The sequence below is a fragment of the Phalacrocorax aristotelis genome, chromosome 5 (genome assembly GCF_949628215.1).
Source record: "Phalacrocorax aristotelis chromosome 5, bGulAri2.1, whole genome shotgun sequence".
In the NCBI taxonomy this organism is placed as follows: domain Eukaryota; kingdom Metazoa; phylum Chordata; class Aves; order Suliformes; family Phalacrocoracidae; genus Phalacrocorax; species Phalacrocorax aristotelis.
In genome coordinates, this window is record NC_134280.1 from 18279952 (window position 1) to 18751020 (window position 471069).

The following is a 471069-nucleotide window of genomic DNA, read 5'->3' on the forward strand; positions in this document are numbered from 1 at the left end:
CATAGCTGCTGGGCTCTGGGGTCTGCCTTATGTCCTGGGGTCTCTCCTACAGATGATTAACCAAGGGGGACAGATCAGCCCAGACCTGTAGCAGGGGAAGGAAGTATTGGGCCCCCTGACATGTCCCTTGCCCGCTTCGGGTTGTATCCCCCGAGCCTGGCGGGGGGTGACATTGGGCACTTGGGCAGGTTGCTCAGGACCAGGGGAGGTGGTGAGTTCCAGGCTCTGGGCCTTGCAGAAAGCCCTTCTCTCCCTGCAGCCCCCTGCTGCCCGGAGCTGGGCCCTGTTTCTCCGGTCTCCTTGGTGACAATCTCATCGCTCCTCGGCTTCTCTCCAGCACCTGAAAATAGCTGCCGAAAGTGGAGATGCCTGCTCCCTTCCCTCCGCCGGCACCCGGCCGTGGCCAGGCTGGAGCCAGGCTGCCTGGCTCAGTGCAGCTGTAAGCGCCCGGCCCCATCCCACCCCCTGCACCACTGTGGGGCAAGGGCCACCCAGGACTGGGACTGGGGCAGCCACTGTGTCCTCATGTCACCCCAGCCCTTCTGTCCTGGCCCCAGCGCTGAGCTCCCTGCCTCATCCCTCCTCTTCCTCCCTGCCTTGGGGTAGCCCCCGGGGACAGGGACTTTGCTCCTTGCACCCTGCCACAGGCCAGGGTTCAGCTGTCCCCTGGGAGTCAGACAGAGGCACTTTGTCCCTTTGGCCTGGCAGCTACCAGCCCGCTCGCCCACGGCTGCTCCCAGGCCGGCACGGCAGACGGCCAAGGAGTTATTTGAACCTTCCTGAAATAGAAATGGGGCTGGGAGTGACCAGAGGGCAGGCTGGAGGGGGTGGCCCTGCGGGCGAGGGAAGAGGTTCCCCGGCAGGCGTGGGTTGCTGCTGTTGTGAGACCTGGGGTGGCTGGGGATGGCAGGCCCGCAGCAGGACCCTGGGCAGGGGCAGGCAGGGCCACGATGGCATGGGGGGAACAGGGTCCCCAGCTGCTCTGGCTGCTGCCCAGCCTGGGGATGGATCCAGCCCTCCTCCAGCATTCCTGGGGCAGTGGGGGGCTGTGCCTCCGCCTGCTCCTGCTGTAGGATGGGGTGGGGGCAGCACCTGGGTGGGCAGGGCCACATCCTGGCAGGCACTGAGCACCGGTCCTGGAGGACTGGGATCCGTGGGGTTGGAGGTTTTCTGCCCCCAGCCATATCTTCATCACCCCCTTCTTCATGTTGCCCAGGGCCAGCACTGTTGCCGGGGCCAAAGCCACCCCCTCCAGCCTGGTGCTGTGGGGTGACGCAGTGCCTGCGGGCGGTGGTGTCCCCCCCCGTGGCGGGGGGGGGGCATGGCTGGCATTGCTCGCTGACACCCTATCTGCCAGGCCCCTGCCAGCCGCGGGCCCAGAATAGCAGCACTGCCCTGCAGTCAGCATGGAGCGACTCCCCGGACCCACTGCGCCCCAGGTACTGCCGGGGTGGGTGAGGGGACTGGCCTGACAGCCCCCCACTTGGGTCTGAGCCACCCCTGGGGTGAGGGGAGCCTGGGGGGCCGGCGACCCCCTTCCCACAGCCAGACAGCCATGGGGACAAGGCCACAGAGCTCAGCCTAGCCCACCTGCCTGCCCTGGGAAGGGTTGGGGGATGTCAGCATAGGGTCGCCTCCTTCTCAGGGTTGGCTCTGGGCTCCTTGGGGAGCAGTCCCTGTGCCTTTGTTATTGTAGGGTGGCTCAAGAACATTGGCTCTGCCAGCGGGTTCGTGGTCGCTCTTCCTGCCAGGTGTGCTGCTTTGTTATGGTAGGATCTCCTGGGGACCAGGGGGCATGGGGTCAGCCAGCCAGCTGTGCTCGCCTCCCTTCTGCCTGGGGCTGCCTCCCTTGTTATTGTAGGGTCTCTCAGGGGAGACCTGGTCCCCGGGGGGGCAGGTGGGACTGGCAGGGCTCTCGGCATGGGAGGAAGCAGGACCAGGATTTACACCTTGGGGTTGGAGAAGGAAGAAGTCAGGTGCAGAGCTGCTGTGGGGCGTGCTCGGCTCTGACAGCAGAGAGAGGAGTCAGGGGGCCCTGCCATCCCCTCCCCTGACCCAAGGACCCCCGCTGTCCCCCCAGCATTGGGGCACAAACTGGGAGTCCTGGGCTGGAGGCACCATGGGGCATCCCCACCCCAAAAGGGTGGTTCCCTCTGCCTGGCTTGGCAGGGGCAGAGCAGCCAGGTGGGTGCAGGCAGCACCCATGGATGGGGGAGAGGCTGGGCTGGCTCCTGCTGAACCCCCCTCTCTGTGTAACCCCTCAGGTGGCGCTGCTGGATGCTGTTGCCCGCCCCAAGGAAGAAGGTGGGTAGCAGGCAGGGCCTAGGTGTGTAGGAGGGGGTGGCTGGCTCACTCGTGCAATGAGTGCATTGGTTCTCTGGCCATCCTGCCCATACCCCTCACTGCCCCACTCCTCAGCTCCTTCCCATCAGCTCCCAGTGCCCCCAGGCTGGAGAGCAGCAGTGCTCTGTGCTGCCCCTGTGGGGTGGGGAATGGGGGGTTCTGTGGGGAGCACCCCCACTCCCCCCAGGAAGGAGGGCTCTGAGACCTTACAGCTCAGCTCACCAGCCAGGACTGGGGCAGGTTTGCCTACAGGGTTCCCAGAGGCCTTGTGCCCCAGGGAGGAGGTGGAGGAGGAGGAGGAAGAGGACAGGCAAAGGAGCCCAAGACCTGTCACCTTTACACTGGGCAACGAGATACTGGGGCTGGGCCCGGAGAGTGAGTTTCAGAGCCCTGATGCTGAGGTCTACATGCACTTCATGAGGAGCCACTGCTGCTACGATGCCATCCCCACTAGCTGCAAGCTGGTTGTCTTCGACATCTCTCTGGAGGTGACAAAGTGGGAGGTCAGCAGGGACAGGTGGGGGGAAGCAGGGTCAGGGACACCCTGACCCCACTCCCCACTCCACCGGCAGATTAAGAAAGCCTTTGTGGCACTGGTGGCCAATGGGGTTCGTGCTGCCCCACTCTGGGACAGCAAGACGCAGAGCTTTGTGGGTGAGTGCCAGCAGTGCCGCCTGGCCCCTTCCCCTACCTGCCTGCAAGGGGTGTGGGCATCGCTGCCAGCCCCACGTGTCTCCGCAGGGATGCTGACTATCACTGACTTCATCAACATCCTCCACCGCTACTACCGCTCGCCCCTGGTGAGTGTGGCAGGGAGGGCACGGGGGTCAAGGTCAGGTCAGGTCACCTCTCCTGGGCCCCTCTTCCCTCTCCTGATCCCCACTTCATCACTAGACCATGACTGGAGGATGCTCTGGGCCAGCCCAGCATCCACTTGGTGCCACTCTACCCAGCACTCAGCATATGACCCCTGTGCTCAGGGCGATGGGGTGGGATGCCCAGGGAAAGGGGAAGTGCCATAGCCCCCTCAGTCCCCCGTGGGGCCACCATGACCAGGGCATCTCCCTGCCCTCAGGTTCAGATCTACGAGGTGGAGGAGCACAAGATTGAGACCTGGCGAGGTAAAAAGCAGGGGGCAATTGGGGTAGCTGGGCTGGGGATGTTGCACAGGGCATGGAGGTAGGGTCCGGAGATATGGGGCTGCATGAGGGGCCTGGGGGACCCCCGCTCCCACCTCTCTCCTTTGGCAGAGGTGTACCTGCAGGGCTCCTTCAAGCCGCTGGTCTACATCTCCCCGAGTGATAGGTGAGCACCTGCCTGCTGGGGGAGAGCACACCCCACTGCGGGGCGGGGATGTGTGTGTGTGTGCCTGGGATGCAGCCCTATTCTCCGCTCCACGGTGTCTCCATCACTCACAGCCTTTTCGACGCTGTCTACTCCCTGATCAAGCACAAGATCCACCGCCTGCCTGTCATCGAGCCCATCTCGGGCAACGTTCTGCACATCCTGACGCACAAACGCATCCTCAAGTTCCTTCACATCTTTGTGAGTGCTGGGGCTGCATGCGCACACACACACAGTGGGTGTGTACGGGTACAAGCAAGGGTGTTGGGGGATGTGTAGGTGCCAGCCTAGCTCTGCCTTGCCCCACCACAGGGCTCCACCATCCCCAAGCCACGCTTCCTGAAGAAAACAGTGCAGGAGCTGTGCATCGGCACCTTCCGTGACGTGGCTGTCGTGCCCGAGACTGCGCCCATCTATGCCGCCCTGGAGATCTTTGTGGACCGCCGCGTCTCTGCCCTGCCTGTCATCAATGATGCTGGTACCTGGGAGGGGACCAGCGACCCCCCACCATCTTCCTCTGCTGGTGGCTCTGGCCTCAGCCCCATCCTCACCCAAAAATTCCCCTTCCTGCCAGCTTGGCTCTTGGGGTGCAGAGGGAGTATGGCAGGCGGTCCTCAGGGCCCCCTTTCCAGCCCCTGTGTTGTCTCTCCTTGCAGGGCAAGTGGTCGGCCTCTACTCCCGGTTCGACGTCATTGTGAGTACACTGTGTGTTTGCACGCCTGGGCATGACTGGGGCCCCTTGCACACTGCTGGTGGGGCACTCACACATGTCTGTGCCCATGCAAACCTACCGCACGTGCACTGATGCACATGCCAGTGCAGATCTGCCACGTGTGTCACTGGTGCTTGGTGCTCCCTCCTCAGTGCCAGCACAATGGGGTGCGAGGACATGTCGGGGCACTGAGCGGGGCCACGTCTCCCACAGCACCTGGCAGCCCAGAAGACCTACAACAACCTGGACATCAGCGTGCGGGAGGCACTGCGGCAGCGCACCACCTGCCTGGAGGGGGTCCTCACCTGCTATCCCCATGAAACCATGGAGGACATCATCGACCGCATTGCTAAGGAGCAGGTGAGTGGCCGGGGTGGCTCATGCCAGCGCCAGACCCTCCCACTCACTGCCCAACCTGCCTGTGATGCTCTGCCTGTGATGCTCTGCCTGTGCCCACAGGTCCATCGCCTTGTTCTGGTGGACGAGAACCAGTACCCACGGGGCATCGTCTCCCTCTCCGACATCCTCCAGGCCCTTGTGCTCACTCCCGCAGGTATCGATGCTCTTAACTCTTAGCCCGCGACGCTCCATCTTTCTCCACTTGCACCCTCCATTTCTCTCCACTTCAGGTAGGCGCCGTCCCCTGCCACAGCGCGCCTGTCCCCTCCCTGCTGCTGGGTCACTCCTGCACCTCGTCACCTCCCTGCTCAGGCTACCCATCTCCACCCCAGCCAAACTGGCCCTGGGGGACTGAGGAGGCTGGGGCTGGGGTCCTGCAGTGCTGGGTACCCAGGTGGGGATGGCAGGACCTGGATGCTGCTTGTCCCTGGGGACACAAGGATCACAGGGGATCCCTTCTGGGGTCCTGATCACTGGTGTATGTGAGGATGGGGGAACCTGCCACGGAGACACCCCCAGATCTCCATCCAGGCAGCAGGCAGGATGCAGGTTTTGCAGGTCCCTGTGCTTTGGGTAAGGGTTTTGGGGTGTGATGCACCCCAAGAAAAAAGCCCTTTTTTGACCTCACTTCAAAGCCCCCCTGAGACTTGAGCCCCCTCCAGTGCCATTCCCGGGGGACACAGAGGGCACAGACCCCCACTTGCATTCCCTGGACATGCTGCCCACCACGAGCCATGTGCATAGCGTGGCCAGCCCATGAGCCATGGCTGGCAGAGCCCACCAGCCCCTCCACCTGCAGCGACCCCAAAACTTCTTGCTCCAGGGACAGGGCTCACTCCTGGGCCGCGCTGGGAGCACACGGCCCGGCCACCTTCACCTGGCTCCTCTCACCCACTGCCTGGTGAGTCCTCATTGGTGATGGGTGGGCATGGTGCTGGCACCCACTGTGGCACCCATTTAGGGGTGAACTGGGGAGGGGGGGCTGGCCCCGGTGCCCAGCTGCTTCCCAAAGGCAATGATGCTTTTTTTGGGGTGATCGTCATGGGGAAAGGTCTTGGGACAGCCCCAAGCCCACCAGTTCCCCCAGCAGTGCCCAGCTGCTGGGACTGGGAGTGGTGTGTGTTAACGACACCAGACATGGGATCCCCATATTTCCCCATCACGGTGCCGTCGCTCACCCTATCCCTGGTGCCCACAGGCGTGGCTGTGCCAGGAGCTGCTAGGGGGGCACCAGGATGGCCCCCTCCAGGCCAGCGCCCCCGTCCTACTCCAGGGCTTGCATCCAAGCAAGGGATGGAGGCAAGACCCTGCTGTGCCCATGGCTGCCGGGGCAGGTCGGAGGGCCATGCCACAGGATGCCCAGCCTGGCACTGGTGCCCTCTGGGGGGGTTATTGCCTCATGTGCTCTCTTGCTCTGCAGGCATCGACCGAGCCTCACTCTGAAGACACCAGGGAAGTGCAGTTGTCTCATCTGGCTCGGGGGTCTCTTGCGGGGCTCTGGGGCCATGGAAGGAGGCTTGGGCCCTGGAGGCTCTCCATGGGGAGAGCCTGCCTGCCTGCCTTAGTCCTGGGGCTCGTCTTGAGTCCAGGGCCAGATCCTGCCAGCCTCGGGGAGGCAGGGAGCGGGGAAAAGAGGGCCCGGGGGTGCCTCCCGCCAGTCAGCACATGGCGATGCTTGATGGGCACCGTGCTGCGAGGAGCCGTGTCATGTCTGCAGCTGGGCGCAGGGACCGGCCTGGCCACCCTGCTCCCATCCTGCTGCTGGATTTGGCGCTTTGGCTGTGGCTCCCCCTGCTCGGTGAGCACAGTCCTGCCGGTTGCACCCACTGCCCGGTAGCATAGACTCAGCTGCACACACAGGCTTGTTTATTGTAGGGTCACATTGGGCTGGAGCTCCGTTGCAAAGGCACAGTCTGCACCGGGGCTGGTGCCAGGACGGGCACTTGCATGGGGACCCTGTGCACGTTTTGGGGTGGGCAGGGGGTATTTATTTATTTGCTGGTCTGTTCAGCCTTGTAATAAAGCAGCCTGCTCCAGGCACTGTTGCCTCACCTTCCTGGGGTGCAGCTGGGCTTGACTCCTCTGGAGAGAGCTGGGCTGGGTGCGGGCTGCCAGCTCTCACCAGGGCTGGGGCGCCCGGCCTGGGATGCCCACAGGGACCTGCTGCAGCAAGGGTGGTGTGGGTAGAGGGTGGCACCGCTGCCCTGTGGGCAGAACCAGGGTGAGGGGGACCTTGGCCTGCCACTGGTCATGTAGCCCTGATGGCTCCACCGTGACAGTGGTTAACAGGTCCCCTTGGGGACACTCTGGGCATGGCAGCCTTGGCGGCAGCAAGGTTTCTGCCTGCTGCTTCCCTTCAGTCCAGCTGGGCTCCCCTGCAACAGGAAAGTGAGGGGGGTTCACCATGGGGGTGTCCTGTACTCCAGACCTCCAGGAGCCTGGGCAAGTGGCAGTGCATCCCCTGCCTGTGGCTGCTGCCAGCTCTGAGCCCCTGTAACAGCCCTGGGCGTCAGCCCTGTGTCCCCTCTTGGGGACTGTGGGAGCTGAGCTGATCTCCCAGCTACTTTGCCTGGAGCGGGCCTGCCCCTGTTCCTGTACCCCCATATCAGCATCTTGGTGAAACAACGGCTGAAAGCAAAAGGTCCCGGCTGCTCCACACCCGCCCTGTGCTGGCTGGCTCTGCCAGCAGATGCGGTGCCAGCGCCGGGTGGTGACAGGCCCCCTCCTCATTGCGGGGGACATACTGTGTTATTGCTCTCCTTGCCTGGGACCAGGGCTGGCTCTGTCAGGTGCAAACCCCAAACCCCCGCCAGCAGCTCAACTGTCCCCAGGGAGGCTGGAGGGGAAACTGAGGCACAGAGAAATGGCTGAGGCCAAGGTCAGCTGTTCAGAGAGGACCCAGACGTACTGGCTCCAGGCACAGATCCACACGCAGCTACACAAGGACGGGACGAAGGAGACACTGAATGGCTGCAAGCTCCCTCCCCGCACCACCCCCAACCCCGGCAGAGCTCTCCCAGTTCCGATGCAGCCCAGCTGGGCATGGGAAGGAGGGGGGACACAACCCCTTGCAACATGTGAAAGGCACAGCAGTTCCCAAGCCTCCCGGATTCAGGGTAGGGGGGACACTAGTGCCCCAGGGGCAATTTGGAGGCATCTCTCATCCCCCTCTACCTTCCCTACAGTGGGGCTGAGGGCCCCCTTGCCCAGGTCAGGCAGGGGGTTGGTGCTGGGGTGAGTTTGGCTTCCTGCCCCTCCTCGTGGGGCAGTGGTGGTCCCTGCTTTGCACCCAGGGCTGGGGGGTCAGCACGCAGTTAGGGGGCCTCTGGGCGAGCGATGAACTCCAGGTTGATGGGCTTGTCAGCCACTAGGACGATGCGGGACACGGATGTCACCTCCACGCCACGGGGGTCCGGCCGCACCTCGAACGCCTGGATAATCTGTGGGGAAAGAGGGGGTGGCAGTACCTCAGGGACTGCCTGGGGCCCCCATCCCAGCTCATGGCGAGTTTCCTGGGGTGGGGGGTCCCTACTCACCCTGGCGAGGGCCAGGTGCATCTCCAGCTCAGCAATGCGGCGGCCGACGCAGGCACGGACCCCATAGCCGAAGGGGATGGAGCTGAAAGGGTGGTGGGGGGAGCCGTGGCCCCGGAGCCAGCGTTGGGGCAGGAACCGCTCAGGCTCAGGGAAGTAGGTCTCATCGTGGGACATGGCATAGTGTGCCAGGACAAAGAGGGTCTGCGGGGCCAGAAGTGGGGCTTAATGATCCGCACCTGGCCCCCCCGAGCACAGCGGGGGTCCCCGCAGCACGGCCCCCACTCACGTTCTTGGGGAAGAGGTAGTCTCCGATGACAATGTCCTTCTCATAGAAGACCCTTGCGTTGGTGGGCACCACGGGGTAGACCCTGGGATATGGGGAGAGCTCATGGGGAAGCAGGACCCGTTTGGGGATCCCAGAGGGGGAGAGCCACAGGCAGGACAACGGGGAGCATTTCCTGCTGCTCAGCAGCTCTGTCCCCCTCCCCAGGGGGGACGTGGATGGATGTGGCCCTGAGGGACTGAAATCCAGCCCTGCACCCTGCCTGGCCTGTGCCTCCAAGTCCCCCATCACCAGCCACCCTGGCTGGTGCATCCGCTGGCTGGGGGGAGTAAGGGCTGCCACCAGCCTGGGTAAGGGGCTGTTGACAAGGACCCTGGGGCAGGGGCAGGGGCAGGGCTGGGCTGTACCTCAGTGTCTCCTTGATAACGGCCCGAAGCATCGGCATCTTGGTGATATCCTCAGCACCAGGAAACCGGTGAGCTGGCACAACAGCTTTCAGCTCCTGGTACAGGGTCTCCTGGACGCCCTGGTCCCGGGAGAGGTGGTACAGGGCCCAGGACAGCGTGTTGGAGGTCTGGGAGAGGAGAGCACAGAGGGGAGTGAGGGAGATAGGGCCAGTACCTAAGCAGCCTTGTGCCAAGCATGGCACTAGTATGGCAGCAGGCAGCCCCTGCTCCAGCATGCAGGGAAATCAGAGGTAAGGGGCAGTGAGCATGGGAGAAACTGAGGCAGGGAGCAGGGCAGAGAGCAGAGCGGAGGACAGGGTCTGCACTGACCAATCCCTGAGGGTTTGCCCTATGGGGCATCAGCCCCCCAACCCACGAGCCCTGAGCCCGCAGGTGCTGGGGAACATGCCTGAGCATGACCCCATGCTTTCCCCAGCACGGAGCTCAGCAGGGATCCCCCAGCGGTGGCTGCCCAGCTCTCACCGTGTCCACACCAGCCAGCAGCAGCTCGGCGACACTGCCATAGACCTCATCCAGGCTGAGCCTGCCGCTGGCCAGCAGATAGCTCAGGTAGCCGGACACCTCCTTGCCCCGCTCCACCTGCCCCTCCAACTCCTCCATCTTTCTGTCAATCAGGGTCTTGCCTGCAGGGACAGAGAGCAGGACCCAGTGCTGACAGAGCGAGGGCGGCCAGAAGGACGTGTGGGTGGGGACTGCCCCACTTCTGAGGGTCCTTATGGAGTCCGATTCCACTGTGCTGGGCCCCAATCATCACCACTCACCAAAGGCGAAGATGGTGTCCCAGCTGTCCAGGTAGCGGTCCCAGAAGGGCAGCACCTTGCGGCTCCATCTGGGCAGGACGGTAGCAAAGATGGAGTTCTTGAACATGAGGTTGATGGAGTCGATGAAGCGCTGGGTGTCAGCGGGGACCTGCTGCTTCAGGCACCCGATGCGGGTCTCAAAGAGGATATAGGAGATCCCTGCAGGGGGAAAGGCCACATCCAGACCCCCGCGGGGATGGGAAGAGCAGGGCAGAGCAGGGGTGAGGGGGAGAACTCCCCTACCTTCCAGGGCGAAGCGGTAGAGCAGGTTGGCCACGTCCCCCACCAGCACCCCTGAGGGGCTGCGGCTCCGCTCCTCCCGCAGGCGCACCATCAGGTCTGACACCACCTCCCCGATGGCGTCTGCATACAGCACCGCCTCGGACGGTTTCAGCAGCCGCTTGTTGAGGACCTGGCGCAGGCGGTACCAGCGCTCCCCTTCTCTGTGCAGGGACAGGGCTCAGTGCCGGGGCATGGCCAGGCAAGGAGCAGTGGCTGTCAGCAACTTCCTAATCCCTGGTGGCATCTTCCCAGTGCTGGGCTGGAACCACCCCAGGGGTCTTTCCTCCCCCCATGGCCATGCCTTTCTGCTTGAACACACTGCTTGCAGGAGAGGGAGCAATGTAAGCTGCCACCCGGACCCTACACCTGAGGAAGGCACAGGAGCTGCTTGCTGCCCTGCAGAGTGCAGCCAGGGAAGGACTCACTCAGTGAAGGGTCCATAGGGCAGGCGCCGGGTGTCCCGGTGTTCCTTCCACAGGGCCATGTCGCTCCGCATGGGGTACTTGCCCTCCTGCCGTAGCAGCTGCTCCAGCACCACTGGGCTCCCAATGTTGATGTTCTCATAATGCCCAAAGGTCGACTTCCAGATGGGGCCGTAAATGCGCCGGGACATCAGCTGCGATGCACCAGAGCACGGCAGGGTCAATGGGACAGGGGCAACGCTGGGGCTGGATCAGTCCCTCCCTGCCTCGACCCTGCCCTGCATGTGTCCAGCATGCTCTGCACCCACCCCAGGGACCCCTCAGCACCAGCTGGGCCCAAGCACCTGCCTCTGACCCCTCCAAACTGGCACAATCCTTGAAGTGCTGTGCAGATGGCTTAGGCTGGTGTCTCCAGGCACATGTCCTCTGCCAGCACTAAGCACAACAGGCACTAACCCTGGCACAGGCTGGCACATCCCTCACCCACCCTAGAGATGCACAGAGGGCCTGGCGGGTCTTTTGGGGGAGGCAAGACCAAAAGGGGACAGTGGGGACAGGGAGAACTGCCAAGCACAGGGCTCTGCTGAGATGCAGGGCCATTGCAGAGGCTGTTGGCAGGTCCAAGCCGTGCTGCTTCCAGCATGGCCCCAGCCATGCTTTGCTCAACCCGGGGACAAGAGTCCTCATGCAAGTCCTTGAACCTGCCATCTGATAAGGGTGGTTAATGATCACTGCTGGGAGGGAAGCACCAGGCTGGGGCAGGACTGGGCTGCTCCCAGAGCAGGCTGCCACCCCCCGGGCATGGCCCTGGGGCCACGGGCTCACAAGCCAGTCAGGGGACATCCACCAGTATCAGCCCCACTCTGGGCTCTGCCAGTCACATCTCCCTTCTCCCTTGGGCTGCACCCAAGGGAACCATGCCTGCCTCCCTGCTGGGGAGCAGTGTGACCCCAAGCACATCCCTCGGGGGCAGTTGGGCACCCCTTTGCAAGTGGATATGCACAGGGGCACGTCCAAGGGGTGCCTTCCATCCCATCCAGGCACTCCCATAGCCCCTGCAGAGTGGCGCTAAGGCTGGGGTGCTGCAGGGAACCTTGCTGGGAAGCCCTGGTCCCCATTCCCCGCAGCTGCGAGGATGCACGTGGTACAATCTCCCTTGGTGACTGACTGCATCGCAGCCTGTGCCCGGATTCAGCTGGATTCGTCACCGCGGGGAGACGTTCCTCACGCGTGGTGGCAGAAGGAGGGGGAGGGACTGCCACCCAGGTGCCGCAGGCGGCTCTCTGGGTGAACACCCTGTGTGCAGCCGTGGGCAGCTGTGGCCTGGGCTGAAGCCTGCCCACTGGCATCTGCTGGCAGCCAGGACCTGGCATGGCACAGGCCTGGGAGAGCAGGGCTGAGAGAAACCAGAGCGGCTGGGATCTGGGGAAAGGCACTTCCAGAGCATGTGGGGATCTATCCACAAGGACAGGCTGTGCTTGGAACCCCAAGGGCAGGAGGGAGCAACAGGGAGCTCCCGTGCCCGCACCCAGAGACCTCACCGCCTGGCGACAGCCCCTTCTCCAAACAGCAGTGCCCAGTGCTCTGTGGTGCTGGGGAGGCCTGATCGTACACACTCCTCCTGGCTGGTCAGAGCTCCAGGGCGCTGCAAGATGCTGCCTGGCTCGTGGCTGTCACTTGCTTCGACGTATGAGGGAGTGTTGACAGAAGAAAATAAACACCTTTGCCTATCCCTCCCCTGCCTGCCTGGGTACCATCTGCCCAAACCTCTGCCTGGCTGCCTGCTCCCCAAACCACGGCTCCTTTGGCTGGTCGTGGCCGGGGCAGCTTGGGCTGCCCAGGATTGCCAGGCTCCCATGAGCCACCCTCAAACCTTTGCCCTCAGCTGCCCAGCTGGCTCGAGGATGCCGGAGCAGCCCTGGGCTGGCAGGACCCTCCAGAGGCCACCCGGTTCTGTGCGGGCCCCTCTCCGTGCTGCTTGCCCCAGCGTCACCCCACGGTGCAGGGGGGCTCCCTGCCGCCCAGCCCCCCTCTCCCCTGCCCCGCTGCCCCCGCTCAGCTCCCCCTGCCCTCACCTGTAGGCTGCTCCCCCGCCAGCCCATCGCACCCTGCCCCCAGCACGCAGCCGCTCCCCCCCTTGCAAAGCCCCCCCTCCCGCACAGCACCCTCCCTGCCGCCCACCCTGCACCCCCCTCCAGCCCACGCGCCCCTGTCAGCCCCCTCACGCCCACGCACCCGTGCAGGATGCCCAGGCCCCCCGCGCACCCCGCAGCCCCGGCCCCCCCCCCGCAGCCCTCGGGCCGGGCTGCCCCGACGCACCTGGAGCCGGTGCGTGTGCAGCAGGTAGCCCCGCAGGAAGAGCCAGACGAAAGTCCGGAATAGCCCCGGCCCCGGTAGCTCCTCCGGTCCCTTCAGCCGCGCCGGCCCCGCCGCCGCCGCCGCCGAGCCCCCGGTCCTGCGCGGCGGCCCCGGGCTGCTGCGCGGCGGCGGCGGCGGCGGCGGCGGGCGGGGGCGCAGGAGCAGCGGCAGCAGCGGCCGACGGGCCCCGCCACTCGGACCCGCCATGCTCTGTCGGCAGCGCACGGGACGGTGCGGTACGGGAAGGACCGGGGGAGGCGGGAGGCGGCACGGGGGGCGGTGCGGGGGGCGGCGCGGGGGCGGCAACCGGGCACAGGCACCGGGCACCGCGCACCGAGAACTAAGCATCGCGCACCGGGTGCTGCGCACTGGGTACCGGACCCGGTACCGGCTGCTGCTGCGTGCTGGGTATGGAGTACCGGGTGCTGCACGGCGGGGACCGAGCACCGCGTACCGGGCATCTTGTGCCAGCTACTGCACACCTGCTACCAGGCCATGGATACAGGCTACGGCATGCCGGGTGCTGGCGCTGGCACACCAGGTACCATGTGCTCTACACCAAGTACCGTACACCGAGCACCACACACCGTGCACCAGGTGCTAGGTACCAGGAACTGGCACCAGCAGAACCCAGTGCCACATACCATGTATTGGGTGGCACGTGCACGGCACGGTAGGTACGGCACCCTGGGCACAATGTAGCATGTGGCACAGGTACCAGCACCAGGTACTGCACACTAGGCATTGCACGCGGACGGCGGGCACTGGGCACCGCTCATCAGGCACCAGGCACCGTGTGCCATTGTGTGCAAGCACCAGTGCCATGCTCTGGCACTGGGACTTGGGGGTTGGGGGCCAAAGTGGCAATGCTAGTGCCATCACATACAATGGGGGAATAAGCCAGGCCAACCAGAGCAGTGACAAAGGTGACTTAGCTGCCTCATGAGATGGCAACCAGGAGACCAACTACCTCAAGGGTGTGCATGGCTATAGTGGGTCCTCATGCACCCTTCCAGGGAAACCTGTGTGCTCAAGCACCTTTCTGACATGCCTGTACACCAACGCACGCAGCATGGGAAATAAAAAGGAGGAACTAGAGATCTGTGTGCAGTCACAGGGCCATGACCTGATTGCAATCACAGAGACATGGTGGGACAGCTCACATGACTGGAATGTGGTCATGGATGGCTGCAGGCTTTTCAGGAAAGACAGACCAGCAAGTTGAGGTGGGGGAGTTGCTCTTTATGTGAGGGAGCAACTGGAATGCATTGAGCTCTGCCTTTGAGTGGAAGGAGAACAAGTTGAGACCTTGTGGGTAAAAAAATTAAGGGGCAGGCAAATATGGGTGACACTGTTGTAGGCGTTTGCTACAGGCCACCTGATCAGGAATAGGTAGTTGATGAATCCTTCTACAGGCAGCTGGAAGTAGCCTCATAATCACAGGCCCTGGTCCTCAAGGGGAACTTCAACCACACTGACATTTGCTGGAAAAGCAACATGGTAAGGCATGCATGATTCAGAAGGTTCCTGCAGAGCATCAAGGATAACCTTTTGATGCAGGTGGTGGAGGAGCCAGTGAGGCGAGATGTGCTGCTCGACCTTATACTGACCAACAAGGAAGGGCTGGCTGAGGATGTGAGATTTGGGGGTAGCCTTGGCTGCAGTGACCATGAGATGGTGGAGTTCAGGATCCTGCATGGTAGAAGCAGGCCTATGAGTCAGGTTACAACCTTGGACTTCAAGAGGGCCAACTTTAGCCTCTTTAAAGACCTGCTAGGAGGAATCCCATGGGCTAGGGCTCTAGAAGGCAGAGGTGTCCAAGAGAGCTGGTCAATGTTCAAGGACCACTTCCTCTGAGCTCAAGATTGGTGCAACCTTGGGAGGAAGAAGTTAATCAGAGGACCCAAGAGGCCTGCATGGATGATCAAAGAGCTTCTCATTAAACTCAAATGGAAGAAGGAGGTTCACAATATGTGGAAAAAGGGAGGAATATAAGAATGTTGTCAGGGTGTGCAGAGGTGTGACGAGGAAGGCCAAGGACCACTTGGAGCTAAATCTGGCGATGCATGTCAAAGATAACAAGAAGGGCTTCTTTAAATACATCAGCAGTAAAAGGAAGCCTGGGGATACAGTGGGCCCACTGCTGAACAAGGAAGGGGCCCTGGTGACACAGGATGCAGGGAAGGCGGAGTTACTGAATGCCTTCTTTGCCTCGGTCTTTACTGCTAAGGCTGGCCCTCGGGCATCTCAGCCCCCAGAAGAGGGAATAAAAATCTGGAGAAAGGAGGACTTCCCCTTGGTTGAGAGGACTGGGTCAGAGATCGCCTAGGCAAACTAGATACCCACAAATCCATAGGCCCCAGTGGGATGCAACCACAAGTGCTGAGGGAGCTGGTGGATGTTCTTGCTCAGCCACTCTCCATCATCTTTGAAAGGTCATGGAGGACACGAGAGGTGCCCAAGGACTGGAGGACAGCAAATGTCACTCCCATCTTCAAAAAGGGCAAGAAGGAGGACCTGGGGAACTATAGGCCAGTCAGCCTCACCTCCATCCCCAGAAAGGTGATGGAGCAGTTCATCCTGGAGGTCATCTCCAGGCATGTAGAGGAAAAGAAGGTTATCAGAAGTAGTCAACATGGGTTCACCAAGGGGAGATCATGCTTGACCAACCTGATAGCCTTCTGTGATGGTGTGACTGGCTGGGTCGACGAAGGGAGATAAGTGAGTTGTTTACCTTGACTTCAGTAAGGCATTCGACACTGTCTCCCACAGCATCCTCATAGACAAGCTAAGGATGTGTGGGTTAGATGAGAAAACAGTGAGGTGGATAGAGAACTGGCTCGTCAACAGAACTCAGAGGGTTGTGATCAATGGGGCAGAGTCGGGATGGAGGCCTGTCACTAGTGGTGTTCCCCAGGGGTCTGTACTGGGTCCAATCCTGTTCAACATATTCATCAATAACCTGGACGATGGAATAGAGTGTACCCTCAACAAGTTCACTGATGATACCAAGCTGGGAGGAGTGGCTGATAACGCCAGAAGGCTGTGCCATCATCCAACGAGACCTGGACAGGCTGGAGAGCTGGGCTGAGGGGAACCGCATCACATTCAACAAGAGCAAGTGCAAGGTCCTGCACCTGGGGAGGAACAACCCCATGCACCAGTACAGGCTGGGGGCTGAACTACTGGAAAGTGGCTCTGTTGAGAAGGACCTGGGAGTGCTGGAGGACAGCAAGCTGACCCTGAGCCAGCACTGTGCCCTTGTGGCCAAGAAGGCCAACGGTATCCTGGGGTGCATTAAAGGGAGCGTGGCCAGCAGATCGAGGGAGGTTATCCTCCCCCTCTACTCTGTCCAGTTTTGGGCCGCCCAGTTCAAGGACAGGGAACTGCTCAAGCAAGTCCAGTGGAGAGCTATGAAGATGATCAGGGGTCTGGAGCATCTCCCATATAAGGAAAGGCTGAGAGACCTGGGTTTGTTCAGCCTGGAGAAGAGAAGACTGAGGGCGGATCTTATCAATGCTTATAAATATCTAAAGGGTGCGTGTCAAGAGGATGGGAATGGACTCTTTTCAGTAGTGCCCAACGACAAGACAGGGGGCAATGGGCACAAGTTGGAACACAGGAAGTTCTCCTTAAATATGAAAAAAAAATCTTCTTTACTGTGAGGGTGACAGAGCAGTAGAACAGACTGCCCAGAGATGTTGTGGAGTCTCCTTCCCTGGAGACATTCAAAACCCGCCTGGACGTGTTCCTGTGGCCCCTGCTCTGGGTGTGCCTGCTCAAGCAGGGGGTTTGGACAAGATGATCTCCAGAGGTCCCTTCCAACCCCTACCATTCTGTGATTCTGTGATTCTGTGAACCACACCCCAGACCCTGGACACCCGGCAGGCTCACCACTGGGCTGGCTTTTCAGGGCACTGCCCCTCCTGGCCTGGGCCCTGCTGCCCTGTCTCCATCCCCGCCTGTCATACCCCTGTCCCTGCCTTGTCCCCTTGCAGTGCAGGACGATGCCCCAGGGAGCTGGGTCCAAGCTGTCCCAGGGCCTCTCTCAGTGCTTCCTCTGGGATCCCGGATGGGGAGACCTCAGCATGCCCAGGGTGGCTGCTGGCAACTGAGCCAGAGGCAGCTTTGGTTTGTCTTCATGCCAGGGAGAGCATGACACCAGCTCCTGCCCAACCTGGTGCAGGCCAGGCTGTCCAGCCACAAGCAGGGCTCTGTTGTGGCAGTGCCTGGGGCCATGGGTGTGGTGTACATCTCCTCTGGCCAGCCTGGCACTGCCACCAGGTCTTGGGGCTGTGCGGCAGGGTACTGCTCTCCCCAGGTGTCACTCCTGGGGCAGCCAGCACCGTGCGTCTGCCTGGGACGTCTCAGCCACTGATCATTAACCATCCTTATCAGGTGGTGGGTTCAAGGTCTTGGAGGGGGCGGTTTTGTCCCCAGGTTGGGCAGACCTCTCAGAGTCCTGTGAGTGGCTGTTGTGCTCCCGGTTCTGCCTCACTGGAGGACAAGGGATGTCCCAGGCTGGACTCCAGGCTGGTGGTGCCTGACACGCTCCCTGCCAGCGCTGCGGGGGCTGCCGGTGCAGGATCCGGGCACCCCTGTGCCTGCAGACACCCGTGAGGCACCCCGAGCTGGGACAGCCAAGCGTGAGCGCCTGCCGCCACCTCATGGCTGTTCACAGCCAGCTCTGCAGCTTGCCCTGAGCCAGCTCAGAGCCGGGGCAGCAGGGAAGCCCAGGCCCCAGCCCTGCCCTGGCCTTTCCAGCCTGGCACCGAGTGACCCTGCAGCTCGCTCCCCATGGCAGGGGATGCCTCGGCCTCCCCCAGCCTGCTGAGGCTGCATTTCCCCTTGCTGGGGAGTGGGGTCCCACTACATCTTTCAGTTTAAAACAGTTGCCCCTTGCAAAAACAGTAAAAACTGCAGGCTCTGGTAAAAAGTCTCTCTCCATCTTTCATATAAACTGCTTTATATATTAGAAAGCTGCTAAAAGGTCTCCCAAGCCTTCTCTTCACCAGCTTGCATAACCCCAACTCTCAGCCTTTCTTCATGGGAGAGGTGCTCCAGCCCTCTGACCACAGTGGCCCTCCTCTGGACCTGCTCCAACAGGTCCATGTCTCTCTTGTGGAGGGAGCCTCAGAGCTGGCCACAGTCCTCCAGGCGGGCTCTCACCAGAGCAGGGTGGATGGGAGGAAACACCTCCCTCGACCTGCCGGCCATGCTTCTTGTTATGCAGCCTAGGATACAACCGACTTTCTGGGCTGTGAGTGCACATTGCCAGCTCATATTCAATTTTTCATCCACCACGATCCCCAAATCCCCCTCCACAGGACTGCTCTCCATCCACCCATCCATGCACCCACCCACTCACCCATCCCACCCTCCCTCCCACCCTCCCTTCAATCCCTCCCCCAGCCTGTGCTGGCACCGTGGCTTGCCCCGACCAGCAGGACCTCGCACTTGGCCTTGCGGAAGGACAGGCTTTGCCATCGCCCCCCGGCCGGGGCCCGGCATCCCGGCTCTTTCCAGCTGCCACCGCTAGGCTGTGCTCCCCGCCCTCGGACCGCGGGCGGCGGCGGCGGGGGCTCCGCCGGGGCGGCTGCTGGGGCTGGGGCGGGGAGGACCGTGCGGGAAGGGGGCGGTCGGGTGAGTCAGACCGCCCCCAGGAGCCGCCCGGTGGGGACTTCCGAAGGGAAGCGGCTGGGCCATGACACATCCGCAGCCGAAGGATGCTGTGGGGAGCCGGGGGCATCGCCAGCTCCCTGGAGGTCCCCCAGTGAGGGGCCAGCCCTGGCTCCAGCTTTGTGACAAATGGGGCAGAGGGAGGAGAGCAAATGCTGCGTTTATCCTTGGGGATGGGGAGCTTGGGGTGGCAGGTCCCACCCTGTGTGTCCCTCTGCCGCAGGGATGCTGTTACTCTACTCATCCCACAGCCGCACCATCAGGTCTGACCTCAGCTCACTGGTGGGATCTGTGGGTGAGGAGGCAGGTACTGTGGGACCCCCTGCTGCTGCTCTGCCCCTCAGCCCATCCACCACCCACTGCTCATAGAGCACTACCCCTGACATGGAGGTCCCTGGCTGCCGGGGTGGCGTGGCAGCTTCTTTACGTGACTTGTACAGTATCACCCAGGAGCTGAAAACTTTTCCCAGGGCTGATCCACTAACCCCCATTTGCCGTCCCACAGACAGGGGGGAGCAGGGGGTCCCAGGGGAGGGCATCACCTGACTCACCCCCAGGAAAAGCCCAGGCTGTGAGAAGGCTGAGCTCAGGGTCCCCGGGACAGTAAACAGCCCAAAGCATTTAACTGGAGATGGTCTGTCACGCCAGCTGTGTGTCACCACACTGTCACTGCCTGAGTCATGAACCATGCTGGGGCCAGAGGGGCTGCACAGAGGGGACATGGGGAGGTCCTGAGGGACCAGGACAGATCCCAGGCCTGGAGACAGCTGCTCTTCTCCCACATAATATCACATAGGGTTCAAGTGGGACCCTCTTGCCCCTCTCCCAAAGGTCCCCATCCCCTTGTTTCCCTCTGTCTGACACCTTGGACCTGAGCAGAGGCCTGGGGACAGCACAAAGGTTTTGAAACAAGAGGTAAATCAACCAGCATGACAATCCCCCCACAAACACCCGTGGGCCTCAGCATCTGGCGGTGAGCTCTGCTCCGGGCTCCCCCTGCTTTGCGACCCATGGGATCCTGGCAGGCCAGGACCTTTCCCTGAGGACGTGGGAGCAGGACGCTGGAGCGAGCTCGGGGCTGGCAGCCTGTTATCACGGGAGACAGGAGGCAGCCCCAGGCTGCTTTCAAGTGGTCCCGACTGATTAGTGACTTCAAGTGCCTATGGAGTTATTCTAAGTCAAGTAGGCACGAAGGGAGCTGACCTGGGACAGGCAAGACCAGCGCCAGGCTTTGCTGGGGAGTCCCGCATCACCTCTGCTCCCCACCAAGTGCTCTGAGGCAAGGAGGTGTGTCCCCCCTTCCAGCCACTCTCTCTGTCCCTTACTCCTCCTGAAAAAGGCTGTTTGCTCCAGCCCAAAGCAAACCTGATTTTATCTCCTGACTCCAGTTCCCTTGGCTGTGGGCCACAGTCGATGCCTCCCACGCAGAACTTGTGAAGCCCATTCGTGGACCCGTGCACAGAGCGGGCTGTGTACACTGCCACATGACATCATGTTTACGGCCTGCGGGGGCCCAAGGACACCCCCTCCCAGTGGCATCACTCCCAGCCCAAGCAATGTGTGTCCTTCCCATGGCTGGACAGATGGACGTGTGGGGAGCTGGAGGGAGCAGGGCTGGCCACAATGCCATGCCTGCCTGGAGAGGGGTGGTTTCAGCTTCACTGCATTGCAAGCTGGTCCCCCCCGGCCTCAGTTTCCCCTCTGAGCAGTGGAGAGCAGATCCTGTGCTAGTAGCAAGGGTGCACTGCTGCAGTGGCGCAAGGCCAGGCCCTCAAGCTGTTGTGCAGAGAGAAAGGCAAATTTTCTCCCCTTGGGACATGGATGTTCCCTTCTCTCCCAGGGCAGAGCTGGGCCTTTTCTGCTGTTGCATGAAACTGAGGTTTTTGGGAAAGAACAACAATATCTAGAGCCACAGGAGCTGACTAAGGAGTGCTAGGGCCATCCTTTCTCTCGTCCGTCCATCCATCTGTCCATCCTTCTGTCCATCCATCCATCCATCCATCCATCCATCCATCCATCCATCCATCCACACTTGCACACAGCTTTCGATCTCACAGCCATCTCTCCACCCATCTGCTGAGCTGCCTGGGCACTCACCCATCCATCCATCGACAAACAAGTGCGTCACGCTTCCCACCTATCCCCCTCACACCTGCCTGCCTGTCCATCCAGGTAGCCACCCACCCATCTGTCTGTCCATCCTCCCATTCACCCCTCGATACATCCATCACCCACCCGGTGGTGCCTGAGTGATTCCCAGCCACCGAACAGCCCTCCTCAGGGATATGGTGTGTGCCCACGTGTGTGTGTGGGACATGCTGGCCATGCGGAGCACCATGGGCTGTGTCCAGCTGTGGGGCAGGGGCCAGGAACACCGGTCAGGGGGAGGCGGGGGACACATCTAATTTAAGAACAGGCCCCGCGGCCGCTGTCAGCGCCAGGCGGCTCTGATCTGGGGACAGGTCCTCATCAGCTCTGCTCGCCGCTCGCCGGCCTGACATGAAAGGGCTCTGTGCCCCGATAAGGCCCCAGACGCTCAGCCCCGGAGGTGGGCAGTGCTGCAGCTGAGGCTGGCGGACCCCCGAGCAGTGAGGCCTGGCGTGGCTGTCCCCAAATTCACCATCACCCCAGCACCATGGGGCTTGTGTGTTTGCATCAGTCACAGAGCTCAGCCCTGGGGGCTGCCCTCTGCACTGGGCACCAGATTGTGTCCTGTGTCACCACCAGCTCCCCTTGGTGACATGAGCCCAGGGAGGGCTTTGTCCCCAGCATCACCCCCGGCTGCCACCAGCCCTTCTGCCAGCTGTTAACCTGCACCAGAGTCCCCCCTGGCCGCGGATGGGGACCATGTTGTTTTAATAAGATCATTCTCCTCCTGCCGTGAGGTCGCAACCCCAGGCTTATGACATCACAGCGCGCTGCCATGGAGATGCCGGGATGTCACAAACACAGCTCGATGACCTCACTGCAGGAGCAGGAGATGGGGCCAACCTGGGTTTGATCGCCAATGTCCTCGGGAATAAAGGAGGGGAGGGACGCTGGGAAAGTATGCGGCTGCTGAGCGCCGGGGTGTTTGGGTTGGAAATCGCCACGCTTTCCCCGCAGCGGGAAAGGCCCGTTCCTTCCTCCCCCCATCCGCTCCCTCTCAGCGGCCAGAGACCCCCTAGCCTTGTGGCTGTGGGGCAGGGGGGCTGGGGGAGCGGGGCACCCCCATCCCTGCCTTTGGGGCCATGTGGTGGGGAACGAGAGCTGGAACTCAGCAGAGCACCAGGGAACAAACTTAGGGGCAGAGGGGGATCAGGGGTGGGGGGGGAATGTGTCCCCAAGCAGGATGGGGACCGCTCAAGGGGTGCTTTGTCCCAGGAGCAGGATGGGGACTTCTGGGGATGCTGTCACATGGGTAGGGTGGGTTCGTGTCTGGGAGAGGTCTCCTCTTCCCCAGGGGAAGCCCAAAGCCATGCTGCTATGTGGGGACACAGTTCCCCTTCACAGCACCCTGCAGCTGGACGCCAAAGCACCCCTTGGTCCTGCCCAGCCACCCAACAGCTGTTCCCTCCCCAGCCCATACCCAGCACCATCTCCTGGGGATCAGCTTCTACCGCCCCATCACCCTTCCCTGCCGCAGCCCGGTTCTCCATCCTCCACACTCAGACATTGCCACTGGGGAAACCACGTCTGGCTGGGGAGACACCCGTTCCCCTGCCTCTCTGCTGCAGGGGTGCAGGGGTGCCTGCTCTCCCCCTGCATCCCCCATCATTAATTTCCATCAGTGGCCAAGCAGGGCCGGGGCTGCCCGGGGGTGGCTGAGGAACACGGCGCTTTCCCCTGATAGCAAAAATAAATACATTAAAATTCTTGCAGGAGGCAGAAGAATGCAGGACGGCAGGAAAAAATTGTTTTATAATTTGTAATAACACAAAAGCCGGGGGGGTGGGGGGCGCGAGCTGTGAGAGGCAAGGGAAGGCAGAGACAAAGGATCAGCCGTGGCAGAGAAGGCTGCTTTAGGCTGGCGGTGGCATCCCCGTCGCCCATAGGCCTGACTCAGTGTCACCACTGTGCCCTTGTCCCCTGAAGGATGTGGCCCTTTGGGTCATGTTGCAGAATGGGGGGGTGAGCAAACTCTTGGGGCTGGGGGAGCAGGCAATCACACCCTGGCTGGTTAAGCAGGTCTCAGCAGCTCTGTGCCTCTATTTCCCTCTTGCTAAAGGGGGATTTTTATGCAACTGTGAGAAAAGCTGGGAGGCAGGGGTGAACTCCAGGCACCCCCTGGTCCCAGCCCCCCTGTTACAAGCATAAGGCAAGGAGCCTGACTCTGCCCATTCCACCACCAGGCCCTCTCCCCTCTTGGGCGGTTTCACCACAGGACCTAGGCGATGTTCCCACATAGATGCTGGGGACATCATGCCCACCCCCATCCCCCTCCAGCCTCGCATGGGCCTTGGACGTGATAAAGCGAGTCGCTGTGCACCAGCCGCACCTGCTCACTGGGATGGGGCTCCCCCTCCTCCCGCTCCCCTCTTCGGGACAAAATCAAAGGGATTTTTCTGCCCTTAGGAAATCAGATAAAGGCTTCTCACCTGCCCTGCGCTGCCGTTGCGAGGAGGCCGGTACTCAGGGTGGGGGACAACAGGCACTTTCAACACACCAGCCCATGAGCAGTGTGTTGCAGCAAGCTGCTGTGGAGCTCTGCCCGCAGGGGCTGGGGCCCCGGGCATGGTGTCAGCCTGTCCCCAGCCTTGGCAGGGATGTCTCCCCACCAAGAGCTGCCTGCTGCTGACTCCTCCCCTAGATTTGAGGTGATAGGGTTCCTGTGGGGCAGGTAGGATGGAAGCTGGTGGGTGAAACCAAAAGACCACAGGACTGGACATGATGCAGCAGCCCAGATGTAGCGCACAGCTCAGGAACGCTCCCTGTGTCCCTGTGCTGTGGCCAGGACAGCTCAACCTTGGTCACCATGCCAAGGGTGCAGACTGGGAGCCCAATCCCTGTGTGGGAGTGCAGGGAAGGAGCAGGTGGGAAACCTTCGGAGGTGGTGGGAGTCTCTTACCTCCTGCACCCAGGAGGGAGAGGAGAACTGTGCCAAGCTGCAGATAAAACCTGAGTCATTCACCACCAAATGCTGCTGAAGGAGAGCGAATGTGCCAGGGTGAAGGGGAAAAGTCCCAGTGATGGGGGCAAGGGGAGCACTGATGGGCAAGCCAGGGGCTAGAGATGGGCAGAGGATGGGGTGTGATACCCTCCCAGGAAGGGGGACAGAGCCCAGATCTTTCCTGGAGGGAGAGGTGAGCTCACCAGCGTTGAGGGTGCTCTGCTTTGCCCATCACTGGTGGCAGACATCCCAGTGGGCTGGATGGATGCTCAGCTGGATCAGGGACCCCCAGGGCACCCTTCCCAGCCCCAGGGTCCATGGCCCCAATGCTGCCGGGCTGGGAGCTGCATCCCCAAGCTCTGCTGTGAGTCATGTATGGTGCAAGAGGAAGTGGAGACCCAGGCCCTGGGATGAGCCCTGGGAAATCATTCCTGAGGCTGTGCACACACGGGGGAGAAAATCGGGATGGCAGCCTATGGGCACCAGGTCCTCCTTTCCCCGGCTGCCCAGCTCTGATGTGGCACCCCTGCTACCTCCCAGGCTTCCTCCTGCCCCAGGCAGCTACTGCTGCCTGCTGTGATCCGCTGCTGGGGGCTGTCTGGTCCCAGCTGCACCTGAGATGAGGTCACCGTAAACAAGCCGGCCTTCCCTGCACTCTTTTCCCGGTCTCTGCTCCTGTGGCTTGCTCCTGTCACGCATCTGTGTGTTTCCCTGCCCCAGGGATGTCGCCCCAGAGGAACTGGGGATGCTTGGGGGTCACTCCTCCAGTGTCCCCAGGCAGGACAGACTGGCCATGTGGACCCAGTACAGGGACAGGGGCCAGGCAGGGCTGTGCTGGGGAGCAATGCAGGGGTGCCAGGTTTGGGCAAGGCTATGCGAGAGGTGTCAGGGTCAGGCAGGAGAGCAACGGGCAGGTGCCGGGGGGGACCCCGAGGCCGGGGCAAGTTTGGCAGGGCTGCTCCAAGACCCCGAGCAGAGGCCGGCAGGCCTGTGCCAGGTCTCCCACAAGCGCTGAGCCGGGCCGTGCCAGGCGGGGCCGTGCCAGATCCCCGGGGCTGCGGGGGACAGGGCTGTGCCGCTCAGACCCCACTCAAGTGGTGCGCGTCCAAGCGCGGTGGTGGGACGCGGGGCCGGGCAGGCTGCGGCCACCGTCCCGCTGCCGGAGGGTGCCCGTGGCCGTAGCCGTGCCCACTCCGTGGCCCGTGGCAGCGCGCCGGGAGTCGAGCTTGGCACCCAAGCGTCCCCCCCGCCCGGCCCGCCCTGTCCGTCCCCCCGGGCTCCGGTTTCTCTGTCGGAGGCAGATGCTTTCGCAGCCCCGTCCCTCCTCCTCCTTCTCCGGAGCAGCCTCCGCGCCGCGCTCCAGCCGCCCGGAGGTGCCTGCCCAGCCCAGCCCAGCCCAGCCCCTCCGGCCGCGGTGCCCGCCCGCCCCGGCCCGGCGGAGGGAGGCAGCGGGCACCCACCCGCCGGGGCCCCGGCCGGACCCTCGGGCCGGCGGCGAGCCCGGCTGCCCGGCTCCCCGCGGGGGGCGCGGAGGGGGCTCGGCGCTCCCCCCAGCCCTGGCAGGATGCTGCCTTCCTCCCGGACCCAGCTGGGGCTCTTCTTCATCCTCCTCTGTCCCGCCAACATCATCGGGCTCTGGTGGTGAGTAGGACATCCAGGGGTGGGGGCCAGAAGGACGCGCAGAGTCCTTCGCTCTCTGGGGGTCATTCCTCCCACCCCAGCTTGGGGACGGAGTCCCCTATGCCCGGGGCACCCCCGGGGTAGGGACCACTGCTCGCTGGCCAGGTGGATCCAGCTCGGGGGCACCCCCACGCTGTCGGGGTTCAGGAGAACAAGCATGTTGGGGACAGCAGGCTGGGGGACCTCTGGAAGTACAGGGCACCCAGGTCCTATGGAGCGAGCTGCAGCCCGACTCCCCGCACCCCAAGCACACAGCCTGGGAGGGCTGTGCGCCTGTGGGGTGGGCAAGGGGCCTCCAGACCCCTCCAATAAGTCAACTTTAATTAAAAGCCGGAGGGTCCCTATGGTGTCCCCTCCCGAGCAGTGGCCTGGACGTGGCGGGGACAAAACCCCTGTTTGTAATAGTGCCTTCATCAAAGGCAGAGAGGCAGAGACAGTGCCTTGCAGGATACCAGAGGGGGTGGGGGATTCATTACAGGCGCAGAGCTGGGACACAGCCTCGGAAAGCCCAGGTATCTGTCGAAACATGAACTATTTAAATCTATTAAGAATTTCACCCAGCCTGTCTTTATCCGGTTTTAAGTGCTTAGATTCCAGCTCCCCGGCATGCCGTCCAGGCTATCATTCATTATCTGAGGCTATTCGTCTCCACATTGTCACACTCTTTTGACCCCTAAAATAAAGCTCTCCATAAGCCTTTCCCCTCCCGGTCCCCTGCCTGCCCACCAGTGATTTATTCCGCGGCTCCATCCCCTTTGCTAGCCCTGGCTCCAGGGGTGCAGGGCAAAAGTGGAGTGGGTATAAACAGCGCTGTTATGGATGGTTTTACACTAGCTGAGAGTTTGGCCCCAGAGCCCAAGTGCTGTGTTTATTGCCAGAAAAGGGGTTAATGCAGGTCTGAGAGGGGCTCATCTTGGTTTTTTGCTAGGGGAGAGGAAAGCAAGGTAGGTCAAGCCCTGGACAGGGCAGGGTGCATGCTGAGGGTCCCCCTGCTGCTCGCCACCTGCCTCGGGGTAGCTGTGCCATGCTGGGGCACGGTCCGTCCTGCTGGTTTTCCGTTGGCTAGTTCTCAGACTACTGCTCCACACACAAGGCTGTCCCTTCAGCTCCCTCCACTTTCTCTGCCCCATCCTCACTACCTACCCAGTGAGCCCTCAACCCTAAGCTTGTTCCCCTCACCCCATCTCCAGGGGCATCAATACACCCAGACCATGGCTGGAGTGGACAGGGGTGAAGCAGGAGCTCTCTTTGCCTTCAACTTGGGGGGCAGGCAGATGGCACCAGCAAGGGCAGGGTGGTGGGGTACCGCTGCCTCCTGGCCTGGCTGTTTAGAGCTGTGTCTCGCCACTGAGTCCAGATCCTGCTAGTGCTGTGACCATGCCATGTGTGTGCTGGCAGTGCTGGCTTGGGAAGATTAGCAGTATTTGGCAGAGAAGGGCAAAGCATCGAACTTGGTTTTTCTTCTCTTAAAAAAGAAGGAGGAAAGGAACCTTTAATTTAAGAATAATAACCCAGCTGCACACAGCGCAGCCGAATGTGCCGGGCAGCAGAGTGGCTGCAGGGGGATCACCAGCACACAGTCTGCTTTGCTCCGGAGCCTGGAGCCAGCGAGCCAGGAGGAGGTGATGTGTGGATAGAGGCCACCAGCACCACCGAACGGATGTGTTGGGCTTCCTGGGACGGGCACCAGAGCAGCCAGCTGATTCATGAGCTGCTTCCCCCACAGCTTGGGATCTCTAGCCCCCAGCTGAGATCATCCCTCATTTCCAGGGAGCCCTTTCCGTGCGGGGGAGAGAGGTCCAGGCGCTGCTCAGCCCTTCGAGCCAGCTCAAGATGAACATCTTCCCACACGCCTGCTCCTGGTACCCGTCCGGTGTCCGGTAGCACTGGTGTCTGTGGGTTTTGCTTTTGGTGAGGAGGAGGTTCAGGAGTGCAGCCATGTGCTGTGGCAGGACTAGAAGCCTTGGGGCTGGTGGAATTAGCAGAGCTGTTCCTTACTGTCCCTCTCACCAATGCATAGGGACCTTGATGCCATGTCTCTTCATGTGCATCTCTGCACACTCACCTGGGACACCCGTGAGTGCTTAGCCAAGGGCGTGTGTTCCCCAGGACAGGAAAGGAAGGTCTTTACCCCCCACCCCCATCCCACCCCTGGGTTCACTGGCTGGGTAGTGGTGGAGGATGCAGGGGCTGCCCATTTGAGGCATTTTTTCCCATGCTGGTGACAAGCAAACTGATCTGTGAGAGTGGCACAGCGTGGCACAGAGGGGCTGGGTCCTGGGGGGGCATGGTCCCCAGCCCAGGCACACAACAGGAATCGGCCGCTCATGGGTGGTAACGGCGCCAGTTGGGATCTTGGCAGATGGCTGCATCTACAGGGAAAGGTTCAGATGTGATGTCTGAGCAGTGACATCATGCTGATGACAGCATAGCCTGAGAAGGAGCATCCTTATTGTGGTGGGATGTCCCCAGAGAGCTCACTGGAGATATAATGATCCTTGTCCAATACCCACTGTGCCCTTGTGTCTAAGAAGAGGCAGAGGGACAGGGAGACGGGCAGACACACAGACCTTTCCAATGGCAGAAGGGAGCCAGCATTGGTTAGTGCTGATGGGGAAGATGTGTCATTCAGGTGCTGACAGTCCCTTGGTTAGTGCCAGGCTGCAGGGAACAGGTTCGCCTTGTTCCCACCAGCCCTGTAAAATCTTTCTTCCTCCTCCCTTGAGCTTTTCATGTTTCTCACCTGGCTCCTTGTGCAACAGTGATTCCTTCCTGAGCAGGACAGGTATGGACCACCTGGGGCTCCCAGACTAGCTTGGAGGGTGCAGGGTTATGGGGCAGGCAAATGTAGTGTCTCAGGAGCCCTGGGCAGGTTCAGGGCAGGATTTCAGCTGAGCCAGTTTGTGGTTGGGCTGTGCTCAAAGGGTGGGAGGCACCGTGGGGATGGGGGCGAGCAAAGCCAGGCTTCCCCAGTGCCCCAATGGCCACTGGCTCTCCATGGGGGGTGGAAGAGAGAGGAAGGGGGAAAACCATCCCGGATGAGATGTCCTCTGCTCCTGCTGTGGGTCTGAGGGGGCCCAGAGGGACGGACACCTGCCCTGAGCCCCCTTCCCATGTGTGCCCACAGACAGTGCATCTCCAGCTCTCTGTACAGCTCCTACAGACACTGGCACAGGGACAACCCATCTGCTGGCACCCATGGCTGCACCCCTGCTCAAGCGGGTCCCAGCCCTGTGCCCCCCTAAAGCCACACACATCCGGGTGGTTTTCATGGGCCGACGTTCTCCCCTTTTCCTCTGCCACCCTGACCAGCACCCACACTGTGCTAAGCCTGTAAGGGCAGGCTGCTGGGCTATAGGGCCCTGCCTGTGTGCCTTGGGGTGAGCATCATGAGTCACCCCCCCGGGCCTGCTGACCCACACCTGCCACCCCACACAGACCATTCCCCCCCAGCACCTGGCAAGCTGGGCTGCCCGGCCATCCCAGACATGCCTTCACCCCCGGAGCCATGCCATGTGGGCAGCAAGGCACCTCACAGCATGGGTGCCCCTGCGCACAGCGTCTCCCTGTGTCCCTTCTGGGGCAGCCACTGACCCACTGAGTTTTTCAAAGGGAAAATATTTACCTTCCACTGTTTGAGATGGCACCAGCTCAGTTGGGCTACTTGTGTCCTCCCCTAAAGACAACTGAGCTTTCCCCAATGCCATCGCTCATCCCTACTCCTGATCACCTCCACTCTCCTGCGGTGACACCCAGGCTGCCCAGCCCTGCCCTGCATATGCCCCAAGCTGGAGGGCTTGGCCGGGCTTTGCATCAGAAGCTTGACCCCTTCAAATCCCCGTGCCCGTGCAGGAGGGTGCTGGGCAGAGCTGGGCGCTCCTTGATATTCACTCAGGTGGGTCACAGACGTACAGGGTCCTGCCACCGCATGTGGCACCCACACTTCGCCATACACTGGCCCAGCTCTCATGCCACCCCAGCTCCAGTCTCCATGAGTGCCCAGAGGAAGGATGCAATTACCAGGGGCGAGTGGACCCCTTTCTTCTCATACCAGTCCCTCCAGGGCTTGGGCACGGCTTTGGGATGGCCACCTCTGTGGGCCCATGCTCCCTCCATTCACCCTGGTACCTGCAGCACAAGCTTGGGCAGCTCTTGTTTGTGAGTACCCAGCCTTGGTGTGACCCTGCACCCAGCAGGTCTGTGGGTTGACATCATCCCACACCATGCCAAAGCCCCTTTCCTTTGAGTGGCTTCCCAGCTACTTACATCCCATCGTTGACAAGGAGGTGTGAGGAGGAGAGCAGGGTATAGGGTCCCTCTGCTCTCCCTGGCCCACGGCATTTCCCGCTCCCTCAGTGCCCCGAGTGCTGCTCGGCAGCAGAGCCCTGGCTGTGGCCCCAGGGCAGTGACTTGCTGCTTACTCACCCCCCTGCACATCTCCTGCTCCTCTTTCCACACCTGGCTGCCCCAGTTAGTGGCAGCACCCACGCATCGCCCCAGGTGAGGGGCCAGGTACCCGCTGGGTGCCTGCGTGGGATGAAGGGAAAGCTGGATGGGTGAAAATTCATGTGTGTCCCCCGCTTGCCTTGTTTGGAAAGAGACAGACTCCTGTTGAGTCTGTTTTCCTTGCAGGGCTGTCATTGAGTGTGACACCACTGGGTGGGATGCAGGGTAATCTGTCCCCCCAGGCATGGAGCTCAGCTCTCCAGGGCTGGCATCTTGCAGCTCTTGCCTCTCCAAGCAGGTAGAGAAGTGCCTGTGGGCTTGGGTTGATGGGCCAGGTACGCTGGCACCCTGCATCCTCCTCCTGAAGGCATCTAGGGGGTGGGATGGAGACCTGGATGCTAGGCAAGCCATGCCCTTGCTACCCCACAGCGGGGTCGCCTTGACACACAGGAACACCCAGGTAGCAGTAAGCAATGGGTGCAGACCTGGCCGGTCCCACGTGGAGCTGGCATGGCACAACTGCTGCTCTCCCTTGGGGTTTCAGGGCCATCAGGACCAAAGGAGACATTTTTCCACCCAAGATGTGGGTGCTGTTTGTAAAGGTTGACCATCCACTTCCTTGCCACATGGCTCTACCAGCTCATCTCCATTGGCTCCCTGCAAACTGGGACTCCACTGTCTCCCCGCAAACTGGGACTCCACTGTCTCTCCTTGATCATGGGCTGCCGGCAGGAGGGAGGAGAGGCCCTGTGGCACACCATCCTCGTGTCCAAGGGGGAGATGGGGACTCGTGCCAGGCTCTTTGGCCTATGATTTTGGCTGGGAACCAGACTGGGACATACTGGATGCTCCGTGACCCTGAGTTGAGCCGGAAAAGCTGGTGATTATGGCTTTTAGGAGCCTCCGGCAACGTTGCAGCAGGGATTGCATCCAGAGAACAGGGTTTGCATCAGAAGCCCCAGTGACTCCTGTTTCCTGTGTGTCACCTGGATCGGGCTAAGGCTGCAGCTCTGGCAGCCGAAGGGGTGACAGCAGCAGGTTGGCAATGTGTTGCAGCTCCTCTTCCATGTTTAGTTTCCCCCTTCAGCAATGAGGGTTGTTTCCCTTGCAGAGGGGTGCTGGGAATCAGGGAGCAAAGCAGGATTCATCATCCTGGCTCCTTTTGGGGCATGGTGACAGTGACGTGGCGGCAGGTGAAGGGTGCCGGGGGCTGCCACAATGTGGGAAGGATGCTGCTGAGGTGCTGAGCCTGGCCGGGGGCTGCCAGGCAGGAGGTGGTGGGGGGCTGGGGTGCCCTGGGCGGGTTGGGGGGAGCTGGGCTGGCGACCTGGTTCCTTCACCAGGGCAGGGGGAGGAGTGCCCAGCGGCAGAGGTGGGGCACCTTAATTGTAGATGCGGGAGGCCTTGGAGCAGGACAAGCTCAGGCAGATCTGGGCCCCGCGCCGGAGCCCTTGCCAAAGCGGTAGCAGTTTGGCAGCATTTTTCTTGCCCTTGTCTCCCCCCGCACCACCCCCCCCAAACCGTCCAAAGCAAAACAGCTCTCGGGCTCCCGGCAGCCTCCCTGCACCAGAAAGTGGAGCCCAGCGGAAATTAATATTGCAGCGGACTTAAGCAGCCCACCCCACGCCTTGTCAGCATGGCTGGTGAGATCCCGCGTGCTCCCACTGGCCTCGCCACTGCCCGGGCCATGGGTGGGGACCCCCGCGGTGCCGGCGAGCTGCCCGTCGCCCCCCAGCCCCGCAGGGCTGATCTCTTCTTCCCGGCCTGATCCGGTGGGACGGGGTGAGCTGCAGTTCAGCATTTGATCTGACAGCCCCGGGGGGCTGGCGCATCGTTTTTATATGAGTACAAAGAGTCGTATCTTAATGAAAGTCCCATCCTGGCTCCCCTTCTTCCCCACCCTGCCGGAGCAGGCAGCCAAACCTCCGCTGTCCCGTTGGGGATATTGGGACCCCACGGTCCCCAAGGAGGGTGAGCTCAGACCCTGGCATGGAGGCTTGAATCCCCCTGTGGTCACCATGGGGTGGGACTGGACAAGCTCGCTGGTGGCTTTCCATGTGAGCCCTAGTTTCCCCATTGATGGGGGTCCTGTGCCGGTCCAGCCACAGCCCCATGATGCTTTCCTAGCTGCCCCATCACTTTGCAGAGATGCCTGTGCATTGCACTGTAAAGGCAAACCGAACTGCAGGGAGCAAAGGGAGAAGGGTGCTCCCCAGCAGCAGTGTGGGCTTGCCTCAGTTTTCCTGCTGGAGGTCACTTTTCCAGGCTGCGCCTCTCAGTTGAGCTGTTTAACCCTTTAAACCTCCAGCCAAAGCATAAGGGCTCCTTTTCCAGGCTGTGCAAGAGGGCTTGTCCTCCTCAAACCCAGCTGGGGTTTGGTGGGCAGGAGATGGGGGCATCTTGGAAGCCTGACGCGGGGCAGGGAAACTGTGGCAGGACCTCAAGCTTAAAACAAGGGGCTTAGAGGGGGTTTGCACTGGGGGCAGGATGGCAAGTGAAGTCCTGCAGCCTGGTGTCCCAAACACAGCCCCCCAGCTGTGCAAAAGCAAAAAGGAAACCCAGAACATAGTTAAACACTGAGATTCAGCTTGTGATTTTCAAGCCCCTGGGGCTTGGCCAGACTATAAAGATCTGGGTTTGGAAGCTGCAGCACAGCCGGTGCTCCCCAGTAAGTGGGGCTGCCGGCAACACGGGTCGCCCGGGTGCTACTCTTCGCAGTTCTCAGGGCCTCGCAGTTCTCAGGCACCCCAAGGCGCTCTGGGATGCTGAGTCCAGCCCTGTGGTCCTGTGGGCGTTGACAGCCAGGAAAGTCATGTTATTGAGCAGGACCCACTCTGAGCCCACAGGAGTGGCGCTGGAGGAGAGGGAAGGGTGAGTGGGGCTGTGTTTGGGGCGTGCTAAATTCGGGTGGCCCATGGCTACACGGTCTGTGTGCCATGGGATGGGCAGCGTGGGCGGGAGGCCGTCAGCGCGGCGTGCCTGCCCTCTGCCCACTGCTGCTCTGGCATTGCCCGGGGCAGAGCTGGAGCATCGCCTGCCCTGGCACGGGATGCAGCTCTGGCGGGCTGTGCAGCTGCACGAGCCGTGCCACGGAGGGCACTCCAGGCAAAAAGTGTGGGGAAAGTACAGGAGTTTCTGTAGCCAGCAGCACACCAGGGAGCACAGTGTCATGCTCAGACTTTGCCTCCCAGCCCGGAGAGCCAGGCACCTCACTCCAGCTGTGCTGGTGAGGAGGAACCGCCTCTGGCATGGGCCCAGATGAGACTTGCCCTCCCGTGCTGGCATTGGCAGGGCTGGCGATGCCACCTGCATCCCTCCCTCGCGTGCCCGTGCCCGCCCATGGTTCCGTTCCTCCAGGGATGGTGCCTGGGTAGGGGGAGGTGAGCATGGGAACCTGGCCGGCAGCCAAGGGGCTTTATCTCCAGCAAGGTCACTCGGCTCGTCTCCCATGGGGTAAAACATCGAGCTCCCCTGGAGAGGGCAAGACACAATGAGAGCTCTGGCTGGGCTCCCCACTGTGCCCACAGGGCTCTGGGAGCTGCAGCTGCAGCAGGCATTGGTCGCACCGCGAGGCCAGGGTTGTTCCAGGCCAGCACCAGACCTAAAGAGCAGGTGTTGGGCAGCACAGCGTCTCTGTCAACTCCCACTGGGGACACCACCATCAGCCCCAGGGGATGTCCCCCAGGGCTTTGGGGTGTGGAGTGGCATGTGGCAGCATCATCCTCCAGCCAGCCCTGGAGTTGGGGATCTCTCCCATTCTCTGACTGGCTGGGCAGGGCAAGGTGTTCCTTGGGTGCTGGCATGCAGGTGCCACCCATACCTTTTGTCCTGCCCTCCCTGCATACCCCTCCCTGTCCCCTTGTCACCCAGGCTCAGTGCTGAGCTGGCACCACTCTGCAGCCCTGCTCTGTCCTGGGAGGTGGTCTGGCCATGTCCATCCCCACCCTGGTCCCCTCCAGGCTGGGGTGCTGGTTTTGCTCTGCTCCCTGTCCCTCCTGCAGGGCAGTGGGGAGCCCCCTGGTCATGGACCCCAACAGCATCTGCCGCAAGACGAAGCGGCTGGCGGGGAAGCAGGCGGAGCTGTGCCAGCTGGAGCCAGAGATCGTGCAGGAGGTGGCCAAGGGCACCAAGCTGGGCGTCCGGGAGTGCCAGTACCAATTCCGTTTCCGCCGCTGGAACTGCACCAGCCACAGCAAGTACTTTGGCAAGATCCTGCAGCAGGGTAAGGCCAGCGCTTCCTTGGCCTCCCATCTCCCAAAAAGCTTCCAGCTGCCCAGTCACACGCCTCCTCCCTGGGACTCCTGGAGCAGAGTCTGGGCGTGCAAACCTCTGTGTGTGTACGTGTGTGTGTGTGTAGGGGGCTGCTCAGTGCTCCCCGGTGCAGTCACGCTGAGGTTTTACTGCCGGGACATGTCTCCCTGTGTTGTAATGAAGCAATTACCAATGCTCCCAGACAGCACGGGGCTTCACAAAGCCCAAGAATGCATCCTCGTCTGGCAGTGATTTACTGCTGCTCCCCCCAGACCCCGAGGTGTGCTGGGGGAAGGGGCCTGGGTGGGAGGCAGTATGCAGCCACTGGGAGCTGCCCCTCGCCCCTTGGGTGCCCCGCAGGTACCTCCTCCTGGCCTTGCAGGCAACAGAGGAGAGGAGTGCTTGCCCACCATCCCTGTGTCCCTGGGTGGGCACCCTGATGTCACTGCAAGGGGCAGGGGCAGGGTGGCAGGGAGGGATGGACAGGTCCCAGCCAGGTGGATATAGTGGTCCAAGCCCAGCCCAGCTGCATCAAAACCAGGGCAGGGGCAGAGCGATGGGGCACACAGAGTCTGTAAGGGATGTGAAAGCACTGCCATGTTCCCTAGAGAGACAGGCTGGGGGGTGGATAGGGAAGTGGAGGGATGTTCAAAGCACCTTGGGCTGGTAGGGCCACTTAGTGGGTGGTGAGTTTAGTGCTGCCTCTGTTCCCACATTGGTCCTTGTGCCGGGGCAGGTGAAGATGCTGGAGCAAGTCCCAGTCTCCTTGGCCATCACATTTGCTGCATCTGCCAGGCCAAGGCAGAGCAGGCATGCCCTTGGGCCTTGCAGGGGGTTCAGAGTGGCCTCCCTGGGGGCATTGGCAAGGGCAGAGTGCCCTGGGGACCTGGCAGCTGTGGGTACCACTGTGGCGCAGAGCTGGGGCCTCGAAGGAGACATGGGCCAGTGTGGGGGGGGCAGGCTTGTTTAAGAAGCTGATTTGCAAGTGTGGGTTCCCCCCAACACAGGGGTGTGTATTCAGTTGAGGGCCAAAGAGCCAGGGCACACAGGGGATACTCCTGCCTCTGCAGTCACCTATTTTCACACCAACCTGGCAGAGAGGCAGGTGGGATCTGTGGTAGGCAGGGTGCTGGGCTGGAAGCAGGGTGGTGCCAGGATGCCAGGGCCAGACCGGGTGGCAAGTGGGTGATGCTGGTGGATGAGCTGTCAGGTACCTGGGGTCATCTTGGGTTGGAGGAGATGTGGGGGCATCAGGCATGGGGGTGCTGAAGGAGCCACCACGTTCTGTTTGGTCCAACCTCGCTGCTGGGGCAGTGGAGATGAGCAATGTCCTGGGGGCGGTGGTGAGTTTGGGAGTCCCTGGCACCCTGAGGACATGGGATAGCCCAGCTAGAGGCATGGAGGTCCCTAGGGCTGCATCATGGCTGTCAGAAGCAGAAATCTTGCCCTGCACTGGGAGGTGCCAGCAGGCACCAGCCTCCCTGCAAGCCTGCAGGGACTGTATAAACCATCCCATCATTTCTGGAGTTCCCAGCTGTCTTCGATGGGCACTCCCATCCAACAGCCTCTTTTCAAAGATACTGCTGTGGGCTCTGGTTCCCAGCTGTGGCCTCCCCAGCACAGTCGCGGCTGTCCTCCCTTCCTGCCCTGCCGCCTGTGCCAGGCACAGCATGCCAGGGCAGGCTGGCTTGGGGGCAGCCACGTGTCTGGAGGAGCTGTCAGAGGAGCGGCATCCCCCAGGGGCCCTGGCTGGCAGGGTGGCATGGGGACTGCTGCCAGCTGCGGGCTGCCCTCCAAGGGCTCTGCCAGTCCCAGGCAGGAGCAGGCGGGTGGTGGTGTGGCTTAGGGGGGCAGGAGGGCCAGGGCAGGGGACACCCGTCCCCGGGCTAGTGCTGCTGGAAAGGCACTGGTGTGCCCAGTTCCTACCAACACCAGTGGGAATCAGGTGCTGCATGTGCTTGTAGAGGAGCCACTCATGGAGCCAGTGCCCAGGAATCCCTCTTCCCACAGCTTCCCCAAGTCAGAGTGCCCCACCTGGGGCAGTCCCCAAAACACACCTTCCTCTCTGTCCCCATGCCCCAGGCACCTCCTGCATGTCACCACCCTGGGCCAGCCCTGCCCTAGCATTGGCGTGTGCAGGGGTTCACCTGGCAGGGGGAGCGCAGGAGCCCCCCGAGCAGGGTGCCGCAGCCCCGCTGCCAGAATCCCCCGCTGGCTGCGGCTGTGAGCGGCAGGTCCGGGCAGGGGAAAGATGCTTGGAATTTGTGTCCCGGAGCAGAGAGAGACAGGAGCAAATACTAATAATAAATAATCCTGCAGGGTGGAGGCTGTGCCGGCAGAGGGAGGGGGGCAGGCAGCACCCTGTGGCAAAGCGAGTGTGGGGGGAGAGTGGGCAGCACAGCTTCATCGCTGCCACCCTGCAGAGGGGTGAGAGGCACCCATGGTGTCCCTTGCAGCACTTCTCTCCAGGTACTAGCTTGCAGCTGAGGATGGGATCTTTACTGCTTGGAGAGACATTGCAGTGTAGTGTGAGGAAGCTGTGGGTACCTCCTGGTCACCCAGGGCCCCCTCTGCTCTCTGAGCTCCCCTCTTTCCTATGGGGCAGCACCCATCATTGCAAGGGGAGTCAGGAGATTTCTTGCCCCTAGGACCCTCATCTGGGGTGGAGGAACACTGGCAGGGCCTGGCCATCCCCCAAATTCTGCATATCTGCTTGAAAGAGACAGATCCTGCCCCAGGCAGCCTGCGCTAGGGGGATTGCATCACCCGGGGAACTGCACTAAGCACAGATGAAGGGGTAGAAGGGGAGGGCCAAGCCCCCATGGGATGTCGGTGGGGGGATGCTTTGCTTGCAGAGCTTTTGCCAGAACTGACCCTGCATCCCATCCCTGGCTGTTCCCCTGCAGATATCCGGGAGACAGCCTTCGTGTATGCCATCACAGCAGCTGGGGTGAGCCATGCCATCACACAGGCCTGCAGCATGGGTGAGCTGCTGCAGTGTGGCTGTGAGCTGACGCGGAGCCGGGCTCCCCCCTCACCCACAGTGGGTCCAGGTGCAGAGGGCACAGCCTGGGAGTGGGGGGGCTGCGGGGACGATGTGCAGTTCGGCTATGAGAAATCCCAGCAGTTCATGGATGCGAAGAGCAAGAAAGGCAAAAATGACATCCGAGCTCTTATTGACCTGCACAACAACGAAGCTGGGCGCTTGGTAAGGCCCCCGCGCTCCCTGCCCTCTGCAAGCATTACCATCCCCATGCCCCTATCCAGCTCAACCCTCCACCTTTATGTCCTCCAAGTCATGTACCTGCACCAACTTTGGGTGAAATATGGACCCAATACCTTTCAGGAGTCCTTTGCAGGTGCTTTGGAAACCCCTGCTGCCCCTCCGTCCCCCCACCCAGCATCCTTCCCCTTCCCTGGCCCTGGGCAGCACAAAGAGAGAGGGTTTTGGCTGGGGGTGCTGGGCAGAGAGGTGGGGAACTGAGGGCTGAGCATTGCTGCGTCTTCCCCAGGCGGTGCGTAGCTACATGAGGACAGAGTGCAAATGCCATGGGCTGTCAGGCTCCTGTACCCTGCGGACCTGCTGGCGGAAGATGCCCCATTTCCGCGAGGTGGGGGACCGCCTGCTGGAGCGCTTCAACGGGGCTTTCAAGGTGATGGGGGGCAATGATGGGAAAACCCTCATCCCCGTGGGTGACAACATCAAGCCCCCCGACAAGCAGGACCTCATCTACTCAGCCGACTCACCCGACTTCTGCTCGGCTAACCGTAAGACGGGCTCTCTGGGCACCCGGGGCCGCATCTGCAACAGCACAGCCATGGACACGAGCGGGTGTGACCTGCTGTGCTGTGGGCGAGGGCACCGGGACGAGACGGTGGTGCTGGAGGAGAACTGCCTTTGCCGCTTCCACTGGTGCTGTGTTGTGCAGTGCCGCAAGTGCTCTGTCCGTCAGGAGCTCAGCCTCTGCGTCTGATGGCCTGGGGTCGGGCAAGGACAATTTGGGGTGCCAGCACCAGGCTCACGCTGTGCGCCCCCTGGGACAGAGACAGGCTGAGCCGGTGGCAGGGACGGTGTGGGTAAGCCCATATCTGCATCCCAAGGAGTCCTGGCTTCCCCAGGGGACAGTGTGAGGCTTTCTGGCATCCCCACAGCCCCTGCGGTGGGATCTGCGGGTGCAGAGCTTCCAATAATAAAGCTATTTAAAGCCGGTGTGCCACAGTACTTCCTGGGGAGGGCTGGGAAGCGCTGACCACCATACTGGGATGGGACTGGCCGGAGAGCCATCCTGCCGTGGCTGTGAGTTCTGATCAGCCGGACTTCCTCCAGCCTCCTGTTCATGCTGGCCTAGCCGGGACCCATGGCAGAGCATGGCTTATATTGTATTCAATCTCTGCTTTTTTCTGTGGTTGTAGAGCCAGGAGGTGAGTGTGGATGAGGGCAAAAGTGCTCTCCTGCCCTGCTCTGCAGCCCTCAGGCTGGGTTGGTGCTCTCCTCCTGTCATCCATGGCCATCATCGCTTGGGGATACCACATGGTGTGCCACCACCAACTGGCCTGCAATTTTGTGGTGATGTGCAGTCCACAGTCCCTCTGTTTACCCCTCATGGAGGAGGTATGGCTAGAAGACCTGACACCACAGTGGTGGACTGTGAACTTCTTGAAGGTTTCCTCTATTCTTTTCACTCTATCCTCAGCCACCATTGCTGCAGTTCCCGCTGCAGGGCCTGGCACGGAGGAGCCCTGCACAGCACAGACACTGTTAGCTTGGTGGCATGCAAGGCATTTGCTTGGCGTGCCGTGGGCCACGTGCAGCCTTACCTGGCCGGCATGGTGCCAGGCATGTCTTCCCACCTTCCCATGCCTGCCCTCCACACTGTAGCAACGCAGGGTACAGAGGCCCTGCCTATCCACCCCTCTGCAAAAGGGCTACAAGGGCTCTCAGCCAAGGCAGCAATGCCCTGCGCAGTCAGGGCAGGAGTGGAGCTAGCAGTACTGGGCACACTGCAAGGCAAGGAGAGCTGCAGTGGGATGCTGGTGGTGCCTACCAGTGGGTCCCTCCTCACCTACCCCCAGGCAGCCAGAGGGGAAGGGCAGGGGAAGCAGGGTGTTGGTGAACCATTAACTTGGCCCAGCAAGTGCTGGGGTGGGAGAGTCTAAATCTGTCAGTTGCAGCTTTGCAGCTGGAAATTCCCTCCTGGCTTCCCCACAGTGGCACTGAGAGAGGGGACGCACACAGGGCTCCCAGGAACTCCCAACCACGTGCCTGCCCGTGGGAACACATGGGTGGGTGTGAGCGGGGCTGGGTGCGGATGAAGGTACCTGTGCATGCAAGCAGTTCGGTGTGCATGTGTGTGCGTCTTCATGACCATATGTGTGCATGTGAGCTTGTGTGAGCCCCTTGTGGGTGTGCAAACAAGTGGGCCTGTGTGTCTTCAAGCATGTCTATGAATACGTGGCAAATTGTCAGCGTGTGTGTGCGCACGCTGGTGACACTGTCCTCATGTGTGCCTGTGCGCGAGCATGTTTGTTTGCACGTGTCTTACTCTGTTTGTGCAGGTGTGTCTGGGACAGGGAGGACACATCCTCTTTCACCCCACATGGGTGCAGGAGGGCCCTGCAGGAAGGGAGCCGCAGAGGTGCTGGGAGATGTGGAGACCCATTTCATAAGCTGAGCAGGTCCCTTTGAATTAGAAACACTGGAGCACACCTCAAGCCCTAGGCTGCCCATCAGGGGGGCTCAGTTCAGGCAGGTCCAGTGAAACTTTGGATCACCTCTGCATTCCTCTGGAGCTATCCCAGGCTGAGGCCAGTTATACTGGGTGATTCTGAATCTCTCTGAGATGTCAGCGTGCACGGGTTGAGCCTGGTAGAGCTCTCTCCCAGCTCTAACCTTCAACAACCTCCTTCTCTGGAGTCTATCTCAGTTTTCCCACAATGGGCTGTTTTCATGCTCCTGGCTGCATAGACATGGCTCTGGAGGTCTGGATCATGGACTAACCCTGGAGAAGATAAGTAGTTCTTGTGAGTAGGGGATCTGACCTGTGCCCTCTCTGCCATGCCCCAAATCACAGAATCTGAAGGCTGGAGACTGCAAAAGCAAAAAATGTGGAGCTGGAAGAAGCAGGAAAATGGAGCTAGCGTAGGGACAAGAGGTTCTCACTTGGAGAGAGGCATATGCCCACTGACTGTGCGGTGACTCCTCTGCACCTCCAGGATAACTCCAAGTGCCCTACCCAGCTATGGAGGAGAGTTAGCTCTTGTGGGGGCTTCCAGCTCCCTGCCACTGCTGGCCCTGCTGGCCCTGAGCTGGCAGAGCCAAATTAATTCCTGTGATAGCCAAGAGAGGCCCTGGCATTGGCAGATGGTGCTGGTATACAGGCAGAGTCTGGACCTGGCCCAGCAATCTGGAGAGGGCCTAACAAGCCAGCAGAGGCCTCCCCTGTCAGCAGCCTCCCAAGTCCCCAGCCCCCTAGGGGTCCCCCCAGCTCCTCAGACCTCCAGGAGCTCCCAAGAGCTCCCCATCCACTAGGACCCCACCCCAGTCTCCTAGAAGCACCCCAGAAGTCCCCAGGAGCCCCTCCTCCCCCTAGTGATCCCCCAGCTCCCCAGCATTGCCCCGGGACCACCCATCCCCCAGATTCCGAGTAGTCCCCCAGCAATCCAGACCCCCAGGAGCCCTCAGGAGCCCGCCACTCCCAGGCCGGGGGCGCAGCATCCCCACTGTCGCCGTGACAACCCAGGATGCGGGGCGGCCGGCGCGCGCCGGGAGGCCACCAGGGGGAGCTGCGTGACGGGACGGCGGGGGAGGGCGGGTGTCGCGGGAGGAGGGCGGGGGGGGGGCATGGGGAGTATGCGGGGGGGCGTGGAGGGGTGCATGGGGACCGTGGGGAGCGGGCATGGGGAGTACGCATGGGGATGCGTAGGGCGGAGACGGGGAGGTGCCTGGGGAACAGAGAGAGAGGGCATGGGGGGGTGCGTGGGGGTAGGCAGGGCGGGTCCGGGGGTGGGTGTGTGCATGGGAGGCATGTGGGAGCGCACGGGGAGGCTGTACGGGGGTGTGCATGGGGGGGCCTGTGGATGTCCGGGAAATTTGCCTGGGGGTGTGTATGGGAGGGCATGGTGGGGAGCATAAAGGGGTGGGCATGGGGGAATGTGCATGGGGCTGCATGAGTGGGGCGGGGGTGCACAGGCACTCGTGGGGCTTCACAGGGATATGCAGGTGGCTGTGCATGGAGGGCTGGACTTGTGTGCATGGGGGTGTATGCGTATGGCGGCATGTGGTATTGTACTTGGGAGAAAGTGCATGGGAGTGTGCATGGGAGGATGTATGAGCCCCCCCGATTCCCTCCCAAACTCTTGGCCCCACGCTCAGTCTGAACCCAGCTCTGGGAGGCTGGTGTGAGCCAGGGGTGCACAAGGGTGTCCATGGGGGTGCCACATGTAGCTGTGGAGTCTGGGGGCGTAGCTATACATGTTCATCTGTAGCCCAGATCCCTGGCGCTGGGCAGTTTAAACTGCAAAACTCACAGGATATTCCCAAGGGAAAAAAAGGAAGTTTATAATATTTGGGTTAAAAAAAAAAAAAAGAAGAAGAATCACAAACCTCTGTAACATTAATGGCTTCATTTTAATTTTTTTCAAATGGGAAGAGCACAGTTCTCCCTTCAATTGCCCAAGTTGAAAACAGACGGACAGATTAATTCAATCAAACTTGAAAAAAAAAACCCCTCTGGACTGAGACCAAAAATAGAATGTTTTTGAAAAGAAAAAAAAAGCTTTTCTAAAAAGTTTGGAGAAATGCAGATAGGCCTATAAGTGGGAGGTTGAGAAACCTGGATACCAGCTCATCCAAGGGAAGGCTCAGACAGCAGCACCCAAACCCTCTGACAAACGCCTTCTTGTGGCTGCAGTCCCTCTGCCTGCTCGTTGCTGGGCGCCAAGCCGGGGGCTGCCCTGCCTGTGGAGCTGTGTCCCGGCCAGGGCTCCCGCCTGCCCAGCCCTGATCTCTCTCCCTGAAGGCCTCTGACGCTCCTTCCAGGAGCTCTGCTGCTCCCTCCAGGGAGCTGCCAGCAACTGTCCTCCTCTGTCCCCACTCCAGCTCCCAGTGACAGATGTCACCCATGCAGCCACAGAGTCACACCCACCCTGACCTACCCGGGAGGGTCCAGCTCACCCCTGCCTGCCGTGGGGGCTCTGCTGACCCACTCCAGTCCACCGCTACCGGCTCCTGGCTCTGCCCAGTTCCCAGGACAGCTCTGGCGTGTGTGATGGCTGCTTCTGGCAGGAGGGAGCTGGGTGATGGGGAGGGGTGTCCACGCCAGCCTTGCTGCAGCATCTCCAAGCACCCAGGCAAGAGGATGTGCTGGGACCCAGGGCACCTAAAACAGGGTGCGGACAGTGGGCATGAGCCCTCAACAGGCAGGAGATGGGGTGCACAAAGACCCCCAGGCGTGCTGTTTGGAGCTGCTGCCCATGTATGCAAGGGCTCTGTGCCCCTCCAGCCTTCCCTTCCTTGACCCTCTCTGGTGTCTGGCCACTGCTCTGTCCACGCAGCAGGGTGTGGGGAAGGAATTGAAGCCCCACTGTGGGTACCATCCTGCAGGAATGTCTGGGCTAGGGCACCCACACCGCCTCCCCCATGTCACTGGGACTGGCTGTGCAGGGGGACTCCCTATGGCAGCCTCCGAGCTGTTTGGGGTGCTGGTGTGACCAGGATGGGGGGTCCCAGCCCTTGCACTGCCTCTGGCAAGGAGAGTGCATCCCCAGAGGGCCAAGCCACCAGCTGGTGCAGTGGGAAGGTGGCTGGATGAGGACTGGCCAAGCGCATCTGTGTGGCGCTGCCACGAGCACCTCTCCCCCATAGGGAGGGCTGCACAGCCCGGGGATAGGTGGAGGGTGCTGGTCCCCATGCGGGTGAGCAGGTCATGCGGTTGCCTCAGTGGCCCCTTCTCCCGCAGCTGTCCCCTCTGGGGTAGGCATAGTCAGAGCTCCCTCCCCAGAGATGGAGGATGGCTGCTGCCTTCATTACAGGGTGAGTAACAAGGTTGTGGGGGTGGAGGGGATTTGGATAAGGTGAAGTGTTGGTAGGTAAAAACAGGACCCAGGAGTGGGGGGGGGTCTCTGCGGTGCTCCTCTGCTGGGGTGAGATGAGGCGTGCCTTGGGGGGGCCCCAGCCCCAACATTCCTGCAGGATGGTACCCACAGTGGGGCTTCAATTCCTTCCCCACACCCTGCTGCCACTGTGGCACCCCATGCCGGGTGCTGAGAGGAGGATAAGGATGGGAGTTCTTCCTCACTGCAAGGATGCTCCTGGGGATGGCTGGAGGCGGCTGGATCCTGCCTCTCCACCCTGACACGAGGGGCACCGTGGCCGAGTGCCAGTGCTGGGCTGGCGTGCACCCACTGCCCTGGGCCCTGCCAGCGCCCCAGCCCTGGGCACCCAGGAGGACTAGCCGGGCTGGCTGGGTGGCCGTGTGGTTGGCTCCTGAGTCACTGTGAGTAGACTCGGGCAGGTCACAGGGTGTGAGCCAGCAGGAGGGCAGCAATGCTGGGGGCTCCGGTGCTGCTGGGCTGGGGCAGCTTGGCACAGTGACTAACGCTGCCGCAAAAGGCAGGGTCGCCATGACCCCACGCCCAGGCCTGACTCACGCGGCTGTCGCTCCAGTCCCATGGGTGCTGCCAGGCAGGGGAGCAAGGAAAGATGTGCTGCAGGACGGCGAAGGCTGGGTGAGTGGCTGGCTGCATGGGCTCCCAGCAAACCTCTCCCTCCTCCTCCTTACTGGCTTTCATGCCCTGCTTCAGACTGCAAGCCACACAGCTCCCAGCACCTTTCCCCTCTGGCCTCCAGGTCCCAGTGGCATCAGACTGAGTGCCTATCCTAGTGCTTCTCCATCTCTGTCCATCCTCCTGTTCCACAATGTTTTGGGGTTCCCCCGTGCTTCCCCCTGCACCACTGCTCTGTGTTAGCAGAGCTGCCCCATCCTGCACCAAGCAGCTGGACCTGGTGGTCCTGGGGCCATCAGGCCCTCCAAGGCTCTGGCATGGCCAGGACTGTGCTTGGCTGGAGCAGGCTGGTCTCTCCCTGTGCTGTCCCCTGGTCCCATCCATGGGCCTGCAGCCAGTGTGTGAGATCAAGTGAGAGCAGCATGATAAAGCACAGAGACCTTTGCCCCTGCCCTTCCCTGCCATGGGTCCCTAAGGGGTCATCCTTGGACATCCCAAAGCCCCAGAGTGATGAGCTGCGGCTCCAAGGAGGTGCCAGGGACCCTCAGTCTAGCGCCTATGAAAACCACTGCATGATTGTCCAGGGCACAGGGCTTGGAGGTTGCTTGTCCCAAGGCAGAAGGGTCTAAAGGAGGGCACCTGCCAGGAGGGAAGGAGGCAACAAAGCCAGACAGCCATGGGCTGTGTGGAGAGGTGCTGGAAAGGGGTCCTGGGGGAGATGACAACAGAAAAGCCAGCCCCATTCTCCTGGGGGTGTGCAGCCTGCGGTGTTGGGTGCTGGAAGGACCTGCTCCTGCATGAGGGAAGTGGAAAGGAGCAGGGAAAGTGCAGGCAGCCTGGGGGCTGGGCAGGAGGATGTGGGGTTGTAGAGATGAAAGGTTGGCAAGATGGAGGGAAGGGCCAGAGGGCTGGTAGGAGGGATGGAGGGACAGAGGGATAGAAGGATGGAGGAAAGGGACAATGGTGAGGAAGAGGAATGGATGCTTCCCTGGTCACCTGCACAAAGCACATGCTGGGGTACCCCATGAGCTGCTGAAGGACAAGAACTGCCTGGGTGCTTTGGCCTGGCCAGGGGAGCTCCAAGACATCTCCCCATGGTGCCCTGTGCTGGGTCGTCCCCCCCACACCTTTCCTGCCCTGGCTCTGGGGAGCAACACTCTTCGTCCCAGCTCCGAGTGCTTCCTACACCCCTGACTGGCCTCTGCAGTGTGGGACTGCTGAGGGGTGCTGGAGATGGGAGAGAAGCTGGGAGGTGGCAGGTCCCACAGCCCCATGGCCATGTGTCCCCAACCAGGGGGCTGCAGCAGTGACAAGGACAGATGAGGTGCTCACAGAAAGCCCAGCTTTTGCACTGAGCATTGATGATCTCATCAGGACCAGAGTATCCTCCACCAGTCTCACATGCCTGCCTGCACTCATTCCTGCTTGGAGGGGCCAGATCCTGTCCTGTAGGCCCCCCCGGTTCCCTGGGCCACAATAGATGCTTAATCTTGTGCTTAAGGGATTTGCTGGTGTGACACAGAAGACTGGAGCAAAGGGCTCACCTGGCTCTTCTTCAGCCCCGGGACATTGCTGGGACATGAGGAAACAGGTCCTCCCCTGCCTACCCCTGCTGTGAGTGCTGAGACGGTGGGATGCAGCAGCCGGCCTCTTCCCCACGTCAGCAGGAGTGTGCGAGTGAGACACCCGCTCTTGGAAGTGATTATGTCATTAAGGGCTGGAGGAGGATGAAAGAGTTTCCCCTCTGATTTGCCTTGGCATTTATTTGTGCGCAAGATCCTAATGAACACACAAACATCTGCGCTCCCAGAGCCCTGGTGCCAGGGTCCCCAGAGACATGGGAGTTGCCTTCCAGTGGGAAGGAGCCCCACTCTTACCGGGGGACCCCAAAAGGAGCCCCAAGGACACCCTCCAGTGAGTCCAGGTCAAGAGCAGTACATGCCTGGGTGTAATCCCTGGGGTGCCTGAGAAAGGAGGGGTTGTGGTGACCTGCTGGGGACATCCAAGCCGGGGAGCTGCTTGGGCGTGGGGGCTGCTCCCCTGCCTCAGAGTGCCACTGCTCCACGTCCCCTGGTGTGCTCTGCCCAGCCCAGACACCGCACCTCCCATCAGTCAAAGTCTGCAACAACGGGACAAGTATCCTATGGTGGCAGTGTGGCTGGGGTGCATCCTGACATCACTACCAAACTCCTGTGGGACACCTCATGTCACCCACTGGGTGCTGGGGGGGATTCAGGAGGGCAGCAGCTATGGGAGCAGCAATGCTGAGGGGATGCTGTGCAAGGAACGGCGCTGCACCCTCAGACACAGTAGGGTCTGCAACCCCACTCTTGCCAAGCTGTGTGGGCAGAGAAGTTGCAGGGTAAATGCCAGCCCCATGCCAGTTCTCCCACCTCCCCACAGCTCGGGAGCAGAGTCGGGGGCAGGAGAGCAGCCAGCACCCCCAGGACTGCAAAGGGGACCTCAGCGGGGATGCCACCCCCCTGCACCCAGAGTCCCCAGTGGGCACAGCACAGCCTTCGGGCCCAACCCCAGATTGTAACTCATTTCCCAAAGGAAATGCATTTTCCTCCCCAGTACAAACAGGAACCGACACGCAATCGGTGCTTGGCAGCCCCCGCCAGTGTTGCTCTGCCAGCGTGGAGACGTGCGGTGCCCGCCCGGGGGGAGAGTGCTTCGCCAGCTGCTGCCTGGATGTTCACAGTGCGAACACCAGCTTGGCGTGGGCTGTGGTGTCTGGGGACACAGGGAGCTGTGTGGGCACTGCCTGCCACCTCCCCCCCCACCAGTGTCTAAGAGGAGCCCCTCTAGCCCCAGGGTGGGGACCCAAACTCAGGGGACAGTGTCCCCATGGCAAGGGGCTGCACTGGGGCAGATGGTGTTTGCCGAGTTACCCCGGCTTTTCAAGGGCCACCTTTCTGTCCCCAAGGGAGCAGCAGCAGGACACAGAAACAGCCTGCAAGCCCCCAGATGGGAGACCCCCTGCCCAGCGGGACCGCAGAAGAGAAAGGGATACCAGAGCATTGGGGTGATGGTGCCAAGGGCACAGGCATGACCTTGGTGTCCATCCCGGGAGGGCTCATGGGGAAACTGAGGCGCGGGGCACTCAGTGGCTTCATCAAGGAAAACCAGAGCCACAGCTGCAGCTCCTCCAAAGGCAGCATCCCCATGATGCTGCTTTCCCAGCCCTGCCAAGGGGCTGAGGGAGCCCAAAATGGGCCTGGTGCCTCCATGGGCTGCACCTGCCCACACACACAGAGTAACACCCCCAGCATGTGCCAGTCACGCTCACACTGCCACGCACACAGACAGGCACCCATGTGCCTCACACCAGCAGAGACACTTTCCTGCAAACCCCCAGCTTGTGCCAGACACCCCGAGCCCCTGCGCAAGTTCCCTGGTACTCCTGTGCACACCCCACACCATGGGCACACTCATCCCCGCTCCTCATAGTCCCCACGTATCCCACACTATGCACACCCTTCTCCCTGTGCACACTCAGTCCATGTTCCATGTATTTATTCTCTCCATGCACACTCACTCCCCACACCGTGCACATTCTCTCCATGTCCCACGCATACTTACCGGTGCCATGTGCACTCATCCTACACCCTGCATATGCACCCTATGCCCCAAGCACGCTCAATCCACGCTCATCCACATTGCACTCACCTCACACCCCACGCGCACTTGCATCAGGCTGTGCAGTCACCCCACGCTCCATGCACACTCACCCCCACCACGTGCAATCCATGCACCATGTCACCCACCCCATGTCTCGCACTCTCGCTTCGTACCTAGCGTACACTCAACCACGCCACACATGCTCACCCCACACCCCTTGCGCTCACCCTGCCACACACACTCCCCATGCAGTGTAGACTCACTGCGCAGTGCACGCTCCCATACTCATGCATGCTGTGCACACTCATCCATGCCATGCACAATCACCCCACACCCTGTGCAGTTACACACACTTTGAGCATGCTCATGCTGTGCACATTCATCCACACCTTGTGTACACTTATCACATGCCATGCACTTACCTGTGTTGTGCACACTCACCCCGTACCCTATGCACCCTGTGCACACTCGCCCCATGTCCACAGCACCCTGCCCCATGTCCTGTGCACGCTCACACACTCTGCACGCTCCCCCAAGTCCCCGTGAATATTCTTCTGCTCCATGCACACCCACCTCCCACCCCACGCAGTCCCCCATGCCGCGTACACTCAGCCCTCGCCACACTCAGTCCCCACGCTGAACACGCTTCCCCACGCCACGCACTTACCCTGCTCCCCGTGCGCGCTCCTTCACGCAGTGCCCACACACCGCACACACTTCTCCACGCTGTGCACACTCCCCCTGCTCCCCGCGCGCGCTCCCCCACGCCGTACCCGCTCCCCCCACATCCCCTCTACTCCCCGTGCGCGCTCCCCCTCGCCGTGCCCACCCCACGCCGCGCCCCCCCTCCCCGCGCCCACTCCCCCGCCGGTCGCGCCCGCTCCCCCTGGCCGGCGCTCGCCCCCCCGCCGCCCGCTCCCTCCCCGGCAGGCTGCGTGCGACACGCCGGCTCCCCGCCCCGCTGCCACCCTCTGCCCCGTCCTTCCCCCGCGGGCTCCTGTCTGGACGTGTCGGGACTCGGGCTCCGGGCGCTGAGTAATGCTCGGCGCAGCGCGATCCCAGGCAGAGCCGCCGCCGCCGCCGCTCCGCGCCCAGCGCTCCCGGGGCGCTCCGGCCGCGACCCTGCCCGCTCCGCCGGCGGCCCGGCGACACCGGGGAGCGGCGCGGGGGCCGCGGCTCCCCATGTGCCTGCGGGCTCCGCGGGAGCCGCAGCGCCGCTCGCCCGGCGAGCCCTGCCCACGCCCGCCGCGGCCCCGGAGTCCCGGGGCGCCCTGGGGAGCGGCGGGGGAGCGCGCCCCGCGGGCCGAGGGCCCCCCCGGCCCCCCGGCGCGTTCCGCCATGGGGGGCTGAGCCGGGCGGCTGAGCGCGGCGGGGCGGCGGCGGGCAGGGCGGGGGGCGCGCAGCCCTCGCCGGGCTCGGCGGGCGCCGGGGCGGCGGGAGGCGGGGGGGGCATCCCGGGAGGATGGCAGAGCCGCCCCGGCGAGCCGAGCCCCGGCGCGCAGGGAGCCAGTGAGAGGGAGGAGAGGGGAAAACACAAACAAGCAAACAACCCACAACAAACAAAGCGGGCAGAGAGCAGCGCCGAGCCCCGCCGCCCCTGCCCCAAAGGCGCCCGCCCGCCCGCAGCCCGCACAGCCGCTGCCCCAGCGAGGATGCGCCCGGCCCTGGCCCACGGACTCTGCTCGCTGCTGCTCAGCCTCTGGGTACCCAGGTAGGAGCTGCCCCCCCTCCCCAGCCCCGCCGCCGCCGCCGAGCGCCCCGGCCCCGCGGGGAGGGCGCCGGGAAGCCGCCGCGCCCAGCCCCGCGCTGGGGGCGGGCTGCCCGGGGGGTTCTGGGGGGGTCCCGCCGCCCCGGCCCGGTCCCTCACGGCTGCAGCACCCCCCCCCAGCTCGGGGCGCTGTCAGGGCCGCTGCTCCCCCTCTCCGCCTTCCCCCCGACTCGGCGGAGCGCCGGCGGGATGCGCGGCTCCCCCCGCTCCGGGAGGTTGTCCCGTTCCCTCCCCGGCCGGAGCCGCCCCAGCGCCCGCCCAGCCTGCCTCAGTTTCCCCGCTCTCTCCGCGCGGAGGACGGGCCTCGCTGCCGCGGGGCACCGCGGAGTCCGGGTGGGGGGGGGGGGGTGCCGGCGGGGATGCCACTGTCTTGGGGGACGGTGCCCACGGGATGGGTGCCTTCAGACTCGGCACCCCAGGGGCACGCACCGGGGTGGGCGATCCACCTGTGTCCCCTCCCCGGCTCTACCGATCCCTGAAGCGAGGGGGGTAAGAGGAGGCCCCCTGCCTTCCGGAAAAAGGTCCCCTCAACACTCACCAACCCTGTTCGTCTCCATCTCCCCCGGGTGGGTAGCAGCTCCCCTCCGCCCGCTCCCAAATTTGTGCACTGCGGGCAGCCAGGGGTTAACCCTGGTGCTGGTGTGAGTGGGGGGGTCGCCCGCCCTTCCCCCTCCCTCCAGCCCCTTTAAATATAATTTGTTAACGTTGGGAGTTGTATTAATTAAAGCAGCAGCCGCTGCAGCCTGTGACCTGGGGGCTTGTCACCGTGAAATCAAGTTTAAATCCAGATTTCAAGGGGGAAGAGAGCTGGGGGAGCGCTGTGTCCTCCTAGGGAGGGTGACGGTGACAGCTCCTTGCCGTCCCTGGCCTCCCTGAGCCCTGGGTGGAGCAAGAGGCAGAAGGACCTGCCCTCTGCTCTCTGGGGTCCTAGACAAGGGACCCTGCCTCAGTTTCCCTGCTGTGCAATGGGAAGAAGGGCCATAACAGCCACCCCGGATGCCCTCTGAGAAGGTGGCAGGCACTGTGGCTGGCTCAGGACAGGCAGGGGACAAGCTCTCTGCAGTGCTTGGGGCAGGAGCTTGGGGGTGATGGTAGCTGCAGACCCGCTTCTTGTCTCCTCTCAGCCAGGGCTCTCTTTGACAGTGTGAATGAGCACAGGAGCTGGGCAGAGGATTTCCCCTCCTCTGTATGAGCTTTGGAGGGATGCACCCCTTTCCACTCACTTTCCCTCTGCTCCCTCCACCCCAAGTCTCCTTGTTGGAGTCACTGTAGATTTGCACTGGGGCAGACCCACATATCACTTGTGGAAATGGTGGGGTGGGCATAACCCCCTTGGGAAGCTGGAGAAAGCCTGACCCTGACAGCTTCCCTTCCCCCGTGAGCAAGCTGTAATTCAGCAGGGACCCTGGGGCTGAGCCCTTCCTCCAGTGCCAAGAGAGCGCTGAGCTGGGGAAGTCAGTCCCTGGTCCCCAAGAGCTGCTTCTGTCCATGTACTTGCATCAGACTTGCAGGATTTGGGGGAGCGGAGGATGCTCCATAAGGCAGCTGCAGTCTTTCCTCCAGCATCCTCCTCCAAGTCTCATTTTGTAATTAAGGTTCAAAGGGCTGCAGCTCCCCGCTCCGCCCAGGGACCCAGCTCTTGGCCATCCCAGGGAAAAGGGAGCCCTGCCTGGAGAGAGCTCGCAGCAGGGACCAAGCTGTTCTGAGCAAGGCGCAGGACGGTGCTGAGCTCCTGATGGAGCCTGCTGGAAGCTGCAGGATGCTCCTCGGCATCCCGCTGCCTACTGCTCGCTTTGCAGGTTCTATGCTTGGGCACTATGGATCCCAGGATCCATCAAGCCATTCCCTGGAGCAGGGCAGACACTTCCTCCCCTTCCATCTCCCGCTCCCCATCTATGTGTCCTGTGTACCATTGTCTTGGCTCCAGGCACCTCTCTCTGGACATGCCTTGTCCATCTCCCCACACCCCATCTACCTCCCTGTTTCCCCAGGCAGCATGTTTACTTGTATAGGTACTTGCAGCCCTGCCATGGACTGTGTGTCTCCCCTTGCACCCATCCACCTGCTGGTCTCCGTGCTTCTGTGGTGGCAGGCATCAGGTCTGGTGGGGCTGCGATGTGACAGTGGATTTGGGATTGTTGCTGGGAGCTGGAGCTTGACAGTGTTCAGCAGGGTGCTTGGCTCCAAATTCCCCAGCTGAGCTGGCAGGAAAAGGCCGGTCCCTCTGGTTACCTCCCTTGTGAGGACCAGCAGTTCCAGGGGATATGGGAGATGCAGGGAGGGGATAAGCCTGCAACAGGGATGAAGCTGGACCTGGGATGGATCTCCTGCTCTGGGGTCTCCGGATTCTCCCAGGGGGAAATGCACGGTCTCTGGGGAAGGTGAGCTGGGGCAGTCGGTGCCCTAGAGTCTGCACTGAATGGCCAGGGCAGATCCCTAGGGGAACACAGAGGGGGTGCAGCCCTAGCAGATGCTGGGCGACAGAGGCAGGAAGGCCAAATTTGTCTGCCCATGGGCACAGGCTGCTGGGGTGTCCAGGCTGTGCTGTCATGGCTGAGATGATTGCAGCCCCAGTGCTGCCAGGGCATCTCTTCCTGGCTAAGCTGCTGTTGTGCCCAGGGGTTTCCCAGCCTTCTCTATAAGCAGCGGGTACAGTGTGGGCTGAGGAGCATCTCCCCTCCCCATGGGTGTCCACCCCAAGCTCTTCCCCCTCCCCAAAGGTGCAGCGGGTGGTTGGCACGTTGCTTGCTCTGAGCTTACAGGTTTTCCTTTTCTTCCCAGCTCCTGCTCCAATGAGATCCTGGGCCTGAAGCTGCCGTCAGAGCCGGTGCTGAACGCCAACACGGTGTGCCTGACCTTGCCCGGGCTGACGCGGCGACAGCTGGAGGTGTGCGTGCGCCACCCCGACGTCACCGCCTCGGCCATCCAGGGCATCCAGATCGCTATCCATGAGTGCCAGCACCAGTTCCGGGACCAGCGCTGGAACTGCTCCAGCCTCGAGACCAAGAACAAGATCCCCTATGAGAGCATCATCTTCAGCAGAGGTAAGTGCTGGGCAGTCTCCTTCCTCTTCCTCTGACCAGCCCCTGCTCTCTGGAGCCCTCACAGGCTCCCATGGGCCCCTGCACAGCTCCCCCCTGGCCCAGGGGACCAGGCCAGCTCTTCAGCATCCCTGTGGATGAAGGCAGATGAAACCTCAGAAACCTCAGGGTCTCTCAGACCAAGCAGCACTGCACTGTGGCAAAGCTGGACTCTTCTCCATGCACCTTTGTACCTGTGCTGGCCCCTGTCCTGAGCTGCTCCTCCCTGCCCAGCCCCAGCTGCCCCCAAGGCTCCTTCCAGGCCCCACCGCTTTCTGGCATCTTCCCCCCATGCGGTGTAGGCTGGTGTTTGGAGCAGTGCCATGGGTGGGGTGGGTCTGAAGGTGGATGCCATGTTCTGGGGTTCAGTTTGATGGATGCAGTGAGCATCTTGGCACATTCCTGATCTGGGGATGGTGTTTCAGTGCATCATGGTGCGCAGAAATGCCCCTAGCTAATGGGACGTAGCTCTGTGAGCCTGTCACCCTGGTGTCCTGCCTTTGTGTTGGCTCCCCGGTGCAGAGAGCTGAGGGCTGCCTGTTTTATGGGACCACGGAGCGTGGTGGCATGGTGGGGCTGGGAGCTCACCTGCCCATAGATCCCCAACCTGTGCTGCTGGGAGAGCTCTCCTAGCTCTCCACAGTCTGCTGAGCCCTGGTGCAGGGTCTCCTTGTCTCCCTTGCAGGTATGGCTGGCTCTGTGTCTATCAGAAACCCCCCAGCTGATACTCCTTCCTCTCAGGGGCAGTCTTGGGGGTGCAGAGGGGCTTGTCCTGCACAGTGCAGATCAGTGTTGTGACCTGATGGGACCTTCTGTAGGACTTGATTGTATCTTCTCATCTAAGTGCCCTTCCTGAAGCCTGGGCCTTGGCACACACCAGAGGCCCTGTTGTCCCAGGCTGTGGGCAGGAGAGAATTATGTGGCGCCAGTGGCAGGCAGGCCAGGTGCTAAGGGCAGGCAAGGTGCCCAGCAAGCACATCACTCCTCCAGCTCCTGAGGAAGGAGAAGACTACTAAAGATGCTGCTCACCTACCCTCTTCGGAAGCCTCCTAGCCTGGTGCCCAGCAGAGATGTGTCTCTGTCCCCACTTCACCAAACATCCTTCCACACCCTGCAACATCTCTTCCTGGGGCTGTGAGGAGAGTCTCACAGAGAGGTTGGTAGCTTGAGTCTTACATGCCTTTGAGGGATTGTGGTGGCAGGAGCCCCCAGGCAGCTGTAGCAGGTGGGGAGATGGCTGCAGAGGGGAGCACGGAAGTGTTTTGGTGCCAGGAGGTCCCTCACGTCCAGGGCAGATGGGCAGAACCTTGCTGGAAGGGATGCTACCTTGGAGTATGCGTGGCATCAGGGCCTGCCGTGGAGTGACTGCGGTGCCTGGAGGAGGGCAGTGTTTCTTCCATCCGTGAGCAGCACCCAGGTTAGGGCCTGGCAGGGAGGGTGGGGACCGTCAGCCCTGATAAGCATCGAGGTATTTCCAGGTCCTCTGAGGAATGCAGTTCACTTCTAGTCTCCTCGGGCGGCAGGAGACAACTACTTGCTGGCTCAAGTCGCTCACACACCCAGGCGAGCTTCCCTGCTCCAGGTCCCACCAGGCTGGGTGAGAAGCTGCAGCAGCAGAGAGCACTGACCTTCTGCATCCCTCCCTCAGCCCAGCAGGTCTGGTGGTGGCTGGTGACTTGCAGCTCTTTTGTGTCTCAGGTGCCACCACCGCCTGAGACACTCTTCCTGCTCTCAGGGCTGTGATCGAGGCGTGTGGGGACTCCCACAGCCCCTGGACTCTTGTGCCAGTCCTGAGCTCTTGGGTATGGCTCAGCCCAGGCTCCCAGCACCAGTGGGATCCCATTCTCTCAGATGGAGATGCAGCACCCAGCACCAGGGAAGGATGGAGGTAGAGCTGGAGCAACAGAGCAGACAGGCACCTTGTGGCACTCCTGTTTTGGCATCAGAGGGTGCAGGATGAGCCCTGAACACCCAAGCCATCCCATGTGGTTGCTTGGAGCCATTCTGGCATGAAGCAAGCCTTGAGGCTGGTGCCCTGGCCTGCTTCCAGCCCATTCGTGTCCCTCAGTAACAGAGCTGGAGCTCTGAGCTCTGCCTTGCAGCTGTTGTGGACGCAGCCATCAGAACTGGGTGCATTTCCTGAGCCCAGAGCCAGAGGAGAGGCTAGCAGTGGAAGCGAGGGGTGGAGGGTCTATGCCACAGGCATTAATGCATCTGATCCCCAGGGACCAGGTCTCTGCTCTGCGCCCTGCCCCATCCTTGCCTGCCTGGGAACACAACGTGCTTGTAGGATCATTGTTTGTAACCAGAAGTGACAGACCCCTTTAATCTTTCATTCCTTTTCCCACTTCTTCTGCCATCAGTTCAGTCGTGCGTGAATCTCACTTTAAATTATTTGTAGCTGGCTTCTCCCTCCCATTCTCCCCGCTTGGCTCTGCTCCCCACCTCCGCTCCGTCCTCCTGCATCTCTCACATCCTCCCTAGCATGGGCATGAGCCATTGTGGGTGCAACACGGTGCTTGTCCCACGCTCTGCCTGGGATCCAGGCACTCAGTGGAGCCAGGGGACTCATCCCCTGGGGACAGAGCAGGGGACAGTGGCAAATGAGTGCCTGTCTCCCCATTCTGCTGGTCTGATCCCAGAAGTTTGAGTGCAAGCCCTGGGGAGCCAGGAAGGAGCAGGGAGGCTTCCAATCAGTCAGGGCTGGGAATCTGGCAGGGCATCTGGGCAGCACAGCTGGGGACAGGGATCCTGACAGCATCCTGGACAGAGCACGGAGATGCAGCCATCCCTGAGGTGCAGGACACAGCGGCTGCAAGACACAACAACAGGTTAGCAGAGGGTGAGCAGGGCAGGGTGCCCAGGAATTTACTACCCCTGCTCTCACAGAGCCTAATTTTTTATTTCAGACACCCCCATGGGCTGTGGGTTTTTCTAGTTTTGTCTTTGGATGCTGCACCCTTGGGGTGTGGGGTGTCCCTTATACCCCTTGCTGAGACTCCAGTGCCATCTACACCCCCAGTCCTCCTTGGCCCATGTCCCCTCCATGTGCATCCAGGCACAGCAATGCCATTGCAAATCCTCCTCATGTCCTTCCTGGCTTCTCAGTTAGCTGCCTAGGTCCTTGACACCCTCCTGCCCATTCCCTAGCACTGTCACCCCTGCCAGCACCCTCCGCTCCTGTCCCTGGTCCTACCCCTCTCTGCTGTCTCTCCCTCTCCCTTCAAGTGCTGGCAAAGACATCCTCTCCTGGCCCCAGGGTCATACATGGGTGGATGGAGCAGTGAGGTGGAGGCAGGTGGATGCATCTGCACCAGTAACTGAGAGAGGTCCCCTGCTCCTGCTCCAGCACGATTGTGTCCACCTTGCTGGAGAGGGTGGCCAGCTGCCCCCAGTATGTCATCCCCCCATAGCATCTGTAGGCTGCTGGGCACTGTATGGCTTGTCTGGGGTAAACCATGCTTGGGTGCATGTCAAAAACGAAGCTGCAGATGGTGGTGGACCACCGAGCCCTTGTCCTCTCTGGTATGTGTGCACCCATGGGTGGGTGCGATGTCAGCAGGGCTGGGACTGTCCAGCTGCCAGGCAGGGGCTGGCTGAGGTGTGCTGAGGGATCCCTCTTCCCTGAGCATTCCCCTCTGCTCATCCCAACCCCATCTATATGGAGCTCTGAAAGAAATGGGGCCCCCACAGAGGGGCTGGGTGTTCTTGAAGGCCCCCAAGGGTGCGTGGCTGGAGGGGACATGGCCCTGGAGTGCAGCATCTTGCTGTTCCTCCTGTGGCCTTTGGAGGTGATGCTTGCATGCCCTGTGCCCTCCTTAGAAGGGCTCCCTGGTGCCATCAGGTCTGTGTAGCCACGGCCAAACCTTGATTTCGTACAGCGAGGAGCGGGGAACTCCCTGCAAGGCTGGAAACGCCAGGTGCTGGGACGTAGCCAGCTGTGAGCGAGAGCTTGGGGGGGCTTTGCCATGCAGGGAAGGAGGCAGGTGCTGTTACGGCTATCCAGGGAGACGCTGCCAAGCTCAAGACCCTGGCGCCCAGCTCTGCAGAGCCCCAGCCAACCTCCAGTGCTTGCAGACTGTAGCGCCTGGCCCAGCACATCTGCAGCTGGGCTGCTGGCAAGGTTTACAGTACCCCCAGGCAAGCCAAGGGCTTTGCCCACCTGGCCCCAAAGTGCACGTGGGTGCTTCAGATGCTCAGCTGCATCCCTGTGGGTGCCCTCTTTCCCTGGACCTTCCCCCAGCTGATGGTGGTAAGCAAGACCCTGGGGACTGGGAAGCATCCCTGGAGGTGCGGGGTTGAGCCTGGCTCCCTGCAGCCCACAGAGTGGTGAGGGCTGCCGGCTCAGAGTGCTGTGGGCAGATGGGGAATGAGGGCTGCAGGCTGTCCCCGGCATGCTCAAGGAGGTGCAGGGAGGCAAGTCAGGATCTGTAGGGAGGTGTTTAGCACCTGGCGTGGGGCCAGACCCTGGCAGGTTCACCTGCAGTTTAATTAGGGAGAGGGGAGGGGAGGGAGCGGGGCTGGGGGAGAAGCAGCGTGTTGGGACTGGTGGTGGCGGGAGAAGCTCTTCTCGACCTTGCCAGCCAGTGGGGCTGGGACAACGTGCTGCTGGCATTATGGGGGGTGCTGCCCATGGAGGGGGTTGCTGAGCATCCCTGGGGTGCACCAGGACCAGGCTGTCCCACCTGCTCCCTCAATGCTACCTGGGTGCCGCGGTGGCAGGTACTGGGAGGGCATCACTGCCCAGATGTGTTGGTGAGCCATGGGAGGAAGGCCATGACTCCAGCTCTCCCTCCCCCAGCAGACCACGTTGTCCACAGCCATGCCTGAGCTAGGTCTGTTGCCTTGGTTCCGCATCCACATAAGAGAGGGAGAAATGGCAGCATCCATGGCAGAGCCAGTGCCAGCTGGGGCTTGGGGTACTGCTGAATGGCCTCTCATCTCCTGGGTGCACTTGACAGGGAAAGTTTTCCCCTGCTAAGAAAGCCACTTTGGGATCTGACCTGGGAGTGAGGTTTCAGATCCATCCTCCTTGTCCAGCACAGTGCTTTAAATACACTGCAGGCTGGATGCCGGTGGTGGTGTCAGGGTGGTGTCCTCCATTCCCTCTTCCCTGCAGGATGCAATACTTCCCCTCACACCTCCCACAGCTACAGCCTCTTCTGCGATCTGTGGAGGGATCTGGTGACTCAGACATCACCACTGAGGTCTTAGGTAGCTGGGGCAGCTGGAGAGCCTCCCTCTGAAGGGCTTGGGGCTGGCTGCCGCATGCCGCACTCAGCTGTGGTTCGTGGAAGCTCCCACCCTCGCCAAGCCCGTGAGGCTGGTGGTTGTCGCCTGCAGCCACGTTGCTCGCTGCTTGGCTGCAATCCTCCGGGCTCTAGTGTGGCTGGGGTAGAGTGAGGAATGTAAACTGACCTCCAAGCAGAACCACACTGGAATGGCTGCTGTGGTCCTCACGCTGCCCTGGCCCCCTCCTCCCCATTGCTCACAGCGCCCCATGAAAGCAGGTGAGGGAAGGAGGGGAGAAGGCAGGGAGGAGCAGCAGGGCTTGGCAGGGTGATACTGTGCAGGGAAGTGACTACGGTGAGATGGCAACAAGAATCCCAGAGCACTGGGGTGTCAAGTCCTGAGAATAAACCTATCCCCTGCCCACAGCCTGGGGGATGGCAGCTCCAGGGACAAGGACCCGTGCCTCATCCATCAGCTCGTGCGTGGCTGGAGAGCAGTGGAGGAAGGAGGGCTGGGGCTTGACCCAGGTTTTCCAAGCCATGGAGGGCACCAAACGAACCCAGACTCTTTACCTGTAAGGAGACAGGCTTGCTAGACGAACTGGGTGGGGTAGAGCTTCTGTCTGGGCTCCAGAAGGGATTTTAAGGAGATGCCACATGGGAAATTATTGGTTAGGCTGGAAAAATATGTGAGAAAGAGGCTAACGGAAAGACAGGGCCAAGAGGAGAGTGTCGCGTCAGGTGGAGGATTTGCTGCCGCCGTCCCCAGGTACTGGCTGTGCAAGGAGCCGGGGATGCTGGGTGAGGTGGCAGCGACAAGTCCCTGCTCTTGGACCGTGCGCGGGTTTGTCTCATGAAGGGCTGCAGCTGACCCAGATTGTGGGGACAGAGAACTGATATGGGGAGGATTTGGGGATCCTGGGGGCCTTCCTGTGCTGTTTCTCCATCCTGATTGTTCACGTGGGGGCTGAAGTTCCCCAAATTTGGTCTGTCCTGCTCTAACAGCAATGTGGGTGTGTTGCAGGCGCTGCCTGCCAGCACTCTCCCCAGGGAGGCTGCGCAGCGTACGCACCAGCAGCCCCATTACCTGCCCACTGAAAAATGTTGTTCAACTTGTGCATGGAAAGAAGCAGGCTGAGAGCAAGCTTGTCCCACACCGAGGGGAAGCTGGGAGAGGCTCCCGCTGGCTTTTAAGCAGCGCCTCGTTAATTTTTTAAATGCACCGGTGTCAAATTAACACACAAAAGAGCAGCGTGACTTTAAATGCAGGTTTCCGAGCTGTGTTTCATTTCCCTTTAATAAGATCATAGTGTTTGCTCGGCGGGCGGCAGCGAACCACCGAGGAGACATGTGTGATGGGGAGCATTGCCCAGGATGGGCGATGGCGACAGGGAACAGTTGTACTTTCACCTCTCATGACTCTGCAGCGCATGCAGGGAGCTGGCAGAGCTCCTGCCCGGGATCTGTGCTTTGGGGTACTCGCCCCAGACCCCCATTTGGTAGCATGGCTCTGTTGGGAGAAAATGCCCCCAAACCCCTCATCTGTTCAGCCATAGCAAAGCCAGGGCTGATCAAGGTGCTCTTGTCCGACAGAGGGGGAGAGGCTGGTGAACTCCAGCTATTTATTTAGTCATATGTGAAGCCATGGCGCAAAATCTGGCTCTCCCTCCTTCCCCTCCATGTGCTGGAGCCAGTCACTGCGCACTGAAGCAAAGGGCACTGCGGGCTTCCCACTTGGCCCAGGAACCGCTCCTAGCCCTGTGGAGCCCATGCTGTGGGACCCATCCCTCTCCCCATCCGCCTCATCCCCAGCTAATGACACTTGTGGACGTCCTTGCTCCCGGTGTTTAACGACAACCAGCTGCCAGCCCTGGCAGTGTGTGGTGTGGTCACGACATGCTCTAACTAACTAGGGATGCTTGATTTTTCCATTGTGGTATCACATTTAGAGCTTCTTGCGGGAGCTGGCGGGGCTTGGGGAGGGAGGGGGTATGGGCAGATGGATGGGGCTGGACAGGCAGTGCTGCCTGCTCCTGTTATTGCCTAATTCTGCACCCTGTGGGTAAGCAGGAATGGCCCATTCCTCAGCAGAAGTATTCCTCAGCCAGAATTATATTTAATATATTTAATATAGTGGGAAACTGAGTGGAGGGGAGGGAGGAGAAACTGCCTTTCCCATCAGAGCCATAACACTCTGATGAGCAATGCCATGGTGGCATTTCCCAGGGTCATGTGAGAGCAGGGTGATGGTGGGAGCTGGGGTCCCGTCCAGAGCAGGGCTGGGCATCAGGGCAGCAGTGTCCTGGTGGGGATGGGGCTGGAGAGCACTGAAGTGAGGATTCACTCGTGGTCCAGGTGAGACCTGGTGCATTAGGACAAGGCAAGGCACAAGCCAAACCTCCAGCTGCCTACACCCCAGCAGCTGCTGGGCTCATCCAGCTCCCTGCAGGGATCACACTGCCCAGCCTGAGTCCCACTCTCTCCTTCCTCACAGGCTTTCGGGAGAGCGCCTTCGCCTACGCCATCGCAGCCGCCGGCGTGGTGCACGCCGTCTCCAACGCCTGCGCCCTTGGCAAGCTGCAGGCCTGCGGTTGCGACCAGAAGCGGCGGGGCGATGAGGAGGCTTTCCGGCGCAAGCTGCATCGTCTCCAGCTGGAGGCCATGAACCGCGGCAAAGGCATGGTGCACGGGGTGCACATGGAGCACATGCCGGCTGAGACCCCCGGCCTCCAGGACTCCTGGGAATGGGGAGGGTGCAGCCCCGACGTGGACTATGGGGAGAAGTTTTCCAAGGATTTCCTTGACTCCCGGGAAACCTACAGAGACATCCACTCCCGCATGAGGCTGCACAACAACCGCGTGGGCCGACAGGTAAGCAGGGCACTGGGCAGGGGTGTGGGTCCATGGTGGCAGGGACAGGGTCCCCAGGACACACACAAGAGGTCTGTGAGGGCTCGTGCTGGCTGTGGTGGGACATGTGTGAGCATGGGGTTGCCCCCAAGGCAACCCCTCTGCCCAGTTTTGCCCAGAGCAAAGGCAGTGGCACAGCCCTGCTGCTGAGCATCTCTGCTGGGGAGGGCAGCTCCAAGCATCGCTGCTGTTCCTCTGACAAAGGACACTTCCACAGGCCACTGTCACCTGTGGTGCTATGGGGATGGCACAGCAATGAGTCCCGCTCCTGCCACTGAGGGACTGGGTGAACTGGCATTGGGCAGCTGCAGTGTGAGGGAGCTGTGGCTGGGGAGGAGAAGGTCACTGCTGTGGTCTGAGAAGGCAGATGCTGCAATGCACTGTCTCAGTGAGGGGACACAGCACAGCCTCTGCAGCTCTGCCTCTGGAGGGGGAGCCTGTGCCCTGAGGAAACAGATGTAAGCAGGACTGAGTCAGGCAGCCGGTGTATGTGCTACCTGGGAAGTGCAGCATCCCCTTGGGAGCAGAGGTGACATCCCACAGCCTCATCCCCCAACTCCAAGGGGGTGCTGGAGCCTGCCTGGGGGAGCAGGGCAGCCTCCCCTCCGTTCTCATGATGTCAGGTCTCATTAAAGGTGCTAATTAGTAGCGCTCTCTGTCTGGAAGCTGATGTTTAAAAGCAGCCTGACATTGGAGACAAGAAGCGTGCAGGCAGGAGGGGCTGGGAGGATGGCTGCATTTCTCTGCTTGGCTTTGCTCCCAGCAGGTTCTAGGGAGATGCCATCCCATGGATCCAGAGGGGCATTTGTCCTGAAGACCCCAATGACACACCGCCAGGGCCATGCAGAGGGGCGTGTAGTGGCTGTGGGAATAAGTAATTAAACATCAGCATTCTACAGGGAGTGTTTCCCTGGGATGGCTCAGCCATTTGGACGTGCCTCTTGCTTTGAGCAAGTTTAAAGCCAGCTGTGAGATGTGGACGCTGCAGAGCAGGACCTTGATGTGTGCCCTGCCCTGGTGCTGGAGCTGAGCTTTACCACCCTGAAAAGCCGTCCCAGTTTGGCCAAGCTGTAAATGCCCGGGGAAAGCCAGAGCTTTTTGCTTGTTTGGCTTTGTTTGCTTGCATGTGGTGAAGGCTTGCTCAGCATTAGGCAGGTAAATCCTCTGCAGGCTGCTCTGCTCTAAGCCAGGCAAGACCCCCAATCCCAATTTTGGCTGCAGGGCTCATCCTGGCTTCCCTCCAGCTCTGCCTGCCCAAAACCACTAGTACTCTTGGCAGTGCTCAGAAATTTGGGGTCTTTGTTGTCTGTTTCCCAAGGGAAGCCCCACAGCCCCCTGCAGAAGGAGAGGAAGGTCAGAGAGGAATATTTGCTCAGGGGGGATGTCACCATGCGGTGCCTGTGGGATCCAGCAGTAGGAAAAATACCTGGGATCTGCCTGTCCCCAAGGGCAGGTAGGCATGGGACTGGCAATGTCAGCTTTTAGTGGCTTCAGAGACAAGAGCTGGACTGATGGAAGAAGCCTGGGAGCTGGAAGCAGAGGCAGAGGAGGACCCAAGAGCTAAAGGAGGGGATGGTACCAGAGCAGGTAGGGAAGCAATGGCTGGACAGGCTGCCCAGCTCAGGGACCCTGTTGAGATGAGGGTGTGAGCCCGTCTGCAGGTCAGGTTGTGGGTGCCGTGCATTGGAGCAAGGAGACGATGCTGTGCCTGGTCTGTGCTTGCCGGTGCCATGCTTATTACCAGGGCTGCACCTTGCTGTCCACGTTGCCTGGGGATGGGTTCTCCACCTCCCTGCCTGCTCTTTTAGCAATGCTGTGGGTGCCACATCCACCCAAGCCCTCCTCACTCCTAGGACCATCTTTCTCCTGTAATAAGGAGCAATCTGCTGGGATTTCCCAAAAAAGGAGTGGCCATACTGGATGCAGCAGCTCTGTGGTCCTCTCTTCCAAGTCCCGAGGCTTGAATCCCTTGAGCAAAGCAGTGATGTGGACAAGCACGCCATGTGCCATGCCTTGCCATGCGCCATCCCTCTCCGTGCACTGAGCAGCTGCAGCACCCAGGGCTCTCTAGCATCTCACTGATGCTGAGCATCCTCTTCACGGTCCCTGTGTGTCCCAAGGGTGCTCTGCACATGGGTAAGCCTGGCTCCCAGCTCAGACCCTCCAATGCCAGGCAGAGGTAACAGTCCCACCAATGGTCACATCCAGTGGCCATGGGTGTGGGTTTCTGTAGTGTAGTGGTTATCACGTTCACCTGGTATGCAGAAGGTCCCTGGTCTGAAACCAGGCAGACACATGCTGATTTTTAACTCTTTTGCATCCAGCTACAAAGCTGGGGAGGGGATTGCATCTGCAGGAGATGAGCAGCATCCTCTGACAGTGGCAGTGGTCACCTTAGTCTTGAGTTGGAATAGTAAGCCATGGGGCAACCAACAAAGGGTTGCCCCAGGGATTCCTATTCCAACTCAAGACTAAGGTAGGTGTCCTGCAGCCCTGGAAGGGAGCAAGGAGGAGCAGGAGCATGCAAGAGGCTTTGCAGGTCCTCCTAACCTGCCAGATCAGAGAGCAAGAGAGGATGAAAGGCAGCCAGGAACTACCCATTACCCTCACAACAAAGACCTACGATAAAGCTCTTATGAGCGTGTCTGGGAGGAGCTGGGAATGTGCGAAAGAAAGCACCGGCAAGTCCAGGCATGTGCTGAACCCGGGTGTCTGTGAGATGGGAGAAGGATGTGGCCGGGTAGGGGTGGATGGAGGAGATCTGATGGCAAAAGCATGAGGCTGAGGCTCAGTTGGGTCCTTCTTGGGTCTCCCAGTTCTGACAGGATCCTGTACCCGCTGTGCTGCCCATGCTGGAGGGAGAACAAGCCATCCCTGGGCAGGGATGGATGGGTGCTGTGGTGCTGGGGGTCGGGATGCTCAATGGTGATGGCTTGGGTGATGGAGATGGCATACACACACTGCCTTCTCCAGCCCCTGCTGCGACCAGCCGTAGCCCCAGATGAGCCCCTGTCCAGCTGTCACTCCACTGTCCCCTCCACCCTGGCGGTGACCATCCCAGCCGTAGCCCTATATGCAGATTTTCCCTGGTCCAGCCAAGGGAGCAGGGAGGGAATATGGGAAAGGATGGAGTCATGGTGCCAGTGTGTTCCCGTGGATGGTGGCAGGGATGGTGGCGAACAGCTGGTGTTCCCAGCTGGCACACCCAGGGCACGGCGGAGAGGCCAGGCAGCTCATTACCTGCAAGGTGGAGGCTGTTCCCAGCAGGAGACAGGACTCTAGCCAAACTCCAGCCCAGCCCAGACCTCTCCACCGTGTGCCCTGAGCTCCAGGCGTGTTTCCCTGACCTGCCTTCATTACCATAACTGCTTAGCAACGGGGAGATTTACTCAAAAACAAGAAAACAAGGAGTAAAAACTACCCACCCCTATCAAAACACGGCACTCCTTGCACATGCGTTCCCTCCAGGGAGGGCGCAGGAACAGGCAGCATGTGTCAGGCGTGAGGCTGGGCAGCCGGGTAGGGCTGGCATCATGGGATGGGACCATGCACAGGGCCACATGTCCCCTGGGCTCACCCCGAACCCTGGTGCATGGTGCTGGGTGGGGGATCAGTCTCTGATAGTCTTTGTAAGCCCCAGCCCAGCTCGCACACTGGCCCTCACGGTGGGTGGACATGTGGTACTAGCCTTGCTGTGGCCTTCCAAAACTTGTGAGCATCTCTGATCCCTGCTTGACATTTGGGTGATGGCAGGAGGCAGCACCTCAGCCCCTCAGTGCTGCACCCAGGGCTCCCTCAGGAAAGCAGGCAAGAGCCAAAAGCAGAGCTGCTCCTGGGACTTCCAGAGCTGGGGCTTTAAAGGAGGAAAGCTCTGGGGAGGGAAAAGCATCCCTCCTGTGTGCCCCGCTTGCAGTGCTCCTGAGTGGTGAGGTGTGGGGGGACCCCTGCGCTGGGAGCCCCAGTAGGGCTGCAAAGATGCAGCTGTGCCGGCTTCAACTGGGGTTCATGGTCAGGTTGATGCTGCTGGAGCCAAGCAGCGGTTGAAGGTGAGGGCCAGACTCCTTGTCCTCCCTCGGGCTGGGTGGCTCACCCACTCCTTTAGGGGCTGGTCCCTCGCTGGAGTATAAAAGCCATTCGGTCCTACCAGAATGGGAAGGGACAAGGTGAGGGACGTAGGTGAACCTGGGCACGGCAATAGGGTGCAGGCTTGCTGGCTTTGCAGCTCCAGGGCTCTGATCGCTGCTTGTCTTGGCCAACTGTCATAGTGCCAACCCATACAGAGAGTTGTGATGGCTTCTCCGGCCCACAAAAGACATCTCCTCAGTGCTAACCCCTCTGTCCTCCCCTCCCCACCCAGGTGGTGATGGACAACATGAGGAGGAAGTGCAAATGCCACGGCACCTCGGGGAGCTGCCAACTGAAGACCTGCTGGCAGGTGACACCCGAGTTTCGCCTGGTGGGGTCCCTGCTCAAGGACCGCTTCTATGGGGCCACCCTCATCCGACCCCACAATCGCAATGCTGGGCAGCTGGAGCCGGGCCACGCTCGGCATCGCCGCCGGGCCAGCATCAGCGAGCTGGTTTACTTTGAGAAGTCACCCGACTTCTGTGAGCGGGAACCAGCCCTGGACTCCTTGGGCACCCAAGGGCGCCTGTGCAACAAGACCAGCCCGGGCATGGACAACTGCGAGAGCCTGTGCTGCGGCCGTGGGCACAACATCCTGCGGCAGACCCGCAGCGAGCGCTGCAACTGCAAGTTCCACTGGTGCTGCTTTGTGGCCTGTGAGGAGTGTCGTATCACCGAGTGGGTCAGTGTCTGCAAATAGCTGGGCAGGGATGGGTGCCCACCCCAGGGTGCCAGGGACAAGCACACCTGCCTGCAGGGGGGGAGGGAGATGGGGATCGGCGCTGGGGGGGAGATGGAGCCGTGGTACCCGCTTCCCTCCACTCTAGGGGGAGTGGGAGAGGAGATGCTCGGCACCCTCCAAAATCAGCACTTTGTCGTCACCCGGGGAGGGCAGGGCTGCCCGCTGCCCACTGCCTGCCTGGCCCCACACAAGAGCACCAAGGCTCCTGGCTCCGGGGAGCACACGGCCATGCTGTACAGACCGCCGACACCAGCACTGCTCGGGGGCGCGGAGGGTGGGCACGGGGGTGGGGGAGCACCTGCTGGCACCCAGCGGGGCAGGGCAGGGTGGGGTGGGGGGACAGCAGGGCATGGGGAGCCCAGGGAACCAGCAGGGTGGGGTGGGGGGAACACACACGCACTGGCACCATGCACAGGTTCCTCTGGCCACCTGCGAGGCTGTACTTTGAGCGGGATGGGGATGGAGCATCCCGTGGGATGGAGAGGGGGCACAGCTCCCCACACTGGAGCTTGCCTCTGCCAGGGCAGAGCTTGGGCCGTAGCATCGTGGCCAGAGGGGAGGGTGCCCGGGGCTGTGCTGTGCGTGCCCGTGTTATTGTATGGTAAGTTATTTTGTGATTGTGAATAAAAGTGGATTGGAGACAGCATGGAGTATTTTGGGGTGCAGCAACCTGCTCTTCCTGCTGCCTGGGGCTCTCCGCTCCTGCAGGTGGCTAGAAGGATGGAGGGGGACCCTCAGTACTGCCTACCCACTTGTGCGAGACTTTCTCCCTGGTGCTCTGCTGTCATCCCATAATAACAGTCCTAGTAACTGTTTGCAGACTGGCGGGAGGTGGGGACCACCTACAAGCACCCCAAGCCCTTGCAAGGTGGCTGCTGGGAGGCTCCTGCCCAGCTAGATGCATGCTGGACCCCATCCATCCTGCTGGAATCCTGGCTGTTGGCCCCACGCCTGTGGCCATGCCAGGGCTGGGGACTGTGCTTCTGTCCCCTGCCCTCCTGGGGAAGGATGCTGGGGCCAGAATGCAGAGAGAGGGGAAGGCAGCAACGATGGGCCAGGCAGTAGGGATCCGCAAATGGTACCTCGCTGTGGTGGTAGGGAGGGCATCTGGCTGCAGCAGCCTGCAGGGGCCAGGCAGTGAATCATGCTGCTGGTATCTCCTGGCTGATAACTTCCCAGCTCCTCCAACGGCTGCGCATCCCTCGGGGCTATGCAAAAAAAAAAAAAAGTTAATAAAAAAAAATCGAGAAGGAAAATACCAGGCTGGAAGGAAGCAAGCGCCCCAGGCCCAGAAGGGAGACGCCCCATGGCCTCATTTTGTAAAGTTGCAGGGAGCTGGGTCAGCTGGGATGGATGCTTTGCCCTCCAGTGCCCCCAGGCAGGACAGCTGACTTTGCCCCTCCAGGAAGGACTGGGTGGATGGCATCCTTGCCCCTGGAGCTAGCTGTGTTTTAGGGGCTGAGAAGAAGAGGAGGGTGGTGGAGGTGATAGAGGGAAGCATGTAGCCTTGTGGCACCTGCGCAGCTCTGTCTGCCAGTGTAGCAGGGACAGCGGGGCGTGCAGCCACCTCAGTGGCTCTCAGCAGCAAAGACCTGGGGCTGGTGACCTTGCAGAGACAGGATCTTTGCTTGGGGCTCAGGGCACCCGGGTTCACTCTGTGGGGTGTGAAAGCAGTGGTGTTTCTGCAGGGTGGGTTTGCTCTGGCAGGGCATGCTCCAGCAGTTCATTTTCCCTCCTAAGGTCCTGCTTTTCCATCTCCAGCAATATTCATCTGCAATATCAGGACCCTTTTTCCAAATCACCAAGCCCTTTGCCTTTTACTCCAGGCACTAGTTGTACCCTCTGATGTCCCCTGGCCACCTCATCAACCCGCTCCCTCCCAAGCTGACCAAACCCCCGTGTCCCCAAGGCTGTGCTGCCCAGAGCAGTGGGGCTCTGCAAATCCATTGTGCTTCAGCACTTTGTAGGTAGCGTTGGCTTCTCACATCCCCGGGGCTCCTTTGCAGGTGCCTGTGATCTCAGGGCTGCCTGGGGTGATGACTGATTCACCACTGAGTTCTCCCCAGGCTGCACTGGTCCCTTCTCTCCCCTGCTTGCTAATCCCAGGCCACCTGCACTGCAGCAGCTGCATCCCAGCACACAGCTCCTCTGGCTGGGCTGAGCTGGGGAGGGGACCGGAGTGTGGACAAGGTGTGTTTGATGATGCAGAGAGGGGATGCAGGGCAGGTCTGTTGCCCCCAAGCACATCTCACATCTCCCAGTAAGGGAACAACCTCTGAGCATCGTGGGGCTACAAAGACTGCAGTTTTCTCTCCCCTTGCACCCCCAATTTGAGAACACAGCATTGTGAAATAGCACATCTGGCACACCAGTAATGCCAACACAGCTGGGGTGAGACTCCCAGCACAGCCTGCTGCATTGAGCCTGGCAAGCCACAGTGCCCAGTGCTGTTTGGTTCTCCAGAGACCCCCATATGCACTTGGGAGCCTGGACATCCAGGGTAAAACATAACAAGATCCCTTGATCTTGTTGGGTCTGCCAGTGGCTTCATCAGGGGTGCAAGCGCTGTGCTGTAGGGGTGTGGTGTGGCAGGGTACTTCGAGCTGCAGGCAGTGTGGTCTGGGTGCAGGCAGCTCTGGGGCACAGGCTCCCTGGTCACAGGAGCTCATTCCCTCCTGAGGCCTGCTGCCTCCCAGTGCAATACCAGCCTTCAAGATCTGCTCTGTGGCTTCCCTCACCAAGTGTCTGAGAGCCCCAGGCAAGACACCAGCATGCCTGTGGTTATGAAGACAGTATCCCCTTACTTCTCTAACTGGGAACCCGCTGCTGGGCATCCATCCTAACAACTGCACCGCTGGGCACGGAGAGTGTGCAGGACACCTCCTCTCCCCACAGCCACTGCCAAGCCTCCAGAGCCTGTTGCCAGCAAGGACTTGGCTCCCTGGGGCCTGAGCATCCCAAACCTCTTGTATTCCATGGAGCCTGAGTGAAGCCTCCCTCCTTCCCCAAGAAAGAAATGCCCCATATACCTTGCTAGGGCCTGGGAAGAGGGGTGATGTCTGGCTTTGTGTGGTTGGAGCCATGGAGGATTTCTGGGGCTTGGATTCACACTCCTTTGGCTTTGGCACTCAGTGTAACTGGCTTGTCTCCTACCATGTCCCTCTGTCTGCCTCACTTTATTCGTGATCCACAGGTGGGAACTGCCCCAGTCCCACCAAAGAGTCATGTTTCCTCATGTGGAGGGACTACATGATCCTGTTGAGCTGCTCCAACCTTGCACCTTCTGGTAGATGGCCCCCCTACCCTGTGAGGGACACCTCCACCCTGTGGGGCACCACACACGGGGCTGGGCTGAAATGGGAAGGTTCAAGGTGCTTCGCCCAAGAGAGAGGAATGACCGTCAGGATAGAGAGCCCAGGCAGATGATGGAGGTGCTTTCCAGCAGAGGGGACCAGATTTTTCCCAATGCTCTCCCATCATCTCCCCACAGAGGCAAACTGCTAAAGAAGTTCCAAAATTGAAAAAGAAATGGCATGTCATGAAAAGGGCAGTGAAGGCTTCTAAAGATGGCAGCAAGTCCATGCTGGCAAAACTAGTTGGAGTTTACTTCAGTTTCGTCAAGTATTTTGACCCAATCTCTAGGGATTCCTCCATCCCCCAGGGACACTGCTGCAGGGGGGATCACCAGCCTGGTGGCTATGCTGGAGCCGTGTGAAGTCCAGTGGTTTTCTCAGTTTGAACTTCCCAGTCTCAGGAGCAGGAGGGCTTCTCAGCTCCTTCCAGCAAACTGAAAGTAAATCTCAGTTCTTGCCCCTGCGGTTGTGGAGAGTGATGGGAAAACCTGACCTGAGTGTGACCATCGAAAAGACAATAGAGAGACCTGAGCTGGCCCGATTGGTTTGCATTTCTGCCAGGTCTGAAGCCAGATGTGTGGCTGTCCATATGTGGGTACCCCAGGCTGCTGCTCTCTCAGACCCTGGCCTTGTGCCCATCACCAGACACAGTGCAGAATCACCAAGGGAACAGCAGATTCGCTCCAGTGTGGCAGGTTGATCTGGTCCTTTCTCCTCTCACCCAAAGCCCCGGCTGATCTCCTGCTTCTGGAAAGCTCCAGCAAGGGTGGGGAAGGTCTCTGGGGGTGGTGGGGGGTGGAGTGGGGGGGCTGGGACTTTCCCCAGGAGATCACAGGAGGAACTTTGGCTGGAGGGTGGGGGGAGCTGGTGAGGAGTTGCTACATCATGCCCCAATGAGCCGTGAGTAACTCCTCTGGTATTTCTTCCCCGCGCAGAAGAGTCATCAGAGCCAGATCCTGCCCGGGGGAATCACTACATGGGAACGCCCAGCCCCATCCAAATTCCATTCCTGCTCCCAGCAGAGCCAACATGAAGCAGAGCCACGAGGGGACGGTTCCCTGGCACCCCCTGTCCATCCCACCCATGGAGGTGGCATGAGCGTGGCCATGGGCAGGACTGGCAGAGCTGGCTGGCAGAGCCTGGTGTGCTGCTGACCCACAAAAGCAGCCAGATGCACCTGGTCTACCAGGTGCCACTGGAAGGCAAAGCCTCATTGCATCTGCTGGTCCAAGGGGAGCAGAGGGCAGACCATTCCTTGCCTTGGTCTAGGCAACTGGCCTTCATGCTTCCTCTGGTTGAGAAGCAGGTGGCCATGGCTTGAGACCCTTCCTGAGAGCCTGGCTGGCACCGTGATGCAATCTGAGCTGCAGAGAAGTGCTCTGAGGCTTTCCTGAAGTTCAGCCCCAACATGTCATGCTTGGCACCAGCACCTGTGCAACCCCCCAACAAAGAAAAAAAAGTTTGGCCCTAACTGACCTGCTTGGCAAGGCAAAGTACCTACAGCAAGGCAGCAGCTGGCTCAGGAGAGGAGCTTGGGAGTCCTGTGCTCCGCCCACCTGGCCCAGCTCCTGCCCACCACCCCCTGGCACAGCATCCTGGTGGCATTGCCCTCCATGATGAGGGGTGGGTCACCTACCCGGTGAGGAGGCTGTAGCCACCACTGTGTTGAGCTCGTTGAGCGACCAGACATGCCGGCAACAGCCCAACTCCGCGGGATTGCTGGGAGTACTGCAGCCTCCTTGCTCAGCTGCAGCTGCACCAGCCCTTGTGCTCCATAGCTGGGTACCCTTGGTCACGGGGCTGCACATGGCTGCAGTAGGGCCAGCAGTGTCTGGAAATATGTGGGATGTGGAGATGGAGAGCAGTGGGAAGGCTTGTGCTGAAGGCTGCGATGGAGCCAGGCCAACTCTAAGGGCTGGGGTAGGAAGAGCTCCCAGGGGAGGCTGTACAAGGGATGGGAAAGGTAGGGGCTGAGCAAGCTAGGAGCAGAGTTTGGGGTGCACTGAGCCCCTTAGGCAGAAGATCTGAGCAGAGGCAGTGGGCGAAGAGGAGCAGGGTGGGCACGCACCAGTGTGAGAGCAGGCAGGGGAGACGCACAAGAAAGGAGGTTGATAGCGTGTCTGGGAAGGGGATGATGTGGAGGTCTTCCACAGCCCAAACCCCAGTGTCTGAGATCTTCACCAAGCAGATGGTCACCAAGTCTCCCCAGGGAGCCTGTGGACTCAGAGGGAATGCTCTAACCATTAGACCACCTTGCTTGTGATGTGCCCCCTGCTGCCATGACTGGGGTAGGTTTGGACCCAAATATTCTTTACTATCTCGGTCCTGCATGTGGTCCCCTGCCCCAGAAAACACCAGGGACACCCCAGGCCTCTGAGGGAGCATGTGAGGGACACTGGTCCCTGACACAGGTCTGTGACCCATGAGAATAGGGCACCCACCACTTTCCTTTATCCCTTGACTAGAGACCTCTCACAAGGAGTGTCCAACCCTGGCTGCTGCATGAATGGGTGCCTCTTCTCTGTCCCCCAGCTGGAGCTGAAGAACAGGAAGGTGGGTACCAATGACAGAAACGGACATTGAGGTCCACCAGCATCCCCAGCTCATTGCTTCCATGAGGCAGATGGAGGAGGCAAGAGGATGCCTGGCAGTGACAGCACAGGGCACAGCCAGGGAGGAGGGTGACCCTGGAAGCAGCCTGGTGGGGACAACAGGACCAATGGGACAAAGCGGGAAAAGCTTTTGGACATGGATGGAGAACAGCTCGGGGGACTTTGTGCCACCCCTCCCCTCCCTCCTATGAAAATGGAAGGTCTGGGGCTTGGGAGGGAGAGGATGGAGGGGCAGAACTGGTGTGGGGGCAGGACGCCAGTGGAGGAGAGGTGGGAGCAGGCGGATGGCAGTCAGGGGATGAAAGCACAGGGTCCTGGGGAGGGGTGGCAGGAGTGGTGCAGAGGCAGCCAGCACAGCCAGGTGCAGTGGGAAGGGCTGGGGGGAAGGCAGGGAAAAGAGGCCAAGTGCAAGAGAGCAAAGGCAGTGGAGGAAAAGAGAGTGTGGCCAAAGAGGCAGACATGAAAGGGGGAGTGAGGCAGGGGAGAGATGAAAGGGCCATGGCGCGGGTGCTCCTGCCTCCTCCCTAGGTTCCCGGGCCTCTGTAATCCCTGGGGAGCTCGCTCCTCTCATGTGGTGGCCCGCAGCTGTGTGCGGTCGGCTCAGCCCCACCACTCCGCACTGGGACTTTCCAGGAGGGGGAGAAACCCAACACAAAACACATGACTTAACCAGCGCCTGCCAGGCCCCAGTGCACGCAGGGTCCAGGGGCACCCCGATACACAGCATGCTCCAGGATGCTGCAGTCCACCGGGGTCAGGGCCAGCCAGCAGGCACAGGCTCTTCTGCTTTGGGGAGAGGTGGTCCAGAGCAGGGTGAAATGAGTTGAGCCTGGCAGGTCAATGGGCAGAGCTCCAAGGTCATTACACATGCAGGCGAGAGCTGGGTTGAGCTGGGGAGGGCCTGGATCAGTCAGCACCTGCCGCAGCACAGGGCCAGCCCCTTAGGTGCACCCCCTGAGGGCATGAAGGTGGGGGGGTGCAGGGGCCATAGGGGCTCAGTCCCTCTCCTCTACTTACCCAGTCAAGTGCCATACCCCTCCTCTTGCCTGCTGGGCTTGCATCTGAGTACCAGGGATGCAGCAGGACTTGGCAGACGGAGTTGGCACCTGTCCTGATGGGTCACTAGGTCACTTATTTTACTGCTCAAAAGCAAACCAAGAACCTAGGCCACAGCGGATACTGAAGCAGCACTCCAAGGCACTTGTGACTTGGGATATCTCTGTTCTCTGTGCCCAGCTTAGGCCACAGGAGGGGAGCTCTTTCCCATAGCAGGTGACCTTGCTGCTGAACAGTCTCTTGTTCACCACTGTTGACTGCAGGCATGCCGGGCTCTGCAGGGATGATGGGCTTTCTTCTCAGCTTTGAGGCAGGTGGGGCAGCAGAGCAGACCCATGGTGGGTCCTCCGTATGCCTCCCTTCCTCCTTATCTCAGCTCTGCCCATGACAACCCTCTCTTGTGTGCCTATGTAAATCTGGTGGGTTCAGATAAAAGTGACTCTGACTGAGCTCGGGCAGCACCAGAAGCTGGTTTTACCCTCCTGCCTCAGGGCTTTTCCTCTTCCCAACCCCACTTTCAAGACAAAAGAGGACCAGTGCTTGGCAGCATGGTCAGGGAGTTCCTCTGAGCCCCTGGCAAGAGTATCATTCTGTAGGGCCTTCCCCTTCCAAAGGCTCTGATGGAGCAGGGCGGTGTCAGCTCCACAGGTATTGCCCCTCTGGGGAGATCTCATCTAACTCCATCTTTTCAGCTACATCTGGAGATTGTCTGACTTCTTCCAGAAGCCACCACCACCCCATCCTCCCCGCAGTTGCATCCACCCTCAGCAAGGAGCTGGAAGGAGACTCTCCATGGGACAAGGAGATCCCAACCCTAATACACTGTCCATATCCCAGCCCTAATACACTGTCCATGTCCGTGCCACTTTGGCTCTGGCTCTCCACCAGTTGGGGAGGGTCACACCACCCTCAGCCACAAAAACATGAAAGAAGGGGTGCAGCCATCCCAGGTGCTCCCCACACCTGCACAGCAGCCCTGAAATTGCTCCTGGGAACATCTCCCCACACCGGCTGGGAGCACTGCCTCCATGGCTGTAGCGGGCTCTTGCTGCAGAGACAGAGATGAAGAGGTGATGAGGGTGCTGCAGCAGAGAAAAGCCCTGTGCACTTGGGGAGCAGGGGGTGGCTATCTGCAGCCCCCCATCCCTCCCAGTACAAGCCAGCCCTCCCCAGAGGAATGCTCCAGCACAGCTGCAGCTGCAGGGAGGGGAGGCGCTTGCTGAGCACCGTGGCATGAAGGCATGATAGGGCACGCTTCACCGGACCATGAATACCTGTCCCAGGCGGTTAGAGGCACCCAAGGCGTGTACAAGTGGCGCAGGAGCACACGCCTCGTCAAGCCTGGGCGGTGGTGCTCCACTGGGAGAGGAGGCTCTTTCCAGTTCGCCCTCCCACTCGTGCTGGTGAATGGTGAGCTCCCCCCGCCAGCGACCCGCTTCCCCATCACACTCTGCACGTAGCACACGGGTCTTGCGGAGGGGAATACCCCTTTTCTCCCTGGCAAAGGGGGTGCGAGTGAGCCTGGCTTGAGACTGGGGGTGGGCTGGGTGGCCTCGCTGGGACTCTTCAGCCTTAACATTTCTGCTTGAATGAATTGCCAAGGGAGCTGCTGGGCAAGGATAAGAAATCAGGAGATGTGCAAGGCAGTGAAAGAAAAAAGAGAAGCACAAGTAGTGGTGCCTGGACTTGCTCCATTTGCTGCTTGCATGGACAACATGCTTGTTACATGCATGGGGACACGTCCATGTGAACCTCATCCCTGCTGTTCACATACAGCCCACTGTGTCCCTGCTGCTACAGGATCCTATGGCTCAGGTCAGGCTGCACCCCTCCACCACTCCATTGATCACACTGCTTGCACCAGACCAGGAGCACCTGTCATCCCAAGAGGACCCCAGACTATCTGCTCGCTTGTGCTCTCTGCCCAGGTACCAACGCACATATGCCCAGGGCACCCTAAAGGGCTGACTCCAAGCAAAGAATGAGGAAAAAAGCCAAAGCCAAAGTCTCCAGCTGTTTGCAACAGCTGCCTAATAATAACGATACACTGCACCATGACACTGCCAGTGCAAATCCTGTGCCATGACCAGCTCAGGTAAACACCTGCTGGAGGAAGGGGCTTTTGCTGAGCGACGACACCTTGGAGCCAAGCCAGGTCTGGACTGGTGTTGGTGTTCCCATGCTGGCTAAAGGTGTGCTCCAGACCTCCTGGCAGCCAAGGGCTGGGAGTTCACCCTCTGTACATTTGGGCTAGAAAGAAGGCACATTTCCTACAGCCAAAACACTGAAGTGTTTTTGGCCAGTGCTGGGGAGTCTGCAGTGATGGAGGCATTGGAGCCAGGTGGGTTGGTAACCTTTGAGGACATTTGTCCTCAGGAATTGGGGGCTGTGACAGGAGAGGTGCAAAATCAGAAGACTTCTGCCATGTTCCTCCAGATGTATGACCCAGAGCACGCCCAAAGTGGCTGTGAAGTGGAAGGGGGCAGCATGGTTGTTGCTCCCTCACATCCCCTCCCTGCACACACCACCTGCCCAGCCTTACAAGGAGAAGCAATCTGTGCTGTCATGGTGTGTCATGCTCACTGTTCAAGGATGCCGAAGCCTGTGGTGGGACGGAGCATCCTGGACTGGCTTTGATGTGGCTGCCTGCGAAAACCACTCCTGCAAGGTCAGTGGGCAGCAGCTGTGGCTGCAGGGCAGATATCCCAGATAGTGCAGGGGCTTCCTTCAGGTGGTGTTGGTTGGACTGAGAGAGAAGCCTGGCAGCAATGGGAAACCTGGGGTGTACTGGACAACAAGCAGTCTTTCCCTGGAAGAACTTTGCAGCTGGCAGCTCAGTCCTGCAACCTGCCTGCAAGTTGGATGCTTTCAGCTCCAGTGCCAGTGCACAAGAGCTCCTGTGGGTAATTCAGCAAGAAGCAGCCAGGCTGGGAATAGAACCCAGAAGTCCTGTTCCTGGTGCCCCTTCCATGCCACATGTCACCCAGCCTGAGAGGGAGCCTGGTCCTCATGCTGTCTCTGTAGCCTGATGCTGCTGCTGGAGGAAGCTGGAGGACATGCCTTGAAGAGATGTCCCTGAAGGCATCTCAGGATGTGAATCCCCCATGGCAGGTGAGCCCTGCAGCGAAGCATAGTACTAAATCAAGGCTGAATGCAGACAGGGATGTGAGGCACTTTTGTCACTTGACTTGGGACCAGAAGATGGAGAGGGGATGAAAGAGGAAGGTTGTCTCTGCTCAGCCCATGCACACTTCAGGGGGTGCTCACGCTGTGAGCAGAGTTGCAGCTGCAATTGGTCCATGGTGGCTGTGGTTCCCAGAGCCTCCTGACTCCCCGTCCCCACTGCAGGTTTCCTGTTGTCACAGTCGCAGCACTTTAGGATTTGGGGAATGAGGTCCACCCCTGCCCTTCTGGGGAGATGCCCTTTCCCACCAGACACCTTTCTCCCTGTGCCACTGCAAAGCCTGGGGCTGGCCTGTCTCCATGCTCACCAAGGACCACAGCATCCCTTGGCCAGGCAGCTGGGCTCGGCAGGAACCCTGCTCTCCAGCTGCCAGCAAAGCGGCCCTCCCTCACCAGCTGCCCCACGCTGGGGCTGCAAACAAACAAACAAACAAACACCCCAGCACCAAGCCCCAGCAACTCATCCCCTCCTAACGACTGTAATTACAGTGAACCAGCTGGCGAGCGATGCTTGAAACCTGGTGTGTAAACATGGCTTTCTCTGCCGCCACTCAGGCAAAAGCAACCTCCTTTAGGGGAGCAGTAATTTCAGAAGGGGGGTCCACATTGTTGCAGTGATACCAGTGGCAAGGGCTGTGGCCGGAAACTTTCATCTCAGCCTTTTGATGCAGGGCAGGAATAATAGTTGGCAGCCAGCAACACCCCACCTTGCTTCACTGCCTGCTCCAGGCCATTTTCTACCTCCTGGTGGGTAGCTGAGTGTCCTTGCCCTTCCCAGCCCCTGGGCCAGCTGCCGGCTCCCTCTCCCTCGTCGGGGTGGATGAGGGCACACAAAAGCTCAAAGAGCTGGGCCAGGGGTGGCACCAGCCATCCAGGAGCTAAAAGACCCATCTCATGCCCAGAAGGGCTGGTGGTCAGAGGAATGAAGGGATGGCTGGGCCACATCACCACCCATCTTGCTCTTTCACATGGCTTCTTCCAGGGCTGTGGTTGCTCAAGAACCAACAGACTAAGAGCAAGTGCTTAGGTACCTCAGTGATGGGCACCCTTTGAGACCAGAGAGGTATGACTGCCCACAAGAAAAGGTGACCAGAAGATCCCTGGTGATCTCACTTCTTACAGAGTAAGCCCAGACTACCACATACAGGATGTCCCACTCGGTGCATAAGGATGCTACATCCCTGCAGTGTGCCCCGGTCCTGTCCCCTGCTCCTGTCCCTCAGCCCTACCCAGAGGTCCCTTGGGTACCACTGAGGAGGAGAGGAGGTGTGTGGGGAGCAAAGGGCAGGGGCTGGGGAGGCTGCGTGGGTGGAAGAGAGCTGGGAGAGGTGATGGAGTGAAGGAGGATTGACCTGGTTGGGAGAGGTGGGTGCAGGAGACCCTCGCTCCCTGCCTCGCCTCCCAGTCCCTCCAGTGCTCCCCAATATGCAGCACTGAGTGCGGATGCTCCCGAGCTTTGGGCCCCTCTACCCAAGCACTGGCTCACCATCACCATGCACCTCCTCGGCTCCCCTCTGCACCCCGCTCCTGCTGCTCGCCCAGCCTGGTGTCACCAGAAGCCTCCTGCACCGAGCCCGGTGCAGCTGGGTCCCTCTGGGGAAGGAGGTGGCGCATGTCCTGCTGTTGTGGGGAGGAGTGCTGCTCTCTCCCATGGTGCCAGCGCAGCTCTGTGCAGCGAGAGGGAGGGACTGAACAGCCCGTGCTGCCACAGTCACCCCACAGCAATGCCAGGCTGAGCACTGGTGAGTCCAGCACCATGGCACGCCAGACGGGTACAGCTCCAGGCAGGGCTTTCCCAGGACACGCAGTGGCAATGCTTTGAGAGACGCTTCATTTTGTGGGAGCAATTTCTGCTGGCCATGATGCCCAGCTACCACATGCCGAGCTGTGCATACCGGCAGCAAGGGGACAGCACTAGGCACACAGGTGGTGACTCCAAGGTACCTCAGGCTGACTCTCTGCACGGTGCCAGGCTGTTAGCCAGGGGCAGGCATACTATGGCTGGGTCAGACTATCTCAGCACACCCTGTCAAGGGTACTGACCAGTTACTGGAAGCATTGGATGTAAACCCCTGCCTTATGCCCTGATGGCTCGATGGCCTCCTACATCCAGAGCCAAGGAGTTAAATCCACTGCCCTGGACCACTTCCAGATCAGGTAGCTGCACCTGCCAGAACCCCCTTCCCTGCTATTCAAGGGCAGGGCACCACTTTGCCATTTTTTGTGGGGGAGAAAAGATGCTGATTCTTCCTGGGGGTGCTTGTCAATGCCTGGTGTCATCTATGGCAGGCCCAGGGGAGGTGCTGGCTGCCACAATGCCAGGTGCTGTGTGGAGGATGTGCATGGTCCAACTACCCACTGACGTAACTCCTGGGAGGCAGCCGGGAGTTGCCAGCGGGGAATTGGCCTGCATCAGTCAGAGCACTTGGGAAGCCATGTGGAGAGGAGGTAATTGTTAAATGTGGGTTGAGATAGGCTGAGCGGGGAGGGCAGGAGGCCAGGGAGGCAGCAGACACCTCACCAGGGCTGGCTTGGTTTACACAAGTTAGGCTTTGTTCAGTATCTTCCCGGGGTTTCGTGGCTGGGAGGTACCACCCCATGCTGCTCTGATGACAGGGAGCCAGGCGGCTGCTTTGCGGAGCCTTGCAAAACCCTCCCCAGCAGCCGTGCCTCAGCAGGACACAGTGGCGAGGAAAGCGGGGCATGGTGGGGTGCCTCAGGTCTATCCCAAACACCAGTGCCAAACTCCCTGTGAAGCAGCAGCCTCAAAAACCATTGGGAGAGCAGCATGGGGTGTGGGGTGTATGGAGGGTGTGAAGTCTCCCTGTCTGAACTGGGGGACAGTGGTCACAGCCTGGCCATGTCCTAGGCAGCCTTTGCCTGGAAGCCAGGCTGAGGGCAGCAGCAGTGGGCTGGAGGCTGTAACCCCCTCACCTTGATCATGGTCCTGACTACCAGTAAAAGCACCACCTGGGACAGAAGTTTTGGTCCACGTTGTCTTCACACCCAGGGCACAGGGCTGCTGTGAGCTAACAGCATCTGCTGGGCCAGTCCACAGTCCCCACTGTCCCCTGGAAGGATACTGAGCAGGTAAGAGATGCCCCTGGTCTGTCAGGAGACAGGCCCTGGCTGCTGGGACAAGCTCCTTTAGCCTTCAAGCCTCCAAGTGCATGCCTATGGCCACTAGAGATGATGTCCTGATGGCTAACGGTGCTGGGGCATGGCCCCTTCCTGCCAGGGGAAGATTTTTCTGCCTGCAGTGCTACCAGCCAAGAAAGGAAGATCCATCACTGCCTGAGACAAAGAGATCAGGTCTCTCTTGTGCTAAATCTCCCTGGCACTGGGGTCTAGCAGACACCCAGATTATGCACTAAAGCACAACTGTTCCCCATGGGCAGCCTCAGCTCCTAGTGGGGTGCCCACTGTGCAGAGCTGGCTCCTGGGCACCCATAGCCCTTTCCACCATTGCACATCACCAAAGCAGAGCCTCCTGTCCTGCAGGTATAACCTGCCCTTGTCCTCATCCCAGCGCAGCCTCACACATGTTGTACTCAGCCACATCACCGGGCTCAGTGTTGCTCTCCATCAGCATGCTCCAGCCCGTGTGTCACCTGCAAACCTGGTTGGCGGTGATGCCACCTCCTTGCTTGAGGTGCCTCAATCAAGCTGGCAAGTGTCTTCAGGACTTGCCAGCATGTCTCTGCCCACACTGCCCTGCTTTCTGCCTTGCTGATCTCCCTCCCTGAGCTGCACAGCCCCAGCACCACTCTGACCCATCCCCAGCACATCCCCTGCCACCAGCCAGACACAGCGTGTGTCTCTGCACTAAAACCCTGCAAAAAAAAGCAAGGACCTGGCCAGTTCACACACTTACCCTTGCCAAGCCAGGCTGGGGCTCAGGGTCACAGCAGCATGGCCCCTCTCTTACCCTGGGTCTGTACCCACCAGTCCCCATCTGCTTCTTAGCTGCAGGCGGGCACAGCAGGGGAGGTCCCAGTGCAGGAGAGATGCTCCTGGGCTCTTCTGCTTATCAGGGTCCTGTGCTCAAAGCCAGCCTGAGTCAGGCTCCTTGCTTGGCTGCAGGGGAGTCCCAGCCTGCCAGACCTGAGGCTTTCCTGGCTCACACAGAGTGGAGGAGTAGCACAAGGGTCTGGCTTGCACTGTGCAATGGCCTCATGGATTGCAAGAGGCTTCACAGCATCTCTTGACATCCAGACACCTCCCCAAGCTGCTGCCATGGACCCCAGGGTCTCTGCCCATCCCCACATCTGCAGGCATGGCCCCTTGGCCTCTTCACTGCCTGCTGCTCATCTCTGTCTGGCCCCCATAGCTGGTCCCTGAGCAGAACAGGCTGCTCTGCAGCTCTCCTGCCTGCTGGTCCTTCCCAACACACCCAGGCCCTGGCTTTTATGCTGGCTGCGGGAGATGAGCAGATCTCCCCCAGCCCCACAGTCCTGTGCTCGCCCGTGCTGAGCACTTCCAAATCAGGACAACCTCCCTACTGACACCACCCCAAAGCCCTCCATAAAACTCACAGGTGGAAAAAAAGAATACATCCAAGGCTGGAAGTGCCTTGCACTTTCTGCAGCCAAATGCCACCTGGCAGATCAGAAGCAAGGAGCCTGGGAAAGGCAGCTCCCTACCTGCTCGCTTCCTCAGCCACAGCTCCATGGCCGAGCTGGCTCTCCAGCACCTGCCTACCCCCAGCCTGCAAGCCCGAGGGCAGCGTGCAAGGAGTGACAGGTGAGTTGGCAGCAACCCGGCTCCGGCATCCCTCGGCGCTCCTTCAAAACCAAGCCCTTTACACGCCGTGTTTCTGCCATGACGAACCGGCAGACATCAAGGAGAAATAATTTGCTGGGATTCTTCTGGCCAGGCGTGTCCTGACGCCCACACGCCGCTCTCGCCCGTGCGGACAGGAGACACGTGCTCTGATGTTTCCCGACAGCCAGCATCACTGCTGGCTTGTGGTTGCTGGAAACCCTGGCAGGGAGTTGGGTTGGTTTCTCTCTGAGACCTTGGAGTCCATGGGTGGGAATCAGCTCAGGGTTTGCCCTTTCCAGGACACAGGTCATGAGACACCAAACACAGAGTTTTTGCAAAGATTAGCAAGGCAGCTTTACTCTGGACAGGACACAACCAGCTCCAAAGGAGCAGTGATGCTCTGCCCTTCCCTCTGTCCCACCGCTCCAGAGCATCCTTTGGCTTTAGGCAAGTCCCATCGTATACCCAAGCTGTTGTTGCTCTGAATCACCGAGTCTGCCTCCTGCTGTTTCTCTGGTAGCTGATAGCCTTCCTCAGCAGAACCAGGAACAAACCCTCTGGTCTGCTTTCCAGGTTTCCCTGGTCTCTGCAAATCTCTCTGAGCTTTTAATTCCCGGCTTTGAAGACAACCCATTCTGTCGTGTCTCTGGCACCCCATGCCCCATCTCATGGCAGGGCTCTGGATGAGCTCTGGGCAGGGCCTGGGGAGGAGGATCCTGAGCAGGGCTGACAGGGTGGCTTAGTTCCCCTGCATCATGGTCCCTTAGCAGGGTAATAATTCTTGAATGCTCAGAGTGGGCTGTGCCCATTGCAGGGCTGGGCTGGTGGGCCAGGCCCTGGGGACTGGGGTGTGCCCAGCTCCCACTGACTTAGCAGGAGCTCTGCTGGGCAGTGAGCAAGGTCCAGTGCCATGCCCAAACTGGGGGCTCTTCCGTTGACCTAGGGTCTTGGGGCCTTGGGCCAGGGCAGGGGACTCTCTTGGGAGGGTTTTCCAAGGAAGGGATGCTAAGCCAAGCTCCCCAAACCAGGCCTCTCCCAGCGAGGCAGCCTCTGTTAGGGTGGGTTGGGAATCTCTTCCAGCCGGCACTGCTGCAAGCTTCCCCATCACCCAGGAAAGTTGCAAAGGGATGGCCAGTGAAGGCACATGTACCCCAGCATCTGGTGAGGCTCCAGCATGCTCAGCCGTAGCCTGGGCTCAGTGACAGCCAGGCTCAGCCCAAAGTGCTGAGTTGGCTGAATCCAGGCCAGGATGGCTCCTGCCCTTGCAGCAAGCCGAGAGGTTGAGAGCAACCCTAAGTTGGGGATCGGATGGAAAAGGCAGCATCCCACAAGTCCCCCACTCCCTGCCCAGCTCCCACCGCCCTTCCTGGGGCCAGCCTGGCCTGCAGAGGGGGGATGGTGGGGCTGGGGGCTGGGAACACCCTCTCTGTGGCTTGCCTCCTAATAACGAGGGGATGACGCCATGTGCACAAGCTGTTCCTAAGGGAGGAATGTCCTTTCTTCCTGTGCCATGTCGCGGCCAGATAAGTACAGGCCTCCAGCTCAGCAGTCTCCACATGGCTTGCTGTCGCAAAGTGTACCTTCCACATCTGGCCTGAATGCTCCAGAGCTGCCAGGTCTGCCCCCTCCCTCTTCCCAGCACATCTGGGCCAGGCAGCACAGAGATGGTGAGTCCAGAGATAGTGAGAGAGGCTGGGATGCACCAGGTGTTTTATCTCCCACAGGGATGAGCTGGCACCGGGGACCCTTCTGCAGCTGGATGGAGATCCTGTGGCTGTCTGTCATGTGCCTTACATTGCTATAGTGGTCCTGCTTATATGGCTATAGCGCCCTTCCTGATATAACTATAAGGACCCCAGCTTACACAGGTATAGGGGACCCCTTTATACTCTGACAGGGACCACTCTGACCTGGGAGGCTGCCTACATGCATGTAGGCACTTCTTCACTGTCCCCTGCCCAGTGATAGAGATGGGGTCCCACTTTAACAGCCCACAGTGTCATGTGGACACTTCCCCTGTGCCTCCACGCCTCAGGGGTGCTTTTATAGCCTCGTCCCTGCTGCCCAGAGCGCTGTGGTAAATGCCCCATGAAAATAAGCCAGAGGAGAAATCCAGCATCCCCAGGGAGCAAGGGGAGCCTTGGAGGGCAAGCAGAGATCTCCATCTGGCAGCTAGCTGCAGGGGTGAGCAGAGCAGTGTGGGTCAGAGCATGGGGAAGCACTGGGGTCGTGCAGGCAGAGACCCTCACCAGTCAGCGAGTCCCCCACTCAGGCCACCCTGGGGATGCTTTGCAGGGCCAGCACTCACCCCACGGCGACCGCTCGGCTGCCAGTCCCTGGGGCCCCGTTGCTCCCCCAAGGGGTGCCAGGCTCTTCAACACGCCGGCAGCATCGGGAGCACCGAGAGCCGGTCCCTGCGGCTGTGTCCCTGTGTCCTGGGCACACAGGGGTGCGCAGCACGGGTGTGCAGCACAGGTGTGCAGGCGTGTGCGTGTGCATCCACTGCCCTCTGCTGAGGGAGCGCGGGCAGCTCACCCGGGGCTGGGCTCCGGGCGCCGGGGCTGAGCCGCTGCGGGGCTGGGGCTGGGCCAGGCACAGGCAGCTTTGAGAGGAGCTGGTTTTGCCTCCCTCCATCCCACGCTGCAGGGGTAATGCGACCTCTCAGCTCTCACCGGGTGCTCTTTTCTGGCCCCAGTCCTCCGACCCTGGCTCTGAGGTCTTGTCCCCATGCTGAGAAGTTCCCTGCTGCTCCCAGGTTTCCCTCCCCATAGCTTTCCTAGTTTCTCACTTAGCTGGGTCCCTCTCTTTCCCCCTTCACATTATTTGCTTGGGCTGTATGTGCAATTATCCAGCTAGCTTTTATTTCCCCCAGCCCCAGTCAAGCAGATCCATATGAATCAGTAACCAGGAGCCAGGAGGTACCAAGGAGCCGGCTGCCAGCAGCTGGGTGCAGTAGGACAGCACTGTACCTGCCCAAGCTGGTCACGCTGAATGGTGCTAGAGTGGCCTTCAGCAGCTGTGCTCCCCTCCAGCCTGACCCAGAGGTGTGGGGCACCTCTTCTCAGCCCTCAGGCCAAACTGATATGGCAGCTGATTGCAACAAGCCTGTGGGGTCTAGCCAGGTATGGCCCCCATGTGATGCTGAGACAGGGCAGGAGGGTGTCAGCAGGACTGGATCCAGCACCTCTATTTGCCCATGGAGCTGCAGACAAATGCTTTGCTGCCTGGAGGGTCTCTGGTGGTTCTGGGGGTACGTTTAGCTGCCAGATGTGTTGGAGAGGAGCTGCTCTCCATTCCCACATGCCTTCTATTCCCTAGCTGCCTCACTGTAAATGGGCTACTTAATTCAAAGCCTCCAGAGGAAAGGAGTGGGGAATCTCTGGTTTTGTCTGCACTTGTAAAACAAACAGTCCCAGGGTATTCCCAGGCACAGCAGTGGGACAGTCCCCATGGGAATTTAGGCATTAGGTGTGATTTTGGCTTGGGCCAGCTCACACTGATCCAGGCTATTTTTGCTTGTGGTTTCGTAGTTAGCTTGGGTCAGGGACAGTCCCAGCAGGATTTGGTACACAGGCTGCCAATTTGCAAGGATGCGTTTCACCGCCTGGAGGTGGGCTGGTCTGTGGCAGAGGTCCTCAGGGCCAGAGAACAGCCCTGGGTTTGTTTATCTTAGTGTAGGGCTGTAGAGTGTCCTTCCCAGAGAGCCTGGTGATGGGCACTGTGGAAATACATCCCCATTGACCCTGGCATGTCTGCTCCAGGCATGTGGAAGGGTCTCTGGGTAGAGGAGCTCCAGGCAGGGGACAGCAGTGGGACTCTTTAGTGCAGATCTTGTGAGGTCAGGGCTGGGATGAAGGTTAAGGAGAATTTCAGGGACTGGACTGTTGGACAGCAGGCAGGGGAAGGGCTTGGGACAGACCCTGTGGGTGGGAAGGGGTGGGAATCCATCCATCCCCTGCACAGAACACTGGCCTATCTCGCGTCAACCTGTCTCCACCATACATCAATAAGAACGAGGTTTATTCACATATTTACTTAAGCACCGCAGTGATGCCAAAGGGTTTCCAACCCAGGACCCTGCGGGGCATCACTTGCCCTCTCCCACCATGGCCGCACAATACAGGCTGCGTTTGCACAACTGCCGGGCCTGAGGATGAGGGAAGGACGCTCACACATGTGTGTGCATGCATGCATGCACGTGCCAGTGCTGGGCAGGCTCCTTGGCATGCCATGCGCCTATGTTTGTGCTGCGCTTGCCATGTGTATTTCAGGGCACGTGTGGGATCTGGCAGCCGGGCACAGGCACTTTGCGTGGGCAGGGGGTGTTTTGCTCAACACATGCCTTCATCTATGGTTGCTGTTTTGATGCAGAGAAAGACCAGGCTTTTGATGTCTGTGTGCGTGTGCTCTGCGGGTATTTCACACACACTGTGTGCAGCTTGCACAAATATGTGTGTGTTTGCACATGCATGTGTACATGCACATGTGTGAAGTGTGAGATCAGTGTCTCAGCTGGCCGCTGCTCCGGCTGCTGGAATCCCTGCCTCCCAGGCCATGTTATAGATTAATACACTTGAAAGCATTTTTCGCCCTTTAGCCACCAGGTTTCACTGGGAGAAGAAAAGGAACCGGGCACTTTATCTTCATTAGCAGCTGGGAGCCTCTTGGGGCTGCTTTTGTCTGGGCGATGCTCACTCCGCCCCTGCTCTTATCCCCTGTCCTCACTCATTAGCCCTTTCCAGAGGAGGAAGGGACTGGCTGGCAGGGTCCTCTGGCTCTGTTGTGTCCCAGTTCCTGCTGGGCACCACGTCTCCCAGCCCTGCGGCCTTCTCCAGCCCGCTCCAGGCAGCAGGGCTAGGATGGGAGGGGATAGGTCCCCTTTCTTATCTCCTCTGGGAGACCCAAGAGTCATTTTAGGTCCCAAGAAGCCTCTTTCGTTGCAAGCTGCTGCCACCTCTGGGTTTGGAGCTGGCTTTGGCCAGCACTGGTTCAGGGTCTGGAGGGGCTGGGGAGGGGAATGGAGGTGGCTACATGATCAAGCTCTCCCCAGGAGGCCTAGAGCTGGATGGGCTGAGGGCAGCCCTTCCCTTCTGGAGCTGTTCATCACTGGGAAGCGTTCATGCCCGCCTCCATTAATACCCAGTAACCATGACAACTGCCATGGAGCTGTCATCCTGTCCCCAGGCCAGCCACCACAGGGGTCCTCAGAGATGGGTCTTGGGGCAGAAGCTTTCCTTGAATCGCTGCTACGTGCAGGGTGGCATGTGGGCTGTGCACTGCCCTGCTGCCGAGGCCTGGGGCAGTTTGGAGGGGATACAGCACCGCTCCCCGCAGGGTGCCAGGACATCCCCAAACAGGGCCAGGGCTGCTGCTCCTGGGAATGGGGCAGGATGCTGGGGCCACCTCAGCTGTGGGGAGGCCTTAGGGGGAAGATGGGGGCAGAGATTGTCTCTGCTCCCCTCCTGCTAGCCCAGATGCTGGGGGTTCAGTGAGACAGTGAGGCGGGGGTGTCAGGGGCAGACTGCCTTAGGTAACATTCCTTCCCACTTAAAAGGAGCCATAAATCACTCACTCTTTATTAAAAGCTCTGCCCGACTGGGAGAGAAATGTCAGGAGCATAAATCAACTCCACTGCTCTCTTGCAAGGGTCCTGGCTTGCCAAGGGCTGCTCCCTCCGCTGTCCCCAGGTAGGGCACAGCACCACCACGCTCTTTGCATCCATCCCCGTGGACAAGGAACAGGGATGCAGGTCAGGGTCTGGTGATGGGAGCACTCGAAAACCCAGCCTCCCCGTGCAAATCCTTACCCCGGAGGGGTGGGAAGGAGTAAGAGCAGGGCCTGCCCAGGGGGCATGGAATTTTTTGGCCCAAGTCTTCTGCTTCCCCCAGCACCCCAGGGCCGTGGGGGGAGTGGGCAGCGTCCCAGACAGCCGGGTGCGGGGATGCTGCGGGGAGGCCTGTGCAGGCCTGGCGCAGCTGCGGGCGCAGAGCACCCTCTCCTGGGGCCGCCGGAAATGAGACCCCCCTTCTCCCTCCGTCTGCGTGGTGGTGAGGCCTTCCTCAAACATTCACCCTTTGCTCAGCAACTGAAACACCCCAGCTGAAGCCAAACACCCCGCAAAGCCCCTAGTATCCTTCTGCTAGCAAGGATTTTGCCTGAGATGATGGGGACTGGCCCCATTTTGCAGTTCCTGCCTACACCAGGAGCAGGGATAGGGGCTACAGCAGGTGGGATAACACCCCACCATAGCACCCAAGGGACAGCTGTGCATCACAGGGTGCCTGTGCCTGCCTCCTGCCTGCACAGAGCGGGGCCAGGCAGGGGAACAGAGGTAGGAAAAAGCCTGAGCAGGAGAAGGACTCGCTTACGCAGCGTTAAAGCAGCCAGCACCGAGGTAGCTGTGCTTGCCTTGCCGTCTCCTGTTTTTCCAGTTAGATGCGTGGCTTAATATAGCAGCACTTATGTTGTAAAACATCACTCATAAAACACAGAGGATGTGCTGTGTGGGAGCGTTCACAAGCCAATCCCCAGATGCTTTTTGATGTTGGCTTGGAAATCGCAGCATCCTGGCAACGGCTGCTTGCTGGGGTTTGTGTGCAGCCGGGGCCAGACCTTCCCTGGGTGTCAGCCTGCAGAGATCTCCAGGCTCTGGTAGGGCTTTGAGGATTTCTATCTCCTCCAGGATCTCTGTCTGGAGTGGAGTGGATGGGAGCTACTGGGGGATGTGTAGATCTCAGCCCACGCCTGGTACCATGGAGCTGCTCCCATGGGAGCCTTTCCTTAGTGAGGAACTGCAGGTGCAGCAAACCCCTGGGCCCACGGGACAGGCAGTGACCAGCAGCACCCATTGGTGGTGACAGCAGTGGCTGTGCATACCAAGGATGCAACAAGTGTTTCTGCAATGGGTCTGGTCTCTCCACACACTCAGCTCCATCAGCTGTGTCAGTGGGAGAAATCACTGCCTTGGCTGCTCCCAACAGTGCTGGCCAATCTTGAATTACTTCTCCAGGGAAGGGTCTAAATTGCTTGGGCAAAATCAGGCCAGGCTCAGGCAGTTTGCATGCAGCCAGGCATCCCCACGTGGGAAGGCTGAGCACTGGGGGCCTTATCCTGCATGGAGGGGAGGGCTTGGCTCTGTGGGGTACCACCAGGCTGGAAGAGGCAGCCAAGGATAGCTCATCTTCCTATCTCAGCCCAGGCCTCAGCTGGAGAGGGAATGGGCTGGGGAGGGGGGTGGTGGGAAGAAAGGGGGTGAGGGGGAAGGAGCCGGGATCTTGCCTGGGAAACCGCTGGGACCCTTCCATCAAAGGGAAGGAAGCCTTATGCACAGGGCCGCAGGCTTTCATGAACCGCTTGCTGCAAAGCCTGGTCCCCATGGGTCTGTTTATCCTGGCACAGGAGAGCCTATAAACCACAGCCCTGAGCTGGCCTGCAGAGGATGGCTTTCCTCCCCACTGCAGCCCTGGTTGCAGGGCTAGGACAGCCTGGCAGGGGCAGGGAGGTGGGCCACAGCCTGGGCATGGCTGCCAAGCCTGGCCGGTTCATGGCCACCACCCAGCTGCGCTGTAGGGAAGGTGTCCCTATCCCCACATCCTCAAGAGCCAGCAGCAAGCCCTTCTCCTCCCATCAGCTCTCCAGGACCACGCTCGGTCCCTGCGCAGCATCCCTGGAGCAGCTGAGGGTCACCAGGGCACAGCAGTCTTGGGGTCCCATCTCAGCTACTCCCGGATCCAAGGGCAAGAGGCCATGAGCAGTACTGGGAGCTTGTCACCACAGCCGCTGGCACCCCCAAAGGATCTGTCCCGTTAAGTGTCTCTCCCAGCTGAGCTGACCCAAGGTGCCCTGTACTTTCCCACATTCCCTCCCGCCTGCCACCCATCATATTTTGCATTTCTCCCTCTATCTTATCTCCCCATGGGCTCACCCCTTTGCAGCTGGTCTCTTGTTTTCCCTCTGCCCTCTCCCTTGCTCCTTGGCCCCACCTGCTCCAGCTCCAGCCTGGCTCCCATGCTGAAGGACCTCGAGGCAGGTCCCTGATAAGAGCCAGGCCAAACAAGAACCTTTTGTGCCACACTGAGTTCATGCAGAGGAACTGGGTGAAGACCTGCCTGGGCAGAGCAAGAGCGATGCATGGAGGGACTGAGCAGTTCAATGCCTCTGTGCAGTGCCAGGTACATGGCAGAATCCTGCCTCAGTTTCTCCACTTCTCTGAAAATCCTTCTTCTGCCCCTGCTCATGGCAACATTCCTTCCCTGAGCAGGGGAGGGAGAAGGGCCCATGCCAAGAGGGCTGAGCTGGGGAGGGAGGGCGCACATCCCGCTGAGAGATGCTGTCAGTGCTAAGTCCTGTGTGCACAGCGGGCCTGGCAGCCAGCAAGTGCAGGGAATAAAATTCACTCCCCTCCCAGCCCGCTGCTGGGTTAATATTCCCTCTAACGACAGACGGCTCCTTTTATCCTCTCTCGCACTCCCGCCAGTGATTTAATCTTGGAACAAGCTATGATTATTTCCTGTACAGCTGCCTCCCTCGCTTCCACCGCAGACCAGGCTTGACATCCCACCATGCAAGGAGCAGACCCTTCTTTAGAGCCCCAGCCCAGCCACAGCTGAGGGCAGAGAGACCCTCTCCAGCCCCCTGCCTGCCCAGTCCCCTCTCCCCTGCCTGTCACAGACTGGGGGTGCTGTGGGGAGAGGAGGGACAGTCTGTGATGGGACCCCTGCATGGGGCTGGCAAGCATCAGGGGAGAAAAAGGGCTAGAGAAGGTGGTGGATTGCTTAACCACAGGGTCTTCTAGGTCCCAGCTTCATGGAGCACATATGTCTAAGGCTGTGAGAGGAGGCTGGTGGGTCTCAGGCTGGCTCCCTGGAGTTAGTGTGGTATCAGCACAGAAACAGCTACCCCTGGATCTGTCCAAGCTAAGGTACAGGGCAGCTGGATCCCAGGCAGCTTCCAAGGCCCATAGAGACAGTGTGAAGGCAGGTAAAGGATTTACCCTTATGGCCCTCCTTTCCATCTCACAGGGCTGCAGTGCTTGAGCAGATGCACCCAAAGGTCAGGACCACAGAGCACACAGCCTGGGATCCCCTCAACAGCCACAGCAGAGCTGGTGGCATGGCCTGCAGCAGCTCCAGAGGGTCAGGGGTCCTTGGGGACCCACACGCAGCTAGGACAGGCAATATCTGCTTTATGTGGAGAGCTTGGCAGGGGCTGGGACTGACTCCATCCTCATCTGGGCAGTGAATGCAGTCAGTCCCAAGCACCAGAAAAACATGAGGCCAGAACACCACTGAGGACAATCTCCTGAGTCTCTCCTGGCGTGTCTGTTGGGGAGAAGGCTTCCAAAATAGTGTGTCAATAGCCACTGTCTATCTACAAGTGGGCAACTTCCCCATGCTGCTGGGCAGGTGGGACTAGTGGGGGTCAGCACTTGTTGCCAGAGCACATGTACAGGACGTGCATGCTTGTCCTTCACACGTGCACTACCTGGCAGGCTGAGGAAGGCCCGGATCCCTCTTGCCAGGACAGAGGAATGCAGCAGGAGACCGGGGCTGGCCCAGGGCCACCCCAGCAGCAGCAAAACATAGGGTGCAGCTCCACCTGGTGGGCAGCGAGGCCATCCCAAGTGTCACCAGGTCCCTTTGGCCACCAAACAGGGATAAGGTGACTCATGAGCTGGAGCCTATGGCCCTGCCTTCCCTGTTACCACCAGGAAACAGAGCCAGGGGATGGCAGCCTCACCCCGGGGTCTGGGCTGCTCCAGCACTTAGGGATGCTGGGGCAGCACCAGCTTGTGGATGCACACACTGCTGCCCACACACAAATGCATCTCCATACGCACACAGCTGGGACAGCTGGTGCAGAGCCTTTGCAAGATGAGGCTCCCATGTGCCTGCAGGAGGACGTTAAATGAAAGGAGCTGCCTCCCTACCAGATGGAAGCAATCCTGAGGGGCTGGACTGCTCAGCTCCTGCCAGCCAGGGAAGTGTGGGGACAAGTCTGACCTGGAAACTGGGAGTCCTGGGTTCAGCACCCATCATCCTACATGATTCTGGACAAATCGTTGCTGCCTGACATGCAGGACCACTTGCACAAATGCTTTCCTTGTCCTGTGCTTCCCTCTGCCCTCTTCTCCCTGCTCTGGGATGCTCCTCACACACAGCACCTTGTGGCACCCCTTCCATGCCAGCAGAGACAGCTCAGCCCCTTCTCCCACAGCCCATTTGCTGCCAGGAGGCCCCAAAGATGCCCCCCACTTCTGCGCACGCTCCAGGTTGGGAGCTGCTAGGTCTTCACAGGCAAGTGATGGGTAGCAGGGAGGAACCACCACCACCACCACCAGGACAGCAAACAGGCACCTTCCCTCAGACAAGTGACAGCTTCCTTCAGCTGCACCAGTGCTCCTGACAGCGAGAGAGTCTCCCCAAAGCGGCGGGGCAAAGATTTGCGGTGATGGGCTGGGCGCGGAGCCGCTGGAGCAAGCCTGCGCCCAGCTCCAGACAACTTGGAGATGCAGGGGAGGGAACCCAGAGCAGCGGGGAGCTCCGGGGGCGGCTGCCGCCAGAGGGCAGCACAGCCCCGGCCCGGGGCACCCTCCTGGGGCACCCGCCCGGCGGCACCCCGGAGCCCTCCCCGGAGCCGCCAGCCCAGGGACTCGCACAACCCAACCCCACCCCACCCCACCCCACCCCACCAGGGACTCCAACGCAGAGACCACCCGCTACCTCCCCATGCTGGGCTGACAGAGCTCTCCTAATAGAGCCTTAATTGGTTGCGGGGGGGTGGATAATTAGCTCCTTCATTAACCTCTACCAGCCTGTGGCTGTATGGGTTTCCTCCTGCCACAAGAGCATAGGGATGTGCTGGCAGGCATTTAAGCAGTCCATGGCTGTAATTGGGCTTCCCAGTTATACCTTCCTGTCACACTCAGAGCTAAGGCTTTCTTCCCTTATGGACTTTAATGGCAGCAGTTCTGGGAGGGATATAGGCTGTAAGAACAGCCCAAATGGTAATCCCCATCCTCACCCTCCTGCCAGCAAGGGGTATTTGCCTTCCCACCAGAAGCCAGGGGTTGCCCATTTCCAGGACCCCTCTCTCTGCCCAGGGATCAGAAAGCAGACGTGTTTCCATGTTGATTCAAGGCTTGGCTCTGCTGTGCATGGTTTCCACCCAGAGGAGCTGTGTTTCTCTGCCTCTCCGAGCCATTCCCAGCACTGCCATTCAGCAAATGGCAGGACAAAAATAGCTTCTCTCTAGGGGCTGCAACAGGGCTGTTCAACTTGGCTGTGCTCTGCTCTGCTGCATGAACCTAGGCCTGACCTTGGGGCAGCGACTGCACAAGCTCCTCCAGCCACCTTAGCAGGTACTGTCCCCCACCCTGAGCCACACTAAGGGGGTACCACAGGGCAAGCCTGGATCAGCTTCTGTGTCTATGGAGCCACAGCTGTAGCCCCTCTACCTTCAGAACTGGGAAGGGGAAAGATGGAGGTGGGACCAGGGATGGAGAATGGAGAGGTGCCTGGGCTGGGACACTCAGAAGCACAAGCAGGCTTCTCTTCTGTGGATGCTGCGGACAACCTGCCAGCCACGTCCTCTGGGGCTTCCCAGCCCCACGGCTGGAGCTTAGGCAGGAGCTCTGCTGGAGGTTGACTGCCTGCTGTGTGGACTTGGGAGGGGGAGCACCAGAGCTGTCAGACATGCTCACTGAGAGATGTATGAAGACTGTACACGGTACAGACTGTCCACGGGTAAAGCAGCACAGCACAGGAACTGGCTGGCCAGCCGCTGCCAGGGAGACAGTCCTTTCTCCTGCCTGTCTCTGCCAATGCAGACAGACCACGGCACAGCAAGTGAGCTATTAAAGAACAGCCCCAGCCAGCCAGCAAACACGCACTCATTCATCATTCTGGAGCAGGCGGGAGGACATTCCAGCTGCTTTCAACCAGGACCCCTCAACAAAGCCCATGCCCAATACTTTGGTAGCCTGGAGGGAGCTGAGTCAGACATGGGGACCCAGGACCCCTCCAAAATGCCTTTTCATGTCCTGGCAGTGCTGGGATAATTGCCCTGCCCCAGGCTGGGAGCTTGTGTATTTCTGAACCACATCCCTAGCATGCCAGCATCATGCAAAGACAGTTTGGAGAGGACATAAGGGTTGGCATGGGCTTCACCAAGGCCTGACCTGCCCCCACATTCCCACCTGTGCTGGGCAGGCAGAGCGGCACAGCTCTGTGCAGTGGGAGGCTCAACTTGGGTGGAGCAGAGCGGGAGACTGGCTGCCAGGCACCCACAGGGAGCTGTGTGGTTCCTGCAGGTCAACACTAGCTCTTTTAGAGCCTCTGCACAGTAGTGCCTGGTTTTACCCCTGCTTCTCTCCCCTGGTGCTGCTGTCTCCCTGCCTGTCTCCTTCCCTGGAGCCCACCCAGCTGTGCTGGGTACAAGAGTGCTCCAACTCCCCATCAGGAATATCCCTGAATCAGGACAGGAGTATCCCTTTACACAGCCCAAATTAGGAGCCTAGACAAGAAACCATCCCTTTGTTGGTGCTGGCATGTAGGTAAGGTATGTGTTGTCCTGGCTAGAGTGACCCTTTGTAGCAGGGGATCTGTGTATGCCAACAGCATCCCAGCAAAGCCACACCACCAGCGCTGAAGATCTGGCCAAGGGCAGGAGCCTGAGAGCAGCTTTGAGACTGACCATGCCTGGAGCCCTATTCCATTCCTCCCTCGCATCCAAGGGCATGTCATTCTAGGTGCCTGGAGTGGGAACCCCAGTTCCCTGGGGAAGGGAAATGCTGCCCTGCCCTCCTGCTTTGTGTCTTTCCCTGCCAACTGACCACTTACAGCCAAGACCTAAAGGAAGAGCCAAGCAGAGATGGCCCTAAGAACATAGCTTGTGCTGTATCATTGCCTGCCATCCTCAGGGCTGGAGTCTGAAGGGTAAAACTGAAGAGGAGGGGGAAAAAAGATCCTCCTCTTTCACGTGGAAGAGCAGCTGCCTCCCAAGTAAGCTGCAAAGCTGCTTCTTTACCTGCATAAGAAACATCCTGCTGTTCTTGTAGGGCTTGGGTAATTCCCTAGTGCTTGCAGGAAGCCCTTGCCACTGCCAGCAGTGCTGGCTTGGGGACAGGCTGTGGGCTCACTGACTTCCTCTACCCCAGAGCTGCTCCTGCAGCAGGACACAGGCAGCTGCAGGCAAGAAGGGAATAAGCGGCTGCTCATAGCTGAGGCCTCAAGCTGCATCACTGAACAGCCCTGGGCTGGATTCTTAAACAGGCTTCAGCCAAATCTGCCCCCTGGGAGCGGTAGGAGATGTACACACATTGAGCCGCTCAGTGCTGGTAACCACAAGCCCAGCTGGGGGAGGCAGGGGAGGTCTCTGTCCCGGTCCTCTGTGTAAAAGGCTGCAAAGCCCAGCTCATAGCTATCGAATACAAATAGCCCTTCTTAATGAGTCCGGGGAAGCCAATATGGGAGAAGTCATCAGGGTGGGGGTGGTTTCATGTGTTTCAGATGAAGCAATCTGAGAGTAATTTTACTCCAGCAGGAGCAAGCGGTATGCAGGAAGGCCTCTGCTTCCTCACCTGTAGAATTCAACTGTGGGTTTCTGATGAGACCATGTTTGTGCACCAGAAAATCAGGCCATCATCAAACATGTAACGAGAGCAAAGACCACAAGCTCCTTCCCGTCCCCTCCCTAGGGCTCCTACATCTTCTCAGCTAGGTTGAAGCCAGCTCTGTATATCTAAAGGTGCTGGCTTAATCTTAATCAGGAACCTTGTCCTAATTTTCTCCCTCTGTATTTGTACCCCTTTACCAAATCCTGCTGGTTACTTCAGTGCAGTCTAAGCTGGCCTTGGGTAGGTGATGCTAGCCCAGATCCTGTTTGATTCTGGCCACTCCTCTGTGTGCACATGTGCATGTTCTTTGCAGATCCCACTGCAGCCTCCTGCAAGGAAGCAGCAAGATGTGTCTGGCCACAGCGCAGGATATATAGGAATAGGACTTTGCCCCTCTTCCCTGCCATGGCACAGAGGCCACGGCCTCTGCCCTGGCCCCAGATGTGGCACGTCAGCCCCAGGCATCAGGGGGCCTGGCTGGAGGTCTGAAACACAGCTCTGAGCCTGCGCTTTCATTGCAAACACCTCCAGCATCAGCAGTGCAGGAGGAAGCAGGGGGGCCGGCTTAGCTCCTGCCGGTTGATAATTCATTACCGCCTGTTAGCCCGGATCCATCCGGCAGCAGCTACATCCTGGCACCAACATGTGTTCATTTCACACATAAAATGCTGTATCAAAATACATCATTGAGACATTCTCCCTGAAACCTTTCCCAACTGCCTTTCCCAGCACTTTACATGCAGAGGCAGCCCTGGCAATTGGGGCGTTTTGTTCCTAATGGATGCCTGGCATCTGCTGTAGGAATCATAGCTGCAGGATCTGTCCTCCAGCTCGTGAGAAATACAAGAGGGATCTTCCTGCAAGGGGCAGGGAGGCAACAAGCAGAGGGTGCAGGTTTCATCCGTGGTGTGCTGGGGTCCACAGAGAGAGAAGCAGGCTCTGTGCACATGGCTGGTTTATCGCATACCATTTTGCAACAATGCAGAAGTGCAGCATCTCCTCCCTCCTCCCGAGAACTCTGGGAGCCCAGGGCTGGCTGGTCTTGCCTAGGGGACCTGGAGGAGGCCCCTTCCCCTTTCTCTGAGATCCCTGACTTTGGCCTGATACTGGTGAATGTCAGCGTGGTGGTAGATCTCCCCTCTGCGCTGAACAGGAAGAGGCAGGGCAGGTGGGGGAACCCGCTGCTTGCCCAGCATGTGCTGAGGGTACTCCCCCCCAGGCTAGGTGCCTCCTGACTCCCTACAGAGCCGTGCCCAGGGTCGGGCTGGTTCTCATGAGAGCTGGGGCTCTCCCACCAAGGCTAGGCCCTTCCTGGCAGCTGTCGAGTCACAACCAGCCTTTCCCCAGCCCCAGTCCTCTCCAGCTTCCCCTCCGGCACACGCTCACAGCCTTCCTGACCTTCACCTCTCCTCATCCTCCCCTCTGGCATTTCCCAGGGCTGTTGTTCCCCACTGTGTCCCCCTAGCACCATTTTGGGGCAGGGAGCCGGGGGAAGTGTGTGCTGATCTGGGAAGGTTCATCCCTTACCTTGTACCTAAGAATAGAGAGCAGAATCCGAGTAAGAGCAGCCAAGTTCAGAAGATGCCCCCCAGATCCTTCCTGTACCCCCTGCCTCCCCGGGCTCCCCCACCCCGCGCAGGGTCCTGCCACCTCCCCACGTCCCTAACAGAGAGGGCCGGGAGAGCACGGCAGGCCCCGCCCCGGCGGGAGCACTGGGCGAGCACCCCGCCGGTGAAGGTCGCGCCGCCGCCGGTTCCCCCGCCGCCCACCGGCGAGGGGGCGGGCCGTAGCGGGGGCTTGTGCGGTGGCGATTGGCTGGCGGCGGGGAGGCGGGGAGCGGCGGGGCCGCGGCTGGCTGCAGCGGCGGGCGCGGAGCCCAGAGCGGGCGCGGCGGAGCATCCTCGGGCACCGCGGCCCCGGTGCGGGCGGCCGCCTCCCCCCGCAACCCCCCGGCCTCCTATGGGCGGTGCCGGTGCCCCGGCCCCCGCACGCCCGTCCCGCTCGGCGTTAGCATGGGCACGGTGCTCTCCCTCTCCCCCCGCCGCCTCCTCGGGCAAGGGCGGCGGCGGTGGCGGGGGGCTGCTGGCCGACAAGGCGCCGGGAAGGGTGCCGGGGAAGGGCGAGAGCCGGCTGAAGCGCCCTAGCGTGCTCATCTCGGCGCTCACCTGGAAGCGGCTGGTGGCCGCCTCGGCCAAGAAGAAGAAGAGCACCAAGAAGGTGACGCCGAAGCCCGGCGGCGGCGGGGTCCCGGGGGGGACCCTGGGCCAGCCCGACCCGCTGGTGGTGCAGCGCAACCGGGAGAACTTGCGCAAGTCGGTGGTGGGGCCGGCCGACGGCGCCAAGCAGGGCCCGCTGGCCGTGCCGGTGCCCACCGTGCCCTCGGCGCCGCAGGAGCTGCACCCGGGCTCCGGCGGGGGCAAGCCGCCGCCGCCGCCGGCCGGTAACCGCACCCCGGGCTCCCCGCGCCGCGTGGTGGTACAGGCGTCCACCGGCGAGCTGCTGCGCTGCTTGGGGGACTTCGTTTGCCGCCGCTGCTACCGGCTGAAGGAGCTGAGCCCCGGCGAGCTCATCTCCTGGTTCCGCAGCGTGGACCGCTCGCTGCTGCTGCAGGGCTGGCAGGACCAGGGCTTCATCACCCCGGCCAACCTGGTGTTCGTCTACCTGCTGTGCCGGGAAGCGCTGCGGGGCGAAGACATCGGGAGCCAGGCCGAGCTGCAGGCCGCCTTCCTTACCTGCCTCTATCTCGCCTACTCTTACATGGGCAACGAGATCTCCTACCCGCTCAAGCCCTTCCTGGTGGAGGGCGACAAGGGGCGCTTCTGGGAGCGCTGCCTGGGTATCATCCAGCGCCTCAGCGCCAAGATGCTGCGAATCAACGCAGACCCGCACTACTTCACGCAACTCTTCCAGGACCTCAAGAGCGAGGGCGAGGGCGGAGACGGGTCCAAGCACTGGACGATCAGCCTGGACCGCTAGGGAGGTACCGGGCCTCCGGCGCCTGGGGCGGAAGGGGCCGCGCACCGAGAGGCGGGGGAGGCGAAGGACTGCCGGATTCACACACACCGCCCCCACTCCCCACCCCCGCCTTCCCCACCGTCTCTCCACGGAGACGCTGCCTGGACCCTCCCTGCTCCGGATCCGGCCGCTCCCCCCGCCTTCCGACCCCAGCTGGGGGCTGCGCTCCGGCACACCGAGACGGCGAAGACCGGGGGATGGATGGATGGGTGGGGGGGTCCCTCCCGCCCGCGCGATGGGGGGTGGGGGTGGGGCTGGGGCTGCCGAAGGGCAGAGGCCCCTGGATGCGTTTTGTCAAAAAAAATAAAAGGGATGGGGAATGGAGCTGGGGGTCCGGGGCAGGTGGGTGTGGGGGTCTGCTGGGCGCTGGGGGGCCCCAGGCAGGGGGTGCATGTGAACGCCCTCCCCCTCGGGCTGGGCGGGCCGGGCCCTGCGCCGGCGGCCCCGGAGCTGTCCGTGGTGCTGGAACCGCCGCCGCCGAGCAGACAAAGGCGGGGGGACGGGCAAGGCCGGGGGGGGGCCGTGGGCTTTCGTGTCGCGGGTCCTGCCTTCCTCTCCACCGCCGCGTGGGGTACACGCCCCCCCCCCCCCCCGGGCGTCGCTGCCCCACACCCTGTGGGAGCCGCCCGCTTGACCCTTTGTTTGAGCCGCTCGAAGGGGGGGCGCCCACCCCCTCCCCACTGGTAAGCTCTCTGCTCCCTGGTGCGCCCCTCGAAATGGAGTCCCGATGGGGTTAACGCTCCCCTTCTTCCCCCTTGGCTTGCTGCGGAGAAAGGGGTCTGTGCCACAGGAGGCCTAGGGAGCCCGGTGGGGTGAGGGTCCTGCTAGGGGGTGGGGGGCGGGGGTTGCGTGTCCCCTCTCTTGCTTTGCTTCACTGGAGAATAAAGAGGCGGCCTGGATGGGCCTGGTGGTGGCTCCCTGGACTTGCTGGGCTGTGGGGTGCAAGGGTGATTGGGAGAGCACCCCTAGGTCCCAGTCGTGCCCCCTCTCCTCCCCAGGAGGGATTGGGGGGCTGATTCTCAGAGGGGGTTTTACTCCCCAGTGTGAGTTGGGCATCAGAATCTCACCTGTTTGTTGTGCCCAAGGCTAGTGCTGGTCCACCCAAGTGCCCCTTGGCTCCCTGTGAGCATTCCTGGCACCCTCCATTCCAAACAGAAATGTCTGATGCCTGTGTGCTGTGCTGGATTTAACTAGGATCCCCCCCTCCCTTTTTTTTCCCTAAACCTACTCCCCTCACCTCCTTCCCCCTATCTCTGCTCTGCAGGGCTGGGCTCCCTTCGGCAGCAGCAGGCTGTGGGGGCTCTGTTGCTAGCCCAGTTACCAGAGCTGTGCTTCCGCAGACCCCCAGGAAGTAGGGTGGAGAAGTGGAAGGCTTTGCCTTTCTCATAACTGGTTGCTGTGCTTCAGGCCACTGAATTTGCCAGGGCTGCTTTAGCAGGATCCACAGCACACACTCGCCCATTGAGGTCTGTATCCAGTGCTCCCCAGCCCCTCTAAGCCAGGCGCTTGGGCTCCCCTCAGCCAGGAAGAACTGTGCTGGCTCTGCAGGTCATGGAGGGTAAGCTGGATTCTCTCTACCTTTGTGTGCATCAGCAGAGCTCCTAATTAGGCCCAATCTGGCTCATTCAGGCAAAGCTGTGCTGGCAGGAAGAGAGCACAGATGTCCCTGTGATGGGGGCTGACCTGGCAGGGTGCTGTGCAAGGCTTTTCTGTGGCTGTGTAACCCCACCCAGACCTATGCTGCTTGCCTCCTTCCTAATGGGTGCTCTTGTCCCTGCCTTTAGATTGACATTCATGTGACCTTGTAGTTAGCTCTCTGGGCCAAAATGTACTCAGAACCCACCCCCACCGCAAATTTGGCCTTATCCATGTCTTGTCCCGGGGAAGGTAGCAGCTCTGACTTGCTCTGGCTTGAACTAAGGTGGAACTGGACCCTTAGAGCTCCTATAGGAATGTGGGGAGAGCCCTGACTCTCCCCTGTCAGTGTTTTGCAGAGAGGTAGACTGAGGCAGGAAGAGACTGAAGCAACATGCCACAATCTAGCAAGGGCCTGCAGCATTGCAGGGTAGCACCTAAGCCATAGGTGCTGGCTGTCTCCACCCTGAGCTGGGGGTGTTTATCCAGTGACCCCTATCCAGCCATGGGGCTTTGTAGAGTCTCACCTCCAGAGCTGAACAACCTGCCAGGATGTTTCCCACCCTACAGATCCTTTTGGGGAAGCTCTCAGGGTCCTTCCAGCCTCAAGAGCCAGGCTTTTAAAATGCTTCCAGCTGCAGCGAGGTCATGCCCTTCCCCTCCTCCCATGTGCTTCATTGATTAAGAGTGCTAGGCCTCATTGGGGGATTTAGGAAGAGCTAATTGCAGACTGGTAATTGAAGACAGCTTGGAGTCTCTGGAAATGTCAAGGAATGAGAGACGAGGTTAGATGCTCCTGTGCATTTAAATATGCATCATTGGCTCAGCCAGAGCCTTACTGAGGGGAGGGATGTCTGGTTTTCCCTCCCCCAGGGGACCTTGTACAGCTGCTATGGGGAGTGGGGTAGGGGGAACACTAACCTTGCCATGCCTGGGAGCTTCCTGCTCCTCCCAAGGCCAAGGGGAGATGTGGGATGACACAAGGGTGGATATTGAGGTTGAGATTCCTCAGAGAGACCTGGAACTCAGAATTTTTCCCTCTCAAAAAGCTGTTTGCTTTAACCTTCCAGGCCCCTGTGCTGCTGCCCAATGCCATGAGAGTCTGGATTCAGGAGCCAGCTGTGGGGCAGCAGTAGGGAGATGGATGGAGCTTGTCCCCAAACTTGTGATCCCTGAAGCCATGTGGAACTCCCTGAGGAGCAGTGGGGGGCTGAGACCCTCTCAGGAGGGGCTGGGAAGCCCCCCTTGCTGCCAACCGCAGGGCCCAGCAGTGTCTGGGGTTGCAGGGATGGGGCATTCACACTGGGTTTGGGGCTCAGAGGTAGAGCAGCAGGGCCAACTCGAGGATCCATTGCCACAGGGCCTTGGTGAAGGATCCCAGTATTTCCCTAGTTTGAAATTTCTCCAGCAGCAACACATCTCTCTCTGTCTCACAGTGGATGCGCCATCTGCTCCACCCCATGTTGCAGCAGGGGAGGTGGGCACAAGCTGCATGGTGCAGCCTGCAGTAGGTTCAGCCCTTCCTGCCCAGGGAGGTCTCTTCAGGCCATATAATCCTTCTCTTGCTCCCCAAGGGTGCATGGGGCTGCTGGAGGTACTCTGGGTGGCAGTGAGTCCCCAGGATGTGTAATCACATGTAAAATGGGGGGTCTGTGCCCAGAACTGGTGGAGTAACAGCTCTGGGGGACTCCCCTTGCCCTGCTGCTCTGTCTGTAGAGCAAACTCCATGCACTGGACATGCTGGCCATGGTACTGGGGCATGGAGGAGCGATGGGCAGCTGGAGCAGCCAGCCTGGCAAGATGTGCCTCCTCCTGCTGGACAAACAGCGGGGAAGCTGTGCTCTTGCTATTAAGAGCTGGCAGCATCCCCCAGAGTGACCGGATGATGCAGACCCAATGCCCACGTGGCTGGCGAAGGACCTGCCTCAGCCCAGTTTTCTACACAAGCCCTTTTCCATTCAGCTGTGAGGATGATGGATAACATGTTCCTCAAGGCAGATGGAAGTGGGAGGTCTCTCTCCTGCCTCTGTGGAAGCTACTTGGACACCAGCTCCATTGCAGCTTCGGGCTGTTGCTTCTCTGCTGGATTGGGGATGACTTGCGGGTGCAGGTTTCTGGTGCCCTCCCTGCTCCATGGCGCTTCGGTCACAGCTGCTGGTGGGATGTCTAGGGGGAAGATGTGGACCAAGTGACCCAGAGAGATAGCAGCAAATGGCAGGGAGAGCACGAGGGGTTCTAGACAGTGTACAGCTGTGCAGGAGTGGCACCAGGACACCAGAGAGCAGGTGGCAGCAGGGGCAAGGTTTGGTGCTCCATCCAGAGCATCCCTGTGTTGGGGGAGGGCAGCAAGCAGGGAAGAAACCCAAAGTGCACAAAGCTTCCCCGAGGTGCATCCAGGAACTGGGAGAAGTCCTGGCCATGGGGGTTTATGGTGGCAGCACGGCCCCAGTCCCAAGCACTCTGGCAAGGGAGAAGGCAGCATCTTTTGGGAGCATTGTGGTTGGTTCCTTGGAGAGGCTTTAAGAGGGGTTTCAGAGCCCAAATGTCTACACCTGCAGGCTCCAGCTGAGCCACACTAAGTCATGAAGCACTTTGCACAGAGCCAGGCCAAGAGAAGGTGGCATGTGGAGAGAGCATGTGAGTCAGCAGTTTGGGGGTGGTGGTGAGCTGAGGACCCACCACAGTGGGGATGTGGAAAGGAGGAAACAGGTGGGAATTGGGAGAGCTGGAGGGGGAGCAGGGGTGGGCAGGGAGGCAGCCTATGTCCCCTGGCGCAGATGTGACCTAGCTGTGCTGCAAAGGCTCTTCCCAGCATGAGAAATGAAGCAAGTTGTGACATGGCTCTGCTAAAATAGGAGAGGGGCTACTCCAGCTCCACTCTGATCCCTTACTGTGGGGCTGGTAGGCTTTGGGGGAGCAGGAGGGGTCCTCCCACCATCCTGGCAGGAGGCTGATACCAGGGCAGGGTTCAATCCTGCCCTCTTGCCTGCAAAGCAAAGCCAGAGACAAAAATGCAGGTTGTTTTTTTGGTGGTGTTTTTTTTTAAGTAGGAAAAAAAACCTTCTGCCTTTAATCACAAGGCAGCAGAAGAAGCTGCCAGGCCATGTGTGCTGATCCTTATTCTTCCCAGTGCAGGCTGGGGCCCTTTGGGACCACATTCCTCCATCTCAGCCTGGGCAGGGCACCTGAGGACTCCCCACAGGTAGGTCTGGAGCATGTGGGTGCACTGGGCCAATGCACCCTGCTGCCAGCCACCTAGGACAAGCTCCCCACCCAGCTGGTGCACCCCACTGCCAGGGACGGTGCTGCCCCATCAGCCCCCCAGGCCTGGAACCCCTGGCCAGGCCCAGGGATGATGCTCCGCTGGGAGCCGTGCTGGGCTCAGCCCCGCTCACCCATTGGCAGGATTTTGCTGCAGTCTGCTCTGAGCTGGCGGTTTTGGTGACTGAAGAAAGCAGCACTGCTGGCAGGTTGGGTCAGACGGGGCTCGGGGGGGGAGGCTGGTGGGGGGGAGGCGATGCTCTGTCCCCCCCCTCTGATAAGCACAACATGGGGTGGGGGTGCTGCTCCTAGTGGGACCTGGGGATGGGAGCATCCCGAGTTGCCATGGTGATATCAGCTGTATCCCTCAGGCAGGTGAGAGCATCACTGGTGCAGTCCTGCATGGGTGTCCCTCACCTTCCCTCCTGGCTACCATTCCTGGGTGGTGCACGGCTAGTTCCTGGCCTTTGGGGTGGTGCTCTGGGGACAGAACAGGGGCACTGTGCCAGGTGAGCTCAGAGCAGAGGGAACGAAGCCCTCAGCTGCAGCCTGTTGCACTGGGCGCGTACAGTGGTCTTCCCTCCCCCAGAAACATAACTTTCCCCTTTCCCCAGCAAGTTCAGCCTCCGATCCAGCAGTGACCTGGATTGCAGGGCTGGGAATGAGGAAGGAAGTAGGCTCACCTGGGCTTCCTTGGTGCAGTCACTGGCAGAGGGATAGGAGCGGCATGGTGTGGGGGGAGCTACTAGTGACCCACATCCCTTAATCCATGTCCTGCCCTGCGTCATGCAGTTACCTAAGCCCCAAAGCAGGCTCCCCTGCTGGGGGCATGGCCCCCTGCCCCAGCTCTGAGGGAGCCAGCCGTGGCCAGCCCCCCCATTTTGCCCTTGCAAGGACAAGCTGGGGAGGTGAGGGTGGTCTCCAGCCTGAGTGCTGGTTGCATGGGGTAACTACTCCTTTCCCCACCACTTCACCTCCTGCTGTCCTTGGGGACCAGACTGGGCAATGCTTAGGGAGCCTGGAGGGAGGGACCCCCAGGGACCCCCCCCCAGAAGGGAAGCGCCCAGTCCTTTCACCTCCTTTTCCACACACGGGCTCCCCACTGGCAGCATCAGCCCCCCCAGTCCCCAGCCTGAGCCTTCCCCAGAGGAGATGATGACATCATATCCCCTTCCCTTAAGCTGATTAGGGCAGTGACGATGTGTCTGAGCAGATGCCACCAAGGCCATGCGAGTCACCAGACCCTGGAGGGATGCAGAGGGAGCAACAGAGAGCCCCCAGATCTATCTGGGGGCTGCTCTGATCTGGGGGGCACAGGGAGAGGGTCTGGGAGCTGACCACCCCTTCCATGGGCTGGGTAATTGCACAGAACCCCCTTCATGGCCAATCTGATCCCTGCCGTAAGGCTGGCACCCTACCCTGGACCTGCAATGGGGGTGGGATGGGGAGAACAGCCCCAAGGAGGGTGCAGGCAAAGGGCAGCCCATGAGCCCACACCAGCTACTGCGGGCACCAGTGGATCTGTGGGCATGTTCCTAAAGCCAGGCAAGCAGTGCTTCCCCACTCAGCCTTGCATCGCTGTCACACGTGCGCCTGGCCCCATGGCTCGGGACTTCCCTGCTCCTGGCACAGCGCAGCCCTGCAGGGATACCTGCTGCAGAATCAGGCTGTTCTGGGCACAGTGCATTGCCCTGAGCTGGTTGCACAGGGCTCTGTGGGTCACAAGAGATCTGGCTCCTGGCATCCCAGATTGCCTTGGATGATGGCAGGATGGCAGACATCCCCTCAGGACAACTGCATCTCCTCTTTGCCTCCAGCTGCCACATCCCCTTGCCAGCTTGGGAAAAAGGTATGTGGCTTCCCTGGAGGAGTGTCTCAAGAAGCCCAGAGGTTTCCAGCTCTGCCCTATCTCTTGGGCACTGTAAGAGCCAGAGGTGTTGCAGCAGGGTGGCTGCATCTTCCCCACCCCAGCCCTGCAGGTGCTCTGGCTCGGATGGGAGGGGATTTGCTGGGTGGTTTCCCCTCTTACCATCCCCCTGCAGATGTGAGAGGACACAGGTCACAGCACCTCTGTTTTATTAAAGACCAATCCCTCCCCCCAGCCAGCACAGAGCCCAGCATGCCCAGCTTTTCTGCAGCCACTGGGCCAAAGTCCTGCTCCAGAGGATGGGGGCATCTCCTTGGACCTGGGCAGAGAGACCCAGGGCTGCACCTCTGTGCGTGGGACTCCCAGCCCTGCTGTCATCCCTTCCTCTGCTCCACCTCTACCCAACCTTTTCCCTGGGGATGTCCCCACCTGTGGAGATTGTCCCACCAAGACCTGGTTGCAAGGGCCTAAAGCCACAGTAAAACTGGGACATTAAACTTGGAAGTGACCAGCAGGACATGGGTTCGTTCACAGGGTTGTGGGGACCATCGCACTCTGGCGTGGTCCTTGGGCACTGGGGAGAGGGCAGAGTTACAGGGGCCAGACTCTGGTGCCTCTATGTTCTGGCCTTGCCCTGAGGGCTGGCAGTGCCCCCCACACCTGCCCCTGGCACCTCCAACCCCAGAGCCATGCCCTGGGCAGGAGTTAACCCATGAAGGGCATCTGCTCTCCAGACCAAGGCTTCTCCTGCGGTCTGAAGGAAGCCACCATTGGCAGGAGGTGTAGGAGGGATGGAGGAAAGGAAAGCTTTGGAGACAAAGGAGTAGGAAGGAGGGTCCCCTTTCCCTGTCCCTGGCCATGGGGACCCTCATGGGACACAGCTGCCCTGGGGCCCCACCTCCTGACTCCTCTCTACAGAGAGAGAGGAGGGCAGGCATAGGCTGGGGACAGAGCTAAGAACCTTCATGGGCTGAGCAGCATGTTGCAAAGGAAAGGGGATGCACGGTCCCTACCAGGAGGGGAGCCCATGGTTTTTCCTTCCATTCACACCCTGCTTTAGGTATCCATGCCTGTTTCTAGGATCATGGATCCCTCCTCACCCTAAATTTAGGTGGCTTCTCTCCTCCAGACACCCACATCAGGGAACCAACCCAGCTACCCTGCAAGAACCCCCTCATCCCCCACACCACTCTCCAAATCTAAAACGGGGCAACTGAGAGCAGAGCATGATCCCACCCTCCCCCATCCCTCCCTGCTGAGCTCCCCAGGTCCACAGCCCTACGCTGCTGGGGATGGGGAGGTCCGCCTGGTATGGCCGAGCCTCTAATGGTAATGGTTGTTCATGTTGTTGAGGTGAGAGGCTGCCATGGCGCTGAATGGGGCAGAGGGCTGGAGCCCATGCCCAGGGTAGAGGGTTGGGCTGGAGCCAGGCCAGTAGGAGAAGCCGGCCGGCGTCACCCCCGAGGTCATGAGATTGAGTTTGGAGATGCCCGAGAAGGGCAGCGGGGCCAGGTTGCCCTGAAATTTGTAGAGGGTGTGATCAGGGGTGGCTGGCTGGCACACCTGCGCCAGCCCGTGGAAGTCGAACTTGTAGGCATAGCGCTTGCCATGGACCTTGGTCATGATGTTCTTGTCGTAGTAGTAGCGCAGTGCCCGGCTCAGCTTGTCATAATTCATGTTGGGTTTGCTCTTCCGCTCACCCCAGCGCCGTGCTACCTCGTCGGGGTCGATCAGCTTGAACTCTCCGTTTGTGCCTTCCCAGGCGATGCAGTTCAGGTTGGCTCGGTCCGAAAGCAGCTCCAGCAGGAACTGCCACAGCTGGATCTGCCCGCTGCCTGCAAAGCCCAGCCCCGGAGAGGTTAAAGCTCCCTCTCAGGGCACAAGGAGCAGGGCAGGATTTGCCCCGGTCTCCTCGACCCCCCGTTATGTTGCCCCCTCCCGGACCCAGGTTTCAGATGCACCTCATTGCATCTTCCCTGCTCTAGAGACATAGAAGATGGTAATGAGATTGTGTCTCCTTTGCAGCATCCCTACCCCACCTGTCCCCCAAGCAAGAGGAGGAGAGGACACCCCTGCACCTCAGGACAGGGGTAGGAGTGTTCAGAGGTCAATACAGACTGCAGTGGGTCTGGATCCAGGTTCCCCACATCCCTCCCATCCTCTTTCACACCCCACTGAAGATGAATACCTGCTCATTTGCTTTGGTGTGAGGATCTGGTCTGGTTTTTGATCTGTAGCCCCAAGAAGGAGGTATCTTGGCAGTGCCCAGATCTATCCCAGCACCAGTATTCCCCATTGCCACCTCTGCTTGAAACTGGGCTGGTGTCACAGCACAGCCCCTGCCCATCTCTAGGGACACTGTAACCTGCAAGGATGTCTCCATGGTGAGCTGAAGTCAGGGTGCAACACTGCTCTGACCTGCACCCCTGGCAGGTGCAGGCAGGTATAGGGAAGGAGAGACTAGGATGGGGCAGGACCTGCTGTGACTTTGAATCAGGCACCAGTATTCCTTATTTCCAGAGGAAAACTGTCCTTTCTAAGCCGTGGCCATTGCACTCATATCTTGCACTGAGGAGCACCCTTGGTGGGTGCCTGAGATGCCCCTGTGCCAGGCTGTACACACACAGGAGCTTGGCACACCTGGACACGCCCATGGTGAGGCACAAGGACAGGCTCCACCGAGTCCGGCCAGAGGTCATGTGAGGAGAGGGTCCCTGGAGTTTAGGGTGGTGAACAGTCCTGCTGCTGGGATCCGGTCATCCCACGGAGTGGCCCTGCACTTGTCTAGACCACCTCCCTACTCCCCCCACTCCCTCCCAAACAGCACTCCCTGCACATCCCTGCTCCTGACCCCAGCCCTTGCACCCCAGGCTCTTCCCACCGCAGTGTCTTTACATTTCATCCTCCTCCCTGTGCTTTTCTGCCACTATTTTGTCTAAAGGTGCTTGTATCCTATATAGAGGTTAAGCACCCACAACCCCTGCAGAAGGCAGTCCCACAGCTCACCTGCGTTCCCCACAAAGAACCACCTGTCCTGCTTGCTTTCCACCTGTCTATTTTATCTTGTGCCACCCAATTCTAGCTCTGGAAGAAGCAGGGAACAGCCATTCCCATCTATCCCCATTCCACCAAACGTCGCTCAGACATCCTGACCCAGGCGGACGAGCACAGGTCTGTCCAAGGTACTGTACTTCCAAATCCCCCACCCTGGGACCGAGGTGGGGGATCTCTCCGCAGCTCTCACCTCTACTCCATCCCCGCAGCCCCCACCCTGGGCTCCTGCAATCCCCCACCCACGGGGTTCCCCACCCCGTGCAAGGAGGGCAGGGAGGTGTTGGGGGGGGGGTGCGGCTGGGTGGGGTGGCTCAGTTCAATCCTGCCTGCCGCAGGGTGCTATGCTGCAGTGCCTGGCAGCTCCTCCAGGAATCCAAAAAGGTCCTTCTCAACGCAGCGCAGGGCGCCGAGGTCATCTGGGGCAGAGTCCACAGTGCAGAGGGAAAAGGGCCCCCCCGGGTCCCAACTTTGCCCCCCTCCCACCCCTAAACCAGGGCTCCCCTTTTCCTGCTCAGAGCACCCCCTTGAGCCCTGTCTCCTTGCCAGACGGGCAAGCTACATGGCCCAAATGCCACAGCACTGGCACTGCATCTGCCCGACGACCAGCCCTGCTGCGCTCCCCAGCAGGCTCCAGGCTTCTCGCTGGCCAGCCCTTGGCAGATCCCAGGGATTCCCGGACGGATGGCTCTGGCTCCCGGGGACCCACCACCTCCCGGCCGACTCCCGCCCTGCCGGAGCCCCAGCCCTGCACCAACAGCTCCCTGCCGGCTGGTATCCCACCTTATTCCCCCGCTCCCAGGCACGGGTCCCCCGAGCCCGGATTAGCCCCCCCAGCTCCTGGGCTGACTGGCAGCTCCCTCCCCGTCGGGGGTTCCACGGGGGGGCCGGGGGCCCTGGGCACCCCGCTCCCCTCCGCTGCAACGGGACGGCGGCTCCCGGCCGTCGGGGCTCGGCCGCTCTCCCGGTGGGTTTCGGCGGCGGGACGCTCCGGCCCGAGCCGCCCACAGCAGCAGGGAGCGGGGCTCCCCTGTAGCCGCGTCCCGCGTGGGCAGCGCCCGGCACATGGACGGATACGGGTCCCCGAGGGCTGCGGGAGGGTGGCATGTGCTCCGGGGGTGTCCCCGCTCCGGGCGGGCCGGGGGGAGTGGGGCCGGTCCCGGGGAAGGGCAGCGGCGCTCTTACCTTTCTGCACGCCCGGGCTGAGGGACCCCCACGCCTGGCTCTTGCCGTCTTTGAACAAAGTTTCCCCGACTGGATCTGGGAGGGGAAAAATGGGCGCGGGTGGGGGTGCAGGGGGGGCCGGGGCCAGGCGGGACCGCGACCCCCTGGCACCCACCCGCGGGCAGCCTCCCCGCAGCCCCCGGCCGCTCCCCCTCGCCTGCCCTGCCGCCGCGGCGAAGCCAGGAAACGCGTCCAGGAAAAAGGAAATCCGATTTCCGACGGAGCCGGGGAAGCTTTTAAATAGGAATAGAAAATCCCGCGGGCTGGGTAGGGAGGAGAGAGGGAGAGAGGGAACGAGCTGTGGGGCAGGAGGAGAGGAGGCGGCTGGGGTGGGTGGATGGGTGGGTGGCAGGAGTAGCGGGTGGAAAGAAGGACGAGTTGGTGTTTGGGGAGCGGATGGCTGGCAAAAGGAGAGGTAGATGGAGATGGAGATGGAAGGAAGGGAGGAAGGAAGAAGGAATGGGTGGATGGATGGAAGGACAGAGGGAGGATGGGTGGATGGATGGGTAGATGGAAGGAAGGATAAGAAGAAGGAGGGAAGGAAGGGTGAGAGGTGGAAGGGCAGAAGGAAGGGCAGGCAATGGGTAAGACAGTGGAAGACTGGGCTGATGGAAGGGACAGAGGGCAGATGCAGGGGATGGCTGGTAGTGGGGACAGAAAGAGGGACGGAGGGACAGGTGGGTGGAGTGGAAGGATAGATGGAAGCACAGGGGAAGGGTGGGTGGGTGGAAGGATGGGTTGGAAGGACAGAAGGGTGGATGGAGGGATGGAAGGACAGGGGGACAGTGGGCAGATGAAGGATGGAGGGGAGGATGGGTGTGCGGGCATGGAAGCATTGCAAGGGCAGCTGGAAGGAAGGAGGAAGGGATGGTTGCAGGGCTGGAAGGCAGGAAGGGAGAATGGATGGAAGGAGAGGGGAAGGCAGGGTGGGTGCTGGAGGGAGACGGGGCAGAGAAGGGCCCCAGGGCAGCGACGGGTCAGGGCGGGCGGGGGCTGGGGTGCTGTGCAGTGCAGGGTGCTGCGGTGGGGCAGCAGCTGGGGGGATCCGCCCGTACCTGGCAGGTACATGTTGAGCAGCAGTGGCACCGCTCCGGCGCCGTGTCTCATGGCAGCTGTGGGGGCGGCCCGCGGGCTGCATGTTTTAATATTCCTGCCCCTATTATTATTATTATTATTCCACTTTATCAGGGAGCAGCTGATGGCGAATAAATGGCAGCGGGACGGGCAGGGGACGGGCAGGGGACGGGGGAGGCGGGGGTGGGGGGGAGTTTCCAGGCAACTCGCAGGGGCTCGGGCCCCGGCTCCAGCAATTTCCTCTGCTGTAATTAAAGCGGGCGCTGCCCCCCCCCGCCCCCCCCCTCCCCCCCCCCCCCCCCCCCGCTATCGGTCCGCATCAGACTTTAATCACGGCCGCGGGTTTCTATGGAGAGCAGCTCGGGCCGCTTCCTGCCTCTTCCGCCTCCTTAACTCTTCGCAAACACGGCGCTGCCATCCCAGCTGCGAACGGGGCTCGGACACTGCCTGGAGACCGCCCGGGCCTGGCCTCCCACCACCGCCACCAGCACCCCACTCCCTGACCTCCACGGCCAGCCAGTGGTCATGGCAGTCCCCACGCTGCTGGCATGGCCTGGGCCCTTTCCATCTCACCGCACAGCATCGTCCCGCCTGCCTCCGTTCCTCTGAGCCACCCATGCTGCCGGCTGTGGGGCTCCCTGCCTGCCCCTGCCCCATCTCCAGGGTCCTCAGCCACAGTCCTGGGGTCACCTTGCAGCTCCCAGAGCCCTAGGGTGGGTCAGCTGTGTCCTCGTTGCATCTCTCCAGCTCTGGGACCCCAATGCTGAGGTCCCTTTATGGTGCCCAGGGTGCCAGGGTGGGTAAGTGCACCTCCAGTGGTTGGTGGCACCAGGATGTACCACAGCTCTGCCACCTCCCTGGGTTCTCTGTGTCCTTCTGGACAGTCCCTGCCTCAGGGAGGGTAAGCCTGTGACCATCCTGGGGTCCCCAGCCCTGTCCCACTCTCTTGCCCATCTTTATTAGGACCTGTAGAAGCTGGGTGACCCCCCAACACCCACCCAAATCTGCACAGCCCCATCTCCACCAGCTTGTCCTGGGCAGCCCTGGGTGTTGTGAAGACGGGAGGGCAATTTGGGGAGAAAATTGTAACAGGGAAAGCGTCTGGGGTCATCTCAGCTCCCAAAAGACATATCTAGCCAGGATTTTCCCCATCACCCACGCTCCAGCTGCTACATGCAGCTGCAGGGTGCCGGCAGAGGGTCCATTCTTGGCTGGGGGGACAGAGCCATCGAAGCTTGAGGCAGCCAGGCAGCATGTTAGTAGCAGGCACCAGCTCTGCTCCACAAGACCAATCCCATACAGCCAAGCCCATGATCTATCCTGATGTGTTTCATTGATGTCTAGTAAAAGGATGAGCTCTCACACTGGACTTAGCCAAATTTCTTGGAAGTGGTTATCACAAGACGTGAATCCAGTCCAGGATATGGCTGTTCCAGACCCACTGTTATTATTTATACTGCAGCCAAAATGTGCTCCACGTAACAAGCTGCAGCCCACGGGGAGCAACTCTTAGTCGGGGTGCCACAGCCCAATGAGGCTGGTGGCTCCTCCCTGGGTGGGGGTGTCCAAAGGGTTTAGGAAACAAGGGGTCCCATGGGTGCTGAGCTGGGCTCCGGGTGCTCCACCCCTGCTGCCCAGCTCCATCGGGGACAGAGAGCAGATGCTGGGGGGGGGAGACCTGAGCCGAGCCCACAGTACTCCCCCACGAATTCCCCACCAATTCTGTTTGGGTATAACAGCCCTTAAAAAGTTTCTCTTCACCCAGCTTGTCCGCTGAGCTCCCCTGAACCCCACAGCGGGGCGTCCCAGCTCTGTACAGCCCAACAGCCCTGGCTGATCGCCCCCATCCCTCTCCCTGCCCAGCCCCCCAAGTGCAGCTCTCCCAGCAGCGGCTCCGCAGCCTCCCAGACTTGCTTTCGCTGCCTGAGTCACTGGAACAAACCGCAGGCAACGGAAAACAAGCCCTGGAGACAGCGGGGTAAGGTGGAAGGGGGCCAGACCCACCGAGCCCCTCTCCCCCCAGCAGCCCTGGTGACTGGGATCCTCCCTCCAGCAGACCTGCATGGCAGAGGACATGGAGGGGGGTGGTCTGGGCCGACGGACACTGCACCAGCCCAGAGTGGAGGGAGAAGTTTGGGATCAGCCTGAGAAGCAGGTTTAGGGCTGCGGGAGCTGAAGATGGGGGGGCTGCAGGGGGCACTGGGGGTGGCCACTTCTGGGTCCCTGGGAAAGCCAGTGGGTGGGGAGGCTTACAGTGGGGTGTGAAGGGACTGTGGGGCTATGGGTGACCTGGGGGCTGAGGGGTGCAGAAGGGCAGGGAGTTTGGGGCTGGCCATGTAGAGGTTTGGGGACCTAAGTGTTATGACCCCAGGCTCATGCGGGACCTGGGACATGGGGGAGCTGGGGCAGACCCAGAGGATGGGGGGGCAGGGTACATGAGGAATCCAGGTAACATGGGCCCAGGTCCATGGGGGAGCCAGGGGATGGGGCTTCGGGTCCCTGGGGGATTGGGAGATGAGGGTTCAGGTCTGTGGGGCTCCAGGGGACAGAGCCTGGACACGTGGAACACCCAGCTGGCAGCAGCAGAAGGTCCCTCTGGCTGCAAGCAGGCAGCTTGCCCCCCACCACCCTACCCAGTGCTCTCCCCCCACCCCAGGATGGAGCAATAAGGACCCCACATTATGCTGTGACCCCCACAGCTCCCCCCTCCCCATTACAGCCCTATGCACAGGTGCCCAGGACAACTTCACCTGTGTGCTGGCAGCGTGGAGCAGAGCCGAGCTGACGTGGCCTTGGGCTGGCTGCAGCCCAGCCGGGTGTGCAGGAATGTGTTTGTGCAGGGGGAGAGGCCAGCTGCCGTGGGACTGTGGCTGGGTGGGGCCAGTGGGGACATGGAGGAGACAAGGGAGGCCTGGGGTGCAGCCCCACAGCAGGGACGACCTGCAGGATGGGGATGCACAAGGTGCTGGGGCTTTTGCATGGCACAAATTGGGGTGCAAGGGGAGAGGGAGCGGGAACATGCAGAGCGTGCATGGGCACACTCGGGTGCAAGCTCGTGTGTGCAGTGCACACACTCATGCACCCACTCACACATGTGCCAGGGCTGGGGTCTCTGTGCAGCCCTGAGCAGAGGGCGTGCACACACTGACCCCCAGCCCAGTCTTTCCCAGTCTGCCAGCATCCTTCTGGGGTACCCACAGCCCAAGGCCAGGCCTGCTTCTAGCAGGGTGAGCCTCCAGGTACCCAGGTATCCAAACCACCCAGCACTGTTCCACCATCGTGCAGCTTTAGAGGGGATGTCCTGAGTGTGGGGAGCACCTTGGGACCACAGGCCTGCACCCCAGGAGGGGTTGGCGTGCCAGGGCAGGATGGAAGAGACCAGGAAAGGGTGCTGGAGGAGGAGGAGGCTGGGTGGGGCTCCTGGTGTGCCCGGGCGGAGCCGGATCCGGATGCTGGCATGGGTGTGCTGGCGTGGCCAGGCTGGGGGTGAGGGGACTGGGACCCTAAGGATGCTGGGAGCAGTGAGCTGAGCCCCCTGCCAGCTATGGGACACTGCCCTGAGGACCTTTGCCACTGTCCCCGACACCCCCGCACAACCCCTGCATGCCCCCTCTATAAGCGAGTGCTCCAGCTGTGGACATCCCATTTGTGGAAGACTGTTGTCCCCCCCCCAGATGACCCCAACACTCCTTCTCCTCCCCAGGCCCACAGCAGGCAGGGCCCCCCCCTCTTCCAAACTGGGGTGCAGAGAGAGGGGACCTTGTGTTCACAGGCTTTGTAGCAATCACCTTCCCTGGCACTGAGCCTGGGAGGAGGACCCAGGGCACAATCCCCAGGGATGTCCCCTCCCAGCTCCAGCCCCTTCCTTGCCCAGTAAGGCCAGTAAGTTCCCAGTAAGTTCCCATTTCCCCAGCTGGAGCATCACAGGGGTGGGAACCATTCTACATCCCCTCCAGTCGCTGTGCATGGACCAGAGGTGGGGTGCAGTGAGCCCAGACCAGGGTGGAGACGGCCATGGGTCCAAAACTACCTGGGGAAGGGGAAACCCCTTTCAGGTGCTGAGAGCTGGAGGGCAGCAGGGCTGGGGCAGACACCCTGCCTCCCACCTCACAGGGAATCCCCCCGGGCCTGGCAGCCCCCCAAGGAGCAGAGCAGAGGCAGGAGTACCCTTTTTTTTTTTTTTGACAAATGCCTTTATTTGCTACCAGATAGAGGTCTATTGCATAGCAGCCCGGAGGCTGCGGGGCACATGGCCCTGCCCCTGCTCAGTGCTGGACGCGACGGATGGATTGGATCTGGTTGGTATGGGCCTGGTTGCTGTATTCGGTGTACTTCTTGAACTCGCCGTTCTGTCTGTCCCGCTCCAGCACATACTGGTAGCCCCTGTATCCCGGATATTGGTATGCCACCCACCTGTAGGCAGACCCCTGGCTCAGAGCCCCAGGCCAAATCCCCCCATCCCATCCCATCCCATCCCATCCCATCCCATCCCATCCCATCCCATCCCATCCCATCTCTGCTTGCCCTGGGAAGGGAGGGACAGAAAACACCCCACAGCTTGGATTTTCAAGGGAAAGGGAGCAGGCAGGCACCCCTCCTTTTTGGGGTCCCCCTTGCCCATCCCTGGAGCTATGTAGGAGCGAGCTGTTCACTGAACCCCTACTCTCAGCCCCCACTGCCCCTCTCCCCAACAGCACAACTCACGCTCCAGCGTTCACTTTGATGGATGCCACCTCCTTGTTGCCCCAGCCCATGGCCTGCAGCGAGGGGTAGTCATCATTCAGCTCAAACTTGTGCCCCTGGAAGTTCTCCGCCTCATAGAGGATGACTTTGCTGTCATTGTGGTTCTTTAGAGGGAGAGAGCTGGGGGTCAGTGGGGATGGGGTGGCTTGTGCAGGGATAGGGGATGGGAGAGGCATGCACAAAGGCACCATGGGAGGCCTGGGGCCATGCCCAGCTTTGGTGCAAGGCATGGGGATGCCCTTCACCCTGGCACCCCCTCGCCGGGACACCCCAGGGCTGCCCAGAGGATGCTGCTCTCATGTCCCTGTGGTCCCAATGCACAGGTGCTGGTGAGGGTGACAGTGGCCACATCCTCTGCACCTACACAGGCTCCTGCCCTCAACATCCTTGCATTCCCTGAGGCCACAGGTGGGTTGCAGGGCAAGGCAGACTGCTAAGACTGGTGCCCCTTGCTCTATGGAGCTTTGGTGGATGCTGGGCACCGAGGGGTTAATTGCTGGGACACTGTGCAATGCGGCACTGTCCCCCATGCCCAGCCCCCACACACATCTATCTGCACCGAGGAGCAGTCCTGCCAGTAAGGAGTGATCTTATCGCATCCCCTTTATTAAAGCCCAAGCATATCTGCCTGGTGATTATTAAAAGTTGGGGGGGGACCCCCCGCTCGGAGGCGCAGACGTGCCACTATTGCAAGCACCAGTGGCTCTGCAGATGGAGCGATAGAGGCTGCATCTGCCTGGGCATGGCTCGGGTACCCCAGGTGGGAGGGGGACGGACGCGCACCCTAAGCATCCTTGTGGTCCTGCCGGCTCGGCTCTGCTTACCCCATCCCTCTGTATCCGGGGTGGGGGGACAAGGCCTGGGGACCCCAGCCTGGGAGGTGACTCTCCAATGCACAAAGCAGAAAGAGCTGGGATGGTGTTTCAGCCTAAATTTTAGCCCTAAAGAGCATCCCAGGGAAGTGGGAGCCAGTGGGCGCAGCCACTCCTCCACCCCATGGGACCTCAGTGTGTGCCTCACCCCTCCATCCCACATCCCATGTAACCCATCCTCCTGTGTGTCCCTCATCTGCCTCCGTGCTGGACTGCCGGTGGGAGGCTCTGCCTGCCCCGAGCGCACCGCGGTGGTATCCCCGTAACTCACCGCACACTTGATGGGCCGGAAGGAGAGGAGGTGGTCAGTTCGGTAGCCGCTGTTCCCACTCCAGGCCTCCCACCGGGGATAGTCACCCTTCTCCAGGATAAACTGCTGCCCCTGGTACTCAGGGTACTCGAAGCCCACCCAGCTGGAGGGGAGAGGAGGAAAGCCCTCAGGGATGTGTGGCACAGCCCCCAGGTTCAGCCCAGGGCCGGCTTCTCCCTCCCATGCAGGGGATGACGGAGATGTGCTGGAAGGGTGTGGGTCTGTCATGGAGGTTGGGGTCCTTGCTAGCACCAGACATCCCTTTTGAGAGTGCTACCCCTCTCCCCAGGGCCACACCATTGCCTCTGACCCACGCCTCAGCTCGGCAGGGTCTCCTTGCTTTGCAGATGGGGAAACTGAGGCACCATGCAAGGAGCAGAGGGAGGAAGGTCTCATGATGAGACTGTGTCAGAGCCAAGGAAGGACCCAGATGTCCTGGCTCCCTGGCAGGTTCCGACAGTCAGCTGGGAGCAGTGGGTTTGCCGGAGCGGAGTGTGCCAAGGGGCTGCGGGGCTGGCGGGGCACTTACGGGCCAGACTCCACCTTGATGGAGCGGATCTTGCGGAAGCTGCGCTCCATGATGCTGGGGCACTCCATGAGGAACTCGCAGCGCTTGCCCTGGAAGCTCTCCTCCTCCCACACCGTGATCTTGTAATGCCCCAGGGCGTCCATATCTTCGCTGCTGGTCATGCAGGTCACTCGGCTGCTGGCAGAGCCCAACGCATCACCCTGGGCTGGTGCCCACCATCAGCCCCCAGCCACCCTGCTGCCTGCCACTGAGCCTGGAGTGCCGGTGGCGCTGCCCTCACACATCCCGTGCCACTGGCCCCTTGCCCTCCCAGGCTGGCACTGGGGATGCTTCCCATTACCCTTCCCTTGGTGCTGAGAGATCTCTGTCCGGTGGCCCCCAGGTCGCAGGGGGCACTTGTGATGATCCAGCTCTCCACGTGATGTACCCGGGGCTGCCTCAGTTTCTCTCCTCCCAAGCTCCCTGTGATGACTTCTGGGGTCGGCTGGGTGCTGTGGCACTGCACCCAGTGCAGGGCAGGTGGCAGTGACCCCGACTCAGACACAGGTGTGGGGTGCAGCCCAGGGGCAGAGCAGCCTGGCTCTTGCAAAGATGGATGCCAGCACCCCTCCTGCCCACACACAGAGTACCCCTGCTGAGCCACACAGCACGCTGTGGCTTGCCCTTCCCCAGAGTGTGCGCTGGGTGGGGTGGCTTGGTGTGGGGAGCGAAGGGAGCGTGGCAGCGCCTGTGCAGTGGGGGGGGCTTGGGGGATCACAGCCTGGTACTTACTTGGTCGGCAGGGCACAGAGGCGAAGGTGGCGGTGCTGGCGCCGGCTTTTCCTCTCAGTCTTTATAGGCGGGCACCGAAGTGCCGATGGTGCAGGCAGGCAGGGTGCTGTGTCAGCAGGCAGGGGATGGGGGGGATGGGGTGCGCATCCACCCCAGACTCTGGCTGTCCATTCCAGTTAGGCAATGTGGCGAGAGCGGCCCCCCCGCACCCTGTGGGGCTGACAATGAAAGTGCTGGGCTGTGTTTGCGCAGGGGCTCAGGGCACAATGTGCAAAGGGCCTGACGCGCCGCTTTCCTTTCCGCCCCTGGACAATGTCCCTGCTTGGCCCAGGGATTAGAGACCCAGCCTTTCCCCGGGCAACCGCAGCCTTTGCCAGGGTTGCAGCTGGTGGGAAGGAGGTGCCAGGGTAAAGCAGGGATTTACCAGCTGGGAGCTGAGGGGCACTGATGTCCTCACACTGGGATGCGGGGCTCACCCAGGGCTGCATCTGCCCTTCCATCTGGGGCTATGCCACTGCAGGTCCCTCCTCCAGCCAGGCTCTGCCTTGTGCATCCCCAGCTGGCAGGGGCAGGGCAGAGACTCAGTCTGCAGGGTCAGGGCTCTGTGTGGGGTGTGAGAAGGTTAGGGTGAGTGACAGTGGGGGAGGAGGTGTTGGCACAGCTACAGCTTGGTCTGTGTATGCTCTGGGAGATGTGCAACACCCTGCAGAGGTTCCTGTGTTGGCTCTGGCCCAGGTGTTGATGAACTGTAGTTACATGTTCCTCACTTGCAAAGCCCTGGGCACATCCCCTGGCCTGGCAAAGGGCTCCCTATGCTCCCTGCACACCTCCCACCCTGGTAGGGGATGCTGTGCACAGCAGGAGGGGAACAGCTTTGGGGCAGATCTGTGTCCTTCACCTGGGCAGCAGGACCATCCCTGCCTGGGACTCCACTGTGCTATGCACACATCCCTAGTGCCTCCCACCAGCACCGGGGCTGGATGAGGCCAACACAGGCTGGAAAGGGAGAAGAGTGCCCTGCTGAGCCATGAAATCCCTAGTCTCTTGGCAGCAGCGTTTCTTGCAGCATCCCTGCATAGCCTGTGGTGAGGCCAGGCACTCCCCACCTTCAGCTGGGCAGGAGCCACACTGGCCTCCGGGCAAGGCCTGGCCCAGAGCACCCCAAACTTTCCCAGGAAAACCCCAGCCCTCCTGGGGGTCTTGAGCACAGGGTCAGCATCCCAAGAGAGCCCGGCAGTGCCAGGATGCAGCGCGGGCAGCTGGGGCTTGTGTTAGGATGTCTGGCATCTCTGCCCCGTTCTCAGCAAGAATTGAGGACCGAGGGGTGACAGAAGAGACGGGCTGGGGACAGGACTCGTGGGTCCTCTTCGTGTCTCCCCCCACTGCATTTCTCTCCCTGCTCAGAGGCTCGGTGCGGGGCTGCGCCGATGCCTGCAGGTCCCAGCAGAGGGTGCAGCCTGGCAGCGGTTGGAGCTGGCTCCAGCTAAGGGACGTTGGTGGCCCTTGGCCGGGGACAGGCGCTAGGGAGACGACCCTCAGCCTGCGATGCCTTGGGTGCTTGTAGCAGCGGGGAAGACCCCCTGGGAGCTGCCTAGTGGAGCAAAGGATGGAGGGAAGGATGGGGATGCTCTCCAGCGAGGGAAGGGGATGCATGGGGGTAAACAGACCCCTGGGATGCAGCCCGGTGGCCTGGGGACATCCCTCAGAGTGCTGGAGGACAGGTTTGGGCAGCCCTTAGGGAAGCCAACAGCCTGGGGAAGGTGGGGCAAGTTGCAGAGCCAGTGCATTGCAGGGTCCCCCCATGCAACTTCTGCCCCTCACCTGGGCTGGCCGAACAGAGATGTGGGGCACTGGTTAGCTTGGGCTGCTATGGGGTGCAGGGCACTGTGGGGTGTATTACAGAGCCCCAGGGCATGTGGCACCACAGGATATGTGGGATGCTGTGGGCTGTTATGGGATGTGCATATGGGGTGTGCAGAGTACTGCGTAGTGTGCTACAGGATCTGTGGAGCACTGGTGTTGTGCCATGACGAGGGGCACGCAGGCAGCTCAGTCACCCCTATACAACCCTTTGGATAAAAGCACTGGGGGGTGCAGGGGAGAAACCTGCCCCCAGATGCAGGCTATGCCCCTTGCTCGCTTCTCAGCGTGTCCCACACGCTGGGGTGTGCCTCACACCCTGATTGGCACATTCGAGGCAGCCACATGGGAGCCACAGACCTGTCCCGGGACAGTGGATCAGGGTGGTCACCCATGAGGAGCCATGCCGAGGGCCCTTCCCCACTGAACCCCAGGATGCTGACACAGCCTGGCCTCCCAGAGCCTCTGGGCAGTCCCTGTCACGAACCAGCATCCCCATGGCTGGGTCACCTGCCTGCCCCCAGCCACACCTGCCTGGCTGGGAACATGGGCAGGGGGAGGCTGGTGCGGGGGCAGGCAGCGACTCTGCTCAAGGGCAGCTGCTAATACCAGCTCTGGGAGAGCTGGTTAGCGTTTGCCTAGGGCCTCCTGCATAAGCTAATTTAATAAGGGCCCCTGTGTCTCTCCCAGCTCAGCCTGTTCTTTGCACTAGCAAAACAGATCGGGTTTCTCCATGCCACCGGGCACAGCGCGGGTGGCCGGCAGCCCCAGGAACATGGTGGGAGAACCGGGGTCACCCAACTGCTCCATGCCAAGCCCAGACCATGACATCCATGGTGCCCAGCCGTGGGGTTATACCCCGAGCCTTGTGCAGGTGCTGGTCCTGGAATGATGCATATCTTGGGGAGCTGAGCAGGCTGAAAGACAGCCCCAAGGGAGACGAGGCAGGCATTGCCCAGTCATCCTGATATTGATACCACATCTGGGACACATCTGGGGCTCATGGCAGCATGCTGTCTTTCCCACTGCTGTTATGAGTATCTGGACTAGCTGACCAGGCCAGCACAGCTGTGTGCGGTCCTGCACCTAGCTGATGCCATGGGCTGAGCCCTGGCCACCACCACCCCCAAGCCCCACTAGCACCTTTCTCCTTGCACCCAGTGCTGCTGGGGGCTGTATGGTCACCCCAAGGGGCTGGAGGTCCAGGGGCTGGAGGTCCAGGGGCTGGGCCAAACAGGAGCAGATGGAGCTGGTGCCAGTCCCTGTTTGTCTTTCTCCCAGTTGCCTGGTGCTCTGTTTGTTCTGGGGATGGCTTCCTGCTGCCAGGGCCAAAACAGGTGGCTTTTATTTGCAGGGTCTGGCTGATTAGATCAGGGGCAGTGTGTGTTCCCCCCACCCAGCCCCACTCCTTCTTTTCCCTCCACTTTCTCCCCCAGCCTCCTTTCCCTGGGAAATCATCCTCCTCGGCAAAGATGCAAATACTCCCCTTCCCTCCCCAAGCATCTCCCCTGGCCAAAATCCCCACTTCCACCTGCTGGGCCCCCAAATCACAAAGCTGAGGGTCTCACTGGGGTCCTCAGTGCCACTTGTCCCCTCCTGGGGCCTTGCTGGCCCCAGAGAACACACGTATGTAGGCACATACTCATGACAGAAGCCTCCTTGCACAGGGGGCCCTGGCATACGCCAGCCACCCTGCACACACGTGTCCCCCAGGCACCCGGCCATCCCCTCCCTGCAGCCGGAAACACCCAGGATTGCAAAAAAGCCTGGCAGATGTTGCTGGGATTAGCTCCCCTAGGCACACACGCATGCCGCAGGCTGCCAGCCGTTCCGTGCCCAGAGAGGTCCCCACTCAGGCTCCCCTGGGGCAGAGCTGGGTGGGTACCTGCCCCAGCTCCTGCTGCACCCAGGACAGGATGAGTCCTCAGGGTGAGCAAGCAGTGGGAGAGGAACCCTGGTGGGAACTGGGGACCAAGATGCTGACTGGTCTTTGGGTACTGTCACCAATGGCTGGAGAAGGGCAGGGATGTGTTGGAGGGCACAGCCACTTGCAGTGCAAGGGGTGCCCGCATGTTCCTGCTCACAGCTGGGTTTTCAAAACAGCCTGCTGACATAGTCTTCCATGCAGCACCCCTCACCCCAGCCTCCCTTCTCCCCACACAACCTTCGCCGGGACCAGCTCTCTAGACCTGCCCACCACCTGCCCCTACCAGCCTGTGGCCACACCTGGGCACACTGCTCATCCCATCCCTGTGGGACTGTGGGTGCGCACTCTGCCCTCTGGCACCCACAGCTCTGGAGATGCACCTGCAAAGACCCACCAAGACAAGGATACTCCCAGGGACACATGCTCACCCCCCTGTCATCCCTCCAGGACCTGCCCTGCACAGATGCTGCCTGGCCGTGGCTATGGGCTGCCCCTGGCGAGGGGGGTGTGCTGAGTCCCCCAGTTCTGCTAGCCTTGCTCAGTCCCCAGGAGCTGCCGGGGAAGCTGTGGCCTCACCTGCCTGCTCCCCACTGTTCCCATGGGGACTAATCCCACCTGAAGGTCAGGGAGGCTCCGCCAGCTGCTCACCTCCTGCTGTGGATTACAGCCTGGGTGTGAGCAGGTGGCAACTGCTGCATCCCGAGGCTGGCCAAGCCCCGGTATGGGATTGACAGTGGGACAAAACCCAGCTGGGCCGCTCCAGAAGGGGCCCCAGTGTGGCAGCTCCCTTGCAGCCTCAGGTGCCCCCCGACCTGACCTGTCGTACCCTACCCAGATGGGGATGCCGGGCACCATGGCAGAGGAGCTGGTATCTGGTCCTCAGGTCCAGACCCTGATCCTAATGGAGCTCACTGGTGCCAGCTGCTGCAACCTCCTCCCTGTTACCCCAGATGACCCCAGCCTGGCACCCCAGGGCACCCCACAGCTACAGTGTCCTGGAGAAACATGCTGGTCCACACACAGTGCCCAGTGCAGACCAGTCATGGTGATGGAGACGGGGGAGCATGTCCAACCCCCTTGCCCAGCCCATCCTGCATGTAGTTGCAGGCGCATCTCCTTCAGCATTTTGTGTCATGTTTGGAGGGACGCCATGGGGTGAGCACAACTTCCAAGGCCCCAGCTTTACCTATAGCACCTGGGGTGTTGCCATAGGGGTGCAAGGTGCAAGGACAGGGTCCTTGGACCTCCTCTCCCCAGCTCCCTCAGCCCCACAGCCAGGGGATGCCAGCTCAGCCAATGCCTGGCCAAGGTCCCACTCCACCCTGGTGCTCCTCCACTACCATGTTGGCAACATCTGTAGTGGCAGGTGCCCTGAGCCAGGGTGACACTGGTCCAGGAGGCAGATGAAAAGCCTGGCAGCAGCAGCTTCCCTCCTCCAGCAGCTATGAGGAGGCAACACAGGTGGGGGCTGAGCCAGGCACTGCAGCAAGAACAGAACAGCCTGCCTCAGGTCTTCCAAAGCCAGCAACAGCTGCGCCAGGAGCAGTGGCCCTGGCTCCCTGCTCAACATCCATCCCCTGGGCAGGTTGACCACGTGCTTCCCGGGGCCGCTGGCTGGTCTGGGAGAGGGGAGTCCTATTGCTCACCCCTTCCCTGGAGGCCTTGTTGGAGGATGGGGCTGATGCACTCCACGATGCAGGACTAGTGCAAGATCTGTGTTTTTCTCCCCAGCACCTCTTCAGCAGGGTCCCCCCATTATCCCCTTTGCTCATGGGGGTTCAGAGCCCTCTCCCAGGGCAATGGAAAAGCTTGTCCCCTCACCCCAGTGGCCTGTGGGTGTAGTGGGGAGGATGCCAGGCTGTACCACCCTGCCCCCGATGCTCCCCATGGCCAGGAATTGCTGGGGGTGTGTAGAGCTGCCTGTTGTTTCACCATGGCAGGATGCATCTCCATGCCTGGGACCCACCTCTCCCCTCCACTCCACCTGCCAAATAGCAATAAGCTTGTCCCAGAGCCAGCTGGGCTGAAGGCTGCCTCCCCTCATCGTCTTGAGTTGGGGGGCAATATGTGGGATGGACTCATTGCCTTCAGTATCTGAAGCTACAGCCTGGCATGGGGAGGGCAGAACCCCAGCACAGAGCAAGGACAGTCCCTTATGCTCCCTGCCATGGTCCTTGCCTTGGCCAGGAGCAGGCTGGGGGGCTGGAGACAACCAGGGGGTACTCAGCAGCACCATGACCTCCAACATTAGCTCAGCCCCAGGGACACAAACAGCCTGTCTTTTTGTGCAAGATGGCTGGGTACCTGCAGCAGTGCTGGGACAGAGTGACCCTCAGGGGCAAGGAGCCCCTGCTCAGCTTGGGCATCTCCTCCAGGCACAGCAGAGTCACGCCTGGGGTCTAGGGGTGCCCACATAACACTGGTGCTCACCCCTAGGGTGCCCACACAGCCCTGTGCGTAGTGGCAGCTCCCTGGGTTGATCCTCCCAAGGCACTGGGGTGCAGAGGTTAACCAGTTGCCTCTGCCACATCCTGCGGCAAAGCAGTGCCTGGCCCAGGACGGCACACCCCATCCGGACTGGGCAGGGCACACAGCCCACAGGCGACACCTCTCAGGCAGCCAGCAATGGTGCACGCCTCTGTTCACACCTGTACCTTCGTAGGATGCACACACACCAGGACACGGAGCAGCAAGCATGGCAGGGGCATGGCCAGTGCACATGTAAAGCTCAGCAGGAGCACACACACACACACCTGCATACATGCACACACAGGGCAGTGAATAGAGCAGCAAGATGGATCAGCTCCTCACTGTGTGCCCAACCCAGATACATGCACAGCCATACACACAAACACATACATGCAAATGCAAACACACACATATATGCACACATCCCTCTAGGCAACTACACCTATATGCAAATGCAGACACCGGCACTCACACCTCCCCAGCACTCCCCCTGCACCCTGCCCTCCCAATGCAAATACCCCCTGTGCAGTGCTGCACCATGCAAATCCCCAGGCCAGGTCCCCAGGACCCCAACACCATGCAAATGGCCATGCAGGGCCTGAGGGGTCGGGGGACAGCACTGCACAGTGCAGGCAGCAGCACCCCCAGCCTGGGACAGGCCTTGGAGCCGGTGCTGGCTCTGATGTGGGAGGTACGGGTGTTTAAAGCTTTGCCTGCCTTGGGGATCAGCTCACCCTTGGCTGCAAATCCTGCCAAAGGGCCATTCCCCAGCCAACACAGCCCATAGGGCAATATGGCTTCCTGGAGTGACCCCCCCCCCCCCCCCGCTTTGAGGGGTCTCACAGCTTCCCCCTGCCACTGGGCAGGCAGAGCTGGGACATAGACAGCAGTCCGGGAGGATGGTGGAGGGGCATGGTAATTTCTAGTGCTGCCACTTGCAGCTGCCCCCTTGTCCTGCTGGGACACACATGCTGCCCTGCACATAGACCTGGTGCTGGTGCCAGTGCAGGGTCTGGCTCCCCAGCTGCTGCCCCGGATATCCTGAAAAGCCAAAAAAATGCTTTTCTGGAGCACCTGACCCGGGCTATCTACAGGGTAAAACACGGGTCCCATGGGGTGCAGGGTCACGCTAGAGCACAAGGCAGCCCGGCGGTGTGTGGAGTCACTGAGGGAGAGTGAGGCAGCTGAGCAGCATCTCTGCAGCCCTGCTCTGCCAGATACCATCTCTGCCAGGCTCTGCCCCCACAGGGACGCACGTGCGGTGGCTGGAGCAGCATGGGCAGCAGGGTCTGGCTTTGCTCAGCATTATTAATCGTGCTCTGTTTGATCCCAGCGTGAGCAGGGCAGCTGCAGGGGGTTATGTGGCTCAGGGGATGTGTTGTGCTTTCTTGGCTTTTCAACTTTGCTAGGCTTGGTGGCAGGAGACAGAGCCCAGAGACATGGCCCGAAGGGGCCTGTGGCCACCGTGATTGCCAGTCACTATACTGTGTGGTGGCTGTTGCCAGGCCAGGATGGGCACTTGCATCTGGAGAGACACAGGGAGCTCAGCACCCCTGGAGATGCTCTTTCGTTTTGATGCTTTCCCACACCTTTGGAAACACCCAGCCTCTGCCCAGGCAGGCAGCCCGGGAGGAGCCTTTTCTCCATCCCTTGCAGGGGCATCCCAGGGAGGGAGCAGGGCTCTCCTGCTCCAGGGCAGAGGCTGCTGAGCCTTGTCCTGCACATGGATTGGATGGGGGCGAGGGAAAGCAGCAGGAATTGTTCTGTCCCTTGGCACAATCCTGGACTCCTTCAACTCCAGCCTCTCCTCCATCTGCACTGTCGGGCTGGGCTCAGCCTTTGTAGTGTTTGTGGAGAGGTTGCAGGAAGGGTTCGGGACCCACGTGTAGACTCGAGCATCCCTGAGCACAGTGCAGCTGGAGCTGGAACCTGTGCTACAAGAGAAGTGCCCAGGTGCGGCATCCCTAGGCCAGGGCAGAAGCGTGCTTGGGGCTGTCAGAGAAATTGCAGACACGGCCAGGCAGGGGAGTGTGGGGCATTTTGCACTCCCAGAGAACCTCCTGGGGTAGGAGGAAAGCAGGTCCACTGCTGTCCCCTCTTGTAGCTCTCCTGGACTCCCTACTGTCTCCATGGTGCTAGGAGCAGTCCCCGGGCTCTGACCGTTTCTGTGCGGGCAGGAGGGAACAGGGATGGGACAGGACACGGGATGGGACAGGAGCCCAGGTCAAGCACTGTACTGCACTTTGAGAGCAGGGCAGGCAGTGGGCAGGGCTGTCCTGGAAGAGATCCCCCCGAGCTTGTCAGGTCCACCCCCCCATACCCTTCCACAGCAAACTTGGGCAGGGGTATTGCCTCCAGCAGGAGCTGGTACCTGACCCACAGGGTGAGGGTGAGCAGCAGGCAACACCTGCCCTGGGAGCCCAGTGCACAGGCAGGCAGATCCTGCAAGGGCCAGGAAGTGCAGCTGCTGGGAGCCAATCTGGGCAGAGGTGTGTGGGAAAGGGTGCTACACACCCCCGCCCCCCGTGCCCCTGTCCCCTATACCCCCGTCCCCTGCCCTGCTCCTCCCTGCCTGCTCCTGCCCTCCCTCCCCACTGCCTGCACTGTGTCAGCAGCTAAAGCTCCCTTGGTGCCAGCAGACCATTGAGACCTACCTGTGCGTTTGGCAGAGCCTGGTGAGCTCCACCCTGGGCCAGCGCTGTGCCAAGGCTCCCTGCGTCTGCCATGGCTCTGCATTGCTGCCAGGGCGCAAGGGCCAGGCTGCCCTTCCCCAGCAAGCTGCTGCAGGCAGCGGTCAGCCATTCAGGCGGGGTGCATGTGCCTAGTATATTACACATGCCTGTCATGCCATGGGCACAAGGACACGGGTCTTGCACGTCACAGCCTGCAAAGCTGGGTGTCAGAGATGCCATGTGTACCAATGCCACATGGGTCCCATGACGCTCGTGCATGCTGCGTGCAGATTGTATCATGTGTGCACTGCCTGTCCATCGCTTCATGCACGTGCCACGCACAGGCCATACACTGCGTGCATGTGTTTGGGTGAAGATTGTGAGTTGTGCGCACATCCCTTGTGCGCTCCGCACCCAGGCTGTTTGTTCGTCCTGCCACTTGTGTTGCAAAGCAGCTTGCGTGTCCTGTGTGAGTTGCAAGCAAGCGTGCGCTCCCTACGTGGGCTGCAGGTCGGGGGTGCGCAGGACAGGCTGCAGCGGTGTGCGGGTGGTACGGCACATGTGCACACCAGCCACACGCTTGCAGACGGGCTGGACCTGCCTAACGCGAGCCGAACGAACAAAACGTTCAGGTCAGGTCTTGCACGTGGGGCTCGACGCCAGGCAAGTGCAGAGTTGCTCCGGGCTCAGATGGCGTGGGCTGGAGGGGTGCTCTGCCACAGGCTGCCGGCAGCCCCTTCCCCATCCTTCCTCCTGAGCTGGGTCCCTCCAGGCTCAGAGCCGGTGTCCTTGCTGCACCCGCTGCTCCGAACATGCTCCTCCAGGGGTAAAGTCCGGAAGGTTGGATGCTTGACACCTGCTGCCTGGGAAAGACAAACAGAGCAGAGGCGGGTTAAACTGGCACGGCAGGGTGGGGAGGGAGGGTGGGGAAGGAAGAAAGGAAGAAAGTAAATGGAGGAGAGGGGAACAGAAAGTATTAGAAAATACAGGCGAGAGAGAAGGGAAGAGTTAAGGGAAGGGAGCAGCCAGGACGGTGACCCCGAGTCCACCTGCTTCCCTCCTGGGAGTCTGCAGGTTCCACTGGGCTCCCAGCACTTGTCCTGGGGGAGCCCCCAGGGTTTCCCCCATGCCCAGCACCCTGCTCCCAGCTGGGCGGGCAGGACCCTGGCCCAGGCGTGCCAGGCTACAGCACCTCACCTGCCTCCGGTGACACGCTGGCAGCTGGCAGGTGAGCGGCTTCGCTTTCCCCCACCGGCTCACGAGCAGAAAATGAGGGTGACGCTGGCTGGATGGGGCTTTTATAGCCCTGATAAAAATAGCGCTGGCTGGCCGATGATCGGGGGGCCGGAGAGATGTGACTGAGCAGAGACAGGCGAGAGGGCTGGGCTGGCGGCGGCGAGCCTTCTCCCCAGCACACCTGTCACAGCTCTGTGTTTGCTCAGAGCAAATATTGACCCAGGGAAGGCAGGCTGGGCAAGGGAGGCGATTAGCCCACCTAGATTAGAGGCAGAGCAGGTCTCTATGCAAACTCTCCAGGGCTGCCTTTGTTAATGGGAGCCTGATGGGCTGACAGGAGCCAGGAGCCTGGGTGCTGGGGCGGGTGGTGGGGAGGAGGAGGAGGTGGAGGGGGGAGAGGAGGAGACATTCATTAACCTGCACTGGAACAACACCAGCTGTCACTTTTCCACCCACCTGCCTGGCTCACTTTGCAGCTGGGAGTGAGGCAAGAGTGGGGGACCAGGCGAGGCAGGTGTGGGGGTACCCTACCTGGGCAGCTCTGGGGTAGGGGCTGCTTGCTTGCAACCCTTGAGGCTGCTGAAAAGTGAGGGAGCAGTAAGGTCCCAGGGCTGGAAAGCAAAGCTACTACTGCCTACCCTAAGCAGCCTGACACTGAATGCCAATGATGGCAAGAACCCCCTTGCCCCCATCCCAATCCCCCCACTCATGCTGAAGACCCCTTGGGCACACCAGGGCGATGCACACTTCATTGACAGAAACCCACAGACCTCTGAGCTGGGCAGCATAGCAGAGCTTTACAAAACCACCTCTGCTCGCTCCCTTTGGGAACATTTCCAGCACGGCCACATGGGCCACGAGCCAGCTCTCCCAACTCAGCCACAAGAACAGGTTGTGTTTCACTCCATGTGCACAAGGAGTACCTTCCTCTGGGGTCACTGCATCCCAGAGTCACACCACTCTCCCACATCCCGGCTGTGTCACCAGCCAGTGGGGTAACCAGTGCAGACACTCCCATGCTGGCTCTGGGGGCAGCATGCAGAGCCCACGGGGCCAGAAGAAGTTTAGACACACTCCTGTGGCACCCAGCCACGCTACTCAGCCCTGACAGTCCTCAGCTGATCTCAGCTAGAGCCAGCAGGAGCTGGGCTATCTCTCTGGGTTACTCTGGCACCCACGACTCCCTGGATAACAGAGCATGAAGTGCAGCTGCGGTAGCAGGAGAAGCTCCTTTGTGCAAGTGCACTGGTGTGTTTGTTTATGTAGATGGGTGTGTTTGCGGGTGGGGAAGGGGATAACACTGCTTTAACCCCCACAACGGACACCTCCAGGTATCCTGGTCCTGGGTGTGCTTTAGCAACTACTATCATTGTCCCTTCCAGAGCTCAAGTGTGCTTTCAGTGGATTCCCAAATACAAGCGGATAGTTGTAGATCCTTATCAGCCACTGCCACCCAGCTCTTCTTCCTTGGAGACTTGTCCCTCTCAGAGTCAGGATTTTGAAAGGCAGGCTCCACCCCTCCTGCCTGCTGCTGTCTGTGGGGTTTGAGTACTGCAGGCTCCCAGCCCAGCAGAGCCTGGCACCGGGATGAGCTGGAGTGATGCCAACCGGCTGGACTTGGTTGCCCTGAGCCTCTTTTCCTGTAGTTTTTTTGCCAGCAAAGGAAATGCAGGACCACTGCTGCCCTGGTTGTGGTGCTAAGAGGGACTGTGATGCTCCCTCTCCTTTTGATGCGCTACAGGCCCTGACGCCCAGGCTTGCCCACTTTTCCTTTCCCAGCATGGGAAACGTGCTGGGCAGGATCTTGCCTCTCCCTTCTGGGCCACGCACCAGCAGAGCAAAGCCACAGCTCCTGGCATAGGCTGCCTGGCTGCCCCCTTGCTTTCTGACGCCAGAAAACCCCCAAACACCACACCATTGCTGCTGTAGCTCCAGAAGACAACTCCAGGACAGCGCTATGTGCTCTGCCAGAAATGCTTTCTCACCCCAACCTCTCTCCTGCAAGGGCAGGACCCCACCATGCACCACATAACAGCAAAGACTGCCCTTGCAGGGACCCCTCTGGAAAACAGGAGAAAAGCAGGTCCTTTCAGCTCACAGAGTGCCCTGCACCGGACAGCTGTCCTGGGGAACACCTTCCACCTGTCCTGGCACATCCACGGCAGCATCCACTGGCTTGTGCTCTTCCCTGGCTGGAGGCAGTGCTGGGACCAAGATTTTGCTTTTGCACTCAACAGGACTGGCCCCAGCAGAGGCAGGCTCAGCCTCCTCTCTCAGCAGCCAAGGGTTTGTGCTACCTTTCCGTCCCATGAGGACTGACTAGCTCACCTCAGAGCACCTTCCATGTCCATCAGGAGCCACCACTGCGCCCTGGTCTGACCTGAGCATGGACTAAAAAGTTCCCATTCCCAAATACCAAAGTAATACAGCTGAGCCAGCAAAGCCCCGTATCTCGGATGTGGGAGGCCAGGGGTGAAGGGTCTCTGCCCAGCTCTGCCAAGGGTTTTGGGAGGATTACCTTCACGTTTTAGCTCTCCAGACTTTGCCCTGCCTGTGCTGACACTGCAGGCTAGTTGGGGCAGGACCTTTCCAGGTTCCTACCTAACACTCGGTATGGGGGGAGAAGGGGCTGATTCTGACCTGTGCACACTTGCAACAGGGGGCCCAGGGGACTGTCCCCTAACACTGCCATCTTCTCCACATAGACACAGAGCCATGCCAAGTGGGTCTTTGCAGGCCACTAGGGCTCCCCAGCTGCAATGGGACAGCAGAACCTTACAAACACCCTGGCAGGAAAGACCAAGAGCAGCTTTGTTCCCTTCCCTTTATCTCCCAGACAATGGCACGATTCAGCAGGTGTTAAATGTTTTAATGGGATTCAGGATAGCTTCTGTTGCCCACCTGCCCCAAGGCCATTTCACCCCTCCCTAGGAGCCAGGACTAACAGCCAAGAAGAAAAGGCCTGTTGTGTGTTGCATTAACTGCCTGATGACTGAGCACTCCTGATAACTAGCACAAGGAGGAGGGGAGCACTATGAGCTTGGCAAGCTCACTCTCAGCCATCCTCACACTGGCCCTATACCTCAGGCAGCCTGTCCTGGCTGGCCTAGCCACCAACCCCAACCCCCTGGGAACATCACCCCACTTCACCACCCAAACACCAGTGGGAAGGAGCAGGGCCCGTATATACAATAACCCCATTTGAGAGATGTGCATTAGAAACATCACTGGTGTTGGGGCAGGGGCCAAACCCAGCCCTGGAAGCCCATACAACAAGCTCAGACTTCTTTCTGCCTGAGACCCAGTTGTGGTTAGTAGACACAGGGCTTCTCCCCTTTTCTGTGACCTGGGCTGTGGGTCTGGCTCTACTACAGTCCTACAGTTCACTGCCTTCACCCTTGGCAGTGGGTAGCAACAAAGCCTCTTGCTAAGGGACAATTCCTCCCATGAGCACTGTTCATCTTTGCCCACCCTTCACCTCACCACTGCCCCCCAAGATCCCAGTGTGGGAAGGAGCAGCAGGGAAGCACTGAAGCCCCCATGTGAGCGCATTGCTGTAGGCTCCCCACTCTGAAGGCCTCACCCCGAGCAGTGCCTGGGGTGCTGCTGTCTCCCACTCCCTTTGCCAAAGGGACAGCAGCATCGCTTGGTCACACATGTGAGTGTTTTCCAAAATCAGGGCCAGGGTCTCATTCCCAGCTTGAGAAGATGAAGCAGGAATTTTCACAACATGGGAAAGGTGCTGTCCCTGGTGTATTTTTAACTTAGGATGAGGATAAAAGAAGAAAAGCATGTGACAGCTTTTAATGGCTTTGCTTAGTGCACACTGAGTGGTTCTGGTTGACAGGCACCAGCAAAGACCTAGAATAGAGGTGACACACCACCATCACACACCACAATCTCACACCCCTGCAAAGAGCCGAGGGAAGGAAGATTTATCTCTCAGATGTGTAGGTAGCTCTCAAATGTCTGGTTCCCTGACTCAGCCACTGCTGAAGGCACTGTCTCATGGCTCTTTCCTACTAGAGACACTAATCAGAGAAGTGAATTTACCTCTGACTGTGCTCCAACTGGAAAGCGCAGTGTGAGTTCTTTTTCCCCCAGGTCCAGACTGCATTCAGCACAGGAGAGTGGGGAGGATAGGAGCTTTAATGACAAAAAAACCCCTACCTCCCTGCGCATGTGTCTGCACTCAGGCTCCATCCATTCACCCTTGGTTGTTACACCAGACTAACACACAGCATTCCCCATGTTGACCCATCTGTCCCACAAGGCAGAGGAGTTAATGGTGATGCAGTCCAGAGCATCAGATCACGCAGCAGGTCTGAAGATGGGCAAACTCACCGATCCTGTCTCCACTGCTCCAGGCTGCCCTTAGACTCCTGCAGGCAGCTGGATTCAACCTGCTTTAGGACAATGGCAAGGCTCCTCTTCCTGCCTGCGTTACCCACTTAGGACGCCTGTCACAGGACTACAGAGCATCTGTAGTGGGCAAATCCTAGTGAGGAGCCTGGACCAGGCAGTCACCCCAACTGGACTGAACAGCCAGGTGCCTCTGCTGCCTCGAGCTGGGGAGGAAGAAGGTGGTACCCCATTGCTTGTTCAGCACCAGCTGAAGCCCAGAGTAAGACAGAGAAGCTGCTGTGATGTGGACCTGGCACCCAGGGTGTTGGGGAGGGAGTAGAGGGTCTGCACTTCTCATGAGAAGGCCCCAGGACCCATGTGAAGGCCCCAGGCACCCAGGCTGAGCTCAGGAGCTGGCAGTGCCTTTGCTATATCTTTAAAAACAGGAACAGCTCGGCCCTGGGGCTTAGCAACGGGTTACGCACGTAGGGCTCCCGCACAGAGTGGAGCGCTGGGGTCGTGCTGGGTTTGCTGCAGCACCCCCCCGGCACAGCAAACATCTGCCCTCTGCTGAGCAAAAGCCCTCTGCAGCTCCTCATGCATGGTCTTCTCTTGAGCTGCAAGGGGAGAAGGTCTTGGCTGGGTGCTGGCACTGGGAACAAGGCAGGAGAGTTTGGAGGGGGATATCAGCTGCATCCCCACCACAGGAGGGTGGCTGGGTGAGCCCTGTAGAGCAAAGCCCACAGCAGGGCTGCAGAGGAGGGCAGATGCTGCAAAGCCAGCCCCGCTGCCTGACACGGCCGGCCTGCAGCCTCTGCCAGGGAACAGGCAGCCGGTGCCCAGCACCAGCCCAGCTCTGCGCTGGCACCTGGGGTTTCTCACAACTAACACCGCCACCTCTCGGCTGTGACAAACCCCGCTCTTTCACAGTGACTCCTGTAGCCTGCCAGACCCCAATGCCAGGCCAAGGCTCATAGCATCCCCTTCCCCAGGTGACAGTTTTGCAGTTTGAAAAGGAGAGAGCTTGTCCACGGTGTTCCCAAACCCAGATGCATCGATTACATATGTTACATGCCGGTGTCTGTGTGCCCAGAGGCCAAGCTCCTTTTATTGGACTGCCGAGTGTGCTAGATGGTGCTGCAGCTGCTCTCTCAGGCTGGGTCTCTGGACGTGGGACTTGCAGCAGCCACTAGAGCAAGGAAGGGAGGAAGAATAAATATCTGCACGCTACTGATGTTGACAGGGGCTCAGCACCTCAATGCGCAGCTGCCAGTACTTCCTCAGCTACATTTCAAAGTAGATTCCACTCCTCTTCCAGCTGGTACAGACTGGGGGCAAGTGGGAAGTCACAGAGGTTGTCCATGTGCTTCCTGTAGCGCAGTGATGTTCTTCTCCGATGATGTGGTCAGCCACAGGGAGAGGAGATCTCATGAACTCTGCTGTGCAGTTGCGAGAGGATTCAAACTGGAGCTGAGGACAGAATCAGGACATACCTTCTCAGAGGCAGCCAGCATGCTGAGCTCAGGTCATGGTGTGGGAGGATCAGAGTTGCTCTGGACATCACAGGGATGGGATGAAGAGTGGAGACAGTTGATGTGCTTGAAGACCTCAAGCAGCACAGTGCCTGGCAGCTACGCTCTTGGGGGTGGTGGAGCTGAATTGGTGATTCTGAAGAAGAAGATACTGCTTTTGGGGTGGGGAGAGTGCAGCCTGCTGCTTCCTCCCCCTCAGGAAATTATCCCTCCCTGAAGGATCACAGGGAACACCCCTCATCTATCTAGACAAGACTCCTGCAGCTCTGGAGATTACATCTCCATCCAACAACCCCCTTCCCATCCTCCCTCAATCCCATTTCCCTGCACACCTCCCCAAGCTGGGGCAAATCCTCATGCTTTGCCCTCAGCCCCAAATCTACCTCCCCACCAGTGGCCATTCCCTCAGCCTAACTAGGTTGCACACCACCTTGGACTACCAAAGCTTTGCCCCCTGCTCCTTGACCCCTTTTCCTAAGATACCCTCCTTGTGTCCTTGTGCTGGGCGGGCTCTCCAGTGCCTCAGGCCAGTCCCTTCTGCCAGCTGCTCACTCACAGGGCCCTGCCCCAGAGCTGCATGATGGTCTCAGGTCCACAGAAAGGCTGTAACATTACCACCTCTGCTCTGCAGCTCAGGATAAGCCAAAGAAAGGGCAGAGGCTTTGGGAGTGGATTCCCCTTTTTGCACAGGCAGCCTTGGCATTAACACACAGTGATCCAGCTAATCCACATGGTCTAGAAAATGTGCTGTGCTTCAGCTTGACATATTAAGGACCAGTCCGTGACAACACAGATACACTTTGCTACCTTCGGGAAGGGCTGGGGGGTAGAGAAATGACCCTGGGCCGGGCTGTCAGCACCACCTCCCCACGGCTGGCTTCAGTCAGGATATTCTGCAGTGTGTTTTCCAGCACCAGCTCCACCAGGTTCCCAAAGGCTGGCTGCCTGGAGGGGCAAAAGTACAGGCAGAGGACAGCTATCAGAAAGCAGATAAGGCAGGCTGCTTGCTGTGACTCCTCCCAGGAAACATCAGGCGCAGCAGCAGAGCACACACTGTTACCTACACGCTGGGGCCAATAAACCAAAGGCTAAAGCAATGGGGTGCTGACCCATCTCCCGGAACTGCCACCAGCTGGTGTCAGGCCCTGACCTTGTACAGAGCTGAGTGACTGTGGCTTTACTGGTTTCACCCTCCAAGCTGTGTTGTAGTTGGTATTCGTGCATATGCTCATGGCCTGTAGCAGTGTGCAAGGGTGTAGCCACAGCAAATGCAAGGTGATGAAATACTGCAGTAAAAAACAAAAGGTAAGGTAAGCACCCACTGCACACTAACTCTAATATGACCAGGCCTGTCTGAGTGTAAAGCAGACTTCACTCACCACCAGCATCCTGGCACTGGCCAGGACTCAGCCCCAAGACACAGCAAACCTGAACTCTTCATAAACTGCACTTGGGAGACGGTGGCTAGGCAGGGTAGCATTGATTTCCACCCACAGCACACAGAACACCCCAGCAGAAACACTGCAGGGCAGAAGCAGAAATGTGTTTCTGGCCAGGTAATGTGCTGCCATCGCTTTCCTGCCCATGCAGCTATTGCCTTTTCTGTGTGAGCTCTTCCTCACCTGCTCATCATCTCCTTTTGCTCCCTCAACTGCTCATGGTGCAAAATCTCACTCATCCTCTCCCAAGGCTCCAGCAAATCATTGTTGGGAGAGGTTTCCTGCCTCGTTTCTTTCCTCTCTCCATCCTTTTCAGGGTAAAGATCTGGGGAAGCAGAGACCCTGAAGGGGATCTGTCTCCTGTCCTGGAGCTCTGCTGATTCTTCACACCGGAACTGGGAGAAATACGGAATGGGCTCATCCAGGCTTTTTCTCACTGCATCATGGAACCGGGTGTTCTCCAAGAGGCCTCTGAGAAGAAGAAAATAATGGATTATTCCCAGCAAATCAGATATCTGTATGATCCCAGAGGATCATTAAAAGACAGTACAAATCAGAGGAAGACCCTAACTGATGTCAATTATTAGTTTGTCCCTTCTTACTTTCTGAACATAAGGGAGGCAGCAAGATGGCTTGAGCTACGGAAACTACCTTTGCCTCCCCAGCACTGGTTCTTTACATTTCTGCAGCTGATAAACAAAACAGGTAAATCCCAATGCAGCCTATTCCCAAGATCATGGCAGGCAGAGTGCCCTGGTTCCTGGGCAGTGACGCTGATCGCTATACAGAGATGGGCCCAGCCCCTAGCTGGGGAGCAAGACCCTGCCTCTGGCTGTCGCATCAGGACTCCTGAGTTCATAGCCCCCAAGGCAGCCTTTGGCAGGCTGGATCTCCAGTTCTGGGGCAATGCAAGTGCACAGACTCCTCTGGGATTAGCAAGGGGCCAGCTGTGCTGCATGCACACCCCTGGAGGACAGGGGCTCCAAAGCAGCTGAGGGTGAAGGGACACGCACCTGATGGTACCTGTGAGTATGTCAGTCACTATCTGCAGCTCCTGTTTGGAAGCATCAGCCAGGGACAGCCATTTGGGGTCCATGTCCATCCTGTCTCTGTCCCTACTCCCGTCCACAAACTTGTTCTCCAAGGGCCAGTTGCTGAAGGGGCTGGGAAAGAAGGAGTTGTTCCAGCAGCAGCAGCACTACTGAACCAAACTAGCAAAGACCTGCATCCTCCTGGCTGAGCAGCAGCACTGCAGGCAAGCAGGGAGTGATGCAGGGTGCCACAGCAAGAGTGGGAGCTCCTGCACTTGTGACAGCAGCAGGGACACGGTCATAAGAGAGGAGCACTGAGATCTGACAGCATCTCCCTTTTGGGGGAGGGAGAGAAACAGGTCATGTCAGCTAACACTGGGGAAAGCAAGGCACCTCCCGCCTAATACTGAGGCACTGGAGGGAGTAGAGCAGAACTCCAAATTCAGTACGTTTCACAGCATGCGCAGCCCTGGCTCAGAAGAAGATGTCAATCCAAAAAGCTGGATGTCTTACCAGGACAAGAAGTATTTGGGGAACTCCGAGGTGAAGTTGCTGAAGAACTCTTCAATAGAGTAGGATCTGGCTGTCACACCAAGGTGTAAGAAGATGGGCTTGGGGGACTCTGGTTTGACCCACACCTGGCTGGCTTCTTTGTCCAACAGCAGCCTCCTCTGAAAGTGTCCGGCAGGCAGATTGGGCATAGGGTGGTTTTTAATAGGGGGTAGTGTCTGTTGGAGAGAAAGAAATGGCAGGTACTTGGTTTCTTCTCCGGCCACAGGCAGGCTGGTGTAGGTGTGAGCACTGGCATGAGAACTGGAAAGCCCAGCAGTCAGAACCACCAGATTCTGGACAGGAGACAAGTGTCAGAATGATCTTGGCATGGCAGTACTGCTATCAGGCATGAGTGGCCATGCTGGAAATCAGGTCTGCTCCCTCTTTGCTGCCTAGTACTCCAGCCCCAAGTATCAGCAGGGCTTCAGGGTCTCCCCAGGGCACTTGGGGCTGTTGTACTCCAATCTGTTCCTGTGGAACTCTGGGAGACATCTCTGCTCTTCCGAACACACCATGAATGCTATGGGAGATGTGCAGGAATGCATGCAGAAATTGTCCTGAGCCTGGAAGGAAACCAGGAACTGACTCCAGCCATGCAACATGGGCCAGTTTGGGGTTGTATTACCAGCAGTCAGTTTGGGAGAAGTTTCTTAGGGCAGGAGTAGTCCAGAAGCTTGGCCCAGAAGGACATTACCAAGCTCTGGAGAAGCCCTCAGGCATCACAGGACTTCAATGACCTTTGAGACATAGCTGTCCAACCTCTGGGAATGAGGCCAGAGGCCTTCACCACTCCTGACACAGACACAGCAGGTCATTGTGGGCTCCAAATTGTCACTAGCAGCTAAAACCCTGGAGGACTAAAGGAAACTGCTTTTACGTTTCCCCAACCATCCTTATATTCATCCCAATGAATGCCTCAATCTGCATCACTGATCACACCTAACAGTGCAGGGCAGACAGTCCAAGCTAGAGCTGCTCTGAGCCGATACCTTCACACAGGATAGTGCGGGGCACGCAGAGGCACTTTGCAAGGTCCCAGGAGCACTGCTACAGCCTTACTATGGTGTCAGTCCTGAGATAACATGCTGTGACTCCTAGCTGAATGAATCTGCTCAGGCCCAACATCACACCAGCTCCTCTTAACCCTTCCACATCTCAGGTTGGCTGGTTCTCCGCAAGCCCGGGCATTCCCACAACGCATGGCTGTAGGCGCAGCGTGGCTCTGCCTTTGGGCCCAGGCAGCTCTGCACAGCATTCACTGGGATCTTGTTCACACCGTGCCACCACTGCTGGAAAAGCTGTCTTTACAACTCAGAGCAGCTAATGTGGGCCTGTGGCCACACCTGTGTGATTTTGAAGGGGAACAGAGATGAACCAGGCAAATTGATCTTTAAAGCTTTCCAGGCACTTAAATGAAGGCAGTTCCTGCCTGCAGCTTCTCCTGAGGCACAGAGCACAGCTCTTTTAGCAGCAAGGACAAAGTCCGCAACATGTCATGCTAGGGTCCTGCCTCTTTCTGTTGTGGCACACATTCCCTTGCAGCCCCAGTGTGAAATCAGTCCAGGTACTGACTGCCCTGCCTGTATGCATCTTTTCTGCTTATTCGAAACTTTCCCCCTTTCTCCAGTCACAGGTGCACATTTGGTTCCAATTTTACTTCCTGTTTACCTCAGCTGGAAAGTTACTGGCCACAGGACACAGCCAGACAGTCTGATTCTTTTGGCTCCTCCAAACAGTCTGTCTCCCAAAGCTACAAATTTGAAGCTACAAATCCTGCTGGGCTTTCCATCCAGGCTCACACGCTGTGATATCCAGCATCTGCCTCTTTTCTAAAGCAGTCAGTTTGATTCTACTATGGGTGAGACAGGCATGACTTACCTTGAATTTCCTGATCACAGCTGAGGATTCAGGAAGATTTTCTGTCTCAGCAGAATCTGATGACCTCTAAAAAAAAAAAAAAAAAAAGAGAAATCAGAGTGTAGGAAAGATATGGAGCAAAACTAGACTCTAAGATTTACTTCACTGCAGCTGAGAGTCAATGATCACATCCTCCCATTCTTCACTCAGGCCACATTCTTGTTGTTAGTACACATTTTTCTCCTGTGTTTATTCATGGTTAAAAATTCAACCATCTGTTTCCAGAGCCACTGTTTTGGTTTTTTTCCCCTAAGGCTTCTCATGCACTTCCAACTTTCAGATGATTGTTAGCAAATTCAGAGTTTATAAGGTAATCAGAAAAATAATCTTAATCCCAAGGTCCCCACCTGCTATCCCCTCTCTCAATGTTAAAGAGAGTGCAAGAGGATCCTTGGCTAGAAACTAAGATCTCATTTTCCACTATCCACAGACCAGCTATGAGATCCTGAGTAGATGACAGCCTCATGTCCTGTTATCGACTTGCCTACATTTTTTTACAGAACATTTCTTATTGACACCTGGCTGCTGTTTCTGAGCTCAGCTAAACTGATGTAAAGTTCTGGCAGCACTTACCTCTGCAGGTGACTTTGGCTTCTTCTTAGTCTCGAGGTCCTTCTCTGTGATGGTGAACTCCACCGCCTGCTGTTCCTTTGCCCTTTCCCACTCCTGCAGGTCCTTCTCATACTGAATCAGGGACTCCTGGATGTAGACCTATGAACGAAACCATGATTGAAGGGAGTAGGGCCAGAAAGGAGCTGCAAATAACAGTTTCTGGCTCAACTCCATGTCTGTCACCCATTCCTCCCTTCCAGAATGTCCCAGCCAAAGCCCACTCCCTTTCCATGCCTTCCAGTGGCAGAAAGGGGAGAGAACAGTGCTATTATGAGACTTACACAGAGGAGACACAATCTTTTGCCAAAGGACACCTGGGAAGCATCCAGAGGGACACTACCACAAGTCTGTGCCCCTACTAATACTAAAGAAGCAAGACTTGCTTTTTACAGATCTTTAAGTCTCTGACATTCATTAAAAGCCACTCCCACTCAAACTGTGTGACTTCTAGTAGCTGGGTTCAACTCACAAAGCCACATGTTGCACAATTACACCTCACCTAGTGAGCCACACAGACAGAGAGGCCCTTAAAGCATCAGGAGAGATGAAGCTCAATATCTTCAGTAATGAGAAGTTCTGGCCAGCATTATGGAGCAAAGGATTCCTTCAGCTGGAAGCAGCAGGCAGCTGACTGCTGGGGCCAGCCATTTGGGAACTGCAGTGACATGCCCAGGTGATGCTAATACACAGGTACCTCTTGGGTCTCACCTCACACACCAGATCTTTGTTGTAGAAGGAAGCACTCCCTGAAGGTTGCAGGGTGATAAAGCAAGGGATGCTCTCTCCAGGCTGCACAAGCCCTGAATCTGGAGCAATGTGCAACATCTAGGGGGGGAAACAAACAAACAAAAGAACAACCCAAAACAAGTCACAGAGGAACCGTTTCACTGTCCTGGGACTTTCCTATGTGCCTTCTCTTTGTAGGAAACACAGGATTGTGGGAATTCTCTCCTCTCCCCTTCTGAGAGGTATGTGGCATGAGAGACATGCAGCTGATATATTCAAAGAACACCCATGGACTTTGCTGGTAAACAGGGTCCTGAGGTTTATTATCACACCCTGTAGTTCCAGGTTCATGTATCTTCACTGAAGTCTTCAGATTCCCCTTCTGAATTCCTGTCTTTCCCCTGCTATCCTAACCCTTGTCTTCACTTCTCTCTGCCCTTTCCTTTCATCGGCTAATACAAAAGCCAAGTCCTAAGATCGTTTCTGATTGTCTGGCTGAACATGAAATTGTAAGGTCCTGTTGTGGCACAAGAGAGATGGGCAAGAAGGCTGTAGAGGAAAGAGAATGAAAGACTCACCCCCTTGTCTTTACAGGTGCTTATCTGCCAGGCAAACACAACAGCTTTGCTCTCCGAGATATTGTTGAGAAAGACAAGTCGACTGACTTTGGTGCAGTCTGGGATATTTCCAAGGCAAATCCTATGGTGTGACAAGGTGGCTGCCTGCAAGAAGCAAGATGAAACCGGGAGGGACAGCAGGGAGGGACAGCAGGGAGGGAAGATGGGATGTGGCCACTGGGGAAGGGCAGTCACACAACTATCTTTAAGTTATCCAGCAATGCATAGATAATATTTGCCAGTTACCTTTACAATAAAAACTTGAGGGGGATGTTATATTTCTCTCATTTTTGTTCTGGTTATAACGACTCTTTACAGCAGGAAGATAGCCCTGTTGCAGTTGGATTGAGTGAGCAATGAATAGAACATAAAGCTGCTGCTGGGGCAGAAGAGGATCTCAGGAGCACAGAGTACCAGTGGCACCCAGATTCTCTCTGCAGCACTTGCAATCCAGGCCTTTTCCCACTTCGGTTGGCAAATGCAAGCTATGTAGTTGTGCAAAATCCTCATCAACCCGAATGCGAGTTTTGGGTACTTGCTCCCTACAACACCTTGCTACTGGTATGCTACTAGTCTTTCCCATTCTACAGGCACAGTGCAAACTCTAATTAATTACACTGATCATTAGAGAAGCTGATGAGTCTTGGTTACAGACAACAGAGTCTTGTGGAATGGCATCTTTGTTGGCAGCCTGAGACAGGTTTTTATTCACTTTCTCCTTGCTGTACCCAGGAATTCAATTGCTTCTCTGGAAGCCAAAGAGCATACGTAGCTGTGGCTGGGCTCCAAGGTAGGCGTGTTAATGTCACACAGGGTAAGTCCTTTTCCTGCCTGGAGTATTCCTCTGCTGATACTGCTTAATGCTGTTTCAGTACACTGGGATCCGTGGCTGAGTTTAACAACAGATTGTCCAGGCTGGCAGGCCAGCTCTAGCCAGGCCAAACAACCTCGTGCTGAGCCAGTGACAGGTCAAACAGTACATTCCTCAGGATATGCCTGAATTAGCAACCATCCTGCAGTCTGCATTCAGGTTATGCATCACCTGAGTTTGGCTGTGAAACGGAGGCAGCCAAGCCCTGACAGGGTACGTCAGGAGTGTTTTTGTGAATGAATTACCAAAGAAAAGGTGTTTCAGCTGCAAATAATAAAGGTAGCTGTGGTGGAAGGTAACTTTTAATAGAAAATTCAGAAAACATGCAAACCCTAAAACCTTTTCATTTCTAACGGCAGTGGAAGCAGCAACTTGGAATGCAGGCACCTTTCAGAACAACTGCTTTTATGAGTTAGGCTCTAGATGACCTAGTGAAAGGGAAATATCTTAAATATCTTGCTCTATCTCATGGCAATGAACTCCCCTGCAACACAGGCTACTGCTAGATGGGGCTGCTTCCGTATTTCAGTCTCTCTCACACAGTTCTGGACTAACCATGTTATTCATATCAGCATGCCTGGACTTACCTGCCCAGGCACAGTTAGCTTGGTAGAACCTGGAAAGACTGAAGTAGACAGAACTTTGCTGGATGTGGCAGTGTCTCCTACAGTATTCGGACTGTAGCCTATTCCCTGAAAGGTGATCAGAGCTGATTCACCCCCCAGGACGTGGATGGGAACATCAACCTGCCTTGGACAAGACAAGAGTATTAAGCCCAGAGTCATATCTGAGAGAGATGTGCAAGAAGCTAGTATACTTGCTAACGGATTAGTCTAAATGTACCACATGCATGGGTGAGGGGAAATCCAGTCTCTTTTGCTCCCTCAGGCCTTGACCTTCCCTGCTAACTCAGGAAAGTTGGTCAAGGAGTCAATTAGCCAGTTACTGTATGAGATTGGCAGGGACTCCCTCTTGGAGCAAAAGCTGGAGTTTTAAAATTCAATTTATTTATTTTTTTCATCTACCACAGAGTGGGGCAATAGGTAGTGCTCCAGCTGTGGCCCTGCCTACCTGCTGCAGCCTAGGACTAGGCCTTTGGGAAGTCTGTTTCCAGAGGGCTGCAGCAGTGTACGCTGCAATGATAAAAGACACCAACTTCAGTCTCTTTGGTGGTAGATATTGGAGGCCAACAATGAACCAAAAATCTGACCAGATACTGTTTATAGCCCGGTAACTGTTTGATGCTTGAGAAATACATATTGGGATGACTCTAGTTGTGGAAGTGATGTGTTCTTTGGGAAGAAGAAGTTTGAGATAAATTATTATCTGCTCCGTTTCCTGACCAGACCAGCTGCTTATTTGCTCTAAAGCTCTCTGCTTCTTGGAGGAATGGAGCTCAATTCAGCTGTAGCATATATGCACCAACCATTAATAAGAGATATAAAGAATTTTAGGCACACAACAGGAAAAGAAGAGAAAATTTTTCTGGCAGTCATGGGAAGAGTCTTACCAAGTACATTCTGGCTTCCAGCGGTGAGAAGATCCACTCAATGTGGCCTGTTGTGCCAGGGGGGATTTCTCCTCTAGGAGTTAGGCAGACAAACACAGGATGATGAAAATTCTCCTCCTGGATCCTCACAAGGTTGTCCAGCTGAACCTCAAACATCACAGGCATGGAGCCGCCATTGTAGAGTTCATAAATCTGAAGTGAGTCAGAGAGAGCAGTGCTTTTCACACCATGCACAAGTTAAACTAGTTAACACTTCCCCAGAGGACTCTGATAAGCATTAATAATTAATTAGTCAGCTTGTCTCCTAAGAATGAGGAGAGCTCATAGTGTCAGGACTTATCACTGAAGCTCTGACAGGAGACTGCACTGAAGGTTTATCACGGCATATGTGCATTGATAACTACAGTGCCACTCCAGGTGGTGTCCTGCAAATTCAGTCTAGGAGAAAATTAATACAAATTAGCTAAAGGGATCACTGTAAAGTGGATTACTTGAAATGCAAAAACCACTCATATTAAAGTAATCTTAATTCAATTCAGGCTTGTTCATTTCCCAAGTAAATCAGGCAGAACAGAATCAAAGCTCTCTTTTTTGCTGAATAAGTATTTAAGGAAGTTTAATTAATTTACTAAAAAAATAATTAGGATTTATTTCCAGAGTGCCTGGAGCAGCTAGACAAGTCTTCACTTGGATCCAATGCAAGACAATAGCTGAACAGCCCAACACACCTCATCAGCATTCTGGCTAGAGTGAATGCCAAATCTTGTCAAACTGGAGATGGTGAGAGGTACTTTCCTTGCTGCCATCCCAGCAGCCGTTTCCAGGCTCTGCCTAGTACTAGTCTCAAAGTTCTGCTGTGATGCTTTCCTGTGGAGGCCATTCTGTTTCCTGGGCAATGCCTCAGACACTGCCTGTCCTTGGGACACAGTAACACTAGCGGAGGGAAGCTCCGCTGCTGCTACATTTGGCCCCAGGATGCTCACCTGTCTGGGGGGTTGGGAGGTTCCAACAGCAATGGGTGTGAAGATGTGCTTTGTGGATGCAAAATGAAGGTACCGCTGGTCCTGTTCCACCGTTACGCCACTGAAGTTCAGCTAAAGTGGAGAGAAATGCAGTCACTTTCTCACAGGGCCTTGGCCCTATCACTAACAACAGCACAACAACTCTGGAGGACTTTGCAAGCTGAGCGCAACACAGTTACAGATTTAAGTTGGTAATACCAGGACAATGTCTTAAGAAAAATAGCAAGGAGATGGAGAGCTAACTCAACTGTTGGCTCTTCTCTGAAAAGTTTGCATCTTGTTTCAGAGAGAAGGTACTTTTCTCCCTGCTGTGTCAGGCACCAGGCTCAGTGCTTCTCTTTGCAAGTATATGGCAAAAATTCTCTGTGAATGATTGTCTGGACCATACATAGGAGAGTGTGCAGCTGTGACAGCCAAATCCTTTGGGAAGACAGGATTTTAGGTAAGTAATGGCCTCCTCTTGGAAAGGACCATCTGGATGTCCTCACTCTGGAGGACATCCTGCTCCAAGAATGTGTCTAACAGTCCAAAAGCTGCAAAAAGATCCCAGCTGAATTTTAAGTAATCAAGTAATGATTAACAGTATCCTGCTAGCAAAGCATCTACCATGCACTTCAAGCAGAGAGATTTATAAAGCTATTTCATGGAAGGGAAGGACACAGGATTCTGCATTTTGTGAAAACTGCACTCAAGATAGAGATGAGTCAAGACGCATTATTTCCTGCAGGATCACTCCAAAGCACCCCTGAGCCGTCTACCTAGAGACAAAGGTTGTAAAGCAGTCACAGAACTAGTGATGTCTCTGCATGGGTCAAAGGGAACTAAGTTGCTGCATTTCACAATCAGCTAAGCCTAAAGTATGGCTATTTTTTTAAGTTCCTATACAGAAGATGGACAGGATGTTTGCAATGGCAGGTGGATGCCTTGGACAGACACCTGCAGGAGATACTGTGCCAGTTGCTTAAACAAGAGCAGAGGATGCCGATTCCTCTAAAACAACCCATTCCAGTTTGGCTCCATAAGCAAACAGAGAAGGGAGAGAAGACTAGAAATACAATGCTAACAAAAAGTCCCACATGGGATCTTTTCAAAGAACTACATGAGCATTCAGCCTCCTGAGGTCCTCAGCAAGCCAGATGCAACACAAAATAGGAGGAGGACAAGAGCTGACACTCTCAAACTGCAAGGGAAAAAAGGACAGAAACCTTCCTGAGTTTTGGGAGTGAAACACCCATTTATATTACTTGAGTCAAAAAGCCACATTGGATTCCACCAGACCACAACTGCCAAGGAAGAAGTGTCATCAGATTCCATAGACAGAGGACGCACCATTTACAGGACTGTCAGTTAAAGGGAGACAAATGGAGAAAAGTGAAGACCTGCTGCAATCAGCTGTCCTTCCAGAGTGCACAGATTTTGTCCCACAGCAATGACTTAGAGCATTACAGAGATGCCAGATTCCCCAGGGAGGAGAGCTGCCTGGAGAACATGTGCTGCAAGTGACAACATCTCACAATACCTAATTAGCAGCTATGAAGCAACGTCCAAACAATTCCAGTTGATGGATCCTGTGTGCTCAGTGATTCTCCCTGGGATCCAGCCCTTCTTTTCAGCAAGTTCTGGGAGCCTCATCCTGCAACACCTACAGCCAGATGGGCTTTTCCTACTAAAACTGCTGAGGGCTGCAGATTCTGCCTGGCCAAACTATCCTGGAGCTCTGAGAACAAGATCACAGCTGCACTCCTACAGGAAGGCTATGGCAATGAGGCAAAGGACAACCTGTGAGAGTGTTAGGCAGCAGGAGACCCCGTTTCCCTCCTGCACAAGGAAGTGGGTAACACACAAGTCTACAGAAGTTTCATCCTACAGAAGAAATTGCCAACAGGAAATCAGTTTAGGTTCTTCAGAGCACCTGTAAATTCAGTCATCTCGGGACTGAAAGGTGGCCACTGAGTGGGGAAGGATTAATGGAGGGGCAGCTCCTCCTGAAGGTGAATCAGACAGACTCAGTTGGGGAAGCAGGAGTGGGACATCAAAATCTGTCCATGTGGGTAAAGCCATCACAGACGTGAGTTTGGAGCCCCTCAAAAAATCCATGCATTATCTTGCAGCTGGCTAACATCACCACTCTGAAGCCAGGCAATTTGGAATTTGACAAAATAACCAGGCACTACCACAGTCCTATGGTCTCCACAGCTTATTGTTGCTATCTCAAATCTCCAAAGCTTAACTTTTGGGGGGACATTATGGTATTTGCTTCCCTTAAGGACAGCATATGTTATGCACATTTCACCAGATTCCCAGGTGAGGATCTGTTCAACTCTGCCACATGAGCATGCTTAGAGCAGGCTCTGCCACGGGGCCTGGTGGCTCCACGCTCTTCATGCCATGAATGAAACTGAGGCACACTGTGTTCAGTGCCCTCTCTGCAAGAGGAACCTCTTCCATTTTTGCTTTCTGATGTTAGCAGTTCAGAACTGGCACTGTGCATCTCTGCAGGTCGTGACCACCTGCACTGCTCCAGGTCTCTGGATTGGCCTCCTATTGCCAGAGCTCCAATGCAACCTGGGGTCTTCTAGCATTCCCAGGGCCTCCCACACTTTTTCAGCCCGTTCTGCAGTGGCAGCATGAGGTAAGGTGGTGGCTTCTGGCTGCCACCAAAGCCACTGGCTATGCGGCAAGAGAGGATGTGTGCCCTTTATGCTGCTGGTGCTCCAAAGCCTATTCCCTCACTGGCCACCTGGTGAAATGCTCATATCCACTCTCAGGATTGTGCCAGGCAGGCAGAGCACAGGGAGCCTGTCCAAGGGCTTTGAGGGAAGGCACAGTTAAGCCACTGTTTGAACAGCTTGGTCAAAGGGTTTCAGGGTTGACAACAGTCCTGAAAGAAAAGAAAACTAAAAGAGATGTGTGAACACAATGGTCTCTCAGGAAACCTCAGAGACAGACAGGAAGGCTCAGCTGGGCATGAGCTGTGCCTGGCAGAGCACAAGGTGACTTTGACTCTAACTGACAGTTTGAGAGAAGGGGAGAGAGAGAAATTAGTTCCAAGCCTGAGGAAATGCTCAGGGAAAATACACTGCAGATCAGCTCTGTGATGCTTTAGCAAGAAGCAAAGCAGGGAGAATGAGTAGGAAGCTCCTCCACCTTTGGCAGAAGAAATAAGTGGGTGAACAAAGACATCAGGACTGCAGCAGGAACAGCCAACCAGGAAAGCAGGGAGTACCTTCTGGTCCTGGGTAAGCAGCTGTCTCCATAACTCCAGAGCTGAAGGATGTTCTGCCAACCCTGTACCACCATGTGTGTCCCCCCACTGCAGCCAGTGCAGGTGGTACTTTTGGAAAAAAGCATATTCCAGGGGGTTCTGAAGAGCATAGAGAGCTGAGAAGATGCAGAGATTCAGGAAAGCTGCATATGAGAGAAGTTGGACAGGCTGCAGAGCTGACCACCAGAATTGCTGCGTGGAATAACTCACAGTGAGGCAGGTGAAACGCAGGGAAGCAAGCACAGAAATCCTATCCCTGAGATATACTTGAGTGTGGAAAGCATGCAGGGACTGCAAAACCCAGGAGAGCTGTTTTGGACTTGGAGTTGGCTTGGACGAGGAAGCAATTCTGCACTAACACCACCAATAAAATAAAAAGGTTAATAATAACAATTTAAAAAACTCCCTTGCTGGGGAAACCAGCAGATGCTACATCCAAGGGCCGTTTAGCCAGTGCAATGCCACATCACACTGTGCTAGAACCATGAGTTTGTCAGGATGCTGGTTTTATGTGTCTGCTTAGCCCTGTGTTACTACCTGGCCAGTGCAGATTCCAGGGGAAGGCCACAGCCCCCTGCCCACTGGCCAGCTTCTAGGGAAACACCTTGTAATTCAGTTCCTACCTGCTGCTGTTCTGCAAACAGAAGCAAGAGATACCTGCTATCTTACCAGAATCTCATGGCCATAGGAAACCTTCAGCAGGACAGGGAGGTAATCGGTGCCAACGAAATCATGTCTAGCAGTGAAAGAGGAGAGGGAAGAAAATGTTAGAAACCAGCCTTGTGCCCAGGGCAATAGAATCAGGGTCACACAGTACATTAGAGACAATTCACTTCCCAGCTAAAGAGTCACTGTTACGTATGGACCACTGAGAGAGGGAAGGAGACAGTTGTGTTTAGGTGGGAGCGAGTGATGCAATGTTGTTTTTAGTCACACACCGATTTAGGGACCCAAGTTTCTAGGCCAATGCCATTTGAAATGCCAGTACTTCTCAGATCAGGTCTGCTGTGAAAGGGGAAGTGTTCAGCTTTCTTCATACCCTCCACAGGCACACAAGGGCTAGCAGCTCTAGTTGATAACAAAAATAAGAATACCACTGTATAATCAAAACCACAGGAAGTGCAGCATCTTGTTCATCTTCCCAGCTGTCACGCCAGGGCAGACCAGTGTCCCAGCATGTCACGCTAAATGCCTCTTGCACTGCAGTGTTAAAAGACTTTAACAATATTCCCTTGAGGAAGACAAGCTTTGTGGGGTCCAGAAACTGGACATGCTCAGGGACTTTTTACTTGCCCAATCTCTGCTGGGCAAGGGGCATGTGAGGGAAAAGGATCCGGCATGGTAACAGAGAGGACTCTGATGGCCTGTGATGTCCTGGCATGCAGCATGAGGCTCTGAAGTACAGGTAGTTGCCATCACCTGTGTGAGAGGTGGACAGATTCCTTCTGTCCTGGAAGAAGTTTCCCTGACTTTGGGGAAACACTGAAGAGCTGGTTATCCTGAATTCTCATCTGGTGCAGCTCATGGGGGCTAAACTCAGCATCCTCTGCCCAGTGCTCCATGTCCATCTTCTGATCAGAAGGAAACAAGAAGGCCCTAGGGAACCAGTCAGTTGGTCAAAAAACAGGGAACACAACTTCCCCAGGGACATGGTCAGCATATTCAGTCCAGCGAGGCTTAGCCAGCTGGGGGACACATTACATTCCATCAGGTCTGGTCTGCAGAACTCTCTGCCATTCTTTGCTTGCTTTCCCACCCAGACCCACCAATAGGTCTCAGTTGCAGCTCCACAACACAAGCCACACCTACAAAATCCACCCTATTAATTTGTAAACATGTCATGGCCCCTGTGAGCATTTCCATCCTCCCAGACAGACCCCAGAAAGAAGGCTGAATTCCAGCAAGCACTTCTTACCACTCCACAGGCACCACGCCCTTGTTTGCCAGCAGGAGCACCACGAGGGTAGGCTCTGAACCTATCGAGGCAGCCCCAAAGTTGAAATCCAGCAGGAGAGGGGTGTACACTGGAGGGATCAAGCATGTGCTGGTCACAGGAGAGAAAGAGATTAAATTGAGACAGGAGGTAGGGCATGACAGGAGAAAGGGTCATTCTACACTGTCTCTCTTTATAATTCTTCTCTGACCTTATGTCTTTGACTCTTTTGGATATAAGGAAGGCTTTTGGATTTTATCCAAACAATCTTTTATGTATGCCAAATGAGAGTAAGTAGCATATGTGGAGGGTCCAAGAGTCCTCCTTAGCTGAGGCCTGTTCTCAGCTCCCCAGTGCAAGGAAGTCACTGACATATTGGAGCAGGTCCAGTGGAGGGCCACCAAGGTGGTTGAGGGCTGCAGCGCATTACTTACAAGGACTGAATAAGAGATCTGGGTTTGTCCAGCCTTATGACGCAAGGGCTCAGGGAAGGAAACTATAAGTTGCAACGCAAAGTATTCTGGTTAGATACTAGGAACAACACTGGAACCCGATGCCCAACAAGCTGTTGTTTCTTTGTCCTTGGAGGTATTCAGTATTGAACTGGACAAGGACCTGAGCAACCAGATCTAGTTGTCCCTGCTTCGAGCAAGGGGTTAGACCAGAGACTTGTTATGCGTTCCTGTGGCTCCTCTGTAGGGAGGGCAAGCAGGAAAGTGGAGGTAAGCAACTGTCAGCAGGGGCTAGGATAGAAAAACAGAGTGCCACACAGCAGTGAGCTGCAAAACAAGCCAATGGCCACAGCATCTTTGTCTGGCTTGTGTGAGTGACGGAAAGGTCCTCTGAGCCACCTCCTTGTCTCACCTGTGCCTTGTGGGAACTCTGTAGGTGAGCTCTCTGGGAGTTGGGTCTCGCTCCAGGTATTCATTCAGTGTGTCCAAGGAAAAGAGCCTCCAGAGGTACAACTTGCTGATACCACTGGCACTCCCCGCTGAACAGGCATCTGTGATGCAGAAAGTTGGATAGACACCTGTCGCTACAATGCAGCAGAGGGGCTGCTGCTCCTCTTTTGTATTTGCAAGATCTGTAGCTTGGGAGAGAAAGAAACACAGAAAAGTAGTCATGCACCATTAAGGGGCAGCTGTCTGGGACAGCAAAATGAAGAGAGGCCCTACCCAGACCAAAGAACGAACAAACAGGACTTGCACACAGTCTTTTCTTTGTAAGCTTCTGAAAACCTCTAAACCACTGATTTCTAGTTGTACCTTGACTTCCACATTTAGAAGTCACCAAAAGACTATGAATGTCGTGCTTTTAAGCAGTGTATTTGCAGTTTAGTTCTGCACTATGTGAAAACTCCCTTTTTTGATTTAAGCCTACAGCCTAGTCATTTTATGAAGTGTCCCTTGTTTTCATGCTGAAAAATCATAAACAGTTGTTTATATCTTGTCTTCTCCATGCCATTCATGCGGCATTGCCATTCTCCACTTTCCAAGCTGGAAACTTCTTGTCTCTTCTTGTACAAACACCATTCCCCACTTCTGAACATCCCTGTTGCCCCTCTCCATGCCTCTTCTAGTTCAACTGCCTTCTTTCTCATACAGGGACCAATCCAGATCTGCAAAAGTGATTCCAGCTGCATAGGATTGGTTGCACAGAGCTCTCAGAATGTGTTTTAGGACACATTGTAGAAGTCCATGATCATGCAGAGGAGCAGGGAATCTTGTGACCACAGCAGCAGGAAACTTGGAACTCTCCCTGCCTGTGTGTTATGGTTTAATCATATCTAACCTCAAAAGGTGCAGTGAAAAGCAGACAGAACATAGGATCTGGCTCTGGTGAATTACTCAGCACAGGGATTTCTTCAGGCAGGACTCAGACTGGGAACTGTGCAGCTGAGCCTGTTATGGCACAGTCTACCTGGTTGGGAGGGAATGATTTTCCCCAAATACCCATTTCTCACCTGTGGGTGTGCAAATAGCATATTTGATTGACCAAGTGTAATGCAGTCGACGGGCTGGCCTGACTGTTATTTGGACAAAAGCTTTTGACCTTGCGGGGATTGTGCCTCTGGACTGTTCGAGCTCTAGAGCTGTAGGAGAAAAGAGGTGGCATGAGCTCTTGGTATCACTGGTCTCTTACGCCAATGTCATAGTCCAAAGCACAGCACTATGCCAGCTATAGCGAAGAAAATTAACTCTATCCCAGCTAAAACCATGACAACCACATGTGTGTTCAGCACACAGCTCCCCAAGCCTACCTGCATTCAAGTCACTGCCCCCGCTCCGCCCCATGCCTAATGGTTAGGACCAGCTTCAGGTGTTGAAGTTGGGATTGCTACACTAGGTCTGTAGGCAGCTCATTGGGAGTACCCAGTCTGCTTTCAGCCAGCAAAGAACAGGGAACTCCCCCACATGAGGTCCTCTGGAAAGGCAGCTAAGGGTTGCACTCCACCATTTTTTCTGGGAAGCCCCTTTGTTTAACTCCCTTCTCTGCTGAGAAATTGCATCTTATTTCAAGGTCCAAATTGGTCTAACTTCAATTTTCAGGCTCTGGGTTGTGATTTTTCCAGCAAGATAGAAGAGTCACCTGTAGCAAATCCCTAAGCAAAGGAGCAGATACTTCTCCATCATTGAGGGATCTCTTCCTTCAGCACACTCATAAGATGAGGAAAATCACACACACAGGGTGAGGGTGTTCACACCCTGCCTGCATTATTTCAATAACTGCCCTCTGCGTGCCTGTGCACCTTCATACAAAGCACCTTCACATCCCTTGCAAAGTGCAAGCACCAACACAGGATTAGAATTGCCATCTTACCGGTGCTGTGCTTGGTGGCATAACTTCCTCTGACTTCTGGCTATCTTGTTTCTACATCCCAGGGTCTGGGTAGCCTCTTTACCACTGGATTGTAAGGAGAGCTCATGCAGTGGAAATTCTCTCTGAAGAGACTCCCCTGTTTTGCCCTACTTAATTGTATGTGCTTCAGGATGGATCTTTGAAATAAAACAGTCTCCTAGCCCATGAAAATAATTTTCTTCTGTCCTTCATAAATGTACAAAACCCTTGCTGCTTTGATTTTGCTCAAATTTACACACATGTATGCAAAAAATAAACTTTGATAAAAAGAACAGCACAGATATTTTTGATGAAATGATGGGAAACAGAAGCTACCTATGTTTCCAGATAAAGATTTTGCAAAGCTAGCATGACAATGAAATGTTTCTACCACTTGCACAGCACAAAACAATCTGCTTTGCTGTACCCACACACGGAGATTGTCTCATGTCTCTCAAGCATGCTTTTATCATATAAAACATGGGTACCTTAAGGCACTTAAGATAGCCAGCAAGCAGCCCAAATTCTGAGTTCATGCTAGAATGATTTTGCAGAAAAGAGAGGAAGGCCAAGGCCCCATCCCATGCTGATTTTCTTACAGTACCCAGTGGGTCACTGCGGACCTCCTCAGGGTCACAAGGCCCGGTGATCAGTTGTTCCACGCTGAGGACATACTTCAAAGAACAGATCCCATCATTTAGCAGTACAACACTGCAGCTTTGCAGGTCACCAACCAGAACATTTCCAAGGTCCAGGTGCTCCTTTTGTGCCTGGAATTCAAACCCGCCATGCAAAGGTCACTGTTACACGTCAAGCGTAGCCACCACTTATCTCTCCATGAGCTGACCCCTTGGCATGCACAGTGCAGTGCAAAGGGCTCCCTACTTTGTGTAGCACCTGGCATGTCCTGGGAGATGTTCTAACAGGGTTGCAAGGGCCTCAATCCATCCTCCAAATGCTTTCTCCTACTGTTATTTAGCCTGCTTGCTGGGTAAGATGCAGCACATTCAGGGCTGTAAGGACACTAGCTGGCCAGTTGCACTTGGCTGAGCTCTATCTGTTTGTTCTTCCACGACTGCATTAAGAGTCCCCTCTCTTTTGGCTAGTCATCCACTCGCATGCAGTTTATAGTGACTAAATAGCTCTGAGACCTTTCTACCCACCTATCCAACAAGACTGACAATGACTTACAAAATATTATTAGCTCTGATTCCTTAAGAAACCTGCCTGAAAATGAAGGTGTCTGCACAGATCTGCAGATAATAGGAGGAAACCTACATTGTGGCCACACAACTTTAACAGTCAGGTCCACTACCCTTAGAAATTGGACTGACAGCAGAACAAATGGAGAAGGAGAGCAGACAGAATGGGAGGAGAGAGCTGAGTCTCAAAGGGCCAAACGGCTTGCTCAGTTCAGTCTGGAACAGAGGATTTGGGAGTTATCTCAGAGGATTCAGGCAGGTCACATATGAACCGGCAGGACGTTTACATTATGCTGTTGCCATTAGGCTGCCAGAATCAACTCTGTCATCTCCACCAAAAGCAATGTCTGGGAATTTTGCTGTAAATCCTTATTGGTTGTCTCCAGTACAGATTGTGCAAAAAAGGGGAAGGCCAAGACCCTCATCCCACCCTAGTGCCCCTCCTACTATCCAGTGGGCCCCAGTTCCTTACCTTGATTGTGCCCAGTACCCCCTCTCCAACAATTCTTAAGTCATAATGGACACTTTTGGGAGACACAGGGTCTGAGTTTTTCCTCCTCACAAACACCATAGCTCTCAGCAGATACTTGGTCTCCTTGTCAGGAGTAAAAGTCCAGGCCTGAGCCTGAAATCACAAGAGGGAAGGAGAGCACTCGCAGGAGTTCCAGACCAGAGCCAAGCCTATGCACCACAACAGTTGCATTCAATGCACAGCCCCCCTCTCCGTTACAGCTAATCTAGTCCACTACAAGCAACTCTGGAGACGCTCTCACTTCAGTCCTCCACCATATCTGCCTGTAGCAAAGCATATTGGGAATGCATCTTCAGGTATTCAAAGCCAGGCTACGGAGATATGCTAGTCCTCACTACTCTCAAAAAGCCCTCAGGGAATACAGTAAAAGTTTAGAACCTGAATTTACAGATAGGAGAACAGAAGAATATCATCATAAACCCTCTCTTGCTCTCATTTGTCCTCTGTCTATTAACACCTCCTGGTACATGACAAAATTGCTGCTGTGTTAACACCCAGTCCCATCCAGGGTATCATTATCTAGTGCCTGTTTAAGACTTATTTGGTCATGTAGTCAAGGAGGATGTCATCACGTTCAGGCAAAGCCACATAATGGGAACCACCACGACTGCAGATGCTGGCTGGCAACCCAAGGCAATACACTGACTACTATACTCCAACTTTGGCATTAATAACGATTGGCACCCCTCTCATTTCTGCTCTAAACACTCCACAGCTGTATTGTAGAGAGAAAAATACAACTTTGGTAGAACTTGAACTTGCCATGGCTTCATAGGGCTGGAGGATGCCTGCAGTGGGGCTGACAGACAGGATCTTGCTGTCAGACTGACTGATCTTCCATGTGAAAACCATTGGTAGCCTTGTGCAGTTTTTTATGGTATACATTCGTGTAGAGGAGGTCCCTATATAGGCAGGCTTGAAGTATAGATTTCCTTCACCTTCTAAGAGCAAAAGAAGGGACTCCCCACAACTCCGAAGAGCAATCTCCTGTGGAATTAAGGGAAAAGTAACAGGCATTAGCTAGAAGTCTCTGCTACCTCTGGAGGGACCTTGCAAGGATGTTGCTCCTTCTAAGAGAGAATCAAGAAAAAATGGGTCTCAAGAAGTGGAAGGACTTTAGGTTGGGCTTTCAAGGAGGGCCCTAAGCATAGCGTGATGCCAGGAGATGGAAACACAAGGGAACAAAGGGTACAAGATGTCTGGCACCACAAGCACCTCCTATCTGCAATGTTGACCCCACCTTAAATGTTGAAGATGTTATTTCATTCTTATTTCCAAAAGGAAAAATCCAAACTAACCATTAGGAGATGTAACAGGGGTCATAGTGCAAGTCACTGTGAAAAGGGAAGACTACAAAGGAACAAACCTTTCTCACCACCTTCTACTTTCCTCTCCCTACCTTGGTGTATCCAGGACAAGAGTTCAGCTGCAAAAGCAGGACATGCTGCTGCAAGACTGTGTTAACTGGGTGAGTGGAGAGAAAGAAAATCTGGTGGCCTCCTGGAACAATGTGTCCTGAGCGGGGCTTGATCAAAACAGAGGGACAAGCAGCTTGGTTCACACTGAAGGTTATCAATGAGGTGCCCGTGTTCAAGAGCAGCATACTGCAGTAGGTATCAGTATTAGGAGCCACAGGAGGAAAAGTCTGTGGAGACAGGCAAGGAGGGTTGTTTGCACTGAGTTTAGAAAACCAGCTTAAAGAAAAAACTTTCACTATGTTGAATTCCAGGTTCCAATAGGCACTATCCTATGGAGAACTTCGTAACTGCTTCTCTTCAAGGAAAGAAAGGAAATCACCCAAGGGTACACAAATTATGGTCTTTTCCCTTCCCACAGTGGCCTTCATCTTCCATAGGTTCATGGGACCAGTGAAGCTACTTTACTCATACAATGCTTTCTGTTCATCCAATAAGCAAGCTGCTTGCTGGGGCCTGTAGTCTCTGCACGAATAGTGACCTCCTGGATTAAGAATTCCAGCAGACTGGAATTTGCTCCAGCTCATGCATATCAGATACAGGCTGTGTGTCCTGAGCTAGCTGAGGAGATTTTCTAAATGGTTCTCAAGGCTATTCTTACTTCCTAGGGTCAGATCTCACTTTACCTCATAGGAACAATACTTCCTTGTGCTACAGAAACAGCGGGAAGAGTTAGAGAAACTTCCACTCTACCTTGCAGCCACTTCTCTTCAGTAAGTGTGGATACTGTGTGCTGCCCTCCATTTGCCTAAGTGCATGCAGAGTGTCTGAGGCTCCTGGGAGGGGACCAAGAACCCCTGTCAGTGCCTATGTCCACTTAGACAGCTTTCTTCTCAGACAGCTTTCCTCTCAGAGCTAATGAGATGCCTAGTGCAACCTGACACACTGAAGGCTGGGAAGCTAATGCAGGATAAAGAGCATCCTACCTCTGTACCAAAGCAGGAGTCTCCACACCACCAGAAACCACCTATGCCACATCTCAGGACAGTGAAATGGGAGACAAGGTAAAGACTTCAGAGGTGAACACTGAGCATCTCTGCAAAGATCCAAATGCCAACGAGTTACACACCTTGGGGACATCCAGGATGTACTGTGGGATGAAATGCTCCCGTTCTGCCTCATACGTATGTGCTCTCAGCCTGACAGTTAGGCACCAGGATGGACAGATGGTAGCATCCTCCTGAATATTGCTGTAGTGTCTCAGTACCTACAGACACACAAGGGACAAAACAGTGTATGTGGGAAGGGAGTATGGCAAGGTGCCCTCAAGTGCACATACCATCACAAGCAGCAGTTTGTTTCAATGACATTCCTTGGGCTGACAATTTGGCTTTTTCAAGGAAGAAGGACTGTCCAGTGCTGGATGAGGAACATGAATACTGCTTTCCCAAATAGCTAAATTTCACACCCAAAAGACCACTGAGTGACTTTCAAGCAGAAGGATCTATCCAAGCTATTCCGTGGTACTACAAGAGCTGCCTTAGGGACGGAGGGTCTACAGACACTCTAGTGCACTTTGAGATACTTGCAGATGCTAAAGTTAGCACTTAACAGTGAGTCACTGAAAATAATCATCTATCCTTTACGTGAGCCTAAGAAGCTCCTGACTTTAAGGTTACTCCCACATATCTTCCACACTGGCTTAAAAGGTTAAAAAATGCAAGAAAAGTAATCAACAACATAGTGAAGATCTCTCTCACCTACCAGGAAGTTTCCAGGTGCTAAAACTCCTGCAATTGCAGCCTTGTGTGATGTGAATCCCACATCACATGGGAGGAGAGGCTGCTGTGATGTACAGTGCCCTCAGCAGCTTTACTGTGGCCAGACACAAAACCCAAGTTACTACCCATCACCCAGGCCACAACAACCATCCTTGTTCAGGCTCCCATCTATGCTTATAAGTGCAGTAATTCACAGTAATTCCTCCTTCAGTAAGGTGTACTTTACTTCACATTCACTGGTGGTAAGAGCAAGTGTAACCATCCATATGCACAAGCTGTGGCTTGCTTTGCAGATTTACCTTTGCCAGGACACAGGTGAAGGAGAAATTTTAACCCACAAGTGTATCAAAACAGTGGCCAAAGGAGTCAGTAAAGATGCAAGTTAGCCAAACTCAAAATAAAAAGTTTCCTTTGAATTTTAACTGCCACAAAGCCTTTAGCCTGCAGTCTCTTGCCAGGCCCTCTCTGGAAACTGGTTCTAGTAACTCTTACCTTGTAGAAGGCAAAACCTTCCAGCTCTGCTGAATAGAGACTGTTGAGCTGAGCAGGCTGGAAAAGGACACGGAAGGCTGAAGACTTCAAAGGTGGAATGTCGCAGATTTCAGGGCTCACTCGGAAGGCACTGCCATGGCTCAGAGTCCAGGCAACAGTGATCTTGCCTTTGGTGTGGTTGGTCACACAGAGAGGAAGCTGTTCTACCTTGTGAAACGGCACACAGCAGCCAAAATCATACTCCCTGGGGCTGACACTAACATGAGGGTGAAACAAGGCCAGGTCACTGCTTACACCATCATAGAAATATTCAGCCATGGAGTTGGCTTCACAGTATTCCTTGGGAGGGTTGTCCTCAGTGATCTACAGGATGGAAACATCTCAGTGTGAGCACGGAAAGTGTGCCTGTGGGAGACACGAGGCACTAAGGTCCTGACTGCTTCACAAGCAAGAGGGCATGCAAGATGCCCTTCACTAACAGTTCCCAGGACAGCTCAAAGTCTAGGCTTCAAGGAGGCTCCTATTTGTAAGCCAGTCCTCAATCTGAAGCTACATGAAGCAAAAGAAGACCCCATGATTAAGTTAAAGCTAGAAAGCAGCTTAGTGGCTGAGCTTAGGTAAGACCCAACTGATGTAGATATTGTTGGTGTGTGCTGGGAACATTAACAGCAGAAATACTAAAGAAATTAGTCTGGCACCTGCAAGTCCTTCTAATTCTGTCTGGCCTGTGCAACAGAAGCCCAACATCTGCAGAGAACAGCATGGGAGTATCTTAGATTCCAGGGAGGGCAGCTCATACCTCAGGGGGCAGCATGAGGGCTCCCTTTTCATCCCTCTGCAACTTCCCATCCTTCAGCATCACACTCAGGAGATCAGGGGGGTAGAAGGTCAGTCCCCTCGCCATGTTGGTTTGGTACCAGGAGAGGTGTCTTGCCTGAAGGATGGCTGGCTTAGCTGTGTCTGAATGACAGGTACCAAAAAAGTCCACATACATGGGTTCCTGGGAAAACACCAGAAAGTATTATAAGAAATAATCCTTCTGTGATTGCTTTGAGAGTTACGCCATCCTAGTACCTGCCTTCCAAAACCATGCCCGGGAAACACTTAGCACCTGCAATGTTAGACTGCCATTTACTTTATGTCTTCTTGTGGCCCAGGAACTTTCTTGAAACTGGAATGAAAGTTGAAGGCACTCAGGATGACAGCTGTGCAGCTAAATTTAACTCAGAGACCTAAATGGACAGGAGCTACTGAGGATGCACCTCACCGCACCCATAGGCATTACTGTCTGTCTGTCCACACCAGCCCCCTGCTACTGATAGGAACTTGCACCATGGGGATTCTGCTCAGCAAGAGCCCAGGACACATATCAGTGGAAATGCAGTGGGAAGGGATTTCCAGCTACTAAGTGAGAGAGGCAAGCCCTGGTGGGTTACATTGGAAGAGGCCTCTGAGCTATCACACTGGTGAAACCACCCCTTGCATTTCATACCTGATGGTGGACAAGGCACACCACTCTGCGGTGATAGCTGATGGGGTGAGTAGGTCGAAAGGTCACCATCAGTGCTAGCGTTGTTTTGCCCTCCAAGACTCCACATGGGCGGTCCAAGGAGAAGACGCTCTCTCTGCCATCAATATCAAACTGGTAATATGCTGGGACATCTGAGATGTTGCTGATTTTCAGCATCTGCATCAAACTTTCCCCAATATTGACCCAGTCGAAGTTCACAGAATATTGGTGCAGGGACACCAAAGGACCTAGGCACAACGACATGCAAGACAGATCCTGGACCTGTCATAGCTGTTTCTGTCATCATGTCTCAAGCCACTGATGCACTTAACTGATCTTTCCAAACCAGAATCACCTCATCAGCAAACCCACCAGTCCTAGCAAACAGATAGACATTCACTTCTGGCAGTCTCACATCTGTCTGAAGCAAGAATACACCCCGAACGGTGCACCAGGGACAGCCTGGATCCCAGCAGAAGGCGAGTATATGATTGAGGGCTGTGACAGTCCCTAGTCCTTCCCCAAGCACTCTCCCTTCCCCTGCAGTGCTAAGAAGAAACAGGGAGAAACAGGGCAGGCGCTCACTCTGGTACCTTTACATGAGCCAACCACCTTCAGGACAGTCTGCAGGAGGCATCCAGCAGATACAATAGTGAAATAGTCAGTACTGTGCTCTCCTACTGTCTGTGGGTGAAATCGTATGCACAAAGCCAGCTTCCCTTTGGCAGGGACAACACCATGAGACAGAACACAGGAGAAAACATGATCTCGAACCAGAGGGTCTTCTGCTTTTTCTATCCTACATGGTGCATCTACCTGCATGCAGAAAAGAAATAGGTTAACAAAGGAGCAAACAGGAGCCAGAATGGCTCTGAATGCTAGACACTAATCAGTGAAGAAGTGCAGTTTTCAGCAGAGCTGAACACCTCCAAGAACACCAAGGCTACTGCAGCCCAGCATAGAAATACTGTGCAAATCTCTGCTACCCTGTCCTGCTGGAGCACTGCTGGCAGCAAGCTCCCACCGTACACTCTGAAGTCAGTGGGCTGCAGCAAAATGTCCTGGTGATCTTTGGGGTTGGAGTGTCCCTCCTGGTAGGGGGAGGATGGCTCAAGGTGTCTCCAAAGGCCAAAGTAGCCTAAGTGACTGCTGTGACCTGGAGGACTGGCAGGCAGATAACTTATTTCCCTCCATCCACAGTCCCACCTTGTCTGGGGATTTTCTTTTCACAAAAAGACATCTGATGTTCTGACATCTTCCTCAAGCCCCTTAAAGAAGGTCCTAATCCTTGCCTGGAGATGCTAAGCACCACTGTAGGGTGAATAATAAGAGTACAACAAATGAATATGTCTCTGCGACTCCCAAGTTGCAGAGCCTGTGGACAAACCAGCACTGCTGTCATCCATGTCAGCAGCCTCGGAGTACATACAACTTTTAACAGGGCTGTGATGGGCTGAGGTGGCAAAGAGAACAAGGTGCTCAAATGCTGCCCACTTGATTTTGAGAGCCATTCACCAGGTGTGAATCCATCAGCTGCCTGGGATACATGCATGACAGTTTGGGACTGCCACAACTGCCACACAGGACCGATGGGCAAATCCAGGGTGAATAGGAGAGCTTCAGGATGTGAAGGACAACAGTGGCTGCCTGATCTGGACCAAGCAGAGTGGGAAGCAGGCAGGAACTGCCATACCATGCTGCAAATGGATAAGCTTCTACCACTGTAGCTGGAAGGCAAGGATGAATGGCCTGATTGGTAGGGGAAGGCTCTGTTTTATTCACACTCCACTGTGGGTTATTTTCACAGCATTAAGGGAGACTCAAGACCACATACCCCTGAGAAACATGCCAGCATGCTAACTTCTCACAAGAGTAGTCTCCCTCTCTACGTACCACAGACATGTTGAAGATTTCTACACACTTCTCCACAGTTGTCCCCACTGGCACTGATCCAAAGCACAGCACATCCCGAAACTTCCCAGGCTGTACACCTTCATGCTCTTCCTCTGTCACACTCACCCGCAAGTACGGGTATTTGGCTGTTAAAGGGAATTATATACTGGGTTAAGAAAGAGAGGTAGAATCTCCATCCTTGGATATTCGATGCTCAATGGGACAAGCCTCTGAACAACCTCAGGTAACTCTGACATTGGATCTACCTTCAAAGCTGGCCCTGTTTTGAACCAAATTAGCTCCCTTCCAGGCCTAATTCGCTAAACTCAGAGTCACATCTTCTGTCAGTAGCCATATAAGGCACTTCAGGCAAAGACTTGCTAATGAAACCATTGCTTATTATAGCTTGCATCCAGAAAGCTTTAGAGATTTCCCTCCGGCTCTCCGTCTAGCAGGGACAGACAGGAGAGACAGGAGAGAGTAGACAAGACCAGGAGTTTCTGGAGGTTTTTGCATTCTGCCAATGAACCAATCTAATTTCTTCCCCTCTGTCAGCTTAAGCAGGCTTCAGAATGCCAGTTTGGCCAAACCATGCCACAGGGCATGTCGGACCCTACTGACTCTACTGTCTCTTCAGATTACACTTCCAAACTGACAATAGCATATTAGAGAATTTCACAGGCCACTTTGATGAGTGACTTCACTCACTCATCAGTGCCTTGAGCCAACTGTGGCATAGCCTCCCTGTGGAATGTTATTCCACAGTTAAGGATGATACACATTTCTTTCAGTGTTAAATGTAAGATAGACTCACCCAGGGCTTTTAGTTGGATAGTCCTCTTTTGTTTCTCTTCACCTCCAAACCAGCATGTTGCTGCCACTTCATACACCACAGCCACCTTGGGTTGGAAGACCACCTTGACCATGCACTCGGCACCTGGGTTCAGCATGCCACAGTCAGGAATCATGTAGAAAGGGCTCGGTGTCTCCCAGGAAAACACAGTAACAAGATCACTAGGAGAGAGAGATATGTTTGAAGTAGATAAATGGTTTCTTTCCTGCCTGTGGAATCATGCATAGGATGGACCTTTCCCCGCAGTGGGCTATTCAGTTAGGATGTGAAGCAACCAATGTCGAATGGTAGAATCCCTAATGCATCTGGCCAAACATGTGATGCTGGGAAGAAATTTGTCTTAGTCTCTGCAAATGCACTATTCGCACTTTAATGAATCCTAGCTATTACATCTGAGAACTTTATTAATGGCCATAAAATTCTCAGCTTCATCATGTGACAGCAAACAAATCAGCTTCACAATGAAGTATTTGCTTTTACCGTATCTAAGTTTGCTGCTACTTAATTCCAAATGAACATTTGTTCTTCTGCTATATGCCCAGGTGAGAAGAGAGCACTGAGCAGTTTCCCTAATACCTCATTCAGCTCTCCAGAACTCCCTCTGCTTGTTTGATTTGTGCAAAGAACATGACATACCATCAGCTTTTTATATTTTATTGATTCCAAGCTATGTGTTACTTACCGTCCATATACTCCACCACCCTAGACCCCTCAGTCTGCAAAAATTATTTCTCTAAGGGGAGAACAAATCACTTGAAATGGTTTCCAGCTGATACCTTGCTCTTCTGAAGGTACACGTGCCCTCTGTCCTTTCCCCCTCCTACCTCATCAGCTGACTGCTTTGGGGAGCACAGGCCATTTTCCAAGTAATAAAGGTTATTTTGATCTTGCTGTAAATGGTTGGAAGCATACCTCCTTCCTACCTAGGAACTTCTTTGCTGCACTCCTGTCTACAATACTAACTGAATTCCTGTCCTTCCCAGTCCTTGGTAAGTGGGAGCACAATTTGCTCCTAAATGATGAGTCCAAGCCACAGAATACTACGACTCCTTTGGGCAGCTCCATGAACCTAAAGGCAGGCACTGGAGAGACTCTCCAACTTCTGTATTGCCTGCTTCTGAATCAAAGAGGTCAGCTCAAGCACCAGCAACTCCACTGCCATTCCCACAGCATTCCTGTGCTGAGTGAAGAAAGATCAAGTCATAGAAAGACTAAAATGTTTCCAGCTGGTAGCTCATCTCTCCCTGCCCACAGTAGGAAGGCTGCCTTTGATTAGCAGGAAGCACAGGCCTCTCCTGTGGATGTGGGATCTTCTCAGTGGGCCACCATGCTGGTCTCCAACTATTTCCTGTGCATGAATGGTTCTCAGCATATTCTGGGAACAGACAGATGTGAGGTGCCAAGGTGTGCCCACAGTAAGACCTGACCTCTACTACCTTTTCTGCTGTGACTTCAGAGGAGGCACAGGTCTCCTGCTTGTTAAGGCAGAAACTAAAATAAGTTGCATTCATTGGAGAGTCTAAGAGGTGGCAAAATACCTGACAAAACAGAAAGAGGGCCTCCCAGCCACATCTCACTCACCCGATGTTACGCACAGGGAATGTTGTCTCTGTAACATTGTGGACAGCACAGATAGGCAACTGGACAGCAGCTGGGAAGGACAGGCAGGGGCGTGGAAGTGTAGCACACAGGGTGACAGAGAACTCACCCTCAGCCTTCTTAAAGCAGATGCTGTCCTCATACTCCCTCTGCACAGAAAAGCAAGGGAAGACAGCAGTTAGGCTCCGTCTTGCAGGTACTGCAGCTCCACCCATGAACCCTCATTACCTTCATCTGTGTGAGAGCATGGGGAAAAACATCAGCAGCAGAGGCATCAGGGGAGGCCTCTGTGCAGCACAGAGAGCATATGAAACACTTGGAAAGGGCATGCAGTGAGTTAGATACTCAGGCATACCCCTCAGTCTGTCAGGAAACACGCAAACACCCTCAGAGAAAGCAGTTGAAGACCACGTTTGTTTCACTTGATTTGTTTTGATGCTGATGGATTTATTTCAGTGTTTTCAAGATCTCCATCCAGCTTAGCTGAAGCAAGTACAACCTCTCCTTGAGCTTCACCAAGCACAGAAATGTTAGTCTTTGTTTAAGTGCTTTGTCAGTTAGAGGCCTAAGTGGATAACACACAACTTAAAGCTGCAGTGTTGACAGCACTGTGTACAAACAGCCCCAGGACATCTGCTAACCAGCAGAGATAGAAAGAATTGCAAGATATGTGTCTTCAACGCTCCCCAGTCGGCACCTCTCCAGAGTACCACTTCTACAGGAAAGGAGACCTTAGGCACTGTAGCACACAGAGTCTTTGCTTCCTCTCTAAGAAAGGGAGCATCCTGCTTTGGTGATTGAGGTGGTGCAGACAGTCTATTTGCTGAAAACAGACAAGGCCAGCAGTTTATTTCATAAAGGGAACACTGAATAGTCATCAGAAAACCATGATACTAAGAGAGCAGGTTACTGGGAACCTACCCAATGATCACGCTCTATGGCTAGGACGGAATACACATCAAAAACATCTAGTTGTGGACAAGAGCCAGATATCAACACTCAAAGCCAAGACAGACACAAGGAACAAGCTGAAAATCAAGAAAAGGGGCTGGGTAAAAAGGATCATTGCTGTTAAAAATAAAGCTTAAAGAAGCCTCCCCCATCCAAAAGAAGGGAGGCCCTTGACATATCCCTTATAGAAAATCAGTAGCCCTTCAATGTACAGGCTTGGAATTTCCTGTAAGAAAGCAAAAAGTGGGTCATTCAGCCCAAGGTTCTGCACTAAAACCACACAGCTGAGGTTCCCTGGGATCAAACCAGGTGTGGACAGTTCAAGCACTTTATCTTACTGATTTCATGGCCAGAAGGAGCATGTGAAAAACTGGGAATACTTTTTGTGAAGATCCCTCTCACAACTACTGGTAAACTCTGCAGAGAAGTCAGGGATTAGGGCTTCCTTAGGTGATAAAGACGTGGGGAGAGCAGGAAGGTCACACTGCCCAGCCTTTCTAAGATAGAACCTTCCCTAAGGACCCATTCATTTAAGTGAAAACACATCAGAAAGGACAAGAGAGAGGCCCACTGCCCCCCAGGAAGCCAGCCTGAGCACTGAGAGCAGTTTTGATGGTGCCGCTTTACCTTTTCAGTGGGCCGGAAAACGATGGGCAGAGTTAAGGACATACCAGGGCTCAGAGTGATCAGCTGTGGAAAAACTGTGAAGAAGAATCGCGTGGAAGGACATCTAGACAATAAAATCAAAACAAGATATTTTGTCTGAGGGCATACGGCTGTGGTTAAGTTAGACAGCAGGAAAGAGAATAAAGGATCAAAACCTCCAGACCCCACACTTAGAGGCACTTTAATTTACACGCCTGATCCCAAGGGTACCTTGGTAGCAAATTAGCAGAAACAGGGGCAGAACCCAGGTGCCCTGAAAACCCATTTCCAGCTCTAAGCCCCTACCCTTCCATGAACAATATTTTACATTCCCAGGCCATACAGCGTAAGCAAAACATTGGGCAGAAACATTGGAGTTTCAGAGCAGGGAGGGTCACGAGGAGTGCTGGAGTGACTTAACATTCAGTGGGACTCCTGGGAGCAATGGTTTTAGGACACGCTAGTGACTGGCTGGCATATATCAACAATTTAAAATCTCACTAGACTGGAAATGTCTCGCAGACAGAAGTATTGGCAAAACAGAATTTTAAAAAAAGGCATTTATTTAAAATACTTCTGCCAGGAACAAGGGCTGTGCTTCTGAACTAGCAGGTTTCTGTCCTGCTACATAAGCGTGCATGTGCTGCCTCCAGCACACAGCCCAGGGGGAGAGGAGGCATCTGAGGAAAGGTGCTAATATGAGTGATACAGCAGGAGGGATGAGGATGCAGTGAGAGTGTGAGGAGTATGAAGGAGAAAGAAACTTCCCACGCACCTGTAGCTCAGCTTCTGGGTTTTCTTATGAACATTTTTCAAGATCAGATGTTTGATCATCTCTTTTCCGAGTTCCCAGCCATGCCACCTGAGTGTTTCAGCCACCTCGATGCCCCAGAATGTGCCTTTCTTCTTTGCTTTTCTTGCAGGCTGCTTAGGAAGTTGCAACGGGGACATTAGCACTTTGAGAAGGAGGGAGGAGAAATCACTCAAACAGCCGTTTCTCTACGCTAAAAGTCTCTGACTCGCAAAAGGATGGGAGGAGCCACCCTGTGGCAAAGCTACAGGAATCACCAAAAGCCCTGCTCCACGAGTAGAGAGGGGACATCTCCTGGCCACAGCCCAAACAACAGGGACTAAAAAATGTCATGAACGAGGGAAGTAGAGGCTAAAGTTTTTTTTTATTTTCTCCTTTCCCGGCCAGTAAATCCATCCACGACAATGGCACCCTTTGCTTCACCACTCACCTTTCTGACACAGCCACAGCACAGCTTGTGAAAACAGTCAGAGTTATGGGGCTCGCCATGCGCCTGAGCAAGCATCTGAAAAACAGGAGGAAAAAGTCCTCACACACGCTGCTCCTGCACCAGTCTTTGCTGCCCAGACCTGGGCGCTCCCAAAGATCCAACCACCCCTCCTCGGCCTCAGGGTGGTACACCTCCCTTCAGGGGCTGCAGTGTCCCCAGTTGTGTCCCCATTTTGCCAGCTGAGTCCAGCCCTTCTCACAGACCACGCTGTCCCCTTGGCACAGCCCACGACCCCCACCTCACTCACCGCTCAGCCCCCTGTGGCAGAACCCTCCTTGGGCCTTCATAGCCCAGCCCAGCCCACTATAGCCCCAGAGAGACCAGTATAGCAAAGCCCTGCCCTGTAGCCTTGCCTGGCTCCCTAAAACCCCACACAGACGAGGGTGGCACGGTTCTGTTCCCTACAGCAAGCGCCTGCCCAGCTCCCTGAGGTCCCCATAGCCCTGCAGGGCGCCGGAGCAGGGCCTGGACCCGGTGCCGCCGCCGCCACTACCCCCCCCGAACTGCACGGCCAGCCCGGCCCCCTCAAGCCCTTCCCGGCTCCCTACAGCACAGCCGGGCTCCACAGCCCAGCCCAACCCCTAGGAGTCCGGGGCCACCTCGGGTCCCGGCCCGGTCCCGGCCCCGGCGACTCGGCGCCACGAAACCCCGGGCCGTGTTGCCATGGGGACCGGACGCCGCGGCGGCGTCTCCCAGAGCAACGACGGCGGCCGTCTCGGGTCAATCCGCGCCCGGGGAGCGGCGGCGGCGGCCGCCAGGGGGCGGCGGGGGTGTGCGCGGGGCTGTGGGGGAGCTGGGCGGGCGGGGGGCAGGCAGAGGGGCGGTGGGAGCAGGGCCAGATGGAGGGGCCGGGGAGGACAGAGGCAGATAGAGGGGTGCAGATGGGGGGGCTGAGGTGGTGCAGGGGCAGATGCAGGTGTGCAGATGGGGGAGCCGGGGGGGGCCGGGTCAGATGGAGGGGTGCAGATGGGGTGTCAGGCGTTCCAGGGGCAGATGAAGGGGTGTAGATGGGGGGGCCGGGGGCGTCAGGGGCAGATAGAGGGGTCCAGGGGGGAGGTGGGAGGGAGCAAGGAGGGCAGGGGTGGATGGGAACCAGGGGGAGATGGGGGAGTTCAGGGGCAGGGGTGGGGGCAGGTGGCAGACGGAGTGATGCAGGGGTGCAAGGGAGAGCTTAGGGGTGAGTGGCAGTGAGGATGGTTACAGGGGAGGGAGACAAGCACAAAGCTGAGCCAGCAAAGGGGGTGCCATGGAGTACATGGTTGTGTGGGATGGGTGGGTGAGGAGGTTGCGGGGCTAAGAGGTGGGGATGCTGTCGGGGGCAACGGGGCATAGGGTGCAGCAGGCTGGAGAGTGCTGGTGTAGGGATGGGGTGGCACCTTAATGGATCCAGGTCACCCCGAGCTCCTTGGAGCATCGGTGACACAAATAACGAGTGGTGACCATTGCCAGAAGCAGTTATGGGGCCAAGACTGGCAAAGGGTCAGAGGGACACAGGCCAGGGAGCCCTGGCTGCACAAGCCCATCAGGTGTCCCAGGTATCATTTCCATGGGGCACCACCGCCACCGTGAGTCACTTTTGCATCTTCCCAGGGCCCTGGATGTCCCTCAAGGAGGGGGGACCCCTTGTGCCCCTGATGGGGAAGGCCAGACAGCCCCTCTGGGGTGCGCAGGCAGCAGCATGGTAGAGAGCAGGGCTGGCCACATCCCGCAGTGTGGGAAGGGTGCCAGGGAAGAGGCAGGAAGGAGGTGCAGCTTTAATGGTATTTGTTGATGTTTACAACATGAGTCATCTGGCTAACCAGTCATAAATCAGCACCCCAACTCCCCCAGCATCAGTTGTGTCCCCTCCCCTGTCCCCCCAGCACTGGATGAGTGCCTGGCTCGTGTAGAAACAACCTCATAAATAACAGCAACAAAACAAACCCTCTTGCAGCCACTGAGGGCCCGTGTGCACCAGGCGCAAGATGAACGCCTCCCATCCATCACTTTAATGGTTGTACTCTGGAAATTAAACCTGTCACAGCCCATCAAGGTGAACATTTTAAGTCTGTGACATCCATTCAGCTCCCCTCCTCCTTCCTGGCGCTCTTTTTTTTTTGTTGCTTTCTACCTCTCCTTTCCCTCTCTGCCCTTGCCATCCCTGTCCCCTCCATCTCACCCCCACCCTGGTGTGCCCAGCTCCAACCTGTGATCCTTTCAGTGCTCCCCTGCTGCTGGAGGACTGAGTTGTACATTGGGTAGTAGATGTCTTTGGCCCTGAGGCTCCTGCAGCCATGGGCTGGCATCTGCCAGTATCTCCGTGCCTGGTCCTGTGTACCTGCTGAGGAGGGGCACAGCTCTCCTTGGACAATGGGTCTTCCTGCCCTGCTGTTCCGCCAGGGCAATGGTGGGAATTGGGTACCATCCTTTCCTACTTCCCCATCCTCACCTCTTTTTTTCTTCCCTGTCTTTTTTCCCCCCTTCCCCACATTTATTCCTCTCCTGCTCTGTGTTATGCCAACCATCACAGGCTCCTGGCACCTGACTCCTGCCCTGGCTCACATCTGCGCCCTTGGAGCAAGGGCTGCACCCTCCTCAGGACCAGAGCTCCCCCCAGGGCAGTGCCAGGGGTCTGGACACCCCCAGCATGGGTGGCTGGGCCCCACCGTACCCTGGGATGGGTTGCCTGGGGACGGGGGACTTGAGCACTGGGGATGCCACACACCTGGGGAGAAGCTGCTGAGCTGCCAGCAGCCACTGTGCGTCACTGTCATGCCTTGCAGGACTGTCGTTTGTCTGTCCATCCATCCATCTATCCCCGTGTTCCTCTTTCCCATCACCTGCTTCCCCTATTCTCCCCTCTGTCCCAAAAGTATCACATCTGTCCCCCAGCCCTGGTGTTACCCCTCAATCCCACAGCAGCCCCAGCCACTGCCAGGCATTACCCGGCCCTGCGAGGTGTGACAGCCCCACACCAACACTTACCTGTCCTGTCCCGTCCCTCACCAGCCGGTGCAGAGATGACCCAGGGCTCCCCGGGGACTGCTGCCCCTCGGAGTTCTCACCTCCACAGCAGGTCCCGGGGGCAGGCAGCCCTCCCTTCCACCCCAGGCAGGGACAAGGACAAGAGAGGAGGGGACAGCTGGATGTGGGGCAGGAGGGAAACGCCATGGGCTGCCTGAGGACGGGGCATCCCGGCCTGCCCTGCTCCTGCACCCCTACACGCACTGGGGTGGTGAAGCAGGCCTGCCCCCTGGGGCTGAGGGGGCGCTGGAGAGGCTGGGCATTGCAGGGCCGGTCTCTGCCTGCATGGGCATCTCAGCATCCCCAAGGGAAGGCTCAGAATGTGTGCGGGAGGCATGGGAGGTCTAGAGGGTCTGCCAGGATTCTCCAGCATCCTGAGGACAAGGGCAGCCTGCTCACTTAGGGGGGTCAGGACTTAACCCTAGTGCTTCCAGGGACATGGCAGAGGGTGATGGTTGCCATCCCACTATCAGGGGTTGGTCTCAGCCCAGCCAGAGTGAGCAGGGCCCCTAGAGGATCATGGAATGAGCCCAGAAACAGGCTGAGTGGGGTTTAGATATCACCATGGGAAAAGGGGGCTCACCACAGAACTGAGCTCTCACAAACAGCCTGAGCACCACCCTAAACCCAGGAGGGCTCCATTCCCACCTCACTTCAGGGCAGTGCCATACCAGTGCAAACAGGCTGATTGCAGCATGGAAAACAGCACCACTGCATTAGACAATTAATCAGCTCTGCTTTGGAGGGCAGCTTAATTTTGCCCGGCAAAGCTCAGGCCCCACCAGGGATGCAGGATGGAGGCAAAACAGGCAGGCATGCATCCTGGGCATCCTCCTTCCCTGCCCTTCATGCCACCAAGGGGAAGGGCAGCCAGCATCATGCAGGGATGCGCTGCTCCAAGCACTGTCATACCTGCAGAGAAGGGGCAGTGCACAGTCGAAGGAAGGTCTGGGGTCTCTTCCCTCCAGCTGTGCCAGTGGGCTGCCAGCTGTGTGAGTCTGCTGTCCCCACCCAGTTCCCCACGGACCCCAGCAGGGCAGCACCATGGCAGGAGGGGGAGCAGAGCCTCCCATCCCCTAAGGAAGAGTACAGGCATCTGGATAACAGCTTTATAGGGAAGGGATGTGGGGACTCCCCCGGATACACACAGAGAAATAATTACGAGTTAAATAGGATCCAAATACACATAAGTTAAAGGGGGGGTCAGGTGCCCTTCAGCCCCCACCGCTCTGCCCAGGCACAGTCTGTGTCTGCCAGCAAAGAGACTCCCGACACTGCAGCCCGGCAGCTCCATCTGCCTTTCACAACACAGAGCTGATCTTCCTCTCCGTGGCACCCATCTCGTCCTCCTCCTCTTCTTCTTCCTCCTCACCCCCCGAGCAGGAGGAATCTGGGCCATAGCCCAGCTCAGTGGAGCTGTGGTGCAGGAAGCCCGAGCCAGGGCTGCATCCCATGAACTCAGGGCTTTCTCCAGCTTGTCCCTGGCTCTCGCTGGGCAGCAACTTCTCGCAGGCTTTGCTGAGCCCTCGTTGCTTCTCAGCCTCTGCCTGAGCCCCCTGTTCCTTGGCTTTGCGGCTCCGCTTCCACTTCATGCGGCGGTTCTGGAACCAGATCTTCACCTGCCAAGGGAGAAACCCCAGGGGAGAACATGTCCCCCTGCCCCATCCTGTCCCCACTAACCCCTTTGCCTTCCCTGCATAGAGCCCCCCCCCCAAAGCCTCTTTATTTTAGGGCATCCCATGGTGCTGTGGGTCTGTCACAGGGAGAGGAGTATCTGGTGGGCCTGCAGGCTCTGCAGGGGGTGGCGCAGGGACAGAGGGGACCAGCAATCCCACAGGATGCCCAAGGATCTGCATGGGGACATTAAAAGAGGAGCTTTAGCCCCACAAAAAGCCCCTTCTTACAGTGTGGGAAGGGATGGGAAGGCTCTGAAATCTAAGTTGGGGGTGGTGGGTATGAAAATGAGCAGTATTTCTGGCAGGCCCTTCACAAGAGAAGAGCCTGGAGCCCATCAGGCAGGTCTCTGCAGGAGATGCCCTGGGAAGGGTTGCTGATGGGGGCAGTGGAGCGTGGGACTGATGGCAGCCAAAGAGAGGGGCATCAGCATTGCCCATGACCTTGACTTCCCACCTTGCAGTGCAGCCCCCTGCCTCCCTGGCAGCCAGCTGGGGCCATCCTCCAACCCCCCAGGACGAAGGTACCTGCGTCTCAGTGAGCATCAGCGATGTGGCCACCTCAAAGCGCTTGGGCCTGGACAGGTACTTGTTGAGCTTGAATTGGTTCTCCAGCTCCAGAAGCTGCTGGCTGGTGAAGGCTGTGCGGGGCCGACGGCACTTCCCCATCAAGCCAGACTGCGGGGTGGCTGTGGGGTAGACAGCAGGCAGGGGTCAGGGGACAGTGGGGCTGGGGGCTGCGGGGCGCATCCCCTTAGGAAGCCCGGGATGAGGAAGGTGAGCATCTCTCTATCATCTCCCGCTCCAATAATGGCTTTATTGCCTGGCTGATAGGAACGAGCGAGATACGTTATCGGGCCTCGGTGTGCAACTGGGATCAGTCCTGTGACTGAAATTAACCCTCCTTTTTTATTGCCAGGCCACGCAGGTGGCTGTCCAACTGCCAGGGGCTGCGGCAGCAGGGCTGCCGGCGAGCCCCGCTATCGTGACCGCAGCCCTTGAAGGCAGCGCGGCGCTGAATCAGGAGGCAGTGGGAACAAAGGGACCTTTGAGAGTCCAGTGTGGGGTGGCTGCCGCACCGTGTTTGATCCCTGCTTATCTCCTCTCTGCTGGCTTTATTGTCCCCCCGGGGTTCAGCTTTTACAGCTTCTCCCAGCACCGCAGCAGCAATCAAACCCAGAGGTTCGCAGCTGGGAGTGAAGTGCTAGTGCGGGGGCGGGGGAGGGGGCGTTAACGGGAAAGTTCCTTGGCACATCCCCGCTGCTGCGTCTCGGGGTAGGGGGGTGAAACAGAACATCGTGGCCCCAGAGACGTGCCCTGCTTGACAAGGGTTGCTCCAGCTTGCCCTCTTTACAGGGCATGGGGCATCATCCGCGCTATCTCCCCCAGATTCCAGCTTTGATCTCAACTTGCCCATCTCCTGAGGTGTCCACTGAGCCCTTCACAAACACAGTGGTGACTCATGAGCCAGGAATTTATGAAGGGGGCATTAACTGATCATGATCCAGGTTTGATCCCAAGTACCTGGATGCTGGGTGGGACGGGTCAAACAGGCAGAGCCTAGGCTGGGCTAGGGCTCTGCAAACTCCTCCTGGGACCAGGGGTGGACATGACCCCTCCTGCACCTGCAGCCCCACAATGTCAGAAGAGACAGCCCATGGGACCCAGCTTGTAGCTGCTGGCCAGTTAAACTATGGACTGAATAGAGGCACCCTGTGCTAATGGCTCTGACATGCACAAGGTATGTTATTTTGCACACAAAACATATTCAAGGCTAACACCAAATGAGAGACTCAAAGGATTACTGGGACAAATATGAATGTCAGATGAAAGATGGCTCAGCTCTGCAGAGCTCAGCTGCCGTCTGGGCTCTGGCTGGCCATGGATGCTCTGGCTGTACAAATCCTCAGCAGAGACATGAGACCAAATGGACCCAGGAAGGCTCCCCTCAGCTAAGGAAAGGAGGTGCCATGGGGACCAGCATCTGCAGCAATGGGGCAGTCCAAACCAACACCCTTTGCAGCTCCTTGGGGGTGAAGACCAGAGGTGCATCGAAGAACTGGAGGGGAAATTTATTCATCCGATGTTGGCATGGAGCACAACACAAAGCAGCCCCAGGCAGCATCTTGCAGCACAAGGGCTCCAGCACCCAACAACCCCTTTGCCACCAGAAATGGGAGGGTGCACCAGGACACCGTGTGCCTCAGTCCCTCCCTGAAGCAGGGGCTGCTGCTCTGCACAGGATGGCTCTACTGGGTCAGGGAAGGGTCCCTCTTTCTGGGCATGATCTGCAGAGGATGCCTCAGGAAAAGAGAAGGGAAAAGGGTGTGCCCACATCCCAGCATCCAGTTGTCCAGGACTTCTGTGCTTTTTGAACCCGAAGACTGTTTTTCCAGGGGTGAAAAAAACATAATGTTGCAGCCTGAATTCCCCACCCCAAAGTAGAGAGCCCAGGGCACTGCATCCTATCTCTGTGGAGCACAGAAATCCTTCAGACTACCCCAAAAGGCTCCTCTGTGCCCCTCCTTCTGCAAGGCCAGATGTGGCCAGACTAAAAGCAGATGTGGGAAGAGCAGAGGCACAGAAATCAGTCTCAACCCCAAAAGCTGGCCATGTTCAATCTGTCCAGATTCACAGACTGGAAGGCAACTTGCTTTAACACCACTCCCCACAAGGGACTCGCTTTTCCTCAGGTAAGATGTTGAGGGCTGCTTGGTCTAGCAGGGAAAAGAACAGAAAGTTTGCCCAAAAGCCAGATAAATCCAAATGTGATGTATCCAAAATAACTGCCAATGCAGGGGACCAACTGCTGGAGCACAGTCCCTCTGCCAGCCCCGGGTTCTCCATCTCAGTGTCTCCAGTTCAGGCTCAGTGCAGTGGTGTTCATTACAAACCTTGTACAGATCCTGACTTCCCTGGAAGTCTGCCCTGCTTCCTGCCCCAGTGCTGAACAAAAAATTCCTCAGACCCTTCCAGGGTGTTGCCATACAGTTCAAGCCACCAGCAGCCCAAAGCCCAGTGTACACAGGTATAGCTAGCCACCTAACCTGTGACCTCCACTGACAATACACCCTTCAGCAGCTACTATTACCCATCACCACTCCTACCCACTGTGACTCATTCAAGATTTTGCCTGCAGATGAGATGGGGTGAGCACAAACTGGCACAGCCTTAAGATCCACCTGACCTTCAGCCACCCACATCAGAAGCTCAGCATGGACCTGAACCACCAACATGTCTGGCCTCAGACCTGCTGTCAGCTTTCCTGAAGGGCTCTGGCTCCTTTGCATGAGGAGAGTATGGAGAGGAGAGGGTCCTCAGCTTCTCTTTGGGGAAAGAGCAAAGGTAGGAGGAGGAAATGGAGCCTGGCAGTATGAGGTATGTTCCAGTCTCCCATGAAAAGAGGAAATGGTGCCTTGTGGCTGCTGGTAGCTCCAGCCTGTCCTTCCAGTGTGCTTGGTGGAATCCTGTCCTCCCCTGGTCCTGTGGCAGACCACCACATGGACACAGACATCATCCCCCAAGGGCTTGCCTCCCCCAGTCCCTGCCAGCTGGCCTATGAACCCATCTCCATCACAGCCACCACCCCACAGAAAGAACAACCCTTCAGGAAAGCTCTCCCCCTTATCCAGCTCCTACCAGAAGGCCAGCGACAACCTCAGCATCACACCTTTTCTTGCCAAAGGATTTCGTATCTGCTCAGTCATCTCCTCCAATCCTACATTCACAATCAGATCTTGTCTCAGTATCCCTTCAGCCTGGCAGGGCTCAGACCCCCTGATGGGTGGCCAGCATTTGGCTGCAATATCAGTAAATAAATTGCTTGGCCTGGAGCCGGGAATGCCCTCTGAGTCTGAGGCCAGGAGCTCTACAAGGCAGATGCCTCCTGGCTAATTAGATAAAGCTTATAAAGAATCGCTGGTTTATTTGATACAGTTCCATCTACCAGATAACAAGGGTAATCCTAGGTTGATATTAACCCACTTGTTTTAATTTGGTTTGTTTAGCTACAGTTCACTTAACTTTGTAGCCTAGCAGATAAAGGAGAGGAAATTAGCACCTGGGTTGCTTTGGAGGTGTTTCTCCAGATGTCAGGGCTGGGAGGGTGTCTCACTGGCGCAATGGCCATCATCAGTGGCTTCTCCTGGCCTGCCGGCAGCCCTGACCATTGTCTGCAGAGCACCATGCGTAAGGGCACTTGCTACCTCTGGTAACCCCTTGCTTGCTGCACCGTTGACCCCAGACTGCTGCTTGCCAGCTGTTTTCCAGCCCATGTTTACTGCTGATGCCAGACCACTGTGCACCCGGGAAGCCTTGGAAGGTGTTGCTTTTTGAAGCAGTTTGATATGACTTGTCTTGCCAGCTCTCCTAGCCCAGCACAGCCCATCAGCCAGCTCTCCACTGCTGCGGGCAGCATCTGGCCTGGGCTCTCAGCCATCAGGGTGATGAGCAGGTGATGCAGACAAGTGGTGTCTCAGGAAAGCTGTCTGAGCACCAGGTCCTCCGTGGGGAATCCTTTGCTTTTCTTGAGAGTCTGCAGATAGCTGTATGTCACCGCTCTGCTCCTACAACTCTCCTCCACAGCAGGCAAGTCTCTACACTTGGCTCCCATCATCTCACAGCATTTCCAGGCTGCTGGCCAGGGCAAATAAATCACAGCTTCCAGAAATACTGGTATGCACAACACCGCAGTGCCAAATGCTCCACCTGTGCAGTTCAGAGGTGCTCAAAGCCCTAGGACAGGGACTCAGGCTGGGAGCAGCAGAGCCCAGGCAGGCAGCATCCTGCCGGCTGCAGTGAGGGCATGCCTACTCCTGCACTCAGGCCTTCCCACCCAGCCCTCTCACTCTGCATTGCAGCAGAGGCAGCCAGGCACTGGCTGCAGCTCCCCAGAGGCAGCTAGGAAGGAAGGCACAGCACCCGCTTGCACCACAGCAGGAGCACTTCTCTGAACAAACCTGGCAGCCAAGCCCAGGCCAGGTTCCTAAGGGTACCCACTGCCTCAGACCGTCTCCTCAGCATCCCGCCTCCCCCATATGCAGCTAAGAGTGGGTGAGCTTGTGCAATGCATCCCTGCAAAGCTTGTGGCTTCAGTTCAGGGGCTGTCCTGTTCCTTCTCCCACCCTTACTGTCCCCAGGAGACTAAACTAGACCTTGTCTACAAAACACCTCTACACAGGCTGCTAAAGAAGGAATTAATGATTTAGTTCTGGAATCTTCCAGAAATAAATCACAAGGGTGACCTCCCTCTGGGATGCCCCAGAACATGTCCTAGGAGGCTTTCACATGCACCTCTCTGAAATATCTGCCCCCTCCTACCTGGAGAGCTAAACATGACCAGTAGCAGCCGCATGGCAACTTGTGCTCTGTCACTCTGGAAACCTCAGCCAGGCAGCTTCATCCATCTGTCTAGGCTAGGGGTTGAGACAGGGCACCCAGGAACCATAGGCAGCGCAGGAGACCCCTGCCAACAGCAGGAGGCTCCTGCCCAGCCCACCACCTTCCTCAGAGAAATGGGGAAGGGCTGGGCAGGCAGCACATCCTAGGCAAGATGCCCCTTCCTGTCCCTGCATACCCACACCACTGTCCCCATCCTCACACCACAGCCAGCACATTGGCACAATATGAGCCAAGACACAGCCATAGCATGCAGGTGGGGCCAGTCCTGGTGATGACAGGGACAAGGCATGCTGCAAGGAGACCTGCTCTTGGAGCTTGCAGCGAGCCCACAAGAGGAAAGCCCAAGGACACACTTGAGAACCAAAATGTTCCCAATGGACTGAAACAAGGAGCTGAAGAGGCACAAGGAACAGCGTCTGACAACAGAGCCTACATGGCAGTGAAAATAACATGAGACAAGGACCAGGGGAGCAGGATCTCTGGGAGAGCAAGCACGGATTGGAGAACAGACTCCAAGATGAGCATAAGCCCCCACATCAGAAGTGATGTCCATGGGGAGGTACAGGCAGGTAGAGCAGCTGCAAACACACAAAGCTTCATCTTTCTGCTTCAGGGAGGCATCAGCTCAAGCTCTGCATCCAGCTTGGTCCCTGTGCTTTGAGACAGGGGGACAGTTGGAAGAAAACCCTGAGAGCAGTCAAGATGGAAACCTGGCTCAGAGGAGATGGAAGCAGCCAAGCTGTGTAGTGGGGAAAGGAGAGGGCTGAAAGGGGCCTATAGACCCTCCTCATGTGCACACCAGGCAAGCAGAGTGGAGTGTGATTTGCTGTGTTTGGTGTAACAAATCCTGGGATCAAACTGAAGGAAGAAAAGTTTCACAGCAGGAAAACTGCTGAAGTACTAAACTGGAAGATCTGGGGAGTGAGAATCCCCACTGCAAAGGGCTCCCCAGAACTGGGAACAAACACCTTTCACTGAGGATATGGTCTGGGGCAGTGGTCACTGATTTAAATTTAAAAATCTATGGCTTTGGCAGCTTTTGCTGCAGCCTTCTTATACCCCCACCTGTCTCTGACTCAAGATCTGCTGGATTGGGCCCTGGAGAGCCAGAGCAGGGCCCCAGGGGTAGGTGTAGTCATGTGATCCCACTCTGGTGAAACACAGCCCTGCCTGAAACTACTTGGATGCTGAGATACACTGGTAGACCCAGACCCTGCAAGGACAACGTGGCCTCTGCAGAGGAACAGGAAAGTTTCACCACCCAACCAACAAATATTTTTTTTCCGTCCCGTCCCCGCCTGCCCCTTAATGACATACTTGAAGAGCGCACAGAGCCCATAGCACTGGAGGCTTATTCTACACCCTTAGGTGCCACCACCACTTCACAGCTGGACATACCCTACAGTCCAGGGAGAGCCAGGGAGAGGGAGACAGCCTGGGGAAGGGAATAGCCTCTTTCCCTTCAACCTGCCCAGGTGCAATTTGAGGAAGGAGCAATGAACAGGATGTTTCATGTTAGTTCTCCATTTTTGCAGTGTTATTCATCCAGCTAGTTTATTAATTAACTGACTTATCTGGCCTTTTTTATTATTATTATTTATTTTTTGTTAATGGGCTCCCAGGTTATTAAGACACTAAACTCAGCTAATAGATCTGGATATTTTGCCAGAGGTCTATTATCAAGCCACTCTTGGTTTATTGCCCACTTCTCCATTTTTGCAGCAACCAGACCCCTGCTTACCCCAAGCACAGGGCAGGATGCGGGTCGCACTGCCAGGGGTGCCAGAGACAGCCCCCGCTGTGACAAGAGCCTGATGTTGGTCCTTGTGCCGTCCGTGCCCCCCCACCCGTGATCCGCCATCGCGGTGCAGGATCCGCCGCCTGCCCGCAGCCCTGGCCGTGCCCACCGCGCAAGGGGCTCTGCACGGAGCCGGCGCCCTCCCTGCATGCCAGGAGGGGCCGGGGCTGGGCTGGGGTCGAGCACGCTGCCGAGCTGCCCGGTTCCCGCAGCTCCCGTCGGCACCGGGCTCACCGGCCGCTCGCCCCCCGGAATCCGGCCGCGCATCCCTCCGTACTCCAGCCCCGGCGGGCGGCCCTCGCCGCAGGGACCCTGGCGGCTTCGTTCCCAACCGCACCGGGCGGGATTTATTCGTTTTCTGGTGCCGGTTCCTGCCGCCACTTCGTTATGTTCGTTTTCTTCCCGCCGCGGCGGAGCCCAACGAGCCTGCGGCGGCCGTACGGGGTCTGTAGCTGGGGCCGGCAAGGCTGGCCCGGCCCGGGAGCGGCTCTGCTCTGCCGGTACCGGGGCGGGCAGCGCTCCTCGGGGCCGTCCAGCAGCACCGGACCGGCGAAGGGCGAGATTTTGCTGGGGACACGCAACCCTCAGAGAACGGGTCTTTCCCCCCCCCACCCCCCCGCCAATGGGACCCCCAAACCTGTCCTGGCTGCGGAGCAGCTCTGGGCGCAGCAAAATCCCCGCATTGGGGACAGCCCCGAGGGCTCGCCGGCCCCGCACCCGCCGGGGAGCGGCGAAGGGGCGGCCCGGGCGAGCCTCAGTCCCCTGTCCCCGAGAGGACCTGCACCCCGTTGTGCTGGCGGGGGCCCCCGGGGTTGGAAGGGACGAGAGCCGCGTCCCGCCCGACGGGAGTATCGGTCCCAGGGTCACTCACCGTGGAAGTCGGAGAGCCTCGGCACCAGCATCCCGGCTCGGATCCAGTGCTCCAAGGGGAAGGAGCTGGCCACGGCCGCCTTTAGGTGCTCCGCGCCGGGCGGCGGCAGGTGGGGAATGCCGGTATAGGCGAAAGCGGGGTGCTGGCCCCCCAGGGCCGGGAGCGGGTACACGGCGGGCGGGTAGAGGGCAGGCAGGGCGCCGAGCCCGGGGCCGGGGAGGTGCAGCAAGCCGGGCTTGGGGACGAAGCCGGCCGGGGCGAGGGGCGCGGCGGCCGGGGACGCCCGCGGCGAAGGGGTGTCGGAGCGCCCGGCGGGACCGGGGCTCGCCGCGGGGCTCACACCCGGCGGGGAGGCGCTCCGCGCCGGCTCCTCGGCCAGGAGCGCCTCGATGCGGAAGTTTTGGGACTTCTCCATGGGCTTGTGCATGGCCCGGCCCCGTGCGGAGCTGCCGAGCCCCCCGGCACCCCGCTGCTCCCCTGCCAGGGCACAGCCCGGCCGGGCAGCCCCGGGCCAGCCCCGGCACCGGCGGGCATCCAACGGCGGGGCCCCGCCGCGCCGCGCTTCGCGGGGCTGCCCTCAGGGGCAGCCCTCCTCTCCGCTCCTCCTCCCGGGCACTCGCTCCCCCGCCGGTACCGGGGGGGGTGTTTTAACCCCCCCCTCCACCTGCCCCAGCTCCCCATTGGCTCCCCGCCGGCCGGCCTTCCTCCTCCGGCTTCCTCATCCCCCGGCCACCGCAGCGGGGACACGCCGGGGCCTGACCCAGACCGCTCTGCCCCTTCCCCAGCTTCACAACCCAGTGCTTGTCCCCATCCAGGGTGTCCCCCCAGCCTGCGGGACCCGTTGCCCAGGGTGCTGAGCCCATCGGCCTGATCCAGAGCCGATCTTGCTTTCCTTAGAGCCCCTTGATGGGGAAGTGGGCCCATGGTTGTGGCAGCTGGAGGAGATCTGGAGAGACTACACGGACTTCAGCACACCGAGGTGAAGCCCAAGTAGGCTTCAGTGCTGCCCTGGCTCTGCGGAGCCCCCAGGCACTTGGGAGGGCAGAGTGCCTGGCTGGGAGGGCGGGAGAGGCACTCACTCACCAGCAGGCTCCACCATGCCCCACACACCAGGGATCACTGGCAATGCCCAGCTATGCCACTTCCCATTGCAACCCTCTGGGCCAGGGAGATCAGTGGACCTGAGCTGGACACACACAGGGGCCACCACCCTCCATCACCCATGTCTGTCCAAGATGCCAACACAGCAGGTGCCTACAGGCAGATTGCTACTCATTTGCCCAGTTTTATCTTTCCCAGACAAGACACAGCTTGGAGAGGGGCACCAGGGAAGGGCAGAGAGGAAAGCCTTGGCTGGTCTGGGACATGTGGGTGAACAGGAGCAGAGCTGGCCCAGACCCCCAGCACTGGCTTTCAGGGAGAGGCAGAGTACATGTGAGTCCATTTACGGTCTCTAGCATCAAGGGTCTGCATCTGTCTGTCTCTGGGTCGCACCTTTTTGTGTCATGCTACACAGTGAGACAGAGTGTTTGTGTCTGATGACAGGTCCTGCTCTTTGGAAGGCAAGTGAGGCAGCCGCTATTGCCCTGCCTAAATATTATAATGGCTAAAGGGAGCTCCTCTCCCTGTATTTCTTCCCTTTTCAGTATCTCCAGCACTGCTGTATTCCCTGAGCAAGAGATGGTCTACCCCACTGTATCCTGTGTCACACAGAGGCTGCAAGCAGATGCTCAGGGAAGGAGGCAGGCAGGGGCATATGGGGCCTTCCTCAGCCTCTTGTGCTTTCTCTGCTTGGTAACCCCAGGGGCTTCTCTTCCCCGTGCCCATCCAGCCTGATCTGGAGCCTGCTGACCTCCCTGCACACATATTACCCCACTGCAGGGAGCTCCAAAGGTCCTGTGTGTGTGACAACTTCCTCCTTCCATTGCCTGAGCCCAGCACCTATAAGTTTCAGTGCATGGCCCCAAATACTTGTGCGGGAACAGAAGCAAACAGCCCTTTTCCAGCTGCCTCCCCAGGAGGGAGGAGGGCAGAAGTCAGCCCCATGGACAGCCCAGAGCCGGATTTGCTCAGAAGGGGATCTGGGGTGGATGTTACCCCACTGTAACACACCCTACTTGGGAAGGTGGAATAGTGTCTTTCCACCTCCAGCACCCCTGCTCCTGCTGCTGTATCCTCTCTCCACCATCAGGGAGGCTGTAGGGCTCCCGTCCCCATCCCAAGTCCATCCCCCTCAGGACAGAAGCCAATGTCCCTGCCAAGTAAAAGGACACCAAGCCCTTTCCCTCTCCCCCCATGTGAGTAGCCAGCCCTGGCAAGCAGCAGGCATGGGCAGGTCAATATTTGGGAAAGAATGGAGCAGCCTGGCTCCCAAGCATGGGGGAAAACTGCCACAAGCATCCAAAGAACAGAGGGCACAGCAAACATAGGACAACTCTTCTGCTGCAGGTCAACAGCCTGCAATGGTGACAGCAGCAAGGGGCCACTGTTTCCTTATCTGAGTCCCCAGGACTCGCTCTAAGGATTGCAATGGCTTGTTAGCTTTGCATAGGGAACGTACCTTGAGACCCAGGGCAGAGACTGGGGTTGCTGCACTGGGGCATAACAGATAAGTCACCGCCACAGTGACCACCATGGGGTGGCAGACAGGCAGGTAGCCAGTCCAGGAGAGCCTGGATAACCCCTGCCAAGCCCTGAGGCTATTTGTGGCTGTACGCACTGTAGCTCAGGCAGTGGAAGAAGAGCTTGAGTGAGGCTCATTTGGGGGTCTGGGTCACAGCATTGAGTCACAGCCTTACTGTCTTCATGGAAATCCCCTGCACTACCCAAGGAGTCTCTCCAAAGACAAGAAAGTCTTCCAACGTTCAGCAGCCCAGGCTGGTGCCCAGTTCACTGATCCCAGAGCAATGCAAGTACAGGCAGCCAAGCTGCAGCCTTTGAATTGCACAAGCAAGAAATGTTTGCAGACACCAGCAGTAAAACCTGGGTAGAAACACCCCAAAAAAGAAATCTAGGAAAATCATGGGGTGGGTTCCCTCCTCCAGGTGAGTCAAACCCAAATACTGGGACCCTGCAGGGCCGGAACAGCCAGCACACAGCCCATGCCATGCAGTGCTGCACACAGTAGAGCGGTGCTGGGCCATGGCCGGCAGAAGGGGTGGGATGCAGGCAGTGATAGATGCCAGGGTACTGATGAGTTCACAGTCTTCAGGGTCATTAATCAGATCGGAGCTGGATTAAGGTGTCCGAGGTCTGATTAGCTTCATTTCCCACCTCAGGAAGGAGGGAACTCTCTTCCCCATCCATCAGGTTCTCTGGTGACAGCTCACCTGGTTGCTAACTAGATCTGAGGACTGTAATAAGTGAACATGACTGTGACCTGGACCCTTACCTCTGCCTAGCATCCTTCCTCCATAGGAGGGTCTCCACAGACTATCTAAGGCAACCCCAAACGTCAGCCACAGATAGATCACAGGATATCAGCCAAAGAGACAGCTCATTCCCATGGCCGAGGGGTGCAGGGCACTATGGACAGGAGCTGCCACAGGAAACCACCCCAGTTCAGGAGAAGGTGGAGTTTAAAGGGGGGATGTTTTCAGTCAGCACCATATTGCTCCCATTCCCCCCACAGCTTACCCTGTGCTGTTGCCACAGGGCCTCATCTGCTCACCCAGTAATAGCAGAGCCCTCCCAAGGCAACCAGCTCTGTGAACAGGCAAGCAAACACCACCTTGCTGCTGTGGAAGATCCTGGGCACATCCAGGACAGATCTCCTAAGCCCCATACAGAGCTAGATGGACCAGCTCAAAGCCCTGAACCAGCCAGGGTGCTTCTCTCATCTCCACATCCCTTGCTTGCTCAAGCCCACCCCATCAACATCTCCATTTGTCCCCTGCCTGATGCACCTCATGTTGACCATACCCTAAAGGTACCTCCACACTTAATCACTTAGCCTACTCCTGTCCAGTAAGTGCAGACCAGTGGAAGGTCCATGCTGCCCAGGCAGAAGCAAGGTTCCTCAGCAACCTCACCTCTCTAGGAAGGCCATGATCACAACATATCTCACTGGGCAATGGGCAGCACCAGGAATGTTCACATAGCCCAGGGCTTCCTGGGACTCTTTCATTTGCCCAGGCATTTTGGGGGGATTTTCTGGATGTGCCTCAGCTGGACATTCACCCTGGTCTTTCTTCAGCCACCTGGAAGCAGCAGCCACAGCAGAATCCATGGCAGGTGTACACAAGCCCTGCAAAGCCTTTTATTGCTGATGTGAAGGTGCCCAGCTAGACAACTGGAGCTCTCTTTGCTGTGTCCATAGTCAAATGGATTGTCTCCATGCAAATTCCATCCATGCAAGGTCAAGCAGCAGGAGTAAAACTAGAAGAGCAAACACCCACATGGCCACCAAAGACACCCAGCTCTGGTGCACATAAGTTTTCAGCATCTGTAGAGACCCACAACACTACCTACAGTAGTTCACAGACTTCCCCAAGCTGTCACCAACAGTGCCTGAGTTCTCAGAAATGAGGCATGGGGGTCACAGGTAGTATTTGGGAGCACAGTTCAGTTTTACAGCCTCACCACTTCCTCAGTGTCACCTTGGGAAGCAACGTGCATCCCTTGGCAAACCCAACTGCCCCAAGATCAAAGCCAAGGGTGCCGAGGAAAACCCATACCCTGATAAAAAATTACTGACTGGGACCAGACTGTCATTTTCCCAGGATCGAGCCATATCCCAGGCAGATGAAGACATGAGCCATGCTGGGGCTTTCTCTTAATTTCCACCTAACCTGACATTTGGGCTGTTCTTAGATGCACAGTTTAGCACCAGGTTTTTCTAGTGGGTTTGGGTCACCTCCTGCCTTCAGTCAATAGACGTTACCTTTGAGACAGGGACCAGTGCAGGAACCATCATGCTTAGCCCATCCCAGAGAGGTGGCCTGCACCCTGATTCCTGTCCAGGCTATAGCTTTTAAGCCTTGAAAGAGCTCCCTGTCTCCAGCGCGGCAGTACCCACTTGCTAAGCATTAACCACTCCCCAGGTCACAGCCCCCAGAGCTTTCCATCTTCAGAAATTACTTCCCTGTAAGAGACCTAAAGTGCAACAACCTTGTTTAAAGCATCTTTCAGGAAGCAGTGGATCTTGTTCATCTGGCACCTCAGGTCATCTTGCAACACTCCAAAATCCCAAGCCAGCTACTGGAGAAAAACAGCCCAGAAGCATCACTGACGCTGGAGACACGGGCTGTAAGCCTGCTTACAGGTGTTTTCCCAGCCATTCCCCCATGCGAAGGGCTGTAGAAGTGCCCCACCGTCATCTGTGCTCTGCAGCCTCTGGCCCAGACCAGACCGAGCTCCTGGTGAAAAGCACTGGGTGTAAGAGCCCCTGGTCTGCTCTAGTTTGGGGTGTCCTGGGTTTTGTGGGAGCCCTGACTACCACGCACAGCAGGATGTTGCCCTTCCCCTACCCCTTGCAGCAGGGCCACTCACTATCTCTGGAGTCTGGGAAGCTGTAGGAGGCTGGTGGGGAAAGTAAATAAACTGCCAACCCCATAGTGATTTGTGGCTAAATGAACAGTTGAAGTCACCTGCGAGTGGCCCAGGGCCTGTAACCAACCAGATAATGGGTCTTAATCAGCCCTGCAGTGGTGGGAGCTGAGCTCAGCCTGTGTCAGACCTAACACAGCCAGCCCTGGGGTCCCAGGCTGCTTGGTAGCTGTTCCCTCTGTACAAACACTGGCAGAGGCATCCACACCACTGTTGTGGGAGTGGAGTGGCTACCCACAGAGCCCCCCAGAAATACTCACAGAGCTCCTCATCTGTCTTTAGGGGTCTCCCCCTGCTCTGGTGATGACAGGAGACAAGCGCCAGGCAAGCTTCTGAAGCCACCTCACTGCCTACTTCCAGGGGTGCTCTGCTCAGTCACTGCTATGCCCTGTCCCTGCCTCCATCCGCTGCTGAGTGAGTCTGCCTGCTCCTGCCCACCCCACGGACTTCCAAGCCAGCCACAGGCTCCTGAGGCCTTCTGCATCCTGACTCATCAGCTGCTTGGTCTGACAGGCAGGGGTCTGTCCTGGAAGGCAGAAGTCCCTATGCCTCCATCCCCCTGCCACTGCATGGGCTTGGTAGGGTACACACCTCCTCCTGCCCACCTTACCCAGCCTTCACATGTCCCTCTGCACTGAGCCCCAGGTACCTGCCCTGAGTGAAAGGGTTAACAGGCAAAGCAAACACAGCTCAGTCCCTCCTAGACAGGCCTCCTGCAGGGATTTCTGAGCAGCTGTTTATTTAGCCAAGCAATTCCTCAAATATGCAGCCTCATCTCTGATGGTGCATGGGAAGGCTGAGCAGAAAAACACATTAACATCTCCTGTCCTGGAGCAGGGGAATGGCAAACCGGCACAGGAAGGCTTGCAGGGCAGTGAAGGTACCTGCCCCCAGAAGAAACAGCCTGGACAGCTCTAAAGTGTCACACCTGATCCCAGCACACAGCCACTGCAAAGAGCTGGGGCACCAGCATCCTGCAGGATCAGACCATAACAGCTGCAGGGATGCCCTAGGTCCCCCCTCTGTTAGCATTGGCTTGGCTTCCTGACATGCAGAGACATACTACAGAGGTGCTCAGGCTTGGGGACAGACAGCTTGTCCCATTGTAAACGCACGGCTTGGAGAGACAGGGACACACAGTCAGCTCAGATCCATTTCTTACAAGGACCCAGGGTCTGACTGCTTCATTTCCAATCCCATTAGCCCCTGACCCCTTTCCTCTTAGATCCTGAAACTATGAGCCCACAGCACCCACACAGAGATCTGCTCCATCTTACTCCTCCAAAATGAGCTCCAGCAGCACCTGGGCTCAACCTCAACGTCCATCCTCACCCCAGGCCTTGGCTTTTGGGGGGAGATGCTAAAGAGCCAGCATCCCCCACAGCCCAGCATTATCTAGGAAAACAGTGAAGTGACTGAACACACAGCATCCCTTCCTGCTGCTTCCCTGTGCACCTACAGCCCTTGCCCCACACATAGCATCCAGTGCCACAAGTCCTTGGTACAGCTGGACTCTCCTCCCACCAGCACCCCCACCACTGGGCACACCAGAGGATCCCCCAGCCCTCTTTTTTCCTGTCACCTCCAGGATCTTCTGTTGTTGCTTCACTGGGTCTTGTCCCAAGTCAAAAGCTGCTCCCTGGGAGGGAAGGGAGCCAGGGCTGGGCTAAGGGCAGTGCAGGGATGGCTGGGGGGAGCTGGCCCCCCCAACAGCACAGTCTCACCTCTTCCCTGTTAATGGCCTTTCCATGGAGTCAGCTCCTAACCTGCTCCCAGGGTGACTGGATAAATCAGCTGCTCCTCCCAGGACCTTGGGCTCTAATTAATGTCAGCTCATTAACAAGATAACAGCAGTTTATTACCCTGTCTCCCTGGCTGCTGATTAACCCTTTCCCAAGGTGGGGGCAGGGGGTGGTGATGCCATGGGACAAGGATGGCAGGAGCAGGTGACCTCTCTGCAGTGAGACCCAGGGACACCTCAATAATGGAGAGGACAGACAGATGGAGGGACATACAAGCAGAACTGCAGAAGGACCGAGCAAGGGATGGATTGGGCACAGTGGGATCAGGACATTTGGATTTTCTTCCTGGTAGTATGGTAAGGGCTTGCTGGATTAAAGCCTTGACGGAGCTGCCAAGACTCATGGGGTCCCCCTGGGCTGTTGCTGTAGCCTCCAGAACATCTCTGTGCCTCAGTTTGCCCAGGTGTCCCTACCCCAGCCCAAGGGGAAGAGCATGGCTGAGACCTAGAGCAAAGCACAAAACCTCTGCACATCCCTGGCCCTCAGCTCCTATTTTGAGGAGCTGTCACACAGTCCCACAGCCAGTGGGAAGCCACCACCTTACCTCTAGAGGTAAGAGCAGCCCCAGCTCCATCTCCCCTGTGAACTGCCCGTGCCACAGAGCAATGGGGCAGGTCAATCTGTCCCAGGGCAAGAAGGAGCCTTTGACTTGCCCTTGACCTGGGTCTGGGTACAGAGGGCAGAAGCAAGGGGGCTGAGGCGGGCATGGTGCCCCCACCCAGCAGTCCAGTGCCAGGCTGTGGGGGCTAATGCTCTCCATACATCAATCACACTGCTCAGCGGCTCCCTATTAGCCAGAACAGTGGCTGGTTAATCAGGCTGAGGGCTTCGGCTCGTTAAGCTGACACCTCCATTGCGAGAGTGAGACATGGGGGCATGCAAGGTGCCACTTATTTATTTTCTTCTTTCCCAGGGAATATATTAAACAAATTAAATTCCTGGAGTGTTGGGTAAGCACAGCCGGCTCTGCGCCTGTCCCAGCTGCAGCTAGTTCAGCCGTGGGGAGGGGACTGTGCTCCCCAGCCTGCAGCAAACCCCTGACACTACTGCAGGGCCCCAGCCACCCCATGCCGCCCCAGCCCCTTGCAATAAGAGGCACCACCCCTATTTCCCGCTCTGGGCTGTGCTGCGATCACAGATGCTCAGCAGTGCTAAGTGTGGTTAGTGCATGGGCAGGAGATCTTGTGGGAAATGAAGACCATGATTTTGTAAGGAAAGTCCCTGGGGAACCTGCCTGCTGCCCCTGAACGGGCCTTCTCGGCCCTGCAGAGAGGGGGGCTGTGAGACAGCCTTTGGTGCTTTTGGAGAAGCTTGTAATGTTCCCTGCTCCAGGGAGAGCCAGAGGCTGGTTTCAGCCATAGCACTAAGCCTTTTTCTTTGCACTCTGGTATTGGGGACATCTGGGCTAGTAGCAGGTTGGCACTGCAAGGTTCTTCTGCAAGCAGGAGTGCTAGGAGGGAGTGCACTTGTTCTCTGTAAAAATTAAGTCTTTATCACAGGACCCAGGAGCTGGGGATTTAGAAAAAAACACTGTACACCCCAAGACCAGCTTTTACGCCGTAAGCATTGACATCACCAGCATTGGCCTCAAATCATACAGAGCCATGACAACAAGGGTGTTTGCTGAAGCATTTCCTTGCACTGGACCCTTTGCCTGCTTCAGCATCAGTCACCCCTTCAAAACCAACCTGCTCAAACCCCCTGAGGGTTGGGATGCCGTTTCATTTTCCTCACTGTGGGGCTGCTCTGCTCCACCCCAGCACTGGCTGCATTTCAGTGCTGCTCCGGGACTGGTTAGGTGACAGGCATGGACGGAAAACTTGCTGCAAATTACTCATTAGTCCCTGGAGTTGTTATTTATTGACCATTTGCAACTCTTCCCTCCATCGCTACCTTCTCCCTCCCCATTCTTCCAGCAAAGTCAGTGACAGCCTATCCCGCTCTGCTGTCCCACCCCAACCCATCCCATCCAATCTTGTTATCCCCGTACCTTTACAGAGCCCAGTCCCTTCCTCCTAATCTCAGTCCTTCAAGTGCCTCTTCATTTCAGGAACGGACCCACCTTTTTCTGGTGGAAGGGTGACTCCCTGGAGGTTAGTGAAGAATTAGAAATAATTTAATTTACCTCCCTGTTCGGACGCTTTGATGAGCTGAAAGGCTCCTTGTCAGGCAGCGAATCCATCTTCCTCCAGCCTTACATCAAATTTCATTCACTAATTAGAAACTCCTGCCCCGGAGCGTGCTGCCCCCACCCTGGCCGCCCCTTCTCCCCACCAGCACCATTATGAAAATAAATAGTTCCATTAGCCGCATTGTTGTGGCTGTGGGGCCCAGTGCTGGGAGTTATTAGAGCAGGAAGGAGGGCGTTGGATTAAGACGAATGATTTATTAAGGAAAAGGACCCTGATTAGAATCTTACTTGTCCCCTGTGCATGGGTGCATACTCACAGACCCCCAGTCCCGATGCCCGGGGCACCGCAGATCCACTCCTGGAAGGTCAGTGCCAGATGGCAGTGGGGTTTCTCCAGGGGCTGCATCCTGCTCCTGCAGTGCTGGGAACCCCTCGTCTCGTACTGGGATGGTGTACGAGGTAATGGCTGGTGACGGCCACCAGACCCCTCGCATGGTCCCCAGCCACCCCTGCCTGCCCTTCCCTTGTACAGAGAGTGGGGGACCGCCAGCATTGCCCGTGCTCTCCCTGCCCTGCAGCGAGGACCCACAGTGGGTGCTGGGTGGGTCCTGCTGACCAAGGAGGGGATACAGGAAGGGAAAGGCTTTGGTGATTAGCTCTGTACCCCATGCTGTGGGAGAGGGAACTGGAGGGTGCCCCTCCAGCAGGAGGGTTGGCAGGACTCACCCTGGGCGAGGGGAGAGGGTGTCAGCCCCCTCCATGGGTCCAGGGTGCTCTCTGCACCTGGGAGATGTGGGGTGGGCATGGCTACAGAGGTGGGCACTGCCCCAGGGTGCCCACGTCCTGTGGTCCTCACAGTGCTCATGCCATGTATATGTCCCCCGGCCTGTCTCCAGAGGGGAGAGAGGTCAGGGACACAGGGACACCTGGGTGCTCCAGACACGGCCTGGGATATAAAGTATCCGGGCTGGAAAGAGAGTAATCTGGGGGATTGGATGGCGATTCTGAGAGCCAGGGGGTGTCCAAGCCCAACCAGTGAGGTGGTGGGCATGTGTCTGTCCAGGGAATAAAAGTACGTGTATGGGATGGATGTGTGCGCCTGTCTGTCCATGTCTGTACAGGCACAGCGGGTGGTGGTGTGACTCCCAGAGGATGCTGCCTGCTAAAGCACCTCCATCCCTGCCCAGGGGAAGCTGCCAAGCACGGGCAGAGGGGTCTGGGGAGGGGCAGGCAGCCCCTGCAATGGGGGGGTGTGTGTCCCAATGCTGTCCCCACACAAGTGCCATGGTTGAGAGGGGCAGGAGGTGGGGGGCTTGTAGCAGAGGAGCAGGTGGTGGAGGCATTTGTGGCACAGGATATGTTCCACAGCCCACACCACACACATTCCTGGGGCTCCTGTGGGACGAGGGCCAGGGCACTGGGACATCCCCCTCCCCAACACTGCTGCAGAGAGCAGGGTCCTGCCCTTGCCCCCAGAGCAGCAGCACTACAAAAAGCCATTAAGCTAAATTAAGCTAATGCAAGTGAGAGTGGGAGGCTGATACAGGCTTCCTCTGCGGGCACCCACTGGCTGGCAGCATGTGGGACTGAGCTGGGCTGGGCAGCCTCTCCTGGGCTTTTTTGGCAGGGCAACTATGGGTCAGTCTGTCCTTGCCAAGAGGAGGATCTCTGCATCCTGCTGTACAGATGCTCTCAGACCTAGAGATTTCAGGGTGACACCCCACCCCATCACCGTCATAGCCCAGGCCATGAGCACCTGGTTGGACCCAGAGCTCCTGGATGGTGGGGACAAACCACCTCCTTGCCCCAAGATATACCCCGCTCCACGGGGAAGGTTTGGTCTTGGAGTCCCACAGGATCCTCACCCTGCTGTCATCTCCTGCCCACACTGCTCAAAGGTGCAGTTCCTCACAAACAGAAGATGCTTTCGGGATGCTCAGTTCCCACTCCCCAAGCCCCAGCGTCCCCTGCAAACCCCTTGATGGGACCCCAGTTCCCAACATGCCAGCCTGGGGCTGGGAGTGGGGTTGGCTGGCGCTGCCACGGCAGAAGGCCAGGGTGCGAGGGACAGACGGGAGAGGCGGGGATGGGGACAGTGTCCCCCCTTGTTAACAGCGACGGACCCTGTAGCCTTTTCAAGGCTCTGAATAGGGGGTGGTACCTCTCCTCCCCTGAATTTGGGGCCTGGGGGTTGTTGGCGCTGGTTTAACACGCTCAGACAGGGCCAGAGGGATGGAGGGGGGCACACTACCCCAGATGGGAGCATGTGGGGGGTTTCTCCTGCCGCCACATGCCCTTCCTCTCCCTCCCGCCCACCATTCACATGCTAATGAGGACAAATTGATGGAGAGACATCCATTGTGGTACCCTCCAGCCCAGCCCTTCTGCTGGCCACCCACCAGCATCCCCATCCATCACCACCCAGTGGGGACCCTGGTGGGGTACCCACCCGCCTGGGGCTGGAACCCTGGGAGATGGGGCTGCTTCAGGTCCCCATGAGCAGTGGGGCAGCCCCCAGGTTCCCCTGGCTCTCCTGGGACTGAGTGATTGGGGCGGGGGGGCATCCAGGGAAGGAAGAGCCCCCCATAAGTCCTGCCTGTCAGCTGGATATCATTTTGTCCTCACCATCCTTGCCATGGGGCTTTATGGGGCTATGGGGGAGTTAATGGGGTTTCAGGAGGCGAAAGACCCCAGAATCTTATTTATGGGTCCCTCCCTTCCACTCGCTGCCCAGGGGCTGGCCCAGAACCAGGACCCCCCTACTTTTCCTACTTCCACCCCAAAGCAGTCCCCCTAAAACCCTGCAGCATCCTCCTAATGAGGCAAAGGGCTGTTCTCCCCATACTCACTGATACCATAAAAACTTGGGCCTGGAGATGGGCTGCCCACATCATGGGGTACCCCAAAGGGTGCATCCTCTCCCCATGCATCCCACGCCTCTAGCTCCCCCCGCCGTGCCTGTGACGGCAGCCTGATTGAAATTTCACTCCATAAAGCACCTCTCGAATGCCTGACCCCGTGGCCCCCCTGGGGACCAATTTGTCCTTCTCTGTAATAAGAACCTAATTAAATTAGCTCAGCCGCCTCACAGAGCCCTTAAATTAGCTGTGGTGATGAGGGCCCTTGCTGACAGCCTGCTGCCGAATTGCTCTGCACTCACCATGCTGTGGGGTCCAGGGAAAGCGCTGGGGGGACCCCCCTCCCAGCCCCACCCAGGGACACTAGGGCAGGGCATCTTGGACATGGAGCAGGGGGTGCACAGAGGGGTGCGCGGGTGGGTCAGGTATGCGGAGGCTGTCTGAAATGCTGGCTGGTGGTCTTCCCTTCTGCTGGCATGAGGATGGGGTGAAGGGGGGACAGGGCTGGCAAGGGGCGAGGGGACAGAGCCAGCAGTGACTAGCTCTAGTGTCATTGGAAACACAGTGTACTGGGTAGGGTTCCATTTTCTCCAGGAACACTGGGTTAGTGGGTGTTGTGGTGATGGAGATGGTAGGGAAGGGCATCCCAGCATGGCTGGGTGCTGGGGTGATGGGCCCAGACTGGGATGGAGTGGTGTCCCTGGCAGTCCCATGGTGGCTGTGCCTCCTACATTCTGCCCCACTTGCCCTAGTTTTCAGGTGGCCCCGATGATAGCTTGGTCCCATGTAGGTTGGGTCACTCCCACAGCCTCTGGCTGCCCACCTCCCCTGGGTACGGGGGAGCAGGGAGGGAGAGCTCACCCTTGCTGGTGCGGGGCACCAGAGTGGCCAAATCTTGCTCCTAGAAAAGGGCAAGATGCCCTCTAGCCCTGCCTGCCCTGTTTATGATGGCAGTAAGCACCCTAGATCTCTGCCTGCCCTTCCCACACCAGAGCTCGGAGTGCCTGCCTGGGAGATGATGGATTTATTGGGCTGTGTCCCCGACCAGGAAAGGTACATCCAGTGAAGAGACAAAGACACCCCTGCCATTGGCCGTGTTCACACTCTCTCATTTTGCCCTGGACAGCAATCACCATAAAAACTGTGCTTTAAAATATTCTTTAAATAATTTTTGCTTTTTGTTTTTTAAAAAAAAATCACCCCCCACCCAAAGAGCTTTACCCCCCCGCCCGCTCCCATCTCACCCTGTACGTGCCCACGCTGCCTCCCATCTATGGTACATACAAAGAGCAGATAAATAAATAAAGACGTGTGATGCTGCAGGGGGGATGCGGCTCACAGCTCCACCCAGCCCCCTCACCTCTGCTAACGTGGAGCTAGGGGAGGCTGAGGCTTTAGCTAGGATTTTGTGGGGGGACTGTGGCTGCAGCTCTGACGGGGCTCCCACCAGGTCCCGGGAGCAGGTGAGCAGCAATGAGTTACCCTGAGGGTTTGGGGTGCTGGGGGGTCGGGGAGGTCAGGCCAGGCAGGGTCTGGAGCTTGGGGAGTTTTTTTAGCTTTGGGGTGGGAAAGGCATGGCTTTGGGCTGAGCCAGCTCAGAGTGGGATGCTGGGAAGGCCAGGAAGTGAGCACTTTCTCCCCAGCCACTTCCCTTCCCATCTTCAGCAGGCTGGGGCTGCAGCCCCAGCTCTCCCCACCCCTGCTCCCACCCCTGCATGCCCATGACTGGCTGGCACTCACACCCTCCTGCCCACACACCTGCCTCCGCGGTTTCCTCTTGCAAGCCTGAGCTGTCACAGCGTCCCCACAGGCATCCCAGGCCAGGTGTCTATGGTGCTGGCTTTGAGCAGAGCCCAGGGTCCCACTCCCCAGTCCCTCACTCTAGCAACACTTGTGTCACCAGGTCAGGGGTCTCATGCCAGAGCCATGCCACTTCCTCCAGCCCTGCCCATGCTTGGGCACCCGAGGCTTACAGGGGATGGTTTTGGGTGCCCCCTGCACCCGCAGTCAGGGCTAAGGGCAAGGCACAGTCCCAGTACCTGGGTCACCCTCCTCCCATTTGCCTTGTCCCAGGAGTGGGAATGGCATCGCCCACCCTCCTGCCTGGCCTGCCCAGCAAAGGGCCCTGGGGCCCCTCTCCCAAAGCCTCCCACCTGGTGCAGGCAGGCTGGGAGCCCTGTGGGAGCAGCCTGCAGCCAGGGACTCTCTCCTCTCCCCGCTCCCCCTTGTCTATCAGACTCTGTCATTTGCTAATTCTGCACACACACACACAAAACACACACACACACACAAATAGCAGCATGTGGATCCAGCTGGGGGAACCCCCATGTCTGGGGGGGGGACCCTTCATGCCTCCCCCCTGCCCCCAGGAACAGAGAGTGAGGAGGGGGTGGTGGGCATGGAGGAGGCACACCAGGGAGCACTGGTGCCCCACAACAGACAGGTGACTATGCCCCGAGCAGGCAGGGCTGGAGGCAGCTCCCCATGGGCACCCAGCTATGGGAGAGGGTGCTGGCCCCGGTGAGCCGCCCTGCAGCCACCACCTCTGCCAGCAGCGCCGGCTGTGGCTGGGGCGTACCCTCAGCTATCTGCCTGGGGTACCCCCAGTGGGTGGAAGCTGTCAGGGGGCAGAAGCAGCCTACCCAGGCGGTAGAGCAGCCCCGAGTACCAGTGCACGCCATCCCCCTGAGCCCCTGGCCACCCCACCAGGCTGTGGTAAAGCCGGAGTGGCCAGAAGGCCAGCTGTGCCAGATGTTGCTCCTGCACCAGGGCGAAGCACGAGGCCACCATGCCATCCACCACCAGCGTCCCATGGCGCGTCAGCGGGGCGTAGGCTCCCACGTCCCTCTGGTTCCGCACCCCCACCACCTCGGCGGGCTGCAAGCCACCCCCCCCCGCCACCACCAGCACGAAATGTCCAGGGCGCACGCGACTGGCAAAGGTGGGACGGAAGCGGGCAGCAGGCACCGAGGCATTCTCAGCCACGAAGAGCAGGTGGGTGGGAGTCAGGGCCAGGCGCCGGGGTGGCTCCCGTGTCTCAATGACATGGAAGGAAGTGAGGGCACGGGGCTCCTTGTCCAGGAAAGCCAAGAAGTCGCTGTAGGTGGGCCTGCCCGCCCCATCCATTGCCAGCACCCGCTGGCCTGGGCGCAGTGCCCACAACGGTGTCCGGGCACCATCCTCCAGCGTCGCCAGCGCCCACCCGGGGAAGCAGCCCCCTGTCTTCGCAGCGGCCGAGTGCTCTGCACGGGGAGAGAGAGGACAGGAGGGTTACCCATCTGCCAGACCCCCGGCATCACCCTTCCACGATGTACAGAGACCCTCCCAAGCTGCCCAGCTTTGCCCACCTGGGGATGACCCTGCTGGCATCACCAATGTGCATGTGTCCCCTACACACCCCCCCCGTCCACTAATCCAGCCTCCCTGGGTGCCTGCTCCCCCAGCTACCATGTCAGTGGGGGTGGCACTTGGGGCTTAAGCTGTGCATGGCAGCACCTGCTCCCCACTGTGGCATCAGTGAGCTGGGACTGCTGTGCAGATCCAGGTCCTAAAACATGCCTGACCAGGGAAGCGGGGCACAGCCACAGCCCTGAATGAGCAAAGCAGTGCCAGGGGGCACCCAAAGCTTGAAAGATGGGAGGCTGAGGAGCGGAGCACCTGGTCACACTTTGCATACCCACAGCATCCTGATCCCCTGCAGCCCTGGGCCTGGGTACCACCAGGGAAGATGCTACAAGGAACAGTGCAGGCTACAGCACCCTCCCCCCAGCACTGCAGCACCCTCCACCCTGCACTGTAGCCCTCCTCCCTTCTCCTGCCTGCTTGCCCCGTGCTCCCTGCACCACTGATGCTGGCTGAACCCCTCTCAGAGCTGCAGGGAGATGTCATAACCTGTGGCTATCATCAGGCAAATGCCACCAGCCTCCTGGGCATGGCTTCACTAGCAGTTGTCACAGTGTAAAGCACCCAAACTCTCTGGGGCTTGTCCCCTGGGGTGGTCCTACCCCTCCCCAGATGAAAAGATACAGCAGTCACTCAGTGTTGCTAGGGGCCCACCCAGCCAGACCTTGGCATCAGGGGCTCAGCGCTAGCAGGGGAACCCTGGCTTCCCAAGGAACAGTGCTCAGCTCCCACAGCAGCCCTGATCCCCCACGCCTGAGCAACCCGTCTTAGTGTCTATATGACGCCCTCCCACCATCTGTCAGTTGCAGCTTATCTAGGGTCCTGCTCCTGGCCCTGCATGGTCCCAGATTCGAGCCCTCAGTCCCCCTTGGGACCTTTTCCCAGTTCCCCCATCAAATCCCTGAGTGTCCCCACCCAGATGGCACTGTCCCCCTTCCCTCCCCAGCTTTGGGCAGACGAAATCCCAGCCCCCAGGCCCATGAAGAGAGGCATCCATCTCTGGGACAGAATCCTTTTATTGCTCAGACAAGGTGCAGCATCTACCCCATGCCTGCCCTGGAGGCCAGGTCCCAAATCCTGCACCCTGCTTCCCTAGGCAGGCAGCAGAGCTGTGGGGAGGGGCTGGCAGGAAGGCGAGAGGGGCACCTAGCAGAAGCAGGGGGCACAGGTGCTGGGCAGGAAGGGGTGTGCAGGTGCAGGGGGGGACCCGAGGAGACACAATACATACAACAGGCCACGCGGCCATCCGTACAAAAATAAAAACCATTTACTTAGAGGCAGGGGCAGCCCGGCTGCCCTGTGTACACAGCTCTGGGAGGGGTCAGGGTATGAACCCCACAGCCTCCACCATGTGCCCCCAGGCTCCCCATGGCCTCGGGTATAAATACGGGGGACCCAGAGCCCTGGAAAGCTGCTGTGGAGCAAGGGGGCTGTGACCAGCCTCCAGAAGCCCTCCCAGGAGCCCTGATCTGCTGCTTGGGTAACAGCATCACTCTTCGGTGCGTCCAGGGGAGCATCCCAGGATTCAAGAGCCTCTGTCCTTCTCCAGGGGCACAGCCCCACTCCTCTGGCCAGCCCCAAGGCTCTGGGGTCATGGTCCTTGCTTCGGAGCCTGGCCCCACTCCTCTGGCCAGCCCCACATAGCACACTGGGGCGTGGGAGCCCGGGTCCTTCGCCCACACTTTGTCCCTCTTCTTCGGGGGCGCGTCGCTCCCTCTCTGCGGTGCGGTTGCCCCACCTCCATCGCTGGCCGGCGTTGCGCCCGTCCTGGCATCGGCACGGGGGAGCGGGTCAGCGCGGGGGGGCAGGCTGGCGTCTGGGGGTGTCAGGCCGCTGGCCACGGGCTACGGCGGTAGGACAGGCAGAGCGCGGTGGGAGCCGAGCCCGGGGACCAGCGATGCCGGGCAGCGCTGGTGTACCAGCCCCGGCAGCACCGTGGCACGGTGGGCACATGTGTGGGCACGTGTGTGCAGCCACAGCCCTCTCCCGGTGCGTGTGCACGCATGTGGAAGTGCTCTGGGTGCGGGCACAGTTCTCCAGCACGGCAGCCGTGTGCCAGTACGGTGTATGTGTGCTTGCAGCCGCTGAGGCTGCCTCTGCGCCCACGCAAGCCCACTCACAGGCAGAGCCATTCCCAGCCTGTCGCGACATGGGCACAGATGCACCCGAGCAGCAACACCGCCTTCTCGTTGGGGAGTGGCCTGCCCCGGGGCTGAGCGCGGCCCTGCGTGGCCGGTGCCGTGCGTGGGCCACTGCTGCCCTCTGCCGCACGCAGCGGGTGCGGCCGCCCCGGCGGGAGCTGCGCGGGGCCCGGGGCTGTAGCGTCCCGCGCAGGGCAGCTTCTCCCCGGGCTGCGGGGGGCCTTGCGACTCACGCAATCCCGTCCCGGCCACGGGCAGGGCGTGAAACCAGCCGTCCCCCCCTCACTGCACCGCACGGGGGGAAGCAAACACCACCAGCGACGACAGGACCCCTCACTCCGGTCCAGCTGCCTCTGCCCCTAGCGCCCCCCCAGCTCTGCTCCCCTCCGCAGAAGACGCAGCACAGCAGAGAGCTGATCCCAGGGCACCCCGGCCCGCCCCTGCCTGGGTGGCCCTGGCCCTGGCCCTGGCCAGATGCTGCTGTGGCAGCGGGAGCAGCCAGCAGTGGAGGAGGGCAGGGCTGGATGGTGCTGAGCGTGGGCAGCTGGATACTAAGGAACTGCATGGGCAGAGGCAGGGGAGGCGGGTGCGATGGGCAGACTGGGGGACAGAGGACAGGCTACGGGAGAATGGGACATGTCGTGGTAAAAGGATGGGGGTAGAGAGGGTGGGTCAGGATGCAGGTCCGAGGGAGCTAGAAGGGGAATTTGCCCCATGGCACTGCTGGCCACAGGTGTGTGACTCACTCCCCACCTGACTGTCCACCCCAGACAGGGAAATCAGGCTGTGAGAGCCAGCACCCCCCGGGAGCACCCCACCCACCCAGCCAGGCTCCCCGGGAATGCTGCAAACAGGGGGCTGGCCCCCCACCCTTCTCACTGCTCCCCCTGGCCTTACCTGACTTGACGGAGCAGTGGATGTGCGCCTTGGACTCATAGTAGACCCAGTCGAAGCCAGCCTCCACGGCCAGGCGAGCCAGCATGCCGTACTTATTGCGGTCCCGGTCTGAGGTCGTGATGTCCACAGCTCGGCCCTCGTAATGTAGCGACTCCTCCGAGTGGTGCCCATCCTCATCCCAGCCCTCTGTCACCCGCAGCTTCACCCCTGGCCACTGATTCATGACGGAGATGGCCAGGGAGTTCAAGCGGTCCTTGCAGCGCTGCGGGCAGAAGGGCAGAGTCAGTAAAAGCTTTTGGAGGGGGGAGTTAGCTGCCTGGTTGGCAGGTTCTACCCCACCATTCTTCCACGAAACCCCTCTGGGTCCCCAGACCCTTTGGGGGCTGGTCCAGCAGAGGAAGATGTGAGAACATGAGGTGCCTTGTCCATCCTATGCTCTTCAGATTCCCCACAGTGCCTGATACAGCATCTCCCAAGGGTGTGTACCTTATGGGGTACCTATCTCCTCTTCCATTTCTCCCCTGTTCCTGGCTTATTGGGCAGGACAGCCTGGGCTGGGGTGAAACACCCTCTCTGCTCACAGGACACCTGCTCTGTGCTAGCGCTGACCCAGGGCAGGAGGAGGAGGAAAAGAGGAGGATGCAGGAGCTAAGACCCTACTGCCTCCTGGTTGGGAGATCCCCAGCACTGTCCCCAGGCTCAGATGAAACAACCTGCCCAGTCCTCAGCACAGCTTTACTTAGTATCACACAAGGACATGGCAGTGGGGAGCCTCATAGCTTCATCCAGCCTTTGCTCACACGGGAAGTGCCAAACCTGCCCAACAGGACTGAGGCCCTGTGCACTTGGCTGCAAAAGTACAGCCTGCACTTCTGGTCCCTTCCCCTGGTGCAAAAGGGATGGAGGAAAGCTAGAAAAGGTGTAGGAAAAGCAATATGGGAGCTTCTGCACAAAACCAGGTGAATGGACTAGGACTGTGCAGCCTGGAAAGGAAATGCTGGGGGTCCTGGTGCATTCATGGTCATGCATTCATGGTCATGCATAAGGCTGGCCTTGGAAGCATCGAATGAAACGACTGGGAAGCAGCCTAAAATCCAGCCACCGTGAGGGACGTTTTTGCATGATGCCCAGCTCAGTGCTGGAACTCCCCACCACAAGGTGTCATGGGTCCTGAGATACAGTCACAGCAAGCATGAGCCAGGGCTATAAAACCAGATGCTGGCTACACCCCTGGCCTCAGAAATGCTCCAGCACTGTTTCTGCAGGGAGCTGCCCCCCAAAAAACGTGGGCCCTCACCTTACCCCCAAGCACCTGTTCCCATCCCAGGAAGGTGGGGGCTGCTGCTCTCAGGGAAACCCGCTTGTGCTTGGCAGGGTCCAGGTCCCAGGAAGAGCAGTGCCAGGCAGGCCTTTGCCCGCATGGGGTGGGGGAGCACCTCTGCCCTCGTCCCACGGCTCCCTGGGTGTGGGGAGATAAGCCAGGAAGGTGTTGGACAAACAGTTGCCAGGTGAGGGGAGGAGGAAGAGGGAGGGGAGCGACTTTTGTCCCCATCTAACACTACTGTGGTGCCACTTGGCACGTGGCACAAGCAGCTCCCAAGGTCTCCGGCCTCATGGGGACCCCACAAAGAAGGACAGCAAGGGAGTTTGGGGCCAGAGGCAGGCAGGGAGCCCCCGATGACCCCCTGCATCCCCAGGCCATCACTCCAGGTGTCCCCTTGCCACTCCCATGCCAGCACCCCACTCTGGGCACCCCTCCTGCTCTCACTGACAGCCCTTCTGTCCTCCAGAGGCACCCTGCCTGCACACAAACACCGAGACCCTCCAGCCCCTGTCCACCCACCAGGGACACTGCCTGCCACTAGCCCTTGGGGCAGGGCCACCCTTTCCTAGCGGGACCCACTTGGACTGCCTCGTCCGCTGCATGTGCCTTTCCCAGCGCAGCCCCAGCCCGAGGGTCCCACCTTCCCCCCCCTGCCCGGGCGAGCGCCCAGCTGCCTGCCTGCCTGCCCGGCCGGCGGGGCACGCAGCGGCAGGCCGGGCCCCGGAGCACCCTGCGCCCGGGCTGCCGAGGCAGGCGGCTCTGCCTGTGCCTTTGGTGGCCAGCAGGTGTCAGAGCACGGGCAGGGAGAGGGCAGGGACCGTCAGGGAGCAGGTACCGAGGGGCAGGGACCGGCAGGGAGTGGGGAGTGATGGGCAGGGCAGCAGCAGGCAAGGAGCAGGCATGGATGGGCAGAGAACAGGCAACTCTAAGCAGGAAGCAGACAGGGATGAGCAATGATAAGCAGGGAGCAGGCAGTGATTGGCAAGGGCAAGCAGGTGGGGATGGGCAGGGAGCAGGCACAGGAGGCAGCCAGGGATGGGCAAGGAGCAGGCAGCAATAGGCAAGGACTAGGTAGGAATGGGCACTGTCTGCCGAGGGGCTTTGCTGTCTGGACAGGTATGCAGGGATGAAGACACCTGTGGCCATGGGCTGTCCACAGGCTCTGTGCTTGCTGGGGGCTTCAGGGAGAGCCCACCTCCTCCCCACACATGGCCCAGAGGGGCTACAGCATCCTGGGGGACCAGGGGGACCATGCTTGCCTGTGTGACATGGCCCTCCTCCTGCCTGGGTGTGAACAAAAGGTCTAGCAAGGTGACAGCAAAGACATGGAAATGCCACCACGGCCCATGGGCCCTGCGGGGCCCAGGCTGGAGTGGGATGTTCAAGCTCAGCCATGTGGCACTGAGCCCTGGCCACAGCTCACCAGCCCCAGTGCTGTTCTAGTGTCCAGCCACAAGGCTGAAACCCATGTGACAGGCATATAGCAGGGTTTGGGGGGGAAGGCGGCTGGTGACAGCATGTGTGGGGGGCACAGTTTGTCCCTGTAGTGGCGCAGGTGACTGGGTACCCCCAGGCCACATGCAGGATGGGAGCCTGTGCCACCATGCTGAGCTGGGCGGCTCCATGCTGTCCCATGCACATCATTGTGGAGACCCTGGGTATGTGAGGCTGGGCTAAGCAGAGATGTTCTTTCCACTGACTAACACTGGCATCTCCCTTCTCGTATCCAGACAGGGAACACGGCCGTATCTTGTGGGGGAAGCCAAACCCCTTTTGGGAAGGCAGCAGGTCTGGAAGGAAGAGCACAGCTCCAAAATGTGACACAGCCAGCAGGGACCCCAGGGCCATCTCAGAAGAGGTATGCAGGACACTCAAGTGCAACCACAGCCTCAGCACAGGGGTTGTGGATGGAGCATGTTTGGCCATAGCTACCTCCATGCCCAGAGGCTGACCAAGAGAAGAGGGGTCCAGCTAGCACCTCCCCCTCCAAGTGAGGTTTCTCCCAAAGGAAGCCAAGAGGCCTATCCCAAGGTCTCCATGAACAATTCATCACCACTGCGAGGATGGTCTCTGTGCCAGTTGGGTCAACAGTGGCTGCAAAGGGTGATGGCTGGGGTAGGAAGAGGCTTGGGGTTGGGACTTAATGGGGGCAGGGGGCCCAGGACATTCCTGGGCCAGGCTGCTGGGGAGAGGTGAGGCAGGCTCTGCCTCCAGCCTTATCTCAGCACCTCCGAGTGGGACCAGCGAGAGCAAACACACTGGAATTCTTGAGGAAGATGAAACGATAAAGGAAAGGCGGGCAGAGAGCAGCACTACCCACCCCCCCAAGCAGGAGGCATCTTCCGGCTGCCTGGGACACCCAGACCCTTGGACTTGGGGAAAGAAAACAGGTTTGAAGTGAGTCAACAGCAGTAAAAGCCAGTGCACTGGGGGAAGGGACAAGAAGTTGGGTCAATGGCTTTTCCCAACCCATAGCAACACAGGGCATGCTGCCAGAGCCAGAGCCCCCACATCTGGGGGCATCTCCCACAGCCAGGGGCCACAGGACAAGCCCAGAGGGCTGTGGGATGGCAGTGAGCTACCAGAAGTCATGCCACCTTCATAACAATGGGGACAGTTCCCTGTAGAGCTGCCCAAGGCACCATGGTACCCATCTGTGCATGGACGTGTGGTGGCCAGGGACCCTGCTGGGGTAAAAGCCCTCACCTGGGCACCCCAGGAAGACCAGAGAGCTTCCAGGTACCCTGCCAACAAGGCAGCAGGACAGTGGGAGGTGTGGAACTGGCAGGTGGGACACTGAGCCCTCCCTCTCCCAGGGGTGCTGAGGGGCACTGACTGGGTTCAGGCAGGCAGTGGGAGCACTGTCAAGTGCAAACACAGCCAGAAGCACCCTCTTGCCTCCAGTTCAAGTCATACAATGTCAACCACTTCCTCAGTGCATGGAACAGCAGAACTCAATGCTTCCTCAGTATCCCTAAGGCTGTTCCCCAGGGGGTGCAAGCTCCAGCCCAGCCCCAGGGCTCCGTTGACCAGCAACCACGACTTGTGCAACTCCCCAAGGTGCTGCCTCGCAAGGGGTCTCGGTCCCTCTGCTGCAGTCCCCAACCTGAGAATCACCCTGGACCATGGCCCCTGCCCTAAGGGACCTGCCAGCAGGGCACGTGAGGTTGCAGAGCTGTCAAGCCAGAACCCAAGCCACTTCTCCTGTCGTTACCAACTCCTGGTCCAGAGACCGTGGCCAAAGCCCTGCTCAGCGCCTGCCTCCACAGCCATCCACGCTCACCCACCCGCCAGCCCCAGACCGAGGTGCGCAGTGGGCAGAGGGGCAGCCCCCGCTCCCCCCCGCCTCTCCCGGGAGCTCGCTCGGGCTGTAACCCAGTGCTGAGGCTGGTGGCCAGGTTTCTTAGCAAGGCCGTGCGGCTCCTTATCTGCATTCCTGAAACCCTCAGGCATTCTCCTGGCAATATTAAAACACAGAGTAACCTTCGTCCAGCATCACCCCCCGCCCCTTCCACCACCGTCCTCTGTCCCCCCCACCCCTCCTTCCCGCTGGCCCAGGGCACTTGTAGGCTGACTGCAACAGGGCATTTGCAACAACAGGTTGACGCCGTCCCCGAGTGCAGCAAGGTGAGGGCAGCCCCCGTTGGGCACCCTTCACCATCCCACCCGGAGACACGCAGGAAGGGGGCACTGGGGGACGGCACAGGGTTTCGCCAGCAGAGTGGGACAAGGACAGCGAGAGCACTTCTGGAGCCCAGCTGGCTGCTCTGTCCACTCCCCTCCCTGCCAGCACACCGGGCTCTGCTGTGCCTCCCGGCTCGCAGGCAGGCTGCCTGTTCAGCCAGCCGGGAGGCAGAGCAGAGGGGCAAGGGCAGGATGGGTGCAGCGGGGCAGGGTGCTGCCTGATGGGGGAACTGCGGGGGTGCTCCAGCAGGATGCTGCCGGACCGGGGACCGGCAGGGCAGGTTGCTACCAGGTTAGGGACAGAGTGGCACGGCTCGGGGGGCACCAGGGCAGGCTACTGCAAGCTCAGGGGACAGGAGAACGTGGGTTGGGGGACAGCAGGGCAGGGTGCTGCCAGGTCGGGAGGCGCAAGGACACACCTCTGGGTGCAACAGGCATGGGCGCCAGAGGTTCCGAGGGGCAGCGGGGCTGTCCCGGCGGGACAGGGTGCTGCCGTGCCGGGGGGCAGGGAGCTGCCGGCTTGCGGGGCAGCGCGCTGCCGGCTCCGGGAGTAGGGTGCTGCCGTATCAAGGCGCAGTGGGACGGGATGCTGCCCGCTCCGTCTCCGGCGCGCCCAACCCAGCCGAAGGGGCCGGGCTTTGCAGCGGCCGGCGAAGGGAGATGCCGGCGCTGCACAGCCGGCAGCCCGGGCCGGGCACTGGGATGCCCGGGGCGGGACAGGGAAGCCGCAGCACCGGGTCCTCCGCTGCTGCCCCGGGAAAGCGGGGCGCAGGGCGCTCCAGGGCGGCCCCAGTGCCCGCAGGTGCCCGGCGCGGGGGGGAGAAGCGGGCGGCGGCGGGGCCGTACCTGGGTCATGAGCCGGTCGGCGCCGGTGTTCTCCTCGTCCTTGAAGATGATGTCGGGGTTGTAGTTGGGCGTGAGCTCCTTGAAGCGTTCCGAGTTACGCGCGATCTTGCCCTCGTAGCGGCCGCTGGCCCCCAGCGTCTTCTCGGGGACGTTGGGGCTGAACTGCTTGTAGGCGAGCGGGATGAGCTTGCGGGGCGGGCGGCGGCGGCTGCCCACCACCCTGCCCGGCCCGCAGCCGCGCACGGCCGGCGCCAGCAGCAGCGCGCACCCGCTCAGCAGCAGCAGCAGCCGCGCCGGCTTCATGGCGCGCCCGGCGGCCCCGGGGCGGCCCGGGGGACCGGCGGCTCCGGGGGCCCCGCTAGGCTCGGCCGCCGCTCCCGCCGCCCGCCCCGGGGCTCCCCATGCGGCGCGCAGCCGGCGGGCAGGTGCCGGTGCCTGTGCCGGTGGCGGCGGCGGCGGCGGGGCGCGGCGGTTGCCCGGTGCGGGTGCGCTCCGGCTGCCCGGTGCAGCGGGGCCGGTGTCGGCCCTCTCTGAGCTGCCGTGGCCCGGCGGCTGCAATAAATAGCGAATGGCCGTTTGTTTTGGCAGGCGAGCGGCCGCTTGCGGGGCGCGGGGCTCGGCGCTGCCGGAGCCCCCCGCGGTTTGCGCCCCGGCGGTCAGCGCGGCGGGGCTGGAGCAGGAGCCGGAGCCGCCGCTGCCTCCGCTCCCCGGGCAGGAGTGAGAGGGGAAATTGAAGAGATCCGGGACCGGGAACCGCCAGGACCGCACCCTGCCCGTGTCCCAGCCTCCCAGCGCCCTCCCTCTCTCGCCTCCTCCCCGCGGAACCTGCCCCGGGCCGCCCGCAGCCTCCTCCCCCCGGCCGAGCCCCGCAGCCCACCCCGCCGGGGGTGCCTGCCGCCACCTGCCCCCCGGGACAGCCCCGCCACCGCCCCGAGGCGCTCCTGGCCCGCCGCACAGTCCCCCCGCCGCCCCGGGGCGTCCCGCGGGGCTCCCCCGCAGCAGCGTGGGCGCGGGGTAGCACCCCCGGGGCTCCGGCCCCCGCCGCGCCGCCTGCTCGCCAGGGGCCCGGGCCTGCGGGCGGGGATCAAACAGAGCAGGGAGGCAGCTGGTTGAAATTTAACCACAATATTCTCGCTCCCCATTGTTTCCAGGGAGGCCCGATATTTCCACAACAGGATTATGGCATCTGATTAACTCGCTGAGACAACAATGAGGGGCTGGGATGGGCTTCCCCTTCTAGCTGCCAAAAGGGGAAAGTAAATACAACACCCTGATTTCAGGAGCAAGGGCTTGCAGGGCCCCCTTGATTCTCCCCCAGCTGTGTGCCAGGGAGGGGTCCAGCACGGCTCTGCTTGCACCCCCTCTGGCTCCCTAGGACCTTCCCAGGTGAGGCAGAGCCTTGGGATGCCCCTGCACACACAACTCTCTCAGGCATGTCCGCTCGCCAGGTCTCTGGTGGGCACAGGGCATGGGTCACTCCTAGGGATACACAGAGAGGTCAGGCTGGAACAGCCTGGCCACAAGTCCTGCTCTGGCTGCAGAGCTGTGCTGGCCTCAGTGGGACCAAGCAACTTGGGCAAGAGGGATACAGGCTAGGGATCCAGAAGCACCCAGAGGCTTGGGATGCTGCTATCCAGAGGCCCCAGTGGACCATTTCCTTTGCAGGAGCTGCAGGCGAAGTGCAGCAGGCCAGAGGTGTCTCTGTCAGGTGTTTGTGCTCAGTAGCCATGCTCCATCAGGGTTTTCATACTGATGAGCTTCACAGAGCTTCTGTGAAGTCCTGCCACATCCTGCAGGATGGTGAGACTGTCCCACTGCTCCTGCACATGATGGAGCAAGAAGATCTGGCCAGCAGCCCTAGGCCACCCCACTTCCACATATGTTCAGCTGATCCTTCCAGTGGAGCACCCTTAAGTGCAGCAGCAGCAGAGAGAGCAGAGGGGATGTGTCACAGCACCGGTCCCCATCCTTGCCTCTGGCTTCTCAGGGCTGCAGAAAGGACACAGTTCTCTGTGCATCCCGGCCACAGGAAAACTGGAGCCCGGGCTAGGTCCACAGGGTCTCTTCCAGGCTGGTTTGTACTCCCAGCGAAGGAATGAGCCCAGCTCCCCACCTTGCTCATCACTGCCGTGAGGGAGCGGGGAACAGAATCATATGGGGTGGCCCTGGGTCTGGGGGTGCAGCACGTCCCCAGGCAGAAGCACTCTATGGCTGCCAGTGACCAAACCCAGACCTCTAAATAACCTCTGCAGCCTGCAGCATTCATGTCACATGCATCTGTCCCTGTCCCAGCAGCTCTGGCTGACAGCAGCCTTGCCCAGTCCTCACTGGTACAACATTCATGTCCCACAGAGGCCCAGGGCTGCAGACAGGGAGCTGGGTTTGACCCTGGCAGCAGTTCTTACCCATGCAGGGGCCCCGGCATCCAGCATCGGCTCTGGCCACAGCGAGCAGTGACAGTGTCCTGTCACTGGGTGCAGAGTCCGTCACCTCCCCATGCAGCAGGGACCTGCTGGGCTGGCCCAGCTCCTGCACTGGGCATGGGACACAGGAGAATGACTCCTGCTCATTAACAGCTCTGTGCTGATGAAGAGCCGCCCCCCAGGAACTGCCCCAGCTCCAAACACCCTCAGTCCTGCCCCAGTCTCTCCACACTGTGCTGGTGGCAGGGGTGGCTTTGCAGCTGGGAACACTGCCCCACGTCTCAGCAACCCCTTCCAGGCAGGCTGAGGTGGACTGTGGGAGCACCGCTGCCCACGGCATCAGCATTCCCAATGCCAACCCATGTCCCCGCCAGGCAAAGCCCGCTAGCACATGGGGCCAGGTGGGGCAGGAGTCCCAGGCACTATAGGGCAGCCAGGGCTGGGTGTGTGGGTAGGGAGCAGGAGGCTGCGACAGCATCTGTCTAACTAGGGGGTGAGGGGGGATTTATCCTCGGGGGGGAGGATTTTTGCTCGGGGAGATTGTGTGAAGAGATGCTTGCTGCTGCAGCACTAGGTCACAGCGAGGATTTACCTTGCAGTGGAGGTGGGAGAGATGCAGCGTCCATCGCTGTATCACACAGCATCTCCCACAGCGCTCAGCCATTCTCAGGCACTGCTGGGATGCCCAGCCGTCACGCAGTGCTCCTCCTGAGTCCCGACCGTACCCAAGTCCCTCCTTCCCTTGCACCTCGGCTTTCCCCACCACCGCATGCCCCTATCCTTACCCCGAGCGGGAAGGCAGCATCTCACAGACACCTCACTGGACTCCCAGGGCTGCCCAGGGCTGGCACAAGGCCCCGCAAGGCTGCCCGGAGCCGGGCGCTGCGCAGGGCAAGCGGGCGAGCGGGCGGCGGAGCCGGGCGATGCAGTCTAGGTGGTGCTATTTCTCTATTTTTGCACTGGACGGGTTTGGGATTTTCCTCTCTCTATTCGCTGCCTTGGTCGTCTTCTTCTCCTCTCTCTCTCTCTTTTTTTTTTTCTTTTCCTTTTCTAAAAATACTTGACAGCGATTGAAAGGTCCCTTTAATCGAGGCCACAGAGCCCTTATTAAGGGCACGGGTCGGGGTGCTGGGCCGTGCCCAGCATAACGGCTTCATTAAACCCTGCGAAAACTAATATTTATGGAATCAAATTTATGGAGGCCGAGGCCGAACTTGTGGCCTTTAATGTGTGTCGGGAGCTCAAATCCAGCCGGCTCCAGGGAGGAGGGGGTGGGGACAGGGAAGGAGACCCCAGCAGGACAGGATGGGACAATGAGTGGTGACACTCCCTGGATCTGGTGGCAACCTGGGCCAGGGAGGCACTGGTGGCCCCACACTGGAGTCTTGGGGGCTGGGGTCCCTGTGGTAGCCTGGGGGGCGTCGGCAGAGCTCTTTTTCCTGCCAAAGTCTTCACTCCCCTGCTTTTACTTACCCCCATCCATGCTCCTGCAGCCCCACCTTCCTTTGCCTTGGGAGCAGGGTGAGTGGAGCAGGATCTGTCCCTGCAGCAAGTCTTTACCCCCAGCCCATGCCGGCTGGGATGCTTGCCCATCCCTTGGGCACAGAGCCACAATGTTCCCTGGGGAGTCTTACTGTGCATCAGGACAGAGCTCTTGAGCAGTGCCCCTGCAGCACCCCTGGGACTGGCTCTCCTGAATTGAGCACCCCAGGTAGAAGCAGAAACACAGCCTGGGTGCAGCTGGCAGCCAGGATGACCCGGGGGTGTAGGTGCTGGTTTGCACTACCCGCTCCCCTATAGACCCCACCAGCCACTGGCACAGCAGGAATGTGCCCCCCACCATGTGACGTCCCCTCAGCTTCAGAGGGGACATATGAGCCAAATGCCCTCACTTGGGTGATACACCCTCCTCTTGTGGCTCCTGGCGTGCACGGGGAAGCAGCATGAAGCCCAGGCCCAGCAGGGATCTGGGGGATCTAGCTTGGAACAGAGCAGCTCCCAAGGCAGGAGACGGAGCCCGTGTGGATGGAGCAAAGGTTGCACCAGGGGACAACCCGGTGACAGAAGACAGATGAAACATAAAGCTGCTGAACTGCTGCCCTGGTGCTACCCAACTGGTAGGGGGACCTTCCCTGGGGGCAAGTGCCTGGCAGGCAGACCCAAAGCTGCCAGGGTAAGATGCTGGCAGATGGGAGAAGGCAGGATATGTAGCTATGGCTGTTGGCACAAGCTCCTCACCCCATGGCTTCCCCTTCCCACCACCCACCCTGCCCCACGTGCTGCTCCCTCAGAGAGGAAATATAAAAAGCAACTGGCTGCTCTCACCCTGGGACTGGCCGGCCATGGTCCAGCAAAGGCCCTTTCATTCCCCTTCCACAGACACAGGGGCTGCTCCGGATGTTTTTGTTTCCCCCTTGCCACCCAGGAGAGCAGACAGCATGACTGCGGCCGGCCCAGCCCAAGGGAGCAGGGCAGCTGGGGGCATGAGTCCCTGCCTCAGGAGAACAGCACCACTGGCTCTCTGCCTGCTGCTTTAGGGCCTGGCTTGGTCACAAGAGTGAGGTCCCAGCCTCAAAGGAAGCATGTGAACACAAGGGCTAGAAAAGGAGAGCAGGGATGGATGGATGGATGGATGGATGGATGGATGGATGGATGGATGGACGGACAGCCAGATGGGGTGTGGAGGGGCAGAGGTGGTGCTTTGTGTCCAGGGAGCATCTATAACTTGCTCCATGGCTGCCCCTAAGCCTGGGAGCTTTCAGTGTGTCAGTGGCTTTGTTGTCCCCTGCCCTTTCGAGGCCAGAGCGTGGATTAACCCCATATCACCTGCTCACTAACCCTGGGGGAGCTGCATGCATATGGAGGGCGGCCCTCAGCATGGTCAGGCTGCCTTTGCCAATCCACTGCAAGTGCTTCACCTGGCTCCAGGCACCAGAACATGATGTGTCCCCAGCATGAGACAAGGAGAATGTGGGCTCCAGGCCCCCCAGAATGCTGTGCCCTCAGGATCTGGGGGTCCCCTCAGGCATATCCCGACACAAACTGCTGCCCAGGGTGAGGCACAGCATGGGCTGGGAGCTGCTGTCCTGCCCCGTGGCAATGAGCTGCTGTCACCTCCTCACTGTCCAGAGCCACTGCAAGCCCCTGGGACAGTGTGACCAGACTGAGGGGGACCCAGCAGCACTGGGGGCTGCACCCTGCCTGGACACTGCAGGCCCAGGGAGACAGAGCAGGAGGAGAGGGATCTCACCCAGACATAGCCCTTTATTGCAAACCTACAAGAGAGCAGCAAACCCACAAAAGAGCAGCAAACCCCCATGGCCCTGCTGGAGCCCTGGCTGTCCCACATCTACCCAGCAGCATCCCTCCCACTCCCCCCGGGTCCAGCAATGGCTCCACCATGGGGCAGCCTGGGCAAGTTCTACACAAAGAGGCAGAAAAGAGGTTCCTGAGACACCGTTGAAGAGAGGAGATGCCCCATCACCCCATCTGGAGACACCTCAGGAGGGGACCATGCCCAAGCCACGGTCCACTGGGAGATGCAGGGGAGGAGGCAGAGGATGCATGGGTGCTCTGCACTGCCTCTCTTGGATGCTGGGGGGAGCAGAGACCATGGGGGTGGGTGGCAGTGACATTTCAGCTGAAGAGCCCCTTTGCCTTCTTTGGCTTGGCCTTGGCCCCAGGCAGCCGGGGCTTCTGAGCTGGAGAAGAGGCTGGCTGGAATCAAAGCAGAGGCAGCGTCAGCCCCCACCAGGGGTTCACGCAGGATTGGTGTGTGTGTCCAAGCAGTGACTCTGCCCCCCCACCCCGTGGTGGTGTGCAAACCACTCACATGCTCCCCAGCCAGGATACATGGGGTAGGATGGGCTAGGCTGAGACCCCCAGCCCATCCTGGAGGGGTACAGGGTTGGGATGCAAGGAGGGAAGGGGGCTGTAGGCCCCATCCTGCCATTCATGCAGAGAAGCTGTTTCTAGAGCTGCACTCACGGTGGTTCCCTTGCTGGAAGATGCTGTTTCATCCTCCTGGGATGGAGGTGGTGGATGGGGGGGTCCTGCAGTTTCTGCAGTGGGAACCGGGCCCTCAGTGTCATCTGTTACCAGCAGAAAGAGATGCAACCGGGGATGGAGATGAGGGAGCACAGGGCATTGCGCAAACCCACACCAAGAGCAGCACCTGGGTGGGGGAGCTCAGCCCATGGTGGGGAAAGAAAAGGGGGAGACTGTTGTATGGGGTGAGCTGCACCCAGGGTCCCACTCCCCCTCCCCTGGGATGGGGGCTTAGCCACAGGGAGGCCGGGTGCTTCAGGCTCTCCCTATCCCATGGCCACGGAGCTCCTCACCCAAGCGCTGCTGTTTCCAAGCCTGCTTGGCCTCCTGCTGCGTCACGGCTGCGTAGAGCTGCCGCAGAGCAGAGGTGAACACTTGCCCCTCTTCCACACTGCAGATCTGGGGCAGGCTCTGTGGGAGAGAGCAGAGGCACCGTCACCCTGCCAGGAAATCACTTGCCAGGAGCTGGTTCCTGCCACGACACCCTGCCACAGTGCCACAGCAGGGCAGAGAAGGGTCTGTGCATCCCTCTGCCCATCGGGCTCCATCCGCTTCACGCCAGTGACAGCGTCATGGCTTGCAGGGCCAGCCGGCTCTGGCACTGGGCAGGACGTGGCTGCTCCTCAGCTGTGCACACACACACGCGTGCGCGCGCGCGCACACGTGTGCACACACTCCCACACCTGCTCCAGCCCACAGGCTGCCTTCCCATTCAGAGGCAGACTGTGGAGGCTTGCAAGTCATTCATGAAACACCAAAGATAAGATCGCATGGGAAGGGCTGTGGCTTCCCAGGCGGGAGCAGCGCAGGGACCGTGGCTGACTGATAAGGACAGCAAGCCTTGGGCAGGGGCAGGACCTCAGCATGAGTTGGGGACAAGGAACCTCTGCCTGCCATGACTGCCTCCAGCGATGTCTATGCAGGCAGCACAAGCTATCCCCAGTGGCCCTATGACAAGTAAGGGCGATGCAGTGGCGAGATGAGGGATGCCCGGCTTTCCTCCCAGTCTGTCAGAGCAGCTCCCACCTCCCTGTATACATTTTCTCTCCATCTAGGCTTGACGCAGGGAAGCCCCCTCCTCCTGCCTGCAGCCCCTGCCAGGGCTGCAGGATGCCACCCTCGCCCTCTGGCCATGCCCCATGTGCATGGGGGACCTTGGCCCTCACGACGGGGAGGCTGGCAGGCTGGGAAAGCGCCACGCTCCACTGGCAATCTAACACAGCATGCAAACACATTCAGGGATGGGGAAATGCATGTGTGCCCTGGAGAGGGCAGCTGTGTGGGGGTGCACAGGGTATAGGTACACGTGTGCAGCTGAGTGTGAGTATGCATGTGTGCATGAGGTCCTCTGTGTGCAGCCGTGTGTAGGTAAGTGTGGCTCTGGGTGCGTGTGTGGCTGGTTGTGTGGCTCTGTGTGTGTGTGTGTGTCAAAGGTCTGCACACTAATCTCCGCTCCACTCCACACCCAGACAGCAGGAGAACAAAGTATAACTGATAAGGCTGGATCTTCTCTGCGCCAGGGGAGCGGGGAGGGAATGGGGACGCTCAGTCCCACTCAAGGCCAGAGTCCAAAGCCTGGCCCCGGCTTCCCAGTGGCAGAATGGGTAGGCTGAGCCCCCCTTGTTGCTCTCTGCAGGACAGGGAGGTAGGGCAGGACTGATGCCAGGATGGTTTGGCTGGTGCCCAGAAAGGCTCACTCCCTGAAGGTCTCATCCCTCCTGCTGGAGCCGTGGGCATGAAAAGCCCTGTAGCTGTAGGACTTGCATGCCACTGGGGTCTGCTTTTTGGCCAGCTTCTATGCAGGACCGCTTGGGTCCCTGCCCACTACCACAGGAGGGAGTGACACTGTGGTCCCAGCATCCTGCCAGCATCCCTGGGATTACTTGCCACTGGGCACACAGACATCCTAGTGCCTCCTTGTCCAGCCTCTGGTCCCTGAGCTATGCTGGCCCATCACAAGGTCCCAGGGAGGAGGAGGGATGCTGAGCACCTTACACACCCTGGGAATGCTCTTGCTCTGGATGTCTCAGCCCCCACAAGGCCAGGGTTGCACCCAAGGTTGCAAAAGCAGTGTCTGAGGCCAGGAAGGCAACTGCACTACAAAGGCAGGAGAGGGGCTGGCAACCAGTGGCCGACACAGCCCAGATCAAAGGCACAAGCTGGAGTCATAATTCAGAGAAAAGCAAACAGCAGCTCCCAGGAAAGCCGGGAATGGTGGTGGAGTGAGCAAAGTGTACTAGATAGCACTGTGCAGGTCAATGCCCCAGGAGGGCAGGAGAGTCCCATGCAGGCCACTACCCTGCTGCCCACCCCCTCTCCCCAGCACTGAGGGGTCCCCAGGGACTGCCAAGCTGGTCGGACAGGCTGTGCACCCAGGGGTAGGGTGCTGATCATCCCCCTCCTCTCCAACCCAGCCCTGGGGGCTGCCCAGGCTGCTCCTCTTCGCAGCATTCAAGTGAGGATCTGGGCAGGGCAGATGCTCTCCCAGTGCTCAGCCCCAGCTGCCCGGAGCCAGCACAGCACCGTGGTGATGTCCCAGGGGGATGGGGCAATGCTTTGGAATGCCCATGGCACGTGTAACCATCCGGTGTCCCCAAGACCTGCACACATGCACCCACTGGGGTGGCACCCTGGGGAGGTGCTGGGAGGAGGGTACCCAGTACCACTAGCCCCCTGGGGAGGGATAGGAATCTGGGGTGGCACAGGGGTCTGCAGGTGCAGGGCACCCACTGCCCATGCCTCTGGGAAAGGCCCCTCTCTGGAAAGCCTGGAGTGAAATTTGGGAGTCACTGGCCACCTCCTGCCACTGCCCTTCCCAGTGACTTGAGCCCACGGGCTTGAAGCCATTGGGTCGCCAGAACTGGCCTGTGCCGGGATGGGAGGGCCACGCTTCACACCACTGAAGGGAAATGGGTTTATAACCAGTGCTGGAAGCATTTCCCTGCAGAGCTGTGACTCAGCAGGGAGTAGAGCATGCTGTGCCAGCCACCGGCCACCTGATGGCCCCGGAGGCTGAGAGGGACAAGGAGGTGTCCCCAGAAGGGGCTGGGTGGGGGACAAGCCCTGGGTACCCGTGACTTTCCTTTCCCTCCTTGCCCCAACTTGACCCCACTGCAACATCATCCCTGGCCTCCGGTGACTTGTTTTTCTCTAATTATCCATCTCTGGGACAAAAATGATGCCAGAGGTCTGGGGAACGGCACGAGCAGAGAGCTGGCACCTGGGGGAGTGCCGGCCGGGTTGCTGGGAGTGATGCCCAGGGACCTGGCACGGCTTGCAGTGCATGTTATGACTACCTAGCCACAAGGCCAAGCAGGATGCCCTGGTATCAGGAACAACTCAAGGCTGCAGCAGCGGCATGGGAAGCTCTGGAGCGCACTCTGAACTGCGATTAGCCCAGCCGGGGGTGCTGCCCGGTGAAGGGGGGAAGGTGCCTGACCTTGCGCCAGGAGCAAGCTGTGTTCGCTGGCAGCCCTGCAGCAGTGGGGGCAGCTCGTGGGGAGCTGGACTGCAGCCTCACTCGGTGCCCCCATCCTGGAGGGCTCTGCTATGGGGCTGTACCCCAGCATGGGGGGGCAGCAGGGCCAGTGTTGGGCAAGGTACATCCATCTCCCAGGCATCCGGCCTTCACTCACCCCTGCCCAGACTCCCTTCTCAACAAGCCATAAGAGATGGCAATTTGGATGTCCTCTTGACAGAGTGAGCGGGAGGGGCACGTCACCCAACCCGACACCACGCCACCGATGCAGAAGCATCACCTTCCCCTGGCCTGGGCCTGGGGGAGCGATTTGCAGGCACGCTGGACCGTGCTGGGCCCCCACGCCGGTGCCAAGCACCAGAGTCTAAATCGGTCGTGCTCAAAGCTGGGGACTGACCCTTTCATTATCACACCAGACGTTCAAAGTGGTTACCAACATTCTTTGCTACAAACCCCACATTCCTATTTTTTAATATATTTTTAACTGGAAAACACAGCTAACGGGGCCTGTTTGGAAATTACAGCCTGGCAGCTGTGGCTTGTATGTCAGATCTGCCCACATTCCCGTGGCCAGCCTCAGCACATGCTCCACAGGGGCACACTTAATAATTCCTGACGGGGCTCAGAGCCAAGGGGTGTGGGCCAGGGGGGGCATGGCTTCCCCGGGCTTCCCCTTCCAGTGGGCTCCATGGAAGCAGTGTGGTGGAGCAGCAGCCCGGGAATGGTGCACTGGCTCTCCGGCAATGGGCACAGCCACCACCGCGCTGGCATGAGTGAAGCTGTGGCAGCCCATGGTGGGCAGGGGAAGGGCTCCATGGCCAGTGTTCCCATGCCTCATGGCCAGGCTGCCCTCCGTGCTCTCCCCTGCCATGATATTCGTGTGTGCTCCTGGGAACAGGGCTGGCATGGTTCACTAGATGCGCTCTGGGCATCTCTGCCCATGGTCACGACAGTGTCAGTCAGGCTGGGGAGGGATCCATCCTGGGATCCAGGTAGATGAGCACCCACCTGTGCTAGCTGCTCACACAGCCTCTGCCAACAGTGCCAGACCAGGAGATCCCACAAGGATCTGCCTGCAGGAGGACAGAGGTGAAGGAGGATGAACTGCTCCCTCCTGGCTAGGGTCCAGGGTGGGCAAGGGGACAGATCATCCCCCTGGGATGGAGCAGGACACATCAGCCTGGCCTCCCACCCCATCTCCCTGGTGGGGCAGTGACCTTTCCCCCAGGGGAGAGCTGCCCCAAAGCACCCTGAGCTGCCCTACACTGAATGCTGATGCCCTCCTTTCCTAGCTCCTCCAGCCCTTGGATCTGCTCACACACACTCATCCCAGCTTGCAGCAGTCCCTGGGGCACTGTGTACCCCGGTGGCAGTCATCTAAGGGACCTGCCCTGAGCTTGTGCTGTCCCCATCACCCCTTACCATGCATACCCCAGGGGACGCCCAGCAGCAGCAGCAGCTACGAGAGCTGGTGGTGCTGCCAGCCCGCCCGTGGAGCAGGCAGGGGCAGGATGGCCAGGGCTTCCCAGGCAGGGAGCCAAGCTGAGCACACCTGGCAGGAAGCAGCGGTGCCGGCAGGGGAAGGCAGCCGGAGAGCTGCCGAGAGGTGAAGGGGTCACCCCGGGGAAGAGCGGGCTGTGAGGCCAGGACGGCCGAGCATCCCAGCCCGACCCAGCCCAGGCTGGCACAGCACGACACTCCTCCCAGCACTGCTCTGGCCCTGCTGTGGGCAATGTTTTCCTTTCCCCCTGACTTTCGGGGCCTTTCCAGCGAGCAAATGTCAGGCGCATAAAGAGCGGCACTGTGAATGGAAGATGGAGCGAGAATGCCTGCCCGCGTCCCTCCGTAAGTGCTGTCTCACACTTCATCAAGGCAGCCTTTGCAAGCGAGGCACCCGCTTAACAACCAGCAGTCTATACTGGCCGGTGACCGCAGCAGCCCGGCCGCTCAATACCCTTTTCTTTTCTCCTTGTGCTGTTTTTGCGGCTTGGGTTGCAGCTTTTCTCGCAGACACTGAGCGGAGGGGCGCGGTGGCAGCAGGGGTCTGCATTGTGCCGCCTCTGCACTGGGGTGGATGCAGGTCCGCCCCCACGCGGGAATGCTGGCAGGGGGATTCTGCCTCTGCCCTGCCCACCCCCTGCTGCTTCCAGCTCCCAGGGATAAATCCCAGGGAAAGGAGGGTCAGTGGCAGCACAGAAGTAGGGCAGGAGGTTGCAGCATCTCCTCCCCAGCCACACGAGGACCAACCCACCAGGAGCAGCCTGGGGCTTGGCAGAGGGCTGGTGTGGGGCAAGGGGCTCCAGACCCCGGTGGACACAGCCCCTGCCCCATCACACCTGGAGAGAGGCCACCCCCCTGTGCTACTCAGCAAACCCACAGGCATCCAAGCCCTTCTGCTGCCCCAGTACCAACAAACTCCCTGAAAAAGAGTGGGGTCCAGCAGAGCAGCCCTTGCTACAGGCACAGCCTCGCCTCCCTGCCTGGGTGACCCTGCAAGAAGCTGGGCATGGCTGCCCAGGGGATGTGGGCCACTGATGGTGGCATCCCCAGCTCCAGCCTGACCACGGGCAGTTGTCCTCCTGTCCAGCAGCCAGGGGGGCAACAGCATTGGGTGCTAGTTTGGCAAGGGAGCTGGGCAAGGAAGGTGCCCTGAAGACCATCAAGTCCCAGCATGCCAGGACTTGTGACGACTTGCTGCTGGCTTCCAGGAAGGCATAGCCACAGGCTGATGGCACCTATGGGCATCACCTCTGCCAACCTGGCCCACCACCAACACAGGGTGCCTTCTCCAGGGGCCAGTGCAGGCAGGGGAGGGCCTGGGCAAGCCCAGGAGCAAAAGACATGGAGACCTGGTGGCTAGGGTTCCTCCTGTCCCAAGGGGACAGCTATGGGACCCCTCTTCTCTGCAAGGAAGCTGGGTGGTTCACACTGCTTTGTTATTGTAGGGTGGCTTGGTGAATGTGGACACATCACCCAGGCTTATTATTGTAGGGTTCCTCCGCAAAGTGTGCCAGCTCATGCGGGTTTATTATTGTCTGTCCAGGAAAGCTGGACATATTGCGCTGGTTTGTTATTGTAGGGTTGCTCAGGAAGGCTGGCCAGCTCATCCCAGCTTGTTATTATTGCGCAGGGCTCGCGGGGGGCTGGCCGGGAAACTTCCTGCAAAGTGGGGTGACGGAAAGGGAGCCACACCTGGTGAATCACAAGGATGCTGTGTGGAGATAAGGAACAGTAAGGGGTGGGGTCCAGCACCCCAGCTCCACCTGGTGAGGACAGGCCAAATACAGGCAAAAACACTTGCAGCTCCCCTGGCACCCATGGGGCAGTGGGGCTGGCAGAGGCAGCAGGAGCGTGGGCCAGGTCTGGGACTGGCAGAGCAGCCTGCAGACCCCTTGAGAAGTGAAATCTGGTGGTGACAGTGGGGACACTCATGGGGATGCTGCACCCAGCGTGTCCCTAAACCCGGCACACAAGGGATTAGCTGAGCTAACAGGGCCCAGAGCGGAAGCTGGGGCTGAGCCAGGTGGGATTAGGGGCTTTGGGGGGAATCTGGGTGTGTTCAGGACCAGGCTGAGCGGGAGGCAGCGGCCACTCCACCCTAATGGCTTTGCAGTTCCTCCCAAGCAAGGTGCAGACGGAGGGACAGCTCCTGGGTATACTGCCCCATCGTCACCCGAAACTGCAGCAGGAAGCACTGCTGCGTGGGCAGGGGGGCAGTAGGGCTTGCCCCCGTGCTAGCTCAGGCTGCTCCCCAGGCACGCAGCCCCAGCAGGGCTGGGCCCAACATGCCCCAGCAGCCCTGGCACCGCCACTGGGTCAGCCACTGAGTCACCGTCACTTCCCCTTGCTCTGTGACAGTCTGTGTTTCCCAGTGCCAGAAGTCCACTGGTATCCCTGCAGGCAGTTCCCAGTTGTGCTGGTGCCCAGGTGTCCCCCAGGCAGCACCAGTGCCCAGGTGTCCCACGGGCAGCGCCCAGCTGTGCCAGTGCCCAGGTGTCCCCCAGGCAGCACCAGTGCCCAGGTGTCCCACGGGCAGCGCCCAGCTGCTGAGCGCAGATGTTGGTCCCCAGCCAGGCAACAGGATTGAGTGTCAGGCAAGCTCTCTGTGCACAGCAGCAGTGGCAGGAGGCCAGGCTGCCCTGCGAGCACACAGCCCCTTCATTCATGGCAAAAAATAGCCCCCCGGGGTGTGGTCCAGCCTGGAAAAGCCCCCTCCAGCCCTGGCCAGCCCATGTTTATTCAGTATGGGGGGGGGGAATGCACTGCCCTCCCCCTGCCCACCGGCCCTGCGTGCCATCTCCCTGCTAGAACAGCCGCTCTTGGACACAGTTCCCCGGGTCCCCCCCGGCCAAAACACACAGGCTGGGGCGGGGGGGATGGCAAACCCCTAAAAAGCACTGGGTTTGTCTCTGGGAGGAGCAGCCCCCAGTGATGTCATGAGAATTTGCGAGCGGCCACATGAAAGGGACTTGCTGCCCAGGAAATCCACAGGTCCATGCTCTGCCAGACAAGCCAGCGATTCTTCAGTGGGCTGGGAAGGAAACCTTGGGGAGCCTGAGCCAAGCCTGCCCTTGCCCCAGGGACAGAGCCTGCCCCCAGCCCCACAGCCTCCCAGGGTCCTCAACCCTTGCCCCACAGTCCCCAATATCCTTTTCTCAGCATCTACAGTTCACAGCAGCCTAACCCCTGTCCCAAATTCGTATCCCTGGGTACCAATCCCTGCCCTGCAGTCCCCAGGGCATCAAGCCTCTCCCTGTAGTCTTCTGGCACCCTAATCTCTGTAGCCTCCAGAGCCTGGACCCCTGCCTTACAGACCCCAGACCCTCTCTCACCACTAGTCTGGGGGGCGGCACCCCCATTTCCATGGTGATCTATCAGGCTGGGAGCAGCAGGTGATTTAGGGCTAGGTGGCTGGGATGCAGCAGGGCAGGGTATTCTCTTTCGTGAGGGATTACGTTGGGGACAGCTGGGAACACACAGATGCAGGCCCCCCAGCCCCCTCCCCAAGAGCCAGCCAGGATCTCGCCCCACACCAGCGGGCACTGCAGACATGGGCTCTGAAACCAAATCTGCTGCCCCGGGCCTCCCCTCCCCATTTCCCACAGGCACAGGATGCAGTGGCTGCACCAATGAGAAGGCTCTGCCTTCCTCCTTCTCCCCACGCAGGAGACACCCCTGGGCTCCCATCCAAGCCCTGAGCCCCAGCCCTGCACCCCACTCTGCCCTGCACATCCCAGCCCCGCCATGGATCCTGCATTGCATGGGTATTGGCAACAGAGCTGCCTCCCCTGCCCCATCGCTGGCTGCAGCCTAGAGGAGCTGAGTGGCAAGTGAAGATCGGGGTGGTTTTGATTTCATGCCCCCAGCACCTCCCAGGCACCATTTTTGGAGGCTGCAAGCATCCAGCCCGTCCACCTGCAACTTGCCCACAGAGAGACTCTCCTGCTCCACTTGCTCCATCCCCCTCCCCTCCCCCCCCCAGGCATAAGGTGACAAGACCTCTCCGCACCCCCAAAGGTGGCTGGGCACCAGCACGTACCCCAGGCTGGTGCCACGTCACATGGGGACACTGGCTGGGAAATTCTCCATGGAGCAATGGGCGTGGGTGTCTTTACCGCACGCTGCTGGGGCGGAGGGCTCTTTGGGGCCAGCTGAGGAGTGACAAAGGACCCTGTGACTGAGACCCCACTGCCCTCAGCAGACAGAGGCTCTTTGCAAAAAGTCTGGCTCTGAGCAGACCACAGCCTGGGACATCTAGGATGTGGGGCATCTCCATCTTGCTGGTACCCAAATCCATCCATGACAGCACTGGGATCACAGGGTGGACAGAGCTGGTGGAGACAAGATGGGAGCCTCCAGGGTCAGCACAAGGCTTGCAGGGCTGTTCTCTCTCCCTGATGGGGCCAGGGTGGGATGCTTGCTCCCACTGTCCCTGTCCCAGCAAAGAGAGGGGACTCAGTCTCTGGGATTGTCAATCAGGCACCTTTCACCAGAACTAAAAATGCACTCTCAGAAGGAAAACAAAATAAAAAACACAAAACAAAACAGAGAGGTGAAAAATTCCTTGACATTTCTCTCCTGTGAGTCCCCAGGGCTGGCAGAGAGGCGAGAGCCCCCGGAGTTTGTCAAGCAAACACTTTCACACCCTCGGCCGCGCTCGGCATGCTGCCGCTGGAATGCCAAATATATATTTAAGCCCTGCTCATCAAAGGAGTCTGTTCGGAGTTGGTCTCGGGCAACGTGCATGTGGGTTTGGCCCAGCGAGAAAACCAGAGACGCTGAGAACATTTCTTGGGGATGGGAGACAGCTCACACACTTACACACACACACACACAAATACACACGTGTGAGATAGATGACAACCTTCAAGGTTGTGTGGCTGTAAGGTCGCAGGCTGGGCACGAGATACCTGCCTGCTGCAGCAGTCACCCTTATCAGCTCCCGTCGCACCACGGGGTGGGGATGTTTAGGCTGGAGGGAGGCCAGCAGCCATTCTGCATTCCAGCGCACTATAAACTTTGTCAAAGCTAAATGAGCTCAGCCAACAAAACTGGGGTCCAGGGAGATGAGCAGGAAGTGACACTCTGGGAGAGGACTAGCTTGCGGGGACACAGAGGGCTGGCCAGGGCTGTGCACCCTGCGAGGAGGTGATGAGTATCCTCAGCCTGGGCACAGCACCATGCAACAGGGAGGTGCAGAAACACCACTCCTGCAAGTGCAGGGTTGGTGCTCGCCAGGGTGCCACGACATCCCTGGCCACTGCATGGATCCTGCTCTACCTCCCCCTGGCACTAGCTGCACCGCAGCCAGCCCCAGCCTTCCCACAGGATGACACCGCTTGGCTGCTGCCAAACCACCCCCAGCCCCTTGCTTGGAGGTGCCGAGGGCAGGGGGATGCTGGCTGCATCTGCCCCACACTGTGCTGCCCCACAGCTCCTCTTCCCAGCTACGGCTTTGCTGGAATGAGGTGTCTGGGCATGGAAAGGAGCACTTTGGGAGGGAGGCTACAGGCGGCAAAGGCGAGAGCCCTTCTGTATGGACCACTTCTGTTCCTCAGCTCCCTCCCTTGGGAGCCTTGGCTGCTACAGATGGCCCAGGGACCTATGCCCGTCTCATGGACCACCTCAGAGGTGAAGAGATGAGGGAGTCTCTGCCCTCCTCCTTTTCTGCATGGGGTTTCCTCCCAGCCAGGGCAGTGTCATGGCATTTGCAAAGCCTTGGTGCTGCCTGCAGACCTGAGATGCTCCTGCCCTGTCTCTGGAGGCAGGTCTGGGAGCCATCAGGCACAGGACAGAGGGCGGGGCAGGAGCTCCATCTCCAGAGATGACAGGCCAGGCTTTCCCCTCTCTGTCACTGCTCCAGATAGGTCTTAGCCTAAATCTTGTGTCTAATCCCAGCTGACAGAGCTGCAGGTCGGGGTCTGGCCAGGGGCTAGAGCCGGCCAGGGCAGGAGAGATCATTGCCACGAGCAAACGCAGCATGCTGGTGCTGTGAAATCAGGCATTACGCGCCTGTCGCCCATGGCAGGACCAGCCCGTCAGGCTGCTGGGGAACTGCTCTGGTTACGGCAGTGGTAATCCCAGCACCGGTGGGGCCTGACCCTGCACAGTCGTGCCCTTCAACCCGGGTTCATCTCCAGGTGAGGGGAGGGATTGCTGAGCTGCGAGTTCGGTTTCAGGCACCTGCTGCTAATAAAACACTCTGTCAGGGCACCTTCGCCCTCTGAGCCCTTCGAATGAGAGATGGGGTCCCTGCAGTGCTGCCTGTAGGGGCACAGAGGGCTGTGGGAGCTGGGAGCCGTGGCCTCGACTCTGTCCCACACTGTGCCCCTCCGCCTGGGCAAGCAGACCTCCCCTTGCCGCTGCAGCCTCACCCGTCTCTGCCCTGCCAGATCCAGCTGCTGCAGCCCAAGTTGCTGCTCATTTTCAAGGGCAGGGATTCCAGCCTGTGCTGGGAGTGTAATGCTCCAAGCCCTGCCGCTCCCCCACAGACAATGAGGAGCAGAGACCTCCCCTGGCTCCAGTGACCGCTGCTTTTTCCAGCCCCCTGCCCACTCGTCACGCTGTTCTCCCCATTTGGGCTTGCCTTGCTCTGAAGGGTTCACCCGCCTCTTGCCATCTCCAGACAGCAAAACCATGCCCTTTGGCTAAATACAGGCTTTTTTAAAAGCCTCACCATTTTCATCCCTATTTTTCTAGGCGTTTTCTTCCATAGAGCACTATCTGTCATCAACAGCACTGGAAAACAAGGCACCCAGGGCGCATCCTTGCAGCTCCCCTGTGCTCATGTCAAGTCTCATCTGTCCGCAGTCACTCTCTCCTGGACCACCATCCCCTTCCAGTCTCAAAATTGGTTTATCTTTAACAACATGCTCCAATATATTGTCTCCTATTTGGTGCCAGGCCAGAAAAACCTCCATAACTTAAACCCCTGCCATCGCCATGGCCCTGCTCTTTGCTGGCCTTAAAGACATCAGAGGGTTTGGAAAGCCAGACTGTGCTGGCTCCTGCCCCTGCTCCCCCTTGCCAGTCCCTAGCTTTCAGTGGGGCTGCTGGCTGGCTGGAGGGCCAGTTTCCAGAGCTGCTGGGGCACTGTGCAGGAGGACCTTCTCCCTACCCAGCCAGGTCTTTCTTCAGCCTCAAGGGAATGGGGGAACTCTACAGCCCCCACCTCGCCCTGCACCGCCATCAGCTGCCAATGTCTCAAAACACAAGCCAGTCACTGGCAGACACAACAGTGACATTCAGGGAGACGTTTCTTTGCTCCATCTCCCCCAGGAGCCCCAAAACAGGGTGAGCAGGGTCCCACCAAATCCTCTGCCTCCAGGAGCTGAGGTTGGGAGAGAACCTCTCCAAACACCTAGAAACTCAAAAGCAGCTCTCAAAGCAGATGCTAGAGCCAAGGCAAGGACTGGGCTGCTCCTTGCCCTGCCCGGGCTGGCTCCTGGAGCTGGTACTCGCAGCCCACTGCCTCCTACCAGGCTGCACATCTGCAGCCTCCACCCATGCAGGAGGGCAGGAATCAATTACAGGGCTGGCAAAGGCAGGGCTGCCCTGGGGGTGGTGAGAGGCACCAGCTCCAGCAGCCGCAGAGCATGTGGCATGGCACCGGAGGCAGCCCGCCGGCCGGCCCCACGCCTGGGCTGAGCACAGATGTGCCACTCACTCATGGGGAAGAGGCAGGGGAACCACTTGAAAGCCATGGTATGAAAGCACTGGTAAACCAGGGCCACTCCTCTGCTCCTCTGGCTCTGTGCGCTATTTATAGTTCTCTGGGTGCCCACCCTGGGGGAGTTCAACCAACTCTGTTCTCTGCTGTGCAGCTCTCCAGACCCCGAGCAAGGTCTGTGAAGGGTCCTGGACCCACCTGATAGCTAAGATGCTCTAGGGTGGGCTGTCCCAGCTGGGTCTAGGACCCAGCCAGCCACAGAGGCTCACAGCACAACCACATCAGCCTGCACTGGAGGGCCCAGCCTGCATGCAGCAGATCAGCATGTAGACAACCAGCATGTAGAGCAGGACAAGCCCCACCACACCGGTCTGGAGACAAGGAAAGACCCAGCCAAACCATGGTCACTCCTTGGAGCCCCACTGTCAGTGACCCCCGGTAGCTGCAGCCAGTCTGGGGGGAGATGTCCTTGCTCTCTCTAGCTGCAAAGGGAGGGCTGGGTGGAAAGGCTGGGGATTCTCCCCTCAAGCTTGTAGGCTGGTTTCCTTGTTGCGTGGGAGGGCATTAGGCTTTGGCCCTGTGTCCCAGCACTGAGCACTTCCAGGGCATTTGTGGTTGCCTCTTGAGTTACTGCAGACAGAGGAGAGCTGAACTTGCACTGGTGAAACATGGCTCTGCCAAACCCCACCTTGTGGGGGCTGCCAGAGGGCTTTGGGAAAGGTGGGCAGTGATGAAGAGCAGCAGTGCCATGCCTTCAGCATCTCCTGAAGCACCAGCTCTGCATTCTCTCCTCTTCCAAGCAGCACACACGTCTAGCTCTGCTGGCTGTGGCATGGCAAGAGCAAGCTGCAGGGAGGGATGCCACCATCCCCTGTGATGTGGCTGGGGGGCACAACAGTCCATGACCACAGGGCAGGGGACAAGGCAGGCCCCTCCAGTGGTCTCTGCAGCACAGACACCCACCACTTGCAGCCCCATGGGGCAGGACAACCACTGCAGTGGTGGTGGTGGCACCTGGGGGATGAGCCAGGCAAACACCAGATCACACCGTGACAGCTGGGATGAGGATCTGGGTGCCTGGGCGTGCAAACATGGCTGTAGCCTCACCCGTCCTCACCCCCCTGAGCAGAGGTGCAGGGGCTCCCAGTGTCTCCCAAGGGCCGCAGTGTGAGGATGCTGCTGGCACAGCCCAGAGACATGATCACCCCCAGGGCGGAGGGTAGGACCACGCCAATTGGGAGCAGGTGGCTATTGCTGGCGTTCCCCCAGCCAGCGGCCAAGGAGGAGCTAAATTTATTCCACCAATATGTGGGCAGCAGGAGGGGACTGGGGGGCTCCTTCAGCCCGCCTGCCCCATGCATGGCACACATTCCACCGCCCTCCTCGGTGCTGGTGTGGCCGACCCTGTTCCAACACCAGTGACGGGAACAGAGCCCTTCTGGACCGTCTCTTTGGCACCCACGTGTCCTGATGACTGGCCCCAAGCGGACCCAAGTCCTTCCTCCCTCGACCACAGAGGGGAAAGTTTCCAAATTAAAAACCTAAAACTGGCAACAAGGTGCCCATGGCAGGAACCTTTTAAACTGGCCATTAAAGTTTATAAGTTAGACGGGCACCAGAAGCAAGCAGCGGAGCTGCAGGAAAACAGCCGCCCCTCCTTGAGCAGCCTAACCACGGCTGTCCCCAAAGCCACAGGGCTGATGTCACGGCATGACTTCACCTCCATCACCCACTGCCTGGCTGGCCCCAGCCCCGTGTTTACCCCTGCCCGTCCCTGCCGCTGTCCCTCGCAGCCCGCTTTTCCCTTTGAGGTCAGTCGGCAGCCCCAGGTCCTGGCGAGGAAGAGGAAAAGAGCAGAGAGAAGGAAACCAAACCTCAGTGCCCACAAGGCGGGCTGCAAAACATGGAGCCCCAGTGGCCACGCTGCGGGGACAGTGGGCTCCGTCCCAGCCCTACCACTTCTTCCTAGCTGTATCCCCTCTTCCTACCCCCAACCTGCTGTCCCTGGGGTGGGAGACTAGGAAAACTCCAGCAGCCAGGGCCGTGCCCACTGTTATTCTCCAGTTCTCCCACAGACAAGACACTCTGTGCCCTTGGCAAGATGGGCTGGGGGAGGGTATCGGACCCAGCTTGGTGTCCCATCCTGCCTCAGGACACTGGGATGCACCCGGGTACCTGAGAGGACCCAGCCTCCATCCCAAGGGGTGAGATGCTATGGAGTGCATGAGTTGCTATGGGGTGGGCGAGATGCACAGCCTGTCCCCAAGCCCAGCTGTGAACATGTGGCCAGCCCTGGGTTGAAGCACAGCAAGGGGTTTCAGCTAGAAGAGCTTTGGGAGTAGCAGAAACAGAAGCCTCAGGTGCCTGGGCGAAGACCAGTGTAGCCCCATCCCCCTCTTCCCTGCCAACATGGGGGCGCTCCAGTTCTAGACCCCTCAAAGAGGAGCCACTAGCATCAGTGAGGTGTTGCAGGTGTGTGGGGGATGCAGGTTTGCTTTGCACGGCAGGGTGGGAGGGTGGACGGTGGGGATAAAACCCCATGGGTAGTGAAACTGGAAGACCCCTGGAAGAAACATCACAGTTGTCCTCAGAGTGACTGTGCATGGGGGCAGTGCAGAGCCCTCCGAGACTTGTGCAAAGCCAGCACTGCACGCTGGAAGTGGCCTGAACGATGCACTCAGCTCAGAGATGCACATTGCCAGAACATGGGTGAGAGCCACAAAAGCCACACGGGTTCAAGAGGGGCAAGGCTGGGGGCTGCACGGCCACAAAGCTGCCTGCAGCAAGCCCAGGGCAGTGGTTGGAACAGGCTGGGAAAGCCACTGTCCCCCTCGGTTGCTGCTCAGAGCCTCATGTGCCCCATGAGGCTCCTGCTGTCACCTCCCAGAGAGGTCTGTGGGTTGCATTTATAGACTCAGCCACAGACCCTGGTCCTTGTCCTCTGGACCACACAGTGCTGGCCCTAAATCCAGAGGATCTCCAGGAGTGGGGAGCCGTGCTGACCCGCTCTGCGTCCTGGTGAATCGGTGCACGCATGCGAGCTGCTCGCATGCCTCCCCGCAAGCGTTGATCGATGGGGAAGCGCGCACAAACACACACACACACACACACAAACAGGGCAGCCTCTGCAAACAACTGCTTGTTAAGTTAAAATTAAACTCTGCACAAATATTGACCTTTGGAGGGGACACAAACTCTGCTGATATATTTACCAGCTTTATAAATGGTCCTGACCACAATGCCCTATATGCTGAGCTGGAGAAGACGAGGGCTGCGGAGGTACCCAAACGAGGTGCGTCCCCCTGCTCCTCAAATGGGGTTCTCCCCAGTCAACACCACTGTGCTCCCCCCTCCCCAAAGTCCCCACTCCAGCCTGAAGGAGGATGGCTGGTGGGCATGAGGATGAGCTGGATCCACTTTTCCCCCCAACTCATGGTTTCTCAGGGGAGCAGCCAGCAGCTGACAGAGAGCCCTGGAGCACCCAGGGGAAGCTCTTGTCCCCTCTGGGCTTGTGAAATTGGTCCAGCAGAACAGTCCTGAAGCTGGCCCTCATTTTCCAACCCTTCAAAGCTTCTGCGTTGACCAAAGCCTCACTGCCTGGCAGGGGCACCCACTGCCAAAGCCCAGCTGCCCAACAATCAGGCAGGCTGCTCTGCCAACACGTCTGTGCCCCCTCTGCAGAGTGCCTGGCACATCCTGGGGGGTTCACGTCTCCTGAGGGGGACACAGAGCTCAGGGCTTGGTCCTCCATCTGGGAAGGCTTTGGGAGCTGCAGAAACACCAGCAGTCTGAAGGTGAGGAGGCAAAAAGCACCCGGTGACAGAAATGATGTGAAGAGATGGTGCAGCCTGCTCTGTGGTGGGAAGTCACCCCTGGAGAACCCACCAGAACTCTCAGAAGGGGCAAGCATGCCCAGCTGAGCATACTGGTGGGTGCAATGGGAAAATACTTAGGGCAATGTGTTTCCCCAAGGATGGCTAAACCAGCTCAGCTGTCATGGGAGAGAGGCAAGCTCTTCTCACAGCCTACACCTGGGGTAAAGCACAGGTGGCAAACTGGAATAAAGGGTGGCTTTTGCACGCAGAGGGTAAAAATGGGGTGGCCCAGGAGGAGAAAGCATTTCTCAATGATATTAAGCTCTTCAGGGCAGTCAGAAAAACTGCTGAGTGCAACAGGTTGCTGTCGAATAGCTGGGCAATGAAAGAGGTATGAAACCAGTGCAGATAAATGCAGCACAAAGGACATGAGGAACAACCCCAGCTGTGCAGTGCATGACACAGGGGAGACATCCCCATGTTAATGCAAGGGGAACACACCAGCCCGGGGCTCAGCAAGAGAGAAGAGGACCCTGCGCATCCTGAGGATACCAGGATGAGGACAGCATGCCTGGGACTGTCACTGCCTCTCAGTCCTTGGCCAAAGAGGATGACAGAATAGCGGGCACAGGGTCCAGATGAGCATGCACCAGCAGGCAGCATTGTTCAGCATGCAAGAGGGATGATGGTGGGTAGATTTAGGAGATGGCCCCAGGGAGCTGAGCATGCAAACCCAACGCTATGCATAGCCAGGAGCGGTGTGCAAAGAGGCTGTGCATGCAGCAGGGACAACTGCACCAAGAGCAGTGCGTGCACCAGCCAGGTGGGAGGAAGGCTTGTGCCCATGCTGGCTCCCTTGTCCCTGGCCCCAGGGATGCAGGGCGGAGAGCGCAACACATACAGCAGGGGATGCCCAAGTTCCAGCTCTCGGAAATACTGAATAAAGTCTTATTCAGGCTGATGTAAAACACTGTTAAAACACACAAAAATCCTTTGAGTAATGGGCGAGCGGGAAAGAGGCATCTATAATTAACAGTAACTGTTCGAGACGGTCGCTGCCCAGAGACGTGTACTGTGCAAAACCACTTGAAAAGGCCTCGTCTGAAAGGCGAAGCCTGGGGTTTTTCAAGAAGCCCGTCATGTAACGATCCTGGCCCTTCCAAAATAATTCTGCCATATTAAAAAAACCCAAAACCTCAGCTTAATCGCCCTGCAGCACTGGGACTGGAGAGCTCTGAGAAGAGGGGAAGGGAAGCACAACCGGCTTCCAATTAGAGCCTCGTTAGAAAGGAAAGCTGGGGAGCTATTAGAGAGTGGGCCAGGAGTGAGCTGAGCTAGCTGTCTGGAGACCCACTGCAGGATGGGTGTCCCCAACAGCCCTGCCCCTTCTCCCTCCTCAGTGGGTGCTCTGGGACCCTAAAAGTGGAATGGCCCCAGCTGTGGGCACTTGGTCTGAGCAGATGGAGAGGAGGTTGCTGCAGTCACATGCCTAAAAGCCCCCTGGGAAGTCCTGGCCTTACACAGGGCAGGGTTTGGGGATGCTCATGGAGCTGTGTAGGGAACACCAGGGATGGGAGAAAGGGTAACTGGGGCTAGAAGGATGCTGCAGCTGGAGAGGGGACGTGAAACAGGGGTCTGTGGACTTCACTGCCTCCTCCCACCCTTGGAATCACAGAGCTGGAGCCAGAGACTGCCCCAGCCTGCATGTCCCCATGACACCAGGATGGGAGTCCTGGTTCTGCCAAGCCCTGGGTTGCAGCTGTGGGGGGAGAGGACAGTCCTGCTGTGAGCACATCCATCCTCCTGCCCTGCATGCACACCTTGCCACCTTCCCTGGCACCCCAGGTCCCCGTCCCCTCCCACGCAGACCAGTGTCTCCCAGTGCCCAGTGTGCCTGCAGCCCAAAGATGGCTCATGCAGTGGCTATAGCCAGTCATTGAAGCACCAGAGCCCTGCCAGGTTGGTGTGAGTGCCAGGGCTTCATCGCCCATAGCACAGGTTCAGCCACAGCATCCACCCCAGGCCATTTGCTTCATCAGCTCTGGCTTCAGTTGTGCCTGTCTGCCCAAGCCAGGGCACCAGGCACCCGCTTGCCTGCCTGCAGCCCGGCTCTGGTGCTGGCCAGGCGGGAGGTGCGCTGCCTGGAGCAGCCTCCCCTTCCCATCCCACAGCCTGGGACTCATCCAACACAAAGTTAATTTCTAACCATGGGTAACCACCAGTGCCCGAGCTGGGATGATTTATCCCCTATCTGCCTGGGTTGGATTTATGAGCCACACATCCCCTAGGCTGTGATAAAGGCCATGTCTGTGCTCCTCCATCCTCCCCCTTCCCGTAGCCCCTCCATGCAGACTCACTCCCCCCCCCCCCCATTTACAAGCCTTGCCCAGCACGGAAACCTGACAGCCCGCAGAAGAACAGTAAACAGCACAGAAAATAGCACATGCTGGAGGCCAAGGAGAGACGCGCCGGCCGGGGAAGCCACAAATGGTTCCTGCTTTCGGGACCTGTTCAAGAAAACAGTGGGACGTACCCTGAGCTCTCACCAGCCTTCAAAAGGGGAGAGGGGAGCTGCTATTAATAGCCAAGCCAGGGTGCTGCTCGTGTGCAGGGCTGGGTTGGATGATGCCATGGCCATGCCAGGGATGGCCAAGCAGTGAGGAGTGGTCCCTGTGGCATCAGCCAGAGAGGCAGCGCTGGATGGGAGTGGGCATTTCCCCTGCAAATGGGAATTCACACACAGGGTGGAAAATTCCTTGGTGCATTGGTGCAGAGTGAGGCTGGGAGAACCAGGAACTCAAAGCAGGGCCAAGTACTGCTACATTTGCCTCTGACATGCAGCACTGGGGAGGGGGGGCCAAGGGAGGGAGGGCTCATCCCTGCACCCACTTGTCACAGTCCATCCTCCCCTGCAGATGGTCCTTGGCAGCCCAGCACCTGGGCACGCTGTCATGGGGATGCCCTAGGTTTGCACTTCAGGCCGCTCCAGGGTCTGACCGCGGTGGTGATGAAGGCATGTGGCACCTGGCTTCTTTTTAAACAAGTTCTGAGGCTTCTCTGCCTGCGCTGGGAACACAAGCAGCCACTGAGCAGCATGGGGCATTACTGCAGTGCTGCATGCCAAAATGTGCGGAGAGCTGAATGCACCTAGATCCATTTTCTGTCCCTCCAGAGCTCAGATGCTCTGCATGCACCATGGCAGCCAAGATGCTCCAGAGCCTTGTGCAGCAGTGTCACCGCCCTGCCAGCTGGGATGGCATCACCCTTTGCACCACCACCAAGGGCTTTCAGTCCCCGCAGCCAGCCAGATGCACAACCCAACGGACAGACAAATGGGACGGATCCAGGCAACCAGGCCATAAAGATTGTGGTCCTGAGCTGCACCGAGCAGCCCAGCCCAAAGCAGCTCCCCGCCAGTGGCAGCCGGCTGGGGAGGGAGCAAGGGGCAGCAGTGACACCCCTGAGGTTTACAGGATGAGGCTGTAAGGAGCAGGATAGACGAGGTTGCAGGCAGCATCCCGGCTTTCAGGGCAGGGACCGCCAGCCCCTCGCCGTTCCCCAGCCCTCTGCAGCGCTGATAGCGGCAGCCCCGGCAAGGGAGAGAACAGAGCCTTGTTCTGGGGCCAAGACTAAGGCGATTCAGTGCTCCGCTCCCCTGAGGTTTCTCGGGTAAAACCTGGCTCTGTAATGGCTGTGTCTGTAAAATGTATGGAAATGCCCATAAAACCTGTATCAAATGCTATATGGATATATATGGATATATGGAGAGAACTATGAAATTAGGAGCACACAGGGAATTGGGGCAGGACGGCTCCCTCCGAGCCGTAAAAACACACAAGTGAAAGGCAGGGGAGGCAGCAGCGCCGGGAGCCATGCAGACAGGCCGGCATGGCCAGGAGCCAGGGGAAGGGTACCCCAGCTCCATGCTGCGTGGCTCTGCAAAGACCTGTGCCCACGGAAAGCCTCTGGGACAGAGGGACCTCTCTGTGGGGTCTCATGGGACAGACCCCTGCCTCACCAGGGCCCCCCAGCAGCCTGAACCCTTGCCGCAGGCAGTGCCAGGGGGACCTGGCTGCAGGGAGATGCCAGTAGTACCCCTGAACTGGAAGCAGCTTCAAGATGAGCTGCCAAAATGATGAGCAGGAGGCTGGAGAGGGGAGATGCACAAAGGTCTCTGCTGCAGATGACAGCAGCCCACTGCGGTATTGATGTCTGAGAGCCATCAGGAGCCTAAAGTGAAGGATGAGAGGACAGGAGAGGTGCAGGGGCAGTGGGAAAATAACCACTGATCCCAGTTGGAAAAAATGAGCTGTCACCAGCTGAGCACGGCAGAGAAGCCAATGACAGCCCCAGAGATGCAGCAACCTATATGTCTCTTTGGGGATGCCTTGTCCCCGAGGGTGAGTGCCAGTGTGAGAAGATGGCACAGCACCTACTAGAGCAAGTGACTTCTATTTTTGCTCCAAGGGCACACACCAAATGCAAAACACGTGTGCAACCCCAAACACACAGCACTCCTGAGATGGGCCCACAGCACAAGGAGCTTTGGGGGGGATCTCTGCTTGCCTGCTGGGCTTCATGCCCTCCTCACCAGGGGTAATGATGCTAGGACATGGGCAAAGGGACACGCTGAGCAGCAAGCAGAGCTTTGCTGACACCAGTATCCCATCATATATACCTGCCATGAGCCAGCTGACCCTATACAGCAGATTCACCTTTTTCCTACAATCCCATCACTTCAAGAGTTGAGGTTTTAGGAAAATCTCTAATATCAACAGCAAAATCATAAACAAATAGGCAAACAGAGGGCCCTTGCCAAGGAGTAAGCAATAAATGATGAAAGAGGTGAGCTATGGCAGTTTGCTGTCACCACTGATGATGTCTGCTCCCCATGCCACGCTGGGCAGCACCCAGTTGGCTCCAGTCCTTCTTGCCTTGCCCTGGCAGAGGCTGGGGAGATGGGACCCCACACCCAGCGCTCTGCTGCTCCCTCCAAAACCTTTCCTCTCCTTGTAGCCTTCCTAAAGCAGAAAATAGGCCCAGAACCCACAAACTTGAGGCCTAATCCTGCTCATCTGCCTTGATGCATTTCCCCTGAGAGCAGCAAGTATGGAAGGACCTGTGCAGCAGGAAAACCCAGGGCAGGATCCAGCCCCAGGCACATCTCTGCTCATAATCAACATGGGGCTAATGCTGTGGCAATGGGGGACAGCTCTTTGGCTGCTCCACAGGGCATCTCTGCTGCATGACAGCCCCTACGTGACTCCTTGCTGCACCACTAACCAGGGTGAAAGCACAAGGCTGGTGCCAGCCCTGCTGCCCAGGAACATCCCTGTCACAGAGGGTGCAGCCAGGGCAATGCAGAAATGCAATGCCAGGGCTGCAGAGAGGCAGTGCCAGGCCTGCAGAGATGCAGAGCTGGGGTTGCAGAGATTAAATGCTAGGGTTGCAGTGATGCAGTGCCCAGGCTGCAGAGATGCAGTGCTGGGGTTGCATCACTGCAGTGCTGGGATTGCAGCGATGCAGTCCCCAGGACGCAGGGATGCAGTGCTGGGTTTGCCGGGGTCACAGTGATGCAGTGCCCAGAATGCAGAGGTGCGGTGCTGGGGTTGCAGAGGTACGAAGCTGGGATGCAGAAACGCCATGGCGGGGCTGCAGCGATGCAGTGCCCGGAACGCAGAGAGGCAGTGCCATGGCTGCAGAGATGCGGTGCCGGAGCGCAGCCCCACACAGCCGGCAGCAGCGAACCATCAGGCAGCCGCTGACCGGAGACAGGGCGCCATCTGCCGCGTCCCTGTCACACGCCAGTGCATGGCATGTCCCCAGACCCACCGGCACAGAGCTAGCCGCCGTGCCCAGCCAGGCGGGCGCACGCTGCCTGCTCTGCTCACCCCTGTCCCCTTCCACCTGCGGGCGTGACAACCAGGAGAGGTCACAGGATGGGTGCAGTGCAAGGTTTGGTGCTTCTGGGGTGCAAGGGCAGCCCACAGCACTGTGTGGGGGTGTGGCCTGCGGGGACATCTTAGAGAGCCTCAGTCACCTCCCTGTGGCTCTGACACCCAGGGGACCCATTTTCTGGCAGCGTGGTGGTGATGAGGATGCAAATGTCTCAGGCTGTCTCCTTTGGGCTCCAAGCCCCTCGTGCTAGGGCTGGGGGAAAATTAGGTTTGTCCTACAAAATAAATTTGGGAAGCAGGGCAGGTATGTGGCCGTGCAGGGGGACACTGGCAGCAGAAACAGTCAGGGACAGAAAAGGGGCAAGGGATAGAGGGAACAGGATGGAACATTACAGGGAACGGAGGTACCTGAGACCGTCCTTGCACTCTGCTCTGCATCACCAGGCTCAGACCCTGCCAAGGCCCTCCAGAGGCACTGGGCAGCTTTTGCAGGACAGGTTTAGAGGGTGCCCCTCCAAGGCAGGGGTGCCAGGCAGGGACAGCACTGCAGGGACTGGAGCCCTCGCCAGGCTGCAGGGGACAGCAGAAACGCTGGAGGGTGCCTGTTCCCAGGCAATACCCATGGGTCTGCCCGGCTCCGAGTTCAACTGGGTGGCCACAAAACAGGGCGGCACCCAGGGAGAGCAAGTCCCCAGATCCCCACAGCAGAAGCATCCCACAGCTCAGCCTGTGCCAGCACTCGGGGTCATCACTCCCAGCACCACATGCTCAGCCCCAGCCAGTGGCAGGTTGGCACTTCCAGCTCTGCATGGTGCCACCTTCCAAAGCATCATACTGCCAAGCAGGTGAAAATCAACATGCAGGGGCCGCGCAGTCGAGGGATGCAACATGAATATGGATGAGGCCAAGTGGGCTTATGAATATTAACCTCCGTTGTGGCTTTCAGGAACACTAACGCAGCGCAAAGATCTAATATTACTCTTGGCCATGCAAATGCAGCGATATCCTCATGTCAACCCTGACTGCCTGCTGCCAGGACCCTGCCAGGTGTGCCCCAGCTGGCAGGGCTGGGGTGGCATTCCTGGACTCTGCTCATGGCCCCAGGCTCTGTGCCCCAGCGCTCCAGCAGCCTCAGAGGAGTGGGACAGGAGCTGTGCTCTCTCTGCAACCCCAAGGTCCCAAAACGCAGGGAGGAAGAGCCAGGCAGGCGGGAGCCCACTGCTCTGCGACTGTGGCACCTGCTCTGTGCCGCAGTGCCCCAGGAGCCAGCCAAGAGATGCTGCCTGGGGAGCAGGGGAGTCCATAGGGCTGGCACACCCCATGGCTGGGGAAAATTATGCTGACCAGCTCCAGCCCCTCTGGGCAAGGGGCAACCCAAGCTGGCAAGGTCCGCATGGGCCATGAATGCTTTAAAAAGCATCATTGATAAAGGTTACAGAGCCAGAGGGAGGACTCCCCGGGCAGCTGGGGGTGCCTGAGAACCCTTCCAGCCATGCCGCCATCAGGGTCCAATGGAGGTGAGGGCAGGCAGGACCTTGGGGAGGCATTGGGATAGCAGGTGCGATGTGACCGCACTTGGGACACATACCTCCTCCCTGTCCTTGGGCAGGGTGGGACCCATGGAGCAGCTGCCCTGGAGCTTCCCAAGGACCTCGGGCCAGATAGTCCCTAGGCTGAGACCTGAGTGGCAGCCACACTGAGGACCATGGGGATCTAGGGATGATCCGTCCTTCCTCCCTCTGCCCTGATACCTATCTGTATCTCCCCTCACCAGCCACACTTCCCAGGACACCACTGCTGCCAGCAGGGACATGACTGGGAAGGGTTTTAGGGGTGTAAGCCTTTCGACATGGCAGACCATCCCACTGCATCCCCTCAGCTCTGGGCTGGAGGGTGCCCTGGGCCACCTGCATCCCCATGGCGAGGCTGGCAGCCCTGGGGCCGGCACAGCAGTCCCAGGGCACAGCGGCAGGCTCCCGCGCTCGGCTGGTGCAGTGCAAGGTCACACCCAGGCCTGTGAACCCGGGCAGGCACAGGGGGAACCTTCTAGTTGCACAATTACTATATTATGTAGCACTAATAAAAAAAAAAGGGGGGGGGGGGAAGGGCTTGAAGTTTTCTTGGTGCCACATAGTAAAGTATTTATAGAAAGCCAGGCGTGAATGGGCCGCTCACAGGCCACACTCCTCCTCGGCGTCAGGATCTCCAGGAATTATTCTGTGCAGTCACATTGTTGTATTCACCCAGAGATTGAGTTTAATTGCAGACACGCGGGTGAACAGGCTGTCAGTGTTCCAGCCTCGCCAGGGAAAGGGCAACTGAGCTCCCTTTAATGAATGTATTTTAAAAAGACCCAAGGTTGAAACAGAGAGGGGGAAGAGGGGGGCTGGCAGGGGCAGTGCTGGGGGCAGCAGGGATGGGAAGAAGGGGTACCAGGAGAGCTGCGGGGGCTCTCTGGGTGGGAGAACAGGGCTGGGATGCTGGGGAGAGGATAAGGATGGTGGGCACAGGGTGTGGGGGGGCACACAGAGCAAGAGGCGCGAGGCCCAGATGTGGCCAGAGCTGCTCACAGGATGCAGGGCCCCAAGCATCCGCTGAGCACGGGATGGCAGATCCCTTTGGAGACCTGGAGGAGCTTCCCAAAGAAAATGGGGGGAGTGGGGAGGGCTCCCAACCTATTACAGAGCAGGGTATAAACAGAACAAATAAATATAGAGCTGCTTTATTATAAGGCTGGCCAGCTCTGGTGGCTGGCTGATTACAGGGCAGGCTGCTCCAGCACTACGCAAGCCCAGACCTCAATAAAGGCCAGATTGGAGCTGCCTTTTGCTCATTGACAACTTTAGCGTGCTCCTGCCGTGCCGGTCAGCTCCACTCAGCCAGCGTACCACTGGCTGCCCCCGCGCCCAGCACAGGGCGAAGGGGAAAATAAAAGCTTAAACAAATAGTGAGTAAGCGATGAGCAGGGGCAGGCGGGATCAGCAGCCTTGCAGACAAACACTAAAAATACAGTTTATTTTCCTAAGGAGCCAGCAACTTCCAAAACTGGAGATTTAAGGAAAAAAAAAAAGGAAATAATAAAGTGCCATAAGAATTATAGATCCATGGCGGGGGTGGGGGAAAGACCCAAGAACAAGGAAAGAAAAACACAGCGATGAGTAAGACACACACATGACGTACATAAATACACCAAGACGGAAATGCATAAGCCTCCTGCACACAGAGGCACATGCAGGCACACGCAGGGGCACACGTGTGGGGCCAGCTCCCGACGGGGATGGAGCCAGCCCATGCTCTCTCCCCTCCTCTCCCCGGGGCCAAGGGCATTAACCTCCACACACATACACATCTTTCCAGGGCTCTAGCTGAAAGGGCACTTTGTCTCCCAGTCGCCAGTGCTCTCTACACCTGGGCTCCCAAGCCACCACTGGCAAGGCAGTGGCTGCTGTCCCTGAGGGCTCCTGTGACCACCTCGGTGCTGAATCCCTGGCGCCCGGCACAAGCCACGGACCCCGCAGTGGGGCGGAGGGTTGGGGCATGGACCCATCCAGGCCAGGAGCCTCCTGGCCAGCAGCCGAGGCAGCCCCATGCCCGGGCAGCTGGCCAGCACGCCAGCCCCTAGTGTGCCCACAGGAGATGAAGGAGGGATGGAGACCAGCACGTCTGTGGGACTGTGGGTCGGGAGGCTTTAAAGGAGTTGATTTAGTATTGTCCCACCTGCCCTGAAACGGGCACTTGAGCAAGGGATGGAGGTTGCCTCGGGTCATCCTAGCACTGAACAGAGCCCTTATGACATGGGATAGGAGAAAGGGGCTGCTTTGCGATGAGCGGGCTCCCCTGGGTTCAGCTGGGTGGGACTGCTGTGGTCCCACATGTCCCCATGTACAGCTCTGCCAAGGAGACACTCCCCCAAACACCTCCCAACAGTGATGGATGAACATCACCCTGACCACCAGACCCACCAAAGTCCCTACGGCACCTCAGCGCTGCTGCACCCTCCCCAGGGCCCAGGGCATGAGTTTGGCAGAAGGGGCAGAGATGGAAGGGAAAGCAGGCACTCCCAGTGCTGCGCAGCCTTCCTTGGCAATTTGCAAGGGTACCTTCCTGAAGGCAACACTGTGTGCCCCAAAGGACCCCAGCCCCAGCCCTGCACACTGGCCACCCCACTCCATAGCAGAGCCTGGCCACGGTGCTCTCAGGGAAGTTGCATGGAGCAAAGCAAGATGCAGCAGAATCCTAAATCTCCTTCCACAGCCTGCATGGGATGGCAGCACCTGGGCCACGCCAAGGCATCTGCTACCTCTGCATTTCTTCTGCCCTCACCAGCCACCATCACCTGCACCGGCAAGTTCCCCGCTGGGCGCATGGTGCATGGCACACGGTGAGCCTGGGGCCAGCCAGGGCCACTGCAGCAGGCCCTGCTGCTGTCCTCCCCCAGCCCCGGGAGCGGAAAACGGATCTCTGCAAAGGGCAGCTCATGCGGAAGCTGTTCGCATCCCGTAGTGCGGGCTCGACGGGTGAGGAGCAGGGCAGCTCCTGGGTCGCCGGGTTATCGGATGATAACAAGCCAGCACAGCCCAAGCACGCGACTTCCAGCAATGCAAGGCTGCTTCCTTTGTTTTGGGAAAACAAGAGGGGAACGAGACCTTTTCTGGCACGTTCTTGCCTGGCCTGAAGCTGTCCCCCACTTGCACCAGCTCAGAGAGAAGCTGTCCCCTCTGCCCCGCTCCCAGCAGGAGGAGGGGGCTGGGGCCAGCCCTCTTGCCCTTTTTGCCTTTCCCACCTCTGCCAATGAGCAGGGCTGGAGTTGGTGACCCAACAAGCAGGGCTGGACGGCCACTCCCTGCATCTGGTGGGGTCCCAGCTGTCTCCCCAACCTGGCTGTGCTGCAGGCCCACAGTCCTGCCGGGCACCCCCTGGTCCTGCCTGCACACATCCATCTCCCAAGCACTGAGAGGGTGATGCTAAGGCTCAGGGGGGCCAAGACACCCATGCTTTGGGCTGTGGACCCTGCCGTAGTAGGGTTAGCTCAATGTCTGCCCCATCCCCAAATGCAGGCCTGAGCCCTGTATGGAGGCAGGGGAGCGGCACAGGGCGGCACAGGGCAGCGCACGGCTCAGGCAGCCATTCCCACCTTCTCCTCCATCCCATGGACCTGCTCCATCCCCACAGTGGTACCCCCTGCTCCCCAGAGAGCTGTGGGTTTGATGGGGGTGTGGGAGACCCCCCCCACCCCTTCCCCAGCGGAGGAGGAGGAGGAAACATAATAAGAAAAATAAAATTTATAAGCGAGGCAGTAATTACAGTGTGGCTACAAAAGGCTGCCTCCTCAGGGCCATCATTATGTGGCTAAATTTAACGCCCCGCGTGGCTGCTTGGGAGGGGGGAGCTGTGTCCCAGGGCTCTGAGCATCCACACAGACGCCGGCTCCTGCTACCTTCCCTCCGTGCCGGCCAGGGCAGCACAGCTGAACGGCAGCCAAGAAAGCCATAAAGCAGGTCAGAATTTTTTAATAGTCTATTTACCAAGATGCTGTTTTTACTGCCGAGGTTTCTCTCTTTTTATCTCTGGCTTTTTTTTTTTTAACTCACTCTCTCTTTTTCCCCTGACTCCTGAACAGACTGGGCTGTATTTTCTGTTTTAGGTTCCTCTCTCTCACTTGCTCTAAATACTATTTTCAGAACTCTAATTTTGTATGGTATGTCCCTTTTTTTCATTCTCTTTTTTTTTTTTTTTTTTTTGGTAAATATTTGCCATGACTAAGCCAGGACACATCCCGTTTAAATGGCTCCCATCCCACAAAACATCAGCCCTTTAATGACATGAATCTCATTAGCTCTCCCCATGAAAAGAGGTATAGAAAGGGAGCATCACTCAGCCCCTCTGAGCTCCTGTATCTGCACAGACATATATTTAGCTGTGTGTACTGTACAGTCACCGGAGGGGACAGTCTGGGCACACGCACACCACCTCATTCAGCCAGAGGGACCCAGAGCAGGGGCCCCTGGGACTACTGGGTTTTGGGATATCCATCCATCTAGGATGGGGTTGGGATGGGCTCTGGGCCCAGGAGAGCCAAAGCCAGTCCCCAAGAGCTGGCGGCTGGGCACAGAGGAGCCTCAGAGTCCCTCCAAGCTGAGATCTGGGATCCTCTGCAGGACTTTCTCCAGCATGGGGGGCCGGTTGTGTAGACCCCACCTGTACGAGGAGCAGGGCTGCAAGAGGAGTCCAGGCACTGCCCTCTCCAAGTCCTCAGGCCCACCAGCTGGGTTTGGCACTGGGCGGCAAACCAGTGCACGTTTGGAGCTTGACCCTGAAGGGCTAACACAGGGTCCCAGGAAAGATACAGAGTCCAACAGCCCAGAGAGGTTTCCTGACTGAGATGAGGGTCTGTCTGTACCCACCTACAGACACCCAACACTGGAGCTGGCAGAGCATCTGCAGCCCAGGTGCAAGCACAGCATCCCTGGGGAGTAAGCAGAGCTCTGAAGAGCTCAGGCTCTTCCAGCCTTCCTCCCAGCGGAGGAGGAGGCTCTGTCTCCATCCATAACAGCATTTTCTGTGGGGAACCTGTCCATCTACACCCCATGCTGGGCATGGTCGTCCTTTCCCCAGCATGGCCATGGCCTTCCTTGGTGTGGTCTTTTCTTCCTCAGCACCGTCATCCCTTCTTTGACATTGTCATCCCTTCCTCAGCACAGTCATCCCTCCTTCTGGATGGTCATTCTTTCATCTTGGTTCAACAGCTGTCTGGTACCATCGGGTGGAATCCCAGGAGATGCCACAGGCTTCCCCATGGCTGAGATCTCACCCACAGAGCCTGAACCCAAACGCAGCAGGAGAGTTCCATGGAGAAGAATTTGCTCTATCTTTCCCAGACCCTCTCTGCATTTCCCTCTCATTTCTAGTCCAACCAGGTTACAGTGCTATTCCTCAGCCCCACCGCACCCCTACCATGCTGGCATCAGCTGAGAATGTCAGCGTGATCTCCTTCTCCTCCAGAGCTGTCCCCAGCAAGCCAGGTGTGAAAGCTGTGCAAAACTACTGCTGAGCCCGCAGCATGGAGTATGGCTGTGCTTACCACAGGTTCACATGGGTGCTCCTCCATGTTTTGGGGGAGACAGAAAGAAAGGTAACCCCAAGAAGGGCTGCAGATGGGCAGTGCCATGCAGAGACCAGCACTGCTGCAGATATTGCACTGACTGAACAACCTATAAATAAACTTCGGGGGATTTAACTTCCCTGCTGTTTTCTTTAAATTGCCTTAAAGATTTGGTTTCAGCATCTGAGGAGACCCAGCATTAAGCAATACCACCAGCTCAGGCAGCAGATGCCCACAGTCAAAAGAAAACACATCCATGCTGGCGGCACGCATGCTCTCTGGTTTGGGACCCTCTCCCCCACAACAAGGCCACATTTCCAAGCGTTTCCACAACCCAGAGACCAAAACACGACTGGAAGGGGAGACTCACAGCTCCCCAAGTGCATGGTTCCCAGAGCTGGGGCTTTTTGCAGCCATGCCGGGAGCCAGAGCCCATGTGCCGGGCAGGGTTCTACACACACATGCCCTACCGAGCCAGGCTTCCCCCTCGGCCCCCAGCAGCCAACATTAATTCATTAACAGTCCCATTAACACCCAGCTGTGGTTTCCCCCCAAACTCAGGCAGGGACCCGTTCCCCTGTGACAGCTGCTGACAGGCCAAGTTTCCACCTTCAGCCCTTCTGGAGTTCTGTATAAAAATAAGTGGGGCTTTTTTTTCAAAAGGAAAACTGTATTTCCCCTATCCACACGCCTGCACACACGTGCAGGACTTGCAGCAGGAATTTGCTCCAATTTCCCCCACCCACAAACACATCACCTTTGGCCAGAGACCAAACATGGGCATTTTCAGCCCAAAATATCAGGTTTTTCAGCACCCAGAAGACAAGAAGCCAGCATGACCCTGACCTGGGCTAAATAGGGAGGCCGCTCCCCAGCCAAGGGGTGCTGGGAGACCCAGTGGTGCCTCCTGACATGGCCAAGCATCCTGCTTGTGATCTGGTATCCAATTTCCATCTTCCCCTTTTCATCGTCTTCCCCAGACAGCCATGAGCATCAGATGCTCTAGCATCCCAAGGAGATGCCCAGCCCAGCACCTGCTTGGGACTGGTACCCAACATCTATTTTCTCCTTTTCCACATCATCATCTTTCCTCAACAGCTGTGAGCACCACTTGATGTTCAGGAGGCAACCCCTGACCCTCTGGAAGCCCTGGACCACCCAGTGCCCCAGAAGGGGTGATATCCTTGCCCTACTGCATCTGGCTGCACACCAGGCTCTGCAGCCTGGGTCAGCAGCACAGCAGCTGGCTCTCTGGAGCTCTCCCTGAAGACCAGGGAGCAGACACCTCCATGAAATGCAGCCCCTGAGGGATCAGAGCACTGCTCAGGGCTGGCTGGGCATGCTACCTTGGGTAGCCTTCAGCTCCCTGGAGAGGACAAAGCAAGGGCCACCTATCTCCCAAGGTGCCTGGCCACTAGCAGAGTGCCCTGCATCCCTTTGATCCGGAGGTGTTTGCCTCTCTGAGAGCCCTCTAACTACTCCTTCCTTTAAATAGCAAAGCTCACAAATACCCTATACGGCTCAATGTCTATACGTTGTCTATATATTTGTGTACACATACGCACACAACACACAGAGATTTATTCGTGTTTTCAGAGTGGTTCAGGATACATTCCAGGACGAAATTCCAGCCAGCGCTGGAGCCAAGAACATCAGTGGCCCCGGCGTTCACTGCCCCCTCGCCTGCGCACACACTAAATACGGAAAGGGAGAGGTATAAATAGAGAGAGAAATACATGAATGGTCCTGTTTCCTTATGCAGATACATAGGACGCAAAGGTCCGAGGGGAATGGGAGCAGGCAGCCTCAGGAATCCAATGGCTGTGCCCCCTGGGGTGCAGAGCAATCCCACCCTGGGTGCTGCTGCCTGCCCAAATGCACCCAGCTGTTCAGTACCACCTCTGCATGGGCTGGCACAACTGGCAGAGGCTACGGGGGCATTGGCCTGAGGGATAGGGAGGGAGCAGCTCTCAGAAATACTGAAAAAAGCTGCTCATGGATAGCATAGGAGAAGAGGCATTTCTGGGGGCATGGGGGGAGCTGGGGAAGGGCTCAGGACACACAGGGACATGAAGAATAAACCTGGCAGCCCATTTGGGGCACAGCCACCACGTCCCTTACTGACACAGGGCAGTGCCTTTAGAGACCCATTAAAGTCCACTTTGTTCTCCTCCCCAAAGGTCCTTTGCTTGTAGGAGCCACTTCCATATCCTGAGCTGAAGCACCAGGACAGGCCGCTGTGGGGTGCAGGGGCAAGGGGCCACCAGCCATCCCCCCTTTGCCCTCCTCTAACCCAAACACAGCCCCAGTGAGCTCAGCCTGGCAAGGCTGGGGCCCCAGACACCTGCACGCTGCACGCGGCCCCCCACATGCTCCCCAGGGCTGGGCAGCTGCCTGCGGCCATGGGGCCAATAATGCCCAAAATGTGGGAGCAGGGCCGGGGGTGGCAGCAGGGCGATTGCTGCTCCGCCTTCCAGAGGGGGAAGGGGCTCTCCCCCTTCAATGCTCCTGTTTGAGCTGAGGCCTGGCACTGGCTCAAACCACCGCTTGCTGACACGAGATCAATCATCCCCTGAGCTGAGCTGCTCCTCGGCAGCACTGCGCGGGCAGTGCCCATGCACGGGCTGGGGCTTCTCCTGCTGGGACTAAGCAGGCAGCTGCCTGTACCTGGCCCAGGTGCCACCCACTTCTCACTGTGGCAGTGCCAGAGCTGCAGCCAGGCACAGCCACAGTCACAGGGGGTCAGGCTGTGAACTCCACCACATCCCCAGCAGGAGCATCCCTGTGAGGCTCCTGGGACAGCAGCTGCTGCTGCCATGGCTCATTCCCACCCCTGGCAGAGGCAACGGATGGAGCAATCACAGCCAGCCTGGCCCCAGCCTGGCTGCTGGGGGCTCACTCCTTGCCCACAGTCTGGGCACTATTTTGGGCAGGCTGCTGCCCCAGGGTGCCCGTGCCAAGTTTGGTTTTAGCAGCATGCGACTCCACTGACTCACTGCTCATGCAAGCAGCCTGTGGCTGCCAGTGGCAGCCCAGAAAGCACGCCCTGGTCGGGCCCCCCTCACCTGATCGGGCCTCAGCAAATAAATAAATAACGCCGCAGCGCCGCCTGCCACGCGCCTCCACGGTAAATGCTGTGGGGGTGGGGTCAGTGCCCATGCAGCAGTCAGACCCCATGCAGTGATGAGTGCATGTGCTCCTCTCCAAACGCCCCACTGGGGGCACAAAGTGCTCACCACTGGGCTCCATCCCCTTCAGCCATCAGACGCGGCACTCTGCCCCTTGAGCCTGTTGGTGCTGGCATGTGCACTCCTGCTCTTGTGCACAAGCTTGTGCTCTTGCACACGTGCTCAGGCTGAGCACAAGTGTCCCTCTGCTCCTCCTGATTGCAGCAGCACGGAGCTATTTGTGTACATGTGTGTGCAGGGTAGCACGTGCCCTGCTCCCCACAGCACAGCCACAGCCCACCGTGTTTCCAGCATGGGACCTGGACCCCAGGGCAGCAATGAGATGGGACGGCCAAGGCTTGTTCAGGAATGAAGCAAGGAGCCCACAAGTGGCACCAGTGCAGAATAGGACACAGGCACCCATGGGTCTCACTGGACAAGCACAGCACAGACACTTATCTGCACACAAGAACTTGCTCTGCTCATCCAAGCATCCCCAAAAGCCAGCCCCATGCTGCCACCTCTGCCCTGAGCCAGCCTGCCCCGGGCCTTGCAAATTTTGCATCACTTGGCCCTGCTTGCAACAGTGCCGCAGCCACTGGCTCCTTCCCCAGCACCACGGTCAAGGGACCTCATCCTGGCCAAGCACTCGCAGCATCTTCTCCCCTGGGCCACGCACCCTGCGTGCGAGCAGCCCATGTCGCGCCCACGCCACTGGCCCCACTCTGGCCCGGTCACAGCTGCAAAGCCGCAGCTACCTTGTGCTAATTAAAAACATCCCTCGCTGGAAGGAGCCAAAGGGCCGTTTCCTCCCCACCGCACCAGGCTGGCGCGGGTTTGAGGGATGCCGTCCCCACCCTGCAAAATGTGCGGCCCACCACCGCCTTTGCCCTTGGCCAGACCACGGCAGCTCTGCTCCCTGGGGCTTATTTTTAGCGCCTGTTAAAAAGGAGAGGCAAGGCGCTGGAGGCAGGCAGTGTGCAGGCAGGTGCCCCGGCCACCCTCCACCTGCCCTGCTGGCCCATGTCCTCTCACAGGAGGGGGACAGGCGCCTGGCCCCTGTCCCAGCCCTGGTGGGGAACAATAAGAGGGACACTGACCCCCAGGCGCCCTGACGTCAGCCAGCACCACTGTCGGCACTGCCGCCAGCCCTGGCTTGGGGCTCCTGCTCGCCCTTGGCCAGGGCCACGCTGGAAGCTGCCTGTTTGTTTATCTTCCTCTCCGGCACTGCTTGTTTTGATGGCACATCCTCCTCCTCCTCACCGGGCTCCAGGGTCGAGCCGTGAACCCGCTGCGTCCTGTTTGCCGAGGTCCCGCGCTTGGCTTGCAGAGGCACGGAGCAGCCGCCCCCATGCGCACTGGCCGCAGCAGATAAAAATATGCAGGGTGAAGCATCCTGGAGTGCAGGGGCTATATTTGCACTGATGGTATCAGTGAGTTTGTCCCCGGTGTACCTGTCCCTGCTCTCCCCAGGGCAGGGGGCACAGCGCCACATGGACCCCCAGATCCTGCCCCCTAGCAGGGCCAGACCACAGGCTCTGGCAGAAGCTGTGTCACGAAATGCCAACAATAGCCAGGCTGGGACAAGCTCTCAAAACCATGGGTGGGCACCCCATGCTGCCCTGTGGGGTCACCTCTGCAACCCAAAGGGACATCTGGGGACAAAATACCCCCAACGCAGTGGGTCCTAGGCTGCTGCGAAGGGTGGTGTGGCAGCCCTGGGGTGCTGAACCATCTCCAGCTGCCTGCTCCTTCCTCTCATGGTGTGAACCCCTGGGCTTGCCAATAAAAGCTGCCGGCTTTGCCTCAGCTCGTGCGCGGCCGCCACTCTCCCTCCAGCTCTGCCCAAGCCCAGGCAGCTGCTCAGCAGTGAACCCTTGCCAAAAAGTGCGTGTGTGAAAGCGTCATTTCCTAAATGTATAAATATTCCCAGGGCTTTGCTGGAAAACTCCCCATGATTAGTTAAAATGCCCTGGACAGCCGAGTGCACACAAGCCCAGGGAAAGGGCATGTTTAAGCCAAGAGGCAGGAATGTCCCTGTGCAGCTCTGCCTTGGGGGACTGGTAGGTCCTTTCCTCTCCACAGGGGATGCAGCAAAGGTTTGGGAAGTGAGCAAAGCTGTGGAGCCCTTCCCCGCATCCCGCCAGCCCTGCACCATATCATCACAGCCCCCTTCCAGCCAGGAGGTGCTTACTGCTACCAGACATCCACAACCTGAAGCCCCATTTCCCAGAGGGAGAGGCTGAAAGGACCATCAGATCTCTCCTCTTGACCTCCTGCCCACTGACATTCAGCCACGCACATCCCAGAGACTGAGCCAGCAACTTGATTTTCTTGCAGGCAGGCTCCCAGCCCACTTTTGGAGACATCAAGAGATGGAGGATCAACCACTGCCCTTGGGAGCATGCCCTGATCACTAATTGCCCATGGGAGCAAACCCAAGTGCCCCCGTCCTAGCTCCAAATTGCCTGGCTCCAGCTCCCGGTGCCTGGATCATGCTCTGCTGCTTTCCACGAGATTAAAGACAGCCCTTCACTAACCAGCATTTTCTCCTTGTAAAGACCCTCACACACTGTAATCAAGGCGCCTCTCAATTTTCTCCTTGATAAGCTAGACGGAGCTCTTCCCTTCCAAGTCTCTCAATGCCAGGCTCATTCCCCAGCCCTCAATTCATTCTTGCGACTCTGCTCTGATTGTCCAGCGTCTTTTTGAAAAAACAGACACAGGAGTCGGTCACAGCATTCCCGGCTCCCCACAGCATGTCCCAAGGGACCCCAGTCCCTCTTGATGTTCCTTTTTGGAGCTGGCAAATGGAGTACAAAATCGCCCAGGGGCTCTAAAATACCTGCCCAGAGACAACAAGGACATCCAGCCCACCCTTCTGCTGCAGGAAGAGAGAAGAGACTGGGGTGAACTGCCAGATTTGGTGGTGGAGAGCTGCAAAGTTAGTGTTCCTCACTAACACAAGACCTAGGAGGCATCAGGAGGAATGACGTTCAAACCAAAGGCAGCAGCTACTCATTGCCGTGGGATGGTGCATGGGCCAAAAGCATCATCAATGGGTTTATAAAGCAACAGGATGAATGTAGAAATGACACATTCCCACAGGCAGACTGAACGCACAACTGCATCCCTCCACCGGCCTCTCCCCCGTGGCAGTGCTCAGACCTGGCTGCCAGGGGATGCAGAGGGAGAACATCTCCCAGACCCTCCCATCCAGTGCTCTGGACCCAAGATGCTGCTCCTGGGCTGTTCCTGGGACACACAGTGCCAACTGCCCTCCCATCTTTTAAGCGTCTGCCGGATGAGCTCCCCACCAGCCACTTTTGCACAGCTTTGTGCAGGGCTGCATTGCTCCCCTCCTGCCCACCCAGCTGGCTGAGCAGCTGCCCGGCACCACCAAGCACCTTCCCCTGTGCCCCACACCCTACCAGCTCTTGGAGGACTCTGAGTTTCAAGCCTGATGTTCATCTTTAGCAGATGTTGTTCAGCCGACCCTTGGACAAAGACATGCTTCATCATCCCCCAATCCTGGCACGTCTGCCTGCATCCTTCCAGCAACAGCCCTGAAACATTTACCAACTGCTTCTGCCATGTCTGCTCCAGTATCAATTATTTTACCACCTCTGTCTACTAATAAGCTTACCCCGTTGCTGGGAGCTTGGGGTTTTCTCCTACTACACTAAATAAAAGCCTTTCCTTCTGTCCTTCGCCATGATTTTTCCCTGATGTCTTTAGCTTCTGTTATCCATTTTCTACACTTCATAATTTCTAATTTATATTGATTGCTATCTACTCCCGCTCTCCCATTTGTTATAAACTGCTCTTTTATTTCTAATTGCTGCCTTCACTTCGCCACTGAACCAGAACGGGCTGTCGGCCAGCGCTGCCCTCTTTCTTGATTGTGGAATTGTGGCTTTTTGTGGCTTCTGAAATTCTTCTGAAAGCGCTCACCATTTTCATTCACATTTTTCTATCTAAATGTTTCCTCTGAGCTGATTTCACTCATAATTTTCCCCCTGCTTTGGGAAATTAGCCCTTTCAAAGCATGAAGGATATAAATTACTGTTTAGGAATGTCCTTTCTTTGCCCAGGGTGAATGTAATCTGGTCATGATCATCGGTCCCTAGGCAACCTCCAAGTTGCAGTCCAGCAGTGAATTCATCTCTATCCATCATAACCGGGGGGAAACAAAAGTTGCCTGCATTGGATGTGATGCCTCTCATATAAAAGAGGGATCATCTCTAATTTTTAGAAACTCTGCTGGCTGTGGAAGAGCATCAGCACGTGTCTCACAAAGCAATGTCCTCTTGAAGCCCATGTGGCACCACAGACACCCTGGCTGACTCCCTGCTCCCCAGTAGACACCGCCGCTCCCCACTCCTGCACCTTCACAGCAGGCACAGGAACAATCAGAAGCATCCTGAGTCTTTTTGCATTTATGGGTATCAATTGTTTCTGATCTTGCCACATTGGTTTGAATCATTCTAGTGCTTCTGTGATTATTTCCAGCAATCAAAAAGGATGAAAGGCAAGACTGTTTCCTTCCAGCCCCAGTTTCTGCAAAGCACATGTCTGATTTTAGAGCCAACGGGGCCAAGGGGAGAGTGGTGGGCACAGCACAGATAACAGAATGAAAGGCACTTGTCCCCACAATGCGCCACTGCAAAGCCACCCCTAAAAGCAGCAGATGAACCAAAAGAAGAAGCCATCTTCTCCTTATTCACCTGCTCCCTGCCTGATGTCAGCACCAGTGTTTCAGGTCCATGGCAAGTGCAGGAGGCAGGTGAGGATGCCCCAGCAATGGCATGCTCCCACGGAGCAGCCAGTCCAGCTCACACCCGTGGTAATCCCAGCAGCCAGGCAGTGGTAAGAGGGAGACAAAAAACGGTGCCAGGTCCCCATCCGGCCACACCAGGTGCACCCCCAGCTCTGCTCTCCTTGCAGACAAGGTGCAAGGACACAAGGAGGGCCATGAGAGAGCCAGTGGGCTTTACCCCTCTCCTGGCAAGTCCAGCCATCCCCACCAGTGACTCCATTCAGTTCAGCACGCCTCACACTGGGGCTGCTCGCACTGGCTCTCCACCACCCCTGTGATGAAGGAGGGAGGCCTTGTACCGCTTCTTACCTCAGCCATGAAGTTCTGCTGAAATATTTCCTCCCGGAAAGGATCTGTCCGCAGGCGGTCTGTAATGGAGAGCAAGGATCAGCCGGGGCATCTATGGCCAGACCTCCCACCCTGGCTTCCCCTGCCCGGGGGGCAAGAGTGCTGCAGGGGAATAGTTCCAGAACGCTCATCCCAGAGCCAGTGGGAGAGGCTAGCAGGCCCCTTGGGCTAGGGACACCTTGCCTGGTTCGCAGAAGGTGCAAGGACCACAGGGATAGGGTTGAGCCTGTTGATGCACGCAGCAGCCAGGTAGCAGAGCCCAGAGCTCACCCACACCTGTCCCAGCACCCTCCCACACAGAGGAGCAGGGGACAGTGGCAGAACATGCTCAGCACCATTCACAGCTTGAAAGAGCTGCCTGGGTCTGAGCACCACACAGGCATGCTCCACAGGACAGGGGACTGCTTGTCTCCAGCTGCTTTTCTGGAGGGGTAAGCCAGCCTATAGCCTCCTCTTGCAGGACAGGGTCAAACCCCTGTTATCCTCATTCTTCTCTGCACCTCTTTCAAAGCACTGATTTTTCCCTATCGTTGCTAAGATGTTGTCTGGAGAAGCACCTGGGCAGCTTTGCTCAGCAGCGCTGGCGCAAAGCTTCCTCCCAGCTTCCTGCCTTGCCCAGACAAGGGAGAAGAGAGGCTGCCTGCCCACCAGCACCAGTCCCTGGACCCAAACCGTGCTGTCCTGGCTGGTCCGAGCCCTGCAGAGCCAGCACACAGCAGGAGAAAGGAGAGCATGGCCAGCCGGCACAGCTCTAGTGCAGCTGCAGAGCAGATCCAGGCTCTTGTGGTGGGGTACCTGCCATGGGACAGGCTCTAGACCACATCACCTTCCTGGCCATGGCACACAAGTCAGGGCTGGCCCCCATCAGACCCCACATCCCTGGGGGGCAAGGTATCCACAGAAGGGCAGGTATCACCTCTGGCAGCAGGACAGAGCACGGTCCTAGCAAGGGACGACCCAGAAAACAGTGCTCAGCCAACCTCCACAGGCAAAGAACACCCCCCTCCTGGCTGACTCCCCCAGGCAGGTCCTGACCCACATCCTACTGGAGGAGGCTTCCTCCCACCCATCCCCCGACAGCAAGGTAGGCTAGGCACTGGAGGGGGGCCCATGCACATGGCTGCGCTTCCCGCGGCGAGGAGAGCCGGGAGCCCCTGGTTGCTCTCCAAGCACTCGGCAAGCTATTGCGCTCGGGAAGGGAGCCTGACACTGCTCCAGGGCCAGCCCTTGCTGGCATGCCTGCCAGCTCCTGGGGAGTGGCCAGGTGCTCTCGGAGAAGCAGACAGCCCCTTGGCGACTCCCCAACTCCTCCGGCTACCAGTCAAGGGCTGTTCCTCCCCCAGCTCTCCCCAGGGGCTGGTCCCCAGCCTTCTGGCTACCGTCTTGCTGCCGGTGCGGCTGAACATGAAACACAAGCCTGGCTGGGTAATAGCCAGAGGGAGCAAAGCACGCCAGCCCCACAGTAAGGAGGAAACTCGTTCACTGCTCGCTCCTTTCTTGGCCCCAGGCATCCCTCCTCACCTCTGCTGAGCATGGCTCCGCTCTCCACATAGTCTTCGATCTCAGCATCCTTCTGGAGCAGCAGGGAGGTCAGCTCTTGCACCTGGTACTGCAGCGCCAGGCTCATCCGAATCAGGGGCCGCACAAGGTGACGGGACACCTAGGATGGAGGAGGGACACTCTAGGGAAGGTCCAGGGATGCATGCAGCTGTCCAAAGAACGGTCAAAGCAGGGCGGCTGGCAAGGTCCTAGCAAGAGCTGCACTCCAGGTCATGCAGGGCTTCCCAAGATACCCCATGTCTCACCTAAATCCAGTGGGAAGTACTCAGAAGACATGAGCTGGGATAAGGGAGGTAGGATGCTGCAGGACACGTCCCCCCATCCCAGCCCATCCTTTCACAGCTGGAGGCTGCAGCAGGGGAGAACTTTGGTGGGGAGAAGCCTGATGGGGACAGGGTGCAGGGGTGGGAAATGCTCCACCTGCCATTTGGGGTGCATTAGGAGGCAGAGAGCCCCCCGTGTGCCACCCAGACCCTCCCCACAGCTCTGCACACCCCAAGGCATGTTCCTACACAGGAAACGGGCACAGCTGGGAGAAAAACTAGAAGGACCCGAGGTGTCCAGCTGCAGCTTGTGGAACAGGAGAGACTTTCACAGGAGGCAAGATAAAAATCAGCAGGGATCCCAATACACAAGACTTACACAGGCTGCAGCTCCCCATTGGAGCCCACCATGTCCACCCTTAGCTCATGTCCGCACAAGACCCATGCAGAGCCCTGGGCATGTTCCCTGCCCCAGAGCCAAGCTGGGCTGCCCTGGCCCACAAGGTGCAAGAAGCAGCCTCCTGCCCATCACCTCCCGCAGCCCCTGGGAGGGTGTCTAGCACCCCCCCACCCCAGCACACCCCTTGTGTTTGCGGCCAGGCTGAGCCAACGGGTGAGAGGGCAGCAAACCCAGGATCGCTTATGAAACCTCCTTGCTCCTACGGCAAGCGCACCGTGGGCTCTGCGCTCTGTTCACCCCCAGGGATGAGCCACAGAGGTGACGGCCATCGGCCACCCAAGTGCTCAGAGGGCACCATTCGTTGCAGAGCTGGGACGGGGCAAGCAGTTGTTTGCCAGGTGGGATCCGGGCCTGTCTCAAGCTCCTGGCCGGGTGCTGAGTAGAGCTTAGCAGGGCAGAGTTGGTCCCCATTCCTGCATCCACACCAGCCACGCTCAGCACCCCAACCGCTTCCCACCCACTGGGTGCCTTGAAGCCATCCAGCACTATTCCAGGCAAAGGGAGAGGAGCAGCTACCAGCCGAGAGCTTGGGCTTTGCTCTTTCTCAGCTCAGCCTCCATGCTTCTTGCCCAGGGAGGGGCAGCAAGTCCCAAAGGCGAGCGAAGGCAGGACCCCGAGTTTATTTGCTCCCTAGTTCAACCTTGAGAGCGAGGACAGACACCCCCAGCAGCTGGGGAGCACAGCTCTCCTCCCCGTGATGGCCGAGATCAGCCATTCGGGCGGGGAGGGGGGGAAAGGAAGGCACCCCGCAGCGGGGCCCGGGGACTCGGTGGGAGGGGGGTGTCGGGGATTGGGGGCAATGCCTCCCCCGGCCGCCCGCCGGCAGCGGAGCCGCAGGGCCGGCCCGGGGCCGGGGCTGCCGCTGGAGGCTCCCGCCGAGGCGGTTAGCGGGTACCGGGCGCCCTCTTGTGCCGCGGCGCCGCAGGGCTCCGGGGTGCCGGGGGCGGGGGGGGCCGGTCCGGGCAGTCCTGGCCCCGCAGCGCCCAACCCGCCTGCCAGGGGTCCGGCCGAGGTGCTACCCCCGCCCCTCACCGGGGTGCTCAGTTTACGATACCGGGCTCCAGGGGCTGCTTCCCGAAACCCAAAATGTTAGGCAGTCCCCTGGTAAGAGCAACCTCTTAAAAGCCAGGGAGACCCAGCTTTAATTCCCTCCGTCATGACAGATCACCTGTGGGTTCCTTTGGGGTGGGGTACCCACCACTCTGTGCCCCGCTTCATGGTGTGCACCAAAAGAGAACGGCATCACTCTGCTATGCAGGGCACTGGCAGGGCATTATCCCAAACTGGCCATCTCCCCGCTGCCCAGCAGTGCCCACCACGAGTGTCACAGGCTGACCGAGAGCTGTCACAGCTCAGCTGACCTGCCAGAGCTGGAGGCTGGCTGCCACTGCATGCCCACCCCGCCTGCCACCGGTGACAGAGGGACATGGCACATAGGGGTGGCATGTGGGGGCCTGGGCACATGCCCAGCATGTGCTGGGCCATCCCTGCCTCACTGCAAGGCACCAACCAAGGTGGCAAAGCCTCAAAGGGAAGAAACAGGGACAGTGAACCTCAGGAGGGGCAGCAGGCAGAGCCAGAGACCCTACAGCTATGGTCCAAGACCAGCCAAAAGCCTTCAAACGTCAGGAGACAATTCTTAGTTTTGGCTGTCCCCCTCCCCGGACTCTCCGCATCTTTGCTCACCATCTCCACGGGAGCGGGGCAGCAGTGGAAGTCCCAGTAGAACGGCAGTCCCGAGAGTTCGCTCTTCATATGTAGGCTGAGACCACCGGCAGCACGGTGGCAGGAGAAGGAGGTGGCATTGTCTGGCTTCCCTGCCAGCAAGGGGCACATCAGGTTGGACAAGTGGTGCAGGAAGGATGATACATGGACTGTCAGCCGCTTGTTCAGCTCCTGGGGAAAGGTAATGTTAGGGGTACAGCAACGCCCCAGGGAGCTCAGTGCTGGGAAAAAAAGCAGCAGAAACTCCAGCACAGAAAGAGCCAAACTAATTCTGCATGTCCCAGCGCTGCAAAAAGCCATCCTTGGGCCTCAACTCCCAGCCTTGCGACAGGACATTCCCCACAGGTTCTCCCAGGCCAGCCAAGCTGGCAAGGTTTCCCTGCCCCACCAGCCCAGAAGGGTCTGGGTGTGCAATGGCCTCCACTAGTGCATCTGCCCCACATGACACCATGAATGTCACAGGCTGGCTGAGAGCTGTCTCAGCTCAACTGACCTGCCAGAGCTGGGGAACAGCTGCCACCACATTCCCACCCCTCCTGCCACCAACCCCTCAGCACAGCAACTCTGTGACAGAGGGACATGGCAGACAGTGGCACGTGGGGGCCTGGGCACATGGGCTAGGGTGAAGGGATGAACCACGGCCCCACGCGTTTTGGGGACCATGCTGACAAGACAACCCATGGGAGCCTGTGCCTGGCTATGAACATGAACAGGAGTCTCTCTGTCACTGGTAGGAAGGCAGCCTTGTTTCAGGCTCCTCCTTAGTACACTGGTCCTGGGGAAACCAGCTGCCCACCCAGCCCACAAGCAAAATGAGTGTGCTGGCCTCAGCACACGGCCCCAGTGAACACCTGGCTGCCCTGGGCATGCTAAATAGCCTGGCCCTCTCTCCCAGGAGGGGGGTGCTCAGACAACTGTGGTGACAGTGCTTCGCCAGAGCCACCCAGGGACTTCCCAGGCCAGGCATTTGCACCCAAGCCCTGTCAGATCCAACAGCCATTGTGTCACTGAGCAGTTTATGCTGGGATGTCAGCTGCTGCAGGGAGAAAAAGAGGTCCCTGGATTTCCCAGACACTCACCTTGGACCTTTGTCCCACGGCCTTGGCATCTGCACTCTCGTACCAGACGCTGCTGAGGTCAGAGATCAGCAGGATGTAGCCAGTATCCCTGAAGCACGCTTTGGCAAGAAAAGCAGACTCACCAAAGGAAACAGAAGCCCAGGGCTGTGTCAGGAGGCTGCTCTCCAGCTCCTCGGAGCCCTCCATCTGCAAGAGAGCAATCAGGTCTCTGCCTCACCCCCCATCCAGGAAGACCCCAGTCCCTGGGGTGGCCTCACAGGGACCCTTGGTCCCTGCTGGCCCCTCCATGATGCAGCCCCACCTCACAGCCTGGAGGTAAGGGTGCTCAGCCAGCTCTGGTCACGCACATCCACACACACGCACGCAGCTCTGCTGGGGTGGACATTTGGGAAGCTCTGTGCACAGCAGTTCCTACCCCAGCTCACAATAAGGACCCCAAAAGTACCAGCAGACACATAGCAAAGTAACTGCTGCCTCCCCAGTGTTATCTGGTGCTTGCTGTCATTAATACAAGACCTCTATGTCCAAATTAACATTTAAGCTGTTCCACTTGCACCAGGATGGGCAGCAGGACACTGCAACCCTCCTCCTGCTTGGACATCCCATCCCTGTGCTCTGTGCAAGCCACATGCCATCCCCTGCCTGCACCGACACCGGCAGAGTGCCAGCAGCTCTTCATGCCACCCATGAGCACTGCCGCTTCCCACTCTTCCCAGTGACAGGCTCTGTGCCTGCCAAAACAGTTGGGGACCCGGTGTCCCCAGGGTGCCTGCAGGACTGGGGCTCTGCGGAGCCACGGAGTTACCCAAGGGCAAGAGGAGCAGGCGGGCCAAAGGCTGTCGGGGCGAGGGGCTTTGCAGAGGCGACCGCTGCTGGGCCGGAGGCGAGGGCCAGACTACGGCTCCCAGCATGCTGCTCTCTTCCGTGGCGTGTGAGAGGCTGGGGCATGCCGGGATGTGTTGCACCGTGCGCCACAGGTCACTGGCACAGGGAAACAGCCACAGCTGTCGCTTCCTCAGGGCCCAGGGAGCAACTGGCCCTGCTCCCTCACCTGCTGATGAGGATGGGGACTGGAGGTGGCGCGTCCTGCTCAAGCATCCTCAGGTGTCACAGGAGGTGCCATGGCCAAGACGCTGTGAAAAGCGATGGGGACTGAAATGCCTTCAGACTTTGTTTTGCGCTTGTTCCTGTTATGAAATATACCGGTACAAGTGCCCGGCTGGGGCCAGCCCTCAGGCTGTGGGCACGATACAGCCCAGAGAGGCAGCAGCAGCCGGGGGCTCCTGTCCCTTGGCCCAGGTATATCCCTCAGCCTCAGCAGCTGCAGGGTGCCCACGCAGGACAGCACAGGGCATGCACCCGCACTGTTGCTCTCCCAGGCTTGAGCTGGGACTCAGCTGCTGCACCCCAGCAAGCCCCACATAGCTGGGGCTGCAGATGCCTGTGTCCCCCATGCCTGGGGAGTGGGGTCACAAGACAGCACAGGGCAGGGCTGTGCCAGACTGGCAGGGCCACGGACACTGCACGCCCCCCAGCCCTCCAGCCTCCTCCACACTGAGCACAGCCTCATCCTTGCCGCAGGCACTGACCCCCCCACCCACCCAGCAGCCACACACTGACTGTTATACCCCACCTGCACACCATGCGTTGAGGCCATCCACCCTGCACCCACAAACTGCCCCCCCCCGCCCCGCCCCATGCACTGCCCCTGAGCCCTCCATTTGCACCCTGTCCCCACCCACCCCCTCTTCCTACCGTGCAGGCTACAGCCGCCCCCGGGGCGGGGCCAGGGGAGGGCTTGCATGTCAGGGGTGTGCTGGGGAGGTGGGAGCAGGCAGGGGCTTTGGGGTGCAGGACAGATTGGGTAGCATGGCCAGGTTGGGGTGCAGGACGCAGTTGGCTTTGGGTGCAGTGGGAGTGCAGGGCCAGCCTGGGGTGGAGGGCCCAGGTGGGGTGCTGGCTGGGTGAGGTTGCACTGTGCATTGCACCCCGTGCCCACTGGGTGCACAGGGCCCAGCTGTGGGGATCACCCCTGTGGACCTTCACGAAGAGTGGCAGCACATCCCCCCTGCCCTGCAGACACCTTTGGGTGTTCCTGGATGTCAGGGGGCTCCTCAGGATCAGGTGGAAGGGGCAGCCACAACCTGGAGCTGTGGTCCAGCCTGAGCACGTCACTCCCGTGGACAGTCTCTATCATCTTCCCAGTCCAGCTCCATCCTTCCTTCGAGCTTTCGCACAGGGCCAGCTTGCATCACCCAAGAGCTGCAAAGCCCCCACCTTTCCTAGCCCAGGGCTGAGCTTTTGCAGGCCAGTTCAGACTGGTGGAGGCAACACTGGGAGCACAGGGCTGTGGACTCTGATCTGCTGTAAATGCTGGAGAAGTGAGCAGGGCTAGTGGGGACTCCACTGCAGTTGGTATAACCAGGCAGCAGCAGGGAACCAATCCAGGCATGGAGCTTAATCACGAGGGTCAAAGGCAATGTTTTCTTCCCCAGAGAACCACTGCTGGGTGGTTGAGCAGCAAGAACAATACCTCTGGGGCAGTTAAGTGTTGAGCACTCCTGGGACCAAGCTGCTGCAGGGGAAAGGGGATGCACTGTTTTGGAGAACTGAGCTGAGCTACAACCCCAGCCTGGGGCATCCTGGTGTGCCAGAGCCAGGGCATAAGTATACATGTGGTGCCATGAGCATCAAGGGGCCATAGGTGCAGCTAGAACAGGGCAGTGAGGAAGGGGGGAGCCAGCTCAGTGGGTGAGCAGAGCCTGAGACAGCCCTTTGGGGCTGGACAAAGCACTAAGCCCTTCTCCAGCCACATTCACAGGGTGGGGTTTAGGGGCACCCACATCCCCAGCTGCAGTGGCACCTGGGAAGGGTGGGCTGGCACATCCCAGGCAAATGCTGCCTGAAAAGGAAACTCTGGGAAAGGGCAAAGGTGGTTGAAGATTTTTATAGCTCGCTCCCAAGCAGGGAAATGAGGTTCATGCTGGGAGTGTGGAAGCACAGGTCCCTCCAGTCCATGTGGGCCTCAGAAATGAGGAGCAGTGGCCCACAAGCTGCCTTGGGGGCACAGCCCCAGTTCCCCATGAGGTGTCCCTGCACCGCAGGGTCAGGCCACAGTGTGCCACGGGGGCACCTCTGTCTCACTCGGCCTCCTGGCTAGCTGCAGCTCCCCTGAACCAGGTCTGAGGAGCAGGTGCGTCCCTTCCCCTGGTGCAGCAGACCCCTCCTCAGTGGTGTGGCTGCCCTCCTCCTCCTCTTCCTCCTCCTCACTCCCCGGGCAGAGGAAGCAGCAGAGGAAGGTGTTGCAGGAGAATGGCAGCAGCCTCCTCAGCCCAGCAGGGAGCCCATATGCCTGGCTGGCTTCATCCCTCTCTCCATGGGGATGGCATTCACCTGCCCTGGCTTTCTGCAGCACCAGCTCGGAGAGCAGCCCTCGTTCCTCCAGGGTTCCTGCAACCAGGGTGGTGGGCAGGGCATTGGGAGCCCTCTTTCCCAGCTGCACCCCCGCAGCCAACACCAGCCCCAGGACCCCCAGGCAGCACTGCCTAGAGGCAGAGCAATTGTTCGGGGATGGTCCCATGGCCAGATCCAGCCCTCGGAGCAGGGGCTTATTGAGACATGCTGTTGTATCCCCTCACCTGAGACTGTGTTCTCCAGGAAAAATGACAAGAAGCCAGTTAAGAAGACAGGCACCATGAGCAGGGAGAGGGAGAGGAGGTCCAGGGGCACCCACCCTGCAGGGATAGCACCAGAATCACCTGGGATATCCCAGCCCAGCAGCAGGGTAGAGGCAGGAGCTGCTGCAGCAGATCCAGAGTTTGGATGGGGAGCTGCCTGCTGCTGTGAGCCGCCCCAGCCTCCCAGAAAACTGGAGATGTGTGGTCACCATGCCATGGGGCCTGAGGCTTTGCCTTGCCCAGGGAGCATCCCTGCTACCTGTGGCCAGATGAGCTGGTGCCGTGCTGAGCCACCGTGGCACCAGCAGTGCCATGAACATGGTGAAGCCAACGATGAAGATGTTCCTCCCCGAGTCGATGTCCGCATACTGGAAGTAGGAGATCCCCGTGCCGACAGCCACAGCATAGGTGACACAGAGCACTGCCCCTGCGAGGGGCAGGAGTCAGGTAGTGGCAGGCAGGCTGCAGGCACTGCCGTGCAGGGAAAGGGCAGGGTACCCACCATGAACCGCCAGTGGGATGTGGGTGAGAAGCCCTGCCAGCCTCGGGGACATGCCCAGCACCACACATGCCAGTGCGCTTACTTGCACTGAGGGACGAGAGCCAGCCTGGCAGAAAAGAGGATGGGAAAGTGAGGAGGGAGAGTGTCACCCCTGCACTGTGTATCCCCATCCTGCCATACAGACCTGCCTTTCATGCCCAGCACTGGCTCAGGGACATCCCATGTACCACGGGTACCCCACACCTACTGCTCCATTGCTTCCTCCTCCCCACCCCTTGCCAACCTTCCTCTCCCCACCCTGGGCGTACCTGCGTGAGGCCGGTGGCGCAGGCATTGGCGATGCTGGCAGCCGTGCCCCCCGGGGTGCCCAGCAGCCCTGCCAGAAGGCTGCCCAGCCCTTCCATGCAGAGCCCCCGATTGCAGGCATGGGGGGGCAGTCGGGGGGCTCGCAGAAGCCTCCCACACAGCACATAGCAGCCCACCGAGTTCATGCTGCAACTGATGGCCATGGCGATGCCCACTGCCAGTGCCCGTGGGGTAAGCAGGGGCCACCCCCACTCACCTGCAGCAAAGGGAGAGGGATGGGTGACAGGGGCCCTTGCTGGGGGTAGATAGCTCCACCCAGCCCTGCCACCCCCCACCTGTGTAGGGGATGCGGAGCCAAGGGGCATGGAAGGTGCTGTTGGCCCAGGACAGCTGTGCCATGGCCAGATCCAGCGATTTCCAGGGCATGTGGAGATGGCTGAGGATGGCACAAACAATGCAGACAGCAGCAAATGGGAGCAGTACCTGCAAGGCAGCAAGGGGAACCTTAGCAGGGAATTATCCTCTCCTGGCCAGCACCCTGCTTGCTGTGCCCCAAACAACAGGCCCTTGTCCTGTCACCTCTCCCAGGGAGCCCTGTCACCTCTCCCCTACCCCTGCAGGGAGCATAAAAGGCTCTGCTGCTCCAACATCCTTTAGCACAGGTCCCCTGTGCTCCTCCAGCAGCGTCCACACCCCAGGATCTGCACCAGGACTTCCCCCTGCCTCTGCTCCAGGGTCACTGGGTCCCATCTAACCCCACACCAAAGAGCTGGGCTCTGAGAAAAGCCTGGGCACAGCAGAGGAAGCAGGGGCAGACAAGTCACCATACTGAAAACGTGCGCAGGGTAGGGACGGATTGCTTCACGGATCCCTCCCAAGCCTGGGGCCAGGTGCAGAAGGGCAGGCGGCAGGACCCGAGGTGCTGGGAAAAGGTGACAGCAAGGAACATGAGCCTAGGAGAGGGAGCAGAGGTCACCATGCAGCACCATGGCGATGGGGCCCCATGCATGCTATGCACTGCAGGGAGGCCCCATTCCTGTCTCCAGGGTGAAGGGAAGCCCCAGGGGCTGTACACTGGTATGGTCCCCAGGCTCACATACAGCAGCGCTACCCCCCAGTTAGTGGAGCAGAAGAAAGCAGCCTCCTTGTATGCAGACAACCCGATGATGGAGAGGCTGGGGGCCAGGACCATGGGCCCACAGTGCCGAGCTGCCCACCCACACATGCCAGACACTCCCAGCGCCAGCTGAACTAGCCCAGAGACCAGCACAGCTCCAGAGACCTGTGGGAGGAAAGGGTGGGACCCATGGGGCGGGATACATGGAGAGCAGCCCAACACACTCCCCCTTGGCCACTCTCCCACTGCCCCAGTGGCATCACCCATTCCCCATGCTCCAGCCATGCTCCACTCACGCCAAACCCAGGAGAATGCACCCACATGCACCATGACCTCCATTGCCTTTGCACTTCCCCTTGTTTCACCCCTTATTCATGGTAATCCCCAGGAGGGCTGGAAAAGGGACTAGGGAAGCAGGGATGCAGGTGACAACTGGGGTGCTGGTGGAGCAGGAGGATGGGGACCCCCAGCCCAGCACAGGAGCACCCACCTCTTGCAGCAAGGCAGCCCGGCTCCCTGTGACAGGGCAGTGTGGTGCAGGGCATGCGCTGGCCACAACTGTGCCTGGAAGGGAATTTCAGAGGGATGTGATGCACATGGATGCTGGGCTCCTGGAGCCGGGTCCAAGAGCACACACCGTGGAGGTTGCTGGTTGGAGGAGGGCTGGGGTGCCAGCATCCCCATCCCCACAAGCCCTGACCCTAGGGAGGCGATTAGATGCATTGCAGGTGCACTCAGGGGCGAGTAGGGTGCTGTGTACCATCACCAAAGGGGCCAGCAGGCAGGATCCCTTGCTGCCCCTCATCCCTAGCCCATGCACTTGTCATTGCCATTCCCCTGGCACTGGCATGGCCCGGGCCCCGCAGGACACAGGCTCCAAGGCTGTGCTCACCGTTCCTGTCAATGCTGGCACCAAGGGACAGGTGGGAGCTCAGCACCATGGCAGGGACAAGGTACTCGAAGGATGGGATCTGAACCAGTGGCAGCCTAGGGAAATAGACAGCAAGGGCATGTTAGGGAGGAAAGGGATAGGGCTGCTCCCAAAGCCCTGGCTGCCAGAGGAGCAAGGGAGGGGAAGGGAAGGAGATGAGAACCCCAAAGTGGCAGGAGGTCACACCATATCCCAGATGTCCCCTAGCACATCCCAAGCGCCAGCATGGGATGTGCAGAGGTCAGGGGCTTTGCCAAAGTACACACCCAGCCCCTACATGGGGCGTGGGCAGATCAGGCACTGGATGGTCTGGAGGAGCTGTGGTTGATGCTGGAGCAACGAGCTACAGGGAAAGCACAGCAGTTTTGCTAGAGGAACATGTGAGAGAGGAGGATGCAGCAATGGCAGGGAGGGGACAGCTACACAGAGATGCAGGGCAAGGGGTTGTCCTCGTGCCCTTTCCCACCTCCAGCAAAGACTGTCTTCCCACACCCTAGGAGGGAGCAGGGACATGCCCTGCCATGGCATCACCCTCCTCCTGGCGACAGCTGCATCCCCTTCGTTCCCCTTGCTCACCGACTCCCCAGGGTGGTCTGCAGCACTGTGGAGATGCCGCAGGCAAAGAGGCTGCGTGCCAGCAGCTCACTGGTGGCCTGGGTGTGGGGCAGCTCCTCAGGCAGGGTGGGCAGCAGGAGGAGGTAAAAGATGCACAGCAAGGAGGCCTGCACAGCCAGGTGCTGTGAGGGGAAGAGAGAGGGTGGTCATGACTCCCTACGGCACCCAGAACTGCAGCACCCCGTGCCCAGGCCCCGAGTGGATGCATGCTCACTGACACCCCCCCCAGGCAGCACCCACCACTGCCCACTCCCCTCCCAGCACATGCTGGCCAGAGCCCCACCCAGTCTTTGCCTGGCAGGATACTGCTCCTACCCTGCCACCTGCAAGGATCCCAGCCCTCTCCCCATCACCCCATCTCTCTGGCTCCTCACCATGGTCCCCCCTTACCTGAAGGGCTAAACAACAGCTCAGCATCCAGGAGCACATCTTCTGCAGGGAGCAGGATGTGAGCACGGGGCTCCTGGCACCAGGCACTCTGCGGTGGCCCCCATTCATGCTGCTACCTCCCTGCACCACTCCCAGTTTGCAGTCCAGAAGGGGTGGATGGGCTCCTACCCACCCCCCACAGGGCTCCTCACAGCCCTCACAGCTGAACTTCCACCTTCTGCAGGAGCTGCCCCAGGGTTAGCCATTAACTTGAGTTGGTGAGTAACCTGCCCTTGCAGCCAGGAATGCAAGTGTCACCTTGTGTTGTCACCACAAGGGCCAGGTGACAGCCACCCATGGCCAGGACACTGGACACAGTTACAGTGCCAACTGCCCAAAACCCAGGTCCCACCCCTGCCTCTTGTGGTACAAGGGGCAGAGACTGGGTGGACCACAGCACAGACACCTCCTCCTTCACATGCTTGGAGCATCCCCAACAATATCCTCCAGCTTCAGCAAGCCCTGCCCATGGTTGTTCCTCCCCAGCACACCATCCCCTGCCCTCCTGGTCCAGCCCTTCCTCACCATCAGGCCTCAAGGAGCCCATTAAAAGCTGCACAGCCCACCCCCATACACACCCACATCCTGCCATTCCCCTCTGTGGGCACTGTGCCTATGCCAGGAGGGTCTCTGATGGGGTTCTACCATGTCCACCATGCTCCTAGGAGGACAATGAATCCTGCCGCTGGACAAGGATGCCAGGGACAAGAGCTGCCCGCTTGGCTGGGAAGGCTCCCAGGGAACCCAGACGGGAGATGCTGGTGTGTTTGTCACAGGGCAGAGGCAGCTGTGCCAGCAACCACAACAGCAACCCTGCCAAGCCCTTGCTGCTTTAGGGCTCACTCATTAACTGGACAGACTTTGCTCTCCAAACAGCAGTGGAGACCATGCATTCCCCACATTCCCAAGGAATGCCCCTGCCTTCCACAGGCACCAGACCCAATGTCTCTCCTGTCCCGTCACCAGAAAGCCTGGTTCCTCTTGAGCCTTGCAGGACAGGCATTACTGCTCCTGGGTTCACTTGCCAGCACCTAGGATCTGCCTTGCACCCTGGCTCAGGGAGCAAGTACAGCTGCATTGATGGGGCTCTGCAGTGGGGTTCCTGTGCTGCCAGCACAGAGCAGCTCAGCAAAACAAGGCAGGTACACAGCAAGAACTACTTTTATTGGAAGAGATTTGCATCTACAAAAGAGTGAAAAACAGGTGTAAAATCCACCGTATAAAGAAGGGGCACGATGAGCTGGGCTGGTCAGCAAGACAAGGTGCCTTCTCTCCGCCCCAAGGAGCAGTCCGGCACTGTTTACTTGCAGCCACAGACAGCTGGGTTTTGGGATGGGGTCACAGAGCACCCCAGTTTCAAAGCACCCAACACAAGCAGGATAAGGAAGCTCAGTCTTAACTACACCTCACCACCTCCAAGCCCAGCAGGGCACAACCTTTCCCTGGGACACAGCCACACTGGGGTCCCCTCTTGGTATGACCCTTGCGCCTCCCGAGAAGTGGCCTGGCAGCCCCCAAGGGGAATTGCTGCTATGGCCAGCCAGCTCAGGCTGCTCGCTCTCACCTCCTTCTACCTCCTCCCCCATTGCCCAGGCACCTCATCTCCTCCTGGAGCACCCCACGCCCCACTGGGGTGACTGCCCCAGCCCCTCCACCCTGCACACACAGCCCCAGCATCCTACATCCCACACACCACCTCTGCCCAGCACCACAAAGGGCCACCCATTTGCTGTAGGAAAAGGTACAACACTCCCCTTGCCCTACCGCACCCCAACCCAAGGGCACCCCATTTCTACCCTCCAGCTAGTAGGTCCCCACCCCAGCACCCCAACAGCAAACCAACTCTGGCCCAACCTGTCCCAGCAGCCCCCAAATTGAAGGACACGCCTGCCCTGGGTGGGGACACACAAATGCTGGTCTGGAATTAACACAGGGGCCTCCAGCCCCATGCGGCCCCAGGGATCAGGTGTTCAAGAAGTGCAAGAAAGGAGTTGTGCCACACTAGGAGGGAAGGGGAAAGGGGCTGCTGCCCTGCACTCCTAGCTGGGAAAAATGGAGCTCTTGATTCTGCTGAGATCCATGGCAGTGTGCAAGGAGCACTGCCTCAGCCCCAGGGGGTCCAGCCAGTCCTTGCAGTTGGAAGCTTCATCCCACGTGGGGCCCACACTGGCTGAGTGGGTATGGCAGTGGATCACTGGAGGAACTGGGAGCACAGCTAGTCCAAAGGGGCCAGGCTTTCCAGGGGCTGCAGCAGGGGCAGTACGGTTAGATCTCTCACAGGCAGTGGGCACTCTCCTGAAGGGGCCTTCTGAGGGGCTCTTCTGTTGGGCTAGATCAGGCACCTTTGGGTAAGACAGAGCTGTCATCACACTGCCCCACAGGTAGAGTGCAGTCGCCGTGACACCCCCGCGACGCGGCTCCTCGGTTGTCTTGTTCTCCCCCAGGCAATGGGTGCTGCTGGCTGGAGAGATGTCAGGCAGCTCAGGCTGGGGCTGGTCAGGGGCTGGGACTGTCTGGGTGTCCAGCTGGCAGGTGCCATCCTCTGGAAACAGTGCAGGCCGAGGGGCTGCAGGGCAGATGCTCCTCATGCACACAGACAGGTGCACCACAGTGACAGAGGTGAAGACGGCAGCAAAGCCAGCCAGGTACACCACGCCCAGGAGGCAGGCCAGCTGCAAAGAAGCTGATGGTTAGCCCAGAGCCCCCAGCAGCCCCCCACAGCCAGCTGTGACCCAGCATGGCCACACATTGACCCAGCAGCCATGACAGCAAACAGCATGATCAGCACCGGGGCCAGAGGCTGAGGAGCAGACAGCCACGCTGTTAACACCAGGTGGCACACAGCCTGTTCAACACAAGGCTTAAATACCACAAACCAAAACGCCCCACCTAAAACCTAACAGTTCCTGTTTAAAACCCCAGCCAGTACCCAGTTCCATCCATGCCGCCACCATGACCTTGCACCATGACTTGTGGGGCTGTGGTCCAGCACAGGACAGACTAATCCAGCACTAGGCTGTGCTGCCTCAGGCAGCACAGCTGCAAATCTGCATCTTCCGGTTTCTGACAGCTTCCCTGTTCAACAGGGAATAAATCAAGCTGCTGCTTCCAGCAGAAAAGAGGGTCCAGCTCCAAACCCATGGCTGGCTGGGCCCTACATTCTTGCAAGTAGCCAGTGCCACATGCCCTTACCTTTACCACTTGCTGGTAGAACTGGCCCACCACATGCTGCCACATGGACTGCTCCATGAGGACACACAGATCCGTGTAAGTGAACCAGCCACGCCACATGCCCTGCTTTTCTGCCACACTGCAGGAAAAAAAAAAAAAGGGAATGGTGGATGTAGCATGGACCTTCTCCATTGAAGAAGCTTCAGCCCAGGCAGGCTTGGAGAAGACCCTGCTCAAGGTCTATGGAAGGGAGCTGCAGAGCCTAGTGAAGTCTCATGAGTACCCCAACCTCTTCTTTCACTGCAGCAGAGCTAGCTCTGAGCAGGGGCAGAGCTAGGGTTACAAGGTGGATGAAAGGCTCATCTCCACCCCACACACCTACCGTCCTTCCAGCCAGCTCAGCACTTCAAATAGCTCCCGGGGGTCTGTGTAGAGACTCCAGTCCTGCGGGGACAGCAGTGAAACAGCGCAGTCAGGGCAGGCCACCCAGCACCTGGAGACATCGATCTCCATTCCTTCATGGGAGTACGTTGGGGAAAAGCAGAAATCCAAACTCCCCTTAACACCTCCTTTCCCCACTGTGTGAAATAGTTGGCCACAGTGACAGCCCCACTTACAATGGCGCTCAGGAAGTTCATCTCCAGTGTGTTCATGGTCTGGACATCCACCTTCCCTGCCGCTCCCCACTCATCGTTGAACACCTCCTCCTCCTCACCCTCATCATACAGGTACTTACTAGCAACCATCTAAAAGTGGCACAAAGGACAGGATCTCAGTCTCCCCTGCACTCCTCCAGGCCTCCCTCAAACCCAGTGATGCCCCCAGCCCACACTGCTCACCATGGAGATCAGGAAGAGGTCTGAAGATGATATCTGCTGGAGGTATTCAGGGTTCCTGTGCCGAAGTCTCTCAATGTAAACCAGTGCCAGCATCATTGAGCAGGGTGAGATGCAAGCTTCCCTGTGGGACAAGGCAAGAGCCAAACGGAAGGTTATTTGCATGATACAAACATACCAGTCACCACAGCACAACATGGCTGCTCCCTCCCCACATATGCAGCAGGGAGGTTCAGTAAATAGACAGCTAGATACGTCCCAGCCTTGGCATCTCCACACCAGCTGTCCTAAGCTGCGGCAAGAGAAAGTGCAGGGGATGCAGGGTGGAGAGCAGGAAGCCCTGGCTCATGTTCCCAGACACAACTAACTCCAAACTGGGCAGTGCTGCCTGCAGCCAGGCACGCTGCAGGGCCTTGGCTGCTAAGACCAGAGCCAGGGTTCACACCTGGCTGCCCAGTAAGCTGCAGATGCATCCAGTACAGGCTCCCCATAACAAAAGCACCCCTGCACCCAGATAGCAGGACTAACCCAAAGTGGGCCTGGCTGTGTCAGAAAGCCACTGTGCCTGCTGGCCTTGCCAGCCACCCCCAGCTCCTCTGACACTAATCAGGCCTAAGCACAAAGCCAGTGCTGGCCCAGGGGACAGCAGTGAGTCATAGGAGAGATCAGAGCTCCCAGCTCTGAAATGGGACATGAAGGGACAGGTTTTCCTTCTTACCGGGATACGTGAGACACATATTTCTTCTGGAGCCTGCGGATAGGGCTGGGAGCCACTTTCTGCAGCAACTCCACAGCAATATCTAGGACAGAAAAGCAGCAAGAGGGGTTAGGCCCATACGGCACAGTCCATCCCCACCAGCCCATTGAGTCTTGGGCTCAGCCACTCAAGTTCAATTTAAACTGTGATGGTAGGACAGGCCTTATTAGAAGTCAGGGATGAGGGAGGAACAAACAGGCAAGACAGCCAGACCAAAGCAGGAAGAGGATGTGAGTGTCCAAGGCCCAGCGGCAGTGCCAGATCCAGATTAGTGTGTCTGCGTCATGGGGAGTTATGAGCAGTCAGCTGCACAGAGAGGCTAACACCCTCCCCTCACCCTGCAAGACCTCAGACAAGCCTTTCAGAGACTTTCTGGGACTGATGTCAACACCAGGTCTTCCCAGTCCTTTGCTCCTGTCCAACCAGCATCCTCCTCCTCCTCCAGAGCTGGACAGCACTGACCAAGCTTCCTCCCCACTACAGCCCTAGTGCCCCCCAAAATGATGATGGACAACATAGTCAACGTGAACAGGAGCCTGAAGGCACTAGCAGGGCATGGAAGCAGCAATATGGTATAGCTGTAGCTCCTCATCTCAGCCCGTTTCCCCTCCACCCATGGACATGCCTCAGCATTCAAGCACTGAAAAGGCCAGAGACTGACAGATGCTGGCAAATGGCTTCAGCAGGTCCCGTCTCACTTCTCAGTGTGATAGGACCAGCTGGGAGCATCCTGAACAGCACTACAGTCTGATGCTTGGAAAGAAGTGTTTGGCAGGCAGCTCCAGCTCCCTTTTGCTGCTGAGCCCTTGGCCGACAGAGTCAAGAGCAGAGCTCATCCCAGCAGCCTTGTATTTCCAGCTCCCAGAGAAAGTACCACCACACCACCTCTTCTGCCCAGGTCCCTCCTTTCCACGTCTCTCCAGCAACAATGGCTGCAGTCCCACAGGAATTATTTGCCTGATAGCAGCCACCAAGCTCAGAAAAACACCGCTTTAAGGACCTCTCCAGGTCATTCAAGCCACACCACTGCTAGGATCCATAGCCAGGTAGACACAGCTCCAGCCACCCCATCAGCATCTCCCAGCTTCTCACACTGCTGCTGCTCTCTCTGCCCTGCTTGGCCACCTGTGTGCTGAGCAAGGACATGCACACGAGCCAGCAGAGACAGCAGCAGGACTCTAAGAGATACAAAGTACACAAGATCCCCTCCAGACCTTGCCCCAACACCAACCCTAGTCCTTCAGCCCGCAAATCTAACCCATGACAACACATCCTGCCCTACAGAACACAGAGAGCAGCTGACAGCTGTCCCCATGCCACAGCATGCTGAGGGTGGTTATGGTTCTTCCTTTCTGAAAGGAAGAAATGCACTTTTCAAGATCTTTCTCCTCAGCCAGCCCTGCACTGCCTCCTGTGACTCCCCCCCCAGTGCCGAAGACTTTTTCCAGCTCCTCCTCCTACTATGGACTCTCCCCACAATTGCCTCTCTCATCTGAAGAGCAGTGCCATAAACTTGCCATGTAGCAATGGCACAGCTGTACCAAGACAGATGCCATAGCCCTAGCTCCTGTTTTTTTGACAGCAGCTGGCAAAGGAAGGCTGTAAGAGCAGATAAGCTCGCAGCGATATATTCTGCATGCCACTCCCACCCCCAGCTGCTGTAGCCAAGGAATTTCCTGGGTGCGAGGCAGTCTTTATAGCTAATAGCCCTCAACAGAGTCTTCTTCCATGAATGTACCCTTTGAACTTTCAACAATGGTAGCGTCTGGTTGAACAATCCCATTTCACTCCCAGGTGTGATGCCAGCCCTAAAGATGAGCCACATGCCTCCCTCGCACCACCTGTGTCAGAACTCATGACTCTCAGCAGCGCCCAGCTACTCTGCCTGACCCTGCTCCGTCACCACATGCCCAGCATCCTCCTCCTCACTGAGGAATGTCACACAAAGCCTCTTGGTGACTTCATATGGTTTCCCCAGAACTATCACAAGAGTTTTGAATGCAAGCATGCTTCCCCACCTGCTCAATGCCCCCTGCAAGCTGTGTGAGCATGCAACTAATGGAATGGCTAATGCAACCCCATGGCAAAGGATCTCCAGCAAACCACTACTTGCCCTTGACCACTCCTCCCTGCCATCACCTGTGCCAGCCTCCCAGCCTCAACCCAGCTGCATCCTTCTGCTCCCCCAAAACACTGCTGAATCAACAGGAAAAAAGGGATGTGATCCAGCTGAACACAACAGGAACTTATCTCCTTGCTGCTCACAACTAAGAGTTAAAATAACCCCCTAATATCCTGCAGAGCACAAGAAGCTGTCCAAGACACCTCTCATGAGAGACAGGGACATAGCCTTCACTGCCAAGGAATTTGCAAGCAACCTAAAGGAATATGCACACCAGCGAGGTGCCAAAAATGCAGCAGTGAGCCAGACAGGGCAATAAAACACAGAGCAGGAGCCATGAGGCTCTGGCACCCCGCCCGCTGTGCTGCGCACAGTGAGGAAGGCTGGGTAGGGGTGGGATTTGGCGCTGGGGAGGAAACGGGTGACTTGTCGGTCTCAGCCCCTGGGCTACTTCCAAACCCTTTGACTCAGCATTCCCATCAGGGGACATTCAACAACCCACCTGCCACAGGGCTAGAGAGGTTATCCAGGCTGCAGTCTTTGTCCCAGCCGTAATAGAGCCGCTTCCGCACTCTCTCGCTCAGCTGCTGGTGCCTGGGCAGGAACTGCAGGCAGACAGGGGGAATGTGAGAAAATCCCCGAGCGCTCCCCACCTCAGACCGGCTTAGGGGTGCGACGGGCCCGGCGGGGTCCCCAGGAGCTCGGCCAGGGCCCCGGGTGTGCGGTCACGCGGGACTCTTCGAGGCCAGGGCTTACTGAGGGAACGCTCCAGGGGCCTGAAGAGATTGGGGGACACCCGCGGGACGCTCACCGTGAACTCCTGGAAGCCGCTGAGGGAGAAGGTGCCCTCCTCGTCCAGCAGCAGCCCGTCCAGCTCCATCCCGCCTACGCCGGGACCGCTAGGTCCCCTCCGGAGGCGCTGGACCGGGTCCCCTCCAGTGGCCGAGAAACGCCGGGTCGCTCCGAGGGCGTAGAACCAGTCCCCTCCGGCGTACCCGGTCCCTCCGAAGCCGGTGACCGCGGCCGCGGCCGCGGGGACTAGCCCTGCCGTCCGCCTTCCTCTTCCGGTGCGGGCGGGGGGGCGTGGTTTGAGGCGCGCCTGCGCACAGCGCCCCGCCGCTCCCGCCCTTCCTCAGGGCGCACGCGCGGCCGGTCCCTCCCCGCCGTGGGGCGGGCTGTGCATGCGCGCGGCGGCAGCGGCCGCCGGTCCCCGTGAGGTGGTGCCGCCAGCCCCGGCCGGTGCAGTGCTCGCCCCCCCCCTTCCCCCCGTCCCGTCCCGTCCCGTCTGCGGTGACAGCGGTCTCTCCCTCACCCCCCTCAGCCATGGCGAGCGGCCGGGCCGAGGAGGCGGCGGCGGCGGCGGCCGAGGAGGAGGAGGAAGAGGCGGCGGCAGCAGCAGCGGCGCGGCTGGCGGCGGCGCTGCGGCAGCGGCTGCGGGGTTGGGAGGCAGCGTTGGTGGCGGCGCAGCGGCTGTTGGTGTGGGAGAGGCCGCTGCACAGCCTGGTCACCGCCGCCGCGCTCGGCGGGGCCCTCTGGTGAGCCGGGGCGGGGGTAGGCCGCGGGGGGGACCAGGCCGGGAGCGGGGTCTGCCCCGGCAAGGCCTCGCAGGCCGGTGAGGGCGGCTCTGGCAGCAGCCCGGTGGCTGTTCCTCCAGCCCCCGGCGGGGGCAGCGGCGTGTGGCAGCTTGCGAGCCCCCGGGGCCGGCGGCCGCCCCCTGGGCCGTGCCTAAGGTCCGTATCTGTGCAGCAACGCTTCGCTCCGTCACGCCGTGGGATGTGCTTAGCCAGGAGTAACCCTGTGTTGTTTTCCGCCGACAAGCATAAACAGGCCCCTCCCTGAGGGGGGAAAGCACCAGGAGCTTGGGCAGAATTTGCCCCGCGATAATAAAATGCAGCTGGGCCCAACTGGAGGCTCGCCCAGGCACGTTTCTGGTTAATTTTTGCATCCATGTTTTATCGGTTCGCTTCACCCCATCATCACAGTCTGCAAGCCCCGTGGCCTCCTGCAGCTGCAGGCTGCGTGGGGCATTTTTTAAAGCCATTCTGCTTGTTAATCTTTTTTTCTGGAGGGTGCTGATTTTTCACACGAAGGCTAAAGCCACTCTGTTTGGACATGAGCGTGTTCCCCCTGCCCTGCCTTCTGTTCTCAGCCTCTCAGGCAGGGCAGCAGCACAGGGAGCCAGGAGTGTGAGTGGCAGAGCCCAGCTGTGGATGGGAATGAAAAACATCCTGTTTGTTTGCATAAACAGTGAGTCAGTTACTGGCAAAAAAAACCCTCTCAGCCAGTGGCTTTCCCAGCAGAAAAGGTCAAAACTGGCCGGGGAAAGAGATAAATGTTGGTTGCAGATGAAACAGGAAGGGACAGACTCTGAAGTCAGAGAAGGGGAAAGTATGTGACCAAACAGCCTTTGAAGTTGCTCTGAGGCGGCCACTTACATTCTGCTCCCTCAGCCATACGATTATCAGAGGTGTAAGTGGTAGCTGGGTGCTTATTGGTTTTGGCCTTCTCTACCAGCTAGAAAGGCCTGAATGCAGAGTTTTGAAGTTAGTGGGAGGGGGAGAGGCGTGCCATGAGATGGAAGGGGTGTTAGACAATGGTGGCTAAGGGAGGGCATTTAGAAAGGTCGAGAATAACAAAGAGTGCCCAGAATATGGGATGGCGGAGCAGGATTTAAATATCACGGAGGGGAGGAATTATTTAAGGTCCTACGGAGGATTCAGTCAGCATCCTTCAACTGCAATCCATAAATGAGGCGGAATAGGAGGAAATTCTTCCAGAGCTGTTGTGTTAAGCTACAGAATTGTTGTCCCGTGAGAACGGATTAAAAAATTGTTGTTTAGGTCATTACAAGTCCTGTAAGCTCTTGGAAAGCATGTGGCTTTCATTCTGTGCTGCCCAGTGAGACAGATCTCTCTTCCAAGTCCTCTGCCCCTGACTGTGGCTTGGTGGGGAGCACAGCCCTTCCTTGCGCTGCACGGCAAGGTGATCTCCAACTCTGACCAGTATGGTACTTTTGAAATTAGCTATTGGCAAATACTTGCTGAAGAGGAGCAAGGTAAAATAGCTGAGTGGCTCTTCCTTTCTGGAGAGGAGTTTTTGTTAAAGGAGAGAGGGTGAATGTATTTTCCCGACAATTGTTTCTGGAGACACTTAAAAAGAGCTCTGAGCTGTAGGGAAGTGTTGAGGTTCTTCAGTGGAGGAAAGGAGGAATGCAGACAGCCACTGCTGGCACAGGCGCCACGCTGGGACGTTTGCTGTTGAATCTGTATGGAGTGGGGAGATAAACTCTTTGATGGTGGGGTTGTGCGTCTACGTGTGAGTAGTATTGTGTGAGCTGGTGTTTGGCTCAAGGCAACGTGTTGTTGAGGGACATGAAAGGTTTGATGATAGAGTCAAGCGAGCAACTAAACCATTTAAGTGCTAGGCTCTGATTAAACAGGGAGAGGTTTGTGATAGAAGAATGGGCATCTAGAAGCAGGTGCAGACTGTGTTTTGGTGCTACCTGCAGGTAATGCTGGACCTCGTGGTGGCAAACAGGACGTAAGTTTTCGGCAAACAAGCTGATTCTCAACGCATCTTCTACAGCAATCTGTATTTTCATTACCTAGAACCTCCTCCTTGAGGATTTGGAGGGACTTGCATGCATACGAGCACTAGCCTTGTTTTACAACTGAAGGAGGAGCTCAGGAGGAAGGGAGGAGAGCGCTGGGCGATGGCAGGTAGTCAGCTGTCTGGTGGTGGGCAAAGGCGCCATTTGAGAACGTGCTGTGGTGGGTATCTGTGGAGTACAGTGCTTGCTGCAGCGGCCGGTAGCAGTCAGGTGTTTCTGCTCCGCCATACACTGAGCCGTATCTGTTTGCTCATCAAGAGTAGTGACTTGCTGCCTTTTTCCTGCCTAACAATTTCTCGTTTGACTTCTAGGTTGTTTTCCTCCACTTCCCTGAGACCCCTCTTTCTCCTCAGCATGTCTCTTCTTGGCATCCTCTTGCTGGAGAGGTGGAAGCCCAGGTTCCTGTTTGATTTCTCAGGTATGTGATGAGTAGTACTGTAGCTAGTGCCACTGTTCTTGTGTTACCAGCTGCTGGGCTATGGCCACAGCTGGTCCTTTCCTGGCTCTCTCATAGGTCACATAAGACCTGTTCCTGATGTAACTGCAGACTTTAGTACTGGTGCTGCCTCTTGCCTGTTGGTGTCAGGATTAGGATTATTAGGATATATCCTAACGCTCTGAGCATGGGGAGGATTGTTCCCAGGGCTGAGAAGTTCTGGGGGTAGCTCGTTTTGAGAGTGGCTAAGGGGGTCTAGCTAGCTTGTCAGGGAAGCTGGTGACAGGGGATGATGCAGTGTTTCTGCTGTGTCCTTTCTCTTCTGCAAATGTTGTGGCGAAAAGATTATTCCAGGTCTGAGCATATATGGCCAGCTGCACTGGGGGAAGGAAACGGGGGCTGAAGTGCTTTAGTTAAGTGCAGTATGGGCTTTTGCCCTGAAGGAGGCAGAGCAGATGAGAGCCACTTCTCCCTGCAGCATGTAGAAGAGTGGATGATGAGGTCTGACAGCGGGGACAGTTATTGTATTGTACCTGTACTGCACAGCATCTGGTGTCCAGCTAATCAGTGAGTCTGATCGCTTGGCTTATCTTTCCCATTTATTGAAGGGTCTTTGCCAACCTTAGACACAAAAGCAACAAGAGGAATAACCTCATAACGGTGACAGGCGTGGATTGGCTGCTGTCTGCTTTAAGTGCCTCCTTCATTGGAGTTCATTAAATGACGGGACCCAGACCTGCCTACTGCATCTACTGCTGCTGTTCAAAGGCAGCTTGGGGCCCCCATCCCTGCCCCCCTACTCTAGGGAGGGTTTCTGAATGAAAGCCCCTCTATATGTGTGTTTGTAAGGTGCCCTTTATTTGACCTAAAAGAGTACTGACTTAAAGGGTGCTTTCACAGAAGTCCTGATAAGATTAGATATGTTTCAGCTGTAGTCTTGAAACTGTTTGCTTTGTGTGGTTCTGGTAACTAGGCAGCCAAACTGGACTGGCCAATTTAATTTCCTGCTTATTCACATTGGTTTTTTAAGGGCATAGTTTAAAGCCAACTCAAAACATCTCACTTGAAACATGTCCAGAAATGCAAAAGCCTGGTGTCCAGTACAAAATGGTTTCATTGACGCATGTGGGGGTAGAATCGCTCGAGCAAGTACCAGGCCTGTAGAAGTTATCATCACAGAAGAAATAGGAAATCCATACTGAAATCAATTTATATGATGCAGAGCAGTGAGGAATAAAAGAAAAACAGCCCCAAACCCCCAAAACCAAAACAACACACCAGGGGTTAGGCTAATCATGTGTCATCAGCTCTGCAAGAAGTCAGTGTACATCCTACCAAGCTGCTCCTCAGTGATGTTCTTCCCCATACTTCACTCCCTGCTGCATTCGTGCTGCTGACAGCAAAGAGCGGGGATACCTTTCTGATGTGCCTTGTTAGGTCAAGCCCTGATTTCCACATGGTCCACTGGACCATGTTTCCTCAGCCTCCACAAGGAAGGAGCGGTGCTTTGCATTCCTGAGGGGCCTCCCATTGAATTGGCACTGCTGAATGCTTAGGGGTTCTTGTGTGGCTCTTGCTTCCCGCTGAAGCAGAGCTGCAGCTTTGTGGCTTTCCTCCTCAGTGCTTCCTGTAAGCCTTTCCTGGAGATTTTGGAAGTAGGTCAGTACCACACCTTCGAGAGTTAGCACGTATATACACAAACCTCAGCTTGTGGCAGTTCTGTAAGTCTCGGGTGACTGCTCATAACATCACTTCTGAAGGAATGCTAAAACCTCAGCATGTATTTTGCATTTACTCACACACTGATCAGGCACGCGCTAACAGCAGCAGGATGCACAACCTTTTTAGGTCCTGCCAGAAGGGACTGCATATTTTCAGCTCCCACACAAGGTATTTTCTCCATATGTAACCACCTCTACGTGGGGTTCCACTTAAATATTATTTAAGGACTTAGGAAGCACCTCCACTTTCTCCTGAAATGGGTGTCAAGTAGGGATGTTTTCTGTGCTGTTGTTTGGCAACAGTGTTTTGATCAGTGTAGGAGAGTGTAGCATAGAAGAGTTTTAGCAAATCCTGCATTGCAGTATAATGCTAGTACTCCTTAAAAAGGGCCCCTGCTTTCTAGCTAAAGTTTACACACAGATGAAGAATGCCTCTAGGGGAAGCATTGAAAACCTGTAAGAGCCAAGGAATCCATCAGCCATAATTTGTCAGTACCACCATGTAAGCTAAACTCTTGTGCAGCTGCCTGGTCTCCCAGAAGAGCCTGGTGTATGTCAAGTGGTTTCTATTAATCCACAATCTGATGTGAAGTGCAGACAGGAAGATTTCAGCTGGTCATTGGTGATCTGAGGCCAGCTGTGTGTGCCCTGCTTGCTGGCTTAGTTGTACTAGTGCTAGACAGTATTGCAGCACAGGTTGGAGTTAAGCCTTACCTCAGTGAACATGTCCTGTCAGAAATGCTATAGGTTTTTTGTGTTTGGGCTGTTCCTCCAACTGCTGTAAGAGTCCAGTGCTTTGGGATGGACAGCAGCAGACTACTCTACTACAGGAAGCAAGATACTGTTGACTTTAAAGACAGCTTGTGTTTTGCCAGATAGTTGAAATCACGTGAACACTCTGCAGCCTGCTGAAATGTTGTGCAGCTCCCCAAAACGTCTCTGAAACCTTCAGAAGCAACTGACGAGAATTGTTTCACTCCCTCTGCTGGCATATTTTGGATGGCTTGGATTCCTGCAGCCAGTCAGAGAGGAGCGTGGTTCCTGTGCCGTCCCGCTTACTGTGTTGCTGGCCCATCTGTCCAGCAGAGCACAGCAAGGATCCCAGCACCTCGTTTGGTAGCTGGTACAACCAGTATAGCCAGCCGTCACAGACAGGCCAGTGCCAAATGTAATTTATTTGGTGATTTAGTGCAGGTAATAGATGAGGCTTTGAGATATAGCTGAATTTCTGCATGCTGCAATTAAGCAGCTTTAGATTCCTGAGCACAATAACAAAATACAGCAATGGCGGTTGCATGAGAGAAGCAACCTCCCCATAGGCGTGGAGCTGCATTCATAATATTCACTTTGCACCCTGAGCTCCCTCTGTGAGCTGTGCTTGCCAGCTGCTCTGGCCGCTGTGCCAAGTGGTCATGGGCATAGGAGTGGGTGGGCAGCCCAGTCTGAGAGCAGTTGACTCCCCTTGTCAGGCCTGATTACTGGAAATCTGGGTCATGCTTTCAAAGAATCGCCTCCTCCCTGGGTGATGGCCTCCCACTCCACTGCACTGTGCAAGCTGCCTGGTGCAGTGCCTGCAGTGGTAGGAGGAGTCTGACATACTTGGCCCAACGTCCTGTGACTTGGGAGAATGGTGGCAAGGCTGCTACAAGCAGTTGCTCTCTTTGGCAGCTTGAACTGCAGTCTGAAGTCTCACTGGGTGTTAGCAGCGTGATGTTCACCTCTTCTGTGCGTTTCCCTGGGGGAGTTGTTGCCGCTCTTGGGCTTTGCATCTGGCTGATGGCTCCAGGGAGGATTCAAACCCCTTTTTGCTCACATTGCATTTTTAAGCCCGTTTCCAACAGCAGCCTGGACTTTGAACATAAACTGCCAACCTTTATTTTTAGTCCTGTTTATATGGTGACTTGCAGTGTGGGGCATAGAGTCCTACTGATTTTTAGAACCTCTTGGATGGCCTGAACCAAGTTTGCTGTGGGCCAGACAGCATCAAAGATGTATCTGTCCCTACCAGCTTTAGGACATTAGGCTGACAGGTAGAGGATGGTAGACCTCAAGGGTTCTTTGCAGCACGATCAGGGCATGTTAAATGCAGGAGACTTATAAAGACTGTGTTGCTTCAAGAGCTTTGGTTGAGCCCTGTACATCTCCAGGCACTAGTCAGCTAGTCAGGACACCCAAATCCATGGGTAGCCAGGCTCGTGAGTTCCAGTTGTCATAGAAATAATTGGGTTTTTTTTCCTCTATGTATCTAAAGGCAGAGCATAATCATATGTGACCTCTGCCTTTGAAACACCACTCCTCCCCTCAGTACTGCACGGAGTGAGTCCCTGTTTGATCATCGCTGGGGTGGGTGCAGAGAGGAATGGGAGAAACTTTCCCTCGCTCTTATCCAGACTGCCAGACTTTAGGAGCATAGCTATATCTGTGCCTTGCACAAAGGGCTGTCAGGGGACATGTTGTAGTTCAGCCCCCATCAGCAACTAAACACTATGCAGCCGCTCGCTCACTCCCCCCACCCCTGTGGAATGGGGGAGAGAATTGGAAGAGCAAAAGCAAAAGAAAAAAAAAACTTGTGGGTTGAGATAAGAACAGTTTAATAATTAAAATAAAATAATAATGATAATTATTATGGTAATAATAACAATAATGATAATATAATAAAAAGGAAAAGGGGAAAAGGGAAAAAAAAGCCAAAACACAAACAATACAGCCGCTCACAACCCGCCAACCGATGCTGCTGGTCCCCGAGCCGCGATTGCTCCCTGCCTCCCCTGGCCAGCTCCTCCTGGTTAACATACTGGGCATGACATTACATGGTATGGAATATCCCTTTGGCCAGTTTGAATCTGCTCTCTTAGCTGTGCCCCCTCCGCTCCTGGCTTCTTGTGCACCCAGCAGAGCATGGGAAGCTAGAAAAGTCCTTGACTAGTATAAGCACTACCCAGCAACAACTAAAACATCGGTGTGTTATCAACATTATTTTCATACTAAGTCCAAAACAGCACTATGCCAGCTACAGTGAAGATGATTAACTCTATCCCAGCTAAAACCATGACAGCCCTAAAATTAGATAATTATACACAAGACTGCTATTTGTTACTTAATTCCATGGGAAAAGATAGAGACGGTGTGGAGATCTCTCATATTTGTGCACAGCATCCTTCCACAGGGACTGTGGTCTGGGCTGATCAGTGGGAAATGCAGCTCAGACCTGGTGCCATGTTGAGCTCTGAGATGGGAGCTGAAGCTTTGCCCAGCTCAGGGACTGAGCTGGCAGCCCTCTGTGAATGATAAGGGCTAGGCAGCTGCCTTGGGGATGGCACTGCCCAGATGCGTGGGATGCTGGGGCAAGCTGTACAATCCCTGCAGCTGAGAGCCCACATGCTAGTGGCAGGGTGCACCTCAGATACGAGTGTCATGCCACATATTTGTCAACACAGGTTGCAAGGTGTGCTGGGGTACCCTGAGACCAGTGCTCTGGCTGCCCTGAGTCTCCACTGAAGCTTGCACAGCTCAAACTTCAAGCCAGTGATTCCTGCCTGCATGAGGGCACGGAGAAGGTCCCCAGGGTGCATCCCTAGCTGAGGATGATACATCTCCAGCTCTGCTCTGTTCAAGTGGTAAAAATGTGAGGTTGTGTTTTTCACTTGGCTGACTAATCTGCTGTGTTCTCTCTACAGCACAGCTGTCAGAGGAGCCAGGAGGGGAGAGGTAAGCTCACTGATGTCTTTGGTGAGAGGGGAGAGTGGGCAAGCCTTAATTTAGTGTGGTGATATCACCTGCCCTTTTTGCTGCTGTTGATAGACTGCATGGCTCCTGCTGTGAAATACTGGTTGCAATTTCTCCTGCGCTGGGAGCTGCTTATCAGCTCAGGAGCCACAGTTTCAGACTCTGGGGAAAGCTAATGTTCTTTCAGTAGTAATAAAGCTCAAGCACTTCTGATGTCAGGAACTCTCTCAGGTTTCTTCCCTGGATCTATTCTGGACTATTTTAAGAATCCACCAGAGAGAAGGAAATCCCCAAGACTGACTTTTGTAGGCCATATGTGGTGTCTGTGGTGGTGCAGTTTGCATCCCATTCTTGGCCACGGTTATAGGTCTGAGCACCATACTTTGGCTACGTTGGACTTTGTGCCAGAGGAGGCCATGTGACTAGTTGCACCTCCAGCGCTTCAGTCTGCATGGCTTTGAGTAAACCGCTTTGCATCTTGGACCTGAGGCATAGGAGTGCTGTGGCATGGTGTCTGCTGCTGCTGCTTGGTTCTCTTCCTGATTAAAGGGAAAAAAAAAAGTGTCTCCAAATCAAGCATCTTCCATAGTTCAGTTGAAGATGCAGTCGGTATTGTCAAGTCTTTGGTAGGGATCTCTGTTTTCCCCGCAACAAAACAGACTCTGTTCAAAGATTGTCTTCTTGCTCTTGTCTGTCTCTAGTGAGGGGGTGACTTCAGGGGCACAACCTCACCTGCTCAGTGTCCCTGAGCTGTGCCACTGTCTGGCAGAGAGTTGGGTCACCTTCAGACTGTACCTGCAGGAACTGCTACAGTACAAGAGGCAAAATCCTGCCAAGGTAAGCTGGAGATACCTGCTCTTCTCTGCAGGGGCTTTTGTTTCCATTACTAGTGGCAGGAGATGGAATAATGTCAAATCAATATTTTTACATTTGCTATCCCTGTTTAACATTTGCTGTTCATTCCTTTCAGACTTGGTGTCATGGGAAGCTTAAATAATGAGTAATTTGCTTCCAGTATTTGTAAACTGAAACTGAACTTACCCCCTTCTGTGAATGGCTAGCTATACTTAGTTTTCTTTCTTAGCATGCAAAGGAAGCTCTTAGATTGGAAGCAGGGAGAAAAAAGGGGAGCCTACAGTCTCTGCTCCTTTCGCAGGCTCCATTCAGCCCTTTAAGCTGGTCCTACCTATTTTGCTAGCCGAGATTGTAGCTAGCAGGGTCCAAATGCAGCGGTGTTTCTAAGTGCATGGAAACTTGTTGTAAACCATGTTCTGATGGCTGTGATGTGTGTTGTTTGGAAAGGGTTTGTAGGCAGGAGTTGCCTCAGCATCACAAACAGTAGGACAGACCAGCTAGCAGGATTGTATCAGGCTTGCTGAGGTCTGTTGTGCCGAAAGGAGTGGGTCACTGCTGATTACTCCTTTTCTGTTAAAACACTGTCTTAACTACAGGGAGTAGGAGACTGGGAACAAGATGCCCATAAAGCGTGAATTCATTGAGAGCAAAGCCCTTAGAGGACCCCAGCTTTTGTAGACCCTTTCCATTATGAATTAAACCCTTCGTTGCGGGATTTAGTCGATATTTGAACCCATGCCTTGGCTTGCAGGGTGTCTGTTCTCACTTCTCCCCTCCCCAGGAGAATGTAGGACAAGCCCTAAGGGCTGCACCATTATACTTCACTTTTTCCAGAAGAGGAAGGCCCTGATCTGGTGGGAGCATGGGTTCTGCTAGTTATTCTGCCAGCTGGTTTATTGTGAAGCAGTGGCACAGCATCTGGTGACTAACAGCTTCCTGTCTCCGTTGGGACGGTACAGGCTTCTCTTAAAGTGCTGACCTCTGCAGGGGAGATGTACTCTAAAGTGGCAATTTGCAGTACCCCATCCTAGGCTCAGGGAACTCCATTTACTTCATAAAGAACTGTTCAATAAAGTTTTGATGCATTTTATTGGGGTCTCGGGTTACCTTTGCCTTCCTGTGCTTGAACCTCTAATGCTTACAGCTTAACCCAGCCAAGCTGTCTGAGTTGTGACTGTCAGCATCTGTGAATGTACTCAGTGCAAAGCTGGTGTACTGACTTTGTTAGGAGCATCCCTCATTTTGCTCTAACTGGGTTTCCTGCATTGGTTGCGTAGGTATAACTCTGCCTCTTGTCACTTCTGTTTGTTCCTCTCTCTTCCTTCAGTTCTGCATGAGTGTCTGTTCAGGCTGCCTGATTCTGGCTGTAGTTGGACACTATGTTCCAGGCATAATGATCTCCTACATCATTTGTGAGTATAAGCAGCTCTCTTCTCTGACTTAAGCTGAAACATGACCTAACTGTGCTATTGATATGCTGGTAGAAGCATATTTGTGGTTTTCTTGGCGGGATCTGTGCTAGATTATTAATCAATACAGGCAATGTGCTCTGGGAAGTCTCTTGCTTTACGTGTTTGCATGCAGTGCAACTGCACAGTCAGGAGAGGGAGCCGTCGCTATAACATTGCCTTCCTCTTCTACTCATGGCTAGGGCTGTGCTGGTGAGGTCCCAGAGAAGCAGAAACCTGCAGTCTCTCAGTTCCTAGAGTGGGCAAATCTATACCAAGAGAGTTGTTAACGAAGCTGCATGTTTAGCAAATAAGACCTTTCTCGCTGCATCCTGAGTCCCTGCTAACTCTGAAGGCTATCCAGGTGGTCTGCTGCTAGCCCATCTACATACGAGCTCTATGCTGCTACCCTTATAAAAGTTCTGGTGATTTTTAGTTTTAATAACCTTATTTCAAGGCCTCTATTGCATGTTGGGGCTGAGATGCAGTGGCTGAAGGGGAGGGCTTATGCTTCATCCTAACATGAATCCATATCCTAACAGAGATCTGTTAGGAAAACCTGGTTAATTGAGCAGCTTTGAATGAGTAAGAATAACCATGGATGAGGGTTTTAGGCAGAGTCAGATGGGAAAACAAATGCCATTCAACTGCGCTTCCCTTGATGCAGAGTTTCTTGCTGGTACCCTGGAAAGGGCTGGGTTGTGCTTGGTCTGACTCTCACACTCCCCACATCCTGTGTTCGCAGTGCTCAGCATTCTGCTCTGGCCTCTGGTGGTCTACCACGAGCTGATCCAGAGGATGTACACACGTTTGGAGCCTGTCCTGATGAAACTGGACTACAGTATGAAGGCAGAGACGCTGCACCACAAGCATGAGAAGAAGAGTAAGGATGCAGCTTTGCTCTGACTTTTTCTGGTGCCGTACTCCCAGGATGGAGCCCTAGCAAAGGGACAACGGGGGAGCAGGTCTGCCAACACTGTGTGGTGAAAGGCTGCAGTGGAGCAGGGGAAACAGACTGAAACTTGAGGGTTATGGGTAGAGCAACTGGGCAGGTGATTCTGGGAAAAGCAAACGAGAGCAACAGATTACAGTTGTCTATGGGAACCGTGGGCTTCTGGAAACCTGTGCAGTTTCACAGGGTAGTAGAAGTCATGGGAAACTGATCTATAAAGGCATAAAATTCCTTCAGTCTCATGTAAAGCCTTTCTTCTCTTTCTCATAGAGCGACAAGGGAAGAGTGAACCTGCAGCAGGTGATGAGCCAACAGCGGAGACAGAGAGTGAGAGTGAGGCAGAACTGTCAGGCTTCTCCCCAGTGGTAAGAACACAAAATGCTGTGCAGGAAACAAGCCCTCCTCTCTGGTCTGTAGCAGCTTGAGAGCCAAGGGGTGGTCTGAGTACAGCTGCATTGATAACGAACAGCAGAGCAACAAGTAACTTCTTTGCAGAATCCCAAGGGGAGAAGGGTTTTAGTTTGATGAAGGCCATTATCTCCAGTCTGGGTATTGAAAATTCAACACCACAGGGCTGGTGATGCAGCAGCAGGGCAGGGCGAGCCATGCTCCAGCCTCCTGCTGACCTGCAGAATTGCTCTGATGGTTACACTTCATGTTCAGAGAATGTGAGTGTCTCCTAAAGAAATCAGCTGTCCTGGTGTAACGTGCCGAGGCTCCTCACCCCTGGAAAAGGCAGACGAGCAGCACTGGTGTCTCTTACGCAGTTCCCTGCTCTCAGTCAGACTGGGTGGGACCTTTCTATATGTGCACCACAGAAATGGACCAAGTGTCCTCCATTACAGGAGCTCTGGGTGTGTAGCTGGGCTGTGAGATGGGAAGCTTCAGCTTCCAAAGGATTGCAGATACTTCAAGTGCTGCTACTTGTAGAAGGCTTCATTAGGCCCACCATGACTGCAAAAGGGAAGGGGCATTTTGCTCCATGGTGATCCCAGGAGAGGAAGAAGGATTAAAGCCTTCTGAGACTCCTACAGGCTGATCCCATCTTGTCCTGGCTCTTTTGGTTCCTCCACTGAGAGCAGGCAAAGCTTCAGGCATTGAGTTATTGCAGGAAAGCCAGATAGCTGAGACTGTCCTTCCCTGGCAGTGCAGTGAGCATTTTGCCCGGCCTCCTCTTGCCTTCATGCTGTCCCTGTGCAGTCTGTCCAGCAAGGGACTTCTGCCTGGAAGCTCTGGTTTGTGCCGAGGTGCCCGTAGGCAGCACTGGGTGTTAGACACCCAGGAATTTGTCCCTCTGCCTTCATCCCATGCAGGTGGATGTGAAAAAGACTGCCCTGGCACTGTCAATCACAGATTCTGAGCTCTCTGATGAAGAGGCTTCCATTCTGGAGAGCGGGGGCTTTTCTGTCTCAAGGGCTACCACCCCACAGCTGACGGACGTTTCTGAAGGTATGTGTGATGGGACACTTCACTGTCTTCCTGACCCCAAGTGTTTTGTCCCAGAAAAACTGTCCCTCCAAACACAGGGAGAGAACCTAGCTATTTGCAGGGGGAAGAGCATTAAAAGGAGGAAGCAGTAACAGCAGCGCAGCACTGATTACTGTTCCACAAGACAATGTTTTCTTGTCGCTCCAGCAAGGGAGCAAGGCCATCCACAAAGTCCTGCAGAAATAATTGCATTGTATAGTCACAGGCCCATATATGACGTTGGGTGAAACAGGTCAGACACCCCACCCTGTCAGACTTACAAGGTCAGGCAAGGACTGGTTGGTGGCGAGGAACGTGCAGGTAACCACTTGGATGTGGTCACCTGAGTGTCTGGGGAGGAACAGGCAGGTGACATGCTGTGAGCACAATTTCCCTGACCCTGTGGGTTTTAGTGGAGGGCTCTGGATGCAGAGAGCATGAGCTGGAGAAGGAAGTCCTGTCTGAGCACACAGCGCACGGAACAGGATGAGAAGAGGGACACTCCACGTGAGTTGTGCCACTGGGAGAAGGGAGTAACTGTAGACTCCTTCCTGCTGTGCTCCCAGAGCTAGGAGGGTGGCCAAAAGCAAGTCCTGGTGTGTCAGCTGAAGGGAGGTGGGTGGGAGGTGTCACTGCCCTGGGTCGAGGTGAGGGGACCTGTGCCTTAATGCTGGTGCCTTTCAGACCTGGATCAGCAGAGCCTGCACAGCGAGCCAGAGGAATCATTTTCCAAGGACCTGGCAGAGTTTCCCTCCGTGGAAGAATATCATTCCAGAGACCTGGGACCACAGAGCGATGAAGATGCATTTGGTGTGCCTCTGGGTCCTGAGCTTGCCCACGCTGCCCATGAGCTGGACTCAGCAGAGGAGGCGGCCGTGGACTCTGACATCTCTATCCTTCGCCTAGCATCTCCTCTCCATTTTGTAAATACGCACTTCAACGGGAGTGGGCAAGTGGCAGGAGGCAACGCAGAGCCAAAGACTGTCCCCGCCCCGGGCCTGGGCATCTGCATTGACACGCTGAGCGAGGAGATTGTCACCACTGCCATTACCACAGCGGTGCAGAACACCCTCTCTGCCCTACTGCGGTCCTCGGAGGCCAGTGAGGGGCCCTCCCTCTCTGAGTTCCTGCCCACCGAGCCTGAAGAGAAACTGAGCTTCCAAGCACAGCTGTCAGAGACCGAAGTGGTGGAGATGGAGACAGTGGCTTCACCAGAGGATGAGGAGGAAGCAGATGACTTTGAGCTACTGGATCAGGGGGAGCTGGAGCAAATGGATGTAGAGCTGGGGCTTGGAGAGGAGCAGGAGGCACAAGAGTCTCCTGCTGCTCCGGCTCCCCACTCTCCCACATTTGCTGAGCTGCCAAAGCAAGGAGATGAGGAGGAGGTGGCAGTGATGACAGCAGCTATGTCTTAGGTCTTCTTCATGCGCCCCCTTTTCCTCCATCATCACTGGAAAGAAGGAAGAACACAGGCGGTGAACGTGCAGTGGGTTTTTAGATGTTTGTGTTGACTGGGATGGAAATGCATCAGTGTTAATGTGCTGTGTCTGGAATAACAAATCCTTTCCATCCTTCTAGAGCCTGGCCTTCGCCGGCTGAGTGGGAGATGCCCCTGCCCTGCGGCCGGGGAGGAGCCAGCTCCTAGAAGCCTTATGCCACAATCGAAACACCAACCCCAGCAAACGCTTCCTAGTAATGGTGCAGTATTTTGGTCTGTCTTCTGTTTGTCTTTCGTTTTGCACGCAGAGTACTGAGCTAGCTGTAGCTGCTGCTAATACCCACATCCCCGGTAGGACATATGCAATCTTATTTTATTGGGTTTTTAAATGGCTAAAAGTGTAAATAATTTTAACTTTTCGTTGGTTTCATCTGGGGGGAGGGGAGGGGTGCACAGTCAAACGTGGTTCTCAGGGGTGAGGGGAGGATAAGGAGTCTTTTGGAGGGGAGGGTAGCAGCAAGGGGCCGAAAGCAGACGGGCACTGTGCAGCAAGGAGACCCCTTCTGCGAACCGTTACCATCTCTCACGTCACTGCTGGAACAGGGTGTCAGGCGATACCTGGGGGGTTTTCCTGATTTGAGTTCTGCTACTGGGTGGCCGTGGAGGTTTCTGTCTTTTTTTTTTTTCTTTTTTTTTTTTTTTTTTTTTTTGCAATCAATGAAATTCCTCCTGGCCCTGTTCAGTACTCTGGTTTCTTCCTGCCACAGCCTCTCTGGGGCACCTCTCACCATCCACGCTGCAGCCCTGCCTGCCTGTCTGGCTGTGCTCGGTCAGGCGTCGTGGTCTGAAGACTTTGAAGTGGCTTGAGGGGAGCCAGGAGCTCTGCCACACGGCGGAGGGTGGGCGGGCTGGGGCTGGGGACGGGAACAGGGGGAGGAGGATGGAGGGAAATCCCCCCAAAGTCGGCTGCCCTGCGTGGGTAGTCTCACCTCTGGCCGGGGCCCCGTGGGCGGGGCGGGGTTTGTGGAGGGGCGTGGTTATGGGTGGCCTCGCTCCGTGGGAGGTGCGGCGGGGGGGTGGCTCCGCCTCCCACGACGCCGTGCCGGAAGCGGAAGTGGGCGCGGCGCGGAGCCGCCGGAGGTGCGGGGCCGCCATGGAGTTCCCGGACCTGGGTGCCCACTGTTCCTGGCCTGCCTGCCAGCGCCTGGGTGAGGGCCGGAGGGGCGGCGGAACGGCGGGGAGGGGGGTACCGGGCGGCCGAGCCCTGCTCCTGCTTTCCCTCGGCGGCCGCAGGCCCGGGCCTAGCGGCGGGGACCGTCCCGCACGGCCTCGGCGGAGCTCCGTGCGGCGGAGGGTGGGTCGCTCTGCCCTTGGCCGAGGGGCGTGGGGCGGCCGCGGTCTTCGGTCGTTCCGTCCGCCCGCAGGTTCCTTGTCCCACCCGCCAGGGTGGAACTGGCCGCCGGTGCCGGTAGCCCGGGGCTCTTACCACCGGGACGGCGGCTCAGGGAGCAGGCAGGCACCCCGGGCTGCGGGGCGGGACGCGGCGGTGCGCCCAGGGGTCCCGTCCTTCCTTCCCCTGGGGCCCACGACGGCGGCCCCGGGTGGGTGAGCCCTGGTGGCGGCATTGCTCACCGCCGGCTTGAGGCCGGCAGCCCCCGGGGAGCCCGGTGGGATTTCAGGGTGCTACTCCTGAACCGGGAAGGGCATGTTTTGAGGATGAGCCCTAGGTAGTCTCAAAGACGTAGCTACAGACCCACAGCCCTTGTGCTCCCGTGCCAGGAGCTGGAGGAGAGGGGAGCTCTTGGCTTCCCTGGGGTCAGGGAGGCCCCCGGGCCTGACGTCTCCCCACTCTCTGCCCGCTGCGTCTCCCCGCCACCAGACTTCCTCCCCCTGAAGTGTGACGCCTGCGAACAGATCTTCTGCACCGACCACATCGCTTACGCCCAGCATGACTGCACCTCTGCCTACAAGAAGGTAAGCATGGAGACGAGGTGTAACCCAGCCTCGTGCATGGAGCTGCTGAGCATTCCTAGCTAGCAATCAGAATAATCTGTGACTTCTTTGGCCACTTGGGCAGTCCCCCTTGAGACGTGCCCTGAGTCTGGAGGCATCCCTGAAAGCCAGGATCTGGATCCCAGTGCTGCAAACTTCCAGCCCAGCCTCTGCCACTGGGTGAAATGGTTTGGGCATACCCAGCCCTGCTGCCTTCCCTTCCCAGAGAGTCTGTGTGCGCCTGTTGCAGCTGCTGGGTCAGAAACAGCAAGCTCTTTAAAGGGTGGTGAGCAGGATCTCAAACCACAGGTGATGCAGGATCTGCCGTGGCAGGCAGATCCTGAAAGGGAGGAAGATGGCCGTACAGCACTTGAGGTTGCCCAGCTACATGCTCTTGGCCCCCTTTTCTTGTGTCTGCAGGATGTGCAGGTCCCTGTGTGTCCCCTCTGCAACACCCCGGTTCCCGTGAGGCGGGGGGAGATGCCAGATGTTGTGGTGGGTGAGCACATTGACCGTGACTGCAAGTCCGACCCCGCACAGCGCAAGCGCAAGGTAGGAACCCAGCGCTCTCCATCTCACCGCTGAGCTCCTCTAGGTCCCTGCCAAAGCCTGGGGGTGGGATGAAAACAACACACAACCCAGCTCTGCCCCGGTGCTCGCTCTGTTTGCACAGGCCGAGGGCAGGAAGGGTTGGTGAACTGGAGGCATACGCATCTGCAGGGCTTTGTGGTGTCAGTCTGGGGCTGAGATAGTGATGGGGTGGGGCTGAGCAGCCGCATGGAACATGGGGAAAGGTAGGATGAGGATGAGAAACTGCCATTAGGAAGATACAATCAGTATTAGCTGCCCATTCTTGCTAGGAGAGGAAATTGCTGCAGGGAGCTGGCCCTGCAGGAATCCAGCCCAGTGGCAGCTGGAGGGCTCTGGGCTGTCCACGCCACCCTGGCAGGGCAGGCAGGAATCCTTGGGCAAGTCAGTCTGTCCTGCTGTGATTCTGTCATCATGGAGACCCTTGTCTGTGGAGGCTGAAGCCATAGTGAATTACTAATAAAAGAAAACTAGTAGTCAGAGACAAACTCCAGATCCCCACAGAAGTGGCACTGGAAGAGAAAGCTGGCCAGTGCCCAGGGCCTGGTATGGTGGGAGGGGACAGCCCCAGCCCTGCCGGGTGTGTTGCCTTTCCACCGCCGCCATGTTGTCTTTCAGATATTCACCAATAAGTGTTTAAAGCCTGGCTGCAGGCAGAAAGAGATGATGAAGGTGATCTGTGACCAGTGCCACAAGAACTACTGCCTCAAGCACCGGCACCCCCTGGACCACGACTGCAGTGGGGCAGGGCGTCCCCTCTCCAAAGCAGGGTGAGGGCCTGGGGACAGATGGGCTGACAGGGACAGGGCTGTGCTGTCAGAGGAGTGACAAGGAAGAAGTCGAGCTCCTCCTAGCCCATTGTCTGGGACAGCTGCATTCTCTCACTCCCTGCCCCCTGTGCCAGGGTGTCTTCCAGCAGTGTTCAGGTTTGTAGAGTCAGTGCAGCTCTACACGTAGTCTCTCCTTCCTGCAGCAAAAGCCGATGGTACTGCCCGTGGGCTGTTTGTTTTGTTCTTGCTTCCCTGCCCGGTCCCTTATTTTGTAGCTGATGATTTCTGCTTATCCTGGCACAGTGCTCTGAGGAAAGAAATGGCACTTGAAACTCTTGGATGTGGCTGACCCACTACATGGGAGGATGAGAGGGAGGTGGATGCCAGGGAGGTGTCTTACCCAGCTTCACCTCCCTGCGTTTTCAGTGCCCAGGGATGGCCCACAATGGTAAAGCAGTTGCATCCTGTCTGTCCTAGGCATGCTGCAGTTGCGAGAGCCCAGGCATCCTCCAGAACGGTTGCTGCATCAAGCAGTGGAGCTGCCCAGCCAGCCAACAACCCCTCTTCTCCAGCCTTTGCCAGGTATGGTGACAGCCTAACTCAGAATTATGAGGTGGGCACGACTAGGCCCAGCTTGGCTCCCTGTGTGGGATGCTTCTTGTGCATTGGCAGGGCTGCGTACTCATACCAGGGCTCCCTGCCTTGATCATAACCCAGCTGCTCTTCTGTTTGCAGAGGAGGCAGAGCAGCTGCGTTGCAGACTCCCAGCACCTCCCCTCCAGCTGTCATGCTGCAGAATGGGCTGGTGAGTGGCCTGGGCTGGGTATTTTGGGTGGTTTTGGGTGGTTCCTGTTCCCTGGGGAGCTACTGCAGCAACTGCTTTGTAACCTGTGCTCTTTAGGTGACTGTGGTGCTCCCCAAGTGGGCTTTCCCTGGCAAACGGGGATCCTGGACACTCAGTGGGGCACCAGAGTTTGCTCTGCTGCCTGCGAATGGCAGCTCTCGGCTGTGCTTGGTGCTCAGCTTTCCCAAATGGACAACATGTGCTGGCTGTTTTCCCTGGGTGTTGTATTTCTGTTCTGCAAGGCAAGGGCAGAGGAGGAGATTGGAAGCTGCTTCCCACTGGCATTCTTAGCGTGCTCCGTGCACTGGTAGGCAGGGCTGCACTTCCTTGGGCATGGGGAGAGCAAGCTTCAGGTCTGTCCTGAGCCCAAGGCCTTCACCTTGGCTGTGTCTGGCCTTGGAGAGGGGAGGTGTACCCACCCTTGGCCAGGCAAGACTGTGCCTACTGCATGTCCCTCAGTGCTACTTCCTGCCATCTCAGCCAAGCTGGTGATGAGATGCTTTGTTTCAGAGTGAGGAAGAGGCCCTGCAGCGAGCTCTGGAGATGTCCCTGGCAGAGTCAGCGCACAGCTCAGCACATCCACCCAGGTATGTTTCAGGGACACATGGTGTCACATCCCCAGCCTACATGCGAGAGGTGCCCGGGGCAGAGTCATGTGGCTCTGGGATGACATTCCTCTCAGCACGTGGCTCTGGATGATGCTTCTATGTGGCTGACGGGGCAGGGGGTGGGGTGGGGAAGGAAGAGTCCAGAGCCATCTCAGAGCTCGGTTCAGCAAGCAAGCCCTCTGGGGTGCTGAGAGGGGACAGTGACTGACAGCACAGAGTAGGGCAAACCATTGTCTGACCACTTGTCAGCTAATGGACATGGCTAGAGCGTGACAGAGGTGGAGTAGGGGTGTTCACAGAGGACACCCAGGAGCCCATGTCCTTGGGTGCATTGCCTGGTGCTGCTAAAAGCACTGTCCAACAGACTGGAGTTAACACGGTTCTCCTTGGCTCAGGGTGGTGGCTGCCAGCCCCAGCTGGATCCTCTGGTCCCTCCCCAGCCCCTGGCTTGTTCAGGGTGATCATCAGTTGCTCCCTGCCCTTAGCTGTCCTGGAGGGTTGCGGTGACAGGAGATCCTGCCACCCCGAAGGGCTCTGAGCGCTGGGGGAGGCCAAGGCACACAATGCACTGCTGTCCCCAGCAGCACGCAGGAGGAGGAGGATCTGGCACTGGCCCAGGCGCTGTCAGCGAGCGAAGCCGAGTACCAGCAATCGCAGCGGCAGGTGAGTGAGGCTGGCTGTAGGCTCTGTGCTGTGGTGGGGTTGATCCCAGCCTGGCTGTGTCATGGTGGCATCTTCCCTGGGTTCTGCTTCCTCTGGGCTCTGCCCAGACGGTCACTTTTCTCACCAGGAAAGCAGCCAGGCCTGGGGCAGTGGCAGCGTCACTGCCAAGTACACAGCCCTGGGGACTTGAGCACTGGATGTGCCCCCTGGTAGGACAAAGAAAGAAGCCCATCTTCCTTTGCTCACTGTGTGATTCTTCCTGTTACAGGCACACGGTTCAAAGCCATCAAACTGCAGCATGTCGTAGGCAGGCGAGGCAGGGTGTGCCAGTGGACGTGGGATCCTGCTTGTGCCCTGAGAAACAGCTCTGGCCTCTCGTGGATGCTGTGGAGTTCTGGCCTGGACATTGACAACCAGAGCCCCTCGCCAAGGACGGTGCACCTCCGCGGGGGCTGTAAGCGAGCCACCAAACACACACTGACAACTCAGCCCTAGTACCTGTATAAAATTGGTGCAGCAAATTGCTGATGCTCCTGGAGAGGTGAAGACTGTAGGACGAGGCTGAGCACACTGACCAAAGCAAGCAGCAGCCCAGGCCATGCACTTAGCCACACCTGCCGCAGCTGTGTCCCAGCACTGCTGAGACTGTGGGGTGAGGTCAGAGCCAACCTGGAGGGAAAGGGCTGCCTGGGGACGTCTCTGCATGCCCAGACGTACAGCCAGGATGCAGCTGCCTGCTGCAGTAGTGGGGGACTGGATTTTGAGCTCCAGGGAGGGCTCTGCCAGCCCCTTAGCAAAGAGCAACTGTGGCTGGGACAGCCTCTTGCACAGGCATGGCACAGCTGAATGTGTGGCCTCCCAGCAGTGTGAAGGCAGCCCCTTCCCCACTCCCTGTGCCCTCAGTGCTTCCCCTCCTGTTTGCATGCACAAGAGCATGTTGGGCCTTACCCAGGTCATCTGGGGCCCAGGACCCCTCTGAGACTGAGTGGAGCTGTTTTCTTTCTCGTTTAATTTAACAAGGGCCATTAACTGAAGAGTAACTTCAGCAGTGACTTGACTGTGCCTCACGTGGGAGGACTGCAGCCGTCTTCCTGCTGCTGGCTGCTCCTCTGCTGCCCTAAACTATCCCAGGGCCCTGTTCTATGCTGCTGGGGCAGGAACACCTCCCTCACAGCTGTGCTGTGGGGGATCCCCTCCTGGGGAGCAGCAGCACAGAATACCTTCTTTCAAATACAGCCCTGAGCCTGGAGCCAGCCCTTCCTTGCTGGTGTTTGGAGGGGGAGCTGATGCCTGGGGGAAGGGCGGGGCGGGGACTTGCCCTGCTGGCTTCCTGCAAGGAGGCCTGCAGCCGTGCAGAGTGGTGCTTCTTTCCCAGCTGCTCCTGAGCCTTCCTGCCGGCACCACTCCTGCCTGTAGGGCTGTGCCTTGTTCTGCACAGGGCCAAGCTGTCCCAGGCCCAGCAGGGTACAGCTGAGGACAAGGGCATCTGCTGGCAGTGCCTCCCTGGGGCGGGAGGTGGGTTCAGTCTAGGCTGAGGGAATGCTGAGACTCATCAAAGTGCTGCTTGGGAGAAAATAAAAGCACAGCACAAGGTACAGAGGCGCTCTGGGGGAGCGGTTGCTTGGTGTCCAGCCCAAAGCGGTGCATCTCTGTGGATGGGGCACGTGGGCATGAAGCAGGCAGCAGATGTGCTGCTGCTTCTTCCGTCCTTTGCCGTTGGAGTGCAGCCCCCTGCCATGCTCACCCCTCTGTGCAGGGATGGGGCAGGTGGTGACAGCCTGCTCTACTCCTTACCTGCCTGAGCCCAAGGAGCTCAGCCCCATGGCAGAGCTGCTGGTCTAGCCAAGGGCACAGGCAGTAACCCTGCCTGCCCCTGCCCGGAGCACGGCACCCCCCACATGAGGGTCCTGCATGCACATACCCTGCCCAGAGCACACAGGCACAGAGCTGGGAAGGACCTGGTTTAAGAAACTACACAACAGCAAAACAAACATGTACAAATGTAGTGGAGTGTCCAACCCAGGCCCTGCAGCTCCCAGGGCGTGCGGGGCCTTGGCCTGCAGCTGGCAAACGAGCTTCCTGGCAGCGTGGCAGCCTGGGCCCTGGGTCCGTGTCACAGCAGAGACCCCAGCCATGCTCAAGGCCCTTTCTTGCTGCCCGGGGGCTTCTCAGTGTGGCGCTCCTTGCTCTCACCTTCATCCCCGGCCTGCTGCTGCAGCCACATGCCAGCGTACACACCACCCTTCTGCAGCAGCTCCTCATGCCTGTGGGGAGAGTACGGGGGTGCAAGGTCCCGAGCTGGCCCCAGAGCCAGGGAGGGGATCCTCATGGGCAGGCAGCACTAAGCCCTCCCCCCATGCTCACCTCCCTCGCTCCACAATACGCCCATCCTTGAGCACCACGATCTGGTCTGCACCCACCACGGTGGAGAGCCTGCAGGGGAAGGCAGGGTGTTATCCTGGCTCAGAGGGGAGAGGGCCTGGGACAGGGGTTTGCACAGTGCAAGGAGCCACAATCACAGGGACTGTCACCTCCCAGGCTGAAGGACAGAGCTGCAAGTCCCTCTGCGGGGGCCTGGCCAGTTGGGAGAGCTCAGCACCTCCCAGATCAACCCTTTCCCCATCCCTACCTATGCGCAACAACGATGGTGGTGCGGTAGGCGCAGACCTTGGCCAGGGAGGCCTGGATGTTCCTTTCAGTCTCTGTGTCTAGCGCAGACGTGGCCTGTGGGAGAGGTAGGACGTAGGGGAGGGACATGAGCAGCACAGACAGCCACTGGGGCAGGGGCTGCTGCAGAGCAGGGCAAGGCTGGGCTGGGGGCTGCAGCCATTACCTCATCCAGCAGGATGATGCGGGGACCCTTCAGAATGGTGCGTGCAATGGCGACGCGCTGCTTCTCCCCCCCGCTCAGCTTCAGTCCCCGCTCCCCCACCTGGGTGTTGTATCCTGCAGGCACAAGGGCAGGAACATACTGCACTGGTGTCCTCCAAGACGGGGACTGGGGCCCTGCTGCCCGGAGGGCGTTCCTGCCGGGACCACGCAGCCACCTGGCGCAGCCTCAGCCCATCCCTGCCCAGGGACTGATTTAGCCCTGGAGAGATGGCAGGGAGAGGCAAAGCAAGGCACAGGGTCGCACAGGTGCCCCCATGGGGGATGTCATCCAAGGACACCCGTGAGGGCAACTACAAGGTCATGGGGGACCTCAGGACAGCAGGGGAGGGCAAGGAGGGGGCCACGGGGGTCTCACCTTCAGGGAAGGAAAGGATGCGGTCATGGATGTCAGCAGCCTGGGCTGCCTCCTGCACCTCCTGGTCGGTGGCCAGGACCCGTCCGTAGCGGATGTTGTTGGCGATGGTGTCGTTGAAGAGCACCGTGTCCTGGGGCACCACCCCGATGTGAGTGCGCAGCGACGCCTGCTTCACCTGGGGAAGCAGGGGGTGAGTGCTCAGCCAGAGACACACCCCCACCCAGAGACACACCCCCCCCCCAAAATCCAATCCTACCCCTCCACTGTGAGCCGAACACCCCACTCCTCACAGAGTACCTGCTCCAAGGTGCCCTCTGGAGCACAGGCTCAGCTGCATCCGCCCCGTGGTGGGGGGGACCCTGCAGTGCCCTGGCCCTACCCAGGGAGCCCTGGCCAGTCTCCACCATTTCAGCCCAGGGGGCCCACTCCTGGCACAGGCACCAGCCTTCAAATGGGCTGTGGGGCTGTGTGCCTCACACCTTCCCGGGGAGATGCCAGTGCCTGCACCAAGCAGTGCTACAAAATCCAGAGGAGCTGGTGTGCCCCCCCACACTGGCCCCTGCAGGACTCCCACCCTCACCTGGGAGATGTCCTGCCCGTCAATGCGGATGCAGCCACTCCGCACGTCATAGAAGCGGAAAAGCAGGCGGATGATGGTGCTCTTCCCTGCACCTGAAGGTCCCACCTGCACGTGAAGGTAGTGTGACTTGAGACCAGAGGGTCCCCGCTGCTGGAGACCAGGTCCCGTTGGGGGTCTGTCCCTCCCACCCCTGTACTTCCCAGCCCCATCCCACCCTCCAGCAGTGAACCCACACCCAAGGTCCCATTCTCACCAGGGCCAGGGTCTGCCCGGGCATCACAGAGAAGGAGACATCCTGCAGGATTTCCTTCCTGAGAGAGGGAGATGGAGAGGAGCTCAGGGCCACCTCCCCTGCCCCGTGTCCCTGTGCCACACCCCACAACTTGACTTGTCCCACCCTGCCACCCCATGCCCACCGCACTGTACCCATCCACGTAGCTGAAGTGCACATTCTCAAACTCGATCCGCCCGGTCTCCAAGCGCAGGTTGCCAGCGTTCACCGCATCCTTCACCTGCCGAAGGGTGAGACGTGGCATCAGAGCCAGCCCCTCCCCAGGGCAGGACCATGGGGCCGTGCCAGGGAGCAGGGTCCGGGAAGGTGGCACCCACCTCCTGCTCCTCATGGAAGAGCTCAAACATGTTCTCCATGTCCACAAAGGAGTTCTGGATCATCCTGGAAGGGGCAAAGACCAGAGGGAAGGCTTTGGGAGTGCACATCCCAACCCAGGCACTCATGGGGAGGGGGACCCCAGGCACCCCCACATCTCCCAGCATTACCTGTAGTAAGTCCCAAACCAGTTGAGTGGCGTGTAGAGCTGGATGATGTAAGTGCCAAAAAGGACAAAGTCCCCCACCTGGAAGGGACAGGGGAGAGGTGCCCATCACCACCAGCCCTTGGGCCCCACCCCGGGCAGGCTGGCATCAGCCGTACCTGCAGCTTGTTTTCGGTGACGAAGTAGGCGCAGAGCAGGGACCCCGCCAGCAGCCCCAGGCCGATGACCATGTTCTGGGTCTGATTGAGGAGGCCCAGCGAGGCACTGACCTTCCACTCCGAGACCTGGAAGAGGCAAGGTCCTCTGGGATGCTGCCACCTCCAAACCAGACCCATGGTGAGCTCCATCCTCCCCGCAGGTGCCCATGAGGCTTGGCTCCTTCCCCCCTCTGAACTCCCCCACTGGTGCTGAGTGCCCCGTACCTGGTACTTGATGATGGCATTGTTGAAGCGGTCCACCTCGTAGCTCTCCGCATTATAGTACTTCACCTGCAGGACGGAAAGCCAGGGTCAGGGCCCGGATCAGCCCCCCCCGTGCCAGGCAGTACTCAGTGACACCCCCACCACCGGCAGTACCGTCTCAAAATTGAGGAGTGAGTCCACAGCCCGGGACTTGGCCTCATTGTCCCGTGTGTTCATGTCTCGCCGGTACTTGGTCCTCCACTCGCTGATGAAGATGGTCAGAGCTGCGGGCAGGATTGGGTTGTGTCAGTAGGTGCCCACTGTCCCAGATGCCGGCATGGCACCCCTGCACCCTGACCCCCCACTCACTCAGGTAGAGGCTCATACACACAAAGATGATGAGGCCAAACCAGGCGCTGAAGACCGAGGTGAAGTAAACAATGCCAATGATGATGTCCGCAATGGTGGGGATGATGCTGAAGACGATGTAGCTGGGGGCAAGAAGGGGGATGGTGTATCAGCCCAGCCCGGTGGGGCTGCCCAGCCACCCCCTGCCCGCCACAGGCACACTCTGACCTGAGCAGGCTGTTAATGCTGCTGGTGCCCCGGTCCACGCTGCGCAGGACCTCACCGGTGCGACGCCCCAGGTGCCAGCGCAGGGACAGGCCATGCAGGTGAGCAAAGAGCTGCACCTGCACCTGCCGGTTGGTGAACTGCTGCACCCACACCCACAGGAAGGTGCGCAGGTTGCTCACGAAGCCGGTGGAGCCTGTGGGGCACCATGGGACAGTCAGCAGCGACCAGTGCCACCAAGGCATGCAGCCAGCTCGGAAACCCCAGCTAGGAAAGAGGGATTTGGGATGCGGCCCCATCACTTTTCCCAACCCGGGACCAGCCCTGACTGCTGTTCCCAAGACAGAGCAGCAGTAATGGGGGCGTAAGGGCATCCCCGGCCACCCCAGCCCTGGCACAATGTGTCCTGCGCTGTCTCTCCCCAGCACCCCGTCCTTCCTGGCGGTCCTTACCAGCACCTCCACCCTGCAGGAACTTCAGCCCCACGTAGATGCAGACAGTCCAGACCAGGGTGTGCCAGGGAGCACCTTCAGTCAGCTCGTTCACTGGGGAGAGGGTGGCAAGGGTCAGGGCAGAGGGGCAGGGACCATTGCTGGGTGCCCCATGAGAACCAGCCCCAGCACCCAGCACTGGTCCCTGACCCCCTGGACCCCGCTCCTGCCAGGTTTCTGCAGGCCCCCAGGTCATTCGCAACACCCCCCAGCACTTGGTGATGCCATGAGCAGCCCCTCACACCGAGCTCCAGGTGCCTCACCGATGTTTTTGTAGTAGATGGGGACAAAAACATTGATGGCCCGCTCCAGCCCCATGAGTGCCATGCAGAACAGCACCAGCCCCTGCAGCAGGTGGTTGCCCCTCGGCCACATGTACGGCACCAGCAGCCGCAGCTTCCTCCGGATATCCTTCCAGGTGGAAGCGGTCCTGCCTGCATCGGACAGGAGCGGCTAGGGGAGAGCAGAGTGAGAGGTCACTGTCCCGGCACCCCAGCCCAGCTGGCAACAGCCCTGGGGAATACCCCACCGAGAAAACCAGCCCCGTCCTCTGAGGGTCCCCACTCCATCCTCCCAGCAGGGCCACATCCCGCTGAGAGTGGGCAGGGAGCTTGGGCAGCCCTAAACCTCACTCCTCCTGGGTCTCCTGAAGATGCTGATCCCAGGGCAGCTGTATTTCCATTTTCTCTCCAGCTCCTCCCCGGACTTGCCTCCGAACTGCTCTGGCCCCAGGACTCACCTGGCTGTTCTCCACATCCCGCTCCTCCTCGTTGACCAGCAGCATGTAGGGCTTGCGGGGCAGCCCTGGAGCCTTCAGGCCCAGGATGAAGAGCATGAACGTGCTGAGGTAACGCAGCAGCCAGAAGCTGAACTGCACCTGGATGGACAGCGAGGGGGTCAGCACCACAGCCGGCCCTCAGCACAGCCTGGCCAGGCATGGGATGAGTATGAGCTGACAGGCAAGAAGCGGGGTACAGGGATGGGGTGCAGTGCAGCCATGGGAGAAGGGACACCCCACGCAGCTCAGCAGGACCCCTGGCTGAGCACAGCACCTCAGGCAGCACCCAGACTCCTTCCATCCTCCCTGCCACATCTGGCTCTGTGCCCTCTGGCTTGGGGTGCCCCTACCCTGGGGGGAGCAGGGGGTAAAGGGCTGTGGGGACCAGGCAGACACCCCCGGGCCTCTGCACCTGGGGCTTGGCCAGGCCGAAGCAGGAGCTGAGCCAGATAGGGGCATGGGAAGATGTGCGATAGCTGGGCTCAGGGCCGAGACATGCAGCAGGTGCGTGGGTGCAACCTGGGAGTGTGCACACCATCAGCATGGCAGGGCCTGGCATGCACACCCCATCCCAGCACTGCAATGCCAGAGCCCCCCCCACCAAAGGGCCCTGTCCCCCTTCCCTGCCCACAGCCCCCCAGCCCACCTTCTGGTTGATGTCCTCCAGCGCCCACCACCACAGCGGGCTCCTCCAGCACACCAGGGTCAGGTTCTCAGCGGCGAAGGCCAGCGCCCAGAAGAGGAGGAGGACGGTGCCATGGCCCCGTGTCCGGTCATGCGCCAGCACCCGCGTATGCTCCAGGTGCAGGAGGGCAACGGCGCAGCCCCAGCTGAGGGCCCAGAGGCAGGCGTGCAGCAACATGTACCCGTAGAGGCGTCCCAGCCCCCCTGCTTGCCACAACAGCCCGCCAAAGGGCTGCAGGGCGAGGAACAGGGACAGCAGGACCTGGCCGTGGTAGAGGCGGGAGCGGGGGATGTACTTGGGCTCCATGGCGCGGCCGAAGCGGACGTAGCAGGCGTACTGCAGGGTGCCCAGCAGCAGGCAGGTGCTCAGCAGCACGGCCGGCACCAGCGTGAAGAAGAAGCAGGGCTGGAAGCCCTGCTGGACCCAGGCCTGGGCGATGGAGCCGTTGCCCTCACAGTAGCCCCCCAGCACCGCCATCCTGGCAGGTCACCGCCTGCGGAGAGAAGAGGGTCTAGAGCAAGGGCTCAGGATGGGCTGTTGGGTACAGCCGCAACGAAGGACTGGCGGCAGGATGGTTATGGCCAGACAGAGGGGAGGCACTCGTGGGGACAGGGTCAACAGACACCGGACACAGACACAGGGGACACGCGGCATGCAACGCGCTCACACGCATGCATGCAAGCAGGGCCAGCTTTGCCTGGGGATGAGCATGACCACCGAGCCAGGATCCACTTTGCAGGGCCTGTCAGTGCCCGAGGGGGGGAGGGGGTGTAACACTGCAGGGGGCTTCCCCTTGGGGGTGCACTCGGACGTGGGGGGCAGTGAGCCCACAGGGATAGGAAGGAAGTGGGGTGCTGGGACCGGTCTTGGGCGGGGGGGAACAATGGGGGCAATGCGGTGACACTGCGGGACGGGAAGAGTAATGTGAAGGGGATGCACAGGGAAACCCCAGGGCAAGGGCTGGGGACACGCGGGGACACGCACGGGGAAACCGACGCGCAGGACAAGGGACACGCGGGCGTGGGGAGGCAGGGCCGCGCCGGGACAATGCCCGGCGGTGCCGGCGCCGCTCAGCCCCGGGGACAGGCGGCTCCGGGGGAGAGGGGCCGGGTCCCCGCTGCCCTCCCGCCGCCCCGTGTCCGCTCACCTGCCCCGGGCCCGCCGGCCCCGGCCCGCTCCGGGTCCCCCCGCGCCGCCACCGCCCGCCGCCCGCCGGGCCCCGGCGCCGCTCCGCCCCGCCCCGCTCCCCGCCCCTGCGCCGGCACCGCCGGGCTCCTGCGCGCCCTCCCAGCACCGGCACCGCATCCCCCGGCCCCGCCGGGGCCCCGGTGCCCAGCCCCGGGCTGCACGGACCCGCGTCCCCCCCATAACCGCCCCCCCCCCCACCCCGCAGGGCTGGGACCGGGGAGCTGCGGATGGCGTGGGAAGGGGGAGCCGTGGGCGGCGTGGGACGAACTCCCGGGGAGGGGGCCAAAGCGGGGTGGCCTAGGGGAGGCGCCCCGCTCCCGCTTATCGCCGCCACCAGCCCAGCCCTGCCGCACCGCGATAGCTCCCCCCCGCCGCCCCGGCCCGCCGCAGAGGTCAGGCAGGACACGGCGCTGCCCTCCCCGGGATAAATATAGCCCCTGCTTCCCCCCACGCGGCCCCCGGGACGGAGCTGCGGGGCTCCCGGCCCAGCAGGAGCAGCCGGCGGGCACCTCGCAGCCTCCCGACGCCATCACAGGCACCGGCTCGTTCCTTCACGCCGTGGCCGGGTCCGGGTGGGCTGCACTGAGCCGGAGGGTGAAGGGAGACACAGAGGCAGGCAGGGATGATACAGCCCATCTTTATTAGACGGCTATACAGCTGTACAGCGACGGGCAACACCACGCTCCCCGGGGACCCCACGATGAAGAGTGGCTTGCCATGCACATGGGACACCGACAACACAAGCACAACATGCAGCAAGGACTCGGGCCTGCTCCCCGCCCAGCCTGTCCCTCCTGCCAGCCCAGGGATAGGCCCACACTTTCCCCCTGCCCCAGAGCACCGCCAGCTTTCAGCCCGAGTTTAGGGATCAGCGACAAGCCCGCCAGGAAGGCCAGGCGCAGCCTCCCATAGTCCCCGGGGAGGCTCACCTCTATGCAGGGCAGCAGCCCAGGTGCCAGGGGATGCCCCAGGAAAGCTTGGGTTCCCAGGAAATGTCCTTTAAGTTTCCCTTAACCATGCCCTGACAACCCCAAGCTGGAGCTGCTCTTAGGTCATTGCAGCTGCTCCTCTGTGGGAGGACCCCAGCAGCACCCAGGTCTGTAGAGCTCCTGCCCAGCTCAGACCTGACCCCAGCTTGAGCTCTGCTTTAGCATGCTCCATTTGGTCTCTTACAGACCCACAGCACTCACAGCTCCGCTCTGTCCCACCCCATCACAGCAGGGAACCCACCATCCCCAAAGGGCCCGCCCCTACGTGGGCACCCAGGCCCTGCTCACACCCTGGCTATCTGCGTGCGCACCCCTGCAGCGCTGGGAGCAGCCGGCTCACCAGCATGTGCCCAGCCCGGGCTCAAAGGGCAGCGGATGACAACCCAGGCAGGGGAAAAGAAGCAGCCCCGGGCTCCAGGGATGGCAGAGGGCCTGTGCTGCTGGCAGAGGGCATGGCAAAAGCAAGCAGCCCCTACCAGAAACAAGGGGAGGAAGGGAGGGGAAGTGAAGACTGACAGATGTTAGCAGGGGTGCAGATCCTCACAAGCTGCCACTGGAAGAGAGGAGATGGAAACCAGAACGATGGTGGGAAGGTCTTGCCCGAGGCCACGCTGCACAGGCAGAATCCTGATCTACCCCCACCACCACCCCAGGGCTGGGCTGGGTCTGCCTCTTGCTTCTGGGTTCAGGGCACCCCTCCTTGCCCCCCCAGGTACGAGCCAGCTGCTTGGTATATGGTCTCCCCAGCAGCTGAAGGCATGTTGCAAGCAGGTGGTTTCAGGAGGGAAGGAGGAGCTGTGAGCCCCTGGGTGATATGTGAGATGCAACAAAGCCTTTGCTTGGGGAAGGGGAAAGGCCCAATACTGCAGAAACAGCCACATCAGGAAGACAGACCCAATGCACCACAGCCTGGGCATGGGGAAAAAGCCATTTATCACCCCCAGGGGAAGGGAACCAACACACAGAGCACAAGACCTTCAGGGTGGGCTCCAAGTGGGTCTGCAAGCACTCCCGGGAGATGCCAGCTGCCCCACCCTGGGCCCTCTTGCAGTGCCAAAGAGACCCTGCTAGCAGCTCGTATCCCACAGGTGCTGCACAGCAGGGACGATGCTGCCCTAACCCAGAGGTATGGCACAAAGACTGCCAGCTGGGAGGGACATCAGGGACCCCACTGACCCTTCCTTGCATGCAGGGGACAGATCAGCTGTCATGGGAGTTAGGGAGCTGCAGCATCCCTGGATCCTGGCCAGAGCTGTTCCCACCAGCTCCAGATCCCACCCCTACCCTTGCCAGCAGCAGCTAGGGCAGAGGGGTGGGTGACTGCACCACTGCTGTCCTGCTCTGGGCTGAAGAGCACAACGTTGGTACTCTCCAGGAGGGTGAACATGGCCCTGGGTACCTCCCCAGGGCCACAGGCAGGGCAGGTGTGGTGCTACAGGCTGAGCTAGAGCTCCCACAGCAGCTCCTGCCTTCACGTCGGAGGCAGGTCCCAGCTCTGGGCAGACATCTGGAGCTGGTGCCGTCTCACGTCTCTTCAAAGAGCAGCTCCTGCTGCCACATCCGAGTCAGTCCACAGCTCCCCACTGCTAGTCCTGTCATGTCACCTTTCGCAGGCTCTGCAGTGATCCTCCAACACAGACAACACAGATGTGAACAGACACATGTATGTACTCACACACGCATTCACCCCACGAGTCAGAGTGGTGTTGACTTGACACACGGCTGGACACAAAAGTGCCACCGCAAAGCCGCCAGCCTGGAAGTTTTGTCTCTTCGGCAATTGATGGCAACAAAATGGAGCCCGGGACTATCCTGTCCACTCGGGACAGGAGAAGAATCAGGCTGATGCCACAATCTGCTGCCCAGGCAGCTCCCAGTCTGCAACCCCCATGAGATCCCCAGCCTACAAGGCTATACCTGCAAGACAGAGAAGGGACGTCGCACTATCTGGACCAGCTGTCCAGCACCCCAACCCAGCATCCCGAGTACACCTTGCCCCTCTCAGCCACAGCCTTCATCCCTACCTTGTGGATCTGTGGTGGAAGCTCATCCTCTGAGCTCTCCTCTGGCACAGGCTCTGGATGCCTCGCTGACTGCCCGTCTTCAGCCCAGCCTCCCAGAGGGAGGCGGGAAAAGTGTGATGGGGCTCTGTGTACTGTGCCCGGGTCTGCAGGAGAGGCAAGGAAGAAGATTAGCTACCTGGGGGACTGTCAGCCTTCAGGGACAGGCAAGGCTGCTTGTGCCAGCCCACAGAGGGCATTAGTTATGGGGCTTTGACCCAGGGCTCAGAACTCTGCCCTGTCTCCCCTACCTGTGATGCCACCATATCGCCGCTGGAAGCCAGTCTGCAGCGTGGCCGTCTCCTCAGCAGGCTGCCGTGGTGAGGAGAAGGGGTAGCTGGCAGAGCGAGGGATGGGGACAGGGGCACCCCGCTGAGCGTCCAGCTCCTCATGAGCACTCTCCCCACTCTCATCACTCTCTCGCCTGTGCCAAGTGTGCCTCTCAGGCTCCAGCTGGGCATGCTGCTTGTGCAACTGCAGGCCAAAACATGAGTGAGTCAGCTGTGTGGGAGAACCCAGACACCTGAACACACCCTCCCCAACACTGCACACACACTGGCCTCAGCTCTCACTCACACTGGCATTCCAGTCACTCCAGACAGGGCACCCCAGTCCCACCCCGCACCCCTCTAGCTGGCCCAGCTCCAGGCTGCTCACCTCGTGCATGTAGAGTGCATGGAGACTCATCTCAGTGGAAGCGTACTCTGATAGGATCATGCTCTGTAGCTGACCCTCCCAGGCGCTGCTCCCTGAGCTCACGGTCCTTGCGTCGGCACTGCCATGGGACACACAAGAGGTGTTTGCAGCCCAGGTGCCACCCACACCGCCCAGCCCCTCTCTACTCTAATGTCAGGCTTGCCGACATCCACTCCTGGGCTGAGTAGGAACAGATTTTCTGTAACATCTCCCCAGATGCACAAGGTGACCAGCCCTGCTATGGCACTGCCTCTTCCCTACCAGGGGTTTCTCACCACTGTGGTACCTACAGGAGAACAGCAGAACCCCAACACTGTCTTTTGGGGCCAGCCTAAGCACCTGGCGCTAACTCTGCTTATGAACATGCCCCTTGCTGTCCCAGTCTGCAGAAACAAATGCCACTGTGCAACTAGGACAATAAGATGGCAATCAGACAAGGGTTTAAGGAATTTGCAGGGTGTCCGGCCACCCCTCTTCAGCCCGCAGCTCACCCAGAGGCTGTCATGGCACTGGCACCACGAGGCTGGGCTCCCTCTCCATCCCTTGCTGCCATCTGGAAGCCACTGGGAGGCTGCTGGGCAGACTGGAGCGGGGAGAAAGAACGCAGAGCCGAGGCCACTTCGGAGAGATGGCGGGAGGCCTGTCCGTCCCGGCCCATGTGGAAGCCCAGTGCCGAGGAGCCTGCTATCACATTGGCAATCAGGCTGTGAGGCTGCAGAGTTGAAAGGTAGAGAACCACTGTCCTGTGCAGACTTGGAGGCCTGATCCCTGCCAGTGACATAGCACTGAGGCACCCCAGCTCTGTCAGCCCCTCTCCCACCTCACAGGGCCCCAGGACAGCCTGCTGCCTTCTCTAGAAACCCAGCAGCAGTCCCAGCAAGTGCTGGTCTATCACATTTGCATTCCCAGATACAGCCCAGGCAAGGGCAAAATCACCCAAAGGGCCTGATTATCAGTTTGCCAGCACCCAGCAAGCACCCCAAGAACACCCCGCATCCCCCCCCAGCCTGGGCACCTCTGACTCTGACTGCAGGGACTGGATGGAGCTGAAGAGGGCGTTTTCGGGGAGCACAGCCTGCTGAGCCAGCGCCACGCTGCTGTCCCGGTGCACCCGCTCCTTCAGGAAGCCAATGAAGGCCGTGCTCTCCCGAGGCGGCTGCCACTTGGGGTTGGTGATGGCAAAGTGCATGAGGGACAGCTCCGTCTTGCCGTCCTCGGCCTGCTGGTAAATGGAGGCCTCCGTCTTTCCTGCTGACATCCACTGCAGAGCACAGACAGGTAATGAGGAACAGGATCTGCTTTATACCCCACCAGGCCTGGGATCCTGCAATCAGCCTGGGCAAAGCATGCAACACCCAGCATAAGTTGGGCCATGGCAGCAGCTGCTACACCAGAAGCCCCACACGAGTTCACAGCCTGGGGAAGAAGGAGCAAGCACAACGTCTTCAACCTCCCCGCCCAGAACACGCATCGCTGCAAGGAAACTGGAGAGATGGGGACTAGTCACAAAATACACAGCCGAAAGCCTCGTCTTGTGCTCTCCAGCTCACAGTAGGAGCAACTACAGCCAACAAATGACTGTTCTTAAAGGCTTCCTGCCACAGTGAGTCCGCTCCCTTCTTAGTTCATGGCCCTGTCACTAGGGAGTCTTTCCTGAACAACCTAGTTCCCAGGCACAGGAAATAGATGGATCCCCTTCCTGCCCTGCACTAGACTTTACATAATGGAAAATACTTCCCATCTCCCTGAAGCTGCCTCTCCCCTGGGCCCAAGCAGCCCAGCTTCTTTGAGTCAGCTCTCAGCAGTCACGCTTTGTAAATGTCCAAATATCCCCCTTCGTCTCCCTGGAGGACATAGGACTCTTGATTGCGAAGACAGGCAAGGACATCAAATAAAAAAATTACAAAGCCTGGTTCACAAAATACCAAGTTAATAATCACAGCTGGGCCACAAGAGCCTTCTGGGGCTGGTGACCCATGTTGGCAGCCCCAGACACCCAGCAGGGAGGCAGATGGCTGGGCTGGGCTGCCAGGAGCGGTGAGTTATGGGATCTCATGGGTCTGAAGGACCAGGCATGCTAGTGAGGAGCCCAGGCTGCTCTCCCACCACCCACGGGACCTACCGCTGGGTGGCCATGCTGGCGCACATCCATCTGGGCGAAGGAGCAGGTGTCGCCCACACCCACCACCTCCACAGTGAAGTTGCGGAAGAAGTCAACGATGTCCAAGGACTTGGGCCGCAGGCAGACAATGAGGATCAGGGGGGTAATGATGGGACTCAGGAGCTCCTCCAGGATGAAGACCTGAGCACAGAGATGATGGGCTCAGCGTAAGCTCAAGGATATCAGAAAACCCTCGATCCCAAAGCCAGCCCCCAGCTCCAACCCATCTTCTGAGGCAGGGTGTCTCTGAGAAAGCTGCCTTATTCCTCTGCCAGCCCAAGAGCTGCTCAGCTCTCCAGCAGCTTTTCCCCCCTGCAGGGATGGAGGCGAGTCCCCGTCCTAGCCCCCTGCAAGCCAAGCTCACCGCTTTGTACTGGAAGAGCTGGGCAAACTCATCCCTGGTCTCATAGCGGTGGGCATTGCCCTGCCAGTGGTCAGGCATGTAGTGGATGTGTGCCAGGATGACTCGCAGCAGCTGCTCTGGGCAAAACACCAGGTGTTGGTCAGGGATAAAAGACCTGTAGGACAGGACACAGAAACACCACACCATCACACCTCAGTTCCTGGGAGATCTCATCCTGAGAGGGCAGGGTGACCGGCCCGTATCACAGCTCCGCCCATAGCCTTCACATCCAACCCAAACCTTCCTGCCAGCCCAGCCCTGTACAGCTCCAGCAACACCCGTCATATCTTACGACTGCCCCCTTCTCCTGCCTGCCCCTGACTCTCCTCAGCCATGCCGCCATTCACCCGGGCAGATTCATGTCCACTTGCAACCAAAGAGCATGTTTGTGTGGAAGGCTGCCAGCCCCACCGCTCCCCACAGCCCTGCCAGGAGCACAGGGGCAGCACAGACCCACCTCACCTGCACACCGTGATGCCCACCCCAAGCAGGGTGACAGTGGTCAGGACGTGCTCAACTGCCAGCACGTCCTCATCGTAGATGGTGAGAGCAATGAGCACAGCCAGGATGGAGCCAGCAAAGAAGGCCACATTCTTGGCCACGATGGTGAGGAGTGGGGAGATAAAGCAGTTCATGTACTTGGAAGCTGGCTTGTACCCCTTGCTGAGGCGTGAGTGCAGTTCATGGTCCAGCTCATTGAAGTGACGGAGGTAACAGCGGCCATAGAGAGACCAGCAGCGGGCACCCAGGCTGCCCGGCTCCCGCTTCAGGATTTCTGTATAGCTGAAGAAGGCATAGAGGATCTGCCAGATGAGGATGAGGGGGCAGAGGAGGAAGTTAGCAATACCAATCCAGAGGATACGAGTGCTGAGCTTCTCAGCCAACTCCAGGCGGTTCCCAGCCCGCTTGTACTCAGCCTTCAGGCTCCACTCATTCTCAAAAAGGGAGCCGGGTCCCCAGAAGAAGATGAGCTCAAAGTTGTACTTGAGCCCACGCGTGTAGAAAACAGTGTCTCCCAGCAGGGGCAGGCGGAAGCGGATGGGCAGCAGCGACTTGTTCACCATGGCCACCATGTAGTTCTTGAAGCGGAGGATGCGGTGGTAGATGTCCAGCTCCGTCAGCTCCTTCTTGTGGATGCAGATCTGGTGCTCCTTCTGGATCTGCACGATGCGGGCCTGCACCTCCTGCCAGGTATAGTATGGCAGGGTGGACTGGAAGGGAGCAAGTGGCAACGTTAGGGGCAGCAGGTTCCAGCGCACGTCTCAGGGTGCTGATGAGGCATGTGCAACACTGGGACACAAGGCACCTCCCTGCACTGCTTCAGCCTGCGGCGAGCAAACCCCATAACTTGCCCCAGTGCCCTGTACCCCTAGATTAGTTTCTAACTAACAACTGTTTCCCAGCCACTCGCTCACCAGCTGCCTCAGAGGCACAAACACACCTCACAGCTGCCTTGGATGCACAAACACAGCTCCAGGCTCCCGTGAATCCTCCCAGAACTGCCATTTGGAGTCAGCAGGGAGACATGAACAGTGGAAGGGGCTTAAGCAGTGTCCCAGAAGGAACCTGTTGAGCCTTTTGGCTCACCCTGCCTTTCTCAAGACATGGTCTCTCCTTAAAGGACGCACATACACCTTTTGATGTCATCCCTCAGAGCAAGGACTCTGGACTAGGCTATATGTGCAAGCCTCAAACCCAGTCTTTGACGCAGAGTGGCCATCACCAACTAGGCAGCTCCATGCCTCGGTTTCCCCACAGTAAACAAGGAAGATGATGTTGTCCACAACCCTGGGAGGTACAAGAATATCCTCACTTGTGCCTTCTCTGTTGAAAGGCATCACAGAAAAGGCCAACACTGAAGAATAAACATATTGTGTGGCAGATGGCAGAGGCGTGTACCAACAGGCAGAGAGACAGGCTGGGCAGAGAGGGGTTAACACGCACTAAGTTGGCTGCTGGAGAAGAGACCAAAAGGAGCCCTATGCAATTATGGAGCAGAGGGAAGAGTGCTCAGTACAGCTCTCCTGGAGAGGAGTAAAGGTGAGCTGCTTCTCACCACTCAGCAAATGCCTCCCACATCCCTTAGCAGCCCTGTATGTGGCCCTTGGCCCAGCTACTTACCATGGGGATTTTGAGGGCATTGATGTAGAAAGAGTGAATCTCCCAGTAGCAGCAAATGTTGTAGATAAATTTGACAAGCCGGTGGATCCAGAAAACCCCAGCTATCACCAGGATGCAGATGAGGAAGCTGTTTGCCTGGATTCTGCAAGGAAGAAGAGGCAAGTAGAGGGAGGCAGGCCTGGGCAGGTGCCCTGAGTACCTGAGAAAGCAAGAGCAGTGACTAACATGCCTTCCGCTGCCCCTACCTTGCACTGCAGACATTTGGAGGCAGAAAGGCATCTGGCAGAGTCACCTTAATGGGCTCACTGGGATGTTGGCTGTGATTTACTGCTTTGTTGGCAAAAAGGATGTCGTAATCAACACAGCTGATAAGAAAGGTGGTAAATGCCACCACAAAGATGAACTGCCTGTGAAAAAATGGAGCAGGTGTGAGAGAATTGCCCTTCCACCCCCCAAAATGTAAAGGAGGGAGGGTCACGTATCATGGAGATGCATTCCCACAGCCATGGCAGCAGAAAAGCTCAAGAGCACTAGTTTCTTGAAGTGGAATGCGTGTTTGGGGTACAGAAAACCCTAATGAAGGGGAGACAAGACAAATGTAAAGGGAACCCTCCCGCTCACCCAGCTGCAGGAGCTCAGCAGATTCCTGCAGCTGTTCCCCAGCAGCTATCACAGCCACAACAGAGGAGGAACCTGCACTTACATGAGCTCAAAGATCTCTCCAATGAGCATGCAGGTGAAGCCATTCTTCTGATGCAGGTTATAGACGTGAGAGCTACAGTCAAGGAGAACAGTTTGGAGACTCCTTCCCTCTGACAAAGGACGGAGAGGCTTCTGTCCACTGGCACCTGCAGCTCCCCAGCAAAGTGTCCCTCCACCACCAATGGAAACCCCCTCATATCCCTAGTCATCAGCAAGCTGATGCTCCACTGCAGGAAAACACACTCTCCCCAGGTAAAGCACAGCTGGGATAAGAGGACTTGGTTCCATCCAAGCTCTTTTCTTCCCACACCCAATACCCAGAGGGGTCTGTCCCAGCACAGTGCAGAAACACAGCATGCCCTCAAGCCACACAAGGGTGGGCTGGGCAGGGCAGGGCAGGGCAGCACAGAGACAGGCAAAAATGCATTTAATACCCCCAGCACATGTGACCAGTACCCCCTGCTCCTGACCCCTGGTATTGTGTCTGACTAACGCCATTTTATAAGGCAAGCAGCATTCTCTGTGACCAAGTATGTCATGGATTAGTTCCCTTTCCCTCATTATCAGGGGATTCAGGGGATCACAGGACCCTGAATGACCTGTGAACCAAGAAGACAAACCAAAATGATTTCTTCTTCCCCTCCCCAGTGGCCTCAAGATTCCTGGGCACCAGGCTGCTTACTCCCTTCCTTATTGGCCTTGAAGGTCCCAGGCACGCAGCCAGCCTGGTGGTGGTGATGAACCTGTCACAGAACAGGGAAATGTAACAACGCCAGGGCACTGTCCACAAAATCAAGGAGTTACAAGTCCTAAATGGGAACTTGGACCGAAACTGCTGCTGGACAGTGAGACCCAGGGCTCCCTGGTGGCCAGGGACACCTCCGCCGTCATCTGCTTCCTCCAACGATTAGGTGACTCGTATGCTTTTATACGATTTTTGACTCTAGATTATGATTGTTATACTGAGACAGCAAACCACGTATGAAGACCTGACCTGATCTGCAGAGAGTCCAGGTAACTAGAAACTGTATGGCAAGCAGTGTTTTAAAATTTTGTACTATGCTACTTATAAAATTGTATCACACTGATTCTGCTTACAGAAATCCCACGCTATTCTGATTATAAATTCTATGCTACCCTCTTAAGGGAATAAAGCTTTAATTGTGACTACAAGTCAATGATGCCACCACCCTGCCAAGGATCCCTGAAAGAACCCGCCTGTCCCCTCAGTGCTGGGTGCCAGCACCCCACGGGCATGGGGGGCCTGCCAGCCCCCAGCCCCTCTGGAGTCGCGTGGTGTCCTCAGGAAAGGGGCAGAGGCTGCCCCAGCTCCAGGTTCCCCCAAGCCCAGCGCTCCCCGCAGCGGCCAGAGCCCAGGAGGTGGCGGGGCGCATCCCGCCCCAGCGAAAGGATATGCGAGAGAAGAAGAGGTCCAGGTTCTCGATGTGGTGCCAGGGAGCTGAAGGAGGAGCAGCGCAGGGTGAAGGACCCTCCGGCACACCCTGTTTTCGTGCCCCTGGGGCAGAACCCCACCTCCTCCCCCCAGGCCCCCAGTCCCGGGCGTACTCCCCCCGTCCCCAGCCACCGGGGCCGGCCGCAGCTGCCCCCGCAGCCCGGAGACGGCCGGTCCCCGCGGCCTCCCTCCCCGCTCCCCTCAGGCCCGGGCCGCGGCCCCGCCAGGCCCCAACCCGCGGTGGTGGTGCCGCCGCTCACACTTGGCGCCCTCGGGGACGTGGACGAGCAGGTCGCCGCCGCCGGGGGGTGACTCGGTGGAGGAGCTCTCCAGGCGCTGGTACTGCGTCTCGAAGTGGGCCATGGCGGGGACCCCCCGCCGCCGGTCCCGGACCGGCCACACCGCGAATGGCGGCCGCAGCGCCCAATGGCGGCCGCGGGGCGGGACGAGGGACGGCCAATGGGATAGGCGGGAAGGCGGGAGCGCGGGTTGAGCCTGGCGGCGGCCCGTAGGCGAGGAAGATGTGACGTCCGACAGACGAAGGGTGCTTCCGGGCCGGGTCGGCGGTGGCCGCAGGTGAGTGACGGGGCGCCCGCTCCCGTTACCGGCGGGCCGAAGTCACGCGGGTAACAGCTTCGGGGAGGGTGAGGGGCCCCGGGGGTAAGGGCGGGGGATCCCGGGGGTAACGGCTGGTGCGGCTGGTGGATCCCGGGTGGAACGGCTTAGGCGGGGGAGAGAATCCCGGGGTTAATGGCTGGGTGGAGGGACTCCGGGGGCGGGGGCGGGGGGGGGGGGGGGGTGTCACCCCGCCCGGTCAACGGCAGGAGGTTCCCGCCGCCCCTGGTGCCGGGCCCGTCGCTCAGGTGCTGTCCCTTCCCGCCGGGAGCAGGAGCGATGCCGGCCCCCGAGAGCAGGTCGGTTTTTGAGGCCGCCCGGGACCCCGTTCTCCTGCGTGGGCTCATCCTCGTCACCGGAGCAGCTGCGGACGCGTGGGGCACCGAGACGGCACCAGCGAGCCAGGGTGCGTGGGGTGCCACGGGGGCAGCAGCTCCAGAGGCGGGGAGCGTTTGGCCAAGCTCGCCTCCACCAGCCCTGAGGCACGAAGAAGGAGCTCTGTCCCCAGCACTGCTTGGACAGCCTCCCCGTACAGCTCCTTTACAGCCACAGGGCTCTTTGGGTGGCTGAGAAGAGACCCAGGAGGCCCCATTCCTTGCGGTGCAGCCTGGGGAGCTGCCTCTGCACAGCCCTTTCTTCTTTTTCCAGAGAAACCCGTGGATGCTAGCAGCAAGGAGAAGGCCCGTGAGGTCCCTGAGGTGCCAGAGCGTATGTGCTGCTTGACCTGTGGGCAGGTCTTTGCCAGCCGGGAGGAGCAGGTGAGTGAGGCCTAGTGGCTGGTGTGCGGTGGGAGCGGGGCTGGCAGGGTCCTGCCACAGAGGCTCAGCCCCAGCGCACTGCCGCCCAGTGCTGGCTGCTTCCCAGAGCTCCACAGCCCGCATCCTGTTGGGATCTGGCACTCGGATCCTGCATATTATTGCTTAAAATGTTATTTACTCTAGGTAAATGGTACGCGTAGCACAGGCCTGCGCCTGTTCAGGTTAACTAGAGAGATCTAGACAAACTTGAGAGCTGGGCAATCGCCAACCGTGTGAAGTTTAACAAGGGCAAGTGCTGGATTTTACACGTGGGGCACGGCAACTGTGGGTGTACATACAGGCTGGGGAGTGAGAGGCTGGAGAGCAGGTCTGCAGGGAGGGACCTGGGAGTTCTGGTTGGTGGCAAGTTGAACATGAGCCAACAGTGTGCTCTGGCAGCCAAGAGGGCCCACCGTGTCTCGGGATGCATCGAGCACTGCATTTCAGCCAGTCAAGGGAGGGGATTGTCCTGCTCTACTCTGCACTGCTGCGGCCTCACCTCGAGTACTGTGTGCAGTTTTGGGTGCCAGAGTGTATTAGGGATACAAAGCTACTAGAGAGTGTCCAGAGGAGGGCCATGAAGCTGATGAAAGGTCTAGAGGAGAAACCATATGAGGAGCAGCTAAAGTCACTTGGTTTGTTCAGCCTGGAGAAGAGGAGGCTGAGGGGAGACTCATCACGGTCTGCAGCTTCCTCACAAGGGGAGGAGGTGGGGCAGGCGCTGGTCTCTTCTCTCTGGTGACCAATGACAGGACCCAAGGGAATGGCAGGAAGATGTGCCAGGGGAGGTTTAGGTTGGATATTAGGAAGAGGCTCTTCACTCAGAGGGTGGTGGAGCACTGGAACAGGCTCTCCAGAGAGGCAGTGATGGCACCAAGCCTGACAATATTCAAGAAGCACTTGGACAACGCCCTCAGAGTCATGGTGTGAATTTGGGGTTGTCCTGTGCGGGGACAGGAGTTGGAGTCGATGATCGTCGCGGGTCCCATCCAACTCAGGACATTCTATGATTCTATGAACTGTTACATGGGATGATGCAGAGTCTCGGCATCAGTTCAGCCCTCGGAGTCTGTTACCTTGGGCCCTTTGGTGGTGGGAGTTTCTGGGGAGCGCCAAGACCTTGCTGGCTCATACCACTTTCCTCCACAGACTGAGCACTACCGTCTCGACTGGCACCGGTTCAACCTGAAGCAGCGACTCCTGGGGCGCCGGACACTGACGGTAGAAGCGTTTGAGGAGAAGACCCGTGCAGGTGAGGAACAGATTTGCGCCCAGAGAAGCCCAGAGGCCACCAGCAGCCTCACTGGGACTGTTCTGTCCAGGGATGAAGACCCTGGTTACCCCTGCCAGCTCAGCGTCCCTTTATTCTGCCCCTCTGGGGTCTCCTGGGGGTCCAGCACTGCTCCTGAATCCTGCTGACTTGTTATGGGGAGAAGGGGGTGTTCTGCCTGAGCCCCACCTATGCATACCTGGGCGTCCAGAGTCCCAGACATCTGTCTCCCCAGCCCACAGCCCCCCATGTGATATGTAGGGTATCGGACAGAACAATTCTGGGTCCGTGGCTGGCCCTTGGAGCCACCTGCAAAGTTTTGGGGAGGTTGTTGGTTAATCTTTGCCTTGCTCTACTGCTTCATCTTTTTTCCCTTGCAGGTGATGTTTCCAGCATCTCGGGTTCTGATTCAGAGAGCTCCGATGCAAGTAGTGAGTCAGAGTTGCTGCCCTCTGCCAGCGACAGCCTTGGGCATCCCCAGACCCCCCGATCCCACAAGGTGCTCTTCTGCAATGCGAAGGGCCAGCTCATCTCCGCCTACCGCTGCGTGCTGGGCACCAGGAAGGCAAGTCACAGCCCAGCTTGTTGGGAGAGGGACCCCAGAGAAGAAGGATGGCACTGGGGTGTAGACATCTGTATGACAGTCCCCATATTCCATGATGGGAAGAGTGGTCTTTGATGCCAGGTCAGAGCCCCAGGCTTGCTGGTGGCCTGGTTTTTGGTTCTGGGGTGCTCCCAGAAATCTGCTTCTGGTGCTCTCAGAGAGGCTGGTCTTTGTCCTGGGGGACAGCAAGAGGTGGGAAGGTGATCCCATGGATGCTAGCAGGGTGTCTGTGTCTCAGGGCGGCAGTGAGGAGCCAGCAGAGCTGACAGCATCACTGCAGAGCCTTGGTGTGAGCACATGCTGGGTTGTGCTGATGATGGGCGGTGGGCACTTCGCAGGAGCTGTGTTCCGGGGGTGAGTACAGGGGCACAGAGCTGGGGTTGCCCTCTGGGCAGGGTCAAGTGGGGCTAGGCATTGGATGGCCATCCCCTCCCTACTCCTTCATCACGGTGCTTACCACACCCTAGGCACCTGCAACTCCTAGACTTTGCTTGAGGGTTGGCTAAGCCCAGTCATGCTGCAAGAGAAATATTAATTTTTCGGGCCGCAGGGGCAAGCCATAAGCCCTCCAGGGTCCCAGGAGGATCAGCTCACCACCTGTCCATGCATGGGGCCCTGTTGCTCATGCCTGCCCTTCTCCACAGCCCCCAGGTGCAGGAGCACAAGACCTTCCACCGCTACACGGTGCGAGCCCGTCGGGGCACAGCCCAGGGCCTACGGGACGCCCAGACCCCAGGGTCGGCACCCAGGTCAGCCGGAGCCTCCCTGCGGCGTTATAACGAGGCTGCGCTGCTCAAGGTGGGGCTGGACCACAGCACTGGGCTCTCACAGGGAGATATGGTCATGACTGGCTCTGTGGGGTGGTACCATGCTACTGCTGGAGGGCGTGGGTGGGGTGTGAGCTCCAGAAAGGGGTCAGGGCCCAGTTTAGGCTGCTCTGCAGGGTCTGTCCCTGCTCCAGAGCCTCCTGTGCCCAGGCAGTGTGCTCAGGACCCCATGGTGCCTCCCCTTCCTCCCCAGGATATTCAGGACCTGCTGACAGCGTGGGCAAAGCACCTGAATGAAGCTCAGCGCATTTTCCTTCGGGCCCCGCGCCACAACCAGGCACTGCTTTTTGGTGGCAGGAACCCACCCCTCACCCGAGGTGACCCTCGCATCTGCCACATCCCCCTCAGCACCCGCAGGGCCACCCTGCGAGAGGTGCTGCGAGTCCATGCCACATTGGCCAGCCTGCAGGTGTATGGTGAGTCATCCCAGCCCTGGTGCCCCAGTGCCTGTGGGTCAGAGCGTGTGGGGTAACGTGGTCCCTTGTGTAATCCCATGTGCGTTTGAGGATGCTGCCTTATGGGGTTGAGGTGCTAGCTCTCCAACCTTCAAGCCCTGGAGACATGGGGTGCTCCCTGTCCTCAGGCAATGACAGGAGCACCCTTGCTGCCCAGGGAAGGACACACCACTGGAGGAGATCACTGGGTCGCCCTGGAAGGTCTGGCAGAAGAGGTGGCAAAAAGCAGACATGGATCCCCCGCACGAGGACACGAGTGGTGAGTTGAGCCATGGAGGGAGTTGTGGCTCTGAGCAAGCAGGGTAGTCTGGCGTTATGGGACGGGGGCCGGGCTTGCAGCCCTGTGACGGGGCCTGGCACCACAGTGGGGATCTGCAGAGTGCAGCCTCGTGCTGGGCAGGAGAAAGGTAGGGTGTGCTTGGCTGAGAGCCTCAGGTGACTCGTGCTGTGTGTAGGGCCTCAGGCCCTGTCTTATCACCTCCTTCAGCCCCAGGAGAGGAGGAAGAGGAAGAGGAAAACCCTGCAGGGGAACTGGAGACTGTTGAAGTGACACTGGGGACCTTGGACCTCCAGGAGTTCAAAGTGATGCCCAAGCGAAACCGCAAGAGGAGGAAGAAGAGGGACAAGAAGGTGGAGAAAGGTGAGGGGGGAAGAACTGGCCAGGGGCAGCGTAGGAAGGCATTGGGGAAGGGACTGCCGTGGCTGGGGTGTAGGCTGGCCCTGGCTCTCTTCCTTACCATGTGCTCCCTGCGCAGGGCCCTATGCTGAAGAGATGGGGTGCTGTGGTACCCAGTGTGGGCAGCCCAGCCTGGAGCTGGTGCCGGAGCTGCAGGGGGAGGCTGAGGCTGAGCCCCTTCCCTGGGGCGATGGAGGTAAGTGGGGTCAGGAGCTGGGCTGGCTGTGTGCCTGCCCCATTTGCTTGGGCCTTTGCAGTGGGGTGAAAAGCACGTTGTCACACAGGTGCCCAGAGCAGCTGGGTGTGAGATGGCTCTAGTGCAGCTGCATGCCTTCGAAAGAGCCACATGTGCAGAGCAGTAGCTCTGAACCAGGGGATAGGCAGCACCTGGCTAAGCCAGGCATGTTGGTGGGAATTGGGGTGGGTCTCATCTCAGGAAAGGACTTGGCTGCTGCCAGCAGTGCCCAGCAGTGCCATGGTACATTGTCATGGACTCTGAAGGTGCTAGAGATCCTGCAGTGCCCAAATACAGCTAGGAGGATGACACTTTAACTGCACCCTGTGGGCTTCCTGGTCAGACCAGAGCACTGCTCTGCCCAGGGAGCCATCAGACTCCCGTCCTCTTTTTCCCTCATAGGAGACCATCAGACCCAGCTCTGTGATGCCCTGTTCACTGCCTGCAAAACGGGGGATGCGGGGATGCTGCGACAACTCCTGGGTGTGCCAGAGAGCAGGGACCTTCCAGGGAACCATAAGGATGGGGTGGGCGCACAGCCACTGGATATGCCCCACTCTCTGCTCAACCAGCCCGTGGATGAGCGCGGCTGCACCCTGCTTCATGTGGCAGCACGTGCGGGGAAGGCTGAGGCTGTGCGCCTGCTGCTGGAGGTGGGGGCGGACCCTGCCCTCAGGTATGGCCACAGGGCACCCAGCAGTTGACAAGCACAGCCCCGCTGTGGGAGCCCAGCAATTCACTCCTGTCTCAGCCATGGGAGACTGGTGCCAGTTTTGTCCTGGGACAGCCGGGGTTGGTCTCTCACAGCTAGAACATCTGGGTTTGTTACAGGAAGCCTAGGAGCCTAACCACCATTCTCTGTGCCTGCCTGGGTCTGGCACAGCGGCAGGCAGGCACTGCCCCAAAGTACTCCCAGGTTCTGTTTATTTTTTTATTATTTTTCTGTTTATTGGTACACAGTTCAGAGGGTAGGGATGAGACCACCAGGCAGGGTATTTGAGATCCAAGAAGGGAGGCTTTGGAGGATTCAGGTGAAGGGATAAGCAACTTTCCCCTCCTTGGCTGCAGAACCCTGGCCTGCAGCATCCATTGCATATCTCTGGGGATGGCAGTAAGATGGGAAGGTGAACTGGTCTTCCTTGTCTTGCAGAGACGGGCAGGAGAGGACCCCCTACTGTGTCTCTGCTGACAAACTGACCCGCAATGCCTTCCGCAAGTTCATGGTGGATCATCCAGACAAGTACGACTACATCCGTGCCAAGGTGGGTGCCTGCCCTCCGCCCTCGCCTTCAGGGGGCTGGGAGACCCCAGAGCAAAGCACCCCTTGCCCGCTCGTGTCATTGCCCCTGGCTCAGTGGGAGGTGCTGACTGCCCTCTGCCCCTAGGTGCCAGGGCCCCTGACGCAGGAGATGGAGGCCAAGAAGCTAGAGAAAAAGCGGGCACAGAAAGCCCAGCGGAAGCAGCGGGAGCAGGTGCAGCGGGAGGAGCGGCAGCGCTGGGAGCAGGAGCAGGGAGAGAAGCAGCGGTTCGCAGCCCTGTCTGACAGGGAAAAGGTGAGGCTCTGCATGGGGAAGGGATCCAGCCCAACTGGGGCAGTGCCAATGCAGTGGGCTCTGGGCGCAGTGGCTCCCAGGGGCTGGGGGGGCTGAACTGTCTCTCTGCTCCCCAGAGGGCCCTGACTGCCGAGCGGAGGCTGGCTGCACAGCTGCAGGACACCGGCACAACTCTTGCCAACATCAGGTAACAGCCCCAGCAGTATGGCTCTGCAGACAAACTCTCCCACGTGAGCACAGCTGTTCCCTGCCCTTCTTGCTCCAGTTCTCATTTCCAGTCTAAAACTATTCCTGTCCACTCGGTTCCCAGCAGTGCCAGTCTAAAAGCTTTCTCTCCCTCTTCCCCTGCCTTCCTGAACTATTTTAGAAAGGACAATTTGGTCCACTTGCAGCCAGTTCTATGGCAAGCCAATCCCCCAGCCACTCCTGTGCCCCTGACACTGCATCCCATGTCCCTTCCTTATGCCACCCCACAGGCTTTTGGGCAGCCAGCCCTGCCTGTGCTGATCTGGGCAGGGGCTCAACAACCTGCTATGGGGCCAAATTCCCCCTTGTTCAGCCTGCCTCAGTGTGCCTCGCTCTGTGTAGCATTGCCTCCTGGGAATGTGTCCTGGCCGGGCTCCTGGGTGAGCCCTGTAGGACCAGAGGAGCCCAAGCTCCCTCATGCTGCTGCTGTCTCATGTCACAGCCCAGGCAGTTACTCCTCTCTGCTCCTCTAACCCTCTTGCAAGTGTCTCCTTCGCTCAGGGCCACCTCTGCTGTTTCCTGCAGCCGCTGCTGGCATTGCGGAGAGTCCTTACTGGGCCGGATCCCTTTCCATTACCTTGACTTCTCTTTCTGCTCCACTGCCTGCCTGCAAACACACCGCCGGGCCCGGGCCAGCCACACATAGGCTGGGGACTGCTGCCACCTGCCAAGGACGAGTGTGGTTGAGGCACGGCTGAGCACTGGCTGTGCAGCATCGGAGAGCCTCCATAGCAGTGCTCATTGGAGGGACTGAGCTGGCCATGTCCCTCTCAGGCAACTCTGGCAAGGCTCGGGGCAAGAATGTCACTCTGGGTGGTGACTCTGGGGACATTACAATTGGGAAGTCCCTACATACTAGTGTGAGGGGCCAGGACGGCTCTGTGGCCCAGCTGCAGCAGGGGGCTCTTGCAGCTGGCTTTTCTCATGGCTACCTCATAGGCTGCTGCCTGTGGCGGTGGGATAGACACTGACATATCCGGCCCCCACAGCCCTGAGCTGCGTGTGAGCATCCTCTGGGCTGTGCTTTGCCCTCCTCTACTGGATGCCATTGGTGTCTCAGCTGTATCATGTTAGCCACTACCTCCTCTGCCTGAATTGTCAATAAAGAGGTGCCTTGGTCCCCTAAGCATGGGAGCATCAGCATGAGCACTGAAACTATTTGGAATTAACATGCAAAACAAGCTCAATTCTGAGCCCCTTTCTCCTTTGTACAGACCTGACTTGGCACCAGAGTGGGGCAGGGAGATCCAGGAGCTCTGAATGTCCATGCCAGGATGTGTGTCCCTTTCCTAGGGCGCATGCCCCTGTGCTCCACCAGCCCCCTGCCATCTCCACAGCCCCAGCAAGAGGCGATGCTGGTGGCCGGCAGCCTTTTGTTTATTCTGTGGCCGCAGTGCTGCGGCTGAGGGTCCTGTTGAAAAGGGGGTGGTCGAGGAAGAGCAGGAAGGGGGTGTGAGGTGCCCCCTCCAGCTCCAGCACTGTGATGTTGTTGGGGCGGCCAACATGCAGCACTGAGCCAGGCACAAAGAGGCTCTGCTGGGGCCCACGGTGGGGCCAGTACCGTCCCAGGTTGAAGCCGTTTATCCACAGCTGGCCCTGGAAGATGGAGACAGGACTGAGCTGTGGCCCTCTTCACCCTCACCCCCGCTCCCAGCTACGCATCTCCTTACCTTGCTCCAACCTGGGAATGTCACAAAGGTGTCCCAGGCAATGCCAGGGGTCTCAAAGGTCCCAGTGTAGAAGGCTGGCCCTGTTCTGCCCCCACTGCTTGATTTCGGCAGGGTGGCATGGGGCCAGCCTTGCTGGATGGCAGTGTCTATGGCCAGGGGGTAGATCAGCCAGTTGCTGAGAGGGCTGGAGTCCAAGGAGAGGTTCCCCAGCAAGCCCTGAGGTGGAGCAGGAGGGAAAAATGAGGGAGCAGGGTCTGCCACAGGCAGGACAGTGCTTGGCTTCCCCAGGGCACGTCCCCCTTGCAGCAGCGAAGATGGGATGGGATCCCCTTGAGGGGCTGCCCTGCTGTGGCAGCATAAGTGGGAGAGAGGGGTGCTGATCTCACAGCCTTATCCTGGGCCTGGCAGGTTTGCCAGGGGATGGTGTGAGATTAACCAGGGAGTAGGTCTAGGGGTGGCCCTGCTGTGGCTGGAGTCTGTCACGGGTGGCGGGAGAGGGGGTGTTTGGGCATGCAAGCAGCCAGGCTATCCCCTCCAGAGCCCCAGGGCCCTCTCCCCTCACCTTGAAGTCACTGGTGTTGGCCCCAAAGCTAATCCTGCCCATGTTCTCCAGGAGCACGTCCAGGGTGTCCCCTGCCCTGCCCGTCACATGCAGTGTTGTCTGCCCATCCCGTTCCAGTGTCCCCCGGTACTCCTGCAGTCACAGGGTCAGCACTGCCGCCCTGCGCCCAGATCCCACTGTCCCGAACTCTGCCAGCAGCCTGCCAGCGTAGCATCCCACTGCCTGCCCCACCAGAGCCAGCCCAGGCTTGCCCTCCACCCCAAAACGGGGCAAATTCAGCCCAGAGGGCTAGCCCACAAGGCCTCAGTGTGGCTCTCAGCACCCTGACTGTCCCCAGGACCCTGCCATGGCATGGTGCCACTGCTGCCAGGTCCCACAGCCCTCCAGAGCGCCTGGCCAGGGATGGGTGCGCTCCCGCAGCCTCACCTGCTGCAGCATCACATAGCCGCGGTCACAGACACTGTGGGGAGGAGTGCCCAGCACGGCTGGGTCCAAGATGTCCCAGGGCAGCTGTGTGCGGTACAGCACAAAGCCATGGGCCTGCAGGACACAGCAGAGCAGCACAGACAGGGTAATGGGGGTGGAGACGAGCTCTGTTCCTCCACCCTAGAGCCAGGGCAGGGCAGAAAAGCCTAGGAGCATCTCTCCCAGTGTCCCCACTGCACCCAGCCCCTCACCTGCTTTATGGCCTCAAAGGTGAGGGGGAACTGGCTCTGGATGGGCCCAGAGGGGCACAGCACATCCAAGACATCCAGGAGGTCAGCATACTGCAAAGAGAGGGCCAGGTGTGGGGCAGCTGGGCAGTGCCAGGCAGGGGCAGCACAGCCCTTGGGCAGGCACTCACCTTCCGCAGGGCCACCCAGCCGTAAGCATACTTGGGGGTGGCGGGTGGCATTGGACCGACTGGCAGGGGCTGGAACTGAACAGCAAACTGTAAGCTGCCCTACGGGGCAGGCAGGGACATGTCCCCTGCCCTGCCAGGTCCTTCTGTGTCCCCCTCTTCCCTGGCATGGGCTGTGGTGCCCAGTGCTGTCCCCTCCTCCTGCTAGGCTCAGCACCTTGCTGATGACAGTGCGGATGGCAAACAGCTTCTCAGTGGGGTCTCCTGCCTCTGACAGGGGGGCATCATAGTCGTAGCTGGTGGTCACTGGTTTATACTGGTCCTTGAAGTCAGCACCTGGCCGAGGAAGCAATGGGAGCTGGAGGAAGGGGCTCTGGTAGAGCCCAGGACATGCAACCCAGCCCAGACTGGCTGCAGTGTGATGGCGGGGGCATGACCTAGAAGTGGGACACCCTGCCTGGGGACAAAAGGAGTCCCTGGGGGTGACACAAGCTTGGGTTCAGGGGCCCTTGGGTGTGTGTTAGCCTGCCCCATGGGACAGAACAGGAGCCTGAAGCAGGCTTCTCTGAGATGGCCAAGGAAAGCCCCACAGTGTGACCCCCTCCCCAGGGCAGGGCCCTACTCACCGCTCCAGTAGGCAAAGTTCGTCCCCCCATGGAACATGTACCTATGGGAGACCCCAGAGAGCCCTGTCAGCACCCCCACTGCACCCACAGCACCCCAGCTGGCAGGGCTCACCCAGCACTGTACCCTCCCTGCTGCACCCACAGTTCCCAGCCCTGCCTGCCTCACCCTGACCAAGCCCTGTGGGAGGAAGGCAAGTGACGATGCCTGCTCCAATTCTGGCAGATGGGAGGGCATTGCCCCCCCAGCCCGTGTCCCCCACCAGCTGACTACTTGCATGTTGACATTGGCTCCCAGCTGCAGCATGTCCTCCAGCCCCTGGGCCACCCGTGCTGAACTGGTGCTGGCGTGCACTTCCCCCCAGTAGTCCAGCCAGCCCGTGTAGTACTCGGAGTTCACCTGGAGGAGAAAGGGACTGTCACCTGCCTGGAGCTGGGGCTCCTGACACCCCTCTGTCAGCCACATTGCCCCCTGCTCACCTGCATCCTGGCCCCGGTACCCCTCTTTGCCACATCCCCCCAGCCCCTCTGCCTCCCCAAAGCTATTTCAGGTCATTCCTCTCCCCCCAGCGCCTACCCCAAGCTCACCAGGGGCCCCTTTGGCTCGACCCGGCGCTGGGCACCAAACACCTCCGTCACATTGGAGCCTGTGGAGGTGGCAGAAAGGAGGTTGGAGCAGGATGGAGCTGGGGCCCCCCCATCCCCTGTCCTCCTCCTCCATAGGGGTACCTGGCCCGAAGTCAATGGTGGCGTAGAGCCCCTGCAGTGTGCCGCAGCGCAGCTCCTCCACCCTCGTGCCATCAGTGGTGAAGAGCAGCACCTCGCTCCCCAGCAGCTCCCGGAAGGAGCGCAGCAGGTGCCGCAGGTACTCGTAGTCACAGGCATAGTAGCTCCCATATTCATTCTCCACCTGTGAGCAGGGCAGGGGCCGGCACCCAGCGTGCACATGGCAGGGCTGCAGCCAGGTCCCACCATGCCCTGGGACGAGCACCCGGGTCCCCCCTTCTCTCCTGACACCATCAGATATTGTGACAGCCCCCAGGTACGCCCCAGGAGTAACTTCCAGACCCACTATGAGCCCCAGCTCTGCCAGTGTCCCTCAAATCACAACCAGGGTGGTGGCAGGTACCCCAGAGTCCCAGCCCTTGGATTTCAATGCAGGTCCAGAGGTCGGGAAGGGTTTATCTAAGAGCTGTGCCAGATGAGGGCATGGGGTACGGTGTACAGGTGACTCCAAAGATGACCCAGAGCAGGGCAGGGGGCTTGGTCCTACAGCACCCTACCTGCACACTGATGATGTTCCCCCCATGCTGGTACAGGCGTGGCTTGATCTTGGGTAGCAGGACGTGGAGCCAGGAGTCCACAGCTGCCAGGTAGGCTGGGGGGAGAGAAGGCAGCTCAGCCTGGCTGCAGCGTCCACCCCAGCCCACCCGCAGCCAGCCCTGCCAGGACGAGGATGGAGCAGGCAGAGCAGAGCAGAATAGATGGGGAAGCAGAAGTGGAGGACAAACTATGGTGCTCCCAAAAGATGGAGAAGAGTATGGGTGAGACCACGCAGTGGGGCTGGCAGATGTGTGGAGAGAGACCAACGTGCCAGGACTGGCACCAGGCTGTAACGACACGGTGGCCAGAGCCCTGTGCCGAGGCTCACCGGGGTCGGAGGAGCGCAGGACGATGTCCCTTTTCCACAGCAGCCAGGCGGGCAGGCCACCCTGGAAAAACACCCACAGCCAAGAGGGAGGAAGAGAAACCGCTCAGCAACCTGGGCTGGCCCACACCCGAAACCAGGCCAGGGCAGTGCTAGTGCTTGGCACCAGAGTGCTACCTGCCCCACAGAGCAGCAGCCTGGGCATAGCTGGCATGGGCCAGCCCCAATGTGCCCTTCCTGGGCCACCTATGACACCTCCGTCCCAGGTCTGGGGGCTGGGGCTCACCATCTCCCACTCTGCACAGATGTAGGGCCCTGGCCGCAGGATCACCAGAAGCCCCAGTTCAGCTGTCAGGTCCAGGAAGGCTTCCACATCCCGGTCCCCAGCAAAGTCATACACCCCCGGCAGCGGCTCGTGGTAGTTCCAGGGGACATAGCTGGGGTGAGAGGGAGTTAAGGGCACCCTGGCACAACAGGGAACCATCCCACAGTCTGGTCCTGAGAACTGGCCTCCAGCCTAGGCAACTGGGGCTGGACTGGGACTAGCCCAGGCTCATGCTTGTGTCTGGCAGGGGCGTCCTGGGGATCACAGTCAGCCCAGTGCAAGGGCTGGTCCCCGCTCCCTGTGATCAGACAACACCCTTGCCTCTGCCCCTACACCAGGGACCCCAGAGACCCCGAGGGGCCACGGTGGCTGAGGGCCGTGCGCCATCAGGGCTGCCCCCATCACTTACACCTGCACGGCGCTGAGCCCACTCATGTACATCTTGAGGAGCCGGTCCCTCCAGGCAGGGTGCGGGACGCGGGCATAGTGGATGCTGCCTGAGATGTAGCGGAAAGGGACACCGTCCTTGCGGAAGCAGTTACCCTCGTAATCCAGCTGGAAGGAGCGTGCTGGGGGGGAGGCCTGCGGGAGAGGGGCAGTGCTAGGGGGCTGCAGACCTTCCCCAAACCCAGCCACTCCCTCCCACGCTCCCTGGGATTGGGACTGGCAGGGGCTGGTTCCTGGGGAGGACCCTCCCCATCCTCGGTGCAGGGATGAGGCAGGTACCAGTGTCCCGGAAGAGCAGGAGGGACAAGCAGGGCAGCCATTTGCACCACCTGACGGCCCCTCCTCACTAATCAAACACCCTGCGGCTGAACTGGTGGCATTTCGGGGGACGGGTGCTGGGAGGGCAGGCAGGGAGCTGGGAGTGCAAGCGGGATGTTGGGGCGGGACACAGCTGCAGCAGGACGCGGCCATAGCAGAAGGAGCAGGGACATGGGGGAGGCAAGCAAGGCAGATCCCAGAGCCATCCCACCAGGCCCTTCGCAGCTCAGCCCCGTGTGCTTCTCCCAAACTTTCCACGCGTGTTTGCTAACCTGCGTGTGCAGGAGCCCCACCGCCAGCAGCAGTGTGAGAGCCGGCAGCCTCATCCCCAGTGGGAGCTCGGCAGGCCCAGGATGGGGGACGAAGTGGGACGTGGACACCACCGTCACATGATCCTTCTCGGCCAGCACCGGGCGCTTCCTCCAGGTCCTAAGTGCAGGCAGCTGCAACAGCAGCACAGCTAGGGGCAGCATGGGATAGGGGGTGCGTGGCTCTGGTTCCCCATGCCTGGGCCCGCCACACATCATCCCCCCCAAAGCCCACCCAGCACAGGATGCAGGCAGCCCACCGCTGCCCCAGCTGGTGGGGCCGGCCCTGGTGCCACCCCGAGTGGTGGGTGGCACACGTGGAGGAACAAGGGGCCTCATAAAAGTGTCACCACCAGACAAAACTCCTTCGAGGGAGCTCAGCCCACTTGTTTCACCAGAGAGGTGGTGATGGAAACCTCGCTTACAGCTCAGGTGGGGGGGGTGCTGCAGAAGGAAAGGAAAACGTCCCTAGACCGAGGGTCTGGTGACAGAGGTGGTGGCAGGCGAGGTGCCGCAGGGCAGGGCGAGGGGATCGTGCCCTCGGGGACGAGCCCTGCTGGGGTGGCCTCGCCATCTCTGTCCCCTGCACAGCCGACCCGCCCGCCCAGGCGAGGGGCTTGGCTCACCGGGGCCAGCTCCGGGGAGCGGCGGGGCTGCAGCTGCCGCCACCACCGCCTCCACCGCCGGGGATACCACCGCGCCGGGGACACCGCGTTCCACCCCGGTCACAATGCGGGGCGAGCCCGGAGCTCGGCGCCGCCCGCTCCGCTCCGGGGGAGGGACCGTGGGATCCCCGCCGCGGCGGCACCGGGAACCGGGAAGGATGAAGCGCCGCGCTCGGTGGGTGACGTGGCGGGTGACGCAATGGGTGACGCGCGGCGGCGGGCGATGACGCGTGCGGGGCGATGGGGCAGGCGCTGTGCGTCTGCTCCCGCGGCACCGTCAGCCTGGGGGGCGTGCGGTACCTCCTGCTCCACCGCCTGGCAGAGGGGTCCGCAGTGGGGCTGGGGCATGGCGGGTTCCACGGGCACGGGGGGACGCTGGGGATGGGGGGTGCTCGGGCGTGGGGAGTGCTTGTGCGTGCGGGGGATGCTGGGGCTTGGGGGGAATGCTTGGGCACGGGGGTGATGCTCGTGCACGGGGGTGCTTGTGCATGGGGGGATGCTCACGCTTAAGGGATGTTGGGCATGGGGGTGTTGCTCCGGCACGGGGGGCGATGCTCAGGCATGGGGGGATGCTCAGGTGTGGGGGGGTATACTTGGGTGCATGGGGGATGCTCAGGCATGGTGGGGAGATGCTTGAGAATGGGTGTGTTTGGGCATGGGGGAGATAATTGGGCATGGTGGGGGGAGATGCTTGAGTGTAGGGTGCTTGTGCATGGTGGAGGAGTCTCATGATGGGTGGCAGGGGTTGGTCACGTGCAGGAGTGGGTACTTGGGCCTGTGGGAGTGGGGGTGATTGAGCCAGTGGGGTTGTTCAGGCAGCAGTGGGACGTTTTGGGTGACTGGCAGGAGCCCTTGCGGAGGGGGAGACATGCATGCCTGGGGCTTCCCATGGAGAGGGGTGCAGGCACCTGCTGCCGACTGTACCCCTCTCCTGGGTGCTCACATTTGAGGCTAGGCACAAGTCCCTGACCTGGGTGCCATGGCAGCGGGACACCCAGCCCACGCCACACTCGGCTCCTCTCAGGGGCTTCAGCTATGTGGACCTGGTGGAGGGGCTGCGGGATGGGCGCTTCTATGCCCTGAAGCGCATCCTGTGCCACGACAAGGAGGACCGCCAGGCTGCCCTGCATGAGGTGAAGATGCATGGCCTCTTCGACCATCCCAACATCCTGCGTCTGGAGGCCCACTGCATGGTGGAGAAGGGTGCCAAGCACGAAGCCTGGCTCCTCCTGCCCTATGTGAAGGTGAGGTGGGTTCCCCCGGCTGCTCCCACCCCTTACAACTGAGAGCAGCAGTGTGACTGGCTGCTTGCATTTGCCAGGGGGGGACCCTCTGGAGTGAGGTGGAAGCACTGCAAAAGAAAGGGACCTTCATGCCAGAGCAGCGGATCCTCCTCATCCTCCATGGCATCTGCTGCGGGCTTCAAGCCATCCACAGCAAGGGCTACGCGCACAGGTGGGGGGGCTGGCAGCCCTGGTCAGTGTGGGAGTTGGCAGAGGGTCCAGTGGGCGCTCAGTGACATCCATCCCTGCAGGGACCTCAAGCCCACCAACGTGCTGCTGGATGAGGATGACCGGCCTGTGCTGATGGACCTGGGCTCTATGAACCAAGCTCGCATTGAAGTCAACAGCTCTCAGGAGGCCATGGCTGTGCAGGTGGGTGCCCTGGGACATCCCCCCACCAGCTTGTCCCTGCCCCAAGCCCTTCATCCCCACCTTCACCCTCCTCTCTGCAGGACTGGGCTGCCCAGCACTGCACCATCTCTTACCGTGCCCCCGAGCTCTTCACGGTGCCAAGTCAGTGCATCATAGATGAACACACAGATATATGGGTAAGGATCTGGCCCCCTGGCCCCCGGCCCCCCTCCGCAGGGCTGCCCTGACCCTGCCGCGCTCCAGTCCCTAGGCTGCGTGCTGTACTGCATGATGTTTGGGGAGGGCCCCTATGACGCCATCTTCCAGAAGGGTGACAGCGTGGCTCTGGCAGTGCAGAACCCCATCACTGTGCCTCCCACAACCAGGTGAGGGGCTGGGGAGGGCAACCCTGCCCCCAGGCAGCCCCCTGTGCTGTGCACCATGCAGACTCCACCTCGCTGTCTTTTCTCCAGGTACTCGGTTGCCTTGCAGCACCTGCTCTGCTCCATGATGACGCTGAACCCCCAGGAGCGACCCAGCATAAATGATGTCCTCCACCAGCTGGAGGGGCTGCAGGCAGCACCAGTGGGCCAGGACACCACACAGATCTGAGCCCATCCCACCCCATGGCGCTGATGCACTCCAAGGATGAGCTGGGGAAAAAGCAGCTGTCCTCATCCCTGCTCCACCACAGAGCCGTTGCAGAGGAGACTGCTGCACTCGGGGGAGAGCTGCTGCTCTGTGTCAGAGGTGTGTTGGATTTTGAGCATTCTGTGCCCTGGATGCTGCTGCCTGGGGCTTGGCCTGTGCCCCAGTACTGTGGGCATGTGACCTGCTGCTAAACATGGGGCCCTTGCCAGTCACTGCCTCCCCCAGCGGTTGTAGAGGAGGATGCTGTGGGACCCCCCAGGTGACGGCAGCCATGGCCCCACAGCTCTGCACCCCAGGAGGGTCACTCCTGCTTGGGGCAGAGCTGTGGTCTGGGTGCTGGAACAAGGCAGGGGGGATCCGGCCCCTGCTCCACCACTGCTGTCGGCACCAACATTGCCTTGTGTTTGGAGTAAAAGATGTTTTTGCGGAGGTGTGGACGTGTCCCTGTCTGTGGGGAGGGGGTTCCACAAGGGACACGAGGAAGAGCAGGTCACACTGTCTGGGTTGAGCAGCCAAGCGTTGCCGGAGGGGAAGGGCAGCAGAGGACAGCCCTGGCGAGGTAGTGCAGACAGAGCATTAGCAATAAGCAGGGAAAGTTAATCCCTGGCCCCAGTGTGCTCCTAATGGGAGTTAACACAACTCTGCAGCTGGAGCCAGGCACTGCTGTTCAGAGCCTCCGGGGCTGGGCACTCGGCACAGTGCAGGCAGGCGGTGGCAGAAGTACAGGCAGAGCTTCTCAGCTGCCCAAGGAGAGGGAGGTGTGTGCCCAGGCTGGGGAGCTGCTGGAGTTTGCGGGAGGAAGGGGCAATAGCCCTGCTCTGGTGGGGGCAAGCAGAGCCCAGGGCTGGCATAACCACCCTTGGCTAGAGAGGCTTACTGGGACATGTGGTGTTCGAGCTGCCTGAGGAAGGGGGTTAAAAAAAAAAGAGATGCAGTCAAGCAGTTTCATAGGGAGCATTCCCCTCCTTTAATCCTCTCACCACAACACAGCAGAAAAGCAGCCGCAGGGGTTCATGCTGCGCTGGATGCCCATGTGGGGTGCAACCCCTGCACCACAGAGCCAGGCACGCCCTTCATCCCACACTGTAGCCACGTGGACTGGGGTGCCAGGCTGCTCCCACTACTCCAACCACTCTCCTTCCAGATGAGCCCATCTACCCTCTGGCTGCACATTGGAAGAAGTGCCAGCAGCTGTGGACTTTTTCCTGCTCAGGCTAAATCTGCTCCCCTGGGCTCCAGGATACAACATAGGGCCATATACCATGGGGTCATATACAAGACAAGGAAGCAGTACCCACCACTGGCTGGGGCAGTGAGTGGGGTGGAATGCATGACATGGCTCCAGGGAGTGGCCCCAGGGGCTCTTATCTATGTGGAGAGCAAGCCAGGGCTGGATCAGAGCACTGGGAGGAAGCATAGCAGCACCAGCAGCACAGCTGAAGCACTCACCACACACCTGACCTGGCAAGAAACCAATACGGCTGGGGGGTTAGTTGTCAACACGGAGGCTCTGAAATGATTTATTGCAAAGGGTTTCTGCGGGTAACGCAGGGAAGGAGCACAGTCCTTTTTGGCAGGGGCCTCTCTACTCCTCGCCCTCCTCTTCGTCCTCATAGGAGTCCAGGCCCACCTCCTCGTAATCCTTCTCCAGAGCGGCCATGTCTTCCCGTGCCTCAGAGAACTCCCCTTCCTCCATGCCCTCACCCACGTACCAGTGCACAAAGGCTCGCTTGGCGTACATCAGGTCAAACTTGTGATCCAGGCGAGCCCAGGCCTCGGCGATGGCTGTGGTGTTGCTCAGCATGCAGACGGCACGCTGCACCTTGGCCAGGTCCCCCCCCGGCACCACTGTGGGTGGCTGGTAGTTGATGCCCACCTTGAAGCCCGTGGGGCACCAGTCCACAAACTGGATGCTGCGCTTGGTCTTGATGGTGGCGATGGCAGCATTGACATCCTTGGGCACCACGTCCCCGCGGTACAGCAGGCAGCAGGCCATGTACTTGCCGTGGCGAGGGTCACACTTCACCATCTGGTTGGCCGGCTCAAAGCAAGAGTTGGTGATCTCGGCCACTGACAGCTGCTCATGATAGGCCTTCTCTGCAGAGATGACAGGGGCATAGGTGGCCAAGGGGAAGTGGATGCGAGGGTAGGGCACCAGGTTGGTCTGGAACTCAGTCAGGTCGACATTCAGGGCCCCGTCAAACCGCAGTGATGCCGTGATGGATGAGACAATCTGGCTGATGAGGCGGTTGAGGTTGGTGTAGGTTGGGCGCTCGATGTCCAAGTTCCTGCGACAGATGTCATAGATCGCCTCGTTGTCCACCATGAAAGCACAGTCTGAGTGCTCCAGGGTGGTGTGTGTGGTGAGGATGGAGTTGTAGGGCTCCACCACAGCAGTGGAGACCTGTGGTGCAGGGTAGATGGAGAACTCCAGCTTGGACTTCTTGCCGTAGTCAACGGAGAGTCGCTCCATCAACAGGGAGGTGAAGCCCGAGCCAGTGCCGCCTCCAAAGCTGTGAAACACGAGGAAGCCCTGGAGTCCTGTGCACTGGTCAGCCTGTGGAGAGAGATACACAAGATTGCTCTGAGATGCATTTCCTTGTAACATCTGACTGTTCAAAAGTCCTTCAGGACCTGGTCCATCCCTGCCATGGGCAGCTGCAGAGCCCTCCTGGGGCGCAGCAGGGCTTGCAGTGTGTTCTGATCCCCTGCAGGATGCTGGAGCCCAGCCCAGGGGGACACGTCCCCCATTTGCGGTCACCTACCAGCTTCCGGATCCTGTCCAGCACTTGATCGATGATCTCTTTTCCAATGGTGTAGTGCCCGCGGGCGTAGTTGTTGGCAGCATCCTCCTTGCCAGTGATCAGCTGCTCAGGGTGGAAGAGCTGGCGGTAGATTCCAGCCCGAACCTCATCTAGGAGAGAGCAGAGGGTTGAGTCTGGCACAGGCTGTTGGTTTGAGCCAACCACCAAGCGGGTTTGAGCACCCATCCCTCGCCCTCCTCCCAGCTCTGCCTGCCTCGGACACAGCCAAGGACCCACACGTCAGCAGGGCCGCCACTAGCATCAGGTTTCTCTGGCAGAAGGAGGTGGCTGACACCTCCCTTCACAGGAGCTCAGCTTCTACCACCCATCGGAGCTGCCTGTCCACAGGTGCGGCAGCACAGCGGCAGCTGCTGTGCAGGTTGGGCCGGTTTCTTTCTGTGCACATGTGGTGTCAGAGACTACCAGCACTGCTGCCTCTAGGACACTTCAGGAACAAAAGCTGGTGCTGGTTTTGTGGCTTCTCCTGAGGAAAGGAGAGCCCTCAGGTTGAACCTGATTGCAGGATACTGCCAGCAGACCACGAGCACCAGCTGCTTGCTACCCCACCAGGGGCATACCCCAGGCTGTGCAAACTCCAGCACTCACCAATCACAGTGGGCTCCAGGTCCACGAAGATGGCCCGTGGGACATGCTTCCCAGCTCCGGTCTCACAGAAGAAGGTGGTGAAAGAGTCATCGCCTCCACCAATGGTCTTGTCGCTGGGCATCTGCCCGTCGGGCTGGATGCCGTGCTCCAGGCAGTACAGCTCCCAGCAGGTGTTGCCCATCTGGACACCAGCCTGACCGACATGGACGGAGATGCACTCGCGCTGGGGAGGGGGAAGCAGGGTCAGATCCTGGCCTGGCCACTGCTCTGGCCAGTGGCCCCAGGGAGTACATTTTCCTTTGGGTGGCCTCCTGTGTGCCCCTGAGGGGCCCCACACGGCTGTCATTGCCCTTGGCCATGCACAGGCACTGTGCCAGGTTGGGAGGCAGCTCTGGCATCCCTCCTGCCAGCCCCTGCTGAGGGCCACCAGTCCCATGGACCCTGGTCCTTCAGCAGTGTGGGGAGCAGACCCTGGCCCAGCTCCCCTGCCCCAGCCATGCTGACAGGCTCTCTGGCAGCCTCAGCCCCTACCCCATGCCACAGCACCCCAGAAAGGTGCTGAGCTGATGGAGGTACATACTTAACTCATGAGGTGCAGCCAGCCCAGGGGAACCCCCATGCTTGCTGCTCTAGAGCCAGACTCCTCCTGGAGTGAGGGGCTCTGGGGATGCAGGGGCAGTGGGTGGCAGCCAGGGGAGGGCTGGTGGTGAAGCCCAGCACTCTCTGAGGCAGCACAGAGACTTCCTGGGCTATGCAGTCCCAAACCCGTGCTGCAAAACCCGTGCAGACAGAAGTGCTAGGGAATGGGCTTTGAGCTAGACGTGTGCCTTCTGCACTCCCATCCCACAGCTGCAGGCCTGCTCCACTAACCCCAGTATGCCTTCTCTGCTAGCCCCAGCATACTTGGTCCCCTAGCCCTGGCATCCCTCTTCTGCTATCCCTAGCATCCCTCCTCCATTAGCCCCAGCATCCTTGGTCCCTTATCCCTGGCATCCCCCCCTCCACTAGCCCCAGCACCTCCACGCTGCTGCTTCCAGCCTCCCTGCTCCATTAGTCCCGGCCTCCCTAGTCCCCCGGGCAGGAAACCACAACTCAGCCTAGGGGTCCCCAGGGCTCTTTGCTGCCGCGTTCCCCGACCGCACAGTGCTCTGAGCAGCGATGGGGACCGTGCCCTGCTCCAGCGCCGGGGGGATGGCGGTGGGGGGAGCACAAGGACTCCTGCCTCCTCCGGGAGTGCCCGGGCAGCCTCAGCCCAACGGGGGGAAAGGGCTGCCCGAGGCAGGGTCTCCGGCGGAGCCCGGTCGGTGCTGCGGCGGGCGGGCGGGCGCTGCGCCTCCTGGCACGGCCTCGTCCCCCTCCCGAGCCGCTAAATATAGCCCCGGCCCCAGGCGAGGGCAGCGGCCACGGCCCGGTTTGGACAGCGGCCCCGGCCCGCTCCGCCGCTGCGGAGACCCCCCGCGGGACGGGACGGGACCCCCACGCCCGCTTTCCGCCGCCAGCCCCGACGGGGCGCCCGCTGCCGCGGGGGGAGCCCCGCCGAGGTCCAGCTCTGGCCCCCGGTGCCCGGCTGACGCCTCCACCCCGGGCAGCTGTCCACGTCCGTCCGGGACGGGCACCGTTCCCCACCGGAGGGGTCACTCCCCTCCATCCCCAGCACCCCCGCTCCGCGCTGCGGAGACGGGGAGACCCAGGCGCCCCCGTGGCGGCGTCGGGGAGATCGGGGAGCGGGCAGAAGCGGCGGGGGCGGGGGGGGCATGGCTGTCCCCGGGCAGGGGCCGGTGGGGCTGCCCAAGGTCACGGCGAGGAAGAAGGGGGCGCGTCGCTGTGGCTCCGCCGTCCCGGTGGCCCGGAGCGGCTGCCGGGACCCTCCCCACCGCCGTGCCCGCCGTGCGCCCCACCGCCCCGTACTCACCATGCTGCGGCTGGGGGTCCGGGCTCTCCCGGCGGTTCGGTGCGGCGGAGCTCGGCGCGGAGCTGCGGCTGCTGCAATCCCCACCGCAGCGCCCTCTTATAGGTGGGAGGGGCCTATTACCGTCACGCCCCTTCATTTGGGTACATTTGCATGCGGGGCGGGAGTACCCACTTCGGGGGCAGCGGGAGCTTGCTTGGGTCCCTCTCGGCTGCAGAGGGACCCCAGGGTGCAGGGGGCCGGGGCTGCCCTTCCTCCTCTGCTGGGAGGGAAGCCGGAGGCGTCGAGGCAGGCTGTGGGTAGGGGGTCTGGGCGCCAGCCCCCGGGGATTACGGGTGGTGGTCAGCCACCAGGATGGGGAGCCGGGGCAGGTACAGCAGCCCCTGCCCTGCTCTGCCACGAGCTGCCCCGCACTGCAGGGTCCCGGGGAACTAGGGACACCCCGAGGCCACCTGGGCCTCTAGAGTAGAAGAAAGGAGGGGAAACACATTAGAGAAACAAGTCAGGCTCTGCAGATCAGGGTGCCTTCAAACCTCCCTCTGCCATTAACTGTTTGTACACCTCTGGCCAAGGGCTGTCCTTCCTTCCCGGTGGTGACAGGCAGGCAGTTCCCTACCTCCATGAGACTGAAGGTCTGCATGACAAATCTGGGCTGGGAGGCTGGCCCAGATGCGCAAAAAAAAAAAAAAAAGTCATTGCAGCCAGTTTGCTCTTAATGACTTGTGACTACCCTCAGAGAAGCCCCTCCATGCGAACACTGGCTAGCACAGCCTTCCCTGCTGGGGCCAGGGCTGGTCCTGCTGCTGAGGATGTGGGAACCACCAGCCTGGCTGCTGGTTGGGGGAGAAGCAGAGTGCAGTGCCCCAGCCTTGCATGCTGTGTGCAGCAGGGAGAGGGCCTTGTCCTTGCTGCCAGGGCATGGGTTCACACAGTTATCCCTGCCCACGGGGATGGGGCTCTGCTGCCCAGGAGCATGCCAGGAGGCACTGCTGTGACCCTCTGCAGCAGTTCTGGATCAGAGATGCAGGATAATCTTTAAGAAAAGAGGAACAGGACACAGTTCCAACTCCTACATGTTTTTGGCAGCAGTCAGGTGTCTCTGTAGTGGGATCAGAGCAGTGCCCAGGATGAGGGGCAGCAACTCCTGCCCTGGCACAGCAGCAGGCACAGCTCAGTCTGAGCCTGGGGCTCTGGTCATGGGCATGGGGAAGAGTGCCAGGAGCCCTGTGCAGTGGGATGAGCACCTGGCTGTGCTCCAGGAATCGGTACAGCCCAGTGCTGGCTCATACTTTCCCCTCCAGCTGACATGGGTGCATGCCGGGAGGAGGAGGGCAGGGGAGGACAGTGCCTATGGGTCAATATAGCTGGAGCATTAGTGGTAAGCAGGGAAAATTAATCTCTGGACCCAGCGTGCTGGATAATGGGTAACAGAAAACTCCCCTTTGCAGGTGGAGCCAGGAGCTGATGTTCAGGCTCCTGACCGCAGGGCAGAGAGAGCAGTCAGCACAGGGCCAACAGAAGATGAGCTAGGGCAGGAAAAGTGGGGCCACGTACCCCAGGGGGATGGCACAGACAGGTGGGGAGTGGGCAGATGTACTCTCAGATGGACAACCCCATGCCTGAGCTAGGTGTTTCTCCCACCACATCACCAGGACTACTCCGCATCCCTTGGATAGACATGCTTGGGCACTTCCCCAGAGCATGCCATGTGTCCTGGCCATAGTCCCCCGCTATGGAGCTCTTACCTGTGTGGAGAGCAAGCCAGAGCTAGATCAGAGCACTGGGAGGAAGCATAGCAGCACCAGCAGCACAGCTGAAGCACTCACCACACACCTGACCTGGCAAGAAACCAATACGGCTGGGGGGTTAGTTGTCAACACGGAGGCTCTGAAATGATTTATTGCAAAGGGTTTCTGCGGGTAACGCAGGGAAGGAGCACAGTCCTTTTTGGCAGGGGCCTCTCTACTCCTCGCCCTCCTCTTCGTCCTCATAGGAGTCCAGGCCCACCTCCTCGTAATCCTTCTCCAGAGCGGCCATGTCTTCCCGTGCCTCAGAGAACTCCCCTTCCTCCATGCCCTCACCCACGTACCAGTGCACAAAGGCTCGCTTGGCGTACATCAGGTCAAACTTGTGATCCAGGCGAGCCCAGGCCTCGGCGATGGCTGTGGTGTTGCTCAGCATGCAGACGGCACGCTGCACCTTGGCCAGGTCCCCCCCCGGCACCACTGTGGGTGGCTGGTAGTTGATGCCCACCTTGAAGCCCGTGGGGCACCAGTCCACAAACTGGATGCTGCGCTTGGTCTTGATGGTGGCGATGGCAGCATTGACATCCTTGGGCACCACGTCCCCGCGGTACAGCAGGCAGCAGGCCATGTACTTGCCGTGGCGAGGGTCACACTTCACCATCTGGTTGGCCGGCTCAAAGCAGGAGTTGGTGATCTCGGCCACTGACAGCTGCTCATGATAAGCTCTCTCGGCTGAAACCACAGGGGCATAGGTGGCCAAGGGGAAGTGGATGCGAGGGTAGGGCACCAGGTTGGTCTGGAACTCAGTCAGGTCGACATTCAGGGCCCCGTCAAACCGCAGTGATGCCGTGATGGATGAGACAACCTGGCTGATGAGGCGGTTGAGGTTGGTGTAGGTTGGGCGCTCGATGTCCAAGTTCCTGCGACAGATGTCATAGATCGCCTCGTTGTCCACCATGAAAGCACAGTCTGAATGCTCCAGTGTGCTGTGTGTGGTGAGGATGGAGTTGTAGGGCTCCACCACAGCAGTGGAGACCTGTGGTGCAGGGTAGATGGAGAACTCCAGCTTGGACTTCTTGCCATAGTCAACGGAGAGTCGCTCCATCAACAGGGAGGTGAAGCCAGAGCCAGTGCCGCCTCCAAAACTACGAAACACGAGGAAGCCCTGGAGTCCTGTGCACTGGTCAGCCTGCACAGAGAGAACCAAGTAAGCTTCCTCCAAGCACTGACTTTGCCGGAGGGAAGTTTCACACTTTTGCTTGGGCAGCCACAGATCTCTCCCAGGTCACCCCATCCTCCCACCCCAGAAGGATGCTGGAGCCCAACCCAGGGGGACAGGTCCCCCATCTGCGGTCACCTACCAGCTTCCGGATCCTGTCCAGCACTTGGTCGATGATCTCTTTGCCAATGGTGTAGTGCCCGCGGGCGTAGTTATTGGCAGCATCCTCCTTGCCAGTGATCATCTGCTCAGGGTGGAAGAGCTGGCGGTAGACTCCTCCCCGAACTTCGTCTAGAAGAGGTTATCACAGTGTCAGAGATATTTTAACTGGCTTCTCCTGAGGAAAGGTGGCTGGGACCACCCTAGGGAGTGTCCTGCAGTGATCCCAGAGATAGTGACTACCATTGCTGCACAGCTGAGGGCACTCACCAATCACAGTGGGCTCCAGGTCCACGAAGATGGCCCGTGGGACATGCTTCCCAGCCCCGGTCTCACAGAAGAAGGTGGTGAAAGAGTCATCGCCTCCACCAATGGTCTTGTCGCTGGGCATCTGCCCGTCGGGCTGGATGCCGTGCTCCAGGCAGTACAGCTCCCAGCAGGTGTTGCCCATCTGGACACCAGCCTGACCGACATGGACGGAGATGCACTCGCGCTGGGGAGGGGGAAGCAGGGTCAGATCCTGGCCAGGACCACAAATGCAATCGCTGCAGGCAGTGAGGTGCATGGTCCAGCCAGGGCAGCCCAGGCCCTCAGCAGTCTGTGCAAGACACACTGTTCTATAGCATGGGTGCCTTTTGTTCATCCCAGTCTGTTGCCCTCTCCCAGATATGATGCTTTGCCTCCCACCACTGCACTGTCCATCTCAGGGACCCAGGGAAATGAAGACCCATCGGCTGGAGCCAGGGACACCCTGCCAGCACATTCCCTGGAGTGCCCCCACCCGCAGCCCTAGGAAGCACCTAGGGTGAGCACCTTCCCCATTGCCCAAACACCCGCTTGGCTTAAGCGCTGGAGCCCTGCAGCAGCTGGCATGGCCCCTTGTTTCTACTCCAACAACAGGGCTGCGGGATGAGGTGACAGAGCATCACCCAGGTGCTGGGAGCTGAGGAGGTGACAGCACTGAGGATGGGTGCCCAGCAAGGGAGGGGATTTGCAGCAGTGAATGGTTGCCGTGCTCTGGGGCTTGGCTTCTCTGGCTTTGGAGAAGGAAGAAGCATTAGCTGCACTTCTTAACTGAACTGAAAGGCTGAGGTGGGAGAGTCCCCTACCTCAGGGCTTTAGGGGCAGCCTTGTGTCCCTCAGGAAAGGCAAAGCTGAGGTGGGCTCTGCAGCCTTGCTCCCTCCAGGTAAGGCATCACAGAGGCTGCAGCCCTCTCAGGAATAATCAAAATATTCACTGCCTCAGCCCTGCTGTTGTCAAGGACTTGGATGCATCATCAGGCACAACTGAGGCAGAGGAGCACCCAAACCAAACCGGATTTCCAGAGCCTTGGGTGCCCCGCTGTGAGTCAGCTGGAAGGGAGATGGTGGAGCCAGCCATTTTGTGCTTAGGAGCACAGCAGCGATTGCCATCTGAGGAAGTTGCACAGGTCGCAGCAAGTCCTGGCTCTGTGCATTAGGGTGCTTTCAGTGCTGTATTTCAGAGACAGCAGTGACAGCGAGGGATGACAGAAAAATAAGCTCTTGAAACCCACGTTGAGAGCCAGAAGTCCATCTCCCCACCTTTCCTGCTGAGGTGCAAACAGCAGGAAAGTGACACTCCCCCTTAGCCCTCCTAGTACGTCCATAAAGGTTTTGTAACAGAAGGAGCCAACAGTAGGTCCTGAGGAAACTCCAGGATCCTCAGCAGAAGTGCACAGCACACACTGATGCAGCTGCAAGCACCTCTGGATGGCAACAAGAAAGAAGAGATGAGAAAGGACTCCTCCCTGGCCAAGGGCCTTGCAAATCAGCATGAGGGGCAGAGGGTTATGCTGGTCACTGCATTTCATCCCACCAACATGCAGCAGCCAGGACTGGCTTTGTGGGACCCAGCGCTGACAGTAGGCTGGGCAGAGCCCAGCAGCGCCCTGGACACAGCCGCGCTGGTCACCAGCCAGCAGACTCTGCCTTCTTCACGGCAAGGTCTGGCTCAGGAAGGACAGGAAGCGTGGTCCCCTGGGGCAGCAGGCAGGGTGCCCGGGCACCCTGGGGCTGGGATGCTCTCCGGCTGCACCGGAGAGCTCAGGAGCCAGAGCAGGACCACGGCGGCAGGGCAGCCCGGAGGCTCACCCACAGCGATGCCCACCCGTGAGTTGGCCCCTGGCAGCCGAGGTGCAGGGCAGCAGGTGAAGCCACAGCTTGCTCCCGAAGCTCAGCTGTGGATCTGCAGCGTGGGGGGCTGGCAGAGTGGGTGCGCTCGCCCTAGCTAGAGATGTTACCACGGCAGATGGGCAGGAACCGTGGCTATTGAAAGGGAGGAGAGGTGAGAGGGTCAGTCTAAAGGCCAGTCTCCGCACACGGCGGGTGGCCTCCTTGCCTCGGACGTGTCAGATGGGTGCAAGGGGATGCTCAAAGGCGGGAGGCTGCCGAGCGCCTGGGAGGGAGCAGCTCAGAAAAGGCTGAAGCCGGGCAGAGGCAGGGCAAGCACAGGGGATACTCCCACCGCCAGCTGCCCGCACCTCCGGGCTCCCAGGGGCGGCCCCGTGAAGCTCTGGGGGTGGCAGCCTGCTCCGGGGGGGGAGGTGGTGGGGTGCGGGGTGCCCCGCCGGGGCCCCCCCCACTCCCGGGAGCGCCCCGCGGGACCGGAGGGAGGGGGCAGCCCGGGGCCGGCACTCACCATGATGCCGCCGCCGCACGACCTGCCTCTGCCCGCGCTGCCGCAGCTCCGCACGCCCGGACGGCCGCGCCGCCGCCGCCTTATACCGGGGGCGGCACCCGGGTGAGCCGCCCCGCCCGAAGCTGTTCCGTGCCTCTGCACACATCTACGTGCATTGCGCATATTTGCATACATTTGCGTAAATGAGGCTGCGCTGCCCGGCAGCCGGCTGGGTGCATCGGAGGAGCCAGTGCGGATCAGCATCCCCCGGGCCCCGCCGCTCCCTGCCTCGCAGAGGCCACGGGAGACCCGGGCGTCCTCTCGAGGGAAGGGCATGGGGGCATAAAGGTTGGTCTTGCCACGCTTGCCTGTCTTGGCAGAGGGGCTTCTGCTGAGGAGCAGAGATGCCGCGTCCTTGCTGGGTGTCCTGCTGGTGCAAGGCACCATCCAGGCATCACCCGGGACAGACTTAGGCTGCTGAAGAGGGGAAGTCAGCAGAGAACCCGGCCCATGTCTTCCCTCCCGGTGGGCGGAGATGCAGATGTAAACCCTGAGCAAGCACGGAGCTGAGTCTCTGCCAGCCATCCAAGACCCCCCAAGGAACACCCAGGAAAATTTCTGGAGAAAATGCGGGCAAAGAAAAGACTTCAGAGACAAGCACAAGCTTTCCCGGCCTCTTTGGAGATCAGTGAGGAAAAGCAGGAAAACTCTGTCCTGTCCTTTGCCAGAAGCCCTTCAAGGACAGTTGTGCCCCATGATGGTGTCTGAAAGCCCTGCCTGCCAATGGGTTCTTCAACCTGGTTCTGCTTTACCTCCATGGTTTTGATCTGATTTCACAAAGCATTATGAAATGTCTAGGGAGAGGGTGGGGAAAGCTTGGAGCACCTCGAAGGGGAGTTATTGGAGTCTCTTTGTGGTCACTTCACTGATGTCTGGCTTTGCTAGATGAATAACATGTCCATCCTTTCCTCTCCCCTCCAAAATCCTCACAGCATCCATCGCCATGCAGAACCAGCCCTGCCTCTGCCTGAGCCCTCCAACTTAATGAGTTTTCACTGAAAGGTGCTGTCATCTCTCAGCTCTCTCCAAAAGTTGAAAGCTGGACATAAATTATCCACCAGTGACGGCCTTCCTTTGTGGCTGAGTCACCTGGAAAGTGTCACCTTCACTGATGAAGATGTGTAAAGTGACTGAAAGCAATGGTACTGCTGTGAAGCCTGTGCCGGTGTCTAAGCAACACATTTTGAGACCTGCAGAAATGGCTGAGCCAAATGATCAGAGTGGCTTTAATCAAGCTGGTGGGAAAAGGTTTTTTTCCACAGAGATGCCCCAGGTTGTGAGCGAACCTGGACAGGATGCTGTGGTGACTAGATAACTCTGCAAATGCCTAAACTCCTCCCTGTGGTATAAATTTCCTTTGAGTGACCTCAGAGATCACAGGATAACACAGACCATGCTGATGCAGACAGTCCATGAGAGTGAGAGAATAATTGGTAGCACTGAGGCATCAAAATTTGAGCCCTGGAAGTTAACTGGCGTGAATAGGATTGGTGTGAAGGGGATCATCTTTCCCCATGAAAATCTTTGCCAGGCTGCTTGCTGAAATGCATGCTGGATGCCAAAGCATCACTTCTGACTTTGTGCCTCCAAGCACCCTCCTTACTTGCATGGTGCCAATTAATTCTGGGGCATTTGTAGCATGAATGCTTTGCAGCAGTGGTTGGAAGCACAAGCATCAGAGCTGGGCAGTGAGCAGCATTTCAGGCAGCCGCACAAGGCTTGCGTGGTTCACCCAACTTCGGAAGACTTGTATGACAATCTGGTGGCACCTCAGGGTGTAAAATGATGTGATATTTCTGCAACAGATGCCTGAATCTGTTTATATACCATTCTGGTAGAGAACTGAGTGTGAAATGTCCCTGATTCATTATTGCTGCAAATGCATGCTCACAGTGAAAATAACAATTCAGATGCTGTTATGTTGAATGAGCAGCAGCAATGACTGGCAGGAGAGCCATGAGTCATTCTGAGCTACGCATCTCCATGTACCTCTGATCTGAAAAGCCCAAACAGATGTCTAAGCTTTTCTGAAATGCTTAAGAACAGCTGGCTAAATCCAGGGAGCACCAATGGCCTGTGTCTTGTCAGTGCCTAACTGCTCAGCAGCCTGCCAGATGCCAGTAGCAGCAGCCTGCAAGCACACAGCAGAGGCTGAGATCACTCTAGCTGGAAGATTTGTCCTGAGGTGACCCCTCTCTCAGAGATGCTACCCATATGTCTAAGAAGACCCTGCAAATGTTTTCAGACCACATCAGAAATCACTAAGTTGCAAGAATTGCTTGGGAGACATTTTTGCCATTGCTCAGAACAAAGTTGCACCCTGCATCAGCACCCAGAGAGGTATAAAAAGCAAACAAGGCAAAATTTTAGGCTAGTGAAGTCAGAATTCAACCACCTCTTGGTGGAAGAATAGGAAAAACAGACTGAAGATATCCCAGGGGCAGAGGTACCTGTGGTGTTGCACGCTGCCAGCTCTCAGACACGCGTGTGAGGACGGGGAGGCAGCACAATGTATTGCAGGTATGCAATGCATCCATCAAGAGCAGACACTTGCACTAAAAAGCTTTTCATTACAAATTATTATGAAAGTTTGGTTGTTTTGGTTTTGGGTTTTTTTAGTGTCCAATAAACTTCTCACCAGAGGAAAGGTGTTGCTGTTGGTACAGGAACCACTGTCAGCAGAGCTTGCAGTTACCCAAACAAAGCCCCTCAGACAGCTGACTTCCAGAAATAAGTTAAGGTCCGTCTCACCTAAAACCACCCAGAGCTAAAACTGGGGAGGAGATGCCCTGTTCAGAGTCCAGCCTGGTATACCCCATCCACACCCCGGTCCCATCCCCCCACCTTCACTGAGGAAAGCCTGTACTACTGTTCCCACCTTTCAGATCTCAGCCTCGCCCAGGCTGTTCCAGGCAGAGCCAACAGTGTGACAGGTCCCTTGGGGGACACAGCTCTCTTTGGAAAGTAGAAGATACCATAGCTGTGCTCTGGATTCAGGGAGGAAGCCCCGTGCCTCCCACTTCAAGCCTGGCTTGGAGGGGCAGAAGGCAAGCAATGGATGATGAGGTGTGCTTCAGGAACAGGACTCCTGTCTGTGTCTTTAACCACAGACAGGAGCTTCCCAAAGTGCTTGCATCTGTGACTGCCCTGCTTACCCTTCACTCCTTCCTTGCACAGTTGCTCTGCCCATAATCGTCTTAGCAGCATGATTCAGCAAGGAGGTGGAGGAGCCCGGATATACCTCCAGCCTGTCAGTCCTCTCTGCGGTTTGCTCTCCAGCAGCGGCTGCACTGGATGATACAGCAGCAGCCTGATCCCAGGAGCAACTGGGCATGAGGGAGCTCCTTCAGCTCTCACGGCTCCCAGAGCCCCGTATGGCCAAGCACTTCCTCCTGCTTGGCCGAGGACTCAGGCAGCAAACCCAGCTGCTGGGCTGGTAAGCCCGGAGAACCAGCAGTGCTCTGCTGCTGGGTGAGTTGTGATCACAACCTTCTCAAAGCAGAAAGGCAGCTCTGTGTTAACACAGGGCAGACAACAGTGAGTGGTGAAACTAATGAGTCTGTTGAAAGCATGGGGCTTGACTGTATCTTGCAGATGTGAGTTTAAGTAAGTCCCGTGTGATGCTCGACTGCTCCAGCAGTATCCCAGCGAGCCATTGTGCAGGGTGCCTAAAGCATAGCTTGCTTCTGATGATGGCCCAGCAGTGCACGTCTGATTGCTGCTGCAGTTCCAGCATGTCATCATCTGGGACATACTTTGCAACCCTGAAATGTTCTAGCACAGCATGAAGATGGGCAGGAAATGCTCCCTTTGCCATTCCTTAAGATATGCATGTCTTGTTAAGGCCAGGAAGGGCCCTCTGGGCACACCTCACTCACCCTTCGACTGGAGTAGATAGAGATGGTCCAGAGATGAGACACCATAGGCTGCAGTGAAAAGTTGAGAGAAGCAGAGACTCAATAAAGCTCTTAAAATATATTTAAGACAGATGTGGATAGGAAGGGGATTAACTCTTCTGCATGCTCAGAGCAAGAAGATGCAAGTTTAAGACTTGCTAGCAGTAAGGGTACTGGAGCAAGATTGCCTCAGGGTCAAGGGATCTTCACCAGTGGAAGAATAACCCAAGTGTGGTATTTATTGATGGGATTCAGGTCACAGTAGTGATCTGACAGAAGTCCTCTCTGCTAGAGCTGAGCAACAACAGCGTAATTGCTGTTTCGGATAAAATGAAGTAAATTGTGCAACGCCTGCTGCATTGCCTGGAGCGTGTGCTGCGTTACAGGAAAAATAAAGCTAATTCCAGATCTCACTACAGTCCTAAGCCCTGAATCACTGGGCAGTGGCAAGAGCAGGGAGCCACTCCCAGGGACGCAGGCAGCCCCACGTGCATGCCGAGCCCCAGCCTGCAAGGCTAAAAGGGGCCGACAGACATGTTGGGACTAGCTCTTTTTCAGGCACAGCACCCCTGGGTGAGAAGCCTCCCTGGCTGCCAGTGTCACCACCTTTCTTCACATCCTGGGAAAAACAGCTACCCACCCACGGGAGCAAAATAAAACCACAGCTGGCTAATTGCAGTGACTTCATGTCAGGGCTCTGAGCATGCCTGGTGTGAACAAGATGCCTCCAGGCAGATGATGGAGGGGCTGAACCTGCTGAGTTGTCCCTGTGCTCACAGGGGATGCCAGCGTGCAGCTCAGGGGGGGCTGCATGGAGGAGCCAGCACTGCTTCTCCTCTCTTCCAGCAGCTCTCAGACCTGGGGGTGGCACGAGAAGCACAGAAACAGCTAGAAACAGCAATGCAATGAATTCTGCATGGCCGGGTGATGGTAGGAGCTCCTGGAGAGGCGCGGGTTACCCTGTCAGGCTGGAGGGGCTCTGCAAGCTCCAGGCAGGACCGTAGGCACGCTGATAAGTCAGTCTTCATGCCCAGTCCTTTAGGCCTTGCCATCTTAGAAGTTCTCAGGAATTGCAACAAAGCTGTGGTCAGCACTGTTGCAATGCTGCAGACCATGCTCGTGTGAGCTGGCAGTGATGGGGCAAGAGGCAGTGATCGCTTCATTGCTCTCAGGAGTGTGCATTTTGTCTGTGGGACCGTGGCTGAGCTCCGAGCCTCCAGGCAGCAGAGGAGACACGGCAGGTTCACGCCAGGCAGCTCTGCAGATGCACCCGCTCCTTTGAGGTAGAAAAACTACTAAAAAGTGGGAGAGTCCAATGTCCCCTGAGAAGACAAACAATTCCTGGTGCAGGAGCATCTCACCAACAGCTTTTCTCTGCCCCAGTCTTTGGGGAGCAGTTGAGCCTCCGATGGTTGGACAGATGTGTGCAATGGTTTTTGGGTTTTGGTTTTTTTTTTCACGAGAAAGTGGATTGTATAGAATACAAACAGCTTGCCAGCCTGAGGGAATGCTGAGAGCAGAGCTGGGCCTGGAGAAAATAGCCTGGAGTCTCAGGGATTGCTATGGAGTCATTAAAAGCGGAAAGGAGGTGCTGGCAGCTGGCCAAGCTCTGGTGGATGTCAGAGCGAAACAGTTAACAAGATAAAAGATGCGTTTAATAACCAAGCTGGGCAATGGCTCCCGGGACACTCTTGCTCAGAGCTGTTTGTGTGTGAGTGTGAGATGTGTGAAACCAGGGCTGTTTTCCCTATTCCTCCCAGAGCCCCAGGCTCTGTGAGCTGGTGGCCTCAGGTCACTGGGCTGAGAGCTTGCGTCGGACATCCATCCTGATGATGGCTGGCTCAAACACATATCTGAGAGCACCATAGTGGAGTTAAGTCAGATGCTGAGCGGCTGTACATGTAAAACAACAGTTATTCTGGAGGATTTCCCTGTTGTAAGGACTCAGGAGCCCTGGTTTGCTGAGCTCCCATGCCTAATGTGGGTCTCCTTGTTAGGATGAGCCACCCCTAGGAATAGCCTAGCCAGAGGAATTAGAAGGTGGGAATATAACCACTGCCTTGGAAAACCCACCTTGCCAAATACGCCTGGTTTCATTCCTAGAGATGACAGGTCTGACTACTCAGCAGAGAGGCAGAGATGTAACCTGCTTGTAGTGCCGAGGGTGTCGGTGGCAGCGTCCTGAGGACTGAGCAGCAGTGCCGGTGCGGTGCCTGGTGAGGCAGCCTGGGGTACCCAAGTGCTGGTTGGTGATGCTGAATCACCAGCAAAGGGCTGCCGGGCTTCTGTGGGCATCCCTGTCAGGCACCGCCAGCTTTGGCGCTTTAATCAATGGTCTTAAATTTAATCCTGAATTACCACTGATGAGGTTTGAGGGTGACAAGTGGATTTGCAGAGTAATTAGTGACAGGACTGCCCCTTCCTCCAAATTCTCAAATCAATTACTTTGCATTTCACTGTATTAATGCATATTTTCATAGAATCATAGAATCATGTAGGTTGGAAAAGACCTTGAAGGTCATCAAGTCCAACCGTTAACCTAGCACTGCCAAGTCCAAGTGTTGCAAATGTACAGTCTGAGTCTCCCCTTTATGTTAGAGGCAGGAGTAAGGCGACCCCTGGCTGGAGGGGCAGAAGCAGCAAAAGCAATGACTTCACCAGCAACACAAGGACTGAAGGAAACAGGATAATGAGAGAGGCAAACCATTTGTTAATAAAGGCGATAGGAGCAGTGTGTAAGGTTAGGAGCCCAGGGGACAATGAGAAAAGGAATAGTAAACAGCAAGGAGAGAAGAGGAAAGCCCAAGAAGATAGCAGCTGTGGACAAAAGAGCTGAGCTGTGCCCTTTGTGGAGTCACCTCACCTGTAGCTCTCTGCATGCAGTCGAAAGCCAGCACAACTGGGGATTCCCAGCAAGGGCACAGAGAGCCACTTCTTCCAATCCTCCACTGTGCTTGCCTTAAATACCTCCTACATTAAAGCAAACTTACCTGCAAGGTAGCCTTTTAATTGGGCAACTCTAAACCATCCCTACTAGATAATTGTGCCCTTCACTAGCTACTACCCCACCAAGCTTAGTGTTAGCCCTAACTTTTCTTAGTAAACATTTCTTATTGCTGTGGACCTTGCACCCATCCTTGGGATTCCCCACTACAAAGGCCCCTGGCAGTGTATCTCCTGTGTAACAGGCACACCTTTGCTATTGATGCATTTGGTGTGTCCTTAGCAATGCAGGAATATAAACAGACTGGCTTGGCATGCCAAGAAGCATATTCTGGACAACACAAAATGTAGATCTGGAAAGACCTTTGGCAGCAGCTATGAGCCTCCTTCTTCTGTGGACACGCAAAACAGATTGTTCCATCCCTCTTTGCAGCAATATCATGATTTTTGTGAATGCTGTTATCGTCATCTCTTACCGGCTTCCAAGTAAGGATGTCATGCTAGCGGCATTGATTTGAATCAGCCAGACATGTAATCGTGCTGAAAGGTGATGACAAGTTTGCATAGAAATACCTGCCTTCCCTGAGACAAGGCTGATCAGTACTAAATGCATTTTTCAGTCTTTAATTCTCTGCCAACAGAATGAAAATTAATTCTTCTGTATTTTTTTCTGATATTATCAGTAATTTAGAGTTTTCTGGGTCAACTGGTTTATTTTCTTAATGATTGGAGTGATTTCTGTCCTTCAGTCCTTTGGAATTACCCTAATTTTCCTAGCTCTATCAAAAATTACCATTAGTGGCTCAATAAGACCCTCAGTTAGGTCCATTAATACCATCAGTGTAGGCCTGATAAGCTGAAAATGTCAATTTTAGCAGGTCATGCTTTACGTGCTGTTTTGTTAGAGATGGACGAATTACAGCCTTCTCCATTGCATCCACAGTGCTGCGCTGGTATTTAGGCATGGAGGGCTATTGAAAACAACAAAAGGCTGCTTACTGGCATCCTTTCGTGCTTTTTCTTGTTTTCTTTTAATGCAAATGCATTGTCCCCATCTCCTGTTTTATTTCACCCTGTTGGCTTGTTTTTTGCCTTTGAGCCATACCTAGCATGAAGGCAATGGGCCAAGCTTGGGCACGTAGCTGGAGGCATGGTGAAGACCAGGCAGCCAGTGCCCCCAGTCCTACCAGGCATTGCAGGAAATCCTGGCCAAGCCAGCCGGACACAAGGGTCTTGGTGCTTGGAAGCATGTGGCCATGAGCGTGTTGGTGTGTCTGACTGAAATCAGGTTTTGTTTCACAATAAAACCACTTCCTGTCCTGCGTCAGCTGCAGCTTCTGCTTCCCTCACGGCTGAAGGGCTCCCCAACCTTTGGAGGGGGTGCAGTATGAGGTCTTTTCATTGGCCCAGCCTCCCTTCCCTTGGGGTTGGATCCAGACCATGCAGGCCCCAGCCTTACCTGTGGGTGGGTGTGGGGTGCCCTGCTCCTGTATATCATGGGACTGTCCAGGCTCTGCAGCCACCCTGTTCCCAACTGCATGCCAGGGGTGGGAGTGAAGCCCCTTGCCACTGTGAAGCTCAGCTGCTGCCTGGGATAGTGCGTGTGGTCATCATGGATAACCTATTTAATCATGGGCTTCTGCCACCTCCGCCAGCCTCTGACTCTGTTGATTTAAAATCTGCAAGCACCTTGGTTTTGCCTGGGTTTTGGCTGGGGCAGCAGCCCTAGCGTCAGCACAGGCGAGCACTCCCGCAGGGCGGTGCCTGGGATACACAGCCTGTGTCTAGCAGATTGCTGAATCTGGCCCAAAGTCAGTGCCCTGCTTGAACGAAAGTCACCCTGACTTTGCTGCTTCTCACTTCTCACTTCTCTTGTCTTGCTACACTGACTTCTGCTAAAAGCACCCGGACTTTGCCTCCCTCAATACTCCCCAGCTCCTAGAAGGTGCAATTCTGGAAAAGCCAGCTGGGGTGAGAACAGAGCGGCTTGGGAAAGAGGCAGGCAGGTGGCTGAGCATGTGGCTGTCAAGACAAACACATAGAGCATCAAAAACACAAGGGTGTGGAGAAATTGGCTGGGCTGGGAAGCCAGGGGAGCTGGGCAGAGCTGTTCAGGTGAGACAGCAGAACTGGGGGTAAAAGAATGAATGTGGATTTTTAAAATGGATGCCCCTCTCAAGTGATGTCCCCAGCTGTCACAAGTCCTCTGTGCTTGGGGGTCCCCAGCCTGGCACAGCCCTTCCAGGGGTGAGCAAACGCACTGCTCCCACTGACCCCTTTTCTACACTGACCCAGTGGCTGTGTCCAGAGATGGGGAACACTGCCGTGGCCACTGCTGTTGTCTCTCCTGGGAGCAGGCAGGCAGAGGAAAGTGGCAAGGAAATGGCACCCAGGAGCCTGCCTTACTCTACCCAACCACTTCTCACCCCATCCCACTGGCTCCAGCTCCAGGTCCCACTCCCTCTCTGCTGCATCTCCATATGGCTGCCCTGGAGTGGGAACATTCCCTTCAGGAGCAGGGAGGAGGGAGGGGAGATGGCTGGGTGCCATGAGGGGAGCAGTGGGCACACAGCTCCCCAAGCACATCACTCCACAGCTCAAAAATCGCCAAGAATAAGATTTTGCGGTATGTAATTACCAGTTTTGAGGAGGCTGTGAAGGGTTTGTATTCTTCTGAGGAAATCAAAAGCTGAAATGTTGTACAGTGCTGAAAAAAATAACCCTCTTAATCTGTGGTTTGCATAATAATATAGCACGAGTTTATGATGCAATTCAGTTGGCTTCCTAAGAGATGGGGTAACCAGGATAAAAAAAAATGTGGTTCTTTGGTGTCCTGCTCTGCTCACCCAAAAGCTGTTTTCTCAGAAACCCTTGAGAGCATTTCATGAGCATTGTTGCATCCCTGGAAAGCCAAAAACAGGTTGCAAAACAGCAGGCCCCACAATTTGTAAAGAAATAAGTGTCTCCTCAAGATGCCTGTGCTGGGTTCGAAGCTGGTGTGATCCAGGCTGGCAGGTAGGTGCACCAGGACTTGGGGCAGACTGAGGCGGGGGGTGTGCTGTGTGAGGCACCAGCAGTTGATGGACTGCCTCTCTTCTGCTGCTTTGAGGTGGCTGGCTTTGCTCATTTGAGTAGGGGAGTGATTGTGGCAGCTCTGGGGTGAGGGGTGGTTGGCACAGCATCCTCTCTCCTACCAGCGCCATGGTGACCTACTGCACAACTCCACATGGCCTCTCCTAAGGACATTAGGGACGTGTAAGTCCTCCTCACTGCATATCTTGGTCTTATGAGTGAGGGACACACGTGCCATGAAGGCAGCAGTGATGTCTTCCCCTAGTTCCAGAGTCCCAGCCAGCACGTGGGTTCCCCTCCTTTCCCCAGCATGGAGGCCTCTCGCCTGGTGGGCACAGAGCACCTGGCAGCTCTGGGGCCTCCTTGTCCCCACATCAGCTGCAAAAGCCAGTGAAAGAAAAGCAAGTTGCCAAGACACAGCTAGGTCCTGGTGGCATCTCCCTGGCTTCCCAGACAGCAGGATCAGGTACCTGTGAGGCAGCCTGTAGCTCCATCTAGTGCCCATGTCAGCCCAGCCTGGGCCAGCCCCGCGTCCATTGCTGGACAGATGGGCCAAATCAGAGCCCCTGGCAGCCAGCGAGGGCACCCTGGCCAGAGGCAGGCACTCCAGGGAGCCCGATCCCTGCTCCTGGGCACGCAGGTACAGGAGGGCAGCACTGCAATGGCATCCGGCGGGGTGGGGGAACCAAACCACAAAAAACCACCCCAAAAACATAAAACCCCCATCAAACCAAAACCCAACAATTGAGAATACTCCAATTAGTTGCTCAAGGAATTCATCAAGTGCTGCCTGACGGCACGGGACAGGCCTCCCATCCCTTGGAGAGGACATGCGCCTTGGCACAGGGGGATGCCTTTGGCATTTCACCCACCCCAGTGCTCACCCAGGCCCACTGCTCATTGATGAGGAAGACTCTTCATGGGGATGGCTGTCCTGAAACTGGTCCCTGAGGACTGCTGGGAATGGCCTGCCTCAATGCCTGGGTCTCCACAGCCTGGTCAGTAAAGCCCAGCTAGGGTTTTGCAGGAGGTGAGGAAGACATCCCAGCTGCAGTGCAGGGGTGGTGGGGTGTCCAAAAGACCCTGGCCCTGCAGAAAGACCAGTCTCCCTCCTGACATCCAGACAGCAAGAGGGAATAGTATGATCTCTATGGCCAGCACAGGTTCACAGGTACAGGTGAATGGCCTTGAGTCTGTCCGTGACCCTAAGGACAGGTGAGAGCAGCCCCTCTGTGGGGGCTGCCCAGGCAGGGGCCATGCAGAGGAAAAGTCCACATCAAAGTTCCCAGTGCGTGGCCATTGCCTAAGCCCCGGTGCTCTGGGTGCCTGGGCAGCCTGGTGCTTGGGGCGGCTCACTGCTGCTGGCCGCCCTCTGCGTGAGCAGGGCTGGGGAGGTCGTGGGGCTGGGGATGCTCTGCCGGGGCCGCAGCGGTGCCCCGCAGCCCGGGCTCCCGGCAGGGACGTGTCCCCGCCAGCCTGGCAGTCTGCACCCCTTCGTCCTCCCCCCGCGGCGGGACAGCCTGAGCAAAGCGCTGAGTCACCCCAGCTGTCCCCTCCCGCTGTCCTCCCCGGCAGGGCCCGGCCGGGCAGCTGACACGGCAGGAGGCCAGGGGCAAGTGGAGCCCGGGGGCTACCGGGGACGGCGGCGGTGGTGCCCCGCTGCGCCCGCAGCACTGGCTGCACCGCCGGGGCCAACGGGTCAGGTCAGTGTCAGTGCCCCCGCCCCCGGTGCTGCTCCCGGGCAGACACGCAGCCCCGCGGAGGGGCCCCACGCACCCCGGCAGCCTTGCCTAAGGGGTGCCCGACCAGGGCAGGGGGACCGGAGCCCTCGGCCAAGTCCCACCCGTGCTGCGGGGACCGAACCAGGGAAGGAGGCAGCGACGAAACCCCACTACGCGCTCAAGTACGCCTCCTTGTGACCTCACCCGCTCGAGAGCGCGTGACGTTACGAGGCGGCGGCGCGGCGGTTGGCTGCAGCCTGTGCTCGTCGGCCGGCGGAGCCCGCCTGCAGGCCCGGCGGCGGCCCGGGCGGGGGGAGGAGGCGCGACGGCGGCCGCGGGCGGCCCGGGGCGGGCGGGGAGGGCTCGGCTGCAGCACTCAGGTGGGCGGCGGGGCGGGGCGGGGGGCGTGCGGGGGGAGCGGGGCGCAAGGCGGCACCGGGGAGCGCGGGCACCGGAGGGGGGAGCGGGGCCGGTGCGGTCCACTCCCGTGCTGCCGCTACCGCCCCTCCCGGTTGCCCAGATCCGCTGGTCGCAGCCCAGGGCTGCCCGCCGGTGGTGGCGGCGGCGGGGGGGGGGGGAGGGGGGGCGGGGGGGGACGGGCACACGGGGACGGGGACGGAAACTTCCAGCGGCAGCGCCGGGCCCAGCGGCCCCGGCAGCGCCGTGTTTACAGCCGAGCCGGGGGGGGGGCGGGCCCTGCCGGCACCGCCCCGCCGCCGTCCCAGTGCCGTACTGGTGCCGGTGCTAGCGCCGCCCTCCCTGTCAGCTGATGCGCTGGCGGGGGGCGAGTACCGGGGGACGGGTAGGGGTGGTCGGCACCCCGCGGGCGGGGGCGGGGGCGCGGGCGCCGGAGCCGGGGAGCGGCATCCCGCTCCCGTCCCCGATGCGGAGCGTGTCGGCTGATTGAAGTGCCCTGCGGTGCCCGGGGACGGGAGGGTCCCCGCTGAGCCCTTAATCCGCTCCAGCCGCTAAGCACCTTAGCGGGCTGCTCCCGCTGCTCCCCCCCTTCCCTGCCCCAGGACAGAGCCCGCCGAGGGGGGGCGAGAGGGGAGCTGGGGGGCAGCTGGGCAGACCAGTAGGGCCGACAGCGAGAGTCCCTGTCTCCTTGCTTGGGCAAGTTGGGGTGATGCGGGTGGGAGGGCCGTGCGGCAGCAGCAGGGGATCTCCGGCTGGGGCTGTTCATGCATCCAGGTGGCTGAGGCACAGGCAGGGTGCTGAGGAGCCGTGTGCGGGGTTGCTGCTGAGCTGCTCTTGGGGGGACCTGTGGGGTGGCTGGGGTACCTGGGGAGGGCAGGGCAGCCTGGCCTTGCTCTCTCACACCCAGCGCTGCCAGGCTGTGCCTGCAGACCCCCTGATGTTGCCTTTCCCCCCTGCAGTGACCCCGTGGGACAGCCGCACATCATGGTGGACTACTACGAAGCACTGGGGGTGAGCCGCAATGCCACTGCTGAGGACATCAAGAAGGCGTAAGTGTGTGGCAGGAGTGCCCCTGCTGCAGCCCGAATCACCATTCCCTGGCGTCAGCGAGGCGAGGCGAGGGCTCCCTGCGGGGCCAGTGGGGACAGGGCCCAGCTCCAGAAGTGACAATCCAGCCTTTGTTTCCTTTGTGCAGAGGCCAGAGCGGGGCCGGGCTTCACTGCCACACAAATGCATCTCTTGGTGGGGTTTGGTCCCTTTGTCCCCACTGTCAGCCTGGGGCTGGGGATGGAGGCGGGAGGTGGGTCCCGCTGGTGTTTGGAGGCGTCCCCTCTCTCTGCCAGAGGGTGCAGAGATGGCAGAGGGGTGGGGCACAGGCACTCTGCTGGTGTCAGGGTCAGGAGCAGGGTGAGAGCAGCGTGTCTTCTGGCTCAGGGACCAGGCCCCATTGGCAGGTCCTGTGCTGTGCATCGGGCACTGTGGGGAAGCCCTGGGGGCAGACGGAGCCTCCTGCAGCTTCTGCCTGGCACCCTGCCGAAGTCTTGCTGCTCTTGATGGGGAGAGGCATCACTGGTGCAGACTGGTGGCTTGCCTGGGGGGATGGAGGTTCCTAAAAGCAGGTGAGAGAAGCTGGGCAGCCTGGGTTAACCCCAGCTAGCTGCAAGTGGGAAGAAAGAGCTGCTTGTGCTTACCTGGCCCCAGGAGCCCCACAGCAACCACTGGTCCATGCATGCCCACGGCAGAGGCCAGGAAGGCTCCAGAGCAAACCTGTGAGCGTTGTCCGGAGCTGCTGCCGAGGGCAGCTGGGCTGGGCGCAGGCTGGGGTCATGTTGCAAATATTTGCTCAGGAGGTGAACAGGTCCAGGAAGCTCCTGTTTGATGCCTGAGGCTGTAGGGTGCTGGGTGAAGTAGGCTTGGGGTGCCCCTGCCCGCAGGGCCGGAGGTGTGCACTCAGAGGGGGTTGCTGGCCCAGGAGCCCCTGCTGCATGCCCATTGCTGCCCATCTGTGCAGGTACAGGAAGGCTGCGCTGAAATGGCACCCAGATAAAAACCCAGACAACAAGGAGTATGCCGAGCAGAAGTTCAAGGAGATCGCTGAGGCATACGAAGTGCTGTCAGACAGTAAGAGGCCATGGTGCTGTCTTGTGTGTGTCCCCCAGCCCTTGGGACTGCTCACCCTGGCGTGTCCTGCTGGTGGGCTCACCCAGGTGGCATCCCTGGACATTCCTGGGCGGTAGTAGGTCCTTCCAGCTTTACTGCCCAGCTTGTGGGGTTTGGTTACCGCTCCACGTGTACTCTGAAATGACCCTTGGGAGAGATGCTGGGATGCTGGCCTCGGGATGAGGTCTCCCCAGCAGGGCTGAGGTTTGTGCATCCTTGCCCAATGCCCCAGCTTGGATTTGGGAGCGGTGCTGGTGCAGTGGGGGCTTGTGCTACCTCCCTGCTCTTGCTGTTCTGTGCCTCCCTTGGCCAGGGGAAGTGTCAGTGCTCCTGCCTGTGCTACTGCTTGCAGCCCCATGCCTGGCAGCCGGCTTCCCTGCAGCCCCCTCTCTTCTTCTTCCAGAGCAGAAGCGTGATGTCTACGACCGTTATGGCAAGGATGGACTCATGGGGGCAGGTGAGTGGGTGAGCGTGGCCATGGGGCATTAGTGCAGCTCTGGATACAGTCCCATCTGAAGACCTGGTGTGGGTCTGTGTCCCCTGGGGCTCCCTGCCTTTCAGGGTGGTCCCACCCAGAGCTCCATTTAACTCAGCCTTTTCCCTCCAGCAGGACCGGGGGGCTCCAGAACCGATGCCGGAGCCCCTGAATTCACCTTCACCTTCCGCAGCGCTCACGATGTCTTCCGGGAGTTCTTTGGCGGGCGAGACCCCTTCGCTGACTTCTTTGGTGTGTGGGGTGGGGGACTGGCTCTGGGGCACCTCTCTGGGCTCAGGATGGGGTGCGCAGCCGGCCCCGCGGTGGGTCCCCATGGCAGTGCCCTGCTACCAGCTTGCCAAGCCACAGAGGCGATGCTCACGGGGGGGTGTCCCTGCCTTCCAGATGAGATGCTGCCCTTCTCTGAGCTGCGAGGACCTGGTTCACGGCACCACGGGGGTGGCCACTTCTTTTCTTCCTTCCCTGGATCCTCAGGTAGGAGATGCTGCCAGGGCCTACCCGGCAGGGGATTGCCAGGACACTGCACCCCCCTACACACAGTCTGTCCCCTGCCTTACTTGTGCCCCCTACCCTGTCACCGACCTTGTTCCTCCCTTCTCCAGATTTCTTCGCCTCGTCCTTCAGCTCCGGTGCTGATGCAGGGCTGGGCTTCCGTTCTGTCTCCACCTCTACCACCTTCGTTAATGGCAGGCGCATCACCACCAAGCGGTGAGGGCAGTGCTGGCCCACCTTACCCCTTGCGGACCCCCCTCATCAGCTGGCCTCGGACCTTGCAGCTTGCCACTGTGTTGGTCTGGCTGCCTGTCCCTTGACCGTCCATCCATCCATTCGTCTGTTTGTCTGTAGGATTATCGAGAATGGGCGGGAGCGGGTGGAAGTGGAGGAGGACGGGGAGCTGAAGTCAATCCACATCGATGGTGAGAAGTGGCACCACAGACTGACTTGCTGGGTTCTGGCAGTGCCACCTCCCAGCTCCCTTTCACTTTGGGGACTCCTCTCCTCCTTTGGAGAATCTTCTCCTTTGGGGTGGCTGGTGGGCACTGCATCCATGCTTGGTTTTGGGCTGAGCCCTGGTTGCCCTGGTCTGGGGCTCTGCCATGGCGGATTGATGGGGTTGGCAGGAGTTGCTGGGGCCCTGTGCCAGCTCTGGGGAGCTGGAGCGAACATGACCCCCATCTCCTGTCCCTTTCCCCACAGGTGTCCCCGACGACATGGCGCTGGGGCTAGAGCTGAGCCGACGTGAGCAGCAAGCCTTCCCTAGCCCGCGGCACCCCTCACCCCCACCGCCTGCCCCACACCGGCCCCCAAGCTCCTCGCCCGTCTGCCTCTACACGGACAGTGAGGATGAGGATGAGGACTTGCAGCTGGCCATGGCCTACAGCCTCTCCGAGATGGAGGCCGCAGGGCACCACCGAGCAGGTGGGCATGGCCCTGGCTCCCTGCCGGCTCCAAGGGGCAGCCCCGGCACCCTGTCCTCCGCCCGCAGAGCCCGTGGTCCCCGGGGGGGGCCGGAGCAGGAACCGTCAGGGGCCGACAACCCTGCTGCAGCAGGGCATGAACCTGCCCCCAAAGCAAAGCAGTGGCACTGCCCCCTGCTCTGAGCATGGGGCTGGGGTTGTGCCCCCCACCGTGGGGCAGGGAGAGGAAAGGGGGTTGGGGGCTTGCTGCCTGGGGCTCAGCTCCTGCCTCGCCCAGCAAGGGATGGGGTCCCTCCTGCCCTGCCTCCTTGCTGCTGCTCTGGTGGGTGGGCAGCTGTGGCACCCTGGGGTGGGGGCACTGCCAGAGTTGGGGGTTGTGGCTGGAAGAGGGGCCCTTGGTGGGTTCCTGGAAGAGGGGCAGCTCCCTGCCCTGGCTCCTGGAAGCGCGGGGTGCCCGGGGGCAGGCATGCCCTGGCTCTGCCTGGTCCTCTTTCCCTGCCTGCCCTGCAGACAGGCATGGGGTCCAGCCGGTGCCTCCCTGGCTGCTGCCTGCCCCTGCCTGAGCTGGGGAGTACTGGATCAGGCCCTCCTTGCAAGGAGAGGTGCGCACGTTGGCTCTGCTTGGTGCCTTGTCTCTCTTTCCCCTCTGGATGCTGTCACTCCTGCCTGTACCCTCTTCTCCTCTGTCCACCCCATTGCAGACCTTGCCTGGTCACCCCCTTCCCTACGCCTTGCTCAGCTTGCAAGGTACTGTCACCCCCTCCTCCTCAACTTGGTCTCCAGACACTGTCCCTCCCTGCTTTCCGCAGCTGCAGTGACCCTCAGTGATGCTCACAGGCGTTCCCACCCTCGCCGTTGCCCATAGTCCTTGGCTCTCCTCCTGGGACCTTTCTCCCTCCCTATTCCTTTCCAGCCCTGGTCCAAGAAGGGTTTCATGGGTGCTGTTGTGTCCCCCCTTCCGCTTGTCTCCCCAGGTGTGTTCTGAGGCTGCTGCGCCCGGGGACCGCGCACACCCGCTCGCCCACGGAGGCTCTCCCAGCCAGGACTCAGCTTTGTCCCTGCACGGCCACCCCCTGCCACCCCCTTCCCCCAGCACCCTCTGGCTCCATGGGATGCGGTGGGGTGGGGGGGGAGGGCACAGCGGGGCTTATGGCTGAGCGATACCTGGGTCTGGGGGGAGATGCCCCAGGCACCATGAGGATGGTGGGGAGGGTGGTGGTGGTGTGCTGGAAGGGAGGGGGCTGCAGGTGGGTTGCTGTAGATTAGGCTGCTGGGGGGTGCTGGTGGCAGTCAGTGAGGGGCAGCATGGCTGGGCTCAGCCAGCAGGGCTGGGCTCTGCCCCCCTCCTTGCTGCAGCCCCCCCTCCCTGATCCCCTTTTGCTGACAGCCGTCAATAAACCTGTTTGCAGTAGCTGCTGCCTGTGGGGTGTCTCTGGGCTGGGGGATGCAGGCGTGGGGGGGAGGGCCCAGTCCCAGCTGCACTTGTCTGGCAGTTGTGGGGTGCAGGCTGTGGTCCTGCAGGGGGGAATGCAGTCCCTGTGCCCCTCCCATACACACAGAGTCAGAGGTCAGGCCCGGCTGCAGCTGCACGAACGTGACACGAGAACTTTATTCACATCAAGATACAAAATTATATTTCTCTAGAAATTTCTCTTCTGCTTGAGTGACAAGGCGGGGAGCACACAGAGGGGACCTGGGGCTGGGCTAGGCCCCCTTGCATCCAGTACTCCGCCCCCCCAGCATGGGCACAGGGAAGGAGCTGAGCGGCTTGGGGGGGGCCCTACAGCCAACTCCCAGCAGCATCACCTGGTGCCCTCTGCAGGGGCTAGGAGACACGAGCCCAGTTCCCTCTGCGGTGGCAGTGGGGGCAATGGGGTTTTGTGCACCGCACACTGAGGGTCTGAGCCCTGTGTCCCTAGGGAGAGGGGCAGGGGGACCTGGGGGGGGCAGAAACAGAGCCAGCAGCACAGACAGCATTTTACAGGGAGAGCAGCCCCATGGGCAGGGCGAGGAAAGCACGTGAAGCCAGGGTGCATGGGGGAAGACAAGAGGGCAGGGCTCTGCCATCACTGCGGCAGCGCCTTCAGGATGGCATTCACTTCCTCAGCCACAGCTGTCAGCGCGAACTCAAACTGGTCCTGGGGAAACAGAGGAATGGAGCATGAGGGTCCCTACCAGCCTGGCCCCAGGGCCTGGGCGTGCTCAAGGAGGGAGGGGGTCCCCAGTTTGGGGCATACCTTAGTCTGCACCATGCCAGGCCGCTGGTCTCGGATGTGCTCCAATGTAGCAGCTATGTCTATCTCCTTCACCCCTGGGGCAGAGGGGGAGAAGGGTGCTAGGAGTGGGAGGGTGTCCACAGGCCGAGCATATGGCCCCGCAGCACCTGGACAGGGCAGAAGCAGTGCTGCCCTGCACTTACCTTTGGCCATTCGGTTCAGAACCATGTCAACGAGTATGTACGTTCCGGTCCTGCCTGCACCGTCACTGCAAGACACAGACACTTGGACCAGGGGGATGGGCTCCTGGAACTGGTCCTGGCCAGCAGTTCCCCGTCTTGCAGCCCCCTCACGCCCCCCAACCCATACCCTGCCTCCATCCCCGGCGGTACCTGCAGTGCACAATAATAGGGCAGGAGCGACCCCGGTAGCACTTGTTCACCTTCCTGCAAGGACAAGAGGGAGCAGGTCAGTGCCCTGCCGTGCTGGGGACAAGGCTGTGCTAGGTGCCCCTCGCTGTGCTGAGCTGGGTTGGGGGTGCAGCAGGCACCCCATGATGTGGCCCTGGGGTTTGGCATGTGGATCCTCCTGCCTCCCCAGCGGTGCTGGGCATAGGGTACGGACCATGGGTGGAAAGGGGCTGGGGCAAAGAGAGGAGCCAGGCTCCTCAGGTGCCCAGCCCAGGGAGGGGAGCGGTGGCAGGAACCCCAGGGGAGCAGCTCTGGTCCGGTGGGGCGTGAAGCTGGGGGCCAGGCGCCGGCGGGGCTCCCGACATGCTCCATGCAGCAGGCACGGCTGCCAACGATCACTTTTGTGACTATGCAACTGGAGCCAGATTACTAGCTGCAAATCACAAAAATGACGCCGGCAGCTGCGAGAGAGAGACAGAGACAGACAGAGAGACAGAGAGAGCGTGAGCGGGGTGAAGAGGAGGGTGACGTGCTTGGGGACCCTCAGCTGCCCTAAGCAGGGTCCCTGGCCCCACATGGCCTGGGGACAGTGACCGGCCAGCCCCTGGCAGGAGCCAACCACCACCCAGGGACCACAACACCCCAGCAGGCACTGCCTGCAAACCTCATGGGAGGAGTCCCAGCCCCAGAGCCCTCTCCCCAGGCTAGCTGGGGACCCACCACTGGCTGTAGGGAATGGGGAGCAATGGGTCACAGCTGGTCAAGGCTGGCTGTGGGGGTTTCTTCTTGCACCCGTGGCTGAGGAGGGTGCCAGGCAGTGCTATCCCCCATGCCAGCTCCAGGGAAGAGCACTTTCCCACCCTCCTCATGAAGGCTGGAGAGCCCTAGCAACATCAGCTGGAGGTTTCTTGCCCACCAGGCTCTGCCAGGCCTTATCCCAAGCTGGCCACAACCTTGTTCTGCTCTTCCCCATGCATAGCAGCCCCCTGTCACCCCAGCTTGCCCATGCCACAGCCCTGACCCTCATCACACCAGCAGCGATGTCCTCGCCCCCCAGTCCCTGCAGTCGGGACCACCACTGACTCCCCAGAGGCTGGCATGGCACTGGGTGGGCACTCACCTGCGGAAGTCGAGGAGGGGCCGGGTGGTGGCAGGGATGCCCTCGGCCGGCCAGCTGAGGAAGTGGAACTGCGTCAGGGTGCGGGTCTCCTGCGACTGCACGTTCTTTAGGTAGAAGCTGCGCACCAGGAAATCCTCACACCAGATGTGCTCCGACACCAGGTTCACCTGCTCAAGAGAGGCAGCCGGTGGGTGTCAGCACCGAGCAGAGGGGCTGTGTTCAGTGGGACGTGGGCTGGAGGATGCTCCTTGCCCTGGGCTACCAGTCACACTTGCCTCATAGATGTGGTAGAGAGAAGAGCCTTCATCCGGCCAGTAGCGGTCACACTGCTTGATGCTGTCCTCGGCCAGCGGGCTCAGCATGACGATGACGGTGCAGCCGTGCTCCCACACCATCTACAGGCAAGGCACGGGGGGTGTGTGTGCGTGTCATCGCTGGGTGACAGCCCAGGCAGGAGTGTGGCCAAGCCACTGTGGCCCGTCTAGTGGGCAGCATCCAGGGGGACCCCGATGGGCTGGCACAGCCGGGTGATGCTCACCTGCCAGAAGTCAGCGATAGTGTGGGACAACGGCCCCTGCGTGGCGATGTATGCTGGCATCCGTGGATCATGCTCGATCTGGAGAGGGAAATGGGGTGTCAGACTGTGTGCTCTTCAGCCAGGGGTTGGTGACACCAGGAGGAGCATGGAGGATACTCCAGGGGTGACAGGAGGGCTGGGGAGGGAGCTTTGGGTGCCGCAGCCAGGAGGGAAACTGATTTTAACCATGTCTGAGCAATTGGGCAGGCACATTACTCATATCAGTAACCCCCAGGGACGTGAGCTCAGTCCAGCTCTGTCCCAGAGTGGAAGCCTCGCCTGGGCCAAGCACATCACAGAGCGGGGTAGCAGGGCAGGAGCCCCCAGTGATCACTCACAATTGGACTGGCATTGATGAAGTCGCTGCGGGACGGGTTGCTCTCAGCTTTCAGCTTGATCCGCACATGGTCATCTGGGGAAACAGAGATCAGGGGATGTGGTGAGTGCCTAGGGGAGCTGGGGGCACCACACCGCAGCCTGCTGCAGCCCCAAGCATCCCCATGCCCCACACTGCCCTCCTGCCAAGGCTGTGGGAGCTGGTCCCTGGGGCAGGGCAGCCGGGATGCTCACAGGGCACATAGTCGGGGTTGCGGTTCTTCTTCAGGTTGGCTTCACTTTGGGCAATAGAGCAGACACTGGGCTCAGCTTGGTAGGCACAGAGAGCCTGCCACTCCTTGGCCAGCCGGTCCCGGTTGCGGAGGTGGTCCTCCATATAGGCCTGGGGCAGAGGGGCAGGGGTCAGCCTGGCAGCCAGCGGGTACAGGGGGGGACAGGGAGGGAGGCTGCCACCCCCCAAGGCCAGCTCACCAGGATCATGTGTCCGGTGGAGATGTCCATGTTGGACTGAACAGGCTCCTCACACCAGGAGGGCGTGCTGCTGTGGGAACTGGGGCTGGGCTGCGGGGCATCGCTGAACTGGGACGAGACGCTGCTGACCCGTGAGGTCTCCGCCGGTGCCTCGGCACGACCAAAGAGTGACTTGGCAGCCATGTGCTGGCGGCACAGCTCCTGGGGGACCCCAGCAAGAGCCCTGTCCCTCAGCCACAGCACTGCCATAGGGCAGCCCCGTGCACCCTGAGCAATGCTGACACAGTGGTGCCACATCCCGCAGGGTCCCGCATCCCACGGGGTCCTACCTGGTACTCAAAGGTGGTGTCGGCAGCACCCTCAGGCCCCAGGGCAGCCAGGCGCTCCTTCTCCCGCTGCTTGGCATGGCGCCGGAGGCAGAAGGCTGCAGCGGCCGCGATGGCGATGCCTGCCACGCAAGCCAGCGCGATGAAGGTCAGCAGCACCGAGTGGAAGCCGTCCCCGAAGTGGGATGGGCGCGAGTAGGCAGCAGCCTCGTTTCGCTGGGGGCAGAGCCAAGCAAGTGTCAGTGGGGGGGCATCTGCATAGGGCTGGGGGGCGGGGCAGAGACCCCATTCTGCCCCACATTTGGGGCTGTTAGGTGCTAAAACAGAGCAAGGGCACTCAGTGCTGTGTTGATTCTTCCAGCACCCTCAGCTGGGGCGGAGCTCGTGTCACTGGGGTGCTGGGTGTCACTGGGGTGATGCACGCTGCACCCACCTGCATGTCGCATGGTGCGTTGCTCACACTTGTGTCCCTTGGGCCACAGGAGGGGGCAGAGCCTGGCCAAGCCCAGGCAGCAGCAACTTGCTGCTCCCTGGGGCAGCCCCAGCGCGGGCTGCCCCCTCCAGGGCAGGCAGCAGCCCTATGGTGCTTGGGTTCAGTGAGATCCTGGCCAAGTAGAGGTCAATGAGGGCCGGATTCAGCCCAAGGAGTTAATGGCAAAGGATGGGCCACTGCAGCACTGCGTCCAGGGCAGCATTTGCTGCTCTCATGGGACTTGCCCAAGCGGGGCTGGGTCTCCCCTGCAGCCACTGCTCCACAGTAGGACATGGCAGGAGGGATGTGACAGCACTACCAGAGGGCTGGTGCCATCCCTGCTGCAGTGGCTGGGGGACAGGTCCTCCCCATCGTTCCCCTCAGCTGGGACACAGAGCAGCCCCAGCCACTGCAGCAGGTAGTGCCTCCAAGGCTCCTTCTCCATGGATGGAGGGGGGACACAGCTCAATCGGTGCCAGTCCCATGCTAGGATGGTGCTGAGCCCTTGCTGGATGAGACATCCCCCTGCCACAGGGCCTTGTACCAGAGCCGATAGTGATCAGGATGCTGCAACCCCTGTCTCCCGAGGGCCAGGTCCTGGGGCAGCACAGGGATGCTGGGGCATCACCACCACCAAACACCCTGGGCCCAATGAGGTACCAGAGCCCAGCATTACCTCACTGCTGTGGCCTCTCATTGGCTACAAGCCCAATGAGGTTACCGGGGGAACACTGCATCATCATCACCTATGTTGCCTGGGGATGCCCCCACCCCAGGGGTCTCCACTGCTGCCTGTCCCCCAGCCTTGCCAGCCCCAGCATCTGGGGGCCAGTCTGACTGCTGCCAGGGCCCAGCCAGCCCTGCAGCTGGGGCACCCACCCGGGCCAGCACCCCCCAGCTCCCCGGGGCACCCAAGCAGGAGCAGTCCTGCAGCTCCTGGAGGTGTCAGAAGGTCTGGAGATGTCAGCAGGACTGGGGAGACAGAAGGGACCTCCCTCCCAAGGCCTGCCCGGGCCCTGCTGTCCCCCTGCCTCTCTGCATCCCTCCTTCCAAATCTTGCACCAGTCCCGCTGAGTTCAGAGCCTGAGAGGGGGATGAAGGAAAAGCACAAGCTGGTCTGGACCAGGGAGGTCCATGCAGAAAAGGGCTTGCAAAGCTGCTTCAGCCTCCTCTGAGCTCCAACTCCATGATCTCTGCCATCTCTCTCAGCTCCTGCCACTTTGCCACATCAAAAGGCATTGCCATAGCAACGCTCCACAGGTTGCTGATGGAGACAGGCTGCCTCAGTGGCCAGGCCACCACTTCTCCATGGCCTCCTCCTCCTCCAAGGTCCCCTGGCTTCCTTCCTCCCTGCCCATAGCTGTGGCCACAGGGCAGGAGGGTGGGAAACAGGGACCCTGGTTTGGGGATGTGCTGCACCACTTCCTCTCCCCAGGCTGAGGACACAGGAGCCAGGCTCAGTGCCCCATCTCCAGCCCCCGCTCCTCCCCCCACCCCCCTGGGGGGACTGTTCCTGGGGATCCCCAGAGGAGCACAGGGAGGGGGAGCTCCTCTCCAAGCAGATGGCTCCTGCTCGATCCCTGCCTTCAGCTGCTTTGCTGTTCCCTGGGGACACAATGGCATTTTTCCTGCCTAGCTATGGTCTCTGGGGTGCTCTGGGCACAGCCTGGTGCTGGGGTACCCAAGCCACAGTCAGGTAGGTACGTAGGCGGGAGGGAGGCAAGGGTGAGGACAAGTCCTGCAGGGTGCAGTCTGCAGACCCCCCAGTCTTGGATAGAGGGGGGAAAGCCTCTGGGACACCCTCCCAAATTGCCTTCAAACCCTGTGGAGCTTTTGTTTTAGAAAGAGCCAAGTGTGCTGGGAGCGCAGGCAGCTGGGCAGCATCTTGGTGCTGGGTGGCAGGAGGTCGCTGGAGCAGTCCTGCTCCAACCCATCCCAGATAACCTGAGTCTGTCTCCAACACAGCAGTCCAAACACTGCCCAGAGGCCCCTGTTTCCCAGCTACCCCACAGACCCACAGGGACGGCTTACTGACGAAGACCCCTGCACCCCAGGGCTGGGGCACAGTGCATTTCCCGGTTTGTACCTGGTGGCAGCACCCCCACTGCCCTGTTCCCGGCTGCCCCAGCCCCGAGGGACAGGCATGCCTTACTCCTACCTCTCCCACTCCTGTTTGCACGATCTTCAGGCCTAGTTGTGCCTCCAGCTCTGCCTTCACTTGCTCTATGGATAGAGAAGGGATGATTAGAGGGGTGCTTCCTGTCCATCTAAGGTGCCCTGGGAAGGGGGACCCCACAGCTGGGGGAAGGAATAAAGTGGGATAGGATCAGGGGGACCCCTGCCCAACTCACCAGCCTTGCTGGCTGCGTCCGCCAGTGAGAGGTTCTGGGGGTTCTGCCGGATGCGGAATGTAAGCGCAGGGCCCACAACGCTGCCGGGGACAGGGGGACACAGTGTGAGACTAGGGAGAACAGACTCCCTCCCCATCCCTGCCACAGCCTTGCTCCTCCTGGCCCCCTGCTCAGGGCAGCTGTGCATGGCCAGAGCTGTGACAGCAGCACCCCACAGCCCAGCTCCCCTCACCTGATGTTGATGAAGCTGGCCGTGGAGAGGTGGAGGCGCTTGGCGAGGAGCTCCAGCAGCCGCACACCAGCGGCCAGCCCCAGGGGCCTGCGGGGACAGTGGCAGGTTGAGGAGCAGGCAGTGGGAGACCCCACGCTCCCTGTGGCTGGGGAAGGGGGACGGACAGGTGTGGGGAGTCCCATGTGCAGACTGAGGGCTGTCAGGGCGGGCAGGGACAGGAGGTAAGGCAGAGCATGTGGACATGTGGTGATGGAGGTGGGCTGACCCCCCCTTGGATATGCATGTGCATGGAGGCAGTTGTGCAAACACTTGGCTGAGCATGTCCCAGTCTCCCATCCTGCAGCAGTGAGCTCCAGCCTTGGTGTGGGCTGAGAGGAAGGCTTTGGGTAGAAGGGGATGGGGGAGCTGACCCCACTGGAGACCCAAACAGGCTCAGCCAAGCAAATGGAGCTGTGACAGCTGGCTGGGGCAGGGATACAGCCCTTCCGCTCACACACCCGCCCTTGCCCAACCCCCAGGCTCTTACTTCTGATCTGTGATGATGTAGCCATACTCATCCGGTGGGCGCATGCCCTGCTGTGCCCCACTGTACTTCGCCTCTGTGTAGCTCTTTTTCTCCACTGCGATTGGCTTTCTGGGGCTGAGTGTGTCCCCACCTTGTCCCCGCTGTGGCTCTACCCGGGGGGCTGGCGAGGACACCATCCTGTCCCTCGGCCTGTTACCTGGGGAGCTGCTGGCTGGGAGATTGGTGGGCAGCACTGTGGAGGAAGGGGGCACTGGCTCCTCTCCATGTTGCATGTCCCCCTCCATCACCTGGAGGGAGGGAAAGGCAGGATCTTGGACCCCCAAGGAGAGCCCTGGGGGGCTGCCTCCCCTTCCTCCCCCCACTCACATATCCTACCTTCGGCATGGCACCTCCTCCACCACCACCCTGCTGCAAACCCACCCGTTTCGCTGTAGGCACTTCGGGGCCAGCAGCACCTGGGAAGGAGAGAGACAGAGGTCCTGTGGCACCCACCCTGACAGGCAACAAGCCCTACCCCGAAACAGGATGTGCTGGCACCCACTGCTGCCAGTCTCTGCCTGCCCCGTCCCTGTGCCCCACTCACCAGAGCTCTGGAGCAGCTGGAGGAGGGTAGAGAGGCTGCTCAGCTGCTGGGGGCTCAGCTCTGGCAGCCCCAGGCCGTAGCTGGCCAGGAGGGAGGCCAGTCTCTTCAGCACAGCATCTGCAAGAGGATGCAGCATCAGGTTGGATGCCCTGCATCTGCACGGGACCACAGGCCAGGGATGCAGCAGCTGGAGCAGGCGGGATCAGGGGGAATATGCTGGCCACAGGCATGAAGCCAAAGAGGAGGGAGAGTCTGAGCCACGAGGAATGAGGCTGTGGGGACAGGATGGGGACGAGGCCTTGTGCCTGGCTGGAGGACACGGTACCCGTCTGTGCAGGGGGTGGCTGGGCGGCCAGGGGCATTGGCTGTTCCCTCTCCTCCATGTCCCTGTAGTCACCGGGGAGCCGCAAGCTGTGCTGGAGCCTGGTGCCAGCAGGGTCTGGGTGGCCGGCTTTCTCTCTGGGCAGGGAGAGCATGCCCAAGTCCTGGAAGAGATGCCCCCCATCCGTTCCTGGCTGCCCACCATAGGAGGGCACAGGGCCAGCCCCAAAAAGGGCCTGGGCAGGGACCCGGCCTAGCAGCGAGGTGGTCTCAGGGCTCTGCCTGGCTGAGCCGCCGGGGAGCTGGTGAGCACTGTCCTGGTAGCCAAACTGCAATCGAAACACAGAGCCACCACAGTCAAACCCCGCAGGGGCCCTGCCACCCCATGGCAGGGCACCCCAAGCCTGGGGCGCCTCAGCACCAGCAGGAGGAGGATGCTCAGAGGTAGAGCAGCTCCCTGCCCATCTCTACCTTTCTGCCTGGGAGAGGGGGACTTGCCCCCATCACTTACCTTGTGGTAGGAGTAGGGGTTGAGCAGAGCCTCCTCGTAGCCCAGCTGGGGTGGGGGGGGCAGCAGGAGGTGCTCCAGGTACCGCTGCACCAGGGGGGAGGGCAGCAGTGGTGGGGGCTGCCCCAGATGCTGAGCTGCTGGCAGGCCAGGGTCCACGGGGAGTGGGGCTCGCCGGGGGGAGCTGCGGAGGGGCAGGAACCTTGGAGGCAAACAGTGGTGGGGTGACTCACCTGGGTACAGGGGAAGTCCCCCCCCCAAACTCGCTTTGGGGGACAAAGCCCTCGCTGCCCTGCCAGACTCTTGCTTGCAGGCCAGCAGCTGGCGCTGCCCTACCTGTCCCTGGCCACCAGCTCCAGCGAGGGCGGCGGGCGGAGGCGAGGGATGCGCTCCATCTCCTGCGAGATCACATACTGGGTGATGCCGTCCTGCCATGAGAGCCCTGCCATGGAAGGGGACCATGAGACACGAAGGAGGTCTGGGGACCGTGGAGAGAGCGCATGGGAGGCCACCTTTGTGTCCTGCCCATGCCCTGTGGCCTGAGTTTGGCCCCACTTCTCCTAGAATCAGCCGGGCCCCTCCTCAACCCACCCTGGCCCTGGGGCCAGCAGGTCCCCAGACTACCCTAGTGCCACTAGGCAATGCTGCCTGACACCCCCTCCCCATGAGGCTGCAGCAACCCCTCCCCCATGCTCCCCCCTTCACCTTGTGCCATGAGGTGCCGCAGGACATCCTGCAGGCGCTGGAGCACGGGAGAGGTGACCTGGAAGTAGGGTCTGTCCTGCATGGAGCCCACCTGGCACTGCCCAAACAGCCCATCTGCAAGAGAGGGGCCAGATGGATGAACAGGCTGCAGTGAGGGTCTTTGGGCACAGCCCCATCTTTATCTTGCCTTGCCTCCCCCCACACCCCAAGTTCCCCTGCAAGGCAGCCCTGTACCCTCCACACCCTCCCTAAGAAGGAAGCGGGGATCCCCATGTCCCCTCTAACCACTCACCCTGCACGCACACCTCCTGGGGGGAGCACAGCCTCCGGTCAAACAGGCAGCCTAGGACAGACAGACAGACAGGCAGACCAGTCAGCACAGCCTTCAAGGGGGACTCCAATGGGCTTTGCACATCAGCAGCTGCTCGGGGACTCCCCCACTCTCCAGGAAAGTGCCATGGGGGTGCAGTGTGGTGATGGTGCTGGGGGGCACGGCTCAGCAGCCCAGGGCAGAGCTCGGTGCCAGCCTTCCCCCCCCCCAAGCCAAGGTGGGAGCTGTGTACAGAGCCTGTCCCTGGTTCCGGGAAGCGGGCAGAAGCCTGGAGGTTTTTGGGGTGCCAGCAGTTAGTAAGGGAAGGCTGAGGGGGCAGGGATTGCCAGTCCCCGTCTGTCACCCTCCCACACATGGCACTACGGGGCAGGGGCACAGCCCCTGCACCCTGTGACACCAGGGACCGGCTCTCCCTGCGAGGGGGACCCTAAAGCACGCATGCAGCGGGGTGGGGGTGTGTGTCTCTCCACCCGCTTCGGGGGGCAGCACTTGGGTAGGGGGCAGCTTCCCCCTTCCTCCCCCCCTCCGTCTCGGTCCAAGACCGTCAGCAGAGAGACGGCAGCAGGCGATGACTCAGCCCCGGATGGCGAGGAAGGAACGAGAAAACAACCGGGGGGAGGGGAGGGAGGGGCCCGCCGAGCCCGCCGCGGGGGAATGGGGCAAGTAGGGATGGGGGTGTCCCCAAAACCCCGGGTACCCACGAGCCCGCTCCGCCCGGGGCGGGGGCCGACCACAGGATCCCGCTGCCGAGGGGCGACCCCCAGGGCCGGAGGGAGGGGGGCGGGGGGGCCGGGCCGGGGCGGCAGCGGGGAGCGGGCGGGCGCTGTCCGCGGTACTGAAGCGTCGCAGCCACCTCCCGCCGGGACGCCCCGCTCCACCGGGAGGGGCGGCGGCGCCGGCCCGGGAGGTTCTCCCGGGCAGGACGAGGCTCGGCCGCAGTTCCTCCGACACCGTCCCTGCCTGCTCCCGGACCCGTCCCGGTGCTGCCGGGCCCGCCGGAGGACGGGGGGCGCAACATCCCCAGGCGCCCTGTAGTGAGTCAGCGGCCATCGGGGCCACGCCGTGCCGGGGCGGGGAGGGGGGACTATAGCCCTGCTACAGCAGCACCCGGGTCCCCGAGAACCCCGGGTAGGGCACACGGGCCGGGCTGGAGGAGAGCAGGTGCACCACCCCGCCCTCGCATCCCGGGCCGTGCTTACCGGCGGAGAGCGGCTAAAGGGCGCCAGAGCCCCGGAGGGAGCCGCCGCTCAGGGCCGCTGCCCCGGGCTCCCCATCGCTGCGGCGGCAGCCCCGGGCACCGGCTGTGCCCCAGGGCAGGGTCTCCGAGCGAGCACCGCCCTGCTGCCGCGTCCCGTCCCACCGGCCCCGGGGGTGGCAGCAACTCTCCGGCGGGCGGGGGTGACCCGGGGCCCAGCAGCCCCAGGAGAGAGGCGACCCCCCGGTACCGATGACGCACCCGCTATGCCGGTACCTGGTTACCCCCTCCCACTCTCCGCCGGCGGCCAGGCCTGCCGCTGCGCGCCGTGACAGCGCCCACGGTGGCAGCGACGGCACCGGCCGCGGAGCCCCCTACCCTGCCGCTCCCCCCCTCTGTCCTCCCGCAGCCCGGGGCGCCGCCAAACGCCCCAGTCCCCGGTCTCACCATGCGCGGCGGTGGCGGAGGCGCCGCCGTCCCGTAGCAGCCCACGGCCGGCCAGGAGGAGAAAGCAGAGGAGCGCCCGGAGGAGCCGCCGCCCCATGCTCCGCTCAGGGCCGCACCATGGCGCACCCGCCGGCCGCGCCCCCGCGGCCGCCGCCAACCCGCGCCCTGCCGCGCCGTCCGCCCCGCCCACCCCCAGCGCGCTGCGCCACGCCTCCCGCGCCGTAGCCAATCACACACCCGGCCCTCTTCCCTCCCGCCCGCCCCCCACCGGGCTCCGCCTCCTCCGTTATGGAGCGAAGCCAATTACGTCGCGCCCCGGGGGAGACGGCCGACCACGGCGCCAATCGCAGCTTCCCTACGGGCGAGCCACGCCCCCGGGGGCGTGCCACGGCGCCGGCAGCGCCCCCGCCCACCCCTTCCCAGCCCTGCGGCCCCACTGGCTCCCACGCGGGCCACACCCCTGAGGAATGCCCAATGAGCGACGAGCGTCGGGCCACTCCCTCACACCCCCACGCGGTGGCACTGCCCTGGCCACAGCAGCAGAGAACCGCTGCAGGTTTGGGGCTGGCAGGGGGACCCAACAGCACCCCCATGGCCCGGCAGCCTAGGCCTAGCCCCTCCAGCCCCCCCGGGGGGGCTGGAGGCAGCCCCAGTGCCATGGAAGGGAGAGGACATCCTCCCCAGCTTCCCCTGGGCGGGGGCAGAGTTGCCCTGGAATCCCCACCCACCGCCCCACCCAACACAGCACGGAGGGGAGCCACTGTGGGCAGGCAAAGGAGTCCTCCTCCTGGTCCAGGGGGTAGAGCGCAAGCGGGAGCCCCCAGGTTCATCGCCCCCTGCCCCCAGCCGCACTCACAGACCACTCGCTGGTGAAGACAGAGATGCTTTAATGGCCCCAGGGCTGAGCCCACAGCCGCTACCCTCCCTCCCCACCACGCTCAGTCGACCACCAGGCTGCTGCTGACTGCCGGCAGGAGCTCGAAGAAGCCCTGGAAGGAGAGAGGCCGTCAGAGCGGACAGGCAGGGTGGTGTGCAGTGGGGGGACAGGCAGCGGGGGCAGGAAGGGGCTCCCTGTTGGTTACCCGCGCAGCGTCATTGCACGCAGCTACTCGCAGAGAGCAGGACCGCGTCACCATAGTAACCCATCACTGACTCAAGGCTAGCGCGGGTTGCCATAGGAACCATTTGGGGTTGGCAGTCGCCAGGGAAGGCTGGGATGCGAGGGGGGCACATCCGGAAGCAGCAGGGACCCGCGCTGCCCTGGAGGGGTGGGAAGCCTGGCGGGATGGCTGGACTCAGCCCCAAGGCGGGGGCTGGATAGGGACACAGGGATGAGGAGGTGCAGAGCAGCGGCGAGGGGACTTCAGAGCAGGAGGGGGGACAAAGGGCTCACCTTGAAGAGGGTGATGCTCTGGAGCACCCCCGAGGTGCAGCACATCTCCCGGATGGAGTGCATGGCCAGCTGTGGGCAGCCAATGTCCAGCACGCGCAGCCCCAGGCGGGAGGCCAGAATGGGGCCGATGGTGGTCCCACAGGGCATGTCGTTGCGCACCATGAACTCCTGCTCAGGGACATGGCCTCAGCAGCTCCCCATGCTGCCCCATAACTTCCCCAATGGGCCCCCAGGCCTGAAGGGAGCTAGCCTGGGACGGGGAAGCAGGACCCTCCCGGAGCCAGGGTGCAAAATCCCCCAGAGAAATGACAAGTTCCCTCCTGTTCCCATGTCTACTCCCCAAGGCAGCCCCAGAGCTGGGGCCCCAGAGCAGCCGGCAGCGCAGACCTCAGCAGGGACAGACACAGTAACCGAGGGGTGGGGGTCTGGCACAGGCCCCCGATCCTGAACCCAGCAGCAGGGCCGCAGTCCAAGCTGGTATTGTTCACAGAGGGCTCACCCAGCCCCGCTCACCTGCAAAGGGACACCCACGCGGGCCGCGATGTCCCGGATGACTGCTTCGGTGACAGCTGTGGAGGCGTAGCGCTGGTTGCTGTTCACTTTGATGACGGGGCCCTGCACAAGGGAAGGCACCGCAGGCCCGCAATTGGCACCGGGGATAGCTGGTGGCTCTGGAAACATCTGTGCCCAGGCAATGCCATCCCACCCCAACCCACCAGTCCATTCTCCCCCTCCCTGGGTGATCCATGGGGCGGGGGCCAGCCCCGCCATGGGGCCAGCCCCACCTCAGAGCAGGGAAGGGCTCCAGGGCCAAGGCTGTGGTCCCAAATGATTACACCAGACATGTGGCACAGCCAAATCATGCTGCAGGACAAATGTCTCCCATCTGACTGCCATTGAGTTGCACTCCGGGACCGTGCTCCAGGGAGTGGCTGGGCATTTCACAGCACTGCAGGACAGACAGACAGCACCTGGTCCCAGCCCAAAGCAGAGGGCTGCCCTCACCTTGTGGAAGGCTGGACGATGATTCTCCTCGTGCTTGTCCCTGCAAAGAGAAGCAGGAGTTTCATGCCACAGCCTGCCCTCCCTGCCGCAACAAGGGCTGTTCTGCCTGTATGTCATGGGGAATGACAAGGATACATTCCCCGCAGCCGGCAGGGCAGGCTGCCCTGGCCTGTGGCACTGCTTAGACTACTCACACGTAGTTAGGGTGCACAGCGTGGGCCATATCGGCACTGATCATGTAGGACTTGGCTATGGCCTCCTCGAAGGCTGTCAGGTTTTGCAGCGATGCTGAGATCCGGCGCAGCACCAGCTCCGTCAGCAAGGACTCTGCACCCTGTGCACTCTCTGACCCTACCTGCCAAGGACCACCATCAGCACGATCTACACACCATAACCCCCTGGGACCCCAGGAGCTGGCTGAGTGACGGGGGGCTCCCCAAAGCCAGCAGGGCAGCTTCCAACCACACCAATGCTTCCCACTCCCTGCCTGGGCCACGCTCCATGGGTGGTAAGCAACCCTCTCCTTGCCCTGCTGGGGCCTGGGATCTGTCTCCTGCTAGGCACAGCTGAGGGAGAGCAAAGGACATGGAGCCCCTCCCTGAGCCAGCCACCCCACAGCTGTGCCCCTCGCTCACCTCTTCGTTGTCGTAGAGTGCGACAAGACGCACGTTAGGCTCCTGGGAGAGGAGGAGGGTGCTGCACAGGAGTCAATCAAAGCCTGCAGGGTTAGAGGAGAAAGGACACCATCTTGAGTGCCACCCCATCCCAGGAAGCTCAGCACTGAGCCGGCAGGAACTTCCCCCAGGAGAGCCCAGAGCACCAAGGAAGGAGCTGTGGGCACATACTTGCCCAGCGAGAGCGGGAGTCACCCCTGGGAGCTGTTGGGAATCCCACACACCCAGCAAAGAGGACAGCCCTCGTCCAACCTCAGATCCTCCAACAAGCCAGATCCACCCTACAGGAACCCACCTCCCTGCAGAGCCTCAGGCCAGCCCACGGCCCCGCTAAGCTGAGCTGGGGGTGCACAGGAGCCATGCTGCGGCCTCCAGGCTCCTTTCCCCCTCCTGCTCACCTGCAGGGCGCAGTAGCAGCTGTGCAGGTTGTCCAGGCGTGGGGAGAAGATGAACTCGTCAAAGGCACCACCCAGTGTCTGCAGGCAGAGAGCCAAGAGGAGAAGGGCACAGGGTCAACAAAAAGTACCTGCCACTGGGTCCCTATTCCAGTCCCTTCATCTCTGCCCCTCAGGAGCTGCCTCCTCTCATTCCGCTCAGCTCCCAGCCCTGGCACGCCCCAGGCAGAGGAAGCGTGCTGTGTAAAACCTGTGCAGTGCCAGCCCGCAGGCTGTGTGCAGGCAGAGGGAGGCTCCCACCCTTACTCACCGCTGGCTGCGTATCTGCCAGGCATAGTTCCAGCTCCACAATCTGCTCTGGTTTCACCCCCAGCTGGGGGCAGAGCAAGGAAAGCAGGACAGGGCTGTGCCGCTCTGCCTGGGAAGAAAGCAGAGCTGTGGGTAGGGCAGGCAGTGGATGGCAGGGGAAGCTTCCTGTGTCCCCTGGCAGAGCCATCCCACACCCCACTCATGTTGGCATGGTCCTCCCTCCTACTAACACATCCTTTGTTCAAGCTCCCAGCTCACACAGGTCAGAAGGGCCATCTGCAGGGCGCAGCAAGGGGCTCTCTGTCCCCTTTGCAATTCCCCTTCCCTGCCCTGCCTCCCCAGGAAGACTGTGACAGCTTTACAGGGGCTGCACCCACTTCTGTAATGGTGGCTGCAGACCAGGGTGGGAACAGTGGGATAGCTGAACAGATGTGTCGTGTACACAGCTCCAGGGCAGAGAGGAAGGTTACCAGCAGTCCATGGGGAGAAGGGGAAGGGAAACTTGCTGGTAGGTCCCTATGGACTGGAAATCAAAGGTGACAAGCATGAGGTCCTAGCAAACACCCCTGCTAGTCCATGGCATAGGGCTCACCTGGGCTGCAGCATTGCAAGGTGTAGCCTCCATGAGCACCTCCTTTTCCAGCTCCTCCTGCACAGCAGTGGCCAGAATGGGAACCCTGTGGGGAGACAGTGCCGTTAGCTCCCAGGGCTTTGCTCACCTCTCCTGCTTGGGTCACACACAACCAAGCCCGCCTGGGGTGCCTGCCTTCCTCCTCCAGGGAGCAACTGCCATGCTGAACAGAGCAAGGACACACAACATTTTGAGCACAGATCTGTTGTGCCACCTCAGGACACCCCAGTGTCCTTTCCCAAGTCCCAGGCTTGGAAGCATCTCCTGGGAGGACTCTGTCGGGCTAAGAAAAGCCATTGCAGACCTCCCCACTGCAATGTGCAGCTGCCAAAGGGAGAGGGCTGAGGCTGGGCACCGCTCCACCTGGGTCCCAGCCCTCCCGAGGGCTGGCCAGGGGTTGGGGTCGAGCCAGGCCTTACAGGTGGTGCTCAGTGTTGGGCCCGAAGTTCTCATTGATGCTACGCTGCAGATGGATGGCCAGGTGGGGAATGCGGAGGATGGGCCGCTCCACACGTACCAGGCGCTGCTCCAGGCGCCCTGTGGCCGGGTCCTGAAACACAAAGAGGACTTCTGGGGCCAGGCCTGCAGGGCTGAGAGGTTGCAGCAGGTCCCACTCTAGGTGGGAGTCATGGAACCAGAGCCAGCAGCACAAAACTAGCCCACAGTGCCTACCCCAAATCAGGCTCACCTTTATGATCACCCTCCCAGCCACGGTGAGGTCACGATCAAACCAGGTGTTCCAGATGCCCCCTCCATAGGTCTCCACGCCAACCTGCACCACGCCCACCTGTCCCCGCTTGGAGCGCCGCTTCACCTGGGCGAAAGCAGAGGTGTCACTGCCGGCACCGCAAAGCCCCGGGGGAGTGGGCAGAGCACACCCAGGGTCCAAACGCTGATCCTGTCAGCGCAGGGTGTGTGAGGTGCTTTGTACAGCAGGGGACACACAGGCAGCAGCAGCGGGTGGAGCAATGCAGGGGGTCAGCACGGGATGCTCCGGGTGGCAGATTTGGGAGGTGTAGGGACCCGGCAACGGTGCTGTGGGGCACAGGGCGTGGTTTTCGCTTGTGGTGTGCAACCGGAGGCACGGGAGGAGGCTCCGGCCCCGGGGGAAGGCAGCCGGCTGGCCAGCCTTACCCTGAGGCAGGGGCTGTCGGTGTGGGCGCCCAGCAGGCTGAACCCATTCCCGGGCTGGAACTGGCCGCCGACGGCGAAGGCGATGAGGGTGGAGTAGTTCCTGGTAACGAAGTACTGGCGGCAGAGGGGCAGGGGTGGGTGAGGGCCGGCCGCCCCCCGGCCTCCCCGCCGCCCCGGCCCCGGCGCCCCACCTTCTGCGCCGGCCGCAGCTCCCAGTGGTCCGTCTCCTTCAGCTCCTGGAAGCCGGCCTGCAGCAGCCGGCTGCGGCACTCGGCCACCGCTGCGGGGGGAAAAGCCGTCAGGGGGCCGCACCGAGGGGACGGGGCAGGGGCGGGGCAAGGGGCGCCGGGCGGCTTCTCACCGTGGAAGGGCGAGGGGCTCCGGTTCACGAACTTCACCAACTCCTGCGCCGCCGCCTGCGCGGCCTGCTTCGAGCCCTGCGCCGCCGCCTGCGGGCACCACCGTTACCGAACAGCGCCGGCACCGTCCACACCCGGGCCGGGCCGCCCTCGTGGGCGGGGGATCCCCCCCGCGGGACCGGGGATCCCCCCCGGCCGCGGGCAGGACCCGACCCCCGCCCCGTGCCCGCGCCCGCGCCCGCGCCCGCCCGGTACCTGCATGGCCGCCGCCGCCTCGCCGCCACGCCCCGCGCGCCCCCTGCTGGCGCGGAGGAACGCGGCCAGGAGCCCGACAGGGTGCGCCCCGCACTATGCACCCAGCACCCCGCGCCCAGCACTTTGCACCCAGCATCCAGCACTTTGCACCCCGCACCCTGCACCCAGCAACCGTCCCCGCGCTGCCCAGGGGTGCAAGTGCACAAGGGAACACACATGCTTCCCAAAGGCTGGGTGCCTTTGGGGTGAGTCGCTGGTGAAGCCAAGCTACAGCCTCCCCCCCCCCCCCATCACTGCTGCTCCCCCACCCTGGCACTGGCCAGCCTTCACAGAAAACAAGGCACAAGCCCTTGGTGCCATGTTGGGGACCAACGTCCCTAAGTGACAGTGATGCACAGGCAGGTGCTGGGAGTTGGCACGGTGGCAGGGCAGCACCCCAGCTTCCTGCCAGCCCCGGTGGGGGTACGGCCTGGGCACATCTAGGGGAAAGGACCCCTGGGCCTCGCACATATCAGGGTGGCTCTTGTCCTTGGCCGGGTCCTCTGCATGGCTGGGTGCGGCAGTGGGGTTTTGGGTTTCCATCAGCGCTTGTGCATCATTTCCCAGCAGGATCCTGTGTCTTCCCGGAGATGGGTGTGCAGCCTTAGGAGGGACGTGGAGGCCTGTGAACACTGCATGGGGCCCAGGTGCTCCGTGCCAGCCGGATTCCCAGCTCGTGAGTCACCAGGGTGGGCACCCTGTTAGTCAGAGACTGTCTGTGTCCAGGGGACTGGAAACTGGCGGTCCTGTTGTCCCTGACCCTGGGACCTGCTGTGCCGGGAGCTCATGACAGCTCTGGATTTATGCTCCCAGCCCCCAGCACCTGCCTCTCCCCCCCACAAAATGGAATAAGCACCCCCACCACCTGGCACCCCACAAGCAGACAGCTGGAGGGTCTCCATGTCAACCACAGCAAAACACAGGGCCAGTGCCCTGCCGAGGTGGGAGCAGGCTGGGAGCAGACACCCAGCACCCCAGCCAGGACCTGGGCTACGTGTGCCCTCTGCCCTGCACCCTCCTGCTGAAGGAATGTGGGTGCTAGGCAACCATTCCCCCCCACCCCGCCCCCGGCTCCTCCTGCCAGCATCAATCCCCACTACTGCAGGCACTCAGCTCAGGGCCAGGGGCTGCCTGGTGGGCCCCAGGCCATGCCTGGAGGACCATGGCCCCCCACGCTGGTGGCTGTCCAGAGTGGGTGGTTACCCAGTGCATGAGGGTGTCCAGGGCAGATGGGTCCCAGGGGGATGGGTGCAGGGGCGGGGGGTGCAGGGACCTGGGGTGGCCGGAGCAGTGGGTGAGTGGCAGGGCCGGGTGTGGCCCTTGCCCAGCCCTGCAGGCGCGAGCAAAGGGCAGCGCCTTGGCATGCTGCAGCTATTCCCGGAGCAGCGGGGCTTCCAGAAAAAGCTCCCGCTGGCTATTTCCGGGTGGGCTCTGACTCACCCCTGGCTGGATGCCAGGGGCTGCACAGCACCTGCTGTGGCTGCCCCCCACCCAATCACCATGCTCCTGGGAAGGCACTGCTCCTGTCCCCATCTCTCTCTGCCCCATGGACCCCCAGTCCTGCAGGGACCCACAGGCAGCCCCCCAAAACCAGTGCCAGCTCCTCCTCGGGGTGCTTGCACCCTGCTGCTGGGCTCATGCATATGCCCAGGGGTGCCTGGCAGGGGCAGAACCAGTGGGGACAAGGCACCGTGCCCTTTCCCACCTCCCCTGGCACCCCAGAGTGGGATGCCGTGCAGGCTTTGCTCTGGGAAGCATTCCCTGGGGCAGTGAGTGGCTCTGTGGATGGGCAGCTGGAGCCTAGTCCTGCTGGAAGGGGTTAATGGAGAGATGGCCCAGGACAGAGCCTGTAAACACATGCGGAGCTCCAGGAAGTGCCGCCCCCTTCTCCTGCTGCCTGCCAGGCTGCCTGGACCCTCTCCCTGTCCGCCCTGCCAGGATGAGTGCAGGGATGGCACCCATTGAGGCAGTACCCCCCATCCCGGCCCACGTGTCTGAGCATGGGAAAGTGAAATCACTGCCCAGGCGTTGCTGGAGGCTGAGCAAATGGCCACCATGCCTTACATGAGCCGCCAGTGATGCAGCGGGTAACTGCTACCTCATCTCACTGGCATGGATGATGCTATCGAGGCCTGTGGGAGGGCAGACAACCCAGCATCCTCATAGACCACGAGGGTGGCCAGCCATCCCTACATCCACGTGGGCCACGAGGGCAGATGGGTACCCCCAGCATCCCCATGGCCACTGGGGCAGGTGAACATCCCCAGCATCCCCACGGACAACAGGGCTAGCTGGAGATGAGGGGCCAGGTATATGCCTTGAGCATCCACACAGACACGGAGGTCTTCTCAAGCACCTATATGGCCCTGGGGCAAAAGGTCACCCCCAGCATCCTCGTGGACTGTGGAGGTAACAACTTACCCCAAGGACCTACATAGACCCAGGGAGGCAAGCAAACACCCCCCAGCATCCATACAGGTTAGAAGGGATCACTGGACACGCCTGGCATCCACACATGCTATGCCAGCATCCCTGTGCCATTTGGAGACAGGCCATCGTCCCCGGCATCCCCATCACCTGGGGACACAGGGGTGGGGACCAGGGACAGACAGACAGGCTGTGCACCCATGCTGCTGCCCCCAAGCTATGGGGTGGGTGAAGGCATGAGGGCAGCTAAGGTGAGCAGCGGGCAGGGGGCTGCAGCCTGCAGGGCATCCACCAGCTCTTGGGACCCTGGTGGGCTGGGCTGGGCCACAGTCCATGCAGGGAAGGAGAACCATCTCCTATTTAGACAATAGCACGTGCCCTGGGTCTGTCAGCGCCGGGGAATGGGCTGTATGGTACTTCCCTCTTAGGATAAAGGCGCCTGGAAGGCTCATGGCTGTAAAAGGAGCGGGATGGAAGGAGACGACCGGGGGCCAGGAGGGAGGGGGATGGACACCCTTGCTGCTTCATTCCCATCCCTTCACTCACCCCTGAGTCAGGGCCAGGCGTTGAGGGGGGCACGGGGGCCCCGGTGGCAGGGTACGAGTCTGAGGAGGGGCTGGCACCCCATCCCCACATCCTGCCTGCTGCAAGCCCCGCGATGCCCTCAGCCCAGGGAGGCTGTGCCTGGCTCTCCGGGCAGCTCAAATCCTGGGGGAGCAGTGGGGAGGGAGGACGCGGGAGGAGGGGCAGCTGTGGGATGCAGCTGGCTTTGCTCATGGGGATGTCATGACCAGAGGGAGTTGGTTGATGTTCCAGATCCTGATGCCTTCCCAGCAGCAGCCTCGACCCAGGGCCTGGCGGGAACTGGGGCTGGGCCAGCATGGGGGCTCGGGGGCTGATTCCCAGGCTCCGCAGGTCTGGGTCAGCGTGGCCTGGGATGGAGCTGCAGGGAGGCTGGATGGGGCTGGGCAGGACAGGAGGCACCCCTGCATCACTGCTTTCTGCAGCCTCCTTGTTTTTTGCAGCCCCTGGGGCTTCAGCTTGCACAGACTGTCTGGGGCCATGTCCCTGGGATGGGACTTTGGCAGGGTCCCTGGGTTCTGCTCTGACCCCCCTGCTTCCTGTGCTGCCGGTTCCCGCATGCAGACGGGGCTTTCCTAAGAGGCTGCAGAAAGCCCAAGGCATCCGTCTGCCCTCTGCCAGACATGGGGCCCCTGCTCACACAGACACATCCTGAAAGGCTGTCACGGCAGCTGAGGAAAGGCCACTTCAACCAGTTTATCCTAGAGCAGGGTCAGGAGGATGCTCCTGGTTAACCCCTCTGAGCCTTTTCCCCTCCTAGCGGCAGTGACCAAGAGTCCATTTCCCCTCCCTGGGGCACCCCAACCCTGCACCTCCCTGCTCTGTGGGATGGGGACAAGGGCTCTCCAGGCCTTGTGGTGGGTGTGTGTGTCTGCATCACTGCAGCCCTACCTGAAGTGCCAGGGCAGGGTGCCAAGAATTGCTGGACACGCAGCCCCTGGGGGGCCCAATCTCCCCACACCCCAGCCAGCAAGATGGAGTCATGGGAGGGGGATGGCTGAACAGTATGGCTGGCACTGCGCTGGCCCAGACCCCTGGGGTCCTCCACGCTGGAGTGGGGACCCACCTGCCCTTCTGCACCCCAGCCAAGGGCTGGCATGCCACTCTGCTGGCACTCATGGGGCAGGCAGGGCACACGTGCAGGGCTCAGGGATGCAGAGGGCGTGCTCGGAGCAGGGCCAGGAGGAGGAAGGATGCTGTCTGTTTTTCCATCTTCTCCCCCTCCACACACCCCCAACTCCCTCCTTCCTTCCATCCTCCCCCCTGCACTGGGATGAAACAACCTCATCTGGAAATACCTTCCCTTTTAAAGGCAGGCTCCACCAGGCAGTGTGCACCCTCCAGGAAGCTGCTGCATTACGCTGCGTCTAGGCAGCTGGGAAGGGCTCCGTGGATGGGGGCTTGTGGAGGGCAGCCTGGATGCATGGCATCAAGCCTCTTCCCACCTGCACGGCCATGGGGACCAGTCCTTTGCTGGCCCCCCAGGTGGCTGGGAGGGGGGGTGGCAGAAAGCAGGCAGGAGTGCCTCCCAGAGCTGGGGGAGTTGAGGATGATGCCATGACCAAGCCCAAGCCTTTGCAGTGCTGATGCTGCCACGGGCGAGCCCTGGCACCTCGGCATCTGTGTTACAGCCGGGGTGGGTAGCCAGGAGGTTCGTGGCTGGGCAGTGCTGAGTGCTGCTCCTGCTGCTGAGTCACCCAGTGCCCGGTGGCACAGCGGTCCCCTCTGCCAGGGCCTCCAGGGACAGAGGCGCTGGGTCTGTGCCAGCTGATGTCAGCCAAAACAGCCCAGCTTGGGCAGGGCTGGGGATCACCAGGTGTGCTGGGGGGCCTGTGGAGGAGAGGGTGTTGCCCAGGCAAGGGGGACCCCCTCAGGGGAACAGTACTGGGGGCCCCAGTACAACTCCCCTCCATCAGAATATCCTCTTTAGCTGGCATGGGTTTGTGTGTGGCCCCAGGGCACCTGCCCTGGCCCACCGCCTGTCTAGGAGGTGGGAAGCTGTGGTGGGGGTCCTGGGGTATTCCCCATTCTGGGAAGGTCTGGGGAGCTGAGTTGGGCTTTCTGCTCCCCAAAGTACAGCCTGGCCAAGGGGAGGCTGAAGAGACAAGGCAGAGGGGACCTTGTCCTGCTCTTGGGGTGATGAGGACCAGGGAGAAGCTGGGGCTGCTCTGGGCAGGGTCCCCATCCAGCCATGCTCTCTGTACGCCTGGCGCAAGAAGAGTTAACAGGGTGCCTCCCCGGCTATAAATAACACGTATGTCCCACGCATATGAGCTCGGGAGGCTATTTTGGTTGGGTGCCTGCTGCTTTGGGAATGTACCAGAGTGAGGACCTGGGGGGTGACGTCACTGGTACCGCTCTGGACCCAGCAGCTGCTTGGGGTCACTCAGCAGCACCCTGAAAGTGCCCAGCCCTGGGCCAGCGCTCAGTCCCCTGTATTGGAAAGGGGTGGTGGGTCAGCACAAGCACACTCAGGGTGGGGGTCGCCCACATCACCCCCTCCCCGGGCCCTCCCTTGCCCCTCTCTGGGTGGGGGGGCTGGAGTCTAGCCCCGCATGGAGAGCTGAGCCCGGTGCTCTTGCCGTGGGGTGGGTCAAGGCACCATCGGGGGCATTTTGGGGTGCTCAAGGTCAATTTGGGGACCATGGCCATTGGGCATGAGTCTGGCTCAAGGAGAGGCAAGAGAGGGTGTGAAGGGCTGTGTCCCCTTCTTTCCCCCCCTTGGCATCAGCCCAGACTGTCTGTCTGTCCAGGCGCCCCATGGACAGGGCAGTGTGGTGGGGACCAGGGGACAGGCTGATACAGTTGGCTGAGACCAGTGGGGTCTGGGGGTGCCCAGAGTTCCACAGGCATCGTTGTCATCCACCTGGGGGTCCGCAGCCTGGCGGTGCGGGCAGGTGAGGGGTGGTGGGCGGGGGCTGGTGTCTGTCCCCCCTGCGCAGCAGCATCCCCCAGCTGCCCGGCAGCAGGAGGGGCGGGTGATGTCAGCAGGATACAAATAGCGGTGGCGCGGGTCCCCTCCCGACGCCTCTCCGAGCTGCCGGCTGCTCGCCAGCTCCGCTGCCTGCTCCCTGCTCCGGCCTCGCCGCCCCACGCCGCCGCCATGAGCCAGTCCTACTCCTCCAGCCAGCGGGTCTCTTCCTACCGCCGCACCTTTGGCGGCGCCTCCCCGGTCTTCTCCCGCGCCTCCTTTGGGGGCAAGGGCAGCAGCGGCAGCTCTGTCACCTCCCGTGTCTACCAGGTGTCCCGCACCTCAGCCGTCCCCAGCCTGTCCAGCTTCCGCACCACCCGTGTGACACCCCTGCGCTCCTACCAAAGCTCCTACCAAGGTGCCGGTGAGCTGCTGGACTTCAGCCTGGCCGATGCCATGAACCAGGAGTTCCTCCAGACCCGCACTAATGAGAAAGTGGAGCTGCAGGAGCTCAATGACCGCTTTGCCAACTACATCGAGAAGGTGCGCTTCTTGGAGCAGCAGAATGCCCTCATGGTGGCCGAGGTGAACCGCCTGCGGGGCAAGGAGCCCACCCGCGTGGCTGAGATGTACGAGGAGGAGCTGCGGGAACTCCGGCGCCAGGTGGACCTGCTCACCAGCCAGCGGGCTCGTGTCGAAGTTGAGCGTGACAACCTGCTTGATGACCTGCAGAAGCTCAAGCAAAGGTGAGGAGGTGCCCCAGCGTGTGTCTGTGGGCATCTATCCCTCCATCTCCATCCCTAGGGATGGGCAGTGGCAGACCTTGCCCTGGCAGCCCCTAGGGTGCTCACTGCCATCCTTGTGACCCATGCTCAGACCCCATCGTGGCCCTGCTCCTTCATCCCCCTCACCCTGTCCCCTGGGGCGGGAGAGCACCCCAGCCATGCCTTTTGCTGCCTGCACCCACCTGTAGGGCACTTTGCAGGGTGCCAGGTCCTGGCTTGGTGGATATGAGTTTTTGGAGGGATAAGGGCACCCATGACCTGCTACGCCAGTGCTGGGTGCTCCCCAACCCACGTCATGGGGCAGGCAGGGGGAGCTGGCCCAGTGGCAGGGAGAGGGAGGTACCCACAGCCTGGGCATCTCAGCAGGGCACTCTTCATAGCTGCTGCCAGCCCTTGCCGGGCGCCCAGGCAGCCCGCAATGGGCAGGATGGCTCCAGCAGCAGGGGAGTCCCCCACACCCTCCCTTGCAGCAGGTCCGAGGCTGGACTGTGATGCCACAGGACCCCCAGAGCTGGGGAACTGGAGTGCCCCCCCCGGGTCCCCATCCTGCTCACACCAAGGAGAGTTGGCCAGCCCATGAGTGCACTGAGCCCTGTGGGATGGACAGACGTACAGAGCCAGCCAGGCAGACGGAAGTGGGAGGCGAGGGGAGGATGACCCAAGTGGGGGGTGCTCCACCAGCTCCGGAGGCGAAGGAGGGAGGGGAGGAAGCCCACGAACTTCCCCAGGCCAGGGATGCTCCAGGCACGGTGCCCTGGGAGCAGCGGGGACCCCACAAGGATGCCGTAGGCCTGGCTGGTGGCAGGGAGGGGGCTGGGGCCAGTGGTAAATAGCCACAGGGGTGGCCAGGCTGACTGACCCCCAGGGAGTGACCAGCGTGGGGGCACTGGGCAGCAGGGTTTGATGCTCAGTGGGAGCTGCTTGTTCTGATGCTGGTCTGTGCCTTCCGTCCTGGCCTCTGTGCCCCAAGGATGTCCAGTCCCCATCTCCTGGGGGTGACAGCCTGCTGCCTCCCCCTCACAGCCCCAGCCTCTGCCCCAGATGGCCAATGCTGGGGTGCTGGTGGGGCAGAGTCCCTGATGCTGGGAGGCTGGGGGTAGCAGCATGGAGGACCCCTGAATGTCAAGGCAGGAGCAGGGTGCAGAACAAATGGGTGTCAGGTTCCTGTCACCTTGTGTGCCAGCACTGGCCGGGCACCTCCGTCTCCTCCCCGCCGCCTTCCCCCTGACCGGCAGCCTGTGGCACTGCCCTCTCCCCTGGCCCAGCCCTGACCTTGGGCTCACTCCCCAGCAGTGCCCCCTGCATAGCGCCGTCCCACAGCATTGCTGAGACCTGCCTGTCTTCCTGCTGTCCCCAGGACAGTTCAGCTGGTGGCCATCTCTTGGGCCCCTGTGCTGGATCCTGCATCCTGTCCCCCCGGCTGCTGGCCACTCTCCCCTATAAGGGCTGGGGCAGCGCGCGTGGCACCGAGCTGACCTCATGCCTTTGTGCTCTCTCTGGCGTTGACTATAATAGGGAATGGGAGGAAGAGCCCCTGGCCCCCCGCCAGCCCTCCCGCCACCCGCCGGGAATGCAGGACAACCCACCGTCTTTCCACCGGGCCACGCAGGGCTCAGGGATGGTGAGGGGAGACATCGCTGCTGGGGGATGCGTCTCCCTCCTAGTGCCCCTGACCCCCCCTCTCTGCCCCCAGGCTGCAAGAGGAGATCCAGCTGAAGGAGGAGGCTGAGAACAACCTGGCTGCTTTCAGAGCCGTGAGTACCTGTTCCCTCTATGCGGTGTGGTACCCCCGCCTCCCCTCCCACACCCATCTACCTCTGGCAGCCTGGCCCCAGCACTGGGGCATGGCTCTGGGCACAGCTTTTCACCCTCCAGCCTGAACACATGGTCCCTGCACTCCACCCATGCCCCCAGGGCCGTTCCCCCCCCCGCTACCCCTCACTCTGTGTCCCCCCAGGACGTGGATGCAGCCACGCTGGCACGCATTGACCTGGAAAGACGCATCGAGTCCCTGCAGGAGGAGATCGCCTTCCTCAAGAAGGTGCATGAAGAGGTAGGTTGGGGGCAGCCCCATTTCCCGCAGGCACCCATGGGGCTGGGGGATGGTGCAGGTGCCCTGAGGTGTCACCTTGTCCCTCCAGGAAATCCGGGAACTGCAGGCTCAGCTGCAGGAGCAGCACATCCAGGTGGAGATGGACATCTCCAAACCCGACCTGACGGCTGCGCTGCGGGACATCCGCGCCCAGTATGAGAACATTGCTGCCAAGAACATCGCCGAGGCTGAGGAGTGGTACAAGTCCAAGGTGTGGGAGTTGGTGGGCTCCGGGATGGCCCTGGTGCAGTGGCTCCTGGCCATCCCGGTGGCCATGCTCACTGACCCTGGTCTCTCCCCAGGTGTCTGACCTGACACAGGCAGCCAACAAGAACAACGACGCGCTGCGGCAGGCAAAACAGGAGATGCTGGAGTACCGGCACCAGATCCAGTCCTACACCTGCGAGATTGATGCCCTCAAGGGCACGGTGAGCCATGGGCGTCATTGGGGAGACCCTGAGCTGCCCTGCAAGGACCTGCTACTCCAGGGCTGCTTGGAGACCTCTGGGACATATCTGGGGTGGGGAGCTCTTCCCAGCTCCCCAAATTGCTGCCGTCAGGGGACTTGTCCCTCAGATTTGGGCTCTGCCTCTCTGAGCAGCAGTCTGGGCCTCTGTGAGGTGTTTTGGCAGAGCTCTGGGGTCAAGCACAGATTGCAAAAGGTGCCTCAGCCCAGGGAGAGGCTCCAGGCAGGCTGGCGCAGAACTCGGGGTGTCTGGTTGCAGGCTGGGAAGGTGGTTTCAAACAAACAAGGCACAACAGTCCTGCTCTGGCATGGTCGCAGCACAGGAGCCAGCCAGCAATGACCAGTTTGGCAATGCCACCCATGGGCAGCCATCTGGTGCTCCTGCACCTCTCTGTGGCCTCCCGCTGGTGTACAATGGCTTTGCTGGGGGGCTTGGTGTTGCCCGTCACCTGCCCAGCTTACCCCTGCCAGACCCTGCTGCCCAGTGCTGGGCAGACAGAGGGTGATGGCCACCCATCATGGCCCCACATCAGCTGGACCCAGCCCAGGGCTGTCCACAGCTGTCCCCAGATCCCTGGCTCACCCCTAGGACCCCCAGGTCCCACCCCAGGTGCACCCTGGCCCTCTGGGTCTCCCCCATCACTGAACCCCTCTGTCCCCCAGAACGACTCACTCGTGCGCCAGATGCGGGAGATGGAGGAGCGCTTTGCAGGGGAGGCTGGTGGGTACCAGGACACCATTGCCCGTCTGGAGGAGGAGATCCGGCACCTGAAGGATGAGATGGCCCGGCACCTGCGTGAGTACCAGGACCTGCTCAACGTCAAGATGGCCTTGGACGTGGAGATCGCCACGTACCGCAAGCTGCTGGAGGGCGAGGAGAACCGGTGAGCAGCAGAGGGAACAGGACAAGGTGGGGGGACCAGAAGGGTCAGCTGTTTTTTGGGTCTCCCACCTGATGAGCAGCTGTCTGAGGGCTGGGGCTGGCTGGTGCTGAGGTCTCTCCTCTGTGTCCCCGCAGGATCAGCATCCCCATGCACCAGACCTTCGCCTCGGCACTCAATTTCCGAGGTGAGCATTGCCCCATGAGGAGGGGGGCCTGGGATGAGTCCCTGGAGGTCCCCAGCATGGGGGCAAATCTCCCTCCTGGGGGTCTGCAGCCAGGCTGACAGGTTGGGGACCCACAGGTGCCACATGGAGCCCCTGGTGTGGGGGCACTTGGTTGGGTGTTGCCATGAGCTGAGAGGGTGTAAGCCAGGGCTCCTGAAGCCCCTCAGTGGCCCCAGCCCTGCTACTGTGTCCCCATACCACATGTTCCCATGGTCCCATCCCCTGTGTCCTCACGCCCACAGAGACCAGCCCAGAGCAGCGTGGCTCCGAGGTGCACACCAAAAAGACCGTGATGATCAAAACCATCGAAACCCGTGATGGGGAGGTGAGTGCAGAGCAGCACTGGGCAGTGGGTGGGAAGGCAGGGGGGCTGAGCACAGCACCTGTCCCCGTGCTTGGGGCTCCAGTGCTGGCATGGCATGGTGTCTCACAGTACCTCTCTCCTGGCAGGTGGTGAGCGAGGCAACCCAGCAGCAGCATGAAGTGCTGTAGAGGAGGCTGCTCTGGCAGCCCACCGGCACCTTCTGTCCCTGCCTCCGTCCTGCCGCCAAGCCCCCTTCCTGTCCCCCAACTTGCCCCCTGGTGCTCCCCCGGCACAGCTGCCTCCGTGCCCCCAGCAACCCCTGGGCTCTCTCCTTTGGCTTCAAAAGGCTCGCTCTGCTTTTGCAGCTTCGCAGCAGCAACGCCAGTGTCAGGATCAGGCCCGGGCCGGGGCGGGGGGTGGCGGCAGGAGGGAGGGAGGGAGGGGACAGGGAGGAGGGGCTGGGGGGAGCAGGTGGTGGCCTGGGCTAGCTCTCCAGGGAGCTGGACGGTCCCAGCAGCAGGTTCTGGATCCCCCACAGACCCCTCCCCGTGCCGGGCATGGGCTTGGAGGTCATCCTGCAGGAGCGGGGACCTGTCCTCTGCAGCTGGCACTTCTCTGGGTGCATGGCAGTGATTCCAGGGATGGGGAGAAGTGGGGTCCGGGCTAAGCCCCCTATTCTCCGTCCGGCTCGGAGCCAGGGTGCTCCCAACCTGCGCGTCCCCCCCAGCCCAGGGGGGCTGGGGCCCTGCATTCCCCCTGCCTGAGAGGCAGCCCTGTGGGGCAGAGGAGGGCAGTGCCCACCCCCCATCCCCCCATCGTGGGGACCCCCAGCAGCAGGACGCTGCGTGGGGCCAGGCTTGTGAGCCGAGAGGGTACCCGTAGGTGGACACAGGAGAGAGGGGGAGTGAGTGAGTGGGAGAGAGGGGGGAGAGAAGAAGAAGAGCCGGAGAGAGGCCCGGGGTCCAGGGCAGGCGTCCCCACCCCTTGCCCCACTGCATCCCCACCCCACTGCATCCACATGACTCTTCAGGCGGCTGAAATAAACAGCGGAGCATCACCCCTTCCTCCTGGTGCATCTCTGGGGCAGGGATGGGATGGAGTGGCGGGAAGGTGGCACCTGGGGGTGGCATCACATGGACCCCCATGGTTGGGCTGGGTGGATAGGGGGGCCAGCGTCCCCCTGAGCCATCTCTTCCCCAGGCTGCTGGGCCCCCCAGAACATGTGTGTCACACTGAAGGTGCCCCAGAGCATTTTGCTGCCTGTGGTGGTGGGTTTCCCAGTTGCACCGGGTGGGGGAGCTCTGCTGGGACTGGCGACAGTGGCAGCCGAGCCCTGAGCAGGTTTGGAGGGGCTCTGGTTTACTGTCCCCTGTCCCCCCCATACTCTGAGACCCTCACACCATGGCTCAGTGGCTCTCACCCCCACAGCTGCCCCCTTTCCGCCCTCACCCAGGGCAGCTCTGCCCCTAACCCACACGTGCCTGGGACGTCTCCAAGCCCCACCCATTGCCACTGACCTGCAAGCAGAGCACCCCTCATCCCAAATCTACCTCCTCCCCAGCAACCTGCAGGCATTAGCCCCACCACCCCATGCCTGCCCCACCCTGGGCTCAACCTTCTGGCTCAATCTGCCCCCTATGCCCTCTCCCCCCCAACACATGTGCCCCCCTCCCCATGGTCAGGGTGTGGGGGTCTTGGCTTCAGCTGCTTCGCCCCAGTGATGGGGGATGGATAAGGGGAACCCAGGGCTGAGCATCCCACGGGGGAGAGAGATTCAGGGTTGCTCTGCCCCGGGAGGTGTTGGATGGTCCACTCCCGCTGCCAGGCAGCAGAGCCCTGGGAGGGCAGTGGGCCTGGCAGGGGATGGCACTTTAGGGACAAGGTAGGTGCTGCTGCCAGCGGTGGGGACAGGACTGCAGTGTCCCTCATGGAGAGGCCAGCACGGTCAACCCCAGTTTCGGCTGCGGGGCTGGCCAGGGCTTGGGGGGGGTGTCAGATCTCAAAGGCTGTCTCCAGCAGGTGGCCCTGTGACATCGAGGACGGTCGCCAGGGCTGCCCTGGGGAGAGACAACATCTCCCTGCCTGCCCAGCCCAGGCAGTCCCCTGGGGGGGACAGAGCAGCCCTTTGGCGCAGGGCAGTGCAGGCAGGGAAGAGCTCCCCAAGGCTCTCGCAGGCTTCTCCACCAGCCCCCAGAGATCCTGGGGCTTGTTCAGCTGCTCTGCAGCTGGGTGGGGGGTCTAGCAGGGCATCCCGCTCTGGTGTGCCCCAGACACTCAAGCCGGGGGGATCCTGGGATCTTCTCCTCGCCACTGATGCTCCACTGATGCCAGCGGCCCTTGGGCCAAAGCCAGTGGGGCTGGGCTGCAGCTGGGAAGCAGCGTGCTGTGTTGCTTGCATCCTGCTCGCCCAGATTTACAGCCCATGTTGAGGGCGGCTGGGGCCAGGTGCAGAGACATATGCCATCACGCCGGGAGCCGGGGAAGCCCTGCCTTGCTCGGGGGTGGCGAGGCAACGTGCAGCATAGGCAGTCCCTGGTCGCTCACTGTCTGGAGTGCAGCGTGTGGGAGCTGTCATGGGGCACCCAAACCTGAACAGCAGGGTGCTCCTGCTCCAAGCAGGGCTTGAATGGGGGGCTGGACAGGACCCACACTGCCCAGGACAGTGAGGCAGGGGCTTGGTGAGGGAAATGGGGTTTCGCTGTGTTTGCAGCCTCCTGGCAGGGTGGTTTTGGGGTGAGCAGGAATGCAGGGATCCCCCCCTCCGTTGCCTGCTGGGGATGGGGCAAAGGGGCCCTGCAGGGCTGGCTCCTGCCCGGGGTCTCGCGTTGCAGGAAGCATGATGGTGTCCTTTCCCTCCACATGCCACCAGGGTCTCTCTGATCTGATCCGGTGACACCAACGGAGAAGGGGAAGGGGGGGAGGAAGGCTGGGTCCCCTCCGAGCCTCACTGCTAATATGGAAAGGTGCTGGCCCCTTTCTATCTTTGCAAGTGGAGCTGGGCTGCAGGGCCGGGGCGGCGGGCGCGGAGAGGGGGAGCCTGGCCAAGGAATGTGACATATCAGAGGCAGCTGCCACTTCAGGAGAGGGGGCAGAGGGAGAACAGCTCGCCGGGGGCTGCGCGGGACAGGACGGGACGGGTGAGGGGGGGGGAACGCCACGGCCCCAGAGCCGGGACAGCTCAGCGAGTGGCCGGCACCCGCAGGACTTGCACCCAGGCTGGCAGAGGAGCAGGTGCTGAGGTGCTGGGCAGGCTTGGGGTTGCAGCAGAGCATGGGGTGTGGGTGCTGCACCGCACCGGGTGCTCGGTGAGTGGTGGCTCAGCAAGCAGCAACCCGAGCCCCCGCCTAAAAATAGACCCTCGCTTGCCCACGGCGCTGCGACCTTCGGGGCTGCAGCCGGCGGGGGGGAGGCATCAAACCGGACGGCACCTGGACTGGGGGCCCACCTCTGCATCAGCACTGCTGGCAGGCACCCAGCACCCCCAGGCTGCAGGCAGGGGGAGAAGAGGGGCACGGCACTACAAGCTTGGGGTGGCAGGAGTCGCAGGCAGGGGAGCTGCAGACCATGCACCGAGCACAGGGACGCGGCGGCACGACTAGGGCTGGTGGGGAGCCCCGGGTGGCCCCACCGAGCCCCGGCATCCCCCCAAAGCGTGCCAAGGTTACAGCAGAGCTGGGGGCACCCAAGGAGGGCCCAGCTCGCCAGGCAGCACCAGTTTTTGCACGGAAGCTGAAGAACGCTGCGATCGGCACTGGCTGCGATATCCGGCTGCGGGTAGTGGTGGTGGGCAACCCCCGGCCCAGCCTCCGCTGGTACCACAACGAGGAGCTTCTGGCCCCATGCGAGGAGGAGTACGGCACCCTCTGGATCCGGGACAGCAAGAAGGAGGATGCTGGTGTGTACACCTGCATCGCCGAGAATGAGCAGGGAGAGGCCATGACCAGTGCCGTGCTGGCCATCATTGACATGGAAGGTAAGGGTGGCGTGGCCGCTGGCACGGTTGTGCTGGCACAACAATGGGCGCGGGTTTGCCGAGGGTGGCAGTGGTGCTTTGCAGGCTCCCACAGTGCATGCCCAGGGCTGGGCTTTGCTGTGCCTGCGGTGCCTGATGCCGGCAGTGCCGGGACGGCTCTCTGGCCTGGAGCGAGCATGTGGCTGCAGTACCTGCTGCCAGGCCAGGCAGGGTGCCAGGGCCAGGCATGGAGGTGTCGGAAGCATGTGATGCCAAGCCTGCTTGGGGCAGGAGGAGAGAGAGAGAGAAAGAGATGCAGCTCGGGCGCATGGCCCTGGTGGTGCCACCCTCCTCAACCACCAGCATGATCCCCTGGAGCCCCCAAGTGCCCCTGCACAAGCCATCCGTGTGCGCCAGCTGCCTGTGGCATCACCATCACGGCTATACTAGGCACTGGGGCTGCACTGGAAGAACTGGGACCATCCGGGGGTGGGCCTGGTGGGAGGAGCCTAACACTGCAGGAGGTGGGGCTGTCAAGTGGGTGGGGCCTATGCCCTGCAGTGGGCGGGGCTCGATGGTAATTAGCAAGGGTGGAGCCAGCTTTTGCTGGTCCCTGAGGGCCCTGCGGCAGCTCTTCTGCTCATGACCCCTAGGTGCAGGAGCTGGGCATTCTCCTCTGGTGCACAGGGATTGCATGGGGACATGTGTGGGCACTTGCGTGGGTGGGCCTCATCCTGCACGGGGGCCAGGCAGGTTTGGGCCTCAGCCCCCTCTGCCCCAGGATGGATGCCACCTCCCGGGCCTACTGCAGACCTGGGTGTTGGGGCGTGTGTGGTGCTGGCTGGTGGCACTGCTCTGAGATGTGAGCTGTGCCATCTGCGTGGAGGGAGCAAGGGAGGTGGTGCTGAGCCGTGAGGCACCAGGGAAGGAGCTGCACCTGGGGCTTTGCAGCATGGGAGGTGTGCTGGAGATGCTGCACCCTGAGGGGGAGACTGGGTGGTAGTGGGGGTCAGAAGGAGCCTTTGCAGTGCTGAAGGGGAGCAATGAAGGAAGAGGAGGAGTTGGTCTTTGTGAGCTGGGAGGCTGGAGGAGCGCTTTTTGGAGGCTGGAGGAAGGTGCTGCTCATGGGCCTGGTGCAGGGACAAGGGGAGCAGAGGAATGTGTAGGAGGGGTCCTGCCCTGCAGTGGGTGTGCACGGGGTCACTGTGCATCGCATCTTTGGGGACTGTGGCACTCTGCAGTCAAATACATGGCAGTGTGTGCGTGCAGAGAGAGTGGAAGCCATGCACTGCCCCACGGGGTGGGAGTAGCCTGTCCCAAGGGGGCTGAGACAGGGGGTCACCCTGTTCTCGCACTCTGGTGTGCAGCTGCACCTCTCCATGGCACTGCCAGCCTAGGCCCCCCTGCCTCTGCCCAGAGGCACGGCACTGCCTGATTTCCCCAGGTACCCGTTCCCATTGTGCTGACGCACTCATCCCCGCTCCCAATTCCCAGCCACCAGCCCTCACCACCGCCTTTCTGGAGCAGCTGAGGGAGGGATGGAGCAGCCAGGATTGCCTAATGCGCAGGGTGAATGTCACCCTGCCCTGGGCACTCCTCCCAGCAGGGAGGCTGGGTGTGCACTGTCATCGAGCAAACACCCGCCCAAAAATCCAGTCCCAGGGCAGAGATGCCTCTGGGGCATTGGGCTGGGTAAGGAGCATGGCAGCCCCTGGTGGGGCTTTGCCCCTGCCATGGGGCAGAACGGTCTCTGTGGTGTGGCGCAGCAATGCCCAGGGAGCACTGTGTCCTGCTGGGAGCTGAAGAGGGGTGCTGGTGTGGAGCTTGATGGGATGTGGCGGGGGGTCCAGCCCTATCATCTTGCCCCATTGCAGGGCACTGGCACTCAGCTTGTTGTTCCCCCAAGGCCATTTTCTCCATGCCAGCAGCCAAGCAGTGAAATGGGTCATCGTGTGAAATGGAGGAACCATGCCACCGCTCTGCACCCGCCTGCCCTGACACCCTGCCAGGATGTGTGCTGTGGCTCACCAGCCCCTAGCATGGAGGCCCTGGCTGCCCAGGGGCTCCCCACCAAGACCCAGCTCTCCAGAGACCATGGAAGTTCCACTGGAGGCTGCGCCATCCCTGTGCCGGCCAGGGACACCCCATCCTTGTTCCCTGGGGGGTCATGTGAGCTGGGTCAGTTACGGGGCAAGGAGGATGTGCACAAGGTCCCTGGGCAGGATGAAGTCTTTCTTTGAGCTGGGGGTCCCAGCCCCCATGTCTGGAGGAATTGGGGCACCCTTGCTCCATTCACCTCCACCTGGTCAGAGTCTCCAGTAGGCACAGAGCCTAGTCCTCCACCTTCTCTCCCCAGCATGCAGTCTAGAATGCAACTCTCCAGTGGGGCCGGCATCAGCTCTCCCCAAGGTGGCTAAGGTCATTGCTGTGGGGTGGGGGGCTCCATGCTGCCCAACTCCACACTCAGTCCCGGCAGCTCCTCCTGCACCAGCTCAGCATTCCCCCTTGCTCACACGAGCCCGATTTAGCTCCTCTAATCCCTTGTCCTGAATCTGTCGCTCCACCCTACTAATGATTTTCTCCTGCTCTTCTCCCAGGTCCCCCGAGTGTGTCAGTGCCCGGTCTGGGGAGCAGGGAGTGCACGTGTGGGGCTGGCCAGGCGGCGAGGCGCAGGGTCTCCCCAGGGCATGCTATCCCCACTGTGTCCCACCACTCTGCCCCTCTGGGAGAACTGCAGGTTCTCCCTCGTGCCCTGGCTCCACAGGTGCAGGTGAGGTGCATTGGTCCTTCTCATGCCAGCACCAGGCTGGTCCAGGGACTTCTCAGGTCCATCTAGTGACCTTCCGGACCTTTCTGGCCTGCCCTGGTCTGCACTGTGACTCCATCACCCTCAGGCTCGCTAAAGCCTGTATCACCTCTCAGCTGCATCTCCTGAATTTTTTCCCAGTAAACAGGATTAAATCAGCCTTTAAGAACCTGAGCTAATCTTTTAGAGCCCAGCCCTCTCTTGCCGTGCCAGTGCTGCCTGATCCTCCCAGCCGGGGCTGCCTCTCGTTTCAAGGTTGGATGTGTCTGTCTTGGGATCTGAGCGCAGGGTCTTGCTCCACTCGCCTCCACCTGCACTCAGCAATCAAACCATCTTGGAACCTTTCCTCTGCCCAGGGAACAGCCTGCACCTGCCTGGATTTGGGGGCAGGGAAGGGGGCAGGAGCTGCCTGTCTGTGGTGGCCCTGCACGGCCCCTTCCTGTCCAGCCCAGAGTCACAGTGGGGCAGCGTGGGCATACTTTTGTGGCTGGTGGTGCACGGCGATGGCAATGGTACCCTGGTGGGGATGGCTGCACCGACAGTGTCTCTGGTGGCTCAGCACCTCTGGGGATTTATCGCAGTACCTAATTTTAGTCCCTTACTTTGTAGCACTGTGCCTGTGTTTAATGCCAACTACCCCTTCCCTCTGGAGCCTCTGCCAGCCCTGCTCAGGGACCAAAGGGGACCTAAAGCCTCCCTTTCCCTTCTCCTCCCTCCCATGGGACTCTGGCTGTCCCCCCAGCCGCAGGGCACAGCAGCATCTCGGAGGAGCCCAGCATGCAGTGAGGCTCCAGCCCCAGCTGCCATGCCCCACTGTGGGGTGGGCACCATGTCTGGCTGTGCCAGCGCTGGGGCTGCCCCTGCAGAGCTGCTTGGTCAGCACCACCGCGGGTGCTGGTCTCAGCTGGTGCAGGGACAGGTCCCCGGGGCTGGGCAGTGCAGGGGGAAGGGGGCTGGACCTGGCCCTCAGGACGCCCACAGCCAGCAGGGCTGGCGGGGGGACTGGCTGTGCAGCCACCAGTCCCCGAGCACAGCCATGTGCCCTGGGGCCGTGCCTGTTCTTGACCCCGGGGGTGGCACCTGGGCCAGCCCACGGGCAGCTGCTGAAGACCCTGGCTCCCGGCTCTGACCCAGCCACCTGGGCAGGGGGCTGGCGCGGTGGCCACGCATGCCGGGTCCTTGTCCCAGAGTGCTGTGGACCAGGAGGGCTGCTCCCCAGAAAGCGGAGCAGCGGGCGCAGCTGTCCAGTCAGTCACCTCCACCCCTGCCCTCTCGCCTGCTGCCGGGCGGTTATTTTTGCTGAGGAATGTGCCGTCCCCTCGGATTCTGGCGGGCTGCAGGGCTTGTGTTACAGGCGAGAGGCTGAAACCTGGGCCTGCGGGCTGGTAAATATAGCACCACCACTCGAGGCTGTGACAGCCTCTTCGTCCTCCCAGGGCTGCCCAGCGCTCCTTGTGCCCCTCCTGCCTGCCAACACCAGGTTGCTGGCTTGTGCCTTGGCATGGTGGCACTGGAAAGGAGATAGCTGCTGCTACCCTGCTGCCTGCACTCTTGCCTGCTTCCCCCTCTGCCCTCTGCATGCAGCCGCTCAGCCCCTCAGCAGGGCGGATGCCAGGAGCAGGGCTAGCAGGGCAGGGATGAAATGCCTCCTGCCGTCCTGCGCTGTGCCCAGGCTCCTGAAGCCAAGGTCACATTGCTGTCCTGCGTTCCCATGTCCTCTGCCTGCAGCAGGCACCGTATGCTCAGGCATCCTTCTAGTGGCAGCAAGGGGAGGCGATGCTGGAGAGGGCACCTGGAGTGTCCCTAGCCCTTGGGAAAGGGATCACAGCAGAGCATTGCTCTTCCCCTGGGCCAGAAAACTGCCACGGTGCTGCCCTGTCCCTGTGACGAGGGCCATCCCGCTGCATTTATTTCCCCCTGGGAACAGAGCTGGGGACCGTCCCCACCTCCCTAGGCTCCCAGCACATCCCCACCTCCCGCAGACCATCACCAGCAGCTCCAGGAGGTGCAAACACATGAAAGATTCGTGCCTAGACCTCCTCCTACCTGAGGAGGCACCCGCCTCCATCAGTTATTCAAGCACTGAGAAAAGGGGACTGATGGCTGGGGCTGGGCAGCCAGTGCCTGGCCAGTGCTGCTGTGCAGGGGCAGGATCAGTGCAGAGCTGCCAGGGAGGCCCAGCAAGGCATGGAGAGCCATGACTCTCTGAGCAGCAGAATTAACGCTGTATTTTGAGTAAGTGTTTGCTATCTGCTTTGCTCTGGGCTGGTGCATGTGCAGCAGGTGGAGCTGGAGCTGCGTGGCAATGGGCCCACCTGCTCCGGCTCTGCCCCTTGTCCATGTCACGGCCATGCTGGCTCCCATTCCCTGCCCCATGTCCCTGTCCTGCAGGGTGCGAGGGCTGCCCTCAGATTAGGGCAGGGCAGAGGGGCCACCTTGGGTGCAGGCTGCCATCACCTCCCACCAGGCACCTTCTGCAGGGAATCTGGCTTTGCCTTTGCGGGAGAATTTGCAGGTGCTGCTGCCCTGCAGCAGGTGCAGCCCCTCAGAGGTGACCCATCTGCTCCCAGGTGTGCAGCATCTCTGCCATTCCTGTCCTGGGGAATTTGCTGAGGGATGGCTGAGTGGCAGAGCCACAGTCACAGGGAAGGGCAGATGTGGCAGTCAGAGGATATCTGAATGACTGCGTTTTGGCTGGGCACATGTGCACCCTCCCTGGGGCCAGCCCAGGGGGCTGCCCTTGCAGGTGCTGTGGTGGCAGCACCCTTGCCCTGGCACGACCATGTGCCAAACCCAAACCTCAGTGCTCCTTCCTGGCACACCTGACCAGTCTTTTATCCCACTTGAGTGTGAAAAATGGCACAGGCTCTCCAGGTCTGAAGCAGGACCACAGGCATGCATGCCTGGGTGAGAGCACCTGGCAGTGAGACCCTGGGTGCAGGGACCCTGGCAGACATGAGCCCCACAGCCCACCCCTTTACTCAGCCCTGGCTCAGGGGTACCCTTCTCTGTCCCCACCAGGGCTGGGGGGGCCCAGCAGAGTCCTCTGGCTTCAGCAGGAGATTCCCTTAGTGCCAGCTCTGGCATTCACGGGACTTGCCTGACGTGCAGGGTCTCCACGGAAACCCCGCAGCATCACTCGAATTGTGGGACTGTCAGAAATGTTGTATAAACAGCTCCTTTTGTACTCGGTAATTTGCAAGTTATTATGGAGCCATGAAAAGCCTCACGTTGGGAGTAATGGGCTGGGAGGGGAAGCGGAGAAAAGCTGCTGGAGCTGCCAAGCGTCGTGGGGAGTGTGATGCCTGTGTGCAGCCCTGCGTGGGGTGGCCGGCTCCCCGGGGGACAGGTGAGCAACATGGGGACAAGCGCTGGCTGGGGAGGCCTCCAGCAGTGTCCCCACAGATACTCTGCAGTGGGGGGGGGGGACAGTGCATACAGCCAGTGGGGCTGGGAACTTGGCAGCCTCTCCAGGAGCCTGGAAAGGGGGCTGATGTGTGCAGCGGGGCTCCACAGCTTGGTGAGCTGGTGGTGCAGGGCACCGAGAGCTGTAGGGGGCGTGGAGGGCAGGAAAGGCCCCGCTGAGACTGTGGGGCTGGGACTGCCCTCCCAGCTTCTTTGCAGCGTCACCCAAAGAACAGGGACAGGCCAGCAAGGCTGGGGAAGGCGTGCTGGGGTTGTGCCAGCAATCCAGGAGCACTGAAAGGTCTTAATGGCCCTGACCAGCCCTCACCGGGGACCCCCACCCACAGCTTCTGCCCACAACCCAGGAGCCCCATTGCAGCTTAGTCCCAGGCACCCTGAGCTGTGCTGTGGGTCCTCATGCCAGCAACAAGGGGAGGTCTCATGTGTGTCACATGGACAGGGACAATGGCCTATCTCCCTGGGTCAAACTTGTGTCCCCACCAGCCACAAAGCACTGATGCTAGCCCAGGGCTGATCAGTCCAGCCCTGCCATCCTGTGTGGGTCCTGAGGCACCTGGGCGGCAGGGTGCAAGGTCTTCCTTAGGGCACTGGGTGCCTGGGGCTGGAGGCGGTATAGTTTCCAAGGCGGGCTCATGCCATGGCATGGGCAATGCTGGGCCAGGGGGTTTGCTGTGGAAGACTGTGCCCATATTAGCTCTCGTTCATGTGCAGGCAGGTCAGCGTTGCTGGGACCCACGCCCATGTCTTGGTAAGGGGACCTTTCTGCATCACTGATGGCTGGAGGATGTGGGGGACTGAGCCGGGGCTGGCAGAGTGCTGGTGAGCCTGGACCTTGGCTGGGCAGTGAGTGCCATGGCACGCCGCGGCTGTGCTGCTGTGTGCAGGGTTGTGGCAGCCGTGGCAGTGGAGCTACCCTTTCTGGGGGCACTTTGAGGACAGTGTGTGGAGGGCAGTCGTGTGCAATGCTGGCATGGTATGTTGTGTTGTTCTTGTCCCAATCGGGGTGCGTGTGGGAGCTGTGGTAGTGGTCTGTGCCCCACGGTGCTGAGCACGGGAGAGAAGAGCAGCCCCTTCCACGGGCGGTGGGGCAGGGGGACTGGTGGCAGGGGACAGCGGTACGGCCGCGTTGCTGGGCAGGGGGCTCGGACCCCTGGGTGCCCTGGAGTCAAGGCCAGCGGCGGGGAGGATGTGTGCCCGCCCCAGCCGTGCCCCCCGCCCTGCGGCTGCCCTCGCCCCTCGCCACCTTTGCCCTGCCTGTCCCCCGCCGTTGTCACTGTGTGCCAGGGCTGGCGGGGAGGCGGAGGCGGAGGCAGGCGGGGGAAGGATGGAGGGAGGAGCACTCCAGTGATGCTTCATGCTCACAGCTCCAGCCCTCCCGAGAGCCCAACCTGGCGAGCCCCTTCCTCTCCCTCCGCCGTCCCCGGCTGCCGGCGGTGGAGGATGCTCGGAGCATCGCTTGCCCCCCCGGCGTGCTGACAGCGGGGACCCCGCCGGGAGCGGGCTGGCGTCCTGCCGGGCCTGAGCCGGTGTCCCCGGGCCAGCGGGGCTCTGCAGAAGCATGAAGAAGATCTGGGTGAAGAAGCGTTTCCAGGTAAGGGCTCCGGGCTGCCGCGCCAGCGGGTGCCGGGAGGAGGGGGCTATGCTGGGGAGTGGGAGCGCATAGGGATGGGGATGGGGGTGTCCCCCCGGCCCTGGCACTGCCACCTGGGGCTCCCCATAGCTTCGCCCATCACCGGCTCCAGCCCCGCTTGCAGAGCTGCCAGCTGCCTGTCTGTCCTCGCCAGCCCAGGCAGGAGGGGCAGAGGGCAGGTGCTCAGCACCGCCTGTGCCAGTAGCAGAGCTGGACCCCCGCCGGGGGCTTCCCCCTCATGCCACCCACTCCCCTCCCTACCCTCCGGAGCCAGGGTGGCAAATGGAGGCTGCTTCATGGCTCCCCCCAGCCCCGCTGCTGGTGGTCACGGAGCTGGAGACGAGGCTTTGCATGCGTCATCCCCTCCGCGTCAGGAGCATGCCTGGCACAGGCAAGGCTCCTCCGCGGGCCCCGCCGCACGCTCCGCTGCCGAGCAAGGAACAAGGACGTCACTTGGCCTCGGTGGGGGTTGGAAGCTGGGGGGCATCCTTCCAGGAAGGCCCCTGGCTCCCCCAGGGCACAGAAGCCCACCCTGCTTCTCCACCCAGCACAGGCGTGTAGCCTCCCTGCTGTCACCCTGCTTGGTGGCCCAGGAGGCGCTGAGGAGGGGCTGTCACCAGCAGCCCCTTCCCTGGGGTGCGGGATGTGGTGGGGGACACAGGTCCCCAGGGATGGTGGCAGCCAGGTGCAGGGGCCCCTCTAGGGCAGGGTGGATGGCACTGCCTGGCTGCCCTGGCTTTCCTTGGGCGCAACAAGCCCATGGGCTTGCCCGTGGGGTGGGGCAGGGTCCTGCTTCACTGGCGGAGCATGGCGGGGATCGGGACACCCACAGTGGCTGTCCCTCTGTACCAGGCAAGCCACCCACTGCCTCCCCACCTCATCCCATCCCTGCTCCCTGTCTGCCTGTCTTGCACCAGTGGTACCAGTGCTGTGTGGTGCTGGGTTCCGCACGCCAGGCGGTGGCAGGCTGCATGGGCTGTGCTCCATGGTCCCAGGAGCCCCTTCTCCCTGACTCCCTTTGGCACCATGGCCGTGGCTAGGCATGCCCTGTGCCAGGGTTAGGGCAGGGCCCCAGTCCAGGGAGGGGGGTCTGTGCCTGGCACGAGGGAAGAGGGCAGTGCCATGTCTCACCTGGCTGCCTCACAGGGCAGGGCTGAAGCCAGGGTCTGATCCCAGCCAGCCCAACCTGGGCTAGGTGGGCACAGAGCAGGCTCTGGGGGCTCCCCCACCCCTTTTCCCAGGATGCAAATGAAATCCCAGGCAGGGAGGACACCCCGCGCTCTCCAGCTGGCCCCTTCACCCAGGCCCCGGCCCTGCAGCAAGCCCTGAGCTGCTCCTGCCCCCTTTCCGCCTCCTTGCTAAGGGGTGACCCTGCATCACCCAGCACTCCCTCCCTGCTGAGCTGCAGGTGGGTGCTGCACCCAAGAGGGGTCCAGGCTGTGGGGTGCCCCAGTCCTGCAGGGACCTGTTGCAGGGCAGGGGGGAGGAAGCTCAGCCACCCCACAGCTCTGGGCTGTGGAGTCCAGCCCAGGCCCACTGGGTGCAGTCACCATATTTGATGGGGAGCTGATGGCGCCAGTCCCTGGGGAAGCCACAAGAGCACCCGATAATGGCACTCAATTGAATTTTCATTTTTTAATGGGGGAATTATCCGCCGATGGTGCAGTTAATCACTCATCTATCTTTCCCTGGCCTGGAAGACAGGCTGCCAGCCAGAACCAGCACAGTCAGCCGAGGAGGGGAGGTGAAGCCTGGCTCAGCCTGAATACAAATGTGTCTCGTGTAGCTGCTGCCCTCTGGCCAGCACTGCATGCAGGCAGGGGGCTGGTGGGAGTCCCCAGGCGCTGCCCACGAGCAGGGGCTGCCGCTGCAGTAGCGGCAGCTTTGGGATATGCAAAATAAGCCTGCTGCCCTTCCAAAGGCAACTAACTGCTGGACATGCTTGGCTGGCTGTCCCCGGGGGCTGGCTGTCCCTGGGGGCTGGCTGTCCATGACCCTGCCTGGGAGATGTGGGGAGGCAGGAGGGGCTGGCAGAGCAAAGGGCTTCAAGAAAGCTGGGTGTCCAACCCTGTGCTTCATGCTAGGGAGATGGGGCATGGGGTGTCAACGTCCTGGGGAGACCCCGTCACCCAGACTGGCTGGGAAGGATGCTCAGTCCTGGCAGTCCAACACTGCCTGTCTGCACACCGCATCCCAGCTCCTGCCTGTCTTGGAGATCACCCCAGCCCTCTGATTTCCTGGGAGACAGCTTCGGTGCACACCAGGCCTGGCAGCCGCCTCACCCTCAGCCAGTCCCTCCCTTGGCAAGCACATGCCTGGCCCTGGGCTGCGGCGCAGAGGGCAGCCAAGCTGGCAGTGAGCTCTGGGTGCCTCCACCCCGTGCTCGGGTCCGCCTGCCTGCCCAGACGGCGCAGGCGAGTGTGGCTCCCACGCCTCCAGCCCCGCGCAGACAGGCCAGTCCCATGCTGCTTGTGCCAGGCAGCCTCTCTTGCAGCTGGCACGGCCTCTGCCGGGGATGGGGGATGCTGTCCCCGTGCTGGGCCAGTGCCCGTGGCAGTGTCTGGGCCAGTGCCTGGAAGACATTTTGCTGGCCAAGTCCCCACGCTGGTGCAGGCAGTGGCTTCAAAGGGGCTGCGGAGCATTTGGGCACTAGCCCAGGCAAAGACCTTGCTGCAGGTGGTGCTGGCTGCAGGAAGCAGTGCCGGGGCAGCTGTGCTGCCCAGAGCTGTCACTCCCTGGGTGCGGGCCGCAGTGCAGGGCTGGGGTTCATGGTGTCACCCCCCGGGCATGGGCAGGGGCACAGGGCTGGGGTGCACAGTATCATCACCAAGGGATATATGTGTGTGTGCGTGTGTGCGTGCACACGCATTTGTGTGTGATCGTGTGTGTGCACGGCTGGGCATGCGCTACACATGTCCACCTACACCGTCCATGGCTGTGAGCATGGGGGTGTGTGCCTGGGGGTGTGTGCCTGTGGGTACCCCGGGGGCGTGCAGCTGAGGGTGTGTGTGTGAGCAGTGCCGGGTGTGCCCTGCCAGTGGGAGGATATGAGCAGCACCGTGTGTGTTGTGCCAGTGTGTGTGTGTGATCAATTGTGGGTGTGAGCGGTGCCGCGTGTGTCATGCCAGCAGTGTGCGTGTCTGCGTGAGCAGGCATGTGGCACCGTGCCATGGGTAACGCTCTCTTCTCTTTTCCTTTGCAGAAGACCGGCCACTCGCGGCGCTTCGGGCGCTTCACGCATGGTGCGTTGAGTTACCAGGACCCGGCTCCCCCCGCCGCCCTGAGCGCATCGGGATGGGGTCCAGCCCCACCGCTGTGCTGCTGAGGGGCAGCGAGCAGAGGCTGGGCAGGGATGGGCTGCAGCCCTCCAGCCCCAAAAGAGGGTCCTGGTCAGCCAGGGGGCTCCCAGTGTCCCCCACAAGGCCAGACAGTTTCTGGCTCCACAGCTTTGGTTCCTCAGGGGCTGCCAGGCTGCCGTGGCCAGGCTGGGGAGCCTGGTGAGGTGGCAGTGCACAGGGCAGCGGGTGGTGTACCAGGCTGCAGAGAGGTGGCTTGGAGTCGGGGGAGCAGCATGGCCCCGCACCGCGCTATGGCAGTGCAGTGGAGGGGAGTGGTGGTGGGGCAGGGGATGTGTCCCTTGCTACAGGGGTCTGTTGCAGCAGCTCGCAAGGGTTTGGGCAGCAGTGGAGAGGAAAGGCTGGCCCTCACTGGCTGCACAATGTCGGCTTTCCTGGGACAGGACATTAGGGTGGCGCTGATCTGGCCTGGCTGCATCCTGCTCATGAGGAGGCTTCCACTGATGCTGTACCCTGAGCATCCCTGCTTTATCAGCCGGGGCCATGCTCTGGGGCATGGCCGTATTGCGCAGCACTTGCTGCTGGTGAGGTAGGGGATGCACATATATGTGCCAGAGGGAGGGTGCTTGCACATGGACACACGTGTCCATGTGCCCTAGCACCCCGAGGAGTGCCTAGCTGGGACACAGGCTGCGGGGTCCAGCCCCAAGCTGCGGTGCCCTGCAGAGCACAGTGATGTGCAGGTGCTGCAGCAGTGAGGCCAGCCCATAGGGCAGCTCTGGGGACAGGAGGTGGCATGGGAGGGGATGGAGCGGTGCACTGTATAGGTGGGATAGTCTGTGTGCAAGAAGGGTCTGTGTGCAGTGCTGGAGTGGCGTGCAGCGAACACGGGTGCAGAATGGAGATATGGTGGGGGAAGTCTGAAGGAGTCAGACCTATTTGCGTGCCCCATGGGCGCCTGGCCCCTGCCATGGGGTGCTCCTCATGGGATCCTGAGATGGGCAAATGCCCAGTCCTGGCCCCATCCCTGGACCCAAAACCTGGCACAGGGCGACAGGCTCTCCAAGCCAGCATGGCCCACCCAGGCGCTGCCCTGGCAGGTCCCTGCCCCACAGCAGCGTGGGGAGATGCTGGGGACAAGGTACCTCCCCGTTGCCCCCCGCGTCTCTGCAGGCTGGGCCGATAACCAGGTGTTGATGTCTCTCTCTCTCTTGCTGCCCCTATGGAAGCGAAGTTTTCCGCTCCTGCAGGAAACAAAGCTACGGTAGGAAGACCCCTGCCCAATGCCAGCCACGTCCCCAGGGCGAGCCCTGTGCCCCAGCCTGCTGCCCTGCCCCATTGCTGCCACTGCCCCCCTGCCCTGCCTCCCTGTCCCCACGCTGCCTCTGCCAGCTGCATTCCCACCACCAGCACAGTCTTCCTTCCTCCCATCATCTAACGCTGCTCCTGCCTGCTTTGCCTGCCCTCCCCTTCCTGCCCTTGCCCTGATGGATTTTCCCACCCCTGGTCCTGCCTTTCGCTGCTGGCAGTTTGTCTCTGCGGGTCACAGTCATGCCCACCACCCCAGGTACTGCTCTCCTGCCCCTGGAGCCTGTGGGTCTGCAAGGGCCTGCATCAGCCTGACCTGCTGTCCCTGTGTGCCCTCACCCCTTATCTCCCCCCACCTCCCCAGACTCGGAGACTGGCGAGGATGAGCCCAGCGACCCCCAGGTGACACAGCGCAGTGAGCTCCAGGATGAGACAGCCTTCAGCACCCCCACGGGTGAGCAGGGGGCACTCGGCTGCCACCGAGCCCTGGCACTTCCTGCTGTGCATAGGCCCCTCCCAAGGGCTCTGGTGGCCCAGCTTTGGGGGTCTCCATGGGGAAGGGGAAGCTGTGGCCCAACCATGCAAAAGGGAGAGGGCTTGGGGCAGCCTACTCAAGATACCCTGGGACACCCCATGATGGCTCAGCTCTATCTGAGTGGGGTGCTGGCTCACGCCTCTCCTTCCAGGTGGGTCCGACACCCTCGTGGACGCCTCCATGAACACAACACCGACCTCGGTGCTGGCCCTGTCGCAGGCAGAGGAGCGCTCCAGCTGGTCAGGCAGCCAGCAGACCGTGGTGGAGAAGGAGACGGATGCCAGCCTTCCCGCACGGGGACCCTACCTCCGCCCCGCTGCCTGGCAGCAGCCACAGGGAACCCCAAGGCAAGCAAATGCGCCGTCCCCATGCGGCGCCGAGGTCCGGCACCTGGGCGTGGAGCCGCTGGTGCGGGCGTCACGGGCTAATCTGGTGGGCACAAGCTGGGGGTCAGAGGATAGCCTTTCAGTGGCCAGCGACCCATACGGCAGCGCCTTCAGCCTGTACCGAGGACGGGCGCTCTCACTCCATGTGTAAGTAGCCACGGGAAGCGCGTGGAGGGGATATCTCGCTGGGGCCATCTCCTTCGAACGCCTGCAGCCATCTCCTCCCCTCTGCCTGGGCTTTCTTTGCCTTCGCCATGCCTGGATGAGGAACAGGGGCTCTGAGCAGTAGGCAGCCTGTTCCTGGTGAGGAGGTGGGAGCAACCTTGGCCAGGGGATACAGGACCTTGGGTGAGTGGAGGGGGATGTGTAGTGCAGTCTGTTTCTGCTGTGGACAGGCTGAGGCTGGGGATGCCTGTGCCACTGCATGAGCTGCAGCATCCCACCCACAGGCTGTGCCATGGGTGTCGCCCAGTCCCACCCAGCTGTAGGGGCTCTGTCCAGCCCAGATTGTGGGGATCAGGGGTGTGGGGCAGCCTGGGACACCCACTGGCAAGGCTCTGCCACCTGCAGCCCCCACCGCACAGGAGTGGCAGCAGGAACCAGGGACACGCTGCCTCCCCAGGACCTGCTGACATGCTCAGAGCCCCCATTCCTCCCCACCACCTTCGTCCCCCATCCCTGCAGGCCTGCTCTTTCGACCTCCATCCTGCCCCTTTTTTTGTTCAAGGCTGCTTGTTCCACCAGAACCTCATCTCCACCTTATGATTTCTGCACCATGAATGCTGAGCCCTGCCCAGAGGGCAGTGGTGTGGGGGGACACACCTGCAGTGCCATGTGCACCATGGGTGCTTGTTGCCTTGGGGACCTCCTTCACCTTGAAAAAAACTGGCCTGTGCCACACTGCCCTGGCATGCCAGGACATCCCAGCAAACTGGGGCACTCCCCGGCCCTTGGTCCTGTGTGCATGGTGGCCCTGGGGAGGGGACTTTCTGGGTGTCCTAGCATCACCCTGCTGTCCCACATGGGGACACCACTGTGTCACAGCATCCCAGGACTCTCATCCAACCCAGCCACCTCCTGGTGGTTGCTGGGTGGCTGGATTCACTCTCTGGGGCCCCTTGAGGCTCCCTGGCCCGGGAGCTGCCCTGGCCACCTGCCCCCCTTGTTATGCCCCACTGGGCACCATGGTGCGGGCTCGGAGCAGGGATACAGCCAGGTGGTGAGGGTGGGCTTTGAACTGCGCTCCTGTCTCTCCCCTTGCAGCAGCATCCCCCAGGGGGGCTACCGGAGAGATGACCCCAACAGTGGCCCTGTCTCTCCGAAGCCTGGTGCTGAGGCCCCAAAGTCCCCCGCTGCCCTGCCACTGGCCACCAAGCCACCCATCATCCGCTCGCCGTCTCCCCGTGCCGGCCCATGCCTGCCGCCGCCTACCGGCGCCGTGTCCCAGCCTGCCACCCGTGGCCCTGGCGTCCCCTCCTTCACACCCGTGACCCCCCGTAAGAAGTCCTTGGTCCCAGCTGAATACCAGGACACTGTCCCTGAGGAGTACGAGGAGAAGATCAAGAAGCCCAAGTCCTTGGGATACTCGCAGGGCAGCACACAAGAGTCCCGTCCCCAGACACCAATGAGTGACACCTCTGGCCGCATTTCTGTCCGGGCATCCCCCAAACTGGTGCGTGCTGGTTCCAAGATCTTTGAGAGGCTGCAGTACTTCGAGGAGCGGCGGAGGAGCCTGGAGCAGGCAGACAGCCCCTTCCCCACGCACCCCTCCCTGCCCTTGCGCAAGACGCGCTCCTTCGACCAGCCCGGCTCCGGTGTGCACCGTGCTGGCACGCCAGGCAGCTCGCGGGAGGATGTGCGGGAAGGTGGCCGCTGGGAGCCGGGCAGCACAGCGGCATGCCGGCGTTTGGCCTTCCGGCAGAAAGCCGCATCCTTTGATGAGCGGGGCAAATTTGCTGGCCGTGTCTATGCCATTGAGCACAAATTTGCAGAGGAGCTGACCCGCATCAAGCGGACGGTCTCCAAGCAGCAGCTGCGGCGCTCCCAGGAGCTGTGCAAAGCCGGGCTGCCCCCGGCACCCTCGCCACCGGTGGCCAGTGAGCCCCCTGCCCCCCGCGCCCCCCGCACCCCCTCATCACAGGGCACCGGTGGGCGAAAGGCACTGTTGCCAAAGACCTTCCTGCCAGTGGAGAGCACGCACGTCATCCAGCACCTGGCACTTTCCAGCGTGGCGCTGGTGGGACCTGACGGGGAGCCGGAGCCAGAGCCAGGGGGGCAGCGTGGGAGGAAAGCCCTGGTGCGGGGCAGCGCGGTGGCTGGTCAGGCCACCGAGGCAGAGGACGCAGGCGCCAGGAAAGGTCTGCAGCAAGAAGGTACTGGGGAAGTGAAGAAGAAGGAGCAGTGGCCGTTAGCGCAAGCCACCCCGCAGGGACGGGCGGCCCTTTCACAAGCAGGTCCCACCGAAGGCAGCCCATGCCCGGATGGGGGCCCCACCAGTGGAGCCCGTGCCCCTGGGGCGGTGAGTGAAGCCCTGGCCACCCGTCTGGCTGTGCCGCAGGGGCTGTACCGGCGGCCGGAGGCACCCACAGAGCGGTTTCTGCCCTGGGCGAAGCCGGGGATGGAGCAGGATGCTCGCCTGGAGAGGAGCTGGGCAGGGCAGCACGGCGTGGGCAGGGAGGTGGAGAGAAGGCAGACGAAAGTGTCGGAGAAGAAAGAGAGTGGCCGGATGGCTCAAGAAGGCAGAAGCACACGGAGCAAGGGGAAGGGGCGCCGAGCCAGGCCCACCTCTCCAGAGCTAGGTAGGGGCAGGGCTTTCTGCCCTTCTGCTGGCACAGAGCTGGCCCAGCCAGCCCGAGTGGGATGGGAGTCCCCCAGCCTGCCCCTGGGAGACACGGAGAGCCCAGGCTGTGCCAGAGATCACAGGGGTGGGGCAAGGGAGGAGGGCTCTGGAGGTTGGGGGTGGTGGCACCAACCAGTGCCATAAGACAGACCAGCCAGGGTAACAGTTTGCTGGGCCTTGAGGTCACGACGCTTGCTGATGTCTCTGTACCTCCTGCCTGGCATGGGAAGGACACAGGGTGCTGACCTCTGGCACCCAGCCCTGGGCTGGTCTGGCCCCCTGGAGCACAGGGCACCCGTTGCAGCTTGCCCAGCTGGGACCCTGCTCGGTGCTCCAGGCAGGGCGTGCAGCCTAGGCGTCCCCAGGGGATGCTGTGGTGGCTTGGCCGGGGGAGAGGTGCCCTGCCCATCTCAGCATGCACGAGTGACACCAGACTGCATCTGGGCTGGGAGCTCCTTCCAGCCTCTGCTCTGGCCGGAGCAGTACCAGGCCTATGTGCCCGAGGCTCCTGGTGCAGCCCCAGGACCTTTGCCTGTCTGCTGGGGCCATGGGAGGGGAGGGAGCTGGGAGGCCGATGCTCATGTGGTGGGGCAGGGCATCCATGGGGGGCTGGGGCGAGCTTGGAGTGGGGGCTGTGGTGGGCTGTACAACCTTCCTCCTTCCACACCTGCTGTCATCTCATACCTTATGCTGTATGGTGATGTACAGCAGGCTGTATGCTCCTGCCTCGTCATCCCCTGCCTTGTCCCACTGCAGGCACTGTTCTGTGGTGGCCCCTGATGTGGCCCTTTCTTCTGCCGTAAGGCCCAGGGACCTGCTAATGGCCCAGCGAGGGTGTGGGGCACACATTGGCAGGGGTGGGCAGAGGGTTGCAAGGCCCTGCTCTGCCTGTGTGCAGCCCGGCGTGGCACAGGACCTGCTTGCTCCATCCCACTGACAGCCATGGGGCCTGTCTGTCCCTGTCCAGAGTCCTCCGATGACTCCTACGTCTCAGCGGGTGAAGACCCCCTGGAAGCCCCCATCTTTGAGATCCCCATCCAGGACATGGCGGTGGCTGTGGGGGCAGAGGTGCTGCTCAAGTGCATTGTCACAGCCAACCCCCAGCCAGAAGGTAAGCGACTGTGGGGCTGGGGGGGGTTGGGGGTACGAGCATGGCAGAGGGGCTCTCTGCATGTTCACATCCCACCCGCTGAGCTGTCCCTTGGGGCCACCTGGGCTGTGTGGAGTGGGCCATGCAGCCCCAAGCTGGGTGTCTCGGAGCTGCTATGCCCACCCTGGGAGCACCCCTTTTGCCCTCCCACCAGACAGGAGTGAAGTGCCCGGGCACCGCCTGGCAGAGCAGGGTATGGAGGGCAGGGTGCAGGCAAGGGGTCTGCCGTTCCCCTGTGCTGGGCTGGGCCTTTGGGAGAGTGGGAGAACGGTCACTGAGCACAGGGTGGGCTGGGACGGGGGATGCTCTGGGCTGCTGTTGGTTCAGCTCAGGTGGTCTCCCAGGAGCAAAGCCCCGGTGGCCGGCTCAGGGGACTGATGGGCTCCGGGCTGTAGCCAGGAGGTGGGCAGGGGCGGCTGGGCAGCCAGAGCCGGTACCGGCTGGCAGAGCCGGACAGAAGCAAAGTGGTTTCGATTCCCTCCTCCAGCCTCCACTGGAGGGCAGGAGGATGCCAGGAATCAGACAGGGGCCAGCCCTGCTCTCCGCCAGAGGCCGTGGGAACTCGGGGCAGCTCCCCTTGGCAAAAGAGTCCCCAGGCCAGGGAGGGGAGCGCCTGGCCTCACCAGGACCCTGCACAGACCCCCGGGGAAGCTTGGGCTCTGCTGCCCATGAGTGACCCTCGCCTCTGCCGGCAGTGTCCTGGAGGAAAGACGGGGTCCCGCTGCGTAGCAGCACGACGCGGCCCATCAAGGCGGAGGGTGAGCGTCATACCCTGCTGGTCAGGAGTGCCCGGGTAGCTGACGCTGGCCTCTACACCGTCACTGCGGCCAACGAAGTTGGGGCGACCTGCTGCAGTGCCATCCTCAGCGTGCGGCCTGGTGAGTGCTGGCGGCCGGGCAGAGGGAGCGTGGCCGGCGGTGGGAGGGCCGGCACCGTGGCAGGCTGGCTGCCAGCTCGGCTGCTGCTGTCACTGGGAAGAAACCGGCTTCCTTACCCTACAAGGCTCTGTCTGAACCAAAGCGGCTGACGTGCTCCCGGCAAGCATGGCGGGACCCTGCCACGTGGGGGGAGCAGGGTCAAGCTGTGAGCATCCCCTGGTGCCCTGTAAGCAGCTCAGTGTCCGGCCTCCCGCACACCGTCCCCATGCCCCACTAGCCATGGGGATATGGCAGCCTTCCCTCCAACATGCAGACTTTGGGGATACCCCTGCCTGCCCTCCAGCCTGCAAATTGTGGGGATACCCCTGCTCTCCAACCTGGTAGCAGGGGGGATACCACTGCCCCACGAGGTATTAGCTGTGGGGATGCCCAGCCTGCCCACCAAGCTGCTGGCCGGGGCGTACCCAGCGTGCCCTCCACCCCGCTGGCCGTGGGGATACCCAGCCTGCCGCAGCCCTGCTGCGCTCCCCATCCCGAGGGCGTCCCTGGGGAGCGTGCAGATGCTCAGGGGGCTGGAAGCACCCGAAAAGCGTGGTGCAGCGGGGCTGTACGCCCAGGGGCAGCAGCGGCCAGGCCGGGGCACAGCGGCGGGGGGCCGGGAAGGGGAGGGCTCAGCAGGGGCCGGGCGGCGCCGGGGCGGGGAGGGCTCAGCGGGGCTGGAGACTCGCCCGGCACCGCCGCACCGGCCCCGGCAGCGGCGGCGGCGTCTCAGCGGTGCGGCCCGGCCCGGAGCAGCTCGGCTCGGGGCGGGGGCTGCCAGGGCCGCGCCCCCCTCTGTGAGTTCGGGGAGCGGCGGGGGGATGCGGGAGAGAGGGGGTCGGGTCCCCCCAGCTCTCCGCCCTGGGGCTGCCCGCCGGTACGGCGGGGGCGCGGGGGGCGGGGGGGAACACAGCCCTCGCCCTGCACCGGGCATCCCGCCCGCCTCCTCCCGGTAAGGGGAAGGGGGGGTGAGGGCGCTCCTGCAGCCGGACTGGAGGGGGGCCAGCACCCCCAGCGCGGCGGCCGGGCTCTGCCAGCACCCCGCGCCGCTCGCTTCTCCCCACCTCGCACCACCCGGCCCCCGCACGCATCCCGCACCCCGGGGGTCCCCCGTCCCGGTCCCGGGTGGCGTCCCCACGCAGGCGGCGGGAGAGGGCAGGCGGCCGGGGGGGCTGCTGGGGGAGCGCAGCTGCCAATGTCACCTTCAGCCCTCGGCGGCTCGGGGCAGGGGCAGCCATCCCGGGAATCCGGGCGGCTTAAGGATGGGAGCGCGGGCTGCTGCGTAAGAGCCACTTGAGCCCTGCTGTCGCCTTGCGGGATATCGCGTCCCCTTATCGTCCCGTGGAGTGCTTCTCACTCCCTCCCCCTGTGCGGCCCCGCACCCCTTCGCTGCTGGCCGCTGCGGAGCTGGGATGTGCCATGGGATGGGTGTCCCCGGGCACTCCTGGGGTGCAGGGTGGTGGGGAGGGGTGCCCTGAGCCGCCTGCCCGGCTCGGGCTGCTGCCAGCTCCTTATCCAGCCTCTCCTGTGCTAGCCCCCGCCGTGGAGCGGCATGGGAACTTGGCACCCCCCCTCGGCCAGGCCAGCCCCATCACCTCAGACGAGGAGTACCTGAGCCCCCTGGAAGAGTTCCCCGAGTCCAGCACACCCCAGCACCAACCAACCATGAAGCTGCAACCTAGAGCTGAGCATGGGGCTGCCCACGGCTCCCTGGAGAGCACCTTCAAGGCTGCACCCACCTTTGAGGTGAGCTGACAACCCCCCCAGGACCTGGCAGAGGGGGAGCAGTGCCCTGTGAGGGCAGCCTTGTGGTTGCCAGGCCTTTTCACCCCCTGATCTGGGATGCTCCTGGCACCTGGGCAGCCTCCACCCCACCAGCTCCCCTGGTACGCCAGGGCTGCTGTTGTGATGGGGGAACACATAGCCCTGGGTGCAGCGGTGGGGATGCCTGGCCCTGGGCGCAGGTGGGTGCTTGCTGCTCTCTGACCCCTGCTTCCCCAGGTGTCCCTGTTGGATCAGTCGGTGCTGGAGGGGCAGGATGTCAGCATGAGCGTCCGCGTCCGTGGCGAGCCTAAGCCCATCATTTACTGGTGAGTCCCAGTGTTTGCTGTGTCACAGCTGGGCAGGGAAGGAAGGGACAGGCACGGTGACCTCCCCGTTTGGGGATGGCCAGCTCAGAGCTCTGGTCCTGACCAGGATTGGGGGTGAAGGAGAGGGGTATTTTGGGGTCAGCCAGGCTGGGCATGCGGGGCCAGTCATGACCATAACAATCTGCCCATGTCCTGAGCAGGCTGAGGAACCGGCAGCCAGTGAAGTACGGCCGCCGGCACCACGCGGAGGAGGCGGAGGGGTCACGGGGACTCTTCACACTGCACATCCTGGCGGCAGAGCGCACCGACACTGGCTTCTATACCTGCAAGGCCGTCAACGAGTACGGCACCAAGCAGTGTGAGGCCAAGCTGGACGTCAGAGGTAAAGCTCCCTGAGCACGTCCCCCCCAGCCCCTAGGCCAGCTGGCTCCAGTACCCTGCATGAGCTGTGTGGGGAAGGGCCACTGCAGACACCCGCCTTGGTGGTGCTGCGGGAGAAGGGGATGAGCCAGCCTGCCCTTTCCTGCTGCAGCACATGCAGGTGCAAGCTGGGAGCAAGAAAGTGGAGCTGTGTGCCTGGGGCTGCCCACAGAGGCTGGCCCTGCAGCAGAAGGCAGTCTGCCCTGCTGCCCCCTCCAGATGTGTGGCCCCGTGGCCCTCAGTCCCACTGCACAGCTGTGCCCGGACCACTGCCGTCCTGATGCAGAGCCTGCTGCTTCCCGCAGCCCAGCTTCACCCCACGTCCCCCTGTCCCCTCTATGTACCCACTGCTAGGACCGCGTGCTGCCCCTGGCTGTGCAGGGAGGGCTTTTGCCCTTGGTGGCCCTGCAGGAGATGTGTCCTACCACCCTGCCATGCCAACAGCTCCCTCCCTCCCTGCCCCAGGCAGCCTGCAAGCTGCGTGCCAGGCACAGGGCAACCTGGAGAGGTCCCCCCCAACCATTTCCACCAATAGCCCATATGCACAGGACTGGGCTGTCCAGCCCCCTTCCCTTGCTGTCCCTCCCCAGCCCTGCTGTGGTCCTCCTAGGACCCCAACATATGCATGCAAACGGCGGGGGCCTTGGGACTGATAGCCGGGCTCTGCCTGGCATCCCCCAAGGCCAAGGAAGGAGCCTGCGGGGTCAAGTCATGCTGCCTCCCTCTTCTTGCCCTTTGCTGTGTGTGCCCTGCTCCCCCCAGCCCTCCCTGCTGACAGCTGCCTGAGTCTCCCGGGCTGCACCCATCCCACCCCAGCCTTGGCTGCACTGCTTGTACCCTGCTGGGACCCCACTCCCAGCCTCCAGCAAAGGTGGTGGCACCAGGGTGGGAGCGGGAGCCAGCCCCATGCCCCATGGCCAGCAGGAGCTGGGCTGCAGGGGCGATGGCCCAAGCCCCAGCCCTTCTTCGGGGGCTCGGTGGGTGGCTCCACGCCTTGGCACGTGCTTGCACCCCTTGTGCTGGTGCTGGTGTCTGCGTGCCGGCCCCGTTGCTGCTGCACTAACCCTTCCGCTTGCTGACTGCGGTTTTTGTCTGTACGCAGGGGGAGTACGATAAGGGGGTGCATCTCTCAGAGCCGCGGCCGCGGGGCTCTTAGTTGGACACCTCTTAGGCAGTGGACCTCACCTTGTGTTATTACCTTCTGCTCCATCTGCCGCCTCGTCCTGGATGCACCGCGGGGACACGCGGGCCCTCGACTGCGGGCAGGGGCTCGCTGGATGGCTGGGGGAGGCGTAACCGAGGCAGGGTGGGGGGAGCGGTGGGGGAACACCAGGCACCCCCTCAGCCGGGCCAGGGCGGCCATATGATGCTGTCTTGTCTCTTGCTCTGCCCGTTTGTCCCTGTCTATGTGTCCTGCCACTCCTCTCCTTGCTGCCCAGGGAAGCGGAGCAGGGAGCTGAGCCCCCGGTTGCCACCGTGCCAGCCGGGGCTGTAGAGAAGGGGCTGCAGCACGGTGGCAGCTCTGCAATGGTCAGCTTGGAGCGTGGGGGACAGGAGACCTGGGGGATCCCTGCGGGGGAGCACCCTGCCCCAACCACAGTGGGAAGGGAGAGGAGTATTGGCCCCTTTGGCTTTGTGGTGGCCACCCAGGTGCTGGCCGGGGCCACGGCAAGATGTCCCTCGCAGCCCCAGGGCTCGGGGTCTGCCTGGAGCACCCCTCAGCTCCAGGTCTCTTCTCCCCGGGGAGGGGCTTGGCGGGAGGGTGGGCTGCGAGGCCGTGACCCTTTTCTTTTGTAGCTCTAATAAAATCTGTTTGGTAAAGCGCTGTGTGGTGTGTTCCTGGCACGGACACCTCTCCTCACCCCTGGCCCTCTCCCCAGCTCAGCTCTGCTTTCCACATCTTGTCCCCACCACCGCCCTTCCCCGCTGCACTCCCTGCCCGCCATGCCGGGCCCCCTCCCCGCATGCCCTCTCTGCCCCGCACGTTCCCCCCCTCCATCCCCACCACCTCTCATGGTTGCTTTTCAGTTGCTGAGATGCGTCTCTCTTTCTCTCTCTCTCTCTCCCCACTTCCCGGGCAGCTCGCCCTGAGTGCCAGTCCCTGGCCATCGTGGTTCCCCTGCAGGACGTGGTGGTCGGGGCGGGGGAGCTGGCACTCTTTGAGTGCCTGGTGGCTGGCCCGCCAGACATGGACGTGGACTGGCTGTCCCGGGGCCGGCTGCTCCAGCCCGCCCTGCTCAAATGCAAGATGCATTTTGATGGGCGCAAGTGCAAGCTGCTGCTCACCTCCGTGCATGAGGACGACAGTGGGATCTACACCTGCAAGCTCAGCACCGCCAAAGGTAAGCAGCAGTCACGCAGCTCCCTGTGGTGGGTCTCACTTGGGGCTTGGCCCTAGGGGGGGTGCTGGGGTTGGACAGCCTCCCCTGCCCCTGGGTTTGGGGCTCTGGTCCCCCCAGGATATAGCTGTGAGTGCTAGAGGGGGGGGTCAGGGGCCAGGAGAGTGGTTGCTGCCCCAGGAGCTGGGGAGCTTTCCCTGGCTGGGAAACCTAGTGTGCATCAGTGCTCAGGTTCCAGCACCCTGCAGCCCTGTCCCATCCTCCTCAGGTCCCCTGCCAGCATGCAGGCTGCTCCCAGAAATGTGGGGAGGTGTGTTTGCACCATGGCTGCACCAGCTGCATGCAGCCCTGGAGCCCAGCTGTCCCTGTCCCCTGGCTCCAGAGCCTCTGGGCACCCGGCTCCAGTACCGACCTGCCTCTGCTGACCTGGAAGGTGGCAGGGGCAAAAGGCAGGGTGTCGGGGCTACCCAGCCTCTCCCACCAAGCCATCACTGGTGGCAGCTGAGGAACACCTGGCCTCTGTCCCATGACCCTGACATCCCCTGTGACTGTGTGTGCTGCACACGGCCTCTGTGCCCCACAGTGGGGCAGGGACAAGGGTCCCTTTCCCATTCCCCAGCCCGCCTGGGCAGCCCCTAGCTGTAACCCAGGCTGCGGTGGGTGCAGGGGGCAGAGGCACTCCCAGCACCCTGCAGCTGGTCCCCACTCATCCCTCCATGGAGGAGGCTGTATGCCTGTGGGAATTTGAGGGCAGCAGCAGTTTTGGGTGCAGGGAGGTGAGGCTGTGCCTGAGCATGGTGTCATCCCAGCCCCAGGGTGGGAAACAACACCATCATTGTAAAGTGGTTCCTGCTGCAAACCTCCTCATCTGGAGCATCCAGCCTGTGCCCATCCATATGCTGGCCCTGGGTGCTGCATGTGCTGGTGCTGCCTGCTTCAGCATCACTGCCCTGTCCCCAGGGGATTAGGCCAGATGTGACCCCCTGCCCTATGGGGAGGAGAGGGCACCGTCCCGCCCCACCTTGCTGCTGGCATCTGTACTGCTGTGAGGGGAGGAAAGAGGCACCCCGCTGCCAGCAGAACCTCAGCCCTGGGCACAGGGACCTTGCACACACTTGTACCCCCTTGTGCCCTGCAGGGACAGAGCCTGGCATGCAGCACACTGGGCTCAGTCCCCACTGGGCGTGGGGTGCGCTCAGCTACAGCTACATTGGCTGCTGGGGCTGCAGCTGGGGTGTTCTAGGCTCCCTTGTGCCCTGTGCACGTGCATGCTGCACGGGGCTCACCCTTACCTGTTCTTGCAGATGAGCTGACCTGCAGTGCCCGGCTGACTGTGCAGCCCTCCGTGCAGCCACTCTTCACCCGCAAGCTGGAGGACTTGGACGTGGTGGAAGGGCGGACAGCGCGTTTTGACTGCATGATCAGTGGGACTCCCCCTCCAGTGGTCACCTGGACCCATTTTGGTAACCCCCAATCCCAGAGAGCTTGCCCAGGGCCCTGCAGGGAGACCTCTCTCCATCCCCTTGGGGGCTACACTCAAGGGTTTGTGCCCAGCCAGAGCTGGGAGGGGTGCTGATGCTGATGCTGGTGTGTGTCTCCCTGCAGGCCAGATGGTGCAGGAGGGTGAGAATGTGCGGATTCAGCGGGACGGGGGGCTGCACTCACTGGTCATCGTGCACGTGGGCAGTGAGGATGAGGGACAGTATGTGGTGACTGCCAGGAATGCCCACGGCCACACGGAGTGCTCTGCTGAGCTATACGTGGAGGAGCCGCGGCCGTCTGCCACCTCCCAGATGTAAGAGTTGGGGTCTCTAGGATCTGCATCCCCCCTGCTTGCTCCCTTCTCAGACTTGGGGGACAATGGGCTTGTGCAAGGCCTGGGGTTGGGGCTGGGCTCGGGCACTGTGTTCCCACCATGAGCATGTGTGGGCTCTTGCAGCTCCAAGCTGGAGAAGATGCCGTCCATCCCGGAGGAACCAGAGCAGGCGGAGACAGAGGTGGAGTGCTTCACCATGCCCGATTTCCTGAAGCCGCTGCACAACCTGGATGTGGTGGAGTCGAAGGAGGCCGTGCTGGAGTGCCAGGTGGCCGGGCTGCCCTACCCCTCCATCACCTGGTTCCACAACGGCTGCCGCATTGACAGCACTGATGACCGCAAGATGATGCAGTGTAGGGCTCCCCGCTGCCCCCCCCCCCACCCCCTTGGGGTCCCTCCGCTTGTGGCACAGGAAGGGGGGACACCCTGGGAGGAGGCATCCCCCCCAAACCTTCACGCCCTGTGAGGCAGGGAGGGGACCTCTGTGCCGCTTGGCTGGCAGAGTCTTACCTCTGTCCCCCTGTTCCCCCCTAGATAAGGATGTCCATCGCCTGGTGTTCACGGCTGTCAGCCACGCGCATGCTGGTGTCTATAAAAGCGTCATCGCCAACAAAGTGGGGAAGGCCACATGCTACGCACACCTCTACGTCACCGGTAAGCAGCATCAGGCACCACTGGGGATGTGCAGCTGCCCACTGTCACCCAGCCAGGCTGCGCTCTGGGGATGCGGGTTGGTGGCCCTGGAGCAAGGTCCTAGGGTGATAGGATCACAAGGCAGTTCAGGTTGGAGGGGACCTCAGGAGGTTTCTAATCCAACCTAAAAGCAGGGTCAGCTGTGCAGTCCTTACCTTGTGGGCTGAGGACCCATCTCTGGACCCCCAGGTCCTGCTCAGGGCTTGCTGGCAGCACCAGCCCCACAGGGGCTGCCAGGCTGAGCCCCTGCCAGGGAACCAGTGAGGGTCACTGGCCCTGTCCGTCCTCTGCAGCCCACTTCTCCCTGGGCATAAGGCAAATGCCCTGAAGAGCTGTGGCAGTGGCTGTGCTCACATACCTGCCTACCTCCCCATACAGATGTGGTGCCGACTCCCCCTGACGGGCCCCCCACTGTGGTCTTGGTGACCGGCAGAGCCATCACGCTGACCTGGAACAAGCCCAAATGGCTGGACAGTGCCATAGGTGAGGGGGTGAGGGATGGGCAGGGGCTGGGCAGGAGGTGGGCAATGCTGTGATGGGGCACATGGGCCAGCCTGATGCCAGGGGCTCTGCGCCAACCCTCTCCCCCTGCAGACCCCAACTCGGTGACCTATGTGGTACAAATGCAAGTGCTGGGCACAACACAGTGGCTCGTGCTGATGGCCGGCATGCGGGACACCACCTACACGGTGCACAAGCTGATCAAGGGTGCTCAGTACCTCTTCCGTGTCATCACTGCCACCCCCAAGACCAACAGCAAGCCCTCCCCTCCTGTGGGGCCCGTGCAGCTCCTGGACCGGGGTGAGAGGGGCAGTGGGGAGGGGATGGGTGGCTGGGGTGGAGGGGTCTCTGTCCCCACTGGAGTGGTAAGCTGGCCAGGGCTGGGTGATGTGGGGTCCGGAGGTGGTGTTGATGGTGCGTGTGGCAGGTCCTTATCTGGAAGAGGCCCCAGTCATCCTGGACAAGCCAGATGTGGTGTACATGGTGGAGGGTCAGCCAGCCTCCATCACCGTCACCATCAACCATGTGGAGGCCACCGTCACCTGGAAGAGGTAGGACATGGTGCTGTGCACGTTGCCTGCCCCATGCCCAGCATCACCCCACAGAGGGCACAAAGACGGGCTCCTGCACCAGCTTTCCTTGCAGCCTGCAGTGGGTGGGGGCCCCTTCCCTGGGGTTGGGCTGGCCGTGCACTCAAAGGTGATGTCCAGGGCTGTGCAGAGCTGTATGAGGGGGCTTTTCTTCTGGGGCCATGCTTCTGTGGGGTGCTAAGGGTTGAGAGATGTTCAGAAGGCAGAGTTAGCAATGAGGTGTGAGCAGTTTGCAGGGGCTGCAGGGTGAGAGCTGGGGCTGATATCATTCATGGGTCAGGAGGTGGCCAAGGGACTGTGGGGTGGGAGCTATCAATAGGGCAGTGGGTCTGGGGCTGCCTGTGGGGTTGTGATGTGGCAGCTGGTGTGCCTCCAGGGACGGGCAGGTGCTGGGGGAGCAGGAGGGCACATGTGAGGTGATGATGCCGGATGACGACCAGCATTGTCTGCGACTGCTGCACGTGAGCCGGGAGGCTGCGGGGCCACTGGCCTGCGAGGTGACCAACCGCCACGGCACTGCCTGTTGCACCCTCCACCTCCATCTTGCAGGTAGGTGCCCCGGCACGTGAGGGGCCGTGCTTCTTTGCTGGGGATGGGGTGGCATCACCCTACAGTACTCCAAGCCCATGTGCCATGGTGGGGGGGGAATTACCCCCCAGGGTGGCACTGCTTCATGGGGCCCCAAGCCCATGTGCCACAGGGGCACTGCCCCATAGCATGGCACTGCTTCTCAGTGCTCCATACTTGTATGCTATGGGGATGCTGCCCTACAGGGTGGCAATGCCCCATGGAGCTGAAGATCCATGAACCGTGTGTTGATACCCATGCTGATAGCCCAGTGCCCTTTACCTGTATCTGACTTGGGTAGAAGTGTCCCATGTGCCCCAGGTGAATTGGGGTGGCACAGCCCCATGGTGCTCTGTGCCCCTGCACCATGGGCTGGCACTTCCTCGCAGTGCCTCACATCTGTACACCCCATGCCAATGGCAGATGGGTGGCACTGCCCCATGGTGTCCCATGCCTTGTCTCTTGGCAGAGGCACCACGCTTTGAGTCCATCATGGAGGACATTGATGCCCAGGAAGGGGAGACACCGCGCTTTGCTGTGGTGGTGGAGGGGAAACCGCTGCCAGACATCATGTGGTACAAGGTGGGTTGGCACCCCCCCATCCCCTTCCTGACCCATTGGGCCCCAGACCCACACCCTTCACTGTCTCACCCGGATTGCTGCACTGGGGCTTTGGGGTTGCATTCACCCCTGGTGATGCAGGATGTGCCCCATGCCCTATCCATGGGGAAAGGGTGGTGGGAGATGGTCGGGGATGCAACAGGACCCCCTGACACCTCTGCCACCCCCAGGATGGGGAGCTGCTGGAGGAAAGCAGCCACCTGAGCTTTGTGTATGAGGATAACGAGTGCTCACTGGTGGTGCTGGGTGCTGCCGAGCCCGACAGTGGCGTCTATACCTGCACAGCCAAGAACCTGGCCGGGGAGGTCTCCTGCAAGGCGGAGCTGGTGGTGCGGGCAGGTATGGCCAGCCAGCCCCCCAGCTGCGGGGGGAAGAGCCTGGGTGCCTGGCTTGCCCCCCGCCAGCGCCTTTCCTTCCCCCAGCTCAGCCTGCTGCTGATACTGCCATGGAGGAGGAGGCACTGCACAAGGCTCGACGCTTGACTGACTACTATGATGTGCATGAGGAGATTGGGAGGTACGGGGCTGCTGGGACAGTGGGCAGTGGGGCACCCCGGGCACCACAGGGACAGAAGTGCTGGAGCCAGGCTGCAACATGGGGCTCTGTCCCTTGGGATATTGCAGGGGGGCTTTCTCCTACCTGCGGAGGGTGACGGAGAAGAGCACCCAGCTGGACTTTGCCGCCAAGTTTGTCCCTGGGAGGACCAAGGCCAAGCAGTCGGCACGCCGGGAGCTTCACATCCTCTCGCAGGTGGACCACGAGCGCATCGTCTTCTTCCATGATGCCTTCGAGAAGAAGAACGCTGTCATCATGGTCATGGAGCTGTATCCTCCAGGCGTTGCTCCAGCAGCGCACAGTGTGGGAGAGGAGGGGAGGCTTTTGGGGGGGACACAGGTGGGCAGAGTGAGTGCCGAGGAGCTGGGTGCCCAGGGGGGTGCAGGGCACGGTGGGACATGGAGTTTCTGTGCTCCTTGACTGGGGCCCAGCTGCGCCGAGGAAGAGCTGCTGGACAGGATGGCAAGGAAGCCCTCAGTGTGCGAGTCGGAGGTGGGTGAACCCTGGGGGGACAAAATTATGGTGGAGGGAGGGAGCCTGCAGCCATTGGCATCTCTCCCAGCCCAGGGACATGCAACGCTTGTTGTATCAGGCTACAAAGGGGACTACAGCCTGCACCCTCCTCTGCACAGAGCCATCGTGGGGCTGGCCCATGCTCAGGGTGCCCACCCTCCCTCTGCTCTCTTGCAGGTCCGGTCGTACATGCGACAGGTCCTGGAGGGGATCTGCTACCTGCACCAGCACAGCATCCTGCACCTGGACATCAAAGTGAGTACGGGACTCTCCCACTCCCTCCTTCCTTGCGCCTGCATGGATGGGCTCCTACCACGCTATGGGGAGTTCATTCCTGCTGACAGGGGACATCCCTTCCCTGGGGGGAGCCCCTGCCTCCTGCCAAGCTCCCGTCTGCCCCGCACTGTCCTGTAGCCAGAAAACCTCCTGATGGCGGATTCAAGCAGCGAGCAGGTCCGGATCTGCGACTTTGGCAACGCACAGGAGCTGACACCCGAGGAGCCACAGTACTGCAAGTATGGCACCCCCGAGTTTGTGGGCCCCGAGATTGTCAACCAGAGCCCCGTTTCCAGTGTCACCGACATCTGGTAAGGGCAGCCCTGGGGTGGATGGTGGGTACCCCACTATGCTGGGAGGGACTGGGTGCCCCGGAGTGCTCATGCTGTGAAGTAAATGCGCTCTCCTCTCCGCAGGCCTGTGGGGGTCATCGCCTACCTCTGGTAAGTGCCCCAGTGGGCCCCCACAGGAGTGACCCCCTTCCTGCCCCCTTGCCAGTTGTAGTGCTGGGCCTGCGCCCATGCACGTCATTCCTTGCAGGCTCAGCCTTCTCCCTGGCTGCTCCTGCTTCTGCCCTCCCCATGGCACCAGGGCTGGGGTCCGAGATCCTGTCTCAGTCCCCTGTACTTGCCATGCTCTTCCCCACCTGCCCCTGGCCCAATGACAGTGTTCCTTCCTTGGCAGCCTGACGGGGATCTCCCCCTTCGTGGGGGAGAACGACAAGACAACGCTGATGAACATCCGCAACTACAACGTGGCCTTCGAGGAGAGGATGTTCCAGGGCCTCACCCGGGAAGCCAAGGGTTTTGTCATCAAAGTCCTGGTCAATGACAGGCTGTGAGTGCTGTGGGGTCCCTGCGCCCCACCCCTCCGGCATGAGCCTTGTGCTTGATGGAGGGTGGGGAACCCTGTGCATTGGGGTGCCCGAGGGCAGGCTGGCTGCACAGCCCTGCCGGGGTGCTGCATGGGCAGCCAGACCCTCCTGCCCTTCTCTGGGGTAGCCAAAGCCCCCCAGCATGGGCGGTTCTCACCCAGCGCTGTTGGTTCACAGGAGACCCAATGCAGAGCAAACCTTGGAGCATCCCTGGTTCAAGGTGAGCCTGGACAGGGACGCAGCACCTGATGGCAGAGGGGTTCCCCTGAGCCTGCTGTAGGCTCCGTGGGACACCGCTGTCCCCTCACCCTGCAGACGCTGGCCAAGGGGAAGGTCATCAGCACTGACCACCTAAAGCTCTTCCTCTCCCGTCGGAAATGGCAGGTGAAGGCAGGAGCTGGGGCAGGAGTGGGGCAGGCAGAGCTGTGTGCTGGGCAAGATGGGGTGATGTGCACTGGGCAGGACAATGCTGTGCTGCCTGCCTGGGCCTGATCCAGCCCTCTCTGCTGTATGCAGCGCTCGCAGATCAGCTACAAGTGCAACATGGTGCTGCGGCCGATCCCAGAGCTGCTGGAGGACACGTCCAACCACCTCTCCATCGCTGTGCCCCGGCACCTCAAGGAGTCGCCGGCGCTGTCATCCTCCTCAGACTCAGACGACCTGGATGAGCTGCCCTTCATCCCCATGCCACACCAGGTGGAGTTCTCTGGCTCCCGCATGTCACTCAATGAGATCCCCACAGATGACGAGGCCATTGGACCATCCGAGGGGCTGCGGCTGGAGGGGGTCACACCAGGGGACGTCTCTGCCATGGAGTGGCAGAGCCAGGGTGCGGGTAAGCCCGGGGTGGCCCTGGGGAAGCGGCCGAGGGGTGCTGGGCCACGGCGGCCGTGCATGGAGGCAGAGGAGCCCGGCTCCTCTGACGAAGAAGCCCCTGAAGCCCAGAAGCGGATGGAGTACCCCCGCAAAGCCATGAGGAAGGGCTCCAGCCTGGAGTCCCCAGGGAGCACCCGGCGGGGAGAGCTGAAGAGGGGCAGCTCGGCTGACAGCGCCTTGCTGCTCCACCAGCCCCCAGGGACCGAGGAGGGGGCCGAGGTGGGCCGGGACCCCCGCCGGACCCTGGCCAAGGCGGCCTCCATGGAGCTGCCTCGGCGGAAAGGGGCCTGGGGGGAAGACGATCACGCTCAGCGCCTGGAGCTGATGCGCCAGCGGCTACTGCGGGGCGGCCCTGGGGATGGCAAGGTCAGTGGCCTGCGGGGTCCCCTCCTGGAGACCCTGGGGGTTGGCCCTGACAAGAAGGTCCTCCGGTCAACACGGTTGGAGCCACCGGCACCGGCAGTGCCGCGGCTGGTGCGGGCTGCCTCCAGCGAGGCCACCTCGCCACACCTCTTCCCTCCCGAGCACCGGCTGCAGAAAAGCAGCTCCTTCAGCCATGGGGACGCTGAGCCTGTCGTCCGGCACCGCCGCTCCGGTGCCCCCCTGGAGATCCCGATGGCCTGCCTGGAGGCCCAGCGGCTCAAGGAGTCCCCATCGCTCTCAGCCCTCTCTGACGCCCGGCCCGCAGTGCCACCAGATGCCCCCGGCCCGCCAACACCCACTGTGGTGGAGACCGCTGTCCCCCGAGCCCCTGCTACCAAGGCTACCCTGGGGACAAGGCACGTCCCTGAGGAGCATAGCCCGCCCGGGGTCAGCCTGGCTGCCACCACAATGGGGAAGCAGCCCACAGCCAGGGGGCAGGAGGAAAAGATGCCCGCCAAAGCTGCTGGAGCCATCAGGGAGGGGGCTGCCAGGATGGGAGCACCTGCCCCACTGCAGCCCCCAGTTCCTGGCACCCAAGCACCCAAAACGTCTTCCTATGCCAAGGTCATGCAAGCCATGGGAGCCATGCAAGGTGGAGAGCCAGTCCCTGAGGAAGTCCCCCGGTCCCTGCCGACCACCTCCACTGTGCCCCCCACACCAGCACCAGCACAGGCATCGAGGAGGGAGGTGAAGCCCAATGGCTCCTCTAGCTCTCTGCTTATCCAGGACATTGACTCAGAGGAGGTCTTTGAGGCCAAGTTCAAGCGGGGCCGGGAGTCATCACTCAGCCGGGGGCTGAAGCTTCTCACCCGCTCCCGCTCTGAGGATCGGCACCTGGCCGGCCCCCCAGCCCCCGATGAGGGCATCTACCGTCCCACGCCAGCCGGCGTGCCCCTGGAGCTGCGCAGGGACCGGCCTACCGGGCTGGCAGCCAAGTCCAAGTCGGTGCAGGACCTGCACGAGGTGGAGAAGGACAGGGGCTTCCTCCGGAGGATGTCCGTGCTCCTCAAGCGGACCCCACCTGCTGAGAGGAAAAAGAGCAGGGGGGAGGACGAGGGTGGTGAGACTCTATCTGGTGGGCGTCGCTTCTCCTGGAGCCTGGCTCTGGGTGGCTCCAAGGAGCGGAGGGAGTCAGAGAGCCTCAAGTCAGAGCTGGGGGGCAGCGGGGAGAGCGAGTCACCGGTGGTGGCCGTGCGGAGGAAGATCAGCGCCACGGTGGAGCGGGTCTCTGCGCGGCTGCGCAGCCTGTCGGATGAGCGGCCCGAGGGTCAGGGCCCCGGGGAGCTCCGCCGTGCCAGCTCCGAGGGAGAGAGCCTGCAGCCAGGGCCCCCCCCAGCACCTGCACCCTCCTCTGAGTCCCTACACTCGGAGGGCAGCACCCGGTCCTCCACCTCCACCAAAGGTGAGTGGCAAGGGGAGGGGTCCCACCAGCACCCTGTGGCCCAGCCACTCTGGGCGCAGCGGGCATGCCCACCCTGGCTCGGCCCCACTCTCAGCCATCCCGGGTGCCCGCAGGTGGGGGTGAGAGCCAGAAGCGGTCCCGCTGGGAGCGCTGGGGGCTCTCACGGGGCAAGAAGGAGAAGGTGGCCTCACAGCCCAGCATCCCCTCCAGCCTGCTGCGGGAGGAGGGACCTGCCACTGGCAGGCCACACGCACCCAGCGAGTCGGGTAGGTGCAGCCCTGGGATGGGATGGTGGGTGTCCATCAGTGCCCCAGCCTGAATCCCCTCTGCTTTCCAGATTTCGCCCCCATTTTCCACATCAAACTGAAGGACCAGGTGCTGTTGGAGGGTGAGGCGCTGACCCTCTGCTGCCTGCCTGCTGGCAGCCCAACCCCCCGGATCATCTGGATGAAAGGTGGGGGGCTGCCTGCACTGCCTCAGTGGCCGAGTGCCAGGGGACCACTGTAGCATCCCTCTCCTCTGCTCCCCTCTGCAGACAAGAGGTCCCTGCAGCCGGACAATGCACTGAACATCATCTCCTGCAAGGATGGCCGGCAGATGCTCACCATCGCCAAGGTGTCCAGGAAGGATGCGGGCCTGTATGAGTGTGCGGCCGCCAACGCCCTGGGCACAGCCATCAGCTCCTGCACGCTGGCTGTGGCACGTAAGGATGCAAGGGGGGGACCTCAGGGGACAGAGGTGCTGCCCTAAGAGGAGAGAGCGTGTGCCTGACAGGCACCCCAGGGCTGGGGACTGCTCAGAGCAGATCACTTGAGCTCCACTCTTCACATCTGCAAGAGACTGGAACTTTTGAGGGGGGACAGGCTGGCTTTGCCCAGGCACCTCCAGCATCTCCGAGCCCATGTGTTGAGCTGTCCTCACCCCACAGCAGCTCTGCCCTGTCCCTGGCCGGGCACCCAGCCCACCCTGTCTGTCCCCTCACAGGGCTTCCTGGGCGGCCGGGCACTCCAGAGATCCCCCAGAAGTACAAGAACACGGTGCTGGTGCTGTGGAAGCCTGCGGAGAGCAAAGCCCCCTGCACCTACACGCTGGAGCGCAGGTTGGATGGTACGTGGGGCTGCCTCCTGTCACCTGGGAGCCACAGCTGGAAAGATGGGCTGACACAGGGACACTGAGCCAGGACAAAAGTGCCCAATGTCCTTGCTGTCCCCTGGGACTCAGCGAGGTCCCAGGTCAGGGGTGGGGGCAGGGGGCTGCCCCCTGCCCCTGGACTGCCCTTGCCTCACCTTGCCCTCTGTGGCAGCAGGGGAGCATGAGTGGAAGATCATCAGCACAGGCATCGCTGACTGCTACTTCAATGTGACGGATTTGCCCCCTGGGAGTGCAGCCAAATTTCGGGTGGCCTGTGTCAACAAGGCCGGGCAGGGACCCTACAGCACCCCCTCAGGGAAGGTGCACCTCGAGGCAGGAGGTGAGTGAGCCCTGTCCTGCGGGGTGTGGGGCAGCCATGGGGCCAGCTGTAGGGCTGGGATGCTCTGGGAGTCCTTGAGTCCCAGGGGATCTTCCCCCCAGGACTTTGGAGAACAGGGTGCCGCTTGCACCCTGCTCCTGGCTTATCTGCGCGTGGCTCATACCTTGCTTTGCTCCCTGCAGATGCCCGAGCTGCCCCAGCCAAGGACATCTCCGTCCCTGAGAAGGTGGCTTCCAGCCGGTCGACCCAGACACCTGTGGGGCAGCTGGAGCCGCCAGCCATGAGGGCCACCCCCACCACGCCGCCCCACAAGCACAAGGGAGCGGTGCAGAAGGCAGAAGGGGTGGCGCAGGCAGATGTCCCCCCTGGGGTCCTACAGACCCCCATGCCCTGTGAGGAGGGGCCGCAGCCAGACCCCGAGCTCCCACCTGACATCACCATCTATGTGCCCCCGGAGTTGATGTTCACCCCCCCTCGGACTGTTGCCTCACCCCACACAGACACCCCCACCCAGGGCTCCCCCATGCCCTCCACGGACACATCCACCCCACCTCGGGCCCCCTCCCCTTCCAAGTTGTCCCCCATTTCCCCAGTGTCAACCGCCCCCAGCTCAGCCCCCACGCTCTCTCCCACACCCAATGCCGTGCCTGTGCGGAAGATGCCCCCCTACATGGTCACCTCCTTCGTCTCCATGCCCCCTGTGTCATCCTCCCCACAGGAGCCCCCCTGCACTGCTCCGTCCTCCAAGGAGCCCCCAGCTGAGAGCAGGACGCTGGGGGTGAAGGACAGCACAGCACTGAGGCAGGGTGTCCCCCAAAAGCCATACACGTTCCTGGATGAGAAGGCGAGGTGAGGAGCAGTGGGGTGGGATGCTCTGCTGGGGGTGTCTCCCCCCCAGCACCCCATGTCAGGGATGCTGAGCACTGCCCTGTGCCACAGGGGCCGTTTTGGGGTGATCCGGCTGTGCAAGGAGAATGCCACGGGGAAGCACTTCATGGCCAAGATTGTGCCCTACGAGGCAGAGAGGAAGCAGAGCGTGCTGCAGGAGTATGAGATTCTCAAGGCACTGCACCACGAACGCATCATGGCCCTGCACGAGGCGTACATCACCCCCCGCTACCTGGTGCTCATCTGCGAGAACTGCGCTGGCAAGGAGATCCTCTACAGCATTGTGGACAGGTACAAGCGGGCACGGGGCTGCTGGCAACGACCACCAGCACGGGGCCACCCGCTGAGGCCATTTGTCCCCAGGTTTCGCTACTCGGAGGATGATGTGGTGAGCTACGTGCTGCAGCTCCTGCAGGGCCTCGAGTACCTGCACAGCTGCCGCATTGTGCATCTCGACATCAAGCCGGACAACATAGTCATCTCGGGCATGAATGCCCTCAAGATCATCGATTTTGGCAGCGCCCAGACCTACAACCCCCTTGTCCTGCGGCAGCTGGGGCGGCGCGTTGGCACCCTGGAGTACATGTGTGAGTGGGGCATTGGGAGTGTGGTGGCATGGGGACGGGGACAGGGCACGCTTGTGCCCAAGGTGTGCATGTGTGCCTGTGCGATGGGGGAGCTTGGAACTGGGTGGGGGTAGGTGTTGAGGTGTCCTCGGGGAAGCTGGGGGTCTTTGAGGTGCTGGGAGCATCCACTGAGGGTTTCTGTAGGGTAGCTGGGATCAGCAGGAAAGTTTGGGTGCTATGGGGCACCTGGGGTATCCTTGGAGGTGCTGGGCTCTGTCAGGGCATTGGGGTGTCAGAAGGGGTGGTGGAGGGTGCAATGGTGGGGTGTTGTGGATGCTGCAGGTGGTGGGGTGCTAGTGATGCTGGGGCTGGGCCCCCTGGTGTATATGACAGTCCTGATCCCCTGCCTGCAGCGCCGGAGGTGGTGAAGGGCGACCCGGTGGGCTCTGCAGCAGATGTTTGGGGCGTTGGCGTCCTCACCTACATCATGTAAGAGAAGGGGATGGGGGGACGAGCACCCTGAGGTGCTGTCAGCCCCACCCAGGGCTCAGTGCCATGGGGGGCACCAGGCTGGTGGTGGGCTGGGTGATGCTGTAGTCCTGCAGACACTTCCCAGCTGGACACAGGGATTGAGACCCTAGGCAGCTGTGGCTGTTGCAAACGAGGGATGGGTGGGTAGGGGGTCCCAGGTGCCCTCCCACCACTGCCCCTCAGCCCATGCCGCCCCTCCACCCTCACAGGCTCAGCGGGAGGTCACCATTCTTCGAACTGGACCCCATTGAGACAGAGAACCGCATCCTGGCTGGGCGCTTTGATGCCTTCAAGATGTACCCCAACGTCTCACAGACTGCTGCCCTCTTCATCCGCAAGGTCCTCGCTGTCCACCCCTGGTGAGTGCCTGGCCCAGGCAGGGAGCACACATGGCCCTGGGCTGCAGCCATGACCAGGCCAGCCAGGCAGCTCCCTGCCCCACAGGGACCCTCCAGACATCATCTGTGAGACCCTGGGGCCCATCCCTGTTCCTGGAGAGTACTGGTATCTCCTGAGGGCTGGGACCCCTGGGGTGGCTGGGTTTGGGGGGGGTGGAGTGGTGGTGGGCACCCCATGGCCCCTGACTCGGCGCCGCCCTTGCCCCAGGAGCCGCCCCACGGTGAAGGACTGCTTTGCCAACGCCTGGCTCCAGGATGCCTACCTGATGAAGCTGCGCCGCCAGACCCTGACCTTCACCACCAACCGCCTCAAGGAGTTCCTGGTGGAGCACCAGCGGCGCCGCAGCGAGGCCGTCACCAAGCACAAGGTCTTACTCCGCTCCTACCAGGGCGGCCAGCCGCCGGGGCCACAGTAGCCAGTGCCTCGGCCATGGCCACAAGGGGCCGAGGAGCCAGAGGAACATTCCAGGGGCCGCAGGATGGGACGGCCAAGGAGGAGCCGGGACGCGCCGGGATGAGCCCACGGACCTCATGCGCTGCCACTGGGGATGCTGGCGGCCAGCGTCTCATTTTGGTGGTGCCAAGCGAGAAAGGAGGTGCTGCCCCAGCCGGCCCAGCGGTGGGATCCAGCAGCGGGCAGGCGACGGGAAGCCTTGCTGGGAGGAACGGAGAATGTGGCAGAGGGTCAGGGGAAGGATGGGGTGGGGACCCGAGGGAAGCCCCGGGCGGGAGCACCACCAGCATGCCAGCCAGCCCTGGCCACGCTGGTCCCGTCAGCCGTGTGCCTTACGCCACAGCCTGCAACTGCCCCCGGCCACGGCATGGGGGTCCCTTTGCTCTCCCTGGTTTGCACGCCAGCGCCCAAGGATTGAGGCTGCTTCAGTAGTTCCTGCAGAGAAAGGCCTCCTCACAGCCCCCTGCCCTGCTCCATGACCCCCTGCCTGCCAGCACAGCCCCAGTCCTCATAGCTGGGAGTGGGGGCCACCAGCCCCCCACCTTCTGCTCCTCCCAGCCCCAATCCTGGCAAGCAGGTTTGCGGCCGCAGGACTGATGCCAGTGCCTTCCCCGGGGCTGTCGGCTGCTCCCCTCACTGGGGCAGGGGGCTGGCCGGCAGCCCCTCCTGTCCTTTTCAGGGGGGCACCCACGTGCCACGCACACCTGCGCCTGCTCAGGCCCACGCTGCTCGCACTCTGCCTGCCCAGCTCCAGCCCTCACCCTGCCCCCCACCGCCCACACCCGGGCACCACCTCCCACCCGACCCCCGGCACAGCCCTACGGGTGCCTCGCCGAGCCCCACATCCCCTCCCCAGCTGGCAGCAGGGTGCTCCAGCATGGCCTGGGTGCCCTGGGCAGGCGGATAGGGGCACTGGTTGGGCACCTGCCTTCCAGATGCTGCTGTAGCAATAGGGCTTTATTTATTGACTTTGGGGAGAAGGCCTCTGCCCCATCCCCGTCCCCTCCCCTCTGCTGGGCTCCGGAGTTGCCAGCGTCCCTGTGGTTTGGAGCAAGCAACATACCAGAGCAGCAATAAAGACCCTGAGCAGCCAGTCCCCTCTCCGTGCCTAACTGGGAGAGGACGGGGTGGGTGGGGTGGGCGGGCAGAGCAGCCCCTGGATGCCATGGAGGGCTGGGCACCTCAGGAGGGTCCTGTCCCAAAATCCAGGGACGCGAAGCCAAGAAGGCTTCCAGGTGAGGACGGGCTGGGAAGGGTGTCGGAAACATGGGGAGGGAGCCAGGAAAGCTGTGAAGCGCCGGGGTGGGGGATGCAGCTCACGGGGTGCTGGCGTCATGAAGCAAAAATAGCCCGTGCTGGAGGGCCTGGTGGCGGAGGCAGCACGGCCGGCGGGGCCGGCTCCAGCTGGGGACGCCCGGGTGCAGCGGAGAGACCGTCCGGTTGCTGTCCCCTCGCCCACACCCACCTGTCCCCCGGTGCACACGCCCGTCACGTCCCCCCTGCACGGCGCGCGCACAAGCGTGCACACGCGCGCACGTGCGGTAGCTCCTTTGCACGCTCACGCTGACGCTCCCGCACACGAGGCCGCTCCCTTGCACACACACGCGCGCGCGCGCACAGACACGCAGCGGCGCTCTCGGCCCCGAATAGCCCCCCCCCGTGCGCCCACCCGTGCAAAGCCCGCCCCTTGCACACCCGCCGCCCCGGCCGCCCCCGCGCACGCGACACGCGCAGGCGCGGCACCCTCCTCCCGCCGCTGCGGCGCCCCCTGGCGGTCGGCGGGCGTCACCGCCCGGCGCGGTGACGTGTTGCGGGGAAGGAAAGGCCCGCGTGCTGACGTGTCACAGCCACGTGTGCGGAAGCGGCGGGCGGGACGGGGAGGAGGGAGCGGCGGCGGCTGGAGCGGAGCCGTCATGCTGCTGAAGGCGGTGATCCTCATCGGGGGCCCTCAGAAGGGTGAGTGCGCTTGGGCCCCGCGGGGCGTCCCGCGTGGCTGCGGGCCCCGCCGACCCGCCTCTGCCCCGCAGGGACCCGGTTCCGGCCGCTGTCCTTCGAGGTGCCCAAACCGCTCTTCCCCGTGGCCGGCGTGCCCATGGTGCAGCACCACATCGAGGCCTGCGCCAAGGTATGGGGGGCCGGGGGGTGGGTCGGGGCCGGGTCCAGGGGGCCAGGGCCGCCCTCTCCCACCCTCCCTTCCTTCCCCTCAGGTACCCGGCGTGAAGGAGATCCTGCTGATGGGCTTCTACCAGCCCCACGAAGCCCTCAGCCGCTTCCTGGTGTTGGCACAGCAGGAGTTCAAGATCCCCATCAGGTGGGCAGGAGCCCTTCCGCTCCCCTCCTCCCCCGCAGTACCCACGGTGGCACAGCCCTTGCCCACTTTTCCCCCAGGGCAGGCAGCCCCCGGCCTGCGCCTGGGTGTTGCGCAGGTGGGCCCTGTCCCAGCCTGGATGGTCACAGCTGGCTTCCTGCCTTAGTTCTGCCATACCACCCCTGCCCCAGGCCCTGCCCTGGCTGGTTCCTGTTCTGAAGATGCCTCTCCAGCACAGCTGCAAGCTCTCTCTGCCTCCTTCCCCTCTGCCACTACCCATGGGAGCCCCGTCACTGCATGGCAGGATAACATCTCTCCAGCCCCCTGCCAGCCCTTCCCGGCCCTGCTGCTGAACAGTGGCTCCAGATCCCAGCTTCCCTAAGCCCTCCCTTTTCCCTGCTTGGCTCGCAGGTATCTCCAGGAGTATGCAGCGCTGGGCACGGGTGGTGGCATCTATCACTTCCGAGACCAGATCCTGTCAGGTGGTGCTGAGGCCTTCTTTGTCCTCAACGCAGACGTGTGCTCAGAGTTCCCCTTGCAGGAGATGCTGGAGTTCTGGCAGCAGCATGGGGATGCGCATAGCTTTGTCATTCTGGGTACCACAGTGAGTGGCAGTACTGGGGAGCAGAGGAGCAGCAGTGCTCTGCCACGGGCTTGTCTAGAAGCCAGTGGCTCCTGGGGTGGATGGGTCCCTGGGTGCGAGCTCCAAGTCTCATCTGCTCTGCATCCACATGCCCGCTGCTCCACCATTGCTAATGCATCCTTGCTCTGTAGGCCAACAGGACGCAGGCACTGAATTACGGCTGTATCGTGGCAAATGCAGAGACGCAGGAGGTACTAGAGGGCCATGGGAAGCCAGGCACGGCCTGGGGAGCAGGTGCTGCGCTGCCTGTGTGGGCGCGTGTTCCCAGCCTGCCACAGAGGGCGTGACGCCAGCTGCAGGGGCTGCCATCTGTGACTCGCATCTCTTGCCTCCAGGTCCAGCACTATGTGGAGAAGCCCAGCACGTTTGTCAGTGAGATCATTAACTGTGGCATCTACCTGTTCACACCTGCCATCTTCCAGCACATTGGTGAGGTCTTCCAGAGGAACCAGCAGGAGCTAGTGCTGTGAGTGCCTCTGCCCCATGTCCCTCCCACCCCACTGTTTCCCAGGGCTGCAGCGGCACGCTTATCCTCCATTCTTTCTCTCCTTCTCTGCCATCACTCACTTGTTTCCTGGTCCTGCACCAGCTGTCCTTACCTTGGGTAAGTCTCCCTCTGTGTCTGCACTGGCTGCGCTGTGGGCTGGACCGTCCCTAGCAGTAATGCATGCCTTCCTCCCTGCTCCAGGCTGCTCTGCAAGGCTGTTCTTTCCTCTGCTCCCCTCCTGGCCAGCTTGAGACTCCCCTTCTCCCTTCTACTCCTCTTTCCCCATCTTCATTGAGCTCCAGACAAGGGGCTGAGTGAGCCTTCTACCTGGGAATGCTCTGCTCCTGCTTCCAGCTCTCTGCACCAGTGACCTGGTATCTCTGCCACCACCCAAGCAAAAATCCAGCTGTGCAGGGCTCTGGAGTGGGGGCAGGATCCATTGCTCATACACCTACCTGGGATGGGCAAGGCTCTTGCACTATCAGCTTCTGGCTAAGGGCTTGTTTCAGCTGCCAGAGCCCTGTCCTTCTGCTGTTCAGCAGGGCTGGGCAGGCCTAGCCTGATGGCTGGTGTTGTCACCACCTTTGGACAAAAGTGTATGGCTAGGAAGGAGTCCAGGATCACCAGAGCCCCCAGATTTGGGGAGGGTAGCTGCTGGGGTCCCTGGCTGAGGCTGTGACTGGGGTGGGTGTCTAATGGGCCTCTTGCTTTCAGAGAGGAGAGCTCCAATGGCTGGCAGCGTGCAGAAGTGATCCGGCTAGAGCAGGACGTTTTCACAGCACTGGCTGGGAGCAGCAAACTCTATGTCTACAAAACTGATGGATTCTGGAGTCAGATCAAATCAGCAGGGTAAGGGCTGCAGCTAGAGCTGGCACAGCAGGGGCATCGAATGGTCTGTACCAGAGATGGGAGAGGAGGGGGCCCAGGCAGGGCCCTGGGAGTGGGTGGGGGGTGCTGAATTCAGACCCTTCTCTGCCCTGGTATTGCAATAACAATCATTTGCTTTTCCTCCCCCAGCTCTGCTATCTATGCCAGCCGCCTTTACCTGAACCAGTACAGCAAAAGCCACCCTGAGAGGCTGGCCCAGAACAAGCCTGGAGGCCCTGTCATCCGAGGTACCCCCCTGACATGCCCCCCACTGTCTTGGGGGCTGCCCTCTGGGGGATAGGGCTGCCTTGGGAGGAAGTGGGACCTGTGGGTAGGACCGCCCCGGATCAGAGAGGCAGGTGCTCCTGCAAGCTGCCTCTCTTTACGCTGCCACCTCGTGTTGCAGGGAATGTGTACATCCACCCAACAGCCTCCATCGACAGCACTGCGGTGGTGAGTGCAGACCCGGGGGAACCTTGCAGCAGGGCAATGCTTGTGGGTGCTGTTGTCCTTGACCTTATTGACTCTCTCTGTCCTCATAGCTGGGCCCCAATGTCTCCATCGGGGAGGGTGTGACAGTGGGAGCTGGTGTGCGCGTGCGAGAGTCCATTGTCCTGCATGGTGCCTCGCTCCATGTAAGTAGGGTTTGCCTGAGGGTATGGGTGTCAACCCCCACCTCTTGCAGGGAAGGCGGCAGCATCCCTCACTCCCCACTCCTTTGCCCCAGGACCACACCTGTGTCCTCAATACTATCGTGGGCTGGGACAGCACCATCGGTCGCTGGGCCCGGGTGGAAGGAACACCCAGTGACCCCAACCCTAATGATCCCTATGCCAAGATTGACAGCGAGAGCCTCTTCCGGGACGGGCGCCTCACGCCATCTATCACAATCCTGGGTACGTCCTACCCCCACCCAGCTCCCCTGGCCCCATGCAGTGGGGCAGAGACTCTGCTCCTGCTAACTCACTCACACTCTGCCTGCAGGCTGCAGTGTCACCATCCCTGCTGAGGTCGTTATTCTCAACTCTATTGTCCTTCCTCACAAGGAGCTGAGCCGCAGCTACAAGAACCAGATTATCCTCTGAGTCAGCTGCTTGCTGTGTTGGGGGTGGGGGCTTGTGCCAGCCCTCCACTCCCTGCTGTGCCTCACAGCAAGAGCCTGTGCCCGTGCTCCACCTTCTGGGAGGTTTCCATCACCCACAGGGGTAGGCGCAGGCTAGGAGCCCTGCAGGTGCCTGACTCCTACCCCAGGCAGACATTAAAGCTGGTGAGCATCAGCCTTGGGTGCTGCTTCTCTTGCAGCTCAGCAACCAGCCCTGGGGCAGGGTGAAGGCTGTGGGGGCATGCTTGTGCCGAGAGCCCTGGGCTGAAGCTGTTGAGGGAGCACTTGCTGCCTGTACCATCTCAGGTTCTGAGCTTTGGGTGTTTCTCCACCAAAGGGCGCTGCCAGCACAGTCTTGCCACCCCCCCCTGCCCCAAGCTTGCCCTGCTCTGCAAAAGTTGCTGTCTGCAACTCACTGGAGGGTCTTGGCCCATCTCAGAGGCTGGGGAAGCTTTGAATGTGCCTGTCCTGTATAGGCAGCCCACCTTGCAGGAGCTGGTTGTGAGGATCGCAATTTCAGCAGTGTGATTGCAACACCCTGAGCTGGGCTCCTGCCTACCACTAGGAAAACAGGGCAGTACCAGGCTCTCCTGAAGGCACTGGCACACAAGGGCTGGGTTGGACAGGCAGGCTTCTGGCCCTGGAGGGAGCTGCAAAAGCACCCCTTTCCCCAGCACCACCTTTGTCCCCAGGGGCCTGGTACGAGCCAGGAGAGCTGCCAGCCCTGGCAAGCCTGCTCCCGTCAGGCTGAGACCTGCACAGAGTGCCTAGGCAGGGCTCACAGCGAGGGCAGTGGGCCCCTGCTGCCCTGGTGGGCCAACAGCCTCCTCTGCACAGGCACGGCTGTAGCTTGGGGGGCTTGCTGCATCTCTCTCCTTGCAGCAGCCATGTCTACAGGGCACCAGAGCCATCCACTTACATGTGCGCAGGTGGCAGATCTACCGCCTTGTTGTATCTCAAAACCAGCTGTTTTTATGGAAGACAGCTCCCCAGTCCTGGCACACTCTGTCTATGGTAACCAACACTGCCCTTTATCCACTTACCTCCCTGTCCTCTCTGGTTTTGGAGGGTCTGTGCTAAAGCCCTACACTCTGCCAAGGGCCTCATCGTGCATCAGCTTTAGTGAGGTGCTGCATTAGGGGTTCTCCATCCATCCAGTACCACACCCCAGTTTGATGGATTTGCAGTAAATCTTTGCTCCCAGCCCTGTACCTTCCTGTGCCAGTTCTCCTGTTGTCCTGGGTGGGGATTAGCTGTTCCCTGGCTTTGAGTGTATTAAACTCCTTCAGTTTTGCCTCTGCGTTAGATGTGCTAATTTCCTTGCCTACTGGTGAACACCCCTGTGCTGGGGGAAACTGAGCCAAAGTACTTGCTTTCAGGATTGTACATTGATTTTCTCCTCTGTGTCCCACATCTGGCCTGGGTTCTAGTATGGGCAAAGGTTTCTCAGCTGCTGGACATGACCCTGGGCAGTTCTCAGCCCTGTTGTGTAACACCCCTTTTCCCTAAGCTCCCCTTGCAGTGGCTGTCCCTTGTGCAGAGTTATTTCGGGGACGCCCTTCTTTGTGGGCTCTTGCTCCATTACAGACTCCACCAGCTTCCCCCTCTTGGAGGGAGATTAAGCTGTGCATCCTAGGTCTGCTTGGGCTTTGCAGTTCCAGCACTGCAGCTGGAGGGGAGGAAGGAGTTAAAGGGGCCTCCACTGAGGTGCCAGGAAGTCTGCAAGTGCTTTAAGGTTGTCCTGCCCTAAGCAGCAGCAACTGATTACTTGAGGCCTATGTCTGGGCTGAAAGAGGGGCCTCCCACACACATCCTTGGCTCCAGGGCAGGGAGAGGAAGGCTTCAAGCTAGGGCAGGAGGGTCTCTGCCTTCCCTTCCCTCCCTGCCCAGCAGAAGCAGGGGTTTTGGGAAGCACTTCTCACCCTTGCTGTCAGTACAGCTCTTGCCTGCTGCCCAGCCAGGCTCTGTCATGCCAGTGAGCCCCAAGCCCCTGGCACCCAGCAGCAGCAGGGAGGGACAGACAGCAGCCACAGCTAGGCTTGTTTTGCTGCAAACATTTAATACAAACCAGGCCCCAAGTACAGCACTGGGGCAGCATCCCCACCACCACAGCTGGGCAGAACTAGTCCTGCTCCCCAGTCCCCAGGGAAGCAGAGCAGGGCTTGGAGCTTGGCACCACCAGACCACAGGTAGCTGCCTGGGGCTCCAGGCTTCACTCCTCCAGTGGCAGGCTACACTGGAGAAGGGAAGAACCGACCCACCTTTCTTGGGGCTGGCCCCTGCCTGCATGGGGAGAGATGGGTCAGGGGTATAAGGTAAGCTCCCCTGGGCCCCCCACCCAGCCCCAGCAGCACTCACAGGGGCTGGGCAGCCGTGCCCACGCAGCTCTGCAGGGTGCTGGGGAGGCAGCAGGTGCCAGCTGGGCTCAGCTGGCCCAACTTCGGTTCTGGGGAGGCAACGGGACAGAAGAACGGCTCTGTGGGACAGAGTGGGGAGACAGTTATCACACCCCAGCCCAGCCACAGGGACCCAGGACCCTTCAGCAGCTGCAAGACAAGGGCAGGGAGGGGGCTGGAGTTCCTGTGCCTCACCGCGTTCACCCCCTGGGGCTGGTGTTGGCACCAGGTTCTCCTGCTCTGTCCCAACAATGCCTCTCCAGAAGTCAGGCGGCAGTGAGAGGAGCCGAGCCACCACCTGGGCAGGGAGGGATGGAGGATGGGGATGCCAGCAGAGACTGGGGTACACCCTGCACCCTGCCTTAGAGACCTCCTCACCTTGCACTGCCGTGGTGTGTCCTCCATGATGGCGAGCGGTGTGGGGTTGGCAGAGCTGTGTCCCACCAGCGTGGGACCAAACACACGGGACAGGTTGAAGATGTCCATCTTGCAGTCAGGGCTGCGTGACACTCTGCAAGGGCGGGATGGACAGTGTGAGCACGCTGCCCAGCCAAGGGGCCCCTCATCATGAGCCCAGCTTCCCCACTCTAGGGCATGGAGCCTGGGTGGGGGGCAGAGACCCATGAGATGGGGACAGGTCTGTGGGAGACCATGCTGCAATGAGCCCCTTACTTGAGGAGGTGCAGCATGAGGAAAGCCAGGGTGTCTCTGTTGGCTGGGGGCAGCTTGCTCACAACATGGCACAGGGCTGTGCTGCAGGCAGCATCGTCGATGATGTCTGTGGCACCAGGGAAGGGTGTTAAGAGGAGGAGCAGCTCCTTCCCACCCCCCTGGCTCCAGACCCCTGCTTACCAGCAGCCTCCAAGAAGGCAGGGTGGAGGCTGAAGGTGACCAGCGGCTCCTTGAGCCCCCGCAGAAAGTCCTTGAGCACTCCACACACCACGTGGATGTCAGCCACGCTCCTAAGGGCAGGCAGTGCACCTCCAGCCCGCAGCAGCCTCTGCTTCCACTCCCGCACCAGCTGCTCTGCACCTGGCACCCTGTACAGCCCTGTCTGGGGTACAGGGAGAGGGGCTCAGCCCCGCAGAGACCACAGCATTGCTGCCCCACCACCCCGGCCCCTACCTCTGTCAAGCCTCGTGTCTCCACCTCAGTCACACACTGCACCACCAGTGTGGGCACCAGGGGCGGTGTGGCAGGGGCGAAGTCAGCCAGCACACCCTGGGGAGGAGAACACTGACCAGCTCTGTGCCCACTGTCCAGCCCTGCAGCCGGGGCCAGTAAAGCCCCGACACCCCAGGGCCGATAGCCAGGCAGCCCCATGAGGATGTGGAGCAGCCCCCAAACACCACCATACCCCCTCTCACCTCACGGGGCCAGGCATGGTGGTGAGGCCGGGGCACACAGGGGCTGGGGCACTGCTCCCGGCACTTGGGGTGCAGCAGCAGCTGGCACTGGCGGCACTTGACAGCAGCTTTCCCAAAGCGAAGGCGGGAGCCACAGACACCACACGGCCCAGGGCGGATCACCTGCAGAGGGGGAGCAGAGTCAGGGTCCCCCTTTCTTGCAGGCACCCAGTACCACCCCGTCTTACCCAAACCAGCCCTCACCACCTCCATCCATCCCCCATGTAGGCAGAGCTGGGGCAGGGGGGATGGAAGGGAGCTTTGCCCCATCTACCCCCTCCACTCCTCCTACTCCCTTCTCCACAGCAGTCAAAAGGAGGGGTTGCGGCTGAGGCACACACCGTTTTGGAGGTGAACTTGTGCTGGAGTGGCGGCAGGCCCTGTGGAGGTGAGGGGAAGGGGGCTGGCACTGGCTGCCCAGTGGAGCCGCCCTCGGTGTGACTCTCCTGAGCTGGGGCACAGCTGCCTGGATCCTCACTGGTGCCACATACCATGGTCAGCTCTACAGAGAGAGAGGAGGCAGTGGACAGGGCCCTGAAAAGCAAACTGCCCCAGCTCCTGGCTGGGATGTGGGGAGGCCTCCCTCCTCTCAGGGAGCCCCTGCAGCATCCCAGCTGCCCTGGCACAGTGGCATTTGGCATGTCCAGAGGACCCCGGTACCCCTATGTTAGGGAGAAGCACCCCCCAGCAGATCACCTCCCTCCCTGATGATAGCAGCACCCCGAGGCTGGTCCCACACCACCCATGAGCTCCCTACACAGCCCTTCCTGCAACCTGCACGTGTGGAGACACGGTGTCCCTGGCGAGAGCAGCGGCGTGGCACCAAAGCAGTGGGCAGGAGGCTGCCAGCAGGGCCTGGGACCTCATCAGGAGCAGGCACAGGGGGGACACTCGCCTGCTGAGATGGGGGGAGGGGCAGTGAGAATGTGCCTGGCTGCAGCCCCAGAGTCCTCCAGAGTCTCCCCATGAGCTCTGCTCTGCCTGCTCCCTGTCCCTGCGGTCCTGCACAGCCTGGGCTGCCATCACCATGGGTGGGATATAGGCTGCAGGGTGCTGGCCCAGCATCACCAGCATCAGCCAGGGATGCTGATCCCACTGGGACCAAGAGGATACAGGCTGCAGGGCACAGGCACCCTGAGGGGACAGTTGAGCACCCCCAGACCCCACAGCACCCACAAGCCCACAGAACTGAGTGTTTCAGTGTTGCCTTCTAGTAACACCCTGCCCAGGGCACACTGGGGTCCCTACTCACAGTGTTGTGGGGTACCATGGAAGACCGGTGCCGCTTCGCCACGACCACAGGGCCGATCTGAGGGGCCAGGGACACACGCTGAGGACAGAGAAGATAGGGTGAAGGGTAGGCAGGGATCCCCTCCCTGACTCTGCCCCCCCCCCCCACCCCAGAGCACCCAAACTAAGTGGTCTCAGCCCCGCAAAAGGTCTCAGTCTCACCCTGCCCCCTGGCATTGCCTGCACCACACCAGGTGCTGCAGGGACCCATGGGCACCCAGGCCCCCCACCTGGGTTAGAGCCAGCCCTGGGGCTGGGGGAGGCCTGGCCAGGCCTGCAATGCAGAGGTGTGAGCGGAGCGGGGTGTGGGATGCCTGCACGTGGGGATGAATTATTGAGGAGCCCGGCTGGGCCACGGTGGAGGGTAATGGAGTTTCTATTGATTGCGGGAGGTTTGCTGAGAGATGACGCTCCCAGCCCAGCATGAATAAATTAAACCCCCTGCCAGGCTCCTTGCAGCCTCCCGTGCAGGGATGGAGAAGCACCTGTGTGCCCTAACCCTGCGTGGCCCAGGGCCAGCATCCCAGCCTGGGCTGCTGACTTGTGCACAGGCAGAGTGTCCCACAGGCATAGTGCAGGACAGCAAAGCAGACCCAGGGGATCCTCACCCATGCAGGGGCACAGACCCCACCTCAGCACCAGCCCTCAGGGCTGCCACATCCCAGCATTTCCCTCATACCTGCCTCTCCTGGGCTTTGCGCTTCAGGGTCCGCACCACCGTCGTATCAACATCCTGAAAGGCACCAGGGAGGCTGGTAGGGCTGCACAATGGGGCCAGAGGCACCCCCAGCATCCATGCACTGGCAGCAGCCCACCCCCAACCATGGCCATGCTGTGGGAGTAGGGCAAAACTGCCCCCTCACTGCTGGGGAGAAGCCAAACCCTGGGACTTGCAATGGTTCGCTCCTTACCACATCATCCTCAGTGCGGTCATAGCTGATGTCTGAGTGGGACAGGAGGGACTGACATGACTCGTCCACCACAGATGACCTGTGGAGTGAGCTGGGGGTCAGCCCAGCTGGGGCAAACACCCACAGCCAGCATCTACTTGTACAGCTGCTCCTGGGAGCCCAGAGCTAACACCTCTGCACAGCCCAAGCACCCCCATGCCCAGCCAGCCCCTCGAGCCCAGCAGAGCTGAAGGGGAGAAGGGCACAGCTGAGCCCAGGGCTGCCTGAGGGGCTGGGGCGAGGACCACCAGCCCTGCTCACCTCCTGCCTGGTGCCAGGGCCGCCCCAAGGCGCCAGCTGGCCAGGGTGCTGAGGATGGAGCCCTGCTCCCCACTCAGCGCCCCACTGCCCCATGGCTCCCGCATCAGGAACTCAAAGACCAGCTGAAGTTTGCGCTCCTGCAGGCAAAACAGAGCAGTGGTAAGCAGGCTGGGGTCCCCACAGCCAGCCCCATGGGGTACATGTGCAGCCAGCCCCTAGACCTGCTTCTCCAGCTCAGCCTCTGCTCGGTGCCGCTTTTTCATCTCCACCTCCACCTGGTTGCGGGCATGCTTGAGCTTCACCTCCAGCGCTGCCCGCTCGGCCTCCACACGGGCCAGCTGCTCCCGGGCCCGACGCCCATCCTGCTCCAGGCGGCAGCATCTCTGGCGCGTCGCCTCAAAGCACTGAGCAATGTGGATGTAGTCTGGGGGAAACACAAGCAAGGGGACAACCAGGATGGGGGGCTGGCCCGCAGCTCCCCCAACTCCCACTGGCAGCAGAGCCGGGGGTCCCGGGCTGCCCCAGGCCGAGGGGCTGCGCGCACCCACCTTCCTCCACGCTGCCGCCGAGCTCCAGCAGCTGCAGCATCCGCTCCAGCCGGACCAGGAGCCGCCCGCAGCGCTGCCGCAGCATCTCGCCAATCTGGGACGAGGCGGGACACCCCACACCCCCTCTGGAGGGAGGCAGCACGGCCCCCCCGCCTTCCCACCCCTCCTGAGGACCCCCGCAGCTCCTGCCCCACGCTCTCCCCCAACCGTCGGAGGTCCACCGTGCGCCCGGGACAGCGCAGACTCCGCAACAAGGACCCCTCCCGGCCGGCCTATGTGGGCCGGGGGCCGGGGTGGAGCCCGGCCCGGCTCCGCCTCCGCCTCCCGCCGCCACCGGGGTCCGACCCGCCGCCCCGATGGTCCCGGCGAGGGAGAGCCCTCCCGGGAGCCTTGGGCGTGGGGTGCCCCGCGGTGAGGGGCGACAGTGCTGACTGCAGGGGTGCGGGGCGAGAGCCCGGGGCAAGGCGGGGGTGCTGGGTGGGGGTCGGCTTTGGGGGTGGGGTGCCCTGCCAGCGGGGGTACCAGATGAGAGCACTTGAGGGATGCAGGCGCAGTGGGTGTGGGTTGCCTTGGGGATGCAGGGGTGTCGGGCGGGAGCACCGGACGCGGGGAGCGCTGGGGGGTGCAGGGGGTACGGGAGGGGGCTGGCTGCTCGCACCGCTTCCCCCAGCCCTCCTCCGCTTTCCGGGAGCGGTGCGGTAGGAGCCGGAGGAGCCGGTGTCCTTGTCCGCTGTCCGCCACCGCTGTGCCCCGCATGCAAAGCCGCTGGCGGTGCCGGGGGCGGTGGAGACCCCCAGCACCGGGGCTCCCGGCCGGGGCCGTGTCCTGCAGATGGAGCCACTTCCCCGCCTCAAAGCCCGGCCGCTGCCCGGTGCTGCGGGGGTACTGCGCCCCACGGGGTCCCCTGCCCGGGGGGTCCCCGGCGCAGCCCCGGGGCCCCTCTCCCTGCCGAAGCCCCCAAGTCCTGGTGGTCCTGCGTCCCCGTGAGGGCTCCGGGCTGGTTTGCGGAGGGGCCCGGTGAACGGCAGCTCCCCCTCCTCGGTGCCTGTCCCGACCTGCTGCGAATACCGGGAATAGCAGCGGGGCTGGCGGCAGGGCTGGGCGTGCAAGCCCCTGCGCGCACACACGCACAGTCGCAGGTCCCTCGCCTGCCTCTGACCTAAAGAAGGGGTTTTTGCACCCCGTGGGCACATGGCAGCTGGTCCCCCCAGCACTCCGGTGCCTCTTGGGGGCAGCTGAGGGTTCAGCTGTGCTGGTCCCACACAGGGCCCAGGCAGTAACAAGCAAGGGGCATGGGGGAGCGCTCTCACATCCCAGGGAGGTGCTGAGGTGCTTGGTGAGAAAATAGCCTGGGCTTATCCTGGGCTATAGGGTCAGGTGGGCACAGACCCCACCCCGAGGGCCGAGGCTTGTCAGGTCCCTGTGGGGTTGTGCGGTGGTGGGGACACCGGCCGGGTTGCTGCCTGATGGGGTGCTGCTGCCCATCAGGCAGGGCTGGCAGCACCCGGCAGGGCTGAGCTCCCTGCTGTGCCGGCTCACAGGGAGCAGAGGGCGTTTCTCAGAGAACCTCCTTCCTCCCAAGGTTGAATATGAGTCAGGTTTTGAAGCGGCTTTAATTACTGCTGGATCGATAGGTTTGGCACAGCCAAGCAAAATCCAATTGCAGCCCTGGGGCCTGCCCGCTCAGCCCTCCCTGCCTGCTCTGCCCTCCCTGCCTGCTCACCTCCAGGGAGTAATGCATTCCCTGCCTGTGGGTGCTCCCCAGTGCCTGCTGGCCCAGGAGGTGGGACCCCATCCTGCACACGGAGCCAGAACCCTGCTCACTCAGCCCTAGCAGGGGACATGCATCCACCCGGGCTAGGACAGCGGATGCCTCCAGCCTTGCAGGACACAGCCAGCACTACCTGCGGGATCCCATGCACCCCTGAGCCCCTTCCTTCACCCAATGCATGGAGCAGGTTTGTGGCTCCTGACCCCACCCTGCACCCTGGGCATAAGCCTAGGAGCCCCCCAGGAGAGCAGAGCCACCTTGGCATCAGGTGGGCAGCCCCTCATGCCCAGGGATGGATAGGGGGCACTCGCCACCCACCCTGTGCCCCCCCACCTGCTCCCCCCTCCTGAGCCACCCCGGCTTGGCCAGGCACTGCATAAATAGCTGTTTGTGTCTCTACTCGGCCCCTGCGTGGGAAATAATATCGGCTGATGGAACATAATGCCCTGCTTCACATGTTCAATTTTATCATTTTCCGAGGCAGGCAATCTTCGTTTAAAGCTGAATGGGCTGGGGAATGTTAATGAAGCGCCAGCGCTGCTCTGCACCACGCTTTATCTCTTGAAGAATAATTTGGGTGAGCTCGGAAATAGAGTTCCTAGTCCCAATTCAAGCGGCGGCAGCACCGTGTGCCGATAAAAGTGTAATTCCTGGCCAGCGCGTGGCCCTGAATACATGAGAGCTTAACCCTTAGGGCCCCACTGGGATGGTGCTGCCCGCAGCTGCCTGCCTGCCTGCATCAGGCCTGGCTGCCCTGCATGTCCAGCACCAGCTTGGGTGCTCAGCCCAGGCAGGATTTGGTCTATTGCTCCCGCTCGCCTGGGCCACAGAATGAGGTGTGCAGCTGGGAGAGGAGAGATAAGAGGGCAGGAGCAGAGCTGAAGGAAATCAGTCTCCCTGGACAGACAGGACCCCACAGGCAGATCTGCAGCAGCGCCAGCCCACAGGGTGCCCAGGGATGAGGGCTCTGCTGGGAGAGGGATGCCCCATATCCAAGGGTGCCCAGGCACTGGGGCTGGGAAGGGATGGAGAGGCGAGGAGCCTGGGAAACGGGTAGGGGCTGGGTTGGGGGATGAGGCTGAAGGGAGAAGGCAGGGAAGATGGGTCCAAGGGATCAGCCCCACACATGAGCATCTCATCCCAGAGAGACTGGCAGAGCAGGGTGGGCGCTCATGGGCTGAGGGCACATGCCTGCCCTGATGGCTGAGTGAGGGGCTCCCCTAGGAAGAGCCCTGGGCCTCAGTGCTGATTGAGGGGAGCGAGGTGAATTTGCAGGAGGTGTTTGCTGGTCCATGGAAGGAGAAATGCAGGGTAGCAGGAGCAGGCAGATTGGATCCCAAGGAGAAAGCCTTCAGTGATCTGCCTGGTCCTGCTCTGAGCTCAGCTACATGGCTGGCTCCATCTCCCACCAGCCATGCTCTGGCAGTGGGTCCCTGCATAGGGTGACCCTGGGGCTCTGCCCTCCCAGTCCTGTGTGCAGCTCCCTTGCAGCAGATGGCTGTGCTCAGGGCACCACAGCACCCTCCAAGTGATCATCCCCACGTCCTGGGCCATCCCACCCTGAAGATGCTAGGCAGGGGACACCCTGGCCCACCCGAGGGGTCAGCAGAGCCCCTCAGGCAGCAGCCTGGGCACCCTCCAGCAGGGCAGTGAGTGGGTGCTGGGACAGACCCTTCCCCTGGGAATGAGCAGGGTGGGCAGGTTTCCAGCACTGTTAATCAGGGCTGCAAGAGCTGGGATTAATGTGCACTCCAAGGCTTTCCAGTCCCAGCTGTGATCCAGCCCTCTGCTCTCAGCCAGAGCCGCCTCCACGAGCTGAATTATCGGCCTGAGTAATTAAGTGGAGAGCTTTGTTTTAATGCAGACATCTGATGCCTTTGCACCGAGGAATACAACAACTGTCGCGGGTGTTTATGCTCCGTGCAACACATCTGGCTCACAGGGAGAAAATCCATCTCCACCACCGTGCGAGATTAAAGGGAATGAGGCCCGGATGCGGAGAGAGGAGGGACAGATCGGCAGCCAGCGTGGCAGGCAGGATTCATCCCCGAGCATTGCCCTGCCAGCTCCTCAGACCCTGCTGGTAAGAGGCTGTGGGCCAGCGCTGCCCGGCAAATCACGCATCCCCTCCACTCCTCAGCACACAAGGCAGCACAACACGATGCAAGATGAGGGCTAATTACAGGCTTGGAGGTAAATGGAAATAGGGTGAAATAAAACATGGGTTTATCAGAGGTAGATGGTGCCTGGCACACCTGATACCTGCTGCTGATAAGGGAGCTTGTTTTTGGGGAAGGAGGGATGTAGACCTCAAACCAGCTTCTGTGCCACGGAGAAAATTGTTGCTTTGCACAGATTAGGGGATTAGCACCAGCATGAAGAGCGGGAAAGAGGCTGGCGCAGGAAGGAGCCCGGCTGGGGGAAGAGATAGAGGGGAGAGGCTGCTGCTGGGACCACTGCAGATGCACCTCGTTTAATAGCTTCCTCTGCCACCCTGAAATTTGGGAGTGTGTGTGTGATCTGCTGATGCCACAAAACCACAGGTCATCTCTCTCTGCTCAGCCCCTAACCATTGGTGTTTCGCTCATCACGCCCACTTGGGATGTCTGAAAGGTCTCACAGATATTTAGTGCCTTTCTTACGGAGCAGCTTGGCTGGCCAGGTACTGGGGTGAGCTGTGCCTTCATAAGCCCCTTCTCCACCGGCTTCTCCCAGTGCCTTGCAGCTCCTGGGAACCCCATCACCTTGTGGGTGCTGGCAGCAGCAGGACTCCCTTGTTTGCTGCCCTGTGGCAGGGCTGTTTTCTGTGAGAGTCTCCCATTGCCTCTGGTACCTCCAGCCCCCAGCTCCTTGGCACCACCGGGACAGGGGAAGGGGCTGTCAGGGCTGAAGGGGATGGCAAGAGGGACTCCTCAGTGGGGGGAAGGAGACTCCAGCCAGGAGTGTAACTGCTGCGTGTGGTGCTCCCAGTGTGAGCATCAAAGGAACCCTGTTGGGAGAAACTGTTTTCAAGGAGAAACACTCCATGTGGTTTCCAGCAAAACCCACACTCTGGGCTGCTCTCCTGCTGAGAAAAACATGTGGAAATTTGGCCTGGGACCTCTAACCCTGCTCTGATCTGGCCAAGGAGCAAATGCCGTTGCGGTTGAGTGAAGTCACCCTGCCAAGGCTCATCTAGCCCCCTGCAGCATTGTGCAGCTGGGGCTGGCACAGCTCTGCTTCCTGGCAGGGCTGCCCACAAGGACCAGGTGATGGGAGATGCTGCTCCTGGGCACAAGTACCCTCAAGGGTCTTTGGCAAAATCCAGAGGCAGAATCGGAGCTGGGGGAGTTTGAAAAAGCAGCACAAAACCAGCCGCTCTCAGGCAGCCTGGGGTAATTTGAGACTGGGAAATTTGAGCTGAAGCAGCAGGGGCTGCGCAGCCACCTCCAGGCAAGCAGGCTGATTTATTGCCTATATAGAGCCGAAATTGCCGCCCATGCTGGGCAGAGAGGCATATCCCCTGCCTGGAGATGCTCATGGCAGAAGATCAGAAATGCCATGCAAAGGAGACACATGAGAACAGCTTGAGACATCCCAGCCAGTCGTGCCTGGCTGGGCATGACTGCTGCCCACTCTCGATGCGGTTTCGCAGCCAGAGCTCTGCGGACAGAGCCCATAGCAGGAGCAGAAGAGCCCTGAAGCTGCAGGACGGCCCTGAGCACACAGAGGTGGTGGTCCCAAATGGGTGCAGCAGGGGCACTGGGCTGGCTATGGGCACTGTCCTATGGGGACTGGGCACAGGGCTGCATCCAACTGTCCAACCATCTAGCTGGTCCAGATGTGACCCCAGTGCTCCTGGCACAGCCGCCCTGGGAGCCAGGGCACGGAGCAGGAGGTGCAGCATGCTCACCAGGAGTGGGAGAAGAGGGGCTGCCCCTACCCGCGCTGCCTACACTGGTGTCATGCGATGCCACCACATGCCCCAGGGCTGCCCCATCCCCTTCGCCTCCTGACGGTGCACCCAGCCTGGGTGGGGACAACTGGAATTAATTCCCTGAGATGCTATATCAAATGATTTAATAAAAGCCTGATATATCACACCTCTTGTCTCCTCTCCATCGATTCATTTAGCAATTTTACCCAAAAAAGGCAATCAAGTCGGATTGGGCAGATTTATTCTCTGTGTGCTCTGAGCACATCTTTATTGCTCCCCATTCCCCTGCCCTTGAGGTCCTCAGAAGCATTTTTCTTTTAATATTTGTTCTATTATTTTACTATGGATGAAGCTCTGTTGATGGGCAGTAATTGCCTGGACTGCCCTGCCTTCCTGTGATGAAGATTGGTACCTTACCGGCAGCTGCCTCCTGCTACCCTGCTCTTCCGTCCTTCCTCGGCAACATTATTGACTAGGAAAGTTCATTAACAAGCCCCTTAATGACTGCAGCTGTGCCAGCTCAGCCCATCACGGTAACCTCTCCCGTGGTTTCCCTCAGTGCCTTCTTCAAGGAGGAGACATCACAGGATGTTTTCTGCATCTCCAGAGCTGTGTGGGTGCCTGAGCCACTTCTAAAACCCTGCTGGCTTCCCTTGCCAGCAGATTCTGTCCCTGCATGGGCTCTCATCCCCCCTGTTTTTGGGGACCAACCCTACTGGGCAGGCTGTGTTCCCCAAGTAGTGCAGGGGAGGTCTAGGCCACCAGTGGTAGAAAGCTTTTGGGGGGTCCTGGGAGCATCCCTGGGGCCACCTGGCCCCCTGGGCAGAGCTTCCCCGCACCAGGGTTTGCCCTGCTCCCTACCATCCCAGCGCCGGCAGCCTTGCGAGCCATGCTGGCATTGAGCCAAGCGTGATGCTGGGATTAGGCACTGCCTCCTACAAATGAGCTGTTAATTATCATAATCTGGTAATTGAGAAAAATCTAATTATGCAAAGCTAATGGATTTAGAGCTGTGCTGGGGAGCACAGACCAGGGGAGCACAGCTGGGCAGGACCAGCATCACCGGCCCGTGGCTGTAGACACAATGAGGCCTTGCTCCACCCTGGAGCCCTGCTGGGTGCCCAGCCAGGTCTGAGCATCCTCAGGAGAGAGCCCAGCCCTCTCACCCCATTCCAGCCTCACTGGGCCTGGGCATTGCCTCCTCCCTGTGCCTGGGCATCCTCACCTCTGATTTCCTCATCTTCCCTCCTGGAAGGTTCCTGCACCTGCTGTGGGGAGCAGGGTGGGGTAATGCAGCCCCCCCTACAAGCTTGGGCATCCTCCCCGATCCCGACCTGTCCTCCCTGGCCCCATGGACACAGGTCTGCTCTGAGGCTCCACTCCGCTCCCACTGCCAGCAAAACAGCACTGCGGGATCTGCCCAGCTGGGTGCATACATGGCGAGCTCAGTAGGGAAAGGCAATATCTTTTATTAGACTAACTGAAATGTTTCAGAAAGGGACATAAGCTTTTGGGCAGACCAATGCTTCTCAGTGCTCACAAGCAACTGTTTTCCTAAGCTATATCCCTGGCCTCATAAAAAAATTTTGCCTCTTCCTGTGCACCTTGAGGGTGAGGGATACTGAGCTGTGCTCGCCCCAGCACCGTGCCAGAGCTCCTGGCCTCAAGGTAGTGCCGCACTGGAGAGCATGGCAGCATCTCTGCAATGGCACGCCGGTGGTACCAGCACTACCAGCACCTGGTGCTCCCCTGGGGTCTGTGTCACCAAGTGCCCTGCCACCTCTCACCCTTGCCCTGTGCTCATGGGAGCCTGACCCCTTGCAGCTTTTGGGGAGCCCAGAGGAGGTGCTTGAGCCCAAGGGTGCAGGAGGTTTGGCAAGAGTCACACTCGGCACCTCAGCTCCTTGGCCAGCCTGATGTCTCGGAGCTGTGCTCCTGCAAGGCTGGTGCAGAGCTTGGGGTGCCCCCACATTGCCGTGGCCAAACCTGCTGCCTGCTCACCTCTCCTGTGTCTGGGGCCATGCAGCCTTGCCTGGGCAGCTCCTACATGCCCTGGCAGGGGGATATGAGGAGTTTGCCTGCCTGTCCCTCCCCGGGGAGCCTACTCTAAGTGCACAGAGATGGTAGAAGTGAGCAGGACTCCAGCTAATCGCCTGCAACCCTGGGGGATGGGTGGTGAGAGCGCCCCAAGCTTTCCAGGACATTTCAGCCTCTGGCTCCGGTTCCTGCAGGATGCGGTGATCACTAAGTACATCTGTGGTCTTAGCACTCAGCAAGCTTCCCGCTCAGGGCAGGGTGTGGGCAGCACCACACCACCCGGTCCCGCCCGGCACTGGTGCACCCCGCCTGCCGCACAGCCCAGCCCACCCGCCTGCCCGTCGCTGTGCCGGTTATCCACTCCTCAAACCTCCTCCAGCGCCTTGGGCTCAGTGGGGAGAGGCAGAGCCAGGCAGCAGCATGTGGCTGGAGGAAGCCCAGAGGTCTCCCCCATGCTCCTGGGGTCTCCCCCAGCCCTCAGCAGCCCTTACTGTGGGGGGCTGCCCTGCCGGGCATTCAGCAAGTGATGCCCCGGCCCCGCAGCAGCGCCCATGCAGCCTGGAGGAGTTTGCCAGCCGCTCCACCCTCCACGGCATCCAGCACATCTTCCGGCACCAGCGCTACACTGCCCGCAACCTGCTGTGGCTGCTGGCCTTCCTGGGCTCGCTGGCCCTCCTCGTCCACACTTACGCCAAGTGCGTGGGCTTGTACCTCCAGTACCCCCACAGCACCCAGCTGGAGGAGGAGACAGCACGCAACAAGACCTTCCCCGCTGTCACCCTCTGCAACCTCAACCCTGTCCGCTTCTCGCAGCTCTCTGGCCATGACCTTTACTGGGCAGGGGAGATGCTGGGTCTCCTGGATGGGGCTGGCCAGCCCCTGGCACCTGAGAGCAAGGAGGCGAACAGGCTGAAGGTGCTGCTGGCCATGAACGAGGAAGAGAAGAGCCACACCTTCAATCTGGAGGAGTTTTATGGGCGCGTGGGCCACCAGCTGGACCTGGGCGAGATGCTTGTCCACTGCATGTTTGGTGATGAGGAGTGCAATGGCAGTGACTTCCAGACGGTGAGTGCCCAGTGGCAGGACATCCCAGGGGGCAGAGAGGGCTGGGAAAAGCGCCTGTGCCATCAACTGCAGCCCAGGGCACTGCTAGGATGCTGACAAGGGGATCCTAGCTCCCCAGTGGCCAGGGATCAGGGAAGGGGAAAGGTGCCAGGGGCCAGTTTTTGCAGGCTGTAAGGCCACCTGGTTTGATGTGGGGTTTGTCAAGGCTGAGGCAGAGCCCTGTGCAGAGCAGGGGTAAACTGGGCTGGGCTGGGGATGCTCCAGCAGGGCTTGTTTCGTGAAGCTGGGCTGAAAGGCGCAGGGAAAGGGTGGGCTGGGGCTGAGCCCAGCCCTGGGACTTGCCCAGGCTGGTTCAGCCCCAGCAGAAGCAGGCTGTGACCCACAGCCTTGCTCTAGGCTGGCTGGGAAGCCTGGCTCCTTACCACTCCTGCAGGCTCAGGGGGAGAGCCAGGCTCCTGAGGCCTTGTAGAGGGAGGGAAGGAAAATCCCTACGTGGAGGGCTTTGGAAGGGCACATCCTGTCCTAGCAGAGCAGGGGGCAGAGGATGGGCTGCATCCCAGCAGTAGCATATGTGAGCAGAGGGAGGTACAATCCTGCCCTCCCAGCCAGCACAGGGAGATGCCTGCGAACACCAGCACAGGGGTTGGCTAATTTCTCTAGTGTTATCGGAGCTAGAAGAATTACAAAAGATCCCAGCTTGGCCAAGGGTGAGGGAGAGTTGTGCAGGGCTTGTGGGGAGCTGCGGCCCCAGTGTAGGGGTCCAGGGAGCCACCCATGACCTGCTGGGGTGGGGAGAACCAAGGCACAGGAGCAGCGCTGTTCAAGGTCAGTGTCCCATGCTGGGAGCCAGCATCCCAGCTCTGCCATGCTGCTGGCTGGCAGGCAGCCTGAAGGGATGCCTATCCCTGCCTGCAGCCTCCCTGGGGCACCAAGTGGGTGCCCACTGCTGCCGTGCAGGGCTCTCCTGCCTGGTAGCCGCTGCCAGCTTGGCAGATGCAGAGCTGCAAGTCAGGAGGGTCCCTAATTTAGCGTGACAGCTCTGTGCATTGCACTGATGAGAACAAAGCAGGGCTGCCACGTGGGGCCCTGTGACCAGGTGTCAGGCAGCAGGCAGGAGGCACAGCCGTGTGCTGGGAAGGTGCCGCCAGAAAGGGGGGACCTGCAGCCGTCTGTGCGGGCCAGCTCATGTAGGTCCGTGGCCACTGCCACAGCAGGGCTCCTGCTAGCATGCCACCCTCCGTTGTCTCCCCAGGGGCCGCAGCATCTCCCCACTGGCTGTGGAGACCCTGGTGCCCAGCCAGGTGCCACAGGGCTTGGGTGCATGTCACCCTGGTGCGCTGGAGCCAGGCGGGCATTGTGCAGCGATGCAGGCAGGGCAGAGGCGATGCTCGGGGTTGCAGGCAGGGCAGAGGAGAAGGCCAAGAGGGAGCCACCTTCTCCCTCCTCTCCTCTTTGCTCCTGAGTCAACAGCTGAGGATTACAGGGCTGTAAACAAGGGGATCAATGGTGCTGATGGGAACATTTCCTGGTAATAGCTCCAGCCTGTAAAACACAGAGCAGGGGGAGGAAGGGGAGGCTCTGCTCTCACAGCTGTTAACCCTTCCCACCCACAGCCATGTGCTAGCTTCTTGGTGGTGAGGGCTTGGGGTTGGGCTTGCTGGGGCTAGGCTGGCTGCCCCAGGCTAGGTGAAGGCTGGGTGCTGCTGTGCCCCAGGGTCAGGAATGCCAGCGGCTTGCAGGACTATTGCAGCCCTTGGGACCTGGGTGACCAGCTGCAGGCCAGACTGCTGTGTCTCAGATTGGGCAGGCACCCTGAGCTGCTGGGCATGCAGCAAGGTTCATGGCACTGAGCAAGGTCTGCTCAGTGGAGCCATGCCAAGCCAGGGGTGCTGGAGGAGGTGTCTTGGCCTCTGTGGCTGCGGGGCGGCTGGCCCATGCTTCTCAGACATGGCTGTGAAAAGGCAAGTGTCATCCTAGGGAGGAGCTGCCAGCACTGATGGGAAATGTTAATGCCAATGTAGAAGGATGCTCAGCCCTGGTCTGTGGTGCATGGGAAGACAGGGGCTGCTGTGGGCTGATGGAGAGGTGGGAACAGCCTCTGTGGCATCCCCGGACTCCTGAGCAAGGCAGAGTGTGCTGCCAGCCATTCCCAGCAGCATGGGCTTCAGGGCTTCGGGCAGGTGAAGATGCTTCTTTCTGCTGGTTGCAGGGGAGGGTGTCCAGGTGGGCAGAGACAGGTTTACTTCACCTTTCTTGCACATATCCCAGGGCACCTCTACCAGGGATCCTAGCCCTGCCTGTTCTTGTCACTACCATCCCCCTGTGAGGAATGAGTCCCTTAGCAGGCTCCAGGCTTGGGCACAAGCCCTGCCCCAGCCTCACCCCCCTGCCCATGTCACGGCTGCCCACCTCACTGCCAGCCACCTTGCCACTCAACCCCATGTACAAGCAGCCCTGAGCATGCCCCAGCCCCAGCGCACTCAGCTGGCTGCCCCATTGCCCTGGTGTGCCCTGCTCGCACCCCTGCCTCGGCGGGACTCCCCATCACCGGTGCCATCCCAGGGCACTTCCCTGCTCACACACAGCCACACTGCCACATGCCACCTGCTGTCCCTACAGCCTGAGCAGGACAGCAGGTGGTGAGTGGCTGGCATTCGAGTAGATGCCTGCATCCCTCAGTGGGCATGGCGTGGCCACAGTGCCCTTCACCCACCCTCCTCAGGGCTGGCAGGTAAATGTCAGCCTATTTTTATCTGCTCTTCTGTGGGGCGGCCGTTCCTTTCATTCAGATGAGCAGATGTACCTCTATTTCCCATCTCGCTGGGGAGCAGTGTTAATCTCCCTGAAATTCACCTTCCCGTCTTCCCAGAGCCACCCTCCCTGGGGCTGGGCAGCATGGGATCATGGATTAATCCTCCAGAAATGAGCTGGGCTGTGGCGGGCTCTCAGCATCACAGCTCTGCAGCTACTGAGAGCATCACCTGTGGGTGGAGAAGGCCAGGTCCCCCCTCCAGGCTGGCAGGGCCTACCTCCTGCCTGCAAACTCAGCCAGGCTGCACAGGGCTGGGATGGCTGAGGAGGATGGGGAAGGCACTGGGGTGGAATGGGGATGTGCCATGCGGTTTGCTTGGTGCTGTCTTGCTGTTGGGCTGGGGACACGGGGCTCAGAGGGTGACCCAGGCTGCACTGAACAGCATCAGTGCAATGTGTACAGCACAGGTAATGGGTCTGCAGCCAAAACACCCTGGTGGGCCCTGAGTTGGGTAATTATACTTGTTTCCAGTGGTTTTACTGGCCAGTGCAGTCCACGGCACCCCCGAGGGGCTGGTGTGGCGGCCACGGCCACATGCTGAGTGATAACGTGTGTAATAGCAGGGCTGGCAGGTAATAGCAGCCTTGGAGTCCATCAATAACCCCACTCCCTGATGGATGCCACCCTCCCCTCTCCTGGCACAGCTGGCAATTAGTTACAGCAATGCCTGCCACTCTCCCCACCACGTCGGCACTGGTAGCACTGGGGCTTTTGGCAGGTCCAGGATTACTGTGTAGGTCATCCAGGCATCCTCACCTTCACTCTCACCTTCATGCATCAGATGAGAGCAGATATTTTAATGTTCTATTAATAGTTTTACCCCCTTAAATTATTGATCTGAATTTACAGCCAGATCTGCCGGCTTAACAACAGGCTTTCTCAGGAATCAGTCTGGGATCCTGCAAAGGAGACTGGGGGCAAAGGGAAGGGTGGGAGCGAGAGACAGCCGGGCTGGGGGCATGGTGCAGGGCTGGGCATGGAGGCAGCACGGTGTGGGGCTCCCTGGGCACCCCACTCACCTCCCACCTCCGCTGAGCTGTCTCAGGATGATGCTCTCGGTGCTTTTCCTCTGTGAATGCGGAGCCCAGGCCCTTCCTCCCCGGCTGGCAGGTGCCAGCAGGACCTGGGCAGCCGTCAGGGACAGCACTGCTATCTCTGCCGCCCAGCCGCTGCCTGGCTGCTTGCACCCAGCTGCCTGCGGGAGCATCTGTGCTCGAGTTCACCTCCGTGAATTGTTTAAAGCTTCCCCAGGTGCCAAGGGAAGATGACAATGTCAAACCGCGGATGGATGGGGAGCTGGATGCAGGACAACCGGCGGGGAGCTGCTTCTGTCCCCACACGGGTCCCTCTGCAGCTGGGCTGGCTTTGGGGACAGGACTGACCCCTCCAGAGGAGCTGATATGGGGCTGTGACCCTGGAGCTGGTGGGGGAGACGTGCCTGATACAGGAGAGGGGTATGTTGCCCCTCCTGTGAGCACCCAGGATTGTCCCCAAGGGTGCAGGCAGGCAGGCTGTGCTGGCAGGCAGGGAGCCGAGGCAGGCAGAGGCAGCGGGGCCAAGCAAGGTGCCCTGGCATGGGGGTGGCATGGCACGGGGAGGGTGGGAGGGGCACGCAGGTGGGAGAGCTCTGGGCCCTCTCGATGATGATTGCGGATCCGCCTGGCAGGGGATGCGGAACCTGCCGAAATAGCGTATTTAATTATCTCCGCGGAGCAGCGGGAAACCAGCAAGCAGGGAGGGGGTGCGGGTACACGGGGCTGGGGCGTCTCGGAAGGGGGGCAGTGAGGGCTTGATCTTGCAGGTCTGTGCCCCCCACAGCCTCCAGCCCCACGGCAGGCACCCATCACTCCCATGCCAAAAGCCCCCTTCCCGCCTCCCCTCCAGGAGAGGCACAGCCCCAGGCTGCGGAGCAGCCCTCCCAGTCAGGGTCCCCATGTGGTGCTGGGGACCTCCTTGGCCCTGGACCCTCCTGCAGCCCCCTCCCCAGCGCCAGCCCCTGCTCAGTATGCTGCACGCTCCCTCTGGGCACTGGGCAGGAACTCTTCATTTCACACATCGTTTCCTGCTGCTGCTGCTGCAGAGCCACCCGCAGTCCCATCCGTGTTCCCCCCTCGGCTGCCCCCTATCCCCATCCCTTTGGCATCAGCCCCTTGGCTGGCCCTGGGACTGCTCAGTGCACACTGCTGTCTGTGTGCCCTTGGCACTGCCTGTGGCCATCACACCCTATCCCCTGGGCACCACCCCTTTGTCACCACATGCCATCCCCATTCGCTCAGTAGTAATCCCTGGCACCATGCCCCACCCCCTCTGCGCTGTCACCTTATCGCTGCTTGCCACCCCTGTCCCCTTCGCCACATCAGCCACCCCCCTGCCCACAGTTCTGCTCCTCCCACCTCCCCCTGCCTGCCCCTCTCCTTGCCAAGGGGTGCTCCCCACTGCCCACTCAGCCAAACTGCTCTGCTCTGCTCGGAGCCCTGGCTGGAGGAAACACTACTCTTCTGAGAGATGGGCCCTAGCATCCTCTTCCCTCTGGCCTCTGCTCATTCCTCATCAGAGGGACTTCTGGCATCCCATGTCCCGCCTGCCAGGTCCCATCCTTGGTCTTTTACAGTGCCCACCAACACTGGCACTGGCCTGGCCGTATCTGGTGCCCATGGCACAGCCTTAGCTGCCAGCCTGCGCTGCCCCTGCTCTGCCACCAGCCATGCCCCAGTGCGCAGGTCCTTCCAGCAGAGCCCCCCCACAACACCCCAGGAGCTCCAGCTCCCTTGCACACACTGGAACCAGCTGGGACTCCTGCTAGACCAGGGCCTGCTGCTGGGCTTTCTCGATGCTGGCTGTGGGGAGCCCTGCCAGGTGCAGCTGCTGGGACTCCCAGGGTGGGCAGGCAGTGACACGGGAACTCTGCAGGCAGCATCCAATAGGAGATGTGGACCAAAGATGGGGCTGTGAGGGAGCCTGGGAGGGGGTCCCCACTAGCCAGCCTGGACCTGGGGTGCTCCTTACTGCCCCAGCTGCTGCAGCACAGAGGGGTGCCCAGCCCCAGGGGTCCCCAGGTCTGGAAGAGTTAACAGGCAGGGCTGGCTCGCCAATCTCACCAGGCGGGAGGGGCTGGGAAGTGAGGGAGCGGCAGGAGGAACCAGGAGTGATCAATACTGTGTGCTGGAGCCTCGCACAAATCGCAGCTTGGAGCCATAAATCTCCCTCCCATCACACGCGAGGAGGATGAGAGAGGAGCTTATCTCCTGGCTGCGGCGCTGCCAGCCGCTCCTCCTACACGTGCCCAGCCATGCACTGCTGTGGGACCGTGCCAAGGTGGCCGGGAGCTTCAGCCTCTCTGCTGGGCACCCCACAGCCTCTGTAGGGCGAGTGCTGGGTCAGTGGCGGGGATGCTGGTGGCTCCTGGGCATGGGTATAGCCAGGCCGAGTCTTCAGGGAGTGTTTACGTGGGAGCAGGTACATGGGTTCAGACAAGGGCTGGCGGCCAGTGTGATGGGCTGGCTCTGGGCAAGACATCCGGGCCCAGCTGAAGCTGCCGTGGCTCTCCAGCTGCTCCTGCCAGCCGCCTGGGATGAATCACCCGGGGTGAGTGAGTCACCTGCCGGCCCCCTCCCAGCCCCAGCCACCTTGGCGGCAGGGCTTGGCAGCAGCATCCACCGCTCTTCCTCACCCAGTCCTTGGCACAGCAGTGGGGCTGTCACTGCCCAGCTTTCTGCAAAGGAAGACAGGGACATCCAAGGGCTTAGGGAGGGACAGGCAGCACCAGGGACTCAGCAGAGTATTGAAGAGTGACTCCAGTGCTCTGCATGTCCCTTCCCAAGCCAGATGCCAGCTGACCCCCATCCAAGCACCAAACGCTCCAGGCAGGCTCAGACCACAGGCATGTGGCAAGCAGCATGCCACTGGTGTCTGGCAAGGATCAATTTAATCTGTCCAACCTGAGGAAATCCAGCTCAGCCAGTTCTGGATAGCACCAGCACCTGGAGAAGCAGGCAGGCAGGCAGGCAGGCAGGCTGGCTGTGCTCACAACCCAGTCCTGCGGCCCTGACCAGTCTCCAGCTGCCCTGGTACAGCGTGGCTGGTCACTTGCTGGAGCTGAGGTGAGGCCAGGGCTGCTGTGGCAGCATCCAGCTCACCATTGGCTCTGTGCCAGCAGGCTCTTCCCAGAGCATCCCCAGGCTGAGCCAATCGACATCCCTGTGCCCAGAGGAGGGCACACATGCCGCTGCTTGCGCTGCTGCATGCAAGCCCAGGGGGTCCTGCCAGACAAAGGTCAGCCCTGTGCAGGCTGCCGCTGGGCAGTGGTGTCCTGGCCAGGGGAGGACCAGAACCCACCACTGGGTACTGCCCGCACCCAAGCAGGAGGCAGTCCTGGCTGCCAAGGGCTGGCAGCTGCCAACCTCATGCTAGAGAATCTGGGCTGGTATGGATGATGTGTCACTAGCCCAATGTGGCATCAGCCATGAGCTGGGCCCCTGAAGCAGGCAGGGGTGGATGCTGGGACCCTGTGCCTCCCTGGGATCTCCCAGCCAAGCCTGCTCAGGAGCAAAGGGCTATTGCAGTCAGCAGCTGAGCTGGCATTGATTTATTGATCTGGCATCCATAGGGGCGGGAGCTGGGAGGGGCTTGGGCTTTGATCAGCCTCCTGCAGATGAGGCAGACATCAAACGCTGGCATGTGGGCAGCAGTGGCCTTTCTGGGACAGTGGGGAAATCTGGCTGTTGTCCTGCGGGGCTTGGCCTGGGCTGGGGGCCTGGCAGCCCATGGGGAGTTGGGGCTAGGCCTGAGCAGCCAGAACTGGCACCTTCACCCTTTCTGGTGGTGCTGGGGCGGGGAAAGGTCTTGCAGGGGCCAGGGCTTCTGTGGATGAAGCTTATCCCAGGGACGCAAGGGGTGCCAGGTGGATGGGCAGCCAGGCTCCCTCCCTGTGCTGCCAGCACTGGGGCATCCACCGCCCCAGGAGAAGCAGCAGACTGGGCTGCAGCCACATCCCAGGGGATGATGGGCAGTGGTGTGGGGCAACGTGGGCCCCACAGCTGTGCGCAGCTCTGCCCCAAAGGTGGAGGAGCAGGAGAGGTGAAGGGAGCAGGGCAGATGTTAGTGCAGCTGCTAAGCAGGGGTGACAGGTGGGATAAACGAGCCCGGGCTCTCCAGGGGCCAGTAAATTAGAATCAATAGGAAGCAGGAATAATTTATTTGTTTGATATTGCCTGTTAATTAACTGGGCTGATGTGTGTGATGGGGAGCAGCAGGAGCCCCTCCATCTCCTCACCTGGTACCTCCCCATGGGGGCTGGGAATGGTACGGGGTAGTTCCGTCCCCACCAATGCAGCATCCATCCCTGCTCTCAGCAGTGAGGCAGGACTGGGACAGGAGGAGATGAGCTCCCTGAAACACCTGACCACCTGCAGCAGGGCATGAAGCGCAGAAGGGGCATGCATGGGGATGTTGCATAGCTGGGGGGCCAGCAGTGTGCACACCCCCTGGCTCAGCATTTCCTCCCTGCCCTGGGAGGCTGTGGGGAGCAGGGGCTTGGGGCTGTGGACACTGCCAGACCTCAGCTCCTGCACCTCCCTGGCTGCTGTGGCACCGGTGCAGGCCAAGTCTGTGCTCCACCAGCCAAGTGTGCCTCTGACCAGGAGGGCCACCTCTGCAGGCTGCCTCCACCTCTTCCCACATGTGCTCTGTCCCCAGAGCAGCTGGTGACTGCTCCAGCACGGCAACTGACTGGGCGCTTGCACATGTGTTGCCTACACTCCCAGCACATGTCCTTGGCTCTGCCTCGCCCATGTCTCATGCTGGGCTAGCACACGCCCTCGGCAGCTCTGGCAGGAACGGCTGTGAGCGCAGCTGGCTGGAGATGTGTCCTGAGGCAGTGGCACCCTCACCGGGCACAGGCGCAGAGCCGCACCCGGGCCCCTGACAGTGGGGTGCTGTGCTGCCCCTGATCCACAGCCCTGCCTCATCCCCCTGGCCCCAGGCAGCACCATCACCTCCCTCTGTTTTTTTTTAAAGAATAACATTTCTGCTAAATACTTTAATCAGATTAGTAGCAGTGTGTCTGCAGTGCTGTTAAATCAATGCTACCCAACACATCTCGGCGGCTAGAAATCAATTACTGTTTAAGCTGTGCCTTGGTCCCTGGCCTGCGATCAATATGGGAGATGTATTACTCTCCCAGAGTCTTTCCCACTAAAAACCTTTCATTTGTATAACAGGAGCTCAGGCAAAGTGCCGGTGCCTTCCCCTCCCGCCTGATCTCCAGGGACCAGGCAGCCCCATCTCAGCCCCGCACTGGGTGGCTGCTGGGGGTTATCTGGCTCAGTGACCAAGTGCCACTGGGATAGGCAGTCCCTGCGCCATGGAGAGATGTGCAAGACTGGGCCAGCATGAAGGGGTCCCACACACACTGGCCTGGCAGGTTAGAGTCCCACAGGCAGGGTTGCCTGGAGCCCCTAGGGCTGCCCGGCCCCTGCTCCAGCATGGCTGGATCCCCTGCCTGCCCCAGTGCCTGCTGCCCTGGCTTCTGCCCATCACTGCACCCCTGACCAGGGCACCACCAGACCCAGGCACCCCACAAGGAGGGTATCACCACTCTCCCACCCCAGAGCTTTGCCCCTCTGCAGCCCCGTCTCCCCACAGGGCTGCTTTACCCCCTCCTCCATCCTTGTCCCATAATTTGGAGAGTGAGCTCCATTATTCATGATAAGGATCTTTAATTAGCTGTGAATATTAATGACTTACTCTGTAATTAATCATGCTTTGCACGCAGGGGAGGGGGTAGCTCCCACCACCACCACGGCTAATTATGGGTTGGGAGACCCGCTCCATCGGCAGGGGCACCCCTGGGGTCTCACCCCATCCCGGGTGAGATGCAGGGTGGGAGGAGGTTGCATGGGGTGCTGAGCTGAGACCCTGCATGTGTGGCAGGTGTCACCAGCCTGTTCTACTGCTTTGGGGTCAGCACCCCCACCTGCCCCATGTGGTGACGGGGAGAAACTGGCCCTCCATAAACATGCTGGTATCCGGGGGTCCAACCTCCTGCCCCCAGGCCGGGGCTGAGGGTTGCTGTGAGGCACAGTGAGGTGCTGCTCTCACTCTGCTCCCTGCCCTGGTCCTGCTTCCAGAGTTGGGAGCAACCCAGTGTATGCTGGGATCATATCCCCCTGCCCAGCTCCTGGGGTTGCCTGGTGAGGGATGAAAAGTGGCTTTTAAGGCATCACGTCCTCTTCTGTCCCATGCAGTGGGCTCTGGCAGGGTCCAGGCTGAGTCCTGCCCAGGGGCTGCTGGGCCAAAGCACCTGCCTGCTCAGGGCCGGTCTGCATTTGTTGAATCCCAGTCTCACCCCTACACAGCTGTGGGTGCCCTACCTGAGGCAGGCAGGCATCATCCTGCCCACAGCTCCCTGCATTCTCTGCCCACCTATCTGCACATCGCCTCTCGGGTCCTGCTGTCAGGGAATTTGCATCATCCCAAATCCTGCTTGGTTACCCCAAATGTGGCTCTCACCTTCCCTGCACGGAGGGGAAACTAAGGCATCAGGGCTGGCAGTGCAGGGAGAGCCCCATGCTGGTGTTACATGCCTGTCCCCATCCTGGTATGACAGGGACATCCCAGGTGCCTGGTGGGAGTGCCAGGGCTGGATGCCCCAGCTGCCCTGGCGGTGGGTGGTGAGTGGAGTCTCCTGCCTGCCTGCGCCAAGCTCTCCCGTGAGGGCAGAGTTTGCTTAAACAGAGACAGATTTAACTATTTCCATTACAGCTAAATGATGAGGCCCATAAACTTTATGGCTCTGTGCGCACGAGAGCGGCTCTAATGGCCTTCACCATCTGGAGGAGACGGCTCCGTGGGGGACCTGCCGCCCGCCTGCCCGCCCGCCACCAGGACTCGTGCGGCGAGCCAGCACCTTCCCGGCACCAGCACCAGCATGGGGCTTGCTAGCACCTGTGGGTGGCACGATGCCGCCAGCTCTCCGTGCTGGGCTGTCTGTGATTGACCCTGTTGTGATCCTGTGTGGAGCAGATGAGCTGGACGTGGAGGTGGCCCGGCTAATACGAGTGCTTGAGGGGTTCTGCAGCCCTGCCGGTACCCACACTGCAGCGGGGTGATGGGAGGGCACCCCTGGGTGCCTCTTCCTCCTGTCCTCTGCTCCACTGTTCTACAGGGGTGGGCTGGGGGCACGTACTTGCTTTGATCCTGCCTGCACCTCCAAATGTTGTGGCCTCCAGCACACTCCCTGCCACTTCTCCACTGGTGCATGCTGCAGGATCTGTCCCTGGCGGGAGCAGGCAAGCTGCCCAGAGAGGCTGTGCTCTGCACGCCTGACCGCCCCTGAATAGCCCCTGCCTGCTGCCTGCTGGCTGCTGATTGTGGCGGGGACGCGGGGGGGCCATGGGGTGCTGGCACCAGTTAGCCCTTACTGTTGGAGGTATCACTGCGATCCGTGCAGGGATGCTGCTGCGCTGGCAGTCCAGGCAGGGTGCTGTGGGCCAGCCCTCTCTTCTGGAGGTTTGGAGGGACAGACAGGTGCAAGTGAGGACACACAAACCATCGTCTCCGTGCTGCTAACCCCTGATTTTTGTGGCTCCCACGGCAGCACCCCCATGGCACAGAGCACCCCACCATGATCATGGGACAGGCTTGCTGTGGGGGAGCAGGAGCAATAGGTATGTGGCTGCATGGCCACCACTGGCCAGGGCAGGAGGGCTCTGAGGCTGCCAGCTGCCTGCCCCGTGCTGTGAGTGAGGGCTGCCGGCATGGTGCTGCAGCAGAGGATTAGGTTTGGTGCAGGGGAGCTAGGCAAGATGCTTTGAAGTCTCATGAATATGAATCAGTGGCTTGGGGCGGGAGCGGAGGGTCTACAGCTAATCTCTCCCTTGCCATGGTGACAGGTGTGACAAACAGCGTGGGGGCCAGGAGGCGAGGGCAGGGAGCAGGCAGGGGGCAAGGGATGGGGCTGCCCTGTTGACACAAAGGGCAGCCCTAGTGAAGTGGGGCAGGTGGCTGGAGTGTGCTAGGGTGTGCACCCGGGGCTCTGCAGTGCACCCCCGGAGCCTCCCCCACCCTTGTGCCCACCCCAGCTCCCCATCTTCTCACCCTGGCAAGGTGCTGTGCCCATGGACACTGGCACCCCTCCAGTCTGTGGGCCCCAGGGCAGAGGTGGCATTGCTGGCATTGCCCGGCTGGCGTGGTACTGAAGGTGCCCAAGCTTGCCAGCAGCAGCCAGGCAGGGAGTGCAGCACAGGCAAGGATGTAGCCCCTCGGGGCCAGCCATGTGGGCAGCTGCCTTGGCTCAGTTCTGCTGGTGCTTGGGCAGGCGTGCAGGCACAGCTGGGGCTGGGGGGACCACAACTGGGGAGGGGACCCACCCCTGTTCCCGGCTCATCCCACCACGAGACCAGCCCCTGCACGAGCTGTTAGAGCCCCTGCAGGACCCAGCCAGCTCACATCGATCCAGGCCCCGGTGCCATCTGCTTGGTGGTGCTGTGGCCATGCCTGCCCATACCCTGGGCTCCATGGAGATGTCATGTTTGGGTCCGCTCCTCCTGTGACAGCCTGAAGCCCTTGGTGCTCTCCTAGGAGACAGTAACTAGAGCGGATGCTTGCTCCTAGCAGGACGTGACTGGGGCTTGCAGAAGAGTCTCAGAGATCAATTTGGAGCTTGTTTTGATGCTCTCCTGGTTGCAGGATGGTGGTGGCAGCTGCTTGCTCAGCCCAGGAGACCGTGCATGGACAAGCACTGGCTGGCGATGCACAGTGGGGCTCAGCAAAACTCGTGTGAGCCACAGGGCAGGCTGTCAGTTCCACAGCCCCACGAAGGCTGCAGGTGCTGGCAGTGAAGCTGTTTGCTCCAAGGGGTGCCCAGAGCTGCCCTCTCTCCAGCACCCACGGCCTGGGATGCTGTGCCTCCAGACTGGGTCAGAGTGGTGACCAGGGGATGCCATCCTGCTCCTAAGTGCTTGCTGGAGGACAGAGAAGGGAGAGCGAGGGCTGGAGCGACGTCGTGGCAGGAAGACAGACAAATGCAGAGCAGATGTTTAATTATCAGCACAGTGTTCTCAGATCCCTGGAAATCTCTGCATCTAAATGTAGATATTTTACGAGAGCATACGCTTCTGCTGGGAGCTGGAGCTGTAACAGAGTGCCCACAAGCCAGCCGCCCCACCTTCCCATGGACTGTGTGTCGCTGGGGCTGGTGCAGTTTGACTCTCCTAGGGATGGGGCACCCAGCAGGCTGGAGCTGGGCTGGAGACAGCCACCAGGAACCACATGTGGCTCTCAGGGGAAAAGCTCTGCCACAGGCTCACAGTCCCAGAGGCACAGCCCTCTGTCTATCCTCCCGCATCCCACACTGCAAGGACTCTCTGTCATGCAACACCTGGCCCCGGCACCCAGGCAGGAGCCTGGCCAGACACGGGCAGGAAGGGGCTGGAAATCGCCTTCTTCTAATGTCCATCACCTGTCACAGCCAGTCCCTACAGGTCTAAGCAACTTGTAGACATTTCTTAAAGTCCTTTGAGACCTTTGAGGTCTCTGTTTTTACTGTAAGTGTAGGTGTAGGTGTGCGTGTCATCCCTGTGGACAGGCTGTCTGTCCCATATCTCACATCCCTCCCAATGGCCCTTGGATGTTCTCCAGCATGCCTGGGCTCTGCCATGGCAGAGCGGGAGCACGGGAGGCACAGGTAGGACAGGCAGCAGAGCCACCCAGGGCTCTCGGCTGGCCCAAGCTTTGCACACTGCTTGCCTCTTGACTGCTGGAGGAGTGTTAGAAAGGCTGCCTTCCGTGCCACGTGCCACTGTAGGTCCCTCAAGGCAGGGATGTGCTGTAGGTCACTCGAGACACTCCAGCTTGAGGCTGCAGCCAGACATGGGGCTTGTCTCCAGCACAGATCCCAGTGCTATGTCTCTGTGTAGCATCATCCAGGCAAGGGCTGGCTGAGGGCATCCCAGGTCTCCCTGCCTAGGCACATGGGCATGGTGAACCCAGCTGTGGCAAATAAAGGAGTCAGCAAGAAGAAACAAGTATAGGCCAGTCCCCACCCATGGGCAGGAGTGAGGGGCAGGAGCGCAGAAAGCATTGAAGCCCTGTCTCCAGCAACACCATGAGAGACCTCTGCAGCCTGTGGGATCCCTACAAGCCAGGGCTTTGCTGCAGGACATGGTTCAGCATGGGGTCACTGGGCTTCCCTGAGTGCCCCCTGCCAGTCCCACAGAGCTGCTGAGGAGATGCCCGCACCAAGGGAGGGATTTCCAAGTGCACATTAGGGATGCCTGCAGTCTCTCCCCAGCTTGGCCGGCTGGTCCCTGACAGCCCAGCCTGCCTTCCCTGTTCCACAGTCTCCACATCCCCTGAGGCTGTAAACATTTTGGATTCCCTTCCACGCCTGCTCAGGCACCTTGCAGATTCAGGGCATGTTGCTGTCTTAAAACCTATCAGGTTTCCTGTCACCTCCCGGGGCCCATGAATCTGCGGGCTGGTGGTGGAGCTGGGACTGAAATGACCCTGTGGGAGAACGGCTCTGCGCATCCTTGGCACCACCTCCAGCTCCCAGCGCGGCTCCTCAGCCTGCAGGTTTATAATTGCTCCCAACCCATGAGAAACTGCTCCAGCCCCACAGAGAGGACGGCAGTCCTCAGCATGCTGGAACTGGCTGCTCTTCTTCAGCTCAGCCGGAGCTCCCAGGGACATCCTGGGCATCGGGTATCACCTCCAGCCATGGCCAGTGCTATGCCCTGGCTGCCAGCTCTGCCAGTGGGCTCAGAGCTGGGGCAGGTAAAGGGCCTGTCACTCCTGCCAGCCTAATAAGCCAGGACTTAGAGGCCAGGAAGTTTTTCTTGCTGCTGTCACACCGCTTGGACATTCTGGCTGTACCCCTGCCCCTGGGGAGGGGGGAATTAGTGATACCGTGATTGTTAGAGGCCCACTGGGCAGTGGCAAACATGGGCTACAAGTGCAGCCGACAGCCCCAAACCCTCATAAATCTCCCTCACATGGCCCATGGCTCACCTAAGTAGATTTGATTTGTCAAATATTAAAATTAATTTAGAATTGAGTGGTGGCCTGTGTGCGCGCCCTGGTCTCCCGCCTTCCCCCCACCGCCACCTCTGCTCCTGCCCAATGCATCATCCCCAGCCCCATGCTCTCGCCCCAGTGGGGTGCCAGGAGCCAGGATAAATCATCCTGCCGCCACGCTCAAAGACGAGCCAATTGCTTGCTTGGCGGCAGGGGATCACAGGGGAAATCACACCGCGTGCCGCCCGCTCCATGCCGGGGGCGGGGGAGACGCCACGCTTAGGCAGAGATTTATTTATTTGATTTTACTGGGCTGGGATTTTTTTTTTTTTTCATCTCTCAAACGCCCGCCAGGGAATTGCAGCCCCTGGAATATTAATGCCATGCTGGACGCCAGCTCGTTAAAATGTCACCTGGCTGTAATTTCTCCTGCACTTATTATTCCCCAGGGAGCACGAGCCCCCATCCCTCCCTGGCCGTGGCGGTCCCGGCATGCGGGGCAGCCCTGCCTGTCCCCTTTGCCGCAGCACAAGCACTGCTCCATCACATTGCCCGAAATGTTCCTGGCCCTCTTCCACCACCGCAGCGGTGGGCTGCACTGCCTCCGGCATCTCCTGCTGAGCTGAAACCCGGGGACCGATGCTGGGAGAGCCCTGTGCCACTGGCCAGCACCAGCGTTGTGCAAAGCCAGCCTGGCCGGCACGAGGGATGAGGGGTGCTGGCGTGGGCAAGGGTGGGCTGGGCAGGGGGTCTGTCAGCGGGCAGTGCCAGTGCGGGCTGGGGGCAGGGTGGCAGAGGGAACAGCTGCCTTAAGGAAACTTTGGCTCAGTTCCTGCAAATTAATGTTTTTTTCCCAAACAGTTTCCCGGCGCTAAGCGCGACGCGGGGAGCAATTATCTTTAGTGTCGATGTTATTACCATAAAAATTGCATTGAGGACTTTTCTCCTCCGATTAGAAAGTTAACGATCATCACTGCCTTCATTGTTCCCCGCACCGTGCTTGCTCTAATAAAGAGTCTGTGCACTTTACTTTTCACTTAGCATGAAAATTACCCAGCTGCTGCTGTGCATGGCTGTGCAGCCCCCGCGCTCGCCTGCCGGTGACAGGCCCCTGGCAGGTACTGGTGGGGAGCAGCTGGTGACACGCTGGGGACAGACTGGCTGACCTTCAGGCCTCCCCGCAAGGCCGGGGCTGGGGTCGGCTTGGGGCAGGGGGTGCCAGCATCAGGGCTGCCTGCCCCACATGTGCACCATGGGAGCACCTGAGGGATGTTTTTCCATGCACTCTCCTCTGGGGATGTGCCATCAGCAGTCCCTGCCCATGCCCATCTGCTGGGCATCCCCGGTCCCCCAAAACCCAAATCTGCTGGAGATCACCCCTGCTTGCCTTGCCGAGGGCTTGGAGTGGCTGAGATGGGTCTGACCTCACCGTGGTGCCTGCATGCTCTCCCCAGCACCCAGCATGACCCTCTGCCATGACTCTCCATCCACAGCTAAGCCGGGGGTCCCTCCTGGCCACAGTCCCGTTACTTCTCATGGGCAGGGGGTGAGGGGTGAGCATTGCCACTGCCAGCTGTTTGCCAACCCCGGTGTGCAGGCAGCACAGCATCACTGCTCACAGCGAGCCGGCGCTGTGCCTGCCTCTGGACATTCAGGCGCCGGCACTCACCGGCGGTCCCACTGCCTGTGATTTTCACAGGCAATATTTGTATCATTTTGCCTGATACAGGCATAGTGCTTTAAATTCTCCAAGTGCTGTAAAAATCTTAGCTAATCTTCAGAGAGCTTTTTTTTTCCAAAGCTCTTCATTGCTCCCTAATTGTTCAAACTTCTCTTCTTTTCCTTCTGATTAAAAGCAGATTTTAAAAGTGCAGTTCGGTTTCTCAGCTATTTTCAAGTCAAATGGATTCCATCCCCCTCTCCATGTATTAATAACCTGTTCTCGTGCATCCCCCAGTGAGGCAGTAAAAGCCCTTCTGAGCAGAGACAAGGTGACAGCAGTGCTCCAGAGGGAGCGATTGGAAGGGGGTTACAGCTTGGAGGGAGAGAGATCCATCCATCCAGCTATCTATCATCCACCCCGCTATCATCCATCTACCAGAGAAATAACATTTGCAATTCCGCTTTAGCTCTTCCTAATAATCATTAATTTTTTTTTAGTTCCCAACCAGTAGCAGGAGGAGATGCAGGGGTTTGGGCAGCACCGTGAGGCTTGGGGGGTGTGGGTGCAGAGGGGGTACAGTGGGGTAGTGGGATGGGGTGCGGAGGCTGGTGTGTCTGTGTTCTGGTGTGTGGGGTGGCTGCACTGCCAGGAGCTGGATGAGGGGAAAGCAGGAGAACCCAGCACTGGTCCCCAGCACATCTCACAGCAGGAAGGTGTGTGGGCCATGCTGGAGAAGCATCTTTCCAAGGGGATTGCAGGCTGCAGGTACTCTGGGGGGGAAGAGCAGGCACAATGCTACCCTGGGCTCTGCCCCTGCCTCACAGCGTGAGCCTAGTGCCGGTCCTTGTTGCAAATGGTGCAGTGTGGTCAGACAGCACCCAAGGGTGCAACATGCATCACCCTCTCACCATCCCCTGGGACGAGCCCCAGGGAGCCTCGCTCCCTCCGGCTGCTAACACCAGACCCCTCTGCAGAACCCCAGCCCCCAGCCTGGCTGGCCTGCCACAGGAGACAGGACAGTGATGGATTGCAGCACTTACACATCTTCCCAGGGAGGAAATGCTAGGTCCTGCAGGGCTCTGTCAGCTGTCGGCAGCAGGCAGGGTAGGACCATGGCCCTGCCAGGGAGCGGGTGCCGATTTCCAATGAATGATGCAGAGGACGGGAGAGGGAATCCCGGCTGCCACCAACCAGCCTGAGTGCTTCTTACCTCTCTTGGGCACCTTCGCTCCTTTTAGTTACCACCACACAACCCTCCTTGGCAGGAGCAGTGGCCCTGAAAAGCTGTTGCGATGGTCTGGAAGTGCTTGGAGGAGACCCCAGCACGGCCCAGGGGATGAGCTGCTGCAGTTAATGGTTCTGCTCTCCAGCAGTCTTCAGACCTGTCCCCAGGTTGGTTTGTACCATCTTCAAGCCACTTGCTGCTCTTAGACCATCACCCCTCAGTGCCAGTGGCGATAAAAGTTTTAGAGCTTGTGAGCTATTTCTTTGGTCACCAGGGCCCCTCAGACCCAGGCTGAGACAGACACTCCTCTGCAGTTCTGAGCTTCAGTGTCCTCCTTGATGGGCACGCAGCAGCCCTGGACCCCTGGCCACACCCATAACAAGTCCACTGTGCCCCACTGGAGACATCTCCTCTTCAAAGGTCTCCTCATCCTTCTGGATGGCTCAGGCCAACCCTCACGCTTCCCATGGAACAGCACGGGGCAACCACAGGGAGCCAATGGGGCTGGGAGGTGGGAGAGCCAGGGGAGGTACCAGGGGCTGGCACTGGCACCTGGGAGAGGCTGCAGGCAGGGTCCCCCATGCCAGGCTCAGGCCTTCAGGAGATGCCAAGCAGGGTCGTGGCTGTCGCCATGCCATGGGTGGAGGGATGCTGGTGGACCAGGCATAGGGAGAGCTGCTGTGCGCCAGGGTGCCGGCATCCCCTCGGCTGGCCTGTCCCGGCAGATGGCAGCAGGGACGCGTTGCAGCCTGGCAGTGCGTGGGGACCTGCCTCGCGCCCCGACCTTGGAATAATCTTCAGTAGGATTAAGAGCTTAAATGTATCCGTGTAATTGCCAGGCCCCTGCTGAGCTGGAGAGAGTGTGAGTGCCAGCACGGGGAGGCAGTGCCCAGGCGTGCCTATCTACCTCCTGCTGCCTGCTGCTGCCTGCTGCTGCTGCCACCACTGTGGGCACCACTGGGAGCCACCACCCTGAGCGTAATGGATGGCTGGTGCAGGGGGGCAGCTGAAGAGGAGAGGGTGTCTGGTATGTAAAGGACTGGTACCTAGGCACGGCAGGGCATGGGCCCCATGGTGTGCTCCAAAGGAGGACACCAAGTGTGCAGAGCCCTGGGTGTGCTGCCCACACCCCACCGGCACGGCCTTGGTCCTGCAGCACTGTGCAGGGTGCTCCTGGACACCCCTCCAGGCACCCGTCTGGGCAGTCCTCCTGCAACCACCAGCCTTGTGCCCAGGGAAGGATGCAGGGCTGTTCCTGTACCTGCCTTGCGGCATATCGAGGGCTCAGCCAGGATGCTGGAGGCTGGGGGAGTGTGTGTGTCCTGCCAGGCTGAGCCTGCCTAGGTGGACGATTCAGGATTAATTCCTCTGCCCGGGAGGAGTGGGGGGCATGGCTGGTGGCATCTGGATTTGTAGAGTGCTCAGTGTGGGTTTTCAGCACCCATCAGCAATCAGAAAATGTTCAGGGTTGGCAGAGGTGCCAGGGTGTTTTAGACAACCCTAAGGAGCACCAAGGTGCTGGGCTAGGGGCACCCAGAGTACCCACACGACCCCTGCCCAGCCATGCCAGGGGGGTGCCAACACCCTGGCCCATCCGGCTGGCATGGGGCTTGGCACAGAGTGGGGAGCTGCCATCGCAGCCCCCTCCCTGTCTGCCTAATGGTCCCTGACATTTAAATGAGATTTAGTGCTCAGCCCGATGCTGAATATTCATGAGCCCATGCGGCCCTGACAGCCTGGCTGGGGCTGCTCTCATGATTAATAATTTGTTTTTCCCTTTACTGTAAACCTCACCTGCACTAGCTGGTTTCTCTGGCACTACCAGCCCCGTCGCTGCTGGGGAGCACCCATGCCCTTGCCCAGTGGGTCCTTCACCTCCCTGTCTGTTGTGGGGCACCCACCGTGGGGTCCAGCAGCCCCAGGGACCCAGCCAGGGGGTGAGTGGCATCTGCCAAGCACCAGGAAACCTATTCATTGCTATGAGTTGGCCAAGCCCTTGGTGAAGGGAGCAAACATCCTGCCTGCGTAGTCAGCCCTGGATACCAGGCCTCTGCAAAGGAGCGCTGGGGATCCTGCATGGCCCACCCCAGGGAGGGGTCTGCAGCCCCCAGCAGTGCTGCCCCTTGTCCCCTCCCTGTGCCCCAGGCTGGGTGCAGGCACAAGCCCGTGGCGGCAGGTCCTGGGGTAAATCCAGGTGCCGCCAAAAAGAAACACCCTGGAGATATGCAACCAAGTCCTCCTGCTGCTTACATGCTGGGACCCATCTCTGTTGGCACCGGCCCAGGGAGTGCCAAGGCTGCCGGGCTCTCCCAGGCAGACAGGCAGTGAGTGGGCAGGGAGCCTCCAGCTGCAGCACAGCCAGAAGCCCATGAGCCCAGCATCCAGGACCTGCTTTTGGTGCTACTTGCGTGGTTTGTAGCCAGTGCAGATGTTCCCATTGCAAAGCCAGCATAGCAGTGCCCAGCCCTGCCTCAGACGCCCTTCCCTCCCTTGCATACCTCCCCAAGGTCGCTGCTCCCAGAACCCTTGCTTCTCATCTCGCTGCCTGCTGGCTGCAGTGTAGAGGTGCGTGCCATGGCACGGCCGAGTGGGACCAGCCCCAGGGACGTCCCACAGAACCTGGGGAGAGCCGGAGGGCCAGGCTGCCATCTCACCTCCGGCTCAGCAGCTCGGATCCAGCAGCTCTGCGCAAATTGCATAAATATTCATGGAGAACTGAAGGAAATGTGACTGTCCGGGCTGATTACATGCACCCATCCTGAAGGCTGTGGCTGCTCCCCAGGTCCTGCTGGCCGAGTGCCTGCCGCATAGCGAGAGGCAGTGAGGGCACCCCGCGCTGCTCACCTGCAGCATGGCACTGGGCACAAAGCTGCTGGGGCTGCGCACAGGGCTGGAACAAGGGCTGCGGGCTGGGGACATGCTCATCCTCAGCCCTTCCACAAGCTCAAGCCAAGGATGAAGCTTTTCCAGAGGAGGTCCCAAGACACCAAGGGCTTTCCTGGGGTGCCCCACCACCCTCACTACCGGGCTCAGGGACTGTCCTGAGAGCAGTCTGGGGATGTCTACTCCCTGGTGACATCTCACACCCACTTTGGTGACCCTGGCCCATTCAGCGCTGCCTTCGCTCCTTGGTGCTTTGGGCAGATGTGGGCAGGGAGTGGGACAGAGCTGCTGGGAGGAGCCCAGGGAGGCAACCCATCTGGGATCCCTGCACACTGCAGAGATTAATCCCTGCAGACCTGAGCAAGGTGCTGGGCTAATAGCCTGATTTATTCCTTCCCGTCTCTCCAGAGCACGCGAGGTTCCCCACTGTGTCCTGAACGACCTCATGCATAATACCATGCACAATCCTATTAACGCTGCCCTGCCACGCGCTCCCTGCTTAGCGCCGCCACTCGCCAATGCAATTTTCCCATGATATATGGGAAAAATAATTGAACTATATTTGAAAATATATTGAGAATTACAGCTCACACCCGGCGGGATTTATAGGGGCCATATTTCACAAAACCACAGCCCCACACACCAAGGCACCCGGTGCTCCCAGGGAACTGGAGAAGACCTAGGAGAGACCTGTGGTTATGGCGGGTGTGCGCGCAGGGCCACGCAGTGGGGAAATGGGTCCCACCACCCTCATGGGACTCAGTGCATGCCTACGGAGTCGGTACAGGACACAAGGGGGTCTGGTGCAGCCCTGCACCCTGGGAGCAGGGTGGGGGTGCCACGGTAGCAGGCACTGTGTGCAGCAGGCAGAGCACCCAGCTGTGCTGGGAGCTGAGGCAGCAGCTGCAGCCGTGGGTGCAGCCGTGTGGGCATGACCGCTGCCAGCCAGAGCCAGGCTGAGCTTAATCCCCTCCCGGCGGGAGGGAGGAAATGCTCCTGGCATTGCGCTGCCTGCTCAGCTGCACGGCTCTGCTCGCTGTGCCAGGAGGCCAGTTAGCCAGGCACTGGCATCCCCTGACCTGCTGCAGGGTGTCCCCTCGAGGGGCTGGTGTCTCCCCAGCCAGGCCAACCCTGTGCTGAAGGAAGCAGGGAAGGGCCTGAGGGCTCTGTGCAGGGCTTTGAGACCTGCGACCCTTCACAGCCACCTCTCTAGCCCTTTCAGCCCTGGTGCTGCCCTGCCTGCAGAGTCGCATTTCCCTACCCGGCTCTGGATGCCTGGTGCAGTGATGGTGGCTTGGTGCCCACGGGACATGTCCCTTGCCTCCTCATCCCTATCCCTGCTTCCCACACAGCTGCCCTGCTCCCTGCCACAGCACTGCCAGCCCAAGTTGCCATGCTGGGCACGTCCTTGGCACCGTGGGTGCCGCCAGCACAGGTACCGCAGGAAACATTAATCTTTAATTTTCTGTCAAAGCCTCTCACTGGAGAGAGCAGCACCTGGCACAGGGGGCTCAGCAGACGCCCACTGCTATCAGAGGGCCAGCAGGCAGGCTGCTCCAGGGTGCAGGGGGCTCGGCTGGGGCACCCAGCCCTCTGCCACATCCTGCAGCTGTATAGCCCCATGCAGGGGAAAGGTGGTGGCAGATGTGTGCCCACCTGTGGGGAGGAAGAGGAGAGAGGCAGTGATGCTGCCTAGTTGAAGAAGTTCCTGCAGGGCTGCCAGCTTCCCCGGGCTGAGCAGGGAGCTGACCCTGGCAGGGAGCCCACCCTCTCCCTGGCCCTGGCTGACCAGGCTCCCCTCATAGCTGCCACTGCAAAGGGAGCAGGCAGGGATGGGGCATCTTTGCGAGCAGCTTCCTGGGCCACGGGGCTGGAAAGCCTTCATCCCTGCGGCCCATTAAAGGGATCCCAGGGCATCGCTGCCTGGAGGAAACTCCCGGCGTGCCCTGGGGAAGGGGAGCTATAAATAGCTGCCCAGTGCTGGGTGGAGGGGGACTGTTTGGGAAGCGGCTTTGTGATCAGGACAAAGAAGAGGCGTCTTTGCACTTGCTCTTCATTAGCTGCCTTCCTCTGGCTGGCCGGGCCAGGATGCACTCGCATCGAACGACAGCAGGATGTAGCTGCCGGTGTCAAGGACGCGAACAATAAGGGCTTTAAATAGCAGCGCTGCCTTTGAAACCCTCTCGCCTGCGCCACAGACAGAGCCCGGGAAAATTGTGCGGTGCAAGAAGCCAGGGGGACACGGGAGTTGGGGAGCCCTCTCCCCCAGGAAGGGCCCCACCAGTACCATGGCTGTTGCCTGGGGGCAGGTGGAGCAGTGGCCCCGACACAGGTTCCCCTGCCCAGGAGAAGCCTGGGATGCCCAGGCAGATCCATTCCAGCGCAGAGTTCAAAGCTTCCCCTGCACAGTCCCCTGCAGCCCTGGGTGTGTGATTAATTAGCAGCACCTCTCCACGCAGCCAGAAAGGTACCCCTTGTTTTCTGTCTGCTTTCCTCTCCCTCTGGCTCCGGGGCTCTGATCTTCTCACACCTTCCTCCAGGAGATGAAAGAGCCCCCCAGGGGCTGCCAGCGGTCGCCCCACATGCCAGGCACGGGGCATCTCTTTACTTCTGCCAGGATGAGCCAAACAGCCGAGTGGAGTCTAGCAGTGCCAACAGGGATTTGGTTGCACATGAGATGGAGAAAGGTGCTCCGCTGTCTCGTGGAGCCCGGCTCCATGCCGTGCCGTTGCAGGATGGCCCAGGCCCTGGGTCGGACATGGGGTTGGGCACCCGGGAGCTGCACATCAGGCTGATGGAGAGAGATCGGAGCCAGCAAGCCACGTGCAGGCACGTGCATGTGCACGGGGTGGGGGGGTGGGGGCTGGTCGCGCGTATTAGCAGGCCCTTAAATCAACACAGCACTTCAGACAGGAAGGAAATAGGCTTTGCCGATGGCAGGAGAGGCACTTGCTTTGTGCACATTACAGAACATCAGGAAAATGTCAAATTTACATAAAAATGATACAAACTCATTGGAAGAAACATGCATCCAATTATCGGCCTCAGCGCTGGCACGGCTCCGCAGCCAGAGGCTGGCCGGCCGGCTGGCTGCAAGGGACCCAGCCCCAGGGCACGCATTTCATCTCTGGGTGTTTAACATCAAAGCAACAAACAGCCTCTGCTCCGCTGGCTGCCCTGCTCACCCGTTCCCTCCCGCCAGCTGCCCGCCACACTGCTGCCGCATGGCACGGCACACCGGGCACAGGGCAGGGGGTGGCAGTGCCCAACTACGCTGGGTGGGGGTTTGGTCCTGCTCCTCCCAGGGCATGGTGGGGAAGGGGCCGTGCAGCTGCAGCATCTCCATGTGGCAGGGGCATCGGGGGAAGGTGGGGGCAATGCTGAGCAGGGATGGAGAACTTGCTCTTGCAAAACCCCTCAGAGATTTTTCCAGCACTGGATGGGACCCCGTTCCTGGCTCTGTGCCATCCTGTCCTGGTGGCCCTTTCCCTCCTTCCTTCTCCCACCTTTCCCAGAGAACAACCACCAGCATCCCCAGGGCCGGGAGAAGCCACATCTGACATGTCCCTCCTGCTGTGGCCCCAGAACTGGGCAGTGTGAGGTAGGCACACCAGCCTGCATTCACCCTGGTGCTGGGGGCACCCAGGGGGACAGGGGCTGGACATGGGGACATAGGCAGGGGTGCCCCCAGTGGGTGCCCTCCAGCCATGCCCGCTCCCCGCCTGTGCTGGCATCGCACCCTGCTGCCCAGGATTGATTGCCTGTCCTGCAGCCCCTTCCCGGCACGCTGAACGCTACGTTTCTATCCCTGCCGCCCGCTGGGATTGATGTCTCACTGAGCGCAGGCAGTGGCCATAACTCATGCCCGGGAGCCGGGCTCCCAGCTCGTTACTCTCCGGGCACCGTCACCCCGTGAGTTACAGCTCTGCCTTGCGCTGGGACCTCAGCAGCGAGGGATCAGGGTGGGGGGACACGACTGATGCTGGGCTGGGACAGGGGACAAACCTCTCTCTCCAAGCATCCCATGGGCTGGCAATCCTGGTGCACCCACATACAACCCGCTGGCTGCCTCCATCCCTGGCAGCGGGATGGGAGGTGGGTACATGTGGCCCCTGAGGAAGGCGTCCCAGCCTGGGGTGGAGGGTGGCACGGCAGCTGGGATTCCCCGCACCGTACCCGCCGGCTGGTGCCCAGGCTGCAGCGCGCCAGGGAGGCTGACGAGCTGTTAATTACAGGTGCTGCTTGGCTGGTGCAGCGTGTCTCTGCTGCTCGGCTGGCAGAGCTGTGCGGCGGGTGACACACTCCATGATAAATTGATATCCCGTTTAGCATCAATTTTCCCTTCTCTGGTGGCAGACAGCTGTGCTAATGGGATGGGACAAGTGAAAATGAAATAACAGGCCCTGAGCACACCGGCACGCGCCACACCACCGGCCCTCCTGCATGGCTGTCACTCCCGAGAGACAGGCAGGACCCCACACACCCTGGGATGGGGGAGCTGTGGGGTCGGCAGCCTGAGGGCAAGGCTGCCTTTGTCCCCCCCGGCAGCAGGCTTAGCACTAGCTGCAAGCAGCTTACTGGGTTGCTGTTGCTCACCCGGGGCAGGTTTGTGACACGGTGTGCCAGCGCTTGGTGCCACTGCTGAGCCTGGTGTTGGAAGAGCATGTGGCACCTGGGGGGAGCTGCTCTTTGCAGTGGGCTTTGAGGCAGGCATTGGAAGGCGGCTGGTTGCAGTGTGCCCAGCTCTCAGTGGTGCCTGGTGTCTGTGTCCATTTGGTGTTTGCTATGCATTTAGAGGGTGGTGCCTTGGCACGTTTCCTATTTATAGCACAGTACATAACAAGGAGCCAGAGAAGTGTTTGGTTGGCATTCAGTGCCCATGCTATGTTGTGTATTTGCAACGCACACAATGCCCGAGCTGATGTATGCAGCATTTCCAGTGCCCGTGCCAGGTTTGGTGTGTGCAATACCCATGGCACTCTGTTCCCACACTCACATGGCTCTTTTCAGTACGCTCAGCACCAGCCACAGGCTTGTTATCAGGAGTGTATTTGTCAAATTGGTGCCTGCAGTGTGTTTGCAGTCATGGTGTGTGCAGCGCTTGATGCCCACGGTTTGCTTGATAATTGCAGAGTGCTCAGCACTTAATACCTGTGGCATCATTGTTATTTGCACAGTGCTTGCACTCAGTGTCGGCAGCGCTCGGCACATGGAGTGTGGCCCGGGTGTGGGACCTGCAGCTGATATTTGCAGCACCTTCAGCACTTGGTGTCAGCTGTGGTTTCATGTTTGCCAAGCGCTCAGCCATCTCCGCAGGCAGCGTTTCATATTCAAGGTGTGCCCAGCGCCTGTTAGATTTGGCATTTGCAGCGTAGTCAGTGCTTGCACCAGCCCGCTCTCTGCAGTGCGCTCAGTGTTTCAGTGATCAGTGTGATCATGGTGTGATCAGTGTTCACAGCAGACTTCTGGCCCTGTGGCTGGTGCTCAGTGCCAGTACCGTGCGCAGTGCTTGCAGAGGGCTCGGCCTGCAGTGCCCACAGCGTGCTTCCACTGCCCGCACGCTCCCTGCTTGCTCCTGCAGCTGTGTGTGTTCGCCACTTGCCCTGCATCCAGCCCCCGGTGCCTGACGTGCTGCTCGCTTGCTGCGTGCTTTGTGATCGCAGCCCATGGTATGGTCGGTACAAGCTTCCTGATGTTTTTTCTATTTACAGAGCTTGCTACACAGCATTAGTGGAGTTTCTGCTATTTAGCCTGTGCTCAGTGCCAGATGCCACCCCACTTTGGAGTGGCAGCACGCTCTGTGCACACTGCTAGCGCCTGCTCTCATATTAGCAGTGCCATCAGCCCATGGTTTCCCTGCTGAGGCTCGCTCTGCAGCGCACTCAGCACTGACATCCCGCCGTGCAGCCCATGTTCACAGCGCAGTTTTCAGTGCCTGTGGCACACGTGGCACCCGCCATGCCCTCAGTGCTCAGTGTTGGCCGCCTGTTTGCAGGGAGCTGATGCCTGGTGCCTGGAGGCATCCTATTTGCAATGGCCCAGCTCACATTTGGGGTCGATGCTTCCAGGATGCTTGGCAGTCGGGTGCTTTTCTTATTTGCACTGTGCTCAGGATGAAGCCCAGCTAGGTGTTAGGCGTTTGCAGCACGCTTCACACCTGGTGCCAGCGGTGTGCCTCGGGTGTGCAGCACAGGGGATGCTGAAGCACAGGGGATGCTGAAGCACAGGGGATGCTGAGGGTGGCTGGCTCCGCAGTGCCTGGCACAGCACACACAGCGTGTTTGCTGTTAGCCATGTGCTCCGCAGCAGGTGGTACCCACCATGCCATCAGCACTCGTGGCCCATGCTGGGGCTGATTGATGTGGTGTGCTCAGCAGCCGGCTGTGCATCGTGCCCACGGTATGATTGGCCCTGGGGCCTGCTGCTGGCTGGATCCCAGCCCTAGGAGTTAGGCTGTGGAGCTTGCATCAGGACTTCCCGGTGGCCTCCTCCAAATTCCCTCTCCCCCCTGCAGACCCGAGGGGCAGTCCTGGGCTTGGATCCTAGACCCTTCGCCCAGCAGCCTGGAGAGGACAGACAGGGTGCCCCTGCCACACATGCCATTGGTGGGGCTGTGGCATTAAGGTTGAGGTTTTAATCACACAGATGTCAGGAAATGGGAAGCAATGGTTCCCATGGTAACGCTAACTCTGCCCCTTGCCCACGGCACAGCGGCTGTGCACACATCAGCCCGTCATGGGCACCATGTGGCTGAGCTACAGCTGCTCAGGGACCCATAACTTCCAATCTTCTGACTTGGGTGCATTTAAAACCTCAGCCCTATTGCTGCACTAAGGCAGCTCTGCTGGCAGTTTATGGCTCTGTTGTTTTTAGGAAAGGCAAGCGGGAGGCAGGAGCCTCCTGGGTGAAGTGCTGCGGATGGGGCATGAGGAGCGGTCCAGGGCCAGGAGGAGTGTGAGGGTGCTGCCTGGGCACTGAGTGCCAGTGGCTGCAGGGAATGGGGCAGAACGGGGCCTGTGGGCACAGCCGAGCACGAGGGAGCAGCTGAGCGAAGTCTCTCGGAGCATGAAGAGCAGATCCACACGCTCCACTGGCTGTGCAAGCTCCCATCCGTCTCCTCGCATTTTTCAGGGCAGGGGCTGAGATGGAGGAGCCATGGCCGGTGGGTACAAGCCCTGCTGCCCAGTGTGAGTGCTGCTGGGGTGCCAGTATGAGCATTACCTGCATCCTGCACTGGGCTGCTTGCAGGCTGCACCTCTCCAGCGGTGCCTGGAGAGGCTGGTGATGGGCTCCCCTCTGCTGCTGTGCTGGGCTCCAGCTCTGTGGCATCCATCATCCCCCTGCTCCCATGCCAGCACAGGAGTGGCCTGCTCCCTGGTGCAGGATCAGGGCTGTTTGGAATGAGATGGGGCTCTCATCCTCCCTGTGCACCACGACAATGTTGAATCCAGCTGTGCCGTATTCCTCTGGTGTGGCAAAGCTCTGGGCATGTCCCCCTGGCTATGAGATGCCCTCCCAGCTGTGCCAGCTGTGCCCATACAGCTGTATTCAGCAGCACCCCTACCCGTGCATGCAGCAGTGCACACCAGCGTGCCAGCCCTGAGAGGTGTGCGCTGGGGCTGGCACTGTCAAGGCAGGACCTGGACACACATATGGTGGTCGGGATTGTGTGCAGTGTCCAGGGCTCACCCCAGCAGCGA

At 59.7% G+C, this 471069-nt stretch overlaps 28 protein-coding genes across 66 annotated transcripts; 12 read left to right on the forward strand and 16 right to left on the reverse strand.

Moving 5' to 3' along the window:
- Nucleotides 1-1274: 1274 nt before the first annotated feature.
- Nucleotides 1275-6849, forward strand: PRKAG3 (protein kinase AMP-activated non-catalytic subunit gamma 3). 13 transcript variants are annotated; one of them, XR_012660606.1, is made up of 14 exons: nucleotides 1275-1439; nucleotides 2265-2304; nucleotides 2584-2831; nucleotides 2916-2997; nucleotides 3085-3143; nucleotides 3419-3464; nucleotides 3594-3648; nucleotides 3762-3888; nucleotides 4000-4165; nucleotides 4344-4381; nucleotides 4613-4759; nucleotides 4859-5028; nucleotides 5622-5699; nucleotides 6219-6849. XR_012660606.1 is itself a non-coding variant. In XM_075093197.1 (14 exons), exons 1-14 carry the CDS (start codon nucleotides 1407-1409, stop codon nucleotides 6239-6241), a joined length of 1236 nt encoding a protein of 411 aa, XP_074949298.1. In that variant the 5' UTR covers nucleotides 1275-1406; the 3' UTR covers nucleotides 6242-6849. The 13 variants fall into 13 exon arrangements, 9 of the variants coding, with proteins under 9 accessions (XP_074949298.1, XP_074949299.1, XP_074949297.1 ...); XM_075093197.1 differs by having other exon boundaries at nucleotides 4859-4952; XM_075093198.1 differs by lacking the exon at nucleotides 5622-5699 and having other exon boundaries at nucleotides 4859-4952.
- An 817-nt stretch (nucleotides 6850-7666) lies between these two features.
- CYP27A1 (cytochrome P450 family 27 subfamily A member 1) lies at nucleotides 7667-13187 on the reverse strand. Its single transcript, XM_075093200.1, has 9 exons — nucleotides 12908-13187; nucleotides 10592-10782; nucleotides 10128-10327; nucleotides 9846-10043; nucleotides 9547-9707; nucleotides 9025-9191; nucleotides 8621-8702; nucleotides 8335-8535; nucleotides 7667-8238 (listed from the first exon to the last, which is right to left on the reverse strand). Exons 1-9 carry the CDS (start codon nucleotides 13151-13153, stop codon nucleotides 8113-8115), a joined length of 1572 nt encoding a protein of 523 aa, XP_074949301.1. The 5' UTR covers nucleotides 13154-13187; the 3' UTR covers nucleotides 7667-8112.
- An 11828-nt stretch (nucleotides 13188-25015) lies between these two features.
- Nucleotides 25016-38301, forward strand: WNT6 (Wnt family member 6). 2 transcript variants are annotated; one of them, XM_075092555.1, is made up of 4 exons: nucleotides 25016-25355; nucleotides 33847-34062; nucleotides 36998-37299; nucleotides 37604-38301. In XM_075092555.1, exons 1-4 carry the CDS (start codon nucleotides 25016-25018, stop codon nucleotides 38063-38065), a joined length of 1320 nt encoding a protein of 439 aa, XP_074948656.1. In that variant the 3' UTR covers nucleotides 38066-38301. The 2 variants fall into 2 exon arrangements, with proteins under 2 accessions (XP_074948656.1, XP_074948657.1); XM_075092556.1 differs by having other exon boundaries at nucleotides 25202-25355; nucleotides 33842-34062.
- A 10162-nt stretch (nucleotides 38302-48463) lies between these two features.
- WNT10A (Wnt family member 10A) lies at nucleotides 48464-65554 on the forward strand. Its single transcript, XM_075092557.1, has 4 exons — nucleotides 48464-49149; nucleotides 51988-52250; nucleotides 60012-60388; nucleotides 64785-65554. The coding sequence occupies exons 1-4, from the start codon at nucleotides 49091-49093 to the stop codon at nucleotides 65250-65252; spliced, it is 1167 nt and encodes a 388-aa protein (XP_074948658.1). The 5' UTR covers nucleotides 48464-49090; the 3' UTR covers nucleotides 65253-65554.
- A 30276-nt stretch (nucleotides 65555-95830) lies between these two features.
- On the forward strand, nucleotides 95831-97167 carry CDK5R2 (cyclin dependent kinase 5 regulatory subunit 2). The gene is given in 2 exon segments (XM_075092558.1): nucleotides 95831-95913; nucleotides 95915-97167. Coding segments are annotated over 2 exon segments (963 nt in total). The 5' UTR covers nucleotides 95831-95889; the 3' UTR covers nucleotides 96854-97167.
- A 6680-nt stretch (nucleotides 97168-103847) lies between these two features.
- On the reverse strand, nucleotides 103848-109278 carry FEV (FEV transcription factor, ETS family member). Its single transcript, XM_075093212.1, has 3 exons — nucleotides 108986-109278; nucleotides 107892-107966; nucleotides 103848-105490 (listed from the first exon to the last, which is right to left on the reverse strand). The coding sequence occupies exons 1-3, from the start codon at nucleotides 109035-109037 to the stop codon at nucleotides 104979-104981; spliced, it is 639 nt and encodes a 212-aa protein (XP_074949313.1). The 5' UTR covers nucleotides 109038-109278; the 3' UTR covers nucleotides 103848-104978.
- A 3909-nt stretch (nucleotides 109279-113187) lies between these two features.
- CRYBA2 (crystallin beta A2) lies at nucleotides 113188-116742 on the reverse strand. 4 transcript variants are annotated; one of them, XM_075092562.1, is made up of 6 exons: nucleotides 116230-116266; nucleotides 115799-116068; nucleotides 115459-115632; nucleotides 114891-115032; nucleotides 113709-113851; nucleotides 113188-113417 (listed from the first exon to the last, which is right to left on the reverse strand). In XM_075092562.1, the coding sequence occupies exons 3-6, from the start codon at nucleotides 115617-115619 to the stop codon at nucleotides 113270-113272; spliced, it is 594 nt and encodes a 197-aa protein (XP_074948663.1). In that variant the 5' UTR covers nucleotides 115620-115632; nucleotides 115799-116068; nucleotides 116230-116266; the 3' UTR covers nucleotides 113188-113269. The 4 variants fall into 4 exon arrangements, with proteins under 4 accessions (XP_074948663.1, XP_074948660.1, XP_074948662.1 ...); XM_075092559.1 differs by lacking the exon at nucleotides 115799-116068 and having other exon boundaries at nucleotides 115459-115635; nucleotides 116230-116742; XM_075092561.1 differs by lacking the exon at nucleotides 115799-116068 and having other exon boundaries at nucleotides 116230-116501.
- Nucleotides 116743-130219: 13477 nt separating this feature from the next.
- On the reverse strand, nucleotides 130220-164472 carry CFAP65 (cilia and flagella associated protein 65). Its single transcript, XM_075093213.1, is given in 32 exon segments — nucleotides 130220-132323; nucleotides 132326-132405; nucleotides 133077-133210; nucleotides 133892-134179; nucleotides 134722-134871; nucleotides 135253-135467; nucleotides 137170-137235; nucleotides 137782-137919; nucleotides 138529-138645; nucleotides 139125-139268; nucleotides 140622-140780; nucleotides 141545-141736; nucleotides 142528-142638; nucleotides 146501-146567; nucleotides 147251-147427; nucleotides 147747-147875; nucleotides 148629-148854; nucleotides 149728-149856; nucleotides 151207-151372; nucleotides 152277-152429; nucleotides 153099-153323; nucleotides 153736-153981; nucleotides 154881-155018; nucleotides 156025-156387; nucleotides 156824-157024; nucleotides 157517-157782; nucleotides 158128-158350; nucleotides 159428-159573; nucleotides 160242-160441; nucleotides 161862-162028; nucleotides 163458-163560; nucleotides 164251-164472. Coding segments are annotated over 32 exon segments (5355 nt in total). The 5' UTR covers nucleotides 164427-164472; the 3' UTR covers nucleotides 130220-132263.
- A 4403-nt stretch (nucleotides 164473-168875) lies between these two features.
- Nucleotides 168876-178084, reverse strand: LOC142057083 (uncharacterized). Its single transcript, XM_075092564.1, has 3 exons — nucleotides 177522-178084; nucleotides 169981-170141; nucleotides 168876-169398 (listed from the first exon to the last, which is right to left on the reverse strand). Exons 1-3 carry the CDS (start codon nucleotides 177946-177948, stop codon nucleotides 169081-169083), a joined length of 906 nt encoding a protein of 301 aa, XP_074948665.1. The 5' UTR covers nucleotides 177949-178084; the 3' UTR covers nucleotides 168876-169080.
- A 12780-nt stretch (nucleotides 178085-190864) lies between these two features.
- On the reverse strand, nucleotides 190865-204625 carry IHH (Indian hedgehog signaling molecule). Its single transcript, XM_075093214.1, has 3 exons — nucleotides 202154-204625; nucleotides 196300-196561; nucleotides 190865-193101 (listed from the first exon to the last, which is right to left on the reverse strand). Exons 1-3 carry the CDS (start codon nucleotides 202454-202456, stop codon nucleotides 192440-192442), a joined length of 1227 nt encoding a protein of 408 aa, XP_074949315.1. The 5' UTR covers nucleotides 202457-204625; the 3' UTR covers nucleotides 190865-192439.
- Nucleotides 204626-207822: 3197 nt separating this feature from the next.
- SLC23A3 (solute carrier family 23 member 3) lies at nucleotides 207823-259417 on the reverse strand. 4 transcript variants are annotated; one of them, XM_075093215.1, is made up of 12 exons: nucleotides 259044-259417; nucleotides 258615-258775; nucleotides 258000-258094; nucleotides 257598-257671; nucleotides 257091-257272; nucleotides 256820-256943; nucleotides 256326-256473; nucleotides 255993-256246; nucleotides 255685-255790; nucleotides 255442-255609; nucleotides 255144-255239; nucleotides 254437-254955 (listed from the first exon to the last, which is right to left on the reverse strand). In XM_075093215.1, exons 1-12 carry the CDS (start codon nucleotides 259149-259151, stop codon nucleotides 254612-254614), a joined length of 1860 nt encoding a protein of 619 aa, XP_074949316.1. In that variant the 5' UTR covers nucleotides 259152-259417; the 3' UTR covers nucleotides 254437-254611. The 4 variants fall into 4 exon arrangements, with proteins under 4 accessions (XP_074949319.1, XP_074949316.1, XP_074949318.1 ...); XM_075093217.1 differs by lacking the exon at nucleotides 258615-258775 and having other exon boundaries at nucleotides 259044-259127; XM_075093216.1 differs by lacking the exons at nucleotides 256820-256943; nucleotides 257091-257272.
- Nucleotides 259418-260227: 810 nt separating this feature from the next.
- Nucleotides 260228-267058, reverse strand: CNPPD1 (cyclin Pas1/PHO80 domain containing 1). The gene is made up of 8 exons (XM_075093223.1): nucleotides 266780-267058; nucleotides 266471-266573; nucleotides 263808-263889; nucleotides 263093-263213; nucleotides 262871-262999; nucleotides 262636-262697; nucleotides 262275-262392; nucleotides 260228-261754 (listed from the first exon to the last, which is right to left on the reverse strand). The coding sequence occupies exons 1-8, from the start codon at nucleotides 266846-266848 to the stop codon at nucleotides 261122-261124; spliced, it is 1317 nt and encodes a 438-aa protein (XP_074949324.1). The 5' UTR covers nucleotides 266849-267058; the 3' UTR covers nucleotides 260228-261121.
- A 78-nt stretch (nucleotides 267059-267136) lies between these two features.
- RETREG2 (reticulophagy regulator family member 2) lies at nucleotides 267137-282035 on the forward strand. The gene is made up of 9 exons (XM_075093220.1): nucleotides 267137-267503; nucleotides 269890-269996; nucleotides 275413-275443; nucleotides 276163-276298; nucleotides 277644-277728; nucleotides 278510-278647; nucleotides 278987-279081; nucleotides 280030-280165; nucleotides 280868-282035. Exons 1-9 carry the CDS (start codon nucleotides 267292-267294, stop codon nucleotides 281596-281598), a joined length of 1671 nt encoding a protein of 556 aa, XP_074949321.1. The 5' UTR covers nucleotides 267137-267291; the 3' UTR covers nucleotides 281599-282035.
- Nucleotides 282036-282615: 580 nt separating this feature from the next.
- On the forward strand, nucleotides 282616-288683 carry ZFAND2B (zinc finger AN1-type containing 2B). Of its 3 annotated transcripts, none has more exons than XR_012660607.1 (9): nucleotides 282616-282829; nucleotides 283501-283595; nucleotides 284034-284165; nucleotides 284820-284971; nucleotides 285449-285553; nucleotides 285707-285776; nucleotides 286326-286402; nucleotides 286819-287086; nucleotides 287355-288683. XR_012660607.1 is itself a non-coding variant. In XM_075093221.1 (9 exons), exons 1-9 carry the CDS (start codon nucleotides 282661-282663, stop codon nucleotides 287391-287393), a joined length of 921 nt encoding a protein of 306 aa, XP_074949322.1. In that variant the 5' UTR covers nucleotides 282624-282660; the 3' UTR covers nucleotides 287394-288683. The 3 variants fall into 3 exon arrangements, 2 of the variants coding, with proteins under 2 accessions (XP_074949322.1, XP_074949323.1); XM_075093221.1 differs by having other exon boundaries at nucleotides 282624-282829; nucleotides 287005-287086; XM_075093222.1 differs by having other exon boundaries at nucleotides 282630-282829; nucleotides 287008-287086.
- A 351-nt stretch (nucleotides 288684-289034) lies between these two features.
- On the reverse strand, nucleotides 289035-295850 carry ABCB6 (ATP binding cassette subfamily B member 6 (LAN blood group)). The gene is made up of 20 exons (XM_075093224.1): nucleotides 295762-295850; nucleotides 294576-295107; nucleotides 293891-294028; nucleotides 293415-293604; nucleotides 293113-293205; nucleotides 292664-292856; nucleotides 292457-292578; nucleotides 292262-292371; nucleotides 292109-292174; nucleotides 291845-291970; nucleotides 291691-291767; nucleotides 291523-291586; nucleotides 291340-291425; nucleotides 291167-291224; nucleotides 290914-291018; nucleotides 290334-290508; nucleotides 289920-290032; nucleotides 289716-289810; nucleotides 289451-289519; nucleotides 289035-289350 (listed from the first exon to the last, which is right to left on the reverse strand). The coding sequence occupies exons 2-20, from the start codon at nucleotides 295089-295091 to the stop codon at nucleotides 289224-289226; spliced, it is 2523 nt and encodes an 840-aa protein (XP_074949325.1). The 5' UTR covers nucleotides 295092-295107; nucleotides 295762-295850; the 3' UTR covers nucleotides 289035-289223.
- A 573-nt stretch (nucleotides 295851-296423) lies between these two features.
- ATG9A (autophagy related 9A) lies at nucleotides 296424-306817 on the reverse strand. Its single transcript, XM_075093225.1, has 14 exons — nucleotides 306648-306817; nucleotides 306350-306393; nucleotides 304936-305000; nucleotides 304478-304639; nucleotides 304233-304374; nucleotides 302574-303322; nucleotides 302073-302226; nucleotides 301670-301849; nucleotides 300563-300808; nucleotides 300039-300259; nucleotides 299509-299626; nucleotides 299103-299325; nucleotides 298816-298958; nucleotides 296424-298708 (listed from the first exon to the last, which is right to left on the reverse strand). The coding sequence occupies exons 1-14, from the start codon at nucleotides 306748-306750 to the stop codon at nucleotides 298703-298705; spliced, it is 2556 nt and encodes an 851-aa protein (XP_074949326.1). The 5' UTR covers nucleotides 306751-306817; the 3' UTR covers nucleotides 296424-298702.
- Nucleotides 306818-306856: 39 nt separating this feature from the next.
- On the forward strand, nucleotides 306857-314850 carry ANKZF1 (ankyrin repeat and zinc finger peptidyl tRNA hydrolase 1). Of its 4 annotated transcripts, none has more exons than XM_075093227.1 (16): nucleotides 306885-306963; nucleotides 307277-307408; nucleotides 307651-307760; nucleotides 308949-309051; nucleotides 309450-309634; nucleotides 309912-310027; nucleotides 310318-310471; nucleotides 310694-310916; nucleotides 311113-311214; nucleotides 311419-311595; nucleotides 311711-311827; nucleotides 312269-312542; nucleotides 313017-313128; nucleotides 313252-313419; nucleotides 313536-313606; nucleotides 314191-314850. In XM_075093227.1, the coding sequence occupies exons 2-16, from the start codon at nucleotides 307282-307284 to the stop codon at nucleotides 314309-314311; spliced, it is 2160 nt and encodes a 719-aa protein (XP_074949328.1). In that variant the 5' UTR covers nucleotides 306885-306963; nucleotides 307277-307281; the 3' UTR covers nucleotides 314312-314850. The 4 variants fall into 4 exon arrangements, with proteins under 4 accessions (XP_074949330.1, XP_074949331.1, XP_074949328.1 ...); XM_075093228.1 differs by having other exon boundaries at nucleotides 311443-311595; XM_075093229.1 differs by lacking the exon at nucleotides 307277-307408 and having other exon boundaries at nucleotides 306857-306963.
- Nucleotides 314851-315021: 171 nt separating this feature from the next.
- Nucleotides 315022-321284, reverse strand: GLB1L (galactosidase beta 1 like). 3 transcript variants are annotated; one of them, XM_075093233.1, is made up of 17 exons: nucleotides 321034-321282; nucleotides 320372-320559; nucleotides 319744-319916; nucleotides 319296-319446; nucleotides 319013-319073; nucleotides 318645-318739; nucleotides 318091-318271; nucleotides 317950-318008; nucleotides 317640-317761; nucleotides 317365-317405; nucleotides 316956-317074; nucleotides 316742-316816; nucleotides 316575-316664; nucleotides 316324-316437; nucleotides 315898-316029; nucleotides 315336-315551; nucleotides 315022-315261 (listed from the first exon to the last, which is right to left on the reverse strand). In XM_075093233.1, exons 2-17 carry the CDS (start codon nucleotides 320423-320425, stop codon nucleotides 315043-315045), a joined length of 1902 nt encoding a protein of 633 aa, XP_074949334.1. In that variant the 5' UTR covers nucleotides 320426-320559; nucleotides 321034-321282; the 3' UTR covers nucleotides 315022-315042. The 3 variants fall into 3 exon arrangements, with proteins under 3 accessions (XP_074949334.1, XP_074949333.1, XP_074949332.1); XM_075093232.1 differs by having other exon boundaries at nucleotides 317365-317761; nucleotides 321034-321284; XM_075093231.1 differs by having other exon boundaries at nucleotides 317365-317761; nucleotides 320372-320542; nucleotides 321034-321117.
- Nucleotides 321262-323788, forward strand: STK16 (serine/threonine kinase 16). The gene is made up of 7 exons (XM_075093234.1): nucleotides 321262-321398; nucleotides 322097-322316; nucleotides 322394-322527; nucleotides 322607-322727; nucleotides 322808-322903; nucleotides 322971-323092; nucleotides 323180-323788. The coding sequence occupies exons 1-7, from the start codon at nucleotides 321313-321315 to the stop codon at nucleotides 323316-323318; spliced, it is 918 nt and encodes a 305-aa protein (XP_074949335.1). The 5' UTR covers nucleotides 321262-321312; the 3' UTR covers nucleotides 323319-323788.
- A 507-nt stretch (nucleotides 323789-324295) lies between these two features.
- On the reverse strand, nucleotides 324296-328784 carry LOC142057363 (tubulin alpha-5 chain). The gene is made up of 4 exons (XM_075093237.1): nucleotides 328680-328784; nucleotides 326768-326990; nucleotides 326123-326271; nucleotides 324296-325914 (listed from the first exon to the last, which is right to left on the reverse strand). The coding sequence occupies exons 1-4, from the start codon at nucleotides 328680-328682 to the stop codon at nucleotides 324943-324945; spliced, it is 1347 nt and encodes a 448-aa protein (XP_074949338.1). The 5' UTR covers nucleotides 328683-328784; the 3' UTR covers nucleotides 324296-324942.
- A 1758-nt stretch (nucleotides 328785-330542) lies between these two features.
- On the reverse strand, nucleotides 330543-334635 carry LOC142057362 (tubulin alpha-5 chain-like). Its single transcript, XM_075093235.1, has 4 exons — nucleotides 334459-334635; nucleotides 332070-332292; nucleotides 331783-331931; nucleotides 330543-331610 (listed from the first exon to the last, which is right to left on the reverse strand). The coding sequence occupies exons 1-4, from the start codon at nucleotides 334630-334632 to the stop codon at nucleotides 330639-330641; spliced, it is 1518 nt and encodes a 505-aa protein (XP_074949336.1). The 5' UTR covers nucleotides 334633-334635; the 3' UTR covers nucleotides 330543-330638.
- Nucleotides 334636-345970: 11335 nt separating this feature from the next.
- DNAJB2 (DnaJ heat shock protein family (Hsp40) member B2) lies at nucleotides 345971-352031 on the forward strand. 8 transcript variants are annotated; one of them, XM_075093249.1, is made up of 10 exons: nucleotides 345974-346111; nucleotides 347506-347595; nucleotides 348558-348667; nucleotides 349110-349163; nucleotides 349314-349433; nucleotides 349587-349676; nucleotides 349805-349910; nucleotides 350049-350119; nucleotides 350400-350621; nucleotides 351595-352031. In XM_075093249.1, the coding sequence occupies exons 2-10, from the start codon at nucleotides 347531-347533 to the stop codon at nucleotides 351603-351605; spliced, it is 849 nt and encodes a 282-aa protein (XP_074949350.1). In that variant the 5' UTR covers nucleotides 345974-346111; nucleotides 347506-347530; the 3' UTR covers nucleotides 351606-352031. The 8 variants fall into 8 exon arrangements, with proteins under 8 accessions (XP_074949352.1, XP_074949350.1, XP_074949347.1 ...); XM_075093248.1 differs by lacking the exon at nucleotides 345974-346111 and adding an exon at nucleotides 346355-346509; XM_075093250.1 differs by lacking the exon at nucleotides 345974-346111 and adding an exon at nucleotides 346906-346931 and having other exon boundaries at nucleotides 349317-349433.
- A 168-nt stretch (nucleotides 352032-352199) lies between these two features.
- PTPRN (protein tyrosine phosphatase receptor type N) lies at nucleotides 352200-363922 on the reverse strand. Of its 5 annotated transcripts, none has more exons than XM_075093242.1 (23): nucleotides 363748-363922; nucleotides 362067-362117; nucleotides 361775-361888; nucleotides 361406-361511; nucleotides 361073-361271; nucleotides 360566-360890; nucleotides 360241-360357; nucleotides 360033-360112; nucleotides 359658-359944; nucleotides 359132-359218; nucleotides 358900-358979; nucleotides 358707-358771; nucleotides 356080-356292; nucleotides 355751-355951; nucleotides 355514-355661; nucleotides 355282-355355; nucleotides 354905-354982; nucleotides 354642-354761; nucleotides 354367-354533; nucleotides 353229-353282; nucleotides 353040-353104; nucleotides 352858-352931; nucleotides 352200-352758 (listed from the first exon to the last, which is right to left on the reverse strand). In XM_075093242.1, the coding sequence occupies exons 1-23, from the start codon at nucleotides 363842-363844 to the stop codon at nucleotides 352687-352689; spliced, it is 2874 nt and encodes a 957-aa protein (XP_074949343.1). In that variant the 5' UTR covers nucleotides 363845-363922; the 3' UTR covers nucleotides 352200-352686. The 5 variants fall into 5 exon arrangements, with proteins under 5 accessions (XP_074949343.1, XP_074949341.1, XP_074949340.1 ...); XM_075093240.1 differs by having other exon boundaries at nucleotides 352858-352955; nucleotides 363748-363921; XM_075093239.1 differs by having other exon boundaries at nucleotides 358635-358771; nucleotides 363748-363921.
- A 697-nt stretch (nucleotides 363923-364619) lies between these two features.
- On the reverse strand, nucleotides 364620-369985 carry DNPEP (aspartyl aminopeptidase). Its single transcript, XM_075093252.1, is given in 16 exon segments — nucleotides 364620-364736; nucleotides 365141-365308; nucleotides 365654-365755; nucleotides 366146-366185; nucleotides 366340-366500; nucleotides 366781-366833; nucleotides 366836-366863; nucleotides 367218-367295; nucleotides 367525-367632; nucleotides 368116-368200; nucleotides 368574-368704; nucleotides 368843-368968; nucleotides 369289-369402; nucleotides 369480-369568; nucleotides 369650-369737; nucleotides 369903-369985. Coding segments are annotated over 16 exon segments (1428 nt in total). The 5' UTR covers nucleotides 369909-369985; the 3' UTR covers nucleotides 364620-364685.
- A 5979-nt stretch (nucleotides 369986-375964) lies between these two features.
- DES (desmin) lies at nucleotides 375965-381672 on the forward strand. Its single transcript, XM_075093253.1, has 9 exons — nucleotides 375965-376607; nucleotides 378340-378400; nucleotides 378604-378699; nucleotides 378788-378949; nucleotides 379041-379166; nucleotides 379868-380088; nucleotides 380223-380272; nucleotides 380554-380636; nucleotides 380762-381672. The coding sequence occupies exons 1-9, from the start codon at nucleotides 376054-376056 to the stop codon at nucleotides 380801-380803; spliced, it is 1395 nt and encodes a 464-aa protein (XP_074949354.1). The 5' UTR covers nucleotides 375965-376053; the 3' UTR covers nucleotides 380804-381672.
- Nucleotides 381673-384028: 2356 nt separating this feature from the next.
- On the forward strand, nucleotides 384029-422812 carry SPEG (striated muscle enriched protein kinase). Its single transcript, XM_075093254.1, has 41 exons — nucleotides 384029-384588; nucleotides 397398-397487; nucleotides 397720-398101; nucleotides 399218-400752; nucleotides 401761-401904; nucleotides 402639-402821; nucleotides 404395-404606; nucleotides 404862-404950; nucleotides 405151-405332; nucleotides 407452-407712; nucleotides 409014-409172; nucleotides 409315-409504; nucleotides 409649-409878; nucleotides 410060-410179; nucleotides 410597-410701; nucleotides 410813-411019; nucleotides 411147-411270; nucleotides 411686-411858; nucleotides 412346-412458; nucleotides 412668-412836; nucleotides 412920-413013; nucleotides 413121-413321; nucleotides 413484-413544; nucleotides 413743-413820; nucleotides 413980-414152; nucleotides 414258-414284; nucleotides 414526-414678; nucleotides 414893-414935; nucleotides 415031-415099; nucleotides 415232-417416; nucleotides 417530-417682; nucleotides 417754-417870; nucleotides 417952-418119; nucleotides 418401-418523; nucleotides 418723-418887; nucleotides 419070-419736; nucleotides 419827-420066; nucleotides 420139-420362; nucleotides 420755-420830; nucleotides 421082-421231; nucleotides 421479-422812. Exons 1-41 carry the CDS (start codon nucleotides 384180-384182, stop codon nucleotides 421684-421686), a joined length of 10452 nt encoding a protein of 3483 aa, XP_074949355.1. The 5' UTR covers nucleotides 384029-384179; the 3' UTR covers nucleotides 421687-422812.
- A 760-nt stretch (nucleotides 422813-423572) lies between these two features.
- Nucleotides 423573-428431, forward strand: GMPPA (GDP-mannose pyrophosphorylase A). The gene is made up of 12 exons (XM_075093256.1): nucleotides 423573-423680; nucleotides 423752-423849; nucleotides 423932-424035; nucleotides 424444-424636; nucleotides 424807-424866; nucleotides 425011-425141; nucleotides 425877-426011; nucleotides 426180-426277; nucleotides 426436-426482; nucleotides 426572-426664; nucleotides 426757-426925; nucleotides 427014-428431. The coding sequence occupies exons 1-12, from the start codon at nucleotides 423638-423640 to the stop codon at nucleotides 427112-427114; spliced, it is 1272 nt and encodes a 423-aa protein (XP_074949357.1). The 5' UTR covers nucleotides 423573-423637; the 3' UTR covers nucleotides 427115-428431.
- A 746-nt stretch (nucleotides 428432-429177) lies between these two features.
- On the reverse strand, nucleotides 429178-434127 carry LOC142057370 (rac GTPase-activating protein 1-like). Of its 2 annotated transcripts, none has more exons than XM_075093258.1 (16): nucleotides 433983-434127; nucleotides 433656-433858; nucleotides 433435-433571; nucleotides 433135-433213; nucleotides 432903-432956; nucleotides 432186-432263; nucleotides 431708-431828; nucleotides 431275-431435; nucleotides 430895-431056; nucleotides 430653-430748; nucleotides 430380-430581; nucleotides 430200-430305; nucleotides 429906-430038; nucleotides 429723-429825; nucleotides 429490-429607; nucleotides 429178-429414 (listed from the first exon to the last, which is right to left on the reverse strand). In XM_075093258.1, the coding sequence occupies exons 1-16, from the start codon at nucleotides 434065-434067 to the stop codon at nucleotides 429363-429365; spliced, it is 1890 nt and encodes a 629-aa protein (XP_074949359.1). In that variant the 5' UTR covers nucleotides 434068-434127; the 3' UTR covers nucleotides 429178-429362. The 2 variants fall into 2 exon arrangements, with proteins under 2 accessions (XP_074949359.1, XP_074949358.1); XM_075093257.1 differs by having other exon boundaries at nucleotides 431708-431831.
- Nucleotides 434128-471069: the final 36942 nt, after the last annotated feature.

Coding starts and splice junctions, on each gene's coding strand:
- PRKAG3 (XM_075093189.1), top strand. CDS start 2,361: ATGAGTGCATTGGTTCTCTGGCCATCCTGCCCATACCCCTCACTGCCC. Junction 3,465..3,593: donor CAAGATTGAGACCTGGCGAG/GTAAAAAGCAGG, acceptor CTCCTTTGGCAG/AGGTGTACCTGCAGGGCTCC. Junction 4,760..4,858: donor ACCGCATTGCTAAGGAGCAG/GTGAGTGGCCGG, acceptor CTGTGCCCACAG/GTCCATCGCCTTGTTCTGGT.
- CYP27A1 (XM_075093200.1), bottom strand. CDS start 13,153: ATGGCGGGTCCGAGTGGCGGGGCCCGTCGGCCGCTGCTGCCGCTGCTC. Junction 10,044..10,127: donor CTACCGCTTCGCCCTGGAAG/GTAGGGGAGTTC, acceptor TTCCCCCTGCAG/GGATCTCCTATATCCTCTTT. Junction 8,239..8,334: donor TGCACCTGGCCCTCGCCAGG/GTGAGTAGGGAC, acceptor CTTTCCCCACAG/ATTATCCAGGCGTTCGAGGT.
- WNT6 (XM_075092555.1), top strand. CDS start 25,016: ATGCTTTCGCAGCCCCGTCCCTCCTCCTCCTTCTCCGGAGCAGCCTCC. Junction 34,063..36,997: donor TGGCAAGATCCTGCAGCAGG/GTAAGGCCAGCG, acceptor GTTCCCCTGCAG/ATATCCGGGAGACAGCCTTC. Junction 37,300..37,603: donor ACAACGAAGCTGGGCGCTTG/GTAAGGCCCCCG, acceptor CGTCTTCCCCAG/GCGGTGCGTAGCTACATGAG.
- WNT10A (XM_075092557.1), top strand. CDS start 49,091: ATGCGCCCGGCCCTGGCCCACGGACTCTGCTCGCTGCTGCTCAGCCTC. Junction 49,150..51,987: donor CTCAGCCTCTGGGTACCCAG/GTAGGAGCTGCC, acceptor TTTTCTTCCCAG/CTCCTGCTCCAATGAGATCC. Junction 60,389..64,784: donor ACAACCGCGTGGGCCGACAG/GTAAGCAGGGCA, acceptor CTCCCCACCCAG/GTGGTGATGGACAACATGAG.
- FEV (XM_075093212.1), bottom strand. CDS start 109,037: ATGAGACACGGCGCCGGAGCGGTGCCACTGCTGCTCAACATGTACCTG. Junction 107,967..108,985: donor GCTCAACATGTACCTGCCAG/GTACGGGCGGAT, acceptor TTCCCCTCCCAG/ATCCAGTCGGGGAAACTTTG. Junction 105,491..107,891: donor CAGCCCGGGCGTGCAGAAAG/GTAAGAGCGCCG, acceptor TGGGCTTTGCAG/GCAGCGGGCAGATCCAGCTG.
- CRYBA2 (XM_075092559.1), bottom strand. CDS start 115,619: ATGACCAGCAGCGAAGATATGGACGCCCTGGGGCATTACAAGATCACG. Junction 115,033..115,458: donor ATCAAGGTGGAGTCTGGCCC/GTAAGTGCCCCG, acceptor TCTCCCCTCCAG/CTGGGTGGGCTTCGAGTACC. Junction 113,852..114,890: donor TCCGGCCCATCAAGTGTGCG/GTGAGTTACGGG, acceptor CTCCCTCTAAAG/AACCACAATGACAGCAAAGT.
- LOC142057083 (XM_075092564.1), bottom strand. CDS start 177,948: ATGCACAAGCCCATGGAGAAGTCCCAAAACTTCCGCATCGAGGCGCTC. Junction 170,142..177,521: donor GAGGCTCTCCGACTTCCACG/GTGAGTGACCCT, acceptor TCTACCCCACAG/CCACCCCGCAGTCTGGCTTG. Junction 169,399..169,980: donor TGATGCTCACTGAGACGCAG/GTACCTTCGTCC, acceptor CTCCCTTGGCAG/GTGAAGATCTGGTTCCAGAA.
- IHH (XM_075093214.1), bottom strand. CDS start 202,456: ATGAAGCCGGCGCGGCTGCTGCTGCTGCTGAGCGGGTGCGCGCTGCTG. Junction 196,562..202,153: donor CCGACCGGCTCATGACCCAG/GTACGGCCCCGC, acceptor TTCTGCCCGCAG/CGCTGCAAGGACCGCTTGAA. Junction 193,102..196,299: donor CCACTGCTCCGTCAAGTCAG/GTAAGGCCAGGG, acceptor CTCCCCGTGCAG/AGCACTCGGCCGCTGCGAAG.
- SLC23A3 (XM_075093215.1), bottom strand. CDS start 259,151: ATGAATGGGGGCCACCGCAGAGTGCCTGGTGCCAGGAGCCCCGTGCTC. Junction 257,273..257,597: donor GGGCTGCCTTGCTGCAAGAG/GTGGGTGCTCCT, acceptor TTCCTCCCACAG/GTCTCTGGAGCTGTGCTGGT. Junction 255,240..255,441: donor ACCAGCTCATCTGGCCACAG/GTAGCAGGGATG, acceptor CTATCCCTGCAG/GGTGGGTGCCCCTGGACCTC.
- CNPPD1 (XM_075093223.1), bottom strand. CDS start 266,848: ATGGAGCTGGACGGGCTGCTGCTGGACGAGGAGGGCACCTTCTCCCTC. Junction 266,574..266,779: donor GCGGCTTCCAGGAGTTCACG/GTGAGCGTCCCG, acceptor GTCTGCCTGCAG/TTCCTGCCCAGGCACCAGCA. Junction 263,214..263,807: donor TATGTGTCTCACGTATCCCG/GTAAGAAGGAAA, acceptor CTTGTCCCACAG/GGAAGCTTGCATCTCACCCT.
- RETREG2 (XM_075093220.1), top strand. CDS start 267,292: ATGGCGAGCGGCCGGGCCGAGGAGGCGGCGGCGGCGGCGGCCGAGGAG. Junction 278,648..278,986: donor CCACAAGCATGAGAAGAAGA/GTAAGGATGCAG, acceptor TCTTTCTCATAG/AGCGACAAGGGAAGAGTGAA. Junction 280,166..280,867: donor GCTGACGGACGTTTCTGAAG/GTATGTGTGATG, acceptor GGTGCCTTTCAG/ACCTGGATCAGCAGAGCCTG.
- ZFAND2B (XM_075093221.1), top strand. CDS start 282,661: ATGGGTGGCCTCGCTCCGTGGGAGGTGCGGCGGGGGGGTGGCTCCGCC. Junction 284,166..284,819: donor CCGCACAGCGCAAGCGCAAG/GTAGGAACCCAG, acceptor GTTGTCTTTCAG/ATATTCACCAATAAGTGTTT. Junction 287,087..287,354: donor ACCAGCAATCGCAGCGGCAG/GTGAGTGAGGCT, acceptor TTCCTGTTACAG/GCACACGGTTCAAAGCCATC.
- ABCB6 (XM_075093224.1), bottom strand. CDS start 295,091: ATGGCGGTGCTGGGGGGCTACTGTGAGGGCAACGGCTCCATCGCCCAG. Junction 291,587..291,690: donor TGGTTTGGGACTTACTACAG/GTAATGCTGGGA, acceptor TGCCCCTTCCAG/GATGATCCAGAACTCCTTTG. Junction 290,509..290,913: donor ACGGGCAGGACATCTCCCAG/GTGAGGGTGGGA, acceptor CTGCTTCCCCAG/GTGAAGCAGGCGTCGCTGCG.
- ATG9A (XM_075093225.1), bottom strand. CDS start 306,750: ATGGCCCACTTCGAGACGCAGTACCAGCGCCTGGAGAGCTCCTCCACC. Junction 305,001..306,349: donor TGGACCTCTTCTTCTCTCGC/ATATCCTTTCGC, acceptor TGTAGCTCTCAC/GTCTATAACCTGCATCAGAA. Junction 300,809..301,669: donor GCCAGCATGGCCACCCAGCG/GTAGGTCCCGTG, acceptor TGTGCTCTGCAG/TGGATGTCAGCAGGAAAGAC.
- ANKZF1 (XM_075093227.1), top strand. CDS start 307,282: ATGCCGGCCCCCGAGAGCAGGTCGGTTTTTGAGGCCGCCCGGGACCCC. Junction 310,028..310,317: donor GCAGGAGCTGTGTTCCGGGG/GTGAGTACAGGG, acceptor CCTTCTCCACAG/CCCCCAGGTGCAGGAGCACA. Junction 310,472..310,693: donor ACGAGGCTGCGCTGCTCAAG/GTGGGGCTGGAC, acceptor CTTCCTCCCCAG/GATATTCAGGACCTGCTGAC.
- GLB1L (XM_075093232.1), bottom strand. CDS start 320,425: ATGAGGCTGCCGGCTCTCACACTGCTGCTGGCGGTGGGGCTCCTGCAC. Junction 319,917..320,371: donor TGGGGCTCCTGCACACGCAG/GTTAGCAAACAC, acceptor CCTCTCCCGCAG/GCCTCCCCCCCAGCACGCTC. Junction 316,817..316,955: donor TCCGCACTGTCATCAGCAAG/GTGCTGAGCCTA, acceptor TTTGCTGTTCAG/TTCCAGCCCCTGCCAGTCGG.
- STK16 (XM_075093234.1), top strand. CDS start 321,313: ATGGGGCAGGCGCTGTGCGTCTGCTCCCGCGGCACCGTCAGCCTGGGG. Junction 322,317..322,393: donor TCCTCCTGCCCTATGTGAAG/GTGAGGTGGGTT, acceptor TGCATTTGCCAG/GGGGGGACCCTCTGGAGTGA. Junction 323,093..323,179: donor ACTGTGCCTCCCACAACCAG/GTGAGGGGCTGG, acceptor TCTTTTCTCCAG/GTACTCGGTTGCCTTGCAGC.
- LOC142057363 (XM_075093237.1), bottom strand. Junction 326,272..326,767: donor CCTGGAGCCCACTGTGATTG/GTGAGTGCTGGA, acceptor GCTCTCTCCTAG/ATGAGGTTCGGGCTGGAATC. Junction 325,915..326,122: donor TGGACAGGATCCGGAAGCTG/GTAGGTGACCGC, acceptor CTCTCTCCACAG/GCTGACCAGTGCACAGGACT.
- LOC142057362 (XM_075093235.1), bottom strand. CDS start 334,632: ATGTATGCAAATATGCGCAATGCACGTAGATGTGTGCAGAGGCACGGA. Junction 332,293..334,458: donor CGTGCGGCGGCGGCATCATG/GTGAGTGCCGGC, acceptor CCCCCTCCCCAG/CGCGAGTGCATCTCCGTCCA. Junction 331,611..331,782: donor TGGACAGGATCCGGAAGCTG/GTAGGTGACCGC, acceptor CTCTCTGTGCAG/GCTGACCAGTGCACAGGACT.
- DNAJB2 (XM_075093251.1), top strand. CDS start 347,531: ATGGTGGACTACTACGAAGCACTGGGGGTGAGCCGCAATGCCACTGCT. Junction 349,434..349,586: donor CCCCTTCGCTGACTTCTTTG/GTGTGTGGGGTG, acceptor CCTGCCTTCCAG/ATGAGATGCTGCCCTTCTCT. Junction 349,677..349,804: donor TTCCTTCCCTGGATCCTCAG/GTAGGAGATGCT, acceptor TCCCTTCTCCAG/ATTTCTTCGCCTCGTCCTTC.
- PTPRN (XM_075093238.1), bottom strand. CDS start 363,844: ATGGGGCGGCGGCTCCTCCGGGCGCTCCTCTGCTTTCTCCTCCTGGCC. Junction 362,118..363,747: donor CTCCGCCACCGCCGCGCATG/GTGAGACCGGGG, acceptor TGTCTGTCCTAG/GCTGCCTGTTTGACCGGAGG. Junction 358,980..359,131: donor GCCAGCTTCATCAACATCAG/GTGAGGGGAGCT, acceptor TGTCCCCGGCAG/CGTTGTGGGCCCTGCGCTTA.
- DES (XM_075093253.1), top strand. CDS start 376,054: ATGAGCCAGTCCTACTCCTCCAGCCAGCGGGTCTCTTCCTACCGCCGC. Junction 379,167..379,867: donor TTGATGCCCTCAAGGGCACG/GTGAGCCATGGG, acceptor TCTGTCCCCCAG/AACGACTCACTCGTGCGCCA. Junction 380,273..380,553: donor CTCGGCACTCAATTTCCGAG/GTGAGCATTGCC, acceptor TCACGCCCACAG/AGACCAGCCCAGAGCAGCGT.
- SPEG (XM_075093254.1), top strand. CDS start 384,180: ATGCACCGAGCACAGGGACGCGGCGGCACGACTAGGGCTGGTGGGGAG. Junction 407,713..409,013: donor CAAGCTCAGCACCGCCAAAG/GTAAGCAGCAGT, acceptor CTGTTCTTGCAG/ATGAGCTGACCTGCAGTGCC. Junction 409,879..410,059: donor TGACCGCAAGATGATGCAGT/GTAGGGCTCCCC, acceptor GTTCCCCCCTAG/ATAAGGATGTCCATCGCCTG.
- GMPPA (XM_075093256.1), top strand. CDS start 423,638: ATGCTGCTGAAGGCGGTGATCCTCATCGGGGGCCCTCAGAAGG. Junction 423,681..423,751: donor CATCGGGGGCCCTCAGAAGG/GTGAGTGCGCTT, acceptor TCTGCCCCGCAG/GGACCCGGTTCCGGCCGCTG. Junction 426,926..427,013: donor GCCATCTATCACAATCCTGG/GTACGTCCTACC, acceptor CTCTGCCTGCAG/GCTGCAGTGTCACCATCCCT.
- LOC142057370 (XM_075093257.1), bottom strand. CDS start 434,067: ATGCTGCGGCAGCGCTGCGGGCGGCTCCTGGTCCGGCTGGAGCGGATG. Junction 432,264..432,902: donor GCAAAGCCCAGGAGAGGCAG/GTATGAGGGAAA, acceptor CTCTGTCCTCAG/CGTGTGTCCCTGGCCCCTCA. Junction 429,415..429,489: donor GGCACGGCTGCCCAGCCCCT/GTGAGTGCTGCT, acceptor CTCCCCATGCAG/GCAGGGGCCAGCCCCAAGAA.